The sequence below is a fragment of the Hyperoodon ampullatus genome (assembly GCF_949752795.1).
Source record: "Hyperoodon ampullatus genome assembly, chromosome: 1".
NCBI lineage: Eukaryota > Metazoa > Chordata > Mammalia > Artiodactyla > Ziphiidae > Hyperoodon > Hyperoodon ampullatus.
The window spans coordinates 112,983,442-113,503,056 of NC_136914.1; the positions used below are offsets into that span (position 1 = coordinate 112,983,442).

At 41.1% G+C, this 519,615-nt stretch overlaps 3 protein-coding genes and 2 pseudogenes across 5 annotated transcripts; 3 read left to right on the forward strand and 2 right to left on the reverse strand.

Moving 5' to 3' along the window:
- Positions 1-9,490: 9,490 nt before the first annotated feature.
- BICC1 (BicC family RNA binding protein 1) lies at positions 9,491-310,842 on the reverse strand (the record flags this gene model as incomplete). The annotated part of the gene is made up of 21 exons (XM_079714901.1): positions 310,638-310,842; positions 204,031-204,077; positions 126,890-126,959; positions 57,529-57,608; positions 55,620-55,778; positions 54,060-54,113; positions 53,427-53,621; positions 52,948-53,199; positions 50,704-50,835; positions 47,918-48,104; positions 45,909-46,070; positions 45,112-45,308; positions 44,841-44,973; positions 44,140-44,296; positions 31,890-32,055; positions 28,956-28,995; positions 28,426-28,580; positions 22,404-22,560; positions 18,259-18,419; positions 15,483-15,582; positions 9,491-9,621 (listed from the first exon to the last, which is right to left on the reverse strand). The coding sequence occupies exons 1-21, from the start codon at positions 310,825-310,827 to the stop codon at positions 9,491-9,493; spliced, it is 2,925 nt and encodes a 974-aa protein (XP_079571027.1). The 5' UTR covers positions 310,828-310,842.
- Positions 310,843-430,850: 120,008 nt separating this feature from the next.
- Positions 430,851-431,312, forward strand: LOC307052987 (myelin protein zero-like protein 2; annotated as a pseudogene). The gene has a single exon. The product of its transcript is annotated as a myelin protein zero-like protein 2 (transcript).
- Positions 431,313-441,993: 10,681 nt separating this feature from the next.
- On the forward strand, positions 441,994-442,557 carry LOC307057883 (phosphatidylethanolamine-binding protein 1-like; annotated as a pseudogene). The gene has a single exon. The product of its transcript is annotated as a phosphatidylethanolamine-binding protein 1-like (transcript).
- A 6,605-nt stretch (positions 442,558-449,162) lies between these two features.
- Positions 449,163-470,003, forward strand: HNRNPF (heterogeneous nuclear ribonucleoprotein F). Its single transcript, XM_079714909.1, has 3 exons — positions 449,163-449,225; positions 463,987-464,046; positions 468,086-470,003. The coding sequence occupies exon 3, from the start codon at positions 468,137-468,139 to the stop codon at positions 469,382-469,384; it is 1,248 nt and encodes a 415-aa protein (XP_079571035.1). The 5' UTR covers positions 449,163-449,225; positions 463,987-464,046; positions 468,086-468,136; the 3' UTR covers positions 469,385-470,003.
- A 9,535-nt stretch (positions 470,004-479,538) lies between these two features.
- FXYD4 (FXYD domain containing ion transport regulator 4) lies at positions 479,539-483,436 on the reverse strand. The gene is made up of 8 exons (XM_079708377.1): positions 483,321-483,436; positions 481,887-481,946; positions 481,213-481,245; positions 481,067-481,090; positions 480,299-480,373; positions 480,156-480,192; positions 479,857-479,894; positions 479,539-479,668 (listed from the first exon to the last, which is right to left on the reverse strand). The coding sequence occupies exons 2-8, from the start codon at positions 481,924-481,926 to the stop codon at positions 479,649-479,651; spliced, it is 267 nt and encodes an 88-aa protein (XP_079564503.1). The 5' UTR covers positions 481,927-481,946; positions 483,321-483,436; the 3' UTR covers positions 479,539-479,648.
- Positions 483,437-519,615: the final 36,179 nt, after the last annotated feature.

Here is a 519,615-nt window from a genome sequence, read left to right on the forward strand (position 1 = left end):
TTATTTGACATTTTTCTTGCTTTTTTGAGATTGGCCTGTATCACTATGAACTTCCCTCTTAGAGCTGCTTAGATTTTGGAAATTTATGTTTCTATTTTCATTCATGTCAAGGTATGTTTTTATTTCCTCTTTGATTTTTTTTGTTGACCCATTTGTTTATTAGTTGCATGTTATTTCGTCTCACTATGTGTTTTTTCCAGTTTTCTTCCTATAATTAATTTTAAGTTTCATACCACTGTGGGCAGAAAAGATGCTTGATATGATTTAGTCTTAAATTTTTGAGACTTGTTTTGTGGCCTAGCCTGTGATCTGTTCTGGAGAATGCTCCATGTGCATTTGAAAAGAAGGTGCATTCTGCTGTTTTTGGATGTAATGTTCTCTCTCTCTCTAAATATATAAATATATAAATAAACAAATATATATAGAGAGTCCATCTGATCTAACGTGTCATTAAAAGCCACTGTTTCCTTATTGATTTTCTTTCCAGATGATCTATCCATTGATGTAAGTGGAGTGTTGAAGTCCCCTGCTACTATTGTACTACTATCAATTTTTCCCTTTATGTCTGTTAATATTGGCTTTATATATTTAAATGCTCTTATATTATGTGCATATATGTTAACCAGTGTTATATTTTCTTATAGGGTTGACCCCTTTATTATTTGTCTCTTGGCATAGTCTTTGTTTTAAAGTCTATTTTGTCTGATATGAGTATTGCTACCACAGATTTAATTTCCATTTGCATAGAGTATCTTTTTCTATTTCTTCACTTTCTGTCTGTGTGTCTTTAGCTCTGAAGTGAGTCTCTTATAGGCAGCATATAGATGGGTCTTGTTTTTTTTTCATCCATTTACCCACTCTGTATCTTTTGATTGGGGCATTTATTTCATTTATATTTAAAGTGATTATTGATAGGTATATATGTATTGCCATTTTGTTATTTTCTAGTTGTTCTTCTCTGTCCTTTTCTTCTTTTAGTCTCTTCCCTTGTGGTTTGATGGTTTTCTTTAGTGCTATGTTTGGGTTCCTTTCTCTTTGTTTTTTGTGTATCTGTTATAGGTTTTTGGTTTGTGATTACCACGCGGTCCATATATATAGACATATATATGTTTATTTTAAGCTGTTGTTTAAGTTTGAACACACTCTATAAGCTCTACATTTTTTTTACACCACTGCAAATATGCTTTTGACATCATATTTTACATTTTATTTTGTCTATTCCTTAACTGTTTATTGTAGTTATGGTTGATTTTACAACTTTTTTCTTTTACCTTCCAACTAGATTTGTAAGTGGTTGATCCACTGCCTTTACTACATGTTTGCCTTTACCAGTGAGATTTTTTTTCTTTCATATATTTTCTTATTTCTAGTTATGACCTTTTCTTTTCACTTAAAGAAGATCCTTTAACATTTTTGTAAGCCTGGTTTAGTGGCAATGAACTCTCAGTTTTTACTTTCTGGGAAACTCTTTATTTCTCCATTAATTCTGAATGATAACTTTGCTGAGTAGAGTATCCTTGGTTGTAGGTTTTCTCCTTTGAGCACTTTAAATACATTATGCCACTCCCTTCTGGCCTGCAAAGTATCTGCTGAAAAATCAGCTGATAGCTTTATGGGGCTGTAAGTATGTAAGTCCTTATTTTTCTCTTACTGCCTTTAAAATTCTCTTTAACTTTTGCCATTTTAATTATGATATGCCTTGGTGTGGCTCTCTTTGGGTTCATGTTGTTTGGGAATCTCTATGCTTCCTGGATCTAGATATCTATTCCTTTCCCCAGGTTAGGAAAGTTTTCAGCCACTATTTCATCAAATACATCTTCTGCCCCTTTCTTTCTCTCCTTCTGGAACCTCTATAATGCTACTGTTAGTATGTTTGGTGCTGTCCCATAGGTCCCTTAAATTATTCTCATTTTTATTTTAATTTTTTTCCAAATACCCAAAATAGTTTTATTTTAAACATTTACCAAATTTAAGTTTTGCTAACTTCTGATACACAGACATGTATATCTACATGACTGTTTATATATGCATATATAAATACATATGTAATTCACATCTATGGTAATATTTTGAGCTTTACCTATGAAATTAATTTCAATTGGGGTCAAATATTTTATCTTTTGCAAGAAACCTAATTTGTTCATGAAAATCTTGAATCCATCCAAGGTAAGGAATAGAATCCCGGGTAGGACTGGGATATGGGAGTGGGGTGGTCAGACATGCCACTAGCCCATACAGGGTGTATTGGTGCAAGTTAGAAAAAGGAGCCACATCATCTGGGCAGACACGGCCATGCACCAATAAACTCAGCTTGGTGAGTGGAGCAGGACTTCAGCTCCCATTCCCTGATGCAGCTGGATGCCTTGCACTGGGTGCAACCAGCATGTAGGTGGCAGTCCTAGAGGGACGGCTCAGTGATGGTGCAAGCAGAAGATGGTGTTCTGGCCACCCTTGTACAGCTCCATTCCTTGCTAGACTGATTTAATTTGTCTGGAGGAGGTTGGTCGGGTAGGGATCTTTTCTTCTCACCACTTCTGATGATTTAGCTGAAGAAGGAGAGCTCCCTGATTGAAAAAGTCCATTTTTCAGGTTCAAGTGTGCAGATGGCCATGCAGCCTCCAAGTGGGCTTTCATGGTTTAATCTTAGGAAATAGCCCAGTGTTGATTCTTGATTCCTAAAAAAATATATGCTGTCGGTCTGGCTGTAGATGAGCTTTGCAATTTCCCTTTTCTCCCGGAGCCTCAGCTCGGCCGCCTCACGCCCGGGGTCGTACGGAGGGGCTGCGCGAGGAGCGAGGAGCGGGCGGGGAGCTACCGGGCCGCGCCCCAGTCCCAGGCGGGCCGGCTGGGGGATCAGGGCCGTGCACGCCCCCACCCAGACGGCACGGCCAAGCTGGCATGCAGCGGCGTCCCACGCCCTCCAGGCTTGCTCCGAGGACTCCTATTCTCGCTTGTAAAAACTCTTTTTTCTTTTTGCCATTGTGATTGGCTGATTTCCACTATTCTTTCTTCCAAATCACCTGTGCATTCTTCTGTCTTATCTAATCTGCTGTTGATTCCCTGTAGTGTATTTTTATTTCACTGATTATATTCTTCAGCTCTGACTGGCTCTTTTCTATATTTTCTAATTTTTTGAAGTTATTGCCGTATTCTCCATTTTTCTCCCAAGATCAGTAAGCATTTTTATGACCACTGATTCGAACTCTTTATCAGGTAAATCACTTATCTCTGATTCATTAGGGGGGGTTGTGGAGTTCTATCGTGTTCTTTCATTTGTAACACATCCTCTGCCTTCTCATTTTGTTTGACTTTCTGTATTTATGAATTAGATGAAACAGTTCCAGTCTTGAAAGCATGTCCTTGTGTAGGAGCACCCTTATGCAGACTGCATGTGTCTTGTGGCTTTGGCAGGAGGACTGGAGGTGAAGTGGTCATGGGCCAGGGCTTCTCCCAGGGCATGCCAGGGCAGCCACCTTGGTGGGTGGGTCAGGGTGTGGGAGCAGCTGGGGCCAGAGCCTGGTGCAAGCCAGGGCTTCTCCCAGGTTACACTGGGAGCCACCACCTAGATGGGTGTGGGGAACACTGGAGCCCAGCACGGACCAGGACTTCTCCTGTGGTGCACCAGGGGCTACTGCCTTGGTGGGTAGGAGGGACTGGAGCTGGAGCTCAGAACAGGCTGGGGGGCATGCTATCTTAGCAGGCTGGCTAGGGTGCCAGGTGCTTTTCAGTCTGCTGCCTCTATGCTGGGACTCAGAGCAAGTAACCCCTTTAAGAGCAAGTTTTGGTTTCTTGTTGTCCTCTGGCTCTCCTGGTTGTAAGCCCCACTGGTTTTCAGAATTAGTTAAGGGGGCTCATATTCCCAGTTCTAGTCCCTAGGGCTAAGGTGCTCTATTTGGGGTTTGAACCCCTCATTTCTTAGGGAGGACTTCCAAGTTTGTGATATCCCCTTCTCCTTGTGGGTCACCCATTGGGGTGTTGGTCTTGACTAGATTGCATCTGTGCCCCTCCTACCTGTCTCGATGGGTTTTTCCTTTATATCCTTAATTGTATAAGAGATATTCTGCTAGCCTTCAGGTTGCTCTCAGAGAAAGTTGTTCTGTATGTGGTTGTAGTTTGGGTGTGTCCATGGGAGGAGTTGAGCTCAGAATCTTCCTACTCTGCCATCCTGCCTCTCTTTCGTTCTTTTTGCTCCTATGGCTAGATAAGGTCCTATCTTCCAGGTTGCTGATTCTTTGCATGGTCAAGTGGGCTTTTGAAGCTCTCTATTGAAATATCAATTCATTTATTCTGTTTTTCAGCCCTAGGATTTCCATTTTGAGTTTTTTGTTTGTTTTTGTTTATTGTTGTTTTGCTTTTGTTATTGGTTTCTATTTCTTTGTTAAACTTATTTGGTTCATGCATTACTTTCTTAATTCTATTGAGTTGCCTGTGTTTTCTTGTAGTTCAGTAACTTCTTTAAGAGGATTATTCTGAATTCTTTGCCTGACATTTAATAGTACTCCATTTTTTTTAGGATCCTTTATTAGTGCCTTATTAATTTCCTTGCATAGTGTCATATTTACAGGATGTTTTATGGTCCTTGATTTCTTACACTGGTATATTTGAATAAGTGATCTCCTCCTATAGACTTTGCTGGTTCACCTTGGCAGAGAAAATTTTTCACCAGTCAGCTCAGTTGGGTTTCCAGGCGTGTCTGCTGGTAACATCCTTGGGCAGGTGGGGAGCTGCTAAGGGTCTATTTTGGGGCAAGACAACTGTTTGAGCTCTAAGGTCAGGGTGAGGTACGTGCCCCTAGCTGAGAATAGCTGGATAGACAGCTGCTTGGTTCCCTGCCCAAGGGAGGCTATAGGATGTGCTCCACATTTGCTTGGATTCTATGGTGATGCTTGTTAAGTGGTCATGACTGGCTTCTTTACTCAGCAGTAGGTAGGGCTATGTATTAGCTTGCCTTGCAGGACAGCAGGACAGGACCCAGGGGCTGCACAGCTTGTTGTTTGGGGACCTGAATCAGGCAAGAGTGTAAAATGAGTATCTTGGTCAGGCAAGGCCACCAGTTTTGCTCTGCAGATGGGAAAAGCCATGGATTGTGCTCGTGGGTTTTAAGTGACACTGTAAGCAGAGCTATTGGAGCAGCTACGCAGTGTGCTCTAGTTAGGCTCCCCGATCAGGAAGCCTGAAGGAGCTATGAATGGAATTATGAATTCATTTCCCTTCCCCAGTGCAGTGGGAGAAGCAACTCCAAGACCATGATAAGTCTCTTTGTTTGTGGTGGTGACTCAAGCCAATCCATGCCCCAAGTTCCCTGGCCAAAGAGAGCCACTTGCTTTGCCCTGGAGGTCAGCTCTGCCTGCCTGCCTCTCAGTTTGTGCATTACTGGGTTATGCAGCAGCTTCCAGGTATTCTGCCAGCCCTTCCTGGCAGATGGGGTGGGGACTCACAATCCACAGAGGGTGAGGCTATGGCTCAGCTCCCTTGCCTGGGTGTGGGCAGACCAGGCTCCAGGGCCTGAAAAACTCCTCATTTGAGGACTTGAATCAGGCAGACCTGCACTCCTCTAAGTTCCCTGATCAGACTGTGCTACCGTCTTGGTTCTGCAGATAAGCAAAGCCGCTGCTTGGGACTACTACTTGGGCACTGCAGGTAGGAACTCAGACTGCCAAGATCCGAGGGCTGGTTGTTGCAAGCCCCTCCTTAGTGGTGTCTCATCCATGAACAGTTGCTGGTTTTTCTTTTAGTTAGGGGAAGTGACATCAGCAATGACCTGTCACCATCTTGGTGACATCATTCTCTATGATTGCATTCTTGGAGTATCCTCAGGGGTAGCAACCTCATGTTCTTTCAAGGTAAATCTCATTTCTGAATACTGCAAAGTCACTGGGAGTCCAATCTAGGAAGTGATGGGTCATCATACAAAGCTGTGTGATAACCCTTTTGGCTTACACACTCCTTTCAAGAATGTGATTAAATTTATGAAAAGGAGAAAGGGAGGCTGTGAATAATATTTTGCATTGAAAGCATAGGCCTGTTTCTATGAGATGGGTACTTTCAACCATTTTGTCAAAAACCGGGGTTTCTAGACAGCACTCAAGAGCTCCCTTGGCATGCTGTAAATGCAAGGAGGCCTGTGTTGAAGGGTAGGGTATTCCATCCTTCATTCACTCTTCATCAGTTCCATCTTTCTCCAGTTTGAATGTAAGCTTAGGGAGAACAAGGGTTTATGTTTCATTTACTGGAGTTCCTCGAACAGGCCTAGTACTTAGCCCTCATTTAAGTATTTATATAATGAATGAATGAGTGAATGGATGAATAATATTGGGTTCACAAGTAATATTTCAGTTATCAAAAGAACTATTTGCTAGAAACAATTTTTAAGAACCACTAGCACAGGTAATTCAAGTGGAGATAACTCTGGGAGCATAATGGGTAGAGGGCTAGGGTTTCTTTGAGATTCAGACAAATCTCAGGATTAATAGTATAGTGCCAATTCCATTTGAGAATAAGTTCAGATACAATCTCAGAGCAAGGCACAGTAACCATTCGGTGTGATAGCACAGTCAGCCTCTGAAATGGGAATATGGGTCAAGAAACCCTGCATCACTTTAGTAAGGAGCTCCTTTGCTTATGGATGAGGTCGTCAAAGCAGTCATAGACTCGAGTCTTTATTAAAAAAGAGAATGAACAAGAATAAAACCTGTTCCATAATCTTACTCTTTTTCTATATACCTGTGGGTGGCCACAGAAACAATGATTGATTACTGGTCCTGGATTCTCTGGCTAAAATAAAGTGCCTTAGCTTCTGGTTGAAAATGAGGACTGTCAATGCAAAACAACAGAACAGGGAGTGCATATATAATTCTACTGCAGAAATGTCTTTCAATTCTGCTGAAAATATTTTTTAAAAGCTAGAAACAAAGACACATTTCATCTAGCAAGGGCAATACAAAGGGGTTATATAAATTTATTTTTCATATAACAATTGATTAGTTTAGAAAAAAATTCCCATTTTCAATGTTTAATTCCATCTCTCATTTTTTTAAAAAAAATCACTAAAAGGACAAAAACCCACACAAAAATACAATCTGTATCTGTTCTATATTTACAGATAACCGGTCACTATTAAGGCACAGATTGATTAAAAACATTTATTCAAATAATCCAAATATCTTGTGCATCATATAACACTGACAACACCGTATACTGTAGTGTCATAATCCCTTCATTGCATCAAGAGAAAGTGAGAAACGTAATTTCCAGTGTTTTTTATTTACTTTTTTAGCCACCCTATTTAATCTGGTTTAATTGGGACAGTTTTCCCTTTGGCATAATATCAAAGCACTGTTCATAAAACCTATATCAACTCAATACTGCAAACTATTCCATTTTCCTCCTGTTGCAAATGCATGGTAGAGAGCTGGGGGGAAAGACTCCAAATGATTATTTTTTATTTGGGGAGGAGGTCTTATTAAAGAAATGATAAAATTTAGAGCACTGAGTTGTTGCACAGGAAACAGATCTGGAATTCTTACTCTTGCTGAGTGTGTAGCATGATGTGTTCATATAGCCATATAAGGCAGGGAGCTCCATGTGATGACCTGCATACATGTGACGACCTGCATACATGTGACATACACGCAGGATCATTCCATTGTACTTGTGAAGGGAGCGATTTAGTTCTACATCCATAAGCACATACAGTTCTGTTTGGGAACAGGCATCTCCTTAGTGCTGTTATAATTGATAATTTTATGACAGGCCCATTATCTATGCCTTCACAGTAACCAATACTCTTTTTTTTTTTAAGTGAAAATTTTTCGGTGTGCAAAATTTCTCTCCGATTCTTGTTCTTACTTTAATGATAAGACTTAACCATGGAAAAACTCAGACAAGTATTTCTGATCCCACATTTGTATGAAAGTCCCCAATTATTGTGTATGAATCTAATGCCTTCTGTGGAGAGCACGTGACAGTGGTTTATGTCCATGTAGAAAGTCTCGAATACTGAACATAAATAAGTCATTACAGTACAGGTAAGTCACCACATGTCCTATGGGAAAGTTTTCCAACAAATTAATACACTTGGAAATAATATTGCTTTGAAGAAAGAGAGGCACTTAGTGATTGTCTTCATGGATTGAAAACCCTTCATAAATCCATAATAAGATGTCTGAAAAGACCTAGGAAACAATGTTGCCTGATTTCTTGGACTTTCACAGTATCAAGATTGTAACAATGAGTTTAGCCACTTACAAAATAGTCTTTTATTTTTCCTCCTTCAGAACTCTGCTGTCTTTGTAAACTGTCACCCTGGAGACTTAAATAAAGCCTTTCCATTCTCAACAAACCCAAGTCTACTTCAAGCAGACAGATATGGTTTTAGGCAAGTCCTGTGACCACATGGAGCACAGCTAATGTGTACATAAGGACAGTGTTGTATTTCTCCTCCTCATGGCAACAGTGCTGTCTTGTCAGATGATTATTTATCTTTTTTAAATAAAGTGACAATCTAGGGCTCCAGTTATTGAATGCCGTCCATTCTCTACCATAAATCTCTAGTAGATATCAATTTAATCAGTTATGTACGGTATGCTTATAATATCTAAAAATAAAAGTTTGATATAAATAAGTGTCCTTTAGTGGCAGTATACTAAAAATAGCCCTTTGCCTTCAGACAACCATTAAAAACATTTTAGCGATAAAGGCAGCAGCTAAATATGACTGAAAAGGGTTAATATTGCAAAGTCCATTTGGTCTTTCTTTGCTCGCACCTGTTACAGTGAACTAGGTTCATTGCTAAGTGTTTCTAGGATGCTGACATAAATGAACAGAACTGGTCCATAACCAAGTGGAGTCACTTACATTTCCCAAAGTCACAGACTATTCTGCACAAAAACTAATCATCCAGTACTACTATGTCAAATAAAAATTTAACGCAGTCTGATTTGTACCAATACATCAGGTGACAAAAACGAGAGAAAGAGAGATAATTTCCACAGGACAAGAAGTAAGAAAGTGTAAAGTGCTGAAAGACCTCAATAATTATTTTAAAGCAGTACCAGAAAATCCCACTTTGATTATTTTTTTTTAAAAAAATTCCCAAATACCAAAACAAAATAAGCAAACAAACAAAATAACTTCTGTGTTTTCTGGCATCCCAGATGTCAACTCAGCCTTCATGTTAAGTAAAAAAAATCAGTGCATATGTTTGTTATTATATAGGTAAATAAAAAAAGGAAATAAAGCCCTACCCTCATATTGCAAATTCTGTCCAACTGCCGTTAGGAAAAAAAAAAGTAATCCTCGTGTGGCATTCTGTATGATGACATAAGAACATCATCATCTCTCTCTTCGGCACAAAGTTCAGGTGCGAATAAGATGCTTTGGTCCTGATACCAGACACCCGAGTGCTGAGGACGGTGTGCAGTGAAGGCTGTTCACAGATCTCCTGCGTCCGACTTGACAGAGTTGGCGGGCGTGTGCCTGGACGGTATCGCTACCAGCGGCCACTGACACTAGCAATGTCTGAGTGATACTGACGGGGTAGCCTCCCACTTGCTCCGCCTTCCAGGAAAGAGGTGCGTGTATTTGGCGGTTCAAAGAGCTTTCTTCGGTTTTTATTTAGTTCTGGAGAGAGAGAGAGAGAATCAGCACATGGCAGTAGAGCTCAGCTCAGAAAATGGTGATGTGGTAGGTTTTGGGGGGAAGGTCAAGCAGGTAGCAAAAGGAAAACCTTTAAGTTGACCGTCAAGACATTTTTGAAATGCTAGAAAGTCTGATATGAAAGGTAGCCATTTGTAGCTGAGAGAACCAAGGACAGCAAATCATTTTTACTGCAGTTCGTAAAGTATCTGGGGAATATGTCATCCTCAGAACACTCTCAAGTCCAAATATACAAAATAGTTTCACTGATCCCAAGTGTCATTTCAGAGGCAAAGGGAGAGGCACCATGAAAGCTGGTGAAAGGCATATGAGAGGATGTATTACCAGTGATACAGAAAATTATTATAGCTCATTAAACTCATCCATGTCAAACACAGTGACCATTAAATTATTTAAGTCGACATGAAAAGAGGATCCCACTTCTAAACACCAGAATACTGGAGAAGCACACTGATCTGTTGATCCACAGCCCCGGGTACGAGGGAGACGCAAGAGGGAGGAGATACGGGGACATATGTATATGTATGGCTGATTCACTTTGTTATACAGCAGAAACTAACACAACATTGTAGAGCAATTATACTCCAATAAAGATGTTAAAAAAAAAAATCCACAGCCTCGTGGCTCCACTGACTCATGATGCCTATGCTCCTTGAGTCAGAAAGGGTTATATGAAGAAGCATATCGCATCAGCAGGAGGTTTCTTTGAATAAAAAATCAATCAACTTAGTAAACATACCAACAGTTAAGGAAATTAATACAATTGAAAACAACCAATATGTGAATCCAAATTTTCAGGGAAAAACTAAGATCCTCGATTTTCATTTTAAACAAACCAGAGTACTGGTGGTTTAGTTTATGTCTTTTCCCAACTAAAAATTATTCACCAGAAAGGTGAAAAATGGAAGCAGCCTACCTTGTTTATGACTATGCAATACCCCATCCTCCCCTCCATACACACATTCACAAATTCTCAAGTCAACTGATGTAATTATTACTAACAAACTCATACAAGTAAATTGAATTGTCAGACTCTAGAAAGCAGCGTTTCTGATAGCCACCAAATGCAAATATAGTTGACCTTTGAATAGCACGGATTTGAACTGAGTGGGTCTACTTATACATGGATATTTTTCAATAGTAAATACTACACTATTACACAGTTGGTGGAATCTGCACATGCAGAGGAACTGTGGATACAAAGGGTGACTATAAGTTACATGGGGGTTAACTCCTGTGTGGTTCAAGGGTCAACTGTATCTTCAAACTTATTCAATCTCAAGTAGACGGAATATATAGTTGATGTGTTTAAAGCTGTTGTCTTTTTCTCTGGGAGGGTAGTGAAGCAAGTGATTCAGCACCTTTAATTATCTGCATGAAACTCAGGACTTTTTCAACCATATATACACACAACCCCATTCTGAGCTCTAAGATTACACAGCAAGCTATGGCCTGCTACAGTAATGCTGAGGATGAGAACAGAGGCTCAGGCAGGTTGCAGTGGGTCGTAGGTGGCCAGGGACAGCCATATGGCCAGATGTGCTCTTGTCTCCCAAGTGCTAGAAGGGGGATCAATACCCTTAACATTTCACCCCACTGCTTTCCAAAATGTAACTGTCTGCCCTATAGGGATGACGCATGAGTGAAGACACCTCTTTTCTGTTCACATTTAAGTCTTACGGGAGAAGAGAACCAACAGTAATTTATTAGAGCCTATTATACAAAAAGCACTTTACATTCGTTGTGTCCTATTTAAGTCCTCCTTAAGGGGTAGATAATATTACCATCCTCCATTTTATAGATAAGGAACCTGAGTTTTAAAAATAGACGAAGTAACTTGCCCACATGCCTGTTAAGTGACAGAGTTGAAACCCTGCCTGCCTGATGCAAAGGTCTATGCCATGGGCTTCAGTGGTTGGTCCATCCATTGGGCGGAGATCAACCAAGGTATCAGGAATACAAATTTGAGAAATTGGTAGTTTCAGGTATGTAGATAACAGAGCTTTCCTTCATATTTTATATGGATATCAAATTTACTTTTTAAATAGATAAAGCTTAGAAACTCTGAAGAAGCAAGGAAGATATTACAAGCAAAAGACACATGCAGGCATGCGTATAGATGGCTATTGTTTCAAGTTCCTGAAGAAATGCAGTAGCAATGACATTCCTATCACATGTATCTTGTTTAAAAAACAAACACATAAAATTCAGAGATCAAGACAGAATTGAATATATTTAAAGGCAAACTTATAGGAGAGTTGAGAATAAATGAATCCCCTTTAACACAGCCTGGGAAAGTTTTATCACCTTCAAATGAGGAGACTTTCTTTGGCCTCCGTTTTCTCATGGGGAAATAACCCATGAATCAGGAGGACATTCCCACACTATAGAGAAGGAGAAGAAAGGAGTAAGTCAAACACCATTCTCCATGAGCACTTGAAAACAGTCGGGCCACTGAAGACAAAAATTTTTAACAGACATTGAAAACTTCATTCTGAAAAGTCACATCAGCTAGATTTTTGAGAGGACAAATGATCATGAAGAAGTTCAGCCACTCCCTAAAGATGTAATTTCTAAGAGTTCATATATAGAGATATTTCAAGTGTGAAGCACAGAGATAAGTCTTTAAGATTATCAAGGATCAAGTCCTACTGAAGAGACTTTAGTTCTTGTTGTTGTTTTTTAAATTAGAAAGCAAACTCCCTCTTCTGATTTTTTTCAGTAAGCCTAAGGGATAGTTTGAGAAAATACCAACCTTTTTCTTTGAAATTCCAAGGTTCACACAATCCTGGCAGCTCTCAGGATCTTGTTGCGGATCTGAACAGAGTCACAAACTAAAAGAATAGGTCAGGAAATGTTAGATCTACCTGAGGCTGTGGCGGAAAGCCTGTCAACAGGATGCTAAACTTCCTTTCACTGAGTCCCCGAAATTTAGTTAACCAATCACTAAAATACTCAGAGAGAAATCCATGAATTTTCAAAAAATCGTGGATTTGAAAAAAAGATGAAATTTTTTCTCTGATTCATTCCTATTAGAGATAAATCTCATCTCCTCCTATAACATTAAAATAAATGTCTTCTGGCCCAAGATTAAAAGCAAACCAAAACCTTATACTGAAAGAACAACTCCGATTATAAGTTAAAAATCGACAAAATTTTAAAAAGTAGTTTGAGCAAACTCTGTATCTAATCAAACTATGTAACCACAAGACAAACCTAAGTCAAGGCTGACCTGATATCCTGCCTCTATCTGGAAATGAAGTATTCTGAGACCTTAAATGAATGTCTTTGTTATCAGAGGAATTGAACTGGAAAAAGAAACTTTTTGATGAAGGGTTTCTCAATAAAAACTTATTCCCTGCAGAGAAAATGATTTACCAAGTTCAAACAAATGCACTTCAACAAAGTAAGGCAAAATCATCCTTAAATAATCAAATACTTCCCACTGTACAGAGCATTCATAAGGCATCTTATTCAAAGTCTCTAGTTCCCTTTAAAAGCAAGAGGACCTGTGAACCTCACTGAGAGAGGCAGTCTATAGAAATAAGATATAACCTCAAAAGAACACATTGAAGATGATGATTAGAGAAAGTTTTTTAAACGAGGACTCAAAACCCCTCCTGTTTTTGCACTCTATTCCCCCAAACCCACCTAGAATATATCACCAATGTATCCCAGAGTAAAAGTACTGAAGATCCACTTGGAATCTATGAAAATATTTAGAGATATCTGCTTGTTGCTGGAAGCTTTAGAGAGTTTGGAATTGGGTTGGTACACAGAGAAAAGACGTAATTTTCATTGTACTGTCACGGATATTCCACAAAACTCTAGTGAAAGATTATGGAGTTCTGAAACATACACTTCTGTGGTATAAATGTGCGGCCCCATAGACCTATTTTAACAGTATAGGCATGGTGATTGAGTTAATAAAATTTCAAGTAGTATATCGATTCCATTTGCAAATTAATAAAATAATGTAAAAATATATAAAGTTAATTTGGGTCCAGAAGTAACCCTCTGAGACTGAGCTTTAGGGTAAAGAAGTTGAAAACTATCCTATTGCCACAGATAGTAAAAAAAAAAAAAAAAAAAAAAAAGAAAGAACAATAATAACACATATCATTAAAACTGTAGGTTATTTTCACTGTGCCTGACGATACACCACATGGAAGGACAGATTTTAGAAATGGAAGGTGACCTTACACAATCACCTACTCCAATCCACCTTCACAGTTAAGAAACCACAACCAAAAGAGGTTTGGAAACTCTCCCAAAGGTACATGACTTGGAGAGGCAAATCTCAGATCTCGTTATGTGAATATAGTGTTCTTTCCACTATAACCAAGCTGATCTGATGAGTGAACAGGAAACAGTGGCTGCCCTGTGGAGCACCATCAATGCAGCCGCTTGGGTATATAGGGTGGAGGAAGACTTCTCAAACTGATGTGTGCAGGACTGTATCCATACAGAAGCCTAACGGGCTACTCAATGGCTGAATTTCTACACCTATTTCAAGGCTACTCTGCTTATATCTGCTTCAGATATATACGATTTCCTGTGGGGAGGTGGGCAGGGTTGATCAGCTGCTATAAAATAATGCAAGAGCAATCTGTTGCTGAAAGAAAACGGAAAACCACTGAGGCTTTTAGTTTGATGGTTCAATTAGTGAATGCTGTTTAGAAAGGGCTTTCACCAGTTGGATGCCACTGCTGGCCTCATAAAAGCACAGCCTACAAATTCAGTGTTTTGAAAAGCAATGTCATTTTCTCACCACAGCTGACGTTTGGCTCTGTCTTTTTGAGAGACTGGCGCACATATAAAATTGGCATTCATGAACTTGATCAGAAAGACTTCAAAAAGTAACCTCATTTTTCTGCCCCCCCCCCAATTCCTTCCTCATATTTCTCTAAACACCTTTTTGAGGTACATTGTTATGTATTTGCCAACTCATCATCTGCCCATTCCTTCCACGTGGGAGGTACCTAGTAAATACGTGTAGAGCATTTTCTTATACATAGAACGTGCAAAAGATGCACAAAGGCGGTGGTCTGGGAGACAGACCTTCAGACTTTCCTTCATTCTGTGACTACTTTTACTATACTACCCTCTTCTGTGACACACAAATTCTATTAAAACTTGGGGTAGGGCTTCCCTGGTGGCGCAGTGGTTGAGAGTCCGCCTGCCGATGCAGGGGACATGGGTTCGTGCCCCGGTCTGGGAAGATCCCCCATGCTGTGGAGCGGCTGGGCCCGTGAGCCATGGCCACTGAGCCTGCACGTCTGGAGCCTGTGCTCCGCAACGGGAGAGGCCACAACGGTAAGAGGCCCGCGTACCGCAAAAAACAAAAACAAAAACAAAAAAACAAAACTTGGGGTAAAGTTAAAAAGCATTAAGACAAGAAATACCAATTCTCTTTTTCTCTGGTGCAATGATCTCAGCTGCTATGCAGGAACACATGCATTTAAAGCATGACAGCCAGTCCAGAATAATTATTCACGAACGCAATGATCATTGCTTAATACAACCGCAAAATGGAGAATTAAACCCCCACGTTCTGCAAAGGGCAGTTTTGGTTAGATCTTTCCGAAGAGATCTGTTTTAAGGAAAGACACTGTCAAGGCAGGTTTTCAGGCAATGCCTTGACGAAGCAGTGGGCATGTTCTTGGCATTTGTCACACTGTTAGTGGGAAACACTCTGAAACCACAACCCCAAAGCTGCCAGGTAGTAAGCAAGGGGTTGATGGGCAGAACCAGCCCCATTGGCTGGAGACCAATGGCAAAGGTTCTTCAGACTTTAAAATATGAACAAGAACATTTCTATTCACCTGAGATTGCAAGCAGCATTTTCCTCCTGGCACCGAAAGTTGTAATGCCCAGCTCCTTCAGATCCTGATCTGTGAGAGTGAGGAATGTCTGAAGATCGATCTGTGGGTGAACAAGTCATCTATAATCAATATATTAAGTATCTTTCTTCTTCAGCATAAATTCTACTCATTGCTACACTTATTTATTAATTATGCTCTGCCTACTTTCACAAAAGAGTGGTGGGGACAATACAAACCTAAGGGACAAGAGTTAAGTAACAAAGGTGGTAAAATGAAAGTGATGATTCTAGCAGAAGACTTAATCTAAGCCAGTGATTTACTGCAATTGAAATATAAACTTAGGCATCCTAAGGTCCTGGCATCCTAAGGTCCTAGCATCCTGGCAGCCAGGGCAAAAAGGGAAACAGAAATTGCAGTTTTGTGATCTGATGAAAGGAAGAATACATACTTGTCCAGAAGAGAGAAAATAATTCTTAGTTTTAGATTCTGACTTGGTTAAGTATATCTCCATAAAAAGAGACTGAATAATACCATAAAGGGCATCTTCCATTGTGTTCTACATAAAAATGATAGCAGAATTCACAGTCTACCTCAATTTGCTTAACCCAGCAGACTATCTCTGAAAGTGGCATACATGAAGTATTTCTAGAAACAGTATAAATGTAGTTCCTGGCAACAATGTGTGGAGGGAAGTAGCCCAAGAATCCCACTGTTCCTCGTGAAGACTGTGAGGAACAGAAAGGCAATGGGCTCTGAGGCCAGAGAGACTTGGGTTCGGGTTCTGACTCTGCCATTACTAGTTGAGGGCACTGAGAGTTGACAATCCTATACCTCACAGGGTTGTTTGGGGCCTTAAATATGATCTTAGATATAATGCAATGTGCTAACCAAAGGGGTAAAATAGTTGGCAGCTATAGTTAGTAATAATGTATACAGACATATCATCTGTGAAAGTTGCTAAATAAAGCTTCATCCTGGTTACAATATATTAAATCTCACAAGGTTACTTAATGGGGGATTCTTGTTAAGTCATATCTGTATGTGAGAAAATATCCTACATAAAGGGAATAGTACCAAATTTCAACAAACCTGAAAACAGTAAAATATACTTTTTATTCAAATTATATAGAAATTAATTTGAAATTTTGTTTTGATTTTGAAGGTTACATCCAGATCTTGAAAAACCTTTTCATTTACCATTTATCACAAATCTAGAGATATGTTTTTTAGAAATTCTGTCCAGTGGAGACTATTTCAGGGATCCTCAAGCTCTTTTTAAAGGGCCAGAGAATAACTATTTTAGGGTTAGTGGGCGGACTGTCTCTGTTCCAACTACTCAACTCTGCTGTTTAGCTTGAAAGCAACCACAGGCAATATGAGGTAATTGAATTAGTGGGGCTGTGTTCCAATGAAGCTTTATTTACACAATTAGTCAGCAGGTCTGCAGGCCGCAGTTCACTGACCCCTGCTCCAGTTAATATTAGATGAAGCCAGTCTGACTTTATATTATTACGCTTTCTTCCTTTTTGAAGTAACTAGATAAGAAGTACCCATAATAAATTTCTATGCTTCTTCAAATAGGAAATAGAGATTTAAAGCAAACCCAGACTATCACTGAATAACATCTAGTCACTTACTTCTAAAACCTTCTGTGCATGAGCAAGTTAAAATACCTCAGCCCTGAGCTTCTCAATCAGCCACCTGCATCTAACCAGGAAGACTAAATAAGTAAATGCAGTTCTTTAACGCACTGATGATGAACATGTTATTCAACTTAGAAAATCCTTGGTTAAATGAACACTAATTTAGGTTTAGGGAAAAGAAAACAAAATCATTGTCCTAAAGTCCAAAATACACATGACAACATTTTTCTTGGTGTTAACAAAAAAAGTTCAGCAATTAAACTTAAGTTATGGGCAATACATTAGATTTATGATATAAAGTACCTAATAAAAATCTTAGATTATTTACTGACTGATGCATGCCAGGGAATTACTGGCATGTAATCTAACATGAAATGAAGCCAACTAGCATGAAACTTGGACCATGTCAGGATTTGAAAAACAGATACATTTAGAGAACTATTCTAACTTTCTGTTGCCGTGAGTTAGCTGTGCCCTGGTAATATGACAACGCAATTAGAAAGAACCACACTTAGGGGCTCTTTTCTTTACGCCAGTGCGTCACGACCACATCTGATCAGTCTGGCCAAAATCCATGGTAGGGATGTTTCAGAAGACATCTTAGTTCTGCCTCAGTTCAGGCAAAACCTAAACAGTAAATTAATGAATAAGTTAACATGTATAAAAAGTGCATTAACTTCTGTGAGAACTTCAGTAACATGATTAGGATGGTGTCACAAACAACCATAGTTATTTATTTCAGACGCTGTTATTTACTTTTAAGTGCAACAAATAAAGATAAGAACAGATGAAAGAGTAAAATCTGATTAAATATGGAGTTGTTGCTGACCTTAGGGAATTTGTGAATCAAAAGTTCCTATAAATCAAGACACTCATTAGGTCTTTTAGCTAAAACTGGTGAAGGTGTTTTTGCAAACACAGTTTCCTACATTTCTGCGATCCTGTGTTTACCAGTTGCACTAAATAAGAAATAAGATGGCGACAATTTTCTTGGCAGCAAAAATAAGCTATGAGACTTGGATAAATGCTCAGTGAAAACACAGTCATAGGTAAATGAGTGATTTCATTCTAGAAGTCATCATACACACAACCAAAACAAAGATGCCTGGGAAGATAAATAAATAACCACCCACCTCTTGTTGCTGGAAGACATCTGTGTATTTGCCCAGGCCCAGTTTGCTGAAGAGCTCAGGGAGGTCAGAGCCTTTGAAAGAGCTGTTCAGGTTACAGCCATTGCTTCCTGTCAGCGAGGAAATGCAGTCCATGTAATTGCTACTGCTGAGATAGTGCTCCGCTGAAAGGCAGAGGAAAGACAAGTGTAAATGCCCAGAGAGAGCATGGTTTAATTAAAAGTTTTAATCACTCAAATAGTTCAGATTCAGTGTTTTGGGCTGGATAGACCAGTAGCTGCAGAAATGCAGCAGTCCTTTACTGAAACACTGGCTTTTCATTAAGGAAATGCTGGTTACGGCTTTCAGGGAGGCTCTCGCCATTTAAAAGGTTACACTTGGGAGGGAGCAATTCGGCGGCAACAGGGCCTCTGTAGTTAATAATCATTAAGCATATTCTCCCTGAGCATTCACGAACATTGGCTCTTCACAACTGATTTGATGTGAATTAAATGAGGAAGTGGAAGCAGGACCCCTAGGACACAATAAAGGTAAGGAAAGTTACAGGCTCCTTTTAGATGCAGGCTGGCCCTCTGTATCCACACTTGTGCTTTCCTGTGGTCAAAGAAATACTATGATATTATCACATATAAATCTCATTTCCCTCAAACATAACTGGGCAGTGAGTTCATGAAATGGAGTGCTTCCAAAATTAAGAGTAACATATGAATGAAAAGAATGATGCTGGAGTTCCTGGATTTAACTTACAACAAAAACAAATCCATCTCTTAGGGGAAATTCTGAGACAGCCATGCCGAGCTTTGCCTTGGCTCTGCTACTGATCTGGTGGGCGAAGATTTCTCCATGTTGTCTGTGGTCCTCAGACCCAAGGACATGCACAGCTGGGTGACAGACTAGTGAGCCACACCAAGTACTTGACCAAATATTCAAACACTCTTCAGGAGCTGCTCTGGAGAATCTAGCAGAGCTATGCAGCCATTCCTACCACCCTGACCAACAACTGACTCTCATCCATGTGGAAATTCTATCCTCTTATATTAAAGATGCAGCTTCAGGGGGATTCCCAGATTGATGAGGGCAGAGGACACTCACCTAGGTATCAGATCCATCTAATCTCCTCTGGGATCAGTGCATTCAGCAAAGCTAAGAATTTTGTTCTGCCTTGCACTGGGTGCCACTAATCACATTCTCTGGTTGTTTTCATCTCCCAATTGAGAAATCCTATGTATGTTTCAACTGGAAGGAATTTCTTGATAAGGTTTCTCTTTCTTTTAAAAACAGGTATTTTATCTCTTGTAGGAAGAATGTGTAGGGAAAAGGACCCAGGACCAAGCCCTGATGCGCTGAGCCCTGGAACACTCCACCAATTGAAGGTAAGGCCCCAAAGTCACCAAAAAAGATTGAGGAATGACCAGTGAGGTACCAGTTTGAGGATGTCACAAAGCAGACTATGATGAGCACACTGGAGTGACCACTGGACTTGACAACATGGAGGTTACTGTCAGGCTGACCACATAGTTTACTGTCCAAATGATAAATTTACTTTCTTTGAGGAAAAAAAAAGAGGGAGTTACTGAGGAATTACAGCGGAACAACTGGTGAAACAGGGATACCCAGAGAAAACCTAGACATTGGTGACCTTGACATGGGTGTCAAGAAAACTTTTCCAAAACTTTGTTGTTCAATACACTAGCCATTGGCAACATGTGGCTGTTGAGCACCTAAAATGTGCTAGTGCAGATTAAAAATGTACTCTAAGTGTAAAATACCACACACCATATTTTAAGGACTTAGTACAAAAAAAAAGACAATGTAAAATATCTTTACATTGATTACATGTTTAAATTATAATAATTTACATATGTCGAGTTAAGCAAACAGATCAGCAAAAAGTGAAAAAAATATTTTAAAATGTTCTTAGTGATAAATATTTATTATGGTACACAACTTTTTTTTACAATTCTTTTCATCTTAACTACTTATTACTTATAGTATCTATATTCTCTTTTAAACTCCCTAGGCTCTTAAAACATCGGACAAAGGCCAAGGAACAGTGCTTTTTTTAATCAATCTTTTTAAATTAATGAATCCCCTATCTTAACCCTAATCCTGAATTTCAATGCAGCTAAGTCACACAGTCAATTTTAATCATCCAGGCTTCAGTGCAGGGAAAGGGGATAAAGATAGAAGAAGAGAGGCACAAAGCTAATTGATGCTGGAATATAAAACGGAGATCATTTCCACCCCGAGATGTGCACCTGGCACCAGCCTGCCTCTCAGCTCCATTGTCCTGTCAGCGGTGGAGGACCTAGCCCAGGATTAACAGGAAGACTCCAGGCTACTATTGACAGTACGCTTGGGAATGAAAGAGTTGACCATGCTTTCTTATTTAGACTTGGCCGACACCATGACTGGTCTTTTCAAATCTGAGACTCTTGACAACATGGCTCACTTGATTGATGGTAACAACTGGCTGTTACTGTTTACTAGGCTCATTTAGATTGCCTTTCTCCAAGTATTCTTCAAATACTCCAGGGTATGTGTTTCAGGATTCCAAATTCATCAAAAACCCTGAAATAAGGCATTAGGGGAATATCTTGTGATTACTGTGTCAGTTCTTGTCTGTTTACCTATTTATACAGACATGTGGGTGCTGTCACAGACACAACCACTGGACTCGTGCTGCGTCTTAATCATATTTGTTCAAAGCCTATGCTTTAAACGTTTTTTTTCCTGATAATTTCATTTAGCTGCATCTTGTCAATTTGAAAAATCTTGCTCTTCACCTTCGGTAGCCAAAGGTGACTGGGCAGACTTCTATTGTCTAAGATACTAATTTGATCACATTCTGCTCAACTCCTTTACATCCCTGCCTTTTCCTCATCATTCTGATGTTTGTGTGTGCGTGACTCATTCGTATATTCATTCCACAAACATTTACCAAGCACCACTAGGTGTCAGACACTGTTAGACATTTGAGAAGGAATAATAAATTAAGAAAGAAGGCACAGCCTCCTGTTAGTGGGATTGTAAATTGATGAAGACACTACGGGAAACAGTATGAAGATTCCTCAAAAAATTAAAAATAAATAGAATTGCCATATCCAGCAATTTCACTTCTATTTACCCAAGAAAACAAAAACACTAATTCAAAAGGATATATGCACCCTGTGTCCACTGCAGCATTATTTGCAATAGTCAAGATATGAATGCAACCTAAGTGTCCATCAACAGATGAACAGATAAAGAAAAGGTGGTGTGTGTGTGTATATATATATATATATATATATATATATATATATATATATATATATACACAATGGAATATTAGTCATAAAAGAAAATGAAATCTTGCCATGTGCGACAACATGGAGGGATCTAGAGGGTATTTTGGTAAGTGAAACAAGTCAGAAAGAGAAAGGCAAATGCTGTATGATCTCACTCATATGTGGAATCCAAAAACAAAAACAAAACAAAGTGAAAACAGACTCACAGATACAGAGAACAAATGGGTGGTTGCCAGAGGGGAAGTGGGGGTGAGAGTGAGATGAAGAGGATTAAGAGGTGCAAACCTCCTTAGTTATAAAATAAATAAGCTACAGGAGTGTCACACACAGCGTAAGGAATATGGTCAATAATACTGTAATACCTGTACAGAAACAGTTTCTAGACTTATAGTGGCGATCATTTCATAATGCCTGCAAATGTAAAATCACTAGGTAGTACACCTGAAACTAACATAATATTGTACACCAACTGTATTTCAATTAAGAAAAAAGAAAGAAGGCACAGCCTAAAAGAATGCTCAGTACATGGGCACTAAATAAGTGTTTACTGCATGAATGTAGTCCCTGAGTTGTGGAGCTCAAATTCTACAGGAAAAGACAGTTATGTAACTAAGTAATTGTACTTCAGTACGACAAATGCTAAAATGAAAGCATATACAAAATGCAGTGAAAGCAGAGAACCACGTGCCCTGCTTCACTGGAAAAAAAACAGGGAAGGCTTCTCAGAAGAGGTGGCCTGTGACTAATCCAAAACATTTGAAGGCCTGGAGTCCAGAGTTTATACTCGAACATTACCCTAAACCAACTAAACAAATTCCAAGCTGATTACATCTAAAAGTATGATGAAAAGTCAAAGCTCACTTGATTTGTTCTGTTTACGCTTGGGGCTGCCAATAGAAGCTGCAAATTCACTATGACTTGCGGGTCCTATTCCATTTCGGTCTCTCCAGTTATCGGATTCGCTTCCACTTCCCAGGTGTTCACGACTGTTGGACCTCGAGAGGGACATTGATGAACCCTGAAAACAATCAAAGCCAGATACAGAAATGTTTAGTAAGGTAGGTTTCCCGGGGTGGGAGGAGAAAAGAATACACATTAGACCACTTATCATTTATTTCGATTGCTGGCCAATGCAGTTACCCACGAATGCTGATTCCCAAGAAGAGGCTATGGGACCTGCCTACAGTCTTTGTCTTCCAGCTACCAAGGACACTTGGAAATACACACAGTGAAGTGTTTTTCCTTCGTTATGAGGGAGTTGATAATGAGGGTGCCCAGAGGAGTTCTGAGAGCCCCCAGTATAAAGATTCATTCCTATAAGATTTAGAGGATTCCTATTTTGGGGAACAAGACAAATCCTCCATCTGGTATAGCAGAGATTCTCTGCCTTGTATCACACAGGACGAGTAGGGAAGCGGTGCAGCTACACCCAATGCTTTGACAGGAATCGAGCTCCCAGGCTCACAGAGTGGAAGGGTGGAGAGGAATCTGGCATTATGTCCTGTGTTACTCTCATTCAAATAAGTACATGATCTCTCCAACAAATTACAAGTACCTGGAAATTTTAACTGTTTTAATTCCCCCAAATCAAAATAAAAATAGTAATTTAAAAGATCTCACAGTTTGCACTGAACTTGCATTTATTCATTCTTTATTCATTTATTTAATCACTGTATTACAGGTACCATACTTTGTACTATATCTACAGTATTAATGTCAAGATTCTCTGATTCTAAAAGTTTGATGTTTACTGGGTAATTCCAAGAGAACCCTTTACTATTCAGGTCACTAAACTCACTTAATTCAATCCCGCAGCAGCATAACCACAGCTGACCGCGCGGGGCTGTAATGCTTCTTTCTTCAGGGCATTATAATACCACTCTCGAGGCTTTCTACCTACCTCACTGTAGCCACTGTAGGATCTTCCTCCCCTTTTCTACTCCAAATGTCAGATTACCCTGGGACTTGGTCCTCGCATTCCTATCATCTCGCTCTACACTTTCTCCTTAAGTAATCAGTAATCGCAGCCTCTGTCAAGGCTTAACAACAGCCATGACTCAAATTTTTACCTCTGGGTTTGAATTCCCTACTGAAATTTAGCATCACAGAGTTGCCAATCTGACACCTCCATTTTACTGTCTCATAGGTATTTTAAACTTAGAGTGCTTGAAATCGTATTGTTGATGACCATCTCCCCAGCTGCACCCAAACCCACCCCTCTCCCAGAATTCCTAAATCTCAGTGACGACCATTCATCCAGTTGCTCAAGCCAACTTCTAAGAGTCATATTCGTTCCTCCTCCCCTCACTACATCCAATCTATCAGTTAGTTTTATCAATGTCATATCTAAACATACCCCAAATCTACCTACTTTTCTCCATCTCCACGACTGTCACCAATAGCCTCCTTAATGGACCTTTTGATTCTATCTTGCCTCCCACCCCAATAATCCATGAAGCAACTAGGTTGTTTTTTTAATGCAAATTAGAACAGAATCATGCCTCTCATAAGTATGAAGTCTTGCCGTGCTTTCCTAGTACTTTAGCATGGGCTGAGGTGCTCCGTAACTGAGTCTCTGCCTCTCTCTCCAACCTTATCTTCAATGTTCCCCCACCCCATCCACCTTCTGCTCCATGAACTTACCAGTCTGTTCTGACTTCACGATGATAATGCCAGCTGTTTCCCTGGCCTAATACTCTTTTCCTAGATCTTCACAAGGCTGGCCCTTTCTTGCCATCTAGGTCTTACCTTAAACATCATCTGCTCATTAAAGCCAGCTAAGACTACCCAATATAAAGCAGCCTCTGTTTCACATTTATCAGGGACTTTTATTACTTAATGCCTTCTTGATAACTTGTTACATATTTCTCTCTACCCACCAAACAGAAAGCTCTGTCCATGAAAGGAAGAATCTATATTCAAGCATTGTATCTCTAGTGTCTAGAATTGTGTCTGAAACACAGAAGGTCCTTAATAATAAATATTTGCAGAATACTGGATCTCACAGATACCTTTTCCTACATCGATGGGATCCCCTTTGCTGAATTGTGGGAAGGGGCATAGGGAAAGGAAGGCTCCTAAGACCAAAAAAATGGTCTTTTTCAATTAAAGCCATCTTTAACATTATACTTCAACCAGACAAATCCCATGCAGCAAGGGAAATAAGAACATGCTCAAAATTGGTAATTACCAGAAGCATTAATGAGATTATTATGTAGTATTTCTATATATTTTAAAACGTCCGTATCTAAACTCTTTTTTGAGTACAAAAAACCCACTCATCTGAGATCTAAGCTGATTTAATTCACACAGCTATATCAGACGTGGCTAAACGATGTTTTCTAAAAACATTAAGTAAAACATAATTTTTGATATTTACTACTTCGTTATCTACTAACTACAGTATCACAAAGAGCAGCTCACCTCCACTCTTAGATCTGTAAGACTTAAAATAACCAGACAACCTTATTACTCTCAGTGCTGGGGAAATTAAAAACCATTTTTTGATTCCCAGTGCAGGTTTTATTTGCTCCAGAGAATATGTAACCATTCCTAATGCCTTTAAGAGATGACTAGCAAAAAGAAAAGGAAAATCCCAAACCTTTTGTAGTTCTGTTGATGTGACAAAAATATTGCAGGTTAAGTGGCCTTTTGTTTGACCTTTGCTGTCCCAGTATATCATCAAGTGGATAGGGTCATACTTTTGAGTCTTGAAGAAAACAAAAATAAGCCTCAAGCTACCTAACTTCTTCTCTAAAGGAGCTCTTTGGAAAAGGCTAATTTCTCAAAAATGCCTTAAAACTGGAAACAACTGTTCAAATCTGGTTTCTCAGAAATCTGAACAAGATGTTCAAAGCCTCAGTTTCTTGCCTTAAGCAAGCTTCCCATAGCAGGAAACTCACGTGCCTTGATCCCTGACACAACGAACAGCCCTCACCCATCAGGACCTACTGGCTAAGTGTGCTTCTCTAGAGCAGCATTCTACTTGTCTATTTGGTTCTGTTTTTCTTTGGAAAAGATGAAGGAAAAAGAGTGTTTCTAGCTACCCTCCAATTTAAAAATAGTGCTACAAGCAGAGATGTGGTCAATCTTTTAATAAAAATTGTTTAGCTTAAGCTCTCTTCATTTTTCCCCAGGTCCTTCTCAACCCAACCCTGTCCCTGTGTTCTAACCCAAAGAAACAATCTTCACTAATTGCCCAGTTTTTAATCCCTCCGAGCTATAACAGAATAAAGAGAAGGGAAGGTACCTGCAGATAGCAGCTGCTTCAGAATATCAGATCATGCTATGTAAGGGCCCTTTCACCTCCTTTCAATGGCTTTCAGATGCATGAAGAAAAGTTCAAGTCCTACACACCTGGGACAATCTAGAACCATTCCCTAAGAAAGCTTGGTTATATTTCTTCATCAGCAGTGTTTAAAGGGGCCGTGAATAAAAGCAGATTACATGGTGAATGCCCTTGCACTGATCTCGCTGGTTACATCCTCTCCCCTACCTTGCAATGTGAATGAGCTGTTAGACATTAGCCAGGAAGGTAGAACAGCCTAGCCCAAGAAAGCCAAAGCAAGAAAAGCCACAGGAGGGGATTCAGCCACTGAGTCAGGACCCTGCACGTTCCTGCCCACAGAAAGTGGTCTACCTGTCCTTGGACAAGTGCCAGAGAAGAGTCTTTCAGCTTCTGACATGATTTCTGTGCCATCCCCCTTATGTTACGTCCCTGTAGAGCAATGTTTCCAGAAGGGAGGCTGCATCAGAAACAGACTAGACTTCTGCTGAAAATGTGGATTACTGGTTCCTGCTGGCTCCCTCCCTGATAAGTTGAGATCCTGGGGGAAGAATTTGCATTTTTAAGCGCTCCAAATGATTCTTTTGTCTTTTAAGGTACAGTAACATGGCTCTAGAGCATTTATATATCGCCTTGCTATGTACCCTCTTGCGTTAAACCATCAGGAAGAGGAGTATAAAGAAATTTTGTAAAATGAACTCAAGTCCTCTCTCTGACAACTACTACCATGACCTCAAGCAAAACACTTAACTGATCTGGGCCCCTTTCCCTCACTGGGAGTTATAGGTATCAAATAAGCTTGTGGATGAAAATGTACCATATAAACCCATAAGAAATAAATGAGTGTGATCTGATAATTATTACTAGCACATTGTGTGTTCACATAACACTCTAAGGTATTACTTTGGATATAAAACGCATATCTAGTTTGAATGTGCAGAAATACTTCCAGCAATAAGCATTCATATATGTATATGAATCATATCTTTCATCAGGCTCTTGGTTTTCTTCAGGGTAAAGTTCTTCAGTGGAAATAACAGTAGCTGCTAAATATTGCTGAGAACTTCCTGCACACCATGCTGAGCACTGGATGCCCTCTCCCACATCATCCTGAAACAACTGCAATGAGAAAATGGGCCCAGAGGTGTGAAGTCACTCATCAAAGCTGTACATGTGTCGGTGGTAGCCATCAGGCCCCATAGCCCCTGCACTTGACAACTACGTTATTAGAATGATCATCATTTCAACCTGTCACACTGTTGGTCTTTGAGAAGAGAAGTGAATTAGCATTTCTAAAGTGAAATATTTCATCTCTGAAACTACAGAAGCACAATCAACCACCTAACACTCCACTCCGCCAAAGGTGAGGGTGAGCAGAATGGAAGACTGCAGGTATTCAATATATCAGTGGAAGCCTAAGAATTAGCACAGCAGTTTTAAGGTCTCTGCCAGTGAAAGGAGATATTTATTTTCTCTCAAAGCTACAATGGCAGAAAGAGGGGTGTACCTCCTAGAGCCTCAAATTTTTCACAATGGTTCCTACATTCTGGCTGCTGACAGTAACTTCAATCTTTAAATACAGCCAGCTAGGTTGCTACTTTAAGTCTGACAATGAAATTCACAGGAGACTGTTCTTTGTAGTATTTCAATAGTATTTTCTTTTTCACTTACTCAGAGAGACAAAGGAAAAAATGTCATGTTTGCTTCTGCCTTTCATCAACGTTCTAATTTATTACAAAGAAAATGGGTGGAGAAAAGGTCAATCTACAAATGCTAGTTATTAGACTAACAATTATGAAACCCTTAACCACTATTTGTTTTTCAGCCTACAGTGTTCTGGTTGAACACTCTGATTCTTGGATTAATCATTTTCATCCACGTTTGGGTTTGCACAGCCTCACCAGTAGTGTGTGTGCATATGCTCTAAGTCCACCCCACTCGCAAAAGGCTTACAGCCAAAATCTGACACTCTCCAACTGAAAAGGCCTTGCCGAGTGAGTCGTACAGCCTAGCTGAGAAGCAAGGAACCCTGGATCTCTTCTCCATGTGGTGAGGATACCAGCTTCCCAGTCTCACCCTGAGCACTACAGCCAACATCTAGGAAGCATAACATTTTGGAGCTCTCGTTTGTGATACTTCCTGCTGTGTTCCTGGCACATCTGAACACACTGAATTTTTAACTCATATCTGAGAACTTGTTTTTGTTGGATACCTGCCTTTTCCTCCTATGCTGGGCTTGCGAGTGATACCCTTGGATAAAGGCATTCTTTATACATTTTTTATGGAATGTTACATCTGTCCTTTGCTTAATCTCAGCCCTGCTCTATCACTTATGACACTCTCCCCCTAACAAAAACAAGTTTATCCAAATTTACACCTCCTTCACAGCTGATCAACAACTGTGAGAGAAGACGCATAAAAGATCATAATATATTGGATTGTATCAATTTCATAGCAATATGTTTACAGGAATAGAAATTAAAACATCACCATTAATAGATTGTCCTTATATAAACAGAGAATGGGAGAGGAGAGAAGATTGTTCTCTTCTGCTGAGAGAACAGACAGGAAGAATAGGTAGGGCATGACTCTACAAACCTCAAAAGTGGTTGTCATTGTGGGCTTATAGGACACATGGTTGGCCCTTCTCAGCTCCTTGATAGTTTCAGCGGGCATGGATTTAGAAAACCCGAGGCCACTCCAGGTATTTGTGGGTGTTCTGACCTCCGTCACCACTGGTTTCTTTAACATAGCTTTGGAAAACAGAACATAAAACAAATGCTTGGTATTTTTAATGAATTTCTTAAATAAGACATTGATGAGTATTGTTTCTTTGATATATGTAAAGAAATTATCACTGAATATTATTTCTTAACACAAAATGCCTTAAAATATCCTCATAAAACATTTTATACAAAGTAATGGTAAACTTTAAAATGATACATTATTTCTTAATTGATCTAATGCTAATCTACTCAACCTCAACAAAGTTTGTGCAACTTGAACCTAAACATTCTGGGATTCCTTTTATGAAGGTCCAATTTCTCAGTTCAACATCAACACTGAAAAACCTTTTATGTGTTTACCGAAAAAAAAATCAATGTATAGATTATTAATGTGTCACATACCTTTGGTTGCTAATAGCTTTTTTTGTTCATAGTCAAATGCCTGGAAAAAAAAACAGAGAAAATATCTTTATTGTCAGTCTATCCAAATGTTATGCCAATACTTCATGAAAAGATTTTGACTACAGCCCAGGAATCTGCCTGAGACAAACGCTAAGCTCTGCACCATAATGTGACAGTAATCCATGCAAGTCTGACAAACTTAAACATGTTTTCAAAACTGATGCATTATAATAATAAAGTACGACTTCCAATTTTAATTTGTGACAGTGACAAGTTAGAAATTTTCCTTCAAAAAGAAAAAAAATTCCTATTTACTATGAAATATTTAACACACCAGGACCAATATATGCTAACGTATAGTGAATAACCTAATAACAGTTATGCTAAGTTTCAAAATAATGCATTATCAGAATGCTTAAGCGGTACATTAAAATTAAACCTAAATAAAAATATAAACCTAAATTAAAAAAATAAAACTTAGTTATCTTTTATTGCACAGGACTAGGATGGCACCATTTATTCTTCCCATTCACATTGAATAAGTGACTATGACACAGTCGGGTCTACATAGGGACCAAGGTAGGTCATTTTTAAGAAAGAAGTCCAGATATAGCTACATCTCAAGTGCTAACCCAGGATTCTCAACTCACCAATTCAGGAACTAGCTTAGACTTGATTTAAGAATGTCTCTTGTAATAAACTATAACGGAAAAGAATTTTTTAAAAAGTATATAGATATATACATATATGTATAACCAAAATCACTTTGCTGTACAACTGAAACTAATACAATATTGTAAATCAACTATACTTCAATAAGTTAAAAAAAAAAAACAAGAATGTCTCAAAGGCCTATCAGATGGGTCAAGAACCCACTGGCAAGAGCTCTTTGGACCTTCCTCCCAGGAGGACTATACCATCATATGTAGGGTGTCCATATAATTTGTGGTCTGAAACAGGATACTTCTGAAAGTGAAATGTACTACAAATGATTAGGCCAAAATAATAAAAGTAAACAGGCTGACCTAGACCAACCAGAAGGAACATGGCAGTAAACTGGGAGAGTCAGATTTTTAGATAACACAGTTTGATAATGTTTTTGAAATCCTAGGTCTAAAATGATTCTGGGAGTTAAAAATCAACTTGTAATGACTAATGTCTAAGGGCAAGATGTGGGGAGATGCTAAAGTTACTTGTTCAGTAAATATTTATTGAGTGCCTTCTGGCTAAAGGGACTGTGCTGCACTTTGTGTAAGAATATTACAATGAATCAAAAATAATCTATAGCCTCAAATCATACAGAGGCTTAGCAGGGGTGAGTAAGAAAAATAACCACAAAATAAATTAGAAAGTGAGATAAGTGTGAAGAGAAAGCTGGAGATACAGAAGTCCAAGAATGATCAGGAGACACAGAGATCATCTCAGGAGACAGAGATCATCTTCAGCTAAAGCAATCAGGGAAGTCTTCAAACGATTATCATTGATTTCTTGGTGATTTTAAGAGTCACTTCTTCACTAATGGCATAAATACATCTATTTAAATTGAAACTCTATCACCAAGAACATTTACATCCATCCTAAAAGAAAGGAACATGAAAGTGGTTCACTATAGGTATATACCTGATGGAAAAGATGAGAATCACAAGATGGATGAAAACCATAAAGGGATCATAAAGGAATTTGATACTTCTTAGATGAGAGAACTTTGATTTATAATAACTGAAAATAAATCCACCAGAGAAAATGTAATAAATGTCTTTTTTTTTTAACTTCGCACTTTATAAAGGCTATGGCTTTTGTAAAAAACATTCATCTAAAAACTCTTGAAAATGTTCAAATGCAAAGGATTAGAAAAACAGACAAGCAGGATTGTACTGTAGTTTTCACTGGAATTACAGAAGTATAATTTAGTCCCATGAATTAATTTGTTTGACATATCTGTGACAACTTTATTTCTAGGATTTTGTGAAGTTTTTCCCTTTTTTGGAAGTGGGGGTATGGGGGATGATAAATCTCTTACTACAAAGTAGGTAAGTCTACCCAGTAATTCAGATACTGAAATCAAATGTTTAGAGGCATCTCTAAAAGCACAAAATCCTTATCTTTCATATTGTGATCTATATGAAAATCAGATTTCTGAATTTCATGATCAATAGTCTATTTTGAGTAATTAGCCTAATGCTTTGAAAATGGATAGAGAAAATCCCTGCTGAGGAAATTGTTCAAAATAATCATAAAAATCTGTGAACCAACATAACCATCAATAATATTTAGCATCTCCTTTCAAAACACTAAAGCTTCACATTAGTTATTTTTATAACTGTCTAAGGAACACCAAATTTATCTTCTCCATTTCACAGATAGAAGAATATTATATCTATTTATCCAAGACTATGTCATGAGATAGTAAATGTTTAGAAATAACAGCTCTCATATTTATCTACATTTTTTTAAACAGATGAAAAATGTCATTTGCATAATACACAGTGACACAGACCATACTATGTCATTTTTAATGTTATATTTTAAAGAATTCTTCTCAAACTAAATCCTGCATTTCATTTTTTTTTTTTTTTTGGCAGTACACGTGCCTCTCACTGTTGTGGCCTCTCCCGTTGTGGAGCACAGGCTCCGGACGCGCAGGCTCAGCGGCCACGGCTCACAGGCCCAGCCGCTCTGCGGCATGTGGGATCTTCCCGGACCGGGGCACAAACCTGTGTCCGCTGCATCAGCAGGCGGACTCTCAACCACTGCGCCACCAGGGAAGCCCTGCATTTCATTTTTAATGTTTATAACAAAACCAATTCCTAACTACTGCATATATATTTAAATTTAATTTCTGCTCTACTGCTAAAAGCTCACTGAATTCCCCATTCCCCAACCTAGGCAGCCTACATTTGGATGACTTGTCCTTTTTTTTTTTTTTATCATTACCTGCATGTTGACATATGATGGCCGTGGGGCAAGGCGGGCCCTTTCATTGTTCTGCTGGGCAGCGGCAGCCCTCTCTGCAGCACGCTCACTCCCTGGAGCCTTCTTGTCAGCCAAAGGGCTTTCTGCAGTACTCAGCTCAGGATCTGAGAGCAACCTGTCAGTGCTGCTGTGAAAGAGAGTTTGGGATTGAACACTCCACCATTACATACAAATGTAGCACACATTTCCTAGGTGCCACATTGACTATGTAGCTTTACCACTGTCAACCATTTACATGTATTATCTTATTTAATCATCATGGTACTGCTATGAGGAAGGCAGTCTTATTATCCCTATTTTTCAGATGAGGGGAGTACCTTGTCCAAGGTCATACCTCTGGTAAATGGTAGAGCTGGGATTTGAACCCAGACTTTCTGACTCTAAAGATGGTGCCGAAACTATTTCATGATCTATATTCACACACACTAAATATAGCATGTATGATACACTGTATGCAGTACATATGAAATAGACATACAGACAAGATATCTAATTTACATACATCAAGGAGATATCCCTGACCCATGTTTATGCAGTCTAAACAAACTGAGTCAGTCTGAAGACATGCAGATGATCCAATTCATTTGTGTGCAATATATATGATATTGCTAACAAATCTGCTATGATAAAGGCAGCAGGTAAATATTCTTTAACATCTGTTCAGGGTGCAGGGAAAGAACATGAAAGTGCTTCTTAAAATGGTGGGCAATTATCTGAATTATAAGAATTTGTAATGCCCTATACATGCACCTCAAGTTCACATCCAACTGCATGTTAGGCTCAAGTAAAACAGAAATAACCAACAGTATTAGTCAAAGAGCTGATTTGCTCACACGTTCTTCTTTTTATCATTCACTCTTCAGTTGTACCAGGGGAATTCAGAGGAATTTAGAAAGGACTATTAGAATACAAAAGGAGGAGCAAAGAACTTTGTTTGACAAAAGTTCAGAAAGGCTTCACGCAGGCGTGTGACCTGGAATTTAAAGGGCAGCTGCAGGTTTGCCATTGTGTAACAGCAACTCAGAGGGAACAGCATAAGCAAAGGAAAGGAAGTGTGCAGTCACTGGTGGTTTTAAAGCCAGAGTGTGACAAAAATTACTGGAACAAAATAAAGGATTGATAGAGCTGATAAGAGATTGGAGGCAGGGAGACCATTCTGGAGGTTGCAGCTTAATTCAGATGAGAGATAATCAGTTCACACTTATACACTCAATGAACACGTTCAATGATGAAAGGAACAGGTATACACTTCAAATGCATCAACACAGAAGGAAAACAACATCATTTCTCTAACCTATAATAAATAATGTTAATTTGGCATATTAGTATCATGTTAAGAAAAACACAAGTAAAGCAGATTTGGACAAAATGGGAACAATGGTAGTTAATCAAAGAGTTTATAAAAATAAAACAGATTTTGCTTTTTATAAAAGCAAAACAGATTTTGCTGAGAAAAAGAGGAAATAAGAATATATATTAACACAACACTGGAAATCAACTATACTTCAATAAAAACAATTTTTTAGTTAAAAAATATACATATATGTTATATTTGCCTAAACACACTCTATTCTGTAACGATATAAAAGACAGTAGAGGAAATTGGGTAGATGAAGTGGATGGGAACAAAACCTTTCGATGTAGAAGCATTCCACTGTTTTGCATTTTTAAAATGTGAATAGACTGCCTATTTGAAAAAAATAAAATAAATGGAAGAAGTAAGGATAACACATTTGTTATCCCTAACGGTGCTATGGTAAGGGAGAATTATATTTAATATAACATATGCATTTATACTCACTGTGATTTGTAATAAGTAAAATCATGATACTGCCAAGTATTTATTACCAAAGTGAACAATTCACTACCTTGGAACAAGGGAGCCATAGTTTAAGTTGGAAATTCAAAGTCAAATGAAGGAGAATTCACACTAAGAAAATTTCTTACAGCAAAAATTGGAGAGTTAAAATTGCCCTGCTGATTACGGAAGAGCAGAGAGAATGCTAAAGTTTCAGAGCAAAAGAGATGGTTTAGAGAATCCAAAAATAAACCCAACCAGCTAAAGGAAGGGGAGAGATGACAGAGATTTTAGGGTACTAAAAAGGAGACAGCAGGCCTAAAATGGAGTCACTTGTGCTAACCCCCACATCAACAAACCAAGACTTGATACCTAACCTAACTGCAGTTTCAGCCTCTCCTAGGAATGTAATCTTAACCAGTCCTGTCTGGAATTTCCTGGCCAACACTAGTGAGGTAACCCACCAGAGAGACCGCTGCCTTCTCCCAAGGGAAGGTAACCTTGCCTGAAATAATCCTTTCTTTTCTTTATGACTTCCTTGTCCCTCCTTTTTTCTCCTTTTAAAATGTTTTCTTTCCTGCAGCATTTTGTAGCTCCTTTCTATTTGCTAGATGGGATTCTGCCGATTCATGAATTGTTGAATAAAGTAAATTTGATCTTTAAACTTACTCAGTTGAATTTTTTAACAGATTTGATAGCAGTAATAGGACTGAAGGAAACTTCCAATAACTTTGGGAATGAGAAACACAGGTGTGGCACCTGTAAACCCTTTTGAGTTCTCTCTCTCACTGCTTCTGAGGACTGCAGGTAACTTCCTCTCAGTTCTGAGCTCTGCTCTCTTTACACTGAGCTCCCAATCTAATTGGCTTTCCAATACAGGGCAGGTTAGCTGGATCCGGCAGATGATTCTGCCTGGAGCTCAAGCCCCTAGCCTTTATTTCAGACCACAATAGTCAATTAATTGGTGGAAGCCCCCAGGCCTTGATTCTGTCCCAAGATCCATGTGGGAACTATTAGTTCTCCATGTATGTGGAGCCCCTAGTCCTCAGTCTCCATTTGTTGAGGTCTGCTGGTTCAATTCTTTCCCCAGGCCAAGGTCCCGTGGCAGGAATTGTTGGTGGTATACACGAGACCTTTACCTGGCTGGGACACAGCAAAATCCTTTGGTTACTGCCAATTTGTTAAGGTGCATGTGTGTGTTTATCTTGTTTTCTGTAGATAAAAGCTACCACTAATAGGAATCTCAGAAACCAAAAAGCCACAAAAATTCGTGGGCATGGGTGAAGCACTTAAAAGCTGATAAAGTACTCTCCACCTAACTCAAGGACTCCCATGTTCAAATAAGCTGGTCATGGAACAGGTTAGCTTGACACTAGGTCATCCACCGACCTCAAGAAGATTTCCGTGCAACAAGGTTCACTGTAAAACACCACACAATCCCCAAGCCCACAGCACATCCTTCTTAGATATTGATCTGGCTCCCCAAAACCCAAAACGGCTTAGCTGAAAGAAATGGGATCCTTAAAATTCAAAGAGTTAAGCACTCCACCTTCTGGTATACTTGCTTATTTTACATCTAAGAACTATGGTCCTGGAAGCTATTAATATCTATAAAAATGGCAAAGTGTTACTAAAGATGACCTACAATTAGAATGGCCATTATGAGGCATGTTCCAATTATATAAGATCATTTAAGAAGTGCACTTAGGACTTCCCTGGTGGTGCAGTGGTTGAGAATCTGCCTGCCAATGCAGGGGACACAGGTTCGAGCCCTGGTCTGGGAAGATCCCACATGCCACGGAGCAACTGGGCCCGTGAGCCACAACTATTGAGCCTGCGCATCTGGAGCTTGTGCTCCGCAACGAGAGGCCACAACAGTGAGAGGCCCGTGCACCGCGATGAAGAGTGGCCCCCGCTCGCTGCAACTAGAGAAAGCCCACGCACAGAAACGAAGACCCAACACAGCTAAAAAAAGAAGTGCACTTAAAAGCAAGGGGTCCCCTCTCCCCACCTCCAAAAAAAAATGGGATACCTATTTTAATTGGCATGCAGAAGACTCCAAAAGGCTTCAAAATTCCAAAATAGCTTCAATGAAAGATTCATTGCAAAAAGGCTAATGAAAAATTAAAGACACAAGAGGTACCTAAAACAAGAGACAATAAGACTGACATAACTATTACTGCTCCCCTCTATCCTCTTTTTTTTTTTTTTGGCCATGCTGCACATGTGGGATTTTAGTTCCCCAACGAGGGATCAAACCCCAGGCCCTCAGCAGTGAGAGCACAGAGTCCTAACCACCAGGGAACTCCCAATCCTCTTTTATATGAGTACTCACTCCAGTAATCCTGTCTAAATTGCCTTCCCACTCTGAAGAGACTAGAAGATCACAAACAAATGTCTGACATGTTAGTGGTCATGCAGTGAAACCATCAGGACCCTGTGGGACCCCTGGGCATGGAAGCCTTTCTGTGTCCCCTGTTTCTTGTTTGTAGGGAATAGACTCCAGCCTCTATGACCTTCCCTGGGTTCCAAAGGGCAGATTTGAACAGTTGCTAAGTAGGGAAGGGAGGGCTACAGAGACAAGGGAGGAGCAGTCAAGAAACAATAGTGCAGCCTTGGGACAGAGTGCTGATTCTGCGTCAAGGGATACACATACAACGTCTTTGAGCTCTTCTACGGAACTAAAGACTCCAACAACTGGAAGACGAACTGCCTGATGAAGCAATCCTCATTCCAGAGAGAAGCTCATGGTTTGACAGCCTTGAGAACCAGAGAAGCTCATCAGGAGACCACCTGAGGCCAGATTAAAGGAGTACAGGCCCCACACACACCCTGCTCCTATCAGCAACTCCGCCCTTGAACCACTGCTATAAAAATCCTCACCAAATCCTCCCAGGTTAGGACACACAGTTTTTCAGGGCACAAGCCTGCTGTGGCCCCCTTTGCCTGGCAAAGCAATAAAGCTGTTCTCTTCTACTTCACCCCACACTCTGTCTCCAAGATTCGCTTCAGCACTAGTGCACAGAGGCTGAGTTTTCAGCATCAATAGACACCCTCATATCTACCCTCAAAGGAGGGCCCCTGAATGAGCCCCTCCCAGAATTGATGAGATTCTGAGGGATTTTCTTATAAACTGCTACATTATTCCCTTAAATAGCTAAGGAAAACTAAATTAAAATTCATGAAAAACCTTGCCAAATTCTGGTAGATACTAGAGCTACACCCTCTATTTTAAACCTCACTTGGAGCCTGTAGGTGGGATCCTGGGAAAACTGGCAGAAGCCCACAAAGGGAGAAAATTCTTACCAGAGTCAGCTCTCCTGGGTTTCTGTCTGTAGTACCCAATAAAGAGAGGAAAATAAAATATTTTTTGCACCCTCTTCTGCAATACCTCTTAAGTCTAAGGGGTTGTTCAATACTGCCAGAAATATTTACTGCTTGTCCACAACGAAAACTGACAAGATAGTTAAAAGATTTTTTTTTAAGTAGCTCTGCAGTCAACAGTTGGTCAAAAATTGGAAGCTGATATTCAGAGGCTGATGGGAATTTTTTTTACGTCTCCTCCCTTAAACTAAAATTAAACTACGCACTCAGAGGGGAAGAAAAACCCTCTAAAGCCTCTGTGAAAGGATTTACTAAAACATTCCAAAGGCAAACAGCTCTAAATCCAGAACACAGAAATCTTGTGGTTCCCACCTTAGTTAGAAATCTTCTCCCTGATATTTTTTTTAAAAAAAGCAAATTAAGGATAATGTAGTTGGATGGGTGGCTCAAACTATAATGTCATTTAGGCTGCAACCCAATTCTTTGAGGAATTGAGAGCAACTGTCCTTATCTTACAAATCTTTGCAAAACTAGAAACTAGCTGTAGAGGCAGTTCAAAGTCCACCTATTCCTTTTACCAATCCTAAAACCTCCCCTATTCAGAAGGCCTGTAAGTATTGTAGAAATTCTGGCCTTATAGGAAGAAATCAAAGTCCTTGGAGGAACTTGCATTCTTTCCCTGTACCTTTGAGATGTAAATGTTCTATAAACTTTAGGGAGGTAATTCTTTTTCTTTTTTAAGGGAGGTAATTCTTATCAGAAGATGAACAAAAGGGAAAAGGTCATTTGAAACTTAGGTGGACAAAAAAATTTTTAAGTGTCTTCCCCACAAATACAGTAAAAAGCTTCAGCCATCTGAGCAGGTAAACTTAACTTATTCCATCTACCAGAAAACAACTTAAATCCAACTTTTTTTTTTATAACTAGTGAAATTTTTTTTATTACTGTACCTGATTCACAGCAGTAATTTAAAAATGGAACCCAAAAGGTCTCTGTTTATGACTGTCAGTTTATGTGTGTCTATGTATGTGTTGCAGATGTATTGAATTTTCCACTTCTGGATGGTATTGCAAAATTAATTTGTAAAAGAGCTCTATGTAAGTGGTTTTAAAAGATTAAGTGCTTTTATAAATTAAGTAAATTGAATCCAGTAGTCCCCCTTTATCTGTGGATTCACTTTCCATGGTTTCAGTTACCCACAGTCAACCTCAGTCTGAAAATATTAAATGAAAAATGCCAGAAATAAATAAGTCATACATTTTAAATGGTTTGCTATTCTGAGTAGTGTGATGAAATTTCTTGCCACCCACTCCATCCCATCATGGAATTCCCCAACCATCAACATCATCATAGCTCAACGATCCAGGATCAGATCCTCCATCTGATATATCATCAGAAGGTCAATAGCAGCCTACCACTACATCACAAGACCTACATCACTCACCTCACTTCAGTTCATCACATAGGCATTTTAATCATCTCACATCATCACAAGAAGAGGAAGGGTGAGTACAGTACAATAAGACATTTAGAGAGAGAGAGAAAGTGAGAGAGAGATACCACATTCACATAACTTTTATTATAATATATTGTTATAATTGTTCATTAGTTATTGTTGTTAACCTCTAATTAAATTTTATCATAGGTATATATGTATAGGAAAAACCATAGTATACATAGGAATTCAGGGCTATCCATGGTTTCAGGCATCCACTGAGAGTCTTGGAACATGTCCCCAACAGAAAAAAGGGGATTACTACAGATGTAAATGGGATAAAAATTTTTCAGTAAACTTTTTTTTTTTTTTTTTTTTTTTGCGGTACGCAGGCCTCTCACCGTTGTGGCCTCTCCCGTTGCAGAGCAAGGCTCTGGACGCGCAGGCTCAGCGGCCATGGCTCACGAGCCCAGCCGCTCCGCGGCACGTGGGATCTTCCCAGACCGGGGCACAAACCTGCATCCCCTGCATCGTCAGGCAGACGCCCAACCACTGCGCCACCAGGGAAGCCCTTTCAGTAAACTTTTAAAATAGTTTCTCTAAAATCTTTTTGGTAACCTAAAACCTTAAAGTTTTGCTAAATTAAAGTAAATGATGGATAGTCATTGAATATCCAGGTCATTTCCAAATAAGATAAAATACTAAAACATTAATTACTGAACACAGGTTTACCACTTTTGGCCTTTTTATTTTTTTACAGAGAAACTAAAGATATTTGGATACATTCATAAACGTGTTTTGTGCCACACTGAGAAATTTACTATGGAAAAGCATATGTTTCTAGACATTGTAAAAAATATTAATTTGTCAAGCCAAACAATTGTTTACTTTTTTTCACTAAAAAGGTTGTTTAGGGTTAAAAATTAAATATATATTATATAAATATGTTTATAATATATATATGTGTATATATATATATATATATATAATTAAAGTTACTAGAAATAATAAGGAAACATTTCCATATGCAAGGAAAGTAGGATGTGTGTTTTCAGTAAAAGAAGGTATGAGGAATGGAGAGGAATTTTTGTTGATGAAAATGAAACTAATTTTGTCCTGAAGTGAGACTGGTTACTTCAGAATGGGAAAGAAGAAAACATAAGACCAAACTGTAGAAGGTTTGTGGGAAAGGAAGCTTGGGAAAGGAATTTTATGTGTGGTCAAGCAGGCTAAAATTAGAATGAATTTATTTAAGTGGGAAAAAAATGAGTTTTAATATCAAAAGTACATCAGTGCAAAATCAGAATTGATTTTCTCTCTGTTAAAAGAACAAGTGATTTTGAATTACTGGTCTGCTCTTAGTAAGAGATTGTAAAAGGTTGTTATTTACCTTTAAGTAATCTGCCTAGAAAGGAAGTATTTTGTGCTTTACCAAAATAATTTCCTGTAACAACTATTTAACTTTCTATATTTGCCTGTGTAGTCTTCAATTGTCACTTTGGTTAAATGGGTAACTAAATGTTGTTTCACAGTGACCTATGAGCCTATTTGACCAAGTGTTTTTAAACCTTTTGATATTTTTGACAAACTTCCCCCAAATCAAATCCCAAATGAAATCTTCCTGACCTCAAACTAATTTTGAGGTTTTCCAGAGGGCTCCTGGGACACATCTCAAAAGATTTGTTCCCTCTTCTTATAAAAGGAGAGATCTTAAACTAATTAGGCTTCTTTGATGTGTTAAATTACATGGGAAGTATTGTCAAATAAAAGTAATACTAAGCCCTCTCTATTTTGTATTTGTATAGGTATATACGTGTTCCAGAGCTGTGTGAAATTCCTAGAGATGTGATATGTCCAGGTATAATGTTATCAGTCATAATTAATATTAACGTAAACTGGTGTATATCACAGAAATAACTACATTTCTTTATCAAATGAAATCTCATCAGATCTTGAACGGGCATTTTTAAGTCTTTGTCATTTACAGAGACTTACTGTCTTAGATGCTTCTGCAAAAGTGTTCTTACAAAAGTGCTTCATCTTCAAGGAGATTCATGGAAAGGATTTTAACAAGTGCATGTTTCTGATAACATAAAGGTCATAAAACTGAACTGGATTCAAGCAGAACAAATATCAATTATTGTACATGGGACTAAATGAACTGAGGAGGAGAATGATTATAATTTTTTAATGATTTTTTTTTGTTTGAAAAATTGCCAGTTCCTTAATGTTTTGTTTTTTCCAGATTTAAGGAAACCTTTTTTCCTAAGTTATCGATGACATACAGCAATTTGGTAAAGTATACCTTTGTAAACAAAGACAAGACATTTACTTTTCTCCCTACCTGATCCCTCCAGAAACTCTCTGGAAACTCTTCTGTATTCTTTGCACAGCAATACAGTTAGTTATTTGCAAAGGTCACTAAGAATCTGTTCTTCTTGTAACAGAACACATTGGAAACATTGGCTATATTACCAAAGCTTTGACTGAAATGTCATATTTGAGAGAGATGTACACAGACTCAGATATGATCTGACAGCTTTAAGGAACTAAGGTTAACTTAATAAAGCCCCTTAAAAAAATTGGCCTGGTACTCTGCTTACAGGGTTCCTGGCAGCCTTACCCAGTGAGTAAGGAAGGTCATTTCCGGGCAGGCCCAGGAACCTCAGGTTATTTTTGGGACCTTATGAAGAGAGGAATTCACCCAAACTATAGGTATTGTAGGTAAAATGTGATGGCGCGTCCTTGGCTTGGCTTTCTGGCCTCAGAGGCTTTTAAGAGTTCAATCTGAGATTCCTTATGAAAAGTTCCTGCAGAGCAGTTTTAAAAAGTACTCATACAATACAATCACTATTCTTGCTGCACTTATGTAAATAATCAGGTCAATTTTAAAGCAAACAAATTAGTTTAACTGCAATTATCTTTTGCTTTAAAAAAATGGAAGTAACTGTAGAGAGAAAAATGTTTGTACTTTTGTAGATATTAGATTCTAGTGCTATTATTTTTCTTTGAGGTTTTGTTATATTCCTGTAAACTGGACTGGATCCTGAATTCTTCTAGTTCCCTTCAAATAACTAGCCACAGTTCTCCAAACTTATGTTTCCAATTTTCTCCCACCCTTCTGATTTGGAATCACTAAGAACAAAGATGGTCCTTGAGCCTCCTTGGAAGGGACGATATCAGATCCTCTTCACTACTTAGATGGCAGCCAAACTTCAGAGACTTCGGTACACATCTCACAGCTGAAGAAGCCTCCACCTGACATGTGGTCCTGTACACCAGCTGGAGACCTCAAAATCAAACTGACTAGTTGGAGAAGTGGCTGACACTGAGGTAGACTGCTTCCTCCTGAGACCCCAGATCAAGACTTCAATTAAATATGAAACCTTTTTCTTCTCTTTTTCTTTCCTTTACTCTGTCTGGCATTGATCCAGAAAGACAATACAGTCATCTGAATCTCTCAGGCCATTGCTAAGGGAGGTAACCTCTGTAATTAAGAACTTTTTATTTCAGGTTAGGATATTTACTTCCCAAATGCACTGAAAACTTAAATGACTCATGGTTTGAATGGGCAAATGCAACAATCCCTGCAAATGAATCCATGAACAGCACCACTTTAGTGGAAGTGGTTTGTGCCCCAACAGTATTTATCTTTGTCTGTGGTGGTTATCATTCTCCTCGGGCGTATGGATGCCTAGATGGCTGGCGCATAACAGCGCAATGCCTCTTGAGTTATCTAACTGTGCCCCTAACTATTTACAAACAAACTGAGACACTTCATTGGACAACTCCCCTGAATTTATATTGCAGAGTTAGAAAAGTCCAGGAGGCTTTCTTGGTTCACGATTCACATTCCATAGCAGGGCCCTACTCCCAGGGTTAAGAGTAAATGTAAATGAAACTATAACCAGGAATCTCTCCTTAACTCTTGAAAATACTGCAAAATCGACAAAGACAGTAGCTGCCCAACAAAATTCCTTAGATTCTCTGGCCAAAGTTGTTCTTTTTTTTTTTTTTTTGCAGTACGCGGGCCTCTCACTGTTGTGGCCTCTCCCGTTGCGGAGCACAGGCTCCGGATGTGCAGGCTCAGCAGCCATGGCTCACGGGCCCAGCCGCTCCGTGGCATGTGGGATCTTCCCAGATCGGGGCACGAACCCGTGTCCCCTGCATCAGCAGGCGGACCCTCAACCACTGCGCCACCAGGGAAGCCCCCAAAGTTGTTCTTTTTTTTTTTTTTTTTTTTTTTTTTTTTTTGTGGTACGCGGGCCTCTCACTGTTGTGGCCTCTCCCGTTGCGGAGCACAGGCTCCGGATGCACAGGCTCAGCAGCCATGGCTCACGGGCCCAGCCGCTCCGCGGCATATGGGATCCTCCCAGACCGGGGCACGAACCCGTATCCCCTGCATCGGCAGGCGGACTCTCAACCACTGCGCCACCAGGGAGGCCCCCCAAAGTTGTTCTTGATAGTAGAATAGCCTTTGATTATCTTTTAGCTGAACAAGGGAGTGTCTGTGCTGTGGCCAACACTACATGCTGAACCTGGATTAACATTCTGGGCAAGTGGAAGCTCAGTTAACCAAGATCACTGAGCAAGCCACCTGGCTTAAAAAAATGACTCCTTCAGCAGGGTCTTTCTTTGACTTATTTGATTTTGATTGGTTTGAGTCTGGGGGACTATGGCTCCGAACTGCCCTCCAAACTTTGGAAATTATTCTACTTATAACAGTCATAGTAGTCTCCCTGGTGCATTGTATTCTCTCAAAAGCTTTAAATGTATGTTTGCAGCCACTAACCACTGAGTAAATGACCTCCCTAAAACTGGAATGCCAGGAAAGAAAGGAAGAAAATGACTGACTAAAACAATTGTGAGCCTGAAGTCATGACCTGTGAATACCACAGAGATTCAATAGCAAAAAAAAGAATCATGACCTGTGAACGCCACACAGAGGATCAGTAAAAGCTATAAGAACTAAACTATAGAGAGGTAGCTGAGAGTGGTGCTAATGCCTTAAATTTTGATCACATCTCTCACTTGGGCTGAAAGTCTGATCAAAAGGAGAGAATTGTGAAAAAAGGGACAACAGGCCCAAAATGGAGTCACTTGTACTAAGCCCCATATCCGCAAACCAAGACCTGATACCTAACCTAACTGCAGTTTCAGCCTCTCCTAGGAATGTAATCTTAACCAGTCCTGTCTGGAATTTCCTAGCGAACACTAGTGAGGTAATCCACCTGATAGACCCCTGCCTTCTCCCAAAGGAAGGTGACCTTGCCTGAAATAATCCTTTATGACTTCCTTGTCCCACACCCTTTCTGCCTTTAAAAACCTCTTCTTTCTGCAGTTCTTTGGAGCTCCTTTCTATTTGCTAAATGGGATGCTGCCAATTCATGAATTGTTGAATAAAGTCAATTTGATCTTTACATTTACTCAGTTGAATTTTGTTTTATAACAAGGGTGAAAGTTATCAGATACTATTCCTAATAAAATTTTTAAAAGTAAAAAGAGAAGGTAATCATAAAGAGACATGAAAAAACCCATGGATAATGTCAAATGCACTTGAACCAAAGAGCACTAACTATTGAGTTTAACACAAATCCAGCCTGTTATACACCTTCTTTCAAAGGATCAAGGGGTTTTAAAATTAAAATACATACTGTAAGTGTGAGTTTTTTGTGCCTTGCAATAGTTCTACTGTCTGCCTCTTGGCACAGGAAACTTTGGAGGGACCCATCATCTGTTTCAAGTCACCAGCATTTCCAGAATGGGAAGGACTTCGGGGCATGCCTACTTCAACAAAAGCATCATTACAACCTGCAGAAGAGGAGAGAAAAAAGCAAAAATCCAGACATCACCTTACTATCAACAATCACCTACAATGGAAACAAATCAGAATCCAGTTCTATGGAGACAAAAGCATAACAGCTTTCAGCTACAGAGAAGGTGCCTTAAATTCAGGCTACCTCAAAAACTCATGATGAAATTTGAAGACCCTCCTGTTTCTTTAAAGACTGTTAAGGATGAAGGTGTTATTAAAAGAAATACTCTACTTGGGAAAAAATTACACACACACACACACACACACACACACACTTCGTAAGTTAATGCTTTCCTGCTGCACAATTACATTCACTTTAATTTAGGAAGGTCCAATGTAATGGGAAAGTGGTTCTTTCTATGGCAAAGTGCTCTTTCACCATGTTCTTTGGAATTTCATTCAAGATACTGTCTCTCTGCAGTCTTGAGGCAGGGTGAATCATGACTAGCTAGAAAAACCCACTCCAAATCACTGCACAGACTTTCTACAATCCCCTTTATCCAATCAACAGAGCAGGCTGAAGTTCAGAAGGAAAGATACCTTCTGCAGGGTTTGATTTGGGAGATGCCTGCTCAGATGCAGTTGTTTGTCTGGATGGATCACCATGATTTGCACTCAGCACTTTTTCTCCAAGTGATGAAGTGGATATTGCACCATATTTTATATTCGGAGACTGAAATAATAATAGAAAACAACACAGAGATATGGTCACAATTCTAAAATTCATCTCAGGTGAAAGTTTAAACGCGTTACCAGTGGCTTATCTCTTACAAACAGCATAGATCACATGATTCTTGCTGAAGGGCATTACCTGTGTGTGTCCATTTAATGAAGCAGAGATTTTTTTGCTTTCTGTCTGCATACTGTTGATATGGACATCAACAGGAGTCAAGCCAGGAGGGGGAGATGGAGCTGTGTGCCCATAGGTGGGCACTCCAGACAACAAAATATTGGTTAATGTGGCTTGGGCAGTAGATGGAATCATAAGGTGTGGTATAGCAGAAAAACCTACAACAGCATTTCATGAAGACAGACATTAGACAGGAATAAACTCAGAATCAAGAAGCATTATTTTATTATTTTCAGTAACAACAAAAAAAGTCATTTTTGTTGCTGCAAACTGAGAATTCAATTTTGATACCTCTCTGTTAACAGGTTTAACACATTACTATAAAAACATAGAAGAAGTATTAAAATGGAACAACATTTTAGAGAGTATTTAGTCCAAGCTCTTCACTGTACAAATGAGGAAACTAGCTAGATTTAGCATGTGCATATGACTACCAAGCAAACTTGTCAAACTAGAACGTGCATTTCCTAATTACCAGGTCAGTGACCCTCGTGTGCTTTTGTCACTGCTCCCTGCACATCATGCTCTTTTTCCTGATCTGCTTGTCACATTTGAAGATTACATATTACTTTTATGAAAACCTCACTGCTTTATTATGCTTCATTTTAGTTGATTTACACTTTGGAGAATTTGTTTGGCTGCAGTATTCTTTGAACCATAGTTCTTCCCTACGGAAACGGAACCACTAGTAAATTTTACTGAAAAACTGATTAATACCTAAGAATACACACCCTTGATTGTACTTAAATAATACTGACCTGTGGCACTTGAAGTACTAGCAAGTGGAGGTGCCCACAATGTGGGGCTAGGGGTACCAGAACTCGGACTTTGCAAAGGACTGACTGAGCTATTAAGAGCATTCAAAAGTGAGTTTGGGGTTGTCGAAGTATTGAGAGATAAGGCAGTGGGTCCCAAAAGACCTGTAATGAATGAATGTAAAGTCAATACACATAAGCTCAAGATTTAAAAATACAGATGGCATCAATACTGCCATTTGGAATGCACATTCATATAATCTGATATTTTCCAAATATAAGATATGAGTGACAGATTACCTTCTTTCAAATATTCACGTGAAATATTGCATGATACAACTCCAACACAGGACCCCACTTGCCCACAAACAGAAATGGAAGACAGATATGCCCAGACCAGGACAGCAGTCAGGGGCCTGGAGCACCAGTCAGTTGCTTCATAATCACTTCAACTAGCCAGGATGAACAAAATTATGCTCACGTGGAGACCCATTTTGTATTTCTCTGCATAATTCACTTGTCATCTGCTTCCAAACAAACTCTTTTTAAACCACTTGCAATTAGCAGTGACTAGGGGGACGTTTTCCTGCAACAGAATATCTCCCTTCGGTCCATTTGCAGAGGCTGGCCCACCTGGAACAGTTTTCATACCGTGTATGACTGTCCATACATGACGTCTTTGGGTCCATCTCAATGCGTATGAAGACTTTTCTCAGAAAAAAGAATTGTTTTTCCGCTTTTTGCTTGTTTTAAGGATTTAATGTTTGATTTAGTAATGAAATTTCCCTTCGGGCATTTCAAATATGTTCTAAAGTAAAATGTGAGTTTGTATAAATAAGTTCCCAGGAATACTTAAAGCATTAAGTATTAGAGGCTAGAGATAGCCATGAAAACATCTTAAAATTAAATCACTCCGATCTTTGCTCACTTTTTTTCTCTCTAGTGCAGGAAGAACTCAGTTCCTGCTAAGTTGCCTGATTGGCATTTCCTGACTCACATGCATTGCTGTGTTATTACAACTCTGTTCAGAATCTCCAGTGGAAAGGACAACTTTGGGAGATTAGGGGCCAAGGGGGAGAATCTGTCTTTACTTGTAATGGTGTCTGGGCAGGGATACTTGGAATCTTAATCATATTATAACCATATTACATTTTTAAAAAGCAAGAATAGCTATTAAAAATTTTAAAGACTGCTGAGAGTATTTTTTTTCTGTCTCACCACTGAACGTGGTAGAATGATCTGCGAGGGTTATTGCATTAACTTTTTATATAATGGCTACTGAAAAATGTGCAAAAAAGTAGTGAACCTAGAATAACTGTAATATAGCAATGAACTTCATCCTACAAGATGGGAATCCGTAAATGAGGCAATACATATCACACCATGCCTATTAAGTGGCTCACCCTGCTTTCTTAAAGAACTAAAGCACCAAGATGATGTTGTTCTTTCATCTTTCTCTTCTTCACCTTAGATATAAATGCAGGTTGGTTTGCTTCTCATGGTGGCCGCAGGCTAGATCTCCTTTGTGTTTGGGCAAGGCAGGCCTAACCACTAGGACTGAGGGTTCTGCTTCCTTTCTCCTCCCCCCTCCCCACCCCTCATGTAGGTCTGCAATTACTTTTTGAAAAGCAAACTGGATAATCTTCATCTCTAGGGACTAATGGCAATATTGCAAATGCAAGAGAGAACAAACACATAAATTATAGTCAGCCGGCTCACTTCACTCTCAATGGCATTCTTAATTTAGAAGAACAAACACAGCCACCGAAAATACAACAGCCAGACCTTGATTATTTATGCCAAAATCAAAAGAATCTGGGAAACAGAAATCCATACAGTCTAACAAAAAAATCAAAATGGATTGATTCGAGTTTTGTTGCTTTTCACCTGATCATAGGGCCTGAAGAGGAAAAAAACAGCCTTTAAAATGTAGCCCCAAACAGTAGAAAGAAAGGAAACTGGATAAGCAATCCCCCAGTGGCTGAGAAGGGCTATAATAATAAATTTTATACCTAGTCCAGTGAGTCCGAGGCCTGCGGAAGCTAAGATATCCAGGCTGGGACATGCCAGGCCGGCAGGGCATGATGCTGGGGATGGACTGGTTGCTATGGTAACCCCACTGCTTTCAAGTCCGAGGAGACATTTCCTTGCTTCATACATATTTAACGCATTTCGCTCAACACTTTTCACAATCACAGACTACGAAAACACATAATGAGAAAGAAAAAAGTGACATGCAAGTAGTCTACAATGAATTGGGGAGGGGGCTGAGAAATGAATATGGTAATAAGAATTCCACTCAGGGAATGGATGAATGATGCTTTAAAATCAACTGCAAATTCTAACCACGTAGTTCCTAAGTTTACTCCTTTTGGTAAAACCATAAAATGTTAGTTACCATTTATTGGGTGTGTCCTGTGTCCCAGGCACTGTGATGGAAGCTGCACATATATTCTAATTCCTGCAAAACCTCATGGGGTGGAATTATTATTCAGGTTCAGTGAGGACAAGGGCCTCACCCAAGGTCACAGCACAGCTGTGGAGGAGCAGCTAGAGGACTGGAACTTGGGTCCTCTGTCTCTACAGCCCATTCTTGTTTATAACCTCTTGTCTCTACATTAAAGCTTTCCCCCCTTTATCTCATCTTTACAAAACAAATCAAACATGTCACCATATACAGACTGCATAATAATAGTCACTTACATTTGACATTTACAGTCTACTAGTTAACTAATGGACCTTGAGGCACCACTCTCCCTCACTGATGACATATCTGTGGCAAAGCTTATAGTAAAATAAATTTCCAAACAATAAATCTTCTTTTTTTCTTCAATGGACTCATCTGGAAAATTGGAAATGTGAACCCAAGGGGGAAAGCCTCCAGTGGACAATAAAGAAAATGTGTGGCTGAGACAGCAGTTAAAGCAGTAGTCAGCCTCGGGGCCTGTGAGGCATAATTAAACAGCCCTGGGATGCTGCTGCAAGGTTTCAGGGTTCTCACTTAAAATCTCTTTTCCCCTGACCTCTGCTCACTTCTTGCTGAACTCCAGAAATCTTCCTGTGCCTGTCCATCTTTACATGCAAAGTCTCTTCTGACTGTATCTTTTCGTTCTGGTACGTACAGTGACTCTAGTCAACTCAAATTAGTAAAGTACAAAGCTTCACAATACATAAAATTAATGTTCTATTCTCTAACTTTAAGCTCAATATATCAAGTTCATTTAGACTCAATCCTATCTTCTCCTTTAAAGTTTTCTTTTGAAGAACGCATGATTCTTTTTCTTATGTTGGACACTAAATACCACATTATTTACATACAGACAAAACTGTATATAGTAATACATGTTATACATATACCATATGCATATATGATAAAATTCAGTTTAGGAATTTTAAAAATGGAAGGCACAACCGTTTGGTGTTTTACCTACTATAATTAAAAATATACATAAACGTTATCATTTAGTACATGTTATTATGCAACTTGCTTTTTTTGTTTGTTTGTTTTTTTGTGATAAGCGGGCCTCTCACTGTTGTGGCCTCTCCCATTGCGGAGCACAGGCTCTGGATGCGCAGGCCCAGCGGCCATGGCCGACGGGCCCAGCCGCTCCGCGGCATGTGGGATCCTCCCGGACCGGGGCACGAACCCGTGTCCCCTGCATCAGCAGATGGACTCTCAACCACTGTGCCACCAGGGAAGCCCTTTTTTTTTTTTTTAACTTTTGGCTGCGTTGGGTCTTTGTTGCTGTGCACGGGCTTTCTCTAGTTGCAAGGAGCAGTGGTTACTCTTTGTTGAGGTACACGGGCTTCTCATTACGGTGGCTTCTCTTGTTGCGGAGCATGGGCTCTAGCCGTGCGGGCTTCAGTAGTTGTGGCTCATGGGCTCTAGAGCGCAGGCTCAGTAGTTGTGGCGCACGGGCTTAGTTGCTCCACGGCATGTGGGATCTTCCCGGACCAGGGATCAAACCCGTGTCCCCTGCATTGGCAGGCAGACTCTTAACCACTGCGCCACCAGGGAAGTCCACAACTTGCTTTTTTTATTCAACACCATTCTTGTCCTTTGGCTTCTGATACAAAGGTTTCTTCGGCATGTATAAGTAGAAGTAGTATTGCTGAGGGTAGGGTATCCGTGTTTTCAGTGTGAGCAGATGATCACAAGTTGCTTTTCAAAGTGGCTGTGTCAACTTACATGCTTTAATGTAGGAACACTCCTCTTTCCTCAAACTCGCACTAGCACTTAATAACGCCAGAATTATCCCATTAAACTTTGCAGCATCTTAGAGGAGAAGTTCCAAGAAGGCTGAACTTGGGATACTTCATTATTTAAAGTATATATGACAGACAATGGCGCTTATTCTTTAAATCTCCAGAGCTAGCACAGTGGCTCACAATTAGTAAGTAAACTAAGTATTTTTTTAATTGCCTTGGATATGTTACACATACACATATGCACATAACACAACATTTAGCCTTACCAACTCTCCGGCAAGTTAGTAACGTTTAAAGTTACCAGATTGCAAATTAATAAGAAAATGTTTTCTCTTTCCTTCTCATATATGTAATTAAAATAATGGTCACAAATGGACTCCAAAAACCAACACATATATTAAAAAAAATCAATAATGAATGCTGTTACAAATTTACATTTATATAAAATAACTAAATATGATATATAACTATGTACATTATATAGAATATTTAGTTCCATGTATATGCAAATACACATTTATATGAAAATAACACTATACAGAATGTGAGGTGATACATGGTTCTCTTTGCGCCCAGACTCTGAACCAACCTTGCTCGGCTGTTTTGGCTTTGGTTTAATACTGATGAAGACGTCGAGCTGTTCCATCAACTGAGCAATGAACTGTGGATCAACTTCAATTTCTTCCTTCATATCAAACATTAGCACAAGAGGAAGACAACCCTAGGAAATGTCACAATGGAAAGGGTGAGAGGTAAAAAAGTTACTCATTTAAACATCCAATAATTTAACATGCCTACAGATAATACAATCTTTTATAGATTTAAAGAGTAAACCAAAGTATTAAAGCTAAATTATATACCTTCACATAGCTTAGAAGGCTGGTGTGCAAATAACATTGAGGGGTAGAAACTATTTTTTGGATGACAAACACATGTGTCTTATGTTTATTTTTGGCCCTGAATTCTTTATCTACTCTCCACCTTGGAAAATTCCTCCATTCTCTGACTTCAGTTTTGTTAGTGACACCAGAAACTAGATTCTCAGCCACATCAAGTATACTAATCTTGTGCCCTGGCTCAAAGACTTACAGTGGAGGCTTTTTATTGTCTCCTGAATGAAATCTAAACATGTATCAGCCTTTAAAAACCTCCACATTTCAGCTCAGCTTTGCTGGTGCAATCACAGGTTTATGTGTACAGGTCTGCCCCTTCCTCCAGGCTAGACCAGCCTCTTGACTATCTTTTAAACAGGTTCTGACATTGGTCTCTTAACTCATCAAAAGGCTTCTTTGCCAACCCAATTCCTACTTCTCTTCTGACACAACTCAAACCTTACCTCCTTCCTGGAGTAAAATGCTACTGTCACCCCTTCTTTTCACTATCTTACTCTTTAGCATGGCAGAGTTTAGCACTGTTTTTCTCTGATGCTGTCTTCCTGGCCCCTAATCTACTTAGTATAGGAACCAGATCCCATACATTTTTACGATGTACAGATTGATGGATTTGTATATAATTATCAGAAGAAGTTACTATCAAACATACTAAAATTAAAATGAAATCACCATGTTCCATTTCTCTTCTGGATAATTGATGTTTGTAAGGACACTGCTATAAAAAAATGGTGATGGTATTTAAAATGTAAGTTAAAGACATTTAATTTATCTCTCCCTCACGTCTTTCAGTATTGTTTAATAATAATAATATGTCTCACTGCACACCTGTATTTTTGGCAGGTGTGATCAAAGTATGAATATGAATTCGTAACTGTGCTGATCGCTTGAAAAGTTTACTAACTCAAAATAATATCTAAAGAACTTGAAAAGCGCAAAAAAGAAAATATGAAGAGTAATCATAATAATCTTTGAATACAAATATGCTCTCTAACTAGCCGTATATTAAAAGTAGCCTAAGTAAGCCTGGCTTTTAAGAAAATTAAAAATTAATTTCTTAAAATTATATATCATAATCCTTAATGATTATAACAAGTTCTCATCTGTCAGAGGAATGGAATCAACAATACAAATCTGGATCTTCTGAAAGTTTCTCAAGAACAGATTCTGCAAGTTAATAATAGCAAATGTCACACCTGAAGCTTATGGATTCAAATGTCACTAAAGGTCTAGCCTGAACAGGAGAATATAATGGTGTTTTTAATAAGAATACTTGTGAGTCCACAGTATGTCAGTCCATTTTGTTACTATACATCAATCTACACACTGGGTTTTTAAATGAATATAGTAAGGATATAAATATTGAAAATTATAAACTGGAAGCAGTAGTAAATTATATAACTGTTATTTTTCTTCAATGCATGACACTCAAATTCATGGCTTAAACAGCATTTTTAAAATTGTATCAGAGATTTATGAAATGTTCAAACGTTTCATGCTACCAAAATTTATATCTTTGAGGGTAAAATTTTCAATGTGTTAATTTTTAACTTTTCTGTTTAAACAGAAGACTTTTTTGGCAAATGCAAACTAATACTACACGTCAAATACAAATAACCACCTTCAAACTAATATTATACATCAAATAAAAATAACCACCTTCCACAAAATACAGCCAGTTATTTCAGTGTAACCTCTTCTGTTGCTTAGTGTAAGTTAAAAAAATACTAAAAGGAAATTACTCACCTATCTAATGAAATTAAGTCTGTGAGGCACTATGTACCTTATTCTTTTATTTCCTTTTACCAAGTAAGTTGCTTATTTGACCAGGATTCCAAAGTGCTTCCGTAAATACCACATTTGTACAGTATGGGCAGCAACAAACACTGTACCCAAAGAGGTAAAAAAAAAAAAAATCATACCGTTAACTTCAGTAAACCTACCATGAGATATTGCCTTGCAAGACAGACAGACTCAATGGTGCCCTGGAGGTAGACGGTGGATTTCTTTTGTGGATTACTGGGATCGGGAAAGTGGATCTGAGCACCCGTTCTCTGCATGATATGTTTGATGTTGCTTCCATTTCGACCCATCATAAAGAGATGATGCTGAGCTGCGATATCTAGTTGCGTGCTCACGGGGATAGCTGATGCCAAGCTCCCGGCGAGATGTTCCAATAGCATGGCAGTTCCTTCCTAGGAGAAAAGGGTGGGAAAGAAGTAGGCCTATACAGTAACCGTCCACGTTGAAGGGAAAGATTCTGCTGCACTTCTGACAGCTATGGAGAAACTCAACACATTCTAAGAACCAGAATGTACTATGAGAAAAAATTCTGGAAAACAAATTACTTTTAAAATCCTTTAAAAATAAAACTTGCATGATTTCTACACCTACAATGTTCGGAATTACCTAAACCTCTTACCTTCACAGCACTTGTGTTATTCTGAGACCCTCGTACTATCACAGTAGCACCATACATTCGGGACCGCTGTTTAAATGACACTGAAATGTTGTACGTTTGTGATATGTGCTGAATAGAGGGGGAATTAGGATCGGGCACTGGTTGAAGAATTCCAGCAATCGGCAGCTCAAACATCAGCACCAAAGGAAGCAGCTCCTAAAATGAAATTACACAACCCAGGGCAGATAGTTAAGTCATTGTACATTTAGAGATGTGTGTAGTTCATTCATTCTTTTCTGAAGATGGAATTTTAAAACATAATGCTTTTAATACAGCCACAAGCTTGGGTAGACTATATAAACTTTTTTAAATGAAAGGAGCCTTTTGTGAAACCTGAGAGTTTGTAACTTAAGCTGCCTGTGGCATTTTTCCTCAGGTGTCTTTTTGATCATTTCACAATCATCAGAGAAATCAAGCCAGATAAAATCCAGAACATCTCTAAGAAACACCTCCGATACATTAATACAATTTCTGTCACTATTTCCTACATGTTGAACATATGATTTGGTTATAAATTGATAAATTATGGTAATTTTATTGCCTTAGTGACATCGCTGACACTGATTTACAGTACTAAAGGTAATAAATAGTTACCCGAATTCTAACTCGGGCCGATTCTACTCCTGCCGGTTGTCCTGCTATAGATACCTGCAAAAAGAGAAAACACAGAGTTAGATTTATTGTACTTGAACCCACATCTGCTTTCCCAGTTATCTGCACCCTCACTACTCAAAGTGTCGTCCAGGATAAAACAGCTTCGCCTATCTGGGAGTTTGTTAAAGATGAGGGATCTCAGGCACCAACCCAGAGCTACTTAATCAGAATTTGGATTTTAACAGGCTCTGGTGATGTGTGTCAACTGATCAATGTCACCTCCTGGACTTACCTAAAACCTCCTAGCCCCCATGAGCCCATCCTGCCCTCTTCACAATTTCTCGTGTTCACTGCATTTTCTCCCTTTTTATAAAAACTCTCTGAATACGAGATGGATATCAACGTGCAATGATAGTGCCGCACTAAGTTCTCAAAATAATGAACTACTTCCATGCTAGTTGGCAAAAAGACTGCTGCTCCGGGCTTCCCTGGTGGCGCAGTGGTTGAGAGTCCGCCTGCTGATGCAGGGGACACGGGTTCGTGCCCCGGTCCGGGAAGATCCCACATGCCACGGAGCGGCTGGGCCCGTGAGCCATGGCCGCTGAGCCTGCGCGTCCGGAGCCTGTGCTCCACAACGGGAGAGGCCACAACAGTGAGAGGCCCGCGTACCGCAAGAAAAAACAAAAAACAAAAAACTGCTGCTCCAACAGCCCTCTCCTGGGATCTCCTGGGCTTTCCTATGATCCATCAACTAAAGAATTACTCCTGGCGTTAGGGCAAGGGGTGGGGCTCCAGGACAGTGCTCTCTCATGGGCCATGCCCTGCCGTATCAGCCATCAAATATGTTGATTACTGCTCTTGCGTTTTATCATGGCTTCCTATCTAGTTCTATATGTATGTGTCCCACTGTCACCATTAGTCCCCACAGAGAAAAAACTATATCATATTCATCTTTGTGGCCAACATAGTTTCTATATTGTGATTAGAGGAGAGAAAACTTCCAAATAACACAAAGAACACCAGCTGTTCTTCAAGTACTGACAGGGTTTTCATGTAGACAGGTGAGTTCTATTTGTTTCCAAACACAAGAATGAGAAAAAAATGTGTATAAAACAGAGCCATAATTCAGTCAATGTGAGGAAGTCAGACACTCATACATTGCCTCTCAGAAGGTGATCCAGTGTAGCCTGGAGGACCACTTGTGCAATGCTGCAGACAGAATCCCAGCTACTAATAGGTGCTTGGACTAGGCAAGCTTTCAGGTCCTTTCCTAACTCACATGCCTTCAGAGCCTTTCGCAGGGACTTCGTTTTATATTGCCACGATAACCTTCCCTCTCTTCTACAAACCATTTAGAGATCAAGGATTTACGGCCCATCTACAACTCATCTCTTTAAAAAAAGAAGAGCACCTTCAGTCTCCTTGGAGAGGGACATACAATCCATACTCAATGCCATCTTCATGATTACTCTTTTGCTCTCATCTCCCAAAAAAGTTATGCATACAGAAAATTCAAGCTTTAATTTGTCCCATAAAAATTCACGTGAAAAGACAAAGCACCTGGTTGCTTTTTTCTGCTTGATTATTCCTGTTGGAATCTGGAAAGTGGATGTGGCATCCTGTTTCTTCCATCACCTTCTTAATATTGTTGCCACCTTTGCCGATTACATGAGAATGTTCTGTATGTGAAACATCCATCTTCAAGGTGACCCGATTGCTCTACGTGGAAATAATGTATTATTTCTTGATGCATGAAAAAGGAAGGAACAACTCCTAAAAAACACTTTTCCCCCAAAGAATAGGATTAACAAAAAGTGACCCAGTGGGAAAGCTTACAGATTTCTTAATAAGATCTTAATCTATAAATTTTTCAATTTCTATCTATTTCTCCTTGGCTAATAAAAAAGAAAATTTTCATTTAAAGACAGATTTGTCAGAAAAAATAGAAAGATATACTTTTTACCAAGATAATTTTTGGGACAGTAGTATTTAAGTAAAATTAGGTATAATTACAAAAAAATTACTCGTTTTTCCTTTAATAGATATTATTCATGAAACAGAATTCAAGTAACTAAAAACAGATGAAAACAATTACAAGAGTGAATACATGTATGTTAGTAGAAATGCTGAACAATGATAGAAAACTAGAAATAACAATAAAATTCAAAACGGAATAAAAAAGTATTTACAAACATTTCACAACGTCTCTATCACTGTATGTCAAATTTTACAAAGTAGATAAATTATTCTTGCCGGTAAGAGTAAGAGTGAGGAAGATACCACACAGTATGCATCTCTAGCAGTAAAATGGCTTAAGTAAACCAATACGGAGTATAAGATTTGTTATTTACATTAAAGCAAAATGTAAAATTCTAAAACATAATGAATAATTACAGTCAGACTGGAATCCATGTATTTAATTTGGGAAAATGCAGTGCTGTAAAATTATAAAGACTGACATGAAATGTCTTCTCATTTATAAAATTGATATTGAAATTCTTCAGTCCTTACGAAGTAAAATTAAAAAGTCAAATACGACAAGATGTTAAAAATATCAATAGGTTTACATTTTCTGAATTCTTAAATTTTAGACTTATATCCTTTAAATACTTTGGTTTTTAAACTTAGTTCTTCTTTTAGTTTAACCTCTAAAAAGAGAAAAAAAGATATCCTTTTTTGGATGTCCTAAAATATTTAATAATTATAAGGTGAATATTTCTTAAAAATTAAAAAAACAACAACAAACAGGAAAGGAAATAAAGAGGAAGAGATCAGAAACCATTTCAGTGAAATACCAGGTGGCAAAACATAGTGGTTAAGAGCCAGACAGCCTGGATTTGAATCCCACCTCCCCACTTTTCAGCTATTGGATCCTGTGCAAATTCCCTAATATCTCTGTGCTGATAGTTATAAGGATTAAACCAATTAATATGTGTAAAGGGTGTAGCTAAGTGCCTGGCATAAAGTAAGTGATTTTGACGCGTTCATTAAAATAAATTCTCACAAACCAGTATACATTTTTACATATTGTAATTTCTCTATTGTCTCTCCCTACATGTACTTGTAGAGAGACAGAATGTTCAAGACAAATTGTCAAATTTCATGCCATCACACACACAGAGCTATACAGAAGATTATTCTGGTTTTCTACTGATATCATAAAGGCAAATATGCTAATTCTTGCAATCTTTATTACTTGCCCTATACTAATCCGGGTCAATATTTATATATATATATATATATATATATATATGGGGGGGAGAGAATATTATTCAATTACCCAGCATGAGAGAACCTATTCAAATTTTAAACAGATTTTTAATCCACTGTAGAATCACACGTGCTTATTTCAAAACCCACCATTACTTTCTCCTGGTTTTTCTTCTCCAAATGGTTCTTTCACAACAGCATGAAGTAGCCCTTGCAGAGACAAGGTTGTGACATCTGAGTGTCCTTAACATTCACTTACTTTTGTGTCTAAGACAGACATGATCATTTCCTTGGCTTCCTTAACATCTTCTTTCTTTCCAGAAACCTTAATATGGGGATCTATAAGAAATCAAAAACAGAGGACTCATATGAAACTCCCAGGCTTTGTTTTAAAACTGCTGTTACACTATAAGAAAAGAGATTACATAATAAATTTAATATTCAATTCATTCCAGGTGTGTTGTCACTGTAATAAAGACAGGAATATGGAAAATACCCAAACTGTGCATTTATCGATGATTTTTTTCCTTCTGAACACTGGCTAACCTATTTAAATTTAATTGCAAAATATCATATAATTATTTTTTTATTTTTATTTTTTTTTGTGGTACACGGGCCTCTCACTGCCGTGGCCTCTCCCGTTGCGGAGCACAGTCTCCGGATGCGCAGGCTCAGTGGCCATGGCTCACGGGCCCAGCCACTCTGCGGCATGTGGGATCTTCCCGGACCGGGGCACAAACCTGTGTCCCCTGCACCGGCAGGCGGACTCTCAACCACTGCGCCACCAGGGAAGCCCCATATAATTATTTTTTAAACGAGTAAAGAGTCCATAAATTCAATTTATTAATTCATCTCTTGCTACATTCCAAGCCCTGTTCTAAGGCTTGAAATGCATGGACTCATTTACTCTACACCACAGTTTTGTGAGGTTGTTTACAGAGGAAACTAAGGCACAGAGCAGTTTAGTAACTTGTCCCAGAAAACCATTCAGGCCTTGTTTATTGTAATCCAATGTCTTCCAACTCTGGATTCAAACTTTAAAACACGTGATAATTTAGAAGATATTCTTACCAGTCAAGGTTAATAGAAAAAAAAAACCTTAATCTTCATTCAGGAATATTTAATATTTATTCAGAATTAGTACTACCTGACTAAATATTTGCTATGTCTATTGCTTATTAGTGCCAGGGAATGTTGCACAGGAAAGCATTCATTCATTCAGCAAATATTTTCTGAACCTCTACTATGTACCAAGCACTATTCCAGGGGCTGGGGGATATGTTAGTGACAAAAAAAGACCCTTGTCTGCATGAAGCTTACAGTCTTGTGCAGGGAGGCAAAAATCAATCAAATAAATAAATGACCTAGTATATTAGAAGGTAAATATTATGACAAAAAGGAAAAGGAGAACAAAATGAAGGATTGAGAAGACCAGCTGTGGATGGGGCAGGGGCGTCAGGCCGCACTGAGAAAGGAAGGCTTAAAGGGCGGGAGGCAGCTGACCAAGCTCTGATCTTCCAGGAGTAGGAGACATCAGAGCCATCGCCTGCGTGGGGACGTGCCTCTTGGGTTCTCTCTTGAATCAGGTTTTCAAGTCTCCCCAACAATCTGAGTGTTTTATTACCCCACAGGTCAGACTGAGAGAGACCAAGACCATCCTGGGGGGTAAGCTGAACATTCTATGTGATTAGCTTTAGTGAGAAAGCTGAATAGCAGAGAATGCATCATCATCCCCACCACCATCGTTAATAATGCCAAGCTTACTGACTGCTTACAACATACTGCCTTCTCTGCTGAGTACACTTCATAGACTCAGGTCAGCGACAGAGGCAGCCAGTGTTTGCTGAGCAACTTTCACAATTAGCAAGCAGTTGTGCCTGAGTCCTTCTAAACCAGGACAAACTAGGATAAGAAAGTAAACTGACCTGGTGTAGATTTTATCGAACTACACGTGCATCCTCATATTGTGATGTAATCTACCCATCTGTACCTCACAGTCATCAAGGCCATGACTCATAAGGTGTGATTGAAAGAGAGAGGGAGGGAGAGAGACAGAGAAAGGGATGAAGGATGGGAAGAGGGAGGAAACCATTTTCTAAAGCTCCCCGTTCTTAGGACAGGATGGAGCAAACCTCGTCAACAAGAGTGCACGTGGAGCCTCAGAGTTCGGGACCATCTGGCCTCCTGGGGAGGCCTCCCAGCAGCAGTGCCGAATTGGAGACGGTGCCCACAGCTCCAGCCCCCACCCTCTCCCCAGACTGTGTCTCCTGGTGGTTGCTCTTGGATCAGGCACTTTTCCTTAGTCTGTTCTTTAATCCCTCTTCTGACAGTTGCCCTGTCAAAGGGATGCTGTGAAGATCAAAGACCTAAATGCTGGTTAAAACTTTCTAAAGTGCTTAAGTATCAGGTATTACAAGGCGAGGGGCTAAATAAACGTAGGGCAAAATGGCTGTCCAACCACCACAAGCTGGGAGAGCCTCCGTGCTATTGCTGCATGACGTGGTGTCCACTTGCTCCTTCAGGCGTCCGAACAGGGACTGCCTTTTCTGTGCAAGACTCTCGCCAACTTTAGCATACTTAAGTAACCAAACATTCTCTTTAATAATTCTTATTATATCCATTATGGCTCCTAGAGGCAATATTTACATAAAGAGCTGTCTACATTCAAAATTTTGGTCTCAACTCTCTTGAACTTTGGTTTGAATTACTGTAGCCTCTGACATTAATGTCTACTAGAAATGCTCACTGCTGCAGTGGGGGATTAGAGCTTGGTGCTGCTCTAATCCAGACTCACATGTCTGCTCATCAGACTCACTTGTAGCACTTACTAAAATATAGCTTCCTGGGTCTCCAGGACCCGGCAATCAGCATTTTGTTGTTTTCCCAAGTGATTCCTAAATCAAGAATAGGACACAGCAGATCAAGCCACACAAAACGTGTAATTGGGGCTTCCCTGGTGGCGCAGTGGTTGAGAGTCCGCCTGCCGACGCAGGGAACACGGGTTCGTGCCCTGGTCTGGGAAGATCCCACATGCCGCAGAGCGGCTGGGCCCATGAGCCATGGCTGCTGAGCCTGCGCATCCGGAGCCTGTGCTCCGCAACGGGAGAGGCCACAACAGTGAGAGGCCCGCGTACCGCAAAACAAACAAACAAACAAAAAAAAAACCCGTGTAATTGTAATCTCTTACGTATCAGCCAAGTATATATAACATAAAATGCTTCTATAGGGAAAAAAGGTATTTTCTCACAAAATAAATTAACACTATGTATTGAGTGGTATGATAATCTGAAAACCTATTACTTTACAGGCTGGATAATCACATTATAATTCCTATGCATCTGTAGAGGGACAGGAAACCTCAGATCCAATTTAAGAAGGAATTTGATTTTCCACCATCTCTGCATCAAAGGAACAATAAACAAAATAAAAAGCAAAAGACTCAATTAAAATATATGTATACATTTTATTTCAAAGTGAGACAGCACCATCTAGTGGCCAAAAATATAAACTATCGATGGACACAAAAGAGAGACAGTAGTCACCAACAGCATCAAACTGTCTCCAGGACCCAAATCAGCACTCATTTGGAAAATGGTGCTTTAAATAATCAAGTCTCGTAAGTACAGAGCAAAACATGACAAAATTCTGGTTTAGACTGCTGAAGTAGCCTGTAGTATTGTAGTTTTCATTCCCTCTTGCTCTTGCTTAAAAGGTATCTACAGGATGTGAGTGGGCTCTTCTTCCAGGTTGAACTTAATGCACTCACCTCAAATCCTGAAATACTATTCTCTGCTTTCAATAAGTGCTACAGTTTACCCTTCAAGCTTGTCCATGTAGCACCACAAGGGACTAAGGTTTCATTCAGACCCATTCTGGAAATACTTGATGGAGAGATGAAAAATCAAAGTATGAACTATATTAATAAACATAAAAACAAGGAAAAGAACTTAGAAGATGGCGGAGAAACAGGAAATAAGTATGCAGTCTCCTCCTCCCCAAAACTAATTGCTTTGAAGGACAACTCTGATTTGGGCATGAAAGTTTGAAGACATTGCTCTAAAAATAATATTGACTGCTGTTGAATCAACCCTCAAGCTCTCTGAACACAGGAATTATCTTAACTGGTTCTGTAACTTCCACAGTTCGAAATTAGTAGTAGATACTCAGTAAACTGTTGTGGAATAGATTGATGGCGCCTCTGTTTTTGGAGATGGCAAAATACAGAGAGAGGAGATCCAAATCTGTGGCAAGAGCTAAACCTCACAACCAAGGTGACCGTATGTCCTGCACTTCCCAAAATATTCCCAATAGTTTTAATTTCAAATATTATGATTTCAGTACCTCTATAAAAATACAGAGAACTGTCAGATATTCATCCAGATTTTGGGTTTTTCGATTCCTTTCCCATCAACCTGCTCTCATCTCTCTGGTGTCATCCTATGAAGACCAGACAGTGATCCAACCTTCAATAAGTAATATGAAGCTGAATGGACATGGGTATGATATGGGTATTTTATATGTGTACCCTGCAAAAGAGCTAAACCTTTGGGCAAAAAGAGGTTTTTTTATGACTCCATATGGAAATTCATAAGGACTTGGTAAGGCAACAAATGTTTTCATAAGAACATGCTAAAAACCGTATTGTCAGAAAGATAAATATTTCAAAGCGTTGGGATGTTTATACGAGCTTAAATTATGGTTTTAAAAGATTATCTCTTCAAACTCTGGTTTCTCCTCTTCTGGTTTTCTATCCTTGGAAACATTCCCATTCTTGGAAGCATTAGTGAATATTTTATTGTCTTTGCCTTCTCTCAAGATTAAATATCCTTTCCGTTTCATACCTATCCCACAGCAAAAATCTATAGAGAATACTCATGTTAGGCATTTCATTGTATTTATTATGCTACAGAAAGTAAGATACTACTGACACGTGATGAATTTAAGCCATCAATGTTTCACCAATGATCTATTTGTAACTACTTTCCTGCCTCAGAAAAATTCAAAGCAATGCTTTCATTCTCAGCATGTTCTCTTGGAGAGAGAAAATAATAGAAAATCCCTTGTTTGACTAAACTCACTCCTCCCACCCTCAACACCCCAAAATAAAAGACATCATATTAAAATTGGGTTTTTTTGTTTATGGGGAAAAGTTCCATATCATGGCCTAAAATCAGGATGGCTTTTGGTACATTTATGCATATAAACAAAAGTGTCAAATTGGCCTTAAATCCATAAGAAGAGACCACTGGACAGAATTCACTTTCTCCTGGCTTGGAACTCTTTTCACTTTTATTTCATGTTCTTCCTAAAGAGTCTTAGCCTTTAAACCTGTCTAACCAAGGACACTGGCTGGGGCCAGGTCTGTCAACACTGTTAGGAGTGGTCAGTGTTGACAGGCAGAGAATTTCAACTTCCTCTGAAATTCCCTCCAACCACTGGGACTATATCCTCCGCTGGCAGGTAGTTCCCGAGTAGTACGGCCAAGTGTTTTATGTAAGGAAGACTCGGGCTTTAGAGTAGGAATTCTGTCGAACAGCCAATATACATCGTCTCAGAAAAATCCCCACCCATCTCAAGGGCACTGGCTGGCTTGGATCCCATAGGGAGATGCTAGGAAAAGAGAGCAGATACCACAGAGAAGGGATTAAGTTTCAATATCTTCTACCTAGGCTACAGATTACCTTCATGCTGTGGGGAGAATACGTGGATTCTACTGCCATGATACTAAGTTCTGAATCCCGATTCAGCATAAACAAGCTTTGTTACCTTGGAAAGATCACTGAATCTCTGGAGTATACCTTCTTCCAAAAAAAAAAAAAAAGAGGGAGTTTGGTCAGATGATTTTTACACTGTTATAAATCTGAATTTCTTTGGTGTAAAGCAGTACTGTCAGGTTCTTAACTAAAACTAACCTGATAAACAGGTGTATTTTCCCATTTTTTTGGTATCTCATGAAGTGGCTCACACCAAAGACACCACCGTCTAAAATGTTTCCAAGAACCTGAAGATGCAGGGAGCAACACAAGTATGTCTGAAATTGCAACCTGCTTCTAAGTGGAGGAAGATGAGCTTCACAGATGGCAGCTCAGGCTTTCCTTTTGTTCGGTACACCCTAGGAATGTGGAATTGTGTATCAAAGCAGGTGAAATTCAGTGCTCACCCCACTGCCACCTCCTGCAGAAGGTGCTTGTAGGCATAAAAGGAAGGCAGTGACGACCACAGAGGGAGATGGGATTCTACCTCAAACCCTACTGAGCCATGTCACCATTCAAAGTTGGACACCATCCAATACGTCTGCTATTTTGATCACTTTTCCTTTAGGCTGGAAAGTCGCTTTGCTGATCAGCAAAAGTGAACTAAACTTACAGTCAACTGGCCACAGCCCCTTTTTCCTGTGAAATTAAAGAGTTTCCCTCTAACTTCTTGAGAAATAGGCTTTCCTTTTTAGACAAAAATGTGATACGGGTCAAATAACATACCAATATCACTTTTTTTGAAGTAAAGATATATATTTTATCAAGAGATAGGGAAAACCTGAACTGACTCATTAAACCTGACTGGAAATGACTTTAAAAGAACGAAACAGAGTAACAGGAAATCAATGCACTTTAAGCTTATTTTGTAGCCAGTAATACAGACTCCAGATTATTTCCAGGAATGCTCCTTTGACAACAAGAATTCCAATAAACTGAGTTAGAATAAAAATAAAAGAGCAAGGAGTATATTTGGACAGGGGGTGGAAAAGCCCAAGCTCTGAGTACTTAAGGCAAAGTGTTGGTGAACAGCCGTAACAGTCAAATACTGTACCTGGGATCAAGAGGAACAAGCCCACCTGTTGCAGGCATTCCCTAAACCAACTATGCTGCTTTAGGATGTGGCATAAGCTCATCCTGATTTACCTTATTTTAAAACAAAAAATTAATCTCTTTACTACTCAACTAGAAGAGAAGAGGGATGGACAGTGAGACATGAAAAAGCAAATGTATTTTAAATGAAAAAACCTAGTTTTCACAAGAAAAAAGTATCTCCACTGGTCCCCACCATCAGTTTATATACCATGATGCCCCTAGACAACTTCCTATCAAAATTCCATTTGGAAGGATGAAACAATACTCAACAGAGAAAGTGTGTTCTTGACTTTACAGTGGCATGAATGACACAAGCAAATCAAAAGACAAGAACGCATGGCAAGTTCCTCAAGACACTTTTCAGTTCAACTATTTGGCAATGATTGGAAGGAAGTGCCCTCACCACTATGGTAATGAGCACTTCAAGCAAGTTCTTGCTGAACACAAGGAAAGGGTGTGTTCACATACCAAGATGGACCATATGGACTCTTTATCAAGTTGGTAGGAAAGAGCTATCAGCTTGAGAACATCCAAAGCTAGCCAGAAGATATACAAGAGCTTTTGCTGATGAAATACCAGCATTTCCAACAAAATCAGCAATAAAAGAATTCAAAATACAACAATAATGCTGTTATAATTGTTCTCTACTGATGTTTCAACTTTAGGAGGAAATAAGGCATAAGAGAGGAAGGAAGTATACCAGGCACCTCTTTCTTTTCTGTTAAGATTCCTATGTGCTTTATCAAAGCTATTTATTTAATCAGAAACGGAGTTTTAGGAGCTCAGTAAAAATGCAGAAATAATCTTCAGAGAAAAATAACGAAATGCAAACAAAGTATAAAGCAAGCTCGAAGCATAAGAGATGAGAAAGTCAAGGACAGATGTATTTGAGGAGTGTGAGAACTGGGAAAGGGTTACTGACTGTGTTTTATCAACCACCTTATCTTACGCAGTGTAACCTCAACTGCACGCATAACTGCAGAGTTGCTGTTCAGGTAGAGCGAGGGAGAAAAAATCCAAAGCACAAGAGAAATCTCACTTTGGAACATGGAGGGTAAAAAAGAAAGTTAAAAACACAAAGCCTAACTCAATTAGTTTCCTGAAGTCTTTGGCATCCGAGCTCTACACTTCAGAAGTAAGAGGACTCTGAGAAGAGAGAGGAAAGGAAACTAAGTGTCAGGAAGAGACCTGGAATCGTATGAAGCGTTGGTACATAACAGGTCTACAGCAAGCATGAGCACTTCTAGGTTACTCCGAGAGAGAACGTTCACACTGGTATGGACAACTCTTGTGACAGCAGGAACAAAGCCCAAGCCGCAGGGCATGACAAAAGCAATAATGCAAGGACCCGGGAGGAGGAAGGGGCATGTAAAAGAGAGCTGGACTGAATACCGGCCCTCTGGAGTGCAACTCGAGTTCCAGTCCGATACTCAGTGGTCCATTTGATAGAAGAGGGAGCACTGAAGTGGAGACGGAGGCTTGTGCCAGGATAAAGCATCCCCAGGAAACTGCATTGAGATAAAAGCAAGTTATGCAAGAATTTCTCAGAGCCAGAAGTGACTAATCTTCATTCTTTCTCCAAGGAATACTGATGATCACAGTGTACATGGCAGGTCCCAGCGGTACTGCCTGTGGTCTAAACCCCAAAACTCTGTAATCTGTGGCCAGGGCAGACTGTTCCATCTTACAACAGCTGGGACCATTCGTGCAGTCTTAACACATAGCTGCTAGTTGCAGCCACAGAAAAGTAACCATGCATTGAGTTCACACACAGTACATGAAGGGAAGTCCCGTAAATGAAGATGTGACCCTGTCACACCACATACATGGTCTCTTTGGTTTACTTCTGGCCTACTGAGAGGAGATATTTAAAAAACAGAAACTGTCTTATGAAGATATTTGAGGCACAATTAAGGGTTTACATAAAAAATAGCAAAACTCTTAGGAGTTCAGTTCTAAAAATAACTTACCAGCTTGAGGGTGGCATTACAATTCTCCACCTTTCTCATCTGTGTTGTAAGATCTAGTGAGGAAGTTTTACAGAATGCACTGAAGAGCAGTTAATTAAGCATTCATAAAACTCTGGGGGTTAAAGACTGTTTCAATCTTGTTCATGATCTCGAGAAAGTAATTCTCACAAAAACTGAAAGTACCTAATATTTGGTAAATAAGCTTGAAAGAAAATTATCTGGAAAATGCCTACCTACCAATCCCTTCTTCTTCTTCGCACTTTCTACAGACTAGCTGAATTGTTAATAGTTTTTTATGCACACACATTGAAACAACAGTCATACCCCTGTCTCCAACTCAGGATCATTCTGTATAGTGCTTGTTTTTCTCATACATTTTTCGTAACTGTTTCTCAAGTAAGTAGGAACCAAGGGTCTTAATCTCTCAGTCCTAAGAGATTTATATCTTCCGGGGGGAAATATAATTTCAATTATCAAATAACTTTAAAATGTCCTTTATTATTCTTAATAAAAAGATCTAAACTTACCTTGAGGCCCAACAATTTCTAAATCAGGATTCACTAAACATTTATCCAAAGGTAATACTCCTGCTTAAATATCTTAATTAATGAAAAAGTTGAAAGTTCAGTATTTTAAAACAGGCTTGTGTTTTGAGAGCAAGAATGTAGGGCCTTCTCACCAAAAATCACAGAAAATGAACATCACCTGATAAGGGTGACCAATATGTCCTATTTTTTCTAACAAGAAATTTGATCTTCTTAATTTGTTTCCATACAAAGAGGTCCTCTAGAGCAAGGGGGAAAAAACAAACAAAAACAACACTAATTGTCCCGCAGGAAAATGGGCAGAAGACGTGGGTAAATAATTTAATAGAAAAATGGCCAATAAAGGTATGAACATGAATAAAATTCAACCTTATTAAATAATATTTTATTTATAAAATTGGGAAAGATTTTTGAAATTGTAAGTCTAATAAGGATTAGTTAGACAAACTAACATATTCTTTTTTTTTTTTTTTTTAGCGGTACGCAGGCCTGTCACTGTTGTGGCCTCTCCCGTTGCGGAGCACAGGCTCTGGACGCGCAGGCTCAGTGGCCATGGCTCACGGGTCCAGCCGCTCTGCGGCATGTGGGATCTTCCCGGACCGGGGCACGAACCCGTATCCCCTGCATCGGCAGGGGGACTCTCAACCACTGCGCCACCAGGGAAGCCCTAACATATTCTTGATGGAAATAAAAATTGATGCAAAATGCCTGGAGAGCAATTTGGAAATGCTAGGGGAAACACTGATTGAAACCGCCCACCCTGGCCAGGCACCACAGTAACCACTTGCATGAGTTATCTTAAACAGGATGTCCTGGTAAGGAATGTGGAACTAACAAGCTACCACCAACTGGAAGAATTCAGGAAAGGTCAAAAGGAAATAGGAGACTCCAGTCCATATGTCCTACCAACCTCCCAGAATCCTTCTCACTGGAATCCATCTTGGCTGAGTGATGCGTGCACCACCAGGAAGGACCCTGAATCAGAGTGACTGGCCAGAGACAACCTGGAAACTAATCCCATCACCATAAAACCCGAGGCTGCCAACCACATGACAGAGCAGTCCTCCTGGGTTCCCTCACCCTCCTGCTCTCCACCCGGGCGCCCCTTCCCAATAAAGTCTCTTGCTTTGTCAGCATGTGTGTCTCCTCGGACCATTCATTTCCGAGTGTTAGACAAGAGCCCACTCTCGGGCCCTGGAAGGGGTCCCCCTTCCTGCAACAGAAATATAAACAAAGACTCATAATACCCTAATTTCATTTTTAAAGATACACATATATTCAGTGGAATAAAAAGGGAAACAACCAAATTGATAGTGATTACTTCTAAGTAACAGGGTCACCGGTAATTTTTATTTCATTTTATGCTTCAAACTTTTCTGTAATTTCTTCCATGAAGAAGTATACATTTATAATGTGGAAGAATACTCATACCTTAAAAGGTTATCTGTATGAGTAAAATCTGAAATCTATTTGCTCCAATTAGATCCTTATACTTTAAAACAAAACGTATTTAAGTCAGAGCTCCCTGTTTTCCAATCACAATATTTCAAAAGAATTCTCTTAAAAATTGAGACCTTTAAAAATGTTAACGATAACAACAAAGTGCTTTCTCAATTAGAAAAGTTCCTTCTTTCTCCTTTACAATTCTGCGACAGGCTTCTTGCCAGGCATTTTCTGAACTTTACCTCTTTTTTTTTTGTTGTGCTATTACCCTTAATATTTTATCAGCGTACTTTGGCTCTGAACACAGACTTCCCCCATGAAACTGAAGCAAGAATATGATGAGAGGGTTGACTGAAGTTGAAAGACACAGCTGGAACAGCATCCAGATAGTCGGGCGAAGCCCATATGTTTATGGCCACCACTAACGACACATGGAATTCCTTCAAACAATTATGGCCACATCTCTCTTTTTCTTCAGCAGTTGTTTCCAAAATAAATGGAAACGAGCAATCCTGGTAGTGGGAGTATAGTGCTCTTTCTTGAAAGAGTTCTCCCATGTCCTCCACCGAGCAAGGACACATCATTCTCAGGGGTGATTAAACCACCCATTAATATAAGTAAATAATAACCTCAAAAGACAGCGTCCTCCAGACAAAGAGTTTCACCAGCATGGCAGGAACAATCTGTCTTCTCAGGAGAGAAGTCAAAGAGTTGGAAATGGGACGTGGATGTGCTCCGCTTGCCCCGCCCGGGCCTGCGCTCTGTCTCTCCTCCCCACTGCTTCGCGCCCGGGACGCTGACCCAGCACCTGTGGCAGTCGCTGCCTGGCTCCATGGCCAGGGCCGTGCTGAGCAGCCTCTCGTCATGGTCCCCCTCTCACGGGGCTCCTGCCCTACTCGGTCCTCCCCTTGCCCCTTCAGCCCCTGGGCGCTCATGGCTTCCAGCTGTTGCCAGTTTCTGTGCCTCGGCACCTAACCCTTGACTCTGTCTACTGTACGTAGCTCCTTCATTCAAGTTCATTTAAAGCATCTGGAGTTCATTCTGTTCCCCCTCAGACCAAGACTGATAGAACACCTGCCCCACCAAGTCCTCCTCGTCTCTTGATGGGACAGCACGCCTGAGGCTGGGGTGGTGGAGAAGCCCGCATTCAGTACCTGGGCTGCCTCTTTCTCCACAAAAGCACTAACTTTGGGCTTCCCTGGTGGCGCAGTGGTTGAGAGTCTGCCTGCCGATGCAGGGGACATGGGTTCGTGCCCCGGTCCGGGAAGATCCCACATGCCGCGGAGCGACTGGGCCCGTGAGCCATGGCCGCTGAGCCTGCGCGTCCGGAGCCTGTGCTCCGCAACGGGAGAGGCCACAACAGTGAGAGGCCCGCGTACCACAGAAAAAAAAAAAAAAAAAAAGCACTAACTTTTAGTGGGTGGGCTCCATGCCTTACATAGGTTAAAAATCATATTCCTTAGATCTTCGCAGACATTGTTTTGAAAAGACTGACTTCTGATTGTTCAACACAAGTCAATTTTACAACTACAGTAGAACCGTAATACAGTTTTCTCTTTATTTTCTTTTTCTCTCCTCTTCCCTCTCTCTCCCCACCCTACCCCCATTTCTGTCTCTGTCTCTGTCTCTCTCTCTCTCCCCGCCCACCGGCTCTGCCAATGCATTTTCACCACATGGTCATGTTTACTCTGGTACATTACTGGAAGTATCTTGGCACCTTGTGATGTTCCTTGATAAATGTGCTGTAATGTTTATCAGACCTTTGAGAAATATGTGTGGATTCAGCAGCACTTAAAACTTTCTTTAGTATTTCCTTGGCTTCTATACAACTTTTACCTCTAAAGGCATTTGTTTGCATGCTCTTCCCCAAAAACCACTGTTTTAAATACATACACGCATCTGTTTTCGTGCCAACTTCAAATCTACGGAAGTGGGATTTCTGTAAACCACGGCCTCATTCTAAAGTCAGAGTTCCTTATTAGGGAGGAGAGGTCGATGGATTACCCTCGTGGAGCCTGTGGACCTACCTGCAATTGCATTCAAAGAATGTGTACACATGCTTTGGTAAAATTTTAGAATACAGTTTCAGGAATATTTAACACATGAATGCTAACCAATAAGATGACACCAAATTTGTGTTCAGCATTACTTTCTTTCAGTTATCATAAGAGACACAGGAGAAAATAGTAACAAAGAATGGAAGGTCTGTGAAAGAAGACACAACTGAATCAAGTTCTCTTTCTTTAAAAATCCTATATATTTTATTACAGTAAAAATCCTTTTATCATTCTGCTACAGAAATAGATCTTCATTCAACAGAAGATATGAAATCTTATTTCAGGAGAACTCCTAGAATTCTATCAAAGAACTTCACACCTGGAATGGAAGAGACTTCTGGCCTTCCTTCCTGTCCTTCATCACGGTTCACTGAGGGTCCCCACTGGGCCGGGCACATCTTACAGAGCCCAGTTGCAGTGGAGATGACACCATAGTCCAAGCCGTGTAGGTGACCACAGATTCTAGAACTTCCCACTCCCAGGATGCTTTCTCTGTAGAACACGCCTCCCAAACTGTCATCAAGACTGCCACATTTTTAGTGACAGAAAGTGTACTTTCTTACACAGCAGAAGTTAGCTGTTAAAAATAATTCCCTTCAAACCACCTTTCTCATCACAAACCTCCAATGATTCTCTAACCTTACAGAATTAAAAGCATGGACTGTTTGGCTGTACTCTCCAAAGCCCTCGTGATTGGGACCACACCCAGCCGTTTCTCTTTCTCTTCCCTTCTTCCCCTGTAAATAACCTGCACTACAGCCCAGCCTGAACACTCACCATTACACCAGCATGTCCTACGACCTCCCATCTCCAAGCCTCTGTGCCTGAAGCCATCGGACACTGCACTGTTCCTCCTTTCAGCTCCACCTGGCCAATCCGCGCCACCTAAGGTCAACCCAAATTTCACTTTTCATCAGGTCCCTCCAGCACGAAGTATACATGTCACCGTTGATCCCCGAAGAGCCCTGTCACAGGCTCCGCTATCATCCACACACCTACCATTCTCGTGAAGTCTGCAGGCTCCTTGATCTGATGGGACACACTGTGTCCCCTTTTTATATCCTCTGCAGAACATACTGTTCACTGCATCTTAGAATACAGGTGTTATATGACTCTGGATTTCACTAGAGTGACCGGCATCTGCTTCCCGACCTCTCTTAAGCATTTACCCTTCCTCCTCTACACCGCACAGCCCACTCCCCTTGGTTCACCCATCACGGCCCTCCAGACTTTGGCACAGATTTTGGGGCAGTCGCCCCTGCTTGTTCGGCTAGGAACTGACTTTAAGAGAAGCAACTTTAATTTTTTGAATCCTCAATCTCTGGAACAAAGTAGGTGTCCCCCACACACAGTTGTGAGGAGGAGATGATAGTAAGTGGGACAGCATAACGGATTTAGGTCTGTGGAACCTTTCCATCCCTCTGTTAAAGCTGACAGCATTGGCTTTTGTAACAGCACCAAGGACACATCACGGCTGGCGAAGTGACTGTAAGCAACCGAAACCCCAGAGCCTTCTCACATCAACTGGGGTGAGCTCTTCATTTCCCTTCCCCAGACTGTGCCAACAAGTGCAAACAACTTCTCTTCTTTTTCACTATGGTTTTAATATAAACTATATTAAAATGTCTCTGATTTGCTTTATTCTGTTAGTATTTGTCTTTCAATGGGAAACTTCTGTTGGACTGTTAGCATCACCCCGAGAACGAGAGAAGATAAACAACGTGATAAACTCTTATTCCTGGCTTTTTAGAAAAACTTTTACACGCGATGTGACATTTGATCTGTTTGTTTTCCCTCACTTTTAAGGAGTATTAGGAACGTACGGCATAGCAGCATGGTAACTCCCTAGTGAGAACAGATGCTCTCCGCAGCTGGTGAGAGGATAACACTTGAAAAGAGAAAGGCAAGAATTAAAATGAGATGTATTCACTTTGCCATCACTTCACTGTTCCTCTTAAAAAAAAAAAAAAAAAAAGGGCAAAATATCAGCTTAGACCGTTATGGCCACAAGAGAAATTCTAAAACCTGGAAATCAATGTCAGCAAATTTAGCATAAACTCATCACATCTCTACAAGTTATATTTTTCACAGCAGAGTCTCTCAATGATACTTATAAATTAGAAAATACAGCAAAGGAGTTTGAAGCTAGACTTCTGAAACTTAAACTAGGTCATATCTGCTAAATATTATAAATGATTCCTCAGGAAATTTTAGGAATTTTCATTTTGCAACTGTAATTAAAAACTTAACCGCTAGTTTAGACAGCTTGGAAAGAATATATAATAAAGACACAGAAACGTGAAAGTTCTTGCAAGTCCTATTTTCAAAATTCTCCTATGTTCATACTAATCAGTACAAAAGTCTCCAACCCACACTACTTTATTTAATATTTCCTATTTTACTGCCCACTTTTAGGAGTTTAGGTGACAAATCTTAAATACCCTCTCAGCTTCCTAGCTACTAAAATATAAACCATGGCATATTGTTACTGAAGTAAAATATATGATGAAGGTAAAACCTCAAAACAAAAAGCCATCAATATCCACAAAAATATTTTCCAAAGACAAATAACAATTACTGAATTCTCAAGTTCAGAACTATTCATGTATATACAGTTGGGCCAACAGTACTTCAGAGAATACGTGTTAAAAGACAGAGACAAATAAGAAATTAAAAATCAAAGAAAATATGTGGCATGGTACTTATGTGCCTAACGGTATAAAACCCTTCCCTAATGAAATATGAGCAGGAAAGGGGGGATTGCTTTGAAAATTATGAGATTTTAGTTGAAGAAGATATCTTATTAGCACCTTCAGTTGATAACTCTGAGATGATCCAAATTTTATTATGATTTACATAACAAACAAACATATTATGTGCTACCGACGTGAAACATTTCCCTGCACCAACACTCAATTACTCTCCCTACTCCATTTCAAGGGGAGCAATGAAGTTTAAAAATACACACATGGGGTCATTCTTCTACTGTATAGTTCCAGCAAGTTCCAGCTGTCCTGCCAGCCAGTGGCCCTGCCACCCCGCTCTTCTCCCACCCCACTGCCCGACATCCAAGAGTAGATTTGGCCTTAATTTGGTTCCCAGATTGGTCTCCTTGGAACATAGTGCAGCATGGACCACCTCTGCAACTAGCAGACACTAAACAGCAATATGACTGGAGAGCAGTCCTACTGTCCGACCAGAAATGACCAAGATTTTCAAACCAGCAGGAGGCAGCTTTGGGGACTGGGGCTGTGAGGCTGACTCATAACTGAGCCAAAAGGGAACATTTCCGTGCTGCATCCAGCAACACACACACTCTAACGTTACTGTGGACTGGAAAGACTTCGTGTGCCCTGTGGACTAACTTTATTGTGTGCCTGGAAAAGAGACGGGAGTTGGATTGGCTGGCAGCTTTCAACAGACCTACTCTTCTCTGTAACACCTGCTTCCATTGATTAAACTTTAACGGGGCTTTTTTCTCTTGATAGAGTTCAAGAGGAGACATGGGGCTTCCCTGGTGGTGCAGTGGTTGAGAGTCCGCCTGCTGATGCAGGGGACACGGGTTCGTGCCCCGATCCAGGAAGATCCCACATGCCGCGGAGCGGCTGGGCCTGTGAGCCATGGCCGCTGAGCCTGCGCGTCCAGAGCCTGTGCTCCGCAACGGGAGAGGCCACAACAGTGAGAGGCCCGCGTACCACACACACACAAAAAAAGAGGAGACATGGAACAGGCACAAGCTTTTCTGACATAAGTATTAATAAGCACAGAAGCATTAGAAGTACCCTTTCAGAGCAGGAGAAAAGTCCTTTCCCCTCTGACTCGTTACCTTAGAATCCAAGATTTTAGTTGGAGAAAGGTTAGATTGCTTCATTTGTGCTCTGGCCTATCCGGAATTGCTGCTTAGGTAAGTTTTCAAATCTTAGACAGCAAGGGGATTCTCATGGCCTCGACGAAGAACATGTTTCAGGATTCCCACTGGGAGTTTATTATGTGCAACCTCATTCATGTGGCTGTCACTCATTCACAATATCAACGTTTTGAGCTAGGCTGGGCTTTACTTTGGGAATGAAGAAGGTGTTTAATAAGTAAATGAATGTAAATAAAAATGTTTGGGCAAGGGAAATGCTATTCACACACCAGCAGGTCCTTTAGAAGCCAAATTTACACATTTTAAACCATATAATACCTATAAAAACATAATAGTGAATCATTAAACTGGTCTCCTCAAGAATATTAGGTCATAATTTGGTAATGCAATCCAGAGGGAAAGAAAGCTTTCTTCTAATAAGAGCCTTTGGATTCAAGTTTTCCCCTAGATAACACAGATATCCCATTGATTATTGTAGATCAGCAGTGATTTACTGAAATGTTTGCTCTCACATCATCTGTTGATGATTCCCAGACAGGCTAATGTACTTGCCCAGTTTTATTCCATTTTCGTTTCCTCAGGGTCCCTGAATTTCAGTTCAATGATTTTATATTTTTATCTCCATCAAACAAGGATTAAAGAAAATTAAAGGCAGAAAATTTAAAACCAACTCATTTTCCTGTTTTAGGAAGAAAGTGGAAAACACCCTACCTGGAACCCAAAAAAATGGGAATTACGGATCAATTTCAAGGCTTTATGTTTCTCTTCCCTGAGTCTGGAGTGGGTTTTATGCTTACTCAGGTCTTTTTGCCCTTCTGCTATATCAGCATATACACATGTATCACCTTCTTCACTTTCTGTATGCTTTTACTGCCTTAAGCATTTCTTTTGCTTTTTCATCCACAAGCGAATTACAGGTCCTTTCCAAGTTAATGGCTCTCTCTGCCAATAAGGTGTCCGGAAAAGGATACAGCATTCCAAGTACAGATTTTCCCCACAGTCACATAAACTAGATTTTTTCCACATCTGCTGATCACGTCTAAAGTCTCTGGGTAAGTAAGCTAAATTCTTATGGATCCTTGATGGAATTGTGTTTCTGGTAATCTGTGGTCACTTCCAGCTCTCTTTGTTTGATCAACTTCCAGCTCTCTTTGTTTGATCATTTATTTAATAACATTCAAAAGCTTAAGGTGGGCAACTGGTTATTATCAAAGTAAAATCAGTATGAGTCCTGGTTGTGCTGATGTGAACTCTGTTTCCTCACTCATAAAATGGTTTTGATAAATGGCCTATTTCCTAATACATGTTGAGTAAACATCAGTATGTGTTACTACACCTGTACCCCCAAACATCACTAAACTTACAGCAATTTTATGACTGAGTCTTCGCTTGGTATCCCTCCTCAGTCTCTTTTCCTGCCTTCTCTGCCTCTGCTCCCAGGGTATCCCCTTTGGCATTTGTCTGTGTCTTTTGCCTGGATAATCCATCTCCTCATTCAGCTTTAACTTCTCCCAACACCCTGACGCTTTCCAGTTCTGGTTTCCCAGCTTTGGCCTCCCTACAGTTCCAGCCACCCAGTAAACAACTTCTCACTCTTCAATTTCAACATGGTAGGTCCAAAATGTATTACTGTCCTCTCTCCTTTTGTGAGAAATGGGGATCTCAGCTTAGGAAGGAACATGCTTGTGCAAAAAGCAATTCAAAGATTAACAGATCACCAGCATGTGATCCTGTCCTACTTGACAAGGTCTGTGCTCAGAACTAAGTTCCTCCTGGTTCTCTCCCATGTGAGTGATTCCTCTTCAGCAGTACCAGCCAGTGCGGCACTGTCCACTACTAGGAATCATCATGATTACTTTTTGCTTTGAATAATTCCAAAATTTATGAGCTTCATTTATATCTGAAAACGTTTCCTTTCTTCATCTAAACCAGATTTAACTTGTCCTTTGGGGATGCTGTCTTAGGGAAAGCTCAGGACTATACAGTCATAGTTTTAAAATCACCTTTAAAAGTTGACCAACTCATGCTACCAGCTACAGTGGCTGGTATTAGGTACTAACATTGAAAAAAAAGATTAAATATATGTTAGGCAATAACTTTCCCAAGACCTCCAATATTTTTAAAGTAACTATCCTGTCTTTTCAGGGTTTATTCATTATTGGATAACTATTACTTTTATCCTTGGTAGAGGTGGTCATGATTGTGCAAGTTTGAAGATCTGACAGAGCTACATCTGGGTATTAGGAGGGAAATCATGTCATGTTAACAACTCAATACTCAATGGCTTCCTCTATCTTTCCTCATTCAAAAAAGTATTGATGAAACATCACAGGGGGCCACAGGGGGCTTCCCTGGTGGCTCAGTGGTTAAGAATCCGCCTGCCACACAGGTTCGAGCCCTGGTCCGGAAAGATCCCACATACCGCAGAGCAACTAAGCCCGTGCGCCACAACTACCAAGCCTGTGCTCTAGAGCCCACAAGCCGCAACTACTGCAGCCCGCGCACCAAGAGCCGGTGCTCCACAACAAGAGAAGCCACTGCAATGAGAAGCCCGTGCACCACAACGAAGAGTAGCCCCCGCTCACCGCAATTACAGAAAGCCCACGCGCAGCAACAAAGACCCAAAGCAGACAAAAAATTGTAAAAATTTAAAAAGATCACAGGGCCTTGAAACAACAAACATAATAGAGCTGGCTTCATTTCACATTTAGAACCTATGGAATTCTGACAGACTTTTTATTCCACTGAGTCTGACCAATACATGGGGATGCGCTGTGGCAATGAAGAATATGCTGAGTTCATCCTTTGTTTATAAGGATGAAATCACTCAAATACTGCAATATACTTGTAGGGGCTAATCTAGAAAGAGATTAATACTCTGTTTTTTAAAGTTCCAAAGTACACTTGCAAGTTTGGCCAATGCCTTTTGACTTCCATCTCACAATAAAAACTCAAGTCAATTGCCATGTAAAGAAAATTTTGAAAAGAGAAATGTACAGAAGCTTAATGCCACGTCCACCTCCTGGCACAAATGGCCCATCACGACAATCAATCCACTCATTTACCAGACAGGCTGGACCTTACCTGCAGTGGCTGACCACAGACCCCAGAGTTTGTAAAAAAGAATGCCAGCCACTTAATAACCTATCCCTCTTTCTTTTACCATATGATGTGGAAGCAAAAGAAAACAAAGTGGACTACATTTTTTGGCCAGATACCACAATATAAATATATCATGTAAAACGTTATGGATCTTGATTTTGGCACTTCCACTGTATACTTTAGACATTTTTTGCCGTATTCAGCAAAACTGACAAGTGCATTCTCCAATATTTCACAGACATTCCCATCAAGCTTGGCTGCAAATCAGATCTCAATGTCTGACCAGATTTCCTCGCTTCGGTGGCACCTCTTACAGTCTCTTGTTCTCTTCAAGTTTCCATGATTTTTGTTTTCCTATGTTTGTACATTCTTCAGCTTTCACTTACTTGGCCTTGAATTTGATCAGCTCTGAGAGTCTCCTGGCCACAAAGTTCTCTTAGAGTGAGGAGGAACTGGCCCATCCCAGGTTGGGAACACAGCACATACAGGCACTTTCTGACATAAATCAACAAAAAAAGACACATGGGGAAACCAGTGTCGTGAGGGAAAGCAGTGCCAACTTAAAAACAAACACTTGAAAAAGAGTTTGGTTTCCAACTGAATCCTGGACTCACACCTACAAAAAGTTGACTTCTACCATTAGACCTATTTTCATCCGACTGTAGGCTCCCAATTCTTTCCTGATGGAAATATTTCCTAAGAAAATTTTTCCAGTCATTATGGAAATGGTTGCTTTTATCAGTGGCTGATATGAAGTTCAAAACCCATGAGTTCTGGAAGTGTGTTGATGAAAAGGATTATACAGGCACTTACTCCACACTCCTGGAAGATGAGGACGTGCTCCCAGGAATCAGAGTCCCACGCCAACGCTTGCTCTGCAGTCTCCAGAAGAGTAGCCCAGCCACCTCCTTCAGTTAGTACTTATTTTCTAAGACAGACTTAAGGAATCAATAGCCTGAACCATTTGTTAATCATCTACTCTCGACAGCCCTTACCCATAGGAGCACAATGCCTTTTATAATATTTAAGCACACAAACACTTCTAAATTTTTCTAAGTGATTTTATCAAAATAAATAGAGAGACAGATGGAACTAATTAACACACAAGGGAAATCACAATAAATCATCTTTAAAACTCTGTATTCGGGCTTCCCTGGTGGCGCTGTGGTTAAGAATCCGCCTGCCAATGCAGGGGACACAGGTTCAAGCCCTGGTCCAGGAGGATCCCACATGCTGCAGAGCAACTAAGCCCATGTGCCACAACTACTGAGCCTGCGCTCTAGAGCCCAAGAGCCATAACTACTGAGCCCACGTGGCACAACTACTGAAGTCCACGCACCTACAGCCCGTGCTCTGCAACAAAAGAAGCCACCACAGTGAGAAGCCCGTGCACTGCAATGAAGAGAAGCCCCCACTCGCTGCAACTAGAGAAAAGCCTGTGCACAGAACAAAGACCCAAAGCAGCCCCCAAAATTAATTAATTAATTTAATTAAATAATAAATAAATAAATTTATTTTAAAAACTCTATATTGATGGGTTTCTCTGCCGGTTCCTTCCAATGGAAACTGATTTAGGCCCCAGGGAGCTTAAAGTCCTTCACTGGCTCATTTTTTAGTGTTTATCTCACATAGATTTAAAACTTTGTCAGTGTCTCCTCCTCTAGGATTTGTGCATCTCCTCTTGTCATTACAAAGGAAACAACTTTCTTCCCAGCCCCATCTATAGACAGCTGGTACAGAGTTAGCGACTTCCATCTGTGTCTCGGCATCATCTAGTTTCACACAAACTCATCATTCTGTTCATAAATTCTTAGCATCTTACCTTACAAAATCTTAAATCATACCCCTAAAGAATGAACTTGACATCTTTTATAACAGAGAATGAAGAAGTCTTTGTCTGTAAAGGAATTTAAATAACCTTTGACCTTTCAGGAAAAAACCTAAAGAAGGCTGCGTGTTACTTCTCAGCAAGTTCCTCTGGTTCCAACAAATGTTCATTTATGTCGATCATAACTAATGTAAGGAAATGATAAGCAAAACAGATTACCAGAGTCTCCAGTGGGAAACTATGCATGGTTTAGAGCTCATCTTTCCAGGTTCTCTGATGCTAGCCTTTCACTGCCTTTGAACTATTTATAACTCCTTAAATTTTATATAACTAAGAGCAAAGCAAAATAAGTGTTATCTACAGACATGCAAATAAATTCTGTCCCCTGGTGATTCAATTAACTTCATTTCTCCTTCCCATTAGAAAAAGCCAGCATCAGATAACATTTGTAAATTCATATGACATTCCTTTATTCCATATAAATTTGTGCTCCTCCTGCGAGAGGTTATAACATCTGTCTGGTTCTCTCACTAATAATTAGATAAATAAAATCTCTAACACATGTTCAATTTATATCTGTATGAGAGTCAGGATTTTCCATTTGGGGGTAAAATTATCCTTGAACTCTAAAACAAGTAATTCCCAAGGCCATTAATAAAGACAACTTAAATCCCATTAAAATAGATTCTGAAAAGCATTTTTTGCAACAGAAATTTCTCTGCGTTCAATTTTACTTTAAATAAATGTATTTAAAGACTTAGAAAATGTATTCTATGGTGTTTGGTGGTGATGTATTTACGGTGATGAGATTTCACCTGGAATGTACATGTGAGCTTCTCTGTGGAAGGTAACATAATATATGAGTTCTACAATTTAACAAGCAAAACTATTAGGTACAGACACACCATGGAGCTGGAAAATAGTGGAAACTGTCACTTGGGGACTCACCAATCTGCTGCAAGAATGTAACCTACAGTAATTTAACACCCTTGATGGAATACAGGTTCCTTGAGAAAACCAATCCCGTTCTCACACCTGGCAACAACCAGGCTTCTTTTAGCATCATTAGCTCTTCCCACAATATATGAATTCACAGTGGACTTACGATCAAAACCAAAAACAGAGCTAAGAATGTGTTTGCTTAAAACGTGCTGATGAAAAACAGCTAGCATTATGTCATGTTTCAAATGACCACAATTCCCTCAAAAATGAACAATTTTTCTCACTCCTTTGCCCTTCTTCTTAGTATAATTTTATTTTTAGTTTCCATAAAACAGAGGGCCAACACTGAGTTTCTTTCACACTATAGAAAAAGAGGAAACAGAAAGTATTGTCTTAACAATTAAAGAACAAGTTAGCAGTTTCCATTCTTTCCCTACTGTGATTTGTAACTGGGTGAAGAATGTTCTGTGGCACTATACCAATATATATGGTGAATACCCAAAGCTGTTCATACCAATTAATCCTTTCCATGTACCAGCAAAAGGGCTGAAAATGCCTACTTCCCAGATATTTAGCCTGATGTTTTTCCTCTAGAAAATTTCACAAAGATTTCAGATTTTACAGATATCTTGTTCATATTGAAAATATTTACAGTTCTATTTTAATGCCCGAAGCTATTGTCCTTGGAATCTAAGTTGGGCTTTCAGTAAGTGGCCAGCTTTTATTTTTTAAAAATTCCATTGGAACAAATGCTCGGTTTTTATTTTAATTTCAGTTTCTTTTCTCTGATCACACTTTACGGAACTTAATAGTTTTTATTCCCAAGAGCAACAGAAATTTTCAACAAGTAAGAAATAATAGAAGCTAGTCCCATTTGTTTCATTATCTTGGACCTACAGATAGTGAGAAGAAATGGCTGATGAAATATTTCTGATGCTTGACAGCTTTTGGTAATGATCTAAAGGGTTGAAATGGAATTATTATCTAGTCCAATAGTTTGGTTATTAGAAGTAAACTTGCCTTTGCCAGATGAGGGACAGGAAGGAATAATGGGCTGGCTTTTTGTCACAGCTCTCAAAGGGGAGGGGGAAAAGAAGTAAATGAACCATGTGCCAGGAACTTCTTCGTTACTGAGTGTCATACTCATGACAGCAATATAATTGCCGCTACCAGGATCTGCCACAAATTCCATTTTTTATTCAGTAGAATTCATAGAATGTGGTACGCAGGAGGGCATGAGAAACGATCCAGCAACCTTTAGGTACCTATTGTGAGGGCCCCTACATAATCTAATATCTAATATGCGGCCCATGCTCAACACACAACTGGGGACTACAAACTTTGGAACAGGTAACATTCTATAAGTGTTTTTCTGGACTCGTACGAAATATGCAATATATTTTGCCAGTCAAAAAAGAATTTTTTTTTTACATGATGGCTCTGGTCCCAGTTAAAAAAAAACCTGGATATATGATTTTTTAAGACAGTAGAGAAAACATATTGCAAATGCATGTCAGGACATTTTGTCTTCTACCGAATGGCATTGAAAACCAAGCACCATTCATAAGGTTCTCTCCTGGGGTTGTTTCTGACACAGGGAGTGCTGCTTCTCAGTGTTGCCAACTTCCAAGAACTTCAAACCTTTTGCTGTGCCAGCAAAAAGAAAAGTCTTTGATGTGAGAGCCAGTTGCTCACAGCTGATCTGAGGTGGAGGTTTTAGGCTTAAGGACAGACTACATCGCTATTTATGGCACCTCGGTTCTAGCAAACTTTACCCACGAGCAAGCTAAATCAACAAATAATCTTTGACGAAAGTCTTATACTGGTCCCTGTCCTGCCACCTCCTTTTTTCCTCAGAATACCTGGGAACGACTGACCTGAATGGGGTTCCAGCCTCTCTGATAGGGCGAGAAGTGACTTAGGTGTGTGGAGTTAAGAAAAGGCCCATCGTCATCAAAAAATCTACAAACAATAAATGCTGGAGAGGGTGTGGAGAAAAGGGAACCCTCTTGCACTGTTGATGGGAATGTAAATTGGTACAGCCACTATGGAGAACAGTATGAAGGTTCCTTAAAAAACTAAAAATAGAAATACCATACAACCCAGCAATACCACTACTGGGCATATACCCAGAGAAAAGCATAATTCAAAAAGAGTCATGTACCACAATGTTCACTGCAGCGCTATTTACAAGAGCCAGGACATGGAAGCAACCTAAGTGCCCATCGACAGATGAATGGATAAAGAAGATGTGGCACATATATACAATGGAATATTACTCAGCCATAAAAAGAAACGAAATTGAGCTATTTGTAGTGAGGTGGATGGACCTAGAGTCTGTCATTCAGAATGAAGTAAGTCAGAAAAAGAAAAATAAATACTGTATGCTAACACATATATATGGAATCTAAAAAAAAAAAAAAAGGTTCTCATGAACCTAGGGGCAAGACGGGAATAATGACGCAGACGTAGAGAATGGACTTGAGGACATGGGGAGGGGGGAAGGGTAAGCTGGGACAAAGTGAGAGAGTGGCATGGACATATATACACTACCAAACGTAAAATAGATAGCTAGTGGGAAGCTGCTGCATCACACGGTGAGATCAGCTCAGTGCTTTGTGACCACCTAGAGGGGTGGGATAGGGAGGGTGGAAGGGAGATGCAAGAGGGAGGGGATATGGGGATATATGTATACATATAGCTGATTCACTTTGTTATACAGCAGAAACCAACACAATATTGTAAAGCAATTATACTCCAATAAAGATGTTAAAAAAAAAAAAAAGTCCTGTACCCTTCCTGCCCCTCTCTGTGCACAAGACCTCTTGAAGCAACTGAAACCTAAGTCAGAAATCCTGAATATTCATCCTCCAAAACAAAACATCCATTTATTAATCATAAGCTACACTCTGGCAATGGAAGCTATGATATTTATTTTTGTATCTTTCAAGCATAAATCAAGGCCCACACAGAGGCACTTTAATATTTGTTGTACTTTTCACCACTCACATCTCAATTAGGGGTGCATTTTCCAACAGAAACACAGAAATGCAATAGTCGGGCAATGAATTGGTAAAGCCAAATACTCTTCCTACAGATAACGTGCTATGATTTCAAAGCACTTACTGAAATCTATATTTCACAACTGAGAAATGTCCACACTCATAAGCAAATATAAATTCACAGAACACAATATTCAGGTAGTGTAACATCCAATGTGGAGGCGAATTTCACACCAGGGTCAGAGAATTGACATTATTTTATATGCACCCCTTGTATATTCTAAAGTGAGGTATCTAATTATACATGTGAATTATGTTCAGCAGTGTGTATTTTAATTACATATGGTTATTTCAATGCAAAATAAGTTTTCTTATCACAGCAATTAAGAAATTAAAGCACCAAGAAAATAAATTGCAATTTTTAATGTGAGCACCTATGAAAATTCTTTGCAAATACCATACAAGCATTCCTCACTATCAAAATCTTATAAATTCATGTTATCTGACTCTATTAGGTCCCAGAGTTTCAGACAGGTAAGTTTTGATAGCATGGTTTACACAGTACAGTACAGAGGCTAGAAAGTTATTTCTTTTCTTTGTGAGATGAAGCCATTTTAGAAGGCATCTCAATGTTGCCAGAGTGTTAAATCAGATATATTTGCACAAATATGATTTTGTTGATTAAATACCTGCTTTTCTTCACAAAGGAATTAACTGCTAACTTAATATGTGACTAGAGGTATTATGGAAAACATTCTGGCAAAAACACTAGTAGGTGCTAAAGAGTCCTGATGACCAAGAACCTCTGTGGAAAGAGATGTGATCATATGGAAAACGTCTGGGGTAGAACCAGGGCAAGAGAAAAAAGCAAACCAACAGGGCCCTTGTGTGTCCAGCTAGAAAGAGAACCAGAGGTTAACTCAGGAAACTAGTCCCAAATATAGGAATAGCTTAACATCAACAAAATGTTAATGAAAAACCTATGGGAGGTAGAGGCCAGAGACTCCAAATGTTACCATGTCCCCCTCTTCTAACCCCACACACAATCTCAAAACAGCGAGTTTAATTTCACACAGGAATGCTTGTGGTTTCTAAGTAAGTAACAACGCAGTCCACTTAGGAGAAGCAAGAAGAAGCCTTTCCAACTGGTCTTTAAGAGAGAAGAGCTACTCGTTTCCACACGATGAAAGGGAATTGAAAAAAAGGTCTCCATCTTGATGATGTCGAAACAGGCCACGAAGGAAAAAAGGAACGTTTTTTCAAAGGAAAAGATGCAAGACTTGAAGACACAAGTGAAAATGGAACAAGAAGGGTGATGACCTTGGAAGGGTGAGAAGAAGCAAAGGTATACGGAAATGTGAGGGGAACAAAATCTAGAGGGAAAACGGAAAAAACAAAGGCGGGCAAAAACAGACAGAGGGGGCTTCCCTGGTGGCGCAGTGGTTGAGAGTCTGCCTGCCGATGCAGGGGACACGGGTTCGTGCCCCGGTCTGGGAAGATCCCACATGCCGCGGAGCAACTGGGCCCGTGAGCCAAAATTACTGAGCCTGCGCGTCTGGAGCCTGTGCTCCGCAACAAGAGAGGCCGCGATAGTGAGAGGCCCGCGCACCGCGATGAAGAGTGGCCCCCGCTCTCCACAACTAGAGAAAGCCCTCGCACAGAAACGAAGACCCAACACAGCCAAAAATAAATAAATAGATAAAGCAAACTGTCAACAAGTAAAAATAAACACTATTAAAAAAAAGAAAAAAAAAAAAAAAAAACAGACAGAGGGCTCATGAGCACCAACAGGGAAAGTGAGATCATCTCACGATGAAAACGGCAGAACTGAGAGGTGACCCATTAGCACAGTGTCCACAGGTGCAGTCTCTCAGGTTGTTCAAGAGACAGGAGCGGCCGGGGCAGGGAAGCTGCCGCTGGAAACCCCAGAGTCTAATCCAGACTCAACCGCCACTGCAAAGGTTTCCCCAAAACTCAATTGAAATTCACCTTCCAGAATGGCATTTAATACTCACACCAAAAAGGAAAAAAATTAAAAAGAAAAAAACATATCCAATCCAGGAATGTAATGGAAAAACATCCATTCAAACCTAAGGTGTTTCTTCCTTTGTCCATTCAGAATTGTGAGTTTCCACAAACTCTGTGTAATTCTTCCTGAAGACCTCAGATGGAAAATCCCCAACATGGAGGAAGTGGTGCAGAGTTGCCAGAGCCCAGGAAATAATTCCCCAAATGTACTGTAATGTGAAACCCAACCAAGTGTAAAATGAAATCACATGAAGAGTCTCAGCTATCCACCGAGCAACCAGCTTTTCTGTTTTTAACTTGACAGCCCCAGTGACTTTGGGACCACAGAGGCTGAGTACAAGTTAAGTACAAATGCTCTCACCTCCCTCTTTCCCCAAACACAAAACAGTAGAGCTGGAGGTCAAAAGCGGGGTAGACACTAAAACGTGTGCCCTGGCAGTTTAGAAAAAAAAAAAAAAAAAAGGAATTAAACAAACCAAAGTTCATAAGGCTAAAATAAGGCTGTCTACTTAGCTCCCTGCATTTGTACTTGGTTTAAATAAACAGTCACCAAACCCAGAACAATTCCTCCATGAAAACAAAAACAAAGAAAAATTCTGTGATCTGAACACAGCTGCTTTTCAAAATTTTCAGAGTCAGGCTTCTACTCAATAGCAGTTTCGGTTTACCAAGGAACTTTAAGAGAAAGCAGATGTAACCTAAATACAGTGACTGCAATACATACTGTAATTCGTCTGGAATTGCAAGCAATAAGCCTCAGGTCTGCAGGAGACCCACTCGCAATTCTGATCTGCTACAAGAAAAGCATTTACACATCCAGAGTCCCTTTTCAGGCTTCCTCTTTTTTCTCTCGATTATTTGGAAGGTAAACAATTTCAACTTGGAAATTCGAGTTCAACTAGAGTGTTACACACACACACACACACACACACGTTCATCCCTAAAGCCGGTACAGTACAGACAGCCACAGAAGGAATATCTCCCAGCCACGCCTGAGGTATCCCTGGGCTCCTCCGGGGGGACCACCCACCCCAGGCACAGATGAGACATCCCTCCGCTCCCTGCAGCGTGTGCCATCAGCTGAGCAGAGGCTGCCAACCTTCGGCAACTTACGAAGAAATCAGAATAGAACTCGGAGAGATTCTGGACTTCTCTCCAAGAGGAAACGCCCACTTTAAAACAGCTGCAGGGTTTGGTGGTGCTGCTTTTTTCTAAACAACTTGTGACCAAAGGTACTTTATTCCTCCGTGACTAAATGTTACAGACCCCCACGTTTCCAACCTCAGGATTATCCAGTTTGCTGATGGAACTGACTAAATTTATTCAGCATCTTTCAAGTACTATTCAACAGAATCAAAAAAGTCACTTTGTCCTTGGAATACAAGAAAATAAGCACTTCCTCTCAAAGTTCTTCACTCTCAATTCCCAACACAATAATTATTTTTAGTCAGATAAGGGGTGACAGAGACAAAAGTCTAAAATGGCAACACTGTTCAGGGCTATGTTGTAGTTTTAGGTGAACACACTGTTCCACCTGGCAGTAAAAGGACAAAGCAAAACCAAACCGAGCCACAAACTTCTGTGGTGGACAGTGTATTAAGATTTTCATATTACTGTTTTTAGTGTGTGACTGTTGAATCTAGGCTTCTTACATACCTAGTACCTCAAAACTGCTTTTTAAATTGGTGATCCATGAAACAGAAACACAAACGTTAATAAGCTCTTTCACATGGTGCGTACGCAGAGACATCTCCACCGCACTGTCAATGATAAAATGGGAAAAGCAAGAAACAGAAAAAAGGAAAAGAAAACATCAGTACAGAAGAGAATAGAAAATGGGAAGGGTAAGGACAGGACAAGAAAAGAAGAAAAGGCCTTTGCCTACCACAAACTAAGACATATTATGATATCTAAGAGACGAAAAGAACAAGTTCCAGAAAAATACAAGGGAAGGAGGAAAAGCGTGCATGTGTACGTGTGTGTGTGTGTGTGTGTGTGTGTGTGTACATCAACTTGGTTAACAAGGGAAATCACAAATCAGTGAGAAAGCACAGATTACCTAGAAACTGGTGCTGAGAAAACTGACTCCTTTTATGGAAATAAATTTGGATCCCTATCTCATGTCATATACAAAAACACACTCCAGAGGGATCAAAGATCTACACCTGAAAGGTAAAATCAAATAGAAAATAACAAGATAACTCTGAGCCATCGGGCTGGGGGGAGACCAGCACAGGCTGTCGAACTTTCCATCAGCAGAGGAAGGAGTGATGAACACCAGGCAGGCCTTCCTCCCCTCCCTCCTGACCACACGTGACAGAGAGAATGCCAGCACCTGGGTCCCAGCTGCTACTAATGAAAGTCTCAGTTAAAATTTCAGGAAATCATCTATGGTGGACATAGTTTTTTTGATATCTATATTTTTATTACAAATATTTACCAATAACATCCCCAAACTGATAGCACATTAGGCTGTGTGACATCTATCAAAATCACAGGAGAGACATTAGGAAATGGGTGTGACCAATATTTTGGCAACTGTACCATTTATGTTAGAATCACTTTACTAGTAGAGAAATTTAAAAGGAGATTTTACATAAGTTATGGGAATAGATAATTTTAAAAAATTAGTGGAGAAGAGAAAAACAACTTTAATCATTTGGAGCCCACGGCCCTTCGTGAATTAAGAATCATTTCTGGAAGCCTGTAGCCCTGTTACACTTCTATTGCTATTGATATGGGTGTGTGCATCTTCCATTTTAAACCTCTTCAATGAGCCCTGTGATTAATAGTTTATTCTCTAGAGTTGTGTTTCTATTTCACAAAGGCTTAACATTTCTTTTTAGAGAAAGAGAAAAGAATTGGGGAAGCAAACGTCTTTTCCAAAAAAGAAGACAAACATGAAATAGGAATCAGCTGTGTTCAGTGAGAACCCTTCACGTAAGAAAATATTTGTGGCTTCAAAAGAATAAAGACTGGGGGCTTCCCTGGTGGCACAGTGGTTGAGAGTCCACCTGCCGATGCAGGGGACACGGGTTCATGCCCCGGTCTGGGAAGATCCCACATGCCGCGGAGCGGTTGGGCCCGTGAGCCATGGCCGTTGAGCCTGCGCGTCCGGAGCCTGTGCTCCGCGACAGGAGAGGCCACAACAGTGAGGGGCCCGCATACAGAAAAAAAAAAAAAAAGAATAAAGACTGATTCCAATTAAAAAGCAGGTGCCCTTCAGATTGTAGAACTTAGGTCTTCCTTAAAAAAACTTTTCACATGGAAGTGCTAACAGCTGGATGGTAATGTTAGTTATGATCGACCTGTTTCGTTTCAAAAATCTTCTCAATCTAGTTTATGGGCAGGAACATAATATCTAGCACATAGAATTTTTTATCTATTGTATTTAATTGACTATAAGATGTACATTTCAACACCAACAAAGTTGTCATGGCCGTGATGCGTCTTAAAATTGACAGCTGTCAAAACTACAATGAGGGGCTCCCCTGGTGGTGCAGTGGTTAAGAATCCTCCTGCCAATGCAGGGGACACGGGTTCCAGCCCTGGTCCGGGAAGATCCCACATGCCACAAGCAACTAAGCCCGTGTGCCACAACTACTGAAGCCCGTGTGCCTAGAGCCCGTGCTCCGCAGCAAAGAGAAGCCACCGCAATGAGAAGCCTGCACACCACAACGAAGAGTAGCCCCCGCTTACCGCAACTAGAGAAAGCCCGCATGCAGCAACGATGATACAACACAGCCCAAAATAAAAATAAATAAATTTATTTTAAAAACCACAAAAAAATACAATGAGGTACCATCTCACACCAGTCAGAATGGCCATCATTAAAAAGTCTACAAATAATAAATGCTGGGAAGGGTGCAGAGAAAAGGGAACCCTCCTACACTGTTGGTGGGAATGTAAATTGCTGCAGCCACTACAGAAAACCGTATGGAGGTTCCTCAAAAAACTAAAAATAGGGCTTCCCTGGTGGCGCAGTGGTTGAGAGTCTGCCTGCCAATGCAGGGGACACGGGTTTGTGCCCCGGTCCGGGAAGATCCCACATGCCGCGGAGCGGCTGGGCCCGTGAGCCATGGCCGCTGAGCCTGCGCGTCTGGAGCCTGTGCTCCGCAACGGGAGAGTCCACAACAGTGAGAGGCCCACATACTGCAAAAAAAACAACAACAACAACAACTAAAAATAGAGTTGTCATATGATCCAGTAATCCCACTACAGGGCATATACTCAGATAAAACTATAATTCGAAAGGATACATGCAACCCTATGTTCACAGCAGCACTATTCACAATAGCCAGACATGGAAACAACCTTAATGTCCATCAACAGATGAATGGAAAAAGAAGATGTGGTACATATATATATACAATGGAATATCAATCAGCCATAAAAAAAGAATGAAACAATGTCATTTGCAGCAACACGGATGTACCTAGAGATTATCATATTAAGAGAAGTAAGTCAGAAAGAGAAAGACAAATACCATATGATATCACTTATATGTGGAATCTAAACTATGACACAAATGAACATATCTACAAAACAGAAACAGACTCACAGACATTGAGAACAAACTTGTGGTTGCCAAGGGCTCGGGGAGAGGGATGGATTGGGAGTTTGGGGTTAGCAGATGCAAACTAGTACATACAGGATGCATACACAACAAAGTCCTACTGTACAGCACAGGGAACTATATATTCAAGGTCATAGGATAAACCATAATAGAAAAGAATAAGAAAAAGTATATACATATATAACTGAATCATTTTGCTATACATCAGAAATTAACACAACACTGTAAATCAACTATACTTCAATAAAATTTTTTATAAAATCGACAGCCATAATAGCTCTTGGTCCTGCAGTGATCGTGGATGGCACAGTTCCATTGTCTGTGCAAACTGGGACACAGAGGTTCATATTTTCATATTTCTTGTGTCAAAACACTTCTTACAGTTTGCAGACACAGAATACATGTTATGAACAGTTTTAGAGTTCTGGCACCCAGTGGAATTAATGCTCCTTAATTCTCAATGGAATTTTACAGAAAACCAGCAGCAACTCAGGAAGATGACCTTAAGAAGCATTAAGCGGGGGCAGGGAGGCAGATAAATTGGGAGACTGGAATTGACACATACACACTACTGTTTATAAAATAGATAATAAGGACCTACTGTATAGCACAGGGAACTCTACTCAATACTCTGTAATGACCTATATGGGAAAAGAATCCAAAAAAGAGTGGATATATGTATATGTACAACTGAGTCACTTCACTGTACACCTGAAACTAACACAACATTGTAAATCAACTAGACTCCAATAAAAATTTTAAAAAAGCATTCTGTCCCCTAAGTTTACGGTCAATTAAACATATTAGGACAGAGCACCTACTGCAGCTGTGGACTGGGGGGGATACAAACAGAAAATCATGAACAATCATGGCCTCCACCCTTAGAGTTGAGCGTGCATTAACTTTCCCAAAGAAGCTATATAAAATTTACTAAATGCACATCAATCCAAGTGACCATAAGAAGAGATTTTAGGATTCTCACTTCTTTGGAAGCTTTTCCTCAGTAAACAGTCCTGAATATTAAGTAGTCACCTTGGTCAAATCATTAGTGGGAACTTCTAGTCTCCTTCAAAGAGCTATAAAGCTTTCTCAGGGAGTTTAAAAATGCTGGAGGAACTGCACGGGCCTCCAGGATCCTGGAGGGCAGCAGTTCTCTAAGTGCAGTTTCCCAGGCCAGCAGCAGAGCTGGCCTCACCCAGGACTATGTGAGAAATGAAAATTCTCAGGCACCACCCCAGACTGACTGAATCAGAAACTCAGGGGGCGGGACAGCAATCTATGCTTTAACAAACCCTCCAGATGATTCTGATACACACTCAACTTTGAGAAGCACTTGGAGAGTACAGTCCCCTCCATGTTGCAGAGAAGTTAAGAACCCTTAAAGGCCATTCAACCAAAAAGAGACTGAACAAGGACTAATACAACAGGTTTCCTGTTGCCTAATCATATTTTCCCCTACCATACCAAAACACGTATATCTTATTTGCCATGTTATATCCATGTATAAATGTAATTTTGAACCATATGTAAAAAGCTCAGAGAATTACTGGTTTGAGATATTTTCATTCTCCATCCCCCCCTTTTTAAAAAATCTGAACTTCATTGGAAATTCAGATATTAGGGAAAATTAACCAATTTATTGCTAATGACAAATAAGACCATTAGCGTGCCCTCAATAATACATAAAAATATAGCACATTCCAAGCATTACACGATATGTTCATCTCTTTATTATCTGCCTGCTCTACTAGGCTGCAAGCTCCATGAGGGCAGACATTTTGTCTTCTTTGTTTACTTCTCCTTCTTTCACTTTAGAACAATGCCTGGCTCCCTGGAGGCAGTCAAAAATCACTCGATTTGAGTTAATGAAAAAATGAATTTAAATTTGACTTGTGCCATCACTTAAACTCAGGGATATCTTTTCTCCAACTATATACTAAGTTACTAGAGACTCACCCTTTAATAATTTTTGAACCCACATCACCTAGTATGGTGTGACGTACCTTACCTGTCTAATAGTTGACACTATTTTTTCTGTAAAGGGCCAGAGAGTAAATATCTTTGGCTTTGCAAGACATAAGGCCTTTATTTCAACTACTCAACTCTGCCTCTGTGGCAGGAAAGTAACCACAGACAATTCGTAAATGATGGATGTGGCTGCATCCCAATAAAACTTTATTTACAAAAACCGGCGGCAGGGCAGATGTGGCCTGTGGAATGTAGTTAGCTGATCCCTGATCACAGCAAAAGAGCTAACAACTGTTATTACTTTTATATTTTAAAGACTAATTAAATTGACAGATACAAATTAAAGGCTATAAGCAGCTTTCCAATACCTATTTTTAGAAAGAGCACATTAGTGCCTGTTATTTAAAATGTATATACTCTCAGAAAATGAAAAAAGTTGTAGAGACTTACATCAATTATTTATTGACTTAGAAGCTGGTTAACATGAAGTTCATCCCGGTATCTTTTAACATCTTTAATACACAGCTATAACCAAGGTGAACATTAAGGAAGGACTGCCTCCTTCATTTCATTGACCTTCTAAGTTTCAGGGCCAAGGAAGACAGTAGGAAAATGGGCATGACTTTATTACACACAATTTACTCCAGTACCCCAAGGCTATAAGGGTAATCTTCTCCACGGCACCCCAAAAGGCTTTAATAACAAATATGTCACTTTGTATTTCTCTTTTTTTTTAAAAAAAAGAGTACTTCCTTTGTAATTACAGCCACAGGAATACAGACCTGGCCGACGAACCACACTGTGTGGTCCCTCGAACCTCAGCGGCTGACATGAGCAAGGATAAATCACTTGGTGCTATTGTTGGGGAGAATGTCCTTTGGAAACGGAGGGAAAGAAGAGAGCCAAGAGCTGAAAGTCACCCTCTGGAGCATGTTCCATTGCCAGAATCATGGCTATTGTTATTGGCATTCACTTTTCAAAGAGAGAATGAATTATTTTGCTGCTGTTGACACATCAGCTGACTTAAAATTTTTTGTTTAGCGAGTTCTATGAACTCAGAACACATTTTTCCCTCCATCCCCTTCTTATTAAATGTAATCATTGAGTGTGCTGGTAAATTTACACTGCACTAGAAAACAATGGCTTAATATATTCCTGGCCTGGTTTAGCAAAGAAGAATGCTTCTCTCTCCCACCCCACCCGTGCAAACTGAATCACATCAAGGACCAAAGAGAACCAGACTGACATAGAAACACAGGCACAAACAATGAGCAGCCATCACATTTGTCCCCGTAGTTTCCTGGGCTGTAGAAATGGGAACTCATTTTTCCCTCTTCCCACTGATCCTACCTCTGCCAAATTTTAATTAAGGAAGAAGGTACGTGTTTTTCCTACCTCATCCTCTGGCAGAAGCAAGGAGCAGGCACATCTCTAGAGATGACTTTGTTGTCTGAATGATTTGGACTGCTTTACTTCTCAAAATGCTGACAGGCGTCATAAAATAATTTTTATAAAAACATTTGTAAACTATGAGCCACCTCGCAAATGTTAATACATTTTATTTCATTGTTTTAAGTCTCTGCCCACTCTAAATCATAATATTTGATGTAATTAAGTCATATTTTATGGATATAAGCAAAAAAAAGTTTCAGTAGGGAAACGACCTCTCATGGATAAATGGATTAAATGTTGTTCGTATCTTCTTAGCTGCTGTTAGCAAACCTTCAGAGGCACTAACCAAAGGGGAAGGTCAATTTGGATGGTTATAAAGATATGACAACAGAATTACCTTGAATCTATGTAGATGCAAAAAAGAGCATCAGCACATAATTCTTCCCACTTTTCTCTCTTTCTTTGGCCCCTCTCTTCTGCCTGTGGTAACATACCTGCTCCGAATTGAAAAAAATTGTGGGAAACTATAAGCATCTACTCTGTAACACTAGGATAGCATGAGATGAAAAGGGAAGAGGGACAGAATAATTACCCACCCCCCATAGATTTCCACCTCCTAACTCCCCGGATCCCGTGAAGGTGTCAGGTTACATGGCAAAGGCTATTTAAGGTTGCAGATGGAATCAAAGTTGCTCATCAGCTGATCTTAAAAACAGGGAGATTATCTTGGATTATCTAAGTGGGCTCAATATAACCACAAGGGTCCTTAAAATTAGAAGAGGGAGGCAGAAGAGGAGAGTCGGATGGAGATGTCACCATAGAAAGGCTTTGAGGGTGGACGAATGGGCCATGAGTCAAGGAATGTGGGTGGCCTCTTGGAACCAGAAAAGGCAAGAAAATGAATTCTCCTCTAGCGACCCCACAAGGGAACACAGTCCTGCCGACACCTTGATTTTAGCCCAGTGAGACCCGTGTGGGAACTGTGACCTATAAAACCACAAGGAAATAAATTTTTGTGGTTTTAAGCCACTCAGTTTGTGGTGACATGTTACAGCAGCAATAGAAAACTAACATATTACACAATTCTGATATATCAATTCTTTTTTTTTCTTTTTGGCTGCATTGGGTCTTCATTGCTGCATGCAGGCCTTCCCTAGTTGCAGCAAGCGGGGGCTACTCTTCGTTACGGTGCATGGGCTTCTCATTGCGGTGGCTTCTCTTGTTGCGGAGCACGGGCTCTAGGCGCCCAGGCTTCAGTAGTTGTGGCTCGCGGGGTCTAGAGTGCAGGCTCAGTAGTTGTGGCACACGGGCTTAGCTGCTCCCCAGCATGTGGGATCTTCCCGGACCAGGGCTCAAACCCGTGTCCCCTGCACTGGCAGGCAGATTCTTAACCAGGGAAGTCCCTATCAATTCTTATATAATTGTATGAAGCAGGTACCATTATTATTCCCATTTCACAGAGGAAGATACTCTGACAAGAGAAGTTAATAACCTGTCCAAGGTCACAGAGCTAGTAAGTGGCAGGGCCAGGATTCCAACCCAGGTAGTCAGGCTCCAGTGACCACACTGTCAGCAATAGTTTACACTGTGAAAGATGTGAAGCTGCAGAGAACACCTCACGGACAACCACATCCTGTGGCTAAAATTTAAGGTTTTGAGACGAAGAGTCATTAGAAGATTAGAGTCATCATGTGGTCAAAGGAAGTGAAGTGGTTTGTTATGACATTTAATCAAGAATGTGGATGTATCAAAATAGGGTCATAACCAGAGACAAGAGACAATCCAATTTAAGGCCTGACTGAATCTGGGAAATAGACCAAATAAAAACACCCTTGTAAGATCTCTCAGGATTAGTCCAGCTTTCTCATTTCTTCCAGGCCATCAATCCCATCCATTTGCTGTAATTAATTTTCTTTCCGTGGTTCAGCTCTTATGAAGTTACCCTTGCTCACCTTCAAATGTCCTCCATCTCCCAGTATCTTTGCCATGACTCCCTGCACCCTTCTCCTGGGATCATGGTCCAGAAGTGGACACTGTCCTAAGCACCAGACAGAGACATATGGATTTCACAAAGGGGGACTTAGCAAATGGTTTCTTACCCAAGATAAGAATAAAGATGCCAAATCATGAAAAGTTCATCATGGAATTTAAGATTTCATGCTTTCCCCTCAATGGTCATTAAATAAAACAGAATACTTAGCAAGTAACAAATACAAGAAGAATAACTGTCACTTTTGGGAAAAAAAAGTGATCCTATTAAAATTCAAGTGATATTGGTTAATGAATAAAACAGCTTATTCCTTAAATGGCACTTCATTCATTATACCCGGGTAACAGTTTAAATCCTTCACAAAGCTTCAAAGAGCACATATTACAATGGCCACTGAACTAAAACACTAAAACTATTTTTCAATTACATCTTTTAATAAATATATGGCTTCATCAGGTATTAACTTGAAAATGAAATTTTTCTTTGGTGGAAAAATTAGGGGGAGAGGGTGTATGCCAGAACATGGAGAGACATTATTTATCACACTACAAAATCGCCAATATTAAAACAGAAATTTTTTGCTATGCTTAAGAGATTTAAATTTTTTAATCATAAATTTATTTATGATATATATTTTCCAATTGGCAATTGAAATAACATTTACTTGTTTTTAAGTGAACAAAACATCAATTTAACATCACTCAATTTTTTTAACAGTTCACTTATAATTGTAATTTTATTAAGCTCTTAACAACAAAAAAAGATTTTGAAATATTTGTCCATATAACACCTTGAACTAGCTAAAGTCTTCTGCCTCAGCTTATTAGGTAGCGATAAGAATCGAAGGCATTTTTGTGACAAATATTTTACAGCAAAGATGATACTCAATACCTGCAGGCAGTTTTGTTGTCATGGGGACCATATAGGAGAAACCATTTAAATGCCAGAATTTCAAAGCCCTTGAAACACTACCTTCAAGTCTGGCTTCACTTATAACTTGGAAATCAAAACTGTAGTGACCATTTTTATTTTTTAAAAATGTATAACCCATCTGCTTTACAGAAAAAGAAGTATTGACTTCACTCTTTGAAAAGTCTTAAATTTCCTTTCCATGAAAATTCTGATGCTAGAGCATACCAACCAGGGGGATTCTGCTGCCTAGCAGGTAGTCATGGCAACTGAAGTGCACATTGTGAGCCTGCAATGAAGCTAGCATGATAAGACCACAGTTGAGAAGTCTGGCACATGTTTTCACAGCTGCTGTCTCCTTGTTTTATTTCTGTTGGTATTTTAAAAGAAATTCAGCAACCTTCATCTTTTCCTTTAAGCCTACCTGAAAATCACCAGCAAAATAACAATTTGCCCAAATGGTGAAATTAAATGGCATCAGAGAAACAAAAATTCAAGCGGGGAGAAGGGGAGAGGCCCTGATCCCCAACTAGCTGGAAGCATGTATGCACCATACTATGAGCTGGCCTGGTAGTCTCACACCAGCCCATGGAAGCATCCTAGCCAGGCTTGTACTAAGAGACTGGGAGAGTGTACTTTCTTAAGAAATCAGATATTATAGTCCTCCTCAGTTTGGTTCCAAGCCACCTTATTTGAAGCCTGTCTCTAACTACATTATTCCATGAACTCTGCATTCCAGCCAAATCTGCCTGATTGTCATTCTATAAATATGCTGTGTACCTTTCTGACACACCCTTTGCCATACCCACCACCTAAATACCCTCTGAGCCATCATCCTACAAGGAGTAAATGATCTATAAAACCATGACCAGGGACTTTGCTGGCAGTCCAGTGGTTAAGACTTCGCCTTCCAATGCAGGGGGTGCGGGTTCAATCCCTGGTCAGGGAGCTAAGGTCCCACATGCCTCACAACCAAAAAACGAAAACGTTATGAAACAGAAGCAATATTGTAACAAATTCAATAAAGACTCTAAAAATGGTCCACATCAAAAAAAATCTTAAAAAAAAGAAACCATGACCAATCTCCATCCAGCAAAAGTGCCTTCTGCATTGATATAACTCTTTTATTCATATTGCTTGTTTGACATTAACTTTATGCCTCCCAGAGTATTCCGGGGTCTAGCTCACCTCCCCATACTCTGAGAAGCCCATAACATAAGAAGGCAGTAATAGTTCTTGATCTAATAGCTGGTTCTCCACTTACTTGGACAACAACAGTAGAAGGAATGGCATAAAATTAAAGAATATTGATAGCAACCAGCATCTAATAATACTGATGTATAAACCTTTAAGCAGATGAAGCCAGAGTTGTACGAGACACACTATTAGAACAGAAATTTTAAAAAAAATCATACACGTAACTTCATGGCAGAGATGAAGAACTCTTGAAAACACCACTGAGATACAACAATCCATTAACATGGACACTTACTGGTATCAGGAAATCCTTAAAATACTCCCAGGAGCTAGAGATAGTATACTTCTCTCTAAAGAAAATGATTAAAGATATTTCTCTCCTAAAGCTTTTTTTCCAGACAGCTTTCTGACAAAATATACACATACAAAATGAAGTATGATACTTGGGCATGAAGTATCAATAATACTGCAACTAGAAAAAAAAAGAAACAGAAATTTTCAAAGTGACTACTTTGGCCACTTGGGACATTAGCTTAGAAACTTTTATTTAAAGCCATAATAAAACTGAATATCCATAAAGATGATACAAACAGATGGAGAGATATACCATGTTCTTGGATTGGAAGAATCAACATTATAAAAATGACTCTTCTACCCAAAGCAATCTACAGATTCAACGCAATCCATATCAAACAACCAATGGCATTTTTCAAAGAACGAGAAGAAAAAATTTCACAATTTGTATGGAAACACAAAAGATCCCAAATAGCCAAAGCAATGTTGAGAAAGAAAAACAGAGCTGGAGGAATCAGGCTCCCTGACTTCAGACTATACTACAAAGCTACAGTAATTAAGACAGTATGGTACTGGCACAAAAACAGAAATACAGACCAACGGAACAGGATAGAAGGCCCAGAGATAAACCCACGCACATATGGTCACCGAATCTTTGATCAAGGAGGCAAGAATATACAATGGAGAAAAGACAGCCTCTTCAATAAGTGGTGCTGGGCAAACTGGACAGCTACATGTAAAAGGATGAAATTAGAACACTTCCTAACACCATACACAAAAATAAACTCAAAATGGATTAAAGACCTAAATGTAAGGCCAGATACTATAAAACTCTTAGAGGGGGACTTCCCTGGTGGCACAGTGGTTAAGAATCTGCCTGCCAATGCAGGGGACACAGGTTTGATCCCTGGTCCGGGAAGATCCCACATGCTGTGGAGCAACTAAGCCCGTGTGCCACAACTACTGAGCCCGTGCCCAAGAGCCCATGAGCCGTAACTACTGAGCCCATGTGCTGCAACTACTGAAGCCTGTGTGCCTAGAGCCCATGCTCCACAACAAGAGAAGCCACTGCAATGAGAAGCCTGTGCACTGAAACAAAGAGTAGCCCTCGCTCGCCACAACTAGAGAAAGCCTGTGTGCAGCAACAAACACCCAATGCAACCAAAAATAAACAATAAATAAATTAATTAATTAAAAAATAAATAAAAATAAAACTCCTAGAGGAAAAGAGAGGCAGAACATTCTATGACATAAATCACAGCAAGATCTTTTTGGACCCACCTCCTAGAGAAATGGAAATAAAAACAAAAATAAACACATGGGACCTAATGAAACTTAAAAGCTTTTGCACAGCAAAGGAAACCATAAACAAGATGAAAAGACAACCCTGAGAATGGGAGAAAATATTTGCAAATGAATCAACGGACAAAGGATTAATCTCCAAAATATATAAACAGCTCATGCAGCTCAATATTAAGAAAAACAAACAACCCAATCCAAAAATGGGCAGAAGACCTAAATAGACATTTCTCCACAGAAGATATACAGACTGCCAACAAACACATGAAAGGATGCTCAACATCATGAATCATTAGAGAAATACAAATCAAAACTACAATGAGGTATCACCTCACACCGGTCAGAATGGCCATCATCCAAAAATCTACAAACAATAAATGCTGGAGAGGGTGTGGAGAAAAGGGAACCCTCCTGCACGGTTGGTGGGAATGTAATACAGCCACTATGGAGAACAGTACGGAGGTCCCTTAAAAAACTAAAAACAGAACTACGATATGACCCACCAATCCCACTCCTGGGCATATACCCTGAGAAAACCATAATTCAAAAAGAGTCATGTCACCTCAATACATAAGGCAAACGCTAACAGCCATAAAAGGAGAAATCGACAGTAACACAATCATAGTAGGGGACTTTAACACCCCACTTTCACCAATGGACAGATCATCCAAAATGAAAATAAATAAGGAAACACAAGCTTTAAATGATACATTAAACAAGATGGACTTAATTGATATTTATAGGACATTCCATCCAAAAACAACAGAATACACATTTTTCTCAAGTGCTCATGGAACATTCTCCAGGATAGATCATATCTTGGGTCACAAATCAAGCCTTGGTAAATTTAAGAAAATTGAAATTGTATCAAGTATCTTTTCCGACCACAATGCTATGAGACTAGATATCAATTACAGGAAAAGAGCTATAAAAAATACAAACACATGGAGGCTAAACAATACATTACTTAATAACGAAGTGATCACTGAAGAAATCAAAGAGGAAATAAAAAAATACCTAGAAACAAATGACAAAAAAAAAAAAAAAAAAAAAAAAGAGTCATGTACCACAATGTTCACTGCAGTGCTATCTAAAATAGCCAGGACATGGAAGCAACCTAAGTGTCCATCGACAGATGAACGGATAAAGAAGATGTGGCACAAATATACAGTGGAATATTACTCAGCCATAAAAAGGAACGAAACTGAGTTATTTGTAGTGAGGCGGATGGACCTAGAGTCTGTCATACAGAGTGAAGTTAGTCAGAAAGAGAAAAACAAATACCGTATGTTAACACATGTATATGGAATCTAAAAAAAAAATGGTACTGATGAAACTAGTTGCAGGGCAGGAATAAAGAGGTAGACGTAGAGAATGGACTTGATGACATGGGGTGGGAGGGCGAAGCTGGGGTGAAGTGACAGTAGCATCGACGTATATACACTACCGAATGTAAAACAGATCGCTAGTGGGAAGCAGCCGCATAGCACAGGGAGATCAGCTGGGTGCTTTGTGACCACCTAGAGGGGTGGGATAGGGAGGGTGGGAAGGAGGCGCAAGAGGGAGGGGATATGGGGACATACGTATATGTATAGCTGACTCACTTTGTTATACAGCAGAAACTAACACACAATTGTAAAGCAATTACACTCCAATAAAGATGTTAAAAATTTTTTGAATATCCAAACTTTAATGGCCTGTTTTATAACAGAAAAACTTACATTTCTGTCAGGTCCAAAATATGCTTTTCGTGTCTTTTTTGTATTCCAACGGCTTGCCCAACATCTCCACCAACCACCTCAAACGCAACAAGTCCAAACCCAAATGGCTTCCACACACACAAAACAAAACCAGAACTGCTCCTTCACTCTTATTTCCTATTTCAGTTAGAAGCGCCAGCAACTGTGGTCAGTCAGACCAAAAGCCGTTAAGTCAGCCTTGACTTGTTTCTCGGCCTCAAACCCTAAATCCAACAATTTCAATAAGGAAACAGTATCACATAAAATAAACAGCACGGATTTAAATATAAGGGCTTCTTATTAACTATAAAATCCTTGGACAACATATTTAATCTTTTTAACTCTCAGTGAGGATACGATTCGTGTAAGACTTTAAAAAAACTGGTTTTGAGATAGATTTCTATTATGCTATTATTGTTCTCTTGTAGCTCACAGAGCATCTTAACAGATTAAAGGTGATGGGAAATAACATAATGAGAACAAAAGCTGTTTCACTTTAATTACTCTTTCACAAATTTACTTGACTTCTTTAACATCTTTATTGGAGTATAATTGCTTTACATTGTTGTGTTAGTTTCTGCTGTATGACAAAGTGAATCAGCTGTATGTATACTTATATTCCCATATCCCCTCCCTCTTGTGTCTCCCTCCCTCCCTCCCTATCCCACCCCTCTAGGTGGTCACAAAGCACCGAGCTGATCTCCCTGTGCTATGCGGCTGCTTCCCACTAGCTATCTATTTTACGTTTGGTAGTGTATATATGTCCATGACACTCTCTCACTTCGTCCCAGCTTACCCTTCCCCCTCCCCATACTTCACTTATTTTTAAGGAATGAACTGACATTTTTTCTTTTAAAAAAAAATCACTTGTGAAATACTTTACTAACCTCTTTCGTAGGCTTGGCTCTGTGACTGTGTGTGGGGAAACGTAGGTCTTTTGGAATGTCACTCTGTGCTGCGTCCCCTCCCAGATGTCCCACCAGGCCTAGGGTGTCTGGGGGCTCTGTGGTATGTGCCCACCCTTTCTCCCCATTAGCCTTTCACTTTGGGTCCAAAACGCTGCTCAGGGCAGCTTCTGCCCAGGGTGGGACTAAACAGGACGGGTTTTCTTGTGTGTGTGTGTGTGTGTGTGTGTGTATTTTTTCTTTCTTTTTTTTAAATGAAGTATAGTTGAATTACAATGTTGTACCCATCTCTGCTGTACAGCAAAGTGACTCAGTTATACACATAAAGATATTCTTTTTTTATATTCTTTTCCATTATGGTTTATCACAGGATATTGAACATAGTTCCCTGTGCTATACAGTAGGACCTTGTTGTTTATCCATCCTATATATAATAGTTTACATCTGCTAACCCCAAACTCCTGGTCTTTCCCTCCTTAGCAGTACTATTCACAATAGCCAAAACATGGCAACAACCTAAATGTCCATTGATAGATGAATGGATAAAGAAGATGTGGTACATACATACAATGGACTACTACTCAGCCATAAAAAAGGACGGAACAATGCCATTTGCAGCAACATGGATGCAACTAGGATGGATTTTCTTTTGATGAAAGAGTCAGATGCCAGAAAGAGAAACCATTCCCTTGAGTGTGTAATGCACATTAGAGAATAAAGCTCCTGTTTCTATGCTTAAAAAGAAGGTTTAAATATGAGGGTAAAGTTCATGTAATATCATGCACATCCCATATTAATTAAAATCCTTTCTCCTGCAAACCAATCCTATTGCCTAAGGATCCCACTCTTAACCTCTTTTGTTCCTATTTCTGTCACCACCTCATCTCTCATCTATATCTATCCTCTCGCCTCCTCCACTCCTCCTCCACCCAGACACCTCTCTAAAATATAGATGTGGGGCGTCCCTGGTGGTCCAGTGGCTAAGATTCTGCACTCCCAATGCAGGGGGCCCAGGTTCCATCCCTGGTCATGGAACTAGATCCCACATGCCGCAACTAAGAGCCCGCATGCCGCAACTAAAAGATCCCACGTGCAGCAACTAAGACCTGGCACAGCCAAATAAATAAATAATTTTAAAAATAAAATAAAATTTTTAAAAAGTGCAGATGTGAACACTGCCTTCCAGGTGAAGAACACACTCCTTAAGATACACACCCTTCTCAATTTGGCCCAAATCCTCTTCCAGTATCTTGACACACCGTTGCCCACTAGTGGCCACTCTCACACAGGTCTGGGGGCAGCTTTCACACTGTCATTTCTTATGGTCCCAGCAGCTAATTTTTTTTTTTTTTTTTTACTGTTAATGAAATACATGTGCTCTCAGGGCTCTGCGTTTTCACATATAGCTCCCTTGGTCTGTAAAAGCCACCCCACACCCATCCTGTTCTCTATCTGGCAAACAATTCATCCTTCAAAGCCAACCCAAATGTCACTTCTTCTATGAGGTCTTCCAGAATGAGTCAGTCACTCCTTCTGTGGACTCCCATGGCACTCTGTTCTCAGCTCTGTCCTGGGGAGCTATTAAAACTCAAGAACAAAAGTGAAAGACATCAACACTGATTTCAAAATTATTAATTCCTGATGAGTTTTTTCCACCAAAATCCCACACACTCCATATCTTCTCTTGATTACACACACGCATGCGCACACACACACACACACACACACACAATCCAGGGAAATAGTGGGAACAAAAAGCCTCAATATAATCAAATAAATTCAGGAACCACCAGAATCATCCAAATGAATCAGACCTGATCTCATTTTGAAATACCTGCAACTCTTTTTTTTTTTTTTTTTTTTTTTTTTTTTTTTTTTTTTTTTGTGGTATGCGGGCCTCTCACTGTTGTGGCCTCTCCCGTTGCGGAGCACAGGCTCCGGATGCGCAGGCTCAGCAGCCATGGCTCACGGGCCCAGCCGCTCCGCGGCATATGGGATCCTCCCAGACCGGGGCACGAACCCGTATCCCCTGCATCGGCAGGCGGACTCTCAACCACTGCGCCACCAGGGAGGCCCCCAAAATACCTGCAACTCTTAAATGTCAAAGGAGTTTCAAGGAACAGCCAAAAAATTTTAAGACTCTAAATTTCCAAAATATAATTTCTAAATTGTAACAGTCTTTTCTTTACACATGTGTAAAACTTTTAGAATTCAATGGGGAAATAAACCTTCATTTCAAAAGTTAACTTTGAAGTTGGGAAATCAAAACATATGCTATTTCCAGGCACTGGTCATAATAATAATCGCTACCATTTGCTGGGGCCCTTGTGCTAGGGCTCCTCAGGGGACTTCCTGCAGATTCCTGCACATGAATCCTGCAGCTACTCCATGCAGTAGAAGTCATAACTCCTATTTTACAGATAAGGAAGTTGGTCAAAAAGATTAAGGGAACCCAAACAGACATTATCCAGTGCGGACTCAAATCCAGGCCCTCTGACTCCCTAGCCCAGACACACATTCTATAAGCTACGATACAGAATCAAAGCTAGGCCAACTGGATGACTTCTCTATGGAGCAAATAACCAAACACCTGCTCAGACTGTCCACTTCAAAGGGGCAGCCTTCTGTAACCAGGGGGCTTTAACATGAGCCACTCACCTAGGATTTATACACTAATCTCCCAGAGTACTAAAAAATGTTATCGAAAGTATTTTTATTTCCTCTTAAAGGGAGAAACTTTAAAATTTCCCTAGAAAATGATATATAAATATTTTTTAATTTGACAAAACTATAAACTCAATTTAAGGAAGATCGATTCTAAGAACCAAGGAGTTTGCTGAGCTAAGATTTATATTATCTCAAAAACAAACAAGAGGGGGAAAATCTTGCAGTTCATGTAAGAATTGTTGGAAATAAAGTATAGAAAATATTAAACCAAGGTTTTGTAAATCCAGTTCTATTTTTCTTTACTTCTCCAATCAAATCAATGTTTCTCATCTTGGCTGAACATGACAAAAAATTTAGACTTACATTTCCCTCATACTACTCGGCTCACTTCTCTTTTGTCAAGTACTAGGTAATCATAAAGAGTACAGTGCTTTAGTAAGTCTCCCATTAACACGAGAATTCTATATCATAACACTGACCTTGATGGTAACTACTCTGTAAATACATATTTATCTTCATACACAGTCTTTCTTTAATAAGAATGGAGATAATTTTAAAATTTGTTTGCTTATTTATACTTTCCAGAAAATGCATCAATAAATCACAGATATATGCACTGGAAAGACAGCATTGTAGTCTTCCTGAATTTTATGGAAATTTAGTCAGTCATAAATGCTCCAAACTGACTAATATTTTCACCTCTGTGATGACTCACACAAGTTATCTGGTACTTGATTTTTCACAAGAATAAGAAGTGCAAGAAAAAAGGAGCATGCTACGTTCGATGAAGTAATGAATAAAGCAAGTACCAAATGTAATCACAGAATTCTACATATTATTTAAATTATTTATGAGAGAAGAAATATATCATAAGCAAAGTAATAAAAAAAATTTTAACACTCTGTCCCATTTTAGTGAGTCAACACCTATTGTTGAATGCCTGGTATGTGCCACATACCACCCTTCAGGGATGTAGTGGGCTATGGCTCTCATAGAGAATAAAGACAGTAAACAAATAATGACAAGTGTGATATGGAAAGCACAAAGGAGGAGAAATATAGGGTGCTTTGGGTTTTGCATAAGGTAAGATCTGAAGAATAAACAGAAGTAGGCAGAGTAGCAAACAAGAAGTTTCCAGGTGAAAGAAATAATGAAACTGAGCAGGACCCTGTGGGGCTCCTGGGCACAAAAGCCTTTCTGTGCCCCTTTCCCTGAGTTCCAAAGGGCGGGTTCAAACAGTTGCTAATCAGGAAAAGGAGGGAATGCGGAGACGAGGGAGGAGCAGTCAAGAAACAAGAGTGCAGCCTTGGGGCAGGGTCCTGGCGCCTCCTCAAGGGATACACATAACGATTTCTTTGAGCTCTTCTCCAGAACTAAAACACCCACCAAATGGAAGATGTTCCAGAGAGAAGGTCACAGTTCAGTAACCTCGAGAACCACAGATCAGAAGACCACATGACGCCAGAAGATCTCTAGACTGAAGGAATGCAGGCCTTGCACGCACCCTGATCCTTATTAGCAACCCAACTCCTTGACTGTAAAACTCCTCACAAATGCCCCTGGGTTAGGACACAGTTTTTTGGGGGGTTTTTTTTTGTCTTTTTTTTTTTGCGGTACGCGGGCCTCTCACTGTCGTGGCCTCCCCCGTCGCGGAGCACAGGCTCCAGACGCGCAGGCCCAGCGGCCATAGCCCACGGCCCAGCCGCTCTGCGGCACATGAGATCCTCCCGGACCGGGGCACGAACCCGCGCCCCCTGCATCGGCAGGTGGACTCCCAACCACTGCGCCACCAGGGAAGCCCTAGGACACAGTTTTGAGGGCATTAGCCTGCTGTGGCCCCCTTTGCCTGGCAAAGCAATAAAGCTATTCTTTTCTACTTCACCCAGAACTCTGTCTCCGAGATTCAATTCGGTACCAGTGTACAGAGGCCAAATTTCGGCATCAATAACAGGCAAGCAGGCCCAGAGGCTGCAGGGAGACGTCATGCGTGGCTGGAAAGGAGCCCACACAGGGAGCCGAGCAGATCTCCCTGCAGGATCGAAGGACTCACTCCCCTAAAATGCTGGGAGGGGTCAGCCCCCTCTGCCTCCACTTCAGCCTCTACTGAGGAAAACTCCCCTGCCTGGTCATAGCTTCTTCCTGTGGCATTGAGGGACTACCCACCTCGTGGTCTAGAGGCCTGGCCCTTTGACCCAACTTGGGACAGCTCTGAAGGGTCTCCCAATGCCAAAGCTTTCACTGAGGGTGGGGGGACATGTCATGGGCCCTGCACTGCAGTGCCCTCCTCCCTGCACCCAGCCAGGCCTTCTTCTCCACCCCTCCCTCCCACACGGGTTGATCTCAAGGGCAAGGGCATTCCTCGACAAATGTATCAACCAGGAAACACCCTCTAAGAGGGAGATCCCAACTCTGGGATCTAGTGTGAGCTGGGATGAGAGTTGAAAAGGTAGACAGAGGACAGCTCCCTCAGGACCCCACCTGGAATTTAGCCTATGGGTTTAAAATAAAGGTGTGACAAGATCACTAATTACATCATTAGAGGTGAGTCCTAAAGAAGGACAAGAGAATGCAAAGAGGGAACATCAGGGGGGAAAAAAAAATTACCCACTAGGGAATTTCTCCCCAGACCTTGGGGCCTGGTGATCATGGAAAGGAAATTATCTTGAAATTCTGATATAATAGGATTATACCTCAGTTTGTGTACTGGTGGTCATCCAACTCTGGCTTCATACAGGGATTGTGATGCTCAAAAGCCTTAGGTTATTAGAAATACTAGAGCCCCAGGATAGCATTCATTTAAAAAATTCTTATTTGGAACCACATAAGAATAAAAAATATCCCATTCCATGTGTCACAGCAGCTGTATTCTAGTGGAAAAACTGAAACAAAAAGAAAAAGGAAAAAGAAGGACAAAGAAACAAATCCTCTAGTGTTAAGGAAGACTTTGCAATTTGAATATTTCCTGTGGTGTAAAAGTCACACAAGAGAAAATTTATTGAAAATATCTCCCTGTTGCCACCTTTTGGTATTTTTGTATGTAACTCCTTTGGGGGCTCTATTTCTTGGTTGACAAGTTACCTAAAAGGTGGTAGCAAATAAGCCATAATTCTGCCAAAGATAATTCATTCAATGTGACGTGTACAAATCCATTTTAAATACCGTCTTACCTCTAGACGTAGCCTATCAAGAAGAAGCAACTTTTAAATTTGCGTTTGTTGGATAAAGCCACCTTCTGAAAAATCAAAACAAAACGGCTGTAGGGATGGATCAGAGTGGAACCAGAGCAGTCGCAGTACCATATAGTCCAGGTGAGAGGGGAAGGCAGCTGACTGGGGTGTGGGTGAAGAAACTGGGCTCAGGTGGACAGACTGGAGCAAAGGTGGTGGCCACTGGGGAGGCGCTGTTCAGACCTCCCTTTCAGATAGAACTTGCAGTGCAGCTGCAACAGTTTAGTTAGCCGACTGCCTCCGGCTGCAGGGCCTCAGGATTTACCTCAGCTTTTCAGCCCAGGCCACACTCTTCCCCAGGAGCCCCCAGCCAAAGACTAAGTCCAGAGGCATATTAGGATCCTGTCAATTCTGCTCAAAATGGGATTTCTGTAACAGGCAACTTTCCCTCCAGAGCCGCTGTTGGACCAGCAGAGGTGTTGTCAGGTCTGCATCGCCATCTAAGGCTCCCCTGGCCCCATCTCCTCTCCCCGCATGCTTCCTTTCACAGGTGTCAGAGCTAAATTGGGCCTCCACCCTCCTTCTTTCCCAGGCATTCCTCCAACTGACACAGCGATGCTTAACAGGTAAAATCAATGGTACTTTGTGCCTGACAGAATGTGGAGGGTGAGACAGAAAGAGGGTTCAAGGATAACTCCTGGGATTCTGGCTTGAGCATCTGAAATGGGAACTCTGAAAGGGGGACAAATTTAGGGAGATCATAAAGTCACTGTGAGTCAGGATAAGAACGAGGTACCTTGGAGAAATGCATTTTCATCCAGGGACCTAATGGTACAAAGAACCCAGTTTGGGACCTAGATTGGAATTTTGTGAATTTCTTTCCAGCCTGACAATATTCACTGATGATCTTGAATGTTTCACTTCACAATAGAATTCAGTGAGGTGACTGGTGTGATAGGCAGGCTTTAGAGTCTAAAAGATACAGGTTTAAATACCAGCACATATTAGCTGGATAGTTTCCCAAGAGTGCCACAAGGGTCCGTTTCCAAATCTTCACTTGGGGTGGTAATCCCTTCCTGGCTGGGTGGCTGTGACCTAGCAAAATGACTGAGATATACCAGGTACTTTCAAAGGTGTATTTCGTATTCTTTTTCCTATCTCAGTGGACACATTTGTTAAGCACAAGCAACACTAACCCCTTCATTAGATAGACATGTGCATGGAAGGGTTAGATGAAAAACATCCTAGAAGGCTCTGTGCCCTGTGAAACTTGGCTGGCTTCAAAGGTTTGAACCGTGTGTGGCATGTCCCAGTTGAAGGCACCTCCACTTGCGTGGCAGCTAATGCAGAAAGAGTGGGTGTTTCCAGTAACACTGGGAGCAGGAAGGAAAAAAGAGCCCCAGACAACGGAATCCAAACAGGAGACCACATGTTCCAAGTAGACCCTGCCGCAGGGAGAAATGTAAAAAAACAGTCATGAAGAGAACATAGCCTATCACATCACAGACAACGCATGTTTAGGGGAAAAAAATGTTTTCTTTTTCACAGTACAAAAGAAATTTAAAAAGCAATTTACTTCTGCTTAAGACTGGATGTACTATATCCTCATATAATTTTTCACCATCTACCTCCATCAGAAAGGCCACTGTGATTTATTTCCTGGAGAACCAGAATTTGTATGGCAACTAGTGAGGGAATGAAAATTCGTTCCATAAGATCTGCTTGACTGACAGTTATAGAAACCAAATCTGCTTGCAGATGTGGAAATACACATGGCCGACTGTTTTCCTGCCCTTGCACCACATACCATATACTACCCAGCCTTCCTCAAATATTGATTTAATATTTAGACAAAGAAAACAATTTCTTGATGTGCCAAAAGGTCAAGTACTGCCTAAAGCCACTGCAGACAACTTGGCAGGAAATTCCCTTGAAAAAGGAGTTTTTCCTATGAAAAATGAATCATTTGCCTCTTCACTGAGAATTTTAAAATTCAGTTTTCTCAGCTAATGTAAAGTTACCACCAATTTCCTGAAAATCCAAACGCAATTTTGAAACCCCAAAATTATGATGCCAAAGAAATATTTCCAATTCACTTCGGTATCAAGCTAAATGAAGAAAAATGTTCAGGATTCCCCAAATCATAATCGTTCCTCTTCATCCAGTTCATACATCCAGTGAGCAGAAGCAAAGTATTTATCGAGTCCATATGGACGCTTAGAAATGTTAGCAATTGTATTTAAAACAAAAATAAATTCAACTCTGTCAGCATTTCAGGAATTTATAGCCAAAAACCACAGTCAACACATGCCAAAAATCTCATGTTAACCAGAAATCATTTTCAAACTTTTCCAGAATGAACATTTTTATCATAATGATCACAGATTCTGAAGAGCTTAATTAAACACTGGCTCCTAGACGGAACAGTGACCTGAAGTCCTTGCCAAGCTTACAAGTCACAGACAGGGGGTGTTTGCTCTCCAACAGGTTCAGATGACCAGAGGCAGGGTGGCAGGTGAATAATTAAATATAGCCCTGGCTATGTGTTAGAATCACCCTCATTTTTGTCCAGACCCCTGTGCACGTTAGCGACCACGCTCAAAAACTTTTCCCATGGTTGGAAGTGAAGCTTTCACAATCTGAGGTAGACATCAATACAAATCCCCTAAGAGGTAGCTACTACTTTGTGTTCCCATTTTACAGATGAGGAATCTAGAGGTTTAACGGGGCCTACTGCCCACTGTTTTATGACTAGTAAGTAGCTGAGCCAGGATACCAACATAGGCAGTTCTGGATTAAGACATCATGCTCCGAACCATTGCCCTGTACTAGACTAGAGATCTTTAGAGCATAAAAGAAAGTCCTTCCAAGATAATCAAGGCCAACCTGACACACATTTACCCCGCCAGGCTGACGGACCATGTAGCAGCTGCAGCAGCCAATGAGCCACTTGACTCTCTCGGCTTTAGCTGAATCTGGGAAGGCAGGGAAGCAGGTCTGATGGTGTCAGGGACTGATAATGTCTAGAAGGACTGATAATGTCTAGAATGCTGAAGCTATCAATCTCCACCGAAATTTACTTGGACTTTGTGCCTGGGATTATTATTCTAGTTTTAATCCAGCATGTTCTCTAAATATACCAGAGTAAGGAGGTAGGGGATAGAAGAGGAACCACTGGTTGTTTATTAGAATCTTAAGAAATTGCACTGACAGCAAAAGGAGGGGTTAAGCTCATGTATTCACACATCAACCCACTGATCCAGGCATCAACCACACATGCACCAATTCTCTCTCTCTCTCTCTCTCTCTCTCTCTCACACACACACACACACAACATTCTGAACACCTACTATGCATGAGGCACTACCTCAAGAGCTGGTAACTGCTTCACAAAGTCCTATTCTCAGCGATCCATAAAAATTAGAAGAATTACAGGTGTTTACAGAGTTATGCTTATTTTAGCTACATCATGATTGTCTATCTAATCTCCCTATACATTACTAGTTTATTACTTGATTTAAAAGCTGTTAACTGGTATCACTCAGGTGTACTGCTAAGTGAATATAAATCCATTTTCTAAAGACTATATTTTCAATACAAAAAGAGACTCACTTTTTCATAGAACTTTGCTATGAATCCTTTTGCAATTGTAAAGTATGAAAACGTTTTTTTTTTAACTATCCAGTTAGAGACATTGGACACTTAGGCATTAAGTTTTCTCAAGGAGAAGTAAATACGTAAAACATAGCCAGAATCAGCATTCTAATCATGTCTATATTACCTTGTTACTGTTCCATGGAAAATTCCATTTTCTCTGAGTAAAATTCAGTTGGGTTTTGTACCGAAAAGAGCAACAATAAATTCTATCACCTTTTAAAGGCAAATATTAACATGAGTGAGATAAAGTTATAAAGCTCTGTGAGGTTAACATTTCTGCTTATTTTTTAATCAACTGCTTACATTTCTCAGTCACCTTCTTCACATTTTCTCAATCGCCCACCCACACACATATTCTTTTCCTCCTGGACTTTAAACCCTGCCAAGTTCCAGGAGGAAAAAGAAGTTGCATTTTACATAACAACAGTCTGAAGATCTGATTTTTCCTGGAGTAAACTTGTTCCTTTGTACACTGATTAAAAGATATTTACCATCAACTGAGTTATTCAACCTTAAGAAACAACTGCAGAACATTCCGTGGTAATAGGTGTATTTTTTAAGATGATGACCCAAAGAAAAAAAAAAAGTACGAGGCCAATGTTAGTTGTTCCAGAAGAAAAGGCTACCAGTTAATGTCTTGTGTGTAAGTAAGAGACACAGGATGAATGGGGGTCACACAGCCACCTCTAATCTATGCTTATGACATGTAATAAAAACATCATCTTCTAAAATCAGAAAGATTTAACTATTAAAGTGCTCAAAAGTATACACGTGTCATCCAAGTACAAAAGGTCAGGTCCAGGGTTCTATACCAGAAGCCCTAAGCACCATCAAGAGGATGGACTACCGGCTAAATGAACTGTAGGTGCAAATTTCCAGTCAGGACGCGTACTAACTGCATAACCCTAAGCCTCTGTTCCTGCATTTGAGATGAGATGTTTAGGTCATAGAATTCATTAGAGTGAGATAAATTAGAAAACACATATACTGTAATCCAATGCCTGACTTAATAATAGGTGTTCAATAAATGATAGTTGTTGTTATTGAAACAGGATAAAAGATTAAACCCACTGTGGATAGTCTTATCTGGATGAAAATAGACATGCTTATTACCTGATCTCATTTTTAATTCTTCCCATTCGAGGGTACAAAGACTTAATTTTAACGGGCAGGAAGAGTTGGTCAAACCACTGAATTTTCAGTCTAATTAAAATTATATTACGCAAGGAACAGATTCTCACCCATTGTGGATATGAGAAAGCGGTAGAAATTTTTTAAATAATTAATTTTTTTAAGTAAAATTGCCACTAACAATCTACATTAAAGTTGATGTTGGCATCCCCAATTATAAAGGGCATTTATAATGCACTCAGTGTGTAACCAATTCCCCACAAAGTTGTTAAGAAACATCAATCAAAACAATAAGGCAGGGCTTCCCTGGTGGCACAGTGGTTGAGAGTCCGCCTGCCAATGCAGGGGACACGGGTTCGTGCCCCGGTCCGGGAAGATCCCACATGCCGTGGAGCGGCTGGGCCCGTAAGCCATGGCTGCTGAGCCTGCGCGTCCGGAGCCTGTGCTCCGCAACGGGAGAGGCCACAACAGTGAGAGGCCCGCGTACTGCAAAAAAATAAAAAATAAAAAATAAAGGGCACAGGACAGGAAATTCGGCCATACTTTAAATAAGGTAGAAATGACTAGACGCAAGTCTCCCGAAATCCACACCCACCAAATTGCTCTAGAGAACTACGGATTCTCTCTCACTGCAAATGGGGAGGGATTTGAGCAAAATGTATTTGCATTTCAAAGGGAATAGTGGACTTCAGCTTATACCTACACCAGGCAGGGATCTGAGTTCAAATAAGACTCTGGCTAGTAAAGGGAGAAACACAGACAGCCAGGACAGGCAACCAGATCCTTAGAGACTCTTATCTGCCTTCACCCCTTGAACTCACTTCTCAGTAAGGGAGGCCAGACCCCATGATGAGTAACTGGGGGTACAAGAATCAGAGACCTGAAGGTGTGCTGTCTGCCTCATCAGAACAGAGGCAGCCATGGCTTTGGGCAGACATGCTCCAGAGACTGCCAGTCTGTAAGCCAAAGCCTCCACATCCTGGAAGTCACCAACAGACCCTGCTGCTACAGCAATTCAGGGGATGCTGGGGGGGAAGGAGGGCTGAGCATAAATGGCCACTCAGGCAGAGTCAAAGGCCTGGAATAGAAGGAATGGCTGGGAGGGTGGAGAACACTCCCTGTGCCTCCAAGGAATCCTGTGCATAGCTCCAGGCTGGCACAGGTCACAGCTTTTGATGTTCTGGAACTGAAAGGTGACCTATATGGTCACTGGGGTGATCCAGAGGGAGCAGCCAGAGAGATGGTCAGATCAGTTCAATTCTAATTAATATCTGAGTATTTGCAAAAGTCCACGCACACACCCACACACCCACACACAAATGTTCTTCAGCCAATCATCCTGTTGAATTTCTATAAGAAATATAACTTTTTCTCCCTTGTAAGGAGCCATGAGATTACATAATGACTTCAAATTATATAACTACGAAGTTATGAAGTACCTAGATTATGTAACATCTAAGAATCATGGATGCCTTTATTTTCTTTCAACCTATGATGTAATTCTCACTGGAAAACATGCATAAGTTATGAGGTGCTTGCACATGTAACATTTTTTTTTTTTTTTTTTTTTGCAGTATGCGGGCCTCTCACTGTTGTGGCCTCTCCCGTTGCGGAGCATAGGCTTCGGACGCGCAGGCTCAGTGGCCATGGCTCACGGGCCCAGCCACTCCGTGGCATGTGGGATCTTCCAGGACCGCAGCACGAACCCGTGTCCCCTGCATCGGCAGGCGGACTCTCAACCACTGCGCCACCAGGGAAGCCCTGCACATGTAACATTTTAAAACTGGCTAGCAAAAGCATTGATCGGCTGTTACATAAGTCATTTTCCCATACATGAAAGTCAATGACTAAAGGAGGATGAGCTTGGCTGCCCAGCTTTGAAATCACACAGAATTCAGTAAACTAGAGTCATATTGACACTGTTTCCATTTTACTTGGTTTTAACTCCTTAACAAGTTTCTTTTTTGCTTGTTTAAAGAATCCAATTTAATTCTGCTAAACAATCCTAAAGGTGCTAAGAATTATTAAATTGTGAAACTAAGTATACATTAGTAACCCACAAACACAGCCATAAATTGGATCTCATCACAACCCAGACTATGCCACTTCTAAGACTTCTTCTAACTGGTCATTTCTTCCTGTGGCTACAATCTCCTACCAATGCAATTCTTGAATGCCCTCAACCCTGCAAGATCTCTAGGATATTATGTCTCCCAGTGCCCTGCCCTCTCTCTAGCTTCCTGTTGGCTTCAATTCTCCCTGTGTCATCCCACCCCCAGGTCGACCATTTCACTCTCTCATCACATACCCTAAAATTCCCCTAAATCTGTGTTCTCCACTTCTGAGTGACCAAAAGAACTGGGAAAAGGCATATAACTGTCCTAAGAAATCTGACTACAAATTCATACTGTGCAGCCTCAACTGTATACTAATTTGGTTTGGCAAGTTTTTTATTCATCTCTATTGCATTTTCCATAAGCAGCTGTTCTGAACGCTCCCCAGTTTCTTCAGGTCTCCAAAGCATCCTCCTATGTTCCCAAGAGATGACTTCATCTCCAAACAGACTGAGCAAAGTTGAGGAAATTTACACTCAATTTTCTCCCCTGTCTCTTAAATCCATCACAATCTTTACTCTTCTCTCCTTCTTCTCACCAAACTCAGGAAAATATGTTCAAACCCGTTTAACAGACATTTATCGGGGACATACTCCAAGCCAAGCTTTCTACAAGGCATGTATCTGGCAGAATCAACGACCTCAGGCATTAAACCTGTGACCATACCTAGCAGAGTCTATTGAGGACTACAGATAGGAAGCAAACATTGAAACAGGTCATTGACTAAAATGAACATAGTAATATCAGTGAAAGGGCTCACAAAGTGAGGTGAATAGCCCAAGGCTAACTAACTTCAGCCCCAACACCTGTCATCTTAAATCTAGCCCTGCTCTCCTATTTTCCCTAGTGTCACTCTTTTCTCTACACTTTCTCAGCCTAGAAGTTCACTCAACTGACTTTTATAAGAAACGAATGAAACAGTAAACGAAAAATAAACTCAATTCACCTCAACCCATGGACGTGTCAAGCAACCACTCCAACTATTACCATTTTCTTTCATTTCATAGATAGACACCCTTCTATATTACTTGCTGCCTCCTCCTTTCCTGCTTGTTGTATTCCAGAGTCTGCTGTTCTCTCAAAGGTCACTAATGTGATCATTACTTAATTTTACTTTCCTATACATGATGTTTTATTCAATGGAGGTGACGGTCTTCTGAATTAAAAAAAAAAATACATGTTCCTAAAAAGTATTCAAGTTTTATTTTATTCCTTAATTCATATGACTGATGAGATTATAAAGTAATAATGCATATGAGCTCTCCAAAATTTATTAAATGGTAAACAAACAATCCATGTTTTACATTCACTTCAATAAAATTAATAGATTTTAGGAGAAAAAGATCAGTAAATACTTTCTTTCCCTTCTAGAATAAGGTCCAACACAGAACACAGGGCTAAGTAAAGCCAGGGTTTCATTTTCTAAGGCAGTGTGATAGACAGGACCACCCCTGTGCAGGCATCTTTTCAGTCAACCATCAAGTTCCAAATGCTGAAGAGTGCAGGTATGATTGTTCATGGAAACTGGATGGATTCACTGCTTCCTTTAGTTATAAGCAATTTTCTTGCCGTTTGTCTATAAAACCCCATCAAGGGCTGACTTTTAAAATAGTTGGAGGCTAATATGATCATGAGGAAAAAATAGGAAAAGAATGAAATTCTTTTGATTACTGTCAAGTAAATATTTCAGAATCCCCATGGAGCATAGCTAACAACTATCTTGTTAGGAACGGAAATATTTTCCCTAACTTGGCTGAAGCCACTCAGCGTGACTTTCAGGAGAACATGACAAATGGACAGAAATGATCCTATGGTGGGTCCTCTCCCTGTGACTGATTGTCAGTGCTAACCTGGCAAGAATCACATCACAGCTGCCAATGGCCTAGGATTCCTAAGCCACCAGGATGACACCCAGGTGAGGAAGCTCAGGGCTCCTGCTCTGCTCACCCACTGACATTCTTTTTCCTGACCTGCTAAAATCATGGGTTTCCAGACCCTTTCTCTCTTCTTGCTTCTCCCCACAGTGTATATTTTTTCTCTCTGTTGACAACAATCTAATGTGCCTGGAAACTGCTTCAAGTGCCTATGTGCTACTTGGGATCATTTTAATACTTTTGCAGATGGTTTGGAGCATTTTTTTCTCAAAATGAGCCCTGAACTCTAAATCATTTTGCCATATTTCTGCACTGATATATAAAATACACTTGAGATGAGTGCAGTCATTTTTCCACTAAAAAACAGAGTTGTTAATTAATGACTGGGAGAGAATGCCAACTCCACTTTTCCATGGCATAATGACTGTTCAGTCGACCAGGAGAGCCATCTTAGCTTGGGTTCCCCCAAAAAGGACCCTGAGACAAGAACCTGGGTTAGTGTGTGTTACTTCCAACAGTTTATTCGGGAGGTGATCCCAGGGAGCACAAGGTAGGGAGTAAGGAAAACATGGGTGAGGAGAGAGGAGAGCCAATAAAGGGAGTGGTATGGATCAGGCACTGTGGGGGCTCCATCCCCCTGGGGCATCCTGAGGAAACATGAATAAGATGTCACAGCACTGTCCCACAGAGAGAAGGGGAAACTGGACAGGTGTTTTCTGACTCCAGTCCTTCACTGACGTTGAAGGCTGTCCCTGGGAGAGTTCACTTCCAGCATCACTGCCAGCACTTCTAAGCTGCTTTGCACCAGAGGAGGAAGTTCCCACAGGGCTGACCCCGGGGCGGGGGAGAAGGGCAGCAGCCCAGCACTTGAGACGGGCAGCTGTCAGCACGCACGGGAGATGCCCCCCACAGGTAAACTCAGAGGGAGGCCGAGAGCCAAAGAACACCATTGGCTACAGCAGCCCCAGTTCCTTGCTTTTATCAAGCCACCATGTTCCGCTGCCTCACCTTTCAAGAAGTCTTCTTGATCCCATTTATCAAATATGATCCACTACCCTCGTCTCCCAGTCTTTAACCGTTCCTACCACATTTAGCAATTATCTCCTGCGACCATCCCCTACTCCAGGCTTTCCGCTGACTACAGGATGGACGAGTTTCACGTGAGGTCATGGCCCTCACTGATCTGCCCGACCTGCCCAGCCTTATTGGCCACCAACTCTTCCCACTCTCTCCCTTTCACCTTCTCTTCCTCTAACAAACAATGATCCTTCTCAGCTTTGAGCCTTTCCCACACAGAATGCCTCAAGCCTACCTGCCCTTTGGAAATCCACACTAGGAAGCAGCGACTCCTAAGGAATATTTTCCTTGGCTGTGGCTTGCCCTCTTCTCCTCCTCCTCTGAACTATTCTAGTCTTGACAGCGAACAATGCCATTTTAAAAAATGTGTTTAAAGTGAGAGGGCAGGAAACTCTGGCCAAACTGTAAGGTTCCAAGGGGCAGAGACTGAGATCAATGCTCCTTTAAATTCTTCCAACACTCCCTATAGGGCCCACTAGCTAAAGACCACCAGGAACACAACTGTAGTCAATAAATCGAGCTTTCTTTAGCTTGCTACAGCAAGGGAGAGAGAGTGCACCAAAGGGACTGGGGCATCCGAAAAGGAAACTGAAGGAAGCTTATTATAGAACCTGGGTTTGTTCTGGGTGATTCCAAGGAGGTCTTAGGTAAGTGGTGGCCAGATTTGGGCTGGAAGCTGTCAGGAAGTGGGGGAAATTTACTGAGTAAGTATCTTGGCAAATTTAACACAGAAGGCAGAGGATGAAAGCAGAGTTGGAGTCATCATTGGTAAAGCAGCAGCAATCAATCACTCAGGTCAGTCAAAAGAGAGGGATGTTCAATTACTTTTGTGGCTGCAGAGTGTCCTTGTCTCAGTCTTGCTTCAGACATACTGAAGGAGTAGCCCTGTCTGATTATTTATACTCTGCAAGAGGTATTTATGTTCCACTGGGGACACTGCAGCCGAGCTGCCAGGGACATTTTTCACTTTCTCCAAAGTGACTCAAGAGATACCAGAATGACTTAAATCACTGTTGAATTAATTTCAAATTTGTTCTAAACCTAAATGATAATGTAAACTTTAACTCCTAAGTTATAACTTCACTCCTGGCAGGCACTGTGCACACAGAAGGGAATAAGACATGCTGGCCCTTGACACAGGTCCATGAGCTCGCAGTCCAGGAGGAAAGGCAAAAGTCTAGGCTGATACAACACAAGCCTGGAAAGTGCCAAAATGTAAAACTGCTTAAGGTACTGACAGCATAGGGAACTGAGTATAAACTGCATGTAGAGTACAGGTGAAGCCTTCCAGGAAGACGTGTCATCTGAGATGGATGTGGAAGGATGAGTAGGACTTGACCAGTTGGAAAATGAAGGGTGGAGACGCAGCAGACACAGCAGACGCAAAAGTGTGAAATGGCTTTATGGGTTGGGGAACACAACAGAAGTCAATGTGGCTGAAAAAAACTTCACTGAAAACTAAAATTTTGCAATGAACTCGAATGAATTTCCAAACCTAGGCTAGACAGATACTACATTTTGCAGGTGTGGAAAGAGAGAGTGTTACATAACTTGCCTATGATGTAAAAATCGACTCGGCATTGACCTAGGGAGAAAACCCGAGAGGATTAGATTAAAATATACCCACTTGATGGTGAAAGCAAAGGAAATAGGGGCATATAGTTTGATCTCAAACATGTATACCCTCAGTGGCTGAAAGTCTTTTTTCCTTTCTTCAGCCTCACTTTGCTGAGTTCATATATATCTCCCAGCTAAGTGAAATAAATCTGGACTCCTTGGTGCTGTATCAGATTTGAGAAGGAGTGAGGACCACCCAAAGAAAGCAAAGGGGCACTTCTGAAACAGTGCAATGCATAAGGAGACTGTAGTTCTGTTAAGTCAACTGAAGGTTGAAGAGGAAGTAAATTTTACCAAAAACTAAATACTCTTATTTATGGATCCCACTCTAAAAGTGGAGACAGTGTAGAAACAGAATACAAGTCAATCCAAAATAACATATTTAGATGTCCTTCCCTTGAATAGAAGGATGAATGGAAAAATTTTCAGAAACTTTTCCCACTAAAATACAGAACTAAAGCTCAATACATGCAAATACAGGCAAATGACTTACTGGGTCTTATTTCTGTTACACCAAGAAAACTCAGGAGTTCAATGATTTCTTGAATAATATTATAATTATTTCTCATGCCTTGCCAAATAACACACACACATCCATATACATACATATATATCTATATGTATGTGTGTATATATGTGTGAGTATATCTATATAATTATACAATTTCCACACTCTTAATATTGACAACCCAATCTTTAAATAGGTTACTTTGGAAATCCAATGTCTTAAAAGTTCACGCATACTTTTGTACAGTCCTTCAAAAATTAATACATTATTACTATTTAAGGTCAATTAATTTCTTTCTAGTTTCGAATAGAAATGATCCATGAATTACTGTAAATAAATATTAATAGTGAGAAATGAGCCATTTGGACACTACAGTTAGAGAGAAGCATAAGTAATCTTAATTTTCCAAGTAGAAAAAACAATTTAAAGGTCTTTATTTCATTAGAAAGAAAAGATGAACTACTCACTAGAATAGGTAGATGATGTGAATCAACCAACAAAAGGTAAGGACAAGCAATTCACAGAGTGATACAAACAAGTGTTCCATGAACAAATGAAACATGCTTACCTTTTCTGTTAATTAAGGAAGGGTATGAGACAATGTATTTTTCACTATTTAGGCTGCTGAAGATGGGAAAGCACAGTGTTGGCAAAGATGGGAGGGAAGAGTTGTTTCCTTTCCAGAAGCCAGTCCCTTCTGGTAGGAGTTCAACAGTCATTGGGAGGACAAGATGGCAATCCTAAAAATTATCAAAGTTGTTCATTGCCTGTGGCCTAGGAACTCTGCTTATAAGAAGTTATGCAACAAAAAAGCCTGTACAAATGGACGAATAAATCTGACATTCATTGTAGGAAAAAAAAAGAACATAGGCCAAAGTCTATTAAAACAGATGTGTCAACATATATATGGAATTTAGGGGAAAAAAATGTCATGAAGAACCTAGGGGTAAAACAGGAATAAAGACACAGACCTACTTGAGAATGGACTTGAGGATATGGGGAGGGGGAAGGGTAAGCTGGGACAAAGCGAGAGAGAGGCATGGACATATATACACTACCAAACGTAAGGTAGATAGCTAGTGGGAAGCAGCCGCATAGCACAGGGAGATCAGCTTGGTGCTTTGTGACCACCTAGAGGGGTGGGATAGGGAGGGTGGGAGGGAGGGAGACGCAAGAGGGAGGGGATATGGGAACAGATGTATATGTATAACTGATTCAATTTGTTATAAAGCAGAAATTAATAAAAAATAAATAAATACATAAAAAAGAAGCCAGATGCAAAAGGCAGCACAGCCTATGATTCCCTGTATACGAAGTGTCCGGAACACGCGATTCCATAGAGACCCCAATTCGTGGGATCAGCGGATGGGAAGTTGTTGAAGTTATGGTTTAATGGGTACAGGGTTTTATTCTGGGGCGATGGAAGTGTTTTGTATCTTGACAGAAGGGGTACTTGCACAGCGTTGTGAATATACTAAATGCTACTGGAATGGTATACTTTAAAATGGTTAGTTTTATGTTATGTGATTTTCACCTCAATTAAAAAAAAATCAATTCAACACCTTTAAAAAAAAAAAAAACAGTAGTCCACATGATTATTAAAATAACCTCCTAACAGGCATAGATTCTTTGCAGTTTTTCTTCAGCTAGTATAAAAAGACCTTTGCCTGTGAAATACTGATCAACCAGGAAATAATTATTTCTGACTCAAACGTTATTCTTAAAAAGATATAATAACAAATTATCTGATGTCAATAATAAAAGCTAAGGGTGTCTTCTGAGTTAAAAAAAAATAAAAAAATAAAAAAACAGATGTGTCAAAACATATTATGGTATATCCATACCCCACATACACACAATGGCATTTCATACCGCTACAAATAAAGAATATTACCATTTATGTGCCTACACAGAAGACATCCTCTTATTTTTTAAGAGGAAAAGTCCACTTGCAAAAATGCTTGTGTGTATAGAATGAGCCCATTTTCATAAAGTGATAATATATAATTCTGCATAGACCAAATAGCCAAAAACATACGTATGCTGTGTTCTCGTTCTATTTTTATTTCGGGCAAGACTTATTTGCTTTAAGAGTAATTTCTGGCAACAAGATATAAAGAGAATGTAACTCTTCATTCCTGAAATCTCTCTGATATCTTTTGATAAAAACGTCTGTTAGGGGCTTCCCCGGTGGCACAGTGGTTGAGAGTCCGCCTGCTGATGCAGGGGACACGGGTTCGTGCCCTGGTCCGGGAAGATCCCACATGCCGCGGAGCGGCTGGGCCCGTGAGCCATGGGCGCTGAGCCTGCGCGTCTGGAGCCTGTGCTCCACAACGGGAGAGGCCACAACAGTGAGAGGCCCGCGTACTGCAAAAAAAACAAAAACAAAAACAAAAAACAGTTCCGGTCTGGAAGACAACCAGGAGGCTGCGTCTTAAGTCTCATTTACACACCCACTAAGAATAGTACCAGAGTTTTACTCATTCAAGGGTCCCATGGTGACAACCATCAGATCATTTTCCTTAAGTTTCTTTCCAAAATTATTAGTCAATAATTTTCTCAATAGTGAATGCCACTTCTCTGTGAAGGCTGTGATTCTAAATCTTTTCCCTACACAATACACCTTAGTGATATACATTCCCATCTCTACTCATAGTTCCACTATACCCACGACTGAGTTGAGTTGAGGGACCAATCGCCAACTATATACCGGTTACAGTGCTAGAAACACAGTGATGAACAAAATGCATGTACCCTTTCTTTACCCTTTGAGGAACTAACTGCGTAGAACAGTGTTCTTTGACTTTTATCACCCATTTTACATCATGACCTAGTAACATATGTGTGTATTTGTTTGTATATATTAACAGTGACATATATGACTAAAGGTTTCATGAAACAATACTCTTACACTCTGATGTTTTCTAATCTAGAAGTGGTTTTTTTACATGCTGGTTGTGACCCCTAAATTAATTTTTGATACACTAATAGGTCACAACCCACCACTGGAAATACTGTGGTCCATATGCTATGCCAGGCCTCCTTTCTGCCCTCTGCCCTTTGAGCAATAAATACCACGTTAAAATCCTTATCTAGTCCAATGTGAACACACAACAAAAGTTTAAGTACACTCAGCAAAACATTTTCCTCTGGAAAAAATAAAGTGAAAAGTCTACAATTTTTCTCATGCTAAGATTTTGTATTAGATATTGCTTGTTCTGATGGAAGACAACCAAAAATAATAAAACTTCATGGAATTTTGATGAACCTCTTGTTTACTCCAGGAGGAAGAGAATGGCCAAACTTGGTGCCAAATGGCTTCCAAAACAGGATACATCAAAGCAACCCAGTCAACACCTTTCATTCCCTCTGTCTTGGGGCATCGAAAGTGTCGCAAGAGAAACACTTGCAGACAACAGTTTCTATCACTAAACTCTGCAGGACAACTCTTCCCAGAACAAAAGACAATAAAGCTTCATTAACGCTGACCTTAGTTATTTGGAATTTGGCATGAAACTTTAAACATTTTTAGCCACATTTACCTTTGCCAGTCTAAGAAGAAAGAGACTGATGAGCAAATTAAGAGCAAGAAGAAGACTGTAAGAAAAATGTTTACCTTATTTGAGAGAATAAACTCCATCTAACATCACGGAGCATCAGCACAATAATACCAGTGCGATAAATTCTCATTACCAATCACTTTTATCTACTTGTTAAGGCAACTTTGGCAGGGCTTGTATTTGGCAAAACGGTCAAACTTGTTCAAAATATTATTTGTACTTCAGTAAAGCTGCATTTACTTTAAAATAGGCTGTGATTCAGAAAAACATTCAAAATTTTAGTGAGTGCCTGAAGTTATTCTGTTAGTAAGCTCTTACAGTATTATACACCTTAATTTTTTTCTTTTTTTTTTTTTTTTGGCCACACCAGGCAGCTTGTTGATCTCAGTTGATCTCAGGGACTGAACCTGGGCCGCAGCAGTGAAAGCCTGGAATCCTAACCACTAGACCACCAAGGAACTCCCAGCACCTTCTTTTTTTTTTTTTTTTTTTTAGTATTTACTTATTTATTTAGCTGCGCCGGGTCTTAGTTACAGCATGAGGGACCTAGTTCCCTGATCAGGGATTGAACCCAGGCCCCCTGCATTGGAAGCACAGAGTTTTAACCACTGGGCCACCAGGGAAGTCCCCACCTTAATTCATAAATACTGCTCTCACAGGCACAAACCTCAGGTCTTTCTATGGAAAGCAGAATGTTCTAGTATTCTGACTCCAACAGTTGGAAAGTTTTATTTTCTTCCACTCAAAATAAATTTATGTTATACAGAAGAAACACTAAGTATTGCTTCTTTTTTCTTCATCATGACCCCCATTAAGACAATCCTAGACTTCCCTATTTAAATGCCATTATACTGAATCTTAAAGTCTTAGTTCTTTTTGACTCTAATACGGATTCGATCTCCCGATAATTTCAAATACTAGGGAATTTTTTAAAAAAATTCTATAGTCCCTGAGTTTATACCATAAAATGTGCACTTCCCCAAAATGCCCTGCTTACTAAATGACAATGTTCCTAATACCTTTCTTCCAGTGTATTCTCTATGGTTAAAGGGGAATGGAAGAAAGGGAAAGGGAAGGTGAGGGGGGAGAAGGAAGGGGGAGAAGGGTGGCACGGAAGAGGGGTAGAGAGAGGGGACAAACACCAGGTGGTCTTTTACCCAAAATTACATTTCACACACGCGCTGAACAATGAGGCTACCATCGTTCTAAACTCATTCACGTTAACTCACTGCAAAGATGACAGAAACTTAAGATTAATGAATCCATACAGGTGCAGTTCTTTAGAAACCAAGATGGACATTATCCAAGAGAAATGACTGCTGAAGGATTCTGCCTGTTTCCCCCCCACCCCCCAAAGATGAAACGTTTGTTTTAACCGGGCACCAGAATATAACCTGATCGCAGGGGCAGATAGGGGAAGAGAGCAGAGGAAGACTCCAGGAGTAGTTTACCTTCAAACAGTTCTGCCTCTTTTTCAATCGCAGTCATCATCCATCCATTGCTTTCTGGATGCATGGTCTCCTTAGTGACTAAATCATGATATTTCCATGTCGGATGGTGAGATTTTTGTTTCCCAAACTCAACCGTAACAACCACCAGGGGAACTTGTTAAATATATGGATTCCCAGTCCCACCCCAGACTTGCTGAGCCAGAATCTCTAGAGAAGAATCTTAAGTTTCTAAATGATGTCAAATTCAGGCTGTTGGCTTTTTGCCTTTCTGCCGGGCAGGATCCTACCAGCACATCAACCAAAGGAGCCACACAGCTGCTCTGATAAAGGATTGATGACTTAAAAATTACAGTTTGGACAGGACTACTAGACGTTTATTTGAAAAACACAGGACTAATTCCAGTAAGGTAAAGAAGGGGACAGACTATGGTAACAGTAGCCATGAAAAATGTTTGTCTAGGTTCAAATATTCAGCCAATAAGCATCATAAATCTAGAAGGTGAAATACAACACAAACAGATGGCTGCATTGCCTCTCTGGCACACTAGGGATCATCTGTATATTCTAAACCTTCACATCACCATGGGATTTAGAATTGAATAATCATCCAAAACATGGCATGAGTCCCTAGATACTTTTATATTCTTTGGTCTCTTGAATAATAATAGTTTGGAATGAAGAAGTCTTAAAATAAAGACCACCAACTCTTCCCTCTACAACATTCAGAGATAAGAAAGGATCAGATGAAAGAGCAAATAATTACCTTCTAGAATTCCCCCGCCGTCTTCATACTTTTACTAAATACGAATTGTAGTCAAACAAACTTCATCTCTGAATTAGACCATTTAGAAAATAATATAGGAATACACATATCAGGGATGTTAGTCAAGATCTGATTCAGCAGCTGTGTCTTCAAGTAATAAGGGCAACTCGAGTCAACTCTCAACAGTAATTTCCTCTGAGGAAACCTTTTCATTCTTTTCTTTCTTCCTTGAGCTCCACCTCTCTCTTCTGGCACATTCTGCTCATCATACAGTACTGTGTACATTTATAGCACTTCATAAATAATAAAAAATAAATGATGTCTGTAGACCTAAGGCCTGGAGGGATCAATTCTTAGGCACAATTCCAAAGGTTAACTTTTAACCATATAGAAATTATGCTAAATGCCCTCAGATGTAGTGCTGAGATATTCTTATTTTCAAAGCAAAGTATATAATCATAATGTGGAATATAGTTGGCCATTCTGAATGGGTTTAATGTGTCAATGACTGGAAACTAAAACATTATCTTAATCTATCCATCTCTGTATTATCTAACATCTCTAAAGTTGTAACCACATTTTAAACTAAAAAAATTAATCAATTCTCAGTTTCTCCTGATAGTGGGGGGAAAACCGTAGCGTGGATAATGCAAGAGAATAAGCCATCCAAAATTATCTGGGATTGTTTTAATATTCATGTTTCCTAGGGGGTTTTCTTTAGGGACCAATCAAATTACATTTTTATTAAGCTAGTAATGAAGCTCATGTCATTCTTTAAGTAAAAATACCTGACAACAGGGAAAGGCTCCAGTTCATGTTCAAGTTCCAATTTACTCAAGTGGCCGGCCAGGGATTTTTGTACGGCAGCAAACAACCAAATAGGTAGATAGCCCACTAACAGCAGTTTCTCCTTCTGCATAATGAGTATAAAACATCTCAACACACTGAAGATTAATTGAGAATATATCCTATAGCACTTAGCAAATGCAAGGTTTCTATAAAGTTGTGAATTCCACTTGGAAATTCACCGTTTAGCACATAAGCTTCACTTTCCCTCGCCACTATGGTCACAAATAAGAAAGTAACAAGATCAGAGTTTCAGTAGGAATTCCAGTCCACTGTCGTCCAGTTAATCACACTCATAACAAGAACTGCAAAATAATTTACATTCCATGTGATGAGTAGCTCTGATAAAATGAGATTAAAAGAAGGCAATCTGGATGAAAAGAAACAAGAAAATTGACCAATCTTGTGGTGTTTAGTATCATTTAGCAATAAAAGTCATAGGGAGAAGGGGCAACAAACACAAAACTCAACAGCAACAACAAAAAAGCTAGACCACAAGAGAAGACGCTCAGCTCACGCAATCACTGCTTTTTTAATTGCTTGGTGATAGTTTTCCATTATCTCCTAGTGACTACATGCATTTTTAATGAAGTATACACAACAAAGTTTCTTGACACTGAGGTTATCCTTGAAAAAGAAAAGCTATCCATAAAAGTATATACTGGTAGATCATTAGAAAATACTATGTAATTTTGGAAGAAATAAGGGTCCTATATTTCCCTTTCTGACCATCCACACATTAGTGAGTGTCCTCTAGGTTAAAGCAGAGGAAAGGCCAGACAAGGGAAATGCTCGGCCTAAAAGAGTAATCAACTGTGTCCTTCACTGTGTAAAAGACGAAGAGGAGAAGCAGCAGTCAAAAAAGGAAATCTAAGTTCCTAGCATATTGGAGGGGAAAATAATCATCTGTTAAATCTGGTACATAAACAAGAAGCCTAAAGTGTACACAGTGGAAGTTTATGTGTTGAAAACACATTATTACATGTGGAGAGAGTGACCATGACTCACAGCCACCGAATGAATAGTCATCCTTGACATCGTTAAGTTGCCACGATATCTTCTATAATAACATTTCTATTACAACAGAATACTTAAAAATATTATTCTGTTGTTGGATAAAAGGTTGTACATTATTTTTCATTATGATAATCCTCCCCAAATATTGCTATTTAACAAATATTTGGGGACAAATATGATAGGGATAAAGGTTGATTTTTCTCCCCAGGAAACCTGCAGGAATTCCTAAGTCTCTGTTACCAAAAATTTCTTCATCTCTCAGGATTTACCTTTCTTGGATTTGGCGCCAATTTTCAGTTTTGATGGCCAAGCAATCTGCGTATTTGTTTCCTCCATGATCTGTAGCAAAAATGAAGAGAAGATTATTGATTCAATTAAGAACTTGTATTTACAGACTTTTTTCCTGGAAAAAAAAATTATTTTCAAGTCCTTAGCCTCATGTTGATGCAACAAAATGATCTCCTTTTAAAACAATGCAAAAAAAAAAAAAAAAAAAAACCTTGGGGGAAGGAAAGAGATGCATTTTTATAAGCCTTTAATCTATTAGAAATATTCACATATATTTTGTTACTTCCAGCGTTCCTCTCTGTGATGCTCCAGAATTCTAACGTACAGATGAAACCAAAAAGTACATGAACAAGTAATTAACCCAACTTGTTGCCAAACCATCCGAGATGCTTGTGCTGAATAAAACAATCACCAACAGATTGCAACACACCAAACATGATCCTTGTAATACAAAACGATGTGGGTTAGGCCTTCCTAAATGAAGCTTTTTTTTTCCTGGGGAAAAAAAAATTAGCTTGCTTTGGACACATTTGTGTTTCATTAAAACTGATGAAAAGCCTCTAAACGGGACATCACGTCATAAGGCTGCATGTCCCATCATCCTTCGCCTGTCTAAGATGGCATTTTTGCCACACTTCTTTTGCAGTTACACGCACCTAACGCTGGCCAGAAGGACTTGAGACCCAAACGTGCTGAAGCACAAGAACAAGTGATTCAGGCGTCTGCAGAGCAAAGGAAGTTGACAGTAAATGTGAGAAAAATGAGTAACCGAGAAAGGCTAACCCTTCATTCTTCTCCACTGTTATCACTTAAATTAGCCTAGTTTAATGTCTACTTTCATACCATGAATATAAAATTCACCCAACAACTGAATAAAAGCAAAGAACTGAACAAATCAGTAGGCAAATGACAGCAACTACCACTTATGGATTTAGAGGTAACTAAACAAATTAATGGTGAAGGCAATAAAACGCATGAACAGTGCAATTAATAAAAAGTACCTCCGTATTGGTTATGTTCTGGGCACAAGGCTAAATGGTTAACATGTTAACGTGCATCATACTTCACTTAATCCCCTTTATCACAGCAGCAAAGGGCTTGCAGCAGATGTTTCGGCCTGTCAGCCCACAGATGCATTCTTCTGCAATCCGCCATAAGTTTTTTTTAAATGTAAGCCAACATTTTTAAATCTGGGAATTTCACAGAGACATTTCTGTTTCTCTGGAAAACGTGGCAGATTTAGCACCTGGAGCCCACATTCCCACATGGCAACACTTGGCTGGCACTGAGGACCAGATGCCCCCTTTAGTCAGGGTCAAGAGACCCTGGGCTGCCCTCCAACCCCCACTGGGTCTCCCACAATGAGATCAGGAGCCACTTACCATTCTCATCACTGTGTCTGTATTACTCACTGGCCATTTATCATGGTGCCTGCACTGCTGTTTTTCTTAAGAGAAATAGCTCCCTACACCCATATCTCTATTAAAAATTGAAAAACAGGGCCTTCCCTGGTGGCGCAGTGGTTGGGAGTCCGCCTGCCGATGTAGGGGACACGGGTTCGTGCCCCGGTCCGGGAAGATCCCACATGCCGTGGAGCGGCTGGGCCCGTGAGCCATGGCCGCTGAGCCTGCGCGTCCGGAGCCTGTGCTCCGCAACGGGAGAGGCCGCAGCAGTGAGAGGCCCACATACCGCAAAAAAAAAAAAAAAAATTGAAAAACAAAAGTGAGGTCTTTACAAAGTCAAGGGACTGGCCTGGCCCCGCAGATTGTTTGCCCCAGCTCTCCGTATCTGGCCCCTGCCCTTTCTCCTCCCATCTATGCTGTCCTTGTTCATGTGTTTCATTGTCTTCTCCAAGAAATTGCTTAGTTAACTGTAAATCCATATCTTTAGTTTTTATTGGAGTATAGTTGATTAACAACGTTAATTTCTACTGCACAGCAAAGTGAATCAGGTATACATATACATATATCCATTCATTTTTAGATTCTTTTCCCATGTAGGTCATTACAGAATACTGAATAGAGCTCCCCGTGCTATACAGCAGGTTGTTATGAGTTATCTATAGAGAAAGACAAATACCATATGAAGTCGCTTCTATGTGGAATCTTAAAAAAAGGTACAAATGAACTTATTTATGAAACAGAAATAGAGTCGCAGATGTAGAAAACAAACTTACGGGTACCACGGGGAAAGGGGAGAGGAGGGATACATTGGGAGACTGGGGTTGACACATAAATCCGTATTTTAGAATAAAATAAATTATTATCACCCCCCTCCACTTCCTCGACTGCGGCCATACAGCCTCCCCAGGAAGGCACCCAGCGGACCCCCCTCAGGGCCCCAGCTGCCCCCCTTCCCCAGCTCCCCCTCCGGCTCGGGCACCCTCCCAAGCAGCTCACTGTGTTCGCTTCCCTCCTAACCCTTACCACAGTCTAAAATTCTCCTGTTTTCTGTGTTTACTTGTTTATAGTTTGTCTCTGCAAAATAAAAGCGCTCTACCCTGCACACAGCAAGCGCAGATCTATTTGGGCAAATGAACCTACATAACACCCTTAGGAAGTGGATTCTTTTATTCCTCAAACAGCTGGGAAGCAGCAGAGTGGGGATAAAAACCCCAGACTGCTGACAAAAACTGTCCTTTTAACCACCATACTGTACTGAATATAGGGCCTCTATCTTTAAAGAATGTGTGTATACACATTTGAAAACATGCTTTAGGATTTGTGCAGACTGACTGGTTTTAAGAACCTACAAATATTTGTCAAAAGCCTCCCTAGGTGCCCCAAGTGCCAGTACCCATAGCAATGAATAAGAAACAATTCTTGGTGCTCACGAGCTTACAGTCAAGTCAGGGACACAGACAGACAAAAAAGGCAACTACCTGACAATGGGGTGGGCGCTGGCACAGGGCCAGCTCACAGAGGTGGCTCTGGCTCCTATCACGAAAGGTCGGGGTTGGGGGAAGGTTAGTAAAGGGCTCCCCAAAATATAACCTGCAAAGTCACTCAAGTCCTGAAAGCCAAGTTAAAGCAAATTTATGAATGAGTTCATCAGTCACTAAACGAGGGCAGGAAGGCCCATTTAGGAGGGCTTTATCATTGGTCACATTTTATCACCTGTTAGCTCCAGCTACTGTACACATAACTTCAAAGTGACTAAAATTTGACTGCACGTTTTCCTCTAAGGTGACTCAGGCACCTTAAGAGATAAAGTGGGAAATTAAGATCTTACTATTTATAATGCTATTGGTGGGGAGGCAGAAAGAAAATAATCTATATACTTTTTGTGAATGAAATAATTTGGCCATTTAATCCAGTAAATTACATCAGGTTCCATAACTATAAGACTTAATAAAGAAGCTTCCTTGTCAAATACGGTTGGAAGACATAACTTCCTGAAATCTTAATATCTGGAGAGCTTCCCAGAAATCACCGTGAATATGATCATCTCTTTTTATTAAACAGCAATAGAGGGACTTCCCTGGTGGCACAGTGGTTAAGAATCCGCCTGCCAATGCAGGGGACACGGGTTCGATTCGTAGCCCAGGAAGATCCCACATGCCGTGAAGTAACAAAGCCCGTGAGCCACAACTACTAAGCCTGTGCTCTAGAGCCCGCGAGCCACAACTACTGAGCCCACGAGCCCGCGAGCCACAACTACTGAGCCCACGTGCCACAACTACTGAAGCCTACGTGCCACAACTACTGAGCCCGCGTGCCACAACTACTGAAGCCCGCGTGCCACAACTACTGAAGCCCGCGTGCCTAGAGCCTGTGCTCCACAACAAGAGAAGCCACCGCGATGAGAAGCCTGCGCATGGCAAGGAAGAGTAGCCTGTGCTCACCGCAACTAGAGAAAGCCCACACACAGCAACGAGGACCCAACGCAGCCATAAATAAATAAACACCAACAGATGCTCCATAACAGAAAATCATTTGCCACAGAAAATATCCTATTATGAGGTAACAGCCATCAAGTTGAAATGACTTCTTTACACACACTCCCTCTAGACCTCACACCAGTCCAGTGTCTCTATTGTGTAGTGAAGTGATGGGGCCCCCAAAAATTACATTCAACCTACCCACATCCACACTGTCTTTGAGAGGAAGAGACAATATCCTAAGCTTAGTATCCTTAATTCTAAAACCAGAGTTCTATCTTCTGTACCACATGATCTGCAAAGTCCAATGAGCTGCAATAAATGTCAAATTTTTTAGAGAAAAAAAATTATTAGTTATTGGAATTTGGCACCTGGAGCTGACCTTTCCCATATGTCGAGGGGAAAAAAAAAAAAAAAGGCAATTCCATTGACTGTGGCCAGCCAAGGCCAACCTCACAGGTCATTCACCAGGCTGCAGCCCCCACACGGAGCTCTGCTGCAGTCCCCACACAGAGCTCTGCATGGATGCCTTCTCCGGGATCCCTTTATACGCTCATCACTGTGTTGAATCTAGTCATGAAGGGCAGGTGGCTCGAGAATCAAGGACCAGCTCTGCCGCTTTCTAGCTATCATGTTGGGCAAATTACTTTCAGCAGCCTCACTTTCTCCTCTGTACAATTAATGACTCACAGAGTTGTTGTGCTTCGCGAAGAAAATATGTGGAAAACCCAAAGCACAGAGCATGGCACCTATCGATTGCTCGGTAATACTGTTGTTGTGTTCATCACATTGATGACCTCTGGCCAGGCACTGTCCTAGACACTAGGGATACAAGAGCAAACAAGACCGGGCTGCCCTCCAGGAGCTCATGGTCTAGCGAGGAGAATACTAGTTAACCCACCATTAGGTACTGGGTGCCAAGCTGCAGAATGGGGAAGGGCAACAAGAGTGTACTGAAGGGATCCTAACCCAGCAGTGGACTGTCAAGAAAAGTTATCTCAAGGAAATGCCTATTAACACTGTGACCTAAAGGAGAAGGAAAAGTTGGCTAGTTGGGGAAAGAGGGGAGAAAGTGACCAAGGCAGAAGAGGAGTGTGTGTGTAGAGAGTTCTAGAAGGAGGGAGAGCAAGTACCCTGGAGGTCTGAGGGGGATTCAGTGCAGCACAGGCGCTTCGAAGCCCCCTCACGCGGCCGAGCCAGGGAACTTGTCGCGCGTTTTCTCCAGCTGCCCACGGCTCCGCACACGGGCATGCACAGTAGAGACTTGAAGACACAACACAAAGTCAGCCAGGTCCTGTGCTCGGCTATCACCTGCTACAGGTAAACTCTGAGAACCAGCGGGGTAACTACCCACAGGCAGTCAGACTCCCCACAGGAAGTTATCAATGAAGCTTTTTAAACCAGCCTCTCTGGTGACTCCAAGTCAGTTCCCACAGCTCAGACATTGCACACTGTTCATTGGTTTTCACCTCAGCCAATTACGGGAGCAGCACTACCAGAAGAGCAGAGTAGCAGTAGGGCGCATGCTCAGGAGGAGGCGGCGGAAGCGCAGTTCTCTCCTGGGGGTGTGGGTGGAGACTGCTCCAGGAATCCCAGGACTGAAGCCGAATTACTGCAACAGGGGGCTGACAAGCGTGTCCCCTGGTAGAAGTAGGATACGGGTGGGGGTCGGGGAGTTCAAAGGCAGAAACTACGGCACTCAGCAAGTCCGAGGCTCTGTCTCTACCATGTTATGCTTAAAAAGATGTCCAAAATGGTCATCAAGACAAGTATTGTAGAAAGGGGGAACTGGAAAAGGTGAGGTCAGGAAGCTTGTGGCTGAAATTAAAGAAGCCACAAAACCTCTGGGAAAAAAATGACTATCTTACATCTCAAAAAAAAGAAAAAAAAATCCTAAAGTGAGTTCCATCGAGTTTTTTTTTTACTCTTATTATGGCCCCTGTTTCCACCTTCACAAAACCAAAGCTTAAAACAACAAACTACTAATTTTGAATCATGTTCTATAAACATCAAATCACACCTTAAATATTTTAAATACTTGTTTTAACTCATAATTCTTGATGCTGTAACCTTAATAAAGCAGCTAATGAATGGAGGTCAGAGATAAAGCTAGGATTTCTCCTAGAGGCAAAAAAAAGAGCTAGAAAGCTTACAGGTGAATTCTACATGTTTTTAAAAAGATGTCCCAGGGCTACCAGACGACCCTGACCTAAAGGCTTACTTTCCTTTTCACAGAGGCCATGTCCTTGAGTTGAACAACAGCTTGGGTGTGGACACAAGTCATGTCAAAGTCGCTGAGAAGACCGGGCTGTGGATGTAACAAGTTCCTAGTGCATCTGAAGGGTCAGCACGTTGGGAAAGGAGATGAACAGGAGCGACTGTCACAGGAGCTGCGGGCCATCTCTCACTGTCTTCAGAAAATCCAGACAGGTTTAAGAGAGAAGTGAGAATTAAAGTGACATTTTTTTAAAAAGCATGGAAATAGGAACACTGGAGCAGTTCATTCTGTGGATCTTATAATGTATGAAAACACTGACACCTTTTCAAAAGGATAATATACACTTCCCACAATCCAATTAATTCCTGTAAAACTTCACAATGAAATCAATTCCCAGAAACCCATGATATGCCCTAATTTTTAAGCAAATCAGGATGATGTCCAAAAACTTCAGTTTGCATTCAAGAAATAATTCAATTAAGTGGCTAACACTGACCAACCCCTCTCCAAAAAATAAGTTGTTGATGTCCCTCAATTGTGTGACATTTGAATTGAAATTTGGGAAACATGCTTAAAATGAACTAGTGCTTCCCTGTGAAACAAAATCTATAAATACCCTGATGTCAGTTAAGCTAGGAATGCCTAGGTATACAAAGCCACAAAACCTCTGAGAAGGAAATGACTATCCTCGGTCTTAGGAAAAAAGAAACCTAAAGTGAGTTCCAGCTAGTGTTTTTTTCCTAAATTGTATTATTGTTCTGGCGTCCACCTTCACAAAATGAAAGCTTGAAGAACAAATATCTGATGTTAAGTCATTTTCAATAAACATTAAATGATACCTTGAATATTTTAAAGACTTATTCTAACTCATAATTCTGGATGCTGTATGTTTATAGCACCTCAAATAGGTCAGTGTCAACTTCTGGACAGCTTCACTCTCAAAAGAATCTCTTCTCAATCCTACCAATTTCTGCTAGGTTTCTTTAGCTGCTCTCATAATAGGCAGCAATTCTACATGTCATAAGGACAGAGGAGATTTTGGAGGAGTCCATCTAAAAATATAATTATTTGAGGACACCCCTGGTGGCACAGTGGTTGAGAGTCCGCCTGCCGATGCAGGGGACGCAGGTTCGTGCCCCAGTCCGGAAGGATCCCACATGCCGCGGAGCGGCTGGGCCTGTGAGCCATGGCCGCTGAGCCTGCGCGTCCGGGGCCTGTGCTCTGCAACAGGAGAGGCCACAACAGTGAGAGGCCCGTGTACCGCAAAAAATAATAATAATTATTATTTGAAAAATAACTTTTAAATTTCTGTTGTTAGGCTTACTGTACTCATTACTTACAGCGGACTAATTATTAAAATGTAACCTAATTCTTATGCTAATCTCAGATATAATGAATTGCAAATACTTATATTAACACGAGTATTTGACCTAAGAATACCAATTTTGAAATATATGAAGCAATTAAAATTAAGATTGTGGATATTAGGAAGAATACCTATTTTTATAGTTTATCTTTAAAGGGTACTTCATCATGAAAAATATGATGAAGATAGAAGCTGATAATAGCTTTGGAAACTAAAGAGCCATCTTAACATTCTAATTCATATTTGCTTTTCATAAACAGGGAGTAGTTTCCCTGATCGAAGAGTAATAGCACTGCTTCTTATATTAAAAAGGTACCTAATAAACATGGAAGCATATATTCTTATTTTGGTTTTAGTTTCTGTGGAGTAAGGGAGGGAAAGAAGGAAAGGAGGGTAATGTTTATATAAGCTGGAATATAGAAGCTTTTTTTTGATTGGAAGAAACTTCTATCAGCTATTGAAAAAAAAATCACAGATTTACATGGAATCATTTAAATAATTTCACTGTCCTTAAATAACCTGCCAAAATTAGAATAAAATAAACAAGCATAACTTAAATTACACATGTAGTTTCACCCATGATAAAAATAATTTCCATTTATATTCCTCAATGCTCAAGTCATAGTAGATTTTTTCCATCTCCAACAAATTCCAGATTAGCACACCATGTGGAAAGAGAACACATCTATGAATGTTCACTATACTACAACATTCTAAAAGTCTGCAGCAATTATAGGATAATATCTTACAGATGAAGGAAACCTTTGCCAAACCAACAACATTCTACTAATGTGCTCATTTCACCAAATTCTTCAATCCAGACGTAAAGTTAAAAATCCACAGGTAAGTAATCAGCGTGTCAGATCAACCTGAAACAAGTCTATTTATGCTGACTTTACTTGAAATATTTATTCTTGGACCAGGAAAAGAATGCTCGACATTTATACTCTAAACTACTGAAAATTCATCATTCAAAATGGCTACCAGCTGGGCGCCATCTGCAGCCTGCTTCTCCAAGAAACCAACTCTTGTGTGCTCTATTTTCCTTGTACCAACAGAGAAATAAGGTCTATCTTCAGGGAGGAAGCTGTTTCAAGGTACTTCACATACTGATGGATTAGGAGTCAATTTGCTGGACTTCACCATGAGGGGAGCAAAGCGAGAAAAGAGCAACTAGAAGACACTGAAAAGTGGAGATGGGAAAGTAGTGAACTTCTCACACGAAGGGGTGTCTAAAAGCTGAGGATACTGATTTTGCTGAGACATTACAGGCCTCTGATATATTTTATTTTAAATCCAAGAAATGCATCTCAGTGATTCGGTTATTCATCGTCAGAACAACTGCTCACATTTGCCTGATGTTCACATACACTTGCCATGTACTCACAATAATCTTGTAAACCTTTTTTTATAGATAAGGAAATCAGGATTCAAAGAGGTTAAGCAGGGCTTCCCTGGTGGCGCAGTGGTTGAGAGTCCGCCTGCAGATGCAGGGGACACGGGTTCGTGCCCCGGTCCGGGAGGATCCCACATGCCGCGGAGCGGCTAGGCCCGTGAGCCATGGCCGCAGAGCCTGTGCGTCCGGAGCCTGCGCTCTGCAAGGGGAGAGGCCACAACAGTGAGAGGCCTGCATAATGCAAAAAAAAAAGAGGTTAAGCAGCAGATAGGCATGTGGCAAAGCCCCGCTAGACGATTAGTCACGTGACTCCCCAGGCAAGGGCAATTTTTGCCTCACTTGGCTTACGAAGGAAGGGAAGGCACCACATACTCATGGGGAGATCGCTCCGGAACTCTGCCATGAACACTGAAGTGCTCACCAGCAGCAGAGTGGCTGCCCCTCAACATTCCAGTTAACTAATGACAGAGTGATCCTATCCCCACCCCAAGTACATATGGAGAATGTGGGAAGCATTTTGGTTGTCACAGTGACACAAAAGAGGGCCACACTGGCACTCAGTGGCCAGCACTACAGATGCTGTACTTCCCACAAAGGGCAGGAAAATCCACTCAAGATATCCATAGAGACAGTCCTGGCTTTGAAAGCTTTGATACGCATGGATTTTAGTTACCACAGCTCAGTTCAACACCACCAATTCCCCAATATTACATTCCAGTTACCAAATTCTATTAATTGTGATTGTGAGTAGTTGCATCAAATAGAAATTCCACTGCCCGCTCTTCAGCGCACAAATCACTTCATATATAACAGATGCTCATGTTGATCAGTGATCAGTCATGTTGCTTCTTTCAAAGTCTGTCTCTGGTTACTCATGGGACGTCTGTAATCAGTTCATGCATAGACACCAAAGCAAGGAATTGTGCTGACTTCCTGTCTTCCAGTGATAAAACCAAGTGACATGAAAATGGATAACCCAAAGTGAAAATTGGCCAACGAAGATGAAAGTGCAGCAAAGAAATAAAAAGTTATACTGCTGGAATTGGAATTTGAATCCAATGTCGTAGAATCAATAGCTGAGGGCTTCCCTGGCAGCACAGTGGTTAAGAATCCACTTGCCAATGCAGGGGACACGGCTTCGAGCCCTGGTCCGGGAAGATCCCACATGCTGTGGAGCAACTAAGCCCGTGTGCCACAACTACTGAGCCTGCGCTCTAGAGCCCACGCACCACAACTACTAAGCCCACGCGCCACAACTATTGAAGCCCACACACCTGGAGCCCGTGCTCTGCAACAAGAGAAGCCACCGCAATGAGACGCCTGCACACTGCAATGAAGAGTAGCCCCTGCTCGCCAAAACTAGAGAAAGCCTGCGCAGCAACGAAGACCCAATGCAGCCAAAAATAAATAAATTAAATTAAATTAAAAAGAATCAATAGGTGACAGCAGGAATAATGAGACTGCTGCTGTGTGTGAGACTCTGAATACACAGCCAGAGGAACTTAGTGAAGACAAAGGTATTGAAATTAAAAAATGAAAGCTGTAGTCACAAAAAGGATGAAGATGTCCCAGGGGAGGTGATGCCAGCACAATAACTCACATTAAAAAAACTCTGGGAGACATTTCACAACTTTCAAAGTACAAAAGATGAAATGTTGGAATTTGATACAGACTTATGATTCTGACAATTCAAGGCACAGAAAAGATGCTCTCTCCATACTGTAAGTCAGGGGTCCCCAACCCTTGGGCCATGGACCAGTACTGGTCCATGGCCTGTTAGGAACCAGGCCGCACAGCAGGTGGTGAGTGGTGGGCGAGCGAGCGAGCGAAGCTTCATCTGTATTTACAGCCGCTCCCCATCGCTTGCATTACCGCCTGAGCTCCGCCTCCTGTCAGATCAGCCACAGCATTAGATTCTCATAGGAGTGCAAACCCTACGGTGAATGGCACATGCAAGGGATCTAGGTTGCACGCTCCTTATGAGAATCTAATGTCTGATGATCTGAGGGGGAGCTGAGGGGGTGACGCTAGCAATGGGGAGTGGCCGCAAACACAGATTATCATTAGCAGAGAGGTGTGACTGCACAGAGACCATAATAAATCAATTGCTTGCAGACTCATATCAAAACCCTCACAGTGAGTGGCAACTGAAAACAAGCTCAGGGCTCCCACTGATTCTGCATTATGGTGAGCTGTATAATTATCTCATCATATATTACAATATATAATAAGATAAATAAGAGATAATAATAATAAGAGAAATAAAGTGCACAATAAATGTAATGCACTTGAATCATCCCGAAACCATCCCCCCACTCCCAGTCCGTGGCAAAATTGTCTTCCGTGAAACCAGTCCCTGGTGCCAAAAAGGTTGGGGACTGCTGCTTTAAGTTATACAACAAAAAGAAAGCTAGCGCTGTTGCAACTTGACAAGCTTTTTACAAAGAAATGAAACACGTTAATTCTCGATATTTCTGTTTAAATATAGTGTTCTGAATAAACATTAATTTTACTGTTTTTTCATTTTCTTATACACTTACGACTGTTAGGAAGAGATTTTTTTAATGTTTTGACAAAAATTTTTAAAGGTTGCATATCATTCCATTTTCCCATTGATCACTAAAAGGGCTTTGCACAGTTTTAGCTTGCAAGGTCGCTTTTAGGGTCCCACATCACTATGCAAGGTGAAGACTACCTTTTTCACCCCATTGAAAATCACTGATAAGGAGTTTCAAACTGTTCACACTATAGGCAGGTTTAGCTCATTTATTTCAGAAAGTTCAGCGAACACTTACTTACCAATCAAAACCTAGCTCAAATGAGCCCTCCACTGTAAAAACTCCTCCAACTTTCCCAGGCAGATGTCAGCTCTCTCTCTCCCTCCTCATCCTCACTTCCGTGTGGCAACACTATCGTGCTGCTTTCTTTGCTTAGGTTACCAATCCCACCAGTGAATTGGGCTCCTGGTGACCAACAACTGTATCTTGCGCATTTTCAAACATTAGAATCTAGCACTTAGGATCTCAATAAGCATTGGTAAAGGAATTAGCAGTGACAAGGAAGACATCATGAAGGGAAAAGGAGACTTTCTTTTTTCTGGACATAGAAAGTATTTTTTCTTCTCATCTTTCATTAATATTTTCTGCACTTATTTTCTCTATTAAGACAGATATTTGACTTCCTTAATCTGCCTTCTTTCTCTTATCATTTTCCTCAGCTTTTTAAAGTCACTTTTCTCAGGAAAACCTCCTGCACTGTTTGTGGGAATGTAAATTGGTACAGCCACTATGGAGAACAGTAGGGAAGTTCCTTAAAAAACTAAAAATAGGGCTTCCCTGGTGGTGCAGTGGTTGAGAGTCCGCCTGCTGATGCAGGGGACACAGGTTCGTGGTGCCCTGGTCCGGGAAGATCCCACATGCCACAGAGCGGCTGGGCCCGTGAGCCATGGCCACTGAGCCTGTGCGTCCAGAGCCTGTGCTCTGCAACGGGAGAGGCCACAACAGTGAGAGGCCCACGTACCACAAAAAAAAAAAAAAAAAAGAATAAAGTAATGCCATTTGCAGCAACATGGATGGACCTAGAGATTATCACACTAAGTGAAGGAAGCCAAAGACAAATATTGTATGATACTGCTTATATGTGGAATCAAAAAAAAAAGATACAAATGAACTTATTTATAAAACAGAAATAGATTCACAGACATAGAAAACAGACTTGTGGTTGTCAAGGGAGGGGGGTGGGGGAGGGAAGGGTTGGGAGTTTGGGGTTAGCAGATGCAAACTAGTATATATAGAATGGATAAACAACAAGGTCCTACTGCATAGCACAGGGAACTATATTCAATATGCCCTGTAGTAAACCATAATGGGAAAGAATATGAAAAAGAATGTGTATATATATATATATATATATATAAAACTGGGTCACTTTGCTGTACAACAGAAATTAACACAACACTGTAAATCAACTATACTTCAATAAAATAAACTTTAAAAAAAGTTAAGTAAATAAATAATAAAATTCAATCAAAAACAAAAACAAAAGAAGACTTTCCAATTATACAACACATGGTGTAGCACAGAGTGCAGCCATTCCATCTACAAAGTCTCCTTTAACTCATCCAAAGCATGGCATTTTTGAAGAGTATGCTTATAGAATAAATGAACTGAGTGAATAGTCATTAAATGAAAGTAAACACTAAATCACTGACAAGATTCATTCTCCCAGGGGATATCTGCATTATAATAAACAAACTCTCCAGCCACAATGTCTGAGGTGGCGGGGTAAGTACAGTGCGTGGCAAGTTGGGCCAAGTGTAGGTGGGAAGTTCTGTCATTTCTGTTCCAGCCTATGGTTGGCACAGGCTTGGGGGGACAGGTCACACCCACCCATTTTAAAATATGATTTCTAATTGTTGGCACCTATTTCAATAATGTAAAAAACACTTCGTGGCACAAAAAAAAGCATGGCTCCCACTTCCCCATCTGTGCTCCAAACCAAGGAGAATTTTCATGGAGTATGAGTGGGTTATTCACAATCACCTATAATGTTAGTGAAAAAACAGTTTCTTGGTTCCCCTGGGACATAAGGACTTGTGATTCTTAATGCTATTCCATTCTCCAAGTATCACTTTATTATAATTCCTCGGAAAGATGAACCAGATCTCTACCTGACATCAGGAGTAACTATAAAGAGATTTGTTAAACTTGAACTATCAGAGTATAACTTTTGTGTAACTTGAGTGAAACAGTATATAAATAGGGGGAAAATGTAATACTATTGATATGTTTAATAAAATCAAGTTACCAACCTTTGATTGTTAATTTTCTAGCCTCTGACTTTTCATATGCCTAGTGACTCCAGTTACATGAATCCACTTTTATGCTTTTTTAGGCAATACATTTTACCACCCAGTTCATCTTAATCTTCTCAAAGTCAACCATCTTACTTAGATCAGTAATCCCCAAAGGCATTGATGCTGATGAGGAATAACAGATCAGCACAACAGCAGCTCTATAATGGCATCCCTGAGACATCAAAAAGGAGATAAAATTCCATGCAGGCTATGCTACGGCAACAACTCCAAATGGAGTGTGTTCAGGAGGTGAACACAACAAAACCTGATTCCTCTCTCATGTTAAATGGCCTGCATGAGTCGGCAAGGGGCCTGGCTCTACACACTTAGGGAACCAAGCTAAACGTAGGCCCTTGCATTTTACAGTCGCCCATCTGGAATCCATGGCCTCCTCAGTCTCCCTTTGGGAGAAAAACAGGAAGAATGCTGCATCACTCTTTTACTGCCTTGGCCTAGAAGAGAAACACACTACCTCCCCCACAGCCCATTGGCCATGACTACATATGTATCTCTGCCAACTCAAAGGGATCAGGGACATGCAAGGGGCAATCAGAATATTTGGTGGGCATGACTGCCTCTGCCAGATAGTTCTTTAAAAGCTTCAACATCAGTTAGCTGAAGAACTTATTCTGAAGTAAAACCTCCCTCTGCTCTTTCTTTTCAGAATCCAGACTCATACACATAGCCTTTTAAGCTCTCTCTACCTGGATATCTCACTAGCTCCTCAGACATGTTTAAACTGAGCACAATCTTCTCCATGCAACTTGACACTGTACATCGTCTACCCAGGACCCAAAATCGACCCAATTATGTACGAGTGATACCACCCCCATTGCCAGGGGTTAGTTTAAAAACAGTCATGTTAAAACTCAACAACAAAGAAACAAACAACTTCATCCAAAAATGGGCAAAGAACTCGAAAAGACATTTCTCCAACAAAGATATATAAATGGCTAATAAGCACATGAAAAGATACTCAACATCAGTGATCGTTAGGGAAATGCAAATCAAAAGTACAATGAGATACCACCTCATACCCATTAGGATAGCTACTATCAAAAAAACAAAAAACACAGAAGGTAAGAAGTGCTGGCAAGGATGTGGATAAAATGGAACCCTCATGCACTACTGGTGAGAATGTAAAATGGTACAGCTGCTGTGGAAAACACTATGGTAGCTCCTCAAAAACGTAAAAATAAAATTAACATATGATTTAGCACTTCTGGGTATATATCCAAAAGAAGTGAAGTCAGGGTCTCAAAGAGATATGTGTACAACTATCAACCATGTTCACAGCAGCACTATTCAAAGTAGCTAAAATGTGGAAGCAACCCAAGTGTCCATCATAGAATGAATGGATAAGCAAAATGTGGTTTATACATACAATGGAATATTATCCAATCTTAAAAAGGAAGGAAATTCTAACATATGCTACAACATGGATGAACCTTGAAAACATAACACTAGGTGAGATAAGCCAGTCACAAAAATACAAATACTGTGTGATTCCATATATATGAGAAAAGGAGAGAGTCAAAATTAGAGAGGCACAAAGTAGAATGGTGGTTTCCAGGCACTATGGGGAGAAAGCAATGGGGAGTTATTGTTTCAGTTGTATAAGATGAAAAGAACTATGGACACGGATGGTGGTGATGGCTGAATGACATTAATGAATGTACAATTAAAAATGGTTAAAATGAAGTGATGTCAGCATCATGGCGGCATGAGACACTCCCTTTGTCTCTCCCCTTTAATCTACAACTAGTGAAACATCCATAACTCAAACAAAGGTTCCTCTGCCCAACACACCAGGATGCCAGAGACTTCCACACATCTGTATACCTATAGGTGGGTGGACTGGAACACATGGAGGAGGTGGAACCAGGGGAACAGCAGAGGCAGTGACCATGATCCTGGCCCCCCAGCCATGGCAGCTGAGCCTGCAATCCCAGAGAGGAGGGGAAGCAGGGTACATGGCCCTGGCCTCCCAGCTGCAACAGCACCTGCAGCCAGGGAACTGGGCAGAAGCAGCAGTCGCAGCAGCAGGACCTGCGACCCTGGTTCTTCCAGCTGCTGCAGTGTCCACGTCTCCAGCCCCCCTCCCACTCACAGCAACAGGGCCCATGAACCCAACAGCCCTGTATGTAGCAGAGGCACCCAACTCATCTCCCCATCCTTCCTACTTGCCCTGCCACAGCAGCTGCCTGCAACGCAGGCGACCCTAGACATGGTGGTGACACCCACCATCCCAGTGTTCCCAGCAGTGACACCAGCAGCGGCAAGGCACCACCAACCCCAAAGGCACAAGCAGTGACAATGAGGGCCCCAGGAAACACATCTGACAGAGAGGCAGTGGAGGATGGAAAGTGCCAATTCTCAAATATAGCCAGAGGCAGCTCAGGTAAGAGAAATCCAAAACTTGTACTATGGCACCACCTACTGAAAAACAAAAGAAAAGCCTCTAATTACCAACCTGCTAAATTGTTAGGATCAAATGAAAAAAGCTTTACCTAAAGAAGAAAGGTGTTTGCTACTTCAAAAGTGCCAGCAGAAGAACAACTCACCGAGCACCATGAAAAACCATAGCATCATAGTATCACACACACACACACAAAAATGACAATTCTCCAAAACTCAAACTTAAAGTCATCAAATACTGCAATCTAAATGACAGACAATTCAAAATAGCTGTCATGAAGAAACTTAGTGAGCTATAAGAAAAATCAGAAAGGCAGTTCAATGAGCTCAGGAATAAAATTAATGAACAGAAACAATACTTTGCCAAAGAGAGTGAAACTGGAAAATTTTAAAGACCCAAACAGAAATTCTGGAGCTGAAGAACTCAATAAATGACATTTTTCAATGCGTTAGAAAGCACTGGAGGGACTTCCCTGGTGGTCCAGTGGTTAAGACTCCTCACTTCCACTGCAGAGGGCATGGGTTCAATCCTGGTTGGGGAACTAAGATCCCACATGCCACATGACACAGTCAGGAAAAAAAAAAAAAGAAGAAGAAAAGAAAGCACTGGAAACAGAGCAGACCATATGAGAGACAGAATTAGTGAACTTGAATATACAAACCTAGAAATGACTCAGGAAAGAGAGCTATGGTTTTTTAAAATGAGGAAATTCTAAAAGAACTATCCATTAGGAAGGGCAAGATGTGTTGGAAAGGCAAAAAAAGGGTAATGGTATCTGAGAAGGAGAAGGGAGCAGAGAGTTTATTTAAAGAAATAATAGCTGAGAACTCCCCAAATCTGGGGAAGAAACTAGATATGAAGTCAATGAAGCCAAAAGAATATCTAAATCTGTTGACGCAAAAAGACCTTCACCAAGACACACTATATTAAAACTGTCAAAAGTCAATGACAAAGAATGAATTTTAACAGCAGCCAGGAAAGAAAAAGACAGCAACCTACAAAGAATCCCCATTAGGCTATCAGCAGATTTCTCATCAGAAACTCTACAAGCCAAGAGACAGTAGAATGACATACTCAAAATACTCAAAGATAAAATACTGTCAGCCAAGAATATTCTATCCAGCAAAGTTATCCTTCAGATTTTTAGGAGAAATAAAGGCTTTCTCAGTAAACATACTTCAAGGGAGTTCATTACCACTAGACCTGCCTTACAAGAAATGTTGAAAGGAGCTCTTCTACCTGAAATAAGGCAAAAGTACACAAAACTGACTAAGGTAATAATCAGAAAGGAAAAATCAGAAAAATTCAACTCTATGTCAGAGTAGGTTGTTAAGCACTTAATTATAACATAAAGGTTAAAGGGAAAAAAGCAGTAAAAAAAAAAAAAAAAACTATAGCTACTCAATTTGGTAACAAAATCACAACATAAAAAGAGAGAACTTGCAACAACAAAAACATAAAAAGAAAGAACAGAACCCCTAGATGTAAATGAAGATAAGATGCTATCTCAGCATAAAAAGAACTATTTTAGCTTTGAGACATTTCGTACAAATCTCACAATAACCACAAAAATGAGTCTAGAGCAGAGACATGAAACATCAAAGAGAAAACTGAGAAAAACATTATAGAAAACTGCCAAACTAAAATGGTAGACAGAAACGCAAGGAAAAAGAAAAAAAGGAGAAACAGAGCAACCAGAAAACAAAAGATTAAATGGCAGTACTAAGTTCTTATTTATCAATAATCACCCTAAATGTAAATTGATTGAATTCACCAATACAAAGAGACAAGTGACTGGGTGGATTAAAAACAACACCAAATCATATACGGCCCCCAAGAGAATCATCTGGGGCTCTAAAGACAAACATAGGCACAAAGTAAAGGGATGAAAGATGATACTCCAACCAAATGGCAGCCAAAAGAAAGAGAATAGGGTCATATTCATATCAGATAAAACAGACTGCAAGCCAAAAGGGGCAACAAGAGACAAAACTGGACATTATATAATTAAAAAAAAAAGGTGACAATCCATCAAAAAGACATAACATTTAATATATATGAACCTAACTTAGGAGCACCAAAATATAGACAGCAATCATTTACAGATCTAAAGGGGGAAATTGTCAGCAATGCAATAATGGTAGGGAACTCTGATACTCCACTTACATCAAGGGATAGATCATCCAGAGAGAAAGTCAACAAGGAAACATCAGCCTTAGATAAAACATTAGACCAAATGGACTTAACAGATTTAAACAGAACAGTCCAACCAAATGCAGCAGAATACATATTCTTCTCAAGTGCATATTCTCAAGGACAGACTATATGTTGGGACACAAAACAATTCTTTTTTTTTTTTTGGTGGTACGCGGGCCTCTCACTGCTGTGGCCTCTCCCGTTGCGGAGCACAGGCTCCAGAGGTGCAGGCCCAGCAGCCATGGCTCACGGGCCCAGCCGCTCCGCGGCATGTGGGATCTTCCCAGACCAGGGCACGAACCGGTGTCCCCTGCATCGGCAGGCGGACTCTCAACCACTGTGCCACCAGGGAAGCCCAAAACAATTCTTAATAAATTTAGACTGAAATCTTTGACTTTATGACTGAAATCTATGACTGAAATTTATGACTGAAATCATATCAAGCATCTTTTCTGGTCACAGTGGTATGAAACTAGAAATCAACTATAAGAAGAAACCTAGAAAAATCACAAATGTGTGAAGACTAAACAATATGCTACTGAACAAATATTGGGCCAATTAAGAAACCAAAGGAAAAATTAAAAAATGCCTGAAGGCAAATGAAAATACCAAAATCTATGGGATACAGCAAAAGAGGAAGCAAGAGAAAAGTTTACTGCAATACAGGCCCACCTCAAAAAACAAACAAAAAAATCACAAATAAACAATCTAATCTTACACCTGAAAGAACTAGAAAAAAAAAACAAAGCCCAGAATTAGTAGAAGGATAGAAATAATAAATATCAGAGAAGAAATAAATGAAATAGAGACTAAAAAGACAATGGAAAAGATCAACGAAACTAAAAGCTGGTTCTTTGAAAAGATAAACAAAATTAACAAACCTGGGGCTTCCCTGGTGGCGCAGTGGTTGAGGGTCCGCCTGCCGATGCAGGGGACACGGGTTCGTGCCCCGGTCTGGGAGGATCCCGCATGCCGCGGAGCGGCTTGGCCCATGAGCCATGGCCGTTGAGCCTGCATGTCCGGAGCCTGTGCTCCGCAACGGGAGAGGCCACAACAGTGAGAGGCCCACATACCGCAAAAAAAAAAAAAAAAAAAATTAACAAACCTTTAGCTATACTAAGAAAAAGAGACTCATAAAGAAAATCAGAAACAACAGAGGAGAAATTACAACAGATACCCCATAAACACAAAAGATTATAAGAGAATACTATGAACAGCTATATGCCAACAAACTGGACAACCAAGAAGAAATGGATAAATTCTTAGAACCATACCACCTTCCAAGACCAAATCATGAAGAAAAGGAAAATCTGAATAAACCAATCACCAGTAAGGAGATTAAAACAGTAATCAAAAACCTCCCCAAGGGGCTTCCCTGGTGGCGCAGTGGTTGAGAGTCCGCCTGCCGATGCAGGCGACACAGGTTCGTGCCCCGGTCTGGGAGAATCCCACATGCCACGGAGCGGTTGGGCCCGTGAGCCATGGCCGCTGAGCCTGTGCATTCGAAGCCTGTGCTCCACAATGGGAGAGACCACAACAGTGAGAGGCCAGTGTACTGGGGAAAAAAAAAAAAACCTCCCCAAAAACAGAAGTCCAGAACCAGACAGCTTCACAGGTGAATTTTATCAAACATTCATATGAGATTTAATACCTGTCCTTCTCAAACTCTTCCAAAAAACTGAGGAGGAGGGAATGCTTCCTAACTCATTTTACATGATGCCAAAAGCAGACAAAGACAACACAGAAAAAAGAAAATTACAGGCCAATCAATATCTCTGATGAATACAGATGCAAAAATCCTCAACAAAATGACAACAAACCAAATACAACAATACATTAAAAGGATCATACACCATGATCAAGTGGGATTTACTCCGGGGAAGCAAGGATGTTTCAGCATCTGCAAATCATTCAACATGATATACCACATTAACAAAATAAAGGATAAAAATAATATGATCATCCAAATACATGCATATAAAGCATTCAACAAGATTCAATATCTATTTACATTTAAAAAACTCAGTAAAATGGGTATAAAAGGAACGTATCTCAACATGTATATATGCCATATATGCCAAACCTACAGCTAACATCGAACTCACTGGTGAAAAACTAAAAGTTATATCAAGAACAAGACACAGATGCCCACTCTCATCACTCTTATTCAGCAAAGTACTGGAAGTCCTAGCCAGAGCAATTAGGCAATAAAAAGTCATAAAAGGCATCTAAATTGGAAAGGAAGAAGTAAAACTGGCACTATTTGTGGATGAAAAGATTTTATACATAGAAAACCATAAAGACTCTACCAAAAAACTACTAGAAACAATACACAAATACAGTAAAGTTGCTGGGTACAAAATCAATATACAAAAATCTGTTGCATTTCTGTATATTAACAATGAACTAGGAAAAAGACAAATTGAGAAAACAATCCCATTTACAATCACAACAAAAAGAATAAAATACCTCAGAATAAATTTAACCAAGGAGGTGAAAGACCTGTACACTGAAAACTGTAAGACATTGTTGAAAGAAACTGAAGACGATACAAGGAAATGGAAAGATAGTCCATGCTCACTGGATTGGAAAAATTAACTTTGTTAAAATGTCTATATTACCCAAAGTATAATCTAAAGACTCAACACAATCTCAACATTTTTCACAGGTCTAGGACAAACAATCCTAAAATTTTTATGGAGCCACAGAAAACCCCAAATTGCCAAAGCAATTCTGAGAAAACAGAACAAAGCTGGAGGTAGCACACTCCCTGATTTCAAATTATACTATCACAAAGCCATAGTAATCAAAACACCATGGTATTGGTGGAAAAACAAACACACAGATCAAGCAAGAACTGGGAGCGCAGAAATAAACCCACACATATACAGACAGTAAATTTATGACAAAGGAGCAAAGAACATACAGTGGAGAAAGGAGAGCCTCTTCAATAAATGGTGTTGGAGAAACTGGGCAGCTACATGCAAAAGAATGAAACCAGACCTATCTTACACATACACAAAAATTAACTCAAAATGGATTAAAAACTTGAATGTAACACCTGAAACCATAAAAATCCTATAAGAAAACATAGGCAGTATGCTGTTTGACATCAGTGTTGGGAATATCTTTCTAGTATGTCTCAGGCAAGGGAAACAAAGCAAAAATAAACAAATGAGACTACATCAAAAAGCTCCTACACAACAAAGGAAACTACCAAAAAATGAGAAGATGACCTACCAAATGGAAGAAAATATTTGCAAATCATATCCTCAATACGGGGTTAATATCCAAAATATATAAAGAACTCACACAATTCAACAACAACAACAAAAAAACCAGATTGAAAAATGGGCAGAGGATTTGAATAGACATTCTTCCAAAGACAATATACAGATGGCCAACAGGCACATGAAAAGATGTTCAACATCACTAATTATTAGGAAAATGCAAATCAAAACCACAATGATATATCACCTCATGCCCATCAGAATGGATAGTATCAAAACTGCAAGAAATAGCAAGTGTTGGAGAAGATGTGGAGAAGGGGAACCCTCATACACTGGTGGCGGAATGTAAATTGGTAGCAGCCACTATGGAAAACAATACAGAGATTACTCAAAAATTTAAGAATAGAACTACCATATGATCCAGCTTTTCCACTTCTAGGTATTCATCCAAAGAATATGAAACACTAATTCAAAAAGATAAACTCACCCCTATGTTCATGGTAGCATTATTTACAATAACCAAGATATAGAAACAACCTAAGTGCCCATGGACAGAAGAATGGATAAAGAAGATGTGGTATTTATATGCAATGGAATACTACTCAGCCAGAAAAAAAGAGAACGTACTTATCTCCGACAACATGGATGGAGCTTGAGGGTATTATCCTAAGTGAAATAAGTCAGACAGAAAAAGACAAATACCGTAAGATTTCACTTGTATATGGAACATAAAAGAACAAAAACAAAATAAACAAACCAATCTAAACCCAAAAACCACATAGATACAAAGAATAGGTTAGTGGTTACCAGAGCAGAAGGGGGTGGGGGGAATGGCGAAATGGCTACAGTGGGTCAACTGTATAGTGACAGAAAATTTAAACTTTTGATGGTGAGCATGCTGTAGCATACACAGAAGTCAAAACGTAATGTTGTACACATGAAACTTACCTAAAGTTATACACCAATGTTACCTCAAAAAAAGGTTAAGATATTAAATTTTATACCACAATTAATAAAAAGAATAGTCAGTCATGTAATCTAATTTGGGCCAAAGACAAGTGGGAAGTGGTCTAATGGAAGCTTTTGAGAATGAAGCTTTCAGACTTTTGTAAGAGAATTTCTGAAAACGTTTTCTCTATCCCACTAGATGTGAACAAAGACAAATGGAGCCCGACTCCTACAGGCTGCCACCCGTGACCATGAGGAGGATCAGCTTCCGGATAAAGCCATCCATGTGGAAGGCAGAGCTGAGAGTCAGGGAACATCTGAGCTTTGGATGACATCATGAAGCTTCTTGATCAACCATTCCTGAAGCCCACTTACCTCTGCACTCTTCAGTAACATTAAGCCCACACATGTTCATGTTGTCGGAGCCAACCTGTTACTTGAAACTGAAAGCATCCTATCAGATACACCTTCCAAACGAGGTCCTCCTTCGGACATCCATACTCGACTCCATCTGTTCAAAACCTTATCCCCTCCCCTCCCCTCCAGCTCCTCCCTCCCCACTGCCCATCCCCCCACACAACCATAACCAAGAAGCTGCAGAGACCTAGTGGTTCTCTCTCCAAATCTGTGCCCAGAATCTAAGACAAGTTTCCATCCAGATCATCGCCCCTCGTGAACACTTCCACATTGGGTTTCACCACTGGTGGCAGCACTTCCAGCCTTTTCCCCTTCAAGTCAAAGGCTCTGATAAGTCCCTCCCCTAATTCAAAAGTCAGCCAGTGCTTATTCATTATCCCTTAAGTTAGGTGCAAACTTCTTGGCCTAGCATTTAAGACTGTCCATAACCAGGCCTCAGCCCACCTTTTTGGTTTTGCTTTTCCTCAGTTTCCTCTACTTTCATCAACACCTCTAGCCACTGTCCTATCCACACCTGATCCCTACAATTTTTTTCCTTTATTCAAACTGTTCTATGGTTTCATTGTCTCCTGCTGCTGATTTTCTACCCGTTGTTCAAGGCGAAACATAAAAGCAACTTCAAGATCCCCTCAATCAGATGTAATCTTTCCCTCCTCAGAGCTGCTATATTGTCTCTCTTAAGCCAGTTATGTGACATTACTATTTTTAAAAATGGTTCAATCCCCTTTTTATAATATACAATCTTTATGGCAAAGTTTGTTTTACTTATACTGAACTTGCCAAGTCCTATAAGGCCTAATTATTGGGAAAGCCAGAAACAGCTACCCTCTTGACAAGTCACAGATAGGATACCTGGGAATTTCACTCCAAGAGAGTCCTAAGTTTCAAGGAAATCAATATACTGTCCTCTGAGGGACCCAAAGGTGGAGTCACTTTCTTTTTATAGGATCATACATCTAATCAAAAGTCCCTGATTCATATGTCTATAGGAGCCAGGAAAGGAACTGTTAACAATGAAGGGGCACAGTGCATGCTTTTAATTCAAAGATACATTCCACAAAAGAAAACAATAGACATATAAAAGTTATTCATTTCCCCAAACAAATATACCTTCTCTCATTTTCTTGGAATTCACTTTCTACCCCCTCACTCACATTTCCCCTAGACTGACAGACAGGGGTACAAGAATTATTTTATTGTACCATGAGAAAACCAATAGTACAACAAGGATAAATGGTAACTGACACTTGACCTCAGCGTCAGGGAAACAACAGGGAGTGGTAGAGGGTGTACCAAACAGGAGACCACCTGTCCTGCCCAAGGTGGTTGCTTGATATCACCAGCTCCAACTAGCATGTGCAGGAACCGGCCCACAACAGCCAGCCTTCCAGATTTTTCAAGAAAAGCTACCAAAACAGATTGGTTATGTAAAATCTCCTTAATTTAAAAATGTTGGCAGACACATCATTTATATCAAAATCACTGTCTGAATGAATATGATATGGCCTAAACTAAACACACTGTATGCCAAATATAACCAGCAAGTGATCCATTCGTCTTCTGTTTACCTGAAATGGGTTCAAGGAAAAATATCAGGACTGTGGTAATACTCAAAAGAGTAAGTAAACAGTACTTCTACCAGAATCAGAAAAGCTGGGGCCCCAGGCATTTTTTAACTAGCCAGGCTTTGATCTTAGGAAGAAGGAATGAACAGACAGCTTTATAGCCCAGCACCTGACTTTTGGTTGAGTGTATATGGTGGAGAGGCCTAGGGCTAAAAGCTGATGGGAAACTGAGGCCAATTAACACAAGGTGATAGGCAAATCCCCCTGCACATGGTAGGATTTTTAAAACCACTAGACTTTCCTGAATTAATGTTGGAAATCATTCCTTCCAAGAGCATGACAGAAAAATAAAGTGTTACCCCACTGAATTTATATGGCATGGTAGAAAATATCTACTGTACTCCAAATGTATTTTTCTGCAAAAGTAATTTTAAATCTTTCTGATATAGGAAAATGTGTGATGCCCATAAAAAGTTATGAGTAACATTCAAAGAATTTACACATTTCAAAAATGAATTTAATTGATTATGAAAATTTCCAAAGAAGCTTCTCTGGAGGCTTAAGCTCACTAATGATGTCACAAGGGAGACTTGGAAAGACAAACATGCAGATGGACCAGGATTTCATTAATCCTCAACAGTGCAGAATTGCACTTGGCAATATTTCACATGTCTTCATGTGATGCTCAGGATGAAAGTTTCAAAACAGTTTTTCTCTTGCAAATTTTTAGGTTCTTAACATCTAAGGAGAATCCAATTAAAAATCACTCAACTCTCCAAATTCTGGTTTCAAGAAATTAAGATTCTCTCCATACATCCTTAATCTCCAGCACCTAGTCACATCTGATAAAATGGTATATAACTATCAGAGTATGAAATGTCAACCAGTTGGTGAGGTATATTTTCACCACTATGAGCTCATTTACGAAACAAGATGAGTGTGGAGCAAGATGCTCATCTGATGGGAAACAATGATTGACGAAAACAGCCACGGCCACTGCTCTCATGAGGCTGGCGGTACAGTCAGGGAAACAAACAACCAAACAACACTGCCCAATGTATAATTAGAAAGTGTAAGAATTTTCAAGAAAGAAACTTAAAAGTTGCAATGATACCATCTGATACAGAGATGCCATGTAGTCTATTAATCAGGGAAGGCAGCCTTCAAAAAAGTGAGCCACAATTATGAAGCATGGTAACACAAACCATGGGGGTAACACAAGGGGGTAACACAAACCATGCCAAGGAGAGGGATAGGCTTTCATTCATTTACAAATATGTACTGCCTGCCAAATATGTGTCCGTCATTGTGTTTAAACATTAGGTATGTCATAGGAATTTATGTCATAGGAATTTATTTACATAGGTTAGGAATTTAAACAGTCCCTGGTAACATTTACAATCTACTGGGGAAAAGGAACAAATTTTTTAAAATAATAATAAAATAAATCTACTGGGGGAAATGAAGAAAGAAGGGGAAGAAATCATTGTTTAACATGGGGGAGGGGTTAAGAAAGAACAGGATGCTCTGAATCAGAACAATAAGAGGGTTTCTACTTAATATTGGCTGGGGCAATCCCTCCGGGTCTCTAAAGGGTCATTTAAGCCAAGTCCTGAAGGATATCAAAAATAATACAGAACATTGCAGGAGGGGAGTACCATACAGCCCAAAAGCCCTGAAGCAGGAGGGAACTCAGTGTTAAAGGAACTGAAAGAAGACCAGACTGGAAGGAGAAAGTGGCAACATGTGAGGTGGAGAGGACAGTAAGGGCCAACTCATCAAAGCCTGGAAAGCCATGGTAAGGAGTTTAGATGTTATTCTAAGTGTACTAGGAAGGTAATGAAGGGTTTTAAGACTTGGAGGAACATGACTCTATTTGTGTTTAAAAGAACACATTGAAGGGATCCGGGCTGGGAGGAGAGAGATGAGTTAGGAGGACATTGCAATTGTCAGGCAAGAGATGATGGGAGCATGGTGAAGGTTAGGAAGGTAGAATGAAGAAAAGTGAATCAAATCAACATGTACTGAGGGTAGAACTCAGAAGCCTAATGACTGATTTGATTGGGGGGGGCGCGGTGGAGGGAAAGGAAGTTATTAAGCTATCAGGCATATCTCTGGTTTAAATAACTGGATGGCTGAGCTTGGAAGAAAGGAGAAGGACAAATGAGACTGAGAAAATAAAAGTTTTCGATAAGTTATATATTTTTTAAAGTCTATGAGCTGTTGAAGTGGATTTCCATCCAAGTGGAAATATCAAGCTAAAGCTTTAAGAATCTAGTGATTGAAGGGAAAAAATCTGATCAAAAATATAAATTTGGAATTTTACAGATGATATTTAAGGTCATGAAAACCGAGGGTCTCGCACAGGAAGGGCACAAAGAAGAGATAAAGGTGCTCCCAATTTATTTTTATTTATTTATTTTGGGTTTTTTGGCCATGCCACTCGGCTTGTGGGATGGGATCTTAGTTCCCTGACCAGGGACTGAACCTAGGCCCTCAGCGTGAGAGCGTGGAGCCCTAACCACTGGACTGCCGGGGAATTCCCAAGGTGCTCCCAATTTAGATGCAAAACCAGCCTTGAGAATTCAAAGGGACAAAGTAGAAAGGTAGTTGTAAGGAACTGGGGGTGGGGAAAATGACTAGTTATTGTTTAATGGTTACAGAGTTTCACTTTGGGAAGCTGAAAAAGTACTACATGTGGATGGTGAGGATGGTTGCACAACAATGTGACTATACTTAATGCCACTTAAAAACGGTGAAATTTTTATGGTAAATTTTATGCTTTGTATCTATTACTACAATTAAAAAAAAAAAAAAAAAAACAGAAAAACTAAACCTTGAGAAATTCCAGCATTCACGCATTGGGTAGAATAGGAGATGCTGAAAAAATAAGAGGATAATGAGTTTCCAGAAGAATGGCAGACGATGAAGTCACAGAAGATGAATGAAAAGCTCAAGACTGATCCACATACAGGGAAAGTCCTTCAAGGGGAAAAGAACTGAAAGCTACTGAGAAATGACATCAGATAAGACTTGTACATATTCCTTATATTCTTGAAACACCGAGATCACAGGTAACCTTGACACAACCAACTAAGGTGAGCACAGGAGTTGGGGTGAGTTGAGAAGAGAAGGGGCTTTGAAGAAGTAGAATATCATTAATAGACAACTCTTTCAAGTTTTGATTCTAAAAAGAAGCAGAAAAACACGACAGTGGCTGGAGAGGAATGTGGGGGTCTAGGGAGGTATGGCAATGGCAAATACCTACCCCAGTTCCACTTTCCCCAAATTAGAACCTCCGATTTTTAGCTGCCTTCCTTGAAAAATAGGTGTGGCCAGGTAACTCAGTTCTGCCCAGGGAAATGTGAGCAGATTCTGAGAAATCTCATCATCCAATGAGTGGATGTCTTTTGTCCTTTCTTCCATTCTGCTGATTGGACTGTGATTTCTGAAGTTCCAACTTGGATTATGAAGATAAAAAGGCCATAACCTAGGAGTGGGAAACTGTATAGGGAGAATCGATTTGGTTTACTGAGGTCTTGGGGGAGCACTGGCACCACCCCAGACCTGCACTGTCCTGCTACACAGTTCTTCCAGGAGAAATAATCTTCCAACTTATTTTAAAAACAATCATTTTGCTTTGATTTGATTTTCTGCTGCCACAGACAATTCTAATCCCAACTGATACAGGCAGTTTTTGTCTGTCTTTAAAATGGGAGACACCAGAACAGAACTGTGGGTCAATGGAAATGACCCAATTAGAGAAACTGAGCCAAGACCGAGGAGGATAAAGCCTAAGGCGCGAAGCATATGCGATGTGCAAACCCAGTGTGGTTAGAAAGATGAGAACCAGGGAAGAGACAAGGGTCAAATCATGCAGAGCCTTGCAAACTATGGTAAGGATTTTACTTTTTTTATCCTAAGAGCAATGGGAAACAACCAGACATTTTTCAATAGGTAAGTAACATGATCTAATGTGTGCTTTTTCAAAGATCCCTGACAGTAGTTTGGAGAAAGTAATAGAGGGAGAGCCAAGAGAGGTGGCAAGAAAACTAGTTAGGAGGTTACTTTGACAATCCAGATGAACATGGTGATGGCTTCAAACAGGATCGTGATTCGGCACTATGGCAAAGTGAGTAAATGTGATGAAGACAGTACTGGCAGGACTTTGTATATGATGACGTGTGAGAGCTCAGGGACACGAAGCAGTCAAGGTTATGACTCGGACAGCACTTTGAAGGGTGGTGCCATTCACTGACACAGGGACTTGGGGAGAAGACACAGTTGGGTAACCTCAATTTTGAATATACTAACTTTTAAGCTCCTGAGTTAATCAGATGGAAATACCCAGCAAGTAAATGGCTTGTTCTCAGCAGTTTTACTCATAATACCCAAAAATGGGAAACAGTCAGGAAATAGATTAACTGTGGTGGGTTTCATATGATGTAATACAACTTATTAATAAAAAGGAATGAATTACGGATATACATAACAATACAGATGAAACCCCAAAACATTATGCTAAGTGAAAGAAGTCCTACACCACAGAGTACATACTGTATGTTTCAAGATATGTTCTAGAACAAAAAATACTAATCTTTGATTTAAAAAAAAACTCAGGAGAGTGGTTTCCAGAACAGTTGGGGTGTGATATTCAAGTGGGCTGAGGGGAAGGGGTAGGAGGATACTTTTTCAAGTCACGGTCTATATCTTCATAAGAGTTTGGGTTACATGGATTTATATTATACATCTGTCAAAACACAGTGAATGCTACATTTATTTTAAATTTAAAAGCAACAAAACACCATGAACAAATACTGAATGCCAGTTATTGGTATGCATGTGCTGTCTGCACATCAGTCTGAAATGCAGCAAAAAGATGGATTCATGAATAAATAGAAGGCTGGATAGATGATCCATGTGTGATGAAGCAAATATTTAAAAACCGTAGAATGTAAGTAGTGGGTATATGGTATTCCCTGCATAATCCTTTCAACATTTTTTTATTTTTATAATAAAATGGTAGAAAAGCCTTAAGTAACCAAACAATGCATTTCTATAAAAGCATTAACTAAAATTTTACAATAGTATAGACAAATGTACTCTTCCTTACTTTCCTTCACATCTTCACTTTTATTGTGAATCCATGAATGTTGACTACTAAGGAATTTGTAAACAATTCAATCACGAAGAAAATTAATATTTTATGCCATATGAAATCATTATCAAGGGCCCAAAATATGGACTTTGCAGAAAAAGGGTTAAGCAGAACTACTGTAACGCATTTTAAGCAATGAAACCATGATAATTCAAGAAAAAAACAGGGAAACTTCCAGCTAATACAGGGAAAATAATGGTCATTCTGAATTATGTAACATTTTAATGGATACTGTTTTCTTCTTCTTTTTTTTTTTTTTTTTAATTTTTGGCTGTGCTGGGCCTTTGATGCTGCCCAGGCTTTCTCTAGTTGCAGCGAGCGGGGGCTACTCTTTGTTGCAGTGCGCGGGCTTCTCACTGCAGTGGCTTCTGTTGCGGAGCATGTCTAGGCATGCGGTCTTCAGCAGTTGTGGCATGCAGGCTCAGTAGTTGTGGCACGCGGGCTCAGTAGTTGTGGCTCGTGGGCTCTGGAGCGCAGGCTCAACAGTTGTGGCGCAGGGGTTTAGTTGCTCTGTGGCATGTGGGATCTTCCCGGACCAGGGCTCGAGCCCACGTCCCCTGCACTGGCAGGCGGATTCCCAACCACTGTGCCACCAAGGAAGTTCCTGGATACTGTTTTCTTATTTGCATACATTGGTATGTCTTTAGGACCTATTTAAGAAGTAGGTAACTAACACTGGCATACCAAATGTCACACTGTGTTACTCATTAATTTTTTTTTAATGTTTCCCTAGGAATACTGCTTATATCCTTAATTTCCACTACCAAACACAAGTGTTTTACTTAAGGAAAATTCTTAGGTCATTCTTTGCAAAAATTAATAACTATAAAATTATTAAAAGCTTAGTTAAATTTTACTAAAAATATACCTTCAAAAAAAAAAAAAGTCGAATTGTCCCCTTTTTCCCCCCCCTGCAAAGGGTTGACGGGAGATGATTCAACAAAAGAAGTCCAGGAACTTGATTCTTGAGGAGCCAGATAGAGCTCCAGGGCTGGCTGAGGGGAGCCGATGGCATGCAGGGGCAAAGACGTGACTTCCGGAGAGCGCAGAGGACGATCCAGGCCTGGTCTGAAACTGCATAGAAGGACTGGGTTAAAAACAAGGTGGCTGCCAGGGCTGGGGGCTGGGATCTGGACAGGCATGAGCGCCTGACCAGTTTCCAGAGGCAAGAGAAGCTCCAGACTAGGGTTGGCACGTGGACACCTGCTGAGGTGTTCCAGAAGACAATGACCATGATGATGGAAGAGGTCGAGAAGAGCAGGGAGAGGTGAAAGAGAAGGGAACCCATCATGTGGCTCAACAGCACCCACAAGCCCACCAAGTGCTGCTTCCGAGTCTCACATTTCTGCTGGCCCTTTGCTGATGCAAGGCATCCATTTAACTCTGCCTCTCCGGTACCTGGCAACTTCCCTACCAACTCCACTGGCTCCTTCAGGCCAGGTAGGTAAGCAGGGGTGAGACCTAGACCCTTATTTCCTTTCTGGGGTGCAATAGGGCAGCATTTTCTTGGGCTGGTGCAGTGCAGAAGCAGAAAATAGAGCTACCGAGGCATGGGTGGGAGCCAGGTACAGCAAGTAGGTGATGAACATGGTCTCCGGCAGGCTGAGATAGGACAAATCAGACATTGATGAGGGGGTGCCAGTGGCCAGGAATAAGTCATACATCATGAGCAGAAAGGTGGTGTAGCCAGGAGAAGTGTCATCATCTTCCTGCCAACAGGAAGAAGCTGAAGGCACTGATGACAAACAGAAAACCACCAGGCACCAGAAGGTTCATCATGCACAGACTGGACCTGTGCCTGATGGCCACCTGTTTAGATGAAAGGGCCAAAGAGGAGTGTGAAGTTCTGTTCATCAAAGGGGAAATAGAAGATGTCCAGGTTACAGATGGGGACCTCTCACAGTGGCTTTTTGTATTTGATGGACCTTCACTGTTGACATAAACCATGAGACCTGTAGGTGCCTGATCCACATCCATGAACTCCTCAACAAAGGTATCTAGAAGCCACAGGCTCTCAGTTGCCATGCTGAGCTTCCTGGTGCCCTCATATTCCTCTGGGTTCCACCTGATGAATGGATTGTATGAGATCATATTTAGTCACAGGAACGACATCATCAGTTGAAGCTGTGCATCCACTTCCAGGATGGTGGACAGGGTGAAGGAGATGTTGACATGAGTGGGATGCTGTAGCTGATGACCGGATGGGAAGCCTTTCTGTCAAACAGGATCTACACCATGCTGGTCAGAGCCTGAGTGACTGACAGTCAAAGTGTTTCCTTTTTCTTGAAGCAGCAGGTAGAGAAGGAGGCAGAGGAAAAATCCTTCCCATGGAGCCAACCTCTTTCCATCTTCCTCTCCTAGGCTCTTCTCTGGAGACTTAGTGATGATGTTGACTTTAACAGACCACAGGCCACACCTTGAGCCCTAGTTCAAATTATCTTTTTAATTAAAACTTTTAATTAAACTGTATTTTCAAAACCAACAACAAATTAAAACACTCAATATCAACTCTCATTCATTTATTCAACCAATCCTTACAGAAAGCTTCTTATGTGGCAAGCACTACTGTCAATACTATATATGAAAAGAGTTTTCATTTAGTAGCATAAGTATTTTAATTACATACTCACTGCTTGGGAAACTATAATTTATTGCTCATTTTCAGCAGTGAAGTTTTTAACATATAGTCTGGGGAATATTATAAGACAAGTAGCTTTCCTTACTGTACATGCTATCAGCTTGGACCTTTCCTGTATAAAACTTTTGATAATCCTTTTAAACTCCAAAAGAAAGGTTTACTAATCCCTCAAGTAAACATCTAGCCACTATCTCTTCTTAGAGCCCCATTGTTAAAGTAAAGGAAAAAGAAACAGCTAAGTGAGCACAAGGCTGGTCCCAAGTCCTCAGTTTGTAAATTCTTCTCTGGTCTGATCAGGAAAACTATTGAACTAGTTACACCCCCTAGTTTTAGAGAGGGAAGAGAAATCTTATTTTACAAGTTGATGGGTCCTGGTTTGCATACTGAAACTGGCCCAAAGCAAAGTGCTTTCAATAAATGTGGTAAACAAACACCAGGACTCAATGTCATCAATAAAACTGAGTTTTCCCAAACAAGAGAATGTCGAGTTACACACGCCAGCCATTTAAATTGATGCAATGCTTGGAATGTGTGTTCATTAAAAGGGCAAATGAAGTCATGTAAAGCTCAAATGTGGCTACTGGGGTACAGGCTGTCGTGCTAAAGGAAAATGTCAAGACTGTTTGTGACGAGGGTCAGACCTAAAGGTGAGACTCAGAGCGCTGTGAATTCATCTGGAAAAACACTGAGCGGAAAGTTGAAGTGTGAAACTTTATCGATATTTTGCCTTTCTTTTATAAGGACATTCGGTGAAGATCAGAAGCCCACAACAAGAGGACTTCACAGAAGAAAACGCAAGGAAGAGTCGTTACAACAGCTTTTTGCAAAAATTGATGTACCTGACCCAAGGCAATAATATGCATTGACTGAAATCAGAGCATCTAAAGATGATATAAAACTCCATTTTCTCAAGCTAAAATGATTCAGGCAATCTTCCAAAAGAAGTTTTACTTCCAGTCTGCACCCTGTGTATTTTGTTAAAAAGTGGAAGACCATAAAATATTTAATTCTGTGCTTACTGCCAATTTTCTATTTATTATGTTCACACCAAAAAGTAATTTACAGTAAGTCAAGATGAGACAAAGGAAAAAAACATTGATGGAGCACCTGGTATACATCAGCACTTCATAAACACGCACACGAGCTCCACTTCATCCATATAACCTTATAAAGCAGGCGTGACCCCCTTTAACACTTGAAAAGGAAGTTTAGGGAGATTAAAGAGCTTGCTTGGATCATGTAGCTGTGAGTCAGGAGTATCCTTCGCTCCTGGTTTTGCCGTTAACTAGCTATAAATCCTGTATATTTATAAGTCACCTCTCTGACACTCTATTCTCTCATATGCAAAATAAAAAGACTCAGCTAAACATTTCCATTACGTTAAAAGGTGAATTTGGTTTTTGAGGGACTGATGATGGATGCCCAGACTTCTTTCTCCCCCCACCCCTCCTCCACCTCTACCCTGTCTTCCATGCCTTGGTCCCATTTCACTTTTCTTCACCCATTCCACAAGAAGGCAGTAAAAGGAAGAGCTCTCCTACCCTAAAAGAGTACTTAAAAGTTTTGATACTTGACCACACATCTAATTTTTAAAGGAAAAAACATCGTGAACAGAGAAATTAAAACTACTTCCACTTTTTGCTATATTTTTTTCATGATTACAGTGAACAAATGAGAACTGACTTCATAAAATTCCCTCAAGGGCCTCACATCTTCACTACAAAAAATAAATAAATCATTATAGTGATTTCACAGTAACGAGTTTGGTAGACATGGAAGCAACCTAAATGTCCATCAGCAGAGGAATGGATAAAGAAGATGTGGTGTATATATACAATGAAATGTTAATATTACTCAGCCATAAAAAAAGAGAAACAATGCCATTTGCAGCAACATGGATAGACCTGGAGATTGTCATACTGAGTGAAGTAAGTCAGACAGAGAAAGACAAATATCATATGATATCACTTATATGTGGAATCTAAAAAAATGTACAAATGAACTCATCTACAAAACAGAAATAGAGTTACAGATGTAGAAAATAAACTTATGGTTACCAGGGGATGGAGGGGAGGGATAAACTGGGAGACTGGGATTCAGATATACACACTACTATATATAAAATAGATAACTAATAAAGACCTACTGTATAGCACAGGGAACTCTACTCAATACACTGTAATGACCTATATGGGAAAAGAATCTAAAAAAGAGTGGATATATGTATAACAGATTCACTTCACTGTACACCTGAAACTAACACGTTGTAAATCAATTATACTCCAATAAAAAAATTTTTTAAAAAAGTTTGGTAAAGAAGCATCATTAATAGCAAGTGAGACACTGTATATCTAGGCTATATTTAAATGTCATTCTTTGCGAGTTAACTCTTAAAGAACTAGAAGGCCAAAGGGAATAAATGAGTAGTTTCTTCTGTATCCTGTTTATAATCCACAGAAGTATAAAACTCATAACAATTAGGAAGAAAATAAAATTCTAGTTTGGCAAGTAGTCATCTGTGCCTTCCTTGAAACTGTCAAGCTGCACTGAGTTGAGATTTTTCCATCTGGCCTAATTGTGAACCTCTCTTTCTAGTTCATTATTGAAAAGGCAGAATAAGCTATCACTTCCAATATATCTGTCAAAAGGGCTTAAATATTAAATAGAGAAGACAGGAGCAAATAGGAGCAAATGGAGCAAATGGCTGAGATTTTTGTATTTTAAGTTCCTTGCAGAGGGGAACTCAAGGGAAAAACGAGTGTATACTGAATAATTCACTGGGCATTTGAGAGGAAGCATGATCTTAACATTTGAATGCCTAATATGGGAAACGCCAAGTGGGAGGTTTTCTGTAGGTTGCTTCATTTAAACAGGTCTTTAGTCGTGTAAAAGGGAGGCATTACTATCCCATTTAACAGGTAAAGAAAGAGACTCAAAAACTAGGTAATTTGCCCAGTGTCACACAGCTAATAAATACTGATGATGTGTCTCCAGCTCAAATACATTTGAATATAAACGGAATGAAAAGTCTTTATACTACCTCCTCCCACCTTTTCTGTGCTTGGCTAAGGATTCAAAACTACATGATTATGACACAGTTTATCAACTGCTACAGCAAGAGGGATGAGAAGATAGCATATAGAACTTGCACTTCCAGCAATAAGGTAAACCGGATACTCAGATAAAGCCATTTAAGTAGAAAACATCTTAAAAAATAAAAATGTATTTTGGAATGTAAGGAAATTCTTTAGAGATCAGAAATGATAAAGAAAGAGATAAGCAGAAGCTGGAGTAAGCATTTGCCACAGAAATGTCCATTATTACCTGGTAGCCTTTAGCCTGGATTTTAACACACCACGATCAGAGAACAGAAAATAAAGTTCACATCAAAAACACTCACATAAAGCCCCAGAGGTTGAAATAAAATAAAACTCCCCCTTAATGATGGACTGTGGTGATGAGTGCCTGGCTTTTCCTTGGTGGAACAAGGGAAAAGAGAGGAAGTCTCCCCGATAATTCTTTTTTTATTTTATTGAACTATAATTGCTTTACAATGTTGTGTTAATTTCTGATGTACAGCAAAGTGACTCAGTTATATATATTCTTTTTCATATTCTTTTCCATGACGGTTTATCACAAGATATGGAATATAGTTCCCTGTGCTGTACAGTAGGACCTTGTTGTTTATCCACCCTATACACACTAGCTTGCATCTAAAACAGCATTTTCTTTTGTCCAAGCCCAAGGCCGCTGGTGGCTTTAAGCTCATGGTTCTGTTTGTATGACCAGCAGAGTTAAGAACTGCAGTGTGCCTGGGACTCCCCTCTAAGTAGCACACTTCCCACTGCCCAGCACAAAGACACAACACCAGAGTACAACAAACATTATCAACAGCGGTTTTTTCTCGAGTGTATTCATCTAGCAGTTCAAATTCATTTTTCAAGTTTCCTATAAGCAGTTTCTCTGTTAAATTTGACTCCTCAGACCTCACGTGAATTCATCACTCTTTTTTCTTTCCCTAGTAAATTAGATTTTTATTTTGTTTTGGAAATAGGATTTTGATTAAATTTTGTTTCCTTTGAAAGAATAAAGCAGTGTTCACACTTTTTTCTTTGAAGTATAGCTGACTTACAATGTTGTGTTAATTTCTGCTATACAGCAAAAGTGATTCAGTTATACATATATACATTCTTTTTTAAATACTCTTTTCCATCATGATTTATCGTAAGATATTGAATTAAGTTCTCTGTGCCGTACAGTAGGAACTTGTTGTTATCCAGTCTACATGTAAAAGCTTACTTCTGCTAACCCCAACCTCCCGCCCCCTCCCTCCCCTATCCCCTGAGAACTCTTAAACCCAAGTCTATATTCATGCACCCTTGGTGACAGAATTCACAAACAAAACAAATTAGTTTAAAACGGCCTTAGGCTAAGGCTGTGCTCCCAGGCAGAGAGACAAATACTATCTGGAGCAAAGCATAGTCTTCAAAAAAATCTCATGGATAAAATTCCAATGAATATGAGCTCACAATTAAAAAAAAAAATCACTAAAGATGTGAGAGGAAAACCTATGAGTAGTGAGGAATAACAGAAACAATAAGCTACAGAAAAAGACCACCAAAATAATACAGATATTATAATAATTGACATAGGCCATTTATGCTTAAAGATGTAAAAGAATTCATCAAAAGTATGTTGAAGGAACAAGATACTAACAAAATTAATCATACAGATTTCAAAAATAATTAAAATGAGAGGGCAGGAACACTGAGAAAGCCCCTTTCCTGAGGCTCAGGCACAGAGGGCCTGCCTAAAACTGAGGCTGAGGGAGAAGGGAGAATATCAACTCACCCTCTATCCCACTGTGAACCTTGAACCAAGTAACAAGCAACAGCAGTCTACTGCAGGGAAAGAGGCAAGAACACAGAGAGCGCCCTGCGGCCCAGGTATGCAGTACTGACCTGAAAATCGAGGTGGATCAGGAACACTGAGAAAACCTTCCTGCCCCCCAGACCTCATCCTAAGCTCAAGTTAGCAGCAAGCCACCACTGGGGAAATTTGAAGCCTGTTTTGTACCCATAGTAAATATAGCAACAACAAAATTCAAATTCAGCTCAACTACTGACAATATTGACATAAATACCTACATTAAGGGCCTGAAGGAAAAAGGGAAGTTACCATTTATTGATATTAATATTATTTACCTCAGTCTCCGTTGTCCTTTAGCGCACAATACCTGACATTCAATTTAAAAATTACTAGACACAAAATGAAAAAAATAGAGCCACTGTTAGTAGATGACACAGTCAACAGAACCAGACACCAAGATGACCCAGATTTTCTTAAGTATCAAGTATTTAAGGGTATTTAAAATAGTTATAAATATGATAAGGATCTAACTGAAAAAAAATGATCAACGTGTACATAAGCGGGGGAGGTAGATTTACTACAGAGATGAAAATTATATAAAAAGAGTCAAATGAAAATGCTTAAAATGCAGAACAAAGACACAGGCTGGGAAAAAACGTTTACAAAACATATTTCCAACAAAGGGCCTGTGTCCAGAACACTTACTACTCAATAAATAACCCAGTAAAAAGTTAGCAAAATGTTGAACAGATACTGACGCCACATGAATGGCCAATAGCACATGAAAAACTGCTCGGCAACACTGGTGATCAGAAAAATGTAAATAAATCCACAAGGAAAAATTACTAAGGTATCCACTAGAATGGCTAATATTAAAAAGATGGACAATATCAAATGTTGACAAGGATGTGGAACAACTGCAACTCTCATGCATTGCTGGTGGGAAGCCAAAATCGTACAGCCACTTTACAACACAATTTGGCAGTTTCTGATAAAGTAAAACATACACTTACCATATGAGCCAGCAATTCCACTCCAAGGCACTTACCCGAGAGAAACAAAAACATATGTCCACACAAAGACCTGTACGTGAATTTTATAGAACCTTCATTTATAACAGCCATCAAATGTAAACAACTCAAATGCCTAAGGACTGGTGAATGAACAACAAAAAAGAAGTATACAACAGACATCGACTCAGAACAAAAACAATAAACTACCAATATACCCAACCACGTAGATGAATCTCACAAGATTTACTGTACATGAAAGAAGACATAAGACTAAATACCACAAGATTCTAATTAAATGACATTCTGAAAAAGGCAAAACTGTAGGGAGAGAAACAGATCAGGGGTTGTCAGGTGCTGGAAGCTGAGGGGAAGGAAACTGCTCTTTTAACTAAAACTTATAAACTGAATTTTCAAAACCAACTTACAAATAAAAATATCTTTCATTTATTTACTCAACAAACACTTACTGAGTACCTACAATGGGGCAGGCAGTACTCTAGACACTGCACAAAAAGAGGTTCTTTTAGTTGCACATGTTTGAATTTTCGGAAAAGTAACCGATGATTCAGGTTTTCCATATGTGTTGACAATGTTTATCAGTCAGAACTCTTAATATCTTCTCCATCTTCTTACCAGATCATTACAAACATCCTGTATTTTATCATAATTTATTATACATTAGAGTTAACCATATGAAACTGCAGTATAATCAACAAAATCGTTCTTTTCCTATGTCCCACAGACAAGAATTCAAATAGGAAAGCTGTAAAAGTAATCAGTGGTCACGTCACACCTTCTCATTGTAATGCAAAATAATCAATGACTGAATTTCAAGTCAAAACACCAGATATTTTGGGCTAACTTTTTTTCACTTTTCAAGAATTCTTCCCAAAATCCAGACTGAAATGTGTTATTCATCTCATAAACAGAGATGATTGCTATGGAGACTTAGCTGACTTCTGGTTTCCTATTTCTAATGTAAGAACTAAAGGACAATAAAATTACTCCCATTTTTAGTTAAAAGCCTTATATTTAACCTCCTTCTTTATCCTTAGTGGAAAACATGTGACAATCCTTCTTAAAAGGTTTATTTCATTGAGGCATTTTAAAATGGAATATACCTATAAAAAAATTAATGTACTTTCCAGAATCAGAAAAATCAAATGGAATATCCTTTTGTTGAGAAGCAATTTTATGTGGCATAATTCATGCAGATAACTTTAGAAAAAAATTTCAAAGCTCATGCTTTAACACTATCTTAATATTTTTTTTTACAAGCCATTGGGACATTTATACACTTCTAGTAGATTATTTCCATGAACTGTGTGGACAGTATTTTGGCCTGGAGGGACCACCCACACACCAAGACAACAGAGCTGTAGGACAGTGCGTCTCACAAAGAACCTCATCACAGAGAAAACACAATGAACAGAGATTCAAAACATAAGGGATGAAACTTTTTTTATCCCTTGCTCCTAATAATTTTTTAGAATTCCAAAATATCCAAATTCTCAAAGTTAAAAGTTTAGTTCTCTTTGTTTCCAATTTTTTTCTTCAAACTATACTCTAATTTTTATGCTTTTGTTTCTTTATTTCTTCATCATTTATAACTATATGAAATCTTCAAGCTATGGAATTTAATCTTTAGTCAAATGAATGCTACTACAAAGCCTAATATTTAAAAATCTAAATTATATCATATTTGAAATTCATATAAATTCTATAATACTTAATCCATTTTTTAAGTCAAAGTGAAATTTTACATAAAGTACTCTGTTACCCTCCAACTGACTTCAGATACTTTCCACTATGTAAGAAGAGATCATCTGAAGTAAACTTGTGCCATATAACTTTTGCAGAATGAATATATGCCAACAAATGAGCAAAATCGGAACACAGCATATGTAGGTAACTCTATACCTTGATTTTAATTGTTTAAACCTAAACACTGTCGATAATAGCAACCAACTTAACAATCTGCAGAAAATGAAAAACAGATGAAAAGTCTTAGATCATCATGAATCACAAAGCAACGGAACTTAGCTTTAGATCACTCCTAGGATTCTTCTGACTATAATCAGGTTTGGGGCTTTGATTTTTATAATCTAGGCCACTGGCTTCCAACTACTTCTCCCTCCAGATTTCCCAAAAGGGATGGGGCTGGTCTAGGAGATGTGTTACCTCTTTAAAATGCCATTTCTAAACTGAAGGGAGAAAAGACATGGGACCATCTTGATATCAGTGCTTCTGAATTTAGTGAAAAAGCAGAAGCAGAGAGAAGCATGAGAGAACTTCAGAGACTAAGAGAGAAATCCAAGCTCAATATGCGAGCCCTTGTAAAGTCACACATTTAAATAACACACTACTAGGGACTTCTCCGGTGGCGCAGTGGTTATGAATCCACTTACCAACACAGGGGACAAGGGTTTGATCTCTGGTCCAGGAAGATCCCACATGCTGCGGAGCAACTAAGCCCGTGTACCACAACTACTGAGCCTTCACTCCAGAGCCTGCAAGCCACAACTACTGAGCCCACGTGCCACAACTACTGAAGCCTATGTGCCTAGAGCCTGTGCTCTGCAACAAGAGAAGCCACCGCAATGAGAAGCCTGTGCACCACAACGAAGAGTAGCCCCTGTTCGCCTCAACTAGAGAAAGCCCGCAGGCAGCAACAAAGACCCAACGCAGCCAAAAATAAATAAATAAAATTTTTTAAAAAAATAATAAAATTTTCTAAAGAAAGAACACAGTACTATATATAAGATAGATAACTAATAAGGACCTACTATACAGCACAGGGAACTCTACACAATACTCTGTAATGACCTATATGGGAATAGAATCTAAAAAAAAAGAGTGGATATATGTATATATATAACAGATCCACTTTGCTGTACACCTGAAACTAACACAACATTGTAAATCAACTATACCCCAATAACATTTTTTAAAAAAAGAAAAGAAAAGCATCTCCCCCCTTAAAAACATTGACAGTGCCAGGTTGCTACCAATATACCAGATCAGGCCATTTTGGAAACCACATCCTACTACCACAAAGGAAATTAAAAACATCAGAATAAAATCCAGCTACCAATACCCTGCTAGAGTCTCACAATTAGTAAGAATTTATCTCTATTCCACTTATGGAAGAAATTAGAAAAAGACAAGATGATAACAAAGATACATCTCTCAAACCTCAACTACTTCATGAGAAAAGAATATATGGTTTGAAATATTTAAATCAGACATAATGTATGCAATGTGTTAAATACAGTGATTTTCAACCTTGACAGCACATGAAATCATGGCGGGGGTGGGGGTCCTCTCTTTACATTCCCTTTCCCTCACTCCTGGCATGAAGATACTGAAATCTGAGGAAGTGGGACCATGACGGGGAGGGAATGCCATGCAGAGACATGGGTGGCAGCGTGACTGCCTGCCAGGATGAGAGGAGAATGGGGGAGCACAATGGGGGCAGAAAAGAGGATTTCTGAGCGGCTGGAATACTGGCTACATTAAGCAGAATTAATTAATTAATTGGGCATAAAATTAATTTACTGAGGATAATGGAAGCCAGCTTTCTCAATTTCCGGAGAAGAAGGAAGGCTAGAAAGAATACCGAGGAATTGGATTACAAATTGAACTATCAGAATAAACTCATTTTTCTAAAGTTATACAGACAGATAAATATAGAAATAGACATAGATATACATGTGTGTATGAATGTAGACCCATATATATTTCCTAGTTCTGCCTGCTGAGAGGGCCTGGAAACAACAGCACCACTGATGCCCAGATCATGATTCTAGCTACCATCTTCCACTCAAAAGAACAAGGGCTGGGGTCAGGGTCGGGAACGTACAAGATAAGCCTGGAACATCTTTTTGTGCCTGAAAATAGGAAAATGCTCAAGGAATGACGGGAAGTTGTCAAAAGAACACAGGGGTCAATGTGAAAGATCCCAAATCTAGGACAATCTGAGTATCAAAATAATGAAATTATCAGATTAAAACCCATGAATAAAATGAGAATTCATAAATCCATACTAAGTTAAATGGATAAATTAATTGACAAATAAGGAAGAAAAGAAAGCTCTTACAGAATGTCAACTAATAAATGTAGACAGGATCATGAAAATAAATAATCACCATTCAGCAGCTATCAAGTGGTAGTCTAAAAAGGAAGGAGTCATGAATGAATGCTAGGGCTTACAGGCGGAGATCTGATGAAGAATAGGATATTGGCACAATATGGGAACACCTCCTCACAAAATATAACTAAATACAATGGGGATGATGGTGGCTTCACAGTGGACGGACTCAGCATTCGCCAACCTCATCAAGTGATCACAGTTAACACCACCAGTGGTAGGACAGACCAACAGTACTTTTCTTGACCTGATAACACTTGAAAGAGCCTGGCATCATTCCTGCCAAGAACGCATGGCCTGAGTCTGGTCATGGGAAAACACTGAGTGATGCCAGTTGAGGGTTTCCCTATAGAATGAATGGCCTGTCAAGGGCATGAGAAACAGGGAAGAGATGTAGGAATGGGTTCCATACTGAAGAAGACTGATGCGTATGACAACTAAATTCAACCTATGTTCATATATACAATCCTGGACCAGAAAGGGAAAGATAGACATTACTGGGGCATTTGGTGAAATTTGAACAGGGTGTGTGGACTGTATGGTGGTTTTGTAAAATGTTGATTTCCTGATGGCTGATAGACAATTTTTCCATTCCTTCCCATCCTCCCTTACTTTCCTTTGTCTTACCCTCCCAGCATGGTGACACTGACACCCAAGGAAGTGGGGCAGGAAAGGGGATAGAGTGCAAATCTAACAGCCCAGGGAGGGGGGAGGGCAGTGAAGGGGAAGCATGGTGGTGAAGCGGGAAGGAGACTTCAGGGTCATTACAAATATATATGTATGTAGGGGAAGGCTCTTCTTTGGGGAAGGTACACACCACAGCATTTAAGGGTGATGGAGCATTATTTCAAAAAAAGATTACATTAGACAGGTTAATAAAAAGGGAAGAAAATTCAGTAAAAGGTTAACAACTAGGTATCTAGGTGACAGGAGTGTTAAGAGTTCTTGGCAACATTTTTGGAGATCCAACATTATTTAAGAGGAAAACTTACTCTATTAACAAAGAATCCCCTGGGGAGCTTGTTAAAAAGCCCAATACCACAAGCTTCCCCTTCCACCAACTAAATCTTTGGGTGGGGAGAATCCAGGGCCAGTATTTAATGCTCCTAGGAGAATCCACCAACTTGGCACTCTATGATACACAGTGATTGCTCAACAAATGGTTGATACTGCTGCTCAAACTATTATATTTAGCATAAACTCACATGTCTATATGCAGAACATAATCCACATATTGAAAACTATTAAGACAGCAATCCTGAAAGCTGTAACCTCCTATCTTAAGCAGCAAAGTTCCAACACAAGTGATGAGGTGGCTACTGTGAGCAGAGACAGCACTAAGAAAACTGTAAGTAAGATATTAGTAGTGATGGCAAAGCCGTCTCAAATGCTTATTACATCCCAAAACAATTACTAAATTTGATCTCAGATAAGGATATAAATTACAAACATTATTTGCCTATAGAATCCTTGGAAATAAATAAAATATCAACTTAAATTGGAAACAAAAAGAAGCATATTCAACTAAGAGCTACTTGTACCAAATGGGTTTTTAAGTGGCTCTTTAAAACTTAAATTTTGTTATTTTGTTCACTAAAAAAAGCATTTATATAAAACAAACTGTAGCTATTAAAATTGTCTCTATGTTCAAAGAATACTCTTCTCTTTGTTTAAGATCTTATACTTCTTCTAGTTTATTTTCCCTCCTCCTCTAGTTTTGCAAATGCCTGAAAATTCATCTCTGTTACAATAAATAGTTGTAAACAACGTAAAGGTTCCCCAGTCGGGGACAGGTGAACAATTATGCTGCCTCCATATAACGTAATAACACATTAACATGCAGCAGGAAGAAAAAACAAGGGTCATCTTTATGTATTCAATTGTAATAAGTTCCCAGATATATTGTTAAACGACAAAAGGCAAGTTGCAAAACTGGAAATATTAATTACATGCTGGGAAGGGAAAAGAGACTGAAGATCTTTTAACTTCATATGTGCATTTTTGTATGTTTCGAATCCTGAATCCTGTAAGCATATTAATTAAGCCAAAATTTAAATTAACTTATACACAGAACTGTTTTATTTTCAAAAAATCCTCCAGCACTAAGGTAACTTGCATGGACCCAGATCCACTCTTCTCCAAAATCACTGTGTACATTAAGTGGGTGCCACTTAAATCACAGGAATGTTCATTCATTCAATGACACTGAGCTCCTACCATGACATAAGAATTACCACAGTGCATGTTCCTTTCAAACATATCAAAAATGCAAAAACAACCACCTCTGCCTTTATCTGGATATAGCATGTCTATTATATTGCAATGCAGTGTTGCATGCAAACAAAAACTCCAAGGAGGGATAGATGGTGCATATAGCACATTTGTAAGGATCAGTTCCAGTTCCCCGTGATCAGGGATGATTTCACTAAAAAAACATGGCAGGTGGCCTTTCAAGAATAATCCATCAATAGGCAAAAAGAGGGATAGAAGGAGAGCATTCAGGTAGATGAAATGGCAAGACTGCTGCATTTGGGAGTAGCTAGCAGCCCATTTGGCAACAGCACATGATTAGTATACAAAAGCTGAAATTGAAGAGGCTGGAAAGTGAGGCTAGTGCAGAAAGCAGAGGCACTTAAATTACAGGCAAATCCAAGGCCCAGGTTAGTGTCTAGCTCACAATAGATGTTCAACAAATGTTTAACATGGTAAGTCATGGTGGAGACATTGTCAAGATTATAAATTGTCTGTACACCCAGATGCAGTCAACCGTCTGCAATATACTGAAGGTTGGAAGTAGTCCTGGTAGTGTGTGTGGAGATGTCATTTACTTTAATTCGTTCAGCTGGTTGTGCATTCTAGAGTTGTATTCTCAGATCAAGGAACTTTAAGAATTCTGAAAGACCAAACTTATTAGGACTTCTACAATTTAAACAACTATGTTTTCTTACTGAAGTCACAATCTATACAGGCTAAACATGTACTTGCTGGAACAAAGCAGGGGCGGTGACACTTGGTTAAGGATACACAGTACCCTGATTCAAACAGACCTGTGGATTGAACAGATGGCAAACGAAGGCTGGACTCCAGCGTTTTCCATGCTGGACTATTTTGAGTTCAAACTTTGAAGAAATGCTGAACGACGTTTTCATGGAAATAAAGCGATCCTTCAGAAGAGAAGTGCGTAGTTCAACGCTTACGAAAAGGGCTTTCAGTTTCTGCTACTGCCTCTGGGGTGCACCATCATTGTGTGGGCATGAGTCCCTGAGCCTCTGTCCCACCAGTGGGGCTCAGTTTCAAAAAGAACTGAAAACTAACCAGACCCATGAAGATGATGCAATACCCCTGGAATTTTGGAGACAACTCTATGAATCCCCAAACTATTTCTGGCTACTTAGCCAAACTCAGGGCCAAGTGTTTGTGTCTGCCCATCTCAGTGAAAACGCAATCTCTTACATGAAATATGGCAGCTACTATTAGCAGGACAAATCATCAAAATCATTCACCCTGACTAAATATACACCAAATTGTAGAGAATAACCAGCCTTTTAAATACAACATTTCAACAACCTTATTAAAAGTACTCAATGATTAGCTCTAAGGCTATAACTATGCACTACTGTGACTAGTCTATTAGTTTCCTGTTTGTCTCTTGTATTAGTGGTTAAAATCTTTATTTAGCATGGCCCAAATGTTCTAGTGTATGTAACAGGCTGTCAGGGAAACCTATGCTCAGCCTCCCTATGTACAGATTTCAAATTACAAAGCCTTCCACTAATAGCAAACACTCATTTGAGGCAAGGAGGAAAAAACTTAACACTTACTAAGCTCCAACTATGTGCTAGGCGAAGTGCTTGTTCTCTTCTACCCAACATACAGAATATGTTTAAGAGTTCTTTAATAAGTAAATAAAAACAAGCTACCTCCTGCCAGACAATAACCACATTAAAGATCCTTCTCCCCAAAATCATAAAACAAAAACGTTTAACAAGGTAGACTCTAAGGTCTCCTCCAAGGTTAAAATGGTGTGTCCTTATAAAATGTTTTCAAATGAATTCTAAGGTAAGGTAGCAAGGCATTATGTAACTGACCATTTTTAATGGACGATACTATAAAATTCCAAGTCAGAACAATCAACGCTTATTAAATAGCTACAATGGGCATATCAAAACTCACCAAGAATATGACTATGAGTAAGTAACCTTCTTGGTAACTTATAATCACAGCTGCATGCATGTGTGTGCATACACAATTACTTCCATTTGCTTTACTCCAAATTATGAGGAAAACACCTGTCTGCTGGGTCTGAACGCCGGTCATTCTGCCAAGAGACTGCAATGATGGTGTGAGGATTAATGTTAATTCAGCCAACACTAAGGACCTCAAATCTCAGGACTCCCAAATTTCTACTTACACACGTTGTGATGGTGAATGCTCTTTTCAAGGTTCTATTTTAACTGCATTTGGAAAATCACAGAACTTTAGAGTTGGCAGAGTTATGTTCGTTTTGTCTAGCTCCTTCATTTTATAGAGGGGAAGACTAATTTAGAAAAGGGGAAATGGCTTCTCAAAGTAACATCACTGGCTAACAGTTCTCTTGCTTCTCAGGATCAACACCTCACACTCCACCCGCTTCTTCTGATATATATATATATATATATATTTTTTTTTTTTGGCACTGCACAGCTTGCGAGATCTTAGTTCCCAGACCAGGGATCAAACCTGCGCCCTCAGCAGTGAAAGCGCAGGGTACCAACCACTGGACTGCTAGGGAATTCCCAAGTATGAATTTTTAATATGCTTTCTGTCCCAATTCATTACTGAATATGGAATGGCCCTGGGGATGGTTCCTTAAAATCTCATATCAGCTAACTCTATTGAGTAATTAAGATGACCCTTCAATCATCTTCATCCTGCTATCTCAAGAAAAATCCACTTTTATCTTAGTCACACCTACCCTTGCCAAACCTAGAACAAGAGTTCAAGGTCTACAGAAAACCTGTGGTCCTGCTCTCCCACTATAAATTTGGAGCCATAACTTGTTTTCAATTACAACCACTATTTAAGGCAGTAGATAAGCAAAGCTAAAGCTTTCAAAACACACATTACATTTACTTGGCAATGGCACTCCGGATGTACGTGATTCACGATGAGAACTGGAGGTATCTTAAAGAGCACGTATGAAACAAAAGTATCCCATGAAGAATCGAGAGAATCCCAGAAGGAAAACTAGGATGGGAGAAGAATAAAACCAAGGGAAGGATTGGGACACAGAATTTCATACCACAGGGCTTGAATGGTCACTGTCCTGGGCTGCAAATTTGATCCCTGCTTCACTCAAGCAAAGAGAGAAACCACATTTGTACACTACTCAACAGTGTCCATAAAGCTTAAAAAGTATGCCAATTTTTCAGGGCAGGAGCACCAAGGTTGCGGGTATTAAGATCTGTAAGCAATTTCCCCAGCAGTTCCTCATCAAAAGTCCAGTCTGTGATGCAGTGGCTGTCCTCCACAATACTGGCGTGTGTGGCTCTTTTCTGCTCATCGTCTCTCAGTACAGGATGATGGCCTAGAGCCAAGTAAAGGAGAGACCAACAACCCATCTCACTGGGGTGCACAAGTACACGTGAAGAAAGCCAAAACCTCCCTTAGAGAAGAGTCTGGCTTCACTCCAACTCTGAGACAAATGGGCGATTAAGGTCACAAAGCTCAGAGCCTGGTCACAATCATTTTAGCCTGGAAAGTGTTCAAGGCAGGCATTCCTCATCGCCTCCAGAAGTAATTTGTAAATTGGGGGTGGGGTGAAGAGGGAGCCCAGTAATTTTCTGATCTCTAGAAAGCATGATTCAATGAACTCTAACAGAAGTTCTGCCATTAACACTTGTACTTCTTTTTCAAGGACTAACTGCCATTGGTTTCATCTTTTCCTACCGAGATGTTTTTTTCATCTTGACTTATTTTTAACACAGGGAGTTCCAGGTTGACTTCAAAAGCTTATTTAAAGGATATATTTTAAAAAGGATATAAAGAGGCTGAGTTTTATTGAAAATAAATTATAAACCAAGGAGGAATGAATGAATATGATGTGCTGTAAGTAATAAATGCAGTCATAAGTCTCAACTAGCAAAATAAGTCATTTCAATAAAATCTGCTCTGGGCTAGTAATACAAAATAGATAGAGGTCTGAAATTAGCACCCCAATAGCCCCACATTAGCAGTGAATAAGAAGAGGATAGCCTATATTCCATGGATGACAGGCAAGACCCACAGAGGACAAGGTCATCCTACTTGAATTGCAAGCCCCGCACACTGTCGTTTAGTCAAAGGCTGATATAACCAGCTCACAAAGAAATCACGGACTGGGGGGGGCAGTAACATGAACCCCGACATCACTACTTTGAACTGTGCTCTCTGGAATCCCTCTTCCCCATCTCTTACCAGGAAGGTAAGAATCCATCAATTTCTGGTCACTTTCAGTATTAGAATCTCAGTCCAGTGCAGTGTAACTCTCCACTCTCATAACCAACTCTGTTAACCCCACTCTCCGTGACCAGCCAGATTTACAGCTCAGGAACTCAGGGTGGTGTGGAAAGGGGAGAGGAGAAGAGAGAGCTACAGAAAGAAGGCACACAGGGAATGGGTGCTATTCTTTCCTCCCTCCAGACCTCTTCTAAGCTCCAGAGCATCTACTCAGTAGGTGGTAACTAGCATTTTTTTTAATGAAACAGAAAAGAACAGAAAAAATTCAGGTTGTATTACATGTAAATGTTATTTCATTAACTTTTTTCCATTTATTTATTTTTATGTAGGTGTATACTGGGTCAGGATGTAAAATGTATTTCTTCCTGCTGGTGACAGTAAAAAACTGAAAGTCACATCTTTTGATCTCAGATGGTATGACAAGATGGTGGTTATAGCATGGCCTTGGGAGCCGGACCATCTCGATCCAAATTCCAGATACTAAATCTCTCTGTGCCTTAGTTTCCTGTGTATGTAAAATATGAACAATAATAGAACCTATATCATAGGGTCATGTTGGGAGGATGAGATGAAATAACACATGGAAACTGCAGCATATGCCAGTGAAGATTAGCTATTTAGGGGAAAAAAAGGATGAAAGAAAAAGCAAATGCCTCCTTACTGACCTGGGTGCATCAGCAATCCTCCCACCACTGCTTTCCAGTGCTTCTCTGACTAATGCTAACCAGCTGCTGACAACCTCTCAGGTAAGGTCTGCAGGTGTGGCTCTCCTGTGGGGGTCTATATGAGTTTTCTAGAGGCAGCCATGAGGATTCCACCGCACACTTCCTTGACATGAGAAAACCAACATCCTCCATGTCTCCTTAACCACCGACACCAGGAGAATACCCAGTGGTCTCTAGATCGCTGGGATCACCTAGCGATCAGGCTTCATGGGTGGGTGAACAGAGAGACAGCTCTCCAGCCCAACTACTTTCAGTGGTATGAACGTGACCCACAGTAAACTTTGGGAGAGTTTCTCTCCAGTGCTCTTTTCAAATCTCACACAGACACTGGGGCACATCAGCAAGACTGTTGCTTATGTAGTTAAGACACTAGTCTTCCTCTTGCAGACATGCCCAATGTTTATGAGAGATTTCCTTGGAAAGACCCTTCTCCCAAGGGATCATCTTGTTTTTATGGGGACCACCCCCATTTCCCACCAGCCCAACGTGCTCAATGACTCTCTAACTCTTCCTTCCCACTTTAACCTTCTTATTGGGTAGGGGGTTTGCAGGGAAGAGGGGTGGCTTGTCATGGTGGCTGTTGGTATTAACAGCAGTTTCTGCCACCTCTTAACAAATGTGAAGAAGTGTACAGATTCACGTGTTGGCAATTCTTCTGACACTCTCTTCAGAGTGCCAGGGCCACAGAGCCCTCCACTCTTGAGTCCTAGTTGCCAATTGTGGGGTAACAGGAAAAGGTCCTACTCAAATCTCGTGTAGTGCAACTACCAAGAAAAAAAGAAAAGCAAAAAGGAAAGAGAGAAGCAAAGAGATCAGAAGTCATCTTGAGTAGGAGGAAAGGCAAGAGTAACAACTAGCTTTATCCTCAGACAATGGAGAGGATTTCCAACAACACTGAGCCATTCTGTCCCTCAGCGCTCTGGCAGTTAAAGATATAGCATGGTGTGGGTGTGTGGGTGTGTGCGCGCGTGCACGCGCTGGGGTATTTTTGTATATTCTGAGCATCTAAAACCTCCAAGTACCACACACTGCTACAGCAGATGACTTCAACCATGTTATACTGTAGAAGGTCTCAGTCAAAAGAGCTGACACCGCCTTTCAGGATGTCCTCGTGGCTTGCTGAATAAGAGAAGTGCTTCTTTAATGCAGTTGGCTGTGCCATGTTTATTTCTGAAAACCTTTTCAAATTAAAATAAGGCATGAAGACCCTAGCTAGATCAAGTTGAAAAAGAACTCAAGGTGCCCTAAAGCTGGGGGGAAAAATGTGATTTCTGGAAAATACATTGCTGAATGCAGTGTGTCCTCAGAACAGTTTACAGCACTTTATAAAATCAGTCAATCATGGCAACATTTGTCAACTTTTCTCTGTAGTTCTGGTCAAAGCAAAGCACGAAAGGGAGCTGGAGAAAACTTCAGCTAGTTTCATGTTTGCAGAGCTGTGCTTCTCTCCCATGATTACACACACACTCTCTTTTTTTTTTTTTTTTTTTGATAGAGCACTCCCCAAATCCCTTAAGCACACATTCTTGTAATGGTGAGGGATAATCCTTTATACCCCATCAACAAGACATAAAAGTAGTTGTGAACAGCCAAAGAGGGTTGTGTGACTTGGAAAAGTCTTATGTTTTCAAAGTGCTGACAAGCCAAAAGACACAGATTATGGTGAAGATGATGGTTTTCAGGAGTGTAGAAAGTCACCTTGGGAAAAATCACTCCTTCACAGTCTTTGATACTATAACCACTATGACGCATTCCTCTGGATTCCAGATAACTAGTATCTTATGGTATTAAAATACTTCCTAAACTCATGAATGATCTTTAAGTTCTTTCAAATTTCTGAACTAAGCTAAAGGCCAAGGATTTCTGATTCTCTAAAGCAGCAAAGAGATTTTGACATTTCTGCTCTTTCCTAAAACGGTATCCTTTCCATGCTTTTATAGACTAAACTTTTTTTTTTTTTTTGCGGTACGTGGGCCTCTCACTGTTGTGGCCTCTCCCGTTGCAGAGCACAGGCTCCGGACGTGCAGGCTCAGCAGCCATGGCTCACGGGCCCAGCTGCTCCGCGGCATGTGGGATCTTCCTGGACCGGGGCACGAACCCGTGTCCCCTGCATCAGCAGGCAGACTCTCAACCACTGCGCCACCAGGGAAGCTCTAGACTAAACTTCTTACAGCAGAAAGTTGGCGTCCTCTCTTTCAACCTTTACTATAGACAAATATTCAACGTTTAATGCTAATTTTCTAATTAAATAAAACATTTTCATATTCTAATGAGAAAATTATTACGTGATTCCATGATCATCAAACAGGATACTGTCAACCGATATTTATGAACAAGAAAAGTTGATGACTATAAAAAACACAATACAGACTATTTGGCAGAGTAAATGACAATGAAATTAAATTATATATATAGGCTTATCTATGATAGGAAGATGACTAGAGAGATACTTCCAACATGCATGTAGTATCTTTCGGCAGGAATGTGGCTTTTCTTTAGTTTCTGCCCTGTAATTCTCTGCACTCTTTTTTTCTGTCAACGAGTACATAGCATTTTTACTGGAGGAAAAAAAAAAAAGAAAAAGCTATTTCTCCAAATAGAATATAAACTTATAAAAAGAAACATTTTCTGTTGTATTTAAAACTAACATGTGAACTCTCTAAAACAGACAAGGCAAGAGAGACCCTGTATCTCCCAAAGGCAGCACTACCTGTTGCATTTTTCACAGAAGTGTCTCCCACGGCCTGAAACAGAATTGTGAACTTCCATTACTTCTACTGTGAGTTTCCTAAGAGGTTCTGTGCAAGAGGCACACAGATACCATGAGAGTCTCAATCAAAATGTTCTAGACACATGAGGCCAAATTAAAAAGGGTTATTAGCAATGAGCGTTTATACGCAGAAGGATGTCGATCTTTACAGTAATCGCTACAGCCTCATCTCTATGTAATGATATCCAAACAGATAATGCAGGCAGCCTGCGAGACCCTAAGCCTTTTTGGAAGCATATATGATAGTCATACCTCACCAGGAAGTATGGTAAAGCTAATTCTGTTTGTGTATTATGGAGAATTTTAGCCCAATGGGTTATTCATATATACTTCTTTTACAGGTAAAGGTAAATTTCATATTTCACATTCTTATAAACATCCCAAATGTGCATACTGACTCTTTTGGGGAAAGTGGAAAGTTATATTTATCAGCATCTTGCCCCCAGCATGACTGACACATTTAAAAGGCGTTGTCTTTGAAACATTTAGCCTTCGTAATTGGTCTACATTTTCCATCTCATAGTAAATAGCAACAGTACTGTTCTTGGCCCGAAGAGTCAGTGCAAAACAAAAACAAAGATAAGTAAATGTACAGACCTATGGTTCAACAATTATTTTTCAACAGCTTTGCACGTCTAATCACTAGTCCAGAAAAACATGTATTTCTTCAGTTTCACTGGCATTGCTCCAAATTCATCTAGAAAAGCTGCTTAAGTAAAGGACTTAAGTGTACCTGAGTGTGTGAAAATTTTGTTCATTTGCCAGAAGAAAGAGATTAAAAAAAAAAAAAAGCCAGCATATCTCCAGCAGGAAAATCCAGTCATCAGAAAGGAGAGCACCAAAGGAAAAGGCCACTCCTCCTGGCAAGATGGAGTTGTTTTCTTTATATAGTTTCTCTTCACCTTTGAGGCAGTTCAAATGACCTGGCCCACAGTCTTGGACAGCACGCCCTTACTTCAAGTCAGTCACCTGGCCTCCTGGGGAGAAAACTCACTTCACTACTGACTCAAATGACAATGTGACTGCTGGCAAAATTCTGTATTCCAAATTCAAACGGTAATAGAGTTGACTACATTTTGAGCCAGGATCACAAAACTCAAATTGAGAAACCAGCCAGGTTGGACGCTTGGGTAATGTCCTTTGTGTTTGTTGAAGTCTGCCTAGCAACCACTGGCAATTTCTGAAAGCACGTTCACCCTGGAAAAATAAATAACTGCCAAAATGCCAATGTGGTTCTAATTGCATACCCTCTTTAAAACTTATCATCAGCTTCTCCACCTTGACCTAAGGTACCACAAATTGCGTGTGTGTTGGGGGGCAGTGGTTGGGGGCGGGGGGTCCCTTTCTGTCCATATAAAGCAAATGCTTTGTTTCAACACACATTCAACCTTTTAGAGTGTAGACATAATACTATCCTATGAACGTCGTTACTAAAAATTGACATTTAAAAGTAACTTTGCCTCTGGCTTAAAATATATACAGGCATATTAAAGCTAGTTTTCAACATATGCTATACTGTCAAAATGACAGAAGGAGAGAACCTATACACGGTTTTTCACTTAAATTTTTAATCAAGAGGACGTGGTAGAAATATTATCAGATCTCAAATATCTTTACCTGGAAGGCTTTTTCTTTTTCCTCCTTAAAAGACTGCCCTTCCTGACAACATTAGACTAATTAAACTTAATTATGTTTTCAAAGCTTAAGAATATTTAAAAAATCAAAGCAAGAAAATACTTGTTCTTATCTAATTTTTCCAATCACTCTCATGTGGCTCTGGATGCACAGCTCTGAGTCTTAAAGGGAGCCAGCTGTGGAATGCCACAAAGCACGCCTGCGACACACAGGGGGCCACAAAGAAACCAGAGGCGCCCAGGTGCAGGGGCAGCCGGGGGTCTATATCTGTGCTGCATGGGCTAATGTGAAAAAAAGGCTACTCCCTGGACTGTTTTTAAGATTTGGCTGAAAAGAGCTCAACTGCCCTCTCTTCACAACTTCTTGGTCTCAGGTGGTGGAATCTGTACAAGGCGCACGGGCCAAGTCAGTCAAATTGTCTGAGCCAGTTTCCTTTCCCTGAAGTCGGAATAAAGCTTCTGCCAGGTTTCTGCAAGGATTACGAGATGTCTTCTGCAGCAAGTGCCTCAACACCATGTCTGACACATTATAGGGACTAGGAAAAGGGTAGCCACGTGTTAGAAAGTGGTGCTACTGCTAGAATTATTAGTAAGGATAAAAACGAATAAGTATTAATAAAAGCTCGATCACCACCTTATCTAACTCAGTTGGGAGAAGGAATATTCATCGAGGATTGTCTCACAGCTGTACAGGTCATCCTAGATTTTTTTTTAAATAAATTTATTTATTTATTTTTGGCTGCGTTGGGTCTTCGCGGCTGCGCAGGCTTTCTCTAGTTGCGGCGAGTGGGGGCTACTCTTCATTGCGGTGCTCAAGCTTCTCATTGCAGGGACTTCTCTTCTTGCAGAGCATGGGCTCTAGGCACGTGGGCTTCAGTAGTTGTTGTGGCACTCAGGCTCCAGTAGTTCTGGCTCCCAGGCTCTAGAGCACAGCCTCAGTAGTTGTGGCGCACGGGCCTAGTTGCTCCACGGCATGTGGGATCTTCCCGGACCAGGGCTCGAACCCGTGGTCCCCTGCACTGGCAGGCAGACTCCTAACCACTGTGCCACCAGGGAAGCCCCCATCCTAGATACTTTAAATTCCTAATTTGTGTAGAATTGCTTTAACTCATAGTAGCACAAAAGCAACTCTATTTCTCCCACACTGAGATGTAACCAGAAATAATCATACAGCAGCTGGGAGTAGTTGCTGTTGACAACACAGTCTACCAGACACATACTGCAGGGTCTCCTTTAGCAAATTCACAAAAGATCTTCTGAGGTTGAGGCTCCTGTAGCCATAAAACCTGTGATCTTCCTGAGCCACTGACACAGTTTTAATCTTCTGAAACTTGTGTTTCTTATAACCGGTCAGCTTTTCAGCTTTGGCCATGGGGGAAGCTCCAATTCTGAGGTGTGTTTTGTATACAAACCCTAATGCTCCTCACCTCAGATTATTTCCAAACTCTTATTTTCCCTTCACACTTTGTGAAACAAGGGATGACACAGTGTACCTTAAAGCTTGACCACTGTGCCATTCAGAATTCACCCTGAAAACAGAAGAGTGCCGTGTTCAACGCAGGCCAGCCCGGTTTGCATCTGGAGGTAATGGAAAGGTTTCTCTGATGGACAGATGGTGACAGATGACTACAGAGGAAACCGCTTCAGGAAATATCTGGGAAGCTTGACAAAATCAGAGGCAAAGGAAGAAGACAGCAAAGAGCTCTGTAATCAAGGGAGGGTGCTTCAAACACTGGATGCAGCCAAACGCTTTTGGATGCACAAGGATGTCACGTAAGCGAGACTATCACCCCTCCCTCGAAGGCTCACATCCCGATCTGAGATTGGCACCATCACAAAGCCTTCAGAAGACAGACCAACCACAGGGATTTAAACTCTCCAGTTTTTAAGCTGAGAAATTCAACTCGGCTTTCCTTTAAGTAACCGGTTGGTTGAGAAAGCCAGACAACACAAAATTTTGTTCAGTGGTATCTAAGAGAGACCTGGTTGACAAGCCCCAAAAGTAAATGTCACCTCGTAGGCATTATGGTCTAAGAATAATACAAATGAATGGTCCATATTTTCAGGAGCGTAGGTGTTTTTGCTGATGTGTCCAATTAGATCATGGGTCGTGCAGTCAACCACACTTTCCTGCAAGACCACGGGCTGCAGAGAGGACAAAGGGCCAGACTGGTGGAACAGAAATGGTGACTGCACAGCCCAGACTTGAGGGAAAGGTTTTGCAGGTGTTCTCAAATCACCAGGAACTCATTAGAGAAAACGTTCCACCAAGTTCCAGGAATAACGCCAGCCTAGAACTCCTCTCTCTGACCTTCTCCTCTGCCCTAGCAGAGTCACTACTCTCCATCCTGGAACACGACACACACACAGACTTAATAAACATTTCAGGGAAGATGGACTGAGCTCCACACAAGTGCTGTTTCCCACAAGCATCTTTCACAATGCGGACTAAGAAATAACACAGTAAACACTGTGAAATGTAGAAACATGTCATAGGACCAATAAAGAAACAAAATCGCTGATATAGTGTGGATTAAAAATTGAAGTGATCAGATCTGCTGAAGTCTGAGAAACAAGTCTGGAAATTACCCGCTTCCCCATGAAGCACGGGCACACCTGTGTGCATGCAGCTGCTGTGCTCACCCAGCCACTGAGGAATTGTAACCTACTTGCGTGTATACATGGATATCTACAAATACAGAAGACATTCCAGTTCACTGGTTATTAAAATGCATCAAATAAAAGAAAAAAAAAAAAAAGAAGCCACAGTCAGCAGCTGCTGTGCCTTTTCGCTCACTCCTGAAGCGCAGAGTATCTAACCCCTCCCAAAATGCAAAGAACTCCCTGTGCTTTTTCCTAGGCACCCAGCATCTATCAACTGCTTAGTAATTCTAAATGCTAGCTTTAGAGTGACTAGATACTGTTCAGTGAAATGTGCAAAGCTGACCTCTAAGAATCCTGGCTATTCCAGATAAATATGCAGCAAAGCTATTACAACTTCAAATTTTATCTTTCCAGCAAAATATTTCGCTTCTGTGATTCAACATGAAGTTTTTTCCCCTATAAACAAGTGACTATCTTAATGTCAAAATACAATTCAGATGGGTTGATTTTTCACAGCAAGAATTTAAGCAGTACAAAAACGTGAATGTACTTAATGCCACTGAACTATACACTTAAACATGGCTAAAAGGATAAATTTTATGGTATATGTATTTTACCACAGTAACAAAAAACAAAGAATGCCTAGAGTGACGTTTCCTCTGTCTAACCATATTATTAACCATGTGTCCAACTCATTCGTCATTAGAAAGTGTAGAAGCTATTGGTTTCCTAAAATACAAGTGATAAGCTTTACTATATTATTAGAACTTAAAATTATAAATGATTCGTCTCTTTAAGACTAATAAAGACTTAACTAGCTCGGGGAATGAAGACACCACCATACACTTCCTCCCAGCAGTTGTCACTGCTTGAAATTATTCAGCAACAGTGTTCTTCCAGGGAAAGCAAAAGATCGACCTAGATGGCGCCAAATCATCCCCGAACCTCAGGAAGACAAACATCTGCCTTGGAATTTGCAACAAGCCCTAGAAAAATTCCGACATGAAGAAAGGGCACGACAGCAAAACCACAATCCAAGTGTTGCCCTGATTTAAAAGGCAAACAAAACCCCCAGTCTGTCCAACACAGAGGAGATAATGAATAGCAGCCATCACATGATAAAGCTTCCCTAAATCATTTCCTCGGGATCTGACTGTTTAGATTGGCTTAAATCGGTTTTTCTCTCCCTCCCCCTCCCCACCCTTTGGTTGCTCTATAAAAAGAAATTTTTTACCAACTGTCTTGACATCATAGGTAATGGAATAATACATCAAATGAGATGCTTCATTATTCCTGCTGAGGCTTAGCTCTAAGGAATGTAGTACTGTTTTGGAAGAACTGTAAAAGAATTCCAATAAAGACAACTAAAGAAAACACAATCATATCCTTCATGGGTAAGATTTCTTAAATGTGCTAGTGTAAGTGGGAGGGTAAAGAATTGCTTTTGAAAGCTGAAGTAAATACTATAAAAAGCTTTTTGTATATTCCAAGGAAATGATTAAAATTTAGCTGTCCCCTGAAATTACTTCGCTTAAAAAAACTGAGTTATTTTTTACTTGATATGTTCATCCATTTAATAAGCCTTTCCCCATTTTAGTACTTTGCATGTTTCTTTCACAGATGGATTACAATCAATCATGGTTTTATCTGCTTATTTTCTTGTACTGTATTTGTATCCTTCAGTAAAATGTGTTTGCTCCATAATGGCAGAACTTACATCTAAATCATTCACCACTGATGCCCAACACAGTACCTGGCACACATTAAAAAATTCGAAAAAAATTTTAATGAGTAAATCATTTCATTCACTCAATCAACAAATACGTATTGAATAACTTTACTCCAGGGCTTCAACAACCATCTTAAGAGTTAAGCAAATGTCTATAAGCTACGTATGTAAACTTTTTTGGTCTCTGGAATTAAAAACTCACAAAAAGGAGAGAGAAGCAGTTTGTAATTTCTTTAGAATCTAATGACTGAAAACACCTTAAAGTTTCACATGTAAAGAAGTCACAATTCAGCATTCCTCAGTATGAATCAAGACTAGTTATTACATTTCATGACACTCCTACCTATTTACAGGTAAACATTTTGGTACAAGTAACAAATAGTAAACAAAATCTGCAAGGAATGTCATCACTAAACAAAGGTAGGGCATATGTTGTGAACCTACAACAAAAACTAGGCTGTGGATTCAATTCTTTTTTTCACCCAGTCCTTTCTGAGACACTTATATTGCTTAACTTACTATGTATTGCCTCAACCAGAAAGGGGAGTACAAAATAATGTTTCCTTATGCTTAATGAGAAATTACCATTTCTGTCCAAAATTCAGTTAACGAGAACTAGTCATGAGGCTCGGGGCAAATCATAAAGCTTTTCGTACGTGCTCCCATTTCTCATTACCACATGGTTTCCAAGAAGATGAACCTGGATTAATTTCAATGGTGGGCTTGCTTACTGAGACCGCTTTAACAGTTAAAGACCTTCCTCCTGCCCTATCTTACTGGGGAGTTCAGGAAAATAAAAGCCTTGGCAAATATAAGAGTGCTACATAAATCTCCCATGACGAACAAATATACTCTATGAGCTGCTACTTGGACCCTGTCTTGATTTATTGGGAACACTTATAGTATGGATATGGATCTTACTTCTTTGCGCTAAAAAAGCAGAAGATCACAGCTTTAGAGACGAGATGTTTCTGCCCCTTCCTTAATGAATAAGGACCCAGAGACTCAGAAAAGACATCCAACACTGGGATTATCTCCCTCTTCTTTCTCCTCATCTAATGCTCTTTTCCCAATAACCAGCTGTTAATAAACTGGTACAGTAGCCTTGGGCCTCCTTTCTCATTACAACCACGCCACAAAACCACTGGGGAGGCTGATGTGACACAAGTGACTCTTTGGAAGAAGGACCTTTCAAGTCTGTGAACACGGGGTGACCACATATTGATGCATACGTGGCAGTGAGACACTGGTCTACATCTCAGAAGCACTGAGACCAAAATGAGGGCAGGGGAGTTAGGGGAGAGGAGCCCGAGACATGAAGAGAGCAACGAAGGCAGGAGACAAAGAACTGAAGCTTTCTTCCTTTCACTGCAGCTTGAGGGCTTCCAAATACAGACCCACATTTCAAAAAGAATACACATATGCTCGCATTTCCTATTGGATATCTTCTAGCCATTTTTTTCAAATCTCCTTTAAAAAAAAAAAAAACTCCGTAATTACTTACCATAAAATGTAATGGTTATTTTCCATAATGTTAAGGAGATGGTTAAGAAAACTCCTAGCTTATAGGCCATTTTACATAAACCACTTCACTATTGCTGGAATAATGCAAGTGATTCCAAACAAGTCACTATTTTCAGCCCTGATCTCTCTGCTACACTCTACCAAACATCTCCACCTTGGTTTCAAAGTCAACATGCTTCTCCAAAACAGCTCTTCTGCTAGATGGTACTATGTCTGTCCTTTTCGTATTTGAAACTTTGAAGTCATCCTTAATTCTTTCATGTTCTTCTTCTCCACACCACTAGATGCTAGCAAGACTCTTCATTCTCATTTCCTTATATCCGCCCTTTTATCATCCTGTCTCATATCCGCCCGAAGTCCCCGGTCTTCTTCACCTTACAGGTCCTATGTAAGTGGCTCCCCCTGGCCCTCACAGCACAGGCCCACCATGCCTGTACCAATTTAACTGTCAGTTACAATATCCAAACCTATACTGATCCCCAAATAAATACCTCCACTTACAATCAGCAACCAAGAGAATCACTGTCTTATCATGTCCCTGCAGAGGCCTAACAGTGTCCCACATTAAATATTCAATAAATCTTTCAAAACAATCATGATGCATGGCTCCCACTACCCCTACCAAGAGGCCAACAAGCTGTAGAAAAAGGAGTTCATGAGTGGTCTTCAAAGGACTCTCATGGCTCAGAGCCAAGAGACACGAAGCCACAAGCTGCAAGCAGAGAAGCCATGAGGAGGGAAGACAATGCACATCTGAACCAAAATGGCAAATTCTTGTGGCTGAGACATGAAACGTTCCTTGCACCCAGAGAGAACTGGCAGCCCCTGGATCAAAAAGTTGCTTGGATTTTCTTTTTATCCTCTTCTGCCAAGCAGAACAGAAATATTTTTTCATCCAAAATGAAACTTCGGTTTGCCCTGATGATTTTTTTTTAATTAATTAATTTATTTATTTTTGGGTGTGTTGGGTCTTCATTTCTGTGCGAGGGCTTTCTCTAGCTGCGGTGAGCAGGGGCCACTCTTCATTGCGGTGCGCGGGCCTCTCACTGTCGCGGCCTCTCTTGTTGCGGAGCATAGGTTCCAGACGTGCAGGCTCAGTAGTCGTGGCTCACAGGCCTAGTTGCTCCGCGGCATGTGGGATCTTCCCAGACCAGGGCTCAAACCCATGTCCCCTGCATTGGCAGGCAGATTCTCAACCACTGCGCCACCAGGGAAGCCCTCTGATGATTCTTTATTGGTAGCAAACCTCACCCAGCCACAGGCCATCATTCCCTGACAATTCTCCGTCCTATAACAAAGGAGGACTAGGATTTCTAATAGTGCAAACTATTCCATTGCATGAGCACTTAACACCATCAACATCACCTCAAGAAAAAGAAAGTCACTAAGGAAGAAAATATTTTTACTGTCAAATACCAAAAAAATTTAACATAGTTCAATAAAAAAAACAAACCAACAAATGGGATCTTTTCTCAACATAAGAATCCAGAAAGTAGTATCCCCAAATAAAAGTTACTATCACTCATTTCTAAACTGAAAAGAGTTACCAACGATATTATAGATGTGTGTGTGGTTTTTGCCCCAAGCAATTAAAGACATGAGGTCCCATCCCAGGAATTCCCTGGTGGTCCAGTGGTTAGGACTCCTTGATTTCACTGCCATGGGCCCAGGTTCAATCCCTGGTCCGGGAACTAAGATCCCACAAGCCGTGGCATGGCCAAAAAAATAACAATAATAAAAACAAGGGGTCCCATCCTAAAACAATAAAGCCCTGCAGGCTTCCCTCAACCTCAAAGATGCAAGCACTGACATGGAAAGGTCTCAGAAGAATCCGATCATCTCTCAACTTTGCTCAAAGCTTTTCAATTTCAACCAATTTAAAATTGCTCAGATTCAACTGATCTTAACACTAATTCTATGAGGAACTGTCTCCATTTTTTTTTTTTTTTTTTTTTTTTTTTTGCGGTACGCGGGCCTCTCACTGCTGTGGCCTCTCCCGTTGCGGAGCACAGGCTCCGGACATGCAGGCTCAGCGGCCATGGCTCACGGGCCCAGCCGCTCCGCGGCATGTGGGATCTTCCCAGACCAGGGCACGAACCCGTGTCCCCTGCATCGGCAGGCGGACTCTCAACCACTGCGCCACCAGGGAAGCCCTGTCTCCATTTTTAAGTGAGTACTAGTCTCAACAACCAAATGACTTGCATAAGATTTCATCGCTGGTGACTGCACTCGGACTTGAACTCAGATCTCATGGTACCTAGTTTAGTGTTCTTCATAATATTGACATCTCTTATTTGTTTCCTTCACTGATTGATTCAGAATGAGGGCACAGCATCAGGAAAGGGAGGAAGGGATAAGCAGGAGATGGTATGAAGGAATGCACACTGTAATCACCTCTGGGACATCCAAGGTTTAAAAACCCAGCTTCCTAAACACCATCTCAAACAAGTGTTCCCTAAGAACCTCCAAAGCATCAAAATTTGGGGGTAGGTTGGAAGAGCGAGGAACAAGACAGCACTTTCTCTCATTACTTTGATCTGTTTTAAGTAACGATATTTACTGTTCTGCCATTAACAAGAAAGAAGGCCATGAGATTTTAATTTTTCTTGAAAGAGCACATGGATTTTTTAAAAAGATATAAACAGTCAGTGCAGTGAAAAGAAGAGTGACTTGGGTTTCCTCTCCAGCTTCAACAATTAGAAAGTTATATGACTTGGACAAATGGCTTAAATTCTCTAGGTCTTTCTTCATTTCTATGCTAAACTAGAAAATCTCTTAAGGTCCCTTTCAGTCCTACAATAACATGATTCTAAGAAGTTACTTAGCCCCAACCATGCACAGAGACCAATGGGTTAGACGCCAAAATACTTGACTCTCTCAATTCAGAAGTCAGAAACTAGTTGGACTATTAGTATATCAACTCTAAAGAACAGAACAACAACACAAGAAAATTAACTTTTTAATAAAATCCAAAGTGATGCAGGTGTGTAACGTATAAAGAAATGAAAACTGTCCACGGAGGCTGGACCAGCCCAGAACATGCCACAGAATGGTGGGACTTTTAGCTATACAACTGGAAAGGGTCAGAGACAAGGTGAAAAAAAGACTTTCTAGATGGGTAGATATTTTTATCTCCAGCCACAAAAGTCAGGAATGAACACGGCTTGGGGATCCCACTGGTTGATACCAGGGGGTTGGTTTAAGGAGCACCAGGTGACAAAGGTCAATAAGCAGGAAGGAACCAGACTGTAATGAACGTTCAATGCCAAAGCTTAAAGACATTTATGCTTTAACTGGGAGGCAATGGAAAGATGTTTAAAAATTCTGAGCACAGTTATCAAATGATAACAGCTGTGTTTTAGGAAAGAATCATGTACTCTGCAATGATTTACACTCTTCACCCTATCATGAGGCTCACTGAGGAAATAAACTTTTTAAGAAAGTCTCCGTTGTGTAAGTGCATCACGTCCAGACCTAACACAAATCTTGGTCAGTGGAAAAAAAGGAATTTCTAAATAATTCACTGATTGTTTAATTCTATAGACTATCTTATCACCAAAAGGAAAAAAATGATCAAATAGTTTTATGAAGTGCTGCATAATATATATTCCTCTAACAAATTCACAAAATGCAAATAACACACACATTAGTGGCTGCAAGCAGTTCTGAAGAGCCTTTTTTAACTGTATATAACAGCATTCCTCAAACTTACCTAATCATGGAACTTTTAAAAGTACAGTATTTATTAACATAATACAGAACTAGTGTTCCACAGTATATCCTTTTGGAAATTGTACCATGGAACACTTAGTCCTAAGAGAATGAAACTCAACAGAAAGTGAAATCCATTCATAATTGACACAAATGCACAAAAATACATACAATTCCTTCCTTTTAATCAGCATTAGGGACCAACCCAAATTTAGAATTTCTCTCTGCACTTGCCCACATGCTGTATCAGTGGTTCCAAACCTTGGCTGCATATTTAAGTCACTTGGGCAGTTTAAAAAATAATAATAATGCTCAAGCTTTACTTCCAGAACAATTAAATAAGAATCTCTAGTTTGGACATCAATAGCTTTTAAAAGATCCACAGGCAAACCTACACCAATGAGGGGTAAGAATACTGCTGTAGATTAAGAATTTACTAACTCTAAAATGGTTCATGGTAGAGTTAGGGAAATGGGAAAGGGAACATGAATTCCACTTCTTTCAGTTAGAAAACCTTGCCCTGAAAAAATGAGACTTGGCTATATTTATTCTGCATACAATACTGGATCTCGAATATTCTTGGCTTCTCTGTACGTGTTCATCATTGTATAATGGTGGTTTAATGCTAACACTAGAACATGCTAAATGGTTGATAGCCAACAATTTCTTTAAGAGAAGCATTAATTTTGAACAAATAGAACCAAATTTTCTATTATTTGCCAAATTGGAATCATTGGTCTCAGAAGTTTTAGTCTGATTCCCATAAAACACAGCCAGAAGTAAACTGCAAAGCCAAAGTTTTCAACTGTCCTCCTGGAAAATAGATTCTTTAAAAACTGCCTATCATAGAAGGTTTGGGATTTAGTCAAATGATGCTATTTATTTTATAGCCATCATTCCAAACTTGGAAGTTTTATCGTCCAAAATGCAATGAAGGTATTGCAACAGTTGAAAACTCATGTTTCAAAGCATAGTTAAAAGTTAATCTTCCTGGGAATGCATTTTTCCTCCAAGAAAGTAGAGGGAAGAAAAAAGTAATAATATATCCCTAAAGCCAGCACTTAACAAAGAAGTCAGAAGCTGCAAAACAAGCTATAACACAAAATGTTTGGTTATCCTGGCTATCGTCTTTAATTCTCATCATCTTTCAGTAGACAATGAATACAAACAGTATGATCTCCTAAATTTAATCTGGATTTCCAAACCTTCTATTCATCCTCTCAACCGTCCACTTGACTCTGAGTAATTAGCTCAGAAAAAGATGATATAATGATATATATCACTTTTAACTCATTTGCTTTCTAGGCCACGGGACAGAAAAACATTCTCCACTGTCTCTTACTTTGCCTTTGCAAAGGCACTCAGGGGGTTCTTTCCATGAGGAATGCCTTTCCATCTTGCCTCCATTAAGACATTTAGATCACTTTATCACAGGTCTAGAAGACATCTTAACCTAATCTCAACCCTGCTCTCTGCTCAGAAACTCTTCCACAAAGCCTGACCTAATCTTACCCAACATACTAATCATGTGTTACCTTTCCCTCAAATTCCTGCTCCAACACTTTCTCCTGAGGGCAGCCTTTCTTGATGCCTCAAAGGAGAACAAATCACTCCTTCTGTTTCCTCTGTTACATGCTCTCGCCACCCTGGGTGGCACTTCCGTGCCACTTCTCCTTTAGAGAGAGTGTGACCCCTTTGAGGACAGGGGCCAGATGTCGCCCGTTTCCCCTCCACGATCCTGCACCTGCACAGTGTATAGCTCACAGGGAGGGTGGTAACTTTCTCATGAATGGCCTCCTTGGCATCTTTGTAAAGCCTGTGTACTTCATCATTCATTCTAACCCTTTCTTATAAACATCTTTCTCCTTCTGCTTGAAAGCTCTTTGAAGGTAGAAATTATTTCTTCTTTAGTATTCCCATGAAACTACAAGACAGAGTTTCCAGATTGACAGAGTATGAGGTAGCATGCCATATTTTCTTTTTATTCATTTATTTTTTGGGTTGCGTTGGGTCTTCGTTGCTGTGCACGTGCTTTCTCTAGTTGCGACGAGCGGGGGCTACTCTTCGTTGTGGTGCACAGGCTTCTCATTGCGGTGGCTTCTCTTGTTGCGGAGCACGGGCTCTAGGCATGCAGGCTTCAGTAGTTGTGGCACGCAGGCTCAATAGTTGTGGCTCGCGGGCTCTAGAGCGCAGGCTCAGTAGTTGTGGTGCACGAGCTTACTTGCTCTGTGGCATGTGGGATCTTCCCGGACCAAGGCTCGAACCCATGTCCCCTGCATTGGCAGGCAAATTCTTAACCACTGTGCCACCAGGGAGGTCCTAGCACACCATATTTTCAATGTGTGAGAGGGATGCTAAAGTGAAGTGGTACTCACAAATGAAAAGAAAACACAACATCCATGTTCCAAATAAATACTAAAATATACTACTTCCTCAATTTTGTTAATAACTCCCTCTCAACATACTGGCTGAAACCAGGAAACATTTAGGCTCTCCCAACCTACCAACCTAAGGACCATGCCACAGAGCTTCTCAAACAGCATCTCCTATTGACTTACACATGGATTTGCACAATTGTCTTGGAAAATCCCATAGACAAATATAACAGGAAGAAGTTCTATTTAAGAAAACAACTCCAAGCTAACTGAGTTTAAAGTTTTCTTATTCACATGGGATTAAGGTTTCTTGGCAACTCCAAAGTAAACAGCCACATGGGAATTGAAGCTGGGTTATTTCTCTCTCTCTCTCTCTCTCTCTCTCTCAAAAAAGTAATTGATGGAAAACTCAAGAAAGAAAACTGAGAAGGAAACACAGAAGCCTCTATATTTGCCTGTAGTTGGTTTCATCTCTGGCTAAATTCCTTCATTCCCAACGTCATCACTTTAACTATTAAGAAGCAGAAAATTTGAATGACTGAATGATAATTTAGAATGACAAGAGTACTAATGGTAATAAATGCTAAGGAAGGAAAGACATACTTATACACTTATCCTAAATCATTTTGATTTCACCAAGGGGGGAAAAATGGTAATGAAATCTATTTTTTCACCTCTTAAAGTGACAAAAGGCAGCTCCTTTCAAGAAGGAACTTGCCTCCAAAGAAATAAAAACCTGCAAAAGAACTAGTTTGGGACAATCCACGACTGCTGAACATACAAAATAAGAGAGTAACATTCAGGATATTTAATAATTTAATAATTTAATTCAAGGATCATGTTACTTAAAGAGGCAAAGAGTAACAAAGCGTTCTCCGTAACCACTACTAAGAAAAACAGAAAATGTTGTATGCTGTACTAACCCCTCCTCACGTTGGCTGACTACAAACTTCCCACAAAAAGCATAACACTGACTAAAACAATATATTAGTGCCAATGTCCAAGGAGGAGGAGGAAATCCTAAAACGTACAATAAAAGCCCACAGCTAAATCTTTTTGGAAAATAAGGCCAGCACAAGCTTTTTCCACTGAAGATATTAACAGCAATTATGACCTTATGATTCCTTGAATAATGCTGGCAACTGACGAGCAAAGAGAAACACACCCTGAATAAGAATACTATTCATACACACACACACACACACACACACACACACACACACACACCATATATATATGTATATATACAAACACATATATATACACACATATATATGAATTTTATTCAGAGAGAGTGTTAATCATATACTGGTATGTTATATTTTCATGTTTTACAATACACTGTGGTATATGTTGCAAAACATGAAAATATACTATACCAGTATATGATGAACACTCTCTCTGAATAGAATTCATATATATATATATGTGTGTGTGTGCTGCTGTATACATATCTTAATGACCCATTTGGGGAGAATGCCTTACGTCTTATCTAGGGAGCACTGCTCCTTTAACAATGTAACTTAATTTGAGATACTCATCGAGGGGTTAAACTATACTACACACAGACACCAAAGTTTCTCAAGCACATCAAGGGAAGGGAAGAAGTTTGCAAAAGCACCTACTGAGCCAAACTTGAGAAGCACCACAAACTGTGCCAGCTCTCCCAAGAGGCATTGCTCACTTCTGGCATATCTGCTTCTCTATCACTCGCTCTCTCTCTCACTCGCTCTCTCTCGTTCTCTCGCTCTCTCTTTTTTTTTTTTTTTGGGTTGCTGTTGTTGTTCCATGTTCCCTTCTGTGGATGGGTTTCTTCTGACTCACAGCTGCTTCTCCCTGTGACTCCAGAATTTTCCCGTGGCCCACACAGTCACCCCTGGCTTCTCCCCGACCCCACCCGACACCACGACCTTTCCCTCTGCGTCCCCACTACCACTCTAGGTCTAAGTTTCCCCAGTTTGTTAGAGAAAAGTCTCACTCAGTGAGTTTTCAGAGCCAGTCACACAGGTCGTGGCCAGTGTCTCCAGAAGGTTCCTCATTGGGTCTGGTGCCACATCTAGGCCTGTCAGCTGTGGCTGGAAGAGCAGGGAAACAGGTGATGCACAACACACCTGGCTCCTCTCCTTTTTCCATGGGAGGGTATGTGGAAAGGCAGGCATATAATCACATAAATGACAAAGTCCATAAGTTTAAAGGTATTATTCAGAGACAAAAGGTAAGAGTTGAATTAGCCAAAGTACAAATTCTAAAGCAATCTATTTTGTCTAAATAAAATGCAAAATGTTAAACGTCATCAAGCAAAAGGCTGTTTTTTAAAAAACAGCGAGAGTTCCTAAATTGAGGAAAGGATTGATTCATGAGATGACAATAAGCCACTATTATAACTCTCCTGGATAAAATAAAATAGTGAAATATCAGACCAACCAACCTTAATATGATTTTGAAATCTGACTGTTTAAACAAAATACAAAGGACTACAAAATCCATACCATTTATTTTACTGTATTAATTTGCTTCAGCCCTTTGGCTGTCCCTCTAATGCACCACAATGACTCTAATTCAGAGTCCTACTCAGCAAAACTTACAGCTTTAGACAGAACTTTTCTCACTATAGGAGCACAGCCCACCCAAGAGGGCATGATAATCACCGATTTACAGAAAATGATTTATATTTTATGAACAACAGTCAAAGTCAGAAAAGCACTCTTCAAGTCCTGGCTGCCACCAACTAGGTCTCTGACCCTGAAAAAAAAAATTAATCCAAGACTATTCAGATCCTTGTCTAGAAGAAAAGGATATCACCACCACACCCAATTTTTAAATGTACTAATTCTTCTGTAAACCCATTTTAAAGCAGTAAAGCTTAAAGCTCTTTACTAAATGTCACAGCATTCACTGGAGTCACACTAAAAGTCACTGCACTGGCCTCCTCGTTTTATGGGCTGTCATGCTGTGGTTGAGTCCTTTTCCCAGGTAACCTTGTGAAGTCCATAATGAAGAAAGAAAATCATTCAGGAGTTCTGACTACACAGTCCCAGAACCAGGTGAACTCTTTCAAAGGGATGCTTCCCACACTTTCATGTTCTGGCCACCTTAACTGCCACATGGTCTCCAGGCCAAATGTCAGGTCAAGAGTTTAGAGTGACAGAGCATGTGAGCTATCTACAAGTGGGCTTTAACCTGCCAGTCAGGATTCTAGTATCCTTAATTTATATTATACACCTAGTAATGACAATTGGAGCCAAACATTCCTCTTCAGTTGGATGAAGGATGCCCCCCCCAAAAAAAGCCAATTCTTCACATCTGTGACCAATTAACAGTGCCTGAAAATTATATAATCTTTAGCTGCTTCTGGATCACATCCATATCATGGATATCATGGCCTCACTACAGCCGTACTCATCAGGCTATACCCAAAATACTGTACCCAGATATTGTTGCCACATGTAAAATCTTGCTCCTAAAAGTGAATAGAATGGTAAGGGATCTGAAAATTGAGTTATATGATAAATAAAATCTAAATATCTTTAGTCTGAAGAAAAGAAGACATACAGATGTTATAAAAAAAATCTTCAAAAAAAATTTTATACCTCCAAATGGCAAAACAAGAAGATCACATGGATGTAAAGAAAGGGGGAAATTTTCTGAAAATCAGCACTGACTAAAAATGATCTGCCTTGTATATACATCTGAGACCTGTACTGTCTTTATACCTGTTGTAGAAGATACAGAAGGAACTTCCGTACTTCATGGGTGGCAGAACCAAATGACCTTTTACACTTCTTTCAACAAAATACTTTATGTTCTACAAACTGGCAATAATTTATGCATTCATGGGCAACCTCAACCTACTTTAGCCATTACGGTCTGTTTCTCTCCATGAGGTGGTGGTGATGATTAATCTTGGTTTTAAAAATAATAGGGGTTCACAGCATAATAAGTATAGAGAAAGAATACAAATCAACCATAATCTCATCACTGAGACAGAGACTTAACATTTTGGAATAATTTCTGCCCTAGTAATGTTTACGTGATTTTTTAAGGCCTATATAGTAATCCAATCATAAACTCAATGTGATTTTCCACATGATCCAATGCTTTGAGTTTGGGTTCAAGAGACATTTTAACCAGTAATGACTAAACTTTCATAGGGTATTGATTTAAATTAACTATGATTATTCACTTTAAAAAATCATAATAGCAATTAGGGTATATTCACTGCCATCAAACACACAGTTTAAAGGAACCCCAATGACATCCCCTACCTCCATGGATGCAGAAAGAGGAATAAAACAGCAAATGTGGTTTTCATAAAGCAGTTGTGTGAAATGACTGCTGAAAGAAAAGCCAAGTACCTGATATGATGACAGAACTCAACAGGTGACTGTACAACATGCTCGAGAATATGGGCTTGACACCCAGGCTCCTCGTATTCAAGTCAACACAAAGACAGAACTTAGAAAAGAAAAAGAGAGAATGAGCAAATCACTTAAGACAGTCTTTTTCTTAATCTTTTCTCACTAACCCTTATCTGCTCGACTCTGATGGAAGACACAGAGCAAATCAGAAGATATAAAAACAGGACAGATTCTTACCCTTAACAACTTTCTGAAAGATGACCATATGATAAAAGAATCTAAAACAGAGTGGATATATGTATCTGTATAACTGATTCACTTTGCTGTACAGCAGAAACTAACACAACACTGTAAATCAACTATACTCCAATAAAAATTAATTTTTTTTTTTTTTTTTTTGCGGTACGCGGGCCTCTCACTCTTGTGGTCTCTCCTGTTGTGAAGCACAGGCTCCGGACGCGCAGGCTCAGCAGCCATGGCTCACGGGCCCAGCTGCTCCACGGCATGTGGGATCTTCCCGGACCCGGGCACGAACCCGTGTCCCCTGCATCGGCAGGCGGACTCTCAACCACTGTGTCACCAGGGAAGCCCTAAAAATTAATTTTTTAAAATAAATATAATTAATTAATTAAGAGATGACCAGAAGAACCTGTTTAGGGGGTTGTCCATTTTTTCTAAGTCTTGTACGTGCCAGTTACCCCTATTTAGCCAGTTGTAGGAGAAAACAGTGATCACAGACTCTCTCAATGAAACTTATACTTAAGTCCGTAACGCTGTCATCAGAAATAAGAACTCAGGGTCCCTGAATGTTGGCTTTAAGGCCTAACTGTCCATTCGTGATGACATCCAGTGGTGACAACATTTAAGTCTGGAATCAAAATCAACACTCATTCTACAGCCTCCTCAGCCCATCTTCAGAACTGTGACATCAAATACTCTTCACTGTATATACACGTCCTTTTGGAATGTCTGAATTGTGAACCATGTGAATATATTACCTATTAAAACACATACTGAGATTAAAACCTTAAATATCCTAATTTCATTTAAATCAAATTTGATTTTAAATGTTTAAGCATAAAGACTCAGTACTAGAGAAAGTTTATCATGGGCTATAATGAAGTGAATTCACTTTTAAATAATTAAATCAAAACTTATTTCTATGACCAGAGGACTATGATCTATTCAACCTATACAAAACAATGGTCAGTGGAGGAAGTAGAAGCAATTATACTTAGAGATTTCTGCCTCCCCCTCCAATAAAAAGATTCAAGTGGTCCCCATCTAAGACCAACTAATGCACTCATTTTGAGGTACAAAGGGAGACAGATATTCCTCCAAGCAATTTACCCCAGAAGACAACAGTTGCTACCTTCCCGTCTCAAAATGACAAAAGAAATCTATTTGCCTAACAAGATGAGCTTGAGGGTAATAAAAATATACCACATAAACCATCAAAGTTTCTTATTTATATTAGTCTTAGTGATAAGCCCTTCTGAAAAACCATAGTTTAAAGGTCACTTTTCTAAACTGAAATATTTTAAGGGTATAAAATATCCCTACTTTAAAATATGTGATGTGTACTTTGTGGTGAAACGATGTATATAACCCAATGTAATGGAAAACTTGGTTTTCATCAATTATGATGCTGAATGGATTTTCTCTTCTTCAGCCATTGGGATTCGAGATTCCAAAAGCATTTTGCTTTGATGAATCACATTTGTAATACAATCACTTTACTCATCCCCACCTAATACACTGTAACACATTTTCCCCTCCAAGATCTTGCCATAGTCATTTCACAAGAGAAAGAAAAAAAGTAGTCATTTCACAAGAGAAAGAAAAAAATAAGTGATTAAAGGAAACAGGACAGACAGTGAGTAAGCCATGAACAACTGGCCAAAGAACTGTAAAACTCCTGGCAGATCATTTCCATGTGTTTCAATTAAGGTTCCATGAGAAGTGGACAAAGAACTAGAGAGAAAAGCAATAGTTGTATCCATTCCCTCCTTTTGTAAATATAGTTAGAGCCAAAGAATAAAAAGTACAATTACTGGAGAACTTGCAATTTTCAACACAGAAAAACATTTGGGATGTATCCAATACAGAGTCTAATTTGTAATCTCATCAGCCAATCAGAATATTAAAAAGCACTTTACATTTTTAATATACATAGAAAAAAGGACTAAGGGTGTATAAATAGTAGTTCTCCTTCAAAGGTGGGATGACTACGTAGATTTTTTTTTCTTTCTTGCATGTTAGTTATGTATTTCTTATAGACAACTTAAAAATGACTTGCTATAAGGAAAGAAAACAATTTAGTACAAATGATTAGGAAGTTAAAATCTATAGATCAAATTAAGTGTCAAAACATGATAACAATTCTACCAAATTTTTCTAATTATAGTAAATGTTCTACAAACTTTATTTCCTCCATTAAAAGGTATTAGTAGTTTAATTGTGTCCCCCAGAATTCATATATTGAAATCCTAACCACCAGTACCTCAAATGCGACCTTATTTGGAAACGGGGTCACTGCAGATGTAATTAGAGAGATGAAATCATTAGAGTGAGCCCTAATCCAATAGGACTGGTGTCCTTACAAAAAGAGGATGTTTGGACACAGCAAGACACACACAAGGAGAATGCCATGTGAAGAAGGCAGAGATGGGGACGATGCTTCTACAAGCCAGGAACACCAAAGACGGCAAGCAAACCTCCAGGAGCCAGGAGAGGGGCATGGACCAGATTCTCTCTCGCAGCCCTAGGAAGGAACCAACCCTGTCCACACCTCGATCCTGGACTTCCAGCCTCCAGAAAGGTGAGACAACCCATTTTTAGTGTGGAAGCCACTCAATTTGTGGTACAAATTTTTAGAGCTGCCCCAAAAGATAATACAAAACATTTCAAAGCCTTAACACACAGAGATATTACCCTCCGACCACATTCATTTTTCCTTAATCTGTCTTTTGGTAAATAGCGCTTGCAAAATCAGTATTTCCTCCAGAGGCTCCTCCTCCCACCCCTATGACTGCAGTTACATAAGGCCTCTTACAGGAGTTTTCTCCAGGAGAACGTGAGAACAACTAACACATGCCAGACCCAGACCTGACCTGCCTTAAGACCACGGCGCACTCCCTCCTCACCAGCTCCCATCTGGCCATGGTGATGACCCAGTTTTAACCATACAGATGAGATTGTGCCTTAAGGAACAGCAGGGCTCTGTCTTAGAAGGAATCTGGGTCTCTCACTGACAGCATGGGACAATGCCACCCACCAAGCGGGAATATTCTCCTTAGAATGTTACATGAAAGTAAAATAAAGAACTGTTCTTTTTTTTTCCTTTTTGTTATTGTTTCATTAAAAATTTTACAAAAGATGTACACACTTACTTAAAAATCGTACTATGTGGGAAGGACAAAATAAAAAGGTGTGATCTCTGTTGATGGTTTTACTTATCTGAAATGTATACCATTTCAGACCTATATTTTATCTTGTTTTTATATGTACTTTGCAAAACAGAAATCATACTATTTACATGTTTGCTTTTTGATTCAGCAATACATTGCAAGTATCTTTCTGTGTCAATGGGTAAAGATTTACTTAGTTTTTTTTAAACATTGCATATAATTTCATGATGTGAATACACCAAAATTTATTCAACCATTCCCCTATTTTTGAATTTTTAAGATGCTTCTAATTTTAAAGAACTGTTCTTTAAGGCACGATATTGTTGGCATTATCTGCTGTAACAGGTTAGTCTTTTACCCTAATAGAATATCAGTGGAAATAAAACATTTTAAACACATACAGTAAAACAGTACACAGAAAACCAGGGAGATCTCTGAAACAAACAATAAGCGTGACGCCTGGGAGAAGTCTAAGTGTACAGTAAACTGAACAACTGCAAATCATAGCTCCAAATTTGAGACAATACATTTGATGATCCCAGTAGTGATTTTACCTATATCTTGATGGTCCAAAAAAACCAAAGTAACCTATACAAGTCTCATCCTCCTCTTCCAATCCTCTCCTTAGGGAGAGGCAGTATGAATCCGGGAGGTATCCTTCCAGACTTAGATATTTTTAAAGTCAGGATAGTCAAATTTTAAACTCAGCTCAAAGAGAGATTCTAATTTTGGTTTGTGATACACACCCCAGAGTAAAAAACCAAAATATATTCTAATAATAAGCATATAGAACCTTCATATTTGCATTTCCCTGGAAGAAGAAAAGCATTTTTTCAAACATGCTAATGACGAGCAATGTGGTTTATTTTTTGTTCCCAAACGTTTCCCAAAATTCCATTAATTTTAATGGAAGATGTGTAACTAGAAGAAAGTTCCTGGAGGAGAATTCAATACTTCTCTGCTCCTTCATTCTACTGGAGACAGACCATAATGTCTACTTCTGTCTGGTCAAAACACTGAAAATTACTTTTCTGAAATTTGGGATGCTTGCCTTTTAGTAAGCTGCAGGGTTTTTTCCAGGGTAAGTATCCAAATCTTATATTGACACTTGTCCATCAGGAAGATACTTTATTGAACAAAAGAAGAAAATGAGATTAAAAAGTATTCCATTTAGTCAGAGACTTCATTAACCTGTGACCAAGAATGTAATCTATGATTCCAACTCACAGTTTGTGGGATGCACACATGTTCCTGGATTCAAACATGTGTTTCCATTTAAACTGCTGGAATGTATATATGGCTCTGCAAAGAGTGATAAATATTAGCAAATCTTCTAAGAATGAAGGTCCTTTATGACCACATACACTGTGTTTTGATTCAGGTTTTAAAATGTCTGAGTCACACAAAGCTGAACAGGCTGCTTTTTACATCTCTTTGCAAGTTAAAGAAGAACTCAAAAACAGAAAAAAAAAGAAACAAAAATCCTTCCATAGATTGCATCTATTTGTACCACCACAGCCAACCCAAGGCAAATCTGCGATTTCTGCTATTTGTCTTCTCTTTCCTTCCCCTTGTGGCAAGCCTGCCCCAGCTAAAAGCAGAGTATTCTGAATTGCCCAAGTATTGAGTACAAGTTGGACATGAACCAATGTCAGACAATGCCAAGGAAGGCGGATTCAAGCATAGTACATAAACTTCAACAGCATGAGCCTAAAAGGCAGGGGTGGAAAACTGTGGTCTGGCACATTCTATTTGGCCAGCACAGCACTTTTAAATTTTTAAAATGTAAATCCCTTTAAGAAAGGCCGCCTAAACAAAGAAGGTACCTCATCATATAGGAGAGTACACCTCACCTTGCACTACGAACTCTCCGATGTCATATGCCAGCCAAATGTTTGAAGTATGAATGCTGCATGAATTCTTCCACATCTGAGCCTTTTTCCATTCTGTTTCTTCACCTAGAATGCCCTTCCCACCCACCCAAGCCTACCTCCACTTGGCTAATTTCTACTCTTCTAAAGACCTCAACAAGTGCTTTTTAATCTCCTCAAGTCCCAGTCAAGTGCTTAATCCTGTACGGCCCAGACTTTCCTGATGTTTATGCAGCTTTATCATCAAACACCAGACTAATTCCTTTAGGGCAGGGACTACGCCTTGCTCATTTTGGTCTTTCCAGTGTGTTGCACAACACAGCAGGTGGTAAACAAATATTTTCAGAATGAAGAAATGGCAATGCCAGCATCAGCTCTGAAAATATTCGCTTTCAATATCCTTGGAAGAGAACGCAGATGAATGATGAAGTTGACCAAAAAAAAAAAAAAAAAATCAGATCACACAGAAGGCAAGAGAATGAGGAAGACTGTAAAAGCCACATCTGGTCACACAGGTGTTTTCCAAAAGTTTGATGACCCTCTACCGTGATATTTAACCTCATCCGTAGTTGCTGCTGTATTTCACCCTGGGACAAACTGTGTTATTTCTTCCTACACACATGCCTTCTGGAAACCAACAACAAACACACAAATATAATAAATTCAACTGAACAAAAGAAAGAACAGGAACTCGAGTCAATTTCTTTGAAAAGACACACATCTTCCCTTACATAAAACACTTATTTTAAAATAGAGCTAACCAGAATTAATCAACTGCTCTCCACACTATCTCAAATCATTTTCCATCAGTTCCTATTTCCCCTCTATGACTGGCCAGGCTGGCTTCACTGAAGGTCAGAACTTACGGAGGGCAGCCGGGGACAGAATGGACATGGTTACCAGTTGTGAGCAAGCGGTCTAATGGTGCATCTTTTGTCAATTTTATCACCTCGCCCACGGTCATGCTTACCAGAAATGAAGAAGCTGTGAGGGACTCCTTCTCTCCAGCCCCCTAGGTCAGGTATGTGTTTGGGGAAGGAGGAAACAGGCGGTAAAGAAGATAATCTGGGCAGCAGATCTGGCAGCCCTCACTGCCTCCTTGCCTCCAAGGGAAAACTGCATTAAATTTGCCTTGTGACAAAGCAAGAGAGAGGCATGGACATATACACACTACCAAACGTAAAATAGATAGCTAGTGGGAAGCAGCCACATAGCACAGGGAGATCAGCTCGGTGCTTTGTGACCACCTAGAAGGGTGTGAGAGGGAGGGTGGGAGGGAGGGAGATGCAAGAGGGAAGAGATATGGGAACATATGTATATGTATAACTGATTCACTTTGTTATAAAGCAGAAACTAACACACCATTGTAAAGCAATTATACTCCAATAAAGAAGTAAAAAAAAAAAAAAAAAAATTTGCCTAGAAGGAGCCGCCCTTGAATGGTTACGTCCCAAACAGCCTACCACACTTTCCTTGCCCCAAGCGTCTCCAGCTATCTTATCAAAACCTACTTTCCTTCCTATGGAAGGGGCGTTTTCAGGGGCTTCTAGTGTAGCTGCTGAGACAGGTACATTTCTCCATAATTATCGCCAAGGCACGAGTAAAAAGTGACTTACCTTCTGAAAAAAGTCTTCCCCACTTTTGCCTTTTCCTTCAGCAGCAGCTGTAAATAAAAATGTATACATTTAAAATAGTTTCATTTTTCAATCTATGTATTCAAAAAATTCTCGAGTATCAGGTATGAGAATATAAAGGTAAACAAGACACCAGCCTTGCTCCCCCAAAGCTCAGTGCCTGTCGATAGGCCTCATCTGTAATGCAAAATGGATACAGAATAAAATACTAATCCAATCAATCAGACATCTTTAGATAACTTCACACTCCATTTTCTTGTCTGAAAGCCTCACAAGTCTCTATTTTCACACATAGATGAAAGTACTCTTGTTTTCTCATAGTCAAGGAACTACATACTTAAACAAATGCAACTACCAGTAGAATCAGCTGTAGTGCTGTGAGCACCTCCTGTCTGTAATCAGTCCCAGGCGTGAGGTCGCCTTTTCAAGTGATGGCTCATCTGACAAGGCCTACTCAGGGCAATTTCAGTTTTATGCTTTGCAATGACTGTATAATCTACTTGGATTTCAGCTGGCATCACACACTACACTTTAACTCACTTCTTTATTCACATTTACAAAGAGAGAGACAAAACAACGAGAGTTAAAAAGTCATGGTGAAGGTCCCAGACAACAAAATTTCACCTGAGATTAATGTGAAGGTCATTGCATTTGAACAATCGTTTTCATGTCTGAATGGTAGCCTATAAATAAAGGACAAGCCCAGTTCTTTATGTGCAAAAGTTTTATGGTTCTGTGAACATTTTCTTTTTAATCTGTGGAGACACAGGAACAAAGAGCTAAGGGCATCTTGCTTGCAATAGCATCAAATTGCACCTTTCAGAAGGCAAACACCAGGTCTCAGATTCAGGCACAGGGTGGAAGAGTTCCCTCCCTACCCAGGACAGAGAAATGAGCAGGAGCAAGAACTTCTGGAAATTGAAACCCGGAAGACCGTGGTACCCCAAACACCTAGTGGGCGATACCGTCAAGGGGCCTGCCTGTAGGTGAACGAGTGTGTGTGTGTGTGTGTGTGTGTGTGTAACAAGGGCACTTGCTAAAATTATTAAAGATCCAGTAAGTGTGTCAGACATTTTGTTAAGTAGAGAATTCAAAATTCAAAGAAATCCTCTCTGCCCTCAAAAAGTAGTAAGTATTAACGTCTAAATTCTTTTGTCACCAACTTTAATCTCACAGTTAAATGTAAGATATCTTCTATAATTTTGTAAAAATGTGTATTTTTATTGACATGTTTTCATTTAAAAAACAGAGCAGAATACGTTTCTGTGATTTCCAAAGAGAGTTTGGGGAAACGTATGAAAACAAGAGCTAGAAAGAAATAATAAATTAAAAACTGTATTCTAATATGTGGCAGCTAAACAGCCCCTCAAAGATGTCATGTTCTAATCCCTGGAACCTGTGAATATATTACCTTACATATGCAGAAGGCATTTTGCAGGTGTGATTAAATTAAGGGTCTTGCAGTGGGAAGTGTATCCCGAATTATTCAGGTGGACCCACTGTAATCACAAGGGGCCCTTTAAAGAAGGGAGCATGAAGGTCAGAGTCCAAGAAGGCAATGTGACAACAGAAGTAGAGGGAGAAAGAAGGACATGTGATGGCAAAAGGAGAGGGTCAGAGCAGAGAAAGATACAGGGATGCTACACTGATGGTTTTGAAGGTGGAAAAAGGGGCCACAAGCCAAGAAATATAGGTGCCCTCCAGAAGCTGGCAAAGGCAAGGAAATGGATTCTTCCCTGGAGTCTTTGGGGGAAGTGCAGCCCTGCCAACACCTTGGTAGAGCCCAATGAAACACATTTCTGACTTCCGACCTCCAGAACAGTAAGATAATAAATTTATGTTGTTGTAAGCCACTATACCTGTGATTTGTTACAGCAGCAAAAGGAAACTAACGCACAATTCCAATACCATTTTAACTTTACTCTTTGCACAAAAACCACATCATCATGCCAACAAACACATGAAAGGATGCTCAACATCTTTACTCATTAGAGAAATGCAAATCAAAACTACAATGAGATATCATCTCACACCAGTCAGAATGGCCATCATCAAAAAATCTAGAAACAATAAATGCTGGAGAGGGTGTGGAAAAAAGGGAACACTCTTGCATTGCTGGTGGGAATGTGAATTGGTACAGCCACTATGGAGAACGGTATGGAGGTTCCTTAAAAAACTACAAATAGAACTACCATATGACCCAGCAATCCCACTACTGGGCATATACCCTGAGAAAACCATAATTCAAAAAGAGACATGTACCAAAATGTTCATAGCAGCCCTATTTACAATAGCCCAGAGATGGAAACAACCTAAGTGTCCATCATCGGATGAATGGGTAAAGAAGATGTGGCACATATATACAATGGAATATTACTCAGCCATAAAAAGAAATGAAATTGAGCTATTTGTAATGAGGTGGATGGACCTAGAGTCTGTCATACAGAGTGAAGTAAGTCAGAAAGAGAAAGACAAATACTGTATGCTGACACATATATATGGAATTTAAGAAAAAAAAATGTCATGAAGAACATAGGGGTAAGACAGGAATAAAGACACAGACCTACTAGAGAATGGACTTGAGGATATGGGGAGGGGGAAGGGTAAGCTGTGACAAAGTGAAAGAGCGGCATGGACATATATACACTACCAAACGTAAGGTAGATAGCTAGTGGGAAGCAGCCGCATAGCACAGGGAGATCAGCTCGGTACTTTGTGACCACCTGGAGGGGTGGGATAGGGAGGGTGGGAGGGAGACGCAAAAGGGAGGGGATATGGGAACATATGTATATGTATAACTGATTAAATTTGTTATAAAGCAAAAAAAAAAAAAAAAAAAACTACAGGCCAATAAAGTATAAACTTCATTCTAGTGTTCAAAAAAAAAAAAAAAACCACATCATCAACAGCATGAACTAAGCACAGAAACCGATGTGAGCATTTGAGTCACACACTTCCACAAATAGATTCTTTGTAGTTAACTCTACAAATTATGATTTTCACTCCAACTCAGAAATATACCAAAAGTAAAGCTTTTGAAAGAACATAAAAAGCAATTTTGAACAACAACAAAATAAGTAAAGCTCACTCTTTCTAAATAAACTGGCAAACTTGGTTGGTCCTAGCCAGAGGGGCCAGGAAGATAAAAGGTCGGCACCCTAACCTAATGACACAAATGCCTTGGGGGTACTTCAACTCAGCTACCTCTTGGGCTGGCTTTATCTCTAAAGCCAAAAATAGCTTAAAGGCACCCCTGCTCGATGACACAATTGCTTGGCAATGAAAATTACATACTAGGGCACAAAGATTGGAAAAAAAATTCTAGTGACATCAAGCGAACTCTTCTTTAAAAAGAAATTTTAGAATCAAAGGTATTTTCAAAGGCCTATCAAGCAAGGCAGATAAACACCCCTTTCACCCACAGGGAACCTCTTCACAAATTAAAATTCATCAGTTTAAATTTCATGATACAATTAACGCTTTATTATAGAAACTTCCTTTAGATACTTATTTTGCTCATGACAAACGCATTATGTCACAACCCTGAAATGCCCCTTCATGCCAAGTCCAGCTAAACAGACTTCATAGAATGGCCTTTCAATCCCTGGATGAACAAAATGGGGGGAACTTCCTTAGTTAGACCCAAATTATAATTATGTTCCCAGAAAAACATCTAAAACTTAACCAGAAACCTGTACCTTTAGCAACCTTATGATTTGAGGGGGAACAGGAGGGAGGGAGCCAGAGATGGCACACTCGTTGACACCAAAATTCTCTGGCTTTTTTCATTCCAAATGTTTATGCACAAGAAACTCCAAATTTGAGCCTGATTTTCCCCTAAATCCTGAGACATGTCCATTTCCCAAGCCCACAAGGACCTGGTAAAAGCCTCTAGTTGGACTCTTGGGTAGTCACTGTCTCCAGTGCAAACCATGGTGAGTCTGTCATCAGTCCTTGCTGGGAGCATACTAACCTCATTCCCAGGTTGCTGGGTCTCCTGCACAGCTTTTACTGACTCCACCCAAACAAAGCTGTCAAGGCCACAGAAGCCAATCAAGGGAGAGCAACATTTCACCAAAAGTATTATCTCCCCTCCCCAAGAGGGATCCTTCCTAAATTCCTCAGTATTAAAATATCAACTCCTCTTGAAGAAGTGAGAGACTGGGAGGGAGGAGGTTTGTGGAGTTCTTTCTTTCTCAGTATAAACTCAGGCATGTAAGATGTTCATTCTACAGACCCAGAAAAGAAAGAGAAGTTCACTTTCATTCCACAAATATTTAAGTCCCATTCTGGTGACTCAAAATAGGCAACATAGACCTTCATTCAACTCACAACCTTGGCCCATATATTCAAAGCCACCCAACAAGTGAGATCAAGACAGAATTAAAATTCGGTTCTAGAAACAACTTTCCCTAAGATCTTTCCACATTCACAACTCTATCCAAATTAAACGTACTAGAAATTTAATTCAGCTATTCTTATTCTGGACAACGCACTAAAGAGCTAGTCATTTTACTCTTAACCCAACACTAGAGCTGGGTAGCTACTGTTAGGACTAAAGAAGAAAGCGTGCTTCCAGGGAGACCATTTGAGAGTTGGATTGCAAGAAAAAATAGGATGTATGGTAATTTCTTGACCCAATGGTTTTCTTTTCATTATGTTTGGAGGGGGAAACATCACCTGTGGAATGAGCCAACCCATACTTGATGTCATGGCATTCCCTGACCTTTGAAGGCTGATTGTATTCTGTGGTAGAACAGTTCTATCGAGCCTTCATTCTTATACACTGATACACCCTCATCTTTTTTACTCAGAGTAACATAAACACACACATAACGATGTAGCAGCCTTTTTCTAACTGTCTTTACAATATGACTTCTGCCTGATGTTCCAAAAGTTAATCGTTTGATTGTAAAAACCCTGGATTATTCCTGCCAATGAAAGCAACTGTCTTTATTTTCATGACACAGAACTCCAGGAATAAATTACTTCAATACTACTGAAACATGGCTTCATGGATTGTGCAGGTAAAGCATTTCATATTTTAAGCTGAACGATTCATTTTTTATGTTTATTATAATTTCTCCAATGCTTTGCCCTATTTTATTTCATATTTTTGCTTCATAAGAAATATGGGATGGCAAAACCCATGGCCAATAAAAACAGCAAAAGTTGAAACAGGTGTAAACTATTACAGTCTCCCAAACTACAGGGAAAGTCTAGTTAATTACTGAATTAAAGATGGGGGAAAAAAGCTCGATTTTCAGTTCTTCAGAGGGCAAATGGAAACTTATTTAAATTCATTCTGAAATGCTTTTCCATAACATCTGATGCTTTCTTTACACAGCCAAATCTAAAAACACAAGAGCTATGTATTTCATATTTAAAATATAGTATGGAATATCTTTAAACATTCCTTTGAAAAGCAATGGGTTTTTTTTTTCACCCTTGTGGAACTTGAGCAAGAAAAAAACCAAATTCAAATTACAAAAACAAATTGAGAAATAATTCTTCAAATCTGTGAAGAGGCCATCTTGAACTGCAGTGTGGGTGCAGCCATTTCGCAAGAGGAACTCTGGTCTGAAGCGCTGGAGGCGAGACCTCTGCACGTGGCACCCTGTGAACAACTGAAACTAGACGAAGCACTGAGGAAAGAAAAAAGCTGCCCCCAGCTTCCCCAGGAGACCCTCCAAGACCAGCATGTGCACAGGGAACTTGTGGTCAGCATTTTGGACAGCACAGGTCTGGAGAGCAGGAGAGGAACAGGAAGACTACCCAGGGTTAAATCAGATGAAATGATTTTGAAGGAGACCTAATAAAAAGAGAACTGGAGAGGGCAGACAGCAGAAGCAAGAAGAACTACAATCCTGAAGCCTATGGAACAAAAACCACATTCAGAGAAAGATAGACAAGATGAAAAGGCAGAGGGCTATATACCAGATGAAGGAACAAGATAAAACCCCAGAAAAACAACTAAATGAAGTGCAGATAGGCAACCTTCCAGAAAAAGAATTCACAATAATGATAGTGAAGATGATCCAGGACCTCAGAAAAAAATGGAGGCAAAGAACGAGAAGATGCAAGAAATGTTTAACAAAGACCTAGAAGAATTAAGAACAAACAAACAGAGATGAACAATACAATAACTGAAATGAAAACTACACTAGAAGGAATCAATACCAGAATAACTGAGGCAGAAGAACGGATAAGTGACCTGGAAGACAGAATGGTGGAACTCACTGCTGCAGGTCAGACTAAAGAAAAAAGAATGAAAAGAAATGAAGACAGCCTAAGAGACCTCTGGGACAACATTAAACGCAACAACATTTGCATTATAGGGGTCCCAGAAGGAAAGAGAGAGAGAAAGGACCAGAGAAAATATTTGAAGAGATTATAGTAGAAAACTTCCCTAACATGGGAAAGGAAATAGCCACCCAGGTTCAGGAAGCACAGCGAGTCCCATACAAGATAAACCCAAGGAGAAACACACTGAGACACACAGTAAGCAAACTGGCAAAAATTAAAGACAAAGGAAAATTATTGAAAGCAGCAAGGGAAAAATGACAACATACAAGGGAACTCCCTTAAGGTTAACAGCTGACTTCTCAGCAGAAACTCTACAAGCCAGAAGGGAGTGGCATGATATACTTAAAGTGATGAAAGGGAAGAACCTAAACCAAGATTACTCTACCCAGCAAGGATCTCATTCAGATTCGATGGAGAAATCAAAAGCTTCAAAGACAAGCAAAAGCTAAGAGAATTCAGCACCACCAAACCAGCTCTACAACAAATGCTAAAGGAACTTCTCTAAGTGGGAAACACAAGAGAAGAAAAGGACCTACAAAAACAAACCCAAAACAATTAAGAAAATGGTCATAGTAACATACATATCGATAATTACCTTAAACCTGAATGGATTAAATGCTCCAACCAAAAGACACAGGCTTGCTGAATGGATACAAAACAAGACCCATATATATGCTGTCTACAAGAGACCCACTTCAGACCTAGGGACACATACAGACTGAAAGTGAGGGGATGGAAAAAGATATTCCATGCAAATGGAAATCAAAAGAAAGCTGGAGTAGCTATACTCATATCCAATAAAATAGACTTTAAAATAAAGAATATTATGATAAAAACCCTGCAGAAAGTAGGCATAGAGGGAACTTTCCTCAACATAATAAAGGCCATATATGACAAACCCACAGCCAACATTGTCCTCAATGGTGAAAAACTGAAACCATTTCCACTAAGATCAGGAACAAGACAAGGCTGCCCACTCTCACCACTCTTATTCAACATAGTTTTGGAAGTTTTAGCCACAGCAATCAGAGAAGAAAAGGAAATAAAAGGAATCCAAATTGGAAAAGAAGAAGTAAAGCTGTCACTGTTTGCAGATGACATGATACTATACATAGAGAATCCTAAAGATGCTACCGAAAAACTACTAGAGCTAATCAATGAATTTGGTAAAGTAGCAGGATACAAAATTAATGCACAGAAATCTCTGGCATTCCTGTACACTAATGATGAAAAATCTGAAAATGAAATCAAGAAAACACTCCCATTTACCATTGCAACAAAAAGAATAAAATATCTAGGAATAAACCTACCTAAGGAGACAAAAGACCTGTATGCAGAAAATTATAAGACACTGATGAAAGAAATTAAAGATGATATAAATAGATGGAGAGATATACCATGCTCCTGGATTGGAAGAATCAATATTGTGTGGGCCTCCCTGGTGGCGCAGTGGTTGAGAGTCCGCCTGCCGATGCAGGGGATACGGGTTCGTGCCCCGGTCTGGGAGGATCCCATATGCCGCGGAGCGGCTGGGCCCGTGAGCCATGGCTGCTGAGCCTGCGCGTCCGGAGCCTGTGCTCCGCAACGGGAGAGGCCACAACAGTGAGAGGCCCGCATACCACAAAAAAAAAAAAAAAAAAAAAAAAAAAAAAAAGAATCAATATTGTGAAAATGACTCTACTACCCAAAGCAATCTACAGATTCAATGCAATCCCTATCAAACTACCACTGGCATTTTTCACAGAACTAGAACAAAAAATTTCAAAATTTGTTTGGAAAAACAAAAGACCCCGAATAGCCAAAGCAATCTTGAGAACGAAAAACGGAGCTGGAGGAATCAGCCTGCCTGACTTCAGACTATACTACAAAGCTACAGTAATTAAGACAGTGTGGTACTGGCATAAAAACAGAAAGATAGATCAGTGGATCAGGATAGAAAGCCCAGAGATAAACCCACGCACATATGGCCAACTTATCTTTGATAAAGGAGGCAGGAATGTACAGTGGAGAAAGGACAGCCTCTTCAATAAGTGGTGCTGGGAAAACTGGACAGGGACATGTAAAAGTATGAGATTAGATCATTCCCTAACACCATACACAAAAATAAGCTCAAAATGGATTAAAGACCTAAGTGTAAGGCCAGAAACTATCAAACTCTTAGAGGAAAACATAGGTAGAACACTCTATGACATAAATCACAGCAAGATCCTTTTGGACCCACCTCCTAGAGAAATGGAAATAAAAACAAAGATAAACAAATGGGACCTAATGAAACTTCAAAGCTTTTGCACAGCAAAGGAAACCATAAACAAGACCAAAAGACAACCCTCAGAATGGGAGAAAATATTTGCAAATGAAGCAACTGACAAAGGATTAATCTCCAAAATTTATAAACAGCTCATGCAGCTCAATAGCAAAAAAACAAACAACCCAATCCAAAAATGGGCAGAAGACTTCAATAGGCATTTCTCCAAAGAAGATATACAGACTGCCAACAAACACATGAAAGAATGCTCAACATCATTAATCATTAGAGAAATGCAAATCAAAACTACAATGAGATATCATCTCACACCAGTCAGAATGGCCATCATCAAGAAATCTAGAAACAATAAATGCTGGAGAGGGTGTGGAGAAAAGGGAACACTCTTGCACTGCTGGTGGGAATGTGAATTGGTACAGCCACTATGGAGAACAGTATGGAGGTTCCTTAAAAAACTACAAATAGAACTACCATATGACCCAGCAATCCCACTACTAGGCATATACCCTGAGAAAACCATAATTCAAAAAGAGACATGTACCAAAATGTTCATTGCAGCTCTATTCACAATAGCCCGGAGCTGGAAACAACCTAAGTGTCCATCATCGGATGAATGGATAAAGAAGATGTGGCACATATATACAATGGAATATTACTCAGCCATAAAAAGAAACGAAACTGAGCTATTTGTAATGAGGTGGATAGACCTAGAGTCTGTCATACAGAGTGAAGTAAGTCAGAAAGAGAAAGACAAATACCGTATGCTAACACATATATATGGAATTAAAAAAAAAAAATGTCATGAAGAACCTAGGGGTAAAACGGGAATAAAGACACAGACCTACTTGAGAATGGACTTGAGGATATGGGGAAGGGGAAGGGTAAGCTGTGACAAAGGGAAAGAGAGGCATGGACATATATACACTACCAAACGTAAGGTAGATAGATAGTGGGAAGCAGCCGCAGAGCACAGGGAGATCAGCTCGGTGCTTTGTGACCGCCTGGAGGGGTGGGATGGGGAGGGTGGGAGGGAGGGAGATGCATGAGGGAGGGGATGTGGGAACAGATGTATATGTATGACTGATTCACTTTGTTATAAAGCAGAAACTAATAAAAAAATAAAAATAAAAAATAAAATAAAATAAAATAAAGAATATTACAAGAGACAAGGAAGGACACTACATAATGATCAAGGGATCAACCAAGAAGAAGATATAACAATTATGAATATATATGCACCCAACATAGGAGCACCTCAATACATAAGGCAACTGCTAACAGCTATAAAAGAGAAAATCGACAGTAACACAATAATAGTGGGGGATTTTAACGCTTCACTTACACCAATGGACAGTTCATCCAAACAGAAAATTAATAAGGAAACACAAGCTTTAAATGACACAATAGACCAGAGAGATTTAATTGATATTTATAGGACATTCCATCCAAAAACAGCAGATTCCACTTTCTTCTCAAGTGTGCAGGGAACATTTTCCAGGATAGATCACATCTTGGGTCACAAATCAAGCCTCAGTAAATTTAAGAAAACTGAAATCATATAAAGCATCTTTTCTGACCATAATGCTATAAGATTAGAAATGAATTACAGGGGGACAAAACATAAAAAACACAAACATATGGAGGCTAAACAATACATTACTAAATAACCAAGAGGTCACTGAAGAAATCAAAGAGGAAATCAAAAAATACCTAGAGACAAATGACAATGAAAACACGACGATACAACACCTATGGGATGCAGAAAAAGCAGTTCTAAGAGGGAAGTTTATAGCTACACAAGCCTACCTCAAGAAACAAGAAAAATCTCAAGTAAACAATCTAACCTTACACCTAAAGGAACTAGAGAAAGAAGAACAAACAAAACCCAAAGTTAGCAGAAGGAAAGAAATCATAAAGATCAGAGCACAAATAAATGAAACAGAAACAAAGAAAACAATAGCAAAGATCAATGAAACTAAAAGCTGGTTCTTTGAGAAGATAAACAAAATTGATAAACCATTAGCCAGACTCATCAAGAAAAAGAGGGAGAGGACTCAAATCAATAAAATTAGAAATGAAAAAGACGTTACAACAGACACTGCAGAAATACAAAGCATCCTAAGAGACTGCTACAAGCAACTCTATGCCAATAAAACGGGACAACCTGGAAGAAATGGACAAATTCTTAGAAAGGTATAACCTTCCAAGACTGAACCAGGAAGAAACAGAAAATATGAACAGACAAATCACAAGTAATGAAATTGAAACTGTGATTAAAAATCTTCCAACAAACTAAAGTCCAGGACCAGATGGCTTCACAGGTGAATTCTATCAAACATTTAGAGAAGAGCTAACACCCATCCTTCTCAAACTCTTCCAAAAATTTGCAGAGGAAGGAATACTCCCAAACTCATTCTATGAGGCCACCATCACCCTGATACCAAAACCAGACAGATACTACAAAAAAAGAAAATTACAGACCAGTATCACTGATGAATATAGATGCAAAAATCCTCAACAAAATACTAGCAAACAGAATCCAACAACACATTAAAAGGATCATACACCATGATGAAGTGGGATTTATCCCAGGGATGCAAGGATTCTTCAGTATTTGCAAATCAATCAATGTGGTACACCATATTAACAAACTGAAGAAGAAAAACGATATGATCATCTCAATAGATGCAGAAAAAGCTTTTGACAAAATTCAACACCCATTTATGATAAAAACTCTCCAGAAAGTGGGCACAGAGGGAACCTACCTCAACATAATAAAGGCCATATACGACAAACCCACAGCAAACATCAATCTCAATGGTGAAAAACTGAAAGCATTTCCTCTAAGATCAGGAACAAGACAAGGATGTCCACTCTCACCACTATTATGCAACATAGTTTGGGATGTCCTAGCCACGGCAATCAAAGAAGAAAAAGAAATAAAAGGAATACAGATTGGAAAAGAAGAAATAAAACTGTCACTCTTTGCAGATGACATGACACTATACATAGAGAATGCTAAAGATGCTACCAGAAAACTACTAGAGCTTATCAATGAATTTGGTAAAGTTGCAGGATACAAAATTAATGCACAGAAATCTCTTGCATTCCTATATACTAATGATGAAAAATCTGAAAGAGAAATTAAGGAAACACTCCCATTTACCATTGCAACAAAAAGAATAAAATACCTAGGAATAAACCTACCTAGGGAGACAAAACACCTGTATGCAGAAAACTATAAGACACTGATGAAAGAAATTAAAGATGATACCAACAGATGGAGAGATATACCATGTTCTTGGATTGGAAGAATCAATATTGTGAAAATGACTATACTACCCAAAGCAATCTACAGAATCAATGCAATCCCTATCAAATTACCAATGGCATTTTATACAGAACTAGAACAAATCATCTTAAAATTTGTATGGAGACACAAAAGACCCTGAATAGCCAAAGCAGTCTTGAGGGAAAAAAACGGAGCGGAAGGAAACAGGCTCCCTGACTTCAGACTATACTACAAAGCTACAGTAATCAAGACAATATGGTACTGGCACAAAAACAGAAACATAGATCAATGGAACAAGATAGAAAGCCCAGAGATAAACCCATGCACCTATGGTCAACTAATCTATGACAAAGGAGGCAAAGATATACAATGGAGAAAAGACCGTCCTTCAATAAGTGGTGCTAGGAAAACTGGACAGCTACATGTAAAAGAATGAAATTAGAACACTCCCTAACACCATACACAAAAATAAACTCAAAATGGATTAGAGACCTAAATGTAAGACCAGACACTATAAAACTCTTAGAGGAAAACACAGGAAGAACACTCTTTGACATAAAACACAGCAAGATCTTTTTTGATCCACCTCCTAGAGTAATAGAAATAAAAACAAAAATAAACAAACGGGACCTAATGAAACTTCAAAGCTTTTGCACAGCATAGGAAACCATAAACAAGATAAAAAGACAACCCTCAGAATGGGAGAAAATATTTGCAAATGAATCAACGGACAAAGGATTAATCTCTAAAATATATAAACATTATTTATTTGTTTGTTTGTTTTGCTTTTGGCTGCTTTGGGTCTTCGTTGTTTTCTCATGCAGCTCAATATTAAAGAAACAAACAACCCAATCCAAATATGGGCAGAAGACCTAAATAGACATTTCTCCAAAGAAGACATACAGATGGCCAAGAAGCACATGAAAAGCTGCTCAACATCACTAATTATTAGAGAAATGCAAATCAAAACTACAATGAGGTGTCACCTCACACCAGTTAGAATGGGCATCATCAGAAAATCTACAAACAACAAATGCTGGTGAGGGTGCGGAAAAAAGGGAACCCTCTTGCACTGCTGGTGGGAATGTAAATTGATACAGCCACTATGAAGAACAGTATGGAGGTTCCTTAAAAAACTAAAAGTAGAATTACCATATGATCCAGCAATCCCACTACTGGGCACATACCCAAAGAAAACCATAATTCAAAAAGACACATGCACCCCAATGTTCATTGCAGCACTATTTACAATAGCCAGGTCTTGGAAGCAACTTAAATGCCCATCAACAGACGAATGGATAAAGAAGTTGTGGTACATATATACAATGGAATATTACCCAGCCATAAAAAGAACGAAATTGAGTCATCTGTTGAGACATGGATGGATCTAGAGACTGTCATACCGAGTGAAGTAAGTCAGAAAGAGAAAAACAAATATCGTATATTAACGCATGTATGTGGAACCAGAAAAATGGTACAGATGAACCGGTCTGCAGGGCAGAAGTCGAGACACAGATGCAGAGAACAAAAGTATGGACATCAAGGGGGGAAAACCGCAGTGGGGTGGGGAGGGTGGTGTGCTGAATTGGGCGATTGGGATTGACATGTATACACTGATATGTATAAAATTGATGACTAATAAGAACCTGCAGTATAAAAAAACAAACAAGAAAACCAACTAATACTAAACTTTCTTTGGGTTATTTGTATGGAAATATGTTAATATAAATGTTTCAGACATTACATGAAATTTCTAAAAATCTTGTATGTTCTGATATAATGTTATAAGTCATAATTCTAGTTATTGCTTTAAAATATATATCTCAGAAATAACTAAAAAAAATAAAAATAAGAATCTAAAAAAAAAAATCTGGGCTTCCCTGGTGGCGCAGTGGTTGAGAGTCCACCTGCCGATGCAGGGGACGTGCATTCGTGCCCCGGTCTGGGAAGATCCCACATGCCGCGAAGCGGCTGGGCCCGTAAGCCATGGCCGCTGAGCCTGCGCGTCCGGAGCCTGTGCTCCGCAACAGGAGACGCCACAACAGTGAGAGGCCCACGTACAGCAAAAAAAAAAAAAAAAAAAAAAAATCTGTGAAGATTCAGGGCATTCCTCCTTTTTTTTTTTTCCACACAACCCAACTGTAGCACATTTGCAATTTAGAAGGTTGCTGCACCTTAAGTTCACCTGAAAGATAAATGTAACCATTTAGCTAGTCTGATTCTCCTGCAAAAATATTTTACTAACAACTTTTTAAAACATTCACTTATTGTATCGATGTAATCCATATGCTAAAAGAGCTTTACCATATATTTTATTTGTCTATTACTGTTTTCAGAAAACTTCCATACAAGTCTACTGAAAGAAGAATCAGCAAAAGATGTAGAATGTGCAGTTTCTATATACTCCCAGAGAACTTATGTTCAGCAATCGTATCTAACACTCTAGACTGGCATGCAAAGCTCTGAGAATTGATTGAAGAAATAGTGGACATTAAGTCAATTTATAAAATTTCTTCAATTCTCAGTTAAAAACATTTAAATACTCTAGCCAACTGAAGAACATCTCCAAGTTTAAACTCCAGTAGTAAATAGTGTCATTTGAAGGTTGTATATCACAGTAAGTGGGAGGATGTTCAGACCTCACCATTCCTAAAACTCCCTACCTGCTTCCCAGAGTCAACTGAGAACAAAATCAAATTCACTCACCCTGAAAAAAAAAAAAATCATGTACACCTACAGAGAAACATCAAGAAACAGACAAAAATTAAATTTATCTTAACAGTGGCTGGATATTTAAGGATGGTTTTTCTCATTTTCTTATTTTTTCTTTAAATACTGTTTTATTTTTGCAGTTAAAAAAATTCCCATGTTCAAAAATGCAATAAATTGTGTATATTTGAGGGGGCTATAAAACAAGATGTACAAAATGATCAATTCTGTATTGAAGTATCATGTGTGCATATACATATAATGTATATGCTAGGGGAAAAAATGACTTAAAGAATAAACACAAAATATGAACAAGTGTTATTTGAGTGGTTGAATTATTGGGTCATTTATGGCTTCCTCCTTTGCATTTTTCATTTATTTATTTATTTGTTTGTTTGTTTGCTTTGTTTTTGGCTGCTTTGGGCCTTCATTGCTTTCTCTAGTTGCAGCAAGCGGGGGCTACTCTTCGTTGCGGTGCGCGGGCTTCTCACTGCGGTGGCTTCTTGTTATGGAACACAGGCTCTAGGTGCGTGGGCTTCAGTAGTTGGGGCACGCAGGCTCAGTAGTTGTGACTCGCGAGCTCTAGAGCGCAGGCTCAGTAGTTGTGGCACACGGGCTTCAGTAGTTGTGGCACACGTGCTCAGTAGTTGTGGCTTGTGGGCTCTAGAGTGCAGGCTCAGTAGTTGTGGTGCACGGGCTTAGCTGCTCCGCGGCATGTGGGATCTTCCCGGACCAGGGCTCGAACCTGTGTCCCCTGCATTGGCAGGCAGATGCTCAACCAGTGCACCACCAGGGAAGCCCTGCATTTTTCAGAATGCCTTTAAATAGTTTGAATAAATAGCTTTTAATAGCCTCCAATTAGGAAAAAAATCAGTTAAAATCATTTGAAATACTTCTGCCTATTTGAGAGTGAACCAAGTTTTTACCATTACGGGTTTGTCACAGCCTCATTTTCAGCCCACAGTGTAAGGCAATCTGGCAAAAGTCTAAAGGTCAAATGCAGACATAAGCTACCAAAGGAGACAAATCACTAATGTAATAGCAGAGACAGCTAACAGTCCATAAAATCATGCCCAGTGTTGAACATCATATGCCTTAATCAACCTAGCACTATCTAGATTGAAGTTCTGATTATGTGCAACTAACTCTGAGTAAAGAAGTTTTAACAACTTAACGCCTAGAGTAAGAAATTTCACAGCTGATAGAGCTATGGATGTGGAGAGCAAACTTATGGTTACCAGGGGGTAGAGGGGCGGGGAGGGATAAATTGGAAGATTGCGATTGGCGTGTACACACTACTATATATAGAATGGATGGCTGATGGGGACCTACTACTGTATAGCACAGGTGTCTTGTGATGGCCTAAATGGGTGGGGGGGGTCTGGAAAGGGATGGATACTGTGTATGTATATGTATATGTACGGCTGATTCACTGTGCTGTACACCTGAGACTAACACAACATTGTACATCAACTCTACTCCAATAAAAATTAAATAAAATTTAAAAAGTGGATGGAATGCCAAGAAAGAAAGAAAGAAAGAAACAGAGAGAGAGAGAGAGAGAAAGAGAGAGAGAAAGAAGGAAAGAGAGAAAGAAAGAAAGAGAAAACTTCATAGCTGAAAACACTAAACAATCCAATATTTGGAAAACCTCTGTGAGTCACATCCAAATTTAATAGCTAGCCAAAAGACAGAAAGAGATGCTCTCTAAAATGCATGAATCAAAAGGAGAAAATTTTTACTATATAGTTCTCATTATACATAAATTATACATTAAAAGAAGGCCATTTTTACTGAAATGTCACATCAAATAAAACATGAAATAAAAAGGATAACACCTATTATATTTCTATGTTATATTTAGATTTACCACATTCTAAAAGGGCTCAATGGCTAAGAGTTTGAAAGAAAAGAGATGGACTATTGATGATAATTTGAGCTAAGAGCATGGGCCACTTACACCAAAAATCTAAGACATCCACTGAGGCTTTTTTTTTTTCTTCATTTCCCATCAAATTTTCAACAGAACTAACAGAAATGACATAGATAATGATGGGGGTGAGGAGAGGAGTCCTGAACTCTTCTAACAATGGGGGTCACTGCTGCCTCTTTAAAGTTTATACCTGCTAACTCTAACAATTAAGTCCTAGCCCAAAATTCAGATTTCAGGGGATTTTTTTTCCACATTAAATATCTCAGGGCAATAAACCTCTGGTAATATTCCAGTGCTGGGGACAATCTAAGCTGGTGGTGGCCCTGCCACACTCAGGGCACAGCAGGAGCCTGGAGCAAAGGCCAGCGTTCTGTAATCTACAGGCTATATAGTTTCAGAAAGCATCTGTTGCTGTCAAACGTAAGAAAACAAATATTCACCAAAATCTGAGAACATCTAAATTACATTATTCATTGCTTCAAGCCAACTTGAACTCTTCAAGTAATTCTGGCTAAGAGTTTATTCAGACTTCAAATTTATTGGCCTGCAATGAAGACTTCCTTGTGGGCTAATGACCCTGACATACATCAATGGACTTTGAGTCCAACTGATTAACAGAAACTTTGGTCATGTCAAATGTCTTGTGTTCACACCCTATTTCTTCATACATAAGCAACCTCTGAAGCACCATTTAGTCTGGCCTGTGGTCACAAACACTATTTGACAACTTTGGAGCATTTACATAATATTAGCTTTTTTTTTTAAAGCAACACTCTTCTAGCTTTATGAAAAGCTAAAGGATGTTCATGGCCTTTATATAGCTTACATGGGTCTTGCCATTGAGCTGTGCTGTCTAAAATGATAACTATTGGCTGCTGTGGCTACTGAGTGCTTGAAATATGGCTGGTCTGAACCAGATGTGCTGAAAGAATAAGCACAGTGGATTTCAAAGACAGTACAAAAGAAAGTGAAACCTCATTAATCATTTTTGATTATATGTTGAAATGATACCATTTTCATATATTGGATTAAAGAAAACTATATTAAAATTAACCTCACCTGTTTTGTTTCTTTCTCATGTGGTTGTAAAATTTTAAATTACACCATGGTTCACATTACATTTCCATGTCACTGTGTTACTATAGGGGATAATAACTTTCCTACCACCCAAAGAGGGTTACAAAGATTCAAGTAGAGAGCATAGTGACAGGTCCGAAGGACCGAAAACAAGGAATACTTCCAAAAAGAGGGAGTCAGCAGCTTGAAATCCAAGCTGTATCTGTCTTAAACCCCTGGGAACATTTTGAGGGAAAAAGACAAAGGTTGCCTGGTGTTTGTGGAGGTGCTGGGAGGGTTAAGGAATTAGAGTAGTTTGAATAAAATATGTAACATTAATAACCATTTCCTTAATATCCAGCTTTGGCCCAACCCAAAACTATTTAAGAGTTTATGTGGACGGTTATTTAACAGAATGACGTTTATATTTCTTTTGTGTTTGTAATAACATGGCAATGGAGCAAGCCAACTTGTTTTAAATCAGAACCAAATGTGTTCCAGGCATGTTTAAAGTTCAGGTTATGTGCAGAAATCGGATACAGGGCAATCTGTTTGCTATTCTCCTCCACCAAACTGGGTGCAGGAGTGGGAGGGGGCAAAGATGTGCTTCCTTTCATCAGGGCTACTCCAATGCATCTTAACGCCGAAAGACTCATTTACTGATTCATTTAAACAATACTTATTTAGCACCTGAGGCACATAAAGAGATCAACGCTGTGGAGTCAGAGAAAACTAGGTCACCTCTAGGTTTGCCACTGACTAGCAGTATAACTCCAAGCGACTGAGCCTCCCAAAGGCTCTATTTTCACCTCCAAAAATGCAAATAGGCACTCCATAAGAATTTAATAAACGGAAGCCTGAAACTTTGACCTCAAAGAACTTATGGTCTTACCTGTAAGTTCTTTAAAGTTAGCAATTTAACATGACAAGACTCTGAAAGGTTGAACATCATATGGGAGTCACAGGTAACAGGAATTCAAAGTATGGACACGGTAGGGAGCTTCTGAGCTGACTGTTTAACACGGGAAAGGACTGAGACATGGGGAGATGTGGCAAGTAAAATCCGGTCAGGGAGAACGCTGTGAATACCCATGTCTGTCCGTCAGAAACTTCAGTTTCCCTTTTATGTGCCTCAGAGCACTTAAAAGAGCCCCTCTTCCTAAAAGGAGCTGTAGGTGCAGGACAGCAGAGAGGAAGGGAGCTCTCCAGGGACTGGGGGCAGGAATTCCTTAAGTCGGCTCACAGTGATGCTCCTGAGGAAGCACCACTCCTCAGAGGCGCGTTCGGAAATATGTGGGTGTTTTCTGTCGTCACAGGATGGGGCAGTGGTGCAGACATTTAGCATCCATCCAGGGTAGTCACAAAGAATCCAGCTCGATAAAGAAGTGTCCCACCCACTAATGCCAAGACCCTTAGCTGAGCAATACTGGTAAGGGTGTTTCTTTTTCAAATGTTCTTTTTTTCAGTAAATGATCTAAAGAGTGCATATCTATGCCTCTTCTCCTTTCTATACTGTCAGCGACTTAGACTTACTCAAGGACCATGCACTGCCAGGAAAACTGTTCCTACTTAGGGTTAGAATTTCCTCCTAGGTGCTCCACATGTGTGGTTCTAATGCATGATATTCTAATTCAGGACCTTAGCTGAGGTACTGCTCTACATGGTGGGGACCGCACTGTGATAAGACGGCCATAGAGCAGTAATTTACCTTGAAATGTATATCAGAGTACAAGGTCACTCCCTTGTTGGCAAGGACCACCAGTCAACAAATCCCACCAATGCAAAACGTTTTAGTGCCTCACTCTAAAATATGAACAAGAGCAAAACAAAATGACAGAAGGAGGGGGAAGAGGAGATGAAGGGGAAGGAGAAGAAGGGAAAAGAAGAGGAGGACAAGGAAGAGGGGAGAGGAGGAGAGGAGGAAAGGAGAACAGGGCAGGAGGAGGATGTGGGGAGGAGGAGAAAGACGAAGGAGGAGGTGACAGTAAGGAAGGACAGGGTAGGGAACAGGGGAAGATAGAGGAAGGAGAAGGGGGATTTTTTTTTAACCCTCAGTATTATCATAATGAGAAGAAAAACTACCGCATTCCAAAAAATGGGATACTATTTTTAAAAGAAAAATATTTAGCGAACAAGAAAAAATCTTGTAAACTAAAAATAAACAAAAATAACACAACAGTATCCAAAATTTGGAAAAATTTTTAAATCTCCCAGAAAGGAGAACAAGAGGACATACATATGTAAAATAAAGGAGGAAAGATAATATAACTTTTTTTTAAAGTTCAATCCAAGAGTCCAAAACCAACTAACCAAATTTCCAGAAAGAAAGAAAACAGATAGACTATAAACTGGATAAGGGATTCCCTGGTGGCACAGTGGTTAAGAATCTGCCTGCCAATGCAGGGGGACACGGGTTCGAGCCCTGGTCCGGGAAGATCCCACATGCCGCAGAGCAACTAAGCCCGTGTGCCACCACTACTGAGCCTGCATTCTAGAGCCCATAAGCCACAACTACTGAGCCCACATGCCACAACTACTGAAGCACCGGTACGTAGAGCCCGTGCTCTGCAACAAGAGAAGCCACTGCAATGAGAAGCCCGCGCACCGCAACGAAGAGTAGTCCCCACTCACTGCAACTAGAGAAAGCCCACACACAGCAACGAAGACCCAACGCAGCCAAAAAAAAAAAAAAAAAGAATATAAACTGGATAGAAAATATCAAAGAAATATACCAGAAAATTTCCAGAATTAAAATGTTTCTATATTGATAAAGCAAATTAAGTATCTAAGCTGATATGAATGAATGAAAAAATACCCTTATCAAGGCACAGCCTACTGAAATTTCACACCTGAACTAAAAGCATCTTAAAATCTTCCAGAGAGACTATAACAAGTCATAGACAATTACAATAGTATCATAATTCTCATTCATGCCATAGAAAGGTACATTATAACAAAGTAAAGCCTTAAATTCTAAGGGAAAATGATTTTCAACCCAAAATTCTTTATATGGCTAAAATTTCAGTCAAGCAGAAGGAAACAGAGACATTTTCAGGCATGTGAAGTTGAAAAAAAAATTACTTCCCTACTACTTCCTGGCACTATTCAAAGTTGCATGCTACCAAAATGGGGAACTCAGCCAAGGAAGTGAGAGACTTTCCTGAATATAGAAAACTGAGAGTTAAAGACAGAAAAGAGGGGGGAAAAAAAGAATTCCCAGGATGGAAGCAGAAAACATTCCTTGGATGGTAAGGGCATCCCAAGATGACAGCTATACAGCCAGCCCAGAAGGCAAATGGTAAAGGATGGATCATGACAACCAACTTCAGGCAGAAGATTATCAGGGAAAAAAAAAAAAAAAGGAACTAATTATCTGACATCTTGACCATGGAGAAAACTATACTGAGAGGATACAGAAGTTGTGGAAAGAACCTGTGATAAGTATAAAAAATATTAAGCTCAAGGAAAAAAACAAGGCAATTGTTAACTCCAGGGAAAACAAAATTCTGTCAAAAAAGGAAACGAAATCTTTGTATATTCCTGGGCTTGTCGGGGAACAGCAACAGCATACATAATATAAACACTGAATATTGAATACTGATTTAACCAAAACTTGTGATTTAACTTTATTGGGAAGAGAAGGGAGGAGAAAAGTGAACAACTAAATCCTTTCTACCACACAAGAGTACAGCAGAATATGTATGAAAGAAATGAATCAAGAGAAAGCTATAAAAATAGATTATTTAGAAAATGGAGAAACAATACTAGGAGAAACAGCTCAAAGAGTAAAAAGTGGCTTCATCTAAGGAACAGAACATGGTGTTGTAGATAAGGGTACTATGATTTTTTAATAAGCCTTTTTATACAATTTCATTTTTAAACCATATGTATGTATTATTTGATGATCATTTTTAATATACTGGCCAATTTCAGTACTCTGGCCACAGAAAGAACATAAAGGACAAGTGTGAAAATCTGGCCTAAGGCCATTACAACTACACTTGCTAAGTACAAAGTCGACCTAATGTTCTTCCATGATTTGTAAAGGTAGTAATTATGCTTTTGCTTATTTTTTTTTTATCTTGACCTCATAGTATTTATGCTGACATCTTATTTTAAAAGATTCTGGTTAAAGTTGAGTGGTCTAAGTATCAGACAATGAAAGAACAGCAGCAAAAAGAAAATGTTACTTTTTCACTGCAGCCTTCAAGACAGCAGTAGCAGGAATTCCCTGGTGGTCCAGCAGTTAGGGCTCCGTGCTTCCACTGGAGGAGGCACGGGTTCAATCCCTGGTTGGGGAACAAAGATCCCACATGCTGCGTGGCGCAGCCAGCCAAAAAAAAAAAAAAAAAAAGACAGCAGTAGCAAGGCTTCTTGCAAGTGGGTTCCGCTTTCCCACCTCCCCAGAGTGGGACTGGGCGGCACCACACTAGGAATGTAGGGGGACAATGGTGGCATTAAGTGAACCACTCAAGGGGCAACAGACTGGAGGAGCCCTTTTGCTTCGAAGCCTTCTTGGCAGTGCAGAATCCAGTGGGAAGACAGAGCAGAAAACGGTGAGACAAATGGAAAGGCAGTGGGGCAGACGCCGCCCGCAGCGGTCAAAAAACAAGACAGGTCTTTGCACATAACAGACAGATCTGAACGTATCTGAAGATCATTAAGAACAATTACACAGGCCTACCCAATATTGGTGATGCTTCATATTACTTATGCACTAAATCGAGTACTAAATGAGTGTCTAGTTGTCCACTCTTCTATGACTTTAGAAATTGTACCAAGAGAATGCTGTTGTCTTCCCACTCTAATATCTATTACGGAAGATTGTCATTTTCACTACAAGGAGGACTCCACCTCTGTCAATGTACCATCTATATACTTTCACTTGCTCCACAAAAGTAACCCGTGAACTACCAAATGGACAATTAATTCACATGGTCTTTCCATAATCTTTTAAGTTGTCGATACATTTAACTATATCACAAAATTTACCTTTTTTTCACTGGATGCTCCCACTAGCTCAAATGATCTGCTGAAGCAAACAAACCAACTGGACAAGGGCTTTCTAATATTCCAGTGGACTGTAGTTATATCAACTCAAAGACACACGGGAGGAGACGGGTGGGTGCTCATGGAAAAAAATCATATTCGTGGGCCCTACCTTCAGATCCCAGTGAATCTTAATCATTGTGGGGGCCTGGGAATCTGCATTTTTATAAACACATCAGATAATTCTCACACACAGTTAAGTCTCGAGCATTGAGACATGGCCAAAATCACGTGGTGATGTCAGTGTTTTTCTTTCCAAACTCTCAGTCAAATTGGTTTTCTATCATCCTAGCCAGCTGCCCATCGCCATCCACTGCACTTTTCACCTGAACCCCAGGGCTACAGAGAAATGCAATTATTCTGAGGCAAGTAAAGGATTTAAATCTGACAACCTAAGTCATTCTCGGCATTAAGGCCACGCCAGTGCTCTGGATATGCAGCATAATTCACTACAGCCTCGAGAAGTTTTCAGGGCTAACTAAAGGATGGTAGAAGCAGTCACAGACTTACATGTTCCTGTGGAAACTGCTTCCAGCCTTTTCTAAACTTGCTCTAATCAAGGCCTGTTCAGCCAACACTGCCTCACACTGTATCTCATTAGAAGAGGTCTCAAGTGCTAATATAATCAGCAGGTGTTCAGTAGGCCTGGAGAACGTTTTCCTCCACTCAAGAGGACTGGGTCTATAATCTACAGGTTTATGGAACGAGTTCAGATATGCAAGACAGCAAAGGAAGTCATTCAGAGAGGATCTGACCTACGACCCCACCAGGTCCTTCCTCCACAGCCAGCTGCACCATTCCACCTTCTGTAAAACGTGGCTTTGCATAATCAAGTTACTACAGATCAAGGCATCCTCATTCGGAACGCCTAGGAAAACATTTAGGGGAGCTCTTATTTCTGAAACTCAGCAGTTTGCTGCCGATAAATCACAAGCCTGTTTTTAAGAAATTAAGCAGATGCCCTCCTCTCAAGACATTTAGCCTGAAAAAAGATAAACTCTTTGAGGGCTAAGCCATCAATTCTCATCTCTGAAAAGAATCATTTGTTTTTGTTAAAGCTGATCGAAATCTAACATCTGATTATAATTTATTCCATTTAAAGGCTTTGGTTGGTTAACATGAATTCATTTTTCATCAGTAGGCAGAAAACTACCTTTAAATGTGGTTTTCATCTCAAACAATGCTTGAGGAGTAATTTTAAGGTAATAGTCTTTGGCCTAGGATAAAAGTTATAACCGATATCGTTACCTCGATTTCCTTTCATAAAATATGTGCGTATATTTACGATGCAAACATGGTGGTCATATTCTAAGCCATAGCTTTATTTTTCTTCCCAGAATTGTAACTTTGGTTAAGGATCACATTCTATCTCAATTAAAATGAATCTGCTGTAATAGCAACGTGGGCCTGGATGTATTCATTTTCTTCTATCTTCTCAGCAGCTTTTTGTACTCTGTTTACTTTGGGAAGTTTAAACTCATTTTTCTTAAGTTCAAGGAACTTAAATGTCTCAGGCCTTGATTATTCACCAGTCTCAAAATATTCAAGCTTTTCTAAAAAGGTAATGAAAATTTCTTTTCCAGCCCTGGGTTGACAGTTGGCAATGCTCTGTCAAGCTCTGGGTGTTCATGCTTAAAGCACCTATCCTGAAACATAAAGTGTAAAATACTGTAGATTATCTTTCTGATTTTGCTAAATCTGTTCAGGTTAATTTCAGAATGGTTTGAAAATAAATTCTTGATATGTAAGCGGTCAGATATAATACCTGAATCCATCCTTTTTTTAAAATGGTGTATTTTCCCAGAGAATTTAAAGATTTTATCTCAAGGTTTTATAATTTCTAAAACTATGTTATAATAACCATGAAATTCAGTAATACCATGAGCGTCAGTAAGAATATAGTGCTTGCAGAGTGAAGTATAAATTAACATAATTGTTTTGGAAAGTAATTTGCTTTACATAAAGAATAATTGTAGGGCTTGCCTGGTGGCACAGTGGTGAAGAATCTGCCTGCCAATTCAGGGGACACGGGTTCGAGCCCTGGTCCGGGAAGATCCCACATGCTGCGGAGCAACCAAGCCCATGCACCACAACTACTGAGCCTACACTCTAGAGCCTGCGAGCCACAACTACTGAGCCCACACGCCACAACTACTGACACCCATGTGCCTAGAGCCCGTGCTCCACAACAAGAGAAGCGACCGCCATAAGAAGCCCATGCTCTGCCACGAAGAGAAGCACCCGCTCACTGCAACTAGAGAAAGCCTGGGCGCAGCAACAAAGACCCAGCGCAGCAATCAATCAATCAATCAATCAATTTATTTTTTAAAAAATTGTTATTCTATTTCTAGGAGACTAGGTCCTAAGAATATAATCCAATACATGAAATAAAGAGGAAAAACTGGGCTTCCCTGGTGGCGCAGTGGTTGAGAGTCCGCCTGCCGATGCAGGGGATGCGGGTTCGTGCCCCGGTCCGGGAAGATCCCACATGCCGCGGAGCGGCTGGGCCCATGAGCCATGGCCGCTGAGCCTGTGCGTCCAGAGCCTGTGCTCTGCAACGGGAGAGGCCACGACAATGAGAGGCCCGCGTACCGCCAAAAAAAAGAGGAAAAACTATCAGCACAAATGTGTTCATTTTAGTAATATTTAAAATAAGCAAAAGGCATGGCAAAAGCAATATGAGAATTAAGAAAATTTAGATATACGCACTTACTCAAACATTTTAAAGTTATTTGAAAAGATGGTTTTGATGATTTGCAAAGGTGAAGCAGCAAAGAAAAAATGATTATAATAAACTATCCAGTAAAAATAAAAATTTTAAATAGGCATGATTTTTAAATGGGTCATAAAATTGTATGTGAAATATGATTACAACTATTATTTTTTAAATATACACACAAAAACTAGGGATGTTCATCAAAAGGCCAAAATGTGTATGCTATGAAAGAACATGATTACTATATTATAGTATTATTTTTTTCATTTCCCAATTTTTCTTGGGCTACAGTTGCAGTACTCTGAAAATGACCCCAAAAAAGTATAGACACAAACATACCTAAAAGTAAAAACCACTTAAGAATTTTTATCATAAGTCTAATCATTTTTTAAATTATCTCCTTTGAAGAAATAAGAACTTTATGAATTTGTATTAACTCATATATCTAACTAAACCCAGTAAAGCCTGTATTTACAAAGGCTATTTAAGATTAACAACGTCAAGCAGAGGGATAAACTAGGAGACCGGAATTGACATATACACACTACTATATATAAAACAGATAACTAATAAGGACCTACTGTATGGCACAAGGAACTCTACTCAGTACTGTAATGGCCTATATGGGGAAAGAATCTAAAGAAGAGTGGTTATATGTATACGTATAACCGATTCACTTTACTGTACAGCAGAAACTAACATAACATTGTCAATCAACTATACTCCAATTAAAAAAAAAAGGTTAACAAAGTCAAAAAAAATGTACCAAACAGTACATCTTGCCCAAATTCTTCAAAAGTCTACACAAGCTAGAATGCCTGCCTTCTAGTAGGTGCTGCCAAGCTCCTCCCACTGTTGTGAGGTAGAGACAGCCTCCACCTTCCCATTCCCTGGTCCTGATTCCACACAGACTCTTCCCCTGTACAAGGCAGTCAGCTTAACTGTACCTGCTCAGTGTCTATAAACAGAACTCTACAGCTGTGGGGCTTCCAAATAAGCACGTTATACGAGCACAAATCACGAGCCAACAAAAACGGTTTTGAAAAATGGGGTGCTATGTTACATGCCTGTTATAGCAGCAAGGGCTGAGCGTCAACTTCTCAAAATAGCGCTGCTGTTCACACCAAGAGAAACCCCCCTCACACTCACGAGCAGCGACAATGAGGGCCAAGGGAAGAGCAAAGAGTTCACCTCCAGCACTGAAGAAAGACTATCTCAAGCTTCAGTGGATGCATCTTGAAGCAATTCGTAACCAATCTTTGCCCAAAGAACGTCTCAAAGTGTAAGGAATCACAAAACAGAAGCACGGGTGTTCCTTCCCATCCCTGTTCTACTAGATTTTGAGAAAGACAATCAAAATTGCATTGGTTCAAGCAAGAATGCTCTCTGGGAGGCACTCAAGTGGCTACAGTGTATGAAGAAATATTCCCATCAGAAAAAAGCCTCCTGTACTTGTCACCGTCCTGCCCCTGAAATACAGAGAAACTGGTCTCAAATTTTTTAAATGGAGATGCCCCTTGGTCAAGCAATCCACATTGATCTGCTACTGTGTCCTTCCCTCTTCCAGGTGGAAATGATGGGAGAAGAAGAGGACAGGTAAGTAAAAGAAAATTAAGAATTGTTTAAAAATTATTTGAAGGACTTACAGTTAGGAAGAAAATCAACATCACTGCAGACTATTCTCTAAAGATAGTTGATACTGACCAGGGTTCTTGGTCTTCCCCAATCAATAGAAATTGCCTAGAGGCCAGACAAGAAATTCAGACAAGGCTTTATTGGGGCTTTCCCCATATGCTCAACAGTTACAGACATGCCCCCAAAGTTAACCTGGTTCCTTCCCTTTCTAGGCTCCCCCCACTTTTTTTTAGTATTTATTTATTTATTTATTTGGTTGCACCAGGTCTTAGTTGTGGCAGGCGGGCTCCTTAGTTGTGGCATGAGAACTCTCAGTTGTGGCATGCGTGTGGGATCTAGTTCCCTGGCCAGGGGTCAAGCCCGGGCCCCCTGCCTTGGGAGCGTGCAGTCTTAACTACTGCGCCACCTTAACTACTGCGCCACCACGGAAGTCCCTGTAGGCCCTTTAATGGCTATTGTTGTTGTTCTCCTTTTTAGCCCTTGTTTATTTAAACTTTTGATTGAGTTTGTGTCTTCTAGGCTGCAACAGTTTGAAGCAAGGCTCATGATGGCTCAAGGGATTCAATCCATTCCAGCAGAGGGTGGCCCAGGTCCCTATGGACCTGGAACAGTTAGCAAGGGACTTCTACACCTCTAGGGTAGGCTAGGGTCTGTGGGCCCTGTCCAGCCGAAAGAAGATTCAGAAGAAGAGACCTTCGTTCCCTTACCCCTTAAGAATAAGGGTGTAGAGCCTCTCAGGGGAGAATGAGACAGGCTGGGACCTGGAACCCTTTGCTGCAGCGCTTGCACCTGGATGAACCTCTCCTTCAGCACAAAATACAAAGAAACTATAAGCGATTAAAAATAACCACATGCATGCCAGCAAATTCTGGACGAAAGATACAAAAAGACCAAAAAACCTCAACTGCCACTTAGGAAGAGCTGGGAGCAAAAGCAGGGAACTGCGCACGCCCCCTGCACATACCACCACCAGAGGGGTGGGCAGACCACCTAAGCAGCCCCTCCAGCCCTACCCCCAGACACGCCCCTACCACCCCATACAAGGAACAAGCTGGTCCCCCCTCAAGTGGGGACACGCAAGGGAGACTCGCTCCCCCCTGCTGCAGCAGGGGACCCAATAAAGCCTTGACTGAATTTCCTGTCTGGCCTCTGGTCAATTTCTATTGACTGGGGAAGGCCAAGAACCCTGGTCAGTATCAAGTGACTCAAAATCTAACTGTCCCCAACTTTCTCCACCATCTTCCCCCAGCCCTCACCAAAGAAAAAAAATGAACAATGACAAAAGAGAGAGCAAAGAATATTATCCCAAACTAATAGCCATATGTGGAATACTGCGTGTATTTCTCATCACGACACCTGAAGAAAGGACTGTGTCCAGATAAGACCAATTAATGTAATGAACAAGATATTTATTAGAGACTACTTATCCTCTAACAAAGTTTTCTGTGGAAACTTTCATTCTAGGGAGGAGAAGTTGAGGACATCATAAAATCGCATCTATAAAATCATAAAAGGTATGTCACATTCTGGGAAATATACTCTATGTATTCTAGAAATACATGCACCACCACCTTTTTTTTTTTTTTTTTTTTTTTTTTTTTTTTTTTTTTTTTTTGGCGGTACGCGGGCCTCTCACTGTTGTGGCCTCTCCCGTTGCGGAGCACAGGCTCCGGACGCGCAGGCCCAGCGGCCATGGCTCACGGGCCCAGCCGCTCCACGGCATGTGGGATCTTCCCAGACCGGGGCACAAACCCGTGTCCCCTGCATCGGCAGGCGGACTCTCAACCACTGCGCCACCAGGGAAGCCCCACCACCTCATCTTGAGAAACACTGCTAAGCACTACTTTTTACGCGGTTAGCAAACCTATGAAACTTGGTGGCAGACCTGAGAAACAGAACTGGGTGCGAAAAGAATTCAGAGCAATTCATTCACTCCACAGTCCACAAGTAGGGAGTGTGTTTTGAGAAGCTAGGGGTCCACGGGGTCAAAGAGCAGACAGCTCGACTCCTGAGGACACATCAGCCTTTCTGAGACAACTCTAGGCGCCTCATATTCAGAGAACTGGCATCTTCTTGCTGCATCTTACAACCTCCGCACCAGTTCAGCTTACTTTCCCATTCTCTCCACTCTGCAACGACAGGTAAAAGGAATCTGCTTTTCCGTCTCACCAAGGGAAGAGGCCCCCAAGTCACACTCACACTGGGTTTAATCCTTCCCAGCATTTCTTATCTTCTTACAACTCAACAGCACCTAAAGCAATGTGAACAAGCACGCGTGTGTGTGGCACCTTCAGGGGACAGGATGTGAAGCAGATGTGAAGCTGGGAAATGAGGAGCCAGATGTGATGAATGAATGAAAGCATATTTCCCAAAACCGGGGAGTGTCTGTTTAGATCTTTGAGGGAAGGCAGAAGTGCACTAGTAGGAAGGGTTAGTAGACTGGAAAGGGCAAGCGAGCACTTATGGTCAAAGGTCAGTTTCTCAAAGGCAAAATTCTTCTAGGTCTATTTTCAAGTGAACTATTTCCCACTGATTCCTAAACATGGGCATTGGTTATACTCTACACTTCTGCATAATCTCATTTTATTTCTGGGGATCATCTGCCAGGCAGTTGCCTTTTTTTCAATGGGTAATCTAAAGAGCCTATAAAACTACAAGGGATTGAGAACAATGGGAAAGAAACTTAAATGCTCAGAGATGGGAGTCACTTTTATTAGAGAAACGGAGCGCTTTCAGTTAGGCTGTAGGTTTGCCATGAAAGGAGTTTTAAGTCTGTTATGGTTCCCAAGCCTCTCGCTTTCAAATAAGAGGGAAATACGCTCATTCCCCAAAGCATCCATCTTTACAAGAAATTCAAGTACCATAAGTATCACAGCCATTCTCAATGCACACTACGTTTCTTGGCAGCAACTAGAACTGAAAGCAGCAAAATTCTTTAATTAAAGAGAAATTTTAAGAGATGCTCTAAAACAGGGAGGGATTTGTTTTTAACAGACTTCCTTATAATGAGTCATTTCATAGATAGAAGGCTCCAGGCTGAGAGCCAAGAAGCAGCAGACACAACTCCTCAGCACAAGCAGGCCGTTTACATCCAATCTGGTCGGAGACGTCAAAGTCCTGCTTCCAGCCAAGGCCAGGCTGAGCATCACTAGGGCAAGGGATAAGCACTGCGTCCTTAGTCAGCAACTCCCTGGGGTTTGGGAAACTGTGTATGAAAGATGGATTTCTCCTTAGTCAAAACAGCTCCAAACTCCTCCACAATGAGTTTTCTGCTCCACGTTCAATCCTCTGACATGAAGTGTAGCACAGATAAAATATCATACCATCCATCAACCCACTGGGCTGACAGCTGCTTATTGTTAATTCCACAGGAATAAATAAAATTTTAGATTTTCTGGAAATAGCTGCCAGTGGGCAAGGATGGAAACAAAGCCGTACACGACGTGATACTGAAAAGTTCTTCATTAGCTCAACGGTGCACCCACCGAACGACTCTGAGCAAGATGACTTAACCTCCCCCACGTGATAAGGGGGCAAAAAGAGTTCCCAGCCCTATGTTTTTTTTTGTTTTTTTGTTTTTTTTTTGCGCTATGCGGGCCTCTCACTGATGCGGCCTCTCCCGTTGCGGAGCACAGGCTCCGGACGCGCAGGCTCAGCGGCCATGGCTCACGGGCCTATCAGCTCCGCGGCATGTGGGATCTTCCCAGACCGGGGCACGAACCCGTGTCCCCTGCATCGGCAGGTGGACTCTCAACCACTGCGCCACCAGGGAAGCCCCAGCCCTATGTTTTTAATTGGATTCTCCCAGAAGCAGACTCTGTGACAAGCAGCTGAGTGAAAGTCATGTATGCAGAAGCTGATCCCAGGGGTCACTGGAAGCGGGGAGGGAAAGACAGCAAAGGAGGAAGCTGGTCCAGGTGTGTGAGCGGGGCCCTCTGCCGGCCTCAGGGCCAGTTCTGCAGGGAACCTCTCAGGACTGTCCCTCAAGGGGCTTGGAGGCGGACATTCACCGCCCCCAATTCTAGCCTGTCACTGGTGGAGGGCAGCTTCTGCTCTGAGCAAACTCCTTGGGCTGCAGGGCCCTCAGACAGGAGTCACAGGCTGGAGGACCAACTCATCAAAGGGTTTTTATCGCTGGAAGTCCAGGCTCCCGGAAAAACCCTCAGGTGCAGGCAAACTAAGACAACTGGTCACCCTACCTGGTGCTCGAGTGGCGAGGGGTAGGGGCACAGCACTGCCAGCATCTGCTCAGCCGTCCAACGTCACGAGGGTCAGATGTGCTCCGCCAGGCAGAGCACGCAGCCCGGGGTGTAGCACTGAGAGTGGGATGTTAGCTACTTCTGAGTATTCAAAGCAGCATTAAGAGTCATGGGATCTGCTCTTCCCACACAGGACACACGTGGGGCCCGTGCCCCCTGGAGCTGGGTCCGCTGGACGCCACTGCTCAGGCTGCCAGGCCCTGCCTGCTTAGGTGGCTCCAGAATAACACAAAGGAGAGCCTCCGATACAAGAAATGCCTTTCTTACCTGCTCTGTCTCTGATTTGGAGCAGAGAAGCTCAGCTTGAAATTCAAGTTAGACATAAAAGAGAACTGAAGATGTCACACCAATAGGAGCAGCTCTCCTAATCAACCTCCACATCTCCATTGCTCTCCCCGCCCTTCTGCGAGACGAAGGGACCCACACACTGGAGGGCCCTGAACCCTCGAGGCTGATGAGATACACGCGTGCACCCTGGGCACCTCTGCTCCCATCAACTCTGCTGTCTGTTACCAAGACCCAGCTGTATTTGTTCCCAAATGTCTGTCAAATAAATAATCCTAAAAAACGTGACTGCTTCTAATCCCTCATATTCAGAAAAGGCCTTGGCCCTGTAACAACAAAAAAATGTAAATGGATATTTATATTTTAAGGGTATAATAAAATATTTATAATGTGTTTTTTTTTTTTTTTTTTTTTTTTTTTGCGGTAGGCGGGCCTCTCACTGTTGTGGCCTCTCCCCTTGCGGAGCACAGGCTCCGGAGCACAGGCTCAGTGGCCATGGCTCACGGGCCTAGCCGCTCTGCGGCATGTGGGATCTTCCCAGACCGGGGCACGAACCCGTGTCCCCTGCATCGGCAGGCGGACTCTCAACCACTGCGCCACCAGGGAAGCCCTAATGTGTATATTTTTTGATGATTTCCCCAATTTATCCAAGTTTTATTTGGTTTCAATCACTTTGGAAAAGCACCTTTTTTTAAAAAAAAAAAAAAGGCAAATTTCTTCTCTTTTTTTAAAATTTTTTAAAAGTTATTTATTTTCTTTATGTTTTTGGCTACATCGGGTCTTAGTTGCAGCATGCGGGGTCTTCACTGAGGCGTGTGGGATCTTTCATTGAGGTGCGTTGGCTTCTCTCTAGTTGTGGCATGCGGGTTTTCTCTCTAGTTGTGGCGCTCGAGCTCCATAGCACGTGGACTCTGTAGTTTGCAGCGCCTCTCATTGAGGCGCACGAGCTCAGTAGTAGTGGCGCGCAGGCTTAGTTGCCCCGAGGCATGTGGGATCTTAGTTCCCTGACCAGGGATCGAATTCACGTCCCCTGCCTTGGAAGGTGGATTCCTTACCACTGGACCACCGGGGAAGTCCCTGGGAAAGCCCTTCTACTGTATACAACCACTTCTCTAGGTAGTGTATGTTGGGTGGCTGGGGAGTCTCTTCAAAGATGGCTTCTCAAACAATCTAGAGGAGATCTTCTCTGAAGGTGGCAGAGAAGACACCTGACCAGTTATTAATGAAAAGGAATGAACTGCTTCCCATAATACACAGAAAATGCAAACAATCCTATCAATTACTGCTAACCTTAAACATGCTCCCAGGTTTACTCAAAAGCCAGGAGTTAGATCATGAATATCTAACTCTTGGTTAGAATGAAATGGAGCTTCTTAGCCACCCAAAACCTATTTACCTTAGTCTAACACTTTTTCTTACAAAATAACATTTCCATACGCTGTAACTTTGGACCATACTATATTAAAAATGTTTACAACACAGAGGAATGAAACTGGCAAGTCCAAATTCAAAACCCTGAGGACAGAAAGGAATTTCAAACAGCACTGCCATCTCCGTCCACAAACTTCATGATACTGACCTGAAATTTTGAATATGAAAAATATTTTTCCAAGGGGGTGGGAGGGTGGGAGAGGGTTGGATTGGGAGTTTGGGATTAGCAGATGCAAACTATGATATATAGGATGGATAAACAACAAGGCCCTACTGTATAGCACAGGGAATTATATTCAATATCCTGTGATAAACCATAATGGAGAAGAATATGAAAAAGAATATATATTTGTACAACTGAGCCCATTGCTGTATAGCAGTAATTAACACAACATTGTAATTCAACTATATTTCAATAAAAAATAAAGTAAAAAAAGAAAAAGAAACAATAAAAAGATATTTTTCTTTTCCCTGAAGCTTCTGGTACAAGGCTCAGGGAACTTTACAACTGGACATCTGTGATGTACACCTACTGTATTGTTTGAGAAAATTCAATTCTGCTCAACAGGGCTGGAAATTCTGCTCAATAACACAAGAAAATAGATGCATAGATGAAACTCCTCAGACGTGTTAAGCATAGCTAAGTAATGAGACACGACAAAGTAAGTTGAACATTTGCATGTGAACACAGAAAGGGATGGAAGGACCAAAACACACCTAAAATTCATGAAACACTAAATATGCAAAAGACAGCTAATATTCATAAGGCACTAAGGCACTAAATGTGCAGAAGATACCTGAGGCACACTAAGTATTCATGATACGCAAATTATACATGAGCCATGTGGCCCTCACTATTCATGAGGTCTTAATTAGGCCACCGAGGTAACATTCTTCTGCACAATACACACAAATAAAACCCATAGCTGTGAAGAGGCTAACTGGCAGATCCCTGTGTCTCTCCCACAGAGAAGCAGTGGGCAAACCCGACCAGAGAAGACCCTGGCTGCAAGTTAAAAATGTTTGGTTGATGCCTGTTTGCTGAAGTCAACCTCAACTGAGTGAACATACACACACACACACACACACACACACAATTTCCAAATGATATATACATGTTTGTATGCAACTGCATGCTTCTATACCTATACAAATATAGGTACTTGCATATATTGGGTTGGCCAAAAAGTTCGTTCGGGTTACAGAAAAACCCGAACCAACTTTTTGGCCAGCCCAATATATACACATACATAGTGTGTAGCATGCGTATGTCTGTGTATAGTGTATGTGTGTGTCTACATCTACTATATGACATGTGAGTGTAAGAAATCTGTGCAGATCTTTTTCACATTGTATTTCAGGCACAGGGTCTGACACTAAGTACTCAGCAAATATTTGTGAAGCTAACTGCTTGTCAGTAGGAGTTACCAAGAACATTCAACTACAGACCTTGAATTTCACCCAGACAGAAACTGGATTTTAGTCACTTTATTTTTTTACCCATCAATCCCCCAATCTACATATCTGAAATATAGCAGACATATAAAACACATTAAATGGATGGATGGATGGATGGATGGATGGATGGATGAATAAATGGGTTAAGAAACCAAAGAATAAAAGAAATAAGTAGTATTTTTTTAGTTACTCTACTTAAGAGTATTTAATCCTCATAGAGAAAATTGCATGTGACTACATTTTGATTACTAGCATGTATAAACTCATTCTACATTTACAGAAAAATTTAAATAATAAGGTGAGGATATCTCTTAAATGATAAAGCTTAACTGGAGTAAATGAATATTAGCAATATTGTGTATTTTGTGTGTAGCATACCAACCCCTACCTTTCAGAACAAAAGTTGTATGTCTGTTAACATATAGTAACAATACGTCTTAACCACCTCTCTGAAAATATATCATTATCTGTCTGGTAGAATGATACCTACACTGTCTAGGGTTTTGATGATTAAATGAACTAATGAGTTAATAATAATTATTGTGAAAACAGAATCATGGCTGATTTTTTTAAAACTGGATTTCAAAATGACCACACAAAGGTTATGTCATATGGTCCTGGATAGGAACAGACCACTAAGACTACCTGATCCTTATTTGCTAATGCAAAACACTCTTCAAAATCAAAAGAAAAAAATGCAATACTGAAATGCTATATAAACACATGACTCCAGTCTTATTTAATATCACAAATTACTAATCTGCTTCACAAAGCACTGAGTCAACTGAATTCCACTTTTCATACTCTACCTCTATAACTCATTAACACTTGCCAAGTACAACTGTAAGCTAGAGATCTAAGGTGAAGGAAATTAATAACTGTACAGGTGAGGTTGTACAATGACTAGCTGTATTTATTCTGAATATTTACTAACTGAGTGAAACAGAAACACTTGCAAACATCTTGCAATCACGTTAGCCTTTGTCAAACTCTTCTGTACTCATTTACTCAAAAGCCGTTTTATACCCACTTTGTCAGTCACTATGCTAAGAAAACACTGAAATACACTAATTCACCCCAATTTGCCCAGGAGTTTCCCATTTTTAGCACTGAAAGTCCTATTTCCTCAGAAACTCTTCAGTCCTAAACTAATAGTTGGAATAGCTGGTCACCCACACTGAGAAATAAACGAAGAGGAAAAACAGATATGATTACTACCCATGAACCTTACTGCCCAATGAAGGAGAGAGAAATTAATTAACCATCACAAAGAGAAATTACATAATAGCATCACAGCAATGATCCCTGAATCCTAAATTATGACTAAGGCCCAGAGATAAGTACACCACAGCACATGTTCAGAGGGCAGCCGTCAGAGCACCAGATATTGGGGAAACCCTCCTCCCAGATTTTACTAAGAGACACCAGGACCAGCCTTAACTCCGCCCTGCATCATACCATCCACCCAACCCTGGGGAATACAAAAGGGGGACTGAGAACACAGCGATGGTCACATTTTAAGGAGACTAGAATTCATGGAGGAAGAAGTTATTTCTTCCCATTCCTGATTTGAAGATAAAAGATATAAAAAGAACAAGATTGAGACTTAAACACAGAAATGAGAAAGAAAAGTTATAATATCTGATTGAAACATGGTTCAGGAATATGTTATATTCTACCTCGCAGAAAAGGGAATTTCAACATAGCAGAGCTAAGAACAGTTACTGAAAAATTATGTGTGTACACGTGTGTGGTGTGTATATGACAGTTTTGTGTTTACATTCAGAGTAGAGATACTTATTGCAAACTGTGACAACAGTTATGAAGAAAAACTACAGGGAAGTCTGAGAACACTCAGCTGGAGTCCTTGACACAGAGCAAAGAGCACAAGGAAGGTTTTCTGTAAGGAAGGGTATTGATCAAAATATGAAGAATGAATGTGAGTTAACAAAGTAAAGATGATGAGCAGTCAGGGAGATGGGAGAGCTTCATAGCAGAGAGAAGAGTCCACATAAAGGCCCTGAGGCAGAGTGGGAACTGGAGAGAGGACCACAGAGAATGACGGGATCAATCTTGAGACCATATCACAGACTTTTTTTTGTCTTGAAGCTTTTAAGAAGAGAAATGACACTAGCATATTTTTGCATTTTTAAGGACCACTCTAGCTAAAGTGTGGGAAACGTCTAGAGGTCAAAAGAATATACCCAAATGCTGTACACTTTAAAAAAATAATCATGTTATACAACCTCAATATATACACTCACCCCTCAGTATCAACAGGGAGATTGGTTCCAGGACCCCTGCCAATACCAAAATCCACAGATGCTCAAGCCCCTTATATAAAATGGCATAGTATTTGCATATAACCTAATGCATCCTCCAATATATTTAAGTCATCTCTAGACTACTTATAATACCTAATACAATGTAAATGCTATGTAAATAGTTGCCTGCAAGCTGCAAATTCAAGTTTTGCTTTTTGGAACTTTCTGGAATTATTTTACAAATATTTTCAGTCTGCGTTTGGTCAAATCTGTGATGTGAACCTGTGGATACAGAGGACCAACTGCACAATTTTTATGCGACAATCATACCTCAATAAAGCAGAAAAAAAAAAAAACATTATGGGAGAGTAGTTAGGAAGTTCCTACTATACCAGGGTAGCTACTCCTAAAAGGTACCCTAGTACAGGTATGGCAGAGACAGATGTCTTTCTTTGATCTGAAAGCTATCTTGGAAGCAAAATACACAAAGTTGATGATAGATTACATATTAAGAAAACAATGGAATCAAATATAACTCTGAAGTATCTATTTGCTCAACTGATAGATAGGGGAGTGATTTACTAAGACACAGAGCAGAGGAAGACTAAGTTTATGGTAGGAAAACTGAATTTTGTGTTGGCTACGTGCAGTTTAAGTGGTACGATAGGCAGGATAACGGCCCCCATATCCTGATCATTGAAACCCGTGAATAGGTCAGGTTACAGGGGGAAGGAGAATAAGGGTTGCAGATGGGATTAGGGTTGCTAACAGCTGAGTTAAAATAAGGAGATTATCCCTGATTCTCTGAGTGGGCCCAGTGTAATCACAAAGGTCCTTAAAAGATGGAAGACTTAGAGTCAGAGATTTGACGAGGTTTCTCCGCTGGCTTTAAAGGTGGAAGGCGCCGTGAGCCAAGGAACAGAACGCAGGCAGCCTCAAGAAGCCGGAGGAGGCAAGGAAAGGGATCCTCCCCTAGAGCCTCTGGAAGTAACACAGCCCTGCCGAAGCACTGATTTTTAGGCCAGACAGGTCTATTTTGGACTTCTGACCTCCAGAACTGTAAGATAATAATTAGGTGTTGTTTTAAACCACCAAGTTTGTGGCAGTTTATTACAGAAGCAATCAGAAGCAAATACAAGTGGCCTTTGAGACATCTAAATAGACGGTAATTGAATAGGAATATATAACATCATCACACCACACCACAAAACAGAGGCACATGAAAAGTTGAAATATCCTCTTTAAAAAACTTGGAGTATTTTTCATATATGCTCCCAAGAACCATATCAATCAATATCTGTGGATCAAGAAAAACAAGATATTTTAAAACAGTATTAAACATGTATACCTATGATGATAAAGAAGTTGATCATGAATAACTTATTATAATAAACTGATAAATATTCTAAATACAAGTATTACCACTACCACTTAGGTTTTTTTGTGGCTCTGTGAAGTACTCGAATTTAGGAAAGCACCATTATTAAAAAATAGTTCAATTAACATTTCAAAAGATGTCTCAACATATGAAATCTTCAATATTTCTTTTTTTTATTTTTTTGACCATGACACGTGGCACGCGGGATCTTAGTTCCCAGACCAGTGATTGAACCTATGCCCCGGTGGTGGAAGCGTGGAGTCCTAACCACTGCACTGCCAAGGAATTCCCAAACCTTCAATATTATTAAGCACAATTATCTGAGACTTTGCATTACCCTTATAAAAACAAAACTATAAAGAGATTCTTATTCCTCCTGTAATTAATAAGCATGAACAGTAGAAAGATTTCACTAATTTTTAGGACAAGAAATAAAGTTACCATTTATTTTCTAAAAGGAAAATAATACAGCATAGTGACTACAGTTAATAATACTGTATTGCATATTTGAAAGTTGCTAAGAGAATAGATCTTAAAAGTCCTTCTCACAAGAAAAAAAAATCTGGGACTTCCCTGGTGGTGCAATGGTTAAGAATCCGCCTGCCAATGCAGGAGACATGGGTTCAAGCCCTGGTCCGGGAAGATCCCACATGCTGCAGAGCAACTAAGCCCGTGCGCCACAATTACTGAGCTTGTGCTCTACAGCCCGCGAGCCACAACTACTGAGACCATGTACCACAACTCTTGAAGCCCACACACTCTAGGGCCCGCGCACCGCAACGATGAGTAGCCCCCACTCACCACGACTAGAGAAAAGCCCACACGCAGCAACGAAGACCCAACGCAGCCATAAATAAATAAATAAATAAATTTTATTTAAAAAAAAATTTTTTGTAGCTATGTATAGTGACAGATGGTAACTAGACGTATTGTGGTGAGCATTTTACAACATATACAAATATCACATCATTATGTTGTACACCTGAAACTAATACAATGTTACATGTAAACTATACCTCAATTTAAAAACAAGAAACAAACCAAACAAATTAAAACTCTAGGACACTTCTAGGAACTTTCTGTGCACAACTTCAAACTCTGAATACCACATCTCTCTCCCTGATTAAACCCTTTCCTAGAATCAAATACAATAGCTGTCACGTAAATTCTTCTGTTCTTACTTCCATCCTAAGCAGACACAAAATTCCTCTCACACTGTTTGAACTTGAAAAACCACCACCTCTGTTATACACTGAGGTTCATTTCTCTTGTATGTACTCCATTTGGAAGAGGTTTTCAAATTTAATGGAAATGTTGCTTGACGCTGGGAAGGGGAGGCTGGTGGCAGAGAGTGCCAAAAAATTCAGAGCATAAAATTCAGAGAAAAATATGATAGAATCAGTTCTCACATAGCCGCGGAACTCAACTGGAGTGATTAAGAGTGAGCAACAGTGACTTCCCTGGTGGCGCAGCGGTTAAGAATCCGCCTGCCACGTGGAATCTAAAAAAAAAATAAATAAATAAATAAATTGGTTCTGAAGAACCTAGGGGCAGGACAGAAATAAAGATGCAGACGTAGAGAATGGACTTGAGGATACGGGGAGGGGGAAGGGTAAGCTGGGACGAAGTGAGAGAGTGGCATGGACATATATACACTACCAAATGTAAAATAGGTAGCTAGTGGGAAGCAGCCACGTAGCACAGGGAGATCAGCTCGGTGCTTTGTGACCACCTAGAGGGGTGTGAGAGGGAGGGTGGGAGGGAGACGCAAGAGGGAGATGATATGGGGATATATGGATACATATATCTGATTCACTTTGTTATAAAGCAGAAACTAACACACCATTGTAAACCAATTATACTCCAATAAAGATCTTAAAAAAAAAAAAAAAAGAATCTGCCTGCCAATGCATGGGACTTGGGTTCGAGCCCTGGTCCGGGAATATCCCACATGCCACGGAGCAACTAAGCCCGTGCACCACAACAACTGAGCCTGCGCTCTAGAGCCCACGAGTCACAACTACTGAAGCCCGCACTCCTAGAGCCCGTGCTCTGCAACAAGAGAAGCCACCGCAATGAGAAGCCCGCGCACCACAACGAAGAGTAGCCCCCGCTCGCCGCAACTAGAGAAAGCCCGCGCACAGCAGTGAAGACCCAATGCAACCAAAAATAAATAATTAGTTAATTTTTTTTAAAAAGTGAGTGACAGTGTAAACGGCCTATTATCCAAAATAATGGATAATCCAAAAGGCTGTTCTTTTATACTTTGGAAAACATCCATGGCTTTCTTTGCTCTGTAGACTTACCTTTCTAATCATACTCCCTTTAAGCTAAGTTAGCCTGCATTCCCTCTGAGAACACACCAACTCAACGGAGTGGGCAGAGTAGGTGGCAATGGGGAGGTGCCAGTGCTTCACAACCGGCTCAGGGGTGGGGAATTTAAAAACTCCCATCACTTCAAACATTAGGAAGGCTTAGGAATGAGCACTTCCCACCCAACCTCCCTCCTGAGAGAAGGAAATAATCACCTGGCAAAGAGAGGATGACATTCAGTGACAGCGCTGAATTTCTCTGCCTGGGATGGACTGTAAAACAAGAGCAATGCAGCCAGGGAAACACTCTTCCCCGCCAGGCCAGACTCTGGGGTGTGACCACTGCTACATGGATCACCACTGTTACAGTGCTGGCCACCAATGAGCCCCCACACACAGACAACTACTCCTGAGGAAGGAAAGTTCTCCTTTTAACCATGGGTGTGAGACCACCCCAGCAAAACCTGAGAGTCAGGTCAAAGTGTCTTCTCTCCAGCACGGAGCAGCCCATCCCCAACCACAGAAGCTTACCCACTAAGCTTCACTTTCAAACGTGTTGTAAGGGAAGTTCCAATGAAGCCAGAGGCATGACCGAGTCAGGGCAGCAGTTAAGGCCTTGGGTCCCAGGAGAGCGCAGCGGGGCTCGGAGGGGTTGACCATCCGTGGGACAGTGTGAGGGGAGCTCTGGGTGCTGCAGCAGGTCCTCATCAGCCAGAACTTCCATGAGGAATCGACTCAAGAAAGGTAGGTGTCATGAGGATTTACTGCAAAATAGCCGCTTCCTGGCCATTCAGGGTCTTTTTTTTTTTTTTTTTTTAACATCTTTATTGGAGTATAATTGCTTTACAATGGTGTGTTAGTTTCTGCTTTATAACAAAGTGAATGAGTTATACATATACATATGTCCCCATATCTCCTCCCTCTTGCATCTCCCTCCCTCCCCCCTCCCTATCCCACCCCTCTAGGTGGTCACAAAGCACCGAGCTGATCTCCCTGTGCTATGCGGCTGCTTCCCACTAGCTACCTATTTTACATTTCGTAGTGTATATATGTCCATGCTACTCTCTCACTTCGTCCCAGCCTACCCTTCCCCCTTCCCATATCCTCAAGTCCATTCTCTAGTAGGTCTGTGTCTTTATTCCTGTCTTACCCCTAGGTTCTTCATGACATTTTTTTTTCTTAAATTCCATATACATGTGTTAGCATACGGTATTTGTCTTTAGAGGCACTGCCGAGGCAGGCCTCCCCTCCTCACGTGTACAAGAGCGGAGTGGATGCTGGCGCTCGGTGAGGAGCAGCACGGGGGCACAGAGAGAATTCTGCACACTTGTCACTCCTCCACACACGGGGGAGGGAAGCCCAGCGCCCACGGGATCCTGAGCTCCTCTCTGAGGGAGGGGACGGGGACACAGCACCCGGACCCCTGGCCTCTGGCAACTATGCCAGAAGCTGTTTACCCCCCCTCCTTTCAAATTTCCATTTCCCACACATCGAAAGAGAAGTGGTATCAGGAAAAGCCGCTCTCAAACACTACGAAGTGTTCAGCCATCGGGAGGCAATCATTTCCACTGTGCTCACAGAGGCAAGAATGTGGGCTATTATTTTAGGAACATTTTCAACCGCCTGAGTCAAAAAGAAAAGTTTCTGCATCCCTCCTTATTAAGAAGAAAGAGAGATTAAGCGGAATAATCCATTCCAAGTTTTCTATCAATTAGGGAAGTGTACTGGAGTACAATGTGGGCGCTAAACCACGGGCTGTTGGATTGTATTGGGGAATAGAGAGGCAGGCTGCAGAATGTTCCGGTAGAAAAAAACAAAGCAAACAATTCGAAGAGATTCTCTGACTCAAGTCTCAGGAACAAAAAATAGTAACTTGAAAACACTCTCTAAATGAAAAGAAAAAAATGATCAAAAATAAAGATATTAAAGTTGGAATGTTACTGAAAATGTCATACAGGGAAAAAAGCATAATTAGGGAGAACTGAGGTCACAAATCAATAGTTCTTTTTATAAGAGAACATTTTAGTTGCCCTTAGCCTCCCACATCCACCTCTCCATACCCATTACTGGGGACTATGTCATTATTTGTTGCCTTATGACCGAATATAAAAGCTTTTGTTATCACTTAGGTAGAAAAGTCAAAGACAGCTACAGTGAAACCTCCTTTGGGCCTTCCATTAAGGAACAATAATTAAACATTTAAGTAGGAAACATTCCATGTGTATGTAGTAAGGGAGCGCTAAATGTAATCTTTCTTTAAAGCAAAAACACAGCTTACTCTAGCTGAAACAGTTGCCAGTTCAGAAATATTTTTTCCACTTGGAATAAAATACTACTTCAAATAATCATTTGGAGTGATTCCTTCTGTGCTTCCACCATTGTTATTACAAAGAATTTAGAGTTTTAAGAGCATATTTTGGATTAAATGACCACGGTTTCAAATTCAGGTACGTATATTTTTAAAACTCAAAGCAGCTTCAGAAAGATTGCAGAGAACTAGCAGAGATCCAGAAAGTATTGCAACGTAGCCAAAAACCTTTGGATAAATAACATCTGGCATTAGTGGTTTGCTATCCTTGAGTTTCTCAACTTCCTCTCTGGAGAAACTTAAGTCCCTTTTGGCTTCTCTCTGATTTCCTTCAAAATGTTTCTGGAAACAGATACTTCATTATCCAGCTTCTTTATCTGAAGAAGTACTGGAGGAATTGGTAGGAAACTATACTGGAGCAAGTAAGCGCCCACATGCTCCAGCTCTCGGGTGGGCCCACGTCAGTCTCACCTCCCGATCTTTTCAATTTGCAGCTGATCTGGGAAGAGCAAGAGGCTGCGGCATCACACTGACGTGGGTTCCAATCTCAGCCTCACTGCTCCCTAGCTGTGTGTCCCTGAACAAATACTTTACCTCCATGGGCTTCATTGTCCTCTTATCCGCCTTCTTGGATCTGTCATGAGGATGAAGGGAGGTTCCATGAAAAGAAACCAGCCCCTGCCTGGCACATGGTTGGCACCCAGTAAATGTTAAGTGCCCAGAGAAATCCCAGCCCTGATCGTGACAATCACAGCTCCAGCTGAGAGCTGGGAAATCAACCTCATCTCTCTCTATCTGCTAGATCCTCCTCTAGCCCTGGCCGACCTGTTGGATTCTGTTTGCCCTCTTTTTCTCAGCTGCGGCCCCTTCTGACTGACTGTACCTCTGTTGCTCCCCTCATCCACAAGTCTTCAGTAAAATGACTCTAAGAACCCGGTAAAGAAAAAATAAGCAACCACTCATTCCTTCCCTTAACTCAAGCCATCTGGGATAACCTCTTTCTCTCGCTAACTTGTTATTTTGTCCCCCTCAAACTAGTAAGCCAGTGCTGGTATCTTGTTCAGTGAGAAAATAAGGTCCCGAACAATGTTATTTGAACTTATGTTTGAGTATATTTTGGGAACAGTAGTGTTCCTTTTTAATAATATACTTTGAATATACATACCTTACTTTTGCAACATCAATGCCAAGGTACAACACTATTTAAATACTATTTGAGAAGGCAGAGAAGAATATATAAGAATTCTCTAGTTTAAACTGAGGTTAAGGATGGAAGGCAGGATATAAAATGACTAAAATCCAGGTTTGAACTACATGAGAAGACACAGCAGTTATAATGGACATGGGTGCTACTTGAAGTGTGGTCTGCTCCCAGACAGCGAGGTGATGACACTGAATAATACAGAATTGAGGGTAAGCACTTAGAAACTCTTACAGAAACTTGAAAGGGTAGTCATATGCGCATGTAATAAAATAGTAAAAATTGGGACCCGTCTTTGCTGCTTTTCTAGCAATTTGCACTGTCCTCACAATTCATTTTCACTGACTATTAAAGGAATAGTACATGGAATAAAAAGTCTACCACGAGTTTAAAATTTCAAAACACAGGGCTTCCCTGGTGGCGCAGTGGTTGAGCGTCCGCCTGCCGATGCAGGGGACGCGGGTTCGTGCCCCGGTCCGGAAGGATCCCACGTGCTGCGGAGCGGCTGGGCCCGTGAGCCATGGCCGCTGGGCCTGCGCGTCCGGAGCCTGTGCTCCGCAGCGGAAGAGGCCCCAACGGTGAAAGGCCCGCGTACCGCAAAAAAAAAAAAAAAAAAAAAAAAAAAAAAAAAAAAATTTCAAAACACAGATCCTATACAATAGATCTGTTCCTGAAAGGCTTGGGAGAGAGACTTGCTTTGACCTCCATAGACGGCACAAGTTTGTGGAGAGTATAAATATAGTTAATTAGGGCTAGGTGACACTCGGCAAGTCCACTCTCCTTTCTAACGTGTGAAATATAATCCACATAAGGTGAGAAAGTACAATGACTGCCCTGAAATAACCTATTTAAAGCACACACTCAAAAAACCATAGTAAATAGTACCCTGTCTTATCATAAATGCTCATCAAGCATTAAAATATTACAGTGAAAACTTCATATACGAACATTTGGAAAATCACCCAAAGCAACAACTCTCTGCAAACAACTCATCTCTTGTCATGAAGTTGCCTCAATAATGGTGGATGCTTCCCTCTCCCTGAAATCTAAGTTTGATTAGAAAGTAGACACAAGTTATGGTAAGCAAGGACATACACTGAAAAAGAACAAATCACACAAGCAGAACCATCAGAAAACCCTCATTTAAAAACTGGCTGCACTGTTACAGAAAACAGTACGAAGGTTCCTCAAAAAACTAAAAATAGAGTTACCATATGATTCAGCAATCCCACCCCTGGGCATAGATCTGGACAAAACTACAATTCAAAAAGGTATATGCCCCCCAATGTTCACAGCAGCACTATTTACAATAGCCAAGACATGGAAACAACCTAAATGTCCATCAACAGATGAATGGATAAAGAAGATCTGGTACATATATACAATGGAATATTACTCAGCCATTAAAAAGAATGAGATAATGCCATTTGCAGCAACATGGATGGACCTAGAGATTATCACACTAAGTGAAGTAAGTCAGAAAGAGAAAGACAAATACCATATGGTATCACTTATATGTGGAATCTAAAATATGACACAAATGAACACATCCACGAAAAAGAAACAGACTCACAGACGTAGAGAACAGACTTGTGGCTGTCAAGGGGTAGGGGGGCTGGGAGAGGAATGGATTGGGAGTTTGGGGTTAGCAGATGCAAACTATTATATATAGAAAGGATAAACAACAAAGTCTCAGTGTATAGTAAAGGGAACTATATTCAATATCCTGCAATAAACCCATAATGGAAAAGAATATGAAAAAGAATGTATATATATAACTGGGTCACTTTGCTGTACAACAGAAATTAACACAACACTGTAAATCAACTATATGTCAAAAAAAATAAAAGTAAAAATTGGCTGCACTAGCAGCGGAGGAACTTTCACAATGCTGCGTACTCAAGGGCAGGTCTGCAGGAACCTCAGTTTTCCTCCACTATAAAATGGAGCTATAACTGATGCCTCAGGGAGAGCATCAGGACCAAATCAAGTCGTGGTTGGGAGGGCACTTGTTGAAACTTTGGAGCAGAAGTTCTCAAAGTGTTGTCAGGACCCTTGGGGATCCTTGATATCCTTTCTAGGGGCAGTGAAGGTGGGAGGTCTGAGAGATCAAAACTATTTTCATAATACCACTAACTATTTTCCAGTACAGCAGGCATTAGAATCTTTCTGTTTCCCAGTATGTGAGATACTACAGAGACCTGAAAAAATATAAAACAGGGCTTCCCTGGTGGCGCAGTGGTTAAGAATCCGCCTGCCAATGCAGGGGACACGGGTTCGAGCCCTGGTCCCAGAAGATCCCCCATGCCGCGGAGCAACTAAGCCCGTGTGCCACAACTACTGAGCCTGTGCTCTAGAGCCCGGGAGCCACAACTACTGAGCCAATGTGCTGCAAATGCTGACGCTCACGTGCCTAGAGCCCGTGCGCCGCAACAAGAGAAGCCACTGCAATGAGGCCGCTGCACCACAACGAAGAGTAGCCCCCGCTCACCGCAACTAGAGAAAGCCCACACGCAGCAACGAAGACCCAATGAAGCCAAAAATAAATGAAATAAAATTAATTAATTAAAAAATATATATATATAAAACAATGTCACTCACTTTCTCACTGCAAGTCTTGTTTTGGAAAAGACAGAATTTCTCATGAAAAAAAATTTTTTTATTAACATGCAATGGGTTTGGAGTTATGTTTAAACTCTGATAAACTGTTAAACTCTGTTAAACATAGAATTTACATTTAAACTCTATGTACTGATAAATACATTAAAATTTCTCAATGTTAATTTCTTTCTTTTTCTTAAAGATTTATTTATTTTTGGCTGCATCGGGTCTTAGTTGCGGGATATTCATTGAGACATGCGGGATCTTTCGTTGTGGCACACGGGCTTCTCTCTAGTTGTAGCACGCAGGCTCCAGGGTGCGTGGGCTCTGTAGCTGTGGCGCACGGGTTCCAGGGTGTGTGGGCTCTGCAGTTTGCGGCACATGGGCTCTCTCGTTGAGGCACGTGAGCTCAGTAGCTGTGGCACGCAGGCTTAGTTGCCCTGCAGCATGTAGGATCTTAGTTCCCTGACGTGGGATCGAACCCACGTCCCCTGCATTTTAAGGTGGATGTTTTACCACTGGACCACCAGGGAAGTCCCTCAATGTTAATTTCTAATACAGTCAGTATCAACAGCTATAACCCACACAAGTGACATCTCTTTTGGGGTCCTCAAATAATTTTTTAAATGTAAAAGGGGCATGAGACCAAATGTTTAAAAACTGTTGCTGAAGGTGAAAGGGTTGTGTACACTCTAATATGTGATCCGTACATAAAATCAACTTTGTATTTATAAGTATACCTTGCTTCAGTATGCATTTCTATTTTATGCAAAGAAGTTTATTAGACTGCATTCTGTGATTGTATCTCACTTCCAAGTTGCCTATGCCCAGGAAAAAGCACTGAAAGAGCCTGTTCTCTGGCAACCATGTGTCCAGGTTTTCCCAGCCCATCTTAACATCAAATGTGTTTCCAATTTTTCCCATCAACCACAAAAATGTTCCTTATATTTCAGTTTTTTTGTGTCCAAATGCATCTCCCAACCTGGTTCTCACATAAAAGAAAAATCACAAAACATCCTCCTAATGTGTTGTCTGTAATTATATTTTAAATACTTCAGCACAGCTCGTGTGACAAATGCATATCGGCTGTTTCTGACCCACACCCCAGGAATGGTTGATTACTCCAGCTGAGAACACTCCAGGTGTGTTTCCTTAGCATCTGAAGGCCTCCACTCAGAAGGACACACTCCAGGGTCAGCCAGTAGGTGTCTGAATCTTTCTTTCTCTTTCATAAATACCAAAGGCTTCGTTAGTTAGCAAAATGAACGTTAAAAATTATTTTCATGGGTAAAATAGTGATGTTTTTAACATGTGGACTGACTACAAAGACTGTAGGGTATTCCAACCCTTGACCAAACACGGCACATGAACTGAGAAAGTCCAGTGGCCCAACCCCTCTGGACCAGGACTCTCAGCTCAGGGTTTCCAGTGTAAGGGTTGACCAGAAGTCAGTCATGCTGCTTGCACAACTTCCCTTCTGGCTCAAGGAACGTCTCATACAAGGACTGTAGGAGTGCCAGAAGGACAGAGAGCTAGGACTTCACTGAGCTTATGAAATAGCATTACTGAGCCCTGCTCATGAATAAGGACTTGCACGTGAGGCAGAATTTCTTGTAAAAATTTTTTTTAGGAGTTACACATTACCTGGCAGTAAGGCTGTTGAAGAGGAAACCTACAGCCCTCACCTATGCTATCTGTTAGGTTATGAATACTTTCAAAAAAGAACCGAAAAATTATAAACCATCCAATTAGTTTAGAAGTGTTAGCAAAACCTCTTTCAGACCATTGGGGCCTCAGAAATGCCTAGTCCTTCTTGTCCAGCTCTATCATCTAACTGCTAAGAACTGCCTAGACAGGCTCAAAAGCTGCAAGGAGATTCCCCCTTACAAAGCCAGTCTCCTCAGTAATGACAAAGGCTAGATATGATTTTTCAATGACTGAAATGCAGAGTCTAGTTACCTTTTTTTTTTTTTTTTGCGGTACGCGGGCCTCTCACTGTTGTGGCCTCTCCCGTTGCGGAGCACAGGCTCTGGACGCGCAGGCTCAGTGGCCATGGCTCACGGGCCCAGCCGCTCCACAGCATGTGGGATCTTCCCGGACCGGGGCACAAACCCGTGTCCCCTGCATCGGCAGGCGGACTCTCAACGACTGCGCCACCAGGGAAGCCCTAGTTACCTTTTGCTGAGCAATCTAGCTACATCTTCTTGCAAGAAAAGTAGTTAATGGAACAAACATCCATTGACTACTTTCACATGCCAACACTGAGCTACACCTTATAAAAATGCTATAAACTGGACCCAATGCCGGAGAAGATGGGAAGGCAATCAGCTCAGGGCATCACGACACAATCACTAAGACAGCCCCACCTACAACTGGAGGAAGCAGGGAAGGGAGAAGAGAAGGGAAAATATGCAGTTTCCAAAATTCAAGCCACACCCAGGTATTGTGTTGTCATTTTGCTTGAGGTAAAACTTCAGATAATACAGAATCCAAAGTCAGATGTGAATTATCTCCTTGGGCTTCCTTCCATTAATCCTGATGAAGAATTATTAAGAGTAAGCACCAAATCTTCTCTCTCACCCCCCAAATAACCAAAGTAAACCAAACATCCATAGGATGGAATACCACAAAATAACAGAAAAACATGCTATCAAAACATTCACCATATTTTATATTCCTCTCCTCCCAAAATGGGGGGGCGGGGAGGGGATGGCAGGCAGCTATGTACAGCATGGTGTTTTCTTCCTCTGGCAGTTCATTCTTGTACTTCCCAACACCAGAGATAATCCTTTTTGACATACTGTCCCTCTAGTTTTCTCTACATCTTTAAATATAAATATATATGCTAAATATCTATCTACAGATACAGATATGAGATATAAATGTTTAAGGGTGACTTTTTGTGCTTTTCAGTTTTATGCATATATTAAAAATTATAACATTATTTTTAATGAAATTTGTTCAAATTGACAAATAATGTTTTCATATTAGATTAATAAGAAAATCCCACAGCAGTCATATATTCTTGCCTCTAGGTAATCTCCATAAATCTGGCCTCCATCAAGACCATCTATAAAAATAATGGACTGCTTGGCTGTATCAGTTCTATTCAACAAGTTTTTAATTAAGCATTTCCACTAGCTAGGTCCTTTGATACGCCCAGTGGAAAGACAAAGGTTCCTTCCAATAAAGTTATGCACGTCTCTGAATTCTCATTACTCCACTCAGAGCTAACCAGAGTGCCTTCCTAAAAACTTTCAGTCTATGAAGAAGAAATTTAAAAAAAAGAAAACCTGGGAAGTCAGATTCACAATTCAAATTGTTTAATGTACTGCTTACAAACAAATCTAGAATGTCCTGGATACAAAGACATGACAGATGAAGGTAAAAGCAATGAGAAATTGGTGAAGTGGATACCTCTGCTGGGTACTGAAAATGGCCAGAGTCAAGAAAATCTTTCTATGCAAGAAGAACAACAATAAAAAAAAATCAGCAGCAGTATTTTTACAAACCCCAAACGGAAATGGTGTCATGAAACATTTCACAAACAAAGGTGATTCAGATCCTTCTTTATGATTCACATAAAGCAAGAGCATCTGGAAGAGTCTGACCAAAACTACAATTACTACCCATTTGTTTCTGTTTAGGCTGGGTCCATGCTCAATTACCAGTTGGCTTGGTGATTCCAGGTTAAATGGGTTCAGGTCTGGGAAATACACACACAGTTATGGTTTAAGTTAAATTTTCTATTGACACATAACTTTCCTAACCTTAAGTTTCCAAACTGTATTTGCACAAATGAAGCATGAATTCTAAGTTCTGCTGGCTCAAATCTAGTATGGCTAGAAAGTTAAAGGAAAGATAAACACACAAAGCCAAAGTAAGAAGCAGTTCAAAAGTTTGAAAAGAAGCCTACAAAGATGGGATCAATTGCAGTAAGTCACTCTGCATCTGTTCGGAATAGCTCCACTTCATCCTCTTTCAACACCAGAATCCTAGCTCCAATTATCTTGGCTGCTCCTGCCATCGCCCCCAGCCTATCACGTTCAAAGAGTTCATCATGAGGGTTGGCCAACTTGGAGAACATTTAAGTCTACCAGGGCCAAACTTACGAGAGCAGCAAGCCAGGAAAAGCACATGCGGGGCATCACGCTCCAGCATGCATTTCAATGTTACAAGGCAAGATAGAAGATAACCTTAGCCAAAGATAATTTCTCTACTCTGCCATCAGAACTAGACGCTGTGACTATTGTTTTCAACTAAATTTTCCTACGAAGGCGCTTTGAGCTTCCCAGAACCAACAAACACATAAACATTCATCTTATCATTGCTCTCGAGCTAAGCAGTCATGTGGCTTCTTTACTCATTACTGCAGTGGATCAAGAAATCATCTTCAATTATAATTCCCAAGGCTACAGGTTTGAAGGATACTCATAAAAAATAAATACTCCCCCAAGAAAAATTCCTGACATTCCATTCCAATTGCAGTATAGAGCCCTCAAGATGTTTAAATGTTATGACATGGACACTTGTTCCCGGTGCTGAGGGGAACAGCAACGAGTAGAAGAATGCAATATTGTGTAATTAAAGAGGTTTGAGACTGGAGAACCTCCAGGAAACAGTGTAGACAAATACTGAGCTACAACATCTCCAAACAAATGCCACTGGCTATATAAACTCTATCGACTGTATTCTACACCTAACTCACTTGAGGTGCTCCTTTCCTCTTTCAGTGTAACTTGAAAAACACTTGTTTTCAAGTTAAAAGAGCACTTGTACTTCTCTTTTACCAAGCCCATCCAGGTTTATTTCCCTACCTGTGCTTTTTGGAGAAGGAAAAAAAAAAATGTTAAAGCCCAAACGGAGAATTCTTAAGCATAACCTAAGAAGTGCAATGTCTCGACTCATCTTTTTGCAAAAATCCTTCCGTAGGAACACAAAAAAACAGGGGCAACCTGAGCAGTCTCTGCCTCTCACTGCTTGGTGAGCCCACAGCCCAGCAGCTCTGGGGTAAAATCCCCCTTCTTTAGGAAGGCCCCGGTATTGTCATGTAGTTCTGACAAAAAGTAGTCAGATGTGATTCCTACCTCTCTCTTTTACGATAATCCACTGAGCTGAGAGAGGGCAGGGGAGGTGGGGAGAAGGGGATGGAGCACCAGGAGTAGGAAAGAATATAAAGAAGTCCAAGCCCAACTCTTAGGACTTCCCTGGGGGCGCAGTGGTTAAGAATCCGCCTGCCAATGTAGGGAACACAGGTTCAAGCCCTGGTCCGGGAAGATCCCACATGCCGCGGAGCAACAAAGCCTGTGCACCGCAACTACTGAGTCTGCACTCTAGAGCCTGCGAGCCATAACAACTGAGCCCATGCACTGCATCTACTGAAGCCCACGCTCCGCAACAAGAGAAGCCACCGCAATGAGAAACCTGCGCACCACAACAAAGAGTAGCCCCCACTCGCTGCAACTAAAAAGCCTGCGCGCAGCAACGAAGACCAAACGCAGCCAAATAAAATAAATAAATCATAAAAAACAAATAAACAAACACACAAAAAAGACCAACCCTTACCTAAAAAAATCCCTGGCTGGATTTTGGGGATTGAGAAACCTCCTGCCTCCTTGGAGTGGATGTGGGGTGCTGATGTGGGCAATCTCTGCACAAGTTTCTTTTCTATTCTGTTTTTGCTGGCCAGCAACCCTTCTTCCTTTCCTTTCATCCTTGCCAGAAGGATTTCTCAGTTTAAACTTTGGGGTTAAGAGATAACCCGCTGGAACATTTAAATAAGTGCTATGTGATACAGAATGAGATTTAGAGGCCTTGGAACAAATTTGACCCAGGTTTACGGTGTGATGCTCTCAAGGGGAACTCTTTGAAGGGAACAAACCAAATGTTGCTTATGCAAGGGCATTCCCAAGCCAGACTTTTCCCATAGAGGTCTGGGGCTCTGTTTGGCACCTGCCAGTTTGGTCTGGCCTGCTGAAAGTACCAGGGATGGTTGCCTGGGGTCCTGAGGAGATTGAAGAAAGAGAGGGATATCCCATGTAGAGGACTTAATTCCAGGAAGTGTCCTAGAGGCTTCTATATCTTCTCTGCTAGTCCTTATGAAAGCTCTCCTAGAGAGCGATACTATTAGCACCATTAATTGTGCAGATGAGGAAACCAAGGTAGAGGATGGGGTACATTACCGAAACTCACATGGCCAGAAAGTTGTTGGGATTAGAATGTCATTGGCTGCAAAATTCCCACTCCAGGAAAGAAGACTAATCTTTTCTTTCTTTTCTTGCCCCAGATTTCCTCCCTGCAGTATTTTGATCACATAACACCTCTCAGTATTCTCCGAGGACACCATAACCTTTCTAACACCCAAGCCTTTATGCTAAAAGGTGCCTCTGCCTGAATGTTCTTAAGAAGCTCACTTCAGAATCAGACGATGTTAACTCCTCCCCTGGGCAGTCTTCAGCACCTCTCCAGGCACAGGTGGTCAAGGGATCCTTGGACACTAAGGACTTGAAAAATGCTACTATAAACTATCCATTAGTTCATCTGTCTATCTACCACTGCCAGTGGCTGTCTTAGGTCCTAGTTGGCTATACAACTCTGGTTATAGCACTGAGGAGTTTAAAAAAGTAAATTAAAAAAAAAAGTCAAATACTGAAGCATCAAAGTCAAATAAGCCAATTACGGGGGGAGGAAAAGGAAATACATATATTTTTTATATATTATTATATATTTTTTATAGAGATTATATATATTCTCTTTTAAGAAATGACAAATCACTTTTCCTTCTCTTCACAGCTCTCCTAAAGGGAGAAAAGAGTTCAGTTTTTTTTCTTTTCTGGCCGTGCCACTCAGCATGCGGGATCTTAGTTCCCCAACCAGGGATCGAACCCGTGCCCCGTGCAGTGGAAGGGGGGAGTCTTAACAACTAGACCGCCAGGGAATTCCCAAGTTCAAATTATTTTTGAGGGCTTATGGTAAAGGCTGACTCAAGAGATCTGTACTAAAACTTCAGCTTTATGGCACTTCTAGGGAATGAGTCACCATAGAATACTAAATTTATATTCTTGAGCAAAAGAACTACAACAAAATTTGAGTTAACCACTGAGTATAGAACATGTTCTATGAACATGTTAAACACTTTTTCCACATCTTTCGAGGCACAAGAGACATGGTCTAATCCAGGTCATCACCATGAACATGAATGACAATGCTACACAGCCTCCAGAGATGTGAGTGGCAGCAGCCCCAGACAACTATCAGTTTTTACACCTTTTTATAATTCTCCCATCAGGTTTTCAACTGTGTTTCATGCTGATGATGTCAGAGCAGCTGGCCTAAGTATCCCTTCTCCAAGCTTCTAATGTGCCACTTCTAGTTGGCCATAGACTTAAGCGCCAGGTAAGCAAACTTCTGAAACTGAGTAACAGAAGAAAACACACAGGTTCCAAGGAAGTGCCTTGCTCATAAATACATGGACTGGAAAGGGTTATCTTCCAACAAAGCAAGCAGAGGCAGCACAGTATGTGACTGCCAGGAAGAATGGCCATGTCAAGATGGCACTGTCGCCCGTACATTACTTCTCTAGGCAGCCAGAATCTCAAGGGCATGGATGGTTACTACAGACATAGAACTTTTTGCTTAGCTAATTCAAATGACCTATGAAATAGGAGAATGTCTTGAGCTTCTTTTTCCGGCTAAAGCTATTGATAGTGATTCTGCACCAGCTGGCAATGAGAAGGTAAGTTCCATTCTTGATGTCCCTGGCCACTTCCTGGTAAGACTTGAGAAGATTCATTATTAAGATGACTTTCTCCCCTGAAAAAAGTGTTTCACGGACTTCCCTGGTGGCGCAGTGGTTAAGAATCTGCCTGCCAATACAGGGGACATGGGTTCGAGCCCTGGGCCGGGAAGATCCAACATGCCGTGGAGCAACTAAGCCCGTGAACCACAACTACTGAGCCTGCGCTCTAGAGCCCATGAGCCACAACTACTGAGCCCGTGTGTCACAACTACTAAAGCCTGAGGGCCTAGAGCCCGTGTGTCACAACTACTAAAGCCTGCGTGCCTAGAGCCCATGCTCCGCAACAAGAGAAGCCACCGCAATGAGACATCCACGCACTGCAATGAAGAGTAGCCCCTGCTCACCGCAACTAGAGAAAGCCCGTGCGCAGCAACGAGGACCCAACACAGCCAAAAATAAATAAATAAATTAATTAAAAAAAAAAAAAACTGTTTCACTTGTTGTGCTGCAAGGGCATTGTAAAACTCATAAGCACTGTTTAATTAAGTAGGGAATTTATCCCTGAGCACAACTGAGTTGTAATAAATTAACAGATACCTGTGAGTAATTCCTCAAAATTTAGGGAAGGCTATTTTTTTAAACCTACTACCTCAAGATTTCATTCCAGTCAATTCTGACAACCCCTAGACTATAAGTTTAAAAACTCAAGTGCTGGGCTTCCCTGGTGGCGCAGTGGTTGAGAGTCCGCCTGCTGATGCAGAGGACACGGGTTCGTGCCCCCGTCTGGGAAGATCCCACATGCCACGGAGCGGCTGGGCCCGTGAGCCATGGCCGCTGAGCCTGCGCATCCGGAGCCTGTGCTCCGCAATGGGAGAGGCCACAACAGTGAGAGGCCCGCGTACCACAAAAAAAAAAAAAAAAAAACCTCAAGTGCTGAAGTCAGTATTCATTTACTTATTCGTTCATTCTTCCCTTCGTTTGTACCTTTAGTTAGCATGTGTTGTATTCTGTATTGGATTTTAAAACGTAAGAGATACAGTTCTGCCCTCCAAAAACCTCACCGTTTGGGGGATATATTATCAATAGTTTCCTAAGGCTGCTGTAACAAATTACCACAAACTCAGTGGCTTAAAACAACACAGATTTATCATCTAGATGTTCCAGAGGTCAGAAATCCTAAATGAGTCTTACAGGCTAAAATCACAGCGTTGGCCAGGCTACGTTCCTTCCGGAGGCTCTAGGGAGAATCATTCCCTTGTCTTTTCCAGTTACTAGAGGCCATCCACAACATTCCTTGGCTCACAGCCTCTTCCTTCATCTTCAAAGCATATCATTTCAACCTCTGCTTCTATCCTCCCATCTCCTTCTCTGTTACTATGACCTTTCTTCTTATAAGGACCCTGATGACTACACAGGGCCCACTGGATAAGCCAGGACAATCTCCCAGCTCAAGGCCCTTAATTTAATCACATCTGCACAGTCCCTTTACCATATATGGTAATATATTCACACGTTTGGGGATTAGGACATGGATGTCTTTGGGGGAGCCATTAATCAGCCTCCCATAAGGAGACTGATGGAAATAAAACCATGAATCTCAGCAAGAGATTCCACTCTTTATTCTTTAAGTCCCCTCTCTGAATCTTACTGACTCTTAACAAAATTCCTAAAAAGCTTAGTTACCTGCTAAACGATGTCACAGCACGGTGCACCACAATGTAGAAGAATGGAGGACATATTAGGGTCCTAACTTCAGGATATATATTAATACTGGAACAGGAAACATACAAATAAAATGCAGACTTGCTACAGTACAAAACCGTAATCTTAAAAAAAAAACAAGAAAGTCAGTGTATTCAAGAAGGCAGAAAAGTGTATGAAGAATTTTAGAAGCATTTAAACTTTTAAATGTTTTACAATATGCTCAATCTGATACTGATTTTTAAAGTGCATAAGCCTATGTATATAGTCACAGAAAAAAAATGTAAAGATAAACCAAGGGTTAACAGTGATTATCAACTAAAAAGTATTGCTGAAGAGTTAAAAATAGGGGTACTTTTTTTTCTTACCCTTCCTTTTTAACTTTTTCTATAATGAACACACATTATCATTTCAACCAGAAAAATATATGCTGAGATATAATTTTTAATGATTTGGTAGTTAAAAGTATAGGCTTCAGTTCCCTGGAAATATTCAATTAAATTAGAATACACCTTTCGGCTATAAGGCCGCATTTATTTTTAAGTCTTCATTGAATTTGTTGTAGTACTACTTCTGTTTTATGTTTTGTTTTTCTGGCCGCAAGGCATGTGGATCTTAGCTCCCCGACCAGGGATGGAACCCGCACCCCCTGCACTGGAAGGCGAAGTCTTAACTGCTGGAGCTCCAGGGAAGTCCCCACATTTGTTTGTTAACTATTTTATTTATTAATTAAAGATCTGTTCTATAATGTTACGAAGTAACATTCTGATTATTAATTGACCCTCTCAGCTGTAGGGAAATGGATATCCTGGAATTAGTACTTTAATCACTAACCATTTACAGATTTTTAATGCATTTTAATATGGTTAAAATCAGACTTATGTACACATATACACACAATAGTTAACAGTTTTATGTGTGTAAGTCACAAAATCAATTGACAATTATGATCCAAAGAAGGGCAACACAGGTAAGCTTAGCATTAGTATGTTCACACCCCCAAAAGATAATAAAAGCAATACTCCACATTTTTACTCATTGAAATTTCATTCATATATGCACACTTTTCCATTCATAGATGGGAAATTTAAACAGCACATTTTTCATGCATTTCTCATTCCTCCCGCTTTATGGGGGAAAAAAGAAAGAGGAAGAGAGAGAAAAAGGAAGAAAAACAGGAAAAGGAGAAAAATTAAAAAGGCAGGCAAGAGAAAAATCAAGCTTTGCCCTGGATACTTACCTGGACCAGCATTACACAGCAACACTTCATTTTAAAAACACCATCTCCCCTTCCTTTGATAGATTAGTCAAAGAAGCTACCACAGATTTCGCAAGGACTTTCAGAATATTAATCAACTTTACAACTAAACCAAAGAGAGATCTACATAATATTGGTATGACAAAGGGCTCCCTGCTAAAGTATGTTTTCTTTCCAAAAAAATTCTAATTTTCTTAGAATTTAGTACTATCCTCCGAAGGCAGGTAATTTGGAGTGGGCGACAGTATTTTCCAGCTACGGTGAGGATCGGGGGTAGTCTGCTCTCTCACTCAGAGGCTTGTTCTCTTTCTCAAACCCCCAACGGACATGGTGTACAGAGACAGGGCTTTTCAGACCACGTAACTGACCAGCTCCCCTGAGGGCAGGAGGAAAAGAGGCTTCCCTCAGCAACTATTCAAGGTTCCCAGACTCCTGCAATCCTTGACGGCAAGCCCTTGGAGATGAGAGCCCAGGTCTGTCCCGTTTACACTGTGCCCCTAGAATCGGGGACATAATAGACATAACAGAGGTCCTTCACATGCACCTATCTGCTGAAATGCCACCTATTAATAAGCATAAGGGCCAATAAAATCCTAAATTTAAAGTGCATATTTCTATCGATTTGCAAGTTATGTCACCTTCTAACTCAAGAATATAAACTAAATATTCATATTATACCGAAGAGATGAATCAGTAACTCTGAAAAGTGTTGGAAAGATTTGGCTTTTATAATAAAATGAGGCGAAAATTGTACATAGGTAAATCAGATAAGAATCAAAAAGAAGAGGGTGTCAGAAATGGCCGGCACCCAGATTCTTAAATAGTTCCTTCTTTCCTAGTCCCCTTTTCTGCTGATACTACTGATATTTAAAATGGAAAGGACAAAATTATACACGAAATTTATCATTTCATAGATACTTTTTAATTATTCCTAAAAGTACTTCAACAGCCAGAGCCATGCACAGCCACATTTTCTAAAGTCATATAAAACGGTTATTATAGCCCATTTTTTATAAAGCGGTAGAAATTCCCTACAGACAGTTCAAGACTGTAATTGACAGACTGCAATTGACTGCATCCTGGATGAGGGTACAATGACCTCTGACAATGGACAAGGGCACTAGAACAGCCAATAGTTGCCTCTACCAGTCCAAGGGGTTGGGTTGGAAGACAGCATAATGTCGTGGGTGCTATGGAGTCCAAAGAGTCAGCCCTTTGTTAGTCGGGTGACTTGAGGGACAGCTTCCTGTGACCTCACTGAGGATCAGGTCCCTCATCTGTAACACTGCTGAATGTGCTCCCCATGCTTTTGAGATGATCAATATAAAGTGCCTGCCGCCTGCAAACCCCAGGAGAGCCCCAGGAGTTCAAATGCAGCAATCGGCACTTCTGGCCTCACTCAGGGAGCCAAAACCATTTTCTCATTTATGGACTTGATTTAGAGCCATGGCAAATAAACAATAACTGAGAGCAAAGCACTTTGCGAAAGACTTTGCTTCAAAACCATTTTGTTTTTTTTAACAGCCCACAAAGACAAAGGGAAAAAGATTGAAAATGACCCAAAATTATTAGATATACAACAAAAGTATAAAGCTAAAACAAAGAGATTTTTACGTGAAATCAGCTTAAAATAAGTCAGCTTTCACTCACCTCAAACTTTGATCACATTGCTATCACAAAATAGCACACAGCTTTTATTTTAAATTTTTTTTATTTATTATTATTTTTTTTTATTATTATTATTATTTTGCGGTATGCGGGCCTCTCACTGTTGTGGCCTCTCCCGTTGCGGAGCACAGGCTCCGGACACGCAGGCTCAGCAGCCATGGCTCACAGGCCCAACCACTCTGCGGCATGTGGGATCTTCCCGGACCGGGGCACGAACCCGTGTCCCCTGCATCGGCAGGCGGACTCTCAACCACTGCGCCACCAGGGAAGCCCTTATTTTATTTTTCTATTTGAAAGCCAAAAGCAAAAGCTGTATGTAATAAAATGTGGAATAGGACTCTATTAGTAATTAAATAAATGCATTTGGGTGTTCAAATACGCAACCTGTTTCTTATAGCAAACGTTAGGAAAAATTTTGGCAACTGTTTTCCAAGAAATTTCAATAACTTCATCACATCACTAAAAATTTTATCACACATAAAAATGCAATCCAAAGAAAATTATTTGTTTGCTGTCACTAAGAGACACCAAAGGAAACACTCCATTGTTTCTGAATTTAAATTTCCATGTATTCCAGAAAACAGTTACATACCACCCATGTAATGGCTGCACTTCAATATTAAAGTTTTTAAAGAAAAACACAAAAAGTGAATAAGTGTGCTACCATTTTTCAGTTTTGTAAGTTGTTTAGAACTTGAAGTTTAATGTATTTCAGGATTATGACTGAACTCTGAAGACTCCTACTGTATTTTATACGCCTTCTGATAAGTCATCATCAATCATCCTAAATATATAAAGACATAATATTTTTCAAGCCCTAAGTAAAACAATAAAAGTCTGGGTGTTTTTATTAAACAAGATGCATTATGAAGTTAACAAGAACAACAAGGCAATCCTATGAATGTTGCCTGGAGATGATTAAGATCTCACAGGAAAGAGAAAGAGGGACCCGATTTATACACACGATTTTAACTCAAAAGTGGACAAAATATTTTAAACAATGGTTTTAAAAACACTGGACATTAAGCAACAAAGGACAGTGATTCCTGAAAGACAGGAAACAAGCAAGGTAACCATATGAAGCTTACTACCTGGATAGAATTTTCAGACTGTGGTCCAAAGAATGGGGAGCCAGGCAGAGCCTGGTGCTCTCCCTGAGTTGAGAAGATGGAGCCAGGAGTTCAAGGAGGCCAAGATGCTTGAAGTTTGCAGGGCAGAGTACCAGAGAGGAGAAAGCTGCAAAGACAGAGAACTCTGGAGATGTGCTGGGGTCCCCCCTTGAGTCTTCGGCTGACCAACCCACGTGTGTGAGGAAACTACTCAAGAACTACCTGAAAGGATGAGAGGGAATAATCCCCAAAGCTCACATAGGCTGGAAAGGGCTCCTTCTGCTCCCACTAGTCAGAGTGGAAAACCTCATAACTAACAGGACATTAGGTAGAGTATTTAGAAGGGTTTTACCTCAGTAGGCAGTAAAATTAGAGTAAACGCTGCTCTGGTTCTACCTAAGAAAGCTTAAAAGCAAGGCATGAAAAGGTCAAACCCTTTCCAAGTGACTTAATTACATCCCATAACAAAGCTCAAGAATACAAAAATATTCAGCACCCAACAAGATAAAATTCGCAATGTCTGGCATCTAATCAGAAATTACCAGGCATGTAAAGAAGCAAGAAAATACAATCCACAACAAGGAGATAAATCAATTAGTAAAACTGACCCAGAACTAGCACTAACATGTTAGAATTAACACAAAAAGACATAAAAAATGGTTACTATGTGTTCAAAAAACTCAAGGAAAACTTGAAATTTTTAAGATATTCAAATATCTTAGATATATATATATATATATATTTTTTTTTTTTTTTTTTTTTTTTTTTTGCGGTACGCGGGCCTCTCACTGTTGTGGCCTCTCCCGTTGCGGAGCACAGGCTCCGGAAGCTCAGGCTCAGCGGTCATGGCTCACGGGCCCAGCCGCTCTGTGGCATGTGGGATCTTCCCGGACCAGGGCACGAACCCGTGTCCCCTGCATCAGCAGGCGGACTCTCAACCACTGCGCCACCAGGGAAGCCCATCTTAGGTATTTGATTAGATCAAATATCAAAGATATCCTAACTGAACTTCTAGAGATGAAAACTACAATGTCTGGGGTGAAACACACATTGGGTGGGATAAATAGTACATTAGACAATCACAGACTGCCAACTCTATGTCAGCATTCTATAAGTAATATTTCTTGATAACTTTCTTTTCCCCTCCATACTCTTAAACAATTTGCAGGAGAAAAAAAAAAGATTAGTGTATTTAAAGTGATAGAGACTAAAAGGAATCACAGTAGTAAAAAATACTGGAAAAAAATGAACAGAGCACCAGTGGAACAACTTCAAACTGTCTAATGTGATGTAAATGGAGTCTCCAAAGGAGGAGGAACAGAAAAAATATTTGAAGAAATAATGGTTGAAAATTTTCTAAATCAAATGAAAACTATACATGCATAAATTTAAGAAGCTCAATGAACTCCAAGCATAAGACACATAAATAAAACAACACAGACATACACATCAAATTGCTTAAGACCAGCGTTCAAGAGAAAATCTTTAAAACAACTAAAGAAAAAAAATACACATTATTTACAGAGCAACAAAGATAAAGATGATTACCAATTTCTCACCAAAGACATAGTAAGCCAGAAGACAGTGGAATATCTTAAAAGTAATGAAAGAAAAAACAAAAATGGCCAACTATAATTATTTATCCAATGACACTATCTTTAAAAATGAAGACAAAATAAGAATATTCAAGGGTAAGAAATGTTAAAAGAAATTCTTCAAACAGGAGAAAAGTAATTACCCAGGATGATCTCACCATCTCAAGATCCTTAACTTCATCACATTTGTGACGAACCTTCTGTCATGTAAGGTAACACTCACAGGGTCCAGGAATAAGGACATGGACACGTTTGGAGGCTATTATTCTGCCTACTATACACCCCATATGAAGAAATTACTAAAAATGTTACATTAAAAAATAATGCAAGATAATACATAATTTAAAAAAAAAAACCAATGGAAACTGAGTATGACTGAGAGGAAACAAACATATAAAAAAATTTTAGACTCCTTTGGACTTTGATTCCTGGAACATTCTCCTTTAACCTGCAGATTTAGTAATTTAAGATTGTTTTTTTTCTTAGAATACTGCTCAATTATTATGTAATAATGGTACTTTAAATGTGTAGATAGTACCAAATTAATTTTTTAGTTAGTTCATTATCTTATCTAAATCCCCAAATATTCATATGTTCAAGATAGAGGGAAAAAATCCAAGAATCCTCTCAATAACAATGCTTTCTATTCAAGGGCAACTAATATTTGGGCATCTGCACTAAATCTCCAAATCTCTGCCATATACCAAGTTATGGAGTTCAGCCCAGCAAAACGAGCGATCATGCCATCTGCCCCAGAAGCAGCAGTAACTCTGAAAGATCATGAAGGAATTGCAAACACAGCCAGGTGTAGGACATTTCTGCAGGTTTCAAGTACAATCTTTTGTTTGATTCACTTTCCTGAACAAATGTATTTGTGATGTTAATAATGGGAGCTATAAATAAAAATTACTGAGTTGAATTTAAATAAATTAAAGGAGACTAGATATTCAAGCAATGACCATCCAAAAAAAAAAAAACTGTCTTTTTCTTAACCACTCCAAGCATACTATTTGATTCTGCAGCAAACATATTTACATATTTATAATATTGCAAATGCTGTTTTTTAAAAAAGAACTCAAAAGCAATCAGAAAGAGTGATCTGAAAAAAGCCCAAGGCTCCTGCCTTCTTACATCAAGTGCTCTATCAATCAAATTAATTTTAAGGACAAATTGAAATTAAGCTAACTTAACTCTATGACAATATTCTGTATGTAGTATTTCTTGATAAATTTCTTTTCCCTTTCATACTCTTAACCAATTTGCAGACTTTTATGCTAAGTGGATTTATGGCCCATCAAGAATTTCAGTAACTCTAATATACATTTTTTTCCTTATATGAAATACTGCAATGCATGACCAAATTGACCTATTATAACATTTTAGAATTAATAATGCAATTTCAGAATTTGACAGGCTGCAAATGAGTAAAATTAATCTTCTTCTACTTGCATGCATATACCCATGCCAGTAAAAATTAGAATCAAGGCTTCCCATTCAACAGTAAAGTCACATTTTTAACACAACCTTGGAGGTATAACTTTCATCCCAAGTTAATAATTTGTCATAGTATTAACCATCCCGCAACACATCTAAATAGAAGTTCCACAGTCTTACAAATAGGCTTTCTCATCCTATAATTTATAAGTTATCTAAATAACCATAATTAAGCAAATAAGTGGAAGACATTTTTTTAAAACATGCAATTTAATATTACTTCTCCATCGAAATGCTACCTAACTGGGAATAACAGTTCTCATCCTTAGTGTAGAACACCACATTTAGAGAAACAAGGACCATCTACAGAACTAATTCTCTTTAGTGATAACACCAGGTTCACCGCTGGTGAAATATTTCACTTGACTCTCCTCCAAGCAAAGTTAGGGGCTACTTAAAAACCAAAATCAGGGCTTTGAAGCCACTGTATTTGTTCACCGACTTCATCTATTTCCATTTAATGATTAAAACTCTGTTTAACAGAGGCCAAACCCATTTGGCCATCGTTTGAGTTCCAGAGATGCCAGGCCAACATTTAGTTTCACATGAGAGACCCCACTGACAAGCACACACTGAAACTTCCCTTACCAGGGGCTGCTAATCATTATCATGAGAAGAGATGAGAATGCTGATGGGCTCGCTGAAAATTAACTGACTCCACATACAGAGAACCTCATTACCTCGACCTCAGCTTCCCTTTTTCGAGTTTGATGATCACAAGAGAAAGTGTGCCCGTTTACACTGATGTTTCTAGGACTCCTGCCAGGTCTACTGATTACTACACAATTTTTTTTTTATTTTTATTGGAGTAAAATTGATTTACAATGTTGTGTTAGTTTCTGCTGTACAGCAAAGTGAATCAGTTATACGTATACATACATCCACTCTTTCTTCTTTTCTTTTTTGGCCGCGCCGCACGGCACATGGGATCCTAGTCCCCAACCAGGGATCGAACCCGCGCCCCTTGCATTTGAAGCGCGGAGTCTTAACCACTGGACCGCCAGGGAAGTCCCTGGCCACTCGTTTTTAGACTCTTTTCCCATATAGGCCATTACAGAGGATTGAGAAGAGTTCCCTGTGCTTATTAGTTATCTATTTTATATATAGTAGTAGTGTGTATATGTCAATCCCAATCTCCCAATTTATCCCTCCCCCAACCCTTTCCCCCCTGGTGGCCAACCCCTTCCCCGCTGGTAGCCATAAATTTGTTTTCTACATCTGTGACTCTATTTCTATTTTGTAAATAAATAAGTTCATTTGTACCACTTTTTTAGATTCTACATATAAGCGATATCATGATATTTGTCTTTCTCTGACTTACTTCACTCAGTATGACAATCTCTAGGTCCTACTTTCTAACCAACTCTCTCCCAGACACGACACAAAGGTAATGCTGCAAAGGAGTAATTAATCAAATAGGTGAACTATCTAGGGCCACAAGTTGCAGTATTCAGTATGCTGCTCATGTCCTAGGGCCAACCACCTCAAAGAGTCCAACAGCCTCTACTGCATTCAACTATAAAATAGAAATCTGAATATCCATGAAGTTGTCACAACAACAGAAATCAAGAAAGTACATTATACCAAGTTTCAGAAGTTTGCACCATCTAAAGATAATTCAAACAAAAATATGCTTTTAAAAATCTCAAAAATGCACTTTTCCCCAAGTAATTATTCTAGATCTAAACAATTTTAACTAAAACAACAATTTTTACTTTCCCCACTTTGTGTGAGTTAGTTATTATTTGTTCCTTTAGCTTTGAAAGGACTCAAGTATCTATCACAAAATCTGGTCAAACATGCCAGCTGAAAATAATGAATTCAGAGTTTACACATTTAGTCATGTTCTTGATCAGACACAAAGCCAAAAAAGAAACAAACATAATGGAATTAAGCTTATAAGGAAATAAAAGAGTATATTAATATACATTATAGAAAAAGAGGTAAGTATATGTAGCAGAATTTATACCAAAATTAAACATAATTCTAACAAAGTTGGAGAAGCAAAAAATCCACAGGTAATTCATGTAAGAACTTTAAAAATCACATAGTTAACCCAACATTAATATTAAACTTTAAAAATTAGGTCCTTCGTTTTTGGCATCTCAAATATTCATATTTCATGGGTCCAAAGCACAAGTAATTCTTATCTTGTATATGCTGTCCTGGCAAACAAATCAGCATTTAACTGATTCTTGGCCCTTCCTTTATACTTCCTTTATACTTTCAGAACTACTGCTATTTAGGGTTGCATCACAAGAAAAAACAAACAAAAGGAGAAAATTCAGAAACTGAACGTTAAGAATATGCCTGAAAAATAAGAATGCCTGTTTGTCTGACATGTTTATAATGGCTGCTGCATTTTAAAAGAGAATACTGCAGTCTCTTTATAAAAAGTATATAACTTCAGAATTGACTGAAACAATTAAGTTCAACTTTAAGAGCTTAAAATTGTCTCATTTTCACCTTACCTTTGTGTGTAGCAAGACGGAAAAAGAAGAGTGGATTTAGAGCCCAGAGATTTAAGTTCTGCTCAGGGTTCTAAAATAAACCAGGTGAGCTAACTTGAGCTAATTCCTTAAACTACCCTCTCTGAACCTCAGCTTTCCTTAACTGTGGAATTATTATGACCTCAACAAATCTTCATAGCTCCTTCTGCTTCTTATAAGGGATTAACAACTCTGAATTCAATCAATCCTGCCTCCCATTTGCCACCCGATAAGAAATCCGTCCATTCAAATGTCGAGAAAATGGAATTCATTTTAAAACTAGCTATTTTTAAATACACATAAATTTTAGTTATTTTTTAAAACAAAACCCTTATTCTAAACCATCCAACGTAGTCCAAATTCAAATACAAATTATTCAATGTTTTTAATTCTATAGGTCAGGGACTTCCCTGGTGGTCCAGTGGCTAAAACTCCACACTTCCAATGCAGGGGGCCTGGGTTCGATCCATGGTCAGGGAACTAGATCCCACATGCCACAACTAAGAGTTCACATGCCGCAACTAAGACCCGGTGCAGCCAAATAAATACATAAATAAAAATATTTTTTTAAAAAATTCTATAGGTCAGCATTCCTCTCAAATATTGTAGGTAACCAAGAAGCTAAAACTCTTATCTCATGAGGACTGGACCCCCTCTCATCCAGACCCAGTAGACTGACACCTTCAAATTTCTTACAATTTTTGTACTTTACTGCCAAAACTTCTAGAAAGCTAACCTTGAAAATGACACGAGAAGTTTTAGCATTAAAAATGAGTATTATAATTCATGATGCTCATTAAAGAAACCTAAAAATAGGGGCCCCACTCCCAAAATTATTTGTCTTGATACACTTTATGAATGTTTTCAGAATGTCAATTTCTAAAATTGATTTACACAGTGCTCTCTGCACTAGACACCTGTATTTTCATTAGTTTCCTATTGCTGCTATAACAAATTACCACAAACTTAATGGCTTAAAACAACACAAATTCATAATCTTACAGTTTTCAAGGCCAGAAGTCCAAAATGAGTTTTACTGGGCTAAAATCAAGGTGTTGGCAGGGCTGCATTCTTTCTGGAAGCTCCAGTGCAAAATCTGTTTCTTTGCATTTTCCAGCTTCTAGAGACCACACACATTCCTTGGCTCGCAGTCCCCTCCATCTTTAAAGCCAACCAAGGTCAACTGCGTTTTTCTCACACGTGTACCTCTAACTCTCCTGTCTCCCTATTTCACTTATCACCTTTGTGATTACAATGGGCTCACCTGGATAATCCAGCGTAATCCCCCGACTTCAAAGTCAGCTGTTTAACAAACTTAATTCCACCTGTAACCCTAATTTTCCCTTGTCATGGTAACAGAGTCACAGGTTCTGGGGATTAGGATGTGGACACCTTCAGGAGACTTCCACCTAGCACAACATCTATTATCTAGTGCTGAGAGAGCCTCCCGACAGACTGCAAGATGGACAAGCCCTGTGGGAATCAATTTAACGGGGGTGACAAAGAAGATAAAACTACAATTCAGTGGAAAAAATATAAACACAAGAACACTTAGCAACAAAAGGCAGATGTATAGGGAATGTTTTTTAATAGTAATTTAAAATATGGTCGACTGAAGCCACATGCTGTTAGAGATAAGAGTCCTACATACCTGAACATTATTTTGAGCAAAGACCTAGTATAATATGCCACAAGAAATGAGGTCATTATCAGTCACAACTTTAGGAACTGATGGGATCTTATGAGATCATCTAGTCACTGAAACTAGTGGTCCACTGAGATGCAGGGAAATTATAACTTTTATAAGATCACTTGGTTAGGTCATTTCACAAAAAGGCCTTTCGCCCCATTTCTTGGTTTCTGGTCAAAATATTATATGAGACAGCACAAAGAATAAATTCAGTTCAGTATAGTGTATTTAAGAAATTTAAGAAATCAAAGTAACATTTGAAAATACTGACTGCAGACTTTTCCAATTATAAGTTCTGCTTAATGCTTAAATGGTTAGAATGTTTAGCCATTTAGCAAATTCACCTTTGTACAATAACCTGTTGCTCAAAGACGTTATACATTTGAGACCCCGTATTTCATTCATCTAGTTTACACTACATCACTGAGATCTTACTACATGCCAGGCAAGTCCTAGGTGAAAGACATACAGCAGTGAACAGCAACAACAACAAAGTCCTGCTCTCATGGATCTTCAATTCTTGTGAAGAATCAGGAAACAGATGAAAAACAGCTAAATAAGTGTATCATATGTCAGGGAGAGGTTCTATTTACTATTACAGGGATATGAAGGAAGACTACAGACATGCATGCTCAACATCACTTGAAAACAAACACGATGTGCAATGTTAAGAGTTTATGACAAGATGGAGATAAAAGAGCTAATGTTTTAAGAAAACTCAAACACACAAGCATTGTTATAAAACTGACTCCTTTCTCAACTCCTAACTAAAAATTAATACCAATTAAAATCAAAATCAAGACAGAGTGGAATGGGCAAAAGAATAGACATATAGATCAATGGAACAGAATAAAAAGCCTAGAAACAGACCCACACAAATATAAACAACTGACTTTTGGAAAAGGCACAAAGGCAATTCCATGGAAAAAGAACAGTCTTTTCAACAAATGGTGCTAGTACAACTGGATATCCAATTAAATATCCAATATCTATCTAACCTAGACTTAGATCTTACAACTTAACAAAAAAATTAACACAAAATGAGTCATTAGACCTAAATATAAAATGCAAAACTATAAAGTTTCCAGAAGAAAAGATAGGAGAAAATCTACATGACCTTGGGTTTAGCAGTGAGGTTTTTTTTTCAAATTTATGTTTTTACTGGCTTCTCTTTTTTTTTTTTTTATTTATTTATTTATTTATTTATTTATTTATTTATTTATTTATTTATTTTTGGCTGCGCTGGGTCTTTGTTGTTGCACGCGGGCTTTCTCTAGTTGTGGCGAGGGGGTTCGTTGCGGTTCACGGGCTTCTCATTGCAGTAGCTTCTCTTGTTGCAGAGCACAGGCTCTAGGCACACGGGTTTCAGTAGTTGTGGCACATGGACTTAGTTGTTCTGTGGCATGTGGAATCTTCCCGGACCAGGGATTGAACCCATGTCCCCTGCATTGGCAGGCGGATTCTTAACCACTGCACCACCAGGGAAGTCCCTAGCGGTGAGTTTTTTACATGCCAAAACACAATCTAAGAAAGAAAACATAGGGAAGTTGTACTTAATAAAATTTAAAACTTCTCTGTGAAGGATACAATTCAGAAAACAAAGAAACAAGCCAAAGATTGGGAGAAAATATTTGCAGAACACATATCTGATAAAGGAGTTGTATACAAAGTATGCAAAGAATTCTTTTTTAATTAATTTATTTATTTTTGGTTGCTTTGGTTCTTTGTTGCTGTGCGTGGCTTTCTCTAGTTGCGGTGAGAGGGGCTACTCTTTGTTGCAGTGCACAGGTTTCTCACTGCGGTAGCTTCTCTTGTTGTGGAGCATGGGCTCTAGGCGCGCGGGCTTCAGTAGTTGCGGCACGTAGGCTCAGTAGTTGTGGCTCGCGGGCTCCAGGGCACAGGCTCAGTAGTGGTGGCACACAGGCTTAGTTGCTCCACGGCATGTGGGATCTTCCTGGACCATGGCTCGAACCCGTGTTCCCTGCACTGGCAGGAGGATTCTTAACCACTACGCCACCAGGGAAGCCCTCGCAAAGAATTTTTAAAACTCAACAATGAGGAAACAACCCAATTTAAAAATGGACGAAAGATTTGAACAAACACCTCACCAAAGAAGGTATATAGATGGCAAATAAACATATGAAAAGTTGGTCAACATCATACATCAATAGGAAAACACAAATTAAAACAATAAGGAGATGCCATTACATATCTACTAGAATGGCTAAAATCCAAAACACTTTCAATGTGAAGTTCTGATGAAAATGTCGGACAGGAACTCTCAGTCACTGCTGGTAGGAAGGCAAAATGGCACACAGCCACTTTGGAATATGATTTGGCGTGTCACAAAGCTGAATGTGGTCTTAACATACAACCCAGAAATCTTGCTCCTAGGAATTTATCCAATTCATTTGAAAATATATGTCCATACAAACACCCGAATGAGAATGTTTATACAAGTTTTATTCATAATGGTCAAAAAATAAAAACAATCTCAACGGGTAAATGTATAAAAAAAATTGTCTTCCATATAAAGGAATACTACTAAGAAAAAAAAAGAGTGAACTATGTAAAGCCATGCAAAAACATGGATGAATCAAATGCATACAGCTAAGTAAAAGAAGCCAGTCAGAAAAGGTCACGTACTATGTGATTACATTTATGTGACCTTCTGAAAAAGGTAATATTATAAAGATAATAAACACACCAGTCATTGCCAGGAGGTTGGGAAGAGGTGAGGGTTGAATAGGTAAAGTACATGGGATTTTTAGGATGGTGAAACTATTCTGTATATTATAATGGTGGACACATGACATTGTGCATTTGTCAAAACCCATAAAACTGTACAGCATACACAGAAAACCTAATGTATGCAAATTTTAAATTATTTATAAGGATGGAGAATCCCAGGATGGAATGCAGACTGTGACAAAGGAATCTAACAAATGTGTGAAATAAACTCACTTAAGGGGGAAGAGGGAAGTGCTGACCTTAGAAATAAGTGCAGTGTGTAAGGGTAAAGGCAAAAGGAACTGCACATAAGCTCTGTTGATAAAATTATTTCTCACGGGGGGGGGGGGGGGTGGTATTAGTAAACAATTCTAAAACCACTATATACTGTATACTGGAAGTGAACAATTACATAAATGAATGGTGGATCCTAAGAGCCAGATTTCTCATTGTTGGAGGTGTTTGCCAACAAGGGAAAAAAGCTCCAATGACCCATATGGTAATAGATGAGAGTTGGAGCTATCAGTTCTGAGCTCATGTTTAGCTTCAACAGAAACACATAAATACGAGTGTATATGGGTTACTATATGCAATATAGCTCCTTGCTTGCTCTGTCAGCTGAGAGAGCCTAGAAGCAACACAGCTCAGTGGAATGAGCACACCAGATCTTGGTTTCTAATACCATTCTCCAATAAAAGAAACTAGGGCTCCTCAGAGAAATGGCTGGTTCTAGGGCTGACCAAGGAATATAAAAGATGAGCATAGCCATCTTGCAGTGCTAGAAAGTAAGAAAGTGCTCAAAAAAAAAAAAAAAAGGCGCAACAATGGGGGTATGTGAAAGGGACACAGGTGCCAAGTCAAAGAGCTCCCAATGGCCAAAGCCAGAACAATCCGAGCACCAAAATAAACAAGTATTGCCTTCTACCCCAAAGTATAAAATAAATATCCATAGTCTATACTGATATAAATAAATGACTGAATAAAGAAATAAAAGGGGGAGAAGAGACCAATCACCCATGCGAAAGAATTCCAAAATATTACATGGGCTCTCCCCTCTCAGGGAGGCGCAGCAGAAGTCCCTACTGAATTGTGGACTGCACACTGGGGCTTCCTTCCAGTATCCAGTATGGAAAGGGGAAATGTTTAAAAGAATAATATTACAGTGGAGAAACCTGACAAATACTACGTCAGCCAGGTGATCAGGATTAGCATCAACAGTGACAGGTCATACTGATGGTATGTGATGAGAACAGTACTTCACCTCTGGTCTTCCTCCCCAAAACTCATCACCCCAGCCGAACCATGAGAAAAAACTTAGACAAACCCCAGCTGAGGGACATTCTACAAAATACCTAACCAGTACTCCTCAAAACTGTCAAAATCTTCAACAACCAGGGAAGTCTGATAAACTGTAAGCTGCAAGGAGCCTAAGGAGAGGTGACAATTAATGTAACATGGTATTGTGGATGGGATCCTGGAACAGAAAAAGTACATTAGGTAAAAAAAGAAGGAAATCTGATTAAAATAAGGACTCTGGGTCAAAATAATACATCATTATTGGTTCACTAACTATTAAAATACACCACACTGATGTAAGATGTTAATAATTTAACAAGGGGAAACTGGGTGTGGGATATACAGGAACTCTGTACTATATTCACAACTATGCTGTAAACCTAAAATTGCTCTAAAATAAAAAGTTTACTTTAAAAAATTCGACTAAAATGTATTAAAAATTCTCACCAGTGGGGAAAATAAGAATCCTCCATTATTTCCCTAGGTATCAACTGAAACACATCTAAAAGTCTGACACATTCCTTACATATTAAAAATAAAATAAAAGCTATACATTTACAAGGCAGAAGGCCAATATATTATCATTTTTTTAAAGCCTATCATTTTCTAAAAAGTACAAACATCCTCTGGATTGCAAAACTGATACTTTAATATTGATTTTTTCTTAAGTATTTGAAATCACTGATAACAGGACAACAAATTAAATTACAATAATAAGAGGACCATTCATTTTAGGTAAAACTGTGGTCAACTGTGGGTGCCATCTGGAGCTAGGTTTTTCCTGCAGCTACAAGAGCCATTGAATACTGAGTCCCAGAGGTGACTCCCCAAGGACTGGTCACCAGGGTACCTCAGTGGAAGTGATGTTCTACAAGCATCACCCACTACCTGGAGGGGCAACAAGCCAGCTTCATACACTCTACACTGAAGGCTGAAAACAGGTACTGTATTATTTGGCCCATAAATATTTCTTTTTAACTGGACTTCGTACCAATAATAAAAATCGGGAGACCGTTCAACTATATATACTTCGATAAAATTTTTTAAAAATTGAGAGACTGCATGTAAAACAAATCAAATTTCTACCTTTCTGTTTGAACATTAGGAAGATCTGGCCACACCTGGCTGCATTTCCACAGGGCAGCAACCTGATGCAGCAGAGCAGAGCTGTCCCCTGTAGGCCAGGCACCGCCTCTATAGTTTGCCTGGAACCCCAGCACTCCCTATTTTTTTTTTTTTTTTTTTTTGCGGTACACGGGCCTCTCACTGTTGTGGCCTCTCCCGTTGCGGAGCACAGGCTCCGGACACGCAGGCTCAGCAGCCATGGCTCACGGGCCCAGCCGCTCCGCGGCATGTGGCATCTTCCCAGACCGGGGCATGAACCCGTGTCCCCTGCATCGGCAGGCGGACTCTCAACCACTGTGCCACCAGGGAAGCCCTAGCACTCCCTATTTTTAATATCCCAACACACTTCACTTATTACTTACAGCTCTACAACCAGCCACCCCGTTACTCCCGAAATTTGAAAAACAATAACCTTGGAGACACAGCAACGATATCCATAAGCTAATACAAATATTATTATTTTGGGGGTTTCATGACCCAGAAGTATCCTGAATTATACTGGTAATAATGGGCAACCCTACTAAAAATGCCAAAACAGCATTAATTGTTTAATTTTCGTTCAAGAAAGAAATCATGGATTAGGAAGGATATGTAATAGATAAGACAAGATACAAATACACACACTCTGCTAATTCCCATTTACCTTTAGGAACCTAGAATAAATAATGGGATGGTCATGGGCTCATTAAGGGAGACAAAGAGAAACAAGGCTCCAGGCACTGTGTGGACTTCTTGTCTTGGAGCTGAAATAAGGGACAACCCAACTGGGTTGCTCCCTAGAGGGCTAACCCTCCAGAGGCTCTAAAACCTCTAGGGCACTAAAACATCATCCAATGTAATAAGATGGAGAAAACAGTATTGACCAGAACCTGGCTCAGAGAGGATGCTGCATGTTGCAGAGAAAATAACTTGATAACCTTCTTTGCATAAACAGTGAACTCCACAAAGGACAGGTAAAGAGTCTTCTAGAGAGAGCAGGACTGACGAGTGGATGGGTTTGTTTCACTAAGGTGGAATATGCAAGTTTGGGCAGCAGAAAAATTTCCTGAAACCAGAAAGAAGAGGCCTGGAGCTGCCACCAGAGGGCTGACTTCACCCTTCCCCCATGCACTGCCCTGCCTCTCCAGGCACTATCCATACAACAAATATCTAAAGAATCTGGGCCAAACCATGAGCCTGACTGGAGCACTCACTTTTCTTGACATTTTCTATTTCCATTACATATATCCAGTAAATTTAAAGAAAAACTTTGAAGTCAAGCTAGTTCAAGTTAGTCACAACCATTCAAATCCAAGAGACAAGATCATGAGCAAACCTCAGATACAGAAGAACACTACAAGTTATTATCAAACCTTATACTCGTATCTAATACAGGAGTCACAAAACAGCCAAAAAGGTCACGGCCATAGTGATATATACTCTAAGGATAAATCAAAGTTGAAAGTTTCCATTTGAACTTTAAGAACGAAATTACTCTTCAAAATATATCCAAAGGATAACTTTTGAATCAACCTGCAATAGATCTATGAAAGTGTAAATATAAGCACTGAATTAAAAACCAATACTACAATAGCACACCTATATATTTTAAACTAAAAGATGACTAAAATAATCTAAAAGGCAAAGATAAAGTAAGCAGCATAACTGCCATATATTACCGTTACAGTAAAACAAGTGTCATTTATAAAAAGCCTGCAGTACCTAAGAACGCTCTTAATAATTCAGCTATATTTTCAAATTGTTTCCAAGCCTTTAATTTGGTGCTGAATAATCTGGATCAACGAAATTTGTTTTCCAATTATTTATTCATTTGTTTAGTCTTTATAAAGTTTCTCCTGAAAAGTACTGTGGTTAGGAAAACTACGACTGCACATCCTACACAACCCTTTCTACAGCCATATCATGTTTAAGAATGCACATGTACAATATTCATTGGATAATTTACAATCTAGAATAAAATGAGCTTTTTGTAATAATTTACAAGTAGTCAAGGACTTACTTTATTAGACGGAGAAGGCTCCATCACCTAAAAAAGCTGAATGTCATATCAAGACAATGGGTCCCAGTAACAGAAACTAAATACATAAAACTCTAAATCTATAGAAACAAAACTCAGGCATGAGCTTCCATTCCAAAAGTAGGCTTCACTTTAGGAAAACAGTTCACTATATGATTTCTTTGAATAGTTACATCATCTAATACATTCAAATTGTGAATTAATTTTGATATTTGAGGAGCAAGAGTTAATGATTTCCAGTGCTGTGTATCACTACATTATTTATTTTTAATTGTGGTAAAATATGCATAACATAAAATTTACCATTTTAACCATTTTTAAGTGTGCAGTTCACTGTCACTGAGTACATTTCACACTGTTGGGCAACCATCACCACCATCCACCAGGTGGTTTTCACCTAGGACTATTTCATCTTTCCAGTCTGAAGCTACTCATTAAACAGTAACGCTCAACTTCCCTTCCCCTCCCCATACCCTGACAACCACCATTCTACTATCTGTCTCCTTTGACTACTCTGGGTGCCTCACATAAGAGGAGTCATACAATATTTGTCCTTTTGTGACTGGCTTATTTCACTTAGCATAATATCATCAAGGGTTCATCGATGTTGTAGCATGTGTCAGACACCAGAGTTCCAAAATAGTTACATCAGACAGATTCTGCCAGTGCAACAGTTGTCTAGGTGGGAAGACAGATCCCTGGAGCTTTCTACTCTGCCATCTTCTCTCCAGCTCCCCCAGTCCATTGCACTCCATTTCATAAATTCTATGAGAACACAATCCACGTTTACCCAAAGAACCACTCTATTTATTGCAAATCAACTGAAAGGGCAGATATTTTGATATTTAAGAAGTTACTGTGAGAGAATATACTTTTCTACTTGTTGCCATAATTATATATCTAGACTACTTTAAAGTTCAATCCTAGCCAAAATATTTTTCTCTTAAAACATCAAGGAGTAATATTGCAAAATGAAAACCAAAAATGTAAGTACAGCTCTTGTATGAAAAATTCATTGAAAGCCAAGGAATAATTTGCAACAAAACCACAAATGAAGTTCCATATAAATTACCTTAAAAGTTATTCCCTCTAAAACTTAACGTCTCATGGCATGTTTTCCTCCATATCCTTAAAATTAAAATTAGAAAAATAGGAATCATTTGATGAAAAAAAGAAACAAGAACTCTGAGAAATTCCACTTCCATTAGTGGCAGACCAGGTATAGAGACCCTCCCATTGTGGATAACTAAAAAAGATGGACATATTTTTTTTTTTAATCTGCTTGGAAGCACTAGAGCATTAACAAGAGATGGAAGAATTGCCAAGCCAGGATACAGTGGGGAACAGAAGACCAGGAACAGGAGGGCAGCACGTGGGGCCTTCTCCATGGAGAAGGAACATGTGCTGATTTCAGGAGGAGCATCTGAGAACCCACATCATGGGCTGAACAACCTCTCAACTAGAAGCCAGAGAGTCAGGCACTGGAGTTATGCAAGATGGCATACTGAATAGATGTGTCACAAAAGTGACCATCCAAATAGCCAGGAAACATGAAAAGATGCTCAACCTCATTATTAATCAAGGATGTGCAAATTTAAACCACAATGAAATACTACACACTCACCAGAATGACTACAACATAAAAGATTGACAACTATTATTGGCAAAGTTCCGGAGCAACTGGGAAACTCTTAGATTGCAAATAGAGTGCAAGGTGGTATGACCACTTTGGAAAACTAATTGGCAATATCCTCTAAAACTAAACATTTTCTTATCATATATCATTTTCATCCCGAGGCACACATCCAAGAGAAATTAGTCCATCAAATGACATGCACAACAACATTCACAGCAGCTTTATTCACAATAGCCAACAGATAAAAATAACATAAATGACTGTCAGTACAGTAAATTGTGGTATGTGCATACAATGGAATACTCCAGGGTAAAAAAAAAAAAAAAAAAAAAAAAAGAACAAATATGCAGCAATTAACATGTTCAAATAAAACTAAGAAAACTGGTCTCCAGCAAAATTGTACTACAAGTAATCTTAAAGCGATTTTTTTTCAGGATGAAGGTAAACATTACATAGAAACTTGGGTGTTAAGGAAGAAATGAAGAGCTCAAAAAAGGCAAATAATGTAAATAGATTCACAAATAAATTTATCTTCTTGATTTCTTTAAAATACACATAGCTGTTTAAAACAAAAACTTGTAACACTGTACTGTGGGGTTTATAATTTAAGTAGCCATAACACATAGAGGAACTATATAATAAAGGATGGAGAATGGTGGTAAATGCATGTATACGGTTGCAAGGCCTTTCCTTTTACATGAAGTGCTCAAATATTACTCTAAATAGATTGTGACAACCTGAGGATTCACAGTGTAATACTACAGTCACCATTAAAAAAATAAGGAAAAGAGCTATTGCTAAAAAGCTATTAGATAAGTTAAATGGAAATTTTATAAGTAATCAATTAAGCCAAAAGAGGGCTGGACAGGAAAAATCAAAGAACTTGCCATTATATTTTTGTTCAAATCCATATAATGTACAACATCAAAAGTGAGCCCTAATGTAAACTACAGACTTTGGGTGATTATGATGTGCCAATGTAGGTTCAGCAACTGGAACCATTGTACTACTCTGGTGGGAGATGTTGTTAATGACTCTGCATGTGTGGGTTCAGGGAATGGATGGGAAAGCTCTGTACCGTCTGCTCAATTTTCCTGTGAACCTAAAACTGCTCTAAAAAATAAAGTCTACTGAAAATAAAATAAAAAATAGATGAAACAAAGAAATAGTAAAATTATAGATCTAAATCCAACTATATCAATAATCACATTAAATATCTGTGGAACTAAGCAGTCCAATTAAAAGGCAAGGATTGTCAGAGTGGAAAGGATAAACTATGATATGTTCACACCACAGAAAATATTCAGCAGTGAAAATCAATAAACTTTAGTATATACAATAACATGGATGAATTTCAAATTTTGACAGAGAAAGCCAGACGCAACAGATTATATATTGTATAACTGTATTTCCATGAAGTTTAAAAGAAGGCAAAACCCAACAAAGTATACAAGGATCCCTCTGTGTGTGTGTGTGTGTGTGTGTATATACACATGTATATACACACATACGTACATGTGGTAAAACTATATGGCAAGCTAAGACAGATACTACCATCCAAATGAGGAGAGTTGTGACTTCAAAGGAGTGGGCATGAAGGGAGTGCTTCTGAGATGCTGATAATGTTTTCTTTGTTGACCTGAGTGGTGTAAATAATTTATAATTCATTTTTGGTACATTTCTTGTATCTCTATTACACTTCACAATTTAAAAGCTTAAAAATAAAAACAAAAACAAAAATTATTCTTAACTGACTGACTAGATTATTTTATAACTAAAAACTGTGGGTTTGAAGTGTTAGGATGGAAACAGACATAATAAAAGCACCCAGAAAAAAATGTATTTTGAAAAGACACTCATGGCGATAACACACAGGAAAATTCTAACCCAAAAATTCAGTGTCACAAAATTCTCAAATTCATAAATATGACAGATCATAGAGTGTCCCTTGATTAGTTATTTTCTAAACATGAAATTCATTTTTGGAATAGATAATAAAAGTTTACCAATGACTAGGTCAATTTTTGCAAAAGGTCTGAGTTCTTCATTACTCCAAAAACTGTATAGTCTTATCTTCAACACTAAGCATAAAACCTTTTCAGTGACATACCTTGGTATATTTTGAGCTACTAGATAACTGGACAACATAGTCAATAATATGACTGAAAGAATGCTAGCTTCATAGAACATAGTTTCTTTTGTCTTCTTAATTAAAAATTACTGTGAAGATATAGAGAACAGACTTGTGGTTGCCAAGGGGGAGAAGGGTAGGGGAGGAATGGATTGGGAGTTTGGGATTAGCAGAGGCAAACTACCATATATAGGATGGATAAACAACAAGGTCCTTGTTGTATAGCACAGGGAACTATATTCAATACCGTGTGATAAACCATAATGGAAAAGAATATGAAAAAGAATGTATATACACATAACTGAATCACTTCGCTGTATAGCAGAAATTAACACAACATTGTCAATCAACTTCAATACAATTTTTTTTTAAGTTACTGTGGGGCTTCCCTGGTGGTGCAGTGATTAAGAATCCACCTGCCAATGCAGGGGACACGGGTTCAAGCCCTGGTCCGTGAAGATCCCACATGCTGAGGAGCAACGAAACCCGTGCGCCACAACTACTGAGCTCGCGCTCTAGAGCCGGCGAGCCACAACTACTGAGCCCACGTGCCTAGAGCCCGTGCTCCGCAACAAGAGAAGCCACCACAGTGAGAAGCCCGCGCACCACAACGAAGAGTCGCCCCCGCTCGCTGCCCCGCGCACAGCAACAAAGACCCAACGCAGCCAAAAATAAAATAAATTTATTTTTTTTAAGTTACTGTGAAAATCATTGATCAGGCCAGTTTAACAGCTTTTTTTAACACTATCTTAATCTATAAAATTCAAGTAGGTATAAAACTTTTTCACCCAAAGATTAACCTCTCTCAACCTCCACGGCAACAATAAAAGTATCAATACCTAAGCTTTCTTCTTCTCTATCACTAACTCCAATTCTCCCCAGTCAGAGATTTGGGTAAGCCAGGTAGTGAACTCGGATATGGGTTCACTTGGATATGGGATATGGGAAACCTGGGTATGCCATGGATTGCAGAGGGAAAAAGCTGAAGGAACGCTTCCTCTGCCACTTTTCCTAGCGCTGAACTCAGTCCCTTCTACTGATGACAAAATGAGCACAAGAAAAAGGGATGTACACCTTGGGGCAGTGGAAAAAAAAATGGTCATTTGAAGACAGCTGTTGCTAATCTCCAGAAAATTTAATTCCAGTATGTGTAATTTTGAGGAGTTTTTGTTTGTTTTTTGGTGCTGAATAACAATAGATTTGTTTAGGTTTCTAGTGGACTCTGGCACTGCTACAAACTGCACAAATTCATAAACTCCTGAATAATGTCTGATTTGTATTTATACAGTACAGGGTCAGAGGTTCTAGATCCACTTTCCAAATCTAACTGCTTCATCATCATGGCCAACCTTAATTTCTCTACCTGCATGGGAAACTAATTTCTTAAGAGTGCTTCAGATACACTAAGAAATGTTAAAATGTTCAAAGACTAATCATGTATTACAGCTAAATAAGTATATCCTGATGTGTTGCATAATAGGGAAACATATTATATTAGCTTTTTACTGCTGCCATAAGTACCGCAAACTGGGTGGCCGAAACAACAGAAATTTACTGTCTCACAGTTCTACAGGCTAGAATTCCAAAATGAAGGTGCTGCAGGGTTGGATTCTTCTGAGGGCTGTGAGGGATGGCCAGGTTCTCCCTATGTGTCATCACATTGTCTACCCTCTATGTGTCTCCGTGTCCAAATTTCCCCAATTTTTATAAATACCTCAGTTATACTGGATTAGGGTCCACCCTAATGACTTCACTTTAATTTGATTACCTATGTAAAGACCCTATCTCCAAACAAGGTCACATTCTGAGGTTCTAGGGGTTAGAACATCAACATACGGATTTTGGGTGGACACAATTCATTCTACAACATATACATAGATATGTATGTATGTGTACATTATATATATATGCATGTATATATGCTACATGTATGTATATAACTAGAACCATTCTAAATCAATTATCAAGACAATTTAATTGTACTGAATATTTTTCATTCCACTTCTAAAGTGTCTCATATCCCTAGTAATGTGTATTTGTAACACAGTGTACGACATTTTAAATTCTTTCCTTTTTAGATTCATAATGCAGATCACACACATATATCCATGCTTCACCACTAACCAGAGGTGTTTCAAGCCAAGCAGCCTGAAACAAACATTCAAAATAGGGCATATTTTCCAATGGAGGTAAAGATTATAGTGTAACCAACAGGAATGTGCAAGCAGGCAATAATTTAATTTAGTACCTGAGCCAAACCATGATAGTCCACTTGAAAAATAAGGAAATTTGAGAAAGTGATACTGCTACAATTGTTAACTATGGAATGCAAGAATATTTAAACTTCAAGTCATACAAATCCATTTCGCACATTTATTTTTTTAAAGAAATGTTTATTCAGCACATTTGGGACTTGAGAGCTTGAAAATAACTGAATCCTTTTTCCTGTTATGTGCATGTTAACACCAAATGTAAATGCTATTACAAGGTTCCAGTTACCACAGGACTCTGCCTTCGTGCTGACTTATTTTTATGCATCTCTCAGAAGAAAATACTCATGGTTCAGGTTTCAATGGATGAATGCTTTCACCCTTATGAAATACACAAAGTGTTCCCCTCTTGAAACTTTTAACGAAAGATAAAGAACTAGTTAGGATTCTTCAAGTGCCTTTGTTGTTTCATTTTGAAAACTTTTAAAGAGTTTTTAAAAGATCATGACTGTTCATAAAGGTTTACCTAAGGCGAATCTGTCATATTAGGTTAAAAACCACATGACAGCACACAGGATTTTGTTCTTTTTTGGTTTTTTATTGTGGTCAATAAAACATAAAATTTACCATCTTAACCTTTTGTAAGTGTACAGTACAGCAGTGTTAACTATATGCACATTGTTGTGCATCAGATCTCTAGAAGTTCCTCATCTTGCAAAATGGACACAAGAACCACTGAACAACGACTCTCCATTTCCCTCCCCCCAGCCTCTGGTCCCACCATTTTACTTTCTGTTTCTAAGACTTTGATTGTTTTAGATACCTCATATAAGTGGAATCATGCAGTATATATTTGTCTCTTCATGACTGGCTTACTTCACTTTTTCACTTAGTATAATGTTCTCAAGCTTCATCCATGTTGTAGCATGTGACAAGATTTCCCTCCTTTTAAGCCTGAATAACATTATGCTCTATGTACATACCATATTTTGTCCATTCACCTACTGATGAACATTTAGGCTGCTTCCAACTCTTGGCTATTGCAAATAATGCTGCAATGAACATGGGTGTGAAGCTATCTCTTTGAGATACTGTTTTCAATTCTTTTGTATATATACCCAGAAGTAGGACTGCTGGATCATATGACAATTCTATTTATAATTTTTCAAGGAAACTTCATACTGTTTTCCATACCAGCTGCTCCATTTTACATTCCCACCGAGAGTGCACAAGCGTTCTAATTTCTCCACATCCTCAGCAATACTTGTTATTTCCCAGTTTTTTGATAACGGCCAACCTAATGGATGTGAGGTGATACCTCACTGTGGTTTTAAATTGCATTTCCCTAACGATTATTTGAGGTAGAACATATTTTCATCATTTTTGGCCACTTGAATATCTTCTTTGGAAAAGGGGCTATTAAAGTCCTTTATCCACTTTTTAATTATATTGGTTTTTGTTCTTTATTATGGATATTAGTCCCTCAATCAGATATATGGTTTGCAACTACTTTCTCCCATTCCATAGGCTACCTTTTCACTCAGCTGATTGCTTCCTTTGCTGCACAGAAGACTTAAAAGTTTGATCTATTTGATCTAGATCAAATAGATCAAACATTTGTCTATTATTGCTTTTGGTGTTTGTGCTTTTCATGTTATATCCAAGAAATAATTGCCAAATCCAGGGTCATAAAGCTTTTCCCCTGTTTTCTCCCAGGATATTCAGGTCTTACATTTAGGTGTTTAATCCATTTTTTACTGAAGTATAGTTGATTTACAATATTGTGTTAGTTTCAGGTGTACAGCAAAGTGGTTCAGACGTAGAGAATGGACTTGAGGACACAGGGAGGGGGAAGGGTAAGCTGGGACGAAGTGAGAGAGTAGCACTGACATATATACACTACCAAATGTAAAATAGATAGCTACTGGGAAGCAGCTGCATGGCACAGGGAGATCAGCTCGGTGCTTTGTGACCACCTAGAAGGGTGGGATAGGGAGGGTAGCAAGAGGGAGGAGACATGGGGATATATGTATATGTATAGCTGATTCACTTTGTTATACAGCAGAAACTAACACAACACTATAAAGCAATTATACTCCAATAAAGATGTTAAAAAAAAGTGGTTCAGTTATATATTTTTTCAGATTATTTTCCATTACAGGTTATTACAAAATATTGAATATAATTCCCTATGTTATACAATAAATCCTTGTTGTTTATCTATTTCATATGCAGTAGTTTGTATCTGTTAATCCCATACTCCTAACTTATCCCTCTCCCCTCCCTTTCTGCTTTGGTAACCATAAGTTTGTTTTCTATGTCTGTGAGTCTATTTCTATTTTGTATATAGGTTCCTTTGTATTGTTTTTTAGAATCCACACATAAGTGATATATTTCTCTTTGTCTGCCTTACTTCACTAAGTATAATATTCTCTAGGTTCATCCATGTTGCTGCAAATGGTAGTATTTCATCCTTTTTTATGGCTAAGATTCCATTGTGTGAGATATAGATAGATAGATAGGTAGATAGACAGATAGGTAGATAGATAGATAGGTGTCAGATCTTCTTAAGCCAAACTTCTATTAATGGGCACTTGGGTTGTTTCCATGTCCTGGCTATTGTAAATAGTGCTATGAACATTAGGGTGTACATTTCTTTTCAAATTAGAGTTTTTGCCTTTCCCAGACAAACACCTAAGAGTAGGATTTCTGGATCATATAATAGCTCTATTTTTAGTTTTTTAAGTAACCTACATACCATTTTCCATAGTGGCTGCACCAATATACACTCCCACCACCAATGTAGGAAGGTTCCCTTTTCTCCACAACTTCTCCAGTATTTATTACTTCTAGACTTTCTGATAATAACCATTCTGACCAGTGTGAGGTGATACCTCACTGCGGTTCTGATTTGCATTTCTCTAATGATTAGCGATGTTGAACATCTTGTCACATGCCTGTTGGACATCTGTATGTCTTCTTCAAAGAAACGTCTATTTAGGTCTTCTGCCCATTTTTCAGTTGGGTTGTATTTTTGCTCTTGAGTTGTATGAGCTGTATGTATATTTTGGAAATTATGCCCTTGTCAGTCGCATTGTTTGCAAATATTTTCTCCCAGTCTGCAGGTTGTCTTTTCATTTTGTTTATGGTTTCCTTTGCTGTGCAAAAGTTTTTAAGTTTGATTAGGTCCCATTTGTTTATTTTTGCTTTTATTTCTTTTGCCTTGGGAGACTGATCGAAGAAAATATTGCTACAATTTATGTCAGAGAATGTGTTGCCTGCCTATGTTCTTTTCTAGGAGTTTTATGCTGTCATGTCTAATATTTAGGTCTTTAAACCATTTTGGGTTTGTTTTTGTATATGGCGTAAGGGAGTGTTCTAATTTCACTGATTTACATGTAGCTGTCTGGTTTTCCCAGCACCACTTGTTGAAGAGACTGTCTTTTTTCTACTGTATATTTATGCCTCCTTTGCTGTAGATTAATTGACCATAGGTGTGTGGGTTTATTTCTGGGCTCTCTATTCTGTTCCATTGATCGATATGTCTGTTTTTGTGCCAATACCATGGTGGTTTTCTTAAATTAATTTTTATTGGAGTATAATTGCTTCACAATGTTGTGTTAGTTTCTACTGTAGAGCAAAATGAATCAGCTTTACATATACATATATTCCCTCTTTTTTGGATTTCCTTCCCATTTCAGTCACCACAGTGCATTAAGTAGAGTTCCCTCTGCTATACAGAATGTTCTCATTAGTTATCTATTTTATGCATAATATCAATAGTGTGTATGTAAATCCCAATCTCCCAATTCCTCCCACCTCCCCCCATGGTGTTTTGATTACTGTAGCTTTGTAGTATAATCTGAAATCTAGAAGGGTTATGCCTCCAGTTTTGTTCTTTTTTTTTTTTTTTGTGTGTGGTACGCGGGCCCCTCACTGCTGTGGCCTCTCCGGCCACGGAGCACAGGCTCCGGATGCACAGGCTCAGCGCCCATGGCTCACGGGCTTAGCCGCTCCGTGGCATATGGGATCCTCCTGGACCGGGACACGAACCCATGTGCCCTGCATCGGCAGGCGGACTCTCAACCACTGCGCCACCAGGGAAGCCCTCCACTTTTGTTCTTTTTCCTCAGGATTGCTTTAGCAATTCTGAGTCTTTTGTGGTTCCATATAAATTTTAGGATTATTTGTTCTAGTTCTGTGGAAACTGTCATGGGTATGTTAACAGGGATTGCATTAAATCTCTAGATTGCTTCAGGTAGCATAGCCATTTTAAAAATATTAATTCTTCCAGTCCAAGAGCATGGGGATATCTTTCCATTTCTTTGAATCATCTTCAATTTCCTTTATTAAAGTCTTATAGTTTTCAGCATATAAGTCCTTCACCTCCTTGGTTAAGTTTATTCCTAGGTATTTTATTACTTTTGATGCAATTTTAAATAGGATTTTTTTTTTACTTTCTCTTTCTGATATTTCATTGTTAGACTAAACAAATGCAACAGATTTCTGTATGCTAATTTTGTATCCTACTACCTTGCTGAATTCATTTATTAGTTCTAATTAGGGCTCTCTACATAGAGTATCATGTCAACTGCAAATAATGACAGTTTTACTTCTTCCTTTCCAATTTGCATAATTTTATTTCTTTTTCTTGCCTGACTGCTGTGGCTAGGACTTCCAATACTATGTTAAATAGAAATGGTGAGAGTGAGCATCCTTTTCTTTTTCCTGAATTTAGCAGGAAAGCTTTCAGCTTTTCACCACTGAGTATTATATTGGCTGTGGGTTTATCATAAATGGCTTTTATTATATTGAGACATGTTCCCTCTACACCTACTTTGGGGAGAGTTTTTATCATGAATGTAGGTTGAATTGTGTCAAATGCTTTCTCTGCATCTATTAAGATGATCGTGTGGTTTTTGTCTTTCCTTTCGTTAATGTGGTGTATCACATTGATTGATTTGCATATGTTGAACCATCCTTGAGACTCTGGAATGAATCCAACCTGATCATGGTGTATGATCTTTTTTTATGTAATTTTGGATTCAGTTTGCTAATATTTTGTTGAGGATTTTTGCATCCATATTCCTCAAAGATATCGGCCTATAATTTTCTTTTTTGTACTGTCTTTGTCTGGTTTTCAGGGTGATGGTGGCTTCACAGAATGAATTTGGGAGTATTTCCTCCTCTGTAATTTTTTGGAAGAATTTGAGAAAGATAGTTTTAACTTCTTCTTTGTATGTTTTGTAGAATTCCCCAGTGAAGCCATCCAGTCTTGGACTTTTGTTTGCAGGGCATTTTTTTTTTTTTTTTTTTTTTTTTTTTTTTTTTTTTGCAGGGCATTTTTAATTACAGCTTCTATTTCACTTCTAGTGACCAGTCTGTTCAAATTATCTCTTTTTTCTTGACTCAGTTTTGGCAGGCTCTATGTTTCTAGAGACTTGTCCATTAATTCTAGGTTGTCCAATTTGTTGGCAAATAACTGTTCATAGTATCCTCTTATGATTTTTTGTATTTCTGTGGTATTGGTTATTACTTCTCCTCTTTCACTTCTTATTTTCTTTATTTGGGTCCTCTCCCTTTCCTTACTGATGAGCCTGGCTTGAGGTTTGTCAATTTTGTTTATTTTCTCAAAAAACTAGCTCTTGGGCTTCCCTGGTGGCGCAGTGGTTGAGAGTCCACCTGCCGATGCAGGGGACACGGGTTCGTGCCCCGGTCTGGGAAGATCCCACATGCCGCGGAGCGGCTGGGCCTGTGAGCCATGGCCGCTGAGCCTGTGCATCCGGAGCCTGTGCCCCGCAACGGGAGAGGCCACAACAGTGAGAGGCCCGCGTACCGCAAAAAAAAAAAAAAAAAAACTAGTTCTTGGTTTTACTGATCTTTCCTATTTTTTTTCCTCTATTTTATTTACTTCCTCTCTGATCTTTATCATTTCCTTCCTTCTCCAATTTTGAGTTTTCTTTGTTCTTCTTTTTCTAATTATTTTATCAGTAGGTTAGGTTGCTTATTTGAGATTTTTCTTGTTTCTTGAGGAAATCTAGTATTGCTATGAACTTCCCTCTTAGGACTGCTTTTGCTGCATCCCATAGACTTTGTGAGGTTGTGTTTTCATTTTCATTTGTCTCAAGGTATTTTCTGCTGTCTTCACTGATTTCATTGTTGACCCATTGATTTTTCAGTAGCATGTTGTTTAGTCTCCATGTGTTTGTGCTTTTCCCATTTTTCTTTCTGTGTTTGATTTCTAGTTTCATACCACTGTGGTCAGAAAAGATGCTTGAAATAATTTCTATCCTCCTAAGTCTTTAATCCATTTTGAGTTAATTTTTATATATGGTGAAAGGTAAGGGTCCAAGTTAATTCTTTTCAACGTGGATATCCAGTTTTCCTATCATCACTTGCTGAAGAGACTATCCTTTTCCTGTCATATAGTCTTGTCACCTTTGTCAATGAGAAGGTTTATTTCTGGGTTCTCTATTGTCTATATGTCTGTCTTTATGTTAGTACCATTGTGGTTTGATTACTGTAGCTTTGTAATATGTTTTGAAGTCAGGAAGTGTGAGGTCTCCAACTTTGTTCTTTCTCAAGACTGGTTTCACTATCTGGGGTCCTTTGAGATTCCATATGAATTTTTATTTTTTTTCTATTTCTTCAAACATGACATTGAGATTTTGATAGAGTTTGCAATGAATCTGTAGATCACTTTGGGTAATATAAACATTTTAACAATATGAAGTATTCCAATCTATGAAAACAATATGTCTTTCCATTTGTTTGTCTTTTTGCCAACAATTTTTGTAGTTCTCAATGTTCAAGTCTTTCACCTCCTAATTAAATTGATTTCTGTTTTATTCTTTTTGATGCTATTGTAAATGGTACTGTTTTCTTAATTTCCTTTGTGGATTGGTCATTATTAATGTATAGAAACACAACTGACTTCTGTGTGTTCATTTTATATCCTGCAACTTTGAATTCATTTATTAGCTCTAACAGGGTTTCATGGAATCTTTAGGGTTTGCACAATATCAAGTATATATAAGATCATGTCATCTGCAAACATAAATAATTTTACTTCTTCCTTATCTATTTGGATGTCTTTTGTTTTTCTTGTTTGATTGTTCAAGCTAGGATTTCCAGTACTATTTTGAATAGAAGTAGTGAGCATGGGCATCCTTGCCTATTTCCTGATCTCAGAGGAAAAGCTTTCAGTTTTTCACCATTGAGTGATATTAACTGTGGGCTTTTCATATATGTCCTTTATTATTACACTGAGGTAATTTCCTTCTATTGTGTTTGTTGTACATTTTTATCACAAAAGGATGTTAAATATTGTCAAATGTTCTTACTGCATCAATTGAGGTGCTCATGTGGGTTTTGTCCTTCATTCTGTTAATGTGGTATACTACACTGACTAATTTTCATATGCTGAACCATATTTGCATTCCAGGAATAAATCCCACTTGGTCATAATGTATAATCTTTTTAACTTGCTAGAATTTAGTCTCCTAATATTTTGTTGAGGAGTTTTGCATCAATATTCATCAGGGATATTGGTATGTAGCTTTTCTTGTAAAAATAAAATCTTTTCTTGTAAAAATCAAAATCTTTGATTTTGTCATCAGGATAATAGGGACCTCATAGAATGAGTCTGGAAGTGTTTCCTCCTCAATTTTTAGGAAGAGTTTGAGAAGAACTGATGTCAATTCTTCTTTAAATATTTGGTATCATTCTCCAATGAAGCCATCTGGTTCTGGGCTTTTCTTTGTTGCAAGGTTCTTGATTACTGATCCTATTATTCTAGGAATTTCCCCATTTCTTCTAGACTATCCAATTTGTTGGCATATAATTGTTCACAGAAGTGTTTTATCACCCTTTTTATTTATGTGGCATCACTTGTAATGCTTCCTCTTTCATTTCTGATTTTTGTTACATGAGACTTCATTTATTCTTAGTCTAGCTAAGAACTTTTCAATTGTATTGATCTTTTCAAAGAACCAATTCCTAATTCATTGATTTTTTTTCTATTGTTTCTCTATCCTCTTTGATTTCTGCTCTAGTCTTTATTATTTCCTTCCTTCTGCTAACTTAGGGTTTAGTTTATTCTTCTTTTTCTAGTTCCTTGAGTTGTAAAGTTAAGATGTTGATTTGAATATTTCTTCTTTTTTAATGAGGCATTTACCACTATAAACTTCCCTCTTACTACTGCTTTTGCTGCATCCCATAGTTTCGGTACATAATTATTTTCATTTTAATTTGTCTCAAGATATTTTCTAATTTCCCCTGTGTTTTCTTCTTTGATCCACTGATTATTCAGAAGTGTGTTGTTTAATTTCCATATATTTGTGGGGTTTTCAATTTTGTTTTTTTTGGGGGGGGGTTAGGCTATTGATTCACTGTTTCATCCATTACAATCAGAAAAGATACCAGCTATGATTTCAATTTTCTTAAAGTTGTTAATACCAGTTTTGCAGCATAACATGTGATCTATCCCAGAAAATGGTCTATGCATACTTAAGAAGAATGTGTATTCTGCTGTTGTTGAGTCGAGTGTTCTATATTTGTTAGGTCCAACTGGTGTATCATATTGTTCAAATCCTCTGTTTCCTTGTTAACCTCTGCATGACTGATCTCTTATTAAAAGTGGGGTGTTGAAATCTCCTCCTATTATTGTGTTACTGCCTATTTCTCCTTTCAATTCTGTCAGTGTTGGCTTCATATAACTGGATGCTTTGATGTTAGGTGCATATATTTTAATTGTTATAATTTCTTAGGGAATTAAGCCTTTCATATTATATAATGACCTTCTTTGTCTCATGTCAGTTTTTGACTCAAAGTTTATTTTGTCTGATATAAGTATGACAACCCCTACTCTCTTTTGGTTACCATTTGCATGGAATACCTTTTTCCATCCTTTCACTTTCAGCTTGAGCATGTCCTTATACCTAAAGTGAGACTCTGGTAGACAGCATATAATTGGCCTTTTTTTTTCTTTTTTATCCATTCAGCCACTCTACATCTTCTGATTGGGGAGTTTAATCTGTTTACATTTAAAGTAATTACCAATAGGGAAGGACTTAGTATTACCATTTTGTTAACTATTTTCTGTAAGCCTTGTCAGTATTTTGTCCCTCTTTTCCTCTTTTGCTGCCTTTCCTTGTGTATTGTTGATTTTTTATAGTGACATGCTTTGATTCCTTTCTCATTTTCTTTTGTGCATCTTCTATAGGGATTTTCTTTACCAGTTTTTATTTATCCAAGAAGGTCTTTATTTCTCCTTAACTTCTGAAGGACAGTTTTGCTGAACATAGCATTTTTGGTTGAGAAGTTTTTTTCTTTCAGTACGTTGAATAGATCATCCCACTCCCTTCTGACCCATAATGTTTCTGCTGAGAAATCTGCTAGTTATCTTATAGGAGCTCCCTTGTAACACAACAAGTTATTTTTCTCTTGCTTCTCTCAAGATTCTCTGTCTTTGACTTTTTTTGTTTGTTTTTTGTTTTTTGCGGTACACGGGCCTCTCAGTGTTGTGGCCTCTCCCGTTGTGGAGCACAGGCTCCGGATGCGCAGGCTCAGTGGCCATGGCTCATGGGCCTAGCTGCTCCGTGGCATGCGGGATCTTCCCGGACCGGGGCACGAACCCATGTCCCCTGCATCGGCAGGCAGACTCTCAACCACTGCACCACCAGGGAATCCCCTGTCTTTGACTTTTGATTGATTATTTTGTATGGACTTCGTTGGGTTCTTCCTAGTTGGACTCTTTCAAGCTTCTTGAATTTGGATGTTCATTTCCTTCGTTAGATTTGGGGAGTTTCCTGCCATTATTTCTTCAAAGAAGCTCTCTGCTTATCCCTCTCTTCTCTTCAGGGACACCCATATAGTATATATAGTCCTTCTGATAGTGTCCCATAAGTCCCTTAGGCTTTTTTCACTTTTCTTCATTTTTTTCCCTATCATTCCTCTGATTCAATAATTTCAAATGAACTGTCTTCAAATTCACTGATTCTTTCTTCTGCTTGACCGAGTCTGATATTGATCCCCTCTGGTGAATTTTTCAATTCAGTACTGTATTCTTCAGCTCCAGAATTTCTGTTTGGTTCTTTTTTATAGTTTCTCTTTTTTGATGATCTCATTTTGTTCATATATTGCTTTCCTTATTTAATTTACTGTGTTCTCTTACAGTACACTGAGTTTCTTTAAAATGATAATTTTGAATTCTTTGTCAGGTAATTCATAGATCTTTATTCCTTTAGGGTCAGCTTCTTGAGATTTATTTTGTTCCTTTGATTGAGCCATGTTTTCTTGCTTTTTTGTGTGCCTTGTTATCTTTGTTATGATTTTTGCACTTAAAAAACAGCCACCTCTCCCAACCTTTATAGACTGGCTTCGTACAGAGGAAGACTTCCGTATCAATCAGCCTAGCTAGAGATTCTGGGGGCCTTTCAAACCTTTTACAAGCATGCCTCTTCTCCAGGCATGCTGGGTGAAGGGAGGTCTGCTGGTTTCTTTTTCATGAGTCTCTCACTCCCTCTGATGTCTGTCTGCAGTACTGCAGGTTCTCTGGCACTGCCATAGGCTGCTAAGCTCTCTTTAGTTCTCAACAACCTCCAGGCATCAAAACTATGCCAGTTCTCCCATCAGTACTCCAAGTCAGGCAAAATAGAAACCAATCTCTCGGGTAGTCCCCAGAAAAGCTGGAAGGTTGAAGTATGTTCCACTATTCTCTTTGCCTTCCAAGGGAGAAGCAGCATATTGGGCTTTTTCTCTCAATTGCTAGCTCTGCTGGCTTGGGAAAGGGGCTGGTGTAGGTGAAATGAAACCATTTTTCTAACCCATTTCACTGCAGCTGTTCTTGCCTTTGAGCTTGCCTGGGCATTCTCATAATGGCTTTTTGAACTGTATATTGTTGTTAAGTCAGTGTTTCTGTCAGGCAGTGAGTTCTGGAGCTCCTTACTCCACCATCTTTCTGGCCACAGAAAGGTTTATTTCTGTAATCTCACATTACAGCAAACTCAACAGAAACATACACAATAGAAGTCATCAAAAATTTACAGTAAAGACTTTTCTTTGATTTAGAACAAAGAGTATGTCACATTTTAAACATCCACTTCTCTGTCTCCCCTTTTCTTTTTGCATTCAAAGTATATAAAGATATTGTACTGTAGAGACTTCTCTGGTGGCGCAGTGGTTAAAAATCTGCCTGCCAATGCAGGGGACATGGGTTTGAGCCCTGGTCCAGGCAGATTCCACATGCCGCGGAGCAACCAAGCCCGGGCACCACAACTATTGAGCCTGCGCTCTAGAGCCTGTGAGCCACAACTACTGAAGCCTGTGCCTAGAGCCTGTGCTCTGCGACAAGAGAAGCCACTGCAATGAAAAGCCCGTGTACCACAACAAAGAGCAGGCCCCGCTTGCCGCAACTAGAGAAAACCCACGCACAGCAATGAAGACCCAATGCAGCCAAAAATGAAAAATAAATTTTAATTAATTAATTAATTAAAGATATTGTACCGTATACACCATCTCACCCCCACTACACTTCATCTCTGATTCCAGTCAGGCTACAGTAAATGGCTCTGCTCATATGTAAACCCACTTTGTACTGACAGTGCCTCACCTCAAGCTTACAGCAGACATACTTCTCATGTCCTGCTCTGGGAGTTTGCTGGATGTATTCAGGGGCTGATAGGTGTCACATGTATGTAACCCAGAAGTACAGAAGGGGCAAACCTCATGGGGCAACCCTCAATCCTCTTCAAATAGGGACAGAAGCTGATAGACAAATGATTCTTTGAGTCCCTTATATGGATGATTTATGGATACAGACTCTGCGACTCACCAGAAATAGCAATCACCCTCAAAGGTAACCAACTCAATTATACATCATTGTAGAGGCTTTGCCTTCTTCCCCATGTGACTCTCCTTATTCCCTCACTTCCTCTCCTTGAGAGTACTTCCCAAATAAACTAGCTATCGCAAGCCCTCATCTTGTGGGAGAGAGGTAGGCAACCCCAGACTACGATGCACATTAAGTAAGCACAGCCTTATTCTATGGGATCTCCTTTTCTTTTCTATTAACAAATTCAGGTAGGTTTCCTCTCTTCCACTAGATTGTATTCCTCTTAAAGGTAAAGGGCCTCATTCACTTATGCAGTCCCATTACATGACTTCATGATTTTAACACATACAGTAATTTCCCACTGGGTTTTTCAAATGGCTTCACTATTCATGAATAATTTATAATGAGAGACAAATTTCACAAGGTTGAAAGCTAATGATTCATACAGAACTTCAAAATCAAATCCATTTTAATAATATTTTTTGCTCAAGCCTACTTGTTTCGACTTGGTCAAATAAACTTTCATAGATAATGCATCCCAGATATTCATTCACTGATAGTGAATTTTTTTTTTTGGCCACGTCGTGTGGCTTGCAGGATCTTAGTTCCCCGACCAAGGATTAAACCCAACCCCAGCAGTGAAAGTGCTGAGTCCTAACCACTGGACCACCAGAGAATTCCCAGTAAATATATTTTTGAAGCTATCTTTCTGTTTAGGTGACAGTATGACTGCCAGCAATGTTTTACTAAATTACAGATCCCTGTAAAATAAATTAAAACTCTATAGATCTATGCTAATCTTGGGTTCCTATTTCCCATATAAATTTTTTTTTTAATTTAAGAAAAACAGTCCCCCGGACTAAAATAAACATTTCTTTATAGGATTGCTCCTGCAATACTAAAGCTAAACATATATTTTCCTGACTTTTTAAAATTAAATCATTATAATCAAGCAATTTAAAAGATTATAAAAGCTTGTCAGAATATTGACTTTGGGACTTCCCTGACAGTCCAGTGGTAAAAACTCTGTGCTTCCAATGCAAGGGGCATGGGTTCAATCCCTGGTCGGGGAACTAACATCCCACATGCCACACGGCCAAAAAAAAAAAAAAAAAGACAAATATGTAAAATATTGACTTTGTTTGAATGGCACTTCAAAAGCTCAGCATATGATAAAGGAATCAATTCAAAACATAGATAATACAAGCTTTAGTGGATTCTGTACAACACAAGAGAAATATTTTGCTAGTTCTCAATAACTGATAAGCAATTAAAGCGATTCTGAAAATACTTAAAATCTGGACATACAGATGTCTTTTCAATTGAGATTTTACTCTAATGAATACTATTATGTTTCCTTGCTACATTTCTCTAGTGGTTTACATGACAGATATAAACCCTGGCATGTGGAACTTGATAACTGGACACACTGGCAAAGGAGGAAGGAAAATGTGACAAAAAGATGCTACTTGGGGAAGCATACGATCTCCTTTGTTCATCTAACACAGTGTGTCAACACCAGCAAGTCTCAACTATGGTTTACACTGTCATTCCTGCTCAGTTACTGCAGAAAACCTTAAATTAGCTAACATCTAGCCCACAGAATAGAGGGCACTGTAAACCTGACTGTCAAGATGTCAGAAAGCAGAGCTTGTGGTCAGCTGCGTGGGAATACTTGCTCCTCCAAAGATACTCCAACTGTCTTCATTCCAGCATCTTCCCCGTTTGCTGTGAATGCTCATGTGCGTGTTTCAGATCAAGGCAAATTCGTACCAAAACTACTCATGGATGTAGAGCTGAGTCAGACCCTAACACCACATGCCAAGTACTATTGGGCTTGTACTGTATACTGTGCAAAAGACTCAGAATACTGGAGTTGGAAAGGATTTTAGCGGACATCTAATCCAAACCCTAAAAAGTTAAATAACTTATACAAGATGACAGTGTCAGTGGAAAGACCAGGTCATGAACTCAAGTTGCCTTGGGTTCCCAGTCACTCACTCTGCTGCGAGGAGTGGTTTATTTCCCTTAACCCAAAATACCTCAGTGAGTATCCTAGTGCAATGAACAAACTAACATAAAAAAACATCGCTTATCTGAGATGCTTTAAAAGCATATTTAAACAAGTATCTGGAGATGTATTATTCTAAGAATAAGACAATCTGTAACCGAATAAATTGAAAAATTATATTCACCATGACAAACTTCAATTTATAAAACTAATCAGACACAGCCATAAATTATCCCACATTAACATCACTTGAATTAAGTTTTGCATGTCCTCATTCAAAACACCACGCTAACGCACTATCACTAATAACACAACATTCTACACAAGCCCTAGACTGAGGGTGAAGAAAGACTACCTTGCATGTAGGGAATTACTCTGCCTTACTTACTTATGTAAGGCAGAACTATTTGGTGTTTCTTAAGGCCAAGCACATGCCCTAGCTTTAAAGTTCCGTTCTATGAGGTCAATGCCAGGTCCACCAGCCCAAAATGGTGCAGTCTTAATCCAGATCCATCATGAGCCATTTACTGTGCAAACACACACAGGTATTTTCATAGCACTGGGCTGGAGGCTGCACAGGAATAAGAAATGAACTTGAAACATGTAGACCAAGTACAGGGCACCAACTGTGAGCCAACTTCACATACATTCTCATATGATCTTCAAAAAAACCCTAGGAGAGAGGTATTATTATCCCAGTTTCACAAAGGAAGAAACAGAGAAAACTTAACCAAAGCTAGCAGAAGGCAGCACTCTGGAACGTCTGCATTCTCACCAAGAATTCTAACCACCTCTGTGCCTACCACCACAGCCCTGTGCATTTCGGCAGGGAACTGAGGAAGCAATAAAACCCTTTCTGGAGTACAGTTTATCATCCTAGACTCAGATTTGATATGTCTCCACACTACGTAACAGCTATGACTCTGTAACAACCCCAAGAGGAAAACCAGTGTCTAGGTCTACTCAGAATTCCAAAAAGAAACCCAGGCCCCAGATTTAAAGGACTTACAGACACAAACTAGAGGACAAACATATGGACACCAAGTGGTGGCGGGGATGAACTGGGAGATTGGGATTGACATATATACACTACTGATACTATGTATAAAATAGATAAGTAATGAGAACCTACTGTATAGCACAGGGAACTGTACTCAGTGCTCTGTGGTGACCTAAATGGGAAGGAAATCCAAAAAGAGGGGATGTGTGTATACATCTAGCTGCTTCGCTTTGCTGTACAGTGTAAACTAACAGAATACTGTAAAGCAACTATACTCCAATAAAAGTTAATTAATTAAAAAATAAAATTAAATAAAAAGAGTTACAGCTTTTGTGTCTATAAAACAAAGACCCAAACAGCATCTGTATCTATTGGGTTGTTGCATGAGAGGCTGAGATGACTGAACAGGCGTAAAGCACCAGAACAGTGTCTCACACATAGTAAGTGCTCAATTAAAGTTGCCCACTGCTTTCAAAATCGCCACTATTCTTCAGTAATCATATTCCTCAAAATTTTTTCCTCAGAATATAGTTTCAAAGGAGAAAAAAGCTATGTAATTTGCATTCACCATAAGATGGTCTGTAACTGCAAAAAAATTTTTTTGATCAAAGGTACAATTATCTAACCATAAAATTTTAATTCTGAAAACTTGCTTAGAAACACAAAAACATTTAATATATTAGATTAATGCTGAATACAAAACAGTAGTCAATGCTACAACAACAGCTACATAACCCCTATGCCAATAGTCAAGGACTGTATTTCAAGGACTACATTTCAAGGCAGAAAAATGAAATAGCTGTTAGGGAAGGTGAGATTACCAATGATTATTTTTCTTTTTAGAAGTTCCCCTTCATACTGCTTTTGAAATTTCTGTAATAATAAATGTGTGCTCTTAACTTATTTGATAATATATTAAACAGATGTCTGTTACACCTGACTTTATAGGAGTCTGCAGGACAACTAAATGCATTCTGAGTCTGCTGTGCCATAATAAAGACAGTATATCCTTTCCACAGAAATATATAGGGTTGTGCTCTTCCCCCAAGTTCCTTACAAGCCACTCTCTAAACAGCGTTGTGCCAGTTATAAATTATGCTCCTAGACTAAAATGCTTCAAGGTGGTTTAATAACATGGAGAAAGTACTAGGTTCAAGGGTAAAGGGAATCAGGGCTTCCCTGGTGGCGCAGTGGTTAAGAATCCGCCTGACAATGCAGAGGACACGCGTTCGAGCCCTGGTCCGGGAAGATCCCACATGCCACGCAGCAACTAAGCCTCTGCGCCACAACTACTGAAGCCCACGTGCTTAGAACCCATGCTCCGCAACAAGAGAAGCCACTGCAATGAGAAGCCCGTGTACTGCAACAAAGGGTAGCCCCCACTCACCACAACTAGAGAAAGCCTGCACGCAGCAACAAAGACCCAACACAGCCAAAAATAAATAAGTTTTTTTTTTTTTAAAAAAGGGGTAAAGGGAATCAAAGAAAGAAAAGGACCTGAACATTCTTAATTTTGATCACCATCATCTAACTATCTAGCAATATTTCTCAAAGTGTATTCCTGGCAACACCTACATTAGACTCACACGAGATTCTTTTCAAAATACAGATTCCTACCACAAAATACAGATTCAAACCTACAGAGTTGGAATCTCTTGAGAGGCCCAGAGTTTGCCACTTTGTACAATCTCCCCAGGTGATTTTTATGCACACAGATTTTAAGAACTAGTGATTCCCAGACATGCTACTCAGGTATGATAAACATAATTCAAAGTTTGCTATGAAAGAAACAAACAGAACTCTAATTCTGGATTGGTGATTCAATTTATCCTAATTTCTCACAACCGCCAGCTCAAATAAGTGAGGATGTGGGATCACAGGTACAAGGGGAAGACAGCCAACAAATTTGTCTCTTCTGCCTACCATATGAATCTTTCCAGAAAAATTTTTTGCAAACTTTATCAAAAGCCTTAAAAATATCTATCCCCTTTGAGCTAAAATTTTCACTAGTAAGAATTTTTCCTCTGAGAATAATTAAGGATGGGAAAAACAAGGTTTTTAGGTAAAAGTATTTGGGGCAGCAGTGTTAACATTCATCACCTGCCAATTCTTGAGTATATGCACTACATCTGGCACTGGTGCATGCCTGACATATAGTATTTTTAACCCTCACAACCTAGAAATTATATTCATTCCATTTTAGAGATGAGAAGACTGAGGTTCAAAGAAATTATTAACTTGCCCCAGGCCATACAACCAATAAATGATAGAGCCAGGACCTGACTCTGGGACATTCTGAGTAGAAACATTAGGTTTTTTCCACTGCCTGGCCACCTAAAAATGTTATAAAATATCATAATGTTTAAGCAAATCATGACATGTCAAGGTAATATTATATAGCTATTTAAAACCATGTTCTTCCTTATCTACAAAACAGAAACAGAGTTAAAGATGTAGAAAATAAACTCATGGTTACCAATGAGTAAGGGGCGGGGGAGGGATAACTTGGAAAATTGGGATTGACATTACACACTACTACATTTAAAAAGATAACTAATACGACCCTACTGTATAGCACAGGGAACTCTACTCAATACTCTGTAATGGCCTATATGGGAAGAGAATATAAAAAAGACTGGATATATGTATATGTATAACTGATTTACTTTGCTGTACACCTGAAACTAACACAACATTGTAAGTCAACTCTACTCCAATAAAACTTTTTAAAATAATAAAACCATGTTCTTCAAGAATCTTTAATGAAATGAAAAATATCCGTGATACTTCCCTTCTTTTTCACTTTACATTGTATGATCCCAGTTTAGAATTTAAGGGGCACAAGTCACACAAGGGTAGGAACCATATCTATCTTGGTTTTGTCTGCACTCCCAAAGCCCAACACTGTACCTGACATATACTAGGAACTCAATATCTGTTGCAAAAACAAATTATGTGTGAGCGTACTTTTTAAAGACCAGGAAAAAATTCCCAAAATATTATCAGTGGTTATTGCTGGATTCTGGACTTAGGGGTGACTTTTGGTTTTTCTTTTTTGCATCTGTTTGTATTTTCAAGTATTCTATAATAAGTTTGATTACTTTCATAACCTGAATAAAAAATACAATGGCTAATTTTCAAATCTTATGTTTAAGCATCTTCCTATACAAGAGAGTTAAGCTCCAGATCAACTCAGTATGCAGACTAATATGTGGTTTATCTTATTCACTGTAACAGAGAAACTACTTTATAGCTAGAAAGTGAGCATTATCTTTTTATATGCCAGCATCATAAATGGGAACAGGATTTAATATGTTACAAATATAAATGCTTTCATCAACTATAGTTATTAGTAGCTTATTAGGTAGTAAATGGATTTTTAAGTGTATAACATCTACAAAATGTTTCTATTAATGGTTTGTGCATTTTGGATACTTCCCTAAATACTAATACCATAAGGATTAAAAATCAAATGTGGTGGCTTTTGCAGCATAACAACAAGGGTTTCTTGCCAAGATCATCCCCACACTGCAAAAGACATTATAGGTTAGCATTAAAATTGTGCCTTAGGACTTCCCTCGTGGCTCAGTGGTTAAGAATCTGCCTGCCAATGCAGGGAACACGGGTTCGAGCCCTGGTCTGGGAAGATCCCACATGCCGCGGAGCAACTAAGCCCGTGTGCCACAACTACTGAGCCTGCGCTCTAGAGCTCATGAACCACAACTACTGAGCCCACATGCCTAAAGCCTGTGCTCTGCAACAAGAGAAGCCACCGCGATGAGAAGCCCGCGCACCACAACGAAGAGCAGCCCCCGCTCGCCGCAACTAGAGAAAGCCTGTGTGCAGCAATGAAGACCCAGCGCAGCCAAAAAAATAAAATACAAATTTAAAAAAAAATTGTGCCTCATCCCAGGTAGTTTATTAAGCATTTTACATAAAGGAATATTCATAGTCACTATTATCCCATGCATTTTTAAAGAACTAGATTTTTAAATAAAGAGAATGAACCAAGGATGAGCCAACCGGTATTTTCATTAGCTCATCATTCTGGACAATTTCAAACAGCAAAACACGGCACAATTCTGATGATAATTCTATTATCAAACTGCCTCCAAAATGACTTCATCTTCTGAACAAATTCTGGCTTCGTTGGCCAGATGCTATTGCAGTGGCCACTCCAAGAAAACCCTAAAGAAGGGCAGAAGCGTGAGCTACACTGAAACTGTCTATTCTAAAAGCGACTTGAGATGGGTGGTGGGAGGGGAGGAAGTAGGAGGGGAGGAAGGATATCTTAGGGTAAGAAAAGGTAAAATGTCGGGGAGGGAAGGACTGAGAGTCTGGGGTTAGTAGATGCAAACTATTACATATAGGATGGATAAACCACGAGGTCCTACTGTACAGCACTGGGAACTATATTCAGTATCCTGGGAGAAACCATAATGGAAAAGAATATAAAAAAGAATGAATATATGTGTATAATTGAGTCACTCTGCTGTACAGCAGAAATTAACACAACACTATAAATCAACTATACTTCAATAAGAAAATTAAATTAATTAAAATAATAAAATTTTTTAAAAAGGTAAAATGGACGTTTGTATTGTGTTGTATGATTTTCAATGAAAAAACACCTGACAGGCAGAAAACAGTGGAGGAGAAAAAGACAGTTACAGTACTTGGGGGCCCTAGGTCTTGTTTGTAAAAGGAGTAACAACATGAGAACTGCTTTCCATGATCAAAGCTGTTTTCTCTTTGGGAATTAGGTTTATTCCCAGACTATGCCAAGAAGAAATTCCACCCACATAAGCATTACCGAATCATCTAGATTTCTAGGGGTTATCAATGCAGGCCAAAGTCTCTGACACAGGGGAGCTTTTGCATCAGGCACAACTTGGAATTTCTGTCACAGTGCCCTCTGCTTTGCCCTTTGTGGGGAAACTACGGGTTGGATCACTTGGCATCCATTCTGACTCCCTTCTTCCTTGCCTACTTCTATGAGAGAAGCTAGAAAAGAAGTCGCTTTCCCAGAATCTCTTGTAGCAAAGAGTGGCCAAAGAAATACAGATGGAAGTTCCAGGAGAGAGAATTCTTTGTCACACAAAAAGGCAAAATCTTGAATAAAAAAACAAAACAAAACATTTTTGTTTCCCTCCCTTTTCCTTGCAGAGACCACAGGCGCATCTCAAGGCATAGCCTTGGCCAGACTGCACCAATGAGGCCAAAGCCATCAGCTGGGATGGCCGAGGTCAGGGGGTAGGTTGCTGGGCTCCCTGAAGCCCCTGAGCAGCTCTTGGGGCCTGGCCCTCTTAGTCCCAGATTTTTTTGTTTCAACAGGAAAATAAACCCCTGGCTTGTTTAAGTCACTCTGTGTTGGGTTTTCTGTTAGTCACAGCCAAATAAATACATTCCTGCCTGTTAAAATCATCGATATAACAAGCCCTTTCTATGTTTTAACTTAACAATGATCAACTTAAGCAAAACCCCAGAAGTCTTCACAGAGATAAGAATGACAGAGAGCACTGACCCCCTGCCCACGAGTGCAGGGCTGTAACACCCTCTCACAGCATCCTAGCGGGGCTCTGCAAGAGGTGAAGTTAGGACCCCAACCGAGGCCAGCCTGATAGCAGTTCCTGAACTCTTCACCGCCAGGCTACACAACCTCTGATGGATTTTATTCATTTAGTTTCTAAAACAATCTGAACCTTCAGCTCTGCTCTCTGAGCCTACTACACTTGTCCTAATAAATTTTTCTGATTGGAGGAAGACTTTCACTGAAGAAAAAAAAGAAAAGATTAATATGCAGTTGTTTTAAAAAACAAAAACAAAAAACCTGACAAGCATTTGCTTTCCAGTGTTTTGAAATCCTTATGCATCACATGGCACGGGGCTGCTAGGACTGCTGCAGTACCATCTACCAAACACCACGTGCCTGGCACTGAGCTCCACTTTTCACACACATCATCTCGTTCTGTGCTCACAACACCCCTGGAAGATAGGACCTTCATGGTCCCCATTTTACAGGTGAGCAAACAGAACATGTTAGCCAAGGCGCAACATTTTCTTTGAAAAAGTCTTCCAAGAGACCAATGAATGACAAGTTCAGAGCAACATCAAACTACAATGGAGATTAAAGGATTTTTGCAGCTAGTCTTTAGTAAAAATATTAGAAGTGACGGGCTCCGGACCGTTCAAAGAATGAAAAATACTCAAAGCAAGAACAATGACAGCTAAAGAGAGTGCAAAGCCCTCTCCTCCTGCACAAAAATCTAAAACTCCACACTCGTGTCCAATACAGCTTTACTCGGTACATGCTCATCCACCTTTACAAGGGGCTAATACACTGGGCATTCGGTGAGCTACCAGGAAGGCCAATAAAAATATTTAGATAGCTGTGAATGTTCATTTATTATAAACCATTTAATTCATTTTCAAATATATTTGATTTTCATTTTCAATATAAGAATGTGCATTTTATGAACTATAGTTTATAATAAATATGGTTATTAGTGATTTATTCAGCACTTACTCTGTGGCCAGCACTGTGATGTTTTACATCCATCTTTTTTTCTCTTAATGGTCACAACCACCTCAGATGTAGGCACGATGATTAACACCCCCTTTCACAAATGGGGCTGCAGGTAATGAATTTTACCAAGCTCCCTATTTAAAGGTAGGACCAAGACTCAAATCCAGATCTGGCCAAGAACACTTTGCTTTCAACCATTAAGCTTCACAAAGTTATTGGATTTGTTCTTATTATTTATTAGCCTTAATCAAGCCATAGCTACAAAACTACATTCAGCTTAGCTCTTGTTTACTTTCATTTTCAGCACTCCCCCATTCTCATATATTTTTATTTCATCTCTCTCCCTGATCCCACAAAAGCATCTAAAAGATTATTCTCTATTTACCAAATTATAAGACAATCTTCACTAAAGTTTGCCAAATTAAAAAGATATGTAGGGACTTCCCTGGTGGCACAGTGGTTAAGAATCTACCTGCCAATGCAGGGGACATGGGTTCGAGCCCTGGTCCAGGAAGATCCCACATGCTGCAGAGCAACTAGGCTCCACAACTACCGAGCCTGCGCTGTAGAGCCCGCGAGCCACAACTATTGGAGCCTGCGCACCTAGAGCCTGTGCTCTGCAACAAGAGAAGCCACCGCAATGAGAAGCCCGCACACCGTAACGGAGAGTAGGCTCCACTCGCCACAACTAGAGAAAAGCCCGTGCACAGCAACGAAGACCTAGCCAAAAAAATAAATAAGTTAATTTAAAAAAGAAATTAATTAAAAAATTAAAAAAAATTTTAAAGGTATGTAATTATATAACTGCTGCTCTTGCTTTTAATCACTGTGTGATCAGCTGTTTTAGTGGCTAGTTCTACTCAAGCAAGCAGTGATCAGTGATTCCTGTTCTGCCCATCACTGTGAACATGTAAAAACATGTTTGTTTATTTTTAATTCTTTGGCCATGCCGCGTGACATCTTAGTTCCCCAACCAGGGATCCAACCTGTGCCCCCTGCATTGGAAGCACAGAGTCTTAACCACTGGGCCAACAGGGAAGTCCCCAAAACATGGTTCTTAATATCTTTAACAGCAATATCCTAAAAGCCCACCAGACATCAACCTCAATTCATAAAAACAGGCCACTGCCCCCAGCCCATAATTCTTTCTATGATGAAATACAAGGGATTCCAAACCTTGAAAATGCCTATGAGTCTAAATTTTATGTAGGGATTTTTAACTGTACAGCACGTGTATATGTTTTTCAGTGTAAAAATAGAAGTATAATCATAAGATGTAAAACAACCCCAAAAGAAGAAAAAGGAAAAAAAAAAGGAAAAGTATAAATGTACAAATTCCATGTTTCTCTCTCAGGACACTGGCCAACACCAAGGCTGTATTTCTGACTCTTGACCCATTTATTTGCTACCTTCTCCCAGACTTTCCTCTAGACCACTCTTCTCCCTCTTTGCATACCATAAATCACATTTAATTGACTGAAATGAATCAATACTACTATCCCACATGAAATATGAAGTCTAAATTCTGAAGATCAGTATTAAGTAAAACAAGAACAATTTTTCTTCATTATTATGTTGTCCGTCATATCTATTCCAAGGCCTACTATCCCCATCAAAAACCTAAACTAAACTTGAAAATCAATTCCCATTTACAAAACTGTTGACTAATATAATCAATAATCTTCATTTAGATTCAAACAGAAGTGTCAGATACTCTGCATGGCTGTTCCAAAGTAGTTATTAGATAAAAAAACAAAAGCAAAAAATAAAAAACTAGTGATCTTTTTTCCTACATTTTTGGCCTGGTGGATTTTATGTGTATCAATTCTTTGGGGATTCATCCAAGAATGGTATTTCATTTCTTTGACCACTACCCTAACTGCCCATATTTTAACCTCACTGAATTTTTGGTCCATTGCGTAGAAGAATTTCTCTACTAATAAAAATGCAACCCATTAAAGATTAACTTACCCCCAGGACAGTCTCTCTGGAAACAAATTCCAAGCATTATAATCACCAATTTGCACTATGTAGACTTAAAGGCAGAGAATCTTATTTATCCTGATTTAATTGGAAACCTGCACATATTTTAAGGCGACTGTGCGAGGAAAAACGGCAAATCCAAATTCACAATAATCAGAAACCCAACCAGGCAAATACAGACTTTTCTTAATTGGCACTTTTCAAATGAAAAATTTTCCACCCAAGGATATCTAACAATATTAGAATATTTGTTGACTTTCCAAACTTCCTACCTTGTTCTCTATTTTACTTCTGCAATTATGAAACTGCAAAATTCTTTTGTTCTCGAGATATTTAGATATAGACTACTGTCAGAAATTGTGATAGGCATTGTAAGTCATTTGAATCCATGCTATAATATTTATTAATAGTAATAATAAAATCAACTGATATATATTAAGCTGTTAGCATTTATAAAAGTGTGGCAAGTTTTAGCTTATTAGGCTTTATCTCTGTTAATTCTCATGAAACTCTAAGAGAAAGGTACTAATATCAGTCCCATTTTACAGGCGGACAAACTGAGATGGGGAGGTGCCCAGGAACTGTCCCAAGGTTCCATAGGGAAACTAGGTCTGAGTGATTCCAGTTGCCCACGCTTGCTTTAACCACCTAGTATCGAGCAATGAGACACATGATTATGTTTGGTTCAGAAACTAGTCTTATTCCTTCAAACATGGTGGTTCTAACAAAATTTGACACTAGGAAGCATGAATGACAAAATGCCTTGGTACACAGTGCACTGGGTGCTATTGTCAAATGTGTTCAAACTTACTGTCTTAGAAGGCATAATTCACTTATTAGTGATTCTGGAAAGTTAATCAAAGCACTATGTTCAATTATTCAAGAAATCTTTGGAGTTGAAGTGTGATTACTTCATTAATTCATAGGTTGTTGAAGAAATACTAACTTAAGAGTTTCTGTAAAAGAAACTTCATCACAGCAAAGCAATTTTAAACTATCTCATGTCAGAATATCATATCTACAAAGGGAATGGCCTTCAAATTTTAAAAAATGTCTTACCTATATTTCATTTTATTCTAAATGGAAATTAATTCAAAAAAGAAATCCACTTCTAAAGCTCAGGTTGTGCAAAGGGCTTCCTAGGAGCTAACATCACTGTCCTTACTTGCACGTGCATAGGCAAGACAGGGAAGGAGGACGTAGAAGATCCATCTTTCACAACCCTCCAAATGTACAAAATAAACTAGAAACTTGTTGAAAGGATAGGTATATGTGTTATCAGTTCAACCCAAACAATCTCACAACAATATTTTTCTGAATAAATTTAATATTTTGTTTTATAATAGGAACTAGGCAAAAAAGAACCACGGAGCAAATGGAATAACTAAAATAGGTTACTGAAAGGCAACTGGGGCTTTAATTTCCAAATCCACTTTGCAATATTCCTATTTGAACAGTTTATCACAGAAGTAACTCTCCTAGAAAGTTACATAATTTAAGGAGGAAAAAAGGAGGGAGTAAGACAGAGACATGATAAGCACTGGGGATGTTTATCAATAAAAATAAGCAACAAGAGAGATAAGTTTGTAACTCATCCAAAAACGCCTACCAAACACTCTTGCTATTTGTTTCCACCAAGTTATTGTTTTGGAAAACATCTTGTTCTGTCTTAAAATAACCTGCTTAATTGTTCTAAAAAACCACTGCATTTCCACGGAGGGCTAAATAGCTCCCACACTGAGATGCACTGACTGATCAAGTCAAAGTAAATTAGGCACCAAGCCACAAAAGAAAGTTGGAAAGCTCCAATCCTCCCTTCATATAAGGATACGAGCTACTGAATGAATCCACCACTGCACCCTTAGTGAAAGTAATGCCTGGTCCCTCTACTATTTTAAGAATAACAGTCATTCAAATTACCTTATTTCTCTGGATGATGGAAATGAACCACACCGGGGACTACAGGTAAGCTAGTAATTAACATTTTTAGGGAAGATCAAAATTACGTTGGACATTTTAGCATTCACTCTGAGAACTCCAATCCTCCCATTAAAAGTCAAAATTTGTTCCCAGTCCTGTATGGTTAAAGCTGTTACGCCTGGGAAAGTCCCAGAGAAACGAGGGAGTTTAAAAAAAAAAAAAAAAAAAAAAAACCCAATTGTGAAAGACAAAGTCAGATAGATACCCATAATACGGGAAGACTTTTATGAACCGAGTGTAACTCAAGATGTGTTTTATAAGCCTGTCAGGCGATGAACACGCACTGTCCCCCAACCCAGCAGCACTGCCCCCCAACCCAGCAGCACTGCCCTGACACAATCCCCACACTTTGGCCGCTCACCCCCATGCTGGCCCCTCTTACTCCGGGTGCGGGGCGGGAACTCCTGTCTTAAGCTTTGACATCTGCAGAGCGTTTCCCAATAGCGAGACAAGGCCCCTCAGCTGGAGGAAGTGGATACTGACAAGAGGAGGGAGAGAAACAGAGACAGAGCTAGAACTCCAGAGTGCCAGAGAGTGGGGAGGGAGTCACGCATACTCTGCGCGGTCCGACTGGGTCCGGATGGCATAGACCAGGTGTCCGGACTAAAGCTGGCATCCCCAAAGTCCAAGAACGCAACTTGGACGCGCGGGTACAAACACGGCCTTCGGCTTTTCTGAAGCCGGTCAAGTTAGCACAGGGTTCTCGGTGCCCGGAGACCTGGGAGGCGTGGAAGGGTGGAGACTCCCGCGAGGTCTGCACCCCCTGGGTGTCCTCCGGCTCCGCGGGGGAAGGGACGGGGGAACTAAGTCGGCTTTGGGCCGGAGCGGCGGGCGCCGGGACGCGGGGCGGGGATGTCCGGGAAGGAGTCGCGGGCGCAGCCCGGGAGTCCGAGAACGCGGGGTGGATGCCTACCTTGTAACATGGCCTCAAGTTTCTTCCTGTCCACGCGGAAGCGCTCCTCGCTCCACTCGGGGCTGTGCAGGGGCGCTCCGGCGACCAGGTCGTCCTCCGAGCCGGGCATGGGCGAGTCGGTGCTGCGCTCGCTGTTGGAGCCCGGGTCCGACTGCGCCGCCAGGTAGCCGGGCTCGCCTTGAGCGGCCATGGTGGGCGCGCGGCGCTCGGGCTCCGGCTGCGGCCGCCGCTCTGCCTGCGCCGCCGCCTCCGCTCGCCCGCCGGGCTCGACTGGCTCCCCGCGCCGCGGCGCTAGCTCGTGCCCCCGCGGCCGCCGACGCCGCCGCCAACGCCGCCGCCACGGAGCCCCCTGCGCATCCCAGCCCCGGGCGCCGCCTACGCCGCCCGCCGCCCCTGGTCCGGGCCCCGGTCCCCGGCCAGTGGCTGCGCCGCCCCCCGCCAGCAACGCCCGCGCGGAATGAGCGCGCCGCGCCGCCCGCGCCTCCATCCGCAGGGCCCCTGCGCCCCCTCCCCGCCCGCCGCCCCTGCAGCCGCGCGCTCATTGGCCGGGCCGGCCCACGGGGAGCCGCGGCGGGCGGGCGGCCGGCCCCTGGCTCGCGCACTCACTCGCGCGCACACACTCACCACGTACACGCTACCACTTTCCTGCGCTCACACGTCTAAATCTTGTCCCACACACATGCTTTCATAGTTCTTCCGTCACAGACACTCGCAAGTTCAAGCACAGCACCCTCCTGAACGCGAAGTACACACACAATGCCCCTTCTATTGACGTACACACACTACACCCTAAAAGTCACAGCCCCAGTCGGTCCCACAAGTTTGAAACAGGAGGAAGGAGAAAAAGAGAAGGATTGCGGAAGAAACAACGTCCATCTCTCTCAGACATCACTGTGGTCCTTGCTTCCAGGCAGCTCATTCGTCCACCAAATGTTAAAACCAGATTTCTCCTCTCATCTCAGCAAAGTGGCCAGCTGCACAATAGGCGGACAAGAGGCTTACTCTTTTTATTGTGAGGAATGGGATTTTTTTTTTTTCTTGAATGAGGTGAGGAGGGAGTCATTTTCTATGTGATTCTCAAGGAATGGATTCAGCTGATTTTAAAAAAAAAAAAAAAAAAAGGAGGGCTCAGGAGAAAAGAGGCTCTGAGATTGCAGTGGCGGTTAGCTGGATCCCGCTGGCATCTGGGCAGGACTGTCTTGTCAGGGACTGAGGGCTTTTCTCTGTTCCCAAGGTCAGTCCCTCCAGCAAACAAACCTCTGATCCTACCTGACCAAGCCAGCTCACCCACTGCCACTCTCAAACTTGAACTTGAAGCACCAGGAAATCCTGTTGGAACTCTGTTTTTCCAGTTCTCATTGATTCTTACTCTCTCGTGACCAAAAGCACAAATTTTTTTTGACATTTTTAGGGGCTGGGGATGGGATAGCTGTTTGTCACCGACCACAGAAGGAGACTTACTGGCCTACATAAGGGGCAAGCCGTATCGTTGGCATGAGCCTGTGGATAATCATGTACTGTGCTTAATTAAGTGAAATTCTTATCAGTTCCATTGCCTAGTTAACAAGAATTGACTCTGCGCTGAGTACTGTGATGTGATTTGACAGATGAGGACACTCGGACTGTAAGAAGTCAAGTGACATGATTAAGGTCACACAGCAGCAGATAATGGAGCCAAGAATTGAACCCAGGTCTGGGTATCCAGCACATAATCTCCACAAAACCCTGCCTTGTTCAACAGGGAACCCTCCTGCTCAGAGCCACCTCCTGAAGAACCAGGAGCAGATGTACAGCTTAACTGGTCTTTGATTCACCATCCGTGTGCCTTCTCAGAACTTCTTACTTACTGTGCAGAGCACTAATTTAAGCAGCAAAAGAGGTTATCAAAGAGCCTCCATCAGAGATGTTGACCAGCTTTTGTGTCAACAAACGTTTTGGGGGGGAAACCTACTAAGTAATGAACACTGTGTTAGGCATGAAGAATAGTGACAAAAAACAAACACTATCCCTAGGTTCCTGGAGCTGACATTTCAGTGAGAAAGAAAGAATGTTAACCAAAAATAAATACACAAGTCACTCAGAAAAATACAAAATTGCACCTATATTAAGCATTCCAAATAAGAGACTCAACATACGAGAAAAGCTGTAAAGAAGTAATTGGATTCAGTCAGAGAGGTCAGTGGAGGCTTCTCTGAGAAAGTGACTCTGGAGCTGAGAACAGAAGTTTGAGAAGAAATTAACTGGGCAAGAAAGGGGAGGAAAGAGCCTTCCCTGAAAATGATCATTTGATTATAATATCACAATTATGACCAAATCTATTACAATTATCCTTATTTTCCAGTTGAGGAAACTGAGGCACAGGAGATAAAGTAACTTGCCCAAGTTTGCACAAATAAGTAAGTTGTAGAATCGGGATTTGAACCCGGGCAATCTCCCTTGAAAATTAGGCGTGAAGTGTGCCATGCTTAGCCGCCAAGCTGTATTGGCTCTCAGTTGGATCACAGTGTAATCAAAGCTCATGTAGTTAGAGGTGGCGGCATGGGGAACTAAAAGAAAACCAGCACAGCTGGTACAAGAGAATGAGAAATTAGATGGTGTTTGCCAAGACAGGAGAGGTATGAAAGGAGTACAGCTTGTAAGCCCTTCAGGCCAAGTTAGGGAGTTTTTGTGTTTATCCCTAGGGCAGAAGGAAGCCATGTAGAGGCTTTAAGCAAAGGATGATGTACTTAGATTTACATTTTAAAAAGATGACAGTGGCTATAATATGGAAAACAGATTGAGAGACCTGATAGAAGTAAGGTCAATTAAGAGACTACCCAGGAAGTTTAGATAAGAAATGCTGGTAGCTTACCTAGAGTGGTGAAGATGGAGAAATGTCAGAGGATTTGAGAAACACTTTGATTGTAAATATCATCAGCTAGATGGGTGACGGATTGGATATGGAGTAGTAGGAAGGGAAATGCCAAGAATGACTCTAGGGTTCTGGCTAACATAATTGGAGAGAGAGAGGTACCATTAACTGAAATAGGAAACACTGGAAAAGGACTGACTACCTTGGAGGAAAGATGACCTTGAATTGGATATATTGAGATTACGGTGCCACTGAAACCTCCAAAAAGATATGTGAAGTAAGCAATTGGATATATGGGTCTGGAGTTCAGAAAAGAGATCTTGGCTATAGATTAAAATGTGTTATTTGTTTATGGGTAGTAATTCTAGTCATATGCACGGGTACGACCGTCTAAGGAATGAGAAGAAAATTAAAGAGAAGCAAGCAAAGAGCCTTTCACAAATTCTAACATTAAGTGATCAAGTAGATGACAGTATAACGGGAAACGTAATAGAAAAAGTAATGAGAAGAAAAAACAAAACAAAGTTTTATCATGTAAGCCCAGGAATGATTCTGTTTCAAACAGGAAAGTGTGATCATCTTTGTACACTAAGAGAGGTCAAAAAGTTTTGATGGAGGTCACTGGAACCTTAGCAAGAAAGCCAGAATGGAGTGGTAAAGAAGTGAATATAGCTAATGAAATGAGGAGTAAAGATAGCAATCTGGGAGAAGTTTGGCTAAGAACGGGAGGAAATAGTAGTAGCTGAAGGATAATGTGGGTAGATGTTTCTTGTTTATCGGGTTGGTTGGCTGTTAGGTTGGATGATGATTTAGTGGGTGAGGTTTGAGCACTGGAAAAACCACTATACATGGTCCAGTTGACAGAAGTGGAATGTATAAAAAAAAAAGGAGTCATCATTATTATCGGGCTTTGAAAACAGGAACAGAATAGACTTTAAGATACAAGTAGAGGAGAAACATCATCTCTGGAACACAAGGGCATCCCATCTGATGGCTTTTATTTTCCAAAAAAAGTAAAAGTCAAAGTTATCTGTTGAGAGTGTGGGAGAAGAGCTGCCAGAGGTTTGAGAAAAGTAGAGAGGGGTGTGCATGTGCGTGTGTGTGTGTGTGTGTGTGTTTAGAGGTTTTAAAATAGCTTTTGCATCTGTAAAAGAATGAATTGGAATGCTGCTGCTTTAAATCAACTATACTTCAATAAAATTTTTTAAAAGAATAAATTGGTACTGTTGAGAGTCCAGTTCATGTTGGTAGTCATAAATTTATAATAGGATCAGTCTGCTTGTCCTGACTTTCTCCACCAGTGCTAAGCTTCATGGGTGCAGGCACAGAGAAAACATAGGAGCCCTGCCAAATAGGTGAAACACCAGGAGCTAGAAGGCAATGGAAGAGTGCCTGATGGCAAACAATTTTCAATGTAGAAGTTGAAACTTCTCCAATGTAGAAGTAGAATCCAGCAAAACTATCAAACATGAGGACGAATTCATGCATCCATATGAGGGGTCTCAAAAACCTCTCCTTATACTCTGTCTGAACAAGCTGCTGAAGGTTGTGTGCCACCAAAACAAAAGAGTAAATCAAGATGAAGAGAAAAACATGGAACATGGGAAATAAGAGATCTAGCACATGATAGAGGCAAAGGGCCTCCTCAGAATGATGGTGAAAGGAGAACAAAAATTGGAATAGGTCAGACATCTCCAGGGTTGAGATTTCTTCTAGATTAAATAGATAGAATTCTTGACTGTGAACATATTCAGAGATTAAGAAAGTTTTTGGAGACTTTGGGGTTAAATTCATGATTGGTTCATAGAAAACTATTAATAACTCCCAAGTATTGATATAACAAAACATTGTGCTGAAAAATGACAGTATTCTCCATGGCTGTGCTGTAACTAGTATTTACGTAGTTGTAATGATGTAAACTCTGGATACTGATCTAACCTAAATTATAAATATAACTGGATTAGGAATTTGAGGATTGGGAAGTATACATGTGGGTAGTGGGGGCTTTGGGGAGGCAGTAGTAAAAAAGTGAGACTTAATCTGCTCTAGGGGAACACCAATAGATAATGACTAAAGCTTTTTTAAAATCAAGAAGTAGCAATATAAGCATGTTATTTGGAGATATGAGGTAAAAATGGAATGGAGCTGAAAGTGTTGGAAGTGGTTGCCTGTAGGAAATGGGAAATGGGGGGAAGGCATATGTTATACTTCTGGTTATTACACAAGTCTTCTAGAACAAGTTGATTCTTTAAACCATATGGATGTATAACTTTGATTATAGAAAAGTAATGAAGTAATACATAATACCATTATTGAAATGGTATATAAATAACAGAACCTTGAATTCACAACTTTGAGTGCTGTGCTCTTTCTACAAAAATTGAACGACAGTTTGAATAATTGAAAATCTTTGTTTCCAGTAAGTATATTTGTTTTGTTTGTCTTTATCTTCCTATATCATTCAAAAAAAGAATAAATTTCAGTTACTCGGAAGGATAGGAACAGATCAGATGCCAGGTAATCAATTGTGCAGATTTTTTTTTTTTTAATAGAGTAAAGCTCTCAAAAAGAAAAAGTCGGGACTTCCCTGGTGGAGCAGTGTATAAGACTCCACACTCCCAGTGCAGGGGGCCCAGGGTTCGATCCCTGGTCAGGGAACTAGATCCCACATGCATGCCACAACTAGGGAGCCTGCCTGCTGCAACTAAGACCCACAGCAACCAAATAAATAAATAAATTATTTTTTTAAATCCCTGGGAAAAACTTAAATAACTAAGATCACCTTACATCTTCAAGTTTACAAAATATGAAAATCCATAAGACTTTAAAAAGAAAAAAAACAAGAAGTGGGTGTTATCTTACATTTACTTTAGAAATGCACGCCAAACTTTGATTAGTGGTCATCTAATGAAAAAACTCCTCTGAGAACTTTTAAAGTAAAATGGATTGGTGTTCTTTTCCAGATTCTCTTAATTAGTTTTCCTGAATTCGTTTCTTCTAAGACAAAATACAAAACTATTGATCCTAAACTGATGTATTTTTGTAAGAGTTTCAGAAACTTATATTAATAACTACTTTTCAATTTTAATTTAAAACCTTGGCATTTCACTTACATTTGAATAATCTCAATACATGGACAGATATTACTCAATTAAATGGCCTACAAAGCTCTTAGAAGTCCCTTCACTTAGCATTCCCAACTCATTCTCTTTGTACATTTCACACTCCAACAGTGCAGAGCAATTTGTAATTCCTGGTCTAGTCCTGCTCCCTCATCTGGAGCTCTGTGCTTTGCAAATAGTATTCCTCCAGCTGGAACACTCTCTCCCCTTTTGTTTGCCTGACCTTCACAAACACCTCACAATCCGGCTGATCTAGGTTCTCTTTACCTTTTGTTTTCAATGAATACTGTGCTCATTCCCATTAAAGCAATTATCTTTGCATTTATTGTCTTTATCATCATCATTATTATACATCTGACGACTGAGTTCCTGAAGGCAAGAAATGTATCTTTACATCACTGTGTCTCCAACACCCAGCAATTGCCTGGTACTATATAGTCTAACAAGCTTTTAACCATGCACATAGAAACATATGTTTAGAAATTATTTTGTGATACAGTTTGGACGATTATGTAACCAGAGAGTAACCAAGTTGAAGAAGAGCATAAATAGAAAAGTTAGAAAACTCTAATGCTAGAATTAAAACCAGCTGATAGGGAGGAACGTTCTCTTCTTAATTTGCAGCTGAGGAAACAGAGGTCTGGAGAAATGAGACAAATTGATTAGAGTGCCACATTATGTGAAAATCAACTTAGAAGCATCAATGTTGAACCTGAAAAATTATCTGGTCCAGTCCTTTTACTTCACAGTTCAAAAAATTGAAACCTAAAAACTGAAAGAGGGCTTCCCTGGTGGCGCAGTGGTTGAGAGTCCACCTGCCAATGCAGGGGACACGGGTTCGTGCCCCGGTCCGGGAAGATCCCACACGCCGTGGAGCGGCTAGGCCCGTGAGCCATGGCCGCTGAGCCTGCGCATCCGGAGCCTGTGCTCTGCAACGGGAGAGACCACAACAGTGAGAGGCCCGTGTACCGCAAAAAAAAAAAAAAAAAAACTCAAAGAAAAACGAAGTTGTGCAAAGATATGCTTAAAACTTATGAAAAAGTTGATTTTCAGCAAAGTATCATCCAAGAAACTATTTGCTTCATCTCATTTCTTGTCACTTTAACTTTTCACTGCAACTTTTTGGCCCAAAATTATAGCCATGGTATGGTACAGTATATTTTAGAGATCTTAAGTGAACATTCTAAAATTATATAAAATTTCTTGTAGTGTCAAATTAAAAGAGCAGCAAAGTATTTGATATTCTATTTTAATACCTTTATATTTGGTTCTAGGAGGAGGCTTACTTGACATAAACACAAATGAAGTAATAAAGGAAGATGAGCATGCCATGTAGCGTGTCTTTTAGCCTTTTCAGACTAACAATAACGCCTAACACTTATTGAGTATTTATAATTTGCTGGACACTGTTAATTATCTCATTTGTTTCTCACCACAATCCTGTAAGGTTGGTACAACTAGCATCTCTATTTTACAGAAGAGAATAGCTAATACCTCACGAGGATAACACGCCTGGAGACCCACAGTCTGGAGTGGTTGTGACTGAAACACAGAGACACCTGACAGAAATGATGCTCCATCACACTGGCTTTCTCTCCTGTCGGGGCCTGATTACATGTAGGTAATGCAAACTGTTAGAGGTGGAAGGAACCTGAGGCTCATCGATGCTGGTAGTTTTCACAATTAAAAAACAGAATCTGTGTTTCACATAAACTCTAATGCAGAAAGCTCTTATAGAAAACTAATAATAAGAGTTATTCTGGTCGAAAAAGGACAGGGGATTCTTACTAGCTCAATTTTCACCTTTTCCTTCCATGATCCCAGGGTTCCAAAGGCTCACAAAACTACTGATCTCTCTTTCTCTCTCTCACACACACACACACACACATACACACACACACACAGGCGCACACACACAGGCACACACATTTATATCTGGGTACAAATAAAGCATACAGAACCACAGTGACCTGCCTAAATTCCACAGCCCAAAACATCAAGGCATGTTCAGGTTTTTACAGTTTTCTCATCAGAAAAGGAATGGTTTTGTGTTTTCCAGAAGTCAAGGGCAGAGAATATCTAGTTGCCAGAGGGCATGTTGGATTCTCTTACTATTTCAATAAAATAGGCTTCTGATAAAGAATATTAAGAAAAGTAAAAATTTTCATTGGGGTTTCAACACCCCAATGCTGAAAAGGAAAAGAGAAAACGTAGGTCATTGAAAAGAGAATAGAATGAATCCAAATGGAAGAAGAAAGTTAAACAGCAGACAGAAGAATAGAAGAAGGAAACAAACTTTCCCAGTCACTGAATTCCAACATTGCCCAATACTCCACTTACCAAAATGGAAAAGGAAAAAAAAAAAAAAAAAAAAGCTAGCAGTGCCATGTTGAAACTACCACCCATGGAGATGTATAAGCCTCAGCCTCACAGCTCCTATAAGTTTCTGCCCAAGTTTCAAGGCACATGTTAATTGTGCTTTTGATCTACAATACCAATATTTTACCCTGTCGTCCAGGATAACTGGACTAACACTAATGTGCAAATTTATCCTCATGAGCCCCTGGGACTGAAGAAGATGGAATGTCTAGCAAAAGACAACAGAGTAAGCATGTGCAAAATTGTACCTCCCTGCATTTTTTTTTTTTGATGGACTGGCAGGTTGCTGGCAATGTGATTTTCAGATCTAGCCAGAAATGGAGCCATAAAAGCATCCAGCCTTCAGGGATGTGAGAACTGGCTCCTCTTCTAACACTATACTCAGTTACAAGGTAAATTTCACCAATGTCACTTATGTGCTAAACCTCACATCAAATGAGAAGAAAAAGATCCCAGAAACGAGGGCCTTCCTGGGCAGCTTGTGTGGCAAGAATGGTTCATAGCAGGAAAAGCATGGGTCATCAAAGGAAGGACCAGGCCCCAAAACTACAGAAACGCCAGTGGGCAAATACATGGCACAAAGTCTACCACACCCTCAACCTCCACTCATGGCTGACATTACTAGTTGATCACAGCCCCTTCCACTCCAGCTCAGGAAATGCTTCTCAACGAGTCCAAAGAGCCAAGACAAATCATTTGGAGTTGGCTCTGAATATGAAACTTCATTGCCGTGTTGGAGCCAGTGCTGTGGTTAAGGGATTGGAAGACGAATAGTCATTCAGTTGGACCCAGACTGTTGACCTCTCCTTCAGAGAAGGTGAGCCTAAGAGCAAAGGAAGTAAATATCCTACTCATCATCGGCTGTTCCCTTCATGATCCCTCTGTTTTTGTACAGAGAAAATGAATGGGAATCAAACTGAATCTACTCCACGTTCAGAATGTGGTGGTGAGCTACGACCATGTAGAACTACCAGTATGTACCGGCCCACAGTCCTAAACTGGACATCAGGAGACCTGGATTTTAATCCCCATTCTTTCACTAATTCTGTAACTTTAGGCAAGTCTCTTAATTTTGCTGGACCTAATTTCCTTACCTGTAAAAACTGGGAACAGGTTGGTTTTGGACTATATGAATTTTCAAGTTCAAATTTCCATGACTTAAAGAAAGTGCTCACTTATTACTCAGTTCAGCAACAGGCAGTTTCTACATAGAAAAGGTTCTTTTAAAGAAAAATTAATAGAACAAAGGAAGAGCAGGAAGACTGTCAAATTCAATGTGGTAGAAATAGTAGCTCATAAAGTTAAAGGCTACTCAAAGTCAGTGTCACAAAGAGGTGAATATAGACCCTGGAATGAGAACCCCTGTGTTCAAGGTCAACTGGAACACTTACTACTTCTATGACCTGTGCATTAATTATTTCTTGCTGTATAATAAATTACCTCCAAATTAACAGCTTAAAACAACAAACATTATCTGTGGATTTTTGCGGGTCCAGAATCCTAGTATAACTTAGCCAGGTGCCTCTGGCTCAAAATCTCTCACAAGACTGCAATCAAAATGGCAGCTGGATGTATATGTATGGCTGATTCATTTTGCTGTACAGCAGAAACTAACACAACATTGTAAAGCAACTATATTCCAATAAAAGTTAATTTAAAAAAATTGTCAGCTGGAGTTGTGGTCTCATTCAAAGCCTCCATGATCCACTTCCAAGTCATTCATGTGGTTGTTAGCTGTATTCAGTTCCTCAGGGGCTGTTGGGCAGAGGGCTTCAGTTCCTTGCTGGCTGTTGTCTGGAAGCGTCCCTCAGATCCTTCTACATGGGCCTCTCCTAAGGCAACACACAACATGGCAGCTGGCTTCCATCAGGATGAGCAAGCAAGGAAGCAAGAGAGAGTGAGTGCTTAAGCCACAGTCTTCTTGTGGGCTAATTTCAGAAGTGACTAACCATCATATTTTCCATACTCTGTTTATTACAAGCAAGTCACTTGATCCCGTCCACATGGAGGGAAAGGGATCACATAAGCACATGAATACCAGGAAGCAGGGATCATTAGTGCCATCTTAGAAGCTGCCTACTCCAACCTGGGATCAAATATTTTAGCTTTTTAAACCGTGGTTACCCTTATTTAATGGGCATAAAGTAACTACATCCAAAGGTTGTTGTAAAAATCAATGAATACTTTATAAAACATTTAATTCATTCAGTACCTGGAATGTAGTGAGTACTCAATAAATGGTGGATATTATTTCTAAAAATTGTTTTCTGTAGAGAAATTGAGAAATCTACTTGAGAAGACATATTCACATACCTGAAAAATATAAGTAAAAGAAGATTGAGGTGGGGTTAGTGGTTTATTTTCTGAAACTCTGTGAATGCTCTTCCCTGCCCTGCTCCCCCCGCAAAAAAACCCAGACAGAACAATTAGTCTGCAAAATCGAAAACTCACCAAGAATATACACAAGAAAACTAGATGACTACGTATTCCCTCAAACCTCAGAATAGAGGCTAGTGGGGACAGCATCAGGAGAACCGCAAAACTACCTTCAAGGACTCGTTAGAAAGTACAGAAAGTTAATCTGAACTCAGCTGAAACCAGGTGGGAGTCCTGCAGGATCCAGTCTGTAGGTGAGTGCAATGGGATGGTGATAGGTCTGAGTGTTGGTGCTGAAGCAGTCTGGCCCCTGTGAACAAAACTCTCTTTCAAGTCAAATCCCTGTATTGAGGAGAAACTTCTGGAAATAGGATCAAATTAAGGAGGACGGAGAAATGGGGCAAAGGAAAGAGAAGTTCAAGACACAAATGGAAAAAGGGAACAGAGGAAGCAAATCTTAAGAGTATGGGGCCATGTGTTTTTACCTCTTTGCTAAAGAAATCTACTTTCACTTTAAAATGAGCAACAGAAATAAATTGAGATTGAATTATGATGGGAAAAAAAAAGGAAAGAGAATTCAAATAATGTAGAAGATAACCCTAGAGATAATGAAAACATGTCAGACATCCCTACAAAAAGCTGAAAACTGGAACTTAAAATTTCAAAACAAGTGAAAAGAAATGTTTTTAAATAATAGGAACTATAAAAGAAGAAACAAATCAGAATTGAAAAAACTCTAATATGAATGGAGGAAATGGAGGTTTGAAAGAGAGGATAAAGGACTCAGGAAAGAATCAAACAAGTTTAAGAAATTAACACTAAACTAGAAGAAACTAAAGAGTAAATGAACACAATGAATAATGCCTGAAGAAAAATGGAAAATGGAAAGAGAAAAATATTTTAGGTAAAAAATAAAAATATGTTTTTAAAGAGATTTGACAGAAAGTGATAGAACAAGGGGAGGGGGACTTCTACATAATAGGAGTCTCTGAAGAAGAAAAGCAAAGCAATGGGGAAGAACAACACTAAAAACTGTAATTTAAGAAAATGTTGCATGCCACAACAAAGATCCCACATGCCACAACTAAGACCCAGTGCAGCCATAAATAAATAAATAAATAAATTTAAAGAAATGCTCACGAAATAAAAGATGATATAAATCTACATATTTAAATCAAATTTCCAGAACTTAGGGCAGTCAACTTAGAATAGCCAACCCTGAGACTATTCTAGTAAAAGGTATTATATTTTAAATGAAAAGATAAAAATTCTTTGGACTACCAAGCAAAAAAGATGAAGTCATTTATAAGGAAAAATAATAACATTGTAATTAGACTTTCCAACAGCTATACTTATGCCACAAGACAAAGAAATAATATATTTTAAGTATTCAAGAAGAGAAAAATTGAGGCATTCAAGAAAAAATAAGATAATTCCCATATCAAGGATTCTGTATCCAGCTAAACTTGTTCACTAGTATAACAAGGCTACAGATAAACTGTTATGAATATACTTAGGAAATATTGCTCCCATGAGCCCTTCTTACAGAGTCTTCTAAAGAATCTACTTTAAGCTCTCATCACACAAAATGATTTGGGAGATATCCAACATAAGGACTGAACATTAAATTATGATTAAGACCTAAGGCTAAATTATGATTATAAAGGAGATAGTATAATATGCAATGTCTCTATATACTTTCAATGTAGATACAGAACAACTGAAAGACAGGAGGAAAAATCAGGAGAGGATATGAAAAATAGAAAAATCTTTAAAAAGAGAGAGTGAGAAAGAGAGAAGAAAAAGTACAGGATAACTAACAATACCATATATAATCATCACCCTCATGCTTACAGGCATTAAGTTAGGGAAGTCATCTTTCTTTAGCAGAAGTCAGTAAGAAGAATATCTATAAGAACTGTTCCAAGCCTTTTGCCTTTTAATAGCTCTATATTCTGCATTATGAAATTTCATATATGAAAAATTTCAGAATGAAATTTCTATGGTCCCTTTTTTTTTTTTCTTTTGGCTGCACTGCACGGCTTGTGGGATCTTAGTTCCCTGACCAGGGACTGAAGCCGGGGCCACAGCAGTGAAAGTGCCGAGTCCTAACCACTGGACCGCCAGGAATTCCCTACGGTGCCTTTCTTAAAGAATAATCCAAGGTCATCTATATCAGAATCACTTGGAGTACTTATTAAAAATGCAGATTTATGGGACTCTTTCCAGACCAGCTGTATCTGAATCTCACAGTGGGAGATGGAAGAGTACTTGAAAATCTACACATTAACATGTTTTCCGGAAGATCTGGAAGTCATTTGAAAATCACTATTCTAAATTCTTACTCCAACAAAACATAATCTCTATGTGCAGGTGTAATCCCTTTTCTCTACAGTTGGGTCTTGGTGACTGGAACACAAATGACAGTGGAATATAGTCAGTCCCTGCATATGCCTTTCACTGAAGTAATAAGGTATCCAATTACATATTCTTTTTTTTAATAAAAAGATAAATTAAACACTTAGATGATATTTTTCCTCTTAAAAATCAACAAAAGGGGCTTCCCTGGTGGCGCAGTGGTTGGGAGTCCGCCTGCCGATGCAGGGGACACGGGTTCGTGCCCCGGTCCGGGAGGATCCCACATGCCGCGGAGCGGCTTGGCCCGTCCGTGAGCCATGGCTGCTGAGCCTGCACGTCTGGAGCCTGTGCTCCATGGTGGGAGGGGCCGCGGCGGTGAGGGGCCCGCATACCGCAAAAAAAAAAAAAATCAACAAAAATACTCCCAGACCCATCCTTCAACCCATGTTCAAATACATTATTCAAAAATCCAAACCACCCAAACCCCACATATTTGTGACTGAATTCCTCCCTCAAATATGTTTCAGTTTCTGCCATATTTTAACTCCAAGCTAAATTCTACCATCAGTTATACCGATCAATATTCCCTGATTATAGCACATACTTAGTGAAAACAAATGGAGTCTGTATTTAATTCCTATATTAAAATTGATTTTGCATAGTACAATTTGCATTTTATAAGGCCAAAGGCAATATGGCTACAATAACATTTAAGGGGAGCATGTGATCAGTAGATAGAACAGGAAATAGTGTATTGTAAAAGCTCAAGGTCAAAACAACAATAAAAAAATTTGCTCATCTTGGCAAAAATCTTTATACTTTTGAATTCTTCTTTCTTTTGGCCCTGTTACCACTGTGGTTTGTTCTTACTCTTCCATTGGTACAACATCTCTGACATTTCCACACACTATATCTGATCGACAAAAAAAAAAAAAAAAATGGCAGGGGATGGAAAGAAAAAGAATCAATGTGGGCTTCCCTGGTGGCACAGTGGTTGAGAGTCCGCCTGCCGATGCAGGGGACATGGGTTCGTGCCCCGGTCCGGGAGGATCCCACATGCCGCGGAGCGGCTGGGCCCATGAGCCATGGCCGCTGAGCCTGCACGTCTGGAGCCTGTGCTCCGCAACGGGAGAGGCCACGGCAGTGAGAGGCCCGTGTACCGCAAAAAAAAAAAAAAAAAAAGAATCAATGGAGGCTGTTTACCTATGTTCACTGTCTACTTGATTGATCTCCATGTTCACACTTTTAAGACTCAAATGTCACTTCCTCAGGGGAGACTTTCCTATCCATCCCCATCCCAAAGGAAGAAGTGACCACTCCTCAAGTGTCTTTATGGCACTGACTACCTGATTCTATCATGGTATCTGATAATTCAGTTATTGTATACATACCCATCTTTGTCTATTAATCATTAAATCCCTTAAGAACAGGCTCAGGACTTCAATGGCCACCCAGTGGTTAAGAATCCATGCTTCCACTGCAGCGGGCACAGGTTCGATCCCTAGCTGGGGAACTAAGATCAAGCATGATGCACGGTAGTGTAGCCAAAAAAAAAAAAAAAAGCAGACTCAATCTCTCTATCTTTATATCCCCAGCACTAAACAAAGTTAACACACTGGAGGCACTAAATAAAGTGAATGAAAAAAAATAAAAAAATAAAGTGAATGAATTAATGTTCTACTTTCCAACAAAACGGAATAAAAAGTGAAAATAACAAAACAATCAGGAGTTCTGCTCAAGCACAAAATAACCAACATGATTTCTCTCCTGCCCTTTTTTTTAAGTGACTGGCTGTTTTGACATATATACATGGTTTTTACATGACTGTTTTCAAGGACTTTAAAAGGAGAGCTACTTCAAGGAAGGGATTAAACAACAGAAGCAGAAAAAGAGGACTAGCCCTTGATATATGGTGTCTATTTACACTTTACAGCCATTTACTACCAGTTTGATACTGGTTCTAAATATGTCTGGTAGAATGCAGAGTTGTTCAAATTCTCAAGTGAATTTCCCCCAAATTTATTTAAAAATACCAAATTGATATATGAATTTCTTCAGTTTTAAGTTTTTCTGTCAGAAAGGTTTTTAAAATAATTTTGGAAACTACAGCTATCTGCTTATTGACAAAATCAACTGGATTTCCTTACTAAGCATAGATTATTGGAGAACTCAATTACCATGAACTTAGGCTTACTTAGTTAGACAACTTGTCTTTTTCATAGGCTTCTTTGCTTGTGGTTATGGATTAATAACTCATAACCAGAGAAACAGGAATGTCCAGATCTCATTTAGCACTCTCTGTGAGGGATTAAGCTCCCGTCTCTCAGGTACAAACCCACCCTTGTATACATGCTCCACGATGCTGGGACTGGCATTTCTCTTTTGCGAGAGCATTTTCTGTTAGGTTCTGCGAATGGAAACAATAGAGGGAGACAAAAAACCTGGAGGAGGAAGAAGGGATTTGCTCCATCCCTTTGCCACTGTCATCACTGCCCAGTAATGTCCTTTGGCCCCAACAGCACAGGTTAGTTGCAGTTTCAAGCTCCTCCCATCACTGCTGGAACCAGCCTCAGCCTCAGAGGTACCAAGAGCAGGTGGCAGCACCCCCTCTGTGGAGGTCGTATACCCATCTTCTTAGGGCCCCTCCAAGCTTGCGGATTTTGCACATCTAACTCTTCCTTTTGTTCCCCCCAGCCATGGGGGTCACAGTTGCTCCCTGAAAGTGTTTACCTGCATTACCTTAATGTTCCCTTTTTGCCTACATCCAATACTATTTAATCAATTTCCTTTATTAAATTTTCTCTGTTGGTGTGGTGGGCAAGATGGTAGAGTAGGAAGACCCTGGGCTCACCTCCTCTCATGGGCACACCAAAATTACAACTATTTACATAGCAACTATTGACGAGAAAGACTGGGAAAAAGCAGAAAAGGTCTTCTACAACTAAGGATATAAAGAAGGAAATACAACAAGATGGGTAGGAGACACTGTATAGTCAAGACCCATACCCCCAGGTGACTCACATATGGGAGGAGAATTACAACTGCAGAGGTTCTCCCCCAAAGAGTGAGCGGTCTGAGCCCCCCACTGGGCTCCCCAGCCCAAGGGTCCTGCACCAGGAAGATGAACCCCCAGAATGTTTGGATTTGAAGGCCGCAGCAGGGCTTACTTTGGGGAGAGCCAGAGGGCTGTGGGAAGTAGAGACTCCACTCTTAAAGGATGCACACAAAATCCACATGCTCCAGGACCCAGAACAGAAGCAATAATTTGAAAGGAGCCTGGGTCAGAGCCACCTCCTGATCTTGGAGAGCCTCCTGGAGAGGCAGGAGGCACCTAGAGGTCACCCCAGGGACACAGACACTGGCTGCAGCCATTTGGGGAGCTCCTACTACCAGGTGGACAGTGGTGCTGGGGAGCGTCATTTTGGAACCCTCCCTCGAGCCTATCAGCACCAGGACCCAGCCCCACCCAGCAGTCTGTCCTCACTGATACTGGGATGCCCCAGGCCAAGGAATTAGCCCTGCAAGGACATACCCTATTCCCCAGTAAGCAGGCTGCTTTTTAAGACCCCTGATCCCACTCTGGGGCACTGCCCTGTCCACTAGAGGGCCTAGGACCTGGCCACACACACCAGTGCACTAACCCTAGCCCCCAAACCCCAGGGCCCCACAGCCAGATATAACAGGACCCAGTTCCACCCACCAGTGACAGCACTAGCCCCATGACCCCCGGGCCTCAGCCCCACCCACCACCAGACCAACACCAGCTCTGAGACACCTTAGACCCCTTGGCCAGCTGCCCTGGGATACAGCCTTACTCACCAGCAGGCCAGCACCAGTTTTGAGACACCCCAGAACCCAGAGCCAGCTGTGTCAGGAACTGGCTCCACCCACCAGCAGGCAGCCACTGGGAACCCCGGCCCTGTAACCACCTATCCCAGGATAGTGGGCCAGCAGAATAAGGCAGCTGTGGGGCCCTGCAGCCATCTGCCTTGTGAACCTGGCCATGCCAACCAGCAGCCAACAGCCTCTGCAGAAGGCAGAGCCCAGCAATCAACCAGACTGGGGGCCAGCCACATCTACCAGCCTGCCCACAGTAGTCAGCCTGCTGCAACAGAAGGACCCATGCAGCCCATATAGGGCTTATAACTCTGGTGACCAGGGAGGAGTGCACTGCTGGGACACACAGGACATCTACAAGAGGCTACTTCTTCAAGGTCGGAAAACATAACAAACCTACCAAATACATAGAAATAAAAATAGCAAATTAGACAAAATGGGGCAACAAAGGAACATGTTCCAAATGAAGGAACAAGATAAAACCCCGGAAGAACTAAGTGAAGTGGAGATAGGCAATCTACCTGATAATGACTTCAAGGTAATGATGGTAAAGATGATCAGAGAACTCAGGAGAAGGTTGAATGAAGAGAGTAAGAAGTTAAAAGACAACCTATGGAATTGGAGAAAATATTGGCAAATGATGCAACCTACAAGGTGTTAATATCCAAAATATACAAACAGCTCATATGACTCAATATATATATTAAAAGAAAAGCCCCAATCAAAAAATAGGCAGAAGACCTAAATCAACATTTTCCCAAAGAAGACATACAGATGGCTAACAAGCACATGAAAAGATGCTCAACATTGCTAATTATTAGAGAAATGCAAATCAAAATCTCAATGAGGTAATCACCTCACACTGGTCAGAATGGCTATCATCAAAAAGTCTACAGATAATGAAAGCTGGAGAGGATGTGAAGAAAAGGGAACCCTCATACACTGTTGGTGGAAATGTAAATTGGTGCAGGCACTATGGAAAATAGCATGGAGATTCCTCAAAAACTAAAAATAGAGTTACCATATGATCCAGTGATTCCTCTCCTGGGTATATACCTGAAGAAAACAAAAACACTAATTTGAAAAGATACATGAACCCAATGTTCATAGTAGCCAGCATTATTTACAATAGTCAAGCTATGAAAACAACCTAAGTGTCCATCAAGAGATGAATGGATAAAGAAGATGGATAAAGATAAAGAAGATATATACATACACACACACACATATTTACATACATATACATATACATACCTACATAATGGAATATTACTCAGCCATTAAAAAAAAGAATGGAGAGGCCGTCATTTATCCATTGTATATTCTTACCTGCTTTATCAAAGATAAAGTGACCATATGTCCGTGGGTTTATCTCTGGGCTTTCTATCCTGTTCCATTGATCTATATTTCTGTTTTTGTGCCAGTACCATACTGTAGCTTTGTAGTATAGTTTGAAGTCAGGGAGTCTGATTCCTCCAGCTCCGTTTTTCGTTCTCAAGATTGCTTTGGCTATTCAGGGTCTTTTCTGTTTCCATAGAAATTGTGAAATTTTTTGTTCTAGTTCTGTGAAAAATGCCATTGGTAGTTTGATAGGGATTGAATTGAATGAAGGGTAAGCTGGGACGAAGTGAGACAGTGGCATGGACATAAACACACTATCAAATGTAAAATAGATAGCTAGTGGGAAGCAGCTGCATAGCACAGGGAGCTCAGCTCGGTGCTTTGTGACCACATAGAGGGGTGGGATAGGGAGGGAGGGAGGGAGACACAAGAGGGAGGAGATATGGGGATATATGTATATGTATAGCTGATCCACTTTGTTATACAGCAGAAACTAACACACCATTGTAAAGCAATTATACTCCAATAAAGATGTTAAAAAAAAGGAATGGAATTTTGCCATTTGCAACAACATGGATTGACTTGGAGGATATTATATTTAGTGAAATAAGTCAGAAAAAGACAAATACCAAATGTCATCACTTATATGTGAAGTCTAACATATGAGATGAATGAATATAACAAAACAGAAACAGAGTTACAGATATAGAGAACAAACTAGTGGTTACAGGGTGGGGGGTAGAGAGAAGCTGGGAGGTGCAAGACAGGTGAAGGGGATTAAGAGGTACAAACTACTGTGTATAAAATAAATAAGCTACAAGGATATATTCTACAGCACAGGAAATAATAGCCAACATTTTATAATAACTTTAAATGGAATATAATCTATGAAGATATTAAGGGACTTCCCCGGTGGTACAGTGGTTAAGACTCTGCACTCCCAATGGAGGGGGACCAGGTTTGATCCCTGGTCAGGGAACTAGATCCCAGATGCATGCCACAACTAAGAGTTCGCATGCCACAACTAAGGAGCTGGCAAGCCGCAACTAAGGAGCCCGCCAGCCACAAGAAGCCTGCCTACTGCAACTGAGACCCAGCACAACACAAATAAATAAATATTTTGAAAAAAACATTGAATCACTGTTGTACACCTGAAATTCATATAGATAAATAAATAAATAGGAAAAATACTTAGGTTACAGGGTTGTTATGATGATTAAATACGAAATGTATGAAAAATAATCTGTGGAGTGCTCTAGCAGATCTTCAATAAATAAAATACCTACTGGATGAGATGGTCAAAAAAATTCTCTTTGTTAAAAATAACTAGTGTGTTTTTTGTTTTCTTGACCGGGCTTTGATGTCTTGTTTGACTGTGGTGGTTAATGTATCGTTCATACTTAAGGAAACAAGGATATCTGCTTCCCCTTTATCAGACTGTGACTGCAAATAAGGGTTACGTCTATCTTTAGCCAAGCACTTTTTTACCAGCTAAAGCAGCAGTTTAGTGCCACCTCAAAGGAATCCTCAAAGAGGACATTATACATTGTCACACAACAATCTATTAGCACAATCCATTATGAGACATCCACAAAGTAATGTTCCAGCTCCCACTTATTCATTTCCACTTCTCATAAAACTGCTCTGAAGACATCTCAATGCCAATGTCTTTGTCAAGTCTACAGTAACTGGATGCCTCCAAAGCCATCAATTCTCCTGGACTGGCTGGGTCCTACACATAAATAAGAAATACCAGAACTTCTGAAGATTGACATGGAAACATGTCTATTCTATATACTGTTAGGTTAAAAAAGCCGCTTTCAGAACAACATTATATACATGCTATTCCTTTAAAAATCTTGATTGTAAATGGTGGGGGAATAAGAGGTGGGGTATATTCATATTGAAGATAATAGTTAAGAGTGATTATCTCTGGGTGAAAAATATTATAAATTAAAAAATATTAGACATTTCTCACAATCATAATTATTGGGCATCTTCCTACCAAAGAGAATTTAAAGTTGAATTAAAATTTAAATTGAATTAAATTTTTCTCCTGAGATGAAAACAAAACAAAAACCCAAAAAGCAAAAACAAAAAATCTCAAGATATCAATCAAGAAAGTAGCTTCCGGGCTTCCCTGGTGGCGCAGTGGTTGAGAGTCCGCCTGCCGATGCAGGGGACACGGGTTCGTGCCCCGGTCTGGGAGGATCCCACGTGCCGCGGAGCGGTTGGGCCCGTGAGCCATGGCCGTTGAGCCTGCGCGTCCGGAGCCTGTGCTCCGCAATGGGAGAGGCCACAGCAGTGAGAGGCCCACGTACAGCAAAAAAAAAAAAAAAAAAAAAAGAAAGTAGCTTCCTACTCTCTTTTATAACTTGTACAAAGGTTAGCTTTAAGTTGCTTGGTATTTAAAGTCCTAAAAGTAGTATCCCAAAGTCTGGTCAATTTATTCCGTTAAATATGTGACTACACTATTTCATGGAATGAAGTATATGATACTAACTCTTGTACCTCAATTTTTAAATAAAGAATTTGGATCTATCAATAAAGATCATAAAACTGAAAGTAAAAGAAACTACTTTTTAAAAAATCAGCCAAATTCATTTGTCTGGGAAGCTGTTTACCCAGTACATGATTTCTGGTCTGGTTCCATTTTTCTGTTTTTGGCATCTATGGAGCCCTTTATTGTATACCACATAATTACAACCATTCCTAGCTAGCCAACATATTATTTATGCCAAGGGAAAATAGGTACCTTGGTTTTTGAGTCATAAATGTAACAAGGTTTTTTATTACATTTAAGAGATTTAACCCAAAATTTTCATCTTTGATTTTCTCAGGCTTGGTATTGTCTCTAATCACTAATTTTAGGGTTATAAAATTTGAGACATTATCTACCTTTGAAATTTATTTTCTATTTGCCTCCTGATGGTGAAATAAACGTATTTATAAGTATGCCCTGACTTGAAGACAACCTATCCTTGGAAATTAAAATTTGCAAGCAGTACACTGGGGGGCAGCTGATTATTCTATTCAAAAGAGATGCCCACATACCATTAATTTATTACAGTTAAGAGGGAGTGGGTGTTAGAAAGCTGTGAAATCGGAGGTGTTAGAAAGCTGTGAAATCGGAAGAGGGAAGAAACACTTAAACCTTAAGTGTTAAATATCTGTAGATGAGTAAAAAGATATCTGAAATTATTAGTCTATGAAAAAGGCAATATGAATATTCAATTGATAAAAAATTAGTTGACAGCACAAATTTTAGGAACATATATAACATGGAAATCAACATTCACCTGTAGTGGAAATCTGTCCTTCGCTTATTACACATTGAACAAATCGAGTGTCTGCCTTGTTTCCAGGCACTTTGTGAAATGGTCACTGATGGTAAGTGTGGAGCTCTGGCCTAGCCAGCCTTAAAATGAAATACCAGGAATCCATTAGCATCATACAAAAGAAGTGTATTAAGCCATTTAAAAACTGTTGGTGGGGGCTTCCCTGGTGGCGCAGTGGTTGGGAGTCCGCCTGCCGATGCAGGGGACACGAGTTCGTGCCCCGGTCCAGGGGGATCCTGCATGGCACGGAGCGGCTGGGCCCGTGAGTCATGGCCGCTGGGCCTGCGCGTCTGGAGCCTGTGCTCCGCAATGGGAGAGGCCACAGCGGTGGGAGGCCCGCATACCGCAAAAAAAAAAAACTGTTGGTGGCATCACAGTGATACCCCACGTTGTATGGTTCTTAGGCAAAGCTAACGCTGTGGGTGGTGGGGGTGTGGATGGGCCGAGGAGGATCTGCTGGGAGCCAACAGAATCTACTATTTCTACATGAGTCATCTTTTGTTTTTCCAGAGACATATCAAATGTCAGAAAGAGTATCTCCAAATGTGCTGTCCAGTGAGTAGCATGGAATTTTTACTATGCATATTGAATGCTCATACTCAGAAACTGTCCCATTTCCAAATGGCCCAATCCATCTGCATTTGACAGGTCGCTTCAACTGCAAAGAAACACTTGAAACCATTGAAATAAGAAAAAAAAATTTCGATTGAGTTTGAAAATAATGAGTTGAAACACCAAGTGATCACTAAAATGGCAATGCTGATTTCCTAATTAAGTGGTATTTGTAGCTATCTTTTTTTATACATTTATTTATTTGTTTTTATTTTTGGCTGTGTTGGGTCTTCACTGCTGCACGTGGGCCTTCTTAACTTTTGGCGAGCAGGGGCTACTCTTCATTGCAGTGCGCAGGCTTCTCATTGTTGTGGCTTCTCTTGTTGCAGAGCACGGGCTGTAGGCGCACAGGCGTCAGTACTTGTGGCTTGTGGGCTCAGTAGTTGTGGCTCGCAGGCTCAGTAGTTGTGGCTCCCAGGCTCTAGAGCGCAGGCTCAGTAGTTGTGGCGCATGGGCTTAGCTGCTCCACAGCATGTGGGATCTTCCAGGATCAGGGCTCGAACCCATGTCCCCTGCATTGGCAGGCAGATCCTTAACCACTGGGGCACCAGGGAAGCTCTGTAGCTATCTTAAGGTGGTCTCAATGTAATGAATAGAAAACAATTTATTGATAGCTTATAATGTGCCACTTACTGTTCTATGTGCTTTGGGTTTATTATCTGATTTATTGCTCACAACAATCTTTTGAAATAAGTTCTTTTATTATCACGCTCTTATGAGAAACCTAAAACACAGAAAGGGGAAGGAATTCAACCACACACAGCTAATAAGCATCAAAGCTGACCCACTATATATGCTGCCTCAATAATTTGCTTGAAGGCTCTGTTTTGCCAATTCATGGGTGCTTTAAAGATTAACTATTTTTTAAAAACTTGATTCAAGTTTTTTCTGGATTTTAATAGATTCATTCTGCCAGTTTTCCAGTTGATGAAAAGGCCTATTTCTATATATAGGCCTTATGTGGGCCTCTCACATAGTTTGAAAAGTTTACTCACCTAAGCAAATACAAAAGTAGCTATTTTCAGGACTGATCTAAGAAGAACTTTTTTCCATAAGCTACTTTTTCAGCAGATCATGAGACTCTCAAAATAGAATAAAAATAGTAAAGTTCAAACCCATTTGGGTAATGGAAGCTAGAAGTATGCAAAACAGAAGATGGTTTAGCTTTTCCTCTTTGTACACCTCAAAAACATCTGAAAAGATTTAACCTTCTCAAAAAAATGCTCACCTTTGGGCTGAAACCAAACAGAAAGAACGTCAATTCCAAAGGAAGCATTAAAAAAAAATTCTGAGTGAATTAGACGAGGCAATTGCCTGGAATTTGGTTGCATACAAAGCTACATTTTGTGCCCACACGTGCTCTAGTGTTGGTTTCCTGCTCAGTCAGCACTGATAGTTATTATTCTATAAAATAAATGTTTGCTTCTCAGGGCTATAAATCCTGAGACCACCTCAGAATCTTTAATGAACTTCATCTCTTATAGCAAAGAGGAAAACAGCCTCCTTTTTCTTTTGGTGCAGGATTTAAGGTGTGGTGGAGGGTTTCCCTGGTGGCACGGTGGTTAAGAATCCGCCTGCCAATGCAGGGCAGGGGACACGGGTTTGAGCCCTGGTCCGGGAAGATCCCACATGCCCCAGAGCAACTAAGCCCCTGAGCCACAAATACTGAGCTTGAGCTCTAGAGCCCACAAACCACAACTACTGAGCCTGCGAGCCACAACTACTGAGCCCACAAGCCACAACTACTGAGCCTGAGCACCTAGAGCCCGTGTTCCACAAGAAGAGAAGCCACCGTGATGAGAAGCCCGCGCACCGCAACGAAGAGTAGCCCCTGCTCACCGCAACTAGAGAAAGCCTGCGTGCAGCAATGAAGACCCAATGCAGCCAAAAACAAATTAATTAATTAATTGATTTTAAACAATAAAAGTGTGGCGCTGTCATTTAAAACAAAAAAAGATGTGGTGGAAAGAAGACACTGTAATATTTCCCCATCTTCCAACCCTGCCCCATACTAGGGGCATTATATCCTCCATGGAAAGCAATGGATGCCCTGTCGATAATATATGCAATATTCCCTCAGTTTAAAAATCTCATCAGTGGACTTCCGGGGAAGGTGGCGGAAGAGTAAGACGCGGAGATCACCTTCCTCCCCACAGATACACCAGAAATACAGCTACACGTGGAACAACTCCTACAAAACACCCACTGAACGCTGGCAGAAGACCTCAGACCTCCCAAAAGGCAAGAAACTCCCCTGGTACCTGGGTAGGGCAAAGCGGAGAGATTCCCGCACAGAGGATCGGTGCAAACCGGCACTCACCAGCCCGAGAGGCTTTGCTCGCCCGCCGGGGCAGGCGGCGCTGGGAGCTGAGGCTTGGGCTTCAGTCGGAGCGCAGGGAGAGGACTGGGGCTGGCGGCGTGAACACAGCCTGAAGGGGCTAATGCACCACAGCTAGCCGGGAGGGAGTCCGGGAAAAAGTCTGGACCTGCCAAAGAGGCAAGAGACTTTTTCTTCCCTCTTTGTTTCCTGGTGCGCGAGGAGAGGGGATTAAGAGCGCTGCTTAAAGGAGCTCCAGAGACGGGCGCGAGCTGCGGCGGAAAGTGCGGACCCCAGAGACGGGCGTGGGATGCTGGGGCTGCTGCCACCGCCACGAGGCCTGTGTGCGAGCGCAGGTCACTGTCCACGCCCCCCTTCCAGGGAGCCTGTGCAGCCCGTCACTGCCGGGGTCCTGGGATCCAGGGACGGCTCCCCTGGGAGAACGCACGGCGCGCCTCGGGCTGGTGCAACATCACGCCGGCCTCTGCCGCTGCAGGCTCGCCCCGCACTCCGTGCCCCTCCGTCCCCACTGGCCTGAGTGAGCCAGTGTCCCCGACGCGGCTGCTCCTTTAACCCTGTCCTGTCTGAGCGAAGAACAGATGCCCTCCGGCCACCTACATGGAGAGGCGGGGCCAAATCCAAAGCTGAGACCTGGGAGCTGTGAGAGCAAAGAAGAGAAAGGGAAATCTCTCCCAGCAGCATCAGAAGCAACGGATTAAAGCTCCACAATCAACTTGATGTACCCTGCATCTGTGGAATACATGAATAGACAACAAATCATCCCAAATTGAGGAGCCAGGAGTCAGTGCTGTGCCTCTGAGGTGGGAGAGCCAACTTCAGGACACTGGTCCACAAGAGACCTCCCAGCTCCACATAATATCAAACGGCGAAAATCTTCCAGAGATCTCCATCTCAACACCAGCACCCAGCTTCACTCAACGAACAGCAATCTACAATGCTGGACACCCTACGCCAAACAACTAGCAAGACAGGAACACAATGCCACCCATTAGCAGAGAGGCTGCCTAAAATCATAAAAAGTCCACAGACACCCCAAAACACACCACCAGACGTGGACCTGCCCACCAGAAAGACAAGATCCAGCCTCATCCACCAGAACACAGGCACTAGTCCCCTCCACCAGGAAGCCTACACAACCCACTGAACCAACCTTAGCCACTGGGGACAGACACCAAAAACAACGGGAACTACAAACCTGCAGCCTGCAAAAAGGAGACCCCAAACACAGTAAGATAAGCATAATGAGAAGGCAGAAAAACACACAGCAGGAGAAGGAGCAAGATAAAAACCCACCAGACCTAACAAATGAAGAGGTAATAGGCAGTCTACCTGAAAAAGAATTCAGGATAATGATAGTAAAGATAATCCAAAATCTTAGAAATAGAACAGACAAAATGCAAGAAATAGTTAACAAGGACCTAGAAGAACTAAAGATGAATCAAGCAATGATTAAAAACACAATAAATGAAATGAAAAATACTCTAGATGGGATCAATAGCAGAATAACTGAGGCAGAAGAACGGATAAGTGACGTGGAAGATAAAATAGTGGAAATAACAACTGCAGAGCAGAAGAAAGAAAAAAGAATGAAAAGAACTGAGGACAGTCTCAGAGACCTCTGGGACAACATTAAATGCACCAACATTCGAATTATAGGGGTTCCAGAAGAAGAAGAGAAAAAGAAAGGGACTGAGAAAATATTTGAAGAGATTATAGTTGAAAACTTCCCTAACATGGGAAAGGAAATACTCAAGCCCAGGAGGCACAGAGATTCCCATACAGGATAAATCCAAGCAGAAATATGCCAAGACACATATTAATCAAACTATCAAAAATTAAATACAAAGAAAACATATTAAAAGCAGCAAGGGAAAAACAACAAATAACATACAAGGGAATCCCCATCAGGATAACAGCTGATCTTTCAGCAGAAACTCTGCAAGCCAGAAGGGACTGGCAGGACATATTTAAAGTGATGAAGGAGAAAAACCTGCAACCAAGATTATTCTACCCAGGAAGGATCTCATTCAGATTTGATGGAGAAATTAAAACCTTTACAGACAAGCAAAAGCTGAGAGAGTTCAGCACCACCAAACCAGCTTTACAACAAATGCTAAAGGAACTTCTCTAGGCAAGAAACACAACAGAAGGAAAAGACCTACAATAACAAACCCAAAACAATTAAGAAAATGGGAATAGGAACATACATATCAATAATTACCTTAAATATAAATGGACTAAATGCTCCCACCAAAAGACACAGATTGGCTGAATGGATACAAAAACAGGACCCATATATATGCTGTCTACAAGAGACCCACTTCAGACCTAGAGACACATACAGACTGAAAGTAAGGGGATGGAAAAAGATATTCCATGCAAATGGAAACCAAAAGAAAGCTGGAGTAGCAATTCTCATATCAGACAAAACAGACTTTAAAATAAAGACTACTAGAAGAGACAAAGAAGGACACTACATAATGATCAGGGAATCAATCCAAGAAGAAGATATAACAATTGTAAATATTTATGCACCCAACATAGGAGCACCTCAATACATAAGGCAAATACTAACAGCCATAAAAGGGGAAATTGACAGTAACACATTCATAGTAGGGGACTTTAACACCCCACTTTCACCAATGGACAGATCATCCAAAATGAAAATAAATAAGGAAACACAAGTTTAAATGATACATTAAACAAGATGGACTTAATTGATATTTATAGGACATTCCATCCAAAAACAACAGAATACACATTTTTCTCAAGTGCTCATGGAACATTCTCCAGGATAGATCATATCTTACATCACAAATCAAGCCCTGGTAAATTTAAGAAAATTGAAATTGTATCAAGTATCTTTTCCAACCACAATGCTATGACACTAGATATCAATTACAGGAAAAGATCTGTAAAAAATACAAACACATGGAGGCTAAACAATACACTACTTAATAACGAAGTGATCACTGAAGAAATCAAAGAGCAAATTAAAAAATACCTAGAAACAAATGACAATGGAGACACGACAACCCAAAACCTATGGGATGCAGCAAAAGCAGTTCTAAGAGGGAAGTTTATAGCAATACAATCCCACCTTAAGAAACAGGAAACATCTTGAATAAACAACCTAACCTTGCACCTAAAGCAATTAGAGAAAGAAGAACAAAAACACCCCAAAGTTAGCAGAAGGAAAGAAATCATAAAAATCAGATCAGAAATAAATGAAAAAGAAATGAAGGAAATGATAGCAAAGATCAATAAAACTAAAAGCTGGTTCTTTGAGAAGATAAACAAAATTGATAAACCATTAGCCAGACTCATCAAGAAAAAAAGGGAGAAGACTCAAATCAATAGAATTAGAAATGAAAAAGGAGAAGTAACAACTGACACTGCAGAAATACAAAAGATCATGAGAGATTACTACAAGAAACTCTATGCCAATAAAATGGACAACCTGGAAGAAATGGACAAATTCTTAGAAATGCACAACCTGCCAAGACTGAATCAGGAAGAAATAGAAAATATGAACAGACCAATCACAAGCACTGAAATTGAAACTGTGATTAAAAATCTTCCAACAAACAAAAGCCCAGGACCAGATGGCTTCACAGGTGAATTCTATCAAACATTTAGAGAAGAGCTAACACCCATCCTTCTCAAACTCTTCCAAAATATAGCAGAGGGAGGAACACTCCCAAACTCATTCTACGAGGCCACCATCACCTTGATACCAAAACCAGACAACGATGTCACAAAGAAAGAAAACTACAGGCCAATATTACTGATGAACATAGATGCAAAAATCCTCAACAAAATACTAGCAAACAGAATCCAACAACACATTAAAAGGATCATACACCATGATCAAGTGGGGTTTATTCCAGGAATGCAAGGATTCTTCAATATACGCAAATCAATCAACGTGATACACCATATTAACAAACTGAAGGAGAAAAACCATATGATCATCTCAATAGATGCAGAGAAAGCTTTTGACAAAATTCAACACCCTTTTATGATAAAAACCCTGCAGAAAGTAGGCATAGAGGGAACTTTCCTCCACATAATAAAGGCCATATATGACAAACCCACAGCCAACATTGTCCTCAATGGTGAAAAACTGAAACCATTTCCACTAAGATCAGGAACAAGACAAGGTTGCCCACTCTCACCACTCTTATTCAACATAGTTTTGGAAGTTTTAGCCACAGCAATCAGAGAAGAAAAGGAAATAAAAGGAATCCAAATCGGAAAAGAAGAAGTTAAGCTGTCACTGTTTGCAGATGACATGATACTATACATAGAGAATCCTAAAGATGCTACCAGAAAACTACTAGAGCTAATCAATGAATTTGGTAAAGTAGCAGGATACAAAATCAATGCACAGAAATGTCTGGCATTCCTATACACTAATGATGAAAAATCTGAAAGTGAAATCAAGAAAACACTCCCATTTACCATTGCAACAAAAAGAATAAAATATCTAGGAATAAACCTACCTAAGGAGACAAAAGACCTGTATGCAGAAAATTATAAGACACTGATGAAAGAAATTAAAGATGATACAAATAGATGGAGAGATATACCATGTTCTTGGATTGGAAGAATCAACATAGTGAAAATGACTCTACTACCCAAAGCAATCTACAGATTCAATGCAATCCCTATCAAACTACCACTGGCATTTTTCACAGAACTAAAACAAAAAATTTCACAATTTGTATGGAAACACAAAAGACCCCGAATAGCCAAAGCAATCTTGAGAATGAAAAACGGAGCTGGAGGAATCAGGCTCCCTGACTTCAGACTATACTACAAAGCTACAGTCATCAAGACAGTATGGTACTGGCACAAAAACAGAAATATAGATCAATGGAACAGGATAGAAAGCCCAGAGATAAACCCACACACATATGGTCACCTTATCTTTGATAAAGGAGGCAGGAATGTACAGTGCAGAAAGGACAGTCTCTTCAATAAGTGGTGCTGGGAAAACTGGACAGGGACATGTAAAAGTATGAGATTAGATCACTCCCTAACACCATACACAAAAATAAGCTCAAAATGGATTAAAGACCTAAATGTAAGGCCAGACACTATCAAACTCTTAGAGGAAAACATAGGCAGAACACTCTATGACATAAATCACAGCAAGATCCTTTTTGACCCACCTCCTAGAGAAATGGAAATAAAGACAAAAATAAACACATGGGACCTAATGAAACTTAAAAGCTTTTGCACAGCAAAGGAAACCATAAACAAGACCAAAAGACAACCCTTAGAATGGGAGAAAATATTTGCAAATGAAGCAACTGACAAAGGATTAATCTCCAAAATTTATAAACAGCTCATGCAGCTCAATAACAAAAAAACAAACAACCCAATCCAAAAATGGGCAGAAGACCTAAATAGACATTTCTCCACAGAAGATATACAGACTGCCAACAAGCACATGAAAGGATGCTCAACATCATTAATCATTAGAGAAATGCAAATCAAAACTACAATGAGATATGATCTCACACCAGTCAGAATGGCCATCATCAAAAAATCTAGAAACAATAAATGCTGGAGAGGGTGTGGAAAAAAGGGAACACTCTTGCACTGCTGGTGGGAATGTGAATTGGTACAGCCACTATGGAGAACAGTATGGAGGTTCCTTAAAAAACTACAAATAGAACTACCATATGACCCAGCAATCCCACTACTGGGCATATACCCCGAGAAAACCATAATTCAAAAAGAGACATGTACCAAAATGTTCATAGCAGCCCTATTTACAATAGCCCAGAGATGGAAACAACCTAAGTGTCCATCATCGGATGAATGGATAAAGAAGATGTGGCACATATATACAATGGAATATTACTCAGCCATAAAAAGAAACGAAATTGAGCTATTTGTAATGAGGTGGATGGACCTAGAGTCTGTCATACAGAGTGAAGTCAGAAAGAGAAAGACAAATGCTGTATGCGGACACATATATATGGAATTTAAGGAAAAAAATGTCATGAAGAACATAGGGGTAAGACAGGAATAAAGACACAGACCTACTAGAGAATGGACTTGAGGATATGGGGAGGGGGAAGGGTAAGCTGTGACAAAGCGAAAGAGAGGCATGGACATATATACACTACCAAACGTAAGGTAGATAGCTAGTGGGAAGCAGCCGCATAGCACAGGGAGATCAGCTCGGTGCTTTGTGACCACCTGGAAGGGTGGGATAGGGAGGGTGGGTGGGAGACGCAAGAGGGAGGGGATATGGGAACGTATGTATATGTATAACTGATTAATTTTGTTATAAAGCAGAAACACACCATTGTTAAGCAATTATACTCCAATAAAGATGTAAAAAAAAAAAAAAAACAGATAGCCAACAAGGTTGGTTACTTGTTACTACTGTGTAACACAGGGAACTACACTCAATATCTTGTAGTAACCTATAATGGAAAAGAATCTAAAAAAGAATATATATATAACAATCACTTTGCTGTACACCTGACACTGAGACAACATTGTAAAGCAACTATATATCAATAAAATTTTTTAAAACATAAAAAAAAAGAAATCTCATCAGTTTAATAATAGTTTTTGGCTGTGGGAGAGGAGGAGGGAGAAGAAATACTGCAACATACATCATTTAATGAGCACAATGATTGTGGGGCATGACTAGATATCAGATACATTAACTTATGAAAAAGCATGTCTTTAGAATTGAAGAGATTTGAGTATTTTTTGAATGGAATTAAATTGAAATAAAAGCTGTCAAGGAACAATTAGAAGTTACAAAGCCCCATTTCTTTTCCTATTATGTCAAAGATGGCAGCCAATGCTGCCACAGCTTTTTCTGAGAGAATCTACTCCCAACCCCAGTGCTTACTGCATCTCCAGTTACAGCTGATTGGATGATGGAGGGACACTTGACAATAATCCGGGCCAACCAGATTTTTCCATTCTGGGAATTTGCCATTGGGACACTGAAAGACAGGCTCAATTAACTGGGGGAGACAAGTTTCAAGGACATTAAAATTTGGCTCAGAGTCAAGCTCACAGCCAGACCCATCACCTGGAAGGCAAAATTATGGGACAGCAGCGATAGCCAGTGTTCAGAGAAGAGCACAAGAATGCAGATCCTGCTGCCTTTGAAAAGTAATGGAATAGCCTCAATTCCTCAGTTTTCACTTTCACTGCCTGTTTAACTCAGCTGTTCTTAATTTGCTGCCCTTTGCTAGTGTTAGCCCTAAAAATCAACTCTTTTTTTCTCTAAAATAACTTGACTGCACTTTTTTTTAACAAAACAGTCCCATTTTCCATTCTCAAGCCATTATTTGTTGCCTTCCTGCCAGCCACAATGCAATGTTCATGCATACAGCTGATATCTGCTACAATATTACCTAGCAAGGTCCAGACAGCCAAGCAAAGTTCACTGACTTGCCCAAGGTTTTATCATCTAAGCCAGAGCTGGATCCTAAGCCAGGTTTCCTTTACCACCTAATGAAGTGAAATCTGCTCCAAATCTGGTCCTTTTCTGCATGCTTCTGACCAAAATCTTCGTTCCCTTTGAAGTAAATACTAGCTGTTCCCAAATTATCTTCCCAAAGTTTGTTGGTACACATTTTCTTACAGAAATAATATTTTAATGGTGGCCAAGTTTCAAGATTAGGCCTGTTTTACCTATCATGAATCTGAACGCCACTTTGTTTATTAAGAAAATAGTGCAATACAATACTTTAGGAATGGTAGTTATTAAACAAAATAGTAAATTGAATAAGAATTCTTTTTATGTATTTTGAATATTCAGTTTGAGGAAGACCAGATTTTACTGGAGATTTAATGCAGATTCCTAAGAGCAGGTCTGGGTATTTTCAAAGGCTTTTTAGAGTTTCAGGAAACCAACTCTTCTTCATTATGCCTAAATACACCTCAGAATTTAACACCACCAGGAAAACAAAACAAAACAAAAACAAAAACCTGAACCAATATGCCCAAACGGTTATTAGAGGTTGCCTCTTGTAGGTGAAGTTATATGAGACTCTCTTTCATACATTTTTTAAATCCGTCAAACTTTTTAAGCCACCCTGTCTTACTTTTACAATCTGAATAAATGCAATAAAAAGACAAAAATCTTTACAGCTTCCTTTTACTGGATACTGTTGTCTCCTATACTTATGATTTATGATCATAGTCATTTTTGGATTCACAAATAGAAGAAAGAGTACATTTTATTATACAGACATGGGAAGAGAGAGAGATCTAACAAGGATTTGAGACATGGGAGAGAGTTGTCCGAGGTGGAAATATCCGAAATGTAGCTTGGCTGGGGTATCCAACGTATCACTACCAGGAGAAAGGAAGGAGGTGATAGTAAGGAAAAAAGAGAGAGAGAGAGAGAGAGAGAGAGAGAAGGGAAGGAAGGAAGGAAGGGAGGAAGGGAGGAAAGAAAAGAAAGGAAGGAAGAAAGAAAGAAAGAGAGAGAGAGAAAGAAAGAAAGGAGGGAGGGAGGGAAGAAGGAAGGAAGGAAAGAAAGAAAGAAAGAAGAAAAAGAAAAGAGTCCCTGCTTTCAAAGGTGTAGAATGGTTTTCTGGAACAGGCAAGTTAAATGGGACAGGCCTTCGGGAAGACCACGACTAGAATCAGTGTACACAAGACTGGGATTGTCACAAAGAGGGCATTTAGAACCAGGGGAAATGCTTATGTAGACAATAAGATCAGCCTTAACTAAAGGTGGAAGTAGGAGAGAAAGGGGATAGGAAGGCATCCCTCCTCTCCTCCCCATTAGCGTACCCCATGAAATGACTTCACTGAACTTCTTTCAATATAAGAAAGGCTGGGGCTTCCCTGGTGGCACAGTGGTTGAGAGTCCGCCTGCCGATGCAGGGGACACAGGTTCGTGCCCCAGTCCGGGAAGATCCCACATGCCGCGGAGCGGCTGGGCCCGTGAGCCATGGCCGCTGAGCCTGCACGTCCGGAGCCTGTGCTCCACGACGGGAGAGGCCACAACAGAGAGAGGCCCGCGTACCGCAAAAAAATATATATATATAAGAAGGTCCATTACGCTCTGCAAAAAATAAAATTGAAGTGAAGAATGCAAACACTCTTGGGAGAGTAACAACTCAAAATTACACAAATACCATGAATTAATATTAAAAGCTATAATTTATAGAGAATAAATTTGCTATAATGGTGAAAGAATTGTAATATAGTGCTTGATGAAGGGGAAGTGGGGCTACCACAAAAAATAATAAAAATTGCTATCATTTACTGAATATTAGTGATGTGTCTGACATTGAGAAACAAAAAGACTTCGTGTGCATTATTTCATTTCATCTTCTCACTATCCCTACATGTGATGAGCAAACTGTGGTTCAACATTCCCAAGGTCACATGGCTCAAATGGCAGCACCAAGACTCAAAGAAGATCGTGACTGGAAAAGAGTTCCTGAAAATACTACTCAGCTGTGTCCCAATTAGACCTGAGGATGGTCAGAACATCATTTAATTGGAGAGAGAGAAAATTGTGGGGAGTGTAAAATATCAGTAAGGGGGCTAAAAATGAGGTGGGACAATTTTAGGGCCTTCAGGAGGGAAAAATGTGACCAGTCTGCTTCGTCCAGGCCCACCTGAACACAAATCTATACTTAAATAACAAGTGCAACTCTGATTCCCATAAGTTAGGTAGAGAACACAGAACAGGTGTCTCTTCCATGGCCAAGAAGGCAAGAGGCATCCTCCTCATTCAAAGGGATAACTGAATTCATTATCTTATGCCTCACAGCCTTTTAAAGTGAGGGGGATGGAGAAGGGAGGGAGGAAGGGAGGGAAGGGAGGGAAGGAGGAAGGGAGGGAGGGAGGGAGGAAGGAGTAAAAGTCAGTAAAACGGAACCACTCTTTTTTTTTTTTTTGGCTGCGTTGGGTCTTCGTTGTTGTGCACGGGCTTTCTCTAGTTGTGTTGAGCGGGGGTTACTCTTCGTTGCGGTGTGGGGGCTTCTCATTGTGGTGGCTTCTCTTGTGGAGCACGGGCCCTAGGCACCCGGGCTTCAGTAGTTGTGACACGTGGGCTCAGTAGCTGTGGTTCGCAGGCTCTAGAGCGCAGGCTCAGTAGCTGCACACGGGCTTAGTTGCTCCGCGGCATGTGGGATCTTCCAGAACCAGGGATCCAACCCATGTCCCCTGCATTGGCAGGCGGATTCTTACCCACTGTGCCACCAGGGAAGTTCCCACCACTCTCATACTTACTGACTGCCCCAGGCCATGATCAGTGTCTTCATCTCCCTCCCCTTCGGTGGCTTGCTGCTATCAAGGAGCACTTTCCACAGAGCACAGCCCTCACCACTCTTGGTCCTTCCAGCTCCAAACAGATCCTATTGCTTGGGGCTCCCGACCCCCTGTAATTCATAAGTCATTTCTGAGAAGTGATGCTCTGAATGCTCACCCAGACCACTGCTCCCAAAACACATGTGATAGGGACAAAGTCACCTAATACCTCAGAGACATTTCCTCTTCGGTAGAATGAAGACACCAGGTTCAGTGATCTATAAGGTTCTTTCTCAAAAAAAAAAAAAAAAAAAAAGAATAAATGAAAACTAAGAGGATAGCAACTATTAATGTAAATGGAATAAGTAGTCAATATATATTCTGTCAGACATTTCCTGTTATGAAGAGTATTCTCTCTCTCTCACCCTCTCTCTCTCTCTCTCTCTCTCTCACACACACACACACACATGCACACACACACAAGTTGAAGACATCATAGATTTTAATATGCACCATTCCTTTATGTACTACTAATAAACAAAAAACTGCTGCCAAATGACACACCATTGATTGTAAGATGCATCCCACTTTCAAAGATATTGAGCTGGATCCTAAAATCAATGAAATACACTGAGGTGCTGGGAGACTCACTTCTCACATTAAACCCTGACATATTACTAGCATTTGCTACAACATACCTGTACTACTCTATCAAATAGTGCAAAGTTCATTCTTATTTCTCCCTGTGATACATCCCACTTCCTATCTATTGATGGCTCTCCTTACCCTCACTCCAGGCTCCCTGAAGCCTCAAGCTCCCATCTGTTTCCCAAATGTCTCCAGAACTTCCTAGAAGTATCTCTTCCTCCTCATTATGATAATTTTAACTTTTCTAGCTCCCCTGTCCCTTTGAAAATAATTCAGTCCTGTATCTCATTCTCTTAGGTCTTGTTAAATGATTGGAATAAAATTTATGACGTAATTACAGCTAGAGTTTTCATGATGGGCAATAAAATTTTCAGATGTCAGCTTTTCATCTTAATGTAGGCGTTCTTACAAAAGAAACCAATGTGTATTTATTGAGGAATAAAAAGGGTGTTATATGGAGAAGAAGAGTTTTGTTCCCTTTAAGTCATACTGTTTGATCACCATTTATTGCCTCAAATATGTAAGTCTGGGTGGCCTCGCTGCCTTCTTACCACAGGGGCTACCAAAAGTCTGAGAAACCTCACTTTCCTTTGTCTCCTGCAGGAATGCAGATGCAAAGCCTCAGAAATAAAGAAAATCTAAGCAGCTACTATGACCATCCGCCTCTCCCTCCTCCCCTCTATCATCGTCATCATCATGATCATCCTCCTGCTTCCCTCTTTGATTTCGCTCCTTTAAAAAAAACCCTCAAAATTAATTTCCTTTCTCCAAGGATCTGTATAGGAACCCAATGCCTACACTTTGAATACTAACTGCATTTCGGGTTGTACCTTAATTTGGATCCTTATTTATTTTTATTTCTATATTATTTCCCTGTGGTAGATATAACTTAGAAGTGCATTTTACCTTTTTTTAAAATAAGAGGGGCATTAATTTATGAGCTCTTTGTAACTTTTTAGCAATTTTCCCCATTGAAAAACCCTTTCGTTGGTACCCAAACACAATGCTTAATGGGAACAAAACTTGATAAGATTTCTCTGATGGGCACTGTGTCAATATGCATCAAAAACCTTGATATTATGCAGGAATTTTAAACCCAGAAGTTTCATATCTAAGATCTTATTTTAAGGAGAAAATTTGAGATAGGTAGAAAGTAAAGTTTAAGAATATTCATTAAGTGCATTTTATAATTCAATCAATATGAATTTGGTTAGGTAAGTGTTAGTGAATCCAAACAATGGATTATTAGGCAGCCATTATTGTCATATTGTTCAAGAATATTATTGACATGGAGATGTTCATAATAAATTTCTAAACCAAAAACACAGGTTACAAAACAAAACTCTCGCTATTATACCATTTTCACATAGTATAAAGGTTAAAATGTTTAGAGTCAAAGACATCTTGGTTCAAACCTTGGTTCCTTGGTTCCCAGTTCTGTCACTTGCTCCTTACACAAATGTGGGTAGGTTATTCAGCCTCACAAACCCTCAGTTTCCTCATATGTTATGTAGAAATAATAATGTCCAGTTCTTAGGAAGATTAGTTTAAAGAATGGATGCAGAGCCCTAAGTACATGGCCCTACATATAATAAGTGCTCCATAAATGGTTCTCAGCATGTGTGTCACTTGGGGTTTTTGATTACAGGTAACAGAAATAAATTTTGACCAACTTAAACAAAATTTATTGAAAATAATGCAGGAAAGTTGGAGAGCTAGGCCTCCAACCAGAAATAGGCAGAAACCAATTTAGCTTCAGGGGCTAGAAAGCAGGAATTACAGGACTGGTCTTGTAGTGGAGCAGCCTGGTAGAGACGTTGCTGCCCTGATAAAAGAATGCCATTCCTTTCACTGACCAATTTCACACACTCAAAATCAAAGTCCCAGCAGAGAGCTTCTATGGGCTGAGCTGAAGCCACAGCCCACCTTCTGGCCACAGGAGGCAGGAAAGAAACAATCTGCACCCCAATGTTCACAGCAGCACTAGTTACAACAGCCAGGACATGGAAGCAACTTACATGTCCATTGGCAGAGGAGTGGATAAAGAAGATGTGGTACATACATACAATGGAATACTACTCAGCCATCAAAAAGAACAATGCCATTTGTAGCAACATGGATGGACCTAGAGATGATCATACTAAGTGAAGTAAGTCAGACAGACAAAGACAAATATCATATGATATCACTTATATGTGGAATCTAAAAAAATGATACAAATGAACTTATTTACAAAACAGAAATAGAGTCACAGATATAGAGAACAAACTTATGGTTACCAGGGGGGAAAGGGAGGAGGGATAAGTTGAGAGTTTGGGATTGACATATACACACGACTATATAAAAAACAGATAACTAATAAGGACCTACTGTATAGCACAGGGAACACTACTCACTACTCTGTAATGGCCTATATGGGAAAAGAATCTAAAAAAGAGTGGATATAGGTATATGTATGACTGATTCACTTTGCTGTACACCTGAAACTAACACAATGTTGTAAATCAACTATACTCCAATAAAAATTTTAAAAAGAAAGAAAGAAAGAAAGAATCTGGGCCTTCAGAGCACAGGCAGCTGAATTTTTTTAATCTCATCAAGATGATACACAATGGTTGTAGGCTGACTCTCCCAGAGGAAATCAGGGTGTGTAATGAAGGGTGTGTATGCTGCTGGGTGGCCATAAAATGACACATGTTCTTATAGCACATAATCATCAGGCAATTTTTTTTCATATTCTTTTCCATTATGGTTTGTCACACAATACTGAATATAGTTCCCTGTGCTATACAGTAGAAGCTTGTTGTTTATCCATCCTATATGTAATAGTTTCCCTCTGCTAATTCCAAACTCCCACTCCTTCCCTCCCCCACCCCCTCCCCCTTGGCAACCACAAGTCTGTTCTCTATGTCTGTGAGTCTATTTTTGTTTCACAGATATGTTGATATGTTTCGTATTTTAGATTCCACATATAAGTGATATCATATGGTATTTGTCTTTTTCTTTCTGACTTACCTCACTTAGTATGATAATCTCTAGGTTATGTTGCTGCAAATGGCATTATTTCATTCCTTTTGATGGCTGAATAATATTCCATTGAGCATGAGGTAATTTTGAAATGGAAAAAATATAAATCAAACATTTAAAAAGAAAAAGAAAAAAAAGCTCTTTCACATACATGTGACCTGCATAAAGCCCTGTGAGGAGAGCAGGAAAGGAACTGTTTTCATTTTACACAGAGAAACTGAGACTCAGGGAAGATAAGGGACTAGCCCAAGGACTTCGCACTGGGTTTGGGGCAGAGCTGAGACAGGGTCATGACTCACTGTCTAAGGCTGTTCCCTAGGTGCTCAATGGAAATCGTCAAACATCTCCCAGCCTTCCCTGCTTCCCAATCCAAAAGTTCAAAGGACACAGGATTACTGGTTGGTGGTATTTCCCTTTCATAGGACTTGCTGGTCCCCCTGCTGCTGGGAGTTCAGGCCCTGAGCTGGAGGCCCTGCTGGAGGCAGGACAGTTGGCATAGCTGAGGGAGGCCAGGAGACTTGGCAGCCCATCTTCATCACATTTGGGGGAGGGAGTGGAGAACCAAGGGCTGAGAAACCATTGGAGAATAAGTCAGGCTAGAGGAAGACAAAAAGTCAGGGGCCAGCCTGGAGAGGAAGTGTTATGGAGGGCAGGCAGTGAGGAGACAGAAGAATGGGGTTTTTTGAAGCCAAAGAATTGGCGAAATTGTTAAATCAGCCAGGAAGGGGCCCAGTGGTTACCAAGATCTCCTGCACCTGGCTGCAGAGAGAAAAAAGTAAAAGCCTCACAAAAGTGCCCTCCCCCTCTCTGATAAATCGCTTCTCGTGATTTCACATGATATTTGACATCTGAGTCACTGAGGGTTGTCTTCTGCTTTTTCTCTCTCCTTACAGCTTATAGAAGAGCCCACCAGAAAGAACAAACCAACTGCAAATTCCCAGATTCCACAAGTTGCAATAATAACTGAATAGTTCTAGAAAGATCCTATTTAGGTGTCATCTTACCTAATATATGCATTTTTCAGTTAGAGAAACTGAGACACAGAATTACAAATTTGTCCACATCTATTTATTTATACACCTTAAGACACTTAAAATATGACTATCTAGACCAGGGCTTGGCAAAGGGCCATCTAGTGAATATTTTTGGTGTCGAGGGCCATATGGTCTCTGTTGTAATATTCAACTCTGCCACTGTAGAACAAAAGCAGCCATAGACAATATATAAACACATGGATATGGCTTTATTCCAATAAAACTTTATTTACAAATACAAGGTGTGGGCCAGACTTGGCCAGTAGGTTGCAGTTTGTCAACACCTGATCTAGACCTAGTTATTTATTAAACACCATGTGAACATCCCAGAAAAACATATGAGCAAATAGTGGGCATCAATTAAATTCCCACAGGAGTGATAGTAATAATGGCTACTATTTATAAAGCACTTCCTATGTGACTTTCCTCACTTAATTGCTCCACCGGTCCTGTGAGATGGATACTATATGCTCTCCATGTTTTCCGATAAGAAAATGAAAAACACAGGCAGGTCAAATAACCTGCCAATGGTCAGACAGCTAGGAGGTGGTAGTTTCTATACTTGAACCCAGATCCATCTCACTTAAGGACTCAAGTGTGCTTAACAACATCAGATAAAAGAATATAAATACCTAGAAGGCAGAATAGAAACTGTGTGAAGTTTCTCACAAAGCATTTAATGTTTCCATGTTATTCTGAAGGAAACTTCCAGTAGTTTATATATATTAACAATGCATCTATATCAGCAGTTTGGATGAGGCATGGGTCTGCCCCTCTCTCTCTCTCTCTCTTCTCTCTCTCTCTCTCTCTCTGTAACATTCATTTTGTTACCTCTTTCTTACGATCATTCTGTGGGGCTCTCTCTAGCACACATACTAAGATTTAAGGAAGGATATTAGCTGGAGCCCACCCACCTCACACACTGGGAAGCGATAGGTCTCAAACACTGAGAGGAATTTAAGGCTGAAGGGGAGAAGAGGACAGCTCTTGATGATTATCCTAAATTTTTGAAGCCAAACCAGGGAAGACTTGAGGAAATGACTCACTGAACGCAGGAGAAAGAAAAACAGCTGAGTGATGGCAGGAGAAAATGAGGATAATATAGCCTTACTGTTAAAGTGAGGGTTAGAAGTCCACAGAGACCCAGAAAGGAAACACTGAAATGGCTGAGTTACATTCCTGAAACTAACATGCAATATTGTTTTATCAGGCTTATGGCTGTTTGGGCCAAGAATGAGGCAGGAACAGATTTCTTCTTAACAGAGACATCATCTCATGTTCTTTACTGTCCCTAGATTGTCTCCTCTGCTAGAGCCCTAAGGGGAAACCACAGCCATCTCTGTCCCTTCTATTCCTGAATCACAAAACTGGTTGTTCCTGACTCCAGTGCTGAGATTGGCGTGACAAACAGATGTACTATACTGCAGCCATTAAAAAACCTCCTAACATTTGTATTGAGTCCATGAAAAGACTTTGAGCCATCAACTCTTCAGCTAAAAAGAAGCCTGATAGGAAAAGTTTGGGAATGTGTTCAAGCATGAATATAGTCGGCTTTCACTTGGTAGATCATTAGAAACAAAATGAAACTATGGGGTAAGTAAACTGTCCTCAGCCTTTTCCTATCCATCTATCAAACTGTCACTGAATTAACCTTCTTAATGCAAAGCTCTGGTCATGTCATTCTGTGCACAAAGACCTGTAAAATTAACACACAGTATTGGTAACAGTGCTGTGAAACAGGCACTTTCATATATTGCTGGTGGAAGTGTAAATTGGTACAGTCTCTAAGGAGAGGATTTCTAAATGTCTATTAAAATTATGAATTGTACATATCTTTGATCTAAGAATTTGTTCTATAGCTGTACCACATTTGTATGAAATGAAGCATTATAAGATTATTTGTTGTGATACTATTAGTAAGAATAACAGGTTAGAGACACTTCTGCTCCTGGTTACAATGTAGGAGAGGTCACAGGAGGTCAAAGCTCTTGCTGCAACAACTGAAAACAAATGAATAAATGGAAAGAAACATGTTAAAGGCATCAAAGAGCTGTGGAGAATTGGATGAAGTAAAAGTCCAGAGGGAAAAGCCCTTCTTAGGGCTGGGAAGACATAGATACTCCAGGCTCTCAATCAAAAGCCTGTCCTAAAGGACAGAGACAAACCAGGGACTGATAGAATCTTGCTAAAATTGTAAATCCAGCCCTACCGCAACTCAGTCTTTGACTGAATTGAGGTAATTAGCCCCTGGCCTTACTTTCCTAAGAAAGAAAAAAGAAGATACCTCTCTAGTGAAAGATATCATCAGAAGGGTATGCTGTTCTTTTATACACAATGCCCAGCATACAGTCGAAATGTATCATATATTGAAAAAAGCAGGAACAGTGATCAACAATCAAAAAATAAAATAGGGGCTTCCCTGGTAGTGCAGTGGACAGGACTCCATGCTCTCAATGCAGGGGGCCCAGGTTCAATCCCTGGTTAGGGAACCAGATCCCACATGTGTGCCATGACTAGGAGTTCACATGCCACAACTAAGGAGCTGGTGTGCTGCAGCTGGGGGGCCCACAAGCCGCAACTGAGGAGCCCACCTGCCTCAACTAAGAGCTGGTGCAACCAAATAAATAAAGAAATAAATAAATATTTTAAGAAATAAATAAAATAAAATAAACACAAACCCACAGAGGATTAGGATAATGAAGTTATAATTAAAGTACAATATAATAAGTATGCCTAATATGTTAAAGAAAACAAAAGAAATGACAAAGGATTTAAAGAGAGAACCAGAATCCACAAAATAAAACAAATGTATATTTTAGACCTGAAAAATAGAATTTCTGGATTTAAGAACTCATTGGGTTGCCTTAAGAGCAAACAGGACATAAAAGTCAAGATTGGTGAATTCAAAGGTTAATCAATAGTAACTATGCAAACTGAACCACAGAGAGAAACTAAACTGGAAAGAAAGAGTATGTCCATATATACAATGGAATATTACTCAGCCATAAAAAGGAATGAAATTGGGTCATCTGTAGAGATGTGGATGCATCTAGAGACTGTCATACAGACTGAAGTAAGTCAGAAAGAGAAAAACAAGTATCATATGTTAACCCATATATGTGGAACCTAGAAAATGGTACAGATGAACTGGTTTGCAGAGCAGAAATTGAGACACAGAAGTAGAGAAAAAAACGTATGGACACCAAGCGGGGGAAGTGGTAGGGGGTGGGGGGGGTGATTAATTGGGAGATTGGGATTGACATGTATACACTGATGTGTATAAAATGGATGACTAATAAGAAAAAAAAAGAAAGAAACAGTATGTCCAAATGTGAGACATACTCAAACAGTGTAATATACATGGAATGGAGTCCCAAAACGAGAGGTGGGAGAGAGAATGGAGCAAAAGAATATTTGAAAACATATGACTGAGAAATTTCCAGTATTGAAGAAAGACATAAACCCACCAATTCAAGAAGCTCAATAATCCCCAAACATGATAAATACAAAGAAAACTCATACCTGGACATATTATAAAAGCTGTTGAAAAAAAATGAGAAATTCTTAAAAGCTAGAGAGAGAAACACCCGTTATCTTAAGATTAACAGCTAACTTTTCAAAAGAAACTATGTGTGGTGGCCATGGACTTGCACTCCTCAGACCTTCTTTCAAGAAAGGCTGCTGCAGGGAGCATACCTGATTGACAGCTGCTGCACTTTCAGATCCACTGAAACCTTCATGCCAAGTCACACTCCCTCTGGGCTGCTTCCAGCCAATGAATGACCACAGTGAAGGTATTAGAACCAAGCCGCATCCATAGATGCGGATTTCTCTAACAGACAACTTAAGCTCGGGAGATCTCTACTGGCCTGGCCAAGCATTTCTTACAACTGTTCCATTGTCTGAGGCTTTTATGACCCAGTTCTTTCTTCCTTCTCTTCTTTCACAGGTATCAGAACTTCCTGGCTGTCTGAAGCTTCTCCCTACCTACACCTCTCCTTCTTCATTTATCTGTCACAGGCATTTTTCCTCCAATAAATCTTCTTTGCATTTTTAATCCCATCTTGGTGTTTCCTTCTCATAGAACACACTACAGAAGTCAGAAGACAATGTAATGATTTCTTTAAAGTGGTGAAAGAAAAAAAAAAAACCTGCCAGTCTAGAATTATTTACCAGTGAAAATATTTTTGTCAAACAAAAACAAAGAAAATTTATTGCCAGCAGCACACCATTGATGTAAGTACTACAGAGACTTCTTTAGACAGATGGGAAATTTTCCCGGGTAGAAACAAAGAAAATTGTGAGGAAATGAAAAGCACTGAAAAGAGTATACACTTGTGGAAAAACATAAAAGAATACTATCCCTTTAAATCAACAGTGATAGTAACACCTTTTAGAGTTTAAAACATATAATATAAAATATATGACAACAACAGCACAAAAGGTAGGACGTGGCAAATGGAATCTTGTTAGAAGATTCTTACATTCTTCAGGAAATGTACTGGCAAGGGAGACTGTAATGAATTAAGGATGTGTATTGAAGTCTCCAGGGCAATGGCACTCAACTGCGAGCAATCTTACCCATCAAGAGACATTTGGCAGATAGATAGATAGATAGATAGATAGATAGCTGACAGAGAACGAGAGATAGAGAAGTATTGAGAGAGAGGGAGAGAGATTTGGCAGTATCTGGAGAAACTTTGGGTTGTCACACCTATGTCACAAAATCATCTTCAGTTGAGACACACTAACTAAAAAAAAGAGAATGACAGAGTAGATGAAAAAATATAACCCAACTCTATGCTGTCTCTCAGAAACTTACTTCAAATGTATTGACATAGGCAGGTTAAAAGAAAAAGGATGGAAAAAGAGGTTCTAGGCAAACTCTAATCAAAAGAAAGCTGGAGTGGCTGCATTAATATAAAAGTAAACTGCAAAGCAAAATAATTTACTAGGGATCAAGAAGGGCACCCCATAATGATAAAAGGCTCCTTTCACCAAGAAGACATAGCAATTCTAAATATGCTTGTACCTTTATCTGGACTTCAAAAGGCATGAATCAAAAACTGATGGAACTACGATAGAAATAGACAAATCCACAAGTATAGTTAAAGACTTCAATTTGCCTCTCTCAGTAACCGATAGAACTAATAGGAAATCAGCAAGGATGTAGATGAACCCAAAACCAACAAACAAGTGGATCTCACTGAAATTTTTAGAATCTTCTACCTCCGACAGCAAAATACACATTTTTTTCAAGTGCATGTGGCACAGTTTCTAAGATAGACTATATTTCTGGTCATGAAGCAAACTACAACACATTTAAAAGAACTGAAATCAAATAAAGTATGCTCTCTGACTATAACAGAATAAAAATAGAAATAATTATAGAAAGATAACAGGAAACCTCCTAACACTTGGAAATTTGAAACATCCTTCTAAATAAACCCATGCATCAAATAAATCTCAAGGGAAACTAGAAAATATTTTAAACTGAACAAAAATGAAAATACAATACATCAAAATTTGTGTGATGATTAAAATCAATGCTTAGAGTGAAATTTATACCATTAAATGCTTACAGAAAGGACCTTAAGAAACTAGACAAAGAAGAGCAAACTAAACCCACTGCAAGCAGAAAGAATGAAATCATAAAGGCAGACGTAAATAAAATTGAAAAAAAGAAAAATAATAAAGTCAAAACAACCAAAATCTTGTTCAGTAAAAACAATAAAATACAAATTAACCTATAGCGAAACATACAAAAAAAAGAAAGAAGACATAAATCCTGATATTGGGAATAGAAGAGAAAATATCACTATAGACCGGGCACATAAGAAAAAAAAAAGCAATACTGTGAGCAACTCTACACACAAAAATTTGACAACTTAGATGAAACTGACCAGTTCCTCAAAAACCACAAATACTATGACCAGTTCCTCAAAAACCACAAATACTAAAACTCATCCATGATGAAACAAATAATGTGAATAGCCCAAAACTATTTAAGAAATTGAATTCATGGTTTAAAATCTAGAAACAAATTATCCAGCACTTCTTTTTGTTTGTAGTGGGAAGATTTCAGTTTCTCTTAGTTCACTGTATTACCAGCAGTGAAACTGCAGTGGTTTTTTTTTTTTTTAAACACCAATTTGAGCTGAATTTTCTGTTACTTAAAGACAGGCTTTTTTTTTTTTTTGCGGTATGCGGGCCTCTCTCTGCTGTGGCCTCTCCCGTTGCGGAACACAGGCTCGGGACGCGCAGGCCCAGCGGCCACGGCTCACGGGCCCAGCCGCCATGGCTCACGGGCCCAGCCGCTCTGCAGCATGTGGGATCCTCCCGGACCGGGGCATGAACCCGTGTCCCCTACATCGGCAGGCATACTCTCAACCACTGCGCCACCAGGGAAGCCCACGCTTTTTTTTTTTTTTTTTTTTGGCTGCGTTGGGTTTCATTGCTGCACGTGGGCTTTCTCTAGTTGCGGTGAGCGGGGGCTACTCTTTGTTGTGGTGTTCGGGCCTCCCACCACGGTGGCTTCTCTTGTTGCAGAGCACGGACTCTAGGCACGCAGGCTTCAGTAGTTGTGGCATGCGGGCTCAGCAGTTGTGGCTCACGGGCCCTAGAGCGCAGGCTCAGTAGTTATGGCACACGGACTTAGTTGCTCCGCGGCATGTGGGATCCTCCCAGACCAGGGCTCAAACCCGTGTCCCCTGCACTGGCAGGCGGATTCTTAACCACTGTGCCACAGGGAAGCACAAAGACAGACTGCTAAAACATAATTTTCTGGGGTTCAAAATAATACTATAGTTGTTGAGTGTCCAAATACAATATTGAGATGACCCAGACTGGTAATTATAAAAGAGTGGCAGCAATCATTAGTGGTGGTGTGTGGTAGTAGTATTAGAGTATAATAATAATAACTGTGGGACTTCCCTGGCGGTCCAGTGGTTAAGACACTGCATTCCCAATGCAGGGGGCACATGTTCAATCCCTGGCTGGGGAACTAAGATCCCACACGCTGTGTGGTGCAGCCAAAAAAAAAAAAAAAGAATTGTGGCTAAGAGATACAAAGCACTTATCTGCAGCACTCTGCAAAACACTTACATTTGCAGTGGGCAGCACAGTATTGTATTGGGTTGGCCAAAAAGTTCGTTCAGGTTTTCTGTAATTTTTTTGGTGAGACCTTACGGAAAAACCCGAACAAACGTTTTGGCCAGCCCAATAGAAGAAACAGAAGCACAGACACGAGGTCAAAACAAAACAAAACAGTGAAATGGAGTATCAAGTGGGATTTTCTGAAGAACAGTTTTCTTCCCAGCCTACTGTTTGGCTGTGATCCTCTTGTTCTGGATAGACTAAAACTAAAAACATTGCCATTTTTTCCCACCCATAGGAAAATGCCTGAAATGGCACATAATTGGTCTCCAGGGAAGTGCTCCCAGCCTGCGAAAAGCCAAGTCCTGGCAGCATCAAGATCCTACCAAAAGAGGGGTGCAGATTGTGCTTCTCCAGTTAGGACTCGTCTTTTTTTACCAGTTAGACCACAGATCCATCACCTGTACTTGCTGAGGTCTCCCAGGGCCTTCTGAAACACACACACACACACACACACACACACACACACACACACACACACGTGGGCTTTCTCTAGTTGCGGTGAGCAGGGGCTACTCTTCGTTGTGGTGTTCGGGCCTCCCACCGCGATGGCCTTCTGAAACACACACACATACACACACACACACACACACACACACACACACATCATGAGCAGTGAATGGACACAGAGTGCCTGGGAGAGCTACCAGCTTAACAGGAGGAATGCCTCAGTGAGATGGTCAGTCTTTATGCTGATGTAACAATGATCTTCAAAAAAAGTATGCAGGGCTTCCCTGGTGGCGCAGTGGTTGAGAGTCCGCCTGCCGATGCAGGGGACGCGGGTTCGTGCCCCGATCTGGGAAGATCCCACATGCTGCGGAGCGGCTGGGCCCATGAGTCATGGCCGCTGAGCCCGCACGTCCAGAGCCTGTGCTCCGCAACGGGAGAAGCCACAACAGTGAGAGGCCCACGTACCGCAAAAAAAAAAAAAAAAAAAAAGTATGCAGATTCACCTTGTTTACTTATTGAAATAAGACCCTGAAAGGGCTACTATGCAGTGTTTAGAACTATGCCCATAAACTTACTAATTTCAAGTAACTACTATCCAATAATCTCCTGAAAGTTGAAACAAAAACGTACATGCAAGGGAACTGAAAAAACAAACAGATGAGCACCACTTATTTCTACACATTGTCCATTTTAATGAGGTCCAAAAAAACACATTCCTGCCTTTATTAATCAGCTGCCAACATGAATGGGATTCTTCAGCTATGAGAAAATGTTTTTTGAAGGGTACAGGTTGGTTAATATTGGAAATTCTTATGTACTTTGGGAGATAACACTATTTGCCCCGATAAGGACCAGTACTTTTTTTTGCTCTGATAATGACCAGTGCTTTTTTCTTCCTTTTTATCTGGACTTGTCAAGAATCAGTCATGTCATTTTGCATTTTTCCTTTTTTTCTCCCTCAACCTTGCCCTCTTTGGGATTAATGCCAGCAACATGTTTTCCTGATAGGGTGGTGGATATAATCCAGTATTGACATTCCCTATGTTAAATAAAATCTTGAGATTTAAGAGAAGTTCTCATTTAGGAATAATAAATAAAAGTCACAATGTGGAGCAGCTGCAAACTGTGCCAATGCAACTGTTCATCTTTATGACTTTGAAATATTATTGTAAATCAATTTACTGGTATTGTTTTACACATCAGGTAGAAAGAAGATGGATGGATAGAAACAAAGAAGAGAGAAAAGAATGGAGGGAGGGAGAGAGAGAGAGGGAGTAAGATATCCAAGTTGGGACTCAGGTACTTGGAGGAGTAAGACAACTTCGAAAGGCAGAAAGAAAATAAAGCCAACTCTGGAATTTCCAGCTACCTATTGGTTACTGTTTGGAAAGAATTGCTCACTGACAGATGGAAATTAACTCTCAGCAAAAAGATCCCATTCTAGGGGCTTGGCTTCCCTGGTGGTCTGGCGGTTAAGGCTCTGTACTCCCAGTGCAGTGGGCCTGGGTTCAATCCCTGGTCAGGGAACTAGATTCCACATGCCCCAACCAAAGATCCCGCGTGCCAAAACTAAAAGATCCCACACGTGGCAACAAAGATCCTGCATGCCTCAACTAAAGACCTGGCGCAGCCAAATAAATAAATAAACATTTTTTTAAAAAAGATCCTATTCTAGATACATGTATATGTATAACTGAACCACTTTGCTGTACACCTGAAACTAACACAACATTGTTAATCACCTATACTTCAATATAAAATTAAAAGTTAAAAAAAAGATCTTATTCTGAGTTCTATACACCTAGGATATAGACGGTTCTCAGTAAATACTTGATAAATAAATAATGAACGAATAAATGTGTAAGTTTCTTTTCGTATGTTAGCAAAACTGAAGCCTGCGTATGTTTAGTGAGTTGCCCAAAATCATATTGAAGACTTAGGTGTCTAAAGTATAATAGATGGAAAATGTAAGAAAGATCACCAATTGGGACCTAAAAGATCTGGATTCTGGTTTGGGGTTTGTTTTGTCATTTCGCCTCCTGGGTCTCTAGATTGCAGAGGGCAGGGACTCATCTATATTGTTTTTTGATCTTCCTTCAATGCCTAGCTCAGTCTCTAGTACTAGATATTCAATGGATGTTTAAATATCTACCATTGCCTCTTCTGTAAAATTTAGTTTCCCCATGTGAAAACTGAGGAGACTGGCACCAAGGCTTTCTGGGTACTCCTTCCAGTTCTATGTCACTGTGAGAGGATCTATGCTCTCAGTCCTCATTTCATCACCCACTTTCCAACTTCCACTGCTCAAGTTGTACGGGAAGGCAAATACAGGTGTGTGAGGTTCCAACATCCTTTCTCCAATGTTACACCATCATCCCTCTGAGCTCTTATTTCCACAAGAAAAACCACAAAAATGCAGTCTTAATGGAAAACAGTGAATCAATCAATTACTTCATTGTCTATTTTGTAAAATGAGTTCCAGAATCACCACAGACCTCCCAATCTCTCAACCTCAGCAACCAAAGATTCCCCAAACTTTCACATTAGGTGGCTCCAGCTACTCTTCCCTAGAGGGGAAGCCAAGTAACATTCCTTCTCCACGTCTTCCGGGGGTGCTCAACAGGAATAAACAGCCTGGGAAAAAAAAACAGCAGCTCCGAGGATTATAGGATGGAGTCCTGGAGAGAGAGACGAATTCTCCCACACTCCTAATGCAAACCCTTCCCCTTCCTTTCATGACACCCCTCTGGCGAGAAAAATGGTTGCAACCCTGAAGCATGGACAAGAGAATCCGTGGAATTGGCAGTGTGCTTCCTGTTTGCCCAGAGAGGGAGGGAGGGAGGGAACCCATCCACCCAGAAGATACATGTTTTTCTTCTGTGGGGGACTCCTTTCCTGAGGAGGGGCAGTCCCGGCACTGCCTCACCCTGGGTGACTATGGGGTCATTGAGAGTATCCTGAGGAGTGTCCTGACCAGGGAGTTAAGAATTCCAATTTGACCTCTGACAGACTGCAGGACTTGGGAAAAGTCACTTTCCTCTCTGAGTTTCAGATTCTGAAATTTTTAAAATGCATTTGCCCTTTTAAGTGGTTACAAGATTCCTTTTTAAAAAATACTTTTCTTAAATCATTATGTTATACAGCTGAAACTAACATAATGTTATATGTCAATTACATCTCAATTAAAAAGTACTTTTCTTATTATAAAAATAACAATATTGTAGCCACTTAAAAATACAGATACATTTAAAGAAAAATAACAATCATAATCACCGTTAACACTTCTGTGTATTCCTTTGGTGAGACTGCTGGGCTTTTAGTATCGCTGAATATACAATTCCCAGTGAGGGTTGCCCCTTTAATATCTCTCTGTTGCTCACACCTGTGCCAACAATGCTGTCCATATAGTAGGAAGTTGGCAAATCCCCATGGATAACTAAGTCCCTGTAGACTCTGACATAGTCTTTTTTTTTTAATAGATCTTTATTGGAGTCTAATTGCTTCACAATACTGTGTTAGCTTCTGTTGTACAACAAAGAGAATTAGTCATATGCATACATATGTCCCCATATCCCCTCCCTCCTGAGCCTCCCTCCCACCCTCCCTATCCCACCCCTCTAGGTCATCGCAAAGCACCAAGCTGATCTCCCTGTGCTATGCAGCTGCTTCCCACTAGGTATCTACTTTACATTTGGCAGTGTATATATTGTGACATAGTCTTTTGAATGCCCTTGGTGATAAGTCATGTGAGGCTAGTGTTGAATACTGGAAAAGTCACTTGAAGACAAATCTGATTTGATTTGTCTTTACTTGATTAGAAGAATGATCAAGCTAGGTACCTCCATTTGGTATAGATGAGGATCATTATCGTCACTATAAAGACTTTTTCATCTTTCTCTGAAGTTTCCAAAATTTTTGATGCTTAAATGTACAGAAGGAGAAGGATAAATTTCATTATTTTAGACCCAGATTTCCCAAAATGTGTTCTGTGACATCTGCTGCAGATGTTCCCCTGGAAAAGAGTTCTGTACTCAAAGGGGTCTGGGGAGAGCTACCCACATTACTCCCTTAATGACTCACTGTGCTCATTTAATATATTAAAGGCTCGGAGATTCCTCTGCAAAGAAGGCCCTTTAATTTTAACTAACTGTGTTTCCTAAACATATTTGAGTTCAAGACATTGATTGAGAATGTCACATCAGTTTGCCTATCAGTCATGACAAACAGTACAGTTTGGTGGACAAGCACACAGACTTCTACGGGCACATAGCTTAACTTTTCTGAACCTCAGGCTCCTCTTCCACAAGATAAAGATTAAAACTTTACCTACATCACAGGACTGCTCTAAATTCTAAATGAAATAAAACATGTAAGGAACTTACAGCAGTGACTGGCACATAGCAAGCATTCAGATAAATGGGAGCTCTTATTATTTATTAGTTGGGATAGATAAGATAATGAGGAGAGGATGAGGATGAATAAAATTTGTGGAGGAGGGGAAAGGTAATAAGGGCAGTGATTCCTCTTAACTGGGATGGCAAGTTGTTGCCTGGACACAGGAAATCTATTTTTGGCCCTAAGGCAATTTGGATTCCAGACAGGATCTCCAAGTACAGAACACCTGAAAACTTTTTCTAAAATATAAAATTCTTATTTTTAAATACATAGCTGAACTGGTGAGAAAGAGGAAGAAATAACAAGAAAGTACAAGTCCAAAGAAGAAAGTAAGCACTGGAACCACCTTTCACTGAGGGTCATTTTACAAGTCTCTAGTAGATGACAGTTTGGGTTTAATGGCCTATGCTCAAGTGCCAAAAGACAAATCCTGGACCACTGCAATGTAAGAGGTTGTATTATAGACCACTGTATAAATTCAGGAGCCCCTAAAACATAATGAGGTCAGTGGATAAACAGGAAAAAAAAATTCATAAGAGGATGGGTAGTGGGAACACTATAGAGCTAATGCTATTTCAGCCTTAGCTCTAGATGAAGCAGAACAAAAGAAAAAAAATCACCCCTGATAATTCCTAACTCACCATGAGCCCACCCTCGTGCAGGTTTGGAGCTAAAACTCATACCATTTAAGCAGCTTCAGGTTGACAGCATCATAAAACACCTGACAGAAGCAAAAACCAATCCTCTCTTGAAGAACACACTTAAAGACAGGCCTTAAGGATGCCAGAGGAATTGGTACACAATTTTAAAAGTCGCTGAGCATATTTGGAAACAAGTCATCATCATCATCATCATCATCATCATCATCATCATGAAATAAATAAACCGTAGGATCAGCTTTAAACAAACAGCAGATGCTGGAATTACCAGATACCAAATACAAACTAAGTTTAAAGAACTGTACAAAAGTATTTAAAGTATCAAAATTGATGAGACAAAGTGGAAAAAGACCAAATTTTTAAATGTCTAAAGATTCAAAATTAATAGTTAAAATTTGAACCTCAATGGAAGGTTTAAATATTGGTTTAGACACAGATGAAAGGAAAACTAGTGACCTGGAAAATAGACCTGAAAAAATTACACAGAATGAAGCACTTTATTTGAAGGAGAGACTGACAAATCTACTACTATAGTAAGATATTAATGTACATTTCTCAGTAATTGATAAAGAAGCAAATGAAAAAAATGGTAAAGCTCTAGAAGATTTTACTGCATAGTCCCCCTGTTTGGATTTTCAGTTCCTGGGAGGGATGGTGTCATCAGCTGCCAGTCACTCAGCCCTTAGTGTAAACTATTTTACGTGGTTCTTCCCCTGTGATACCTAGCTTAAAATGACTATAAGGGAAAGAGATTTTAAATGTACCTCAAGCCTCTTTTCCTTCAGGAAGCCTTCCCACAAGACTCTCCTGAAACTAGACTTCAATAAGGCTTATGTTTCTGTGCCTTCTGTCTCTTAATGTTTGCTACTTTGCATAATTCCAGTTGTTTTTTCTTTTATTTTTGTCTTCCAACATAATACAAGCACATTATTAAAATTTTGCAAAATACAGATAAGGGGAGAAGAAGGAGAAGAAGAAAAAGGAGGTGAAGGGGAAGAGGAGGAGGAAGAGGAAGAAGAAGAGAAGAAGGAGAAGGAGAGGAAGAGGAAGAAGGAAAAAGAAAGAAGGAGAGGAAGAAGAAGAACAAGAAGGAAAAACAAGAAGAAGAAGAAGGGAGAAGGAGAGGAAGAGGAGGAGGAAGAAGAAGGGGAAGAAGAAGGAGAGGAAGAAGGAGAAGGGAGAAGGAGAGGAAGAGGAAGAAAAAGAAGGAGAAGAAGAGGAGGAGGAGGAAGAAGAAGAGGAGGAAGAGGAAGGATAAAATTAAAATGACCCATGATCCCACTATTCATAGATAAGCATTGTTAGTGTTTTAGTATATTCTTTTCAGTTTTTTAATCTGTAATGAAGTTCATTCACTGTTTAACACCTACCACATGCCTCACCCTATTCTAGCATTTGGGCAGAAGTAGTAAAAAGTAAAGTTCCTATCCTCATGGCACTTACATTTTTTCTATACTTTCATATATGTAAATATGTATACTTCTAATTTTAAAACAAATCGAGAAAAAAACAAATAAGGTTATCAGTTAACAATTATTCATGTACCTGTTACTTCCTCGTGAGGAATTAGATGGCAGTAATCATAGTATTCTTCATATCACCTGGCAGAGTATCTGCTTATAGAAGGCACTTAACAAAGTTCTGTGGGTCCAAAATTTGAGAGGGTCAAAGGGAGCAGGGAAAAGGCAAGAGGCAACTGGAATCACGTGTCCCTCACATCTTTGGGCAGACCCTAGCATACTGGCAAGCCAGCTCCTTGGTGGGGGGCAGGGGTCCTAATTTGTAGTGTCAGCTGATTTCCATAGTGTAAACACTCCCACTTGGCCAATTTCAAGTTTCCAGTGTTACGTCTCTAAACACAAAGTTTAGAAAACATACTCGTTATTGACACTTGTGAAGTGGTACAAACGAGCTCCAGCATATCAATGTCTGGCCCTGATAGAACCCTTATATCTCTCTGCCTCCCAGTTCTGATGGTGCACTGGAGAATGGGACCTTCTCTCAGGAAGAAAAGAGGAGCGCAGAGAGAGGCTGGGATGCCAGAGATCAATCTCACCAAATCCTCCCTTTGGTCTAGTATGCTTTCCTTTTCAGAATCCTGTGCTGATCTCCAGATAATCAGAGAGTTGCCTGGAACAAATGAAGACCTACTCTGAGCAAGACCACGGTGTTGCATGGGATATAGAAAATACAGAGTCATGATCCCCACTCTCACGATGTAGTTAGGGAAGAGGTCAGAACAATTGCTAGGTGATTAGTTTTAAAACTGGTAGAGAATGTATAACTGATTCACTTTGCTGTACACCTAAAACTAATACAACATTGTAAATCAACTATACTCCAACAAAATTTTTTTAAAATATATTATGAAAGTATTTTACTGTATAGCCATTCAGCTAAATGATAGCACTGATGCTTTGGATTAACCTTTTCTTGTCTTTTCTGCTGATTTACTTTTTCCTTTACATTTCAGCCACCTCATAAATGCATTCAAAAAGACAATTAACAAATAAAATTACATATTATAAAAAAAAAGGTAGAGAAAATGATCTCTCTCAGAGATAAGATTTTTTTTTTTTTTTGCGGTACGCAGGCCTCTCACTGTTGTGGCCTCTCCCGTTGCAGAGCACAGGCTCTGGAAGCGCAGGCTCAGCGGCCATGGCTCACGGGCCCAGCCGCTCCGTGGCATGTGGGATCTTCCCAGACCGGGGCACGAACCCATATCCCCTGCATCGGCAGGCGGACAGAGATAAGATTTTTTATGGAAGTCCAGATGCAGTATAATGAGGGCTCTCATGTCAGACATATGACATGAGAGAATCAAAATCCTTACTCCTGCCACTTGCAGGTTCTGTGATCTTAAGCAATTAAATAGTAAGTCTGTGTCCAGATTGTTATGAGAATTAAATAAGACAATGCATGGACAGTCATCACATGGTGCCTGGCACACAGTCAGTACTCAACACTAGAGTTAATAACTGTACCGATATCCATAGTGTTTGTCATACGGCATGAACAAAGACAACAAAATGAAAAGATAGGGGCTGTTTCATGGACTAGCCAGTAATCTAGTTTTCTCAGAATCTGTGTGATTAATGGAAGATAAGATTGGAATAATTATTTGGGGAGGGTATTGAGAGCCAGGCTGAGGAGTTTGCACTTAATTTTATAAATGATGGAGAACCGGTAAAAATTCAGCAACTTCATCTGAGCTGCATTTTGGGAAGATCAAACTTGAACTTTTGCCACTTTCACAGACAGGCTTGGTAGTTTCTGCTAATATCTGAGCAGATGAAGAAAGTGTTGAGTGTGGTCACAGGACCTGGGCGGTCAGGACTTTGCTCTCCGGGATCTCCCTGTGGCCTCATCCCTGGGGATAACTTGCCTCCAAAGCAGGCAGCAACTATTTTCCTGGAATGATGCAAAGTCCTCTTTTCCCTCTCTTACTCTGTTATTTTTTGGCTCATGGAGTCACTAAATATAAACATCCTTGAAAAGGATTCCAAGCCAATTCATTCCAATGAGTACAAGAGTTATCTAGGAACTGAAGGGACATACTAAGACCCATCAAGATAAGCCCACTTCCATGTCACACTCTGTAATATCTTTGACCAAGTTTTGGGGGGAACCAGGTCACTAACAATAGCTTTTCACATTTCTCATTATCTTACGTAAGAGGCTAGTTTTTCAAGTTTGTTGACACATGAAGCAAATAAGCTGTTAGAGAAGTCTGTTGCAAAACCCGAAACAAAATGTATCTCAAATAGTTTACAACCGCTGAGAATCAGGGGTTGGGAGGTGGCCCAAAAATTCCTGCTTCCTGTGGAAAGCACACTCAGCTCAGTGGGATACGTTCATCTGGTTGTGATATGTAAATGATCTCCGTTGTGTATTTACACTTGAAATTTTCACTGATTCCTGTTATTTCAGACCACATACGCCCACACAACTATGGTTACTTGGAATCCTTGACTGGAATACATCAAGAGTAATCGGGCTGGTATGCCATCTTTTGTTGATAACTGGAAACTTTTGGACACAACACAAGAAGTTAACAGATTGCCCTGAACCTAGCCATATGCTTGAGGAGTTACAGCAACAATAATTTTCTGCATATTTCTAGCTGGAACTCAAGAAGAACTTTGTGACTACTGCACAGGTCTAGCCCTAACGGTCTCCAGAATAGTATTTCATAAACAGAAACAAGATCCTTGCCTAATAAATTATTCATAGACCTGGTTGGGACCCCACATTGCACAAGACCTATTCAAAGGGCCTTTCTTTTATTAAACTACAGTCAGGCCACAGGGCAAAGATAAAGGTTTCCATTGCAAGGCAAATTAAACACCCCCATGCAATTTATCATGTGTACTGATTGAAACTGGAGGACTCAATGGGATGTTAAATATTTTCCACATCTGATTATAAAAGTGAGAGAAGAAACACACATGGAGATGATTATATTTTGGATGAAATTTGGGAAACCAAGGAGGCTTATTTTTTTCAATGTTATACCACATTTTCCTCCCCTAAATACTAGTGAAAGAGTCGTTTCTCCAGAAAAACCTATTGGATCAAAAATAGTCAAGATGGGGAGGCAAATTTGATGCACAGGATACAGAAGCAAAACTCTAATTAAACACTGAAGATAAACACAATAAAAGCTTTTTAAAAATACCCCACAATACTGGGTATACATCAGAGAAAGCAAAATTTACGTAAAGAAAAACATGGTGTAGGAATTCTTCAGATAATGTGAAATAACGGCATTATTAATATCAGATGAGGTCAATAAAAGCCAGGATGGTGAAAACCTTAGCTGGGCTTTGGGTAGGGCCATAACTTAATGGAAGGGAGGGACCATGATTAGTCTAGAGAGCTTAAGACTGGAAAACCAGAGATGAAGCTTCCAATCTCGCTTTGCCACTAACAAGCTATGTGATGTTATTCTTATTCTCTCTAATCTCAGTTTCCTTCTCAGTAAAATGAGAAGGCCAGCAATAGACACATGACAAGATGCTCATCATCACTAATTATTAGAGAAATGCAAACAAAAAATTACAATGAGGTACCACCTCATGCTGGTCAGAATGGCCATCATTAAAAAGTCTACAAATAACAAATGCTGGAGAGAGTGTGGAGAAAAGGGAACCCTCCTACACTGTTGGTGGGAATGTAAATTGGTGCAGCCACTATGGAAAACAGTATGGAGGTTCCTTAAAAAACTAAAAATAGGGCTTCCCTGGTGGCGCAGTGGTTGAGAGTCCACCTGCCGATGCAGGGGACACGGGTTCGTGCCCCGGTCCGGGAAGACCCCACATGCCACAGAGCAGCTGGGCCCGTGAGCCATGGCCACTGAGCCTGTGCGTCCGGAGCCTGTGCTCCGCAACGGGAGAGGCTACAACAGTGAGAGGCCTGTGTACAGCAAAAAAAAAAACCAAAAAACAAAAAACAAAACTAAAAATAAAGCTACCATATGATCCAGCAATCCCACTCCTGGGCATATATCTGGAGAAAACCATACTTCAAAAAGATACACACACCCCAACGTTCACTGCAGCACTATTTACAATGGTCAGAATATGGAAGTAACCTAAATATCCATCAACAGAGGAATGGATAAAGAAGATGTGGTACATATATACAATGGAATATTACTCAGCCATAAAAAAGAACAAAATAATGCCATTTGTAGCAACATGGATGGACCTAGAGATGTGTGAAGTAAGTCAGACAGAGAAAGACAAATATCATATGATATTGCTTATATGTGAAATCTAAAAAACGGGTACAGGGACTTTCCTGGTGGAACAGTGGTTAAGAATCTGCCTGCCAATGCAGGGGACATGGGTTCGAGCCCTGGTCCGGGAAGATACCACATGCCATGGAGCAACTAAGCCCATGTGCCACAACTACTGAGCCTGCGCTCTAGAGCCCACATGCCACAACTACTGAAGCCCACACACTCAGAGCCCATGCTCTGCGACAAGAGAAGCCATCGCAATGAGAAGCCCGCACACTGCAACGAAGAGTAGCCCCTGCTCGCCGCATCTAGAGAAAGCCTGCACACAGCAATGAAGACCCAATGCAGCCAAAAATAAACAAATAAAAATAAGTAAAAATTTTTTAAATGGTACAAATGAACTTATTCACAAAACAGAAATAGAGTCACAGATGTAGAAAACAAACTCATGGTTCCCAGGGGGGAAAGGGAGGGGAGGGATAAACTGGGAGATTGGGATTGACATATACACACTGCTATATATAAAACAGATAACTAATAAGGACCTACTGTATGGCACAGGGAACTCTACTCAATACTCTGTAATGACCTATATGGGAAAAGAATCTAAAAAAGAGTGGATATATGTATATGTATAACTGATTCACTTTGCTGTACACCTAAAACTAACAAAACATTGTAAATCAACTATACTCCAGTAAAAATTTAAAAAGAACTTCCCTGGAGGTACAGTGGTTAAGAATCTACCTGCCAATGCAGGAGAAACGGGTTCAATCCCTGGTCCGGGAAGATCCCACATGCCGTGAAGCAACAAAGCCTGTCTGCCACAACTACTGAGCCTGCACTCTAGAGCCCACGAGCCACAGCTACTGAGCCCGCATGCCAACTACTGAAGCCCGCAAGCCTAGATCTCGTGCTCCGCAACAGGAGAAGCCACCACAATGAGAAGCCTGCACACCACAACGAAGAGTCGCCCCACTCACTGCAACTGAGAAAAGCCCACATGCAGCAACGAAGACCCAACGTGGCCAGAAATAAATAAATAAATAAATAAATTTTTAAAAAATTAAAAAGAAAAGAAGATCTGGTATATATACAATGGAATACTACTCAGACATTAAAAAGAATGAAATAATGCCATTTGCAGCAACATGGATGGACCTAGAGATTATCATACTAAGTGAAGTAAGTCAGAAAGAGAAAGACAAATACCATATGATATTACTTATATGTGGAATCTAAAATATGACACAAATGAACTTATCTACGAAACAGAAACAGACTCACAGACATAGAGAACAGATTTGTGGTTGCCAAGGCAGAGGGGAGTGGGGGAAGAAGGGGTTGGGAGTTTGGAGTTAGCAGATGCAAACTATTATATATAGAATGGATAAACAACAAGGTCTTACTGTATAGCATAGGGAATTGTATTCAGTATCCTGTAACAAACCATAATGGAAAAGAAAAAACAATGAGGAGGCCAGGCTATATTATCTTTTTCTCTCTCTACCCACGCTAAAATTCAACTTCTCTCTCTCTCTCTCTCTTTCCTTATATTTCTGGTCTTACCTCACATGAAATAAATGTTTTTAAGAAAATCAAGAGTATTATCATTAATAGACTTTTTAAAAAAATTTTTTGGCCAGCCTGCACAGCATGCGGGATCTTAGTTCCCTGACCAGGGATTGAACTCACGCCCCCTGCTGTGGAAGCATGGAGTCTTAACCTCTGGACTGCCAGGAAAGTCCCAAAGGGATTTTATATTGAAAGCTTTCTGCAAACAAATGGCTTCATTCTTCTTTTTTTTAAATTAATTTATTTTATTTTTGGTTGAGATGGGTCTTCGTGGCTGCACACGGGCTTTCTCTAGTTGCAGCTAGAGGGGGCTACTCTTTGCTGCAGTGTGTGGGCTTCTCACGGTGGTGGCTTCTCTTGTTGCGGAGCATGGGCTCCAAGCATGCAGGTTTCAGTAGTTGTGACGCGCGGGCTCTAGAGCACAGGCTCAGTACTTGCAGCACACGGGCTTAGTTGCTCCGCGGCATGTGGGATCTTCCAGGACCGGGGCTCGAACCTGTGTCCCCTCAATTGGCAGGTGGACTCTTAACCACTGTGCCACCAGGGAAGCTCCATTCTTTTATTCATTCAACAAAAATTGATTTCAAAGCCCAGTACCGGGCTTCCCTGGTAGCACAGTGGTTGAGAGTCCGCCTGCCGATGCAGGGGATGCAGGTTCATGACCCGGTCCAGGAAGATCCCACATGCCGCGGAGTGGCTGGGCCCGTGAGCCATGGCCACTGAGCCTGCGCGTCCGGAGCCTGTGCTCTGCAACGGGAGAGGCCACGACAGCGAGAGGCCCGCGTACCACAAAAAAAAAAAAAAAAAAAAAAAAAAAAGCCCAGTACCTGTTGTGAACCCGATACTCTACTATTCCATAAAAGGCTTCCCATGTAAAGTGTAAAAGTGAATAGGACAAATTACCTGCCCTCACAGAGTTGATAGTCTGCTGGTGGAGACACACATAATCTTAATAAAAGGTACAAGTAAATGATAGAGGTAAGCAACAGCAAGCTTTGGGAGGATGAAGAAATGATATCCCCTCATTAGATGGGGAAGGCTTCCTAAAGGAGGAGACACCTGAGCTAAAGGATGAGGAGGGGTTAGCTCTTCTACTTAGAGAAGAAAGATGGCCAAAGTACAGAAGAGCAGAAGCAGAGAGAATTACACACAGCTAGGAGTCGCTAGAACATAAAGCACAGGGTAAGGAAGGACAGGACAAGAAGTAAGCAAGGACTAAGATAATGGAAATCCTGTTTTTTTATTTTAATCTAGATCTACTGATTCAGAATCTCTTGGGATGAGGTCTGGGGTTCTGCATTTTAAGAGAAATATGCCAGTATTTCAGATACCACCTAAAGTTTGAGAATCATTTGTGTTAGGTGCTTTTTTTTTTTTTTTTTTGCGGTACGCGGGCCTCTCACCATTGTGGCCTCTCCCGTGGCAGAGCACAGGGTCCGGACACGCAGGTCCAGAGGCCATGGCTCACGGGCCCAGCCACTCCGCGGCATGCGGGATCCTCCCGGACCAGGGCACGAACCCGTGTCCCCTGCATCAGCAGGCGGACTCTCAACCACTGCGCCACCAGGGAAGCCCCATGTTAGGTGCTTTTACATCCATTATTTTTACTTAATTTCCACCACAATACTATGAGATATGGGAGTTGGGGTTCAAGGAAAGATTTCATTCCCTAGGAGAACTGATGAGAACAACCCAGATAGTATGCACTGAATAAACACTGGGATAGATAATAGATGACTATCTCAGGAACAGAGAATAAAACTGGGACTTGGGTGCCAGAAATATGCTTCAAAATGGAGATTTAATCTCTAAAAGGCAGAATATCCAGGCAACAGACTGAAGTATAAGATCAGATATAATAAATACGAGCAGTTGAAAACACCTGCAACAACCTCAGTTTCTATTCTGTAAAATGGGAGTAATAAAATCTTTCAAAGACCATGTAGACTCTGAGACACTGCCCTACTTGCAAACTAATAGATTAGCCTGCCACAGTTTCATGGGTGCTAGTAGAAGACATAAAATTCCTGGGTCAGAGGCAAAGGACAGTTACTTAACAGCAACAGCAGTAGCCAGAGGATCAGCCATTTCTGTGCTGGCTCCCCAAGCCCCATTTCCCACATGGAGATGCAAAGAAGGTTGTGTTACAAAAGAAGAACCCTGAGTTTAAGGAAACTGAATCATTTATAATGGTCAATAAACATGTCTGTCCTTCGCTCTGACAGGAAACACCATCTCTGTCTTCCAAGGCTGTTTGTTATACAAGCATCCTTCAAAAGTTAGTCTGGAGGACTTCCCTGGTGGCGCAGTGGTTGCGAATCTGCCTGCCAATGCAGGGGACACAGTTTGAGCCCTGGTCCGGAAGATCCCAAATGCCCCGGAGCAACTAAGCCCGTGCACCACAACTACCGAGCCTGTGCTCTAGAGGCTGGGAGCCACAACTACTGAGCCCACGTGCCACAACTACTGAAGCCCACATGCCTAGAGCCCGTGCTCCGCAACAAGAGAAGCCACCCCAATAAGAAGCCTGTGCACTGCAACAAAGAGTAGCCCCCGCTCACCGCAACTAGAGAAAGCCCGTGCACAACAACGAAGACCCAAGGCAACCAAAAATAAGTAAATAAAAAATAAAAATAAAAAAAAGTTAGCCTGGAACAAAGGGGAGCCAGTGCCTTGTTCACAAGATGTGCAGAAATGCAAGATACCCTCAGAGAATTGTCTCCTCATAATATAGACTTTACAGGATGATAAAATAGTTAAATGGTTTAAAGCATGTAAGTTATTTAACGAAGTGTTTAGAATGCAGAAATAGCTCAGTAAAAGTAACTCTTGTTATTACTGTTATAGCAATTGTCATTTTGGTTTTTGTTGCTGTTATTACACATTACTCCCATTACAGCTGGTTCATGGTTTACCCACCAGTCTATAACTTACCCTGATCAGGAAGAAGACTGATCCAGGAACTTGGAGTAGGGAGGCTAAATGGTCTGCAGTGGGGCTAAATGGCCGAGGAAAGGAGAGTAAAAAGGGCAGAGTGGTCATTAGAGATACAGCCCTTGGGCATCTCAGTGGTGACAGCATGATCAGTCCTCTGCAACCTGTGATAACAGGGTAAGTGATAAATCTGGTGACTGTTGTCAGAGGCTTCAACCTCTATTATTTTGTTTCCTTCTCTATCCAAACAGAATCTGAAATTTCCTAACACAGCATCCCCCTACCTGGAATACCTTCCCCACCCCTCTCTACCATGTGTTTTCTGGAAGGTGACATATAGTAGAGAGAACCCAAGAAGTCCTGGACTTGATTCCAAGCTTTGCAACTTATGAACACTTTTTAAAAAAAAATACAAAACAGAATAACTGACATTTAAATCTTTTGTATTTCCACTACCCAGGATAAGCTTTAGGCAAAGTGATGAGTTTTGACATGGTGCTTCAGTCTCTTTGAGGTCCAGCCCTTGGTGGCCACTGCCCAGAAGACAGTGGGCCTAGATCTGCCCTCCAAGGCCTAGAATACAGGTCTTCCTGCTCCTTTTCTCTGCCCAGGCCATTTGGAATTTGTACTCTTCGTTTAGCTTCCTCACAGGATTCAATCCTTCCCATAAAAATACCTAACAGTGCTTTCGAGTAGCTCTAGTATGCTGCTAATGGCCAAAACTTTCAACCTACCTAAGCAGCACAGGTTAAATGTTTGGTGATAGTCTGGCCTATTTATAATTTGTCTATCACAATGTATTATCTTCAGAAGTTATTCCTGGACTTGTAAGTCATTTCCCAGTAGCAATGGTTCTTTTCTTCTTGGTTCATCGTGACATATTTGCTTGCTTCCATTGCATGTAGCAGGGTCTGTGCCTCTGACATAGTATAACATTTTAGAATGGCCAGTAGGCTTGGAGTCAGTCTGGATTCAAGACCCAACTTTATCACTTCCTAGTTCTCTGGGAGGCAGCATCTAGAAGGGACGTACTCAGGCAGCCATGGGTGTGAATTCTAGCTATTCACTAAGTAGGTGGCTTCCGGCTGCCCACATAACCTTTCTGAGCCTCGCTTTTCCCATTTATAAAATAGGAAGGATAATACCTACCTAGTAGAGTCTTCTGTGAGTAGTCAATGAGCTGTCGTGCCTGCCACAGTGCTTGTCACACTACCTCTGAGGACTGTGGCAAACTGGGGAGTGTGTGTTTCACCTAACACACCCACCTCTCCAGCCCATAGTTACCCGACATGAGGACAAACACATATTAGTAGACCTTCCATTTTTTTTCAGGAGTCAGAAATCTGGATTTTTAGATAAATGCTCTCGGTTTTTAAATTTTGGGTCACTAAAAAGCAAGCACATAAAGAAGCAAACTTGTAGCCCAAACAAAATATTTCTCTGTTTAGTCCCATCTAACCGACTAGGAGACCGTTCGACTAGGAGACTCTTCAACTAGGAGACTGTTCAATCACATTCACTTGATATCACTTAAGACCTGAGTTTATATTACTCCTTAGCTCTTTTTATTTTATTGTGTAATTTTCGGCACTCAAGTTCTGTCTCTAGTTATGTCTTGTTAAGCTATTTGAATAAGATATTTGAGAGCAGGGTTGGTGTCCTGCTCAGGAAATAGCCTCAGTTGGTAAACTCTACTTTGGGTTATTTCCTTTATGCTTTTGAAATGGCTTGCTTCCCTCCAGAAGACTTCTCTCTGCCATGACACAGGAATACAACAGCTGGCTGCCTCTGGGAGGTTGAAAATAAACAGGTTCAGAAGCTCCAAGGACAGCAAATGGGCGTTGTAGGTGGAGAAACAGCCCAAAATAAATACAGCTGTTGAGGCAGAAAATTCTATTTACTTTGACTCTTTTGAGGTCTACACTGGAGGAGGGAGAGTTGCTAATCCTGAGACTTTTCATAGACTGACCATGGAGACCCCACTCAGGGGCTGTTCCCAGTGCTAAGCACATTTATATTAGTCACTCAGTACATACTTGATGATTAACAGATCGACTAGGTATCTCATATGATGGAGGACATTTTAACACAATGAAGATGATGAGTTAAATGTCTCTGCACTGGAGGGACTGTGTTAATGTCTTTACTGGTTTGGAATATAACTCACATTGAATATTCTTTAACAACTAGCTTTTGTTTGCCATGTAGACGTAATAAGAAAGACACTAGCTTGGGAGGCAGAAAATCTGGGCTCTAGTCTTAGTTTGCTAGCCAGCTGTATGACCTTGGTAAATCACTGAAATACTCTGGGCCCCAGTTTCCTCAACTATAATGGGAAGATTCAGAGAGATCTCCAGGGGGAGCAGTGGAAAGGGTATGGGACAGGGAACCAGACAGTCCACATGTACAGCCTGGCTCTTATCATTCTTTCCTGTGAGAACTTGGATGGCAAAGAACATGATCTCTGAATCTCTGTCTCCACCTCTGCCTCACAGGACTAATCAGTCTCCTTCCCGATGCTGCAGCTGTGATTTAGAGAGCAGAATCGAAAGGAAAGTGCTTTGCAAATGGATTTACAGGCATGAACACTGGTATCAGCCAGACCTATTTTTGAATCCTTACTCCACCACTTGTGTGTGCTTATGAAAAGGTGACTTAAAATCTTTAAGCACAGGGAACTATATTCAATATCTTGGGATAAACCATAATGGAAAAGAATATAAAAGAGAATGTATATAGGTGTATAACTGAGTCACTCTGCCATAGAGCAGAAATTAACAAAACATTGTAAATCAACTATACTTCAAGTAAAAATAAAATCTTTGAACATTTTCCTAATTTACAGAGTGGAAATCATAATACCTACTTCATCAGGCTGGGTTGTTGTGATGATTAAATTAAGTGAAGTCACGTAAGGAAAGTGCTAGAACAAGGCCTGGCACAAAATGCCATAAGTAGTCATTATTATTTTTAGTAAAAGAAAAATGACATCGATAGAAGCTCTCTATTCTATAATTCTATGATTCTGATTACCAACCTTCTTTTTTACACATTGATCTGAACCAAAATTGTTTCGCTCCCTTTACAAAAAAAGAAAGAAAAAAAAAAAGCATCAACAACAAAACAGAAACTTATCCAGTCTAAGCTGAGTGTGATCCCAGTTGTTTTCTGAAGCCAAGGAGAGAATAGAGTCAAGATTTCCAAACGTTCTGGCCCAAGTTTAGCCTGCCCTACAAGGACCTGTCCCACTGAGGTAGAAACTAATGGGAAAGTTTCCTCCAGAAAGAAAAGAGCACATTCTTTTTTTGTTTTCCAGAAGGAAGTCCATGGAAATACTTGGGTCTGTAGTGATCCAGGAAGCAAAAGTAAAAATCCCAGACAGAGGCTGTTGCAGATTGTGTTCTCAGGGCAACATTCCAGACTTCTGTAAAATCCAGATCGCAGGAGTGACTATCTAAATGGCTCTCCAGACCTTGCCAACAGCACAGGGTACACCTGAAATCAAACTGCATCCAGATGGCGAGAAATGAGTTCAACTCTCCACAGAAGACAACTGAACTAATTTATTCACTGATTTACTCATTCAAAACACAGCTCTTATGACTCTTAATAATAGGCACTACGCTAGATGCTACAGCCATCAACAGGCAAAGTCCCTTCTCTTAGTAATGATCTAGAATATAAAGATTCTCACACATATCACTCTAAGGGCTTTGTAATGTCAGGGCTCTAGTGAGTAAATATTAAAATACATGAAACAATATTAAATGTATCAACTCTACTACAGATACCTTAATGCTGACAATCTATCTCCCACAAAAGGGAAAGACTAATTATATACATAAACATGTTCATGGAGCTTTTTTTTTTCCTTTGGCTGCGCTGCACAGCTTGTGGGATCTGCTTCCCGACGAGGGAGCAAGCTCTGGCCCCATGCAGCGGAAGCACGGAGTCCTCACCACTGGACCGCCAGGGAATTCCCATGGAGTATTATTTACAGTAGCATTAGTAGCAATTTAAATGTCCAAGAAATTGAATAATGGTACAGAAAGTTGGGGTGTGTGAAATAACAGAATAATATGCAGACATTAAAAATGATGTAATTATGAAGACCAGCAAGATGAAATTTTCTTATTCACTGAGATGATAGAAATAATACAAAATTATGATGTATCAAGGATATTCAACATGGGGTATGATTACATATTTTAAAAATATACCTTTGTTTCTGAATAAAGTCTGGAGGGGAATATAAAATATTTGTTATTTTATAAGGATAGTGGAATTTGGGGTGATTTTTCCTCTTTTTCTAGACTTTCTAGAGTGTTACTACATGTGTAAGCCGAGTAAGAGGTTAATGCATGCTGTGATTTGAGTAATGGAGAAAATGTATCTTACCCTTATAAATATTTCTTTCAGCACCATATCACTGAATACAAGGTTTATCAGTTTTTAATTCTCTTTCAAATCTGGTCCCTTTCTGCATTCTGATTGACACTGCTTTGGTTCAGCTTCTCAGTTCACCCGACTCCTGCCATAGCCTATTAAATCACCCATATCTTCATCTGAAGACTTCCCAAGTGTTTCTGCATTCAACTAAAATACTTACTGTCCTCAAATATTCTGTCCTGGTGATTAAATGACCTTCCCTCAACACACCAGACATGCACATGTATATCATGCCTGTGTCTCAGGTTGCCATCATCCCTGACATTAGAGTTACAGGTACAGTGCATAAACAAACAACTTCCTTCCCTATATTTCACATATCCTTTCTTTGGCATGACTAATTCTGAAGTCCTTCCATTCATACTTGGGAGGCAGAAGCATTACTATGTAAGTCTTCAGGTTCTACACAAGAACATCTAATACATTTCTGAAGAATTAGACTAAGGTGAGGGGACTTGTTATACAAGATATGTTTAATTAAAAGCCAAAATAAATAAATGAAATAGTGTGGGTACTCTGTTCCTAATAATGACTGAGTAGCTCCTATCAGACTAACTCTCTGTATATACGAACTAAAATTCTAGAATAAATATAAAAGACAACTTCCTGAAAGAACTGGAAAGCAACTAAAAGCAGGTAGCTTATATGTGGAATCTAAAAAATGGTACAAATGGACCTATTTACAAAACTCCACTTTTTGTGAAATAGAGTCACAGATGTAGAAAACATACTTATAGTTACCAAGGGGGAAAGGGGGAGGGGATGGATAAATTGGGAGATTGGGATCGACATGTACACACGACTATGTATAAAATAGGTAACTAATAAGAACCTACTGTATAGCACAGGGAACTGTACTCAGTACTCTGTAATGACCTCTATGGAAATAGAATCTAAAAAAGAGTGGATATATGTATATGCATAACTGATTCACTTTGCTGTGCACCTGAAACTAACACAACATTGTAAATCAACTATACTCCAATAAAAATTAATTTAAAAAAAGAAATGTCTTTCAAAATAAAAAAATAATGACAAAATAAAAGCAGGCAGAAACTGGGTAGGAGTCTACACTTAGATAAAAGTAACAGAACTGGGTGAGTTTTCCATTTTCAAGTGGATTTTTATTTGAGGGCAGGAATTAGTTGGCTGAAACTCAGTCTGTAATGTCAGTGGCTTGAAAAACCAAAGGACAGAGTTTGGGCAGAAACAATAGCTAAAAACTGAGGGGAGAAATCCAGCAAAGAAGAGAGCTGAAAAGGGAAAATCGCAAATTCTGTATATAAATTCTTCCCAAATCTCTGGCTGATCCCTGAACTGTGCATGTGCGGAGCAGACTCTAAGTAGCTCTGCTAAGGCTAGAGTAGTTAAACAGAGATTTCACCTGCAAAGTAGACATATTTAGGAGTCTGAGTTCAGCAAAGTTAATTGCCTGAAAAATCAACATTCTCAGAGGAATATAACAGAATTCAGAGTCTACAAAATATCTTTACAGCATCCAGGATATAATTCAAAATTGCTAGACATATAAAGAAATAGAATGATGTGATGCACATTCAAGAGAAAAGGTAATCAGTGGAGACTGACTGACCATTTGTTAGAATTAGCAAAGATTTTATTGTAAGTATCCTCAAGAACATAGAAGAAAAACATTCAAATGAATGAACAGTAGAAAATCCCCCAGCAGAGAAACAGTAACTATTTTTAAAAATGAAAATAGTAGATTGAAAAAATATGTCTGAAATTTAAAAATAAGAGATTTTTCTCAGAAATAGATGAAATGACAGGTAAAACAGAAAAAAACAAAAAGGCCAGGGCTTCCCTGGTGGCACAGTGGTTAAGAATCCGCCGCCAATGCAGGGGCCACAGGTTCAAGCCCTGGTCCTGGAAGATCCCAGATCCACGGAGCAACTAAACCCATGTGCCACAACTACTGAGCCTGCGCTCTAAAGCCCATGAGCCACAACTATTGAGCCCATGTGCTGCATCTACTGAAGCCCGCACACTCTAGAGCCTGTGCTCTGCAACAAGAGAAGACACCGCAATGAGAAGCCCGCGCACTGCAAAGAGGAGTAGGCCCCACTCGCTGCAACTAGAGAAAGCCCGCGTGCAGCAACGAAGACCCAACACAGCAAAGATAATAAATAAATAAAAATAAGTAGGGCTTCCCTGGTGGCACAGTGGTTAAGAATCCGCCTGCCGATGCAGGGGACACCGGTTCGTACCCCGGTCCGGGAAGATCCCACATGCCGTGGAGTGGCTGGGCCCGTGAGCCATGGCCGCTGGACCTGTGCGTCCAGAGCCTGTGCTCCACAACGGGAGAGGCCACAACAGTGAGAGGCCCGCGTACCGCAAAAAAAAAAAAAAAAAAAGTAAATTTATAAAAAAGCCCAGAAGCAAATCCATGAAAGTGCATCAACTTGACATATAACTAAACCGACATTAAAGATCAGTGGGTAAAAACAGACTACTCAACAAACTATATGGGATAAATGGACATTCATACCGAAAAACAGAATAAACAACAGCAAAAAAAAAAAAAAAGGGATCGCTCTCTCACACCATATGTAAAATCAATTCTAGATTGATTAAAGACCTAAATGAAAGAGGCAAAACTTTAAAAATTTAAAGGATAATATAGTAGAAAATTTTCATGACCTTTGGGAAGTTAATGGATTCTTAAACAAGAAACAAAAAGTACTAAAGTTATAAATTGATAAATTCAAACATATTTTTTAAAGTTTAAAGCTAGGTACAATAGGGTGAGTATGGACTACTCTACCATTTTTATAAGAAAGAAGAAAAAAGAGTGTGTATACAGAAGCAGAGAAAAGATAGACAACAGATGAAAATGATTATCTATATGGAGTGGAGTAGTTGGAAACTGGGTGAAGAGTGAAGAAATAGGGATCAGGACTTCTCTGAGTAAATATATATATTCACCCATAAAGCATGTAAATATTATAAATATTTTTAAGTTAAATCAAAATGGATTTTTAAAACCCAAACTCTAAAATTGAATACAAACAAAAACAAATGACTCTACCTATAAATCAAGTTGATAGAACACTTAATCACACAGGGAAAATAATTAATTCAAGTGAATTTTGAACACAATTCTCTGACTGTTCACACTTACTATGATATAGTCTAAGGATAAAAAAAGAACCACAAAGAAAATTTGAACTCTGTTTAGTAGTTTGTTTTTGGTTTTGTTTTTGTTTTTTTGCGGTACGCAGGCCTCTCACTGCCGTGGCCTCTCCTGTTGCGGAGCACAGGCTCCGGACGCGCAGGCTCAGCAGCCATGGCTCACGGGCCCAGCCGCTCTGCGGCATGTGGGATCTTCCCAGACCGGGGCACGAACCCGTGTCCCCTGCATTGGCAGGCGAACTCTCAACCACTGCGCCACCAGGGAAGCCCAGTAGTTTTGTTTTGAATAAGAGTACTGGTGGCATTGTTCTAATACTGTTTTGTGTGCATTTCAGGATAGAGAAAATGAGTAAATACTGTTTGCAGTGTTATTTGGGAAGCAGGGTTTTCATAACGGGAGAAGGGCAATACAAAAATGGAATGGGAGAAGATAAGAAACACTGTGGCATTGGATTTGAATTAGATGTATCAGTAAAAACTCGGGATTTTTTAAAAAGGTAATTTCCTAGTACTGTCCCTGAAAAGAGTTAGAAATAATGAGGCACCAGTAGCAATAAGCACACCTAGAGCCCAGATATTATATTCTAAATCTCATTCCCCACAAAAGGAACCAGAACTCCTTAGAGAAATGGTTGATACCAAGTCTAGGACAAGGAAGGTACAAAGTAAAACTGAAACATCACATAGTGCCAGAAAGAAATTATGTGCTTAAAGATTAGTAAATTCAGGTTGTAATCAGCAACAGAACTATTTTCAGAAAGAAAAATTATTTGGAACACTAATATGTAAAGGGGACAAAAGCAGAACTGTGAGAGAGGTGGAGGGCTCAGGTCCCTGATCATTCATCCTCCATCTTATCTCCCATCCCCATTCAGTGCCAACCCCTGAGACACACAGTTTCAGAACCACTGGTCTACTGAGAAAAGCCCAAGTTTAAATGGCTGGAGACCTGGATTCTAACCCAAATTTGGCCAAACATTAGCCAAATGGTCTTGGATAAACATTTAGTCTCCCTGGGCCCTATTTACTTATGTGTAAAGCAAGGCTAGAGCTAGTAATTTACCTATTTCACAGTTGCTGTGATGATCAAAGAAGAGGATAATCGTGAAGAAAATGCTTTGAAAGATTAAATAGAATGGTTCTATACTAGTGTAATTTACTACACCTCATGGGGCATTTAAACCCATTCTTGTACACCATTTGGCAGCTGTCATTCTTAGCAGTCAGCAAATGGTAATGTGGCAGTAAGGGATTTTTTGATACATATCAGGGAAAGATGGAGTTTCCTGTCCAGGCTTCCTTTCATCAAAATTTACTAGACATGTGCTGTGTGAGGCATCTGATAGCATAAAGACAAAGAGGCAAGATTGGGATCTCAAGGAGTTCACTCCCAATAAAGGAAAATTAGCACAAATAAAATACTTGCAATGTAGTATAAGCACAGTGCTGGGAACATTCATATTACATTCACAACCAGAAGACAATGCAAATAGCAATGGCAGGATTCGGGGTAGAAGGGTGGCAAGGAATACTGCATAGAAGTGAAGGTGCCAACATAGTAAATTAGCTGGCAAAAATTACTGACTATTAACTTGCATGTAAAGATGGCACACTGAAAACATGCACCTACTTTCACTCATCCTTGAAACCTCACTAAAGTGGCAACCTGAACTGGCAGTATAGCTAAATGATATAAACCAGGAAGGGTTTATACCAGCAATTCACACTGTGTTTTGGTTTAACACTTGAAAATAATCAACCAATGTAATTTGCCATTTTAAAAAGTTCAAGAAGAAAAACAAAAATTCAATAGACGGAGAAAAAAGGGAAATTCAATATTCTTTTGTAGTTAAAAAGAAAAAGTTCAGCACACTAGGATTAGAATGTATCCTCCTTACGAGAAAATAATAAATAAAAATAAATTTTAAAAATCCATAAGCAGGGACTTCCCTGGAAGTCCAGTGGGTAAGACTCTGCACTCCCAATGCAGGGGGCCTGGATTCGATCCCTGTTTGGGGAACTAGATCCCGCATGCATGCTGCAACCAAGAAGTCCACAGGCCACAACTAAGAACCCCACATGCTGCAACTAAAGATCCCACATGCCACAATGAAGATCCCACGTGCCGCAACTAAGACACGGCACAGCCAAAACTAAATAAATAAATATTTTTAAAAATAAAAATAGGGCTTCCCTGGTGGCGCAGTGGTTGAGAGTCCACCTGCCGATGCAGGGGACACAGGTTTGTGCCCCGGTCTGGGAGGATCCCACATGCCGCGGAGCGGCTAGGCCCGTGAGCCATGGCCGCTGAGCCTGTGCATCCGGAGCCTGTGCTCCGCAACGGGAGAGGCCACAACAGTGAGAGGCCCACGTACTGCAAAAAAAAAATAAAAATAAAGGGCTTCCCTGGTGGCGCAGTGGTTGAGAATCCGCCTGCCGATGCAGGGGACACGGGTTCGTGCACCGGTCCGGGAAGATCCCACATGCCGTGGAGCAGCTGGGCCCGTGCGCCATGGCCAATGAGCCTGTGCATCCGCAGCCTGTGCTCCGCAATGGGAGAGGCCACAACAGTGAGAGGCCCGCGTACAGCAAAATAAATAAATAAATAAATAAAAATAAAAACTCATAAGCAAACAAGTTTTAATGAGGAAACACTGAAAATTATCTGCTTAATGTAAGGAACAAAATAAGGAGGTCACTGTCCCACTTCTTGTCAACATTGCCCTAGGAGTCCTAGCCAAAACTATTAAGCAAGACAAAGAAATATGATATACAGAGGGCAGACAGCAGAAGCAAGAAGAACTACAATCCTGCAGCCTATGGAACAAAAACCACATTCACAGAAAGATAGACAAGATGAAAAGGCAGAGGGCTACGTACCAGATGAAGGAACAAGATAAAACCCCAGAAAAACAACTAAATGAAGTGGAGATAGGCAACCTTCCAGAAAAAGAATTCAGAATAATGATAGTGAAGATGATCCAGGACCTCGGAAAAACAATGGAGGCAAAGATTGAGAAGATGCAAGAAATGTTTAACAAAGATCCAGAAGAATTAAAGAACAAACAAACAGAGATGAACAACACAATAACTGAAGTGAAAAATACACTAGAAGGAAAAAATAGCAGAAAAACTGAGGCAGAAGAATGGATAAGTGACCTGGAAGACAGAATGGTGGAATTCACTGCTGCAGAACAGAATAAAGAAAAAAGAATGAAAAGAAATGAAGACAACCTAAGAGACCACTGGGACAACATTAAATGCAACAACATTCGCATTATAGGGGTCCCAGAAGGAAAAGAGAGAGAGAAAGGACAGAGAAAATATTTGAAGAGATTATAGTCAAAAACTTCCCTAAAATGGGAAAGGAAATAGCCACCCAAGACCAGGAAGTGCAGAGAGTCCCATACAGGATAAACTGAAGGAGAAACACGCCGAGACACATAATAAGCAAATTGGCAAAAATTAAAGACAAAGAAAAATTATTGAAAGCAGCAAGGGAAAAATGACAAATAACATACAAGGGAACTCTCATAAGGTTAACAGCTTATTTCTCAGCAGAAACTCTACAAGCCAGACGGGAGTGGCATGATATACTTAAAGTGCTGAAAGGGAAGTACCTACAACCAAGATCACTCTATCTGGCAAGGATCTCATTCAGATTCCATGGAGAAATCAAAAGCTTTACAGACAAGCAATAGCTAAGAGAATTCAGCAACACCAAACCAGCTCTACAACAAATGCTAAGGGAACTTCTCTAAGTGGGAAACACAAGAGAAGAAAAGGACCTACAGAAACAAACCCAAAACAATTAAGAAAATGGTCATAGGAACATACATATTGATAATTACCTTAAATGTGAATGAATTAAATGTTCCAACCAAAAGACACAGGCTCGCTGAATGGATACAAAAACAAGACCCATCTATATGCTGTCTACAAGAGACCCACTTCAGACTTAGGGACACATACAGACTGAAAGTGAGGGGATGGAAACAGATATTCCATGCAAATGGAAATCAAAAGAAAGCGGGAGTAGCAATATTCATATGAAAAAAATAGATTTTAAAATAAAGAATGTTATAAGAGATAAGGAAGGACACTACATAATGATCAAGGGGTCAATCCAAGAAGAAGATACAACAATTATAAATATATATGCACCCAACATAGGAGCACCTCAATACATAAGGCAACTGCTAACAGCTATAAAAGAGGAAATCAACAGTAACACAATAATAGTGGGGGACTTTAACACCTCGCTTACACCAATAGACAGATCATCCAAACAGAAAATTAATAAGGAAACACAAGCTTTAAATGACACAATAGACCAGAGAGATTTAATTGATATTTATAGGACATTCCATCCAAAAACAGCAGATTACACTTTCTTCTCAAGTGTGCAGGGAACATTCTCCAGGATAGATCACATCTTGGGTCACAAATCAAGCCTCAGTAAATTTAAGAAAATTGAAATCATATCAAGCATCTTTTCTAACCACAACGCTATGAGATTACAAATCAATTACAGGGGAAAAAATGTCAAAAACACAAACACATGGAGGCTAAACAATACATTACTAAATAACCAAGAGATCACTGAAGAAATCAAAGAAGAAACCAAAAATTACCTAGAGACAAATGACAATGAAAACACAATGATCCAAACCCTAGGGGATGCAGCAAAAGCAGTTCTAAGAGGGAATTTTATAGCAATATAAGCCTACCTCAAGAAACAAGAAAAATCTCAAATAAACAATATAACCTTACACCTAAAGGAACTAGAGAAAGAAGAACAAACAAAACCCAAAGTTAGTAGAAGGAAAGAAATCATAAAGATCAGAGCAGAAATAAATGAAGTAGAAACAAAGAAAACAATAGCACAGATCAATAAAACTAAAAGCTGGTTCTTTGAGAAGATAAACAAAATTGATAAACCATTAGCCAGACTCATCAACAAAAAGAGGGAGACTACTCAAATCAATAAAATTAGACATGAAAAGGGAGAAGTTACAAGAGAAACTGCAGAAATACAAAGCATCCTAAGAGACTGCTACAAGCAACTCTATGCCAATAAAATGGACAACCTGGAAGAAATGGACAAATTCTTAGAAAGGTATAACCTTCCAAGACTGAACCAGGAAGAAATAGAAAATATGAACAGACCCATCACAAGTAATGAAATTGAAACTGTGATTAAAAATCTTCCAACAAACAAAAGTCCAGGACCAGATGGCTTCACAGGTGAATTCTATCAAACATTTAGAGAAGAGCTAACACCCATCCTTCTCAAACTCTTCCAAAAAATTGCAGAGGAAGGAATACTCCCAAACTCATTCTATGAGGCCACCATCACCCTGATACCAAAACCAGACAGATACTACAAAAAAAGAAAATTACAGACCAGTATCACTGATGAATATAGATGCAAAAATCCTCAACAAAATACTAGCAAACAGAATCCAACAACACATTAAAAGGATCATACATCATGATCAAGTGGGATTTATCCCAGGAATGCAAGGATTCTTCAGTATATGCAAATCAATCAATGTGGTACACCATATTAACAAATTGAAGAAGAAAAACGATATGATCATCTCAATAGATGCAGAAAAAGCTTTTGACAAAATTCAACACCCATTTATGATAAAAACTCTCCAGAAAGTGGGCATAGAGGGAACCTACCTCAACATAATAAAGGCCATATACGACAAACCCACAGCAAACATCAATCTCAATGGTGAAAAACTGAAAGCATTTCCTCTAAGATCAGGAACAAGACAAGGATGTCCACTCTCACCACTATTATGCAACATAGTTTTGGAAGTCCTAGCCATGGCAATCAAAGAAGAAAAAGAAATAAAAGGAATACAGATTGGAAAACAAGAAATAAAACTGTCACTATTTGCAGATGACATGACACTATACATAGAAAATGCTAAAGATGCTACCAGAAAACTACTACAGTTAATCAATGAATTTGGTAAAGTTGCAGGATACAAAATTAATGCACAGAAATCTCTTGCATTCCTGTACACTAATGATGAAAAATCTGAAAGAAAAATTAAGGAAACACTCCCATTTACCATTGCAACAAAAAGAATAAAATACCTAGGAATAAACCTACCTAGGGAGACAAAAAACCTGTATGCAGAAAACTATAAGACACTGATGAAAGAAATTAAAGATGCTACAAACAGATGGAGAGATATACCATGTTCTTGGATTGGAAGAATCAATATTATGAAAATTACTACACTACCCAAAGCAATCTACAGATTCAATGCAATCCCTATCAAATTACCAATGGCATTTTTTACAGAACTAGAACAAAAAGTCTTAAAATTTGTATGAAGACACAAAAGACCCCGAATAGCCAAAGCAGTCTTCAGGGAAAAAACTGAGCTGGAGGAATCAGACTCCCTGACTCCAGACTATTCTACAAAGCTACAGTCATCAAGACAATATGGTGCTGGCACAAAAACAGAAATATAGATCAATGGAACAGGATAGAAAGCCCAGAGATAAACCCACGCCCTATGGTCAACTAATCTATGACAAAGGAGGCAAGGATATACAATGGAGAAAAGACAGTCTCTTCAATAAGTGGTGCTGGGAAAACTGGAGAGCTACATGGAAAAGAATGAAATTAGAACACTCCCTAACACCATACACAAAAATAAACTCAAAATGGATTACATTTGTAAGACTGGACACTAAAAAACTCTTAGAGGAAAACACAGGAAGAACACTCTTTGACATAAATCACAGCAAGATCTTTTTTGATCCACCTCCTAGAGTAATGGAAAAAAAAACAAAAATAAACAAATGGGACCTAATGAAACTTAAAAGCTTTTGCAAAGCAAAGGAAACTACAAACAAGACGAAAAGACAACCCTCAGAATGGGAGAAAATATTTGCAAACAAATCAACAGACAAAAGATTAATCTCCAAAATATATAAACAGCTCATGCAGCTCAATATTAAAAAACAAACAACCCAATCCAAAAATGGGCAGAAGACCTAAATAGATATTTCTCCAAAGAAGACATACAGATGGCCAAGAAGCACATGAAAAGCGGCTCAACATCACTAATTATTAGAGGAATGTGAATCAAAACTACAATGAGGTATTACCTCACACAAGTTAGAATGGGCAACATCAGAAAAGCTACAAACAACAAATGCTGGAGAGGGTGTGGAGAAAAGGGAACCCTCTTGCACTGTTGGTGGGAATGTATATTGATACAGTCACTATGGAGAACAGTATGGAGGTTCCTTAAAAAACTAAAAATAGAATTACCATATGACCCAGCAATCCCACTACTGGACATATACCCAGACAAAACCATAATTCAAAAAGACACATGCACCCCAATGTTCATTTCAGCACTATTCACAATAGCCAGGTCATGGAAACAACCTAAATGTCCATCGACAGATGAATGGATAAAGAAGATGTGGTACATATATACAATGGAATATTACTTGGCCATAAAAAGGAACGAAATTGGGTCATTTGTAGAGATGTGGATGAATCTAGAGGCTGTCATACAGAGTGAAGTAAGTCAGAAAGAGAAAAACAAATATCATATATTAATGCATATATGTGGAACCTAGAAAAATGGTACAGATGAACCGGTTTGCAGGGCAGAAATTGAGACACAGATGTAGAGAACAAATGTATGGACACCAAGGGGGAAAAGTGGTGGGGGTGGTGTGATGAATTGGGAGATGGGATTAACATATATACACTAATATGTATAAAATGGATAATTAATAAGAACCTGCTGTATAAAAAAATAAATAAAATAAAATTTAAAAATTCAAAAAAAAAGGAAATATATTTGGGTTGGACACAAAAATGTCATTATTTGCAGGTGATATGATTTTATATATAGAGATACAAAAATAATCTAGAAATAAATTATTAATTCAGCTTAGCAAGATTGCTAGATACAAAATCAATACAAAAATCTGTTATTTCATAGAAAATCTGAATAGACAAATTACTAGTAAGGAAATTGAAACAGTAATCAAACATCTCCCAACAAACAAAAGCCCAGAACCAGACAGCTTCACTGGCAAATTCTACAAAACATGCAAAGAAGATTTAATACCTATCCTTCTCAAAGTCTTTCAAAGAAAAAACTGAAGAAAAGGGAAACCTTCCAAACACATTTTATGAAGCCAGCACTACCCTGACACCAAAACCAGCCAAGGATACTGAAAAAAAAAAAAAAAAGAAAATTACTAGCCAATATCCTTGATGAACCTCAATGCAAAATACTCAACAAAATATTAGCAAACCGAATCCAAAAATACATTAAAGGGCCTCCCTGGTGGCGCAGTGGTTGAGAGTCCGCCTGCCGATGCAGGGGATACGGGTTCGTGCCCCGGTCTGGGAGGATCCCATATGCCGCGGAGCGGCTGGGCCCGTGAGCCATGGCTGCTGAGCCTGCGCATCCGGAGCCTGTGCTCCGCAACGGGAGAGGCCACAACAGTGAGAGGCCCGCGTACCACAAAAAAAAAAAAAAAAAAAAAAAAAAATACATTAAAAAGATCATACACCACATTCAAGTCGGATGCAAGGATGGTTCAACATCTGCAAATCAATCAATGTGATACATCACATTAACAAAATGAAAGACAAAAATCATATGATCATCTCAACAGATGCAAAACAAAAGCATTTTATAAATTCAACATCCATTTATGATGAAAAATCTCAACAATGTGGGTATAGAGAGAATATACCTCAACATAATAAAGGCCATATAGGACAAGCTGACTGCTAACATCATACTCAATGGTGAAAAGCTGGAAGATTATCCTCTAATCAGGAACAAGACCAGGTTGCCCACTCTCACCACTTCTATTCAACACAGTACTGGAAGTCCTAGACTCAGCAATTAGTCAAGAAAAAGAAATAAAAGTCATCCAAATCAGAAAGAAAGAAGTAAATGTCACTATTTACAGATAACATGGTACTATATGTAGAAAACCCTAAAGACTTCACCAAAAAACTCTCAGGAATAATAAATGAATTCAGTAAAATGGCAGGACACAAAATCAATATACAGAAATTTGTGGTATTTCTATACACTAATAATGCACTATCAGCAAGAGAAAAAAATGTAATTCCACTTATAATTGCATTAAAAAGAATAAATTACCTAGGAATAAATTTAACCAAGAGGTGAAAGATCTGTACTCTGAAAACTATAAGGCACTGATGAAAGAAGTTGAAGAAGACACAAATAAAAGGAAATCCATGATCATGGATTGGAAGAATTAATATTGTTAAAATGTCCATACTACCCAAAGCAATCTACAGATTCAGTATGATCCCTATCAAAATCCCCACGACATTTTTCACAGAACTAGAATGAATAATTTTAAAATTTGTATGAACCACAGATGATTCCAAATAGCCAAAACAATCTTGAGAGAAAAATGAACACAGCTGGCGGTATCACACTCCCTGATTTCAAACTGTACTTAAAAGCTGCAGTAATCAAAACAGTATGGTACTGGCACAAAATCAGACACAACGATCAATGGAACAGAATTGAGAGCCCAGAAATATGCCCACAATTATATGGACAATTTATGACGAAGGAGCAAAGAACATAAAATGGAGAAAGGACAATCTTTTCATTTAATGGTGTTGGGAAAACTAAAGAGCCACACACAAAAGAATGAAAGTAGACCACTATCTTACACCATGCACAAAAATTAACTAAGAATGGATTAAAGACTTGAATGTAAGACCTGAAACCATAAAATTCCTAGAAGAAAACATAGGCAGTAATCTCACTGACATCTGTTTTAGTGATGTTTTTATGGATCTGACTACAAAGGCAAAGGAAACAAAAGCAAAAATAAACAAATGGGACTATATCAAACTAAAAAGCTTATGCACAACAAAGGAAACCATCAACAAAGTGAAAAGATGACTACTGAATGGAAGAAAACATTTGCAAATCATACATTTTATAAGGGAATAATATCCAAAATGTATAAAGAACTCATATAACTTAACAACAAAAAATAACCCAATTTAAAAATAGGCAGAAAATCTGAATGAACATTTTTCCAAAGAAGACATACAGATGGGCAACAGACACATGAAAAGATGTTCAACATCACTAATCATTAGGGAAATGCAAATTAAAACCACAATGAGATATCACCTCACAGCTAATACCTGTTAGAATGGCATTTTACCATAAAAAAAAAAAAGAAAGAAAGAAGAAATGTAGGAGAGGATATGGGAAAAAGGCAACCCTAGTGCACTGCTGGTGGAACTATAAATTGGTTTAGCCACTATGGAAAACAGTATGGAGATTCCTAAAAAAATTAAGAATAGAGCTACCATATGATCCAGTTATTCCACTTCTAGGCATGTATACAAAACACATGAAAAGATATATGCACCCCTATGTTCACAGCAGCATTATTTACATTAGCCAAGATAGGGAAACAACTTAAGTGTCCATTGATGGATGAATGTATAAAAAAAGATGTGACAGTGATACACACACACAATGGAATACTACTCTCCCATAAAAAAGAATGATATTCTGATATTTGCAACAACATGGATGGAACTTGAGAGCATTATGCTAAGTGAAATAAGTCAGATGGAGAAAGACAAATACCATATATGTTCACTCATGTGGAATCTAAAACAAAAACAAAAACAAAATGAACAAATAAAATAAAACAAAAACAAACTCATAGATACAGAGATCACATTAGTGGTTACCAGAGAGGAAGGGAACTAGGGGATGCATGAAATTGGTAAAGGGGGTCAACTGTTGGTGATGGATGGTAACTAGACTTGTGCTGGTGATCAATTTGTAGTGTTATAGATGTCAAATTATAATGCTGTACCTGAAACTTATACAACAATTTTTGTTACTTCTGTATATAAGCAGCAAACATTTAGAAAACAGAAGTTAAAAGAATATTCCATTTATTATAATATCAAAATATTAAGTAACTAGGAATATCTATAACTTAAGATTTGTACAATTTATACAGCAAAAACTGCAAAATTTTAATAAAGAAAATTAAAAGAGACCTAAAGAAATAAAGAGGTATATGTACATGGATTGGAAGATGCAAAAGCATAAAGATAACAGTTCTCAACAATTTTATCTAAAATTTCAATGCAATCCAATAAAAATCTCCATAGGTTTTCAGAGAGATATTAACAAACCAATTCTAAAATATGTATAAAATACAAAAAGCCTAGAATACACAAGAAATAATTACAGTAGGAAGATTGACTCTACTGGAAATTGACATTAAACTATAATAGTGGTGCACAGACAGACAACTAGACCAATAGCATAAAGTATGTGTGCTCCAGAAACTGACCTACACATATATGGATAGATGATTTAGAACAAAGGTAGTACTGCAGAGTAATTAGAAATGGGTGAATTTTTCAATACATAATGACAGGAAAGTTGAGCAGTATTTGGGAGGAAAATTATATTGGAACACTTACCATGCAACGAAATCAATACCAGTTAGCTCATGGCACTAAGTACGAAAGGCAGGACAATAAACCATTTGAGAAGATGATATAGGAGAACATTTTTAGAACTTCAGGGTAAGAAAATATTCTCAAACAAGACACACACAAAAAAGATAAGGTTAATATTAAGAAAAATATGGGGGACTTCCCTGGTGGCTCAGTGGTTAAGAATCCACCTGCCAATGCAAAGGACACGGGTTCGAGCCCTGGTCCCGGAAGATCCCACATGCCGCAGAGCAACTAAGCCCGTGTGCCACAGCTACTGAGGCTGCGCTCTACAGCCCACAAGCCACAACTACTGAAGCCCACGTCTAGAGCCTGTGCTCCGCAACAAGAGAAGCCACTGCAATGAGAAGTCCACGCACCGCAACGAAAAGTAGGCCCCGCTCACTGCAAATAGAGAAAGCCTATGTGCAGCAACGAAGGCCCAAGGCAGCCAAAATTTAATTAATTAATTTTTTTAAAAAAGAAAAATATGGGGAATTCCCTGGCTGTCCAGTGGTTAGGACTCCGTGCTTTCACTCCAGTGGCCTGGATTCAATCCCTAGTTGGGGAAATAAGATCCCTCAAGACATGTGGCACAACACCTCCCCAAAAATTAATAAATCTGACAAAATTTAAATTAAATACTTCTGCTTATGAACATTCACCACTGAAAGAAACAATGACAATCCCAGAGCAATGAGTGCCTCTAGCATCTAGACTGTGATCTCTCTATACCATTTCTCCAAGAAGGGACCCAGGGCACCTTATAGAAATGGCAGTTCCAAATCTGTAATAGGAAATATGCAGGATGAATCTGAGACATCTTGTCTGGCCTGAAAGCAAGAAAGTTATCAGTTACTACTAGAGTCATACTGAAAGAACACAGGAGCCAATTAGAAGGGGTCTCATACTGGCCAAGATGGGACAAATTCCAGCATCTAAACTATAATAGCTTTGATAAGCTGAAGTATGTGAAATATATACAAAAACATGTGTTCATAATGATAATCCAAAAGTAAAAACTCATTCATCACTTTATTTTTATTTTTTAATATTTATTTATTTTTGGCTGTGACGGGTTTAGTTGTGGAACACAGGATCTTTTGTTGCGGCATGTGGGCTTCTCTCTAGTTGTGGCATGCAGGCTCCAGAGCACATGGGCTCTGTAGCTGCAGCACACGGGCTCTCTAGTTGTAGTGCGTGGGATCTTAGTTCCCTGACCAAGGATCGAACTCACGTCCCCTGCATTGGAAGGCAGATTCTTAACCACTGAACCACTAAGGAAGTCCCCATTCATCACTTTTAGAAGTTGCTAGAGCATGAAATCTTTATTCTAAAAATGATCAATAAAAAGAAAGAATCAAGTTTTTATATTGTTTCTTGGTACACTACTTCAGGCTAACAAAATAAATGACCAAGGAAATTTCTTCTTTATAAATGAATCACAGCTAGTAAATGCAAGAAGAACAATAGCATTAGAATATCATCAGTTTGCAACCCCTAATGAAAATAGATCACTTAGGCAATGTTTTTTGGTCCAGAAATATTAGGTGAAAGGTTGATGGATAACATTTTCACGGATACTGTAGATCATACTGATTACACTATCTCATTTCAAATCTTAGCATGACTGGGACTTCCCTGGTGGTACAGTGGTTAAGAATCCGCCTGCCAGTGCAGGGGACACAGGTTCGAGCCCTGGTCCAGGAAGATCCCACATGTTGCAGAGCAACTAAGCCCGTGAGCCACAACTACTGAGCCTGCATGCCACAACTACTGAAGCCTGCGTGCCTAGAGCCCATGCTCCACAACAAGAGAAGCCACCGCAATGAGAAGTCTGCGCACTGCAACAAAGAGTAGCCTCCGCTTGCCACAACTAGACAAAGCCTGCACGCGGCAACAAAGACCCAACACAGCCAAAAATAAAAACAAATAAATAAATAAATATGAATTTATTTTTTTAAAAAATCTTAGCATGACTAAGAGTGGGAAACCAGTCATTATGTGCCTCCAAACACGATGGAGAGGAACTAAATAGCATTACATCTATATACTAGCAACAAAGATCTGGATATTGAAATTGAAAAGGCTTACCATTTATAACAGCAGCAAAAATATTCAATACTTATGGTGAACATGGGTTAAGTAAAGATTTCTTATATATGATGCCAAAAAGATAATTCATAACAAGGAAATTCATAAACTGGACTTCATCAAAGTTTAAAATTTTTTGCTCTTTAAGAAACATTCTTAAGTGAAAGAATGAAAATGAAATGAAATTAACAAATGAGAATGAAAAAGCAAGCCACATACTGGGAAAAATCTTTGCAAAGTATATACCTGATAAAACACTTGGAACCAGAATATACAAAGAACTCTCAAAACTCAACTACAGGAGAACAAACAACAAAACTAAAAATTAGGCAAAAGATTTAATCAAATACTTCACCAAAGAATATATACAGGGACTTCCCTGGTGGTCCAGCGGATAAGACCCCACACTCCCAATGCAGGGGGCCTGAGTTCCATTCCTGGTCAGGGAACTAGATCCCACATGCCACAACTAAAAAAAAAATAAAGATCCCACATGCCTCAACAAAGATCTCGTGTGCTGCAACTAAGCCCCGGCACAGCCAAATAAATATATCAATATTTTTTTTAAAAAAAGAAGAAGATATACAGAGGGCATATGAAAATAAGTTCAACATCATTAGTCACTAGGGAAATGCAAATTAAAAGCACAATGAGGTACTACATACCTATTACAATGGCTAAAATTAAAAAAGACTGACCTTGGGACTTCCCTGGTGGTGCAGTGGTTAAGAATCCTCCTGCCAGAGAGTGGCATGGACATATATACACTGCCAAACGTAAAATAAATAGCTAGTGGGAAGTAGCCGCATAGCACAGGGAGATCAGCTAGGTGGTCTGTGACTACCTAGAGGGGTGGGATAGGGAGGGTGGGAGGGAAGGAGACACAAGAGGGAAGAGATATGGGAACATATGTATATGTATAACTGATTCACTTTGTTATAAAGCAGAAACTAACATGACATTGTAAAGCAATTATACTCCAATAAAGATGTTAATAAAAAAAAAAAAAAAAAGAATCCTCCTGCCAATGCAGGGGACACAGGTTTGATCGCTGGTCGGGGAAGATCTCACATGCCACGGAGCAACTAAGCCTGTGCGCCACAACTACTGAGCCTGCGCTCTACAGCCCACAAGCCACAACTATTGAAGCCTGTGCACCTAGAGCCCGTGCTCCACAACAAGAGAAGCCACTGCAATGAGAAGCCCGCGCACTGCAACGAAGAGTAGCCCCCGCTCACTGCAACTAGAGAAAGCCCGCATGCAGCAACAAAGACCCAATGCAGCCAAAAATAAATAAATACATAAATTTACTAAGAAAAAAAAAAAAAGACTGACCTTACTGAGTTTGGACAAGGATGTAGAAAACCTGAAACTTTCACACACTGCTAGTAGAAATGCAAATGATACACCACTTTGGAAAATATTTTGACAGTTTCTTTAGAAGTTAAACTTATACCTATAATATTATCTAGTCATCTGATTCATAGGTATATATCCAAGAAAAAAGGAGATATATATCCATACAAAGACTTGCACATGAAAGTTTATGGCAGCTTTATTTTTATTAGACAAAAAGTGGAAACAACACAAATGTCCATCAACAGGTGAATAGATAAACAAATTTTTTGTGTATCCATACAATGGTATACAGCTCTGCAATAACAAGGAATGAACTAGTAACACAACAACATGGATAAATCTTAAATTAATTAGGCTGAATGAAAGAGTACATACTATGATTCCACTTACAGTGGAAAATTTGAACTAATCTACTGAGATAGAAATAAGTGGTTGCTTAGGAAAGAGCAAGTTGGAGGGATTACAAAGGGTCATAAGGGTGGTCACAGGCCCATTGCATGGCGTCAGAGCACCAGTAAAATGATGAGAGCAGAAAAGTAGGGGAGGGACCAGCAGCTGTGATGGGAGATTGGTTGTACACAAAGGATTCATCAATTAAGTAAATTTGTTAAGAATAATGGGAAGCAGCTTTCTAACTGTTCAGAGAAAGGGAGTAAAAATGTGGAAAGGGAAAACTAGAATAAACCCTGTGGTATTGAATTAAAATTAGAGTTATCATTGTGGACTCATAGTTTTTAACACATAGATTGATAGAGAAATAAATACAGATATAAATGAGTATTGTTATGTGTGAATATTATATATATACATATGATGTATATATGCATATATACATATAAATGTATGTAATCACATACATATACTCTCGAGCTATGTCCACTGAAAGGGCATGGGAGCAGCAGTACCCTCAGTAGCAGTGAGCACACGTAGTGCCCAGATCTTGTTCTCTAAATATCCATTAAATGGAATCTGGAAGTTAAATTTCTCAGAGGTATAGCTGGTTCCAGGGTAGAGGCAGGGAAAGTAGAAGACAATCCTGGAACATTCTTTCTTCTTGTGCCAGAAAATGAGAAATTTCTCAAAGAATGATGGTGATATGTCAAAGGGGCAAAGAACTATCTTGAAGGGACCCCTGTCTGGGATGATTTAAGCATCACAATAAATAATATATTAAAGCATTATAACCCATTGAGTAAAACTGGAAACCATGACCCAAATTTAATATACATTTTTAAATGAATAAACTGAAAGTTTTGTGGTATATTTAAATGAGGTACTTCAATATCATAAAAAATCTTCCCATAAAATATCTATTAATTATAAAGGGGAAAAGACTAAATCTACAGCTGAGAAGCCTAGCAGACTTAGCTTAATCAAATGACCAAAATCAACAACATCAATAACGGAACAAATTGAAATTATGTGCCACCTGGTAGAATGCAAAGAACATAATATCACTTCTATAGTTTTTCTGCCAAGATGCATAAATTAAATCTGATCAAGAGGAAACATCAGATAAGCTCCAATTAAGGGACATTCCACAAAATAACTGACCTATAATCTGTAAAAGTGTCATGGTCCTGAAAGTCAAGGAAAATTTGAGGAACTATTTTGGATTGCACAAGACTAAAGATACAGGACAAATAAATGCAACATGTGATTCTGAATGGGGTCTATTAGCTATATATGACTTTATTAGGACAATTTACAAAACTTAAATGGAATCTAAGGAGTAGATGTTACTGCACCAAGACTAATTGCCTGCTTTTGATGGTTGCATTGAGGTTATGCAGCAGAATGTTCTTGTTTATAAAAAAACTAAAAAATTCTAAAATGATGGGGCATTATGTTAGCAATCTATCTCAAATAGTGCAGGAAAAAAAAGTTTTGACCCATATTTTCAGCTTTTCTATAAATTTATTTCAAAAAAATTTATGTGGAGAAAGTCAACCAAAATAAAATAGGTAGTGTGTGATTTCACTTGTATAAAGTTCAAAGATAAAAATATATTGTTTAGGTATATGTAACTGGGTGGCAAAACTAAAATGAAAATCAAGGTAATGAACGCATAAAAGTTACTTCAATGGTTACCTCCAATGGTATGGAAGAGTGTTATGATTGCAAAGGGAAATACTAGGAGAGTTAAGAGTCAGAATAGAATGTGATGACAAAAGCAAAGTTAGAGATATATGATGCGAGAAAGAGTCAACCAGCCATTGCTGGCTTTGAAGATGAAAGGAAGCTTATAGAAGCTAGCAAAGACAAGATAATGGATTCTCCCCCTAGAGTCTCCAGAAAGCAACACAGCCCTGCTGACTTTGATTTTAACACAATGAGACCATTTCAGACTTCTGACCTCCAGAAGTGTAAAATAATAAATTTGTGCTGTTTTAAGCCCTAAGTTTGTAGGAACTTGTTTGCAACAATAGGAAACTGAAATAGTGGGGAAGTGTAAAATTGGGGGGAAAATACCAAAACAGGTAGCAATATTGGGCCAAGTAGGGCAGACCAAATAGCGCTCCACAGTGGTGAACTCTGGGCCTCTATAGGGCAGTAGGAAAATTCTGAGCACGGAAAGATAAGAATAACAGATCCGGGAAGGGGAAAAGGGTCCTGAGAGAAAACAGTCTATGACAAACTTGACTTAGTTCATTGTGTTCCTAAACACAAACCCTGGACTTGGATCCTCAGAGAAAGAAAGGAGAGAGAGCAGGTTTTCTTGGCAGAAAGATTCTCAAGACTTGCTGAATAGCCCAAGGGTATCAATCCCTTTATTGTTCCCATCAGGTCCTCCCATTTTCCTAGCTTGAGCCTGGCCAGCATCTTACCTGAATTAACGTTGAGGGGCAGCCTTCCCAACCAGAGCATGAGCTGCAAACCTGGGACATTTTTGAGGTTTGACTCCAAGCTATTCCCGCAATCCTTGAATAATCTCCATCCCTACTCAAACCAATGCAAGTTTTATTTGTGTAAAAACTCTTAGCCAGAGTCCTTTATTACTCTCAGTTATGTGATTGATGACCTTAAACCACCCTAGGAGTAGACTAAGGCATCAAAAACAGAAAAATCTGCTTACACAGTCTTTGGATTTGAAAACCAAAAGGAAACATTAATATCTTAAAGCTGAAAGCAGTTACTGGATAAAACTCCTAAGGAACCTTGAACAATCTATTGAACCAAAACAACATCCTGTCCCACAAATGCTTTCAATTCATGTTGTGAAATAAAACAGACATCATGTTTTTACCCTTAGAACATAAAACATAGTATTGAGCTTCCAGTGCTCTGAAATAGATATACAGTTTCAAAAACTAGGATGAATGTCTCTAGTTCTGTTGAAAAATAATTATGGCTTCATGTTTATTTTTTTCAGGTTGAACCTATTGCCAGATAATTATTTCAAAATGAATCTCTTTCCCAATCCTCTGAAGAAGAATGCTTGGTATGTTTTGATTGGTCAGTGTGCCATCAAGCATTTTATGAGCTCTTTGCTTAATCTGAGGTTAATGTATTCTTTTCAGGCAAAGGAGAAAGACATGCCCAGAGGTGACAACAGTAGCACCTGGATCGCTCAACAGATATTCATATGGTTTAATATGCCAAAGAAAGGAAGGCAACTCTGTCCTCTTTTATTTAAAATCATATTCTTCCTAAAGCCTTCCCTGACTGACTAGCTTCAATAGCACCATGTACTTCTCCATCATAACTCTCAATGCACACATTCAATGTCTGAATGAGTAATAACCTACTCAATGTCTGCTTTCCCTATTACATTGTAAGCTACATGAGGGTAAGGACCATGTTAGCCTTTTTTTTTTTTTTGCTGTACGCGGGCCTCTCGCTGTTGTGGCCTCTCCCGTTGCGGGGCACAGGCTCCAGACGCGCAGGCTTAGCGGCCATGGCTCACGGGACCAGCCGCTCCGCGGCATGTGGGATCCTCCCGGACCGGGGCACGAACCCACGTCCCCTGCATCAGCAGGCAGACTCTCAACCACTGCGCCACCAGGGAAGCCCCACGTTAGTCTATTTTTATGTATATAAATTTATTTATTTATTTATTTATTTATTTATTTTTGGCTGTGTTGGGTCTTCGTTGCTGCGCGCGGGCTTTCTCTCTAGTTGCAGCGAGCGGGGGCTACCCTTCGTTGCGGTGCACGGGCTTCTCATTGCGGTGGCTTCTCTTTTTGCCGAGCACAGGCTCTACGCACAAGGGCTTCAGTAGTTGTGGCAGGCGGGCTCAGTAGTTGTGGCTCGCAGGCTCTAGAGCACAGGCTCAGTAGTTGTGGCCCGCGGGCTTAGTTACTCCGCGGCATGTAGGACCTTCCTGGACCAGGGCTCGAACCCGTGTCCCCAGCATTAGCAGGCAGATTCTTAACCATTGCGCCACCAGGGAAGTCCCCCATGTTATTCTCTGTCCTACTCCTAGTACCTAATACTGTGCTTGGTACATGGTGAATTCTATTTAAATATATTTTGAGTTAATGAATGAGTGAACAGGCAATTGCTTCTTTCTCCAAGGGCAGAGAAGTTTAATCTCAAGACAGCTAGATGCTTTTGAAATAGCTCTTTCTAGACAAGTACAAATGACGTGGAAATTTTCTAAATATACTATTCATTGAGGAAGTATTTTTTTGTTCTGTCACACTATAAAAACTCTTATCTAACAATCTCTTAGGAATGTTGAGTATATATTGAGTATGTATTTAGTATTTTTTCTAGTCTAACTTTTTGTCATGCTTTTATCTTATCAAATCATATGCTTATATGTTTTCTTTTCTTTGTTTTATTTTTGGCTGTGTTGGGTCTTTGCTGCGCGCAGGCTTTCTCTAGTTGCAGCGAGTGGAGGCTACTCTTCGTTGTGGTGCGCGGGCTTCTCATTGCGGTGGCTTCTCTTGCTGCAGAGCATGGGCTCTAGGTGTGCGGGCTCAATAGTTGTGGCTTCCAGGCTCTAGAGCGCAGGCTCAGTAGTTGTGGCCTGCAGGCTTAGTTGCTCCGTGGTATAGGGGAGCTTCCCAGACCAGGGCTCGAACCCTGCACTGGCAGGCAGATTCTTAACCACTGCACCACCAGGAAAGTCCAGATACTGTTTGATTTTAATAGAGAAATGAGTCTTAAGGAAGAAACTCTCAGGCATTAGACATGAGATACCAGAGAAATGGCTAAACTTGACCTTGAAATTCTGTTCTCTCCCTTTTAGGTTTCTTCTTCTGATCAAATAACCATCAAAAAGTAGCCACATTTCCAAGTGGATGGTTTATTGGTTTATGATTATCAGGTTACAAGAAATGGGGCTTCCAGGGAAATGTATGAGCATATGTGATGTCAACAGAGGAGAGGAAGAGGTGGGTCTAGGCAGAATTATTTCTCTGCTCAAAGCTGTTGCTCATCTTGTTCCACATTTCAACTCTTTCCTTCATCCCTTCCTGTTAGGTGGATTATATTAAAAATTACTGAGCAAGTGGCGCCAAAATCATTAATGTATAAGAGTTTACAACTTTGCCCCTCTGTGACTGTGTGCTTGTCTCCAGGCCTTTTGTGAAGCTAATCAGAACAATGAACAGAAAGATCTAGAATACTACTCAGCCATAAAAAAGAATGAAATAATGCCATTTGCAGCAACATGGATGGATCTAGAGATTATCATGCTAAGCCAGTAAGTCAGAAAGAGAAAGACAAATACCAAATGATATCACTTGTGTGTGGAATCTAAAATACGACACATATGAACATACCTATGAAATGGACTCACAGATATAGAGAACAGACTTGTGATTGCCAAGGGGGAGGCGGGAAGGGGAGGGAAGGACTGGGAGTTTGGGATTAGCAGATGCAAACATATATAGGATGGATAAACAACAAGGTCCTACTATATAGCACAGGGAACTGTATTCAACAACCTGTGACAAACCATAATGGAAAAGAATATGAAAAAGAATTATATATGTATAAATGAATCACTTTGCTGTACAGCAGAAATTAACACATTGTAAATCAACTATACTTCAATAAAATTTTAAAAAAGAAAGATCTGAATATTAGAAGACAATAGACAAACTGAGGATGTATATAATTTTAACCTTAGAAATGGGGGGGCAGAAACTTACTTTGTTGGGGGAGAAAAAAGGGGGAAAAGACCAGAACTCTGAGTGCATGCAGGGATGAGAAAGAGATTTGGTGAGTTGAGAAAGTCTTTGGAAAGAACTTTAGAGTGGGTGGGAAATAGAACAAGAGATGAAGAAATAATTTTAAGGATTTCTACTCTTTTGACATTCTTTGAGAGTCTCAGTAAATGTATGAATTACCTTCTGATTTGTCTCAGATGTCAAACCTGTGTTTAGTTGAATGTGACATGTCATACAGACTGGACCACATGGGGCCGCATGTTTAAATGGGCCATTTCTCCCTTTCTTCTTTCCTTTATGCCTATAGAAGGAAACTGATATAAGTGAAACTCAACTAATCAGAATTTTCTTAGCTAATTTAACCATTATTTCCCAGAAAACTCTTAGGGAAAACAAATAAATGAAAGAGACTTATCTCATACAAGAAATTTTCTTAGAACACACATACACACAACTGTGACAGGATATATACATTCTAGTCTTTAATGCTTTCTACATCTACAGCTCTAATCTATAAACATGAACACTCAACTAAAGTTCAAAATGATGAGCCTGTGATACTTCTAAAATCTCATTTTTTGTACCTACTAAATAAAGAAAAATAACCAAAAGAGATTTTGGCATAAGACTCAGCCCTTTATAGCCCTGGGCACTGTGACTTAAGGGCAGTTTGCTGCACACCTGCTTAGCCACTTTAAAGACACTGCATGCAGTTCAGAAAAGGATCAGTCACTTGTGGCCACATGTGTGTAAAAGGAAACCTCACCTTGACGCACCAATCATTTTTACTGTTTCTTTTCTTTAAAAGACAGGACTTTATGAGCACCATCTGAAAGCAGCACACTGGTATCTCTCTGTACCCAGAGGAAACTCTAAAACACCAGAGGGCAAAGCAACTAGACTCTTTTTTCACACTGGAAACTTTTTCCCAAAATGACCCATTTCTACTAGTTTTGTTCATACTTCCTGAACCAGGACAAAGAGGCAGGGCCTCACACCCACACACCATTTACAGGCATTACTGTGGCCAGGTTTTTGGTTTTTTGTTTTTTTTTTCTGCCTCCTTTCATTTCTGTTGAGAAGAAAGCCCATATTCCAACTTCTATTGATGGCTTTCCTCCCAGGCCACACATTTGGCCAAGCCCTGAGTCCCAAGACCTCCCCAAAACATAGAGATGCCTGGGAATCTGAGACAGGTACCATGGGTTATTTTAGCAGCCAGGCCTTTTGTTTTCATTTGCCACTGTTACTTAATTCTTTAGACGTGAATTTCAGGTCCCTAGCTTGGTCTTTTTCCCACTGACATATTTACCCCAGTCCTCTCCTCTTCTTGGGCCTTGGCTCTTGACATCTCTGCGAGAATGGACAGCAACACGTGTTGTGATTCTGTCTCCCCCTCAGTGCCAGGCTTACTGATGTGGTGAGGGGAGCTCTGGGAAGTGGAGCCAGGGAGGCTGAGTCATCAGTCATCATCTCCTGTCGCCCTGAGTCTGACCAAAATGACAGAGGCTCCTCTCACCAAAGTGTCACTGGGAGACCACAGCAGAAAGGAGGTGGAGGACTTCTCCTGTTTGGTCTAACCACTTTAAGAAAGGACACTTTTTTGGCAGAACAGCCGTGGAGATGTTAGGAGAGAAATCTCAATGCAGCTTGCATCCCCCTTTGTCCTTCGGGCCTCTGCTGGAATGTGATCCTTTCTAAACGGGTAAAGCACTTTGGAAAGCTCCTAAAGCTGAACATACACATACTCTGGGGCCCAGCATTTCCACTGAATAAGTATGTATATTGCATATACAGATATCCCCCATTTTAGAAAGTTTGTTTTACACCCCTTCACTTTAATCAAAGAGCTACATTAGTACCTGTTTTCGCTAACTGAAAGAAATCTGAAGAGGATTCTTGCTTTTGAAAAAAAAAAGGTGAAAAGTGAAAATAGTGTCCAGTGTTTGTTTTACAGGAAGCCATTCTAGAGGCAGTGCTCACCTGAGTAACGAGAGTGGCCCCGCCAAGCTCCTTCCCTGGGAACTACACTCAGCATCTCAGCATCAAGCCGCCATAGCTTTGAACTGTGTCTGTGAGCATCTGTGCTTTAGTTCCATTTATCCTGTGCATCCATTAGCAAGATGTGTCCTTAGGTAATTGTTTCTTCACTTCGCCATTTTGGCTTACAAAAGGTTTCATAAGAATGCTCTGCTTTCAGATAATAGGGGAAACTTGTATATAGGTTCATATTACATATTCACATTATATACCGTATATTCAACATATATTACATATGCATATAAGTAATATAAATCTATTCATGGGTTCACCAAAAGACATGTTCAAGAATGTTCATAGCAGGGCTTCCCTGGTGGCTCAGTGGCTGAGAGTCCGCCTGCCGATGCAGGGGACACGGGTTCGTGCCCTGGTCCAGGAAGATCCCACATGCCGCAGAGCGGCTAGGCCCGTGAGCCATGGCCACTGAGCCTGCGCGTCTGGAGCCTGTGCTCCGCAACGGGAGAGGCCACAACAGTGAGAGGCCCGTGTACCGCAAAAAAAAAAAAAAAAAGTGGTATCTACCATGAGATCTTAAAAGGGAAATAATAATGGCATTGGTATCATAGATTTTGTCATCCTTGGGTTTATCTCTTTTTAAGGGTGCTGTTGATGTGAATCCGGAATCAGATTAAACCTGAACAGATGACTTCTGAGTCTCCTCCAACCTAAGAGTCTGTAAGTCCATCAGTGAGTCAGATTTGGAGGGCATGGCTAGGGAGCACCTGAGCCACAGTCTTAAAGCCCTACACAGTATAGCATCCAATCAGGTAGGGAAAAGGAGGTATGGGAGGGGCCAAGACCATGAGATCCAATGGTCATATCATATACTGCTCCATCCAGAAGCTGCCAACCTGTTAGAATAATGAAATGACCTATAGAAGTACTAACTCCTAGGTAATACTCTGCAAGGATGGGGTACCATCCTCCAGGATGCAGTGCACACACTGAATCAGAGACCTATTGATTCCACGTCCCCAATAGGAAGAATTCGTGGATCCAGGAACCAAGCAGGAGTGGCCCCACTTAACATCATTTGCAATGACCCATCAGGGGACTTTGTGCTTTCTGTCCAAACAACTCTGGGCTCTGCGGGATTACAGGTCCTGATTCCAAAAGGGGACATACCCTTGCAAAGAGACATAGCAAGGTTTCCATTGATCTGTAAGACACGGCTGCCTGGGAACTTTGGTCTCTTTATATTTAGGATCAGCAGGCAAGAACAGGAATTACTGCCTTAACAGAAGTTATTGAGCTCGATCCATAGGAGGCAGGGCTGCTGTGACACAACTGGGACAGGGAGGAACATGTGTGGAACTCAGATGACGCACTGGGGTACTTCTGGTTATTCCCTTGTCCAATCGTAACTGTAAATGGACAAGCGCAGCCACCCTGATCTGAGAAGACGAAGAGTATGATTCCTAGGGGTTCAGAGTCCTTAGAATTAGCACATGGGTCAAACCAATCGATAAGCCACTAAGGACAGAGAGGGGGTAGATGAGGGAGAGGGGAATTTAGAATGGCCACTGGAGGGGAACAGTGAACACCAGTTGGAACCCATAACTTCGCCATTAGGAGGAGAGGCTCATTGAAACCCTAGAGAAGCTGCTGCCATGCAGCACAAGGGGTGGACCACGACAGCCATGGAGGCTGACCACTCAGAACTCCCTTCAAGGAAGAACTTGCTGGCAGCCTCAGCTGTTCATGCTTTTGGGATCTGCCATTAACTTGCAGGCTGAAACCATTCTCTTCCAAGGCAACCCCCAGCCAATGACAGCACAGCAGGGACATCAGGGCCTGGCCATTTCTGCATATTCCTCTGAGAGCAATCTTTGCTCTAGAGCTCCGCATTGGGTTGGCTTAAGTTCTGTCATCTCTGCATCGCAGTCTGAGGCTCTCCTTCCCCAGTCCTGCTTCCTCCTCCTCTCCCCTTGCTGCCACCAGAGTTTACATCACAGTCGGAAGGTGATCCCACTTCTTTTATTACCTCCCAATAAACCTCTTGCATTCCCAACTTTGTGTCAAGGTCTGCTCACTCTAGGACTAACACAAACGATTTCAAGCATAAGCTCCAAATTTAACGCCATGAGGGCCGACACTGCAAAGTACAAGTGCTCATTCGGAAACAACTTATTTATTACATCAACAACTCTACATGGTGGACTCCAGGGTGAGAGGCAGCAGGGATTTATTTAATGATCATTATGATTCTTTCAAGAAATGAAGGGCCAGCTAGAAATAAAATTATAATTAAAATCTACCAAATTGTTACCATGTACCAAAACTTCAAATGGAATTTCCCACTTGTTCTTCACAAGGCCTTATGAAGTTTGTAGTATTTTTATTATTCCCTTTTGCAGAGAGCAAATGGAGATTAGTTTGATTGTCCAGTGACAATTAGTAAGTCGGAGAGTCAGAATTTGTACCTTAGGAAAGCCTAAGCTATTAACCACTACAACAATCCAGTTATCCAGAGTTGATTTATGTTGTTCACAACTGAAGAATCCTAACAGATACAAAAATTGGTTCCAGGGAGCAAGTTGTAGGGTAAAGACCATCAGGGAATTGTCACCCCTGGAAACAAATTTAACCCCATCTGAAAGTATCAGCCACACTTCTGAGCCAAACAGCCTCAACATCAATTAGTAAAAAGTTTGCTTTTTATTTTTTATTTTTTTGGTTGATAAAAATTAAGCAATTCTTGCAATGTTTTCAAAACATAAAATTCCTTTTGAAATGTCTGCTTTTGCATATGACCCCAGGGAAAAATGGGACCTGGTCCTAGTCCCTGGCCTGCTGACAGCAGATGTGAGGGGGAGTATCAGCTTCCTCCTGGAAGAGAGCTCTCAGGATGGCAAAAAACAGTTTCTATGGACAAAGAAGGTAGAGGGCTTCCTTATGCAGTGAAATTTCAATGGTGGGTTTTTAAGAGAGATTGAGTACTTGGAAATCTCTGATTCCTTTTCTAATTCTTATAACAATCTCAGCCCTGCAGCTACAAAAGTTAGGGATTCTGGTAGCATACTGGTCATAGAAAATTGAGGAATTTCAGTTTGTGACTCCCTGAAAATCAAACTCTGAGGTTAATTTTGTACACTGTAGGTTCAGTTTGAAATCCTGTCAAGTATCTTATGTGAAAATCTGGACATTTATCAGTGAATAATCCACTTACCAGAGACTCTGTATTTGATACACCATCTGGAGTAACAATGTCATTCTAAGAGTGGCTGGTATACTGCATATTCATGTAAAGTGCCCTTGGACTGGAAATACCCCAAGAGCAGTTGTTGAAAAGCATAAATAAGTAGAATGTGTCTTGTTTACAGCCAATCCTATGAGGTTGAAAGGGCTTAGATATTTCTCATACTAGTGTGTGGATAATGTCAGGGAACCCATCCCAGCTGTGCCTCATTCACAAGGAAAGTATGCAGAATAGTTGAGGAACTTGGCAGGCATCCTCAGATCTGTAGATTCCTTAAGCCAGTGATATCAGAATGCATCAGCCAGTGGGTTTGTGGGACCAGGGAAGCCACACTACACTAATGTTAGTGTGGTTAGTTCCTAACAAGCCTTTCTAGACTGGCTCACTGTCACCTGCTAGGTAAATGATTTTTGAATGAATTATGACTGTGAGCTTGATTGCCAACACGCAGACCAAGAGATTACCACCTCACATCCATTATAATAGTAACAGTGGTGGGATCATAATTATGTACTTTAGAAGTGGGGCAAGGAACACAGGAAGAAGTAACTCATTACTCCTGAGATTTCATGGTGGTTTTTCATCAGTTCACCTGAAGGCTACAAAGATCATAGAGATACGCATGACAGTGCTATTCTTGGGCCGTAGCTTTTGCTTACCTTCAGCCAATGTATCATTCATGGGTCACTTTTAGAAAAACAGAAACCAGTTTAGCTATTTTAAGCAGGAAGGCATTTAAGAACTGCAGAGAGGGCTTCCCTGGTGGCGCAGTGGTTGAGAGTCCGCCTGCCGATGCAGGGGACACGGGTTCGTGCCCCGGTCTGGGAGGATCCCACATGCCGCGGAGCAGCTGGGCCCGTGAGCCATGGCTGCTGAGCCTGCACATCCGGAGCCTGTGCTCCGCAACGGGAGAGGCCACAGCAGTGAGAGGCCCACGTACCGCAAAAAAAAAAAAAAAAAGAACTGCAGAGAATTGGGTGAGTATAAAACACTGAAAAACTCTAATTTGAAAAGATACATGCACCCCAATGTTCATAGCAGCATTATTTACAATAGCCAAGACATGGAAGCAACCTAAATGTCCATCGACAGATGAATGAATAAAGAAGATGTGCTATATGTACACAATAGAATATTACTCAGCCATAAAAAAAATGAAATAATGCCATTTGCAGCAACATGGATAGACTTAGAGATTATCATACTAAGTGAAGTAAGTCAGACAGAGAAAGACAAATACCATATGACATCATTTATATGTGGAATCTAAAAAAATGATACAAATGAACTTATTTACAAAACAGAAATAGACTCACAGACAGCAAAAACAAACTTATGGTTACCAAAGGGGAAGCAAGGGGGAAGAATAAATTAGGAGTCTGGGATTAACAGACACACACTACTATATATAAAACCAATAAACAACAAGGACCTACTGTATAGCACAGGGAACTATATTCAATAACCTATAATGGAAAATAATCTGGGGGCTTCCCTGGTGGCACAGTGGTTAAGAATCCGCCTGCCAATGCAGGGGACACGGGCTCGAGTCCTGGTCCGGGAAGATCCCACATGCCGCGGAGCAACTAAGCCCGTGAGCCACAACTACTGAAGCCTGCGAGCCACATCTACTGAAGCCCACGTGCCTAGAGCCCGTGCTCCGCAACAAGAAAAGCCACTGCAATGAGAAGCCCGCACACTGCAACGAAGAGTAGCCCCCGCTTGCCACAACTACAGAAAGCAGCAACGAAGACCCAACACAGCCAAAAATAATAAATAAAATAAATTTATTTTTTTAAAAAGAAAAGAATCTGAAAAAGAATATAAATACATACACATATATATACATATATGTACGTGTGTGTGTATATATATATATATATATATAAAAAACTGAATCACTTTGCTGTACACCAGAAACTAATACAACATTGTAAACCAACTATACTTCAATTTTAAGTAAATAAATAAACTGTATGATAAATCTCACGGAAGAGTATGGGGGTAAAGAGAACTGACCTAAGTAACTTTGAGAATGAGTAGAAACTGCAAGTCTAAAGACAAGTGTATATAAACAATTCTGAAACTACTACATGTATACAGGTATTAAATAAATAAATGAATGAAAGAAAAAAAAAGGAAAAACCTGGAAGATCTGGAGAAGCAAATTTGAGGCAAGGCCTCCAGAAATGGCTCCCAGACAATAGAACTGTCTGCCAAGGAACCAGGTAAAATCAAGAAGATACGATCAGAAACTGCCCTGGAACTGTTAGCTACAGAAACTCACAGCCTAAACAGCAATCTGGGAATCACAATGCCCCACCGCTGCTGCTGTTGCTTTCAAAGTCACACTGCTACACTGGCATCAGCAAAAGCTGCATGCTCAGACCCCTCGCCATGACCCCCATGAAGCTAGTGACTGGACGTGGTCACGCTACTCCAGAAAAGCCCAAGCCCTCCGCACCAGGCGTGCCTGCAGGAAACAGAAGCAGCAACAGTGCCTCTCCAGGTACATATCTGTCTTCCAAATGTCCCAAAAGCGCATCTGACTGGACAAACTTAAATCACATCTGGAATCTTAACTATAAGGGAATTGGGAGATAGAGTTTTTGGCGTTCCTTTGGCCCCATCCTAAAAGGAGGGAAAAGAGATGCTGAGCACTAATCCACTATGAACCCCAGCCAGCTCGCTGTGTCCCTTGAGGAAGAAGAGGGCAGTGGGCAGTGAAAGCCACAGGGAAAGGCATTTCCTGGCTTGAAATCAAAGTGGAACCAGAAGAAGAGAGAAAAGCCTAGCCCAATGGAGCATTCAGGCGGGTTTGATGTGGAGAATTCTTTCGGTCTTTTTGAAATCCCTATCAAATGCTGCCCTCTAATGTTTGTGGAATAAACTACTTTTGAGAAACGCTGAAACAGAACACATGTAGCTGCAGTTTTCCAGGGTGAACAGCTATGGATATCTGTATTTCATGGAAACTGGAAAAAATCCACTGAATTGGACACCAGAACTGCGGCCAATTGACATTCAGATCAAGTTTTGCCAAGATATTATTGACTCAGACCTCTTGATATGGGTTATTTTTTTCTCCATAACAGAGTGGGGTAGTTTTAAGTATTCCTTGTGGTTCATGTAATAATCAGGAAAGCAGATGATCAATTAAATTATAAATCATTTATACAAATTATGAATCCGAGAGACTTCCAACAAAGTATTTAATTTATTGCCAGTATTAATTTGATTTTCTTTGTTTGTTATCTATCTTTACAAGGTCCCCCCCAACCATACCACCATCACAGTTGGTGATTAGGAAAAGAATGATATCACTGATGTTCAGAATTTTATATGCCAAGAGGAATAAGTGTATGTCAGCAAAACAAAACAAAGTTCTTAACAGTCCTGGTGCAACTGAGAAATTAAGGCTACTACATTTAAAATTATTAAATCCACAGCTATCAATTGCAATCCAAAACACCTGCCAGAATCATGGATTAAATAATAAAATCCATAGATTAGAAGCTGTCCCTTGGGCATACCAAGCATGTTTGTGCCTCGGTGCCCTTACCTTCTCCCTGCTTAGGACATGCTTTTTCCCAATAGTGCATCCATAGAAGTGTGGCTATTTTGTCTTCTTTGCGGTACACGGGCCTCTCACTGTTGTGGCCTCTCCCGTTGCGGAGCACAGGCTCCAGATGCACAGGCTCAGCGGCCATGGCTCACAGGCCCAGCCGCTCTGAGGCATGTGGGATCTTCCCAGACCGGGGCACGAACCCATGTCCCCTGCATCGGCAAGCGGACTCTCTTCTTTCCAAGCTGCTAAAGTGATAAGGTCCAGGGTCCATGCTCACAGGAAGTAAGTTGTAGTCATATCCTTCTCTTCCTTCTTATTTCCTCATGGCCATTTCATGGTACACCGGTACTACGGTTTGGGATCTTTGGATGGTGAAGTTGGGTGGGAATAGGCCTCCTCTTTATAGACAACTTCATGTGAGTTGTCTATATTGGGATTAGGGGCCAAAAGCACATTTACCAATTAAGTGTTACTCTGTTTTCCTTTGCTAACCTTCCTTGACTATATGCCTTTCTTGGTTATTCTTTGGTAGGATTAAATATTCATGTGTCTCTGGCCAAAATAATTTCTAGTAGCATTTCAATCCCACTCTGACTTCTAACCATATACAGGATAGAGAAAACAAGGAGATTAACGAGAAAAGGCCATCATGGCTGGAATTGTAGCACTCTTTTCGGAGAAGTGTCTCCACCTCAAGACCACCATCTCTGAGAACCTCTAAATATTTTAGAACTCTTTCACAAACAATACGAAACTATCCAAGTTTGAGGCTAGAGCAGTACTAAAATACAACAAGCTGGAGATGTTGAGCAGAAACCACTTCGTATATTGCTTCACGCAGATAAACCTTCAGTTTCCAGGTGCCAGAGCTGTCCCCACTCCCACTTCTCTCTTGGGTCCTCTGGCATGAAGGGAAAGGCATTTGCAAACAAGTCACTGCAGAGGTCAGAGTGTTCCCCCTTTGCATAGCCTGGGGGACGTGCATCACCACTCTTCCCACTCCACTGTTTGCTTTCCCACTGGGGAAGAAATGGACTCATTTTCAGGATGCAGGGATGAAAGGCTGCAGAAAACAACAAGCTTGAAGCTGTGTAGGGTCAGAGCTGTGTGTAATCAGTCATTAGGGGGCCCTGATCTGCTGATCTGCTTCAAAGCTTTGGAATTTGACTTAAGGGATGTCATCCTGCTGGGTTCACAGAAGAAATTCCCAGGGGCTAGAGGTGAGGTCTAGCCACAGAAGTGAGATCATAGGTGGAGTCACACTTAGACGTTTGTAGTGCTGTTGTTACGATAATCACAATAATAAGTCAACCACAAGGATCCTCCCAAGATTGTCAAATCCCTCATGCTGGGTAGTTTAGTCATAGGACAGTCAAATAGTGTGCCTCTGAGAGCTAAAGAAATGTGGGATAGAGAAACAATTTCAATGTTCACAGACAGCAGACAGATTAAACAAATTATGGTAATCCCTACAATAGAATAATACGCAGCCATTAAAAAATAATGTAGGACACACATATTCCTGGTGGGTATGTAATTGGTACTACCTCTATGGAGGGTAACTTGGCACCACAGATGGAAACTGCAAATGCATATACCTCTAACCCAGCATATTCCACTTGGAGGAATTTATCCTCCAGATATATTCAAAGAGGTGCAAAATGATATGTACACACATGCATGTACAAGATTATTTATGGCAGCATTTTTTGTAATGGCAAATATTTAGGAACCATCATTAGGGAACATATTTTAAAAGTTATGGGGGACTTCCCTGGTAGTCCAGTGGTAAAGAATCCGACTGCCAATGCAGGGGACGCGCGTTTGATCACTGGTCGGGGAACTAGGTTCCCACATGCCGTGGGTCAGCTAAGCCCGTGCGCCACAACTACTGAGCTCGAGGGCCTCAACAAGAGAGCCTGCATGCCGCAAACTACAGAGCCCATGTGCCCTGGAGCCTGTGCACCAAACTAGAGAAAGAAAACCTGCACACCACAACTGGAGAGAAGCCCGCGCACCGCAACAAGAGAGAAGCCAGAGCGCCGCAACGAAGACCTGACACCGCTAAAAAATCAAGAAAATAAATATTTTTAAAATAAATAAATAAATAAAAGTTATGGTACAGCCATACAGTGGAATACAGGGCAGTTTAAAAAAAAAAAGTTCTCTATGTCCCAATACATTGTTAAATGCAAAACAATAGCAAAAAAAATAAAATAAAATAAAGCTGCAGAACAATATGTGTATTACACGACCATTTGAGGTTAATAAAGCAAGGAAGAGGGGGGAAGAGTATTTGCTGGAAGGAAGTATTTGTTGTCAGCCTCTGATGCCTTCACCTCACCCAGCTGGGTACTGAGTTATTCCTGAACTGGGCAGCCTCATCTGAGGAAAAAGCATATCTATGTGCTCTAGTGAAGTAGATTTTAAATTTTAGTGGGCATAGGAATCATCTGAGGTACTTGCTGACAATGAAAATTTAAGGGATCTATCCTTTTTTTTTTTTTGGCTGCACCACCGCATGCGGGATCTTAGTTCCCTGATCAGGGATCAAACCCACGCCCCCTGCAATGGAAGCACGGAGTTTTACCACTGGACCACCAGGGAAGTCCCAAGGGATTTATCCTTAGAGATTGTGACTCAGTAGGTCTGGGGTTGGACCCTGGAATTGGTAGGGATTTTTGTCTTTTAAATAGACTTTCTAGGCTTCCCTGGTGGCGCAGTGGTTAAGAATCCGCCTGCCAATACAGGGGACGAGGGTTCGATCCCTGATCCAGGAAGATCCCACATGCCGCGGAGCAGCTAAGCCCTTGCGTCACAACTACTGAGCCTGTGCTCTAGGGCCCACGAGCCACAACTACTGAAGCCTGCGCACCAATAGCCTGCGCTCCGCAACAAGAGAAGCCACCACAATGAGAAGCCCGTGCACCGCAACCAAGAGGAGCCCCCACTCGCCACAACTAGAGAAAGCCCGCGCGCAACAACCAAGACCCAACGCAGCCAAATAAATAAATAAATAATAAATAAATAAATAATAAATAGACTTTCTATTTAGAGCAGTTTTAGGTTCACAGAAGAATTGAGAGGAAGGTATGGCGGTTTTCCATATACTTCCTTCTCCAACTCATGCACAGCCTCCCCCATTATTAACATTCCCTGCCAGAGTGGTATTTTTGTTATAACTGATAAACATACATTGACACATCAGTCATTATCACCCAAAGTCTATAGTTTACATTACAGTTCAGTCTTGGTGTTGCACATTCTATAGGTTTGAACAAATGTATAATAATGTGTATCCACCATTATAGTATCATACAGAGCTGTTTCACTGCCCCAACAATCCTCTATGCTCTACCTTTTTATCCCTCCTAACCCCTGGAAACTGATCTTTTTTTTTTTTTTTTTTTTTTTTGCGGTACGCGGGCCTCTCACTGTTGTGGCCTCTCCTGTTGCGGAGCACAGGCTCCGGACGCGCAGGCTCAGCGGGCCCAGCTGCTCCGTGGCATGTGGGATCTTCCCGGACCAGGGCACGAACCCGTGTCCCCTGCATCGGCAGGCAGACTCTCAACCACTGCGCCAACAGGGAAGCCCTGGAAACTGATCTTTTAACTGTCTCCATAGTTTTCCCTTTTCCAGAATGTCATGTAGTTGGAATCATACAGTATGTAGCCTTTTCAGATTCTAGTAGTTACGTAGTGATATCTCATTGTTTTATTTTGCATCTCCCTGAAGACGTATAATGAGGAGCATCTTTTCACGGCCTTATTTACCATGTGTGTATCTTCTTTGGTGTGGTATCTGTTAAGGTCTTTGGCCCACTAGCATTTTTTTTTTAACAAGCACAAAAGGTGATTCTGATGCAGCAGATCCTTGGTCCAGTCTCTGAGAAACTGTGCTATAGTAACCAGAGAACCAGCATCTGGGATGAACTAAAGTCTTCTCACTGTGCTGAATCGATGAGGATCTATGAGAGGGAACACAGCCAACCCATTTACCCTCAAGCTCAAGCTGAAAAGAGCCCTAAAATTTGGCTATTGTTCTCTGACAAATTTGTTCACAGAAACAAGCCCTTCCACAAATATTCATATTTTGGTCCTTTTGAGCTTGAGGCTATCTATATCATTTTCTAATAATTAAAATGGAAATCCAACAGAGGTAATTGCTGGTCACCCAGAGTTATTCACAGATGGAAAGCTGGATTTATGAGCACAAAACAATTGGCTGCCTAGTTTATGGCACCGTATAGCACAGGGACCTCTACTCAGTACTCTGTAATGGCCTATATAGGAAAAGAATCTAAAAAAAGAGTGGATATATGTACATGTATAACTGATTCACTGTGCTGTACACCTGAAACTAACACAACATTGTAAATCAACTATACTCCAATAAAAAATTTTTTTAAACTGTAATATATTATGCTGCTTTTATTAATTATGTTTTAATAGGTATTATAATGATCCCACAATCCAGAAACGTTAAGTACTTAAAGCCTGTGGACACAGGAAATCTTAAAAGTTCAATCCAAATTTATATACATATTTTTGTTCTAGAGAATTATGAGAGGGTCATAAAAGACACTAAAGCATGAAAATATATTATATTAGTAGGATAAAATTCTATGGAGGGAGTGGAATGGAAAAGAATGATGGGAAATTTCCCAGTGGTAAGAAGTTTATTACATGTTGCACTATGGTAATTACAACCTATTATTTACATTTAAAGAAGTAATGTGACTTTTATCTTTTGAAGTCAATACTTACAATATGCCAGAAATTTAATACTTTACAACTCTTTAAACTTATAAAATTTTAGGTATCAATTTTTTTTTTTTTTTTTTTTTTTTTTTTTTTTTGCGGTACGCGGGCCTCTCACTGTTGTGGTCTCTCCCGTTGCGGAGCACAGGCTCCGGATGCGCAGGCTCAGCGGCCATGGCTCACGGGCCCAGCCGCTCCGCGGCATATGGGATCCTCCCAGACCGGGGCACGAACCCGTATCCCCTGCATCGGCAGGCGGACTCTCAACCACTGCGCCACCAGGGAGGCCCTAGGTATCAATTTTAAAATGTGAATGTGAAAATTAAAAAATAGTAGTAAAAAATTTGAGCACCCCTTCTCTCAGTCCTGTTCCTAAAGGTTGCTCTTTCATTGATCTGGGGTGGGCAGGAACATCATGGTTTTTAAAGTTCCCCAGGTGATTCTAAAGTGCACCCAAAGTTGAGAACAGCTAGTCTGAAAATAGTTCTCTCTCGGTAGACAAGGAGTAGAAAAAATGAGAGCTACACAGTTTACTGTTTGAGAGTATTAGTCATCTGGCAAATAACTATTTTCGAGGTTTATAAAAATATCAAATCAATAGTCCTTATAGAACTTAACCACAAAAATGTTAACTGATAACCATGGCTGGTACCTATGGTGCCTTCCAATGATGAAATGCTATTATTTGCAAGGCACTGAGCCAACTGTTCTAAGTAAATGGTAGTATTATCTCCACTGTAGATAGTTACCGGCCTGAAACATTAACCCACAGATGTGGTGACAAAGAAAACCTCCAGAGGGCAGTAATTATTCATTAATGGCAACTGCCCCTGGGCTCATCTACTGGCCTTTTTTCACAGCACTATTTCTTTTGTCTTACTGTCCAAAATCTCAAGTCTGCAATTTAATTTTATTTTCTACTTCTCTATTTCTCCTCTGTTCTCCTTTTGTGCCTTAGCTATTATTTTTCTCACTCTTGTTTCTTGTTATGATTTACAGTATAGTCATAAAAGATGGGACTAAGATTTGGGCTTAAAGCCAAATTCCACAATTAATTAGCCACGTGACCTAGTAAAATAATGTAAAATGCGGGTCACTGTTGCCCTGTGTAGTGGACTGAATTGTACTCTTCTGAAGGAAAAGTTCACATCCTAATCCCTGGGGCCCATGAATATTACCTTACATGGCAAAAGATTTAATTAAGTTAAGGATCTGGAGAGGAGAACCTTATCCTGAATTATCTGAGTAGACCATAAATGCAATCACGTGTTTGCCGGTGAGAGAAAGGTAGAGGGAGTTTTGAAACATACACATAAGAAAAGGTGATAAGAAGACAGAGCAGAGAGAGATACAGCTACTACATGCCAAAACATGCTGACAGCCACCAGAAGCTGGAAGAAGCAAGGAACAGATTCTCCCCTAAAGATTTCAGAGGGATTGAAGCCCCACCAAACCCTTGATTTCAGACTTCTAGCCCCCAGTGCTATTAGAGAATAAATTTCTATCGTTTTCAATTGTCAAGTGTGGTAATTTGTTACAGCAGCCACAAGAAACTGATATACTCTGGTTACCTCCCAAGGAAAAGAAGCTAAGGAATGTATAAGTGCTTCATAAACCTAAGTGCTTTACAAATACAAGCTCTCCTTGCTGGTCGCCTTCTACAAGGACCTCCAAGACCATGCAAATAGTCATCAACATGGATCAGTCTTCACAGAACGGATGTAAGGGGAGCTCCTGGGGCTTTCCTGGGCCACTGTATACTCTTCCCTTAATTCTTCTCTTGCCACAAAGCTTAGTATTTCTTTTGGTGGTGGTGTGGGTATTGCTAATGGTAGCAACTCCCAAAGAAAATGAGTTAGAACTACTTTAGCCATGTCTCTTAAATCTTGCCAGCAATTACTCTTCTCTTTATTCCAAGATCTTTTGTTAGTCCAGGTGTAAGAAGATTGGGTAGGGGATCCTGGGAGAAAAAGAACTAGGCATGGCTTTCTTGTCATAAGACAAGCCATTTTTGGCCTAAGCCATTTTGGAATCTAAGCCTGGCCACAATGCTTGCCCTTGAACAGGTCTCAGTAATAATGATTTAAGGGAACAAAAGAACAACCTGTTATCAGGCAAGAGAGATAACAATAGCAAAGATAGTAAATCAGTTGCAAAGACTCCCAGTTCTGTTTCAATGACAAAGATTAGCCTGAGGCACTTTCTTGAACTGCTTTGTTGAATTTAAACTGTGCTTGAGAGCTCAACCACCAGATCAACTGGAACCTAAGGGATGATGATGTTGACCTTTTCTGACCTTCACAACTTCAATCAACTAAAGTTTGGACTTTCTCACCCTGTGCCCCAATTCTATGCTGAATTCACCTGTTCAAGCCCCTTCAAGGATATGCATGTACCCTTAGCTTAAAACTTTCCCAGTTTTGCTGTTTAGGGGGACACTGCTTTGGGAAAGATCCCCGGTGTTCTCCTTACTTGCTGCAAGTAATAAATCCTTCCTTCTCCCGATCTTTGGCTTGGTTGTGTCTTTTGGCTCAACACCCACCAAGAGGAGAACCCAGTTTTCAGGTAACACAGGATTTAGAGTAGGCTTTCTCAACAGCAGCAAAATTGACACTTGGGACCAGATAATTTTTTTGTTTGGGGGACTGTCCTGCACAATGTATGTTTAGCAGCAACCTTGTGCTCTATCCACTGAATACCAATAGTACTGCCTGTAGCCATGACAATCAAAATGTCTACAAAAGCCAAATGTTCTAAGGGGGAAATTGCTAGCCTTCCCTCTCAACTATACCAGATCAACAACCACTTTTTTACATAGGACTAGCTAAAGATCTATCTGGTACGGCTCTACTCCTGGTAGATAACCCCAATCTCCATTCATATATTAAGATCTGTACTAGGGACTTCCCTGGCTGTCCAGTAGAAGACTTTAGCTTCCAACACAGGGAGTGCGGGTTCAATCCCTGGTCAGGGAGCTAGGATCCCATATGCCTTGGGGCCAAAAAAACCAGAACAAAAAACAGAAGCAATATTGTAACAAATTCAATAAAGACTTTAAAAATGGTCCATACCAAATTAAAAAAAAAATCTGTCCTAAAACGAGAGAATGTATCTCCTAGGAGCCTGCTGATTCTTCATTAAATTGGTCTTTTTGATAGTCTCATTGGTATTTCTCAAATTACAATCAATATTTCATTTGCAGCAGAATCATTTGAGCTTCTTGCTGACCTACTGAGACACCCAGGAATTTGTATTTTAAGTGTTTTGCAGATGATTCTTATTTTAATTTGCTGAAGACGGGTTCTGGGGGAATTCCCTGGCGGTCCAGTGGTTAGGACTCCTTGCTTAAACTGCAGGGGGCATGGATTCAATCCCCGATTGGGAAACTAAGATACCACAAGCCACATGGTGCAGCTGCAGGGGCAGGGGATGAACTTCAGACTCCAGGTGGATGATGTTCTTTACTCTAATCTCTTGGTTCTGGAATCTGATCTTGGTTTTGTAACTGAGCAGGACTCTGTGGGGCTCCCAAGCACAAAAGTCTTTCTGTGTCCCCCATTTCTTATTTGTAGGAAATAGGCTTCATTCAGCCTCCATGACCTTCCCTGAGTTCCAAAGGGCAGGTTCAAACAACTGCTAATCAGGGAAGGGAGGGGATTCAGACAAGGGAGGAGCAGTCAAGAAACAACAGTGCAGCCCTGGGGCAGGGTCCTGGTTCCCCATCAAGGGATACACGTAACAATATCTTTGAGCTGTTTTGCAAATACCAAAACCCCCACCAGGTGGAAGAAGTTAACGGTATGCTGCCCACAAGCATGTAGACCCCAGACCGGTTGGAACCAGAAGTTTGATGATGCTGACTCCCAATTACCTCACCACCAACCAATGAGAAGAACGTCCACAAGCTGATCATGCCCTCCTCTGTGAACCATTACTATAAAACTCCTCACTACCACCTGTGGGTTGGACACACAGTTTTGAGGGCATTAGCCTGCTGTGGCCCCCTTTGCCTGGCAAAGCAATAAACCTATACTTTTGTACTTTGCCCAAAACTCTGTCTCCAAGATTCAATTCGGTACCAGCACACAAACACTGAATTTCAGCTATGCTACCTCACCACCAACCAATCAGAAGAAAGTCACACACCCTGCAACCCTCACCCAAATTTTGCCTATAAAAACGTCTCCCCTAAAACCATGGGGAAGTTCAGGGCTTTTGAGCATTAGCCACCCGTTCTCCTTGCTTGGTCCTGCAATAAACCTTTCCCTGATCCAAACTCCAACATTTTGATTTGTTTGGCCTCACTCTGCGTCAGGCACACGAACTCTGTTCGGTAACAAAACAATGGCCTAAAACTTTCCACACTTAAAAAAACCTATAAACCTACAGTTCCAAGAAGCTCAATGAGCCCTAACCTAAAGAAAGCAAAAAAACTTCACCAAATAACATCAGAATCAAATTGCTCAAAACAAGTGATTTGGGCTTCCCTGGTGGCGCAGTGGTTGAGGGTTTGCCTGCCGATGCAGGGGACACGGGTTCGTGCCCTGGTCCGGGAAGATCCCACATGCCGCGGAGCGGCTGGGCCCGTGAGCCACGGCCGCTGAGCCTGCGCATCCGGAGCCTGTGCTCCGCAACGGGAGAGGCCACAACAGTGAGAGGCCCGTGTACTGCAAAAACAACAACAACAACAACAACAACAACAAAAAGTGATTTTAAAAAAATCTTAGCCAGAAAAACAGACATGTTAAATAAAGAACATATATAAGGATGACATCAGATTTCTCACCGGAAACAGTACAACAGAGAAGACTGTGGAATGACATCTTTAAAGTCCTGAAAGAAAAAACTGTCAGACTCTAATTTCAGAGAGAGCAAAAATACCTTTCAAAACTGAAGGCAAAGCTTCCAGTTCAGGACAAGATAAAGAAGGTGCGCTTCATATTCCTCCCATTAAATACAGCTAAACATCCTGAATATTATATAAATAAACATAACAAGGTGGAGAGAAAAACAGCAGACCAAGAAGGGATCTTGGGGCCCAAGAAATGACATGACATTGGGCTCCTGGGTTTTCTTTTTGCCTCATATATTCTACACTGAGAAGCCAGCAGTCTGAAAACGTCAATGGGTGCTAAGAGAAGCCTGCTCTTCTGAGCCAAAGGATGAGGAAAGGGGCAGCCTTGTAAGACAAAACTTTTAGACAATAACCACCCTACTCCAGCCAAGCTCCACAGAAAAAAAGTGTGATGCCACCCTCACCCACGTCAGCCAAGGCCCAACAAGAAGCCTAGACTTCCCCTCACCAGGCTGCAACACACACATCTCACCCTCCCAGCCAAGCTGCTGTCATTGAAGGTCCAGTAGAGAACCTGACAGCTGCCCCAGGCCCCTAGAATGAGGCACCTCTCCCATTGCCCATCCCCAGACAGTCAACAGAAGCCGAATGGAGAACCTGAACTTCCACCCTACCTGGCAGTAATGAGGTAGCATCTCCCTTTCCTTTGCCAGTGTGGTGTCAGAGAAAACCTGCAAAAAAGAGCAGATTTGGGTAAGAGCCAGAGTCTCATGAAAATGCTGGAAGTGTCCAGCATCAAAAAAAATCATCAGGGACTTCCCTGGTGGTGCAGTGGATAAGACTCCACACTCCCAATGCAAGGGGCCCGGGTTTGATCCCTGATCAGGGAACTAGATACCACAAGCCACGTGGCGTGGCCAAAAAAAAAAAAAAGGAAACCAGAAGACATGAACACCAATATTTGGAATATCTGACAAGGAATTTAAAGCAGCCATCACAAAAATGCTTCAATGAGCAATTATGAACATGTTTGAAACAAGTGAAAAGGTACAACTCATCAAAGAAAGAGAAGATTTAAAGAACCAAGTAAAAATTCTAGAACTGAAAAATGTAATTACCAAAATTAAAAACTCACTAGATGGGCTCAAAAGCAGAATGGAGGCAACAGAGGGGGGAGTGTCAGAGAACTTGAATAAAGAACAATAGAAATTATCCAATCTGAATGAGAGAGAAAATAGAGCATCAAAAGTGAACAACGCCTCCAGAACCTGTGGGACTATAACAAAAGAGCTAACGTTCACCTCATGGGATCCCAGGAGGGAAAAAAAAAGAGTGTGGGCCTGGAAAGTATCCGAACAAATAATGACTGAAAATATTCCAATTTTGGCAAAACAACCTCAAAGGGTAATATGGGAACACTATAAAGAACTCTACTCACATAAATTTGGCAACTTAGATGAAATGTATCAATTCCTCAAAAAGCTACTACCACAGCTCCCCCAATATGAAATAGGTAATTCGAACAGCTCTATAACTATTAAGTAATTGAATTTGCAGACTTCCCTGGTGGCGCAGTGGTTAAGAATCTGCCTGCCAATGCAGGGGACATGCGTTCAAGCCCTGGTCCAGGAAGATCCCACATACCACGGAGCAACTAAGCCCGTGCGCCACAACTACTGAAGCCTGTGTGCCACAACTACTGAAGCCTGCGTGCCTAGAGCCCATGCTCCACAACAAAAGAAGCCACCGCGATGAGAAGCCCACCCACCACAACAAAGAGTAGCCCCCGCTCGCCGCAACTAGAGAAAGCCCACATGCAGCAACAAAGACCCAGCACAGCCGAAAACAAATAAATAAATTCATTTAAAAAGAGCTGTAAACATATAATAGTGACTGTACTTAGATTTTTAAAAATAAATAAATAATAAATTAAAAATTGAATTTGTAATTTAAAAACTCTCCCCAAAATCTCTAGACCAGATGGTTTTGCTGAAAAGATATGCCAAATATTTAGAGAAGAATTAAAACCAACTTTAAACAATAACTTTCAGAAAGTGGAAGAGGAGGAAACACTGCCCCAACTCATTTAATGAGGTCAGGTACACCCTTATACCAAACCCAAAAACATAAAAAATGAACCGTAGAGCAATATCCCTCATGTAATGACATGACATTGCATTACATGTATAGACCCAAAAGTAAGTCTGGCACATGTGCCCCAGAAGATATGTGCTGATTCAAAGCACCACTGTTTATAATACCAAAAACTGGAAACAACCTACATATAAGTCCCTTAACAGAATACTGGAGAAATAAGTTGTTGACCATTTACTAAATGGAATACTATAAAACAGCAAAAATTGGGACTTCCCTGGTGGCGCAGTGGTTAAGCATCCACCTGCCAATGCAGGGGACATGGGTTCGAGCCCTAGTCCAGGAAGCCTGTGCACTGCAACGAAGAGTAGCCCCTGCTCGCCGCAACTAGAGAAAGCCCGCGCGCAGCAACGAAGACACAACATGGCCGAAAATAAATAAATAAATGTATTTATTTATTTATAAAAATAAATAAATAAATAAAACAGCAAAAATTACTATAGCTTTACGCTTGGTCTTGGAATACTCCTGTGAAGACAACAGACAAGGTTAAGACAAGGTCTTAACTAAAGAAAGGCACAGAAGAAAACATAAAGTATGGAAACAACATACACAGAATCCAAAGACATGCAAAACTTTTCAATACATTTTTCTGTGGGATACAATTTTAGTCAAATTATAAAGAAAAGCAAGTAATTGACAAACATAAAATTCAAGACAGTGATGAGGGGAGCTGTGATGATCGGGATCACACAAAGGGTCATAAGAAAAAAGGTGGAGTTCTATTTCTTTCTTTCTTTTTTACAGCCAGGAGTCTTTTATTGGTTCACTTATATGCCAGGTACCAACATTAACAACAACAACAACAACAACAAAAAAAAAAACCCCACAAAGGTCAAGGCTTCCACATAAAAGAGGCTATTATCTCTTAGCTTGTCTTCCCATAAAATTTCCCTCCCAACTCTGTAGATCCACAGTCACAGATGAATGCAGCTTTACTGGTAACAGATCTTAGGAAAAAGGAACACTCTCAATCAAGCGTCAAGAAAGCCATTGATAAATCCCTCCCAAATACAGAAATACCAGTCAGCAATCACTGTACCAACTGCCCAAGCTTCACATACAGCCTCCCTTTAAGCCTAAGATTATGACATTTTACAGGGGAGGAGGAAACAAGTTCTAAGAGAATTACACCTTGTTTGAAACTAGCCCACATGCTAGTTGTAGCAGACTACAAGCACTGTGAGGACAGCTTCATTCCTACTATTCCTCCTTTTATGACCACTAAGAGCAGTGTTCAGATCTAATGGGAAAGGGGACCGGGTAGAGTACTACTTCTTAAGATTAGTGGTGGATACACAGATCCCGGATTGAGTAGTATTCTTTACACCTTCGAGATATGTTTTACAATATATCTCGTATATGTCATATTTTTAAAGTGGGAAAATATAACTACAATCAAATCTTTATAATAAAGAAAAATATGAGAGCGTGAGACAAAGCCCTGGACCCACTCCCACAACCTGCTGAATTCAGGCTCATTCCAAAATGAGATGTCAAAAAGGAACCAGTGCAAAATGTAGTCAAGGGTATGACTAGAAAGAGAAGAGCAAATGGCTGACTACACACATGCTGCAGCAAAGTGTGACCAGGAGGCAAAGGAAATCAATCAGGAAATATTTCAGATTGAAGTATTCAAATTTAGTGAAGCTGATGAAGGAAAAATACAGAGAAGAGATGCAGATAAAAAAGGAAGAAATAAAACTTCTGGAGAAGAAAAATTCAAAGGTTTGAAAATATTTCCTCAGGGAACAGGAAATGGGTAGGAGAAAACTTTCTGAGTAAGCAAGTTTGTGAGTCTTTAAATATGTGAATGTACTGCCTTAAGAAATAAAACTAAAGTAAAAAGAGCTTTCTTCCAACCACGTCTACACCCTTAAAAGCGTCCCTACATGTTGGCGCAGACCTCTCATACCCCCAGGTCCTAAGATGCGGACCCGTCCAGGACTCACCGACATCCATGCCCTAAAAAAGGGATTTTCCCCAAACTCGTCCCCTTCTGTCCCGCCCCCGTCCCACCCTTCACTTAGGGTTCCGAGTCTCCATGCTCCCGCTCTTCTCCACATCCAGCACCTCGGTCGTCCCTATCCCTCTGAGAACCTAGAGGAGGGTGAAACGCGGGGAACTCTGCAGTCGCAGTTGAGGCCGGTTTACCATCACCATGGAAACCCCTGGGCGAGGCTTACGAGGGGCGTGAGTCTCGGCGGGCCGGAGTCTACAACTCCCGCACGTCGTGCGCATGCATCGCCTCCGGAAGCCCTTCGGCTCTCGGCGTGTTCTGCCCCCTGTCGGTCCTGTGCCCAAGCATCAGGGAACGACCGCCCCAGGAACCCGCGCCCCCGCCCCGCTTCCGGGTTCTCGCCAAACCCCACCTTCTTCTCCAGGAAGACGCGGCGCAATCCTACTTCCGAAAGCGAGCCGGAAGGACGCAAAGACCGCGCCGGGACGGGGTCTCCAAGGAGGGCGTCTGGGGACGGGGCCACGAGGGCGCCATTGTGACGCGTCCGGAGCGGAGCCGGGGATTGGTCGGCCAGGCGCAGGGCGGGGCCGGGGCTTGCAGAGCCGGGCGCTGCTGGGAAGGGAGGCGTGGGACCTATGTGATCCCTGCTCGGGGGGAGGGGAGGGCTTGTGAGGCACGCCTGAGCTTCTAAAGTTACTGACTGGGAGAGTCCCCCAAACAGTGAGCCCAAAGGACGCGTGGATTGAAGACCAGCGTGGTAGAAGGAAATGAGAGTCATTTCCTGCTGAGAAGGAAGGAGGGAACCGGGAACAGCGGAGACCGATAATGGCGGCTCCAGAGGCAGAACTTGAGGAGCGGCCGCAGGCTGTGCTGTCAGGTCTTGGGTCGCTGCTCCGCAGGGTCACGGGACCTCGCCTGGCTCCCTCGGGTTGTTCCTTCAGACCAGTGGTCCCCAGCCTTTTTGGCACCAGGGACTGTTTAAGACAATTTGGGGGGGTGGAGTTTCAGGCGGTAATGCGAGTGGTGGGGGGGGATGGTTCAGGCAGTAATTCCAGCGATGGTTCAGGCGGTAATGCGAGTGGTGGGGGGAGATGGTTCAGGCAGTAATTCCAGCGATGGTTCAGGCGGTAATGTGAGCGATGGGGAGCAGCAGATGAAGTTTCGTTGCCTGCCGCTCACCTCCTGCTGTGTGGCCGGGTTCCTAACAGGCTAGGGACTGGTAGCGGCCCCAGGGGGTTGGTGACCCCTGCTTCAGGTCCGCAGGGCTTTCGGTTCAGGCCTGGTCCTCAGAGACAAAGTGCTGGGGCAGAGGATGTCACCACTAAGACCTTCACTTCTGGAAGAAATATGCACGCCAGTTCAGTGTCATTTGAGTTCCTGCTACATCCAAACCAGCCGTGTTTCTGCTCTGAAAAAAACAGATCGAACTTTCCAGCCCTTGGCGACGAGTTATTTGTTAAGCACAAGAACAGTGTCGAATTAGCAGTGTCAGGGACCAACAGTTGTCATATCCTGTAGCAAAAGCTGCTAAGCAATCTCCTTTTGTTTTCCATCTTAATTATGATCAGGTTCAGCTCTAAGAAGTTTAGGAGCCCCTAGAGCCACCGTTGGTAGCTGGCCTGAATGCCCTGATATACATAAACGATGTCATGGAATTTTGATGTCAGATGAGGTCTCTGACGAGATGGAAGGTGAAGAAAATAAGACTAATCGTGCCTAAACAGATGGACACTGCAACCACAAAAAGATGACCAAATATCCCTTCCCTAGCTAACATGAGTGACTATTGCTTCACTAATGATCCACTTTTCTTGCTTTCCAGATAAAAACTATTAAGCGAATCACTGAATTGCCCCGCTTTCTGACAGCACCAGAGCAGACCCCTGTTTCCTTGGGCCTGCCCCCAAATCACCTAACACAAGCCCAAGCACTATAATAAGCCCTCTTTAACACCCCTTTCCTGAGATGCATGGTTGCCCATAGTGTCAGGTCTCCCTCACTATAGCAGTTAACCCTTCATTGTTTGACCATAACTATGTTTCGGTAGTCTTTGGTGGGCATCACCAGTATGAATAAACTTACATTTATGAATTATACATAACCATACAAAACTTTAGAGCCTATACTCTAACGAGAAATCAAAACAAACATTAATGTGAATGACAAAATGGGGCAAGGTCTTGGTATGTGAAAGGCTTGTATGCTAAATGCCATGTGGGATTGTGGTTTGGATTCTAGAACAGTAGAAGGACATAAACGGTAAAATCAGACTAAAGTCTATAGTTTAATTAAGAGTATTATACCAATGTGAATTTCTTAGTCTTGACAAATGTGCCATGGTTATATAGACATTAAATACAGGAAAAAAAGTAAAGGGTATACAGGAGCTCCCTGTACTATCTTTGCAACTTAATCTGGAGGCTTAAAATTATTCCAAAACAAAAATTTTATTTAAAAAAAGCGTATGCCCAGGGACTTCCCTGGTGGTCCAGTGGTTAAGAATCTGCCTTCCAGGGCTTCCCTGGTGGCGCAGTGGTTGAGAGTCCGCCTGCCGATGCAGGGGACGCGGGTTTGTGCCCCGGTCCGGGGGGATCCCACATGCCGCAGAGCGGCTGGGTCCGTGAGCCATGGCCGCTGAGCCTGCGCGTCCGGAGCCTGTGCTCCGCAACGGGAGAGGCCACAACAGTGAGAGGCCCGCGTACCGCAAAAAAAAAAAAAAGAATCCGCCTTCCAATACAGGGGACACAGGTTTGATCCCTGGTTGGGGAACTAAGATCTCACAAGCTGTGAGGCAGCTAAGCCTGTGCGCTCTGGAGCCTTCACGCCACAAGAGCCCACGTGCCACAACTAAGACCTGATGCAGCCAAATAAATTTTTTTAAAAACATTAAAAAAAAAAAAGCTTATGCCCAATTTACCCTTTAGGGAGAAGGCTTATTTTTGCTTTGAACTGGGGTGATGGTTATTGTATCTAGAGTGACCCCAGTATGAGCAACAGAAATGAAAAGAGGTGTAGTCAAGAGCAACAGCTCTAGTCACAACAGCTCTTCTGCCTCAATTCCAGCTTCTGGATCTTCCCTACCTGACATTTCAGGGTTCCTTCCTGGGGCCCCATAGCCCCGCCTCCCCTCCCCTCAATCCCTCTGGGATTGTAGCCACAGTCACTGAAAGTGACCACACCTAGTCTAGGTCCTGCCCCACTATTTTGTCATCACATAGACAAAAGTAAGATTCCTGACTGCTTTCAGAGTGGAAATAAGCTGTAAGTGGGTAAGAATCACAAAGATACAGGAGGAGAAGTTGTGTCAAGGAAGCACTGTCAAGTCGAAGGAGAAGAAATTAAAATGCCTCTTTCGACTCTGCAAACACATGGACACATCTCCTGAGCTTTCTGTGGTGTGGTGTTGTCACACAGCCCCCAGCCATGACGCAGGCACAGGAGTTAATTGATACTGTAATGGAAGGCATCAGGCTATGATACACCAACAAAACAGAGAAAATAGGATACTCAAGCCTGGATCCCAGATAGTCACTGAGGGACTAAGTATAATAGCCCAGCTTTTCACAGTAACAGTGGATAGAAATTTTCATTCAGGTAATCCTCCTGTAGTAAAAGAAAGATGCATATAGATAACAAGGGCAGAAGAGAGGTTGAAAAGGGCTTGCTTGGGGACTTCCCTGGTGGCGCAGTGGTTAAGAATCCGCCTACCAATGCAGGGAACACGGGTTCGAACCCTGGTGCAGGCGGAGCAACTAAGCCTCTGCGACATGACTACTGAGCCTGCGCTCTAGAACCTGCAAGCCACAACTACTGAGCCCGTGTGCCACAACTACTGAAGCCCATGTGCCACAAGAAGAGAAGCCACTGCAATGAGAAGCTGGCGCAGCGCAACAGAGTAGCCCCCACTCGCCGCAACTAAGGAAAGCCTGTGTGCAGCAACGAAAACCCAGCGCAGCCAAAAATAAATAAATAAATAAATAAATTTTTTTTTAAAAAGAAAAAAAGGTCTTGCTTGACTTACAACAATTTGGACTGCAGAAGGAGCTTGTCTTCCAGAATCTGAGTGGTAGTAGCTACCTCTATAGCAGTGCTGTCCAATAGAAATATAATGTGAGCTGCAAATGTAATTTAAATGTTTTCTAGTAGCCACATTTACAAAAGTAAAAGCACAGGTAATATTAATTTTAATAGTATTATTTGGATCAACATATCCAAACTAACATCTCATATGAAGTCAATATATAACATTATCAATAAGCCAGTTTATGTTCTTTTTTTCTTCTTTGAAGCCTGGTGTGTGTTTTCCACTTACAGCACATCTCCATATATTCTTTTAAGTCAGGAAGTTTAATTTTTATTAGGAATACTTAATGTATATTTAGATTTCATAAAATTTACAGTTGAAAAAGCAGATTCCTATATCCATGTTGGTCCAAACATACTTAAAAGTTTTTCCATAACTGAATTATGAGTTTTAAATTTACATCAAGGCAAGGATGTGGAGAAATTGGAACTCTGTGTGCTGCTGATAGGAATGTAAAATGGTGCAGCTGCTGTGGAAAACAGTATGATAACTCCTCAAAAATTTAAAAAGAATTACCATATGATCCAGCAGTTCTGTTTTCTGGATATGTAACCGAAAGAATTGAAGGCACGGTCTCTAGAGATATTTGTACACCAATGTTCATAGCAGCATTATTTACAATAGTCAAAAGTTGGAAGCAACCCAAGTGTCCATTGCCAGATGAATGAATAAACAAAATGTGGTGTAGACAGACAAGGGAATATTATTCAGCCTTTTTACAAAGGGAGGAAATTCTGGAACATGAATTTGAGGACCTTATGCTACGTGAAATAAGCCAGTCACAAAAAGACAAGTATTGTATGATTCCACTTACATGAAGTATCAAAAGTAGTCAGATTCATAGAGCCAGAAATTAGAATGGTGATGCTGCCAGACACGGGGGAGGCAGGAAATGGGAAGTTGTTAATAAGCAGAGAGTTTCAGGTTTTCAAGATAAAAATGAACTATGGAGATTGGTTGCACAATACCGAATGTACTTACTACTGAACTTAGAAATGGTTAAGATGGTAAATGTTATGTTGTGTACTTGACAAAGTAAAAAGTCAGGTCCTCAGTCATACTAGCCACATTTCCAGTGTTCAACAAGCCTAAGTGGCTAAATGGCCCCCTTATCACACAGTGCAGCTTTAGATGAAGGGAAAAGAGAACCAGAAATCCTACTATCTTCAGCTACCACTCTGAAAGGGCTGCCCTGGGGCTCTGTCTCTGCTCTAAGCCACTGCCTTTCTTCACTCCACCTGGAGGGTTAGAACCTGTTATTTAAGTCTTAGGTGTGGTACTCAACACTAATCACTTCAGAAAAAGAGCTTCCATTTCCTTGAGGCAGTTTCACTTGTATACTGAAGGAAGTGTAGACTTCTGAGGTGCTAGCCATCCACTGTAACTCTGTGGGTGTAGTATTTCTCAGAAGGAAGGCACCAGAGACATCCTTAACTCCATTTGTCACCCCTGTGAATTTTTATCCCACAGTGGATTATTTCACACTGAATTTACTGTGATCCAATGTCTGAAATTTAAAAGCAGCTTTTATAAAGTCTCATTTGTGAAGAGCACAGACATTCAAAATCTTAGGGTGAAGGAGTGACAGGAAGCATTATCAAGGTTTGCTCTTGACTTTCCCTCTAGGGCCTAAGTGTACTGTGGTTTTCAGTACAATTTAGGGCTGCTCACAGGTGCTTGATAATATACTTTAGGCAAGGATTGACTGGAGCTGTATTGTTTTTGTAGTAATCTTTGTATTTGATTACTATGTGATTTAATCAAATTTTCTATTCTCAGAGTCTTTAGTTACATGTGACTCCTGAGAATTTTTATTCATTTTTTTTTCCTTGGCTGCGCCACACAGCTTGTGGGATCTTAGTTCCCAGACCAGGGATTGAACCCGGGCCCTCGGCAGTGAAAGCATGGAGTCCTAACCACTGGACTGCCAGGGAACTCCCGAGAATTTTTATTCTTTTTTTTTTTTTTTTTTTTTTTTTTTTTTTTTTGCGGTACGCGGGCTTCTCACTGCTGTGGCCTCTCCCGTTGCGGAGCACAGGCTCCGGACGCGCAGGCTCAGCGGCCATGGCTCACGGGCCCAGCCACTCCGCGGTATGTGGGATCTTCCCAGACCGGGGCACGAACCCGCGTCCCCTGCATCGGCAGGCGGACTCGCAACCACTGCGCCACCAGGGAAGCCCTGAATTTTTATTCTTAAGAATAAAAATCCCTGGGCTTCCCTGGTGGCGCAGTGGTTGAGAGTCCGCCTGCCGATGCAGGGGACAGGGGTTCGAGCCCTGGTCCGGGAGTATCTCACATGCCGCGGAGAGGCTGGGCCCGTGAGCCATGGCCACTGAGCCTGCGCGTCTGGAGCCTGTGCTCCGCAACGGGAGAGGCCACAACAGTGAGAGGCCCACGTACCGCAAAAAAAATAAAATAAAAAAAGAATAAAAATCCCCGAGCTTTATGGTACACTCTCTAAACGCAAGAACAGAACAATTTAATTCTCTTTAACTTCTGTGCACTTTCTCCAGCTTTGCCCCTATGGCTGATGCACTAACAGTGACCTGGAGGTGGGGATGTCTGAGCAGTTTGTTTTCGACTACCATGTGGATCCCTTCAAACCCATGAGTGGGCGTTTCAAGGACCAGGTGGTCTGGGATGGGAACCCCGAGCCGGTATGATGTCTCCGTCATCCTCTGGAAGCTGCAGTTTGATGACAGTGGGACATAAACCTGCCGGGTGAAGAACCCATCTGATGTTGATGTGCTGATAGGGAAGATCTGGCTCAGCATCGTGCACACTGTACGTGTCTCTGAGATCTACTTCCTTGCTCTGGCCATCGGCTCAGCTTGTGCACTGATGGTCAGAATAGTAATTGTGATGGTCCTCTTCCAGCATTTCTGGAAAAAGTGGTGGGCTGAAAGAGCTTGTAGAGTGGTGGAGATAAAATCAAAAGAAAAAGAAAAGCTCAACCAAGAAAAATAATCTCCTTTTGGAATACACAGACCAACATTCTTAGATGGAAGCTGAAGAGTTCCAAGAGCCAGAACCCTAAAATAAGATGAAGTTAATGGAAGCTTTTCTTTGGCTTTTCCAGTTGTAACCTGTCTTCCAACCAGCTCTGCAGTATAAAAACACCTAGACAAGCAATGTTCCTCTGGCGCCAGCATAGGGCCCTTCTTGAGCAGATATCACCAGACTCGCACACAGCCCTGTTACTAAGGTTTTATTTAATTTTCAAGTGCAAATATTTTTCAAATGCTCATTAGCTTTTGTATACTAAGAAGCTACATTTTTGCCCTTAAACACTCCTTGTGGATTATGACTTGTATACACATATATTGGCATCAAATGGGATAAAAGCCAACTTGTCTTTCATAATCCTTAGAGCAGCATTCTTGCCACTAAAGTTAACATGTTTACTCTTTCCTTCTCACACTCTCATTTAAAAGGTGAGCTAATTCTCCCCACACCAAAAAAAAAAAAAGTGTATTGGGAAATTAAAACAATACGAAAAATGATATTTATTTTGTATTCTATAGCTTATTAGAAAACTTGAGCATTAACGTGGGGTTTTTTGTTAACATCTTTATTGGAGTATAATTGCTTTACAATGGTGTGTTACTTTCTGCTGTATAGCAAAGTGAATCAGCTATACATATACATACATCCCCATATCCCCTCCCTCTTGCGTCTCCCTCCCATCCTCCCTATCCCACCCCTCTAGGTGGTCACAAAGCACCGAGCTGATCTCCCTGTGCTACGCAGCTGCGCCCCACTAGCTAGCTATTTTACATTTGGTAGTGTATATATGTCAATGCTACTCTCTCACTTGGTCCCAGCTTACCCTTCCCCCTCCCCATGTCCTCAAGTCCATTCTCTACGTCTGCGTTAAAGTGGTTTTTTTTTAAACTTTTTTTTGGGGGGTGGCACTCCATGTGGCATGCGGGATCTTAATTCCCCGACCAGGAATTGAACCGTGCCCCCTGCAGAGGAAGCTCAGGGTCCTAACCACTGGACCGCCAGGGAATTCCCTAAAGTGTTTTATTTGTAAAAACTTCCCAAGAGTAGTCTGAAGAATGCTTGCTTCTTCTTTTCATTGTGTAATTTACAATAATAGAGCGAGCATCTTTTCAATGCCTTGGTGAACTGTCATACTCCTTTATAAATTTGGATCAGCTTGCAACATTGTATCCTTTCCACTTTTTAAAAAATTTATTTATTTATTATTTTTGTCTATGTTGGGTCTTTGTTGCTGCTCACAACAACAATTCGTTGCGGTGCGCAGGCTCCTCATTGCGGTGGCTTCTCTTATTGCAGAGCACGGGGTCTAGGTGAGCAGGCTCAGTAGTTGTGGCTCGTGGGCTCTAGAGCGCAGGCTCAGTAGTTGCGGTGCACGGGCTTAGTTGCTCCGAGGCATGTGGGATCTTCCTGGACCAGGGCTCGAACCCCTGTCCCCTGCATTGGCAGGCAGATTCTTAACCTCTGCGCCACCAAGGAAGCCCAGGGATTTTTATTCTTAAGAATAAAAATTCTCGGGAGTTCCCTGGCAGTCCAGTGGTTAGGACTCCATGCTTTCACTGCCGAGGGCCCGGGTTCAATCCCTGGGCTTCCTTTCCACTTTTTAAAAAATTTATTTTATTCAAGTACATTTGATTTACAATGTTGTGTATCCTTTCCACTTTTTATGTCATGAAATATCTCCAAGAATCCCTTAATGTGAAGTTTTTTTGCCAGCATCACAACCTCTAGGACACCTTCATCCTTTTCATTACACTTTCCTCATTTCTGTTGATCAGTTCCCCTTCAACGAGTTCTTCTGGCTGCAGATCTAGTCTCCTGAACAGCAGCAGTGTCAACATTCCCCCATTTAGCTAGTTCTTCTGTAACTCCATTTATACTCTATTCCAGTTTCACTCCCAGCATTATCACTTTTCATTTATTTGCTGCATTTTCATCTTTGTTGGTCAGTTCTCTCTCTTTTTTTAAAATTATACTATTCTCTTTATTTTTCTGTATTTTTGAAATTTTCCATAATAAAACAAGTTTTTTTAATGAGTTTTGTTTTGATATTATTGTATTATAAAACATCAAAAATATCCTTTTTTAAAATCAATTTATTTTATTTATTTATTTTTGGCTGTGTTGGGTCTTCGTTGCTGTGCACAGACTTTCTCTAGTTGCAGTGAGCAGGGGCTACTCTTCGTTGTGGTGCGCGGGCTTCTCATTGTCATGGCTTCTCGTTGCAGAGCACGGGTTCTAGATGTGTGGGCTTCAGTAGTTGTGGCACGTGGGCTCAGTAGTTGTGGCTTATGGGCTCTAGAGCGCAGAGCTCAGTAGTTGTGGCACACAGACTTAGTTGCTCCGCGGCATGTGGGATCTTCTCAGACCAGTGCTCGAACCCATGTCCCTTACACTGGCAGGCAGATTCTTAACCACTGCACCACCAGGGAAGCCCCTTTCCTTTTTAAAAAATATTTATTTTGGGGGCTTCCCTGGTGGCACAGTGGTTGAGAGTCTGCCTGCCGATGCAGGGGACGCGGGTTCGTGCCCCGGTCCGGGAGGATCCCACGTGTCGCGGAGCGGCTGGGCCCATGAGCCATGGCCACTGATCCTGTGCGTCCGAAGCCTGTGCTCTGCAACGGGAGAGGTTACAACAGCGAGAGACCCGCGTACTGAAAAAATATTTATTTATTTATTTATTTTTGTTACGCTGGGTCTTAGTTGCAGCAGGCAGCCTCCTTAGTTGCGGCATGTGGGCTCCTTAGAATTGTGGCATGCAAACTCTTAGTTACAGCATGCATGTGGGATCTAGTTCCCTGACCAGGAATCGATCCTGTATCCCCTGCATTGGGAGTGCAGAGTCTTAACCACTGCACACCAGGGAAGTTCCCCCCAAAAATTCTCCTTTTTTTTAATGAAGACTTCCAGGCAGAAGAATATAATCTTCTGATAGACCATTAACTGGTACATTAAGTTAAATCTTACACAGTAACTTAGAAACTGATAAAAATATTTTTTTAAATATTGTGCAAATTACTGAATATTTCTATATCAATAAAAGACCACTAAAAGTTGGGATTTGAAGCCAAAAGCAAATCAAAGGACCATGGATTGTCAGTGAAATTTGTTGTAGCCAATATGCTTGTTCCCTAATTTTATGTACAGGCATACCTCGTTTTACTGCACTTCACTTTATTGTGCTTCGTAGATATAGAGTTTTTTGGTTTTTTTTTTTTTTTTTTGCAAATTGAAGGTTTATGGCAACTCTGCATTGAGCAAGTCTATTGGCCCCATTTTTCTGACAGCATGTGCTCATTTTGTGTCTCTATGTCACATTTCAGTAATTCTCACAATGTTTCAAACCTTCCACCAGCAAAAAGATTATGACTCGCTGAAGGCTCAGATGACGGTTAACATTCTTTTACAATAAAGTGTTTTTTAATTAAGGTATGTACATTAGTTTTTAGACATAATGCTATTGTACACCGAACATACTACAGTAGTGTAAACATAACTTTTATATGCACTGGGAAATCAAAATTTATGTAACTTGTTTTATTGCAATAGTCACATTCTTACGGTGGTCTAGAACCAAACCCAAAATATATCTAAGGTATGCCTATGGGGCTTCTACTTCTCCAGAAGAATTTATCCATGCACAGTAGGTGATGTTTGCAATCACACAAATGCTGGGTAATTAAGATTTAAGCGATTATCCAAAACTACTCTGGCCAATGAGTCAAGTAATTGTTGTTGGGCTGCTATTGCCTTATTGGTAGAATCATCAAGTTTTCCCAATTCCAGATAGACTTCTTTTTTCTTTCTTTCTTTTTTTTTTTTTTTTTTGACTACGCTGTGCAGCATGTGGGATCTTAGTTCCCTTAACCACTGAACTGCCAGGGAAGTTCCTCCAGAGAGATTTCTAATCATTTGTTCATTGGCATGAATAAGTGCCCTTCCACTGAAAGCAAATCTAGAGTCATGTATACCTTCTGGGAATTCCCATTTAAGTTGGCAATGAAGGTTTAATGGAGAAGATGAATGGCAGGACCAATGGGAGACTTCAGATTTATTATGAATGTCCAAGGGGACAGTTAGAAATACTAGTAACTAACATTGGCCTCCAATCTGCCAACTGTCTAAACATTCATAAGCCCATCAGGAAGCCCGTTTGTTACAAAGACAAGATCAGGTGGTGTATGTAAGACTACTGCTAGGGTTTGATTATTAATAGTGCCATTAATTGGGATTATTCTATTGGCCCTTTCAGTGGTTCAGTGGTGTTTGGTGAACAATTAGGGAGAAACCATCATGTTCTGTGGACTTTGTTCTCAAAGGCCATACAGAAGGGAGTTGTTTTGCCATGGCAAGCAGACCTAACCTAGTGTTGAGAACTGTACAGGTGAAATAGGTATGGTTAGCTGCATTGAGAGTTATGACACGGAAGAGGTCAAAGCAAAGTACAGGAAAATCTGGTTGTAGAAGTTCTGACTTGATGAAAAATATCCAAAGGGGTGTGGCTATAGTTAGCTGTCACAGTGGAGATGAAGACTAAAGGGTCATGGCTGTCATGGACAGATTGGGTTTTCTGATGACAGATCCAACGATCAGAAGGGTCCAGATTCCTTTGGACCATGACCATTTGAGGGCAGCATTTTTTTTTTTTTGGGCCATGCTGTGCAGCATTCAGGATCTTAGTTCCCTGACCAGGAATCGAACCCAAGCCCCCTGCATTGGAAGCGCAGAGCCTTAACCACTGAACCTCCAGGGAAGTCCCGAAAGGGCAGCTTTTTTTTTGTGGAAATATCAACAAGGTGATTTCCTTTAGCTTCTAAAGAGTCAAGCGTAGCATGCCTCAGAACCTTAATAATAGACAAAGCAGCAGGTAAGAATATGGTTTCTAATAATTCCTGAACATAAAGGCTGTTTTTAATTTGATCTCTACTGGAAGTAAGGAAGCCATGCTGTTTCTATAACATTCCCAAATCGTGAGCCACGCCAAAGGCATAGCTACTGTCAGTGTAAATGTTGGCAGTTTTGCCCTTGACTAAGATACAGGCCCATGCGAGTGCACATAGTTTGGCTTATTGGGCCAAAGTAGTCAAAGGCAAAGGTGCCACTTCAGTTACTTAAAGAAGTGTTGACATTGCATATCCAGCACAATAGTGACCATGTTCATCTTTTAAATAAGAACCATCAGTGAACCATGAGAGGTCAACATTATCTAAGGGCATTTCCTATAAGCAGTCACAGGGTGGGTGTGTGTGTGTCATCTGTAAAAGAGGGGAGAAGAGTAGCAGGGTTAAGTTTATTAAAGTAGGAAAAGTGATTTAAGGGGCAGTTAACAGGAGAATTTCATAGGAAGTGAGATGGCTTACTGAAAAATGTTGATTATGATGAGGGTTAAGAGCTTCAACAGCATGTGGCACAAAGATGGTTAAAGAGGATCCCATGACTATTTCTTCAGTCTTTACAAAGAGGGCAGTAGCAGGTACAGCTCTGAGGTGGGGGTTAGGAGGTTTCCCCAGGTTCCAGGTTCTAGTTGTTGGCTGTAATACCCTATGGGTCAGTGGTGATCCCATACTTCTGGGTGAGTACCCCAAGGGCATTCCCTTCTTTTTTCATACACAAAAAGGAAGAGAAGAAGTTGATAATTGGGGTGTCCAAGGACAGGGGAAGGTATTAAATTTTCCTTTAAGATTTAGAAAGTCCTGTCACCTGAATCTTCCCAGGTGATAAGAGTCAGGTTTAGTAGTTTTTAACAAGGGATATAAAGGTTGGGCTGTAAGGGAAATTTGGGGGAATCCAGCTGAGAAAATACCCTGCCAATCCAAGAAAACATTGCAGTTTGCATTTGATTTGGGGCTTTGGGAAGTTCAAGATTCCATGAAGTCTGTCTGGATCTAGATGCAGTCCTTGTTCTGAGAATAGATGCCCTAAATATCAAACTTGAATTTGAACAAATTGTAATTTTTTCCTTAGAGAGTTTACGTCCCTTTTTGGCTAGGAGTTTCAGCAAACGGGTGTTTTCTTCTTGTGAGGAGGCTTAAGATGGGGAGCAAAGAACTAAGTCATCCACACATTCTATTAAAGTGGAGCCTCCAGAGAACTTGATATCATCTAGATCAGCCTTCTTCTTGTTTTTTTGTTTGGCTGTGTTGGGTCTTCATTGCTGTGCTTGGGCTTTCTCTAGTTGTGATGAGCGGGGGCTACTCTTCGTTGCGGTAGGCAGGCTTCTCCTTGCAGTGGCTTCTCTTGCTGTGGAACACGGGCTCTAGGTGTGGGGGTTTCAGCAGTTGTGGCTCGCGGGCTCTAGAGCGCAGGCTCAGTAGTTGTGGCGCACGGGCTTAGTTGCTCTGTGGCATGCGGGATCTTCCCGGACCAGGGCTCGAACCCGTGTCCCCTGCATTGGCAGGCAGATTCTTAACCACTGCGCCACCAGGGACATCCCAGATCAGCCTTTAAATTTTGTGAGGGGACTTCCCTGGTGGTCCAGTGGTTAGGACTCTGTGCTTCCAATGCAGGGGGCATGGGTTCCCTCCCTGGTGGGGGAACTAAGCTGCCTGGTGTGGCAAAAAATAAATAAATAAATGAAGTTTGTGAGAAATAAGAAGGGCTTTCAGTGAAAACCTGGGTCATTCCTATAAAGGTATATTGCTGGCCTTCCCAAGTAAAGACAGAAAGATACTATATTGACTTATCTACTGGGATACTTTAAAAAAGCACTGCAGAAATTAAACCACACCAAAAAATTTGCTCTCAGTAGGGATGGAGGCTAGTGAAGCGTGGGGACTGGGGCAACAGGGTGTTGAGGGATGACAACACTGTTTATGGCTCGCAGGTCCTAGACAAGCTTCCGTCCACAACTATTTGGTTTCTTCACAGGTAAAATGCGAGTGTTGCACTGACTAGTGCAGGGGGTAATGAGGCCCTGGGCCTTATGTTATTGGCTTAATGTCTTGAAGGGCCTCTTTATTTGGGGGTATTGATTAATCCTGTGGAGAAGTTTTGAGGGACCTATTTGGATCTTAATAGGAGGTGCATGTGGGTACTGCAAATATCAGTTGAGGATTTTGCCCATAAGGAGAGTGGTAGCTGACCGAATAGGGACAAATGATTAGTGTTCTTGGAATTAGCTCCAGTGTCAGAGATGGAGAAAAAAAAAAGCTGTTGAAGGGCCATTTGATTCACCTAATTGGCTATTTTGGTTGCTGCTCTCAAATTCTAGAATTGTTTCTCCCTTTTGGGAGAAAGAACTTCCAGCATATTATTTTTCTAAGACATCTTGGGTCAATAAATAGAGGTGGAGGAACAAAGGAAAAAACAGTGAGTACCTCTTAGAGGGCCTAAGCAAAAGGGGATAGTTTTAGAGATAAAAACCTATTGAGGTTTATTAGAGACCCCCACTATTTGAAGCATTTTAGTACTCTGAGGCAGGGGCTTTTTAATGGTAGTGGGGCTGAGCACCAAGAGTGTAGCTCTGATGCAAAAAGGACAGAAAGAGATTTGTCCCCAGTCTAAAGAGTAGTTTCTTCGAGTCAATTAAGAGAAAGAACTGGGGAAATCCCTTGTAGTTCCTCAGTGTCCTTGGGGATGAGGAGGACATTGGTAAAGCTGGTTAGAGGATTGAAGGTGCTTGGAGTACTGAAACTTGTAGCAGTAATTTTTCCAGTGTCCTAGCTTTTAGAAATTATGATGGAGACCAGAAGGGTTTTGGTTTTGTTTAGAGGCCTCTAATTCTGGAATTGAAGATTAAGGATTTTAGTAGTCTTCCTTTAAGTTGAATCATCTAGGGTTTGGGTGAGTTGGGTTTCTAAACTAACTAAATCTATAGTGGACATAATTTCCCATTATATCCTGGTCCTTTTAACTAGAAGAGAAAGATCTCAGTTCAGCCTGTTAATGAACATAGATTTAAAGGCAACTCAAGTAGACTCAGCATCCAAAGGAAGACCAGAATTTTCTTTAAAGACGGTTTGGAGCTGGCTGTAATAATCATGCATGAGCTCATTGGGCTTGTGGATACAAGCTTGAATCTTATTCTGATCAACTGGTTTTGGGAAAGTCCTAAGAATTGCCAAATGGTGTCACTCGGTGATTCCATGAGCCTGATAATAAGGCAACAGGGGTTTCTTTGTCCCCAGGTTGTAATTCTAAAGATTTCTCAGGATCATCTCAATTGGCAGTTTTCATTCAGTGTGGGCCTGGCCTTTACTGACAAGGATATGAATTAGTTGATATAAGTCAGAGAAGCCCAGTTGATAAGTTTGAATGACTATATTAAATTCCTCAGCAAATCTCTGGGGATCCTCAGTTATTTCAGGAAAATCTTTGACTATGGCTCATAGTTCAGCTTTAGTACAGTGAACATAAGAAATTAGAGACTTAGCATTTTTTAAATTAAAGCATTTTAAAATTAATTTTTATTGGAGTATGGTTGCTTTACAATGTTGTGTTAGTAGAGGCTTAGCATTTGGATCCTCAGAGGGTCTGATTTAAGAGGCGCAGATTTTAATAGGTTCAGGAGAGGAGGAGACATGGAGAGGTTCAGAGAAAAAGGAAAGTTCAGTGAGGGGATTAGAATGAGGAAGTGAAGTGTATAGAGGAGTTAGGGACAGTACAAAAGGGAAAGAGGAAGCTGGCTCCAGAGACAAAGAGGATGGGGGAAGGGAGAAAAGAGGCCTCAGAAGATTTTTATGGTCCTCTTTCAATTGTTTTTTCACTGTGGTTAATTTAGAAATGGTATTTTGTAAAGAGGCAATTTTAGAATCTTGGATACATTTGGAAGCCTCCAGGTACCAATTAAAATATGCATCCTATTCAATCTGTTTAATTTTAGAGCCACAGTCTTCTAATTTCATTCTGAGAAAAACAAGTTTGGGGAGGTCGGAAGTTTCTCTTAATGGCCATTGGAGTGCTAAATTATCTGTGGTTAAGTTGATCCATTTAGTTAAGAATGTGCATGAGGAGGGACCACAGTTTTGTTTTTGTTTTTTAATTAAATTATTTTATTTATTTATTTTTGGCTGTCTTGGGTCTTGGTTGCTGCGCGGGGGCTTTCCTCTAGTTGTAGAGAGTGGGGGCTACTCTTCGTTGTGGTGCGCAGTCTTCTCATTGCGGTGCCTTCTCGCGGAGCACAGGCTCTAGGTGCGCGGGCTTCAGTAGTTGTGGCTCGCGGGCTCAGTGGTTGTGGCTTGTGGGCTCTAGAGTGCAGGCTAAGTAGTTGTGGCGCACCGGCTTAGTTGCTCCACGGCATGTGGGATCTTCCCGGACTAGGGCTCGAACCTGTGTCCCCTGCATTGGCAGGTGGATTCTTAACCACTGCACCACCAGGGAAGTCCCCCTGGTTTCTTTATAGCACCCGATGTGGCCTGCCTCTTGGGATACCCTGACAAGAACAAGAGTTTAGGTAGTTTTAATGATTCCTGATATGAGGCTGTCTGTGATGCAGAAAAGTTTTGTTTTCTCTTTCACTATACAGAAGAGGAATAAGTCCTATCCTTTCCTTCTCTCTCTCTCTCTTTTTTTCCTCTGTCTCTCTCATTACCACCCACACATCAAACCACTTTAGTCAACTGATTAATTTACAAACCCCAATCCCCCTTTTTCATCTGTTGTAGGTCAGAAACTTTCAAAGTCAACGTTATTGAGCACTCCTATTATGAGGATAAAGATCTCAAATTTGTTCCATTTTTCCAGGATAAAACTTGGGGTTTATCTTTTCATAAATAAAGTGGTCAAAATGAAAATGTTAGGACACATTGCTGCTTAATAAATCCCAAGTGATAGAAAAGCGAACTTCCGACAAAAACATAGGTAATGAAGATGCTTAGCATTTAGCGAGCTCTCAGAAGGAGGATTGCAACCCACATGGCCTGGGCCCACACTTCTGTCCTATCCTAACATCTTTTCCACATGGAGTGAGGCTCAAGAATCACTGGCCAATGGACTTCCCTGGTGGCGCAGTGGTTAAGAATCCACCTGCCAATGCAGGGGACACAGATTCGAGCCCTGGTCTGGGAAGATCCCACATGCCGCGGAGCAACTAAGCCCATGCACCACAACAGCTGAGCCTGTGCTCTAGAGCTCACGAGCCACAACTACTGAGCCCAGGTGCCACAACTACTGAAGCCCGCGCACACCTAGAGCCCGTGCTCCGCAACAAAGAGGAGCCACTGCAATGAGAGGTCCGCGTACTGCCACAAAGAGTAGCCCCCACTAGCCACAACTAGAGAAAGCCCACACGCAGCAACGAAGACCCAACGCAAGATCAGCTCGGTGCTTTGTGACCACCTAGAGGGGTGGGATGGGGGGTGGGTGGGAGGGAGATGCAAGACGGAGGAGATATGGAGATATATGTATACATATAGTTGATTTACTTTGTTATACAGCAGAAACTAACACACCATTGTAAAGCAATTATACTCCAATAAAGATGTTAAAAAAAAAAGATAAGCTGAAATATCAAGACTAAAAAAAAAAGTTTGTACCAGCATTCACTTGTACTAAATATCATTGTGCTTAATATTGAATAAATATTTTGTTATGAATTTTTTAAAAAGACCCAGAGTTGCCTCGGTACAGCTTGCAGACCGCTGGGAGTCTGGGCTGCTACCCTGCGTGAGTCCTCCCGCAGCTTTCCCTGCTGTCCGACCCACCGGCGATGCCTGTGGACCTCAGCAAGTGGTCCGGGCCTTTGAGCCTGCAGGAAGTGGACGAGAGGCCGCAGCACCCACTGCAGGTCAAATATGGCGGGGCGGAGGTTGACAAGCTGGGCAAAGTGCTGACACCCACCCAGGTTAAGAACCGGCCCACCAGCATTGCATGGGATGGCCTTGATCCAGGTAAACTGTATACCTTGGTCTTGACAGACCCGGATGCTCCCAACAGGAAGGACCCCAAATACAGGGAATGACACCATTTCCTGGTGGTCAACATGAAGGGCAACGACATCAGCAGTGGCACGGTCCTCTCCGATTATGTGGGCTCTGTGCCTCCCAAGGGCACAGGCCTTCACCGCTACATCTGGCTAGTTTACGAGCAGGACAGGCCACTGAAGTGTGATGAGCCCATTCTCAGCAACCGATCTGGAGACCACCGTGGCAAATTCAAGGTGGCAAATTTCCACAAAAAGTACAAGCTCGGGGCTCTGGTGGCCGGCACGTGTTACCAGGCCGAATGTGATGACTATGTGCCCAAGCTCTACGAGCAGCTGTCTGGGGAGTAGAGGAAAGCCAGGAGACGGACACGGTCCCAGAGTTCCCAAGCAGTGTTTCAGTTTAGTGATGCATGTAGGTTTCTCCCCTTCCCCCTGCCTGAGCCCTGAGCGCTCAGATTTAGGTTTAGGGTGACTTTTCCTTCTGCCTGTCCTCTGTAATTCTAGGGGGTTTATGTTTTGATCAAACTTGAACTCCGTTTTGGTGGGGGATATTTTGGTACTAGGATGGGGTCATCAAAATGTTAATATAAGAATAACAACCCAGACGTTAAAGAAGAAAAAGATTCTGGTAAAAAGACCAGGTCTGCAGTATTAGAACAGAGCATCAAAGAATCTTTAAGAGCGGTTGAAAAAAAGAAAAGGTTGATTGCCTCTGCCTTTGTGAGCCCGAGCCCAGGATTGTCTGTGACGGCATCTTCTGGCATGTGTTTTCACGGCCCTGTCTCTCACGAAGACAACCAGGGGTCGGCACGTCCGCTAGCCCACCGTGTGATACATCTCAGGCTGGTTATTGGGTGTCAGTGTCCTGCTCTGGCTCCTTTAAAGAGCAATACTGAAAAAAGCAATAGGGAGAGAGTTGCTGTTAAAGCTTGGCCATCTAGATGAGCTGCAGGGCTGAGTGAGAGGTCATCAGAAATCCGAAAGTCTGTGCCCATTAAACTGATCACTCTTCGGTGTAAGAAAAGCCGGTCTGGAGTTGCTGAATGTTGTGTTAATTCTGCTATTTGCTTATAGTTGAATAAAAATAAAAACATTGCGTAGTTAAAAAAAAAAAAAAAAGACTCAACGCAGCCATAAATAAATAAATAAATAAATAAATAAATAAATAAATAAATTTATTTAAAAAAAAAAAGAATCACTTGCCATCCCTGGCCTCCTTGCCCATTGGCCCTTGGGGAGCACAAACTCTGCTGTGAAGAACCAGAGGCAGGAGGGGCTGCTCCCCAGAAGATGCTAGTATTCAGGGGCACTGGGGGACAGATGCGTGGAATTTAGTGACAGGCTCCCTCCCACCTACACAGCCATGATGGTGTTGAACTAGAAGGCACAGTGGGAAGGAACTGTTTTAACCATATTACCTCGGATGAGGCATGGCTCCGTCAGATGCAGATCAAGAGAAAAAAAACGGAAAGAGTTTTACAGTGTTTTGTACTCACAGCTCTCGGGGGAGAACACAGCATGCCACCCATGGCCACTCAAGGGAAGTACCAGGCCAGTCGCACAGCAGAGCAAGGGGGAACTAAGCAAGCATCTTTACTGTGGTTTTGCTGGAAGGAAAGAGAGCAAACAGGTGTAGGACTGGCTAATTTGAATAATTTCAAAAGGTTCTGGGGCACAGGGGCTGTCCCTGGTTGTCTGATATCTAGTCCTGGAGCAATTAGGGTAAGCATATGAAGGCCCCAGAGTGTGAGAGCCCAATAAGGGTGGTGTTTGGTGGTATGGACTTAATGGGCTGTTCAAGAAGAGGAACTGATCAGCTTCTAGCTAGGGCCTCAAAACTGGATCAAGATAGCACACACCTACCCACACAAACTATACTACAGGAAGCAATATTCTTTAAAAAAATATGTAAATGGACTACACATTTTGTTTCTTCTCTGCCCGCAAGACTTCATTACTCCACACTGACTGTATGTACTTATTATCTTCAAAATTTTTCTCAAATTTTGAAATATTTCATCATTCAAAAATTGTATTATAGAACTTCCCTAGTGGCGCAGTGGTTAAGAATCTGCCTGCCAATGCAGGAGACACCAGTTCGATCCCTGGTCTGGGAAGATCTCACATATCGCAGAGCAACTAAGCTCGCGTGCCACAACTACTGAGCCTGCATGCTGCAACTACTGAAGTCCACATGCCTAGAGCCCGTGCTCTGCGCAAAAAGAGAAGCCACCTCAATGAGAAGCCCACGCACCGCAACGAAAAGTAGCCCCCGCTCGCCGCAACTAGAGAAAGCCTGCGTGCAGCAAGAAAGACCCAACACAGCCAAAAATTAAAAAAAAAAATTGTATTATAGTAATTGCTTTTTTTTTTGGCTGCACCGCGGGGCATGTGGGATCTTAGTTCCCCCACCAGGGATTAAACTTGTGCCCCCCTGCAGTGGAAGTGCAGAGTCTTAACCACTGGACCACCAGGGAATTCAAGTCATTGCTTTTTTTTTTTTTTAGTTTCTGCTTTATAACAAAGTGAATCAATCATACATATACATCTGTTCCCACATCCCTTCCCTCATGCATCTCCCTCCCTCCAAGTCATTGCTTTTTAAAGAGTTGAAGAGTTGAAAAGCATCTCAGAGACTGGTTTATCTGTAATTTTTGGTCCAAAAACAATGAAAGGAAGTAGTCAATATATCAAATGGCACTACCTCTTAGATTTTTACAATATCTGTAATTTCCTGTATGTTTTAAATATTCCATAATTTCTATAAAATGGAGGTTAATGAGAGAGAAAGAGAAAAGCTGCAAGCTGCCCTGCACCCAGCACATCTTTTTTTCCCCTAGGTTTATTGAGATATAATTGACACATAATAGCACATCTTGATGCAAATGAAGTTTTCTGCCTCTCCTGAGGCCCCCGCAGAAGTGAAGGAGCCTAACTGTACATATTTTTGGTTGGGAAAGCCCATTATCAAGCTAAAGGGGGACAACTCAGCATGGTGAAAGAGCTAGACATAGCTTAAGTCAGGCCTTGTTGCTGGCCAGGCCTGCTGTGGAAATGGTCAAAGTAAGGGCAGCCACACAACACTGCCCAGTACCACCCAGTCCCCCTGTAGTCTTTGGTGAGGCAAAGAAACCAATTCAAGCAAGTAACCATCAAACTCATTAGGTGCCATAACCCCTCTTTTACTGTTTAACACAAAGTGCTGTTTGAAAGAACTGAAAAGTATCTTAGAAGAACAGCAAATAACCCAGGGGTCCAGACTTCTGTGGTGGTGACATTTTTTTTTTTTTTTAACATCTTTATTGGAGTATAATTGCTTTACAATGTTGTGTTAGTTTCTGCTGTATAACAAAGTGAATCAGCTATACATATACATATATCCCCATATCTCCTCCCTCTTGCGTCTCCCTCCCACCCTCCCTATCCCACCCCTCTAGGTGGTCACAAAGCATCGAGCTGATCTCCCTGTGCTATGCAGCTGCTTCCAACTACCTATCTACTTTACATTTGGTAGTGTATATATGTCCATGCCACTATCTCACTTCATTCCAGCTTACACTTCCCCCTCCCCGTGTCCTCAAGTCCATTCTCTACATCTGTGTCTTCATTCCTGTCCTGCCCCTAGGTTCATCAGAAACTTTTTTTTTTTTTTTAGATTCCATTTGTATGTGTTAGCATACAGTATCTGTTTTTCTCTTTCTGACTTACTTCACTCTGTATGACAGACTCTAGGTCCATCCACTTCACTACAAATAACTCAATCTCGTTTCTTTTTATGGCTAATATTCCATTGTATATATGTGCCACATCTTCTTTATCCATTCGTCTGTCAATGGACACTTAGGTTGCTTCCATGTCCTGGCTATTGTGACTTATTTCTTGAATAAGCATTGGTGCTGCTTCAAAGGTACATTTTTCTATATTGGTCAAGAAAATTAATCACACAAGGCTGTGACTGCTGAGCCTGCTGGCGTCTCACCTAGGTTATCTTATCCTTCATCTCTGGCTACTACAGCACCAAAGGAGAATCATTACATTTGGACTGGACCTATACTGTGGCTGGGCAGTTCAACTGTTTTCTCACTTCATTCTTTCCTTCTTTCAGATGGGAAAGGGAGGCAGAGAAGGGGCTTGGGAGCCAGCCTGAAAGACCTATCTCTCACTGCACTTGAGAGTGCAGCAAAGAGTGCAAGACCCTGGAAATAGAGTGCTTTAGCCCAATGGCCAGACCTGCTATCCACAAGCTGAGTGACCTTAGGAAAGTTACCTTAACAACTCTATACCTCAGTATCCTTCTACTAAGTGGTGGTGATAATAGTAACATCTACTGGTGGGTTGCTATGAGGCTTAAATGAGATTAAGTACTCCTAATAGTGCAAAGCACAGTGAAGGTGCAATACATATTCACTATTGTTACTGCCACTGCTATTTGACAGATAACGTGATTTTGAGTAAGAGCCTCCTCTGAGCCTTGGTGATCCTGCCTATCCAGGCGCACTCCTGGGAAAGAAGGGGAGGGGGGTATCAAAGCTTAAAGGGCAAATTGTTCTTTCAAGGGATACCAGTTGTAAAATTCTAGACAATACAAACCTCTGTATCATTTGTTGTGGACGAGTGGTTTCCAGAGATGAGCTTATTGTTTAAAAGTTAAAATACTTATTAAAAGGCATTAAATCTGTGATAATAATCTATATTAACAACAGGGAATAAGCAGGCAGGTCAATCTGTAAGAGGATACAACTTGGGGTGATTTTCATTTGTGCTGAATTCAATTGTTTTTACTTCACTTTATTTTTTAAATATTTATTTATTTATTTGGCTGCGTCAGGTCTTAGTTGAGGCACGCGGGATCTTCGTTCCTGCATATGCAGCATGTGGGATTTAGTTCCCTGACCAGGAATTGAACCCGGGCCTCCTGCATTGGGAGGGCAGAGTCTTAGCCATTGGACCACCAGGGAAGTCCCTCAACTGTTTTTAAACCAGATGGTAGAGGTGCACCTCGGTGCAGGTACTCTTAAGAATCGAACAAATGTGTCTTTTTCGATTTCAGAGCTTAGGTGAGACACTTTTGCGGACACAGAGGTGAAAAGAAAAGGTGGAGGCCTCTAAAGTCCCACAGCTGAGGAGGTAGTCCAAGTGGACAAGGTGTGCGCAAGCATCCTCCAGTTGGTGAGGTGAGATGGCTATCTGTGGAAAAGGTCTGGGACCTGTGGCACCAGTCTGAGCTATCCCAACCCTTACTGTGGACGAGGGCCAACATGTGACTATGCTGGTGCTCACCTGCAAAAGATACTGTAGTGGACTCCCTAGGAGCAGGGGAAGGCTCATCATCAGGCCAAAGCCTTATTCTTTCATTTAAGAAGGCCTCAAAGATTATTGCATCATTTATGAATGCTGGAGAACTGTCAGACTTGCTGAGGGGATCAAAAAGCCCCCATGCCACAACAGTGAGAGGCCCGCGTACCGAGAGAAAAAAAAAAAAAGCCCCCATGTCTCAGAGGCCCTCTTAGTGGACTGCATGAACATGTCTTCTTGGACCTGGTTTCAGTCCCTAAATTCTGAAGTCTTTTTTTTTGGGGGGGGGGGTATAATTTGAATATTTGCCTCAGATTAGCTACTTGCATTTTCTCTCCAGAAACAGACTTTTCTACAGCCCGAGTTGTGATGGAGTCATTGGGTTTCTTATGAATACCTATTTGATTTTTGTAGGACCTGTTCTCTGAAATTATGCCTCATCAGTTTTCTAGTACATTTTCACCTCCTCCTTTTACTCTTCCTATTTTTTTTTTCCTGGAATCAGCTTCTTTTCACAAACTGCTCCTTCCTTTACTATAGTCGCCCATTCATAATCTGGCCCTATTCCAAGCACCCCCTTAATTTAACTGGTGATTTAAAAAATAATCTTCTGCTTCACCAGTGTTGAGTGCATTTATATCTCCCTCTTTATGGAGACTCCAAAAATAAAATGGTAAGAATTATTAATCCCAGAACACATTAAAGAATCTGTTCCACTGCCTCAGGCAGGGTAGCCATTTCAGCTACCATTCAGCCAGTCGGCTCAGGGGCTCTGACTGAACACTGTGCATTGCCTCGGCGTCTTGAGGGTCACCTTCAGACACCTTGGGGCTTCTCACCCCAAGTGATAGTCACGTAAGCAACCTCAGTCAACCTGCTAATCCCTTCCTAAACCCTGCCCTCGGAGCCGCCTTTATCGGTCTCCGATGTTCTCGGTTCCCTCTTTCTTCACTCTCGTCCGCAAATGACTCTCATTTTCTTCTGTCACCCTGGTCTTCAACCCAGGCGTCCTTTGGGCTCACTGTTCGGGGCACTCTCGCAGTCAGTATCTTTAGAGGTTCAGCCGTGCTCCACAATTCCTCCCCTCCCCCGACCAGGGCTCGCCCACGTCCCACCCCTCCCCTTCCCGCAGCGCTTCCGGTCCTCAGGCCCTGGCCCCGCCCTACTCCTGGCCGGCCAATCCCTGGTTCCGCTCCGGGAGCGTCACAATGAGCCCTCGCGGCCCCACCCACAGACGACCGCCTCAGAGACCCCGCCCAGCCGTGGTCTTTGCGTCTTTCCGGCTCCGTCTTGGAAGTGGAAGTAGGCCGCGTCTTCCTGAAGAAAAAGGTAGGGTTTTGCAGGGAAACCGGGCCGCGGTTACGCTGGCAGCCGGGAGCGGGCCGGGGGCACGGGTTCCTGGGGCTGCTGCTCCTGGGTGCTAGGGCGCAGGGCCGAGGGAGGGCAGGGCACTCCGAGAGCCGAAGGTCTTCCGGAAGCGCCGCGTGCGCACGACGGACGGGAGTTGTGGCCTCGGGCCCGCCGCGCGCCTGACCCAGCCTCTCCGGGGGGCCCTCCCGGGGCGCGCTGCCAGGGGTTTCCATAGTGATGGTAAACAAGCCTTAACTGCCTCAGCTACAACTGCCAAGTCCCCCGCGTTCCACCCTCCTCTAGGTGCTCAGAGGGACGACCGAGGTGCCGGATGTGAAGAAAAGCGGGGGCGTGGAGACTTGGAGCCCGAGGTGAGGGGTGGGACGGGCGGCGTGTCCGAGGCCCGCATACCGGGGAGCGGCCGGGAAATGGGGCCCCTAGTATGGAGGACCGAGGGGTTGAGATTTGGGGGTCAGGGGAGGCGGGATCGGAGGTGAAGGCCCGCACACCCGGGACCAATTAGGGACTGGGCCTACTGGGGGTTGGGGACTTCGGGGCTGAGATTTGGGGTCGGAGGAGGTGGGATCTGAGGTCAGGGGCCATACACCCGGGGACCGACTGAGTACGGAACGCGGGGAACCGGCCCACTGAGGGTGGGGACTGCGGGGCTAAGCTTTGGCTTTTGGGGAGGTGGGTCTGAGGTCAAGGGCCTTACGTTCCGGGACTGGACCGCGGGGCTGAGATTTGGGGTCGGGGAGGCAGAGACCGAAGCGACGAAGGGAAGAAGAGCCTCGTGCGGACTCCTGAGGGAGCAGAGCCGAGCGCCCCTGCCAGGAGTAGGGTGAGAAAACCAGGCGACCGTGCGAGGGGGTTCATTTTAAAATGAAAGCGGTACTTTCACGTGGCTGAACGCGTCCGCGAGTTGCACAAGACTGGTTGGGTACCTGACTCCTCCCCCCTCCCACGTTCCCGCTTGCCGAGCCTTCACTTTGGAGCTTTGCGGCCTTTTCTTTCTCTGCGTGCGGCGTGAGTGCCCTGAGCCCTTGTCTGCATTTGTCTCCTACTCTCAGAGGTATCGTGTCTGTATTTTGGCTGAAACTCTTTGGTTCTCGTTGTCCTTGCCTGATGACCACACTTCTGCTAAGCGAACTTAATTTGGCCGTTTCTTTTTCCTTGTCCCGTGCTGCTTTTATCTTTGAACGTACTTTTGCTGATTCTTGACTGCGCCCAAGAAACTTCTGGACGCTGCCGGCGCTCGCGTCGCGCCTTCGCCGCCCTGTTCCCGCGTGGCTCACGGAAGGCGGTGCCGGGCGGCCTGGCGGAGGCTGCGCGAGTCTCGGGGACGCGACCGGCCCTGGGCCCCGGTCTTTTACGGAATCGCTTGGGGGTTGCAGCCCCTCCCCGTTAATCTGTACCTTAAAGGGTCTCCCGGAGGACCCCCACAGGTTCCCGCCAGACAACCCCAGGCCCAGGCGAGCCCCCCCGATCCCTTCCCCGGCCACCGGCGAGCCCCGCGCGTCCCGCGGGACGCCCTTCGCGGCAGTTTTTTTCCCCTGAGGCCCTGACGAGCCATCATGCTTCACAAGTGTTCTCGAGGCTCCAGGGGGCCCACGAGCGGCCGCTTCCCGGAACCGCCTGGGTCGCTCGGCGGTGGAGGTGGGGGAGGGGCCCCGGGCGGCAGACGTTAGGGGCGGGCCTCGGCTAGTTCGGTCCCTCGTGGAACCCGGAGAGTGGAAGGCTGCAAATAATCTTTTAGTGAAGGACATCATCGAAACTATCGATCGTAATATAATTCTCACTCTTATTTTTAGTCACATTTTTAAAAGTTAACTATTTGTTTCTGAATTTCTAGTAAGAATGAAAATATCTCGAGTTCTCCGGTTAGACAAAAATGTCAGGGTCTATCAGTGAAAAGTGATGTTTTCAGTGCTAATTTTTAGACAAGATTTCTTCATTTTCAAGTGAGTAAATTTCTGCTCTTAATGAACATTGAGAGAGACTGCTTTATAACTGGTGTTAAGCAGGTCCAGCCTTTCCCTTGGGGATCTCATCTTCCTATATGCATTTCTGTAAATTAATTAGGTTTATGATTTCCATATTATGGTCTCCTTTTTATTTTTAGTTTTGTCTTTTAGTAACATTCTTTTTGTAGTATTTGCTTTTTGTTTTTGTTTTAACTGGCAGGTGGCTGGTTTTCACTTGAGTATTGTTACAAGGTTCCTTTAAACATAAAATAACTCGAATAAAAATGTGAATTGATTTAAGGGAAAGGATGGATTAGGAGGAGAGTTAGTCCTTGAATATGGCCCAAACTGAGGGAGAGTGGAGACACGTGGTGCGTGCCCTTTGGAGTAGGTGCCTGAAGGGGGTACAGAAATGGGAGCGGGGCCTCCTTCCACAGAGGTGACTTTCCCACCAACCTGCCCTCTCCAGTCTGAGCTCTGGCTCTCAGGCTCTTTGTAGAAACACATTAATTGACCCTTACTGGATCCACACACAGAGCTAGGTGTTTGACCACATTTTCTAATCACGTGCTCGTGACCAGTGTACAAGGAGGTATTACTGTATTCCCATCATGCAGATGTGTCCTAGGGACACAGTTGGGACTGGAACTCAGATCTATCTGACAAGGACAGTCCTCTCTGCCAGGGCCCCTGCCCTAATTAGTTGCCCTGAGCAAAGATTCTTGTGGAAGACAAAAAACTGCGCAAAGGGAGAAACAGGTTCATCTAGACCAGCCTGGCTTATTTTAACTGTTTGTATTTCTAAGGACTTTTAAAATATAATCACAATACCATCATCACATCTAAAGAAATAATAATTCCTTGATATCATCAAATACCCAGTGTTCAAATGTACCCGATTGTGTAATAAATATTTTTATATAGCTGGTTGGTTTGATTTGGGATCCAAACAAGGTCATTATATGTTTAGTAGATATATGTCTCTTAAGTTATGTTTTAAGACAGGGCAGCACTGTCCAACAAATATAATGCAAGCCACATAATTTTACATTTTCTGATAAAAAGAAACAGTTCACTTTAATAATTTAGTTTAACATGTTATATATCTAAAATAGACCCAAAATAATCACTTCATCATGTAATAAATTTTTGTAATTAATTTATTATTTTTTAAAATTTTTGGCTGCGTTGGGTCTTCGTTGCTGTGCGCAGGCTTTCTCTAGTTGCGGTGAGTGGGGGCTACTCTTCGTTGTGGTGCTCGGGCTTCTCATCGTGGTGGCTTCTCTTGTTGAGGAGCGCGGGCTCAGTAGTTGTGGCGCACAGGCTTAGTTGCTCTGCGGCATGTGGAATCTTCCCGGACCAGGGCTGGAACCCGTGTCCCCTGCATTGGCAGGCAGATTCTTAACCACTGTGCCTGCCACCAGGGAAGTCCCCCAGTAAATTTTTTTTTCCCCCGTAAATTTTTAAATTCTACTTTTCATGCTTTTTTTTTGAACTAAGCTTTCAAAATGCAGTGTGTGCTTATTTTATAGCACATCTCAATTTGTACCAGCCACATGTCAAGTATGACAAGAGGCTACCTTATTAGACAGTGACGATCTAAAGGTTCTCTATTCTTAAAAGTTTTTTCTTTGAACAAATCAGGTTGTGTGTCACGTAGGTTTCCTTCCCCACACTCTGGGTTTTTCTGACTGCATTCCCATGGTGGTGTTTGAATCTCTGTCCTCTGCATTTCCTGTAAAATGGTAGTTATCCTCTACAGGCTGTCCTGATTCCGTTGAGATTTTATTTTGAAATACTGCATGGGAGGTGCTGTGTACTCCTGCCAGAGGCACATATTGGTTGGTGTTCCTTCTTTGTGATGTTAGCAGCTGTTGATGTTCGTTCTCTAAATGCATTGTTTTGTTGATTGTTTCCAGATCAGTGATATTTTAATTCAATATTCCTTCTCAGTTATTAGCAAGTGTACTTCTGTAGAGAGGAAATTTTCTTTGTTAATCATTTGATTACTCTAAGATGTACTTTATAGAAGGCAGGTTAAGTTTTTGATTCCTTTTTTATATTTAGTATCCATATCCAGCATAATAAATTGAATCCTTAGACACTAATTTTTCTGGTATCGTTATGAAGTCATGGATTTTAACATATAGGATGTGCTTTAATCCACTGTAGCTTTTATTCTCTTTGATGCTCCAATTCAATTTTTGGCCAGTGGGAGCCTTTCACATTGGTTCCTTTCTTGACACAGTTTCAGTGGTCTTTGGCTTCCTTGGTTTAAGGCCTAATACTTCATTAGGTGGATCCGTCAAAGTTTATTCATCTGGATCTCTAGTGATGGGCAATTGGGTTGTGCTTCAATGGATAGCCTCTGCAGGCGTCTTTTCACTTTCTTGGTCATAGGGGTTGAACCATTTAATATTTCCACAAACAGTCTCTGAGAGTGTCTGCTGATCTACAGCCTCTCCAAGCGGGTTTGTTGTCAAACTTTTGTATTTTTGCCAGTGTGATAGGTATTTTAAATGTTGTTTCATTTAAAATTCTAATTTATCTTACATGGTGATGTTGAGCATCTTTTCGTGTTTAAAGGCATTTCTTTTTCTGTCAAGTGTCCATACCTCTAGCCCATTTTCTTTTTTGGATTGTTGGACTTTTTGTTTCTCTCTTTAGAAGCTCTCTCTGTACCTTAAGGGTATTAACACTTAGGAAATAAATTGCAAATGTCTTTCCCATTTTATCATGGGTATTTTGCTTAGCTTATGGTATTTTTAGCCATGCATAAGAGGTTTGGGGTTTTGTTTGTGTGTGTGTATTTGTGTATTTTTCGATATTATGGGGTTTGAGTCATGGTCAGGAAAGTTTTCCCTATTGCCAGTGTAAAGACAATTCATGTCTATTTTTCTTCTGTTATTTAGGGTATTTCTTAGAAACATGAAAAATTTTTAGTTAACCCATATTTTACCTTCATCAATATGTTAATGTGACAGTATCAGTGATTGACTTTGAAATGATGAATTACAGTTGCATTCCTGGAATAAATCCAACTTGGTCATGTTGTATTAAATAGCTTTGTGTATTGCTGGATTTGGTTGGCTAATGTTTATTTAGGAATTTTTCATGTGAGTTCATGAATGAAATTAGCCTGTGAAACTTGATAAACTAATTCTAAAACTCTTGGAAAATCAATTCCAAGTTTATTGTAGATCAAAATGTTAGAAAACATAGATGGAAACAACAGAGCTTTAAGTTTAAAAAAAATCCATATGGCCTTGGTCTAGGAAAAAGGTCTCAAACAGGACACAAAAAGCAATAATCATTTAAGGGGAAAAAATGACAAGAATGAAGAAAATTCTAAACTATTATGTTTCCCTTACAGTATGCCTTTTACAAAAATCCTCATATAGTATAAATATTTTACAAATTCCTACCACACTCTCTCCTTTTAAGTTTATCTACATGCAAAGATGGTCCATCATTGACATCTCCATTCTTCATCTTCCCCTAATTGAGGTCTCTTCTGCTTTACATGAATATTTGGTTAGAATAGTGTTGTCCACAGTAAGCCTAGAAGACTGGCCACAGCCCGCAATTTAAAATTATAATTACTTTGCTTTAAGAAAATCAGCTTCATGGTGCTGGTTTTAAATCTTTAAGTTTGTTTGTTTTTCATTTTAACCATCTACTTTTATAGATTCTTTTTCAGAAGTTTAAAATTTTGTACATATGTACATGTACATATCTGTTTGGGTTCATTTCTATAGTATTTTGTAAGTATTAAAATAAACATTTGATCACCCGGTAAAGAAAAAAGAATAGTGCTGTCCAATAGAATTATGTGAATGATTTTTAAAATTTTTTAATAATTGATGTAATTCACATACCATACAGTTCACCTTTTTAAAGGGTACAGTTCAGAGGTGCTTTTTTTTGTGAAAAAGTTGTAAAAACCATCCCCACTATCTAATTTCAGTATGTTTTCTTTCTTTAATTAATTAAATTGAAGTATAGTTGATTTACAATATATATTAGTTTCAGGTGTACAGCACCGTGACTCAGTTGTACGTATGTGTATTCTTTCTCAGATTCTTTTCCCTTAGAGGATATTACAAAATATTGAGTATAGTTCCCTTTGCTATACAGTAGGTCCCTGTTGGTTATCTATTTTATATACAGGAGTGTGTATATGTTAATTCCAACTTGCTAATTTACACACACACACCCCCTTTGGTAACCATAAGTTTGTTTTCTATGTCTGTGAGTCTCTTTCTGCTTTGTAAATAAGTTATTTGTTTTTGTTTTGTTTTTAGATTCCACATATATCATATTTGTCTTTCTTGTCTGGCTTACTTCACTTAGTGAGATGATCTCTAGGTCTATCCATGTGGCTGCAGATGGCCCGGTACCTTTCCTTATGTTGAAACACCCTTAAGCATTCTTAAGCATTCCTAGGATAAATCCCACTTGGTCACGGTGTATAATCCTTTTTACAGGTTGCTGGATTCAGTTTGTTAGTATTTTGTTGGGATTTTGTGTCTATACTCCTAAGCGGTTATCTTGCGATGTCTGTCTGGTTTTGATGTCTGCAAGTGTATTAGTTTGCTAGGGATACCATAACAAAATCCTACAGACTAGGTTACTTAAACAATTTATTGTCTCATAGTTCTGGAGGCCAGAAGTCCTACATCAAGGTGTCAGCAGGTTTGGTTCCCTCTAAGAAGCTTAAGGAAAGGGATATGTTCCAGACCTCTCTCTGTGGTTTATAGATGGCTGTCTTCCCTCTGCTTATCTGTGTCCAAATTTCCCCTTCTTCATGTTGGAATACAGCCCATCTTAATTATGTCATTTTTAACTTAATTACCTCTGTAAAGACTATATCACCTCTGTAAAGACTATATCCAAACCTGGTCACATTCTGAGGTACTAGGGGTTAGGACTTTAACATGTGAATTTTGGGGACACAATGTTCAGCCCATAACAGGGGGTAATTAATACTGGCTTTGTATATAGAATGCATTGGAAAATATTTTAATAAAGTATATTTTAATACATATTTTGATTGGTTCAACACATCCAAAGTATCACTTCAGTATGTAATCAGTATTTTTATTTATTTATTTATTTTATTTTGCGGTATGCGGGCCTCTCACTGTTGTGGCCTCTCCAGTTGTGGAGTGCAGGCTCAGCAGCCATGGCTCACGAGCCCAGCCGCTCCGTGGCATGTGGGATCTTCCCGGACCGGAGCACGAACCCATGTCCCCTCATCGGCAGGTGGACTCTCAACCACTGTGCCACCAGGGAAGCCCCCTGTAATCAATATTTTGAAGTTGAGGTTTTAGGTTCTTGTTTTTGATGTTCGCAATTCATTTTAATTTTTAAAATTTAAATTATTATTATTATTATTATTATTATTATTTTGGCTGCTCTGAGAGGCTTGTGGGATGTTAGTTCCCCCACCAGGGATCGAACCCGTGCCCTTGGCCTTGAGAGCGCAGAGCCCTAACCACTGGACTTACAGGGAATTCCCTGCAATTCACTTTATATGTACTAAATTTTATCACTTAGGGCACATCTCAGTTTGTACTTGCCACATTTCAAGTGCTCAGTAGCAGTGTGTGACTATTGGTACCATATTTTTATCCTTTGTACCTAACTTGTTCTCTTTCCAAAGCAGTTTTTCTCTGTACTTTAAATATTTTTTTTTACCATCGTATGCCTGGGTTGTGTGTTTTTAAAGATCTGTTGGGAACTACACCACTGAGTTTATCTTAAGCCAGGAAAGTTTCCTTCCATTCTTTATCTGTTCTGGCCTCCATTTTGTCTTTTTCTCCTTCTGGAATTCCTATCATTCACATGTTGTTTCTCCTGTCACATGTTATCTCTTACTCCTCTGAATTTCATCTTTTTCCCCTCATTGTTTCTGGGTTTTTTTCTTTGTTTTGAGCTATTTCTTCCACTTGGTTTTCCAAGCAACTACCCTTTCTTTCAATTCATTACTAACTTTATAAATTCAAAACTCAGTTTTTAGCACTGGAAAGTTTTTTATTCTGTAATCAAGTATCTGAGAGTGCTTGTTATTTTTCCTGTTAAAATATTTACAGTTTTGTACAGTACTTCTTGTTCCCAGAAAACTGTCTGCTGTTCTAAGCCGTTGTCCGATTTGTGGTATTCTGGTGCTGGAACCCCTCTCAAGTACATTGTCATGTTCCTTTCCTCCTCTTGGCTCTGTTCTCTAGCCCGCCCCCTGCCCCCAACCCCACCCCCACCCCGGCCCGCCTCCCTGGAGCAGTGTGCTACCGTCCCCTGAGCAGCAAAAATGGAGCACAAGGAGCTACAGCTGCCTCCACTCCTATGGCAGCTGCAGGGGACCTGACAAGATGTCAGCTCTCCACCAAGACCCAAGAGGAAGCTCTAGGCCTACTGAAGGGGCTGTGGGCATTCATTAATACAGATGACGAAGTATTTCCCTCAGTTGGGGAGAACAGATTTTTATCTTTAACACTGGAGGTTTCTTTTTCTTTTTTTCTTAAAAATTAATTATTTTATTTATTTTGGCTGCACCGGGCCTTAGTTGTAGCATGCAGGATTTTTAGTTGCGGCATGCAGACTTAGTTGCGGCATGCATGTGGGATCTAGTTCCCCGACCAGGGATCGAACCCCGGCCCCCTGCACTTGGATGCGCAGAGTCCTACCCACTGAACCACCAGGGAAGTCCCTGGAGGTTTCTTTTTATGAACACCCCACCTGATACTTTTTCTGTTGTAACTTTAGATCTTGATTCTTGAGTCACTAATGCAATCAATAATACAGAGCAATGACTGCTTGTTCTATGGTGGCTAATAATTTGTCCCTTGTATTAATTTCAGTACAAGCATTATAGACATAATTTACCTAACATTACACTATTTTTGCTTTTTAGTTAACACACCTTTTGAGAAATGAACACTGAGGAAAACAGTGTATTATTACCCCAGACTTAGCTACAGTAAGCTAAAGAGCCTAATAGCTAAAAGATAATGGAAAACAGCTTTCCTATTGCTTACAAATTATGATATATTTTCTTAGATGGATAAAAATGTAGTAACAGCAACGAACATTTAAAATGTCATTTATTTTAACCACCCCACCTGTAGCTTCTCTTTTTTTTAATTGAAATTGATTTACAATGTTGTGTTAGTTTCTGGTGTACAGCAAAGTGATTCATTTATGCATGTATGTATTTTTCATATTCCTTTCCATTTATGGTTTATTACAGGATATTGAATATAGTTCCCTGTGCTATACAGTAGGACCTTGTTTATCTATTTTATATATAGTACTTTGTATCTTAAAGCTTCTCTTTTCTTTAATAGCCCTTAGGTAGTTTTATGTGTTGAACTTGGTATGTTGTACAAATTAGGTCAGAGTTCTCACACTTGAGAGGCATGAGCTGCTTGAAAATTTAGGTACAGTTGTGTGTGTGGGGTATACTTTTTAAAAAAGTTGATCCAGACCTGCATCATATTCTCAGGTGGAGTCCCTGACAGCAAAAAAAAAAAAAAAATGTTTAAGAACCACTGAATTGGGACTTTATAAAATTGCTGGGTTGGAAGAGACTTGAGGTTTCTAATGTAGTTTCTAACAGAACAGGAAAACATCCATAACAAATAGGAATCTGGGCTCTGCTCATATACTGTCCCATGACTGGGAATTGCTTCTTCCCCAGACCCCATGTGTGCTCCTCAAGTGGAAAACAGACAGCAGCAGAAACGATATCTAAAATTCTTTTTTGAATTTAGTAAGAACTGAATATAAAGATTAAAAGGATGCACCACAAAATAAAAATATTTTTACAAAGCAGCCAACACCAAAACATATCCTGACAAGCGGCTGCATTTTAAAAACGTAAATAATTTGAATAAGTATCTGGGGGAAATAAGTAGGTAATGTACAAAGGAAAAATAGAATAATATGGTCTTCTAATTTCTACTTTTAAACCGTAGCTTTTTACCAGGGGGAGAAAGTTTAACATTTCCACCCCTGTTCATGCTTCTGATCTGTTTAAATGTCACTTCCTCAGAACCCCAATGTGTTAATCCCTGTTTTCTTAATTTGAGTTTTCAGAATTTGTCATACGTTTGTTTGTTTCTTTATTGATTTCCTAGTCCACTGTTCTGTGGACTTAGCACAGTACCTGCATCTTGTAAGTGCACAATATTTCTGGGTTAATGAATGACTTGAAATTGGGTAAATTTTATCTACTGCACATCACTCAAATCCTTTCACATGCTTCAGTTTCCATCACAATGTTTTTGTTGCAGGGTACGTACCATACCATCAGTTCTTCCTAAACTTGTCTCACTTCTTCCCATCCCATCTCCATGCATCTGTTCCCATCATTCATTTTCCAGAGAGCAGCTAGACTGTTCTGTTGAAAAGCAAAACTCTATACTACATTCCATTTTGAAATAGTTAAGTATCTTCCCTTAGAGTAAATAAAGTCCAAAATACCGAATCAGGCCTTCAGGGCTTTGGAGGATCTTACTCTGCTCCCCCCTTTCGTGGATCTCCCCGCTGGCTGCAGGTGTTTTGAGGTGCTTTCTGTCTCAGCATTACACTTTCCCCTGTGTCTTCTGTACATGTTGTTCCTTCACCCGGCAGGAACCCTATCATGACTGATCAATTATTAACACTCGACTAGCCAGTTAGCCAGTGTCACCAACCAGTTAAGCCAAGAAAGAACATGTAACGCTACTTAACTGCAACAAATACATGGAAATAAAATAAGTGAGAAAATGGATGCCAGTCGTTTAAATTACCAAGAATGTATTTTGAAGAGGATTTTAAGAAGTGAAATAAGTGCTTGTGAAGCAGTCAAGATACTCATTTCCATAGAGATACTCTTTCCAAAAACAAGTCAATTTTGTGGCTTAATTTTTCTTCAGAATATTGTTTTCTTTCTTTTGAATGTATGCGTTTTTAGTGTCTTTCTCACTTTCTGTGGGATGGCTGGATTTTGAATTAGATAATTTTGAAGCAGATCCCAGCCATCACACCATTTCACCTACAAACAAGTATTTAAAATATCTCTAAAAATTAATTCCTTTATTTTTAAACATAACTGCAATTCTATCATATCTGACATAAGTAAAATCAGTGTTCATGTATCTCCTAAATTGTCTCAAATGTTGACCAACTTGTTTGAATCAAGATCCAGATATGTCCCATGCATTGTGAATCCTTGATAATTCTCTTAAATTTCTTTTATTCAGTAGGTGCTCCCTTGGAGATATTTTGTTGAATGCCTGGCTATTGTCATTGTCGAGTTACCCAGTCTGGCTTTGTAGGCTGCATTATCATATTCTCACCTAGAACCATTCCTTTTCCCTGTAAATTCTGTAGTTTGTTCGTTATTTCTAGTAAATAGATTAAGACTTTTTCCTCTTAGATAATTTTATTACTAAAAGTATTAAACATACACAAAAGTAGAGACAAAAGTATGCAACTCCATGTACCCATCGCCCAGCTTCAGTAATTACTAAATCATGGCCCATGTTGTTTCATCCGTATTCCGACTCGCTGCAGATTATTTAGAAACAGATTCTAGGCATCAGATGTATATCTAATGACTTTAAAAAAATCACAGCATAGCTACAACTAAAATTTTATCATTTCTTAATGTAAAGTCAGTCACTGCTAAGATTACTGCAGTTGCCTTATAATTGTTTTCCAGTTCATTTGAATTAGGAGTCAAAAGTTAATAAAATGTAACTGCTTGTTAGGTTATGAAGTTTAAGAATTGCGTGTTTTGAAATTAATCTTTTTGAAACTGCAAAAATATTTACATGACTAGGCTCAAATCTACAAAACAAGGTACTGTATACACAAAGACGTTCTACCTTTTGTTCATTAGTTTCCATTCTGAATCCTTTCCTGCCTTCAGAGATGACTTTTTTTTTTAATTTAAATTTTATGGTTTCTCCTTCCACGTGCGTGGTGCCGGTCACCCCTCCCCTCCGCCCGTACTCTGGACTTTTCTCCACCCTGGCACCTCTCCTGAGAGCACACTCAGAACGGTCTTCCTCGTTGCTTTCCTTCCCTCCTCCTCCCACTTCCTGCCTTGGCCGACCGCGCGGGCCGCACCTGCAGGACGCGTTTCCATTGGTGACATCTTGGCGGGCCCGTCGGTGGCACTTCCTCCTTTACACCCCGTGACCCACGTCCGGCTCGCCGCCCTCCCAGTCACGCGGCCTCTGCCTCTGGGACGCAGCCCCGCGCGCCGGCCTTCCGGACTCCAGGCCCCGGACCCGTCGTGGTGAGCCGCCGCGAGCGGACGACCCCCGCCCGCACTCCCCCCAACCCCCGCGGGTCTCGGGCACTCTTCCCCACCTCCTCCCGCACAGCCGCCCCCCCTACCCCCGGAACTCTTTCTTCCCCCTCGCTGCCCCGGGAATTCCCCTCCCCCCCAACCCTACGGCCTCAGGAAGTCCCCCCGACCCGACCCGGGAGCTCCGCCCCCTGCCCGGGGAGGCGACCGCCGACCTTGGGTCCCGCGAACTCTTCCTCGCCGCCCCTAGAAGCCCCTCTGACTCGGGAGCTCCGCCTCCCCTCCCCCCCCCGCGGTTCCAGGAAGCCCGGCCGGAGAACTCTTCCCCATCTCGCCGCCAACACTTCCCCCCTCCCTCCCCGGTCTAGAATCTCTTCCTTCTGCCACTCCAGTGAGCCCCCTGCCCCGGGAGCTCCCCTCCACCTCCGGGCTCGGGGAGCCTTAGCCTCGTGACCTCCTTCCCCTCCCCCCAACTCTCGCAGCCCGGGAAGCCTCTCCTCCCTTCCCCCACCCGTAGCTCGCCCCGCCCCGGAAGCTCCCGCTGACCCCGCCCAGGCCCGGGGATGGGGCGCCCTGTTGTCGCGCGTTCCTGTAGGGCTTGGTCGACCCGAGACCGTCGGATCGCCCGGTGGAGGCCGAGCGAACCCCTTCACTTTGTCCCAGTGCCTCCGCCAGGAGCCTGGTGTCCGGGACCCATACAGCGCTTCCCGCCGAAATCGCTCAGACGCGCCCCTGACGGCCCGCGATTTTGAGAGCGCACTTTCAAGCCTCGTTTGAAGCCAGTTGAGTTTCAGTTTCAGGTTAATAACAAAAGGAGATGCACCTGGCCTTTCCCCGGAATCCTCTGCGTTTTTAAGCGTCGGGTGGAATTGGGGGTCCTTTGGCTGTGAACCGCGCTTGCTTCATGAAGATAGAAATCGGTCCTGCTCCTTTCAGCGGTAAGTCTTAGGGCCAAAGAGTCAACCGCGTAATCGTGAGGCGGGGTCTCACGCGGACCGTGGTTTAAGAGGTAGAACTTTCTGAGTGATTAAGACAGCCAGAACAGTCTGAGTGCTGCCAGCTGTAGGTTAAAATTCATTTACAAATGAGGGTGAAATGCTCTTCAGGCCTCACTGGAACACAAATAAAGGGGGTGAAGCCGGGGACCCGCCGAGTTCCCGTCTCTGAAGAGAGACGGTGCGGGTGCAGTTTAAAGCGCCCTGTGTGCTCTCTCGAGAAACCTAATCAGCCGTGCGTTCAGGCGCGCCCTGTTTATCTTGATTGGTCCACCTGGATCCGAACTAAATCTTGCCTAACCTGTATAGTAGAGTGAGGAAGAGCACGTTCTGGAGACCGTCCCAGGAGTCCTGGGAGCCTGTTAGAAATGCTGAGTCTCGACCCCGGCCGAGATCTATTGTTTTAGGATCTGAATTTTAACAAGATCGTCGGGTGGTCCGTGTGCGCACTTACGTCATAGTCCAGTTGCGGATGTGTGTGCGGGTGTGTGTGTGCGCGCGCGCGCAAGATCCTTGGTTGTCCCTCCGTTCGGTACGTTCAGTTCAGTCGGTCTCCAGTTGCAGCACTCGAGAGCAGTATTTTGTTAGCCGCCGCCGCCGCCAGCAGCGATTGCAGGGTGCTGCCGGGGAGCGGGGTGGGCGGCCAGTGTTCCCCCTCAGCGCTTCAACTGTGTGTGCGCCGCGGTTCAGTCTCGTGAGAATCGGCTTCCTTGCTTCTGGCCGCCCCCGAGTGTGCGTGCCCGAGGAGGCGCCTCAGCCGTTGGTGTGCGGACCACACTGGAGTGAGCCAGGAGCAGGGATAAACCTAGGCAGAAGGGGTTCGGCCCATTAGGATGACTGGGTTCTATCTACCCTTTAGATTTCACTCTTTTCTGGGGGCAGAGGAGAGGGACGGTTGATGAAGCCTCTTGAAAACCCTGTTCTAGAGAAATTGAAACTGTTACTTCTTAAATTGTAGTACTTTACATTTATATAGGTCTTTCCCCAAAAATAGTATCTCGTGTAATAATTACAGGACGCTAATAAGGCAAGGCAGATATTACCTCTAAGACAACAGGCTCAGAAATTAACTTGACTTTCTCAGTTCTACGTTTCTAAAACTAAGAATGTGCTTTAATTCTCAAACTAATTCTCTGGACATATGTATTTTGGGGACAGCTTTGTCCTGTGGCTGTGGTTGATGGTACTGATGTTTTTCCTATTGAAAAGCATATTTCAACATTTCCTCCCCTCACTCTTCCTCAGTTAAAAGATTAATGTTAGACCAAATACATTAGGTCTCAAGAAGTGAAGCTATCACATAAAACTGGGAAAGAAAGTCTTGAGTATCTCCAGCCAGTCCTCCAGGAATGCTTTTAAATTGTAAATACTGTTGGAACAGTGTCTAGCAAACCACCTTTCTCTGGAGCCCATCCCTGTGAAAATCTGGCCACGCCTCTGGCCTCCCGTGCGGGTCGGCGCCGCAGCTCCTCGCCGCCCGCGGCTTCCCGGAACCGCGCTGACATTGCTCCCGCTCCATCCCGATAGTGCCCCTCCCGCCCTCGGTATTTAAGTTGCCTTAGCGCGCTCAGGTATTCGTGTATAGAACTCGCGTTTTGAGTACATCTCTCAGAGCGAAGTGGGAGGGTTCCAGGCTGGTACTCTCGGCGTTACCCTAGGGAAGAGGTAAAGCGTTTCAAAGCTGTGGGGGCGGGCGGGCGTGCACTTTCTTGAAGGGAGCCCCGCGGTTTTGTAAACGGCCTCCCACAGCCCGGGCTTTGGCTTTTCCGGAGGAAGGGAGCCCGGAGCCCAGCCCAGCCGGGGAACCGCTGGCTCTGCTCACTCTGGGAGTACTGGGGCACTGCGGCAAGACGGCCTTATCGCTTTTTTTTAGGACAGTTCGTTACCTGCCTGGAGTGTCTTCGACTGTGGGCATCCCCCGCTGTTCTTTAAGGTGAGCTATTTTAAGAAAAGTAATTTCTCAGTTTATAATTGATTTATTTTATTGACACAGAAAACTTTCTTGAGTGTGAAGATTTCACTAGCTGTAAATCTAATGTTGAGCAGAACTCCAGCTTTCTTAACTTTCTCAAGTGTTAGTTAATGTTCTAAGTACTGTAAGTCTGCAAAGAATCCAAATGTAGAGGATTCTGAGGGCAAAGATGAGGATATTGCATTACATACATTAGAAATATAGATAGGTGTTTTGGAAGAGTTCTCTCCTCACATTGCCTTCAGAGGAGAAGTCACTTTATTTTTGAAACATTATTTTCTGAAACAAAAAACATTTATAATTGTTTTATATTGGGCGTTTTAAGTAGTCCTTACATGAAATGTCTGTGTTCTTTTATGTTTCCTGCTTGTCTTTTTTAATTTTTTCTCCCTGCTTGTCTTTTTTAACCTAACGAGGCTGCCATATTCTAGAGGGTGGTGTTGACCCCACCTGGCCATCAGTTAATCTCTTGCTAATCTTGGGCCTGCTGTGCTGGGGGTGGGACCACAGTGACCTACGGGCACAGATCAGTCTGTCCTTGCTAGGCTCTCTTGCGTTTTTGAAGAGTTTTAAACAAATCATGAATTTGTTTTCCTAGAATGCTCTGGGATCACAGAACTGTAAGACTTAATTTGTGGAAGGGGAAGATTTTATGGGAAAGGTGGTATATTTGAGCTGAGACCTTAAGGATTAGTGGGATTTAGCTAGACAGAAGGTTGGGTGGAGTATATTTGGAGAGATAATTACCACATGTGTCACACCCAAGGCAGCAGAGAGCCTGGCACACTCCAGGCACAGAGAATAGGAATAAGAGGATGTATGTTTTTTTAATGCAAGTGATGTGAGCGTGTGTTGCAGGTCAGAGCTGCAAGGCCTGAGCGCCCCCTTAGCCCCATGGTTTGTGTTCCAGGCAGTGGGAAGCCACTGAGGTCTTAGAACAGGAGAGTGACATAAAGTCACTTTAAAAGAGCTACAGATTAGGTTGCAGTAAGGGTTGGAAAAGTTTTAAGGATCAGATGTGAATGTGTCCTGGAAAGGGCTATTGGTACTGGGATTAGAAAGAAAGAGGAGGTAGAAAGAGATATGAGGACAATGCACAAAGAAGATGATGATTTGATAATTCAAATCATAATGCCAAGCAGTGTGCTAGGGACTGAGAAGAGATGTGAGAAACCTTTATTGCTTGTTGGAGTCAAGAGTTACTGAATAGAATTTAGGTGTGGGTTAGGAATAGGATTAGGGTGGAGAATGGGATGACCCCCAAAGAAATGATGAGCTCATTGGATTTAAGGGCTAGGGAGTTGTTCAAGGATTACTTTAGTTTCATTCTAGAGCTTCTGGATGACAGGTAAGGCTGACCAGGGTGCTGCTATAGAAGAGTTACAGGAAAAAGGCTGTTCATTTGTGGTACATAGGTGGTACTATGGAGTAGACTTTGTGTATACCAGTCTTGGCCTCAGGGAGCCTAAAGCTGGGAACTTGGGTTCCAGAGCCCAGAATTGGCCCTGGACATACAAGGATCAGGTGAGGCTGCCTACAAAGCAGGGGTGGGGGGGCATGAAAAGAAAGAAGGGCCAGTGATTGCATACAATTGAACCTTGAGGAAGGGCTCAGAGAGGCAGAGTGCCTAAGGAATTAACAGGAAAACCTAGAGCAACGGGGAGAAGGGATTTCCAGAGAGAATGGTTAAATCCTGCTGTGGGAACTGAGAAGATGGAGATAAAAAAATGTTCCTTTCCTGCCGTTGAGGTCCTTGGCAGAGTGAGATCATGCCCTTCTTTTTATGGTGGGGGTGGGTAGAGGCCTTTTGAGGATGAGATGTTACTGAAAGGGAAAGCAAATCAGCAAGTAGCTGGAGGCAAACTTGGTATCAGGGAAGGTGTATATTACAGGGTTGGTTAGAAATGAGAAAATCTCCTTAATTGATAAGGAAAATAGTGTTCTGTGAAGCATTTGTGAAGATGGGGATTTCTTGGGGCAGGTGGAGTTGCCGGAGCAGAGCTGCAGATAACAAACTCAGCTATGAGAAGAAGCAACTCCTTGTTTATAAGTTCCTAAATCTTGTTCCAGTTTGCTTCACTGTGTCTCTGTTAGCAGTTTGCTTTTCTTTTTCTTATCTTAACCATTCATGCTTTCTAATTTGTTTAAATTGTGGGGTTTTTAGAAATCTGTCTATTTTGCTCTAATAGTGTAAATACCCCATTCCATCTGGGATAGTTTTGGGATTCATCTGAGGTAGGATTCTGCCTTATATTTTTCTACATAATGACCAACGTGCCCAGATTTCTTGAAAAGGGGGCTCTTACCTTTAACAGCTACATCTGTTACACTTGATGTGAAATGACGATTTCATGAAACAATTTCCTTGTACTAGCGCCTGTTTTGAGCATTGTCACTAAGAATGTAGTTTGGGTCCTATCTGTATTTTTATTGTCTCTCTATTATGTGTATATTGCTATCTGATGACTCAACTCCTACTCTTCACAATACAGCCCTTTACATGGATTTGACCTTTACTCTTTTTCAGTTTAGACTCTTGGGTGTCAGATGCCACTTGCACTTCATGACACCCTGTCAGGAAGGGCACCTGTCATGCCTCTTGTACACTGAGGAGTTCATTCCCTTTGTAGTCCTCAATGAAACACAGCAAAGTATGTGTGTTACATTGATCAACATGATGTGTTCTTTTAAAGATTTTTTCCTTTTTTTTTTTGATGTGGACCATTTTTAAAGCGTTTATTGAATTTGTTACGATATTGCTTCTGTTTTACGTTTTTTGGGCCTCGAGACACGTGGGATCTTTGCTCCCTGACCAGGGATCGAACCCTCACCCCCTGCACTGGAAGGCGAAGTCTTAACCACTGGACAGCCAGGGAAGTCCCCATAGTGTGTTTTATGATCTTCTCCCCTCCCCACTTTTCTTTTCTTTTCTTTTTTTTTGGCCGCACTGTGCTGCTTACGGGATCTTAGTTCCCCAACCAGGGATTGAACCCAGGCCAAGGCAGTGAAAGTGCCGAGTCTTGAACACTGGACCACCAGAGAATTCCCAGTTGATCCTTTTTTAATATATGAAACTGAGAAACTTATAATACGATTTTTACATTTGCATCACACTTAACTGATATTCTGCTGATGCACTAATCTGCTTGTTTGGATATGTCTTAATTTGACCTCACACTTGACTCAGGTTTTGTTTGAGTTGACAATAGGAATAATGATACCTCCTTAGGCTCTGGAAGCCATTGCTCTCTTGTATCCTTGCATCATTGTTGCTGTTAAAAACACTGATTCTGGTTCACCCCAGTGTCACAGGAAATGTTATTCTGTATTGTGATTTAAAATAACCTGTGTTTGTCACGTCATTTTGCTTCTGTAGTGTCTTGCCACAAACAAGCAGATTGGTTAAATGTAGGGCTTATAGTTGAAGAATCACACAGGAGCTGTTTTAAATGAACCACCAAATTTCATCACAACAGATAACGTGGACTAAATAAAACAAGAAAATGCCCTGCCCAATACTTAGATTCTTTTGTGTTCAAAGTACCAGGTCACACCTACCCTCTCTTGCCTTTTACTTTAGTGATGCAACAATACAGCTCATCTGTTTTCCTGTAGTTGTGACAAGTTCTTAGTATTTCTGAATGTTGCCTCAATTCATTCTCTTGTTTTTCCTTCTAGAACTCATAGTAATTGACCATAAGAATTTGTAGATTTTGTCTTATTGATTGAAGCTTCCAGATCACTATTTTGCTCTTCAAATTTTACTCTCCATTTTCTTTTTTTTAAGACCCCCTAATTTGTTAATTTGTTATTTTCAGTCTATCTGTGAGTAATGTAGCTATTTTGGGAGAGACGTAGGATTGAATCTCCACTCATATATCTTAACATCTTTAATTTCACTCATCTTTCCTCATCTGTAAAATGGAAACTATTTACTGTATATTCTTGTTATACATATTAAATGAAAATTTATGTAAAGTAGTTTTTGCTTTCTTTTCAGCCACAAAAAGCCGCATCCAAGTTTGTTTGACGTCTGCTCTGTCAAGTGTCCATGATGTTGGGCCCCGAGGGAGGTGAAGGCTTTGTAGTCAAGCTCCGTGGCCTGCCCTGGTCCTGCTCTGTTGAGGATGTGCAGAATTTCCTCTCCGACTGCACAATTCATGATGGGGTCGCAGGCGTTCATTTTATCTACACTAGAGAAGGCAGGCAGAGTGGTGAGGCTTTTGTTGAACTTGAATCAGAAGATGATGTAAAGATGGCCCTTAAAAAAGACAGGGAAAGCATGGGACATCGGTACATTGAGGTGTTCAAGTCCCACAGAACCGAGATGGATTGGGTGTTGAAGCATAGTGGTCCAAACAGTGCTGACACCGCCAATGATGGTTTCGTGCGACTTCGAGGACTCCCGTTTGGATGCACCAAGGAAGAAATCATTCAGTTCTTCTCAGGGTTGGAAATCGTGCCAAACGGGATCACATTGCCTGTGGACCCCGAGGGCAAGATTACAGGGGAAGCCTTTGTGCAGTTTGCCTCACAGGAGTTAGCTGAGAAGGCTCTAGGGAAGCACAAGGAGAGAATAGGGCACAGGTATATTGAGGTGTTCAAGAGCAGTCAGGAAGAAGTTAGGTCATACTCGGATCCCCCTCTGAAGTTCATGTCAGTGCAGCGGCCGGGGCCCTATGACCGGCCTGGCACAGCCAGGAGGTATATCGGCATTGTCAAGCAAGCAGGCCTGGAGAGGATGAGGTCTGGTGCCTACAGTGCAGGCTATGGGGGCTATGAGGAGTACAGTGGCCTCAGCGATGGCTACGGCTTCACCACCGACATGTTTGGAAGAGACCTCAGTTACTGTCTCTCTGGGATGTATGACCAAAGGTATGGAGATGGCGAGTTCACTGTCCAGAGCACCACTGGACACTGCGTCCACATGAGGGGGCTGCCCTACAAAGCCACGGAGAACGACATTTACAACTTCTTCTCTCCACTCAACCCAGTGAGAGTCCATATTGAGATTGGCCCTGATGGAAGAGTGACCGGCGAAGCTGATGTCGAATTTGCCACTCACGAAGAAGCTGTGGCGGCCATGTCCAAAGACAGGGCCAACATGCAGCACAGATACATAGAACTTTTCTTGAATTCCACGACAGGGTCCAGCAACGGGGCATATAGCAGCCAGATGATTCAAGGCATAGGGGTGTCAACCCCGTCCACTTACAGTGGCCTTGAGAGCCAGTCCGTGAGTGGCTGTTATGGGGCGGCTGGCTATGGTGGCCAGAACAGCATGAGTGGATATGACTAGTTTTGTAGTAGCTTTTGAGTTATTTTCAATCAAATTTTCACAGGCAGCCAACAAGCAGTGAAAAGCAGTTATTACTCTAGAGGAAGCTGTGGGACCCATTTTGCACCATGAGTTTGTAAAATCTGGATTAAAAAATTACCTCTTCAGTGTTTTCTCATGCAAACTTTCTTCTAGCATGTTATATTGAGTAAACTAAAACCATTTTCAGCTTTTCTCAACATTTTGGTAGTGTACTTTCTGGAGTGATGTTATCTGAGTTAAAGTAGTTTTAAGTACATTAAATGTGGATCTTTTACACCACATCATCGTGAACACATTGGGGAGGTGTGCTTTTTTGGAAAACTCAAGGTGCTAGATCCCTAATTCAAAGAGGAACATTTCTCATGTTTGTTCATTCTAGTTTATTTTCATTTAAAATCTTTTAGGTTAAGTTTAAGCTTTTTAAAAGTTAGTTTTGAAAATTGAGACACATTACTAATACTGTAGGAATTGGTGAGGCCTTGACTTAAAACTTTCTTTGTACTGTGATTTCCTTTTGGGTGTATTTTGCTAAGTGAAACTTGTTAAATTTTTTTTGTTGACTAAATTTTTTTCTTAAAATAAAAAGACTTTTTCACAATGACTGGCACAGACTATATACTCACCAAAAAATAGCAAAATGACTGGGTGTTTGAAAATCTCATTTTACTACTGTATTTCAGTGTGAATTTTAAAATTTAGCACTATGATTTCCCTTGTATTCTTAAAATGAGGCTAAATTAAACATTCAGATTTAAAAACATTAAATATATGAGTGGAAATGGTGACTACAAAGTATGAGAATAGAAGTCCCATCTTCCTATGACTTGTGTTCTGTTCATCAGCCATTTGTAATGTCCTGCTGTTCCCTTCCTTTATGCCGGGTGGCACCTGTTCATAGCTAGAGATTTTTAGTTTTGCGTGCTACATACATTGAGTCATTAGTCACAATTTTTATGTTTTTTTTTATATATAAGATGTGCTGATTTAAACAGTCTTTCTTCCATACTTAGGATTATTTCTGTAGCACACGCTGCTGGGTTACAGTTACTGGTTATTGCAGGATACACATATTCTCAAGTTTGAAACCTATTTCCAAATTGTTATTAGAAATTGTCTATCTGGCAGTTGGAAACAAGTTCCAATTTCAGGTAGCTCTGCACACAGCGATCCATCATTTTAAACTTAACACATACACTAAAACCATCAGGACTTTAAAATGTGAATGAAGTTTATTAAAAAGAACGTTGATAGCAATTAACTTTCCCAGCTTTATTTTCCCACTTTAATAACTATACAATGTAGCTCAGCTATTCAAGTTTCACCAGTATTAATAGGATCTTTGTATGGTATCTTCATTTTAAGGCACTGGCCTCCTTCACAGAGAAGCTGCTGTGTTAGCCAAGCCTCTGATGGTTTTATAGGTAGATTGGAGAGTCTTAGGCCTTTCCTGGCTTTTTTGGGCTTCACAACCCCACCCTGCCATTCTTCCCGCCAGTGTTCTACAGACTCAGATGGCTGGAGATAGGGCAGCAGCATAACCCAGTAATGCCAGAGGCAGAACTGGGAAGGTCAACTGGGAAGACTGGATAGCATGAGAATTGGGGGGCAGGTGAGTTGTGCAGAGACCATGCATCTGTTCTAGGCTGTGTTCACAGTCTGCTCATCTCATGAGTGACAGTCCACTGTAGGGAAGCAAAGGCCATCTGGGTTGTGAGAAAGACCCAGAGAATCCCAGGCGGAAGACCTGGGAGTTCATGAAACCTGTGATGGCAAGGGCTAGGATGTGATTAAAAGACCAAGGCTTAATAGGGCAGTGGAGTTTCAAGGAGTGCATTTATTCCCCATAGATCTTTGCTAATTTTGAGGTTCAGATATGGAAGGAGTGGGCTCCAAGAACCTGGGGTGGGAAATTGGGAATGTGCTAGATGCCCTTAAATCCCACAGTGACTCAGTTTTCTGGGCCAGCAGCAGTAGCTACGGTGCCTCTTATTAGAAGAAAGACTTATCCAGAGGCATCACCTGAGGTATGTGGTTGATCAGATAATGTCTGCTCGAAGAATGAGCTGGCAAACTGCTGGTAAGCCAAATCCAGCCTGCCATATGATTTAGTATATAGTATAACTCATGAGCTAAGAATGGTTTCCAGTTGAATCAATTTGATGGCAGGAAACCCCAATTAATTAGAATCTCTCCCAAAAGAATTCCATTCTTGCTAGTAGACCTGTAGTACAAAATACTGCACTTAGTTTTTTAGTTTTAGCAAAAATTTGTGAAAACTTCAAATTTGCCTTGGCCTGCAGAATTTTTACTATTTCTGGCCCCTTACAGGAAATGACTGACTCCTGTTTCAGAAAACTAGTATCAGGACTGAGTGTGGCACAGAAGGGAACTGTGGGGCCTGATTAGTATGTATGAACAGGAGCCGTAGCACACAAGGGGATTTTGAGGATGCTGGGCCAGAGGGTTGGGTATAAAACGATTGATGTGGGGCATCTCTTGTGACTCCGTATATAAATTCTAAGCATTCTTGGAGCCCATCCTAATCTAGAGTTGACCCTTGAAGCTTGGAGACTGGCCTATAAGAGGGAGAGATGCTGGGTATTGAGAAAGGGGGTTGGGGGACTCAGGTGGCATGCTAGAGATAAGTATTTAAGGCCAGAAAAAACACCAGCTAAAAGATGTTCTCCTGGAAGGATCCAAGGACATTCCACTAAATTTGATGAGGTGCACCAGCATTTTGAGACATGAATGGGAGCTCTTGGCCAGGGTTGGCAGTAGGAGAAAATAGGGATAAAAAGATTCCAGAAGAGCAGAGATCAGGTGGTGGCAATCATCAGATGGTGAGGTAAGCATAATTGTCATGATGGGCAGCAAAACCCGAAGGGCAGGAGCCTTGACCTGGGCCAGATCTGTGGTGAAGGCTGTCGGACCTCTGTGTGTCCAGGGGTCATACAGGCACAGCTCTGAGGTCTGTTTTATTTCCAGAATAGAGCCATGTCTCAGGCCCAGAGACCATCAACTGGAGTGGAGGAAGGGCCTGACAGCATTGCAACAACTATGTAATAAAGATTCTATACATCTTCCCCTCTGTGGCCAAGGGTAGGAAATGACCCAAGTTTCATATGCTGTTGGATAGGGGGTCTGAGTTGATACTGATACCAGGGGATCTGAAGTGCCATCATGGTCCTTCTGTTAAGATTGGGAGCATAGGAAGTCCAGGTGACATGGATTCCCAGGCCAAGTTCATTTCATTGTGTGTTATCTCCCTGAGTGAGTGGGAAGGGGTACCCTAGGCAGTTGACAGATATCCCACACTGGGTCCCTGGCTTGTGAAGAGTCATAATGGTAGGAAAGGCCAAGAGGAACCTCTCAGAAGGCATTCCCCATCCAAGACAGTGAACAAAGATTCTGTGATGTGTGTGCAACGTCTGGGGTTAGGGCCATGCTGAAACGCGTAAAAAAAGGCAAGCCTAGCCCTTTTTATTTGCCTGCCTGTTCCCCAGAAAGAGCAGATGGATTGCAGCAGATGATAGCGAACGACCAGGAACTTAACCGCGTAGTTGCCCCAGTCACAGCTCAGTGCTTAATGTGGCGTGTTTGCCCAGAGAGATCAACAAGCCTCTGGAACTTGGGAAGCCCCTGACCTAGCGAATATGTTCTTTTCAAACAGAGTCAAGCAGAAGATTTTTTTAAAATGACCTTATAACATGGACATCAGAACACATTCCCTGTCTTTCTTCAAGTGTGTAGTAACTCCTGTTCTCTTAAAATACAGTCTGGAGAGACATTGATCACCTTGCCATGATCCACTATATTGATGACATGCTCATTGGTCTTGGTGAGGAGGAAGCAGTGAGTACTTGGGATGCCTTAGGAAGACACCTACCTGTGTGCTAGGGGGTGGAAGAATTCAGGGCTCTGCCATATCAGGGATGTTTTCAGGGTCCAATGGTCTTGGGCAGGGATTGGCTAACTAGGGTCCATGGGCCAAATCTGGCCTGCTGCCTGTTTTTGTAAATAATGTTGTGTTGGTACACAGCCATGTGCATTCATTTATTTTGTCTAGCCTGCTCTTGTGCTACACCAGCAGATAGATGAGTGAGTAGTTCATCAGAGACCATATGGCCCACAAAGCCTAGCAGACACTAACTTTCTGAGCCTTTATAGGAAATGTTTGCTGACCTCTGGACCTGGGCAGCACTGGAACGTTTCCTCCAATGGAAAGGTCAGGATAACTGCATCACTAAGAAAGAGGCATAACTGTTGGTAGGACCTTTTGGATTTGGAGAAACCTTATTTTACACTTGAAAATAGTGCTCCTACCCAATTACCAGGTGACTAGAAGGCTGCCTGGATTCTGCAAGCTGCCCTGCCATCTTCTACAAAGGACAGAGTAGGCTCCATCATCCAGGTATCTGTGTTCTAAATGGTTTTGTGTGGTGTCTCTGATGTCTCACAACACAGTGGCAGCTCAGCCCCTGAGTGGTAGGAATCAACGCCACGTCCTCTGCAGCAGGGAGCCGTTTACTATTCAAAGCAGCTCCTGGAGCTACTGTGCTCACCCTGCACTGAGTGTTAGCAGTTACATCAAGTCCTGAGGCTCTTTTACGGTATCTCAGTTTTGGTTTTAGTTTTTGTGTAAAAATTACTGGACATTTTGTTAGACTTGTTTCTAGGTATTTTATTATATTTTAAATGGTGTCTTAAATTTCTTTTGCTGAGAGTTTGTTCCTGGGACTAGAAATACAAGGATTAAAAAAAACAAAACAAAACAAAACTGGATTTTTATATTGACCTTTGTGGTCTTGCTAAAATCACTTACATATGCTGATTTAAATGTAGATTCTTTGGATTTTCTACATACAAAGTCATGCCATTTGCAAATAATGACATTTTGATTAATTTCTTTCTAATCCTTATGTACTTTTTTCTTTGCCTTGTTGCAAAGAAAGGTAAGTTTATTTTTTATCATTAGGAAATGTGATGCTGAACATTTGGGGTCAGAGGGCATCTTAGTGAAAGCTTTCAATAATATTTCTCCATTAAAATACTCACTGGTTTTTGGTTGCATATCCTTTATTTAGGAGATTTCCATTTACTTAAGGTTTAGTATAAATATTTATTTATTTATTTATTTTTATTTTTATTTTTATTTTTTTTTTTGCGGTTTGTGGGCCTCTCACTGTTGTGGCCTCTCCCGTTGCGGAGCACAGGCTCCGGACGCACAGGCCCAGCGGCCATGGCTCCCGGGCCCAGCCGCTCCACGGCATGTGGGATCTTCCCAGACCGGGGCACGAACCCGTGTCCCCTGCATCGGCAGGCGGACTCTCAACCGCTGCGCCACCAGGGAAGCCCTAAATTTATTTTTTAATCGCTAGTAAATGTTGGATTTTATTTAATACTTTTTCCTTCTCGTGTGTCTTTATTCCTTTTATCTATCTTCCAATCACTCATTCTCTTCAGCTAAGTCTAATTGGTTGTTAAACATCCATTATGTTTAAGAACTGATGAACTTTTAGTTGTAAAATTTTCTTAATTTTTTTTTTACATAATATAGAAAAATTAATTTTTTCACAATTCTGGTGGCAAGAAGCCAAAATTAAGGTGCAGGCAAGGCCATTCTTCCTCTGAAGTCCCCGAGGAAGAATCCTTGCCTCTTCTAGCCTCCGTGGCTGCCGGCAGTCTTGGTGTTCCTTGGCTTGCAGCTGCATTCTTCCCTCTCTGCCTGGGGTGGCACACGGCCTTCTCCCTGTGTCCAAATTGTCCTCCTTTTAGGGGGACACCTGTCATTGGATTAGGGTCCATCCTAATCCAATATGACCTCTTTTTTAAATGATTATATCTGCAAAGATTCTATTTCCAAATAAGGTCACAGTCTCAAGTACTGGGGATTAGGAATTGAACATACCTTTTTGGAGGACACAATTTAACCAAAACCACATAGGTTTAATTTTCTTCTGAAAATCTCCATATAGCTCATTCGTTGAACACATTACTCACAGTTTTTGAAGTCTGATCGTTCCAACATCTGCATTTCTGTGTTTATGTTGTCTCTCTGGCTCAAGTTTGTCTTTTATGCATGGATATTTTTGGTAGGGTACTGGATATTGTGTACTTAAGTTGTAGGCATAGGATGACTACAAGACCTATGTGTTGTTATTATCTTTGAGGGGATTGGTGGAAGGAATGCAACCAGATTTCTTAAAATTACCCTGAGAACATGAGAAGCCTAAAATGACCAATATGCATTCGGTGGAAATCATAAAACAACAATCTGAAAACAAGTAAACCTGTGAGCCCAAACTCAGAAAATTTTGCAGGTGCCAATTTGAATTTACATTATTGTAGGGGTAGGAGACCATATCAAATAAATCAGTAAAATATAAGTAGTATGTGAATTAGGGCCGAGTACAAAGAGAAGCAGCAGTGAACAGTGATGAGAGGTCGCATGTTGGTGGTACAGCTATAGAGTGGCCCTGCCCGGAGGCCTCCTGAAAGGGCCTAAAGGAGGAAGGGAATTGGTGATGCAGGGATGCTGGGGAATTGGGACAATGTCCAGCAGAGGGAGGGAAGCGCAGTACCCTGAGGTAAGGCTGCAGCCCAAGCTGTGCTCATTAATACAACACTGCCTGGGACTACTACTCAGCAAAACAAAGTAATGAACTATTGGTTCATGTAACAATCTGGAGCCCCAGAGAATTATAGAATACTCTGATTGTATAACAGACTTTTATCCTTGATTATTTCTGAGTGCTGGATTAGAATTTGGTTTATCTTCTAAGTGAGCTATCTCTGTAATGTTCCAGTTTTCTGTAATAAGCATGAAAGGTGCTTGCATTTGGAAAAAAAATTAGATTGTTTAAATAAAAAGTGGGGAGGGATACATCGTCCCCAAGAAGGTACAGTCCTTGGGGTCTCTCTCAGTGATAAATACCAGAAAAGGCAGTATAGCCTAGTCGTTCAGAAACGGCTCAGGAGTAAGATGACCTGTAAGAACCTAGGTCCCTTCTTAGGCACAGTGGGCATAATATGAATCCACATCACATAGGCTGCTGGGAAAATCAACATGTGTGAAGTGTTTGTAACAGTGCCCATAAAGTACTAAGTGTTCAATTAAGTGGAAATTACCCTTTGCTTTCTCTGGTTCTTTCCTGGTCAGCCCCTCATCTAGGAGATGACAAGAGGCGGGAATTGAGACAAAGCCAGCCTCCCTACCCCCACATCCCCTGTTCCCCAGGGAAAACAGGCCCAAGGAAGGGGTCTCTGAGGCACAGCAAGTAATTCCACACGGTGAAGCCTGGGCAGAGGCTCCTCCTCCCGTCCTATGACTGACTACCTTTCCCACTCCCTACTCCTGGGAGGGGAGAGAGGAGAGCTTATTTCCCTTGGGAACCAGCAGCCCAACTCCAGGGCCCATGCGCCAGCCTCACAGGCTAACACCGACTCGATCCTGCATGGCTCTCTCCTGCCACCTTCCCATCACAGTCCGTGACTTTTCCCAACCATGATTAACCCAGGCTCCCAGATGTCCTCCATGAGCCCCTTGCCCCAGCCTTGGACAGGTAGAATCAGCCTAAACCACCAGGCAGGAGCCTGTACTGTAGAAAGCCAGGCTCACTGACTTGACAATGATGGAGCTGCACACGTTGGGGGTATGGGGGTCGTGGGGCCCTTCGGTTGCTTATGGGGCGTGAGGAAACTGGCGTTTGTTCAGGCGAAATTGGACAGGCTGTTTGGCAGGCTGAAAGCAGATTATGACTGTGTGTAGCTGGTCTCCACCGCAAAGTGGAGCTGGGAAACCAAAACGTTAAGATGGATGTGGAATATTGCGTCCAGAAACCCCTCCTCCGGGGCTGGGCGCCCGGGTAGGAATTGAGGCTGAATCTCGCGTCAAAGTGATTTAGGTTACCCTGGCAGCATGGGGTTTTCTTACTGATTGGATTTCAAACAGCAGAGCATTTCACCGTTTGTGATGGTAGGAACCCGAGTTTCTAAAAGAAAGCAGTTGTCGGTCACTCAGAAGGGGGCGTTCTGCCAAGATCGCTTCCGCGTCTGCCACTCTAGCCCCACGTAAGGCCACAGACTTTGCTTTCTTAGGCGGAGCTCATTTTTACATTCTCCAATGCAACCTATTCACACCAGCATCCTCCTGTGTCCAAGGAGGAGAGGGACATGCACCCCACTCCCCAGGACGAAAAGGCAGGGTCGGAAGCCGCATTTGGGCGGATGACGCTGCGGCGCGGCCGGGCTGCGCCGTCCCTTGGGCTGCGCGCGCCTGCGCTCCTGCCTTCTTCCTGCTCCCGCCGCGTGCGCGCAGATCCGGGTCCCTCGATTGATTCCCAGCTCAGGATGGGGCAAAATTGTCCCTGCAGTGGCCGCACCTGCTTCCTCGTTGATCTCATCACCTACGTGCCAGTCACACCGACGTTCTTCTGGTCCTCAAAAAGCAAGAAACCAGTGTTCCCTCTACCAGAAAAGATGTTTGCGCAGCTGGCCCCTCCCCCCATTCACCTTTGGGGATTCAGCTCAGATGTCACTTCTTGACCTGACCACATCACCCACTGCTGCCCATGCACCCCAGCCACTGCAGCACGCCTGTTTTACTTTCTTCATAGCATGCATCTGGTTCAGAATGCTGGGATCTTAAAGGCCTAAGAGGCCCCCCGTAGGTCCCTGCCACACTTCCCTCACCTACCTTGGACCGTGAGTGGCTGCAATTTCAGCCAGGTATCCTGAGTCCCACTCAGGTTCTTGGAGTTCCTGCTGTAGCTCTGGGCCAGCCTTGGAACTGTCCCCTCATCTTGCTTATGTGTCCTATTCAAGGGCCCTAAACAGGTCTATGATCCTCATTTTTATTTATTTGTTTATTTATTTAGGCCACACTGGGTCTTAGTTGCAGCACACGAGATCTTTGTTGCGGCATGCGTGTGGGATATAGTTCCCCAACCAGGGATTGAACCCGGGCCCCCTGCATTGGGAGTGCGGAGTCTTACCCACTGGACCACCAGGGAAGTTCCTGTGATCCTCAGTTTTAGATCTCAGGGCCTGGGAGGGCTGCAGACCAGGAAGTGGGGTCCTCAGCCTCTAGAATCCCTTGCGCTGGCCTCCTGACTACAGCCAACAAGTCTTGGATCCACTATACTTTCCAGAGGATCTAGTACCACCCTGGGAAATGGGTGGAAGGTTTGGAGCAGGGCACCATTAGAGAGCTGGCTTGAAGCAACACCAAGACAGGTGGCTGCCCCCTCAGCCCAGACCCAGACTGTGAGCCACTTCCTGGCAGGGACAGGGCAGACGTCTGCTGCCCCAGCCTGTCTCCACCCCAGGGTCTCTGCCAGTATGCCTCAGCTCCTCCCACCTTAGGATATGGAGGTTGGCAAGCGGGGTGAGGCTGCAGGATGAACAGGCTGCCCAGGTGGGAGAGCCATTTCCCCAGCCCCACCCCATGCATGCTGGGGCTTTTCAAGTGAGGTATTCCAGGAATGGACTTTGGACATACTGAGACCCAGATTGGCATGGATGGGTTTTGGTTCTAAAATGCACTATGCAGGGCTTGCTGGGATGTTGCTTATAGTGGGGTCTCACGGGACATTACCTAGAGTGGGGGAAGGGTCCATGGGTTGGTCTGAGAATTTCATAGGGTTTTACTGGGGTGAGTTAGTGAAGAAATTGCTTCATTTCCTGGGCTGTGTGAGCACTCAGTGAGGTGGGGTCTTAGCAGAGGGCAAAAGACTGGGGATCATTCTAGGTTACAGGGTGTCATGGGTATCTGGGTCATCGGGACTTATAAGGTCTCCAGCCAAGGTGTGGAAATTGTAAGGTTCTTTGATATAACGTTGAGGTGTCTTGCATCATGCATGGGTGAGGCAGGAGATCAATTATCAGGAGGTCCTCAAAGTGGGGGGCGTGCTGGGAATGGCTTCAGGACAGACATGTGGCCACCCTATGGGACCCCCCACCCCACCCCACCCCCCACCGCTGAGGGGCCTAGACTTTCCTGAGCAAGATTTCCTTGTCCCTTTCCAGCCTGCCTGTCCCTAACCAGACCCACAGAAGGTCATGAGACCACAGGAGGGAGGAGAAAAGTTTAATTTAGAAATAAGCTCTGGGCAGCCTCCTGAGCATAAGGGAGCCTAAGGGCCCACCCTCGGAGAGAAATACCATCATGAAGGGTAAAGTCCCCCAGTGGGGAGGAGACAGTATGGGAGCTGGTGCAGGAAGTGCCGTGAAGCCGGTCCTGTGCTCAGCAGGTACTGGCAGAGCCTGTGGAGAGAATGGAGGTCAGGTCCTCACAAACTGGGTCACTCCACAGACACCCCCCCCACCCGCCTCAGGTGACCCCAAGGCAGGCTGGCTCAGGACAGTCTGCCTTACAGCATAACATTTATTAATTCTCAAATTATATGGCTATCCTGCCTGAGTGCCTGGAAGCCTCTCGAAGCCTGTCTCACCTGGAGTGATGAGTGGAACGGCTTTCTCGGGTAAGGAGCTGAGAAAGGAACACGTCAGATTAGCATCCTCAAGCTTTCTGTCCTTTTCCCCCACCAAGATTCCTGGTGCCACTTTACACAATATGAAGGGTCAAAGCTTTCCCTATTTGGGGCCCTTCAGGGTTGATAATCTGTGAATGACAAATCCCACTGCAAGCCCAGGGACAGCCAGGGGGCTGTCCTCTTTCTCCAAATTGTAGGGCTTTACCACCAAATAGCTCTGTTCTGCTCAAGGTGCACACAACAGGGCCCTGTCTCACCTGTGCTTATGATCTTGCTTGCATTTGCATTTGCCACCTGTGAAGGAAGAGACAGCCAGTGCAAAGAGCCTGGGGAGCCTGAGCCACCACCTTCCCCACCCGCTCCCCACCCCCACCCCGGCCCTGCCAGTCCCACTGCTCACTCAGGGCAAACAAGATTCCAGCGATGCACAGGAGCGCCGCACAGATCACCCCGCCCAGCTGCAGGCCTTCCCAGTCTAGGGGAGCATAGAGAGCGAGCTGGCACCAGCCTGGCTCCAGTCTAGTCGTTCAACAGATAGTCATGACCAACTGCTTGTACAGATGCACTTACATTCCAGGCAACAAGAAAGACAAGCCAGTAAATACATCATGTAATATCTGGTGGGAACAAGTGCTAGGAAGAAAAAACAAGCAGAAGAGCACAGAAAAAGAACGGGCTTTGAAGAATGATCCAGGAAGGCTTTTCTGAAAGGTGGCATTTGAGCTGAGACCTGGAGCACATGAGGGCTGTGCTGGGGGACAGTGCCAGGCAGAGGGAGAGGAAACCTGCTTGGGGCGTTGTCGGGCAGCAAGGAGCTGGTCCTGGGGAAGGCAAGAGAGAGTGAGTTGAAGAAAGGAGATTAGCCAGGTGCCTCTAGCCCCTTTTCCCGGAAGTCTTCCTAAACATCCTGTGGGCACCTTACCTCCTTGCTGGAATGAAGTTCTCCCAAAGACCATGTTATGTGTCGGCCTGTCACTCTTCTAGTCAACGACGACGACGATGCTGGTTCTTTAATCCCCAGTCTTAGCCCCATCCTGCCCCTCCTTCCCCGTTCCCTCAAGCCCCTCTCTGTCTACACTGGGCTCCACATCACCCCTCACCAACCTCTAGCAAAGAGGTCCAGGATAGGCAAGGGTAGGGGTGGGGGGCAAGGGATATCAGCTCTTACCATAGTAGAAGGGACTGTCTTTATCTGCAGGAAAGAAAACATTAAATAAATAAATAAATAAGGACCAGAGCCAGGAGGCAGGATGTGGGGTCTTAGAGGGAAAACGTGGAGGCAGGGCCAGCAGGGCAGTTTGGGGCCTTACTCACCAACCAGGTCATTGGCTTCCAGGACGGGCAGGCCTGGGTGAGAGAAGCAGAGGGACTGGCTGTTAATTCATGGCACTGGTCTCAAAATGAATCAGCAGCCAGGACCCCAACCCAGAGGCGCAAGGACAGCCAGCTCCGTTGGGACTCTGGGGAGGTGGGATGGAGGGACCCTGAGGTCACCGGTTCCTTTCCTCACACCTTCCCCAGCCCCAAACAGACCTGGGATTTTGTCTCCTACTTCCTGGTCTTTGTGCTCCCCACCACCAACCCTCCATCCCCACCCCCCAGCCCTTCCAGCTATTTCTCAGGCTTCCTGCTATTCTTTCTTACACTCAAGATGGGATGGTGTGTTGGTATCTTTATATCCTCTCCTGAAAAGCTTCCTACACAGGTCCTGGCTAATGCTCTGCCTCCTAAAGAAGTAGGGAATGCTGTTCTCTTCACGCCAACAGATGGTTAGCTCCCAAAGTTCCATTAACCAGGGTAACTTTTGCAATAGCTACTTCCTACCTGTCCCGTTACTTCCTTTATGTTTCTCTTTAAGTTGACAGTTTAAATGAAAACACGTTCATTCAACATCAGGCCCCCTTTGTGAGAAGCTGTCCTGGTTTTCACAGCCTTCGTGGGTGGGTGGGTGGATGAGTGACAGCAGGGTCACCTCTGGGAGGACTCACCTGCCAGCAGGAGGAGAAGGCCCCGGACCACTCCCTCCATGACACAGCGGCAGGCCTAGGCTGCAGGGGAAGGGGGCAGGCTGGGGTCAGACAGCCCCGACCGGCCCCAGGCTCACGGCACTTGGTGACACAAATCTCAAGGCTGCCCTTGCTTATGGGGTAGACTTGGAAAAGTTACTAATTTGTTTCCTTGTCTAGAGTTGATAATGGTAATGCCTTGTGGAGTTAAGTGCTTAGAGCAGTGCCTGCGCATAGTAAGTGCCATATGAGGTTTTGTTAAAATCTGGTAATCAGATGCCTGACACACCATCAGGAGAGCAGGACTGCTGTTCTAACTCAGGCTTTGGTGCCTGCCTTCCTGACCCCCGGCTCAAAGGGCTACGGTTGTCAGGCCTCAGGCTATCCAAAGGTCTGGGCCTGGGGCACTACCAGGCTGAATTCCAAGATAGCCTCCACCTAGGGCATGCCCAGGACTCCTCTGAGTGAACAGCTGGGCAGGGGAAGGGGAGGCATTGGGGGCAGGTGCCAGGGACAGGCAAGAGCCTCCCACCGCAGCCCTGGCCAAGCCCTGCTCCAGGTAGCCCCAAATTCCACTCTCAGAGTATAGACTGCTGTTGGCAGGAAACTGCCTGGTGGGTGGGACATGGCTCCTTCTTTCTCCTTAGGGTGGGAACTATCCATATCTTCATTTACTAGTCCCTAGGGTGGCTGTGTCCTTGAGATAAGACCAGTTTTCTACCAGCTTTCTGCCTATTGTTAGCCTCAGGCAGGCATGGGGATTGTCAGTGTTCCAGACTGCAACCCCATTTATTACATGCCAGAGAATTCCTCTCTCAGCCACTTAACAGCTGTGTGACTCAGCTGGGTTACTTAACCTCTCTGTGCTTCAGTGCCCTGTAAAAATGAGGATAATTATAATAGCAACCTCACAAGGTTATGACTGAATTACATGAGTTACTATATGTTAAGCCTAAGAATAGCGCATAGCACATAGTAAGTACTGAAACGTGTTACAATAAGTACATGTACAAGTACACGGGTCCTTTTGCCATAGGAAGGAGGGACTATTAACACGCTCCTTGGGAACATGGGGGGCTGTTGGCTCTGAGCAATTGCCAAACCCGGCCCTCCTTTGGCCAATCTGTCTCTCCCTGCCCCTTCCACCACCCTGGAATTCCTGGATCGTGAGGGTCACAACTGCACTTTACATATTCTTTAGCCAAAGACTGGCTCCTGTTTCCTCCAGCCTCCACCCCACCTTCCTTCCATATGACAGTGGGCACAGAGCAGGCAGCCTCCAGTCCTCCAATCCCCCAAACACACACGCGTTACTGAGAATACTCAGGCAGCTACCACCCCTTCCTCAGACTGGTACCCCCTCTGCCCCCACCCCTTTTCCTAGGAGCCCCGAAGTCCTGGTGGAAACATGCTCACCTGAGAGCTGAGTGCAGAGAGCTGGTCTGAGGAGGCTCCTGGAGCTGCGTCCAGCCCAGGTGGGTTCCAGCTTTTTAAGCCCAGCAGCCCCGCCCAGGGCAACAATACTCTCGCGCCGAAGGAACTGGTCAGATTCCTTAAGATTCCTGCAGTTCCCTCTCCCCAGTGCACTCTTAAAGGAGACGGGCTCACCTGCCACACCCGCCGAGCAGAGGGCCCCAGGCCCTCTCAGAGGCTAAGCGAAGGGAGGGGAGGGGGATGGGCCTCAGACCTGTCTCGTGAGGAGAAGGGGGCTTTCAGTTTCCTTAGCTCACCTAGATCCTAAACGAGGGGCCCAGAAATGTGTGGAAGGGGACAGGATATTTCTGGGTACTTGGGCCAGAAGTGCGGGTTCCAGGACTTCTGGGGGGCGGGCGTTCGGGGAACATCGTGTCATCGAGGCTGTGGGACTGGCCTTGAGGCTCCATTTGCTCGGCCGTCGCATCGCTTTTCCTTGGACTGGGTTTCATGGGAGGAGAGCTGGGGCTGATGGGCACCCCACAGGATTGCCCACCCTCTGACCACGTCCTGACAACCACTTAGCCCTTGGGGACCAGAAGCTGGAGTCAGAAGCCCCCCACCTTGCCCTCGCTTTCCTGCCTGCTGCCTGGGGGCAGGGGTGTGAGATGGGGTGGTGGGGTGAGGGTAGGACCACCAGCCCTGGGATGAGGAGTGGGCCGCCTCCCTCGGCGGACCCCCGCGCCTGCCTTGTGCACCACTGGCCAAGCTCTTCCTGTCCCTCACCCCACCACGTGCCTTCGACCTGTGCCCTTGACGCTGGACGACCACGGGCCCCTCTATTCTGCTGTCCCCCCTCCCTGATTCCTCTCTTTTCACCCTCTTCTCCCACTGCGCAGTGACCAACTGAAGCAGGACTGTTGCTGCCCTTATTCCCAATACTGATAAATAGATTTTGATTGAATTGTTGAGGACAGGAAGCCACCAGCAGCTCCCAGTGCTGGGGGTCAGAGGGCAGGACAGAGCCCTGAAAGACAGGATGGGGAGGATTCAGGTGAGTAGGAAGCCGGAGGGCCTTCCTAGTGCAAACATGTTGCACCTCCTCACGAAAACCTTCCATGGTGCTTCCTATTTTCAAGATTCGGTTCTTGCTCAGAGCTTAAGACCGGGGCTCCCGGACCAGAAAGAGCTGGATGTGAAGCCTAGCTTGCCACTTGCTCACTGGGAGATCTCAGGCAGCTCCTTCATTCTGAGCTTCAGGAGTAACGAGACTTCCCTGGTGGCGCAGTGGTTAAGAATCTGCCTGCCAAAGCAGGGGACACAGGTTCGAGCCCTGGTCCAGGAAGATCCCACATGCCGCGGAGCAAGCCCATGCGCCACAACTACTGAGCCTGTGCTCTAGAGCCTGTGAGCCACAACTACTGAGCCTCCATGCCACAGCTTACTGAGCCTGCGCGCCTAGAGCCTGTGCTCTGCAGCAAGAGAAGCCACCGTGATGAGAAGCCCGCGCACCGCAAAGAAGAGTAGCCCCCGCTCTCCGCAACTAGAGAAAGCCTGCACGCAGCAACGAAGACCCAGTGCAGCCAAAAATAAATAAATAAATTTATTTATTTTTAAAAAAATAAAATGAAGTAATAACAGGACATACCTTTGAGGTTTGGGGTGGAGGGGCTGCAGTGGCACGGGGCCAACCCATGGCCAGCCCTCAATTTGTATGTGTGGAATGAATGCTTTCCAGGCCCTGTGTGAGGAGAGTTTGTGAACCTCGAGAGTCAGAAGAACCATTAATAGCACATACTTTGGAGTCAAATCCAGGCTCTGTTAGTTACTTGCTATGTGCACTTGAGCAACTGACTTACCCTCTTCCTGCCTATTTGCTCATCCATGAAGTGGGAACCATGACTGAGCCGACTTTGAATGTTTGTTGTGATGATGACATCTGATTATGCTGCTCAGTTCACAGGGGCTGTTCGTGTAGCTGGGAATGGCCCTGATATACACCCAGTAAGATCTGCAGCATGAGAGAAAGGGGGTCATCATTAGAGAGACCCCATGGGGTAACTGTGCTCCAGAGAAGATAATGGTCTTGCTCAAGGTCACACTGTGCCATGGTAGCAGAATGGAGACTCAGCTCAAGTTTCCAGACTCCTCCTGTGGGGAATAAGCAGCAAGAAAGCAGGCATTTGAGGAAGAGGACCCTTTAAGTCTCAGGTGCTTTGGAAGGTCTCCAGGAAGTATGAAAAGGACCTCAGATCCACTTCTCCAGAAGGTTCTAGTGATTTTGCCCCATCCTGAAGCTTCTGCCCTCTTTAGGGATCCTCCACTCCCACCTCTTATCACCATGAGGTATTTCACCTTTAACAGGAAGAAAGAAAACTTCACCTGAGCCAGGTGGTATTGACACTGGTTCAAGGTAGAGGACAGGTTGAGCCCAGGGCAGAACCAGGAAGAGGGAGCCCAGCTACCTGTGTGTAGCTTCTGCAAGCACAACAGTAAGTCACCACCTCATCTCCCCCGTTTGCCAAAGTTCAGTATAGGTGCATCAGGGCTGAGTATCGCATCTGTCCCGTCTAAGAGACCCCAAAGCCCGGCCACACACTCAGCAGCGGGCAACAATGCCTTCCACACTGGAAGTGGCACAAGTCAGGTCCCAAGCTAATGAATTTAGCTTCTTAGATATTAAACCCAGCGCTTATAAATAGTCATGAAACTGGGTATAGAAAACTTTAAAAGCTTTGTGTATTAAGAAGTGTCTCATTTGTTAGGAGTACTTAGGATAAACAACTGTGCTCTCAAGGTGTGATTCCTGAGGGGCTAGACTGGCAGTGAAGGCTGTTTTCAGGAAGTCACTTTCGAGGAGGACTGGCCACTTGCCCTGCTTCTTGGGCATGCATTCCTTATCAGAATTTCTGGAGCCATCCATTTGGGTCTGATTTCTTTCCTTTTTTGGGGGGCTCGCCAGGCGGCCTGCAGGATCTTAGTTCCCCCACCAGGGGGAATGCCCTCGGCATTGGGAGCACGGAGTCTTAACCACTAGACGGGCCAGGGAAGCCCCTGGGTCTGATTTCTTACCTACCAGATGGGAGAGTTGGGTGAGAGGCACTGAGACCTACAGGGAAATCAAAACTCCAATGATGAAAGGCTGGGAGGAGTGGGTGATGGAGAGCCAGCCTGAGTTGGGTGGGTGCAGATGAGAACCTAGAGGTATCAAAAAGAGAGAAAGCTGCAAGATCCAGCTCTGAACTCTCTCTTCCCTTCTGGACTCAGTGCTGCAAATGATACAAAAGACCTTGTGTGGAAGGAGGGAAGTCTGTTGCCAAGAGTGGCCGCCTGAAATCGGCACTCACACCCAGGACTCTCTCTTCTTTTTTTTTTTTTTTTTTTTTTTTTTTTTTTTTGTGGTATGCGGGCCTCTCACTGTTGTGGCCTCTCCCGTTGCGGAGCACAGGCTCCGGATGCGCAGGCTCAGCAGCCATGGCTCACGGGCCCAGCCGCTCCGCGGCATATGGGATCCTCCCAGACCGGGGCACGAACCCGTATCCCCTGCATCGGCAGGCGGACTCTCAACCACTGCGCCACCAGGGAGGCCCAGGACTCTCTCTTCTGCTCACGTCAATCACTGCCACAGCCCCTCACACTCCCAAATGGTGCTTTTCCCCTTCTCTAAGCACTACCGATTGCTCTGCGAAGAACATAGATGCATCCTCAAAGTCATTAATTTCCCTGAGGAAAGGTAATAAAACAGGAATTATCTAAGATTGACCAGAGATAAAGGGAAGAGGATAGCATCATGCCTGGCACATAATGGGAACATGACGTGTTTTCTTCCTAACTTCCAAGATGGACTGAATGTCACAGGCATCAGTAGGAAGCTGAGATTGTCTGTTTTGAAGGGTCTGGTAGAGTAGGGAAAAGACCCCATTCATGAAAGAACAAGGGCAGAGGGAATCTCTGCCCTCTGAGGCTTCTGCCAGTTTCTGAGACATACTGAACTCCCACCTGGACCACTTCCTGTGCTGTCTCCCTCAGGAGCCCCCTGTTCTTCTTCCCCCTCTCTCTGACGTGTTCTGCAGGTCCCCCTCTGTGTGCTCAGGGTGCTGGGCTCCTTGCCCACAGATCTGGGTCTCACTCCCTGTGAGGACCGTGGGGAAGGAGGCAGCCTGACTCTGCTCACCTGCCTGCCAGTGTTAGAGCAGGGTGCAAGGAGGGCCATCTGAAGGGTAGCGGCAGTTTGAGAGATGAAGGGCTTTTGCCGGATCTCGGCCTTGGCTGACTCTTGTGCCCTGGGGAGGCGGCGGGAGGGGCCCTTCACGCTGCAAGATCTAAGAGCCTTCTAGACGAGGGGATACAGAAACGGTGTGAGGGAGTGTCTCAAGAATGGGGATATGGAGGTCTCTGCGGCAGCCACTCCCCCTCGGAGTCTAGAGTGAAGGCCCGGATCACTTTGGCCGACTCCGGCCAGAAAAGACCTCATAGGCTTCTAGGAGGCCCCTTCCAAGAAGCCATCCGTACCCACTCTCTCTCCTGCAGGCAGTGTGGGCAGCGCTTTCCCGTCGCGAAGCGGTCCCGCCCCTCTTCGTGCGGATTGGCTGCTCTGGTTCACCCGAGGACCTGTCAAGCAGCCGCCCTATTACGCCTGCGCAGCTCTTCTTCCCCTCCCCCTCCCCACCGGTATATCCTCTTGTAATGGTTGGGGCTCTGGTTGAGTCACTTCTGGAGCCTTTGTCCACCCATTTTATCCATTCGCGCCTCCGTGATGGCCACGATCTTCCGGAGGTCGTGGGCTTCAGGACCTGGGACCTTAGAGGCTGTGAGGGATAGCTGAGGTGAAGGGACAGAGCATCGGGAGGCCAGGAAGGAGGGGGACGAGCGGAGGAGGCGGGCCGCGTGGAGTGAGGCCAGAAAGCCGGCAGTGGACCTTGGAGGGAGGGCTTCAAGCCGGGGAAAGACATTGTTAGATTTGTATTTGAGAAAGTCCTTCGAAGAGTGAGGGTGGGAACCTGTGCATAGAGGAGAGAAGCGCAAGGGTTCACAAAACTGAGATGCCAGGCGACGTCATTTCTCTTCGACCTTTCATTCTGCTTCTCTTAGAGCTCAGAGATGCTTTCCTCCTCCCCCAAGGGTGTCTTAGCTCCCTTGTCCAACTACTGCTCATGTCTCTCAACCAGACTACTCAGCCCTCGATCTTATAATTGAAGTACCTCTTGGGCACACCTCCCAGTCAACAACTTCTGAAATAAACCTTCACGTTGTGTCACCTCCCCTATCTATACCCACCCTTCTCTATTTCAGAGTTCCCTATCTCAGGTCACTCCCGTATCCACCTGGTCACACAGGCCACCACCGAGCACATCATATGGGGATTATCATTGATGTGTGTCACTCCCTCAGATTATGACCCCCTTAGGGGACTAGCACCCCGAACTCTGGGGGCATCCACAATGGCAGCCTTGGTGAGAGCTTGCTACCTGGCAGGCTGCTTTCCAGGACTGACTTTCCATGTGTTAACTCATGTCATCCACACAACAACCTTTCCAGGGAGGACTCTCACCCCATTTCAGGATGAGGAAATGAGGCAAAGAGAGATTAAGAGAAGCACCCGGCCTCATAGCTGGAAGCGGTGGCCCCAGAACCAACTCTTAATCACCACTCTCCACGTTAAATTGTGCATGTGATTTATTTTGAATGTGATTTAAAAACAGCTTTGTTGAGATATGAATTCACGTACCAACCAATTCTCCCACTTAAATTGTACGATTTCAATGTTTTTTAGGGTGTTTACAGGATATATATATTATATTATATATATATTTCTCTTTGGTGTGCATGCATGTGTGTGAATTTTAAGCTGATGGCTATCTATTTAGACATTTTGTGTCAATAAATGTACATTTTATTTTCACTAAGGTGCCAATTGTGGAAAAGTTTGTATCACTATGCATGTACTATGTGTACCATGCTGTTTTTTTTTTTTTTTTTTTTTTGGCCCATGCCACGTGGCGTGTGGGATCTGAGTTCCCCGACCAGGGATCAAACCCATGCCCCCTGCTGTGGAAGCTCGGAGTCTTAACCACTGGACGGAGAGGGAAGTCTCCTGTACCATGCTTTTTAAATTTAATACATTATAATTTGATTTTACAACTTTCAAAGTATTTTCATTTTAGTATAATTACTTGATATTTATTTACTGATTCAACATATATTTTGAATTTTACTACTGTTCTGGCACTTCTCCAGGAACTGAAGGTTCCAACCGGGTAATGCAAAGCTCCTGCCTTGAATGGCTGATATTATGACGGGGACAAGTAAGAAAGAGAAATAGATGGTATAATATTTCAAGTATTGATTGACAAATGTAGTGAAGACACATAAAGTGGCTGAGATGTAGAACGATGGGGTAGAGAGACTGCTTTCTTAGATTGGGAGGTTAGAGTTGGTCAGTGTTAGAAACATAGGTTTAAAACATTTGCATGACATAGTGATAAATTTCCCTTTGCCCTTTTTCCCTTGTTAAACTGAACCAATGAAGTCAAATACATCCCCAGGTTTCATATTAAAGCATAATTTATGAAAAGTGTCTCTTATCTAGAACCAGTTGCTCTCGTTCCAAGAAATGTGTCTCCTCTACATCTTTGTATAAGTTAGTTATAATAAGATTAAGTGTCTGAATAGGAGAATTACTTATCTGGCAATAATAGAATAAAAGAATGTTTTTACTGGCACTGAATGTTAGGGTTGAAAACCTGAAAACAGTGGCTGAACAGACAAGAGGCACTATGATTGGAAAGGGTCTTAATTCTGTGTTTGTTAGCATTGAACATAACTATGAATGTCAGTAGTTTCTAGAACCTCGTCTGTTCGATAAATAATGCATTGAATTTGTGGCCGCCTGAAATCTGGATTCAAATGCAATCAAAGCCTGACAAAGTCTTTGTTGTCTCCACTGCAGTAGCTCATCTAAAAGCACTGCAATGTTTTGCAGTTATTTGTTATGCAGTTTTACCAATAAACAAAGGGAGCTAGTATTCTGTTCTACTCCAATCAGACTACAAAAGAGAATAACAAGTACCTCCAAGCAATGTTTACCAAATTAAAACGAACCACTGAAGTTGAAGTTTAGTAAACAATGGGAAATAAATCATATTTTAAAAATTGAGTAGCAGTTTTAACTTTTTTCCTGTCATGTAGAATGTCTTGTAGTTTCATGGGTAAAGTCTTGAGAACTATTACTTGCCTTCAAGTTCTTAATAAACTAGTAAAATATTAATATATTAATTTCTAATGATAAACATTGGAATTTTCCACAGTGAGGGTCTGAAGCCATCCCCCTTCCACCACAGAGCACTTGGAGAACCAGTTTTGCAGCTAGAGCTGGGTGGAGTTTGCTGTATTCTATTTTTTCATCCATGGTGACTAAGACCTTCTAGGCTCCTAGGCTTGGGCAGAGCGGGATGCACCGCATCTCAGTTCCATATCTAAATTGGCACACCTGCCTTGGGAAAGAGGCATTGCTTCTGAAAACTGAAAGAGTGCAAACATGGTGCCCAGCAGCGATGTAATGACCCAGGTGTGGCGCTCAGAGCACATACACACCTGTCCCAGAAGAGGGGTGAGGGCAGATCCCGGAAGCAGGAGCTGAAGCCGGCCCAGAGCCGGAAGAAAAGAACACAAAATTATGAACATAATATGTTTTTTGTTTTTTTGGCGGTACGCGGGCCTCTCACTGTTGTGGCCTCTCCCATTGCAGAGCACAGGCTCCGGACGCGCAGGCTCAGCGGCCATGGCTCACGGGCCTAGCCGCTCCGCGGCATGTGGGATCTTCCCGGACCGGGGCACGAACCCGTGTCCCCTGCATTGGCAGGAGGACTCTCAACCACTGCGCCACCAGGGAAGCCCAAAAATAATATGTTTGTGTGAAAGTTTATATTTCTTTAGAATGACAAAGCAAAATAATTGCAAAATTTTAAAATCTGACAACAAAATTTCAAGGATAACAAATTTAAAATTAATCGCCTTTTAAAATATTAATCTTAGTGGTAACATTAACTGCATAATCATAGCCACTGCTTCCTATGATAGTGACTTAAATATTTTATTTTATTTTATTTCTTTTGGCCGCACCTGCTCAGCTTGTAGGATCTTATCTCCCCGACCAGGAATTGAACCCGTGCCCTTGGTAGTGAAAGCGCAGAGTCTTAACCACTGGACCACCAGGGAATTCCCTGGAATATTTAAAATCAGAATATGTAAAATTAGAATCATTTCTATGAGAAAGAATGTAAGATACTGAGTCTTCTAGCATGACTGACCCAGTCTTTAAAATTTTTTTTTACTAATAGTTTAGAAAACTCACTTTCAGCTTCACAATGTATTACCGCTTATGTCCTGTAAAATTCTGGGGTGTTGTCAAATTCGGGAAAACGTCTATTGAGGGTTTCTCACGTAGGAGCTGCAAGATTTCAGAGTGTTTCACGTTTTGCTTCACAGCGCCCAGTCAAATACTCTTTGAATCGACGATGCTCTTTGACCACATTGCTGCCACCAAGCCTCCAGAGGCCTTGGATGGGGCCCTGGTGTGGGGAGGGGGGAGGTGTGGAGCCTGGATAGAGCATGTGTGTAGCTCTGGCCGTGGCAGGCGCGGGCGGGGGGCCCTGAGGAAGGGACCCGGCTGTGAGGGAACAGATGTCGGGGAGGCCCCCAAGTGTGGGGAGGGGCCGGACCTTGCGGCGGGGGGCTGGGACGTGTGGGTGGGCCGCCAGGGCTTGGGCGGGGCAGGGGTGTGGACTGCGGAGATCGGGATAATGCGGGGCACTGGAGAGGGCCTGAGGTGTGGGTGGAGGCCCAGGTGTGGGTGGGCTGGGCTCGTGAGGGAGCTCGGGCGGTGAGGTGGGAGGGGCTCGGGGCTGTGGGTAGGAGCTGGCCTTGGGCGGAGGGCCCGGTCGTGGGGCAGGAAGCCCCTCAGAGCGTGGGGAGTGGCTAGAGTAGGGAGGGGACTTTGAGGCGTTGTGACGGCGGGAGACGGCAGGAAATGAGGGAGTCTGGGCGCAGATGGGGAACTCAGCTTGGGGGGCTGGCGGGGAAGGGGCATCTGGCAGTGGATGGAGCCCTGGGCAGGTGAGGCTGGAGCGTGGGACCCTAAGCTTCAGCTTCAGCAGCTTCTGTAGTGAGAAATGTTCCCACCAGGACTGTTTTTAATAGAAAAACACTAGAAACAATGTTAATCTCCACCGACGGGAGAAAGATAAGTACACATCTTTGTGGGTTAGAACTTTATTCCACAGTGAAGTGAGTGAACTAGTACATATACGTACATGGGTTAAGGTGAATACCAGCGAATCAAATGAAGCAAAGTTGTAGAGGAAAAACATTTATATATAGTCCAAGGCTGTACTGCGTAGTAAAACTATAAATGAAACTACTAGAATAGATAACAACTTAAAAGGTGAGCGCCCAATTCAGCCTGGAAGACTTTCTTACCTACCTCTGGAAGGCAAGAAAGGGAGGCTCCACCTGTCCCAGTAACAATGGGTCTGTTAAACTGGGTGCTGCCTGTCCACTTTTTATTGCTTTATATTGTGCAAGAAAACCAGCCAAAGCTCTGTTGTCATAGTTAAGACTCTTCTGGAATGCTGGGTAGGAGGAGGCTCTGAGGGAGCAAAGGGACTCTTAATTTGAGGAAAGTGTTTTATGGGAAAGGTAGCTCTGGTTTCTGAAATGGGAATAGAGGCATTGTTCTGAGGATCTGCAGCCACAGGCTAGGTGGGCTGGGGTTTACGGGGAGGGGTGAAGAGGAAGAGGTAGGGACTAAGTGGTGGAGGGGTAAAGAAGCACAGCTGCAGGGACAGGACATTTGAAAGCCACAGTGGCCCAGTCTCACATCTCAGGTCCTTCAGGGCCTCTCACAACATTTAATTAGATACTCCAAACCTTGTGAATTTAAGTCACTGTGTCCATTTTACAGAGGAGAAACGGAAATTTGGAGGGATTAAGTGAATTCCCCAAGGCCAGTCTGACTCCAAAGTCCTTGATTTTAACAAGGTTCAGTGCCACACTTTGCAATATTAACTCATTGCATCCTGGCAACAGCACTGTGAAATTGACCCTATCAATATTCTATTTTATACTTGGGGAAGTGGAGGCAAGGAGCCAGATGGTAAGTGGTGAGATCAGAATTAGAATCCAGAAGGTCAGGGTCCATAATCTAGGCCTTGGGGCCGTAGACATTGGCAGTGTTTGTGGAAGAAACCTGAATGTGGCCTCAGCGTGAGGCTGGGTGGGGGAGGGTAAGAGGAGAATGCAGGAGAACGGTGGATTGAATTTGGCAGTTGAAGTTTCCTACCTTCCCAAGTCCCTCTGCTGTTAACTCACCCCACATTCTCCAGGAGCTTGCTAAGTGCCAGCAGGGAGGTGGTCCTGGAATACAGGAGTGAATTTAGCAGATTGCACAGGGTAGATGAGGCCACGAGCTGGCCACAGTGTGTTAGAACAGGTCCCGTTGTTCATCAGCCAGGCAGGGGTCTTCAGCAAGCCAGGAAAGGTCACTGGGCCTCCAAATTCACAGCTCGTTATTAGCCTACTCAGGACAGAGCCAGCTGGGAGGAAACCCACAGTCAGTTTTGTTTTCTCCAGGCAAGTGCTATAGAAGTTTTTATGCATAGGAAGATATGCCTAATGTATATGAAGGAGAACTGGGAAATACACACACCAGGAGAAAGAGAAGGGCAAAGAGAGAATGGCAGCTTGATTTTAGAAGCTGTAAAGCTGGACCTACCACAGCAGAAGTAGCAACCCAGGCTGTCCTGGGGAAAACTCTGAAATAAGCTATTCTTACCAGTGAATCCCAGAAAGGACTAAGAATTAGAATGCCCAGGACCTCCTGAAGAGGATGTTTGGATGGGGCTGGAGGACTGCCTGGACGTCCATGGGAAGAGCAGGGGTAAGGGCTCTTCCTGTTGGAGATCCTCCCCACCACCACCCCGCCCTCAGCCTTCTGTGTCTGTGTCTCTGAATCCTTTGGTATTGCTTTCTGGGTCTGTCTGGGACTCTCTCTCTTTCTGTCACGTTCTCTCATCCCTCCAGGTCTCTGCGTTGTTGACATCTTTATTTCTGTATCTTTGCTATATCCACATGTCTCTCAATGCCTCCCTGCCTTTGCTTCTCTGTGACATTACTGTAGCTCCAGGTGTTTCTGTATCTCCCTCCAAGCCAGGCCCAGAAACTACCCGCCTCAGCCCACAGCCCCACCAGGCGTGAAGCCAGTGGTTAGCTCATCATTTTACCCACCCCAGGGCCTTTTCGGTGGCCACACCTCTGAGTCAGACAAGAAAGGGTGTGGGATCCCAAGGCGGTTTTCTTTTGTGGGAGACAGGCTGGAGTCCACCCCCAGTAGCCACTAGGTGGCAGTCAAGGACTGTTTCAGCCTTGGTCCTTCCCCTCTGCAGCTCTCACTGAGCCGATACCCAGGTTAGCGGGGAGTAGATCTTGGGTGCAGCAAATTTATTCTAACCTGAAATTTCCTTTAAAAATAAGGAGTAGGGACTTCCCTGGTGGTCCAGTGGATAAGACTCCGCGCTCCCAATGCAGGGGACCTGGGTTCGATCCCTGGTCGGGGAAGCTAGATCCCGCATGCATGCCCAAACTAAGAGTCTGCATGCTGCAACTAAAAATCCTGCATGCTGCAACTAAGACCTGGCACAGCCTACATTAATTAATTAATTTTTAAAAATCAGGAGTAAAGAATTCCCTCGAGGTCCAGTGGTTAGGGCTTCTTTCACTGCTGAGGGCACTGGTTCAATCCCTGGTTGGGGAACTAAGATTCTGCAAGCCGCACGGTGCAGCCAAAAAAAAAAAAAAAAAATCTGAAGTATCCCATTAGTTCTCATGACAATTAAAAGGTTTATAGTTACCAATGTGCCACATGTTCCTTTGTTGGGCCTCAGTTTCCTCTACTCTAACTTGGGGTTAATGGAATAATCCACCTGGGGTGGTAATTTGAGATCACCTGGTACATACTTAGTGCCCAGTGCCTATGGAATGCCATTACCATTACATTCTCATATTTCTCATCCATTCTCACCACTGGCTGGTGCTACCCCCTTGGATCAATGTTCCCACTGGTAACCTCGGCACAGGACTGGACAGGACTATCCTTGGCTTGACCTGGCTGGAGATTTTGGTGGGAAAACTTGTCTTCACAACGTACAGGTGCCTTAATAAATACACTTAACTAACCATTAAGTATCTCATTATATATTTATCGAATCACTGTATGTATCTTATCTATCGAGAAATGTAAAAAAGTTATTTTCCTATGTATATAGTGTCCATTTAAACATTATATTTATCTAACCACTATATATGCAAATGGCTATCTTTACCAATCTACAGAGATAAATGGGTACATATTTGCATATATATACCATTTCTCCACTTAGAATTAATTTAAGCACGATTTTACACTTTTTATTCATTTTTTCAATATTTACATAACCACATAGTTTTTATTAAACCAGTAGACATTTTATATTTGTCTAACCACATAATTTTTATTAAACCCGTCTACATTTCTGTCTCTAGGGAGATAAGATGTGTAATACATTTCTTGCATAGCTGGCAGTCAGAATCCTTCTGTTTCATAAAATGTTTTATATTTTATGCGTGCTTCGTATCACTGACGTGTGCACCTTTCCAATGCTCTTTGTGAGGACCTATTCCACACAGGCTGCTGCTTTGGGCCATTATGAGCAGCTGTCTTCTGCAGGACCTGGTGGCCACTATGATCCAAACAGAGTTTGTGGTCAGAGGGTCCCAGCCTAGGGAAGTATGGTGAACCATGATTTTCTCATCTGTAAAATGAACAGGAGAGTTAGGATTCTGATCATCATTTGACACATAGGGGTTAGTTCTATAGATGTCTATGTCACTCCAAATTCATCTGTTGAAACCTAATTCTCAGTGTGATGGCATTTGGAGGTGGGCCTTTGGAAGGTGACTAGTTCATGAGGATGAACTAACTCCTCATGATTGTCATTAGAGCCTTTATAAAAGAGACCCCAGAGAGCTCCCTCACCCCTTCCACCATGTGAGGACCAGTGAAAAGACAGCTGTCTGTGAACCAGGAAGCAGGCTCTCACCAGACAATGAATCTGCCAGCCCCTTGGTCTTGGCCTTGCCAGCCTACAAAACTGTGAGAAATAAATCAGGCAGTCCCTAGGGTAAAAATCCTTCTGTTAATGAATTTGTGACTTTAAAAATGATTACTTAAATGAAATTTTTTATTGAAGTATAATATACCCATAGAAAAGTGCACCTAAGTGTCCAGCTTGATGAATCTTTATAAAGTGAGCACGCCTAGGTATCCAGCACCCAGTTTAAGAACCAAAATTACCGGTACCCAAAGGCCCCTTCTGTCCCCTTTTATTCAGCCCCAGTAACCACTCTCTCAACTTCTATCCAATAGTTTTGTTTTGCTGGCTTTTGAACTTCATATAAATGGGATCACACAGGATGTAGTGTTTTAGGCATTTGTGAGCTTTTTCCATGCAATCTAGGCTTTTTATTCTCCTTACTGTTTGGAATTGTATTGTTGTATATACTTCAATTTATCTGTTTTCCTGTTGATGAACATTTAGGCAGTTCCCAGATTTGGGTTCTTGAGAATAGTGCTGTTAAGTGAACCTCTGCCCACCTTTCCCTTGGGTATGTTCCTGACAGTGAAATGTCAGCCATAGGACCACAGGATTTGCATGGCTTCTGCCAAACAGGTTCCAAGTTGTTCCAATTCACACTCCCCTGGAGAGTTCTGGCTTCTCCCCACCACAGGCGTGGCATTTTCCAACATTTTCTAAGCTCTTTGGTAGGCATTGCTTGTGCTTTTAATCTGCATTTCCCTCATGACTAATGCAGTGGAGTTGCTTCTTGGTCACTTGCGTCTCCTCTTAGGAACGGTCTGAGTCTTCTTCCCCTTCTCCTAGATGGTCTGTCTTTCCCTTTGATTTGTAGCAATTCTTTAGATATATTCCAGATGCAGGTCCTATGGGTTGCCTTCTCACTCTCTTAATGGTATTTTTTTTGATAAATTTATTTATTTTATTTATATATTTTTGGCTGCATCGGGTCTTCGTTTCTGTGCATGGGCTTTCTCTAGTTGCGGCGAGCAGGGGCTACTCTTCATTGTGGTGCGCAGGCTTCTCATTGTGGTGCGCAGGCTTCTCATTGTGATGGCTTCTCTTGTTGCGGAGCTCGGGCTCTAGGCACGTGGGCTTCAGTAGTTGTGGCTCACAGACTCTAGAGCGCAGGCTCAGTAGTTGTGGCGCACTGGCTTAGTTGCTCCGTGGCATATGGGATCTTCCCGGACCAGGGCTCTAACGCGTGTCCCCTGCATTGGCAGGTGGATTCTTAACCACTGCACCACCAGGGAAGCCCCTAATGGTATTTTTTGAGGAAGAGAAATTCCTAAGTTGAAAATATTCAGTTTGTCAATTTTTTCTTTTATGATCAGTATTTATTTATCACCTGCCATTTAAGAAATCTTTGCTTGGACTTCACTGGTGGCACAGTGGTTAAGAATCCACCTGCCAGTGCAGGGAACACTTGTTCGATCCCTGGTCTGGGAAGATTCCCACATGCTGCGGAGCAACTAAGCCCGCGTGCCAGTGCCACAACTACTGAGACTGCGCTCCACTCTAGAGCCCGCGAGCCACAGCTACTGAGCCCGCGAGCCACAACTACTGAAGCCCATGCGCCTAGAAGCCGAGCTCTGCAACAAGAGAAGCCACTGCAATGAGAAGCCTGCGCACCACAATGAAGAGTAGCCCCCGCTCCCTGCCACTAGAGAAAGCCCGTGCGCAGCAGCGAAGACCCAATGCAGCCAAAAAATAAATTAAAAAAATAAAAAGAAACGTGTTTATTTTAAGGTCATGAAGATGTTCTCCTCTGTTTTTCTTTTAAAGGTTTTTTCTTTCTTTTTTTTTTTTTACCTTCACGTTTAGACCTGTTCTCCATCTGGAATCGATTTTGCATGGTGTCAGGAGTCAAGGTACATTTTTTTCCCATATGGAATTCCAGTTGGCTCACTATTGTTCACTGAAAGGTAAATCTACACATATTTTCCCTTTTAACAGATTTACGATGCTCCCTTCTTTTTCTGTTAAGCTAAGTGTTTTATGTATCATAAGTGGATATTTTAATTTTGTAAAATACTTTTTCCTGCCTCTGTTATTGTGGTGAATTACTTTATTGATAGTCAAATGAATCCATTTTTGTACACCTGTAATAAACCCCACTTTTTATTTTTTAAAATTTTTTATTTTTTACATTTTAAAAATTGAAGTATAGTTGATTTACAATGTGTTAGTTTCAGGTGTACAGCAAAGTGATCCAGTTATACATATGTATATATCTATTTTTTTCAGATTCTTTTCCTTTATAGGTTATTACAAAATATTGAACATAGTTCCCTGTGCTATACAGTAGGGTCTTGTTGGTTATCTATTTTATATATAGTATAAACCCCACTTTTAAATTTCATTTATTTTTATTTTTTTTTGGCCACCACTGGGCAGCTTGCAGAATCATAGTTCCCTGGCCAGGGATTGAACCCGTGCCCTCTGCAGTGGAAGCACAGAGTCCTAACCACTGGACTGCCAGGGAATTCCCATGTTGTTTGTTTTTTTGATGTTGAGCTGTATGAGCTGTTTATATATGTCGGATATTAACCCCTTATTGGTCATATCATTTGCAAATATTTTCTCCCATTCTGTAGGTTGTCTTTTCATATTGTCTATGATTTCCTGTGCTGTGCAAAAGCTTTTAAGTATAATTAGATCTCACTTTTTTGCTTTTATTTCCTTTGCTTTAGGAGACATATCCAAAAAAATATTGCTACGATTTATGTCAAAGAGTGTTCTGCCTATGTTTCCCTCTAGGAGTTTTATGGTTTCCGGTCTTACATGCAGGGGCTGCTCTTCGAAGAGCAGGGGCTGATCTTCGTGGTGGTACGCAGGCTTCTCATTGTTGTGGCTTCTCTTGTTGCGGAGCACAGGCTCTAGGGCTCATGGGCTTCAGTAGTTGTGGCACATGGGCTCAGTAGTTGTGGCTTACGGGCTCTAGAGCTCAGGCTCAGTAGTTGTGGCACACGGGCTTAGGTGCTCCATGGCATGTGGTATCTTCCTGGACCAGTGCTTGAACCTGTGTCCCCTGCATTGGCAGGCAGATTCTTAACCACTGTGCCACCAGGGAAGCCCCCCCCCACCTTTCTTTGTGACGCTGCTTGGTGCACACATGGCCCTTTGCGGAGCTCATTGCCCCCTCCCCCACTTCCCCCACCTCCACTGGCCTCTTCATTGTGGCCTCTCTCCCAGCTCCTATAATAGACTCTATTAGACACTGCCAGGCCCTCAAGCCGCCACGGGGAAAGCTTCTTCCCTTTCTGGAAATGTCCTTCTAGGAGTGTCTATTCCCACCACACCACTCCCTTTCTGCCCTCCCCCAGCCCCAGCATTCCTGGGGGCCACTTTGTCAAGGCTGTTCCTTGGCCCTCTTCGTTCCTTTTTTTTTTTCTGGCTGCGCCACACGGCATGCAGGATTAGTTCCCTGACCAGGGATTGAACCTGGACCCCCTGAAGTGGAAGCACAGAGTCCTAACCACTGGGCTGCCTGGGAAGTCCCGGCCCTCTTTATTCTTGACCTCCTGCAGCCTCACCATGGGCAGCGGCGCCTGGCGTTTAGGGACATGTTTTCTGGTGCCAGCTTGGGTTCAGGTCCTGACCAGCCACTTATTGGCTGCTTTGTTTTGGGCCCATCACTTCCTTTGGGAGAAGGAGGCTCCTTTCCTGACAGTGGGAGATGAGTGCACACCTCCCCCCAGGATGGCCCTGAGGATGAGCTGAGGCGGAGGTGCCTGGCTGCTGGCACTCAACAACACATGGGTGTTTTACCGGGAGGACTTTGTCTCCTGCCTGACACGCTCACTGCTGCCTCTCTGATGGACTGACTTTGGGCTAGTCCCAGCCTCTCTGACTGCCCCTTCCCTCAGAGAACACTCAGACAGCAGGAGCTATTTTTATACCTTTGTACTGATCAGTGGAGGCACCGAGAGACCCGGGCCACGGTCAGGGCCACACAGCTGATAGCGGTAGGTCCTACATCAAAAACTGGCCCCTTGGATCCAGGGCACCTCTTCTCTGCTGTGCTCCAGGCTCGCCCCAGGTGCATGGCCCTCTCTTCAGCCCTCACTCCAGCATCTAGTAAGGCCTCTGTGTAGACATAGCCCAGGCTCCACCCCAGCCCTTGGATCTGGGCCCCCTGGATACACTCATCCAAAGCCCTGTGGGTGCCCTCTACGGACCCTGCCTCAGCCTCCCCAGCTGCTGCTCTGGCCTCTCACATTCCTTTCTACCTCTTGCATTCCTGCTTCCTCATCCTGAAGCTCCTGGAGGTCGTGAAAGCCGTGCTCTGGGCCCCTTGCACAGCCCCAGGAAATGCATGCTTGTACCCACTTCTGATCTGCCTCTTGCTGTTGCTCTTCTGGTCTTTCTGGCTGAACTGGGTTCAAAGCTGAACTGCCTCAAGCCCACCCTCCAGCCAGTTTCTCTGCCAGCTGCTGCTAGCTGTCTCTCAGATCCCTCTTTCCCCTTATTTCCCGGGGGAATCACCCTCCTCCCACACCTTATCCCTTCACATGTGGACAGTTGCAAAAACTTCCTTGGCCACTCCTCCCCTCCAGGTCAGATGCAGTTTTCTCAAGCGTTGCTCTAACCATGTCTGGTCCCTGCTGGAAACCTCCCGTGGCTTCCTCCTTCCTCCCCAGGCACGGGCAGTTCCTCAGCTCAGCTCCCTGCCCTCTTGACCACACCCTGCCTATTCCACCCCATCTCCAGCTTCTCCCCAACACCCAGCATCAGCTCCAGGCAGCCAGATGCCCGTACAACAAACTCTCCATGTGCTCAGTCCGACTGTCTGTTCCCTTCTCTTCTCCACATCACAAGTGCTGCCAGTCAGCCTTGGCCCTCATGGCATTTGGAATTGGAGGTGTGTCCACAGCATTGTGCAGTCCAGGGTGGAATGCACTGGACGAGATATTCAGAGGCAACTGGTGTGCTGGACACTGGGGGATTACAGGGCAGGACTGAGGCAGGAGATAGGTGGGTTCCAGGCTAGGCATTAACAATTGGCCTCCTGTTCACATTTCTTGGGGCAGGAAAAAGATGGGCTCCAGGTTGGACATTTACAACCAGACTCCTTGTTACATTTCCTGGGGCAGGAGGCAGGTGGGCTCCAGGAGAGATATTTATGACCAGCCTCCTCTCTCCACTTTGAGATAGAAATGACAGGAACAGGGTAAATAGATGGACTTTGTTTCCTGTGGACACTTTAAGATAACAGTTATGTCAGGGACAGAGAGGGGCTAAACCCTATTTGAGTAAAAGATCAAGAAGTCATATATTTCCCATCCTTGGGGCAAGGGAGACATTACACATGCTCAGAAAGGCTCGTCATGGGTCAAAAGGCAGGGCGAGCCAGACCATAATAAGTCATGTCACCACCCCCCCAGGCCCTTCTGCTAAAATCCATCTTGCTGAGGGTGCATGCACACACAGCGGAGGGTCGTGAGGCAAATCAGCCACGCGGTCAAAGCAAGCTAATTGGTCAGAGGGAAAACAAAGACCCGGAAGACTACCCCTCATAAAGGATTGAAACTTCCCAGAGGCATGACTCTCTTGCTGAGCTTGCCCATGCACCTGTCCACATGTACTCTGCTTTTCTAATAAATGCTTTACTTTCCTCTCGGCCTTCCATCTCCTTGTCAGAATTTTTTCTTTTCAAGGCAGACAAGGACCCAGGACCCACACTCTAGCCACTGGTCCCTGTGGTCCAGTGGTTAGGATTTGGCGCTCTCACCACCGCAACCAGGGTTTGATCCCTGGTCAGGGAACTAAGGTCTCGCTTCACGTTGCTGCTCACTGTAAGCTACAGCTCACTGTTATGTGTGTCTGAAATCGGGACTGGCAGTAGGGGCTGGGATGCACGGTTAGATCCCCTCAGGACAGAGGCACTCATGGCCCCAGCTACTGGGAATAGTGACTGCTGCTGACTCTCAGCTGAATCCCCCTCCAGGAACTGCCTTTGGCCAAAGCCACGTCCCCTCCCTTGGGGCAGCCCACCTCCAGTGACTTGGCAATGCAGGATAGTAAAGGCTCCCTTGCCTTAAGGCAGGACATCCCTGACCAGACAGCCCAGCTCCAGAGCTCTGTGGGCTTGACCGAGGCCACTGGTGCAAAGGCGTCCTGGGTCACTCCTCCTCTGCCCATCCTGCTTTCATCCCTGTCCCACAGGCACTGTTCCCAAGAACACTTGCCAATAAACTACCTGCATGCACGTGGCCAGTTCAGTCTTTTCCCCAGGGATCCTGACCTAAGGCAGTTGGCTCCAGGGTGGGTCAAGGAAGCTGACACTACATGGGATTCTGGAGCTTCATTGCCAACTGGCCGCCTGGTCACAACCTCCCGCCGCCAATCACTGGTGCTGGGGGTGTATTGATGCCCCTGGCATGCTGGGAAGAGGTGAACTTGTTAACACTTTCACAGGGGGTGAATGGGAATGGGAAAAAATGCACTGGGGACACAATATCTCAGGCTTCTGAGAGGTTCTGGGGAAGGACAAATTATAAGGTCTGAAACTGGATGACTGCTGTTGAGACCATTGACTGGGAAAAGACAATGAAAGGCTAAGCATGACTCATCACCAACCAACGGCTAGTGAACTGTCAAAGTCAGAGGGCCTTCCAGGCTTTCAGCTGCTAGAGGGCTGAAAATGCTGAGAATCGGGTCCAGGGCTTAATTAGAGCTGGAGCAGACACAGAACTCTCAGCCTTGGCAAGTTTCCCTCCCTGTGTTGGGACAGAAGTTCCCTGAGGCTTAGCATGGGAACATCTGAGCAGACAGTTGTATTCAGATTTCCACAAACCCTCTGCACCTGCAGAAGTGCCTCCCCTCCCCTCAGGCTCCATCCCTCCCCCCTCCTGGCAACAACACCAAGAACTTGAATTGAGACTCAACTAAACTTGGCTGAAGAAGAGTTGGGCTTGGTAAGAAAGGAAAAGGACCAAGCTCTGGAGAGCTTACAGGACTTGGCCAAGGTGACTGGGAGAGTATGTGGTGGGGTCCTGAGGGTGCTGGGTCCAGATGGGGAGGGGGCAGAACCTAAAGTTGTATCAGGCAGAGTTTGTTAATGTGAGAGCACTCTTCCATGATAGAGGATGTAATATCCTGGGAGGACCCAGGAGATGGGGCCAATACACTCCTTGGAGCTCCTGGAAGCTTGGAGGAAGCAGTGGAGATGCCAGAGTGCTGTGGAAGACAGTGGAAGAAGTGAAGTGGCCGTGCTAGAGTGGTTCTTTCTACTCACCAGAAGGAGGGCTCAAAGCGATAGAAACCAGAGGGCTGTGCTCAAACTTCAGAGGAAAGGTGGGCTCAATTATGATAATCAGCGTGGCAGCCAGGGAGACCCGAACTGCAGAGAGTGATGCAGGTGATTGATGCAGCAAGTTATCCCCAGGGCCAACACAGATGGGCAGCCAATGAAGTTACTGCTTAATCTACACAATCAACAGAAATCAGAGATGAATAAACATGAGGCTGAGGGGAGCCAACTCAATGTCTCCTTCCTGGACCCCAGTGCCCAAAGGAGAGGCTGGGTCTCCAGTAGGAAGGACCCTGTGACCCCACAGCGGGGTGTGTAGTAATGATTCCCTTGTTCTTCCCCAAAACACCTATGGTTGTTTACTTGAGTTACCATCCACTGAGTGAAAGGGAATCTAAACATTTCAAGGACTGTTGGACACAGAGTCCAAGTTAACATTGATACCTGGGGACCCAAAACATCACTGTGGCCCCCTGTTTTTGTTGGGGGCATTTGAGAGCTAGGTGATAAATAGAGTCCTGGCCCAAGTCTGGCTTCCAGTAGGTCCACTGTGTCCAAGGACCCGCCAGAGATCATTCTCCCAGGTACCGAATGCATGATTGGAATAGACATATCTGATACTTGGAGAACAATCACATTGGTCCCTTGGCCCACTGTGGGTTATGTGCTATCATAGTTGGGGGAGTCCAAGTGGAAATCTCTGAAATCTGCTTCCCCCAACCCCAAACCTGACCAGAAGACCAAAAAGATGCAGGTTGGTGCTTCCCATCTAATTCCCATTTAATGACCACTACAAAAACCAGCTAGATCTTGGAGGATGACAGTGGACCACCACTACTCAACCAGGTAGTGGCCCAATTGTAGCTTTTGTGCCAGATGTATTATCTTTGCTGGAGCAGATTACCATGTTCTCAGGCACACAGTTCACAGCACTTCTGGCAAAATCCACTCCTTACCATCCATATCAGGAAGGAAGGCCAGGAACAGCTGACAGTCACTAGGAGTGGACAGTACCATACATGTAAAGTGTTGCCCCAGAGGTATGTTAATTCTCCCTCTATCAAGATATAGAGCCAAAGGACCTGGAATATCTGGGCGTTCCATAGCCCACCACATTCATCCACTGTTTGACAGCATCAGTGTCATCAGTTGACTGGCCTAGAAGACCAAGAAGTGTGGAAGGATGTTGGAAGCCTTGTATTCCAGAAGGGTGGAGATGAATTCTACAATGATTCAGGGGGTCTCACATCAGTGAAGTCTTTTATGGTTATAACTTCATTGAGGTATAGTTGACAGACAATAAACTAGCCAAATTTAAAGTGTAAAATTTGAAGAGTTTTGTCATGTGTTTATATCCATGAAATCATTACCACAATCAAGATAATGAACATATCCATCACCTCAAAAGTTTCCTTGGTCTCTTTTATAATCCATCCCTCCCTTTTCACCTACCTCCCAATGCTAGTCCCCAGGCAACCTCTGGTGTGCTTTCTGCCACTATAGATTAGTTTGCATTTTCTAGAATTTTATTTAGATGGAATCATATAATATATACTCTTTTGTTCAGCTTCTTTCCATCAGCATAATTACTTTGAGATTCATCCATGTTACTGTATCAATAGTTCACTCTTTATTGCTGAATAAGATTCCATTGCATGGATATGCCATACTTTATTTATCCATTCTTCCATTGATGGACATTTGAGTTGTTTCTAGTTTCTGGCTATTACAAATAAAGCTCCTATCAATATTAGTGTATAAATCTAGTGTGGATGTTTGTTTTCATTAAACTTGAGTAAATATTAAGGGGTGGAATGACTGAGGCATATAGTATGTGTATGATTTTTTTTTTATACAGCAGGTTCTTATTAGTCATCCATTTTATACACATCATTGTATACATGTCAATCCCAATCTCCCAATTCATCACACACACACCCCTGCCACTTCCCCCCTTGGTGTCCATAGGTTTGTTCTCTACATCTGTGTCTCAATTTCTGCCCTGCAAACCAGTTCATCTGTACCATTTTCCTAGGTTCCACATATATGCATTAATATGCAATATTTGTTTTTCTCTTTCTGACTTACTTCACTCTGTATGACAGTCTTGAGATTCATCCGCGTTTCTACAAATGACCCAATTTCGTTCCTTTTTATGGCTGAGTAATATTCCATTGTATACATGTACCACATCTTCTTTATCCATTCGTCTGTTGATGGGCATTTAGATTGCTTCCATGACCTGGCTATTGTGAATAGTGCTGAAATGAACATTGGGGTGCATGTGTCTTTTTGAATTATGGTTTTGTCTGGGTATATGCCCAGTAGTGGGATTGCTGGGTCATATGGTAATTCTATTTTTAGTTTTTTAAGGAACCTCCATACTGTTCTCCATAGTGGCTGTATCAATTTACATTCCCACCAACAGTACAACAATGTTCCCTTTTCTCCACACCCTCTCCAGCAATTGTTTGTAGATTTTCTGATGATGTCCATTCTAACTGGTGTGAGGTGATACCTCATTGTAGTTTTGATTTGCATTTCTCTAATAATTAGTGATGTTGAGCAGTTTTCATGTGCTTCTTGGCCATCCGTATGTCCTCTTTGGAGAAATGTCTATTTAGGTCTGCCCATTTTTGGATTGGGTTGTTTGTTTTTTTAATATTGAGCTGCATGGGCTGTTTATATATTTTGGAGATTAAACCTTTGTCCGTTGATTCATTTGCAAATATTTTTTTCCCATTCTGAGGGTTGTCTTTTCATCTTGTTTGTAGTTTCCTTTGCTTTGCAAAAGCTTTTAAGTTTCATTAGGTCCCATTTGTTTATTTTTGCTTTTATTTCCATTACTCTAGGAGGTGGATCAAAAAAGATCTTGCTATGATTTATGTCAAAGAGTATTTTCCTATGTTTTCCTCTAAGAGTTTTATATTATAGGGTCCAGTCTTACATTTAGGTCTCTAATCCATTTTGAGTTTATTTTTGTGTATGGTATTAGGGAGTGTTCTAATTTCATTCTTTCACGTGTAGCTGTCCAGTTTTCCCAGCACCACTTATTGAAGAGACTGTCTTTTCTCCATTGTATATCCTTGCCTCCTTTGTCATAGGTTAGTTGACCATAGGTGCGTGGGTTTATCTCTGGGCTTTCTATCCTGTTCCAATGTTCTATATTTCTGTTTTGTGCCAGTACCATATTGTCTTGAATACTGTAGCTTTGTAGTATAGTCTGTAGTCAGAGAGTCTGATTCCTCCAGCTCTGTTTTTTTCCCTCAAGACTGCTTTGGCTATTTGGGGCCTTTTGTGTCTCCATACAAATTTTAAGTTTTTTTGTTCTAGTTCTGTAAAAAATGCCATTGGTAATTTGATATGGATTGCATTGAATCTGCAGATTCCTTTGGGTAGTAGAGTCATTTTCACAATGTTGATTTTTCCAATCCAAGAACATGGTATATCTCTCATTCTGTTGGTATCATCTTTAATTTCTTTCATCAGTGTCTTATAGTTTTCTGCATACAGGTCTTTTGTCTCCTTAGGTAGGTTTATTCCTAGGTATTTTATTCTTTTTGTTGCAATGGTAAATGGGAGTGTTTCCTTAATTTCTCTTTCAGATTTTTCATCATTAGTGTATAGGAATGCAAGAGATTTCTGTGCATTAACTTTGTATCCTGCTACTCTACCAAATTCATTGATTAGCTCTAGTAGTTTTCTGGTGGCATCCTTAGGATTCTCTATGTATAGTATCATGTCATCTGCAAACAGTGACAGTTTTACTTCTTCTTTTCCAATCTGTATTCCTTTTATTTCTTTTTCTTCTCTGATTGCCATGGCTAGGACTTCCAAAATTATGTTGAATAATAGTGGTGAGAGTGGATATCCTTGTCTTGTTCCTGATCTTAGAGGAAATGCTTTTAGTTTTTCACCATTGAGAATGATGTTTGCTATGGGTTTGTTGTACATGGCCTTTATTATGTTGAGGTAGGTTCCCTGTATGCCCACTTTCTGGACAGTTTCTATCATAAATGGTGTTGAATTTTGTTGAAAGCTTTTTCTGCATCTATTGAGATGATCATATGGTTTTTCTTCTTCAGTTTGTTAATATGGTGTATCACATTGATTGATTTGCATATACTGAAGAATCCTTGCATCCCTGGGATAAATCCCACTTCATCATGGTGTATGATTCTTTTAATGTGTTGTTGGATTCTGTTTGCTAGTACTTTGTTGAGGATTTTTGCATCTATATTCATCAGTGATACTGGTCTGTAATTTTCTTTTTTTGTAGTATCTTTGTCTGGTTTTGGTATCAGGGTGATGGTGGCCTCATAGAATGAGTTTGGGAGTATTCCTTCCTCTGCAATTTTTTGGAAGAGTTTGAGAAGGATGGGTGTTAGCTCTTCTCTAAATGTTTGATAGAATTCACCTGTGAAGCCATCTGGTCCTGGACTTTTGTTTGTTGGAAGATTTTTAATCACAGTTTCAATTTCATTACTTGTGATGGGTCTGTTCATATTTTCTATTTCTTCCTGGTTCAGTCTTGGAAGGTTATACCTTTCTAAGAATTTGTCCATTTCTTCCAGGTTGTCCATTTTATTGGCATAGAGTTGCTTGTAGCAGTCTCTTAGGATGCTTTGTATTTCTGTGGTGTCTGTTGTAACTTTCCCTTTTTCATTTCTAATTTTATTGATTTGAGTCCTCTCCCTCTTTTTCTTGATGAGTCTGGCTAATGGTTTATCAATTTTGTTTATCTTCTCAAAGAACCAGCTTTTAGTTTTATTGATCTGTGCTATTGTTTTCTTTGTATCTATTTCATTTATTTCTGCTCTGATCTTTATGATTTCTTTCCTTCTACTAACTTTGGGCTTTGTTTGTTCTTCTGTCTCTAGTTCCTTTAGGTGTAAGGTTAGATTGTTTATATGAGATTTTTCTTGTTTCTTGAGGTAGGGTTGTATCGCTATAAACTTCCCTCTTAGAACTGCTTTTGCTGCATCCCATAGGTTTTGGATCATCGTGTTTTCATCATCATTTGTCTCTAAGTATTTTTTGGTTTCCTCTTTGATTTCTTCAGTGATCTCTTGGTTATTTAGTAATGTATTGTTTAGCCTCCATGTGTTTGTGTTTTTTACGTGTTTTCCCCTGTAACTGATTCCTAATCTCATAGCATTGTGGTCAGAAAAGATGCTTGATATGATTTCAATTTTCTTAAATTTACTGAGGCTTGATTTGTGACCCAAGGTGTGATCTATCCTGGAGAATGTTCTGTGAGCACTTGAGAAGAAAGTGTAATCTGCTGTTTTTGGATGGAATGTCCTATAAATATCAATTAAATCTCTCTGGTCTATTGTGTCATTTAAAGCTTGTGTTTCCTTATTAATTTTCTGTTTGGATTATCTCCATTGGTGTAAGTGAGGTGTTAAAAGTCCCCCACTATTATTGTGTTACTGTTGATTTCCTATTTTAGAGGTGTTAGCAGTTGCCTTATGTATTGAGGTGCTCCTATGTAGGGTGCATATATATTTATAATTGTTATATCTTTTTCTTGGATTGATCCCTTGATCATTATGTAGTGTCCTTCCTTGTCTCTTGTAACATTCTTTATTTTAAAGTCTATTTTATCTGATATGAGTATTGCTACTCCAGCTTTCTTTTGATTTTCATTTGCATGGAATATCTTTTTCCATCCCCTCACTTTCAGTCTGTATGTGTCCCTAGGTCTGAAGCGGGTCTCTTGTAGACAGCATATAGATAGGTCTTTTTTTTTGTATCCATTCAGCGAGCCTGTGTCTTTTGGTTGGAGCATTTAATCCATTCACATTTAAGGTAATTATCAACATGTATGTTCCTATGACCATTTTCTTAATTGTTTTGGGTTTGTTTTTGTAGGTCCTTTTCTTCTCTTGTGTTTCCCACTTAGAGAAGTTCCTTTAGCATTTGTTGTAGAGCTGGTTTGGTGGTGCTTAATTCTCTTAGCTTTTGCTTGTCTGTAAAGCTTTTGATTTCTCCATGGAATCTGAATGAGATCCTTGCCGGGTAGAGTAATCTTGGTTGTAGGTTCTTCCCTTTCAGCACTTTAAGTATATCATGCCCCTCCACTCTGGCTTGTAGAGTTTCTGCTGAGAAATCAGCTGTTAACCTTATGAGAGTTCCCTTGTATGTTATTTGTCGTTTTTCCCTTGCTGCTTTCAATGACTTTTCTTTGTCTTTATTTTTTGCCAATTTGATTACTATGTGTCTCAGAATGTTTCTCCTTGAGTTTATCCTGTATAGAACTCTCTGCATTTCCTGGACTTGGGTGGCTATTTCCTTTCCCATGTTAGGGAAGTTTTCTACTATAATCTCTTCAACTATTTTCTCAGGTCCTTTCTCTCTCTCTTCTCCTTCTGGGACCCCTATAATGCGAATGTTGTTGCATTTAATGTTGTCCCAGTGGTCTCTTAGGGTGTCTTCATTTCTTTTCATTCTTTTTTCTTTATTCTGTTCTGCAGCAGTGAATTCCACCATTCTGTCTTCCAGGTCACTTATCCATTCTTCTGCCTCAGTTTTTCTGGTATTGATTCCTTCTAGTGCATTTTTCACTTCAGTTATTGTGTTGTTCATCTCTGTTTGTTTGTTCTTTAATTCTTCTGGATCTTTGTTAAACATTTCTTGCATCTTCTTGATATTTGCCTCCATTCTTTTTCCAAGGTCCTGGATCATCTTCACTATCATTATTCTGAAGTCTTTTTCTGGAAGATTTCCTATCTCCACTTCATTTAGTTGTTTTTCTAGGGTTTTATCTTGTTCCTTCATTTGGTACATAGCCCTCTGCCTTTTCATCTTGTCTATCTTTCTGTGAATGTGGTTTTTGTTCCTCAGGCTGCAGGATTGTAGTTCTTCTTGCTTCTGCTGTCTGTCCTCTGAGTATGCATATGATTAACTTCATAAAAACCCACCAAGTTTTTTTCCAAAGTGGTTGCACCATTTTACCTTCCACCAGTAGCATATAACATTCCAATTTCTCCACATCCTTGCCAAGACTGGCATGGTCAGTCTTTTGTCTTTTTTTTTTTTTTGACCATGCTGCCTGGAATGAGGTATCTTAGTTTCCCGACTAGGGATTGAACCCTCACCCTCTGCAGTGGAAACGTGGAGTTTTTTTTTTTTTTTTTAAGATGTATTTATTTTTATATTTATTTTTGTCTGCATTGGGTCTTTGTTGCTGTGCGTGGGCTTTCTCTAGTTGTGGTGAGTGGAGGCTACTCTTCGTTGCAGTGCAGGGGCTTCTCATTGTGGTGGCTTCTCTTGTTGCGGAGCACGGGCTCTAGGAATGCAGGCTTCAGTAGTTGTGGCTCGCGGGCTCTAGAGCACAGACTCAGTAGTTGTGGCACACGGGCTTAATTGCTCCGTGGCATGTGGGATCTTCCTGGACCAGGGCTCGAACCCGTGCCCCCTGCATTAGCAAGTGATTCTTAACCACTGTGCCACCAGGGAAGTCCAATTTCTGTTCTTATTTTTTTTTTTTTTTTTTTTTTTTGCGGTACGCGGGCCTCTCACTGTTGTGGCCTTTCCCGTTGCGGAGCACAGGCTCTGGACGCGCAGGCTCAGCGGCCATGGCTCATGGGCCCAGCCGCCCCACGGCATGTGGGATCCTCCCGGACTGGGGCACGAACCCGCGTCCCCTTCATCGGCCGGCGGACTCTCAACCACTGCGCCACCAGGGAAGCCCCCAATTTCTGTTCTTTTAAGTCACTAAGTTTGTGGTAATTTTTTCTGGCAGCTCTAGGAAGCTGAGGCAAAGTGAAGACCTGCTGCAGCCAGCGTGTGAAGGTCCAAGTGTCACATTCCCATGGAGGAAGCTTTAGGAGCTATGTAGACAGCAGGCTCACGCATCGGCATCAGCCAGCACTGGCACAATGTGCACGTGAACAATGCAGCCATGGTGGCAGGGGTGAGGTGTTCATGGACCCAACAGCACAGGCTCCCAGTCACCAAGGCTGGCCTGGATGCCACCATGGCCCACTATTCAGCCTGCCAGCAACAGAGGATAACACTGAGCCTGCACTATTGCCCTGGTCCTCAAAGAGATGAACCAGCTACTTGGTGGCAGGTTGATTACTCTGGATCCCTCCACTCTGGAGAGTGACCATCTTGACTGGAGCTGACACATATTGAGTGTGAGTTTGCCTTCTCCACTCTCCAAGGACATAGAGAGTATTTAAACCGTCAAGTTATGTGGGATTCTGAATAACTAAGGAATTGGACTAAGGAACCTACTTTAGAGCAAAAAAGGGTGTGGCAATGAGCAGGTCCCCATGTACTGGTTCCATCATTTACCATACCCAGCAACTGCCAGCCCAACAGTAGGCTGGAATAGCCTTTTCATGGGGTGTTTAAAGCATCAGCTAAGAGACTAATCCTGCAAGGGTGGGGTGCCATCATCCTTAGTCACTCCCATTATATGAGGCTGTGTCACCTCCCAATGGGTAGGTGTGGCCCTTGCTCTCAGGGACCCACTTGGGGGATTTAGAGTTTCTATCTCAGTTTTAGGCCCCAAAAGCCTAGAGATCCTGGCTCCAGAGAAAGATGACTTCCTCAGCAAATGGAAGCCATGACTGTCCCTTATTGACTTTTTAAAAAAAATTTATTTATCTATTTACTTTTGGCTGCATTGGGTCTTCGTTGTTGGGTCTTCCTTGCTGCACGTGGGCTTTCTCTAGTTGTGGTGAGTGGGGTCTACTCTTCATTGTGGTGCGCAGGCTTCTCATTGTGGTGGCTTCTCTTGTCGTGGAGCACAGGCTCTAGGCACGTGGCCTTCAGTAGTTGTGGCTCACGGGCTCTAGAGCGCAGGCTCAGTAGTTGTGGCGCATGGGCTTTGTTGATCTGTGGCATGTGAGATCTTTCCGGACCAGGGGTCGAACCCGTGTCCCCTGCATTGGCAGGTGGACTCTCAACCACTGTGCCACGAGGGAAGTCCCCCCTATTGACTTTGGATTCTTTATGCCAAGAGGCCAACAGGCAGAGAGAGGAGTCACCATCTGAGGAGCCTGGGTGCCCAGAGGGGCTGGGGCCAACCTGAGCCCAAGGAATGCCAGCTCACTATGCTTGGTGCCCCTGAGTCAGGGCCTTTTCTCTCTTCCCACATCTCTCTGCTAGCCACATAGCCTTTCCTTCCTCCTGGGCCTCCGTACTCTGTTCAGTCTGATCTCAAATTGGTTGTCCTTCCCCTGTCTCTTCCTATTCTATGCTAACCCTTCCCTTGCTAGATTCTCCCACTTTCTCCGGCCAGCCTTTCCATCTGTTTATGAGCATCTTTTCTCTCCATTCTGTGTCAACCCACCTGAATCCTTCCCATCCCGCCCAGTCCCTTCCTTTTCAGGCCTCATCCCCAGCTAAAGCTGGTGAAGCCTGAAGGGTGAGAGGGGGCACTCTGGAGACAGATTGTCTGTTGGGTTTGAATTCTGGTTCAATCAATACCGGTGTCCTTGTGTAAATTAATGTTTCTGGGCCTCATTTTCCCCATCTGCTCACAATGCTACTCACATCACAGTGTTTGGAGGAAGGTTTAAAGAACTTGTGATGGGTGGTAGGTGGTAATCAGTGTCAGCTATTTTTATGTGAGCTCTTTGAGGGGACAAACCTTCTCTTTCATCTGTGTTTCCAGCCATGAACGAGGACAAAGGAAGACTCTATTCCTATTGCAGGCCCTCTGCCCATGAGCTGAGTTCTCTCTCTGCCAGCCCAGCACCATGGAAAATGCAGCCCCATCTCCAACTCTGCTGCCAGTGGTAAACATAGAATCTGTTTGTTTTGGTTATCCACAGTGGCATCTTTGATTATCAGGTGGCCACTTCTCTCTTTCTCTCTCTTTTTTTTTTTTGGCCATGAGGCACAGCTTGTGGAATCTTACTTCCCTGACCAGGGATTTAACCTGGGCCTCGTGAGTGAAAGGGCCAAGTCCTAACCACTGGACTGCCAGGGAACTCCCAGGGTGGCCACTTCTCTTGCTCCGTGACTGTGCATTGGGGTTACTCAGTTTTCAGCTCGTGGCTGGGATGGTCTGGAGGGCCCATGATGGCTTCATTCACATGCCTGGTGCTTTGGTGGAGAAGGCCAGAAGCTGGTCTCAGTGAGTTCCCTCTCTATGAGGTTTCAGGGCCTCTCAACATGGTCTCTCCAGAAGGGTAGTAAGAATTCTTACCTGGCAACTGAGAACCCCAAGGCTGAGTGTTCTGAGAGACATAAAGTGGAAGCTTATAAAACCCTGAAACCCAAGTTGGCCTAGCATCACTTCCTCTGTATTCTATTAGTCAAAACAGTTAAAGAGCCTGCCCAGATCTAGGGCAGGGCACACAGACCCCACTTCAGTATGGGAGAAGTTCCAAAGAATTCATGGCCATGTTTCAACCGCCACAGTGGAACAGCTAGAACCCTCTTTGGAAAGGAGGGTCCATATCCAGATGAAGTGTCTATTCCAGTAAGATCAAAGCGCTATTCCTTCCATGATGGAAGCTGTCCAACATAATCAACTTGGGGAATGGTGCCATACTGGGGAATCAGTATTGGTCTCTGCTGCTGGCAAGTTGGGTGCTCACCAGTGGCCATAGCCAGGTTGGCCTTGGTGAGTGGACGTCTACGATGCTCAGCCCATACGTAACGTCCATCTCTGCCACTGTGGCCACTTTGCTTATGAGCCTATTGGGTGATGACAGGAGTGGCTGAGGAAAGAGGCTGAATGGTAACCACAAAATGGATCATCCTATCCCCTTGATTATTAAAATTCTCCTCTGCTGAGGTCACCCTTTGGTGAGCATTCACACAGGACACAAATGTGGGATTTTTTTTTGCCTGTTCAGAGAATTCTATCCACATACCTCTTCCCCAAACTTCACTGTCACCAATATTCCAATTGTGTTCCTTCTAAATCCTTGAGCATTCACCCAAACATTGGCCATGGCCCATGAATCAGCAGACTCGTACCTCTGGCCATTTCTCCCTCCAGGAAAAAATGAACAACCAAGTTCACTATTATTCTCCAGGGTCCACCTCTCTTTTGCATAGGCCAAATGAGTGAGTTGAATGGGTCTGTGGGTGAGAATCATCACTCCAGCATCCTTCAAGTCCGTCCTTCCAGGAACACAGTATTTTTGGTTTACTGTTTTCCTAGGTAGAGGCAGTTCTAGTAGCTTCCACTTGGCCTTTCCTACCATAAATAACAGTCCTCACTCCACAGATCAGAGAACCAATGTGAGGATTCTGTCAGTTGCTGAGTACGTCTATTCCAATTCTGAAACTGGGCAAATAACCATAGGGTGGCATCAGGGACCCTCTGTGAGTGGACCTGAGCTAAATCTTCATGGATCACCTGTGCTCCATTAGCCTCTACTCTCTGAATGGTGAATCTTCAGAAATTAGTTCAGAGTCAGTGTCCAGTAATCCCTGAAAAGTATGATTATCTCTCTCTAATGCACAGTACTGACGCTGGCAAACAGCTGTTGGTCCTTTTGGGGAAGGCTGAGAGAAAGATGAACAATATCCGTGGATGTCTTTGGCTCTCTGCTTCTCGCTGTTTCATGGGCTCTACAGAAAAAGTTTCTTTGCGGAGTGTGGGCGGATCGGGAGTGGCCAGCAGGAGGATATTTTTGTTCAGTCCGTGTGCAGCCCCCATAAAGTGGCAAGAAGGGATATATATCTTCCTCTATCATTTTTTTTTTTTTTTTTTGGCCGCGTTGGGTCTTCTTTGCTGCACGCGGGCTTTCTCTAGTTGCGGAGAGCAGGGGCTACTCTTCGTTGTGGTGCGCGGGCTTCTCATAGCGGTGGCTTCTCTCGTTGCGGAGCACGGGCTCTAGGCACAGGGGCTTAGAGGCCTGTAGGGTCTTCCCGGACCAGGGCTTGCACCTGTGTCCCCTGCATTGGCAGGTGGATTCTCAACCACTGCGCCACCAGGGAAGTCTCATCTTCCTCTATCTTTGCAAGGCCCCAGCAATGAGGTTTTTACCTGAGCCTTAGACCTACAGGTCCCTTTCCGGCCACCGCCCACCTGGCACCTCCAGGCCTCTCAGCCCCACCCCTCCCAGATGGCCCCGCCCCCCGCCCTACCAGCCAATCCGAGGCTCCGATCCTGGAGCGTCACAATAACCGCTTCGCAGCCCCGCCCACGGTGTTCCCATGGTGACATTAAGCAGCCTGGGTGGAGAGAGCCGGACTTTCCTGGCCACCTCACGCGGGGAGACCGTCACAGATACACTAGGAGCAGGTGAGGGGCTGAGATTGCGGGAAGACAGATTCTTCAAAGCGCCCCGTCCCTCCCCCGCACCCCTCCTTGTTGGTTTGTGAAAATTTTGGCTCCGCCTCATGTGTCTTCTGGTTCAGTCAGCTAGGTACCCTGGCCTCTCCTTGTCCCCCAAAACAAAGCTGTAATAACATTAGTTGGGCTCTCTGAGCAAAGTGCACGGAGAACGGAGCCTCCTGAGGGCCTTTTCCTTTGTCAGGGACAGGGGCAGCCCGGCCCAGTTCTGACCATAGGACCAGAGATTTGGGACTGGGGTGTGTGTGGTCTGGGAGAGTTTTGTCCTCGTGAAATGATGTGAGGCGCTGTGGCGCCATCCATGACCATGCAGGGAAGGAAGAGCCTCTTGGAGAAGCGGTCTTGGAGCCTTGCTTACAGCGGTTAAGAGGCTGAACGAGCCAAGCCCAGCACCAGAAATCCCCGTTTCAGCCCTCTCCCTCTCACCGCATCTCCAAGCTTTCCAGTTTACCTCACCTTCCCTCTTCCTTGAAGCCCTTGTCGACTAAAAAATTATTCACCACCTGAAAGTTGAGAGTTATGTTTTATTTGGCGGGAAGTTTTAAGACTTCAAGCCGGGGAGGCAGCATCTCAAGTAACCCTGGGAGAACTGCTCCGAGGAGGCGGGGGCAGGTTATATATGAGTTTTGCAACAAAGGGCAGGTAGTCTGAACGTCAAAAGAGGACTGTTAATTAAAGAAACCCAGATATGTCAAGTTGAGAAATTTAGTGCTTTTCTAGGTATGGGAAGATGCGCTGTCCTATCTTTGATATGCACCTCAGCTATCTGGGGCCAGGATCCTGTGTTTTCATATCCTGAGTTTCCTCAGGGCTCACCCACCGTAGGGAGTGGCTGCAGTCTGATGGCTGCCAGGTGGCAGGTATTCTTTCCTTCCCGAGTTTCCTCAGGGCTCACCAGCTCACGCTGGAGGGCTGCAATCGCTGATGACTGTGACATCCTTTGTTTACTGATGTGGCAGGCAATATTCCATTTATCACCCTTTCCCCACTTGTACTGAGGTGGCATTCCTTGGTCCTTTCTCAAGAGGCCCCCCTCCCAAATCTCACCGCCACCTCCTCTTTTTCTCTTTATCCCTGTAAGTGAAGTTATGGCTTTAAATTCTGTGTGCTGACTCTCCAAACCACTGTCTCCAGTCCGTTTTTCTGGACACAAGGCTAAGCAGCCGACTACCTCATATACATCCATGCTTGGATGTCTAATAACTATCTCAAATTGAGCACGTTCAAAATAGAACTACTGATCACCACGCCTCAAAAAGCATTATCATTCATCAGTATTCCCCATTTCAGTAAAGGAGGTACCCTGCCCTGGAGGCCCAGGCCTGACCCCCATTTCTTTCTACCTAGTCTACATTTAAATCCCATCACTACCCTCCGCCTCCACTGCTCCTGCTCTGAACTACTGCAAGAGCCTAAGAAGGGATCCCCCTGTTGCTGCTCTGGATCCCAATCAACTCTCCCCACATTTTGGCGCACGTCACTATGAACTGCCCACGCCCTACCCCACCCAACGCTTCCTTGTTCCTGCTCACACTGGCCTTTTGAAGTTCTCCTGGCTTTACAAGCTCATTTTTGCTGCATGACTTACCTTCCCTTATCATTATATCTAAACCTGACCCCTGGCCCAAGGCACTCCCAAATAGGTAATACTCTGAAGGAAGAAATACCACAAATAAGCATGTAAGGTAGTGTTCAGCTTCACAGCTGTGGTAGAATTACTGGTCTGGATGCTTCACTTTACTGCAGTAGTGGCCTCCAGCCAAGATGACATCATGGTGAGTAGCATGGACTTTCTGTCCCTTGACATTGGGCTTGGTAGGTGACTTGTTTTTTTTTTTTGTGGTACGCGGGCCTCTCACTGCTGTGGCCTCTCCCGTTGTGGAGCACAGGCTCCGGACACTCAGGCTCAGCGGCCATGGCTCACGGGCCCAGCCGCTCTGCGGCATGTGGGATCCTCCCAGACCGGGGCACGAACCCACGTCCCCTGAATCGGCAGGCGGACTCTCAACCACTGCGCCACCAGGGAAGCCCCAGGTGACTTGTTTTGAAACTCCTGTGGCTGTGATGTGAGCAGAAGCTTGTCTTCATGTGTTTCTGCCATCGCCAGCAGAAGAATGTATGCAGATTGCCCGTTGGTCCCAGGAGAATTAGAGAACCAGGGAGCAGACCTGAGCACACCATATTGGCTGAGGTCCAGCCACCCCAGGGTGCATGAATGTGGAACAAAGTCTTATATGCCATGGAGACTTTGTGGCTGTTTGTTACACAGCATTCTGGCAATAGCCAACCAATTTACAGTGTTGTGTTAGTTTCAGGTGTACAGCAAAGTGAATCAGTTATACATATACATATATCCACTCTTTTTTAGATTCTTTTCCCATATAAGCCATTACAGAATATTGAGTAGAGTTCCCTGTGCTATACAGTAGGTCTTTTTTAGTTATCTATTTTATATATAGTAATGTGTATATGTCAAACCCAATCTCCCAATTTATCCATCCCTCCTCTTACCCCCGAGTAATCATTACTTTGTTTTCTACATCTGTGACTCTCTTTCTGTGTTTTTTATTTATTTATTTATTTATTTATTTATTGACTGTGTTGGTTCTTCCTTGCTGCATGTGGGCTTTTCTCTAGTTGCAGCGAGCAGGGGCTACTCTCTGTTGCGGTGCGTGGTCTTCTCACCGCAGTGGCCTCTCTTGTTGCAGAGCACGGACTCCAGGCGCACAGTCTTCAGCAGTTGTGGCACGTGGGCTCAGTAGTTGTGGCTCACGGGCTTTGTTGCTCTGCGGCATGTGGGATCTTCCCAGACCAGGGCTCGAACCTGTGTCCCCTGCATTGGCAGGCGGATTCCCAGCCACCAAGGAAGCCCCTCTATTTCTGTTTTGTAGATAAGTTCATTTGTACCCTTTTTTTAGATGCCACACATAAGTGATATCATATGATATTTGCCTTTCTCTGTCTGACTTATTTCACTCAGTATGACAATCTCTAGGTCCATCCATGTTGCTGCAAATGGCATTATTTTGTTCTTTTTTATGGCTGAGTAATATTCCATTGTATATATGTATCATATCTTTATCCATTCCTCTGTTGATGGACATTTAGGTTACTTCCATGTCCTGGCTATTGTAGATAGTGCTGCAATGAACATTGGGGGTGCATGTATCTTTTCAAATTATGGTTTTCTCCGGATATATTTCCAGGAGTGGGATTGCTGGATCATTAAAAACAGAACTACTGGGCTTCCCTGGTGGCACAGTGGTTAAGAATCCGCCGGCCAATTTAGGGGACATGGGTTCGAGCCCTGGTCCAGGAAGATCCCACATACCGCTGAGCAGCTAAGCCCGTGTGCCACAGCTACTGAGCCTGTGTTCTAGAGCCTGCGAGCCACAACTACTGAGCCCACGGGCCTAGAGCCCATGCTCCACAACAAGAGAAGCCACTGCAATCAGAAGCCCGCGCACCACAATGAAGAGTAGCCCCTGCTTGCCGCAACTAGAGAAAGCCTGTGCACAGAAACAGACCCAACGCAGCCAAAAATAATAAATTAATTAAATAAATAAATTTTTAAAAGAAAAAAGATAGAGCTACCGTATT

What these genes read in the sequence shown, in the direction of transcription:
- HNRNPF (XM_079714909.1), top strand. Translation starts at nt 468,137, where the DNA reads ATGATGTTGGGCCCCGAGGGAGGTGAAGGCTTTGTAGTCAAGCTCCGT.
- FXYD4 (XM_079708377.1), bottom strand. Translation starts at nt 481,926, where the DNA reads ATGGAGGGAGTGGTCCGGGGCCTTCTCCTCCTGCTGGCAG. An exon ending in CCTTCTCCTCCTGCTGGCAG is followed by an intron (nt 481,246 to 481,886) that starts GTGAGTCCTCCC and finishes TCTCTCACCCAG; the next exon opens with GCCTGCCCGTCCTGGAAGCC. An exon ending in TGGAATCTTGTTTGCCCTGA is followed by an intron (nt 480,193 to 480,298) that starts GTGAGCAGTGGG and finishes CTTCCTTCACAG; the next exon opens with GTGGCAAATGCAAATGCAAG.